We start from the raw sequence: 576,716 nt of genomic DNA, 5'->3' as shown, positions 1-576,716 counted from the left end.
TAAAAGCGCAGCTTGATGCACTGGTTTTACCTAGTGGCGCTATCCTCATTCAGTATGTTGACGATTTACTAATCGCCGCGGATACTGAAAAGATTTGCAAAGAAGCTACATTGTCATTGTTGCGTCATTTGTCTGCCTCCAATCACAAAGTGTCTCTCTCAAAATTGCAATATTGTCGACAAGAAGTGACCTACTTAGGTCATCTCTTATCGAAGGAGGGAAGGAAACTGACCCCAGAAAGAATTCAAGCCATTGCACAGTTGAGTGTGCCAAGAACACAGAGAGAAGTGCGTGCTTTCTTGGGCATTACTTCATACTGTAGGCATTGGATTCCTAATTTTTCCTTGTTGGCAAAACCTTTGTTAGCATTGACATGCAAAGACACACCGAATCCTATTCCATGGTCTGAAGAGTGTCAGAAAAGTTTTGTGGAATTGCGCAACGCATTGTGTTCAGCTCCTGTGTTGGGTACCCCTGACTACAGCAAGCCTTTTACATTGTATGTTCATGAGAAAGATGGTTGTGCATTATCAGTGTTAACACAGCCTTTTGGCGACAGACCGCGTCCATGCGCGTATTTTTCGTCAACCTTGGACCCTGTAGCGAGGGCGTTGCCAAGTTGTCTGAGAGCCACAGCCGCTGCAGCTATGTCTATTCGACAGTCTGCTGGCCTAGTAATGGATAATACATTGATTGTTATGGTTCCACATGCTGTGGACACATTGTTAAACAGGACCAAGACACAACACTTAACTAGTGCGCGATTATCTGGCTATGAGCTGACACTGTTAGCAAATCATATACACATAAAGAGATGCAACACATTGAACCCAGCTACACTATTACCAATTCCAGCAGACCTAGATGAGATTGAGCAACATGATTGTCTGTTCAGAACAGAAGAAGAGACGAAAGGGAGAGTAGATCTCAAAGATACTCCCCTGGGTGAGTGTGATGGTACTTTATGGGTGGATGGTTCGTGTTTCAAGCTTCCGAATGGTGATACGACTGCTGCATATGCTATCACGATTTTGCACACGATTGTGGAAACTGCGCGTGTGCCACAAAATTTGGCTCAAGCAGCAGAATTGATTGCCCTTACGAGAGCATGCGTGTTGTCTGAAGGAATGAAAGTGAATATATACACAGATAGCCAGTACGCCTTTGGCGTGGCTCATAATTTTGGGCGATTGTGGAAAGAACGGGGGTTCCTGACTTCGCATGGAGCTAAGATTCAGAATGGCAAGTTGGTGAATGATCTCCTTGAGTCACTGACCCTACCGTTGCAAGTTGCGATTATGAAATGCAGTGCGCACAAGAAAATCACTGATGATGTTGGTCGTGGTAATGCGTTTGCTGATGAAGTCGTGAAAGAAACAGCAAAAGATGTGAAGACTCGAATGTATGTTGCAGGCCCTGTCAGATGGGTTAGTGATGTTGGAATGTGTGAAAACACAATAGAGAGTGTAAAGTCCCTTCAAGCTGAAGCCACAGAGAAAGAGTTAATCGAGTGGAGAGAAAGTATGGGTAAGTTGGATGAGAATGGTTGTTGGATTGATCTGTCAGAACATAGGCGATGGTTGTTACCTGATGCATATGTGCTTCCAGTGGTTACTATGGCACATGGAATGGCACATATCAGTACGAAAGGAATCTGTAAGTTGTTAGCTCCAGTATGGCAGAATGCTGGAATTCCTAAGTGTGCAGAGAATGTGGTCAAGAATTGTATGGTATGCTTGAAGTACAACCCTGGCAGGGGAACCCCAACTCCAGCTGGTCATTTTGCGCCTCCATCATATCCATTTGAAGTTTTGCAGCTAGATTTTATTCACATGGAAAGGTGCAACAACCTGAAATATGTATTGGTGGTTGTTTGCGCTTTTTCAAAATGGATTGAGGCCTATCCCCTAAAGGATAATACTGCTCTATCCACAGCCAAAGCCCTTGTGAAAGAATTTTTCCCTAGGTTTGGAATGCCAAGAATGGTGTGGAGTGATAATGGGAGTGAGTTTGTGGGCCAAGTGATGAAGAATGTGTGTGAGGGACTAGGTATAAGGCAGAAGTTTCACGCTGCAAATCACCCCCAATCAGCTGGATTAGTAGAGCGCTACAACGGCGCTCTAAAACTTAAACTGCCCAAAATCCAAGCGAGCTCAGGTCTTAAATGGCCTGACGCTCTGCCTCTAGCACTCCTGTCCACCAGAATGACTGTGCACTCACGAGTGGGACTTAGTCCTTATGAGGTTGTTTTTGGCCGCCCGGCCAATGTATGGGGTGTGCCAAGACCGACGAAATTCAGCGAAATTGAACACCCAGTACTGCTTGATTACTTGTATGATTTGACGGTTAAACTACGTGTTTTACACCAACAGGTGCATGATACTCTCCCCCAGGCCTCTGAGGCTCCAGGACACCCTATCGACCCTGGCACGTGGGTCTTGGTGAAAACTTTTCAGCGGAAAACCAACGATGAGCCCCGCTGGATTGGCCCTCACCTCGTACTCCTGTCTACAAGATCAGCTGTTCGAGTGAAGGGGAAGAAAAACTGGATCCACGGCGCCCACATCAAAAGGATCCCTTTGCCTCTGCCGTTCGACCAGTGGGTCCAGGAGGGTATCGCAGACTCTGAAACAGACACTGTACCTCGCTTTGTGCCGTTCAGTGATGCACGCATAAAAGGCACAGCTTCAGCGCAGGAAAGTGACGATATTTTGCAAGAAGCTGTGCCTCCGTCAATTCGATTGGACACTACCGAGCCTGAACTTTTTTTTTTTTTTTTTTTTTTTTTTTTTTAAAACCTTTATTTTCAAAAGTCTGGACACAGCTATTCAGCCGACAACCCGGAGGTTCGGCAGCTTCGATAAAGAGGAACAGAGACGCGTCCACAGTACAGTGAAGGAGGAGTGCAAAGATTCCATTTTTTAAATAAACACAAAACACACAACAACCCCCAGCAAGGCAAGAACACTAAATGCCCATGGTGATAGCCCCCCAGGGGAGGCAGGACCCCAATCATCTACCATTTACAGTACTGTGAAAAGAGGAAGAAGGGGGACAGCAGAGGCCAAAGAAGTCCATTAACCATACTGAGCTGGAAAGAAGGTTAGGAGGAAAGCTGTTCCTCGGGGGGATCCAAATCAGGGGCAAGACAAATTCCCCCCCTGTATTGATTCCACCGCCCCCAGATGGCGTGCCACTTCCGAGGGCGGCCTCTAGCGCAATATACCGTCTTCTCCCTTAGCATACTCCAGTCCATATTTTCTTTCCACGCGGTCAATGTGGGGGGCCCCACGGATCCCCACAATCGCGCTATATCTCTCTTAGCGACCATGTTACCCAGAGTCACCCATTGGGTCTGCGCCGCATTATGATCCGTGGGCCCCCAGACATTCAGGAGACAACACCGCGCTTCCGGCTGCATAGCAATGCCCGTCACCTCCCCCATCACTGCATGGACTCTCCTCCAGAATTCCGTGATGACACCACATTCCCAAATGATATGCAGGAAAGTACCCACCATACCACATCCCCTCCTGCATAGGCCGTCCTCCGAGAATCCCATGTGAACCAGCCTTGGCCCCGTCACATACACTCGATGCAGTATTTTAAGCTGCACCAGCCTCAGACGCGACGGGATCGCAACCTCCTTAGGAGAGGAAACAGCAGACTGCCAATCCTCGTCATCCAACTCGAGGCCATCCCTAGACCACTGGTCCCTCAACCCCAGAAGCATATCCGCCCGGACGTTGATCAGTTTCCTATAGATGAGCGAGATCGTGCTCTCGGGCATATGGCCATCAAGGACCCGGTCCTCCAAAGGAGAGGACTCAGGCACCTTCTCACCCTCTATGAGGACTGATCGGAGGGCGTGACGCACCTGAATATAGCGGAAAAACTCAGATGGCCCCAGCTCATACTCCTTCTGCAACTCTTCAAAGGACTTCACCCTCCCCTTAATCAGGACATCTCCGACCCTGGAGATGCCGATCAAGTCCCATTTGTCAAAGCCTTTTGTGTGATAAAGCCTACCCAGTGTCTCAGATTCAAACAGCGGGGTAGCGAGGGTGAGCCTATCCTTCCAGCCCAGCGAGTCAGTTGCCATCTTCCACACACGCACCGCCACACCAGTGGGCCCCGTGAGGGACGAGTCCAGGGACCGCGAATACAACGCCCTGTAATAGTTACCACCACGCAGCAACCACCTGTCCATGGCATACCCAGGGCTGAGGGCAGGGCCATAAAACCCGTGATTAATCGCACTCAGCTGGGTGGCCCAATAGTACCGTCGGATGTCTGGAAGCGCAATACCCCCGTCGTACCATGGGAGCGTCAACTTTGCAATAGCTATTCGCAGCCGCCCGTCCCACAGCAACGTTCGTTGGAGGCCTTCGACCTCCCGAAAGTAGTTGGCCGGTACCCAATCCAAAGTATTCTGCAGTGCGTAGAGGAGCCGGGGAAGAGACATCATTTTGAACAGGGCCGCGCGCCCAACGAGGGAGAGCGGGAGCCTCCGCCAGCCCTCCACATCCCGCCTCAGGCGCGCTAGGGGGGGGAGCAGGTTCCTCTCATATCGCACGGCAGAGTCCATGGAGATAAAGATCCCCAGATACACGAAGCCCTGCTGAGCAACCTGGATCGAACAAGTTCGAGGGATCGGTGGAACCTCGCCACTAAGAACATATAAATACGATTTACTCCAGTTGATAACGAGACCCGAGTTCCTACCGAAAGATGTGAGTACGTCACAGACCACTATAAGTGATTTCTTGGGTGAGGCAAGATACAACAGGATGTCATCAGCATAGAGCGATATACGGTCCTCGTGTTCAGGCGACCATCTAAGTCCCCGTATATCCGGGTGCCAGCGTATCCACGCAGCCAGCGGCTCAAGGGCGAGGGCAAACAACAATGGCGACAGGGGACAACCTTGCCGAGTACCCCTCCCAAGCTGAAACGGAGTCGACGCCCGGCCATTTACCACCACACTCGCGAGAGGGCCCTCATACAGCAACCTCACCCAGCTCACAAAACCGTGGCCAAAGCCGAACTTGGTCAAAACGGCCCACAAATATGCCCATTCCACCGTGTCAAAGGCCATCGTGGCATCGAGAGACGCCACAATAGCTGGTTCACGCAGCGTGCCCGCCCTGGCGATTACACCATGAAGGCGCCGAAGATTTAACGCTGTGTTACGGTGCGGGATGAATCCGGATTGATCCGGGTGGACCAAGTCACCGAGTACCCTAATCAACCGGGCCGCCAGGATTTTAGCCAGAATTTTCGGCTCTGCGTTAAGGAGTGAGATAGGCCTATATGAGGCGCACTTATCTCGGGGTTTGCCCTCTTTGTGTATAACCACAATCGTCGCCAGTCGCTGATCCAACGGGAGGGCCCCACTCCCCCGCGCCTCCACGAACATGGCGCGCAGGTGAGGGGCAACCCTATCCGGAAACAGCTTGTACAGGTCGACCGGCAAGCCGTTCGGACCCGAGGCCTTGCCCGAGTTCAACGCGCGGATAGCCCCCGCCACCTCATCGACCGTTATGTCACCATCTAGATCGTCCCTATCTATATCAGAGAGACAGGGCAATGCAATATCACGCAGGAGGTCACGCGAGTCCTCGGGCGGCCTGTCCGACACTGAGGCATAAACCATACGGAAATAGTCCGAGAAACACTGCACAATCCTCTCAGGTTCCACAATCACCTCTCCCCCCTCTCCCGTCAACTCCGGCACTACTCTATTGACCCGTTCTTTTTTGTCCAGCCAAGCCAGGAGTTTCCCGGCCTTGTCACCAACATCATACAGACGGCCCTGCTGTTCCCTACCGAGGGTCTTAGCGGCATTCGTCACCAGGTCCTTATACTCGGATTGCTTCAAGCACAGCTCATGCAGTGAGGCCTCTGTAACCTCCTCCTCCAGCGCTCCCTCCAAAGCCGCGATCTCCTCCTCAACCTGCAAAACCTCGCCATCTCTCCGCCGCTTGGCAGCCACTACAAGGGAGAGGGCTTCCCCTCGCAACACGGTCTTAAATGCTTCCCACAGCGACACTGCCGAGTCCACGGATCCCTGATTGTCCTTGAAAAAATTATCTACTGTCTTTACCAGCGCGCTGCGCATCTTGGGGTCTCGGAAATACCAAGGGTTGATAGGGGCCACCCTTCCCCCTCCCTCTCGACCCAGATCCAGCCTGACCCACACCGGCGAATGGTCAGATATACCACGCGCCATGTGCCTGGCCTCAGACACCAATGAGGCATGCGCAGCCAGAGTGAGTAGGTAGTCAATCCTAGAAAGGCTACCATGCGCCCCGGAGTGGAAAGTGTATTGGCTCTGTGTGGGGTGCCGGAGCCTCCAGCAGTCTATCAGGCCAAGCGTATCTAGAAAATCTGGAAGCCACTTCTGAGCCCCCCCAGTGTCTCTGGGCGGGTATCTATCCAGCAGGCCGGAGCCAACAGCGTTGAAATCACCTCCCACTACAAGCATACCCCCCGGGAGATCCAGCAGGGCCCTACCCAGATCTGTGAACGTGGAGGCCTGCAGGGCCGGCGGGACATAAACCGAAACTAAAACCAAAGTTCTTCCTTCCCACCGCCCCGCCACCGCCACAAACCTCCCCCTATCATCAACAATGGTGGAGTCCACCTCAAATGGTAGCGAGGCTCTGACTAGGATGCCCACACCCCTGGACCCAGAGGAGAATCCCGAATGAGCTATGAATTTATAACCCTTCCTATTCAGGGCATAGCACGTATTACCTATAAGATGCGTCTCCTGCAGCAGGGCAACATCCGGCAATGACCGTTTCAAGAATTGCAAAACAATCCCACGCTTAATGCGATCCCCCAAACCATTAACATTCCAGCTTATAACACTTAAACCCCTACCCCCATCCCCAAACGTAAAGAGGCCCACCCCACACCCAAAGAGCCACCATGGAACAGTCCTGGAAATAATCACTATGCCTTGCGGAAACAAACCCCCCAACAACAAACCCAAAATCCCGGAAACCCCCCCCCCACCCTGCACCCCTGCTGCAGCTTACAAAGCCCCCCCAACTTGCAGTGTGCCTGTCGCCCTACCAAACCCAAAATCTACAAAAAGTACCCTAAGGGAGGAAAGAGCTCCCCTCGTCCTCCCACAACCTCCGTATTTACTGCAAGTCATTATCTAAAGTCAGTCCGAGTCAGTCCGGTTCCGAAGACATCAACCTTGTTCATCCCGGCCACTGTCCCCGTCTACGGCAGTGTCCTCTTCCGTGCGTCGTCGAGGCAGAGCGTCCAGCCATTCATCCGCCATGGCAGGCGACTCAAAGAAGAATGTTCGGTCTTCAAACACCACACGTAGTCTGGCAGGGAAGAGCATGGCGTATTTCAGTTCCCTCTCCCGAAGCCTCCTCTTCACCCCCAGGAAGCCCTGCCGCTGCCTCTGCACCTGCTGGGTGAAGTCAGGATAGAAATTCACCGACGCGTTCTGGAAGGGGACCGGGCCCGTTACCCTCGAGGCCTGCAGGATAGCGTCCCGGTCTCGAAAATGAAAGAGCCGGGCGACGATCGGCCTCGGTGTGGCTCCCACCTTGGGCCGCCCACCCGGCACTCTATGGGCCCGCTCAACTGCGAAGAACTTCCCTAGACCCTTAGGCTGCAGATGATTGAGCACCAAGTCCTCCACGAGCAGGTCCACTGAAGTCTCGTCCGAGGACTCCGGGACCCCGATAACGCGCACGTTGTTGCGCCTGGCCCGGCTCTCGAAGTCCTCCAGCCGACGGGCGGCGAGATCATTCTCGGTCCGCAACTTACGGACCTCGATCTGCAGGTCCGAGACATCATCGGCGAGGCCCGTGGTCTTGATGTCCAGGGATTTGACCCGTTCATTTGTTTTGCCCAAATCCGCGCGGATCAAATTAACATCCACCAAGATGGTATCCACTTTGTGCGCCAGGGCATCAAACTGTCTCCCAATCGAAGTCTGCAGCCCGTCGAGTGCACCCATGACATCCTGCAGTGAGAGCTCCGGGGCCAAGGGTGAGGCAGTCTTCTGTGTGTCCGGGGACTGGCTCGGTGCACCCGGTGAACCCTTCTGCTGGGCGTAGCGGTCCATGTTATTGGCTTGAGTGTAGGCTCCCCGCCTGGTGGCCTTGGGCTTCGGCCGGTCCACCTCTGCTTTGCCCGACATGGTGGGCTCAAGCAATTCGGGTCAAACAGGACTGCCCTCTCTCAGCGAGAGAGATCAGGAGTGCTCCGTCTTACGATGGGTCGCCAGTGTGGCATGCAGAGCGTCCAAATGATAATAAAGCAGACGCGAGCACTCCCTGGGCTGGGCAGACAAAGGGCGAGAAAGTGAAAGTGAAAGGATAGGGACCTCCGTCCGGCAGTTCACACCTCGCCTGGCCGCTGGTGTTCAATTAGAGGTCGGGCATCCTGCCAACTCGAGCCCCTGGCATCCCTCGGAGATGGGCCTCAATCTTCCGCCATGCATAACTCCGGTTCCCGGTGGGCGATTCGACCTCGGGTGGCATCGATCGCCTCCCTGACAAGTCATCTACACGATGCCATGCATACAAACAGGATTATATACAGGATAGACGACGGAGGGCACGAGGGTCTCGGGAGCTCAAAGCTCACGCGGCCATCTTGGTCAAGCGCTAGGCTCCTCCCTGAGCCTGAACTTTTGTTTCAAGATCAAACAGTACCTGGCCGTCTCCATTACAATCTAAGGCCAAGGCCCATGGGCAAATAAATATTCTTTTTCTTTTACCTTTTTATTTTTTGATAACCAGAGCTCTCCCATCTGAAGGACTTTCTTGATTTTTGTTTTTCGAACCACCATCCGGGTTCAACCGCAGGGTCGCGGTGCCAAGACTTTGGGGTACAGGCCGAAGACGTTAGGTCGACGGTTCTGGTTGGTCTAGGGCGTTCCCTGGACTGACAGGCGTACTCCTTAGCAGAAGATACTCACCCGCCGCGAGCGGCACGATTAGAGGATGGAGTTTTGTAAGATGGAGAGACTCACTGAGGAAATGAACTTTAAAGCAAGAATATGTAAAATAATGAAAACCAAACGTTTTGTATTTTTATGCCTGTTTGTATTATGTAGTATGGTAATATTTACTGTAGGATTTGTATTCTTCTCCTCTCAAGAGCCCATTACGCCCACTGTACAGCCTATACCTCCTCCTACTATCTCCTCACACTCTTTTCACCCTCTGCCTGAACACGAACAAGCCAGACGATCAGAATTTGTAAACAACTCGTTTATTCAGCTCCTGCACCAGCACCAGCTAGTCATGAATACAACCAATTGCTGGGTGTGTGGTTTAATGCCACATACCATTAATAAGGGTATTCCCTATCTGGTGCTGCCGTATAGTTACAATGGATCGTCATGGGCATTCCAGACCATGTTTCTCTATGCACTAGATGTGTACTCCCCGCGACAACCGCGTTCCATCAGACCTAGCACCAATAACAAAGCTTTAATGAAAGGAGTTGCCGATATGAGTAGAGATATCGATGCATACTCATCCATTCCCAAAGAAGAGCTGAGAGCTTATGTAGGGTGGAACGCGACGGGGTATAGTATTAGTCTAGGTGAAAGACAGCGAAAAATCTCATCCCCAATCTGGGTCGTACCCCACATAGGTCGGTTCTGTTTGCAAGATAATGGTCAGAATCCTAGAGCTCAACTGGGAAGAAGTGACTGTACTGAAACGTACACTTTTCCGTCACAGTTTTCCCCTGCGTTTTTGGCTGCCAAGGGTACATATTTTATCTGCAATGACCGAGCATATACATGGTTGCCCCCTGATTTCTCGGGCACATGTTATATTGCAAATCTGCTACCGCCAACATACACTGCCGCCTCTGACTATCACAAGACCAGAGTTGTGAGAGGCGTGATTAGTAAGGAGGATACTGCCGGTCAGGAAGCGGGAGATTTCTTTTTGGGTTTCCTGCCGTTTTGGGGACCTATGGTTAATAGTAGGAACCTGAGACAACTGACTCGTGTGGTTGAATCCACTGTTAATGTAACGGCTGGTGCCCTTGGTAATTTGACAGCTGAGCTCCAAGCGGATCGCCTCATGACTTTGCAGAACCGCATGGTTCTAGACGTCATACTTGCAGACCGTGGTGGGGTATGTAAGGTTATCCAATCCAGTTGTTGCATTTTCATACCAGACAACGCTCCAACAGTTTATCAAGCCATCTCCAAACTGCATAAAATATCTGAGTCCATACACGTGGATAAAGGAGATTGGTCACTGGTGGGGTGGTTCTGGGAACTGATATCTGCCTGGGGTTGGAAAGTTCTGATGGTCATTGGAATGATCTTAGCCATCCTTTTCCTGTTCTGTCTGTGCATACAGTGTGCTCCTGCGATATGTGGCCTCTGTGCTACATTATGTGTAAGGAAACCTGTATCGAGGGACGAGCTGAGTAATAGGATGATGCTACAGCAACATCTCCATGACTTCGTGAATATTGACCTAGACTCGGATTGAAATGAGTATAGTTATTGCCTATGTAAGGGCAAAAGGAGGGTCTGTCGTACTTTAGAATTTGGGACCGCGTAGGAGGCAGGGCCCTACCCCTGTCTATCTTGGTAATAGTGAACCGCGAATGGTTAATGCGGTATGTACAAGTGCTTTTTGTAACGTTTTAGCTATGAATGCACTGTGTATACGCTATTTCACATCACTGCGTGGGTTCCATTTTGTATCGGTGGCCATCTTATGGTTGCCCTCACATAGGCTATATAGCATGAAGCGAAAATGGGCCTTTCAGAGCACATGTGGCTTTCTTTGACTTTTCTGTGACCTGGGCAGCTTGGCTCCGCTGCCCCAGGTCAAACTGGTCTCACGAGTTCCCCGTCCTCTGGCCACCTGTGATTAGCATCAGGGCTTGACACACCATAAAGTGTTTTCATCCTACACAAGCCTCCAGCTAATCTCTTTCACACCTGACTGTTCCTGCTTTATGGCTTGTTTCCCAAAACAGGAGATGCTCATGTTTATTGGGGCCTATCGATATCTGATGTGGGATCTGAGCTTTGCTGTGTAAATAATTGCGGGCTGGCTTAACTGGAATGTGGGATGGTCATCATGACTCTGCCTATTCGTTTTGTAATGTATACTTTGAATGACCATACCATAAACTTAAGAATGTATGCCTGAGGCAAGAAATTCTGTATTTAAGGAGAAGCCCGTTTCTGTGATTTTCAGCAGTCTCCTGAGAACATACACGCTGTTGTACTTCTAGGATACCTGTAATTGGTCTGCAGCCAATAAACTGATCTTTGACTTCACCCAGAAGACTCTGTGTTTCTGTAGGTCTGAAACAGGAAGAACCCCGAAGTCATAGGGTGTGTTCCCCTGCACCGCTGGGCTTAAAATACCCAGTACTTCAGAATGGAGGAGGTGTGTGGATTGGTGCGCTCACCACAAACGTCCGATTTATGAAGCATGGAATGGCCATGGAGAAAACAGGATTTGGGTCAGGTGGTGGGAACATCACGGGCTGGAGGTCTGATCCGGGTGTGTGTGTCATCTAATTTTGTGCTTACCTCATAGACATGCAGAATTCTTTACTGTGTGTTGTTATGTTTTCTTTTTGAAAATGAAAAAAATGTGGTTATTAAAAAAACACCAACAATAAATGTACAGTATTTGCAGGTCTCTGGAAGTATCAAGGCCGAGGATTGTAGGGCAAACAACTATAACTTGAGTATCGCTCCCTGGTTTTTTGTGTGATGATGGCCTTCAGTGAAATGTTATTTAAAGGCAAGGAAAAGGTCCAGGTGTTACGACTGGAACTTCTCTTACCAGCTTTGGTGCGCTGGGCTGGTTCTCTACTTCGGTTCTTGAAGGTTATGGTCTGTCCGAGGTAAGGGTGACCCTTTCCAGTAGTCATGGTGCTGCCGACAATTTAATACCAGAGCAGACTGTGCCTTCCAGAAGGTGTAGCAAAGAGGAAAAACCGCGAAGGGAAACACCTCTTACTGCAGGCACAGACTCCAGGAAAGGAGAGAAGGTGAAAGAAGGCGGCCTGGGAAGGAGCCAGAACATACCAGCAAGGAAGACTCAGACCTGAAGGTAGGAACTCTGGGCACAACCAGAAGGATGCCAAGAAATCCAAACAAGAACAGGAAACAAAGATACACCGGACAGGAACAAGATGCACCAACAGGAGCGAGGACACACCAGCTGGAGCAGGGAGGGTTGCAACACAGAGAAATGAGAGATTCAGCCCCTTATATACCCATAGACAGGAAGTGAACAGTCACCAGCTTGGATAGGGAAGAAGTGGTGAAAAAGATAGGAAATGTCACCAGAATGGTGCAACAAAATTCTTCCCAAAGCCTTCTGGGAATAAGACTGTAGAATCATGGGAAGAAGACAGGCATGAAGATGGCTCGCGTGTAGGAGAATGGCTATCTGAATATTCACTATATGTGGCCCCCAAGGCCTGAGGTGAGAACTATTGGGCTTAAGCTGGGTGTAGTACAGGGGGTCGCGGTCCCAATACTGGAACTGCATCATGCTCTGGATATTGCAGACACAGAAAACGGGCTGCAGCACAGAGCCGCAGCATGCCCGAAAGAGGGAAGGTGTGGTGCGCTGAACCGCGATCTGCCGTGGTATAGAAGAGAGCGTCGTAGACGTACCTGTGATGCCCTAACTGCAATAGCGGGCCGCCGTGGGAAGTCAAAATGTGCCTGAGAGAAGACGTGAGGTGCTGCGGGCTGAACCGCAGCCCACAGCGATGAGGATGAGGACATTGCATGTTGCACAGCGGCCTGCAGCGTAACACCAGGTGGAAACTGTTGTATGAGCCCTTAATAGTATTTATAAAAGCTACAAGTGACACATAGTCAGTCACAGTGTGGCACAGTGACCCCGACCGACCCATAACATTGTTAGTGTGTCTGTATGTCGCACGACTCGGGTGAAAACTACAGTGACTCACCAGACAGACTAACTTCAGCTGTAAAAGGGAAGGCAGCTGAAGATCATGTCTGCGTTCTAGAAAGTAGTGTTATAATTTAAAAAAAATTTTTTTTGATTTGTTTAGAAAGCAGAGAGAGACATACCATTTCCTCACTCCAGTCACTGACTTGAGGCGAGTTGCAATTCGGTACTGGCCCGGCCGCCTTGTGGCCGCAACGACTCTCGGGGCAAACCACGCCGCCCGTGCACGATTGAGGCTCAGTTGCAACGCTGCACAGCGGTGAGCTTGGGGCTCCATCGGCCGCCGTGGTCCGTGAGGTTGAGTCCGGTGGGCCAGGTGGCAGGGATCACATTTGTTAAAATAATTCCTGCATTGCTACCAGGGCTCATTGCCACTGCAGCCTCCCACAACTTAGCTCTCAGAAACTACAGCGACCCGCTCACATCACATCGGGCAGCAGCAGGACATCAAGTCCCGTGCCGCTGCGCAGTGTTGGGAACAGACCAGTTGTTACAGCAGCCCCCAAGCCTGCGGGGAACAGCGCCACAGCGCACTGCCACTCCAGCTTTAGTTTGCTATTGCAATGATGCATGATTAGGAGTGCTAGTACCGGGCTTGATGGTCTAGGAGGCGCTATGCCAATTATGCGTGACTTGGCATTTCAGTGCGGTGATGCAGACCACCACGTTGAGATGCGTAAGTCTAACGCCTGATGTGTGGTACTTGGCAGGGCTGGGTTTTTCTCATAGTAGCCATTTAAAGGTGCCCACTCAGCTCATAGAAGATCGCAGGGTTCCATTAAGCATTCATCCTCCATCCCTGAGGAGGCTGGGCAATTGTTGGCTGCTGAACTATATTTTTTTCTCTCAGAGCGGGCCACAGAGCTCATGGCGTCTTCACCCCCATGCCTCTCTTCCCTCTTCCCCCTTGAGTAGTAGTGGTTGGAGGCAATAGAGCTATGCGGGGAGTAAGATTCAAAATGTAACTTTAACTTCCACAGCTGCGAGGAGCTAAGTACCAATCTGGACTTGCTCAAAATACAGAACTTTGCATGTGGGTTGCACAAAGAGTACACATCTAATGAGAGCTATTTGCTCGGTGAAACAATAGGGGTTTTCCAGGCACATGTGGCTATTCATAAGTATTGACTTCAGTAATCAGCAGGCGCCGCAGAGAACCGGCTTGTCGCATACACTTGTGACTTGGTCATTTCTCATGGCCTTGTGGTTACAGCGACTTCAATCACAGGCTAACAGGTCTCTGCACGTTGTGCACACCCTTCCTATTTAGTGCCACAAATGGAACCTTAAAATGGATTCCACATCTTCAGTCATGTCTAGCTGTAGTAATCTGTGGCTTCCGGCCTCCCCCTTTCTTCTTCACACATGAACTGCTGTCTCCGAAGGGACCCATTTCACTTACCTCACCCCCTTTTCACCTTAACATCAACATTCTATTGATGACACCACAGGAACTTGGCAGTGGTGGACTCCAGAATCTTCTGCACAATAGCCCTCCAACATTACTCCTATGTAGTCAAAGGACATACAGACCTACATGACAACCCTGAGGTATTTAATACCAGTTTAACAAACAATCTAGTGCTAAATCAAGGTTGTACAGGCTAAATAACACTGAGACACACTGTCGAGCATCACTATGCCTGCTGTGCAAACTACTCGCTTGCAAGGCTAGAAGCGCAAGGGTCAGATCTGTATATATCTGGAGCCTTCCAATGTAGTTACGTTCAGATGAATGGGTTAATCTAGAAATACATTCTTCCTCGTGTTGTCAAGAACCTCAAAAAAGTCCCAGTACTGACTGTTCGCCAGAGAAGACAAGAGACAATCCAAAAGAAGAAATAATTAGATTCTATCACATACCCTGTTTTTAGGAACTGAGTCAGGAGTATTAAAGAATCAAATATTTATGGCTGGTGATCAATACGGCTCTTTTCCTAGCTTCGCGGCGGCCATGTTGGAGACAGTAAGGTTAGCGTTCTAGTTTTTTCTCAGCTCGAACGCTTGGAGCTTCTAACATGCTTGCGCACTACTGAAACAGCGCACTTCAACTGACTTTCATGATGGAGAGCAGTGTCTTGATTTCTGCACTTCCTCTGACAAGAATTGCATGAGGCTATTCCTCATTTCTTGGTACCAATCCATAGTTACCTTTTGGTGTGCACAGCCAGGCATGCTCCCTAGAGTAGTGTTCCCCCTATTGTGAGAGACATTTTCTAAGTCAATGAAAATACTCAAGAATAACAAAGCCTGAAAACTACAGCAGTAGAAAAGAAATAATTAGACAGAAAGAAGATAACAACAAGTAAGGGGACAGTGTTAAATAGATTTATAGACTTTTTTATTCACAGAAAGGAAGGCAATGTGAATATCGTTTTCCCGAGAGAGTTCAACCCAGAGTAGTTTCAGAAGAATTAGTTTATTCTAAAAAAAAGATTACAGTCAACAGCTTATGAGAAAGATTTTAAGAGCGAAGCTAATTCCTCAGAAGTTTTAGGTAACAAGAGTAGAAGGCAATGTGATAGACAGTGTGAGCGAATGAAGTGTGCGTAAGGAAAGAATAACTAAAACCGTGCACAGTTGTAATTTAAATATGAGGTCATTGTCGAACTACCAGCCCACCGGTGAAACAAAGAAGTGGTGACAGTTGGTGTTCTGAAGACTACATAGCTGACTCTGAGGCAGTCTCTCTTTTTATCCCAATCCCCTTCTACCGGTAGCAACTTGCAGAGCGAGTTTAAAAATTCCTTTGCAGGTTAATACCGAGGGGATTTGTGGAACACCTATCTGCTTCTGTGGTTCTTGGCACAAGGTTAGTGATGTTTTTTCTGACAGATTAAAAAGCCTAAAAAACAAAAAGGCACCACCCAAGCAGATGTGGCTGAAGGATTTGATTTAAAGAATTTAGCGTGCCATTAGAAAACATGCAAGAACAATTAAATCAAACTACGGAAGAGAATACAAATTTGAGGGAAGAAATTAAAAGGTCACATCAAGAGTCTCAACTCTTGTTTTAAAGATTAGATGTTCTATCAGCAGGATCTTCTTTGGTGCCTAAAAAGACTAATCCAGGGGTTAGAACCGCATCCACAGCAGACACTGAATTATCTACTCAGTTCATACATGCTGTCTCCCCGATCATTTCTCTAGCTCATCCTGAATATTTTAGTGGGGATCCCCATAAGGCACAAATATTTTTAACACAATGTTCCCTCCATTTTCTGTGTCGAACTGTAGTTTTACTGAGGACCAATCCAAGGTCGCTTTCATATTGTCATATCTGAGTGGTGATGCAGCCGCATTGTCAATGCCATTGGTTAGCCGTAACGACTCTGCCCTATATGATTATGAGCAGTTTAAGATGGACATTCTTTGCATTTTTGACAGGAGAGCAGCTACTCAAGCCACAGACAATCAATTGCTGGATTTAAAGCAAGGGGAAATCAAGATTTAATTGCTTACTTGGCCCAATTAATAAACTAATTGTCAAGACCGAAGGCCTGAGTCAAAAAGAGTAGGCATTTTTTATAGAGGGCTACAAGAAGAATTGAAGAATGCGTTGGCACAAATTCCAGATCGACCAACTGAAGTTTCTAAACTCATAGATTTGACACTAAAAATAGATCAGAGGCTGAGCGAGCGCAAATCATAGAAGAGAAGAGATTTTCGTGTAATACATCCTCAGTTTGATACAGCCAAAACAGACCCAGTTAAAACTTCTGACACAGTCTCTTCGGAAGAACCAATACAGATTGGGAGCATTCGAGGTCCATTAACAAAAGAAGAAAAAGAAAGATGTCGTTCTGTAAACCTGTGCATGTACTGTGGTAACTCCGGCCATTACGTGAAGGAGTGTCCCAAAAAACCAAAGAACAACCAACCGTTAAAAGGGAGGCCCCATCAGTAAGAGGAGTTGCTCTGGTGGGTGCTATTAAAGAAAAGGCAACTCCGGTTTATCAATTGATAGCCAATACTCTGCAATCCTCTGCTCCACACTTGGTAATACCTGTTACCCCACAATTTGGTCAAAAAGAGATTACAGGAGTCTCCGTGAAGATTTATTCGGGAGCCACCGGAAACGTTTGTGTTATAATATAGGCCAAGGAAGTTGGAATCTGCACAGTCAAGAAGAACTTTGAAAACTTGCGTGCTGTTGAAGGAAACAAATTGACCTCAGGGCCGATTACTGAAGAAACGGAACAAGCAAAAATAATAATGAATGATGGTCATAGTGAGAAAATCAATTTTAACTTAATTGATACACCTCAATTTCAATTAATTCTTGGTTGGCCTTGGTTAATGGAGCATAATCCGACTATCGATTGGGAGAAAAGAACTGTGAAAATGAATTCAAAGTATTGTCAAGAACATTGAATTCATGAATCTAGTGAAGAACTACAAGTCTCTCAAGAAACCATCATAGCACAACAATGAAAAACTATATGCACTCTCAAAACAATGAAAATTCTGAATGAGTATCAAGACCTAACTGGGGTCGTCAATGAAATTAAGGCTGAAAAACTCCCCCTCATCGATCTTACAATTGTAAGATAGACCTTGAACCTGGAGCAACCCTACCTTGTAGTAGGATGTATGCCCTGACTGAAAATGAAAATAAATATTTGAAAGAATACCTGGACAAATATCTTGCGAGTGGATTTATTTGTCCATTTCAGTCCTCTGTTTCGTCACTTTTGTTTTTCGTCCCAAAGAAGGATGGGTAACCTCAGAACATGCATAGATTATAGAGCCATTAATAAGGTTACAATAAAAAATCGATACCCATTACCGCTTGTCTCAGTCTTGTTGGATCAGGTCAAGGAAGCCAAGATTTACGCCAACTTGGATCTCCGAGGTGCTTATCACCTCATAAGGGCTGCCGAGGGAGATGAGTGGAAGCCGGCCTTCTGTATTCGTTGTGGTTTCTTCGAATACCAAGTCATGCCCTACGGACTTTGTAACGCTCCGGCAGCTTTCCAACACTTTCTTAATGACATTCTCAGAGAGTACTTGGACAGGTTTGCAGTTGTCTACATCGACGATATTTAGTTTTTTTCCAAGAATCAGGAGGAGCACACTCAGCACGTGAGAACCGTTCTGCAAAAGTTATTTGAGCACCAACTGTACATAAAATTGGGAAAGTGTGTCTTTAACGAGGAGCAAGTTGAATTCTTAGGATTTGTTCTTTCCCCGCAAGGAGTCTCAATGGATCCCGCTAAGGTGAAGGTCTTTCAAGACTGGACCACTCCAACCTCTGTGAAAGAGGGGCCGAGTTTTATTGGATTCGCTAAATTCTACCGTCGGTTCATTGGAGAATTCTCCCAAAAGGTTGTTCCTTAAGAAGAGAGTGAAATTCTCTTGGACCACAGAAGCAGAAAAGGCCTTTACGTTTTCCAAGAAGGCATTTGTTTCAGCTCCTATTCTTTTGCATCCAAATCCAGAGGAACCCTTTTTTGTGGAAGAAAATGCCTCAGACTTGGCCATAGAAGGCATTCTATCCCAGCGTCACAAAACAACCGATCAACTCCATCCTATGGCTTTTCATTCCGGAAAATTAACACCTCCAGAGATTAACTATTCCATAGCAGACAAAGAACTGTTGGCAGTCAAAGATGCATTTCAGGAATGGAGGCAATATCTTCTAGGGGCATGACATGTTGTTACAGTATTTACTGATCACCAAAATTTGCAATTTTTTCAGCTAAAACGTTGACCCCCAAACAACTAAGATGGTCACTATTTTTTGCAGATTTCGATTTCGTCATAACATATAAACCCGTTTCAACAAATAGAAAGGTGGATGTACTTTCCCGCATAAGTGTTGGAGTCAATTCCGAAAAGCCAGAGGTTGGTTCAATTTTGCCCATCAAAAAATGTATTAGAGCATTAACGTTTCAGGACATAGAAAATAAACTGAAAGAATCATTATTGTCTGAAAAGATGAAGGCATGGGTAGAGGAAGCTCCCGAAAGAGAAGTACGACATGATTTGCCCTATTTTAAAGGAAAATTATATCTACCCAACACAACATTACAGAAACAGGTTTTACAAGGGGTGCATGATGACCAATTGGCAGGGCATAAAGGAGTTTTGATGACTACAGAATTAATCAAGAGACAGTTTTGGTGGCCAGGCATGACTTCTCAGGTAGAACAATATGTTAAAACTTGTGACAAATGTGTAAAAGGAAAGGCTGATAGACAAGTTCCTCAAGGGCTTTTGAAACCACTTCCAATATCACCTTATCCATGGCACACAGTCACAATGGATTTCATAGTAGATCTCCCTTCTAGTCAAGGATACAACACAATATTAGTATTTGTAGACACCTTTCAAAAATGAGCCATTTCATACCCCTAAAAGGAGTTCCATGAGCACAATAAATCAGCCCCGCTATTTACTGAACACACAGTCAGGGTACATGGGATTCCGATAGTGGTGATTTCAGACCGTGGGACCCAATTTGTTTCTCATTTTTGGTGGGCTTTCATGAAAAGACCAGGAATAGACTCCCGGTACGTCACAAGTTACAACCCTGAAAGAGATGGACAGACTGAAAGGGTGAGCCAGGAGTTAGAGCAATACTTGATTTATACTTGTTAGACAGAGAAAGAGAGTGGCCAGAGTTGTTGTGGACAGCAGAGTGTGCCTATAATAATGCTGTTCATGCTTCCACAGGGTACTTCCCAATCTATTTAAACCATGGAAGGCATCCGAATGTCTTAGTAGGCAAGAAAGAAGAATCCATGCCTGCTGTTAACATTCTGGTTAAAGACCTGCAGTTAGCCTACCAGTCGGCTAGAGAAAGTTTGCAAAAGGTAAAAGATTCCTATAAAAGACAGTCAGACAAGAGAAGGAGACCTAATCCACAATATTCTGAGGGAAAGAAGGTTTGGTTGTCAACACATCATATTCACATGAGAGGTAATAGAAAATGTCAGCCTAGATTCTTGGCACCATTCGAAATTATTAAGATGGTGAACCCAGTGACTGTCAAGTTGAAATTACCACCACAAATGAAAATTCATCCAGTCTTCCATGTTTCTCTCATTAAGAGAAGTCCACAGAATCTGCGTGTAAGGCCCCTTACCACACCGATCCAGGTAGATTCAGAGAAAGAGTTTGAAGTGAGTAGGATATTAGATTCCAAGATTGTGAGAAAGCGTTTGTTCTATTTGATAGAATGGAAAGGTTTTGGTACCGAAGAAAGGTCATGGGAGCCTCTAAAAATGTTAATGCACCTCGTCTAGTTAAGGAATTCCACCAGGCATTCATATTTAAACCAAGACTGTTGGTCCGTTCTTTGAAGGGAGATACTGTCAAGAACCTAAAAAAAGTCTTAGTACTGACTGTTCACCAGAGAAAACAAGAAGAAGAAATAGTAAGATTCTATCACATACCCTGTTTTTAGGAACTGATCCAGAAGTCTTGAAAAATCAAATATTTATGGCTGGTGATCAATACGGCTCTTTCCCTGGCTTTGCGGCGGCCATGTTGGAGACAGTAAGGTTAGCGTTTTAGTTTTTTCTCAGATCGAATGCTTGGAGCCTCTAACACGCTCGAGCGCTACTGAAACGGCACACTTCAACTGACTTTCATGACAGAGAGCAGTGTCTTGTTTTCTGCGCTTCCTCTACAGGAATTGCATGAGGCTATTCCTAATTTCTTGGTACCAACGCATAGTTACCTTTTGGTGTGCACACCCGGGCATGCTCCCTAGAGTAGTGTTCCCCCTTTTTTGAGAGACATTTTCTAATGCAACGACAAAACTCAAGAATAACATAGTCCTTAAACTACAGAAGACTACTGCTGTAGAAAACAAATCATCTGACAGAAAGAAGATAACAAGAAGTAAGGTGACAGTGTTAAATAGAAGATTGATAGACTTTTAATTCACAGAAAGGAAGGCAATGTGAATATCGTTTTCCAGAGAGAGTTCAATCCAGATGATTTTCAGAAGAATGAGTTTATTCTAAGGAAAAGATTACAGTCAACAGATTATGAGAAGAGTTTTAAGAGAGAAGCTAATTTCTCAGGAGTTTTAGGTAAAGGGAGTAGAAGGCGATGTAATAGTGTGAGTGAATTAAGTATGAGTAAGGACGGAACAACTAAAACTGTGCACAATTGTATTTTAGATAAAAGGTCATTGTCTACCAGCCCTCCGGTGAAACAAAGAAGTGGTGACAGTTGGTGTTCTGAAGACTACACAGCTGACTCCAAGGTAGTCTCTCTTCTTATCCTGATCCCCTTCCGCCCGGTGGCGACTTGCAGAGCGAGTTTAAAAATTCCTTTGCAGGTTAATACCAAGGGGATTTGTGGAATGCTTATCTGCTCCTGTGGCTCTTGGCACAAAGTTAGTGAAGTTTTTTCTGACAAATGTATGGCCTTGGCTACAGGTTCGATGGAAAACGCTGATCCTTTAGGGAAATGGGAGTTGTTGCGGGAATCAGAATGACTTTAGAGAAAACACTACAAGATGCATCTGACAGATTTCAGTAGGTCAAACCTGCTGAAATTTATTGGGGGAGAAAATGTGTGGGCAATAATGCATTTTAAGTAGCATTTGGTGTGGCAAATACCAATTCTGCATGTAATTCCCCATTTTTTCATACAAATTGAATGCCGTACGTACTCCACCCTAATTGGCCAAACTCATCATCAAGGCATAAGTCTCCTCTCTCTTATAATAAACAGATGTTGACCATATGGTGCCACCTGCAGGTTGCTGAGGTTTGGTGGGTAGCGGCAATTAATTTGACACTTGCATATGTCACACAAGTAACACGTCAGAACTGAAAGATATAAACAAATGAGCGGATTAACTGATTACAATAAGGAAAGTTTGAACAGACACAAAATCGGAATGGGTGATCTTATGCTAGCTGGCATTGAGGTAAACCCTGAGGTCACTCATGTAACGACTGATTAGGAACTGTAATGATTGTGTGGTGTCTGAAAGATTTTAGGCTGGCCTCCATTCGGGTGTGTAATCTCACTATGACACTGGCTGAATGTTTTTTTATTTTTTGTTTATTTATTGATTTTCATAACAAAAAACAACCATCTGATACATCACAGTTTGCTCAAGTGTACAGAATACTCATCAATTCTTGGGTACATCGTATTAGAATTTGACAGTGACAATAAAACATGGTTCATGGCAATAACATACAATACATCAGACATCATCCTATGGAACATTATTAGTCCTCTGCTCTAGTCAACATATAGGTGGTGAATAAAATCCAAATATCCTGGGGCCTAGATGCGCTTGGTAGTTCTTCAGCGTAACATGTAAGTTGGTCTCGACAGTATGCTACATCTTGAAGCCAGTGCGCATGCTTGGGTGCCGGTCTGCCCCCCCAGTGAATTGACATTCTACGTTTCGCTAGAAGCAGGGCCACAGTTGCCAGCCTCTTAGGAACACCTTCAATTTTGAGTGCAGTACCCAATAAACACACTTTCATATCACATTCTATCGGCTCTCCTATCATTTCTGTCAATGTATAAACGACTTTTCTCCAAAATGCTTGTATTTTTGGGCAACTCCACGCCAAATGCTGAAAGTCAGTATACTCCGCACCACATCTAATACAGCAATGTGATTCTCTCAGACCATATTTATAGAGTTGTGCAGGTGTATAATTCATTCGGTGTATATACTTGTAATGGATTAGTCTGAGATTTCATTACAAGACCGGAGGCTGCCATTATGCATTATCTTTTAATGCAACTCCAAGTACAGCCACTTAAAAGTTACATCATAAAGTAAGGTTCTAGAATAAACAAGTAACTAGGCAACACAGATACAGAGATCAGCCTCTTTTAAATGTGGCTTCAAGACAGATAAGTTATACCTTTCTTTCTTCCTGTCATTGTATTACCTCTAGACAGTTTTAAGTATCAACTTTTACAGTTTTAATTACTTTTATCAATATTATACGTTCATCTATACCACTAGCGCTATTTCCGTTTAAGACAGCCCAATTTACAATTTCAATCTCCTGTCAAGCTCCTTCTTGAACTTTCGCGCCTTCTTTTCAACTTATTAGTTTAAATACCACTATCTTTTTAATCATCATACCGTCATACTATTTACCATCGTACCGTCACACTACTTAACCCATACCTTCATACCCCTCGCCGATCCTCTCTTCGGTGCTTAGGCTCTATCACGCCCTCCACCTTCGGAGCACCTCCTCCGTTCCCAATCTCAGCGCGATCTAGATTCATACGCTCTCCCTCTTGGGAGCGCTTCCCCCGTTCTCACCTACCGGCTCTCACTCGCTCTCCGTATTGGGAACGCTTTCCCCGTTGTCACCGGCGCTCATGCCCCCTTCAAACTTCTTCTCTTGCTCACGGTACGGCGCCGCCGCCCTACGCAGTCCCAATGCTCGGTCTGCTGGCCGCACCGCACCTCCTCATTGTTAATTGCATAAAAAAAAAAAAAGGGAATCAGGAAGTGAAAGCCTACAGGGCTCTCTGATTAGAGGAAAGACCCTTAGGAACTACACTTTCAACGCTTATGCAGGCTAACCTCTCCTGTTACTTAGCAACACTCTCAACAGCTGTTTTGCCTCGTCGATCAACTCAGTCTTCGCTTTCTCTCTGTTTTTTGCTTCATTTTCGGCGCTTTGACCACATACTACAATTCCTTTGACAGAAATCTCTTCTAATTATTACCTACTACCAAATCTCTTCTAATTATTACCTACTACCCAAAAATAATATTCTAAACTATTTTTAATACCAAAAAAAAAAAAACTACCTTTAACATATCTGATGGCGATTCAGATGATTCGCAAACCCAATTATCCCCTTCTTTTTCTAATGAGGAAACTATTAAAAAAATAATTCATATGGAGTTACACTCCTGTATGAGAGAAACTATTAACAAAATTGTTGCAGGGAAGAGATCGCATTCAGACCCCACGATCTACCCTTCTCACCACCTACTAAACAAACCTGAAGGGAAAAAAATAAAAAAATGCAACAATCTAGAAAAAATAAGCACTACTGGAGGTCCAAGCACCTCAAACATATTGGGAGGTCTACGCACCTCAACTAACGAAGGAGGACTAAGCTCCTCAAGTAATACGGGAGGCCTACACGCCCCAAATAGATTACCTGCCATCAATGGCATACCTCATTCGGATGCCCCAAGCGGCTCACATCGTTTAAGTGCTTCAGATCCCCTCTTATCCAACGAACTAGATACTTCTAACGAATCCCTGGATGAATATATTTTGGACCTTGACCAAATTGACGACGATATCAACCTTGACTTATCCGATGATGAACACCCCTCCTCCTCTAAAGATACTATTTTTGACCCACTTGGTGGGGAAATGTTTCCCCTGAGAATTTACAACATCCAAGGAGCTCACAATGGTAGCCACAAAAACATGTGTCTAAGTTTATTAAGAGGTGGATCAAGAACCCCTTGGAAAATGAGACAAGAAATATCCTGAGAGCAGAATGCCCACGCCCCATCATTGAAGATAAATTTTGCCTAACTCCTAACTTAGACCCCGAACTCATCAAGTTCTTATTTAAATTGGGTAGGGATCCTCGGAAAGGTATGGAACGCTCTCTAAAAACATGCCAAGACCGCATGCTTGATATGCTGGGACCATTGTGTCGCTTAATCGATCTAATCGAGGAAAGCTTCACCAATGCCTCACATCCTAAAATTGACCTCCTTCGGGGATGGAGCCAAAGAACTCTGATCCTCCTCGGAAACCCTAACGCAGCTCTAAATACCGAGAGAAGGAAGGTAGTCTTATCAAAAATCGACCCTAAATTATGCGACATGGCAGATAAAGAATCTTCTTCCAATCCCAATGGCCTCCTCTTTGGGGAAGATTTGATCAAAAGCCTGGGAAAATATGTCTCCACCTTTACTGCCCTGGACAGAGCACAATCAAACATCCGGAGAGTTTTTAACCCTAGTGTTTTTGCAAGGGCCGGCAGAAGGGGTCGCTCTGCCGGACGATTCTTCCAAAGACCCTTTTCCAGACAGAGAGGTTCCGGTCGTCAATTCCAAACCAACAACTCCTTCTTTCCTCAACGAGGACGATCTTCACGTTTCAGAGGTTTTAGGACCAGAGGAGCCAATCCATCCAACACCTCAAGTAAGTATACTTCCTCCTCCTCCTTCCTCTTCTATTCAGAGAGTAGGGGGTCGACTAAAACACTTCCTACACGTTTGGAAACAAATCACTCACGATCCTTGGGTTTTAGAAACCGTCCAAGGATTCAAAATAGATTTCTCGGAATTACCCATTCAAGTCTCAACTCCACAAGTTTTAAACCTGTCTCTAGAACAACACTCAATAGTTGCAGAGGAGATACATTCTATGCTAACCAAGGGCGCGATCATAGAAGTCCCTTGGGAACACAAGAACTTTGTGAGCAATACTTTCCTCGTGGAAAAAAGGACAAAGGGTGGAGACCTGTAATAAATCTAAGAGAATTAAACAAATATCTCACTTACAATCATTTAAAGATGGAAGGTACCCATCTCCTCAAGGACATGCTCTTAGAAAAAGACTGGCTAGTGAAACTAGATCTAGAAGACGCATACTTCACCATTCCTATGGCAAAAGAATCCCAATCCTTCCTTCAATTTGCATGGAACAACCAACTCTATCAGTTCCAGGCCCTACCCTTCGGCCTATCTTCAGCCCCTTGGTGTTTCACCAAAGTTATGAAGGCGGTTACCACGACCCTTCGAGAAAGGGGTGTCCGTCTCATAATCTATTTAGACGACATCCTTATCATGTCCCAGGACCATTCTCAAATCCTGATAGATCTGAATACCACGGTGAATTTAATAGAGAGTACAGGTTTTATTATAAACAAGGAAAAATCCATCCTGATCCTGTTGCAGCGTGGAACATCAAATTCCCCCTTCGTCACAGACCAAATACCTCAACATCAAATTCCCTCATATACATTCATTGGTGGGGCCCATAACACCAATACTTACACTCCGTTGATCTGTTTTCCTAGGGAAATAAGCTTCCAAACGCTGACATGAAAGGAATACCTTTAACTTACCTCAAATACACTGACTTCAACTCTAAGATATCCCTCTCATAAGGAGATGGATCATTTAGTTGTTATCTATGATTATAGTGACTAAACTCATCTATCTAGTCTTTTAATCCTAAACTAAATTCTCTTCTTCAAATAATCGACACAATACATTTGTCAATTAATCAAGTATTCTTTATCTAAGAAATATTGCAAGAAACGTTAGAAATCATCATCAGCATTTCAGAGCATCATATTTACCTATTCTGGCTAAAAGTTGTCCTCTAAGTCAGTCAGGTCAGGGAAGAATTTTATTCAGCAAAGTTAGGCCGCAATTCAGTCTCTCAAAGATTCAGGATAACAGCTGTCCAGCAGTGTCACCGTCCTCTCCGTCAGCATAACGTCAGGAAATCGAGTTCGTCAAGAAGAGCGTTAGCCTTAGCTCAATTCCCTACCTACTTTTATAATGAAATAATGTCAAAAAGTATCAAGATCGGGGTTTAGAAAGTCCTGATTGGTCGACTTGGGGTTGTGAGGTGAAGTTCTCGGTGTCCAAGCGATGAACTCATCATACTTGCTGGTTCCGGTTTTTAAATCAAGCATTGTCTTTGGTATTGGCTACGTTCCCGGAGCGTCCTTGAAGGGTACATGTTCTCCTGGGGTCAGGTCCAGGCCACTGCTGCTAGCGGTGACGCATGCGCACTTCACCCCGAACAACGTTTTGTCAGGGCAGTCACGTTCAACGTCTCGTTCAGCCATCTTGTTTAGTCCGAAATGGTCAACTTAAGCAAAAGAAACACAAAAACGTAATTAAAACATAGAAATGGCTAATAAAATGTTATCCCCTTGCTAATACCCATATGTGTGTGTATTTATCTAGCAGAAGCAACACTCACAGAATAAAGCACAAATCCCAAAGACATCACCAAAGCAACATATAACATACAATAGTCTAATTTTCTATTATTAGTATGCATACTCAAGTTAGTTTACAATTAGTATAGCCATGCAGAGTGCAATTCCCACATGTAATTCTTTTGTCAGTATGATTGATAAATGTTTCACTGCAAACCAATTAATATGATTACTATTAGTTAATTATTCAGATTAATATAAACATGCAGAATGGGGGGGTATACAAAATTTTGTACTACCCGCTCCAGCAATCCCATCGAGATCTCTAGAATTCCTAGGCTTCTCGGTCGACACATTAAAATCAATGCTTTTACTTCCCCGAATGAAGATTTCCAAAATCAGGAAGGAAATCCGTCACGTTCTAAAATTAGATCTCATAACCTTAAGGGAACTAGCCAGACTTCTGGGCCTCCTTTCTTCTTCTGTTCAAGCTATCTTTCCGGGTCCTCTATTCTACAGAGCCCTTCAAAGAATCAAGGGCAAGGCCCTCCGCTCCGGGCTTTGGTACGGTGACAGGATTCACCTAGACGTGGAAGCCAGAGAGGAACTGACTTGGTGGCTAGAGAATCTAGATGTATGGAACGGAAAAACCATTTTTGGCACTTCCCCAGACTATGTTCTGGAATCAGATGCGAGCCTTCATGGCTGGGGTGCCTGTTTTCAAAATCAGAATACAGGAGGTTTATGGTCTTATTCGGAGAGCTTACACCACATAAACTTTCTAGAGCTAACAGCGGGCCTTTACGCCTTAATGAGCTTCAAGCATTCCCTCCAAGGGAGATCAGTCCTACTCAAGATGGACAACATGTCAGCCGTCGCCTATATCAATCACCTAGGCGGTACCGGATCCCCAGACCTCTCCAACCTTGCCAAGAAACTTTGGATGTTCTGCCTGGAACACCAAATTTCCCTAAGAGCAGAATATCTTCCCAGTCTAAAAAATGTCTATGCGGACTGGAACTCAAGGTTCCTGGTAGATCACACCGACTGGAAATTAGACCCAAACGTTTTTAACAGTCTGGCCTATCTCTTGGTTCCCCTAGAAGTAGATCTCTTTGCCAGCAGACTCACTTCCCAACTCCCCAGTTACTTCAGCTGGATGCCCGACCCGGGTGCTCTGGCAGAGAACGCCTTTCTCCAAGATTGGAAAAACATTCGGGGATACGCCTTTCCCCCCCTTTGCGATGATTCAACGCGTCCTTCAGAAGCTGAGATCAGAACATTCCTCAATAGTCCTAGTGACCCCTTTTTGTCCGTCCCAAGCGTGGTTCCCAATGACCTTGGAATTATCTTACGAAATTCCCTTTCTACTTCCGGCTTCACCAGGCCTTCTAAGAAACATAAACGGCTCGGATCACCCACTTCTTATGAACGGGACTTTGAACCTTCTTGCATGGAAGGTGTCAGGCGATCCAACGAAGTCTCTGGACTTTCGTCACAAGCTTCTTCTCTCCTCCAAGAATCTTGGGCCCCCGGCACACACTATAGATACAACGGCATCTGGAAAGGAACCTGGATTCCGTGGAGGCTCCTATCGTCCACATAGCCAATTTTCTCGTGGAACAGTTTGAAAGAGGTTTCTCATATAGATCAATTAACTGTTATAGGTCTGCCATTTCTGCGGGTCACTCACTCCTTAATGGTAGAACTATCGGTAAAAATCCAAGAATCTGCAGAATTATGAAGAGTATCAGACTTAAAAGACCCCCCCAAACCTAAATACGACACCCTTTGGGACGTTAAGTTACTTCTTGATCTATTTTGTAGGTGGCGCAATAATAACCTGTTAGATAATAAGTCACTGTCCATCAAATTAGCTTCTCGCCTTTGCTTAATATCCTGCCGTAGAGTTTCGGACGTTAAAGCACTGAAGATTTCCAACAGGTACTATAATGATTTCGGCGTCACGTTTGAAATCATCAAGAGAACTAAAACTATGTCTGACTTGATCTTTTACCCTAGGTTTGATGCTTGTAAAAAATTGTGCGTAGTGGACTGCATGAAGGAATATGATTCCAGGATGGACCCCTGTCGCACCACTGGTATTAACCAACTCCTTATATCCTTTGTTAAGCCCTTCAAACCTGTTTCTTCTTCTACTATAGCTAGATGGGTTAAACTATCGATGCAATTGGCCGGCATTGACCTCCATAGATTCCAAGCTCACTCTTTAAGAGGGGGGAAAGGAGGTAAGTTAAATGACATCCTCAAAGCAGCAGACTGGTCAAATTCATATACTTTTGCAAAACACTACTGCAAACCTGTTGAACACATGTCTGATGTAGTTCTTCTTGACTAACAACATGCATAATGGCAGCCTCCGGTCTTGTAATGAAATTGCGATTCTCCTATTACCATGACCAGAGAATCTGGATTTCATTAATGACACGGAGGCTGACATTATCCCATCCCTCCCTCCCGGAGCGGATTTTAATATCTTATTTTACCTTGTGTAATGCCTTAAATTGTTTAACTTACCATTCAGTTTTAACACTGTATTTTCCTTTTTCAAGTTTAACTTCGTCTACCTTTCCCTTTACATAGGGTGTTATTTTCTTTTGCTAATACCTTGTCATTTTTCAGATAATTCATCTTGACTGCTTCATTTCCACGTTATGTTGAGGACCTTTCCAGACTTTTTGTCTCCTTCTCAAGACTGACCTTCACCTCATGACTCCAGAGTTATTGGAATTCGTTACCTTTCACAGAAGTTATGATTGACTTTCACCGCATTTTAAAGAGGCTGATCTCTGCATCTATGTTGCCTAGTTACTTGTTTATTCTAGAACCTTACTTTATGATGTAACTTTTAAGTGGCTGTACTTGAAGTTGCATTAAAAGATAATGCATAATGTCAGCCTACGTGTCTTTAATGAAATCCAGATTCTCTGGTCATGGTAATAGGAGAATCGCAATTCCCGTTCGCAGTTAGTTGGCCTGTCAATTTACAACAACATATCCACTCCTCCTCCGCTAAGGGTTGGGGCAAAATTTCATTCCACTTTTCCAGTGGACCTAGTTTAACATCCTGTTCTTTCTTTTGTGAGATACTATATAATCGAGTAATAAGTTTAACTCGCGTCTGCGTCGTATATATTACTTGCAGCGTCTCCAGTGTCTGCGGCTCCTCCGGAAAGCACGGGTAGAGCGCCCTCATCGCCGCCCACAGTCTATTATATATGAATGTTAACATGACAGGTCTCTCTTGTTCTCCCTATACCATTCAGCATCATGTGGAATTTGATACAGAATCACTGATGGATTTGGCACGATGGGACAACATGCCACCACAATCTGATTAACTTTTCTCAAGTCCTGCACGATCCTGAACTTGCCATTAGGCTTTTTCAGTCCCATTATCGGTGAATTACATGGACTACTCAGTAGTTCTCTTAGGACTCCTTGCTGAATCATTTTCTCAATTATAGGAGTTATCCCTTCAATTATCTCTGGTGTCATTTTGTACTGAGGAATGTTAGGATATGCAATTCCCTCTTTCACTGCAATTTTCACTGGATCTACATTATTCATCAATCCCACATCCTCTCCTGTAAAATCCCAAACTGCTCCTTTCACTGTGTCTCTCAGCACTTGAGGCAGATCCTCCGGATTGAACACTGGAAATGCACCAATTAATTCATTTTCTCTATTTTCTAGAGTCATGCGGTAGAAAACATCATCATCTGGTGTCTCAAAAGCTATTCCATCTGGTGTACAGAAAATTGTGCAGTTCATCTTGCATAATAAATCCCTACCTAACAGGTTCACTGGGCTTGTGTCACAGACAATAAATCTGTGCATGTCTGAAAATTTCCCTATCTGTACTTTCACTGGTTCAGTAAGACGTGTTCTGATTTGTGTATTGGCTACACCAACTACTTGGATTGCTTCATCCGAGAGAGGAAGATTTCTAACATCTGTTGACCTGACAGTTGATCTTGTCGCACCTGTGTCTACTAAAAAAGTAACACTCTCTTCATTTATTTTCCCATCCACAAATGGTCCTGCCTGGTCTATTTCTAGAGTTGCACCAAGTATGCACTCTTCTTCCTCTCCTCGGCACCGTCAATAATCACCTTCAGACTCACTCCCTTCACTCTTTAACAAGTACTGTTGTACTTTGTTAGTACGTCTTGGTTTGTTTACCTGTTCATCATTGAAGAATCCCGAATCCTGACTGTACTTTTGTACCCCTCTATTCTGCGGTAAAGGTGGTTTTGGCTCTTGACTCTGCTGCTGTCTCACAACTTTCTGCTGTTGTTGCTGTTGCTGCTGGTTATTCCCTTCATTCTGCACCTGTTGATTTAAGGATTTACCCTCATTTAATGGTGGATTAGGACATTCCGACCTCCAGTGTCCCAGTTGGCCACAGTTGTGACACGGGAACTTTTTCTTTGCTTCCTCAAGACTTCCCCTTCCTTTACCTGCAAATCTTGGTCTATTTCCTGTATTATTTCCTGGATTATTTGCCTGTTCCACCAACTGTGCTTCCTGTCTTTCTGCAACTTTCACCTGTGCCCACATTGCTTTTTCTTTCAGCTTTCTTTGTTTTGCTTCAATTTCATCACTGAAATATTTTGCATGTCTCAGAATCTCATCTACTTTTTTACTCTGCCAATCCACTGTGTGTTCACGAATTCTCTCACCAATTTCAGGTCTAAGACCATATACAAATCTGTATACAAAATGACTCAAATCCTTGTCACCCAGGTGTTCATCTCCACTGAATTGTTTAAAAGCCAGTATCAGCCTTTCGTAAAAAGCATGAACTGATTCTTTTGCTTCCTGTTGTGTTCGATCTATTTTAACCCAGTCTGTCTCTTTTGGAGGAACTTTACTCTTCAGGTATACCATCACCTGATCGTACTTCCTCATCACTTCTGGATCTGGTGCCCCTGTTCTCGGATCTCTTGGATATTCCTCACTAGGCCAACTCACAACTATTTTACACTCAGTCCACAAGTCTGCTGGAACAATTATATCAAACAGACTATTCAGGTCAACCCACAGCACTTTTGACAATTTCACAAACCTATCTACCTGCCTATACCACTCGACGGGCTTTTCTCTCAATCGAGGGAAATCATTCGTAAATGATAAAATATCCTGTCTGGTCCATGGAACATGTACATATCCTCCTCCAGGTATTTCTCTCATAGGAAACTGCTCCACTGGTTTCTCTTTTTCTCTCACTGGAAATGCTGAGTAAGTTGTTCTATCTTCAGATTCATCCCTTTTCTTATACCACCTATCCTTCCACTTTTCTACATCACCCCATCTACGCAATAATGCCACCATTTCTTTAATCTGTCCTGTTCTACCAGAATTATTCAAATTCTCTATGTCCTTCTCTGTGAAATCCATCCTGTACGTTTTCTGTAAAGCCTTTACTTTATCAATGTCAACTCCTTGCTCATTTGCTATCGCTCTCAGTCTATCATGTGTACTTCTTGCCCTCCATGTTATGCTCTTACACATGAACAATAATTCACCATCATGATGACTTTTCAGGATTTCTGTCGGAACCGTTCCTGTCACAAGCTCTTCTAATTCTATACGTAATTTAACCACATCAACAACTTGTGAATCTTTATCCTTTTTCTGAAGTACTTTCATCCAGTCATTTAGGTCGTCAACTGTTATTTCCGCAGTTTTTCTCGCTGAAACTATTTTTCTCTGCGGTTCTAAAATTGGCATCCCTAAACTACTAGAATCACTAACATTCATGAATTCATTACCTGTCTCATGTCTTGTTTGTCTCAGGTCATTTCTCCCTGTTCCTTTACCTGAATCTCCTGAAGGACCAGCTGAATTATTTGCAATATATGGAACTACCAGCCCATTTTCACTTACTCTCTGTCCATCAAACATAGGAATTACCGGACCTATAGTAACAGGCACTGTAACAGCTTCCATATTCATCGTTAACTCTCTAATTTTCTCAGTCAGTTCTGTTGTCGTCTTTGCTAATTGTCTGGCATTCCTGGCATTTTCCTCTCTGAAAGAACTATTATTCCTTGATTCAGATGTCATTTTTTCTTTCTCAACTGTATCTCTTATCGGAGAAACAACTGGTGTACTCTCTTCCGATTCTGATCTATATGGAGGTGGTCTCTTGTACATCATATCATTCAAGACCTCATCCTCAAACTCTCCATATCTTCTCCTATCCGTCTCAGAAACCCCTTCTTCTGAAGGAGCCGAAGCTTCAACTGTTCTCATAGGATATAATCCATCTGACATGGTAGCATCACGCCATCTTCTCATTCTATCTTGATGTGTCTCACGATCATGTCTCCTCCCAAACATGTACCTGTACTGACCTCCAGTTCTCTGTCTTTCTCGATTTAATACTTCTTCTTCCCATTCCACTAAAGCCTCGAACTGTGTAGGTCTCGGCTTCGGGTCCAGATGTGCCATCTTTTCCCGTAAATTTCTCAACACGGCCAGATTAAATGAACCATGTTCTGGGAATGCTAAAACACCATCTTCTTTAGTATAGCCAACCCAATTCTGCAACCATATACAGGTATGTAATCCATATTTCGCAACCATGAAGGATGCAGGTGTTTTCGCTGGAGGTAGCAACTCACCCTCTCTTGTCTTAACCTCTTTATCCTTGCTAAACCACTTCTTAACCTTTCCAAAGAACGTCTTTTTCTTTTTCTCTTCTTGATAATACATCTTAGCTTACTCTTATTAAACTCTCTACTTTTTAGGTTGAAAAACTCAATTCTCGCTAACGCACCAGTCCTGGAGCGTCTACGTCACTAAGCAGCTCTTCCAATCCCTGCGCGACTCACACTAACGCACCAATCCTAGCGCGAACCCTATTCTGAGTCACTATCCAATCAGTGCGCGAACCTTCTGACGTCAGCAACCGCTGCAGTCTCTGTCTCCTGTCTCTGTCACTCGTCTACCCCTCCTTTACAAAAACTCTCAGTAGACTTCGTGTGTCAAAATTTCTACAAAAATCTATTAGTTACAACATGAAAACATCTCCATTGTCTGCTTCGCTAACCACAGAATAGTAAAAAGAGAGTCTATTTCTCAAGAGTCAACAATTTTACATACATCTCATAACTGTTTCCTCTAGGACGTATCCAAAAGAGTCTTACAATCAATAAATGTATATGCATTCACGCACATTCATACGAGGAAAATATAGTACATACACACAAAATCCTGCTTCTTGAGAACAGCGCACAATCTGCCTCTGTACAGAATTATAACTCACAACAACTAAGCAGCTTACCTCCGCCCAGTTCTGCAAACAAGCTCAGAGAATACCTATTACTCCTCCCGCAATAAGCTTTAACGGCAATCCTTACGGATCCCTGGGACTTAAAACCAGAGTTTCACAGATAACCTTCACTATGATTCACACTCCTTATATACTAGAAATGTCTAATAGTAACATACAACAATGTCACCGATTCCGAACCCAGACAATGTGAACGCGCAACTTCTATTGTCACACGTAATTCCTTACAATCCCGTCTTTCCCGAGAGCAGCATATACACCTTCCTCTGCCCTACTACGGAACTGCTTCCACAGCTTCCAAGTTCCAGAAGCACTACATATAACTCAACATTACGACTCCAACATTTAGTATTAGTACATATACCAAAAACATCAAAATAGATCAATAATCAATAAGCTAATTTACAAGCAATCTTATCTTATCAGATCAAGACAACCATCTAAACCATCCTCTGCTACCAGAGAAATTGATACAGATCAGGGTACCTAAAATATGCCCACTACCATAGATAGAGTAATTTCGCAGTTGCACGCACATACATTCATCATACACTAGGGCCCATTTCACTAACATACGCTCCAATACTCTACCAGCAGCAAACCTGTGGGAAGAAAACTCCTAAAGCACCCTGCATCTATATCTAGGCGATAGGACCAGTTTAGTGGTTGCCTAACATAATATAAACAATCTATAAACAATAATCAAAAAGTATTCAATAAACAACAAGGAAAGAAACAACCAACACCATGTTTAAAAGTTATATTGCTTTATCTAAAATTAGTCAGAATAAAATCAGAATAAATCATTTCTCATAGTTACCTATTCTAACTAGTGTCAGAACGGGTCAGGACCAGTCTCTCAGAAAAGTCTTTTCAGGATAAGGTCCTTAGCATCAGTCCTCAGCAACGCAAGTTCACGCAGCAAGGCGACGAAAGAAAGTGTGGGGAGAGCCCTCCCTAAGCTAACATTTATAATACAAAATACAATGAAAACACCTATGAATTTGACAAGTAAAACTGTATCACTGAGCAGAACGAGAAGGAAGGGATGTAACTTTGCAACATCTTGAAATCTCCGCTCAGGAAAAGTCATAATACGCAAATCACGGAACAGGAACCAAGAACTAGAAACTATTAAAGTATCCATCTCGCTCATTTCCCTCGGCAAACCGGCTTTAGCACAATGTTTTTTCTGAGGCTCATTGTTCACCAAGGACACATCATTTCTTTTGGAGATCCTCCAAGCTTGCTGATGTCCTCCCGGAAATTTCCATATAAGGACTACCGTCAGTTTTTCTGTTAACTGAACTCCAGCAGGGGTCTCCCTTGTCACATCACAGATTTTGCCGGCACCACAGCTCAGCCAAGCTTCAAATTATTCTCAGTTATTTCATGAAAGCCTCCATAGGCCACAATAGACCATCTTTAATTAAAGAGACAAAATAAAGATTACTACATCATAATGATTAAACAGTGTTAACCCCACTAACACCCTTATGTGTATGCGTTTATCTAGCTTTGCGACATATAAAGCATTAATTCAGACAGCGTTTTGTGCTCAAAATAAATAGCACACAGCAACGTTTAAACATGAAAACTTGCACGTTATTTGTCAATACGAAAACAGCCCGAATATGCTAACCCTTGTGTAACCTTCTCTTGTGTTAGAACAAACAGGTTGATTAGTATAACGCACTTGAACAAGACAAATAATTAGTTGTTAATTATTAATTAATTAATAAGACGCATAGACATGCCAGAGCTTCAAAAGCCCCAGAATTTTCTAACAGAAAACTCTGCTCCAGCAAGCTCAATAAACTTCCCGTCAGGGTATATATCACTCATTGTTCGCATACCCGCCTCCTGCAGGGCCTTTATAGCACCAGTTTCGCTTGTTACTGTAAGCGCTTTGTGATACACCAGAGGTATCGCCGGCGCGTAGAGCGGCAAATGTTGTGCCCTTTTCCCCAGCTCCTGCCAAGCGTTTGCCGTGCATCACACAGTATCCACTTCTCTCTTTTCAAAGACTGTGGTGGTGTTTACAATCATTACTTTAAGTGGAATGGGGTGGACAGCACCTGCCTCCACCGCAACATGCGGGATGAATTTGGGCTCGTGCTGCCAATAGTAGGCACATTGCGCCTGTGCACAAAGATAATATAATTGTATATTCGGTACTGTAAAGCCCCCCATCTCATACGACAATGTCAGAACTCCCCATACTAGCGTGATCAATAAGGTGCGAAGTGTATTAAAGAAATGCTGCGTCAATTTAATGGGAATATTCACAAAGAAGTATAAAAACTTCGGTAGCACTACCATTTTGATTCGCTGGCTGAATGTTGATGTGGGTTTTAAGATATATCGCAAAGGGGATGGAGTTTAGAGAGTGGTTTGTAACACCAGTTTTCTTGCTGTAAAATTTCATATCTCCATTAAAGAATTTTCTTTCCTAATCATTCATTTGGGTTCACCATGCTAGCCGTCAGTGTAGAAGAGGATATGAGTTTCAAATCAAAGGCCTGTGATTTCTGAGATGCACCACTCTGGCCATCATTTTTGCAGCCCTGCTACTCATCTATGGTACTGAGCTGTGTACAAGTGACACTGTCACGTTTCCTATGATCCTGCTCTTGTGAAACTGTTCATTAATTATCCATTTCCAAGGGTGCAAACATTGCTCGCAGGACCTGCTGACCTCACCCTTCAAAGCATTCTGTGTGCTGCTTTCCCCACACTCATCCTTTAAAGCTTTCTGAGCGCTCTCACTGTCTCTCAATCAATCCTACACACTCACCCTTTAAAGCATTCTGAGCGCTCTCACTGTCTCTCAGTCAGTCCTGCACACTGCTTAGAAGATCTTACTGGTTGTTTTTTTTTGTTTTTTTAAAAATTATTTTATCAAACAGAAAACAATACAAAACATATCCCTACATGTTTTCAGTCAATATGCAATGCTACAAGATTCTCAAAAAATAAAATAAAAAGAAAATCCCCACATCCATCCACATTTTCTAGTCCGACAATGCATCACCCTGCTGAATTAGCGTAAAATTTCTCAGTCAGCGTAAAGGCCACGCCCCCCCATTTCCCCACGTCCTCAATCAGCATCCTCTGCCCCACGCAACAGAAACAATCGCAGTGGCTCCCAAATGTCTCTTGGTCGCGACCGTGTGGGTAGCTCCTCCGCATACGTCTCCAAATTTTCCCTACAGTAGGCCAAGTCCTTCAACCAGTGTTCTACTTTCGGCCGGAGCCTTCCCCCGCACGTGATCGCCACCCTGCGCGTCGCCATCAACAGAGCCAACCGGACAAATTTCCCTTTTGCTCCCCTAATCTGCGCACACAGCACAGCAGACAGACAAGCGGATTGCATTGTATCTCCACAGTCACCATGACTCTAACCTTTTCTACCACCTCTTCCCAGAACTCATACACCTTTCCACAACTCCAGGCTAGATGCAAAAAGTCTGCCCTCGCCTGTCCACAGCGCACGCATCTATCAGTCTCTCGCAGTCCAAACCTGTGCAGGCGTGCTGGAGTGTAATGCACTTGATGTAGGAACTTAAAGTGTATTATACGGAGGTTCCCATTCATACTAAGAGTCCCCGTCAAACCACACACATATTGCCAATCTTTTTCCACAATGGGCTCAGTTAGACACGCATTCCATCTCTCCAGACTTCCATCCGGTGCAGACACGCTCTCGGTTTTTATCATTTTATATAATCTAGATATCATTCTTTTATTAGTAGGAGTAGTAAGTGCATACTGTAAGGCCAACAGCGTAGGTGGTTCCTGTGGGTAAGTGGTATAGTGTTCCCTTATCGCATACCAATCTATGTATAGCAAATCGAAATAACAGAGTTTGATTACTAATGAATTGTAGATCTTACGGCGTGACAAACGACCCATTCGGATATACATCCTGCATTTTGCTAAATCCCGCCTCACGAAACAGTCTCATCAACGGCTCTTCATGGGTGACTGACAGCGGGGCATGGTGCTCTATGGCCATAGCTGGCGCATATAAAGGCACTTTCCGCGCCAGATGCCCTATCACGTGTCAGGCTGCTATAGTGGTGTCCACTGCATTTATTTCAGTTTTAGGGGTACCCCGCGTGCGATGAGTAAGTACGCTACGCAGCGGCACTGGAGCAGCATCTCCCTCCTCCACTGCCACATGTGGGGTAAACGCATGTGGCCTCTGCCAATAATATATATATTGAGCCTGGGCGCTCAGGTAGTAAACATAGAAATCCGGCGCGCCAAACCCTCCTCTGTCATACCCATTAGTGAGAGTCGTCCATTGTATGCGAGCATGTCTGCCACCCCAAATCAATCGCAACAGGACCCTGCGAACAGCCTGAAAAAATCCCGCGTTAGCACCACCGGGATATTGATAAATAGATAGAGAAACCGCTGCAACACCACCATCTTAATGAGCGCTATGCGGTCAGCAAGCGATAGTGGCAACGAAATCCACCTGTCCAGCTGCTTCTCCAATCTAGTGTATGCCCTCCCGTAATTTTCTCTTATCACTGTGCATGGATTCCTATGGATCCAAACCCCAAGGTACTTAACCGGCTCCGTAGACCACACTAGTGGGAACTCCACTTCAGGCCTCTTGGTAGATTCTGTCAATGGAATGATAACAGACATCCCAGTTCACGCAGAGACCCGACAAACGACCAAATCTAACATATTCCTGAAGCAGTTGCGACAGATACCGAGACGGGTCACGCACGAACAGCACCATAGCATACGCGTAAAGCGAAATGGCCACCGGGCGATAATTTAAAATTAAGAGCTGTCTCCCTATGTCTTTGCCGAACTACACATGCTAATGGTTCTAGTAGGATTGCAAATAATAACGGAGACAAGGGACACCCCTGTCGGGTGCCCCTCTCTATGCTAAAAGATCCAGAGGTCAGCCCTCCAACACGTACCCTAGCCGTCGGTTCCGCATAGAGCACCGCTATCCACTGTAAGAACAGGGGTGGGAATCCCATTCGTCGTAAAATAAATCTCATATAGGTCCATTCCACAGAATCAAATGCTTTAGCTGCATCTAGTAGCACTGCCGCAGCAGGCAAAGTCGGCTCCAGTACATGAAACATAGAGAATATCGTGCGGAGGTTGTGCGACGTGGATCTCTCAGGTATAAAACCAGATTGATCAGGTAGCACCAAACCCGACATCAAAGGCTGCAGCCTGATCGCTAGAATTTTAGCCAGGATTTTAGCATCTATATTGATCAGGGACAGCGGACGGTATGAGTCACATCTGTCCGAAGGCTCATCTTTCTTAAGTAGAGCTATTACCAATGCTTGTCTCAGAGATGCCGGCAGCTTCCCCGACTCATGCGCCTCCGCGTAAATTTCAAGTAGATATGGGACAAGCAAATCCGCATACTGCTTATAGAACTCCACCGTAAGGCCATCCGGACCGGGTGCTTTGCCATTAGATAATGCCGCTATTGCAGCTTTAACTTCCTGTTCGTCTATAGGCACACAGAGATATTCCCTCTGAGTGTCCGATAGCCAGGCACATGCTACATTCTCAAAATACTCCACCATTTCTGCCTCTGTCGCACTTCCTCTGGAAGTGTAGAGATCCGCATAGAATTCTCTGAATTGCTCAGTAATGGCCACCGGGTGATAGTGTGCCCCTCCCTGTGCATCCCGTATTGCATCAATATACTGCCGCTCCGCCCTTTCTTTAATCTTAGTCGCCAACATACGTCCAGGTCGGCCACCCTCCCCATATCGGCGAGCCACGTGCCTCCGAGATAAGTATTTTATTTCTGTGTCTGCCATCGAATCATAGACACGAAGCAGTTCGTTTATGCGAGCCAACGTACTCGCATCCGGCTCTGCAGCGTACCTACACTCCAAATCCCGCAACTCATTCTCAGTATTCTGCAACTGCGTCCTTATGTCTCTTAAAATACCCGCCGCCGTACTAATGCAAACCCCTCTAATCGTAACCTTGAAAGCCTCCCATAGCGTCGAGGCCGCATCCACCGTGCCTTTGTTGATATCAAAATATTGCACGATTGCCTTACGGACCGTGGTCTTGTATACTGGGTCAAGTAGTGCTTCAGAGCGAAACCGCCACGTAAAAGAGCGGCGCAAAGCAGTCGAAATCTTCAAGTCTAATTGCACCGGATTATGATCCGACAGCGTGCGCGACAGAGTCACTACCTCCCGTGCTCACTCCATAGCTTCCACTCCCAACAGCCAGTAGTCGAGCTGTGACCAACTACCATGCGATGGGGTCGCGTGCGTCCCCTCTTTTGCTAATGGGTTCCAGACACGCCACACATCGCGCAGCCCAAATTCCTCCATGGCCCCAATCACACTTTTAGCAATCTTGGGGGTGAGATGAGAGATGGGATTGGACTTATCCACATCGGGATTCAAATATGTGTTCAGATCTCCGCCCCATACTATGACAGCCTCCGGCCATTCTCTCAATACTCAATACATTCGAGAAAAACAGGCAGGGTCGTCTATAATAGGGCCATACATGTTAATAATGGTAACTAGCGTCCCTCCCAGCCTGCCCTGTGTCATCACACACCGTCCCTCCTCATCCGCATAAGTGCGGTCGACTGGAAATCTACTCCTCTTTTAATCAGAATCATGGTGCCCCTTGCGTACGACGAGAACAATGCTGCTACCTTGAATCCTGCCCACCTCCCCGCAATGCCCCGTTCTGTTGTCTTGGTGAGATGTGTCTCCTGTAATAAGGCTATTTGCACAGAATGACGGTCCAGGTAAGCTAGCACCTGCCGCACCTTCCTGGGTGAATTAAGTCCTCTAACATTCCAGGTTAACATCCGAAATCTCTCACCCATCCCGACTCAGTACATTGCCCTTCACTTCCAGCCACAAATCAGACCACTCGTGGAAGGCGCTGCCCACACCCCAATCAGTTATTCCATTCCAGTTTACTTTACTCATTCCAAGAAAATACAGTGTGATGGATGTGAATGAAACCTAAAACAAAAACCCCCTTCCAACCCCCTCCAACCCCCCACCCACTCCAACCTCCCAATTAGGTCGAGACCATTCCCTTCCCTGCATTCCCGCCCCCTCCCTTGTAACCATTCAACTCTACTTTCGGGGATCACCCTCTAGGGGGAGAGGTCCGGCCGCGATTACACGCACTGTAGTGCGGTCGCCAGATTATTAATATGTGTCCCATCCGTGGTTGCCAAAATCAGCTAGCCGCTCACAGACCCTGTGCCACATAGTGCCTCTCAGCCATAAACCTTCCACAACGTGGAACTACTGACCTAAAGTCTTCAGCCACCCAGCGCACTTGCAGTCATCACTAGCCATCTGGCCATCTTGTATCAACATTCCCACTCAACAAACAGATGTGTTGCAGCCCGCCTCTACTATTAGGGCACATATGATATTACACAGCTTAGTCCGTTTCTTCAAGGCCAGACTGCCCCTCTGCACCTCCCATCACACTCTGCCTCGATCGTGATTTACAAATATGTTTTGTGAACTTCAGCGCCGACTTTGCGTCTGTGAAAAAGTGCGCCTGCTCCTCATGAGTTATCTTTAGTTTGGCTGGGTAGAGCATTGCATACGGCACTGAAGCGGCCTGAAGAAGATTCTTCGCTGGCACAAACTCCCTTCTGGCCACCTGTACCACTGGGGTGTAGTCAGGGAAAAAGGACAACGTGTCCCCTTTATAAGTGACTGGTGCCTTAGCCCTGGCCTCCCTCAGGATAGCATCCCTATCCGCATAATTTAGGAGGCGCGCAATAATCGGCCGAGGCGGGGCGCCGGGCTTCGGTCTAGGCCCCAGTGACCGGTGCGCCCTTTCCACAATCATCATCGGGGAAAGCACTGAGCCAAACAAGTCACGCAGTAGCCCATCAATAAATGTCTCCATTCTGGCGATGGCCGTGGATTCCGGAAGCCCAATAATACGCAGATTATTGCGCCTAGAGCGCGCTTCTAAATCCTCATTTTTTGCCCTAATGACCTCCAGCACTTTTTCCATCTGTAAAAGTTGAGTCCGTGACTCTGCCTGCGAATCCTGCGTGTCCGAGAGCCTGTTTTCCAATCCATCTAGTCTGAGCTCGTGCTTATCCACTTTTTTTTTTCCAACATCTAATCCAGTTGCGAGCGCATCAATCTTACTGTCTATCGACTTCATCCCGGCCCGAAGTTCCAGCAGGATGGCTCTGTTGTCGTCCTCCACTTCCCCTTCCGACCCCTGGGCACCATGACCCCCGGTCTGATCTCCTACCCCTTCAACAGTGCGCGTGGCACGTTTGCCTTCAAAATGCAGTTTAGGTTGTTTTGGACCAGGCTTTCCCATGGCGACCAATACAGCAGCGAAGCTCCGCGTGGTAGGCAAACCCCGCACAACGGCTCCCTTCAGTGACAACAATGTTCACCACCTCAAGAGCCGACAGCTCCGCCTCTGTTTAAGCGCACTCAAACTCCACACGGGAGACCAGAGCCAGCCCCAGCCCATGCACCATCAGCCGAAAAGGCGCTTTCCTCCTGCTCGTGCTGGAGCAGGATTTTCTGATGAAAATCTATTGGGTTTTTAAGCTCTGGTTTGTCTATTTGTCATAATTAACATTAATAATCATTAATTAATAATTATTTGTTTTGTGTAAGTGTTTTTTACTTATCAACATGTACGAATTAACAAGAGAGAATTACACGTGGGAACGCGTATGTGTTGCTATTGACAATGTGCATGTTTTATTAAATAAACGTTGCTGAGTGCTGTTTATTTTAAAGCACAAAACGCTTTTGAACTAATGCTTTCCTGTGTTGCAAAAGCTAGATAATTACATACACACAAGGGTATTAGTGGGGTTAACACTGTTTAATCATTATGCTGTGGTAACGTTGTTTTTGTCTCTTTTAATTAAGATGGTCCATTTTGGCCTAATGAAAAATGGCTGCCGTTTGCAGCCTGGCCTCGAGTGAAAGATTTGTGATGAGAGGGCCTTGCTGAATATGGTCACGAGACATCTGACCACAGTCCTTGCCTGGTTAAAACTTTCCGTGAGGACAGCAGCAGTTCTGGGCGAGTTTCCAGATGTATCGGAACAGCCTTGGAGGACAAAGGAGCTGTTAAGAAAGAACTCTGAGCTCATTGTGTCATCGCCGAGGAAATGTGGATGTTAAAAGTTACTTTTTATTTTTGGTTCCTGTTCTGTCTTTTTATTTTTGTGATTTTCCTGAGCGGAGATTTTCCAAATGTAGCGATGCTACATCCTTTCCTTCTCGCTTTGCTCAGAGGTTCAGCGGACGCGAAGAATACTTTTTGTTGCTTTCTTTTGTTTAAAATACTATAAAAATTGTTAGCCTAGAGAGGGCTTTTGCCACTTTGCCATTTTCTTCCCAAACCTGCGTTGGTGAGGATCGATACTGTGAGGACGGTGACTCGGGAGATTTCTACTGAGAGACTTGTCCTGATGACCCATTCTGACATTTAGCTAGAATAGGTAATTATGAGAAAATGATTTATTCTGATTAATTTCTTTTGACTAATTTTAGATAAAGAATCATAATTTTAAATACGGTGTTGGTGATTATTTCTTGTCGATTATTGAGTACTCTATTTGATTATTGTTGTATAGATTGTTTAGATTATGACAATTACAATAACTAGGTCTTATCGACCTCAGTGTAGATGTGGGGCGTTTAGGAGTTTTCTTTCCACAGGTTCAATGCTGGTGGAGTATTTGAGTGTATGTTAGTGAAATGAGCCCTAGTGTATGGTGAGTGTATATGCGTGTAACTGTGAAATTACTCTATCCGTGGAAGTAGGGAGATTTTGTACACCCCAATCTGCATCAAGTTCCTGGTAGCAGAGTGAGGATGGTTATTGATGATTGTCTTGATCTGATTAGATTGCTTGTACATTAGCTTATTGATGATTGATTATTGATTGATGTTGGTATATGTACTAATATTATATGTTGGAGTCGTCATGTTGAGTTGTATGTAGTGCTTCTGGAACTTGGGAGCTAGTAGCAGTTCCGTAGTAGGGCAGAGGGAAGTATATGCTGCTCTCGGGAAAGACGGGATTGTTGGTCCTGTATGTATGCAGGAAAAAGAAAACGTGTGACAATCGAAGTTGCGCGTCACATTGTCTGGATTCGGAATCAGTGACATTGTTGTATGTTACTATTAGAGATATTTCTGGTATATAAGGAGTGCGTATGGTAGTGAAGGTTATCTGTGAAACTCTGGTTTTAAGTCCCAGGGATCCGTAAGGTTCGCCGTTAAAGCTTATCGCGGGAGAAGTAATAGGTATTCTCTGAGCTTGTTTGAGAAACTGTGTAGAAGTAAGCTGCTTGGTTAATGTGTGTTATAATTCTGTAGTAGAGCAGATTGTTCGCTGTTCTCGGAAAAAGCAGGATTCTGTGTGTATGTACTATATTTTCTTGTATGAATGTGCGTGAATGTTCATATATTTATTTGATTGTAAGACTCTTTGGACAAGTCCTAGAGGAAACAATTAATGAATGTATGTTAGAAGGGCAGAGTAGAGGGATGTGCTACTGTGTCAACGGGATTCTTGTGAAATAGATTTTCTTTACTATTCTGTGGTTAGCGAAGCAGACAATGGAGATGTTTATATGTTGTAACTAATAGATTTTGTAGAAATTTGACACGGAGTCTACTGAGAAATTTTGTAAAGGAGGGGTAGACGAGTGACAAGAGACAGGAGACAGAAGCGACTGCAGCGACTGCTGACGTCAAACAGACCGCGCTCTGATTGGATATTAGATCAGAATAGTGCTCGCGCTGAGATTGGTGCGTTGGTGTGAGCCGCGCAAGGATTGGTAGAGCTATTTTAGTGACATAACGTTCCAGGATTGGTGCGTTAGTGTGAGTCGCGCTGTTATTGGTTAAAAAAATCATATTGTGCAGTTGTATTACGGAAGGGATTAGAAAGTTTTGGTAAGCGTTAAAATGTATTACCAAGAAGAGAAAAAGAAAAAATCTTTGTTCAGAAAGATTAAAAATTGGTTCGACAAGGATAAAGATGTTAAAACGAGAGAGGGTGAATTGTTACCTCCATCGAAAACGCCTGCATCCTTCATGGCTGCGAGATATGGGTATCATACCTGTATATGGTTGGAGAATTGGGTTAGGTATACCAAGGAAGATGGAGTTTTAGCATTTCCAGAACATGGTTCATTTAATCTGGCCGTGTTGAAAAATTTACGGGAAAAGATGTTATGTCTTGACCCAAGACCACGGCCGACACAGTTCGAGGCTTTAGTGGAATGGGAAGAGGAAGTACATGAGCGAGAGAAACAGAGGTCTGGAGGCAACTATAGGTATATGTTCGGGAGGAGACATGGTCGTGAAACTCATCATGATCGAATGACGAGATGGCGAGATGCTAGTATGTCAGAGGGATTATATCCTATGAGAACAGTTGAAGAAGGAACAGAAAGGGTTCCTGAGGCAGAAGTGAGAAGATATGGAGTTAATGAATATGAGGATGAGGTCTTGAATGACATGATTTACAAAAGACCACCTCCATATAGACCGGAACCAGAAGAGAGTACACCAGTTGTTTCTCCGATAAGAGATACAGTGCGTATCATTGAGACAGAAAATGTGACACCTGAGTTAAGAAGTGGTAATCCTTTCAGGGAAAGAGAGAATAGAAGCAGTGGCGAAAATACGAGAGAATTAGCCAGAACTACATCGGAGTTGACTGAAAAGATCAAAGAACTGACAAAGAATCTAGACGCTGTTACGGTACCCGTAACCATAGGTCCGGTTATGCCTGTTTTTGATAAGCAGAGGACGGGTGAGAATGGTTTGGTTATTCCATATGTTGGGAATAGATTGACAAGTTTGGCTGGTCCTTCAGGAGATTCAGGGAAAAGGGCAGGAAAATTTAGACATGACACATGTAGTGAAGGATTAGAGGTACAGTCTAATTCAGGACTAGATGCTGGTGAAGCTAGTTGTTCAGGGATGCCAATTTTAGAACCGCAGAAGAAAGTGGTTCCTGTGAGAAAATCTACTGAAATAACAGCTGAAGATTTGAATGAATGGATGAAAGTTCTTCAAAAGAGGGATAAAGATTCACAAGCAATTGATGTTGCTAGGTTACGTGTAGAATTAGAAGAGCTTGTTGCAGGGACAGTTCCAACAGAAATTCTAAAAAATCATCATGATGGTGAATTATTGTTTATGTGTAAAAATATCACCTGGAGAGCGAGAAATACACCTGACAGATTAAGAGCAATAGCAAATGACTATGGAGTTGACATTGATAAAGTGAAAGTTTTGCAGAAGTCTTACAGGATGGATTTCACAGATAAAGATATTGAAAATTTGAATGGTACTGGTAGAACAGGACAGATTAAAGAAATGATCGCTTTATTGCGAAAATGGGGTGATGTTGAGAAGTGGAAGGATAGATGGTACAAAAAGAGAGAAGAATCAGGGGATAGGACTTATTCAGCATTTCCTGTGAGAGAAAAGGAAAAACCAGTGGATACTTATTCTATGAGAGAAATACCTGGAGGAGGATATGTACATGTTCCATGGACCAGACAGGATATTTTATCATTTACGAATGATTTCCCTCGATTGAGAGAAAAGCCCGTCGAGTGGTATAGTCAGGTAGACAGGTTTGTGAAATTGTCAAAAGTGCTGTGGATTGACCTGAATAGTCTGTTTGATATAATTGTTCCAGCAGACTTGTGGGCTGAGTGTAAAATAGTTGTGAGTTGGCCTACTGAGGAATATCCAAGAGATCAGAGAACAGGAGCACCAGATCCAGAAGTAATGAGAAAGTATGAGCAGGTGATCGTATACCTGAAAAATAAAGTACCTCCAAAAGAAACAGACTGGGTTAAAATAGATCGAACACATCAGGAAGCAAAAGCATCAGTTCATGCTTTTTACGAGAGGCTGATACTGGCATTTAAACAATTCAGTGGAGATGAACACTTGGGTGACAAGGATTTGAGTCATTTTGTATACAGATTTGTATATGGCCTGAGACCTGAGATTAGTGAAAGAATTCGTGAGCATACTGTGGATTGGCAGAGTAAGAAAATAGATGAGATTCTGAGACATGCAAAATACTTCAGTGATGAGATTGAAGCAAAACAGAGAAAGCTGAAAGAAAAAGCAATGTGGACACAAGTGAAAGTTGCGGAAAGACAGGAAGCACAGTTGGTGGAACAGGCGAATAATGCAGGAAATAATACAGGGAATAGACCTAGGTATGCAGGGAAAGGAAAGGGGAATCTTGAGGAAGCTAAGAAAAAGTTCCCATGTCACAACTGTGGCCAACTGGGACATTGGAGATCTGAGTGTACCAATCCACCATTAGTGAATAATGAGGGAAAATCCTTAAATCAACAGGTGCAGAACGAGGGGAATAATCAACAGCAGCAACAACAGAAAGTTGTGAGACAGCAGAGTCAAGAGCCAAAACCGCCCTTGCCGCAGAATAGAGGATCACAAAGTATAATCCGGATTCGGGATTCTACAATGATGAGCAGGTAAACAAACCAAGGCGTTCTAACCAGGTACAACAGTACTTGTTAAAGAATGAAGGGAGTGAGTCTGAGGGTGATTATTGACGGTGCCGAAGAGAGGAGGAAGAGTGCATACTTGGTGCAACTCTAGAAATAGACCAGGCAGGACCATTTGTGGATGGAAAAATAAATGAAGAAAGTGTTACTTTTTTAGTAGACACAGGTGCGACAAGATCAACTGTCAGGTCAACAGATATTAGAAATCTTCCTCTCTCGGATGAAGCAATCCAAGTAGTTGGTGTAGCTAATACACAAATCAGAACACGTCTTACTGAACCAGTAAGAGTACAAATAGGGAAATTTTCAGACATGCACAGATTTATCGTCTGTGACACAAGTCCAGTGAACCTGTTAGGTAGGGATCTACTTTGTAAAATGAATTGTACAATTTTTTGTACACCAGATGGAATAGCTTTTGAAACACCAGATGAGGATGTTTTGTACCGAATGACTCTAGAAAATAGAGAGAGTGAGTTAATTGGTGCATATGCTGTGTTTGATCCGGAGGATTTGCCTCAAGAGCTGAGAGACACAGTGAAAAGGACAGTTTGGGATTTTACTGGAGAGGATGTGGGATTGATGAATAATGTAGATCCTGTGAAAATTTCAGTGAAAGAGGGAATTACTTATCCTAACATTCCTCAGTACAAAATGACACCAGAATAATTGAGGGAATAACTCCTATAATTGAGAAAATGATTCAGCAGGGAGTTCTGAGAGAACTACTGAGTAGTCTGTGTAATTCACCGATAATGGGGCTAAAGAAGCCTAATGGGAAGTTCAGGATTGTACAGGATTTGAGAAAAGTTAATCAAATTGTGGTGGCATGTTGTCCTATTGTGCCAAATCCATCAGTGATTTTGTATCAGATTCCACATGATGCTGAGTGGTATACAGTGATTGATTTGTGTCATGCTTTCTTTTCAATTCCATTGCATCATGACAGCCAGCCGATTTTTGCATTTAGGTTTGGCCAGCGTATTTTAGCATGGTTTCGTATCCCACAGGGGTATACAGAGAGTCCTTCAATATTCAATCAGTTATTGAAAAAGTCATTGGAGAGTTTGATCATGCCTGAAAACTCAGTATTAGTGCAGTATATTGATGACCTACTTGTGGCATCAAAGACACGTGAAGCTTGTGAAGTAGATACTATAGCTTTACTGAATCATCTGGCAGATGGAGGGTTAAAAGTATCTCCAGCCAAATTGCAATTCTGCAAGAAAGAGGTGCATTATCTTGGACACAATATTGAGAAAGGTCTGAGAAAAGTGACTGATGACAGGATCAAAATTATCAGGGAAATGAAGGCCCCAAAGACCCAGAGGGAAGTGAGAATGTTCCTGGGAATGGTGGGTTATTGTCGTCAGTGGATAATTAATTTTTCGCTGATAGCAAAGCCACTGATTAAGCTGACAAAAAGTGAGATGACAGACCCATTGGAACTAGATGGAGAACAAATGGCAGCATTTGAAGAGTTAAAAAGCAGAATGTGTGAAGCCCCTGCTTTGGGTATGCCAGATTATGAAAAAGAATTTGAATTGTACTGCAGTGAGAGAAATGGATGTGCACTTTCAGTGTTAATTCAGAAGCATGGATTACTGAGAAGGCCTATTGCGTACTTCTCATCGACACTTGACCCTGTAGCTGTGGGTTTACCAGGTTGTCTGAAATCTGTGGCTGCAACATGCAGAAGCCTAGAACAGAGTGAGGGAATCATAATGGGATATCCTGTAAGGGTATTCGTACCTCATAATGTGGCAATTCTTTTGACAAGAAGTAGAACTCAGTACATGTCACATAGTCGGTTGACTAAATATGAGAAAGTCATTCTGGGAGCATCAAATGTGACTCTTGAGAGATGTGTGAATGTGAATCCAGCGACATTGTTGCCGGATATTGAAAATGTGGGTGTGAAAACAGAAGATGATCACAATTGTTTGGATGTGCTTGATTACTGTACAAAACCGAGACCAGACATAAGGGATCTTCCCTTGCATGAGAGTGATCATGTGTTGTTTGTGGATGGATCATGCCTGAGGAATGATGAGGGTGTGCTATGTGCAGCATATGCAGTGTGTAAGGTTTCAGAAGTAATGGAAGCGTCATCATTGAAAGGAGTGAAATCTGCGCAAGTTGCTGAATTAGTGGCATTGACAAAAGCTTGTGAAATTGGGAAAGATTTGAGAACGACTGTGATGACTGATAGTCAGTATGGATTTGGAGTTGTGCATGACTTTGGCCAACTTTGGCTACAAAGAGGTTTCTTGACGTCGAGTGGGACTCCAATAAAGAATGCTGAAGTGATTGGGAAATTGCTTGAGGCGATACAGCTGCCTAAAGAATTAGCAGTTGTAAAATGTGCTGCTCATGGACAAGGAGATGATTTTGTGACAGTGGGCAACCGTTATGCAAATGACATTGCTCAATATTGCGCCAAGAATAACCAGTCCATTAATCGGGAACGAGAAGGTGAAATGTCTTTTTGTTCTGTGATGTTTACTAATGTCTTAGAGACGTGGGATGAAGTGAAACAGTTGCAGGATGAGGCAGAGGAGGAAGAAAAGAAAGATTGGATTAAGGCAGGTTGTGCCCCAAGAGAGACAGGCCATGTTTGGGTCTATAGAGATGGCAGACCAGTAATGCCGAACTCCATGCTGTCAGCAATGGCAAGGATGTATCATGGCCAGGGACATTTGGGAAGGGATTCGATGATTAGGTCTTTTAAGCAAACCTGGTACAATGCAAAGTTCAGGACAATTGCAGAAAGTATCTGTCAAAGATGTTTGATTTGCCAGCAATTTAACACTGGGAAAAAGACAGTGGTGAGTCTGGGAACAATAGGCAGAGAAGGAGGTCCTTTTACAAGAATGCAGATTGATTTCATTGAAATGCCCCAAGTGAACAGACTGAGATATGTACTAGTGGTAGTCTGTTTGTTTTCAAGATGGGTTGAGGCCTATCCGACTAGGAGAAATGATGGAGTAACAGTGGCAAAGTTACTGTTAAGAGAGTTGATTCCTAGGTACGGATTTCCGGTAACGATTGAGTCTGATAGAGGTGGACACTTCTATAATGAACTCATGAGTTTGATTTGTGAAGCATTGGGCATACAGCAGAAGCTACATTGTGCTTACAGACCAGAGGCTTCTGGTGTTGTGGAGCAGATAAACGGCACAATTAAGAACAGGATTGGTAAGATGTGTTTAGCCACTGGCATGAAATGGCCGGATGTCTTGCCTCTAGTGCTAATGACTATTAGATCTACTCCAGATAGAACTACTGGTTTAAGTCCGCACAAAATCATAATGGGACGTGCAATGCGGCATGCATATGTACCTGTCAATAAGTTGATGACAATAACTGATGACATGATTTTGGATTACTGTAAAGGCCTGGCTGACGCAGTTCATTCTGTGTTTCACCAGATTGGAGAAGAAGCTACCACACTTGAGAAGAAGCAAGCTCATGATCTGAGTCCAGGGGACTGGGTGAGGATTAAAGTTCACAGAAGAAGAAATTGCTTGGTTCCGAGGTGGGGAAGACCAAGACAAGTCATTCTAACTACGACGACTGCAGTGAAGTGTGCTGGTGTGAAAAACTGGGTACATGCGAGTCATACTCTGAGAGTTCCAAACCCAAAGGATGGGACTGGTAGAGAGTATTTTGAAGAGTCAGATTCCAGTGATGATGAAGACCCAGAACCAGTGAGAAAAAATCAAAGTTCAGGAAAAGAAGTAGAAAAGGCTTCAAGAGAACCATTGAGAATCTCAGAAAGGAGATCAGATTCTGTAAGAGAGCCTGAAGTTTCAAAAAGCAGTGGAGGAAAAAGAAAAGAAAAGAGCAGTTCCACAGAAATTACTCCTGAATCAGAAGAGGAGGAGATTGAAGAACCACTTGAGATTATATCTGAAGAAGTAGGGTCAGAAGAAGATAGAGAGGGACAGATTGCGGAAGACCCCCGAGGAGGTGTAAGGAACACTTCTAATAAGCTAGGTGAAGGGACAAGTAGACAGCAAGAAGATTGCGTGTCGGAGACCCGAGGAGGGAAAGAAGTAGGGAAGTCTCAAATAGTGGTGAAAAAGACTGTGGAGCGAAATAAAACTGCTGAAGAACAAGAGGCCTTTGAAACAGAATCGGATGAAAGTGAGAATGGAAAATCAGAGGGTCGAGTTCTGAGAAAGAGAACTTGGATTGGAGAAAGAAATAATACAGAAACAAGACCGAAAAAGGTTGTAAGAGGAGATTTTTGGCCTAACAACAGAGTAAAGAGGCTGAGATACAGACTGATAAGAGGGAATACATCGAAAGCTGAACAAGTGAATGAAGTGTCGAGTCAAAACGAAGTAAAAAGGAAGGAGCAAAAGGAGTCAAGAGAACCTGAGGAAATAAAAAGAATTAGAAGACCCAACCAAAAGTACAGATCACCGGAATGGTCTTATGTGGCACTGTCTGAAGAAGGAGAAGAAGAAACAGTGAATCAAGACAATCCGGAGGGGATCTTGAGAAAAGTGGTTGAGGAAAAGGAAGAATCTGTTGGAATCTTAAAAGTTATCCTGACTGACATTGGAGAAGAGTCAGATGCACAGGATGTTGTTGATGATCTGATACAATTTGATGTTGCTGAAGAAGGAGGAGTGAAAAGTGATGAATATCCAAATTGAGTGAACTGAAGAAATCACTTGGAGAAAGTGAAAAGGAAAAAGTCTGAAATTCAGCTGTCTGAAGTAATCCAAAGTTTGAGAAATTACAGTAGTGGAGTAGTAGAGGCTAAGTCAAAAGACAAGGTCAAAGTAGTAAAATGGCTAACATAGAGAATAATCAAAGTAGATGTGCCTTCTTAAGAAGATGGTGTAGAATGTGCTGCTGCTGTACTGGATTATTAATGCTACTATGGGGTATTTTAGCTTTATTAGTTACATTTAGAGTTTCAATAGGTACATTTGAAATACATACTGAGAATGAGACAAATGTAGAAAAGAATTTGAAAAAAGTAGTTCCAACTAGAATTAGTAATACTTACATGCATAAAGATAGGTCAATTAATGATTTTTCTATTAATGTTTTTTCAAAGTTGTTATACGAATATGTGAAAACAATGGAAGTAAGGGATTGCTACGTTTGTATGCAATTACCTGCATCCGTTTCAGAGGGTGTTACTTATCACCATTTACCAGCTACGTATGGAATTTCTTGTAGTGTATTAAGTAGTGTTTTTTATCTGTTAGGGAAAATAGATTATAAGATGTCTAACAAAGATAGTATTTTTGGGCACTTGCCAATGAACAAAGAGCTGAATCCAGCTAAAGAAGCTAACATTTTTGGTGAGATTTTTATTGAGAAAGAAGAATTAACATTAGATTACATTTTTAAGAATAATTTAACTTGTAGTTTGGAAGAAGAGGAGAAAGCTTTCCTGAACATGGTGGAGGAAAGGAGATTGAGTATGCATGAAAAGGCAGGGAAATATAAAGTGAGTGAGACAATTTGGGACATTGAGATGGGAAAAGAATTGAGAAATGGAGCTAGTCCAACTTTAGCTTTAGATGCACCACAGAAGGGTAAGCTGTGCATTACAAGAGGGAAATCCCAATATGATACATATTTTGTTGGGACTAGTGAATGTCATGATACATACTTCATTGCAACAGGATGGGGTTTCAGAGGTGGAGAAGATACAATTTGTCCAGGAGTGTATTATGTTTGTGGGAACAAGGCTTATTACAAGTTGCCTGACCATTGGTATGGCACGTGTTATGTGGGCCTGGTTTTTCCAAAGATCTTTCATATAGATAGAATAGAAGATGTAGAACATATTAATTTACTAATGCGCTTCAAGAGGGAAACTTGGTCTGAAATAGTGGGTGACATTTTTGGAGCTTTAATTCCAGCAGTGGGAATTTCTTTAAATGCTTATGGGATTCGGAAACTGTCAACAGTGGTGGATCGCTTATCGACAAATACCGCTGGAGGGTTTCTTTTGGTGAATACGGAACTAATTGCCGTACGTGCTATGTCTATGCAAAATAGACTTGCTCTTGATATTCTATTGGCTAAGGAGGGTGGAGTTTGTGGAATGCTGAAAGTTCAACATTGTTGCACTTACATTCCAGACGAAAGCAAAGACCTGAAGGTCTATATCAAAAATATTACTGATTTGCATGAAGAATTAGTACCACTTGAAGCTGAAAGTATCTGGACTAAATTAGCTAATAAGGTGATAGCTGTTAAGAGTTTTATTGCAAAAATAGGTAGTACTATTATAGGTAAGATATTGTTTCCTTTAACTTGTATAATTGTTGCTTTATTGATATTGAGATTGGTGTGTTTGTGTTGTAAAAACAGGGGAGGGAAAAAGAAATTAATTAAAAGAAATAATGAAAAGAGAAATAAAAGGTTGAAAAGAGAACCACAAGAAATTGAATTAGAAGAATTAAGGGAGAGTGTCTACTTAGAAACAAAGAGGGATGATGAAAGAGTGTCTGGTGTGTAGTGTTGTGTAAGGAGGAAAAAGACATTTCCAATTTCTCCTAAAATGGGACTAAATTTCACTAAATTTTTTTTTTGGGTTATTTGGTGATAAAATCACCAAAGGGGGGATTGCTGGAGCAGGATTTTCTGATGAAAATCTATTGGGTTTTTAAGCTCTGGTTTGTCTATTTGTCATAATTAACATTAATAATCATTAATTAATAATTATTTGTTTTGTGTAAGTGTTTTTTACTTATCAACATGTACGAATTAACAAGAGAGAATTACACGTGGGAACGCGTATGTGTTGCTATTGACAATGTGCATGTTTTATTAAATAAACGTTGCTGAGTGCTGTTTATTTTAAAGCACAAAACGCTTTTGAACTAATGCTTTCCTGTGTTGCAAAAGCTAGATAATTACATACACACAAGGGTATTAGTGGGGTTAACACTGTTTAATCATTATGCTGTGGTAACGTTGTTTTTGTCTCTTTTAATTAAGATGGTCCATTTTGGCCTAATGAAAAATGGCTGCCGTTTGCAGCCTGGCCTCGAGTGAAAGATTTGTGATGAGAGGGCCTTGCTGAATATGGTCACGAGACATCTGACCACAGTCCTTGCCTGGTTAAAACTTTCCGTGAGGACAGCAGCAGTTCTGGGCGAGTTTCCAGATGTATCGGAACAGCCTTGGAGGACAAAGGAGCTGTTAAGAAAGAACTCTGAGCTCATTGTGTCATCGCCGAGGAAATGTGGATGTTAAAAGTTACTTTTTATTTTTGGTTCCTGTTCTGTCTTTTTATTTTTGTGATTTTCCAAATGTAGCGATGCTACATCCTTTCCTTCTCGCTTTGCTCAGAGGTTCAGCGGACGCGAAGAATACTTTTTGTTGCTTTATTTTGTTTAAAATACTATAAAAATTGTTAGCCTAGAGAGGGCTTTTGCCACTTTGCCATTTTCTTCCCAAACCTGCGTTGGTGAGGATCGATACTGTGAGGACGGTGACTCGGGAGATTTCTACTGAGAGACTTGTCCTGATGACCCATTCTGACATTTAGCTAGAATAGGTAATTATGAGAAAATGATTTATTGTGATTAATTTCTTTTGACTAATTTTAGATAAAGAATCATAATTTTAAATACGGTGTTGGTGATTATTTCTTGTCGATTATTGAGTACTCTATTTGATTATTGTTGTATAGATTGTTTAGATTATGACAATTACAATAACTAGGTCTTATCGACCTCAGTGTAGATGTGGGGCGTTTAGGAGTTTTCTTTCCACAGGTTCAATGCTGGTGGAGTATTTGAGTGTATGTTAGTGAAATGGGCCCTAGTGTATGGTGAGTGTATGTGCGTGTAACTGTGAAATTACTCTATCCGTGGAAGTAGGGAGATTTTGTACACCCCAATCTGCATCACTCGCACAGTCAAATCGCCCCCAAATCGCCGGACGGTGTGTGCACACAATCCACATCGGTCTCAGGCAGCCCAGCTACCTTATTTTGCCGCCATGTTCCATAAGTGCGCATGTAATCAGCTCAGGCCCATAGCCCACCACATGTGGCCCGAGCAGTCTCGCTGGGAGAGAGGCAGTCCTCAGTGCGATGCCAGCAGTGTCGCCGTCTGCCCTCAGCAGAGCTGGGGCCCCACACGGTACCCCGTGTCAACTGCCCCGCAAGCGGGTAGGCCGGTCCGCTAAAGCACCCCGCTAGGGACCCCCCCACCGCCAAGCAGCCAGCCAGCATGCACCTACGGCACCCCGTAGAGAGCGTCGCGCCCCTGCGCCCGTTGTCGCCAGGTAGCTCCGATCTCGACCACCTGTCCCCTTATGCTAAATACTAGGGCAGTCAGGCAGAGTCTCGCCACCTAATCAACCCCAGGCCCGGAGTACGCACACACTCCACTCACCTCTGCTCTATGAAGTGGCTATCAGCTCCTCATGCCTTCGGGGCAGCGCCACTCCAGCGGTGTCAGTCTTCAAGTCACCAGACAGCCGCTTCGTAATTCACGATGTTTACACATCCCTTCAGGATCTCCTTACGCTGGGGGTCTGCACCGCAGTCGCCACACGTCCCGATTCCCGTGCGGTCCGCCGCCGTTACCATTCATAAATGTTCCGTGTATTAGTCGCTCCGGTTCCCACGTGGATCTGCCGTCGCCGCAGCAACAGGGCTCAGCGCTCTCTGCCTTCCGCAGTCTGCTAGCACCATCTCCGATGCCACAACGGGAGACGCCCCGCTCCTTGCGACCTCGACTTCGCTCTCAGCCAGTGCGCCCTAGGTCAGCGCCATTTTCCCAACAGGCCTCCTCCGAACAATCTGCCTCATAGAGTCAAGCGCACTGCAGCTGTGGGCGATTTATTCACACCGCTCTCCGCTCCTCACGTAGTGACAGAATCTCATGCACTTGTCTGGTGCCCATGGATGATTTTAGCGGATGGTATTTACCGGATCAGGAATCTGGCCGGCGGAGCTCCTCAAGAGGCAGCCATTTCGCCTCGCGCCGAAGCCACGCCCCCAAGATCTTACTGGTTGTTGTTTAGCCAGGAGATTTCTTCCCCGAGCACCTCTACCTGCTGCATTACCATGACAGTGTGTCCGGGATCCATCAGTCATTCGCTTCAACTAGCGCGCCGTCTTGACACAGAATACAGTCCCATGGCGGCCTTGTTGATCATTGTTTCCCCAACCTCATTTCCTGATTGGATAAATACAGCACTGAAAATAATTTACTGTATCATTATTAGGCTTTCCTGTTTTCAGTTTCTGTTTTTGGTAAACTCTGGTGGGGTTCTTTCAGTGTTTTCAATACCTTAAAATACAGTGGTTTTCAGTGGTTACACATTTTCGCGCCATTGAAAGCAACAGAAACAGTGTTTTTCCAATTTTTATCAAATGTTTTGCATTTTATTATTGCTTTCTGCACTGATAGGGCATATGAAGAGACAGTGTGCAAATTACATCCAAATACATTTTCACAAATCAAACTTATTGTAGTACACTATACAATACTTCTTTAGTGAGTTTTTGGTCATGCATGCTCGCTCTTTCCTTCCCATGCAAACGTTTATCTGTGAGAAAACCCTCTCAACATTGGTACTTGAGATGGACAATGACAAAACAGCCAGTACACAATTTGCTAACTCTGGCCACTGACATAGCTTTCCATGGTGCATCTTCAGATTGCGATCCCCTGGGGCAGGTTTTGCAACATATGCGTTGAAGTGGGTGCATATGCCCTCAGTTATTGAAGCGGTCAAGAAGGAAGCAGTACTTTTCAAAGTCTGAAGAAAATTCCCCTTTACGGAAGGGATGTAGAGCTTGTGCAGAGTACCTCAGTGAGGCTTGTTCATTGCAAGCCATTCCCTCAATTGCTCCTCAACATTTCTGTGCTTACCAAGTGTGAAGAATTCCAACATGGAACATGTTACAGTGCCAAAATCACTAAAAGTGTTGCCCAGCCTACTCTCAAGGAGATGTTTCACATCTACACCAATTACGCTGAACACTTGGTAGACAATGGTGTTTTCAAACTCTAGTTTTTTGATTATGCCCACTACAGCAGTCGTTTTCCTGTAAAAATTCAAGAATGCAGTAGAGAGTACTTTTTTTCACATCACTATCAATATGCGAACAAAGATCCTCACATTTTTTACCTTTGGCATTATAACTAAGCAATAATATAGCATTCACAGCCTCTAGGACTGAGAATCACCAGCTAACTGACACAGTTGATATGACTCTTTCTTTGATGCCACACAAAGCACAAAATGAGAAATATTTACTTTTTAGTACCCGCGCATAACGGACCAGTGCACCAGAATGTATTACAAAGTCAATAGCATTCTACATTAACTCTGAAGATTGTAAAGATGCTTTCAGCATACCATCCAGCAAGTGGAGAGGATCTCTTACACGGAAGCACTTCAGCTCAGGTATCGATTTTGACAGGTCATCACAAAATGTTTTCATATACATAGCAGAATTACTGCAAATACAAACAACATCACTCCAATCTTTATTGAACTTGGTAAGAACTTTTTTGCAGCAGCATTCCAAGTGACACTGCGATCCATTGTTTGCCAAACGTCTGGTGTCATGTTTTCACCACTATCCCAGATGCTTAGTGACAGCACTCTTTTCACATATATCGGTCACTACACCTTGCATTGAATGTTTTTTTTTTTATAAACACATTTTTATTGATTTGACAAAAAGACACCAGCCATACATTACGACACCAGGAAGACCAGGAATGCAATCAATGATCTGCGCAACCCATTTTACGAATAGGAATGAATATAAAACAACAGATGTTAGGGCATTCCCCTTGAGACTAAACCAATCCCCCCAACCACTTCCCCCAGATCTTACGATATTTCTTAGGACACCCACGTGCTTCATATATAGTTTTTTCTTGCGTGACACACCGGTCGACCCCGGTCCGCCAGCGTCTGACACATGGGGGGGTCAGGGCATTTTCATGAGGCCGCTATGTCCCTTTTAGCCACCACCATTGATGTAGTAAAAAACAACTTGTCATTCCTAGACTCATCCAGCCCGTCAGTGATACCCAGGAGTGTGTGTTTTGGGTCATGCTTGACTTCCCAACCCAGTATCTCAGTGAGTTCCTCCCCAGTGTCCCCCCAGAACCGCGCCAAGCGAGGACAGGCCCATATCATATGGAGAAAATCAGCTGGGTCGTGACCACATCTAGTGCAAGCGGAGGTCGGGCTAAATCCTGCTCGATGAAGGCATACAGAGGTGAGGTAAGCTGCATGCAAATAGTAAAGTTGTACCATACGCAGCCTAGCAGAGGCGGTGACTGTCTTGGGGGCCATTAGGGCATCATGCCAGTCTTCTTCTTCCAGCGTGCCTACCCAGTCCTCCCACTGAGCACGTAATCGATCTAGTGAAGTAGGGGTATTATTGATCAGCGTAGATGCAGGAGATGCCACCCCTCCCCAGGTCCCCTAGCATAATCTGCGCCTCAGGCGGGCTATGGTCAGGAAGCTGTGTGCCCGTTGTGAGGTGTGCGTGAAGAGCATGTCGCAGCTGTAAGTATTTATAGAACTTCAACTGATGTAGGGAGTGTCGGGTTTGAAGATCTTTGAAGGAGCGCATGTGATCCCCCACCCACACCCACACGTCACCCAGTTGAGAGATTCCTATAAGGTCCCAGGATCGGAAACTTTGCAGCCCAGAAACCTCCTTAAGCCAGGTCCCTTGCCACAGGGGTGTGCATTGGGTCAGTGTATGTGTCCATTTAGTGTGTTGCGGTGCGGCCCGCCAGGCCAGCAGTGCTGAGCGCGTCACCTCCGGCATTTGGGATGGGATAGTATCCCCGTACAACATGGATTGGACCCTAGTCAGACCCAAATCGCACAGCTCAAGCCTGTATGCCGGGTCAGACCATCCCTTATTGAACCAGTCATGTATGGTGAGCAGGCACGTGGCGAGATAGTATAGATATAAATGGGTCATCCCTAAGCCCCCGTCGAATGAGGGAATCCTGCAGACATTCAGAGCTATTCTGGCCCTACCTTTCCCCCAGAGGAACTTATTGGCTTAGGTATCCAGTTCACGAAACCAGGTCCTGGGGAAGCAGAGGGGGGTGTTTTGGAGTACGTAGAGGAACCTTGGAAGAATCATCATTTTAAAAAGGGCGACCCTCCCCATGGGATTCAGGGGCAGTGTTTGCCACTTCTGTAGGTCTGCCTTAGCCCTCTTCATTAGGGGATTAACATTGAGAGCCCAGCTGAGTTCGGGGAGTAGAGTCACCCATATCCCTAAGTACTTGAACGATTGGCGACGGAGTGGTATGGTGGACTGCCAATCAAAGCATTCTCGGGACAAGTGGAGGGGGACCAGGACCGATTTGTCAGGGTTCAGCCAGAGGCCCGAAGCCTGTTCGAAGGACTGTAAGATGTGGAGACAATGGGGGTCTGACCGGGCGGGGTCCGCTAAATAGATGAGTACATTGCCCACGTAAAGAGCGATCTTATCGGCTTCAGTGTTGGGCCATTTCCAACCCTGCACCATCACGCACGATCGTATCAAGGTCGCCAGGGGCTCCATCACCAGGGCAAAGAGTTGGGGGGAAGTTCCCCTGCAGACCGGGAAGGGTTCCAACAGGACACCATTCACCAGGACACGTGCCCTCGGACGGGCGTACAGAACCCTGACCAGGCCTCGAAAGCGGGGACCAAAGCCCATCTCATCGAGGACATCTTCCAAGAACCCCCAATCCACCGAATAAAAGGTTTTTCAAAGTCAACAAGGAGGAGCGCTAGATAGGGGGTGAGCAAATGGCGGTGGGCCAGAGCCAATTGCAGCCTCCGGAGATAATGTCGGGTGCCACGTGAGGGCATGAATCCACATTGATCGGGGTGAACCAACGTGGTTAAGTGGGGCTTGAGCCTCTGGGCAATGACCGTGGCAAACAGTTTCAAGTCAGTGTTAATGAGGGCTATGGGGCGGTAATCCGCACACCGCGGCGAGGGCGGCTGGGATTCAGGAAGGACCACTATGGTGGCCATGTCCGTCTCTGGAGGGAGGAGCCTACCTCAGCCGCTTTCTGAAACAGATCTGCAAGGTGAGGAAGAAGGGTTTCGCGATATAAAGCGTAATATTCCCGAGGGAGGCCGTCAGGGCCCGGCATCTTGTCGGAGATGAGGGTGATCGCCTCCCCAATTTCATCTTGGGTGATGGGGCGGTCCAGATCTTTTTGAGCTATGGGGTCCAGGCGGGGGAGACAGCCGGTCCCGATCCCCATCAGGCCGGAGAGAGAGAGGGTTGGAGTTCTCACCGCATATAACTGACAATAGTATGAGGGAAAAGCGTGGTCATCTCCTCTGGGGAGCGGGACACCAAACCTGTGGTAAATATTTCATTACCGGTACTATTTTTTATGCGGTAAAGTCTAGTAAGAATAACTCAGCAAATATAAGATGCAGAATCCGTGGTATTAGAGGTTCTAAAAGGCTTTATTCCTATACAAAGGAATACAATTCGAATTGCAGGCTTCTATTCCATCACCACGAAAGTTCAGGAAGGAAGGGCATACATTATTGACAGATAATCAGTTTCATAGGAAATGCATTACAGTGAAACAGATGCAAGAGGCGTAACAGCTGATAATACAGATAAAATGTGCATACGTAACTAATAGAGGCGGACATATAGGCGTAACTTAGTAAACGTCATTATACATGATGTCACAAGTGGGTGGATCCATAAAAGAATCCTGCAATGTCAGCAGAAATATTTGGCAGAGATGCGCGCGCAGCCGCATGACGTGTGATTGACGTGCAACTAGAGGGTGAAGGGGACTTGACATTTAGCTCTACATGTGGAGACAGAAGTCTGGGGGGTCATGTCAACCTAATCCCAAATCATATCTAATATCCTATGTTTAAAGAACTGTGTTATCCAAAAGGAAAGGTCTCTAGGATAGAATCTATTCTATACTGACTGTTAGTGCGTGTACAAGCGTCTAAGTGTCTACACGAGATGCGAGGGGGTAGGAATATTCCATGGTAACAGGGGCTATGAATTACTTGCATAAGGACAGCGAGGCCTGGCCCTTTGCACGGTAGCTGGAGGAATGTTTACCTAAACTACTAGACAGGAATGTATCGGATGAGGAGCGGAGCAGATAATCTTGAAGGTGAAATACAGTTTTTGGCAGGCAACAGGCTGGATCAGGCACCGTTAGCCGCGCAGGGAGTAGGACAAAGTTCATGGATACAGATGCAGGCTCAGACTGGAGCTTTCAGAGGCAGAAGGCAGGAAAAGACTTGATGACAGAATTCTGGGCCTACTCGCCTGAATCTGTAAAATGTGGAAAGTGAACCACATAAAGTCGGTGGCCTTTCATACTTAGGAATGGAATATCTGACCCATTCATGGCGGATCTGAAAGAGGACATGTTGACGGTGGACGCACATGTATTTGCGTCTTCAAAACTGGAACTGGAGGGAACATACATGTACTTATAGCATGCACATGGAGCCGTTGGGGCCTACGATAGGGGACATAACTGATCACAAAATTCATATTTCCTCATTCCCTCCTTGTCCCCTACGGACCCTCAGGAGATATCGATCTTCATCAATCCATCGATCTGTTCATATAGCATCATTTGTTCTTCTTTCTTCTTCCGGGATCTTGAACGAAAACTTGGATGTGGGATACACGATGTGGCACACAGACCACAAATCGCTGGCCCACATTGTAGACATAAGCAGCAACTGAATAGTATGAGAAAGCCAATACCTAGGAAGGATAGGATTCTCCATCCCCAGGCTGACAACACGCTCCAAAACCAACCGGACCAAGTCCAGGTGCCTGGACTCTGGTGTATCTGGCTCATAATCTTATGAAGGCGAGTTATGGCTTTATATACTGACGGCGAATTTTCTGGTATGAAAACGCAGCAACTTGATCCGATGACCCTACAAGCTCCGCCCCTATCGGCCAGGATGACGTCAAGGACAAGACGATTTTGAAGCACAACAATCCGCATAGCAGACTGCTCTTCTGTTAAATTGCCTAAGGCGGAAGTAGTCTCGTTCACTACTGCTTCAAGGGTTCTGGTTAATCTACGTATCAGCTTACTATTAGTGACTGTACCTATATAGGGAAAGAAACCTTTATTGAAATCTGTGTATTGCTCCCATGCTGTTTCAGTGTAATCGACAATTGGGAGATCTCTCTGCTGTCTATTGTGTACTAAATGGGTATTTCTGTGATAATCAGGAGGAGCTAGGAAAACAGGTGGCAGAAGGAATGCTATGTAACAGGTACCATCCCAGTCTAGAGGTAGACGTATATATGCGGTCTGGCCACATATGAAGTAGGAATGACGGGAAACTCTAAATGTAGACTTGCCTTGATCACTGAATTTTATTACAGTGGTGCATTTACTATGGCCCATGTGTATGGAACCATTCTTTCTTACACATAATTCCCCTTTTACTGGGAATACTGACATGGCGGGCAAGATTGGTGTAGCTTCAGATTCAACGTTCAGGATCATGAGGTTAAGTGTAAAATTACCTAATCCATATACTTCATTTTCTAGATCAGTTCCTGTTCTTTTGGGAAGTCCCTCCTTGTTAGGGTAGCAGACTTTAAGCAAAACTAGGTTCAGGTTTCCCCATACCCAGTTGTCTTGATATACTGCAGAATTTGAATCTAGGGAATTAATCAAATTAAACCATGCTCCACAGGAGCCATTGTGTGTGAACGGATATGGAAAGAGGGGCAAAACTCCCTTATAGTTCTGATAGGGAGGGAGTCGGCCACATATCCAACAATTTGTGGCATTGCTGGTCTGATGGGAATGATGTAACATACTAATGAATGTGTTGTTGCGCAGCGCAAATCTATAGGACAACTCATGCGGAGGTAATTCGCTAAAAGAATGTTCTGCAGTTACATTGTAAGCACGCTTAAAAATAGGGTAATACATGTGCAATAGTATGCTGGAAATGATGATCAGAAGACTTAGAAAAAACAAAATTAATAATGTTACTGTGCAGTGACTACGAAGTGATTTACAATACGCATGCTTTTTAAGCTGCATCTGTTGATTTCTTTCTCTATTCCGGTCTAGAGGATACATGTCAGAGACAAATTCAACCGATTCACCTTGGAGAGGACTTAAACAATCAAATTGTCTGACTTGCTAGACCTTAACTTCAGTTTATAAAGTTCAGTGTTTGTTGGTTCAACCAAGGGGAGCTTTGAGTCAGTCTGTGAGGGAATGCAGGGCTGAGCGTTCACACTAGATGGTAGTCCATAAAATTTCTTGATATGACTCGAGTGCAACCACCCTTTACGTCCCTCGATCTTCACGGCTGTCCTTGTGGTTAGTAGAACAAGCTTCGGCGACTTCCACCTAGGCTCCAGTTGGGTCTTCCGGTCGAAATTCCGGACCAGAACCAGGTCGCCCGGAACCACGTCATGGGGCTTCACCTCAGTATTATCGGGAAAAGCTGCAGCTACCTGTGAACGACAAGATTGTAGTGCAGACATCAAGGAAGCCAGGTAATCTGTCAGCATATTACAGTCAACATCAGTGATTTTGCGAGGTATAGGCGTCCCCCACATATTTGGTGGTCTACCGAAGATCACCTCGTACGGGGATAGCCCTGTTCGAGAATGTGCTACCATTCTCATGTAAAAGAGCGCAACTGGTAAGGCTACTATCCAATCGACACCTTTTTCTCTACATATTTTGGACAATCTAATTTTCAGAGTTTGATTATGACGTTCCACGAGACCTGCTGCCTCGGGATGTCGGACACAGTGGAATTTCCATTGGTAGCCTAACAAAAGGGAAACGTGTTTCATTAGTTCGGATGAGAATGGCTGGCCGTTATCTAGGTAGACAACACGTGGTAAACCTTACCGTGGGAAGAATTCTCGAACTAACTGTTTGGCAGTAGTCGGGGCAGTGTAATCTGAAACCGGGTAGGCTTCTGTCCAACGGGAAAGAGCACAGACAACTACGAGAACATATTTGAATCCTCGACATCGTTCCATCTGGATATAATCCATCTGGAGAGCTTCGAAAGCATGATTGGGAGGTTGAAATCCACCCTGCTCTACGGGGATGCTTTTACCTGGATTAAACTGACAACATATCATACAGGTACGAACTTTTTGTTTAGCTGCTGCTCGCAAGTGTTTGTTGGACCAAATGTGTTGAATGCTGTCTAGCATAGCTTTTTCTCCTAGGTGCGCTGGACTATGTATTGTGTTAATGATGACTTGAACCATGGAGTCGGGAAGAAACCATATAGATTTTTCCTTCGTCATCCATCCTTGATCCGTTTGGATCCCTCCTAATTCAGTCCATTTCTTTATTTCTTCTGGTGTAGCATGTGTCTGTATGTCAATTACATCAAGGGCGGGATCCTTAACTGTCATGCAATGTGTTGGTGTCGGAACTATTGTCTTTGTCGTGTCAGTTGTGTGAGTCTGATTCTGAGCAGTCTGTTTAGCTGTTCTGTCAGCTAGGTCATTACCCTGAGAAATGATATCGGTAACTTTTGTATGGGCTTTGCATTTCATAATCGATATTGCAGTAGGTAGATGAATCGCGTCTAATAGGGCTTGAATGAGGGGTCCGTGTTGGATGTGGGCACCGTGAGAAGTTAAATAACCTCTCTCTCGCCACAGTACGCCGAAGTCATGGACGACTCCGAATGCATAACGTGAATCTGTGTATATGTTGACTTTCTTATTTTTGGCTTGAATACAGGCTTGTGTCAGAGCGATGAGCTCTGCTGCTTGAGCTGACAGAGTGTTAATACAATTTGTTTCAATGATTTCAGTGTCTGTTGTGACTGCGTAAGCGGCCACTAACTCTCCTGTACTTGTTCTCATACATGACCCATCTACATATAATGTTAAGTCTGGATCTGACAAAGGGATGTCTGTCAAGTCTTGTCTGGGTTTCGTCGTGATAGTAATGACTTCGACACAATCATGTGCCAATGGATCTGTTCCGCCCACTGGTAACAGTGTGGCAGGATTTAACGTATTACAACGTCTGATTTCTATGTGTGGCTGAAACAATGTCAATTCGTAACCAGTGAGTCTCGCTATAGTCAAGTGTTGTGTTTGTGTGCGGTTCAAGAGAACCTCTACTGCGTGTGGTACTTGTACTGTCAATTGGTGTCCTAACACTATGGCATCGCTTTGTCTGATTGCTAAAGCTGTTGCTGCCACCGATTTCAGGCACGCAGGAAGAGCCTGAGCTACTGGATCTAATGTACTAGAGAAATAAGCACATGGTTTGTGTGATCCTGCTTGTTCCTGAGTGAGTACTGACAAGGCAGTACCTTCGCGTTCTGTAACAAAGAGTGTAAACTGTTTACTGTAACATGGTGTTGCTAAAACAGGTGCTTGGCATAAAGCTTTCTTTAAGCTTTCAAAGGCGTGTGTATGTTCTTGAGTCCAAGGGAGGACAGTCGATGTGGCTGCCTCCTGTGTTGTCAACTGGATGAGTGGTTTTGCTAGAAATGCATATTGAGGGATCCACTGCCTACAGTATGAAGTGAGACCTATAAAAGCCCGCACCTCCTTTTGTGTCTTGGGTGGTGACATGTTAGCAATTAACTGGATGCGGTCGGGTGTAAGCTGCCTTCCCTCCTTGGACAGCGAGTGCCCAAGGTAAACAACTCGCTGGACACAGAATTGCAGCTTAGAAGGGGACACCTTGTGCCCCTTGTCGGCCAGAAATTTTAAAACCGTCAGTGACGCTTTTTCACATTCAGGTTCGCTTCGGGCGGTGATCAGTAGATCATCGACATATTGAAGCAAGGCAGTGTTAACTGGCATGTGGATACTGTCAAGTTCTCGTTTCAGTGCTTGGCTATAGATGCTGGGGCTTTCTGTAAATCCTTGAGGTGCGCGTGTGAATTTAAAACTTCGTCCATTTAAACTGAATCCGAACAGATATTGACTTTCCGGATCTATTGGGACGCTAAAGAAAGCATTCTTGAGATCAATTACAGTGAAGAACGTTGCTTCTGAGTCAATAGCTGTTAGTAATGAAGAGATATCTGGGACCACAGGGTATTGTGGTACAATACATTTATTTAATTCGCGCAGATCAATAACTAATCGATATACTGGTGGTGCTTTTGGATCCGTTCTTTTAAGAATCGGAGTTATCGGGGAATTACATACATTGGAGTCAGTTTCGACAACCACTCCTTGTGCAATGAGCTCATCAATGATTTGCAGCAAAGCCACAATAGCATCTGGTGGTAACTTGTATTGTCGCATTCGTGGTAGTACTACTCCTGTTTTCAGTGTGACTCGATATGGTGTAATGTTCATGCAACCAACATCAGTGGGGCCTTGTGCCCATAAATGTGTAGGTAAATTCTGCAGCCGGTGATCCATGTCTCTAGACACGTAGTGACCTTTAAAGTCACGCAAAAATAATCGTACTCCTTCCGGAGAACAACATATTATAGCTCCTAGAGCTTTCAATGTTTTTATACCTAACAAGTTTTCTGGACATGATTTAGTAAGCAATAAATCTGTAGTACGTGTCAATGGACCAACCGTCAGTGGAAGAGGTTGTGTTACTTCATTAATGATAGGTTTTCCTGAGAATCCAAGGGAAATATTCTGTGAGCCTGAGAGGGGTGCCCCTGGAACTTCACTGCGTCTTATAGTTGTTCTGCTTGCCCCTGTATCAAGTAAAAACTTTCTGTCTTCCCCTAATAGTTCACTATGTACATAAGGTCCCTCTTGGTCTACAGGAACCTCAATAAGGGGTAAACCAACTTCCCTCTCTAGGCTATTTCATGTATATCGCTGATAATCGGGATAATCTGCTTGTGCATACTGATACATCTGTTGTGTTGTTGCTTGTGTTGCAGCAATTGGCTGCGTTTGTGGTGGTGCTACGGTCTGTTGTGGAGCTGCCTGTTGCGGAGCTAGCTGTTGTGGAGCTAACCTAGGTTGTGCATGCTGAGGGATTTGTTGTTGATTCTGATCCTGTCTAGGTGGACGTGGTCTTTCCTGTGTTCTACCTGTGGCAATATTATGTTTCAGGACTGGACAATCGTGTATATAATGACCTTGTTGTTTACAATAGTTGCATGTCCCTTTCGTAGGACCTGCGGAATCACCCTTTAGATGACCATCAGCTGGAACTGACTGAGCAACAAGCATTTTCATTTTTGTATCCTTCATACGTCTTTGTTCGTGTTCTTGTTCTTCTCTAATTCTATTGTGGTGATATTGTAACATCTGTAACATCTGTGACGGGGTATTACCTTGCCAGGTACTTTCGAATTTCAATACTCTATTCTTGACTTGTGGTAGGGAATTTTCAACTAATTTTGTCACAAACAGATGTGGATATGACTCGCTACTTGCTTTTATGCCACTATTTATACCAAAACATTTTTCAAATCGGGAATAGAAATCACTAGTGTCTTCATCTTGCTTTTGTTTACAGGCTGAGATTGCACCCCAGTCTTCCTTTTTCGTAGTTAATAAACGTGGCAGTACCTGCACTAGTAATCCTGGTAGTGCTGTAGTCTTTTCCCCAAGCCCTGCTCCTGCAGCTCGGGCCCTTTCTTCGTTTTCTAATGCTGTCCAATCTATCTTTTGGTCTCCCACCTCCCATTCCTTTTCTTTGAGTTTCTCGTAAACACCGGCGGGTAATAGGACTTTTAATATTTTCATAATGTCGGGGTAGATATACTCTCCCATGAGTAACATGTCTTTTATCTCACGGTGGAAACCTGCCGGATCCTTGTCATGGCTGGGTACTACTTTCTTCATTTCTAATAATTCGATTTTAGTTATAGGCGTGTACACAAACACGCGTGTAAAGTTATTACCTTCACCTCTGATTGAGTGTACTTCACGTAACGGATTCTGTCTATCTATGTGATACATTTTTCTTCCCATAATGGGAACTGGAACGTGTTCTGGGCATACGAAAGTTATATACTGGTTTCGGAATTCTAGAATTTCATTAATTAAATCAGTACCTGACCCTCTCCATTTATTCGTGAGTAGTTCTGTCAATATGTCAGGTAAGGGTCCTGGATCGGAGTGTTGGCTTTTATATAATATAAGGAGGTGTTGAATCAGGTATATACTAGCTAAACGCTGTTCGTATGGGTCAAGATTCAGAAATGTGTGTGCTAGTGCATCATCATTGTATTCGCTGGGACTATCAGCCCATTGTACTGCTGACCTGGCTAATTCTTGTTCGTCCATGGAATCGAGCATGTGGTACCCCCTTCGATCTCGGAGTAATTTATCAGCGGCTTGGAATAGGTGTTCAGGGGATCTTGTATTTAACATAGGGGTTTGAAAATGTCGATTATGTTCTGGACATATCGGGCGTATCGGGTCATTAAAACCTCTGGTATTATTATGGGGTCTTCCTCTACCTACATAAGCTATCGTATCTAATTGTTCTGATTCTTGCTCGGGTACCTTCCTCAATTAATAGATTTTCTCGGGTTTTATTTGAATTCTCTCTACCTTTCTCTTCCTGTCTGAGCGCTTTTTCTGTACGTCTATATGATTCTTTACGCCATAATTCAATGGCATCTTTCTGTGACTGTCTGGCTTTCTTTTTCCATAATTCTTCTTCTACTCTCATGATGCTATATGCATCCCAGGTCCCCGCTGCGGGCCATCTCTGATTTTCTGGCAAATCCTTGGTGTAGTCCACCCATAAATCAAGAAACAATACGGCATCTAGGCCATGTTTATGATACATAAAGTACCCTGGAGTGTCCCTAGGTGGGATGGGAACAGCTTCTTCGAGTACCCCTTTTCTGGTTTTGATCTGTCTTAATTTCGAAAAGAGCGACATTTTTAGATCTGGTTACTTAACCTTAAACACACGTAATACAGTAAAACACAATGAGGAACAATCATTCACACTACAATATATAAAACGTATTTAGAACATTTAACATTTAACAGTTTTAACGAACGATGATAACTAATAGAAAACTAGTTACTGACATAATACTGACACTAGATAATACTTATTTATATGCAAGACATACTATATATACTGCTAAACAGTACAGATACACTGCTGAAACAGTGCAGACCGGATTTGTGTACCCAAACCCGTCTTGACCGGCACAGACTATGTGCACGTTAATTGCCTCCCCGGTAATGGTACTCACCGGGTAGCTCGGAACGGAAGGCCTCGGAACGGAACTGAAACTGGACCGGACTGGACTCGACTCGACTGGACTCGGAACTTCGGAACCTGGTGGGCCTCTGTATACCTCGGATCTTGCTCTCTCAGCTAGGCTCTGGTCGGGATACTTCGCACTTCTCACCGCCTCGTCTGGGTGTTGATCGCAGCCTTAGTCGCCCCCGCTTGGCCGGAGGGAGATACAGGAAATCCTGCAGGTACGCGTTTTTGTCCGTTCAGCTGTGGCAGGAGACCGGGCCTGCAACGCACCTCCGGCGCGTGAGATGAGAAAGTGTCCCTATTCGGGCGCCAATTTATGTGGTAAATATTTCATTACCGGTACTATTTTTTATGCGGTAAAGTCTAGTAAGAATAACTCAGCAAATATAAGAGGCAGAATCCGTGGTATTAGAGGTTCTAAAAGGCTTTATTCCTATACAAAGGAATACAATTCGAATTGCAGGCTTCTATTCCATCACCACGAAAGTTCAGGAAGGAAGGGCATACATTATTGACAGATAATCAGTTTTATAGGAAATGCATTACAGTGAAACAGATGCAAGAGGCGTAACAGCTGATAATACAGATAAAATGTGCATACGTAACTAATAGAGGCGGACATATAGGCGTAACTTAGTAAACGTCATTATACATGATGTCACAAGTGGGTGGATCCATAAAAGAATCCTGCAATGTCAGCAGAAATATTTGGCAGAGATGCGCGCGCAGCCGCATGACGTGTGATTGACGTGCAACTAGAGGGTGAAGGGGACTTGACATTTAGCTCTACATGTGGAGACAGAAGTCTGGGGGGTCATGTCAACCTAATCCCAAATCATATCTAATATCCTATGTTTAAAGAACTGTGTTATCCAAAAGGAAAGGTCTCTAGGATAGAATCTATTTTATACTGACTGTTAGTGCGTGTACAAGCGTCTAAGTGTCTACACGAGATGCGAGGGGGTAGGAATATTCCATGGTAACAGGGGCTATGAATTACTTGCATAAGGACAGCGAGGCCTGGCCCTTTGCACGGTAGCTGGAGGAATGTTTACCTAAACTACTAGACAGGAATGTATCGGATGAGGAGCGGAGCAGATAATCTTGAAGGTGAAATACAGTTTTTGGCAGGCAACAGGCTGGATCAGGCACCGTTAGCCGCGCAGGGAGTAGGACAAAGTTCATGGATACAGATGCAGGCTCAGACTGGAGCTTTCAGAGGCAGAAGGCAGGAAAAGACTTGATGACAGAATTCTGGGCCTACTCGCCTGAATCTGTAAAATGTGGAAAGTGAACCACATAAAGTCGGTGGCCTTTCATACTTAGGAATGGAATATCTGACCCATTCATGGCGGATCTGAAAGAGGACATGTTGACGGTGGACGCACATGTATTTGCGTCTTCAAAACTGGAACTGGAGGGAACATACATGTACTTATAGCATGCACATGGAGCCGTTGGGGTCTACGATAGGGGACATAACTGATCACAAAATTCATATTTCCTCATTCCCTCCTTGTCCCCTACGGACCCTCAGGAGATATCGATCTTCATCAATCCATCGATCTGTTCATATAGCATCATTTGTTCTTCTTTCTTCTTCCGGGATCTTGAACGAAAACTTGGATGTGGGATACACGATGTGGCACACAGACCACAAATCGCTGGCCCACATTGTAGACATAAGCAGCAACTGAATAGTATGAGAAAGCCAATACCTAGGAAGGATAGGATTCTCCATCCCCAGGCTGACAACACGCTCCAAAACCAACCGGACCAAGTCCAGGTGCCTGGACTCTGGTGTATCTGGCTCATAATCTTATGAAGGCGAGTTATGGCTTTATATACTGACGGCGAATTTTCTGGTATGAAAACGCAGCAACTTGATCCGATGACCCTACAAGCTCCGCCCCTATCGGCCAGGATGACGTCAAGGACAAGACGATTTTGAAGCACAACAATCCGCATAGCAGACTGCTCTTCTGTTAAATTGCCTAAGGCGGAAGTAGTCTCGTTCACTACTGCTTCAAGGGTTCTGGTTAATCTACGTATCAGCTTACTATTAGTGACTGCACCTATATAGGGAAAGAAACCTTTATTGAAATCTGTGTATTGCTCCCATGCTGTTTCAGTGTAATCGACAATTGGGAGATCTCTCTGCTGTCTATTGTGTACTAAATGGGTATTTCTGTGATAATCAGGAGGAGCTAGGAAAACAGGTGGCAGAAGGAATGCTATGTAACAGGTACCATCCCAGTCTAGAGGTAGACGTATATATGCGGTCTGGCCACATATGAAGTAGGAATGACGGGAAACTCTAAATGTAGACTTGCCTTGATCACTGAATTTTATTACAGTGGTGCATTTACTATGGCCCATGTGTATGGAACCATTCTTTCTTACACATAATTCCCCTTTTACTGGGAATACTGACATGGCGGGCAAGATTGGTGTAGCTTCAGATTCAACGTTCAGGATCATGAGGTTAAGTGTAAAATTACCTAATCCATATACTTCATTTTCTAGATCAGTTCCTGTTCTTTTGGGAAGTCCCTCCTTGTTAGGGTAGCAGACTTTAAGCAAAACTAGGTTCAGGTTTCCCCATACCCAGTTGTCTTGATATACTGCAGAATTTGAATCTAGGGAATTAATCAAATTAAACCATGCTCCACAGGAGCCATTGTGTGTGAACGGATATGGAAAGAGGGGCAAAACTCCCTTATAGTTCTGATAGGGAGGGAGTCGGCCACATATCCAACAATTTGTGGCATTGCTGGTCTGATGGGAATGATGTAACATACTAATGAATGTGTTGTTGCGCAGCGCAAATCTATAGGACAACTCATGCGGAGGTAATTCGCTAAAAGAATGTTCTGCAGTTACATTGTAAGCACGCTTAAAAATAGGGTAATACATGTGCAATAGTATGCTGGAAATGATGATCAGAAGACTTAGAAAAAACAAAATTAATAATGTTACTGTGCAGTGACTACGAAGTGATTTACAATACGCATGCTTTTTAAGCTGCATCTGTTGATTTCTTTCTCTATTCCGGTCTAGAGGATACATGTCAGAGACAAATTCAACCGATTCACCTTGGAGAGGACTTAAACAATCAAATTGTCTGACTTGCTAGACCTTAACTTCAGTTTATAAAGTTCAGTGTTTGTTGGTTCAACCAAGGGGAGCTTTGAGTCAGTCTGTGAGGGAATGCAGGGCTGAGCGTTCACACTAGATGGTAGTCCATAAAATTTCTTGATATGACTCGAGTGCAACCACCCTTTACGTCCCTCGATCTTCACGGCTGTCCTTGTGGTTAGTAGAACAAGCTTCGGCGACTTCCACCTAGGCTCCAGTTGGGTCTTCCGGTCGAAATTCCGGACCAGAACCAGGTCGCCCGGAACCACGTCATGGGGCTTCACCTCAGTATTATCGGGAAAAGCTGCAGCTACCTGTGAACGACAAGATTGTAGTGCAGACATCAAGGAAGCCAGGTAATCTGTCAGCATATTACAGTCAACATCAGTGATTTTGCGAGGTATAGGCGTCCCCCACATATTTGGTGGTCTACCGAAGATCACCTCGTACGGGGATAGCCCTGTTCGAGAATGTGCTACCATTCTCATGTAAAAGAGCGCAACTGGTAAGGCTACTATCCAATCGACACCTTTTTCTCTACATATTTTGGACAATCTAATTTTCAGAGTTTGATTATGACGTTCCACGAGACCTGCTGCCTCGGGATGTCGGACACAGTGGAATTTCCATTGGTAGCCTAACAAAAGGGAAACGTGTTTCATTAGTTCGGATGAGAATGGCTGGCCGTTATCTGAGTAGACAACACGTGGTAAACCGTACCGTGGGAAGAATTCTCGAACTAACTGTTTGGCAGTAGTCGGGGCAGTGTAATCTGAAACCGGGTAGGCTTCTGTCCAACGGGAAAGAGCACAGACAACTACGAGAACATATTTGAATCCTCGACATCGTTCCATCTGGATATAATCCATCTGGAGAGCTTCGAAAGCATGATTGGGAGGTTGAAATCCACCCTGCTCTACGGGGATGCTTTTACCTGGATTAAACTGACAACATATCATACAGGTACGAACTTTTTGTTTAGCTGCTGCTCGCAAGTGTTTGTTGGACCAAATGTGTTGAATGCTGTCTAGCATAGCTTTTTCTCCTAGGTGCGCTGGACTATGTATTGTGTTAATGATGACTTGAACCATGGAGTCGGGAAGAAACCATATAGATTTTTCCTTCGTCATCCATCCTTGATCCGTTTGGATCCCTCCTAATTCAGTCCATTTCTTTATTTCTTCTGGTGTAGCATGTGTCTGTATGTCAATTACATCAAGGGCGGGATCCTTAACTGTCATGCAATGTGCTGGTGTCGGAACTATTGTCTTTGTCGTGTCAGTTGTGTGAGTCTGATTCTGAGCAGTCTGTTTAGCTGTTCTGTCAGCTAGGTCATTACCCTGAGAAATGATATCGGTAACTTTTGTATGGGCTTTGCATTTCATAATCGATATTGCAGTAGGTAGATGAATCGCGTCTAATAGGGCTTGAATGAGGGGTCCGTGTTGGATGTGGGCACCGTGAGAAGTTAAATAACCTCTCTCTCGCCACAGTACGCCGAAGTCATGGACGACTCCGAATGCATAACGTGAATCTGTGTATATGTTGACTTTCTTATTTTTGGCTTGAATACGGCTTGTGTCAGAGCGATGAGCTCTGCTGCTTGAGCTGACAGAGTGTTAATACAATTTGTTTCAATGATTTCAGTGTCTGTTGTGACTGCGTAAGCGGCCACTAACTCTCCTGTACTTGTTCTCATACATGACCCATCCACATATAATGTTAAGTCTGGATCTGACAAAGGGATGTCTGTCAAGTCTTGTCTGGGTTTCGTCGTGATAGTAATGACTTCGACACAATCATGTGCCAATGGATCTGTTCCGCCCACTGGTAACAGTGTGGCAGGATTTAACGTATTACAACGTCTGATTTCTATGTGTGGCTGAAACAATGTCAATTCGTAACCAGTGAGTCTCGCTATAGTCAAGTGTTGTGTTTGTGTGCGGTTCAAGAGAACCTCTACTGCGTGTGGTACTTGTACTGTCAATTGGTGTCCTAACACTATGGCATCGCTTTGTCTGATTGCTAAAGCTGTTGCTGCCACCGATTTCAGGCACGCAGGAAGAGCCTGAGCTACTGGATCTAATGTACTAGAGAAATAAGCACATGGTTTGTGTGATCCTGCTTGTTCCTGAGTGAGTACTGACAAGGCAGTACCTTCGCGTTCTGTAACAAAGAGTGTAAACTGTTTACTGTAACATGGTGTTGCTAAAACAGGTGCTTGGCATAAAGCTTTCTTTAAGCTTTCAAAGGCGTGTGTATGTTCTTGAGTCCAAGGGAGGACAGTCGATGTGGCTGCCTCCTGTGTTGTCAACTGGATGAGTGGTTTTGCTAGAAATGCATATTGAGGGATCCACTGCCTACAGTATGAAGTGAGACCTATAAAAGCCCGCACCTCCTTTTGTGTCTTGGGTGGTGACATGTTAGCAATTAACTGGATGCGGTCGGGTGTAAGCTGCCTTCCCTCCTTGGACAGCGAGTGCCCAAGGTAAACAACTCGCTGGACACAGAATTGCAGCTTAGAAGGGGACACCTTGTGCCCCTTGTCGGCCAGAAATTTTAAAACCGTCAGTGACGCTTTTTCACATTCAGGTTCGCTTCGGGCGGTGATCAGTAGATCATCGACATATTTAAGCAAGGCAGTGTTAACTGGCATGTGGATACTGTCAAGTTCTCGTTTCAGTGCTTGGCTATAGATGCTGGGGCTTTCTGTAAATCCTTGAGGTGCGCGTGTGAATTTAAAACTTCGTCCATTTAAACTGAATCCGAACAGATATTGACTTTCCGGATCTATTGGGACGCTAAAGAAAGCATTCTTGAGATCAATTACAGTGAAGAACGTTGCTTCTGAGTCAATAGCTGTTAGTAATGAAGAGATATCTGGGACCACAGGGTATTGTGGTACAATACATTTATTTAATTCGCGCAGATCAATAACTAATCGATATACTGGTGGTGCTTTTGGATCCGTTCTTTTAAGAATCGGAGTTATCGGGGAATTACATACATTGGAGTCAGTTTCGACAACCACTCCTTGTGCAATGAGCTCGTCAATGATTTGCAGCAAAGCCACAACAGCATCTGGTGGTAACTTGTATTGTCGCATTCGTGGTAGTACTACTCCTGTTTTCAGTGTGACTCGATATGGTGTAATGTTCATGCAACCAACATCAGTGGGGCCTTGTGCCCATAAATGTGTAGGTAAATTCTGCAGCCGGTGATCCATGTCTCTAGACACGTAGTGACCTTTAAAGTCACGCAAAAATAATCGTACTCCTTCCGGAGAACAACATATTATAGCTCCTAGAGCTTTCAATGTTTTTATACCTAACAAGTTTTCTGGACATGATTTAGTAAGCAATAAATCTGTAGTACGTGTCAATGGACCAACCGTCAGTGGAAGAGGTTGTGTTACTTCATTAATGATAGGTTTTCCTGAGAATCCAAGGGAAATATTCTGTGAGCCTGAGAGGGGTGCCCCTGGAACTTCACTGCGTCTTATAGTTGTTCTGCTTGCCCCTGTATCAAGTAAAAACTTTCTGTCTTCCCCTAATAGTTCACTATGTACATAAGGTCCCTCTTGGTCTACAGGAACCTCAATAAGGGGTAAGCCAACTTCCCTCTCTAGGCTATTTCATGTATATCGCTGATAATCGGGATAATCTGCTTGTGCATACTGATACATCTGTTGTGTTGTTGCTTGTGTTGCAGCAATTGGCTGCGTTTGTGGTGGTGCTACGGTCTGTTGTGGAGCTGCCTGTTGCGGAGCTAGCTGTTGTGGAGCTAACCTAGGTTGTGCATGCTGAGGGATTTGTTGTTGATTCTGATCCTGTCTAGGTGGACGTGGTCTTTCCTGTGTTCTACCTGTGGCAATATTATGTTTCAGGACTGGACAATCGTGTATATAATGACCTTGTTGTTTACAATAGTTGCATGTCCCTTTCGTAGGACCTGCGGAATCACCCTTTAGATGACCATCAGCTGGAACTGACTGAGCAACAAGCATTTTCATTTTTGTATCCTTCATACGTCTTTGTTCGTGTTCTTGTTCTTCTCTAATTCTATTGTGGTGATATTGTAACATCTGTAACATCTGTGACGGGGTATTACCTTGCCAGGTACTTTCGAATTTCAAACTCTATTCTTGACTTGTGGTAGGGAATTTTCAACTAATTTTGTCACAAACAGATGTGGATATGACTCGCTACTTGCTTTTATGCCACTATTTATACCAAAACATTTTTCAAATCGGGAATAGAAATCACTAGTGTCTTCATCTTGCTTTTGTTTACAGGCTGAGATTGCACCCCAGTCTTCCTTTTTCGTAGTTAATAAACGTGGCAGTACCTGCACTAGTAATCCTGGTAGTGCTGTAGTCTTTTCCCCAAGCCCTGCTCCTGCAGCTCGGGCCCTTTCTTCGTTTTCTAATGCTGTCCAATCTATCTTTTGGTCTCCCACCTCCCATTCCTTTTCTTTGAGTTTCTCGTAAACACCGGCGGGTAATAGGACTTTTAATATTTTCATAATGTCGGGGTAGATATACTCTCCCATGAGTAACATGTCTTTTATCTCACGGTGGAAACCTGCCGGATCCTTGTCATGGCTGGGTACTACTTTCTTCATTTCTAATAATTCGATTTTAGTTATAGGCGTGTACACAAACACGCGTGTAAAGTTATTACCTTCACCTCTGATTGAGTGTACTTCACGTAACGGATTCTGTCTATCTATGTGATACATTTTTCTTCCCATAATGGGAACTGGAACGTGTTCTGGGCATACGAAAGTTATATACTGGTTTCGGAATTCTAGAATTTCATTAATTAAATCAGTACCTGACCCTCTCCATTTATTCGTGAGTAGTTCTGTCAATATGTCAGGTAAGGGTCCTGGATCGGAGTGATGGCTTTTATATAATATAAGGAGGTGTTGAATCAGGTATATACTAGCTAAACGCTGTTCGTATGGGTCAAGATTCAGAAATGTGTGTGCTAGTGCATCATCATTGTATTCGCTGGGACTATCAGCCCATTGTACTGCTGACCTGGCTAATTCTTGTTCGTCCATGGAATCGAGCATGTGGTACCCCCTTCGATCTCGGAGTAATTTATCAGCGGCTTGGAATAGGTGTTCAGGGGATCTTGTATTTAACATAGGGGTTTGAAAATGTCGATTATATTCTGGACGTATCGGGTGTATCGGGTCATTAAAACCTCTGGTATTATTATGGGGTCTTCCTCTACCTACATAAGCTATCGTATCTAATTGTTCTGATTCTTGCTCGGGTACCTTCCTCAATTAATAGATTTTCTCGGGTTTTATTTGAATTCTCTCTACCTTTCTCTTCCTGTCTGAGCGCTTTTTCTGTACGTCTATATGATTCTTTACGCCATAATTCAATGGCATCTTTCTGTGACTGTCTGGCTTTCTTTTTCCATAATTCTTCTTCTACTCTCATGATGCTATATGCATCCCAGGTCCCCGCTGCGGGCCATCTCTGATTTTCTGGCAAATCCTTGGTGTAGTCCACCCATAAATCAAGAAACAATACGGCATCTAGGCCATGTTTATGATACATAAAGTACCCTGGAGTGTCCCTAGGTGGGATGGGAACAGCTTCTTCGAGTACCCCTTTTCTGGTTTTGATCTGTCTTAATTTCGAAAAGAGCGACATTTTTAGATCTGGTTACTTAACCTTAAACACACGTAATACAGTAAAACACAATGAGGAACAATCATTCACACTACAATATATAAAACGTATTTAGAACATTTAACATTTAACAGTTTTAACGAACGATGATAACTAATAGAAAACTAGTTACTGACATAATACTGACACTAGATAATACTTATTTATATGCAAGACATACTATATATACTGCTAAACAGTACAGATACACTGCTGAAACAGTGCAGACCGGATTTGTGTACCCAAACCCGTCTTGACCGGCACAGACTATGTGCACGTTAAATGCCTCCCCGGTAATGGTACTCACCGGGTAGCTCGGAACGGAAGGCCTCGGAACGGAACTGAAACTGGACCGGACTGGACTCGACTCGACTGGACTCGGAACTTCGGAACCTGGTGGGCCTCTGTATACCTCGGATCTTGCTCTCTCAGCTAGGCTCTGGTCGGGATACTTCGCACTTCTCACCGCCTCGTCTGGGTGTTGATCGCAGCCTTAGTCGCCCCCGCTTGGCCGGAGGGAGATACAGGAAATCCTGCAGGTACGCGTATTTGTCCGTTCAGCTGTGGCAGGAGACCGGGCCTGCAACGCACCTCCGGCGCGTGAGATGAGAAAGTGTCCCTATTCGGGCGCCAATTTATGTGGTAAATATTTCATTACCGGTACTATTTTTTATGCGGTAAAGTCTAGTAAGAATAACTCAGCAAATATAAGAGGCAGAATCCGTGGTATTAGAGGTTCTAAAAGGCTTTATTCCTATACAAAGGAATACAATTCGAATTGCAGGCTTCTATTCCATCACCACGAAAGTTCAGGAAGGAAGGGCATACATTATTGACAGATAATCAGTTTTATAGGAAATGCATTACAGTGAAACAGATGCAAGAGGCGTAACAGCTGATAATACAGATAAAATGTGCATACGTAACTAATAGAGGCGGACATATAGGCGTAACTTAGTAAACGTCATTATACATGATGTCACAAGTGGGTGGATCCATAAAAGAATCCTGCAATGTCAGCAGAAATATTTGGCAGAGATGCGCGCGCAGCCGCATGACGTGTGATTGACGTGCAACTAGAGGGTGAAGGGGACTTGACATTTAGCTCTACATGTGGAGACAGAAGTCTGGGGGGTCATGTCAACCTAATCCCAAATCATATCTAATATCCTATGTTTAAAGAACTGTGTTATCCAAAAGGAAAGGTCTCTAGGATAGAATCTATTCTATACTGACTGTTAGTGCGTGTACAAGCGTCTAAGTGTCTACACGAGATGCGAGGGGGTAGGAATATTCCATGGTAACAGGGGCTATGAATTACTTGCATAAGGACAGCGAGGCCTGGCCCTTTGCACGGTAGCTGGAGGAATGTTTACCTAAACTACTAGACAGGAATGTATCGGATGAGGAGCGGAGCAGATAATCTTGAAGGTGAAATACAGTTTTTGGCAGGCAACAGGCTGGATCAGGCACCGTTAGCCGCGCAGGGAGTAGGACAAAGTTCATGGATACAGATGCAGGCTCAGACTGGAGCTTTCAGAGGCAGAAGGCAGGAAAAGACTTGATGACAGAATTCTGGGCCTACTCGCCTGAATCTGTAAAATGTGGAAAGTGAACCACATAAAGTCGGTGGCCTTTCATACTTAGGAATGGAATATCTGACCCATTCATGGCGGATCTGAAAGAGGACATGTTGACGGTGGACGCACATGTATTTGCGTCTTCAAAACTGGAACTGGAGGGAACATACATGTACTTATAGCATGCACATGGAGCCGTTGGGGTCTACGATAGGGGACATAACTGATCACAAAATTCATATTTCCTCAAACCGTCCAGATTCGCGATTTAATGAATTATGTGGTTGGCTCTGGGATAGGTGGCTAGTCTGTGGAAGAGCGAGCCATTCTTGTTTCCCCAACCGTAGACCCTGGCCACAGACGAGCGCCAGAGGAGCTTGGCCGCGTCCATTGAAAGTTGTCGAATCTCTGAACAAATATGAGCAAGAAGTCGCACCCCGGAGGCGTCAGGAGGTTGGGTGGGTGTTTGTTCAAGATGCAGCGCTTGCACCTCACGCAAGGTAATTTGTTCCATTTGCGCTTGCCACTGGAGTTTGAGCTGGCCCTTGGTGACCCCCCTAATCGTGGCCTTGACAGCCTCCCACAGAGTGCCCGGTAAGGATACCGATCCCTCGTTGGTCAGAAAGTATTGCTTAAGTTCCCGGCCCACCACCTTCCTGAAGGAACCAAGCATTTAGCCTCCACGTTTGACGCATTAAGGCGGGCGGGGGACCCGTATTAAGCATCACTGGGGAGTGGTCAGAGATACCCCGAGGGAGGATGGAAACATCCTGGATCATGAGACAATCGGTCGAAGGAACAAAGAACATGTCGATACGTGCCTGTCTATGATGAGCTGCCGAGGTATGTGTAAACTGCTTGGAGTGTGGGTGCCAGACAGGCCACGCATCGCAGAGACCTAATGATTCAGACCAAGATGTCAGTTGTCTCGCCTGCGCGAGTCTACCAAAAGAGGGAGGGCCGGTCGTGTCTAAGTCAGGGGAGGAGACGGCATTAAAGTCACCCCGAAGGAAAGTGGGACCTAGGGGCAGGGATGCTAGCAGGTTGAATGATTTGGCCAGGGTCACTGTCAGCATCGAAGGGGGAGAATAAAGGGATACAAGATTGATGGGGCCACCGTTCGGCGTGCCGCTGAAGGCCACGAAGGTGCCCTGAGCATCGTGAATGACGGTCATGGTCACGAGGGGGAGGGAACGCTTCACCAGGATCGCCACCCCGCGGGAGCCCCGAGTGAAACCTGAATGCCAAACCCTATCGTAGCCGTAACATGTTAAAAAGGGACAGTGGTAACCCAACAAATGTGTTTCCTGTAGCAATAGGACATCTACCCCGAGGCGCTGCGTATACCGTAATACCGCCATGCGCTTAAAACAGTCTAGGAGGCTGTTGACATTCCAGGACATGACACGCAGGGAAGTCCCTAGCAAATGTGTATCAGGTATAGTGGTAGACGGTGTCGGTGATGGGTAACAGTCTCAAAGGGAAGCCCGGCCACAAGCTGGTTTGTCCATAGGCCTGGTTGGGCATCCAAAGGGGAGCAATTGTGTCCCACTGGGAATGTAACAGGGCGCCATGTGAGTGCTGGTGTGACAAAATGAAGGAAGAACAAAAACAAACAAAAAACAGAACATGGGACAACAGTCCCCCCACCATAACCCATCCCCCACCCCCCACCCTACACTTCAGGAACGGAAGCATCTGTTGCCCTAACAATGAACAAATTTAACACAAGACCAAACTAAAACGCTTGGGATCGGCGAAGCATGGAGGACCCCTCGTCATGACAGGATATGCATAATCGAATCCTTTGGGAATGAAAATAAAGGTGAGCCGAAGCATCGTCTCCGGCTGCGGAACCAAGCCCGGCAGTCAGAATCGAGTTCAGGCAGGGTCCCTCAGAAGCGTTGGACTATGTGAGAGATCTGTGTCCGGGAGGTCCAGCAGAGAAGGTCAGGGCGAGGCACCTCCATGGTCCAGGCGGCCAGAGGAGCCAGATCACCTCCCATCCAATGATTCTCCAGAGAGCAATACTGGTTGCCGTGAGGGGCCCAACGCCTGTGGGAACTGTTACGTTGAGGCCGGGGGGGCGGAAGGCTCATTATGGGCGGATCCAGTGCCCACATCACCAGGCAATGGATTCCTTTTGCCAATCCGCAGAGGACGCTCCTCCGTTGCCCAAGCCCAAGCTTCCGCCGGTGTATCAAAGAACAATGTTTTGTTGGAAAACACCACTCGCAGACGTGCCGGGAAAAGGCACCTATACTGAATGTTAAGGGCCCTTAGCTTTTGTTTGACTTCGCCGAACGAGCGGCGTTGGCCCTGGACCTTGCGAGTGTAGTCCTGAAAGACCATAATCGTATGATTTTCATAGTGAAGTCGTTGTTGTTTGCGGGCTTCGGCCAGGATAGAGTTGCGGTCCTTGAAGTTGAGAACCCACATGATAACTCTCGATTGCAAACCAGGGGGTGAGGGAGCCCTCGGGACCCATGATCGCAGCCACTTCTCCAGGAAGTCCACAGTACGGCCCTGTTCCACCCCCTCCGGAAAACCCACATGGCTGAGGTTGTTGCGTCGGACCTGTTTTCTGCGTCTTCTGCTCGCCAGTGCAGTTCTTGGGTTTGCAACTGGAGACGAGCGACCTGTCCCTTCAGTTGCTGGACGGTGTCTTCCACGGTGGAGATCCGGGATTCGGTCTCCTTGATCTGGGCCGTGGCGTTCCGGAGATCCTGCCAGATGAGGGTTATGTCCACATGTACCTCCACGATCTTGCCCTCCGCAGAGGATTGTGAGGTGTGGATAGCTTGTAGGTTGTAGGATGGTAGACAGGTCCGCAGGTGGTGGGGGTTCCTTGTCAGTGGGTCCCCCGGTTGCCCCCATATCAGTAGTCATGAAACGGTCCATTTTGGTCTGAGTAGCAGGTGTCCTGGCCGGTTTGTCTCTGCCCATGATGACGTAAAAACTGCGCAGGGGGGGCTCTTAGGATCTCTCCCGAAGGATGTCGTAACAGGTGGTCTTCGGTCCACCCCAGAAGTCCGATCAAAGGAGAAGACTTCCTCAAGACCCACCGCCGCTCGGTGTGTGCGGCCGAGTCCACCCCTCCTGACAGGACCGCACTTCAGTGGCAAAGGGATGTGGTTCCAGACTAGGGCCGCATCTAGGCCCCCGCACTCAAGGCCCCTGGGCCCCACCAGGCGTCACACGAGGTGGGCAGTAGCGGAGTGGCCGATGAAGGAAGCCTCCCCTGGGGCCCCACGCCGTTCGATGGCAGTGGACGATGTCCCTGAATCAGGCCCCGACCCCAAGCATAGGCAGCGCGGTGGGAGGCCGACCTAGGAGCCGCGGCCAGGCCTCAGCAAGGTGGACCCACGGACCCAGGCAGGTAGGGCGTGCACAAATCAGGGGGGCAGCAGGGGAGGTCGTTACTTGAGTCGGCACGCCGCTCGATTAATGTGGCCGAGAGTCCCCGCCACCAGCCACCCAACCTCCAGAGGTGGCGTGATCGGAGTCAGAGTTCCAGGGCTAATGCAGGGAGACCGCTAGGCCTCGGGACCCCCTCGAGCCAGGAAAAAGCTGGCTAGAGAGGCTGGAAGGCAGCAAAGGGCCCCAGCACAGGCCCCTCGCCGTTCGATGTCCATGGCCGACACCACCCTCAAGGCCACCCCCAGGTCAGAGTTCAACTTCAGCCTCCAAGTCGTCACCATCGGTCGTCACCGGGACCCAAGAAAGCCCACACCAGGCCGCAAGGCACAGGGGGGGTGAGGGGGAACCGGCCATCCCGGCGGCAGGCAGCACCACCTGGGGCCAGTCCCCCACTCCCACAGGTCGCCAGCACGCACAGGGGGCCCCACGCAACTCTCCCTGGACCCCCGCCACCGTAACTCACCCATTTGTAGGTACGCCAGTCACCAGGCCACGATCCACCTGGAACGTTTCCCGGCAGGCGAGGCAGATCGCCGTTGCCCTCTGGCCCCCGCTGCCCGAAATGGCAGCCGATGCTGCAGCAGCGCTTCAGAGGGCCGAGGTGCGGCTGTAGCCTGTTCCGCAGGGACAGCAGGACAACAGCACCGTGCCGGGCATGCTCCGTCAGCTTCGGTGGGCAAAACCAGGCACCCACAGCCACTCCCAGGTAATCACAGCAGAGCGGGAGGGGAGGAAGACACAGTCGGCACCTCGGGAACGGCAGTATTTCTCGGGTTCTCCAGGACTAGGAGGATCCCTCCGCCTCCCCAGGCATGCAGGCAAGAGATCGGGCAGCACAGCCTGGAGGTAGCCGGCGCCGGAGCTCAACACGGAGAGGCTGCCATTTTGACGCGAGCTGCGGCTGTAAGCGGTGTGGCGTTGAAATGCGGGGCTCCTCGTCGTCAAGGACCCAGTCGGAGTTGCGGCGCATAGGCGGCTTCGCTTTCAGGGCTGGATGGCCCACAGGACTGGAGGATTAAGGGCGGATGGCGGAGGGGGCCAGGAGCACACTCAAGGTGCGTCCACCATCTTGGCTTGCAAAGCCACGCCCCCTGCATTGAATGTTTAAAGCCTGGGGTGTTACACTGACTTGCTAGAAAAGGGGGCTGAAGTATTAAAAGTATTCACCCATTCTCTGTCTGTTGGTAAATGTGAAGGTACATATTGGGAAAGATTCTCATGACAGTGAAAGAATCAAATGTAGCCAAAATATCAATATTTCCTGATTCTCTACAGTTTATAAAATAATTAAATAAGACCAAAAAAACATGCTTCTGAACCCTGCATCTTTAGACCAAAGAACAAAAATAAAACAAAGCAAAAGGAAGAAGAAACAATAGTTTAGTGACATCCCTAAATAACAAAACTGAAGCAGAATAATGCTAGCCCAGCCTTTCTTGCTGCTGCCTTGTATAACAAAGTTACAATGTATTGGCCCCTATAGGAAGAAATTAAAATGACTCTTTCACTCACCTTTTCCTTTCTTTGAATGGCATTCAGTTTGGGTTGTGAAGGTATTTTTTCAGTGTTTGTATGTTTACACTGATGAGGGCTATTTTCCTTTCGGTGGAGTTTTATCAGTTGTTATAGGTTTAAACCTAAAACCGGATAGCCTAATCATTATCTACATATCGAAAGGCAACATGTTTTTGTTTTTTGACAATCTCCCTCCATATGTGCATCGAGCATAAGGCTAAGAGGAAGTATTAGATAAATATAAAATCGCCAGTAAGCAACTTAAAAATTATTTTGAGGGTGAAAAGAATCTGGCAGTTCTACCCTGCAAATGTTTCACATGTACACAAAACCCCAAAGAACAAGTAGAAACTTTGCAACTGAATTTAAGGTTCTGGCCAATGATTGTTAATTTGAAGCCTTCCCCTCACACCGATAGGAGACCAACTAGTAGCATGATGCTTTTCAAGAACAATACAAGGGTGTTTATTATCATGTAAGAATTCATCTCTGGAAAAGCAGTTGACTTTGGTCACTATCTGACTTCAAACAACTTCAAACCCTATTGAAGATTAGTCCGTCTCATGCTGGTTCCTTAATTACTTTCAGCACACATGGTAATGTTCCTACACAGTGCATGCGTTCTCACACAACTGTAGCTGTAATTAAGCAATACCAAGGAGCAGAATTCAAAATTCAAATAGTAGAACTACACAAATACAAGAGCTAGGCAATCTTGATGTTTCAAGTGTTGATCACCGTCACATCAAGCCAGCTATTGCAATTGCCCTGCTATTGGTCATGTGTAATCTGCAGTGGTAGTAAAAGAGTAGAAGTGCAATGCGCTGTTGAAGACAATATGTAAGATGCTTTAATACTTGTGAGCAGAGCAAATTACAAAACTAGAAGAGCTAATTTTTAGCTACGGATGTTGTGTAGACTGGGACTGCTGATCCTCATATTGAAGTACATATAGACTGCTCTTTTAGTAGATTCTGGTGATAAGATCACCATTATATTCTACAAGAAGGTTGACATTTTTGGGGGAGGCATAAAGTTGTTCTCCCATCTGATGTTACCAATATTGCTTTAGAGGGAAAAAGGATATATCTCTGTGGCTGTTTTCAAGCTCAGATTGCTTTTTAGGATCGTGTGATTAACAGTAAAGTCTACATAGTAAAACAAGCTCTAAATGTCTTAGGATAGTGGAACGAGGCTGATTTAAAATGGTTTTGTGACCCAGTGAAGAGATTCCTGTCTCAGTACTGAAGGATGATAAAATCGATTTTGATAGAAGTTTGAGCGGGTTTTAGTTATCACCTAGGAACTATTGAAGGTTACAAATGTTAAAAAAGAATGTATACATGTCAAGCACTAGTTGAGCACTGTTTCTTTTAGCGAACTGGATGACCTTCATAAGCAAATCCAAAATATGCTAGATGAAGGTGTGATTGAACCTTTCAATGTCACTCTGTGGTGATCTTCCTTTGTCCTAGCCCAAAAAAAGTCAGGCGAGTTGTGTGTTTGCATAGACCTAAGGAAATTCAATGAAGAGCTGTGGTTGAAAGTTTACCTATCCCAAGGATAGAAGAACTTTTGTTTAGTATTAGCCAGTCCAAATGGTTCACTAAGTTGGATCTTAAAACTGGATATCACCAGATTTGATTAGATCCTGAGTCTAGGCAGTATACTGCTTTAATCACTACAACTGGTACTTACCAATTTTGCAAAATGCCTTTTGGATTGGTATCAGCTTCCTCTGCCTTCCAAAGGGTTGTGTCTGAAATGCTTTGCGGCATCCCCGATGTTGTGGCATTCCAAGATGACATATGTTTTTATGACAATATGTAATAACAGCATGATTTTGCCATTAAACATGTTTTGTATCTCCTACAAGAGAAAGGTATAACACTATGAAAAGATAAGTTCATATTTAGAGTACCTGAAATTGAATATCTGTAAAACATATTGAGCTGTGATGGTATGAAACCCAAGTCAGGGATAGTAGACAGTATCATCAAAGCTCTCCTGTTGATGAAACTAGGTCTCTACGCCACTGTACTCCAATTGGACAACAAAGTTGACTGTACAATGTTAGGAACTTCGAGCAGATAAGATTTAGGGCATGATTTAGAGTTCAGTGGATGGGTTTTCTGTCACAAATGTGACAGATATCTTGTTTACTGTATTACAAGTTAATTATATCCAATGGCACTTGTAACACAGGTGATGGAATATCTGTCATGTTTGTGAGCTGAGCTCTAAATCAGGCCCTTCGTCTGAAAGATGGAGGAGTTAAACATACTTGTACAGTAACCTAAAGCCACCCACACTGGAAGAGGAAGCCTACCCAAGTACTGTGCAGGGAGCCCAAAGGCATGTGCATAAGAGCCTCTCAGATGTTGATGGACTACCAGGGGTCTGGTAGCCTCGCTAAATGGCACGCCCTCTCAAAGTCTGGTCCAAGGCAGAATGTTCTAGGACTTTCAGCCACCCTAAAACAATGCACCAGCTTCCCTTTTAGGAACATACTTAAAGGCAGTTTGTTTTTGTCACAAAGCCCTGATGTTAGACCTGGCATCCTTAGTGTTTTTTTCCCTCTAACCTTTTGCCTTCAGACCTGCTGATTTTTGACTTCGCTGATGCTGGCCTCAGGACTCTGCACCCTTTTTCACTGCTAACCAGTGCTAAAGTGCTTGTGCTCTGTCCTTGAAAAGATTACTCGAATGGTTTAAACCCAAAATGCATCTTTAATTTACTTATAAGTCCCTAGTAAAGTGCCACTACCTGTGCCCAGAGCCTATAAATTAAATGCTACTAGTGGGCCTGCAGCACTACTTGTGCCACCTACATAAGTAGCATGTTAAATAAGTGTGTTCAGTTTTAAACTGTCTTGGCAAAATAGGCCTTTTTGCCAGACCCAAACCTTCCTTTTTAATACATATAAGTCACACCTATGGTAGGCCCTGGACAGCCCAGAGGGCAGGGTGAAGTGTAATAAAACATTGGGTATGTACCTTTAAGCTTTACGTGCCCTGGTAATGAAACAACTCGCAATGCAAGGCCTACCTCGCCCATATGATAACAATTGAGTTACCTTATTACATTTTATACGTGCAGTTTCCAAATGGAGACAGGTACGGAGTTTGTGTTTAGTGTCTCTGGAATTGTAATGAGAAATCCTAACTTAGGGTGAAATTGGATTTTAAATTACAATTTTGAAAATATGTTTCTTTCAATGCCTATGGAATGCGGAATGGGATCGTCGGACTTATGTTACGGCCAAATCTTTAAGAGAATATAAGACAATAAATTCTGATTGCTTCGCGTGAGGTCATCTATATTCAAACTTAAGCCTTCTTCTGTGTACCATTAAAGAGACTCTCCTAACATATACTGTGTCGACTTTGAAAATAATCGACCAAGTGATCGAGAAATTTCACAAGATCCATCTTTGTCCTAAAGATGGTCTCATTGAGATATTGCAAAGGAGACCGAAAGGTCAACGTATAACCCTTTCTTCCCTTTAGTTACTGTTAAATTGAATTAATTTCAGTTTTGAATCCAATGTTTAGGATCGACTCAATTTCTGAACATGTGAAGATGGGTGTTTATACATTGATGACTAGCATAGTTTCATTTATTGATCAGTGATTTCGATTATCAATGTATGTGAGAACTATTTGCTTCAGAACCTCTGTCTTGTATATTTTGAATACAAATCAAATACTTTTTTATACACCTGGTTATTGTAATTTATTTACGGAATGAATCATGTAAGTTTGAATGATTTGCTTCATGGTGTCATATGTTGTCACTTTATTGAAAATATACACCAAACTTTTTTTTTCAAGAAACGTATTTTCTGAATTAATCCCTTGTAGGCAGCTTTATCTGTTTAACTTTATTACCCAAGCCCACAAGGATATATTGGTTTGCCCAAAGTCGTTGATACATTTTTAGAAAGTTGGCATTTTCCTGCCTTAGCCATTTGGTGCCTGCAGCCTGTCCCTGGGTCACAAAGCTGGGTGTGGGTGACAGTTAGGCCTTGTGTAAACTTTCTAGAACGCCATACACAATGGGGATATTAAGTGTGACTGGATGGGCCATCACTGACAGGATATGAGGGAGGAGCTGGGTCCAGCCCCACTTACACATGAATAGACTGTGTCTTGTCTCCACACAAGGGACTGTATACCCCCCATAGTTAGTCTGGAGCCAAAGCCATGAAGGCAGGACACCTGTGCACTTTAACCCCTTGCCTGCTCATGACGGAACCACTCCGTCATGAGCCACGGGCGCCGTGTGCTCATGACGGATTGGTTCCGTCATGCTGCGGCCGTTGCGGCCGCTCCGCCCACGCGGCACTGATTCCCCGCCTGTGCGGGCGAATAATGCAAGTGGGCGGAGTCGTGACGGAACCACTCCGTCATGAGCACAGCGCGCCCGTGGCTCATGACGGAGTGGTTCCGTCACGAGCATGGCGGCGCCGCGCTCACCCCGAAACCCCCCAGCGCCGCGGCAAAATTCGTGCCGCGGCGCTGGGGTTAAAGGCATATCTCTAGAAGCTTCTACCCATTTCAATGGCACAACTGGGCATAAATACTGGACCTCAGACACCAACTCTTCAGTACACATCTGGACCTGTAGATACTCTGCCAGGAAGAAGGACTGCCACTCTGCTGGACTACTGCTCTGAAGGAATGTTGCCCTACTATACTGACCTGCAGCTCTCTTGCCTGGGTGAGAAAGATTTGACCTGCATCTCTTGAACCCAGAACCTCAGAATGACTCCAAGGGCTCGTTGGCCTGCCTCCTGCTCTGAAGCCTAAGGACTACAACAGGCTTCCAACAACCTTGCACCTGCACCTGGACTCTGCTAACAGTCAGTCCACCCTGCCAAGTAGTGTCACCCCAGTACTGGACCCTAAGTGGGCCTAAGGTGCTTTACCAGCTTCTGTGAATCCAGTGGAACCGATGCATCTCCACTGCTCTGTAGTTCAAAGCCAAGCAGAACCGACGCATCACTGCTGTGTGCATTGCACCCATCGTAAAGACCTGCATCGCATTGTAGCCCATCGGAACCGTTGTTGCGTGACTCACCTTCGACACAGGCCCTTGCATCCCTCTTCAACAGCAGCCCCGACAACGATGCCGGAATCTGCTTTGCAGCGCCTCAGAACCGACGCATCGCCTCGACTGCGCAACACATCCTTGATGCCTGATTGTGCATTTCAAGCACTCGGCGACAGTATCCTCATTGACAATGAAGGACCTCGCACCGCAGGCTTGATGCATCTCAAACCAATGCCTCACTTTGGCAGCACAGCGCCTCTCCGATGTACATTCTCGCAACGCTCCACAAACCAAGATTTAAGGTACGTTGTTCAGCTGGCCTAACTGGGTTTCATGGTTCCCGGGGTCCCTTACCTCCCGACAGTCTGCAGCATGTTTATCTTTTCGTGCATGCAGGATCGGGTTTTCCTTCCTTCCGTGTGGCAGGCGGGTTGCAGTCTAGCTTCATGACCGGAAACCGCCAATGCGTCACTCAAGCGCTTCCGGGGGAACCGCATAAACCACAGCGGTTCCCGCCGGTCTAGCGCTTCGGATTGACACCCATGTACTTCAGTTCCTGCCTGCATGAGCACCGGACCTCAAACCAGGTATTTCCGAGGTCGCGCTGGAGCACCTGCTTTGTGTATCAGACATGCCGCGCTGGAGCGCTTTGCTGCATATCTGACACGCTGCGCTGGAGCGCTTGCTTTGTATCTGACACGCCGCGCTGGAGCGCTTTGCTTTGCACCTGACACACCGCGCTGGAGCGCTTTGTTTTAGTTTATGAGACGCAGTCCTGGAGCACTTGTTGTTGCTACTTACAGACGCCACATTGAAGCGTCTTGGTTTGACATATTACTCACCGCGAAGGAGCGCTTGTTTTTGTTTGTTTAAACCACGCAGGAGCGCTTACTGTTGTATTTGGTTTCTATGTTGGAGTGCTAAACTGCACCTTAGCGCTTGCCAGTGTATCCTTTTCGCCGCACTGGTGCGCTTGCCATTTTACCTTGCTTTATTTCTCTGGAGCACTGCGGAGTTAGTGCTACCTACCTTGCGGAGCTGTTTGTGTTTCCGAGAACACAGCGCAGGAGCGCTGCTTAATACTAGGATTACTCCACGCAAGGTGCTACCCTTCACAAGGTGATTATCTGATCCGCATGTGCGTAAGAGGTAAACCTAGAGAGGGTGTTACCTATGTCAGGTATAACAGGGTCTCTCTTGTCTTCTTTTCAGCAGGAGTTGATGGTTATTTCGTAAACCGAGGGTGGTTCTCTTCTGGCCTTCTGAACACCATCCCCGTCATCTTTGGCTTCCTTCCCCGGTCCCATCTCCATCCCAGTTGGTGTACACTCCGTAACAGGGGTAAGGTGGGTACGGGGGCGATAGCTCATGTCGTCTCTGTGAGAATTCTTCGCAAGCAACAGGTAAGCCTTGTGAGGTACTTGACACTGGGTTCTTGTAGCCAGCCCATGCTCCATCGTGGTTGGTCTAAACTTGAGACTTTGTCACGGTCCAGCGTGACCAGATATCTACAGTTGGTAATTTGTGCTTTTGGGCACTATTTTCACTAAAATCTTTCAAATTGAATATCTCCAGTTCTACTGATTGGAGTTGTTTCATTTTGGTCTTGTTTCATTTATTAAATAAAGTTCTATTTGTCTGACTTGGTGTGGGATCCTTTTTGTGTGGTTTCCACTGTATTACTATTTGCAGTGTCACACAAATACTTTATACATTGGCTCCAAGTTAAGCCTGACTGCTCTGTGCCAAGCACCCAGAGGGTTCAGGGCAGGTTAATTTGAGGTTGGCTGGTGCCTCACCCTAACTAGGACTGTGGCTGCTGCTTGACCAGGGCTCCCACCCCAGTCAAGCAAAAACCCAGTTTCTTACACCTGCATTCCTTTTTTACATCAATCATATATGAATTCTTTGTTTACTTGGTAACAGCCCACCAGCTCTCTTCACTCCAGGTCTGCCAAACTCCTTGTTGTAAATTTTGCAAAGCCCGAGTAGGAGGCCATGCTTTCTCTGTCACTGATGCTAAAGTTTGGGATACTTTGCCTCTACACCTCGGTTCTACTGAACACCATACTTTCTTTAGAGTGTAGTTTCTCTCTATTTGCACTTCTGATTCTTCTGGGAGCACCAGAACACCCTTTGGCTGGGTATTTGCATACTATACAAATTAATTTGCATTTATTCAACATAACTGAGCTCTTTTCAAGGGTTGTAGTCTTTGGAAGCCCCAATGTGTGACAAAATGTAGGGGCAAACATGCCAGGATGGGACAATCACAATTAAGTTTTACTAACAGCCACAACACCCACAGGACTGGGGTAACCCGTGTGGCTGTACATATCACCCAAATATAGTTATCCATGAGTTAGACTTTTCTGGGTCAGTAGATATTCTCCTAGGCAAGCAGATGAACATCATGCATTGCTGATCTTGTGGTGTAGTGGGCCGGTGCACTGTACATAACTGATGCCTCTTTCTTGCCCACCACAAGAGGACCCCTGCTCTCTTAGGGGGACATTTAGCATAAAGCGTACAATCCATTTAAGTCAATCAATCAACATTTCTTTATTTCGGTTACGAGAACCATAAAAGAGACAACCACACAAGTCATGATTGGACATACATAAGCTAAAAAGAGTGTTCAGGAAACAGATGGGCAAAGGAGAGATGTAAAGAAGCTCAAGTTGACATAATACGCCAGCATGGAAAAAAGCATGGGTGTTACAATTCCAAATAATTCATAGATGAGAACTCTCTGGCCAGACTAGCCGGGGCTAAAATGCCACAAGGTTAAAAGATGAAAGTGCTAGTGCATTAACGAATGTTGTACAAATCAATTGCCAGAATTATAAGCCACACATTAAACAACAAAGAATGAATAATTGCTCCTTATCCCTAGATAGTGCCCTTACGCTAGATCTACAATAGACAAGATTAAAATACATAAAATATTAACATTAAAACAGTTATTTACAATATAAAATAACATTATTGGGGATTAAACCACACTTGTCTGGTTAATGCAGTCTCCAATTTGTCAATCAAGACCAGACAGCAGTGTTAGCTGCGCCCTCCTTCTAATCTCCCAAAGTGGCCTAGGAATTTCGCACTGGCATAGGCGAAAAGGGGTCTAACTTCTGACTTTAATATGCGCAGGGCGTCTTTAGAACTTCGGGTCCCTAATTGTCTGCACACAGGAGCTAACCATTTGCTCCTTGGTTATACGTAGGCTGTGCAGGCGAAGAAGACATGGCCAATTGATTCATGTGGACATGAACAGGAAGGACAGCCCTTAGGTTGGAATTTGTTATTCTGCCAGGAGTTGGTGAAGGCGTTGATTGGTAAGCTACCGTGCCTAAACTGTAGTTACAATTTCCTGTCAGCTGGCACCTTGATGATATCCAAATAGCTTTCTAAATGACAATTCGTTTTTGAGTCAATGAAAGCATCTGTTAGGCTGCCAAGTTGTCTTTTCAGAAAATTATTCCAATCAACCCATGCCCAGTACATAAGTTTTACTTGCCCTTTAGAATGGAATGGTGGATGGCCGGTAGCCTGATTTGGCAAGCCGATGCTGGACCGAAGAGCGTCAACCTGTTTATTCCAACCAATTTTTTGGTAGTATCCAATTTCGAAATCTCGCAAAGGGTCCCAGCATAAGGTGCCAGATGAGGGAGTAGTGACCAGTCTGTACCAAAACAGCAGTGGGCAAAGCCTCACGAGATCGTTGATAGACCTAATACCCAGATCAAGCTTAAGAGGCAGGAAAGGGGTGCTTTGGGAGAGGGATACCAGATTCCTAAGGAACTTCTATTCCACAACTGCAAGGTCGTTTGCAGTTAATGTGCCCCACAACTCTGCCCCATAGAGCGCACTGCTCACAGCCTTGCAGCTGTACAATTTGAGGGCAGGAGCTACAGGCTTGGTATATGACAGGCAATGCTCCCGCCTCAGAGCCCCAGTTAGCTGGGAGAATTTCAGAGATGCCTTCTCTAGGTGTTTCTTCCAAGCCATTCCCTCAGACAGCATGATACCCAAGTAGTCAAATGAGCTGACTCTCTCATTTGAGTCTTAGTGGGCTCCTCCTGCTGCCTGCAGTACATTTCTATCCATTGATTTCCCAGTTCGCTAGTTACAAGCAAGTTATGGTCAGCCCTATGGGTGTTAGTGTAGTAACCTCTGTGTAGTCTTCAAATATCACCTCTTTGATTTATTGTTTTTAAAAAACATGTGCGCAGCTGTAAAAAGTTCAAATACCAATGGTAATGGGGACATGGGGCCTGAAGAAAGCCCTAGTTACAAATTGCATCCAATATTTCAGAAACTAGTGTTGAATTTTGAGACCAGACCTATGTACTAATAGGTTGGTTTGCAATATTCCACTTCGGAGTGGGTTGCAATCTAACCACCTACCTAATGAATATTAATGAGATCGGAATAGGTTGCAATTAGCAACCTACTCCGATTTGATGGCAATACAGGGATGGAAGCCTGCCGTGGTCCGTGATCACTTCTTTTTTTTTTAAACTATATTTTTTATTTTTTTTTCCACTGAAAAGCAAAATTTACAGATGGGAAAAGAAGTTGTCAACGCAAGAAGTGTGATCAATAGCAAGCGTACAGTTACATTAATGGACCATAAGTAATGTTGCAGACTTTTCAATACTAAACACAGATTCACATCACCATTATCAACCTGCAGGTACATATGTCTAAACCCCCATATTCCTTGCTCCCGATATAGGGTAAGAAGGCGGTTATTAAGGGCCTGATCCTAACGCCCCCGGGGACAGAGCGAGGACTTCCCCTTCTTCTGGTAGATCCAGCTGTCCGTGATCACTTTTAATGCAGTCTGTTTCCTTAAAGGAACCAGGATTGTTTTTTTAAGGTTAATTGTTTTGTTTTTTGTTTAAGATTGTGGTGTTTTTGCATTCACAAAGGGGACCCCTTTATTTTTGCAAATAGATTACTAATCTAATTCGGGTGTTTGACATTTTTCAATGTAAACGTTTACGGACTGCTAAAATGGGATTGCTACATAGTACAAAACTAATTTGTGGTTCTAAATGCACCATATTATGTGAATCGCAGCATCTGCGACAACGAAATAGGTTGCACATCAGGCCCACGGTTTCGGGTGCGCCCATACCGTGCTGGCTAAGGCCACAGGGATTGTTTCCATAAAATGTCATGAGCCCACAGTAACCTGTGCCTTGCTCTCAATGGCCCTGATTCACACAGGTATGTTAACACTTTGTAGTAAGTTTACTCTTCTTCGTATCCACAAACTCTGAGTGTAAACTTACAACAAAAGTGTGAGTTACATGTCCTCAGAGTAATGCAATTAGCTGACTCTTGTGTGGGTGAGTGACGCCCCTCCTTAAACCCTCCCGACTGTACCTAAACCCACTTACTCCTCTCTACTATAAAAGACAGGTCATACCATACCATTACAGGTCATATCATACCATACCCCACTATACAATGACAGGCCATATCATACATACATTGACAAACCATACCACAGCATACTATACTAAGACAGGCCATACCATACCATACTACGACTAGTCAGGCAATACCACATCATACTATACAACATAACTAAAAACAATATTGACAAAGACAGTAGATCGTGCGTAGGCGAGACCCATTGGCTTTTCCAGTGTTTTTTTTTTGCAATATGTTTTTATTTAGTTATCAAAACAAGAACATAATACAGAACATCCACCACCTGTATCCAGGTGTTCAAGGCATGCCAGTTCGAATCCATCAGTTATATAATCTGGCCCGTCTATGCCTTTCACTAGTGAGCGGCTAACCAGCCCTCCCACCACAATCCCACCACAATCCTACTTGTAAAAGCTTTGCAAAACCCCTGGAACGACCCCCACCTCCAACCGCTGTATATTTCTGCCTTCAGGGGCCAGCGTCTTCTGCGTCTCCCCAGTGACCCCATATGTTCTCAAACTTTCTTGGACACCCCCTTGCCTGGTACATCAATTTGTCGGCTCTCATGCACCAATACAGATTTGCTTCCAATGCCCACAGTGACAGGACCTCATCTCATCCCCAGTGTCAAATCACGTCATGACGTGCCACCATTAGAGCTATGTTGCAAAACAAGAGGGCTCTTTGCTCCCTCCAAATGCCCAGGGTCACGGGTTGAAGGGGCGAGTTCCAATGAGAAGTTGTATTGCTCCGCCCTCCCAAAAAATAGAAAATACAGCTCTACCACACGGAGGCTTACACACGGCGAAGCAATAAAAACACCTAGAAAGGGATTTCACTCTCATAAAATGAAGCACATCGAAAGACAATTTTAAAATAAAGCGTGGAGTTCTATTTGTTTTATTACTGATGCAGCGCGGAACGTCAAATTCCCTCTTCGGCACAGACCAACTACCTTGACATCCAATTCACTCAAATACATTCATTGGTGGGGCCCTTAACACCAATATACTTACACTCGGTTGACCTGTTTTCTGACGGAAAATACGTTTCTCAATGCTGACATGAGAGGAATACCTTTACTTTACCCTAAACACATTGACATCAAACCTAAGATATCCCTCCCATAGGGAGATGGATCATTTAGTTGAATTTGTGATTGATGATTAACTCATCTATCTATGCTCTACTTCTTTTCTTTTATTCTTTCCTTCAAATAATCGACACAACACATTTGTCAATTAATCAATTATTCTTTATCTAAGAAATATTGCAAGAAATGTTATAAATCATCATCAGCATTTCAGAGCATCATATTTACCTATTCTGGCTAAAGTCGTCCTCTAAGTCAGTCAGTCAAGGAGAATTTTATTCAGCAAAGTTAGGCCGCAATTCAGTCTCTCATAGATTCAGGATAACAGCTGACCAGCAGTGTCACCGTCCTCTCCGTCAGCATATCGTCAGGAACTCGAGTTCGTCAAGAAGAGCGGGATGATTAGTTCAATTCCATACCTACTTTTATAATGAAACTAATATCAAAATGTATCAAGATCGGGGTTTAGGCCTCCGTCTTCCCGGATGTTGCGTCCATTCCGGAGTCTTCCCCCCTAGAGGACAGGGTGCTGGATGGCCATGTACCAGACAGCACGATCTCCCTTATATATAAAAAACTGATCAATGACAGATCGTGCCTGCTGACTGGCCTCCGCGAGGCCTGGGTTGCCGATGGGCTGGAGCTGGACGACGAGGATTGGATCTCCGCGGTGGCCTCTCCGAAGGAGGTGGCCATCCCGGCTCGCCTTCGCTTCGTCCAGCTTAAGATCCTTCACCGGGTTTACGTCACGGGGCCGAGGCTTCTACGTATGGGCTTTGCTGGTGACGGATTGTGTAAGCGCGGCTGTGGTGCTTTGGCAACTTTCATGCATATACTGTGGGAGTGCCCGAAAGTGGAGCGATTCTGGCGTGGTGTGCATGAGGTTTTGCGTGTGGTTACGCGTGTCGCACTTCTGCCTGAAGCGAGGAGATGCTTGCTGAATGTGTGGGAACCAAATGATTATTCGGTCCCGCAGACGCGGTGGGTGACTCTGGGATACATGATAGCGAAGCGTGACATTGCCCAATTGTGGGGATCCCAGAGGTCCCCGGCGGTGTTGGCCTGGAAAGAACATATGGATTGGTGTATGTTTCGTGAAAAAGTAGTGTATGTGGCGAGGGGTAAGCCTGGGGCGTGGGTGAAAATCTGGAGCCCCTGGAACGCCTACCGTGGGGGTATTTGTGAGCCGCCACTGCTACCGGCAGCCTCGCCAGCCCCATCTCCTTAGCCGACCCCCTCCCTCAGCCGTGGGCATGTGGCTCCCCAGTCCCTGCTATACTCCCATTCCCCTCTTCAGAGTTTTGCTGCTGGTTAGGATCCCCCAGTTACGGAGCACGTACTGTCACTTGGATCGCGGGTTGCCTTGCGGGTGTGGTTTTTTGTGTTGTTCTGTTTGACAAAAGGAAACCGTATTGTGGGCTAGGAGTTATGCGGCCTACGCTATTGATATCACCTGATTTGCCAATCTGCTCCGCCAAGAGACTCTCACTGTATGTATGTTATATGCCTTTTGCTACTCTAGCGGCCGGCCGGATGGTTGTAGGCCCATGCCTGTAACTTTTTCATCGTGCAATAAACGGTTTAAAAAAAAAAAAAAAAAAAAAAAAAAAAAAAAAAAGATCGGGGTTTAGAGAGTCTGGATTGGTCAACTTGGGGTGGCGAGGTGAAGTTCTCACATAGTCCACAATATGAGGTCATCGCACTTGCTGGTTCCGGTTTTTAAATCAAGCATTGTCCTTTCTTTTGGATGGGTTCCCGGAGCGTCCTTGGAAGGTACATATTCTCCCGGGGTCAGGCCCAGGCCACTGTTGCTGGCGGTGACGCCTACGCACTTCACCCAGAACCTCGTGTTGTCAGGGCAGTCACGTTTAACGTCTCGTTCAGCCATCTTGTATAGGCCGAAATGGTCAACTTAAGCCAAAGAAACACAAAAACGTAATTAAAAGATAGAAATGACTAATAAAATGTTATCCCCTTACTAATACCCGTATGTGTGTGTATTTATCTAGCAAAAGCAACACTCAGAGCGGTTTATACTTACTGAATAAAGCACAAATCACAAATACATCACTTAAAGCAACATATAACATGTAATATTCCAATTTTCTACTATTAATATGCGTACACAAGTTAATTCACAATTAATATAGCCGTGCAAAGTGCAATTCCCACGTGTAATTCTCTTGTTAATATAGTTGGTGAGTTATCACTCCAAACAAATTAATATTATTACAATTAGTTAATTATTCAGATTAATATAAACATGCAGAATGGGGGGGGGGGTATACAAAATTGTGTACTACCCGCTCCAGCAATTCCCCCTTTGGTGATTATATCAGCACACTAATTTAAAATGTTTTATCCCTTTTACAGAAATTTCTAATTGATATCTTGTTTCATTCATATTTCAGTTTCCCCTGTTTCTTCTCTTTTTGCTGTTTTATACATGCTATCATTTAACTCTTCTAGTTCTATTTCTTCAAATTCTCTTTCTTGTTTCTTATCCCTTCTTCTTAAGTTTTCTCTTTTCATTCTTTTCTGATTTTTATTCTTTCTACAACAAATACAGCCTAGTCTAATTATTAGTACTAAGGAAATCACACAAGTTAATGGAAATAATATCTTACCTATAAATGTACTACCTAGTTTTACTACAAAGTCTTTAATAGCTGATATTTTCTTACCAATCTTCTCCCACACACCTTCAACCTCCAGTGGTACAACTTCGTCATGCAATTCTGTAATATTCTTAATATAAATTTTCAAACCTTTACTTTCATCAGGAATGTAAGTACAACAATGTTGAACTTTCAGCATTCCACAGACTCCACCCTCTTTTGCCAATAAAATATCAAGGGCAAGTCGATTTTGCATTACCATAGCACGCATGGCAACCATTTCAGTATTTACCAATAAGAATTCTCCAGCGGTGCTTGTTGACACTACTGTTGAAAGTTTTCTAATTTTGTTTGCATTCAGAGATATTCCCACTGCTGGTATCAGTGCTCCAAAAATGTCACCCACAATTTCAGTCCAAGATTCTCTCTTACTACGTGCTAAATAACTACCTAAACTATGTACACCATCTTCTCCTCTATCCATGTGAAAAATCTTTGGAAAAACCAGGCCAACATAACATGTGCCATACCAATGGTCTGGCAAACGATAATATGCCCTGTTCCCACAAATGAAATACAGTCATGGAAAGACTGGATCTCTTCCACCTTTAAATCCCCATCCTCCCATGATTCGGTATGTATCATGGCACTCACTATTCCCTAGAAAATAATTGTCATATGCCGTCTGATTCCTTCTTATACACAATTTCCCTTTCTGAGGCCAATCTAAAGCCATAGTTGGACTTGTTTCTCCTCTTAAATGTTTCTCCGTTTCTACATCCCAAACCGTTTTCTCCACTTTCCCTTCTGAAACCTTCCTTTGCATTTTCAATCTCCTTTCTTCAACCATATCCAAAAATGTCTTCTCCTCTTTCTTTAAACTGCAAGTCAAGTTATTTCTAAATATATATTCTAAGGTCAGTTCATTTGTCTCTAAGAAAAATTCACCTAATACCTTTGCAGGTTTTACCTTGTTTAGTTTGTTAATTGCGGGTACTTGTGAAAATATAGTATCTACATCTGAGAAATAATACTCTAATTTACCTGTTTGATAAAATAAACTAGCTATTACACTACATGTTATTCCCTATGTTACAGGAAGGTGATGATAAGCCACTCCTTCAGATACAGATGTAGGTAATTGCATACATACGTAGCAATCCCTTACGTCCATATTCATACAACTTTGAAAACACATTGTTAGAAAAATCTGTTATTGGCCTGTCTTTATGTAAATAGTTTTTATCTATTCTAGTTGGAACTACCTTTTGAACTTTCCCTATATTAGTTATGTTATCACTATGTCCTTCTAATGTATCTACAGTAACTTTAAATGAAATTACTAGAGCAAGAATACTCCAAAGAAGCATTAATAATCCTGTACAACAACAACACATTTTACACCATCTTCTAAGAAAGGTACAGCTACTTTTACTACTTTCTAGGTTTGCCATCTTTCTAAAATGAGCTGTGTCTTTTGACTTAGCCTCTTCTACTTCACAACTAGTTTCTAACCCTAGGCTTCATGGCACCTACGTGGTTCTACCAGTTTTTGTCTTTTTCAGTATTTTATTGTTTTTTCATCAGTAATTTTCTTGTCTCATTCAGTTTGGCATCTCATCATCTTTCACCTTCCCTTCGTTTTCAACATACAGGTTGTCCTGAACATCCGCTTCTTCTCCAATATCGGACAAGATAACTCTCAGGATTTCCGATTCTTCGTCTTCCTCAACCACTTCCGGTACAACCACCTCTGGATTTCCTTGGCTATCCGCCTCTTCCTTCACTTCAGGCAGGGTCACATATGTCCATTCCGGTGATTTATACTTCTGGTTAGGTTTTCTTGTTCTTTTGCTTTCTTTGACTACATTCTGCTCTTCTTCTTTCGATTTTTCCTGACTCGTTACTTCATTCACCTGTTCAGCTCTTGGCGAATTTACACGTGTCAGCCGATATCTCAGTCTCTTTATTTTGTTTGGCCACACCTCGTCTTTGGCCGCTCTTTTCAATTTACTCCCTTGATCATTCTTTTCAGTTCTCCACGCTCTCTTTCTCAGAACTCAGCCTTCTGGTATTTCATCTTCGCTTTCCTCAGATTCTGTTTCAACTTGCTTTTTACCTTCAACGAGTTCCTTTTCCACCTCATTGGTTTTCCCTACTTCTGTCCTTCCTCGAATCTCCGTCACGCAATCTTCCTGCTGACTACTTGTCCCTGCTTCTAACTGGATGTTGGAGTTCCCTACACCTCCTCGGGGGTCTTCCGCAATAATCTTTCCCTCTCTCTCTGTATCTGGCACCTGTCCATCTAAAGGTGTTGTTTCAGGTGGAATTTCTCTCAATCTTTCATCTGGCACTTCCTTCTCACAGATTTCTTTTATTGTCTCTCCACTGTCCTTTTCTTTGTTCTTCCTTTGTTCTTTCATGGATGAATGGGCTCTTTTTTCTGTCTCTGAGTCTGAACTGGATTCAGAAATCTGCAATCTTTTCCTTAGGGAGTTACTTCTGGGGACCAAAGTTAACCTTGGCTCTGTCTCCCCCCTTTCAGAGTTTTCTCCTTCCTTATCCTTTGGCTCTCCGTCATCTGACTCAGTACTGGATTCTGATTCATCAAAATACTCTTTCTCGTTACAATCCACTGGATTTGGAATTCTCAAAGTATGACTTGCATGGATCCAGTTCTTCAATCCAGCACACTTCACAGCTGTTGTTGTAGTCAAGATGACTTGCCTTGGTTTTCCCCACCTGGGAACCAAACAGTTTCTTCTTCTGTGTACTTTTATCCTTACCCAGTCCCATGGGCTTAGATCATGAGCTGGCTTCTTTTCAAGAGTGGTGGCATCCGCTCCAACCTGATGAAACACAGAATGAACCAGGCTTTTACAGTATTTCAATACCATGTCATCAGCTTGTTGACTGGTATAAATACATGTCTCATTGCGCGTCCCATGAGGATTTCATGAGGACTCAAACCAGTAGTTCTGTCTGGTATTGATCTAATAGTCATGAGTACTAGAGGCAAGACATCGGGCCATTTCATACCTGTGGGTAAACACATTTTCCCTATTCTGTTTTTGAAAGTACCATTCATTTGTTCTACTACACCAGAAGCCTCTGGTCGGTAGGCACAATGCAGTTTTTGTCGTACATTCAATGCGTCACAAATCAATTTTACGCTCTCATTATGAAAATGCCCTCCTCTGTCTGATTCAATTGTTATTGGGAACCCAAACCTAGGTATAAATTCCCTCAACAATAATTTTGCCACCGTCATTCCTTCATTTCTTCTTGTTGGGTATGCTTCTTCCCACCTGGAGAATAGGCATACCATTACCAGGACATACCTCAACCTGTTACAAGGAGGCATTTCAATGAAATCTACTTGCATTCTTGTGAAAGGTCCTCCCTCTCGACCTATTGTTCCTAGACTCACCACTGTCTTTCTTCCTGGATTGTGCTGTTGACAAATTAGACATCTTTGACAAATACTTTCCGCCACAAGCCTAAACTTGGCATCATACCAAGTCTGTTTAAAATACCTAATCATGGCGTCTCTCCCTATATGTCCCTGTCCATGATACTTCCGTGCCATGGCAGACATCATGCTATCAGGCATAACTGGTCTTCCATCTCGATAGACCCACACACGATCTTTCTCTCTTGGTGCACATCCTGCTTTTACCCAGTGTTTTATTTCTTCCTCTCCTGCCTCTTCCTGCAATTGTCTTACCTCATCCCATGTTCTTACAGTGTTAGTAAACATTGGGAAACAAGAAACCAATTCCTTTTCCTTTGCCCGATTGATTGAATTCTGATTTCGTGCACAATACTTTGCCATGTCATTGGCAAACTTATTTCCAGTGGCAATATAATCACCACTGCGACTATGAGCAGCACATTTTACCACAGCCAAATTTGGCCGAAATCATGGACCACCCTGTAGCCATACTGGCTATCAGTTATCACAGTCACTCTCACACTTTTCCCGATCTTACATGCTCTGGTCAGGGCAATACGTTCAGCTACTTGGGCCGACCTTACTCCTTTCAAATATGATGCTTCCATCACTGCTGCAACTGTACATACTGCATATGCTGCACTTAGCACTCCATCATCTGTTCTCAAACAGGATCCATCCTACAAACATGACATAATCACTTTCTGGTAAAGGGTCATCTTTTATGTCAGGCCTTGGTTTTGTACAAAAATCAAGTACATCCAAACAATCATGATCTGCTTCATCTCTTACCTCCACATGCTCTACATCAGGCAACAATGTTGAAGGATTCACATTCACGCATCTCACAAGACTCACATTTGTTGCGCCCAAAATGACCTTTTCATACTTAGTCAGTCGGCTGTGTGTCATATTCTGAGTACGACTCCTTGTTAAAAGAATCACCACATCATGAGGCACAAACACTTTCACAGGGTATCTCATCACAATTCCTTCACTCTGTTCCAATCTTCGACATGTAGCAGCTACTGCTTTCAGACACCCAGGAAGGGCTACAGCTACTGGGTCCAACATAGATGAAAAATATGCAATTGGTTTCCTCAGTTTTCCATGCTTCTGTACTAGAACAGAGAGTGCACATCCATTTATCTCACTGCAATACAACTCGAACTCCTTATCATAGTCAGGCATATCTAACACTGGCGTTTCACACAATCCTTCTCTCAACGTCTTGAACGCTGCCAACTCCTCTTTGTTCAGATCAATCGGATCTCTCACATCGCTTCTTGTCAGTCGTACCAAAGGTTTTGCAATCAGTGAGAAATTTCCTATCCATTGATGACAATATCCAACCATTCCCAGAAACATTCTCACTTCTCTTTGGGTCATTGGTGGACTCATTCTTTTTATGATCCTGATTCTATCTATGGTTATTTTCCTGTGTACTTTCTCAATGCTGTGTCCCAAATATTGGACTTCTCTTTTACAAAATTGTAATTTTGATGGTGACACTTTTAGTCCTCCATCTGCCAAATGATTTAACAAAGCTACAGTGTCTACCTCACAAGCTTCACGAGTTTTCGATGCCACAAGTAGGTCATCGATATACTGGACTAGTACTGAATTTTCAGGCATTTCTAGACTCTCCAAAGGCTTTTTCAATAGCTGATTGAATATTGAGGGACTTTCTGTATACCCCTGTGGAATTCGGCACTACGCCAAAATACGCTCGCCGAAACGAAATGCAAAAATTTGCTGAGTGTCATGGTGCAATGGGATGGAAAAGAAAGCATGGCACAAATCAATCACTTTGTACCATTCGGTATCATGAGGAATCTGATATAAAATCACAGATGGATTCGGTACAATGGGACAACATGGTACAACAATTTTGTTTATCTTTCTCAGATCTTGCACTATTCTGAACTTCCCACTAGGCTTTTTCAGTCCCTTTATCGGTGAATTACATGGGCTACTCATTATTTCTCTCAAAATTCCTTGTTTTATCATTTTCTCAATCACAGGAGTAACTCCTTCAATTATTTCAGGGGTCAATTTATATTGTGGGACATTTGGATAACATACTCCTTCTTTTACAGTTATCTTTACTGGATCTACATTCCTCATCAATCCTACATCTTCTCCTGTGAAGTCCCAAACTTCTGCCTTTACTGATTGTTTCAATTCTTTTGGTAGTTCGTCAGGGTTGAATACAGCATATGTTCCTATAACCTCTTTCTCTCTGTTTGCCAATGTCATTTTATACAACACATCATCATCTGGTGTTTCAAAGGCTATTCCATCTGGAGTACAAAATATAGTGCAATTCATCTTGTACAATAAATCCCTACCTAACAAGTTCACAGGACTAGTGTCACACACTACGAATCTGTGCATTTCAGAAAATTTCCCTATACTAACTTTCACTGGTTCTGTAAGATAAGTTTTAATCTGTCTGTTGGAGACCCCAACTACTTGGATCGTTTCATCCGAGAGAGGAAGATTCTTAACATCAGTAGCACCAGTATCAACTAGGAAAGTAATATTTTCATTATTAATTTTTCCATCTACAAATGGGCCTGTCTGGTCTACTTCTAGAGTTGCGCCAAGTACGCTTTCTTCTTCCTCCCTTCGGCACCGTCAATAACCCTCTTCTGAATCGCTTTCATCGCGTTGCAGCCAATACTGCAAAGCAGCGCTAGCACGTTGCGGCTTATTTACCTGTTCTTCGTTGTAGAATCCATTCTCCTTACTATACTTCTGGCAATTTTTGTTCTGTGGAAAAGGTGGTTTTGGCACCTAATTCTGTTGTGTTACACCCTGCTGTTGTCGTTGCTGTTGACCATTCACCTCATTCTGCACCTGTGGATTCAAGGATGAATTTTCATCATTAGTACTTGGTGGATTCTTACACTCGGATTTCCAATGCCCTATCCTACCGCAATTATGACACGGAAATTTCTTTTTAGCTTCCTCAATATTCCCTTTATTTTTCCCAGGATTAAATCTTTGTTTTGACCCAGCTTGTTCCACTAATTGTGGTTCCTGTCTCTCTGCTACTTTTACCTGTGCCCACATTGCCTTCTCTTTTAGTTTTCGCTGTTTTGCTTCAATTTCATCACTGAAATATTTAGCTTGTCTCAATACTTTGTCTATTTTCTTGTTTTGCCAATCTACCTTATGCTGTTTTATCATTTCACTAATTTCTGGGCGACCATATACAAACCTGTATACGAAATGACTCAAATCCTTGTCACTCAAATTTTCATCTCCACTGAATTGTTTAAAGGCTAAAATTAACCTCTCATAATAGGCATGTACTGATTCTTTGCTTTCTTGATGTGTTCTGTCAATTTTTACCCAATCTGTCTCCTTAGTGGGTACTTTGTTCTTCAAGAATGCCATAGCCTGTTCGTATTTCTTAATTACCTCAGGGTCTGGAGCTCCTGTCTTAGGATCCCTTGGGTATTCCTGTGTCGGCCAATCTATTACTATTTTACATTCTGTCCATAGATCTGCTGGTACAATTATATCAAACAGGCTATTCAAATCAATCCACAATACTTTGGATAATTTCACAAATCTGTCCACCTGGCTATACCACTCGAAGGGCTTTTCATGCAGTCGAGGGAAGTAATTCGTAAATGACAAAATATCCTGTCTAGTCCATGGGACATGCACATATCCTCCTCCTGGAATCTCTCTCATAGGGTATTCTGTCACAACCTTCTCTTTTTCTCTCATAGGATAGGCTGAAAACATTTTGTCTGAAACTTCGTCTCGCTTACGATACCATCTGCTCTTCCATTTGTCCACATCTCCCCATTTTCTCAACAAAATAATTATATCCTTAATCTGACCTATTCGCCCTGTGGTATTCTTGTTTTCAATGTCTTTTTCAGTGAAATCTACTCGATAGGGTTTCTGTAAGGCTTTTACCTTTTCAATATCAATACCCATCTCATTTGCCACTAATCTTTCATAAAGAATTTTCGCTCTCCATGTTACGCTTTTGCACAGAAATAACAATTCCTCATCTTGGTACGTCTTTAACTTCTCTGTCGGGCTAGTTCCTACTATTAATTCTTCCAGTACCATTCGTATTTTAGCTACATCTATTGACTGGGATTCTTTGTCTTTCTTTTGCAAGCTTCTCAACCAGTCACTCAACTCCTTTGTAGATGGTCCTACGGGCTACTCTACATTTCCTTGTCCAAAATCTTTTTGTGTTTCTGACATAGTCTCTATCATTGTCATACGTTTCTCTGCACAGTTCTGACCTACAAACGGGTTGTTTGAAAAATTCGGTTCAATCATACTCATAGTCTGTCTCCATGGATTCTCACTCTGACTCACTCTTGGTTGTTCAACCGGTTTATTACTTTTATAAGGGACTGTCAAACAATGTTCACTGTCTTTTTGCTTGTCAAAAATAGGCATTACTGGACTTATCGTTACTGGTACAGTTACCGCTTCCAGATTCTTAGTCAATTCTCTTATTTTCTCCGTTAATTCTAGGGTTGTTTTGGCTAATTCTGCTGAATTTTCTCCATCCAATTTTCCTCCAGACTTCTTTCATACCTCTCTAATAGGATTGTTTCTTCCCAAATCTTGGAACTCTGGTTCTGATTATATGATTCATACTGTTTCTTTCATTGGGGCACTTGGAGTTAATATTTCTGGTTCTGATCGGTATGGTGGTGGATTCTTATAGAACATATCATCAAGAACATCATCCTCGGACTCATTCACTCCATACCCTTTCGTCTCCACATTATGCCTCTTTTCTGCACACTTTCGTCCTTCATGCTCTCCTGCAGCTCCTACGGGAAACAAACCCTCAGTCATACTCGCATTCCTCCACCTTCTCATTTGATCATCATGCGTCTCATGTCCGTACGATCTGCCAAACAAGTACCTATATCCTCTACCATTTCTCTGTCTTTCTCGGTCATGCATTTCGTCTTCCCACTCCGTCAAAGCCTAAAAATTGAGTCGGTCTAGGTCTCGGTTCTAAATTCAGCATTTTCTCTCTCAAATTTCTCAAAACTGCCAAATTAAATGAACCATGTTCCGGAAAAGCTAACACTCCGTCCTCATTCGTATACTTAACCCAGTTGTCTAACCAAATACAGGTGTGATATCCATATTTCGCAATCATTAAGGATGCAGGGGTTTTCGGTGGAGGAAGTAACTGTCCTTCCCTAGTTTTGATTGGTTTGTCCTTCTTAAACCACTTCTTAATTTTACCAAACCATGACTTTTTCTCTTTTTCTGGTGGATCGTAATACATTTTCTTTTCTTTTCGTGTTTCACTAGTTTCTCCCTACAACTGTACCGCTACTCTGTCCAATCGCAGCGCGACTCACACTAACGCACCAATAGGGAGCGTTTTACGTCACCCTGTATTTCTCCACTCCTAGCGCGGCACACACTAACGCACCAATCCAGAGCGTTTTGCAATTCTGACCGACTGTCCAATAACAGCGCGGTCGTTCTGACGTCAGCAGCCGCTGCGGCAGCTCCTGCTCCTGTCTACCCCTCCTTTAGAAATCTGCTCAGTAAGTTTTGTTTCAATTTCTACAATTCTGTTAGTAACAACATAAAAACGTCTCCATTGTCCGCTTCGCTAACCAAAGAATCGCAATAGACCTTTCTCACGAGAATTCCGTCTTTCCCGAGAGCAGCGCTTACCTCTGCCCTACTACGGAATCGTTAATTCCGTTGATAAAGTAGCACATCCCTCTACTTCACCCTTCTAACAAGCATTAGCTAACTGTTTCTCTAGTATTTAAGACACATAGTTGGAGACCCAATGCTCCTGAGAAATAAACCCAGAGTTTCGCAATTAACCCAAATGCTATTTCGTTCACACACTTTCACACTAGAAAATGTAGTACATTCACGCAGAATCCTGTCTTTCCGAGAACAGCGAACCGTCTGTCCTACTACAGAATTATGACATACGTTAACAAAGCAGAGCTTCCCTCTTACTTTGTCCTTCTAGCAAGCTCAGGGAATACCTATTACCTTTCCAGTGATAAGCGTTATCGGAATGCCAATTGGATCCCTGGTACCTAAGACCAGAATTTCACAGGTAACCTTCGCTATCATACACACTTCTCTCACACAGAAAATGTCTCTAATGGCAACACACGGCGATGTCACCGAATCGAACCCAGACAATGCGTCGTGCAACTTCACTCGTCACACGTTTTCTCCTGTGTAGCTACAGGATAACAACTATTCCGTCTTTCCCGAGAACAGCGCTTACCTCTGTTCTACTACAGAGCCATTACAAACTTCCGACTTCCTACATCCCAGAAGCCGTGCAAACAACATAAAACTCAACACAACTCCACATAGAGTGTTAGTACATAAATCAATATAAATAACCAATAATCATTAAGCTATTTACAAGCAAATAATCACCAAACCAAAACAATAAAAACCATCGTCTTGCTACCAGAAAACTGATGCAGCGCGGAACGTCAAATTCCCTCTTCGGCACAGACCAACTACCTCGGCATCCAATTCACTCAAATACATTCATTGGTGGGCCCCATAACACCAATATACTTACACTCGGTTGACCTGTTTTCTGAGGGAAAATACGTTTCTCAACGCTGACATGAGAGGAATACCTTTACTTTACCCTAAACACATTGACATCAAACCTAAGATATCCCTCCCATAGGGAGATGGATCATTTAGTTGAATTTGTGATTGATGATTAACTCATCTATCTATGCTCTACTTCTTTTCTTTTATTCTCTCCTTCAAATAATCGACACAACACATTTGTCAATTAATCAATTATTCTTTATCTAAGAAATAATGCAAGAAATGTTAGAAATCATCATCAGCATTTCAGAGCATCATATTTACCTAATCTGGCTAAAGTCGTCCTCTAAGTCAGTCAGTCAAGGAGAATTTTATCCAGCAAAGTTAGGCCGCAATTCAGTCGCTCATAGATTCAGGATAACAGCTGACCAGCAGTGTCACCGTCCTCTCCGTCAGCATAACGTCAGGAACTCGAGTTCGTCAAGAAGAGCGTGATGATTAGTTCAATTCCCTACCTACTTTTATAATGAAAATAATATCAAAATGTATCAAGATCGGGGTTTAGAGAGTCTGGATTGGTCAACTTGGGGTGGCGAGGTGAAGTTCTCACATAGTCCACAAAATGAGGTCATCGTACTTGCTGGTTCCGGTTTTTAAATCAAGCACTGTCCTTTCTTTTGGATGGGTTCCCGGAGCGTCCTTGGAAGGTACATATTCTCCCGGGGTCAGGTCCAGGCCACTGTTGCTGGCGATGACGCCTGCGCACATCACCCAGAACCTTGTGTTGTCAGGGCAGTCACGTTTAACGTCTCGTTCAGCCATCTTGTATAGGCCGCAATGGTCAACTTAAGCAAAAGAAACACAAAAACGTAATTAAAAGATAGAAATGACTAATAAAATGTTATCCCCTTACTAATACCCATATGTGTGTGTATTTATCTAGCAAAAGCAACACTCAGAGCGGTTTATACTTACTGAATAAAGCACAAATACATCACTTAAAGCAACATATAACATGTAATATTCTAATTTTCTACTATTAATATGCATACACAAGTTAATTCACAATTAATATAGCCATGCAAAGTGCAATTCACACGTGTAATTCTCTTGTTAATATAGTTGGTGAGTTATCACTCCAAACAAATTAATAATATTACAATTAGTTAATTATTCAGATTAATATAAACATGCAGAATGGGGGGGTATACAACATTTTGTACTACCCGCTCCAGCACAACGCTCTCTATTAGTGGAACAAGCTGGGTCAAATGTGTGTATATATGTATATATATATATATCTATATATATATATCTATATATATCTATATATATATATATATATATTCCATATGCAACTGCTCCCAGTTGAAGACACCACACACAACGTTTTGCTTTCACCTTTTATTGTCTGGGAGGCAGCAGCAGGCATGGTGTTACTCGATGCTGTGATGGATGTGTCTTAGCCTGCTGCTGCCTCCCAGACAATAAAAGGTGAAAGCAAAACGTTGTGTGTGGTGTCTTCAACTGGGAGCAGTTGCATATGGAATATTTGTGGTCCGCTCTGACCACGAGGACACCCCACTGTGTGCAAAGCAGGTCCGTGTGCTCAACAGCACAGACAACGGAACAACGTACCTGTTTGGAGTAGGCGTCACTAAAGCAGCGAGCGGGATTCTTCCGCACAACGACCCAACGGGATTGTATTTGGGGAGGTGAAGGTAAAGCAACAACCACTATGGACAGCACTATGCAAAGGACTACGTCACCCAGAGTGCCTAGCAAGCACACGCCCAGTGGGGCGGGAACACCACTTGAAACCATCAGTTTAAAATCAGCAAAGCTGCTCCTTTCCCCCGTATACGCCAGCCAGTGAACAAGGAACATATCCGAAACGCGTATGGCAGACATGGTGTTACTCGATGCTGTGATGGATGTGTCTTAGCCTGCTGCTGCCTCCCAGACAATAAAAGGTGAAAGCAAAACGTTGTGTGTGGTGTCTTCAACTGGGAGCAGTTGCATATGGAATATTTGTGGTCCGCTCTGACCACGAGGACACCCCACTGTGGGCAAAGCAGGTCCGTGTGCTCAACAGCACAGACAACGGAACAACGTACCTGTTTGGAGTAGGCGTCACTAAAGCAGCGAGCGGGATTCTTCCGCACAACGACCCAACGGGATTGTATTTGGGGAGGTGAAGGTAAAGCAACAACCACTATGGACAGCACTATGCAAAGGACTACGTCACCCAGAGTGCCTAGCAAGCACACGCCCAGTGGGGCGGGAACACCACTTGAAACCATCAGTTTAAAATCAGCAAAGCTGCTCCTTTCCCCCGTATACGCCAGCCAGTGAACAAGGAACATATCCGAAACGCGTATGGCAGACATGGTGTTACTCGATGCTGTGATGGATGTGTCTTAGCCTGCTGCTGCCTCCCAGACAATAAAAGGTGAAAGCAAAACGTTGTGTGTGGTGTCTTCAACTGGGAGCAGTTGCATATGGAATATTTGTGGTCCGCTCTGACCACGAGGACACCCCACTGTGTGCAAAGCAGGTCCGTGTGCTCAACAGCACAGACAACGGAACAACGTACCTGTTTGGAGTAGGCGTCACTAAAGCAGCGAGCGGGATTCTTCCGCACAACGACCCAACGGGATTGTATTTGGGGAGGTGAAGGTAAAGCAACAACCACTATGGACAGCACTATGCAAAGGACTACGTCACCCAGAGTGCCTAGCAAGCACACGCCCAGTGGGGCGGGAACACCACTTGAAACCATCAGTTTAAAATCAGCAAAGCTGCTCCTTTCCCCCGTATACGCCAGCCAGTGAACAAGGAACATATCCGAAACGCGTATGGCAGACATGGTGTTACTCGATGCTGTGATGGATGTGTCTTAGCCTGCTGCTGCCTCCCAGACAATAAAAGGTGAAAGCAAAACGTTGTGTGTGGTGTCTTCAACTGGGAGCAGTTGCATATGGAATATTTGTGGTCCGCTCTGACCACGAGGACACCCCACTGTGTGCAAAGCAGGTCCGTGTGCTCAACAGCACAGACAACGGAACAACGTACCTGTTTGGAGTAGGCGTCACTAAAGCAGCGAGCGGGATTCTTCCGCACAACGACCCAACGGGATTGTATTTGGGGAGGTGAAGGTAAAGCAACAACCACTATGGACAGCACTATGCAAAGGACTACGTCACCCAGAGTGCCTAGCAAGCACACGCCCAGTGGGGCGGGAACACCACTTGAAACCATCAGTTTAAAATCAGCAAAGCTGCTCCTTTCCCCCGTATACGCCAGCCAGTGAACAAGGAACATATCCGAAACGCGTATGGCAGACATGGTGTTACTCGATGCTGTGATGGATGTGTCTTAGCCTGCTGCTGCCTCCCAGACAATAAAAGGTGAAAGCAAAACGTTGTGTGTGGTGTCTTCAACTGGGAGCAGTTGCATATGGAATATTTGTGGTCCGCTCTGACCACGAGGACACCCCACTGTGGGCAAAGCAGGTCCGTGTGCTCAACAGCACAGACAACGGAACAACGTACCTGTTTGGAGTAGGCGTCACTAAAGCAGCGAGCGGGATTCTTCCGCACAACGACCCAACGGGATTGTATTTGGGGAGGTGAAGGTAAAGCAACAACCACTATGGACAGCACTATGCAAAGGACTACGTCACCCAGAGTGCCTAGCAAGCACACGCCCAGTGGGGCGGGAACACCACTTGAAACCATCAGTTTAAAATCAGCAAAGCTGCTCCTTTCCCCCGTATACGCCAGCCAGTGAACAAGGAACATATCCGAAACGCGTATGGCAGACATGGTGTTACTCGATGCTGTGATGGATGTGTCTTAGCCTGCTGCTGCCTCCCAGACAATAAAAGGTGAAAGCAAAACGTTGTGTGTGGTGTCTTCAACTGGGAGCAGTTGCATATGGAATATTTGTGGTCCGCTCTGACCACGAGGACACCCCACTGTGTGCAAAGCAGGTCCGTGTGCTCAACAGCACAGACAACGGAACAACGTACCTGTTTGGAGTAGGCGTCACTAAAGCAGCGAGCGGGATTCTTCCGCACAACGACCCAACGGGATTGTATTTGGGGAGGTGAAGGTAAAGCAACAACCACTATGGACAGCACTATGCAAAGGACTACGTCACCCAGAGTGCCTAGCAAGCACACGCCCAGTGGGGCGGGAACACCACTTGAAACCATCAGTTTAAAATCAGCAAAGCTGCTCCTTTCCCCCGTATACGCCAGCCAGTGAACAAGGAACATATCCGAAACGCGTATGGCAGACATGGTGTTACTCGATGCTGTGATGGATGTGTCTTAGCCTGCTGCTGCCTCCCAGACAATAAAAGGTGAAAGCAAAACGTTGTGTGTGGTGTCTTCAACTGGGAGCAGTTGCATATGGAATATTTGTGGTCCGCTCTGACCACGAGGACACCCCACTGTGTGCAAAGCAGGTCCGTGTGCTCAACAGCACAGACAACGGAACAACGTACCTGTTTGGAGTAGGCGTCACTAAAGCAGCGAGCGGGATTCTTCCGCACACCGACCCAACGGGATTGTATTTGGGGAGGTGAAGGTAAAGCAACAACCACTATGGACAGCACTATGCAAAGGACTACGTCACCCAGAGTGCCTAGCAAGCACACGCCCAGTGGGGCGGGAACACCACTTGAAACCATCAGTTTAAAATCAGCAAAGCTGCTCCTTTCCCCCGTATACGCCAGCCAGTGAACAAGGAACATATCCGAAACGCGTATGGCAGACATGGTGTTACTCGATGCTGTGATGGATGTGTCTTAGCCTGCTGCTGCCTCCCAGACAATAAAAGGTGAAAGCAAAACGTTGTGTGTGGTGTCTTCAACTGGGAGCAGTTGCATATGGAATATTTGTGGTCCGCTCTGACCACGAGGACACCCCACTGTGTGCAAAGCAGGTCCGTGTGCTCAACAGCACAGACAACGGAACAACGTACCTGTTTGGAGTAGGCGTCACTAAAGCAGCGAGCGGGATTCTTCCGCACAACGACCCAACGGGATTGTATTGGGGGAGGTGAAGGTAAAGCAACAACCACTATGGACAGCACTATGCAAAGGACTACGTCACCCAGAGTGCCTAGCAAGCACACGCCCAGTGGGGCGGGAACACCACTTGAAACCATCAGTTTAAAATCAGCAAAGCTGCTCCTTTCCCCCGTATACGCCAGCCAGTGAACAAGGAACATATCCGAAACGCGTATGGCAGACATGGTGTTACTCGATGCTGTGATGGATGTGTCTTAGCCTGCTGCTGCCTCCCAGACAATAAAAGGTGAAAGCAAAACGTTGTGTGTGGTGTCTTCAACTGGGAGCAGTTGCATATGGAATATTTGTGGTCCGCTCTGACCACGAGGACACCCCACTGTGTGCAAAGCAGGTCCGTGTGCTCAACAGCACAGACAACGGAACAACGTACCTGTTTGGAGTAGGCGTCACTAAAGCAGCGAGCGGGATTCTTCCGCACAACGACCCAACGGGATTGTATTTGGGGAGGTGAAGGTAAAGCAACAACCACTATGGACAGCACTATGCAAAGGACTACGTCACCCAGAGTGCCTAGCAAGCACACGCCCAGTGGGGCGGGAACACCACTTGAAACCATCAGTTTAAAATCAGCAAAGCTGCTCCTTTCCCCCGTATACGCCAGCCAGTGAACAAGGAACATATCCGAAACGCGTATGGCAGACATGGTGTTACTCGATGCTGTGATGGATGTGTCTTAGCCTGCTGCTGCCTCCCAGACAATAAAAGGTGAAAGCAAAACGTTGTGTGTGGTGTCTTCAACTGGGAGCAGTTGCATATGGAATATTTGTGGTCCGCTCTGACCACGAGGACACCCCACTGTGTGCAAAGCAGGTCCGTGTGCTCAACAGCACAGACAACGGAACAACGTACCTGTTTGGAGTAGGCGTCACTAAAGCAGCGAGCGGGATTCTTCCGCACAACGACCCAACGGGATTGTATTTGGGGAGGTGAAGGTAAAGCAACAACCACTATGGACAGCACTATGCAAAGGACTACGTCACCCAGAGTGCCTAGCAAGCACACGCCCAGTGGGGCGGGAACACCACTTGAAACCATCAGTTTAAAATCAGCAAAGCTGCTCCTTTCCCCCGTATACGCCAGCCAGTGAACAAGGAACATATCCGAAACGCGTATGGCAGACATGGTGTTACTCGATGCTGTGATGGATGTGTCTTAGCCTGCTGCTGCCTCCCAGACAATAAAAGGTGAAAGCAAAACGTTGTGTGTGGTGTCTTCAACTGGGAGCAGTTGCATATGGAATATTTGTGGTCCACTCTGACCACGAGGACACCCCACTGTGGGCAAAGCAGGTCCGTGTGCTCAACAGCACAGACAACGGAACAACGTACCTGTTTGGAGTAGGCGTCACTAAAGCAGCGAGCGGGATTCTTCCGCACAACGACCCAACGGGATTGTATTTGGGGAGGTGAAGGTAAAGCAACAACCACTATGGACAGCACTATGCAAAGGACTACGTCACCCAGAGTGCCTAGCAAGCACACGCCCAGTGGGGCGGGAACACCACTTGAAACCATCAGTTTAAAATCAGCAAAGCTGCTCCTTTCCCCCGTATACGCCAGCCAGTGAACAAGGAACATATCCGAAACGCGTATGGCAGACATGGTGTTACTCGATGCTGTGATGGATGTGTCTTAGCCTGCTGCTGCCTCCCAGACAATAAAAGGTGAAAGCAAAACGTTGTGTGTGGTGTCTTCAACTGGGAGCAGTTGCATATGGAATATTTGTGGTCCGCTCTGACCACGAGGACACCCCACTGTGTGCAAAGCAGGTCCGTGTGCTCAACAGCACAGACAACGGAACAACGTACCTGTTTGGAGTAGGCGTCACTAAAGCAGCGAGCGGGATTCTTCCGCACAACGACCCAACGGGATTGTATTTGGGGAGGTGAAGGTAAAGCAACAACCACTATGGACAGCACTATGCAAAGGACTACGTCACCCAGAGTGCCTAGCAAGCACACGCCCAGTGGGGCGGGAACACCACTTGAAACCATCAGTTTAAAATCAGCAAAGCTGCTCCTTTCCCCCGTATACGCCAGCCAGTGAACAAGGAACATATCCGAAACGCGTATGGCAGACATGGTGTTACTCGATGCTGTGATGGATGTGTCTTAGCCTGCTGCTGCCTCCCAGACAATAAAAGGTGAAAGCAAAACGTTGTGTGTGGTGGCTTCAACTGGGAGCAGTTGCATATGGAATATATATATATATATATATATATATATATATATATATATATATATATATATATATATATATATATATATATATATATATATATATATATATATATATATATATATATTGAAATCAAAGGAACCGTAGATTGACAGCGGAGAACAAGGTGAGCAGCCACACGTCGGAGGTTACCGCTCGGCTGAGCAGGTATAGGACGGGGCAGCACCCGAATGTTCCAAACGCTGGTGAGACTACATTTATACATTTGTATTACTACAAGGGTTGGGAGGTTTGTGTGTCTCCTTACAAACCTAGGACATCGTTTGGGGCTTGGAATTGTTTTGCTCCACACAGTCATTGGGATTGTTTTCAAGGAGCATATTTTTGAACAGCCAGTAGGATGTCTGATGACGCGCTTAGGACCCGCAAGCTCGCCGCGGAGGAAATGTTCTCAGATGTTATTGAGAACCAAATAATTTCTAATGTTGAAGGAAACACTGAATCCAACACCAGAACGAATAGTTTAAAGGAGAATTTTAGACTAATCGAAAAATATAAATGCCAAGAACAGTCGAAATGGTGGGAGGCGAGCTCGCTGAAAAGGTACCTTGATGTAGGGAGAATTCCTAGGGGGCTACGTATTATGATATCCCCCAGTTACGAGGCGCCTAACCCATTAATGACGGCAGAATGGGGTGAATGTAACCTCGAATCATCTAGACGACTTGTACAGATACTGGTGAAGTATGCTGACATTGATAGGGCAGAGTTACAAACTAAAATTGAAGCCCTGGAGGAAAGTATGAAACAGCAGGGAGGAGAGTCCCGGCTGGAACAGAAAATGAGGGAAGAAATGATAAACAGACTGGCGAAGGAGGAAGAAAACAATAAAGGTACGCAAACCGTATAAATTCAAGAGAGATCGTGATGATTACGCCAATGGCCAAATCTTTACGTTTGCTCGACGGTATGATTCACTGAGGGCAGCCACAGCAAATAAGTGTATGCAAGGAGATAATGGAACAAACAAACAGCGTGCAGAAGTTTCCTCAACGTCAGAGCTAAGCTCAGCACCTAAAAGTGAGTTAGACAATGAGGGTGCCAGAAAAAATATGGAGCATGGGATTAAGCTAACGTTGGGGGAAGAATTGGACATTTTAAAGCAGGGCAGAAGGGACACCCTGAGACCCCGCATCCAGGGGATGGTCGCAAAACAAAATCTCAAAGGAGAAGGGAGAGACGCCAGGCCCGCAGGAAATGGAGAGCAAAAAAAGCGGGGCTGGTGCCGAGCCAAGAGAAACTAGCTAACCCCATTGAAATACAGCAATGCTCTGACACAGTACCACAAAACAGGAAGCAAACTCCATAATTAACCTTGCTAACATCAATCTGTCAGAAGCAGAAAAGCAGTTACTCTCCCTTGGGTTAACCTACTGCCCGGAGTCCAACTTTCAGTATACACGAACAAGGGCTGATGTATACCAATTTATACGCAAGATTAACTTAAGAAACTTCACCTACAAAGGCCGACTACTTCCAAGTATTCCAACAGTGGCAAATAAAGAGTCTTCTGGATTGGTGGTCGCGGACATTAATCTATACCAAGATCTGTGTCAGCTGGCAAGTGGAGAGCAACCAAATAGCCAGGAAATTCTGTATATGAGTGGACAGACCAAGCCTGACACCCCCTTTAAGACGAAGTCCAAGTTTATTCCACTTGCAACTCGCGATGGATTGGACTCCTTTAGTGACCACGTAGTGGGGCAGATCAAAAAATTAACCCTCGCCACGAACAGATGCAAAAGAATGTACACAACTGAACAAAGGAAGTATAACCAATTGATTTTAAAGCTGCAAAATGAGGAAGTGGTTATATGAACCTCAGATAAAGGTGGAAATATCGTCCTCTGGCCGATGAAAGAGTATTTAAAGGAAGCATACAATCAGTTAAATGAGGTTCAGTGTTGCAGAAAAAGTACTCCACTCAAATACAAGGCAATTCAAGATTCTCTTAGGTGAGGATGGAAAAGTTTGGGACTTTTGAGTTGGAATGAATACAAATTCATCAAGAAAGAACATCCATTGGTGCCATATATTTATTTCATACATAAAGTCCACAAAAGTATAAATGAACCTCCAGGTAGGCCAATCATTACGGCCTGCCTATGATGGGCCACTAGAAAACCTTTCCAAATACATTGATTATTTTTTACAGCCCCATATGAAGAATCTTAAGTCATATGTACAGGATACTAGTGACTTTTTAACAAAAATCAAAGACTTATCCTAGGACTCAGACTTATTGCTTGCAACGTTAGACGTATGCTCTCTTTATACCTGCATAAGACATCAAGACGGGTTGAGAGCAGTTGAGTACTTCTTAAACACGAGACCAATGATATATGCGCAACATACTCAAATGTTATTAGACATGTTGGCCCACATGCATCAAAGCAAAAGCCAGTCGCAAACGGGCAGATTCTCAGAATCTGCCCCTTTGCGACTGGGATTTTTGCATTTGGGATGCATCATCCCAAATGCAAAAATCGCAATTTAAGGAATCTCTAAATTGCGATTCCTTAAATTGCTATTGCATTTAAGGAATCCCAAATTGAGATTCCTTAAATGCAATGCATGAAAGTTTAAAAATTACCGATTTCGCTAATAGGGGGAGCAAATTACCATGAAGTTGAACTTCATGGTAATTTGCAAAAACTTTGAAAAATACACTAATGTGCATTTTTCAAAGTTCCATTTTACACACACACATGCCCTTGGGGCATGTGTGTGTGCAAGATGTATTCATATGCAGATTTCAGGGGTGCAACAGGGTGTCTTTTTGACGCCCTGGCACCCTTGAAATAGCATGAGCAATTTGCGATTCTCTAATTGAGATTAGCAAATTGAGAAAGTCTTCCCATTCATTCCTATGGGCCTCTAGGCCCATATGAATCAATGGGGAGGTATTCCTTAATTGCTACTCGCAATTTGCGAGTAGCAATTAAGGAATGTTTAGAAATCGCTATTTTGTAAGCGATTTCTACATGCATAGCCTTCCTTATTAGCGAATCCTTATTTTTCGCTATTAAGGAATCGCAAATGGCATTGTTGATGCATGTGCCAGTTAATCTTTTAGCTTGGAAAATAACCAATTTCTTTTTAACGGCCAGTATTATCAACAGGTACAGGGTGTCGCGATGGGGGCCAGTTTCTCCCCCAGTTATGCCTGTTTGTTTATGGGCTGGTGGGAGGAACTGGTCCTCATGCGTCAGTTTGAACATGTATATACCACAAACATTGTCTCTTGGATGCGCTTTATAGATTATCTTTTTATTGTGTGGCGAGGAAGTGAGGAGAGCGTGGTGAAATTCATAGATGAAATCAATCAAAATGATCTTAATCTCAAATTTACTTTTAACATCAGTAAGCACTCGGTGACCTTTTTAGATGTTCAAGTCTTAATAAAAAATAGTGTTTTAACAACTACCCTTTTTAGAAAACCGACGGCAGGTAATACGCTTTTACACGCGTCAAGTGCACACCCTCCACATCTAATTAAGAGCATCCCCGATGGGGAGATGCTCCGCATCCGCCGCATCTGTAGTGATCTGGAGGATGCGAGGGTCAAACAAATGGAGAGTAGTGCCAGGTTTTTAGCTAGAGGGTACAGCTCTAAAATAGTGAAGGCTGCCATGAAAAAATTACAAGAAAAGTCCAGGGAGGATCTCCTTGTGTATAGATCCAAAACACCACAGTTGACTGTAAAAGATAAGATGCAACCGGTCAGGCTCATTTTAACATATTCTTTTTTTTTAAAGTTTAAATTTTTATTGAAGAAATAAATTCAATAAACATAAGAAGTCTTCACAAGGAAGATGAGATATAAACATTATAAGAGTACAATCGTCATCAATAACAATCTATAAAAAGGAAGGAAGGAAAAAGGAAAAATGGGGAGGGGGATCAGGGAGAAAAAGAGGGACAAGGGGGACAGAAAGTAAAAAGTAATACATCATCAAAATTAGACATAGTACCTGAAATCAAAAACATATAAGCATAGAAAATTAGAATGTATAAAATATAGACTAACTATAGTTAAAACACTACAACGAAAGGAGTAACCCTAAGTGAAATTATGAGAGAAGCAGAAAGAGGTGAATATATCAAGGGGGTTTACGAACTTCTTCAGGAATGGGAGCAGGCGTAATATTGGCGGATGCAACACAGGTTAGGTAGGAGGATAATGGGAGCCATAGAAGATCTCTTTTGATGGAAAGAGATATGGGAGTGACATAATAGTGTCTGGTCTATGGTGAAAGCAAACAGCATTCCACCATGCGTTGAACGTGACTTTATCTGCTTGTTTCCAATTAGAGCTAATCAAATGTAGAGCTATTGCCAATAATAAATCAATTAGTTTGGATTTAGGAGATACAGAAGACCAGGCCGGTGATAAAGAACCTAGGAAAATGTTAGTGTGTGTAAATGAAATTTGGGTTCTAAAGATTTTGTTAACTTGAGACCAGATCAAGCTCCAGAAGCGAGAGATGGGGGGGCAATCAAAGAGCATGTGTTTTAGGTCAGCATGTACACAGGAACAGGACCAGCAGGCGGCAGAAGAATCATGAGAAATAGAAGCCAACTTCACCGGAGTAAATAAAGAACGTTTATAAATGAAATATAAGGTTTGAGAGGTATTAGCGCCCTTGACGTCGTATGAATCTTTAGCCATAGTTTATCCCAAAGGGAAATAGGCCAACAATCATCTAAATCTTTTTCCCAAGCCAATTCAGCTTTCCCCTTATCCCTAATTGAAGTGAAAAACAATAATTTATATAAAGAAGAGGCAGATGGGGAAGATGATAATAAAGGAAAAATAGTGGAGCATTTATGTGAGGGAGTGGAAGTAGCCGGTAAAGAGCGTAAATATTGGGAAAGAGAGGAGCTAAGTAAAGTATACTTAGCTTTATACGAGGAATGTAATGAAAATTGTGATTGTAAATCCAAAAAGGACCTGGGTATGTTATTCACTAATAGTTGGGAGATCCATAGCAACCCCTTAAGCTTCCACGTTTTCCAATAAATTGTACGATTGTTAATACGTAATAATTTATTATACCAAATGGGTTGTTGGTCTAACGAAGCGCGGGAAGGATAGGAAGAAGGAAGAAGAGGTACAAGGATTTTATGCGTATGAGAGAGAACTGGTGCGTGAAAAAGAGAATTATTGTTAGTAAAGGCAAGTGATTCTTTAAAATCAAAGGGGGACAAAAAGTATTTTTCTATATTCAGCCAGACAGGAGGTTGAATTTGATTTGCCTCAGAGAGCCAACGAGAAGACTGTTTTAGAGAAAAGGCATAATGATAAGATTTAAAATCAGGAAATTTAAGGCCACCAGAAGATTTATCTGCTTTTAGGGCAGACAAAGCAATCCGGGAAGGTTTATTTTTCCACAAAAACTTGGTTAAAAGAGAGTCAATTTTCTTAAAAAAGAACGTAGGAATGTGAACTGGAATCATGGAGAGAAGATAAAGAATCAGAGGAGAAAGTATCATCTTGATAGAATCTAGACGCCCCCACCAAGAGAGAAAAAGTGGATGCCAACGATCGATAGAATCAGAAAGAATCTTTGTAATATTATCGAAGTTCATCTGTAATGTATCTGAAATGGAGGAGGAGAACCATAAGCCCAAATATTTAATCTTAGTCGTTTGCCAGGAAAAGCCCGTTTGTATAAAATCTTGTTTAAGACAAAGAACATTTAGAGGTAAAACCTCACATTTATCAGAATTGAGACGATACCCAGATAATCGAGAAAAATTATCAACCTGAGATAAAAAGGCAGGAATGGAAGTATTCGGATTAGAGCAATATAAAAGAATATTATCTGCGTAAACGGATAATTTAACATGAGAGGAATCAAGCTGGAAACCAGTAATCTTTTCATCCTTTCTGATTTTAGTTAAAAAGGGTTCCAGGGCTATTATAAATAAAAGAGGAGAGAGGGGGCAACCTTGACGCACTCCCCTAGAAAGAGGAAAATAATCTGAAGTTTTCCCGTTCACAAAAATAGAAGCTTTAGGATTAGAATATAATATGGAAATAAGAGATATTAGTTTAGGGGGAAATCCTATCCATTTTAGTGCTTGAAACATAAAATCCCAACCGATTCTATCAAAAGCCTTTTCTGCGTCTAAAGTGATAGCCGCAATGAGGTAATCAAGAGAAGACGCTTTGCTGAGAATATTAAAAAAGACTCTGGAATTGTCAGAAGGTAAATGACCTTTTACAAAACCTGATTGCTCAGGACCAATAAGGTTAGGTAAAATGGGGTCAATGCGAAGTGCTAGGATTTTAGCAAAGATTTTATAATCCAGGTTGACGAAAGAAATTGGCCTATAATTTTTACAAAGGGATGGATCTTTATTGTCTTTAGGGATTAAACAAATCATGGCCTCTTGAAAAGTCCCAGATGAAGAACCACTAGAGATAAAGTCATTGTAAAGTAATAAAAGATGAGGAAGTAAGAGATTAGCAAAATGGGCGTAAAATTCAATAGTAAACCCATCTGGACCCGGGGCCTTTCCTCTTTTTAATAGAGATATAGTGCGTGTAAATTCAGATGTCGTGATATCAGTCTCTAAGGAAGAAAAATCTGTGTTGTAAGGCAAAGGGGGTTCAATAGATTGAAAATAAGTAGAAAGATCTGTCGAATTTGGCTGTAGTTCAGGAGTGTATACATTTATATAAAAGGAAACAATTGCATTTAATATATCTGCATCTTTAAAGAGAGATGCACCATTGTCATTTCAAATAGATTCTATTTTGTTCCGTTCACGTCTGATTTTCAGATAATTCGCTAGCAATTTCCCCATCTTATTTTGGCCTCCATAATATCGAGTACTACATTTTAGAAGATAAGAAGAAGCGGCATCAGTAGATATTTTGTTAAAATAAATTTAGCGTCAATAAGATTTTTCAATGCGGATTCGGAGTTCGAATGGTAATAAGCATATTCAAGCTGTTTAATTTTAGAAAGTAGCTGGGAATTTTTTTCTTGAAAATCCTTCTTCTTTTTTTAGATATAATTTATAATAAAGCCTCTGGCAGCAGCTTTAAAGGAGTCCCAGACCATTACAGGGGAAGAGTCCGGAATAGAGTTGAAAGAAAAGAATTCAGAAGAAAAAGAAGTAAATTGGCATGTGAAGTTCGAATGAGATAGCAACACATTGTTAAAACGCCATCTGCCTGCATGAGGGATAAAAGGGAGTAACTCAAAATCAACTAAAACTGAAGCATGGTCCGATATCAAAATAGAGCCAATTTCAGAATGGGAAACTTGTTGGGATAAGGGTTTACTGAAAAAGAGATAGTCTATACGAGATTGTGAGTGATGAGGAGGGGAATAGAAACTATACTCTTGCGTAGTAGGGTTACAAAGCCTCCAAATATCAACTAAGGATTTACGGCGTATGGAGGATGTAAATTGTGAGTGCATCTTTGAGGCCATAAATTTAACAGAAGATCGTCTATCCAAAATAGGGTCAAAAACCTGATTGCAATCTCCACCAAAAATACTATAGTCATCATCAAATAAAAGAAGTTTATCTGATATCAGTGACCAGAATGTATTATCTACATTAACTGGTGCGTACACATTAAAATGAAGAAGAGGTATTTGATTTATAAGACGTTTGACAATTACCCAACGACCCTCCAAATCAACTTCTTGGTGTGTAACTGTAACATGGTATTTCTTGTGAGACAAGATAGAAACTCCATTTTTTTTTACCTAATGCAGGGGAAGAAAAGACATTGCCTACCCAACTGCATTTCAGTTTAGAAGCCTCAAGTTCTGATAAGTGCGTTTCTTGAATTAATGCAATATCAGTATTTAATCTGGCTAAATGTGTCAGCACCCTTTGTCTTTTAATGGGGTTATTTACTCCTTTAACGTTCCAAGTTACAACTCTAAAAATGAACCATTAAATATAACATGAACAGTTATTATGCAAACAGTATAAGCATTAGCATTTATACTACATATGAGAAAGAAATTAGAGAACAGAGTAATGTAAGAGAGATTCAGGAATGAAAAGAGAAAGTGAATAAGAATCAGAAGAATATTGTACTGTATAGAGAAGTAAAAAGATAAAGAGATAGAGAAAAAGAGAAAAGAGATAAATAGAAAAGGAAAAGATTGAGAGAGAAGGAGACACAAAACAAAAGTACAGTACAGAAGCAACAGGTGATAGTAAAGATTGTAAAAAATAGAAAAGTGAGAAGAGGAAAGTCTAAAGGAGAAAAACAGGTAAGGGGAGAGTTTAGGGAGAGCAAAACACAAAACAAAAACACAATCTAAAGGTCGCATTTGATAGTAAAATAAAATGTTGAAGAGACATACCACAACAAAACAATGATAAAGGGGATGGTGGGACCACATGAGGGGGATAGCACGAGGGGGATAGCACACCGGGTCGAGGACTCCGTGAGGACGCAGCACAAGGAGGACGCTCTCCAGGGAACATGAGGATAACATGTATCAAAGGGTCACAAAAAACTGCACCTAAAGGGGTTAAAAAAGAAATAATATTAATAACGGAACTTACCGCAAGACAAAAAAAGATAGAACAAATACATTAACATAAACTGGATTAATATTCAAAACAGTTATGCTCGAGGAATCTCCATAGAATCATCTCTACAAGAGTGGAGGAATTGTTGAAGCAACGCTGGGTCTTCATAATTAGTTGTTTTATTGTTATAAGTCACTTTGAAGAGGCACGGGTGGAATAAACCATAACGAGTGTTCAAAGAACGAAGAGCAGGCCTCATCTCCAAAAACTTTTTCCGACGGTCAGCAGTAGCTTTGGCGTAGTCCTGTGCAAAGAAGAGACTGGAGCCATTCCAAGCGATCTTTCCTTTCTGCTTGGCAGCATGAATAACTTTAAGAAGGTCAGTGTACTCTAAAAAGTAGAGGATGACTCCCCTAGGTCTTGTTGAGGAGGGAGAGGAGACAGAAGAACTTGAAATTGAGCCCAAACGATTTGCTCTCTGAATATTCAAGGATGGAGAACTTGGAAGGCCAAGAAGCTTAGGCAAAAATGATTGGAAGAAAGATAAAGGGTTCGATCCTTCAAGGCCTTCTGCAAGCCCATAAATGCGAAGATTATTACGTCTACTTCTGTTTTCAACATATTCAACCTGCTGCTTGAGATTTTGAATTTCTCTGTAAAGACAGGGGACTTGATCAGCAGCCAATTGGATGGTAGCAACCCTTTTCTCAAGATCCTCAACTTTTTGTTCAGTGTGCGACCAGTTCACTTCGAGATTTTGTAGACGTGAATTTGTTTCAGCCATATAGGGTTTTAGTGAGCGAATTTCCTCAAGTAACAACTCCATAGAAATAGTAGGAGAAATATTGGTAGGGGAGGGAGGATTCACTTTCACCCGCTTTCCAGGAGTAGAAGCAGAAGTGGATGGTACTTTAGATGAAATTTTAGAGGCTGTGCGAGAGGGAAGGGGAGAGGAGCTCTTAGTTGCGGAAGAGTCAGTTGAAGCATCCTCCATATTGTCTTGTAGTACACTAAAAGGATTGTGGTCTTCCAAGGATGTATTAGGAGTACCAACTTGCTGAGAAGAGTTTCGGTTATAGCGTGATGTTGCCATTGTAGGTAAGAAGAATAATAAAACAAGCTTCAAAATGATGGGGCCAGAGACAAGTGGAAGAAAAGCAAAATTGAGTGACTAAAATGGCCAGCTAAAAATTAGTGTCTTAGTAACAGGAGTCAAGAAAAAGGTAAGTGTCAGATAAGTGAAAAATAACGTGAAATAGCCTTCTCTGGACACGCACAGCGAAAATCAGAATGGAATACTCAGGACCTTATCTTTTGAGAAAAAGGTAACCAAATACCCCACAGTACACGCATCCAAATGACAGTCGTATAATTAGAGTCAAGCAGTAGGCGGTTCAAAAGCAGTAAAATTTATCCTTTCTCCAGTACTATATGATTACATTCCAAAGCATAAGTATTTGAAAAAACAAAACTCCAATTTCACAGCACAGCGTGAGGTGAATGCTAAACAGGGGCTCTGAGGCTCAGCACTAACAACAAAATGGCGGCCATGATGTGAAGATCGAGGTATAAACATTCATTACCTCATAAACATTAGAGTTTTGTCAGGTAGCAAAAGTTCACAAGGAATGTCCCCATATTAAGGAGCACTTGGGAGAAAAAGCATAATTTACCGCGCAATGTAAGGCAGAAGACTTACAGCGGTCACTGCAATCGGCGCTGAAGACAAAATGGCGGCTGTTACTGAATTGTGCAGCTCGTTCATCAAAAGCCAAAAAACAACAGCTTCCCCCTCACTGCTTCCATCTGTAATGGGCTCCGCATAGGCAGCAGGAGTTCCGCTGTACTTGAAGACCGGGTAGGCTTTTAAAATACCCGGAGAGCTCCCGCTACCGCTACGTATCCACGGAGCTCCGGATAACGGCGGCCATCTCCGTCGGTGCCTTAGCCACGCCCCCCATTTTAACATATCCTAAACAGGAAAAAGAATTGAGGAGCATTATCAGACATAATTGGCACTTTATCCAGGATGACCCAGTGATAGGTGACCTTATGCCCTCAAACCCTTCAATTTCATTTAGAAGATCAATGAGTATGGGGAACATGTTGGCCAAGAACAGTCGGAAAGATATGTGGTTAACTACTAGAAAGAGATTTTTAAAATGTCTATCGTGTAGAGCATGTCAGTTTGGGAGTAATACAAAAACCTATACTACAGCTTTTTCCTGAACAGTGAGGGAAATCAAACAACATTTAACCTGTAAGACAGAATACTGTGTCTATGTTCTGGAATGTGACTGTCATTTGAGGTATATTGGCAGCACAAAGCTGCCAGTACATAAGCATATCCTGCAGCATCTAAGGGCAATATCCAATAAGGATCAGAGTTACCCAGTTGCGAGACATTTTCAGGCAGTACATGATAGCAACCCACAACATCTTCGTTATTGTGCCATTGAAGCTATATGTGTGGCAAAAAGAGGGGGCGACAAAGAGGCTAAATTACGACGCCTGGAGACAAGCTATATTTTGGAATTTGATTCCATGTCTCCGGGTGGGCTCAATGCAACAGAAGACCTCCATACATTTTTATGAGGACTTATAGATCTACCCATAGCATTTACCTGTATAGAGGTTGACCACCAATCCAAGTGATATGAATTAAGATGTAATATATGATGGTTTTATTATGTAAAACACAGATCTAATGATGAATTTTTAGATCACCTTATTCCAATTGAGGACTTATTTAGGAACAGTATCTATGCACAAAATTAATCTATGACCCTGGTCTTGATGATTGGTTTTTAGACAGGAGGGTAGTTTTTTAATCTTTATGTCTTTTTACTGGTCAATTTTAAGTGGGGTCCCTGTGTATTTGATATTTATACTGTTCTTCTATAGGTTTTTAATATCAACTACGTCCATATGTCTGAAGAAGAGTTCAAACAAGATTAAGTATACGTTGGCATATCTGTAACAAAAAGGATAAAAAATGAATGTTTCCGCATTAGCACTTTATTGGCACATGTCACTTTATTTCCAAGTACTGTAGCACGGAGTCACTTTAATAGCTTTGTTATTTTTTGAGGTGGGGATTGCAATAAACTGCAAATATTTGAGTCCTCTGAAGTACAGAAATAGCATTAGCTACTAAATGGAATAATGTACATCAGTAGATGGATCCCATTGGGCAATGGCAAAAATAGGTACCATAACCTCTATATTAACAACTTAATAACAAACTATTGACCTGTGAAGATGGATATATATGGACTAAAGTAACTGGCCTATTTATTGTTTATGTTTATAGGAATGATCTTCCTGTGTTTGTCCAATTTATTTGGACTATACAGGAGGATATGTTTTTAATTTCACCTTCAGGGAGCACGTTAAGTTATTGTCACTTTGAATTATCAATTGTACCACCTGTGAACGGTAGAAATCGGGTCATGAATGCATTTATGCTTTAGAAAAACTCACATTGTCAAGATAATATGTGAATTATCTAGAATTGTGATGATGACGCCATTATAAGCATTTAAGCATATATATGTTGATAATATTTATATTTGAAATTCTCATGAAATGACCCACTACAAGTACTTTACGAATATTTCTTCTATGTTCATAGATGGGGGTATGCACTGTCACTTTAAAAACTGGGGTTGATGCCAAGCGCAGTCATGTGATCAAGGCCGCTTGAACGTCCGAAACGCGTCAAGACAAAACAACTGGAATAAAATAATTACCGAGGCACAAGAAAACAGAAAAACAAAGTCAAAAAACAAGAAAAGGGGGCAGGGTAGTAACACCCTGACCCCTTAGGCCTGCTCAGGGGGTCCCACAAGGACCCCCAGGGCCAAAAAAAAGCATGTTTTTTAAAATTCGGTCGAACTCGCGCTGGGTGCGCGAATCCGGCCGCGAAAATGAAAATAGCAAACTCTGCTTTGGATTTTGGAAGCGAGAGCAGGGAAACCTGCTCTCGCTTTCAAAGTCCAAAGCAGAATTGCTTTTTCACACGGGGAGCTGCATGTCAGCAGTTCCCCATGTGGAAAAGCAATGCCGGCTCCCGAAGGTCGCGGGGAGCTGGTGGGACTGTGGGGGCATTGGTGCTCCCCCCACGGTCCCCAACGTATTACATAGGCCCCGAGGGATGGGGTCCCCGGGGCAAATAGAAATCAATGGTAGGAGCTGTTTTTTTTACGGAAAAATTAGGAGTCGCGTACCTAGCGCGGCGCTCAGTGCGGCCCCCTAGTGTGCACGCGAGGGGTAAGTGACTCCTAGCGTGAAAAGCTATGCTGGCTCCCGAAGGTCACAGGGGACCGGGGGAAACGTGGGGGCATTGGGGCTCCCCCCACAGTCCCCAACGTATTACATAGGCCCCAGGGGATGGGGTCCCCGGGGCGAATAGAAATTAATGGTAGGAGGCGGGTTTCTTTTACGGAAAAATTAGGAGTCGCTTCCCTAGCGTGGCACTCAACGCGGCCCCCTAGTGTGCACGCGAGGGGTACGCAACTCCAATTCGCTCTGGGTGCGCGACTCCAAGCAAAAATATGTTTTTTTTAAATAATATAAAGCTAGGTTATATGTTAGGATATTGGGTGGCTCTTAAAAGAGCCCTTGTGTTTATTGGGAGATTTTTGTAGCTACATGTAAGTGCTGATGCAGAGTCTTAACATTTTTTCTAGCTTTCTCAATCTGTGGACAAAATTGATAGGACCTCTTCCATTTCTGTGTTTGGCATATGTTAGAGTACACAAAGGCAGTTTGGGGAAAAAGCAACATCAATTCTGCAAAGGTGTTCTTCATTAGCATTTCCAGACCTACCCCAGTCAATGTAATTAGGTCATTGCCACCACAGTGCACAATCATGAGGTCAGGTGGTTGGAGATGCAAAAAGGATTTAACCAATGGCATCAATTGGTGACACTTTAATCCACTCTGTCCAATCCATTTAATGTCTACATTTTGCAAAGCTAGGTCTTTGTGAATACCTCTGCTTTCAGCATACCTTTTGCACCATAAAACATAGCTGTATCCAATAATCCACACAGAAAGCATCTTGAAGGGATTTCTGTTGGTAATCAGAAGATGTCTGCAGCTGAAGAATACAATCTATCTAAAATGGTGGACAAGATGTTGTTTTTAAGAAAGTAGAGATTTGATTGGCTGTTTAAGAACACTCTACATTCAAATATAGGGTGCATTTTACTTTGTTTACAAAGCATGTTTCTTATTGGTTATTAACATATGTTGGAAAGGTACAGCAGAAAGGATAAGGGCAAGCATTGCAAAGCCAACCACACCTGATGTTGTCATTTGCAACATTGTGTGGTGAACTTGTGACCTGGCAGCTAAGTTGAATGTTGCATGACCTGTTGCTATGGAAATTGACATTGAGGACAAGGGGTGAAGATGTCAGTAGAAAAGTATTATTCTCTATGTCCAATGGAAATTCTTTTTCAATTTGAAAAACACTGAGAAGCAATGCCATTTGTTGCTTATGTCTATATGTATGAAAAAATAGAGGGAAAGTTTGCCAATACTGGTTCAACCTTGCAGAGTGTGTTGATCTACATTCTCTGTGTGAAAAAGAAAATCCTGACTGAGTGTGTGAGATTTTGCATTCAACACATTTTTTAAATAGGTGAGTTGCATATTTTTGAGGTTTATTTAAAAAAGATTTGACAATTTTATGAAACTGCGTTGTTTGAAATATATTATTAAATGCAGAGATGTATATTGGGATTATTTTTATTGTACTTGAAGTTTGTTTAAAAAACAGTATGTACAGTCATATATATATTTTTAAGTGTGTTGAAAGGTATAGTTGAATGAAGGCTCTTATTTACTATTAATTGGTTAAATATGTACTAAGAAGGTGTATTTTCTAAAATATTCATATAAGGCGTAGTTTATTACGCATGATTATTTCTTCTGTGTAAAGAGGTATAGTTTAAAAATATTGTATTATTATAGATAGTTTGGAAAAAGGAGGTACAATTGTGCTGTTTGCAAGATGATCATATAAGGTGTTAATAATTATGATTCTGTTATTAGTTTGTACAGATTGTGCAGTTTTAAAAATCCTCATAAATAAGTGTTCTTTATTACTCTTCTTCATTAAGTCTGTTGAGAGGTGCAGTTTGATGATGTTGCATATTTCTAGATTTAATGGACAATATGTAGCTCAAAAGAAAGTCAGTACATTTCATTCTTTCTGGTATGTAGTAGTTATCTCCTTAGGTAGATAGTATGTCATGAGTCATGTATTTGTTTAAGTTGTATTTATATACTTGTATGTATATTTATTGAATTAATGAGAGGTACCTGCTACATTAGAGGACTGCAACGGTAATGAAAATGTGATTTTATAAGTGCATGAGAAGTGATTTTGTGGTTCTAGAATGTCTAATTTTGTAGTTAGTATGTAAATAAATGTGCACAATCTATGTGGTCCCCTAACAACCTGCATACTACTGATTCACTCCTGCAAAAATCCATGCAGTAGCCATGCAGATCAGCAATCACTCTGTCATTCCCTGTCCACTCCTCCTATCATCCTGACAGAACCATGTCCGTATCTACTCTCTGTGCCAAAACACAAGCACTTAAAAACTCACCCTCCTGTCAACTACCAGAACTCTCACTATTCAGTCACTGTCCATCAAGCTGTACAATGCCTCAGGCATTACGACACACAGTGCTACACTCAAATGTACAAAATCTATGCAGGCCTCTAACCCCCAGCAGACTACTGATTCACCCTTGCAATAATCCTGGTAGTATTCATGTAGTGCCTCAATCAGACTGTCACTCTCTGGCCACTCCTGCAAACATCCTGATAGAAACATGTCCTTACCTAATCTCTGTGCCAACACACAAGCACTTATAAACTCTCCCTACTGTCAACTACCACCACTCTAAATATCCACTCAGTATCCAGGCACTTGTAGAATGACTCAGGCATTAAGACACGCAGTGCAAAGTTAAATGTGCGCAATGTATGCAGGCCCCTAACCCCCAGCAGAGTACTGATTCACCCTTGCAATAAGCCAGGTAGTATTCATTTGGTGCCCGAATCAGACTGTGACTCTCTGTTCAGTCCTGCAATCATCCTGACAGAAGCATGTCCTAATCTAATCTCTGTGCCAACACACAAGCACTTATAAAGTCTCCCTGCTGTCAACTACCACCACTCTAACTATCCACTCAGTATCCATGCACTTGCAGAATGACTCAGGCATTAAGAAACGTAGAGTACTGGTTCACCCTTGCAATAAGCCAGGTAGTATTCATGTAGTGCCCCAATCAGACTGTGACTCTCTGGCCACTCCTGCAATCATCCTGAAAGAACCATGTCCTTATCTAGTCTCTGTGCCAACACACAAGCACTTATAAACTCTCCCTGTTGTCAACTATCACCACTCTAACTATCCACTCAGTATCCATGCACTTGTAGAATGACTCAGGTATTAAGACTTGCAGTGCTACAGTCAAATGTGCGCAATGTATGCAGGCCCCTAACCCCCAGCAGAGTACTGATTCACCCTTGCAATAAGCCAGGTAGTATTCATGTAGTGCCCCACTCAGACTGTCACTCTCTGTCCACTCCTGAGATCATCCTGAAAGAACCATGTCCTTATCTAATCTCTGTGTCAAAATACAAGCACTTATAAACTCTCCCTGCTGTCAACTACTCAGGCATTAAGACATGCTACACCCTCCTTGAGGTACTCTAATCATCGAGTTACTACCCATACACTCATGCAATGCCTCACACCCTAATACATAGACTGCTACAATAACATGTGCACTATCCATGCAGTCCTCTAACCATCTACACGCTACTCATTCATAACTTCATTTACACAGGTACTACCCATGCAGTCCAGCAAACACACTGTCACTCCCCATGCACACCTCCAGTCACCCAGGCAGTACCCTATACTTATCCAATCACTCCGCCAAAACCCAAGCATTTGCAAATTCACTGTACATTCTCCTTGCAGTACGCTATTCATCCAGTCACTACCCATGTACTCATGCAATGCCTCATGCCCTAACACATGCACTGCTACAATAACATGTGCACTATCCATGCACTCCTCTAACCATCTACACGCTACTCATTCACACCTTCATTTACCCAGGTACTACCCATACAGTTCAGCAAACACACTGTCTCTCCCCATGCACACATCCAGTCACCCAGCCAGTACCCTATACTTATCCAATCACTCCGCTAAAACCCAAGCACTTGTAAATTCACCGTATACTTTCCTTGCAGTACTCTAATCATCCAGTCACTACCCATGCACTCATGCAATGCCTCACGCCCTAATACATACACTGCTACAATAACATGTACACTATCCATGCAGTCCTCTAACCATCTACATGCTACTCATTCACACCTTCATTTACCCAGGTACTACCCATGCAGTCCAGCAAACACACTATCACTCCCCATGCACACCTCCACTCACCCAGCCAGTACCCTATACTTATCCAATCACTCCGCCAAAACCCAAGCACTTGCAAATTCACCATATACTCTCCTTGCAGTACTCTATTCATACAGTCACTACCCATGCACTCATGCAATGCCTCATGCCCTAACCCATACACTGCTACAATAACATGTGCACTCTCCATGCAGTCCTCTAACCATCTACACACTACTCATTCACACCTTCATTTACCCAGGTACTACCCATGCAGTCCAGCAAACACACTGTCACTCCCCTTGCACACCTACAGTCACCCAGCCAGTACTCTATACTTAACCAATCACTCCGCCAAAACCCAAGCACTTGCAAATTCACCGTACACTCTCCTTGCAGTACTCTAATCATCCAGGCACTACCCATGTACTCATACAATGCCTCACTCCCTAACACATGCACTACTACAATAACGTGCACTAGCCATGCAGTCCATACCCTCATGCAATCACTCTGATAATTTTTCGTTTTTTAACCAGTAGATGTAGTTCCGTAAGAACCGTTTTTTTAGAACAATTAAAAAAAAAATTGTATTTTTCTAACCTTTTTAACTTTTGTGTGTTTTTTATTTTAAAAACAACTATGAAAAACGAACAACAAAAAAATGGTTTCTTGAAAATAAACAAAAGCGCTTTATAAAAAAAATTAACATTTGTGCGCTATCAGAGCAGCAGAGATCACATCTATACATTGCTCACCAAAGCAGAGCTCAGTGGCACACTTAATGCAGCTGACAGATGCATTTAAAAACTCTGGCATAATATGAGGCCTTGCTGCAGGTGGTGTCGCAGAAGTTGAAGGTGTACTGGGATCCTCAGACCTTGCTGCAGGTGGAGTCGCAGAAGTTGAGGGTGTACCATTGTCCCGTTGACTATCAGCATTCAACTATCTCCTCATTTCCTCTCTTGCGAGGTGCACTGGATGGATGGTTTCCATGTGTTTCTTCATGCTACTTGTTCCACAAGAGTACTTCTTCTCAGACCCTCTAGACAGCACTCTTTGGCAAATTATGCATGTAACTTTAGTAGCATTTACTTTCTTCTGACCCTCCGGAACACAAAAAAACACCCAAACAATACTCTCTCTTCTCCTGCAGTCTCTGTTCCTCCTCCTGCACTGCAAGTGCATCCACTTCTACAAAATTTGAAGCCATAGTGCATTCAAAATAAAGAAACACACAAAAAACTATTATTATATAGAGAATAAACAAACCGGTCTTCTCTCTATGAAGTTCATAGAATAAGGGCAGTATCAGAAGGTTGGATCCTCCCTCTCTCATAATTAAATTGATTTAAACCAATCAGATTCCTTTTTTCTCTTGCTGACATGAAGTCGCATACGGTGCGCGCACCTGTCACGCGCCAATCGCGGACCCGCGAAAGATATATATCGATATATACTATAAATGGAAAGTTCTATAAACCTTTCATAAGCATATTAGCAAAACTGTTCACTATAATATCATATTCTAACTTTCGATACACATTTTTTCAACGTTACAATTATGCCAAATTCGCGACTTTGGCGTGATATCGGTGTGATCGCGGCACGACCCCAGAAATACGTGCGTGGAGAATTTGCGCACAGTATGCGCCTACACCGCGAATTTTGTAACTTTACTTCCGTCAAAATTATATTACAAATAATACTTTAAAAATAATTTACAATTAATTTTAGACAAACACTCAAACGAAAAGTTTTATTTATAATTAACAAATTTTGGCAAAGTCGCGACCTCAGCGCGATTTTTCAAAATGGCTACCAGAATGCGCGTAGCCATCGTGCAGGATGCGCGAAGAGTGCGCGACTATAGTGTAATATAAAAAAAATAAAATTGATATAGTTTTCCAAATTAAAAATTATTCACAATTTAAAAAAAAAATATATATATATATATATATATATATGAGGCTCGACTTCAGAGACAAAAGTGCTTTAATAGTGCAGGGCGGCAGCCAATCACTTCCAGACGCGTTTCAACTGTTCATTCAGTCTTAATCATTGGAGAGCCTTCTCTGGTAACCAATGGGGATGCACTGCCTGGTGTCTCAATCCTCCATTTCCCAGGATGCACTGTGCAAGCGAAATGCGAAATTCTTTTCAAGCTGCCAAGCAATTATCAAATGTAAATATTTTTGTGCAACGCAGTCTTGTAAATACAGATTAGTTTATGCACTCACAGGGCATCTTTGCTCGTTGTGCTGCCACAGATAAAATGTCATTAGAAAAGCTCCCGTCTCCATAGTCAGCTTTGGGAAGTGGAATACTCCCCAAGCATCCCTTGCTCGCCTCCATGCGGTAAAATGTATCAGGGAAATCCTTTCTTTTCCGACTTGAAGGCGGGCGGGTCATGCCCCCTGAGTTAGAATCCAACACAAATTTCTCCGTGAAAGGGGGCCCCCAACCCTGGCAGGGCGGCCTCGGAATGCAGGAACGGAGTGTCCTGCTACTTGCATCCAGCAACATAAACAATTCAGCCGAGGCTCGACTTCAGAGACAAAAGTGCTTTAATAGTGCAGGGCGGCAGCCAATCACTTCCAGACGCGTTTCAACTGTTCATTCAGTCTTAATCACTGCACTATTAAAGCACTTTTGTCTCTGAAGTCGAGCCTCGGCTGAATTGTTTATGTTGCTGGATGCAAGTAGCAGGACACTCCGTTCCTGCATTCCGAGGCCGCCCTGCCAGGGTTGGGGGCCCCCTTTCACGGAGAAATTTGTGTTGGATTCTAACTCAGGGGGCATGACCCGCCCGCCTTCAAGTCGGAAAAGAAAGGATTTCCCTGATACATTTTACCGCATGGAGGCGAGCAAGGGATGCTTGGGGAGTATTCCACTTCCCAAAGCTGACTATGGAGACGGGAGCTTTTCTAATGACATTTTATCTGTGGCAGCACAACGAGCAAAGATGCCCTGTGAGTGCATAAACTAATCTGTATTTACAAGACTGCGTTGCACAAAAATATTTACATTTGATAATTGCTTGGCAGCTTGAAAAGAATTTCGCATTTCGCTTGCACAGTGCATCCTGGGAAATGGAGGATTGAGACACCAGGCAGTGCATCCCCATTGGTTACCAGAGAAGGCTCTCCAATGATTAAGACTGAATGAACAGTTGAAACGCGTCTGGAAGTGATTGGCTGCCGCCCTGCACTATTAAAGCACTTTTGTCTCTGAAGTCGAGCCTCGGCTGAATTGTTTATGTTGCTGGATGCAAGTAGCAGGACACTCCGTTCCTGCATTCCGAGGCCGCCCTGCCAGGGTTGGGGGCCCCCTTTCACGGAGAAATTTGTGTTGGATATATATATATATATATATATATATATATATATATATATATATATATCCACCCAAATCGGCTCCGTTCGTAGGACCCCTGGCGCGTCTTAATCCGGTGCTGTGCTAAGGCAGAGCCATGCCGTATTGTATCATCCCCAGAATTCCACTTCGCAGTGAAACAAGTAGCACGCACTCACAGTCTGTTGAGTTTTACCCAATTATTTTATTTTCCTTTTTAGTTCTCCAGTCTCCAAATTAACCAACGCGTTTTGCCATCCACCGATGGCTTGATCACGGTTAGCACAATACATTGCATTTGCCCAATAAAAACATTTGTTGTTAGTCATGTGGGTGTTGATGTCACACCTTCCTTGGAAGCATGGAATTCTGGTATATGCAGTTTTTTAACCAACCATTGTTTACACAGTGTTTGTAACTTCAACCAATTATCAAGAAATGGCTCCCTTACCATTGTTAAGTTTTATTTATGACAGAGAACCGGTTCTCAAAGGGGTTCGCCAGGAACCCATTATTTAGGTGAAATACGTTTTACTGATTTATGTGTCCGGTCCTCAATTGATGTCGATTAACCTTCCCAGTGTTGATGTGAGGTACATTTGTTTATCTCCCCTCTAGTGGGGAACGACTCTCACCGGTCTCGTGCGTAATCATTATTACCAACTGGAAAGATGTATCTATAAAGTTATCGACGTTTCATTAGTTATGTGCAAGGTCAACAGTTAAGTTAATCTGATGCCCTCCAGTGGGTTAATCTTCCCAATGTTAATGTAAAGATACTTTTAATTGTCTCCCCTCTAGTGGGGAGCGAACCTCGTCGTTTTCATACATGATGGTTCTTATTCACTGGGATGATGTCTGTGTGGTATCGATCAAGGTTGATTCCAATGTGTATTAATTACATGTGTGTGTTTTTAAACTATCAAGTGTGCAGGTTATATGTGACTATATAAATGTGACTAACAAAAGATTTATAAAAAACTTTTTAGAAAAAACATTTGTGCTTGAAAGCGACTTCCTCTCCTGTTCACAGGTATCCCACTCATTAAGATAACATAGTGAGTCAATGTTTCTACAAGTGGACATACAGTTCCTCACTTTGATTGAGGCCCCATGGCGTAAAGGTCCTGAAGTTGAGAATCTGGTATGATTCTCTCCGTCTTAAAGTTTTTTCCCGGTCACCCCCTCTTTCATGTAGGGGTATAGTCTCCAGGGCATAGAAACAAAGGGATTTCCAATCTCCTCCATGGTTGAGCTCCATATGTTTCGCCACAGCATTGCTCCTGTCTTTATTGACTGTGGCTCTGACGTGTTCCAAGATTCTCTTTTTGAGTTCGCATTTCGTGCTCCCTATATACTTCAGCGAGCATGGACACTCGATTACATATACCACAAACTGGCTTTTACACGTGATTAGTTCCTTTATCTGCCACAGTTTTCCGTTTGGTAGTTTTGCTTCTGTGGTATTTTTAGCAATCTGACAAACTTTACACATGTGGCACTTTTTAAAGCCTTTCGTTGTTAACCATTGCGTGCCTTTCTTTTTCGTTTGATCTTGATGGTGACTGTGTATCAGTTTATCTCTCAGGTTTTTCGCTCTGCGATAGGTGATTTGGGCATGTTGGCCCACAATTTCTCCCACTGTCGAATCTAGTTGTAGGATTTTCCAGTTTCTCCGAAGAATGTTCGCTATTTCTTTTGATTCTTTGGAATAGTCCAAAATTGATCGGATTGTTGTGTTTTCCGAATGATTCACATTCCTGTTGGATGATTTCTTGATCCTTTGCTGGTTCTCGTCAAGAATGTCCTCCCTTCTTTTTTCATAGGCTCGCTTCCAACCTCTTTGGATGTTTCCTTTTTGGTATCCTCGGTGTGTGAATCTATTGGCTGTGTTGTTACTGTGTTTTTCCCACTCTTTTTCTTCTGAGCAAATTCTTCGTAAACGTAAGAATTCCCCGTATGGGATATTATTCTTGACCGAAGATTGGTGGAAGCTAGTTGCATGCAATGTTGCATTTGTCGAGGTTTCTTTCCTATGCAACGTCGTCTCTAGTTTGTTATCCACGACGTAAATTTCCGTATCTAGGAAGATCACTTTTTCCTTGCTGATGTTATATGTGAATCTTATGTTTGCTTCGGTGGTGTTCAGAATTTTGAAATATTCCTCAAATTCAGTCGTTGTTCCATCCCAAATAATTAGAAGGTCGTCGATATATCTCAACCATTTCATTACTTTATTGACATATTTGTCGTTTTGGGGGTGCCATGCTACAAGTATACAAGTATACAAGTATACGGACACTCAAACACCATCACTCAGACAAACTTACTCACACACTTAAACAGTCATGCAAATAATCAATCACACTTCCATTTACTAACCTATACAGTTATACACACACCACATCAGTTATTTAAACAGAAACAAATCCATACTTACTATTTTCAACAATCACTGATACAAGTACACATTCATCCATGGAGCCAGTCTCACAATCGCACACTCTCATGTATAGTGATTTATATACTTCCGACTTTCACATACACAGCCTTTTATATACGTAGTTACTTGGACATGTAACATTCAGACATCCATTCCCTCACCAACACACCATACACACACTCACACTCATACAATTGTTTCCACATGCACTCTTAAACCTGTACACACAGTGAATCAACCACTCAAACATCTATGCACAGTCACACACCTCCCACGCACTCACATACACACCAAGTCACCCATACAGATACTCACACAACCAATCAACAACCCATATATGTCCTCATTTAGCTACTCACTAACCTATACAACCGCTTACAAACCAACTGTCAAACTAAAATGTGTGAATGTCTGTATCAGTCACTAACCCATGCATTCAGTAAGACACATGTAATCACTCACTTAAACAGTCAGTCACATACCTACTAAATCCTTCATCCAGACAGTTATACACCCACTCATTCTTTAATATACCCTGGCACAGTGCTTAATTTGTGCCGGTGCTTGCCAGTGCTTAGCACCAGCACTTAATTATCAGAGCCGGGTCTACACGCGTTTAGCGCACGTAATTGATTTTATAGTAATTAGTGGCTCAGTGCCACTGCTGCACACTGCTGCTCTGCTCTACCGCGTAAGTGCTGCTGTTAAAGTGTTAAGTTACGTACTGGGTTGGCTGTTGTAACTTGTGATGTTGAAGACGTACTTGTTGACTCCGTTTCTTCACGACTTAGTCACACCACACGAGTCACACACTAGTTCTTCTCATTTCGTTACGATCTGTGAATGCAGCGGCTTAGTGTTGCCGGCCCAATGGGCAGGACACTGAGTTGGGCTGGGCTTTGCTCTTCTGCCTGGGTTGGGTTGTGCGCAGCATCAAGCAGCGCGTGCAGATATTTTTTAGATTGCAATCAATCAATGCGCTCGCATTTGCTGCTTTTTGCCACCACGCCCCAGCATACCCACACGGCCGCACCTCACCAACAGGGTTCAACCGGCCGCTGCCGCCGTTCAAAGTCTGTAACTGACTAGTGAGAAGCGAGCGCGATCTGGACGACGTTGGTTGGCCAACTTGGCCGCGTTGAGGAGTAGAAAGTACAACTTACAACAGCGCAGCAGCACCGGTGAGGGAGGCACAGCCTGGTAGCCTAGGCCTATCATCATAATTCATCAGTTAAATAAAGGTGCGCACCGCAGACTAAGCAGCACCAGGTGAGGGCGAGGCAGGGCCTGATCAGTTAATGAAGCTGCGCAGCAGTTTAGTGACAGTCGAGCCCCGAGTGAGTTCCCCTAGACTCCCACAGTCCCACTCAACTTACTGGTCCGGCGTCACTGCCCACTCCCACAGTCAAGAAGACAGTTGCGGCCCATGCCTGTGAGCCAAGAGAGTCCGGCTGTTTAATTTATTCGATTCGACTGATTATTATATGTTGATTGATGATGATGGCGTGGCCTGGTGGCCGTGGGTCCTTAGTTTGATCGATGTTGCAGCTGGATTCAGTTTTGCTTTTACAAATCTGGGGGGGGGGGGGGGGTGGGGGGTTGGGGCTGTGTGCGCCAAGCAGTGTGCGCAGTTTTTTTTTAGAATGATTGCAATGCGCAAGCATTCGCTGCTTTGACACACCGCACAGTGCACACCGCACACCCCAGCATACCCGGCCGCACGGCCTCTCACCACCGAGTCATGAACATGGCCATTCGGTTCAAGATTCAAAGAACCGTTCAGCAGCATCGCTAAGTGAAAGTAAGTCTAAGTGTGGAACTGAAAGTAAGCCAGCAGCAAGAAGCGCAAACGGCCAGGCAGGACGACGTTGTTGCGGCGCGAGTCGCGACGTGCTGCATTGGCGACTTGTTGTTGACGTTGAGCCTGAGGAGTAGCCCGGCATAGGCTAGTGTAGCCGCCAGAGTGAATACTACTACTAGTACTGGCAAGTCTGACTCTGGCCAGTGCCACCCGCCAGTAACCACACCAGCCACCAGGTGAGGCAGGGCCTGTGTAAAGTGTGGCTGCAGCAGGCCTAATCAGTTAGCCTAAGTAAGGCTGCAGAGGCAGCCTGAAGGCTGTGCAGTGCACTACTGCAGTCAGTGTGTGTGTGTGTGTGCATGTCCCTGTCCCGGCCGGGCCGCCCGGCCCAAACCGACTGCCACCTTAAGTTTTAATTGACACATGACACACACACACTGTGACTGCACTGTTACTGTAAAGTAAGGTAGCGGCCGTAGCCGCCATGTGATGCCGGTGCCACCATGATCATGCCGCCCGTGGGTGGCGGTGGCGTGGTGGTGGTGGCGTGGCCCTGGCCTTGCCAATTGCTTGCTGCTTGTTGCTTGCCAAACCAACCAATACACACTGCTTTTTGTTTGGGTGCGCACAGTCATGCGTGCCTCCCTTCCACCCTCGGAATCCTCATCAGACAAAACACACAGACTGAGAGGACAGTGAAGGTGTCAGCAGGCTGAGCAGGGTCAATCAATCAATCAATCAACAGATTTGTAAAGCGCACTACTCACCCGTTAGGGTCTCAAGGCACTGGGAGGGGGGGGGGAAGCCGCTATTGCTCGAACAGCCAGGTCTTGAGTTGTTTCCTGAAGGAGAGATGGTCCTGGGTCAGCCGTAGGTGGGTGGGGAGGGAGTTCCATGTCTTGGCCGCCAGGTAGAAGAAGGATCTTCCTCCGGCGGTGGCTTTGCGGACGCGTGGGACGGTGGCGAGAGCGAGGCTGGCGGAACGGAGCTGGCGGGTGGGTGTGTAGAATGTAAGGCGGCTGTTGAGGTATGAGTCGTGCAGAAGCGTTCTGTATGCGCTGGAGTCTTTTCTGGAGTTTGGCTGTGGTTCCCGCGTAGAGGGTGTTCCCGTAGTCCAGTCGGCTGGTGACGAGGGCCTGGGCGACCGTCTTCCTGGTTTCGATGGGGATCCACAGGAAGATCTTTCGGAGCATGCTTAGAGTGTTGAAACAGGATGACTAGGCGGCGTTGACTTGCTTGGTCATCGTGAGGGAGGAGTCCAGGATGAAGCCCAGGTTGTGTGCATGGTCCGTCGGCTTGGGGGCGGTGCCCAGGGCAGGGGGCCACCAGGAGTCGTCCCAGGCAGAGGGGATGGTCCCAGAATGAGGACTTCCGTCTTGTCTGAGTTCAGTTTCAGACGGCTGAGCTTCATCCATTCCGCGACGTCTTTCATTCCTTCCTGGAGGTTGGCTCTGGCGGTGGCAGGGTCGTTGGTGAGGGAGAGGATCAGCTGGGTGTCGTCGGAAATTATGTTTAGGTTGTGTTGGCGTGCGATGGCTGCGAGGGGTCTCATGTAGATGTTGAAGAGGGTGGGGCTGAGCGAGGATCCTTGCGGGACGCCGCAGATGGCTTCGGTGGCCGCGGATCGGAATGGGGGAGGCGGACTCTCTGGGTTCTTATGGCGAGGAACGAGATGATCCACTCCAGGGCCGTTCCTTGGATTCCGCTGTTGCTGAGGCGATGTATCAGGGTGCGGTGGCACACGGTGTCGAAGGCTGCTGAGAGGTCCAGGAGGATGAGGGCAGCTGTTTCCCCGTTGTCGAGCAGGGACCTGATGTCGTCGGTAGCTGCGATGAGGGCGGTGTCAGGGCTGTGGTTTGCTCGGAAACCGGACTGCGAGGGGTCGAGGGATCCGTTCGTCTCGAGAAGGCGGAGAGTTGTTTTTTGACGGTCTTCTCGATGACTTTGGCAGAAAAAGGGAGGAGCGAGATGGGGCGGAAGTTCTTGAGGTCGGTGGGGTCCGCGCTGGGTTTCTTCAGGAGGGCGCTGAGCTCGGCATGTTTCCAGCTCTCCGGGAAGGTGGCGGATGCGATGGAGCTGTTGATGATGTCCCGGAGTTGGGGTGCGTGATGTCCCGGAGTCGGCTTTGTTGAAGATGTGGTGTGGCCAGGGGTCGGTAGGGGATCCGGAGTGGATGGTGTTCATTGTGCGGGTGGTGTCTTCGGTGCTGACCGGGGTCCAGGTTCAGAGGATGGTGGTGGGGGTGCTGGTTTGGCGGTGGGGTGCGCGGATTGTGCGCCGAAGCTGTTGTGTATGTCGCTGATTTTGCGGTGAAAGAACGAGGCGAGTGAGTCACAGAGGTCTTGCGAGGGTGTGATGTCGTTGTTGCAGGCGCTGGGGTCGGCGAGTTCTTTGACGATTCTGAAGAGTTCCTTGCTGTGGTGGGTGTTGTTGTACAGTCGTTCTTTGAATGTTGTCCTCTTGGTGGTGCGGATCAGCTAGTGGTGTTCGCGGGTGGCGTTCTTGAGGGCTGTCATGTTTTCTGTTGTCTTGTCGTGGCGCCAGGCTTTCTCGAGGGAGCGGCAGGTTTTCTTGGAACTTTTGAGGTCGTCAGTGAACCACAAGGTTTTCTTGCTGCTGGGTCTGCTGGGAGGGTTCTTCAGTGGTGCAAGGTCATCGGCGCAGTTGGTGAGCCACTGTGTGAGGTTGCGAGCTGCTTCGTTGGGGTCCGTTGTGTTGGTGGGAGGGTTCTGGCTGAGGGAGGTGGTGAGCTGGTTGGTGGTGATCTTGCTCCAGTTTCTGTGGGGTGCCTGTTGCGGGTGGTGGTGAGTCGTGGTTTTCCTGTAGTTGAAGTGGATGCAGCTGTGATCTGTCCAGTGTAGTCCGGTTGAATGGCTGAAGGAGATGTGCTTGCTGGAGGAGAAGATGGGGTCAAGCGTGTGTCCGGCATAGTGGGTGGGGGTTTTCACCAGTTGCTTGAGTCCGAGGTCGGCGAGGTTGTCCAGCAGGGCGGCGGTGTTGCTGTTATTGTTGTTCTCCAGGTGGAAGTTGAGGTCTCCTAGGAGGATGTAGTCTGGGGAGGTAAGGGCGTGCGGGCTGACGAAGTCTGCGATGGCTTCGCTGAATTGTGTGCGCGGTCCCGGGGGTCTGTAGATGAGAGTGCCTCTGAGGGTGGTTTTGGGGTCGGTGTGTATTTGGAAGTGGAGGTGCTCGGCGGCGGTGAGGGTGTCGTCGGAGTTGGTCGTGATCCGGATGGTGTCTCTGTGAACGATGGTGATGCCTCCTCCGGTTTGGTTGACGCGGTCCCTCCGGGTGATCTTGTATCCATCCGGGATGGCTATGGCGATGTTGAGGGCTGAGGAGGCGTTCATCCAGGTGTCACCATTATACTGCGTGCATTCTAATTCTGCAACCTTGGTGGGGCTTGGACTTGTGACTGGGCCGGGTGGGCCAAGTCCCAAAGGTAAGCAGAGGGTTAACACCCAGCACAGCCAGTATATTCTTGTTTAAAAAGCACCTGCTGTCAAGTTCCTTCCTGGCCTCCAGTAATATTCAGGCATAAATTAAAATGTCAAGATAACTCTGGTGATTAATCGTCTTCCTGGAGAGAGACAGTCACAGGAGGTTTATCTAGGGGAAGTTGTGACTGCTTGTTGTAAAGTAGTAGAGATGGTTAATATACCTGCTGCAAAGAACGTTTACCATGCCGATCAAAAAGTGCATGTAATTATGTAAAGTAGGTCAGTGTGTTACTGCTTCTGTCAGAGAGATCCTTTTGTTACTTGCTGTTTGTAAGTTAAAATCCTAACATAGAACAGCAAGCTATTAACTAGTCTGTCATCAAAGAGCTGCATGCAAACTGCAAGTTATATTAGAGCTATATGTTTTTTTTGCCCAATCTTTCATTAACCTAATCTTGCAAAAAGGGTTCATTTGGGTAGAAATCAATTCTTATTGGAGAGAACCCCTAACAATGCTGTTATGTTTTAAATTCTGAATTTGCGCTTTTCCAGACGTAGAACTCTTAAACTATATTGCCTACAATACAATCATGGATGACATGTGACTCATATGCCTTGTAGTCCTGTCTGATGTATCATTCCCTATATACTGAAGTACACACATAGGATTGTATCTATGCAGTGTGTGTATGAGCAAACTAGTGCCCTGACACACCTTATAATACATCTGACATTTAGCAGTGGCAGTTGACGATGTGGGTGGAGCTAATATAGTAAGTGGGCGGAGCCAATGGATGCAGTGGGTGGAGCCACAGTAGGTGTGGCCTTCGACAAACATTTGAGCACCTGCACTTCATATTTTACAAATTAAGCACTACCCTGGCATATATATAATACATATTTAAACTGTACACAAACACACAGTGATGTCATCAGTGATGTCATCAGTGATGTCACTGACCATGTCATGAATAATGTAATATGTGACATCATCAGCAGTGCATGGCGGGGGCGCGAGTTCCAGTTAGTTCAACTAACTATAACGGGGAAATTTCTATGGTTTTATACGAGTGAAATGTCCAACTAACTATAACGTCCCTGAAACCTATGGTTTTTTCAGTGAAAAAAAAAATATATATATATGTATGTATATATATATATATATATATATATATATATATTCACTGAAAAAACCATAGGTTTCACACATGTTCTAGTTAGCTGGTCATTTTACTCGTAAAAAACCAATGAAATTCCCCCGTTATAGTTAGTTCAGCTAACTATAACTCGCGCGCCCGCAATCCACTGCTGATGACGTCACATATTACATCACTCATGACATGGTCAGTGACATCACTCATAACATCACTGATGACATCTCAAATGACATCACTGATGACATCACTGATGACGTCATCCAGTGAGTATGTGTTTCTCAAGAATTTCAATATGTTTTATATATATAGGGAAAGGCCTGTTGAAGAATGAGTGGGTGTACAAGTGTGTAAATGGATGATTTTCTGTGGTGCATAACATGATTCTTTAAGTAAGTCATTAAATGTATCTTACTGCAGACTAGTGACTAAACTGTGTAAATGTGTGTATGTGTCTGTATGTTGGTGTATAAGTGGCTGCATGGTTTTGAGAACAGCTATATGAGTCTCTATATGGGTAATTGATTGGTTGTCTGAGTATCTGTATGGGTTTGTGAGTGTTTGTGTGGGTAGGGTGTGTGTCACTCTATGCATAGATGTGTGAGTGGGAGATTCTATGGGTGAATAGTTTTAGGAGTGCATCTGTGATGGACTGTATGGTTGAGTGAGTGTATGTATGAGTGTGTTAGGGATTGAATGTATATCTCACTAGTACATTTGTGACTAACTACATATGTGAAAGGCAGTATATGTGCGTGTAAGAGTATATAAGTGAGTAGATATGAGAGTGTGTGATTGTGAAAGTGACTGTATGGATAAGTGTGTGCTTGTATCAATGATTCTATAAGAGTGTAAGAATGTGATACTATTTTTATGAGTAAGTGAACTTGAGTGTGGTTTACTGCATAGGTGAGAAAATGGGAGTGTGATTATTTGCATGACTGAGTTGGTGTAATTGCAGCTGTATGGATACTTGTTAGTGTGTGAGTGTCTATATAAGTGTTTAAATGTATATTATAGTTTTGTATGGAGTGACTGTAAGTATGAGTGACTGTACAGGTGAGCAAGTGGAGGTATATGAAGACCAAAGAGTTAATAAGTGGGTATGTAATGATTGGTATTGTAGTATATATGGTTTTGAGAATGGAACTCTTAAATTTTTACTCGGTGTATCAAAGGTTATATTATGGTGTGAGAAGATGTGGTAATTTTTCTCATGGATGACGTCATCAGTGATGTCATCAGTGATGTCATTTGAGATGTCATCAGTGATGTTATGAGTGATGTCACTGACCATGTCATGAGTGATGTAATATGTGACGTCATCAGCAGTGGATTGCGGGCGCGCGAGTTATAGTTAGCTGAACTAACTATAACGGGGGAATTTCATTGGTTTTTTACGAGTAAAATGACCAGCTAACTATAACATGTGTGAAACCTATGGTTTTTTCAGTGAATTTGCAAGGTTTTTTAAATGCTAATTCCTAACTGTAACGTGTGTGAAACCTATGGTTTTTTCAGTGAATTTGCAAGGTTTTTTAAATGCTAATTCCTAACTATAACGTGTGTGAAACCTATGGTTTTTTCAGTGAATTTCAAGGGTTTTTTAAATGCTAATTTTAGAATGTTTTAATTATATTTTTTATATATTTCTTTTTAAAAATTTTCCCTATGTATACATTTATAAATTATCTGTATCCTTTAATTTGGTGTGGCTCATTTTTTTTTTACTTTGAATTTGGATAAAGTTGAACAGCATAGTTAATATCTTCTATTAAGTTATGTCCACTTTTTTTTTTTTCTAAAAATTCTTAGGGTGCGCGCTCAGAGCGCGCACCTAGTACGTTTGCGTAGGTTTTTCATGTATGCAGGCATACGTTATCTACGTACGCATACATACGTTTTAGTGCGCGCTCGCAGCGCGCACCCAGTACGCATGCGTACGTACGCATGTGTGCGTCATACGTGCTCCACGCGGTACACTTCCATATACGCGTAGAGTACGCGCGCTGACGTTCGCACATACACGCGTGCTGCGTATGCGCGTTACGTACACGCATAATACGTATGCGCATGCACGCGTAGGCGCATGCGTAATTGCACCGTGCGCGCTCGGAGCTTGCTCAGTGCGCGCACCTCGGATATGTGAATAATAAAACAACACTTTTAATTGGTTTTCATTACTTTCAGTTTCAGATTGTTTCAACACCACACCCAATCCCCTCATGGCAAGTCATGTGATCAAGAAACATCACTTTTCATTTGTTCAAAGTACTTTCAGTTCCAGATTCTTCCAAAATCACACCCACCCCCCTCATTGTTAGTTCTGATTCCCTTGGAGAAGGAGCTACTCTGTTTTTGTGAGACAATGGCAGAGCACAAGCCACCTTCTGAGAGTGAACAGGACACTCTTGAGAGACAGAGGCAGAGGAAGCAGAAAGACTCCTTTATATGGCAGTTTTTCACTTTTCCTGAGGGACAAAAGAAGGTGAATGCACCAAAGGTCACCTGCATACTGTGTCAGCGCACTTTGTCACGTGGGAATGCTAATAAGAAGTACTCTTTTAGTATTCACACTATGATGAGGCACGTTGAGGCAATGCATCCTGTGACTTTTCGTCAAGCTTCTGGAGCAAACCCTCCACCTGCTCAGCCGACGACATCTGCAGCAGCTCAGCCGAGCACATCTTCGGCAGCTCAGGCGAGCACTTCTTCTGCAATGGTGCTTTCACCTTCTTCCACACCTCTGGATATTCGTCCTTGTTTTGGGAGGATGAGTACACACTGCATGGATTGTGGTACTCTTATTACTTTGGGTGAGAGCAGTATTTATCTCATTCAAAGAAAATTTGAGGTGCATCCTTGCGAAAGGCCATAATTTTGTTATTTTTTTTTTTTCGTTTTTCTCTTCCTCTGTCCCTACATTAACTCAAGGGCTCTTTTTAGAACCACCTAAAATCAAAACACAAAAACGTGTTTTTTTAATCTATTTCTCTGGGGGGTTTTTTGGGTGCGCGCACCCTGCGCGCACCCAATGTGGTTTTAAAAAAAGAAAAAATCATTTCTTTCACCTTTAGTAAACCTTCAGGGACTCCCTGACAAAGAGAGGGGAGTGGCAAAGTAATTAAAAAAGAGATGGTGTACATTTCACAGATGAAGGGAAGAGAGTCTTCCTATTAAACTTTAAACTCTGCATCAGTACTTATTTATAGGTACCCAAAAAAGATAATAGCTCATTTTAGTGCTGCATTTGAATTGGCTGTATTTACAAGGAGAGGAAAAGACACACAGAGAGGCTTATCCTCTCCTTGTAAATATGGAAAAGCACCCTGTGCCACTAGTACGTCAAGAAAAGTGACGTAGTGGTGGCGCAGGTGGCTTGTAAATGTGCCCCAGAGATGTTAAGGAAATTAAGGGTAAAACAGACAAACCGAGAGTGACAGATACAGAGACAGAGAGCAAACAACTGAGAAGGAGTAAGGCAGTTAAAAAGACTAAGACATATGGATACAGGGAAAGAAACATGGATGAAAAATTAGTGATGGAGGTAGTAAAGGTAGGGGAGTAGTAGAGAAGGAGTGAGGGAGTTACAAAAGAGTAGTAAAGCAGGAAGAGAGAGTGAGAAGAAAAATGAGAAAAGCAGAGTAAGGAGAGGTGAAGAAAAGGAAGCATGAAACGAAAGCAGTGACACATACAGATATGTTAAACTTACCTGACCATCAAAATAAGTAATTTAGAATTAAATGTTTTTATTTAATTGCAATGAAAACTGAATTACATCTTCTAAATTTTCTTTCTAGTTCTGAAAAAAAGAAAAAAAGTATTAATATTCAACAATACACTTTATTAAACAGTACATGTTTTTTCATATTTAGCAAAGCAATGTTTTGCCCTTTTTTTGCTGTTTTCAGAATGTTTTGATTTTCACTGAAAATAGTGAAATCAATTGTATTCATCATTTAACAGCGGGCAAAAAAAAAAAACAATCTGAAAGATTGTTTAAAAAAGCCCCAAATGTATCCTCACTAAAACATACCTTAATAGAAATGTCAAAAATACCTTTTAAGAACAATAACAATTTTCAAAAAATAACATCTGTAAACCTTGTTGCAAACGAACATTTCCAAAATAATATCTGTCAAAGAAGTCCACAATTGTTTGTTTTACCTTTCCTTAAGGCCAAATGGTAAGTTTAAAATCCCTTTTGAGTGAAATATCCAATTTTAATCCTTTTAAATTTTAATAATGCTTTCTTCCGATGATAATATTAGTATTTAAAATTTGGGTTTCAGAAAAATTAAGTAAGAATTGGGTAAATCATAAGGCAAACGTTGCTTGAAAATCAATTGCGAATCATTACACAGTGTCCATCCTTTTTCACATTTAAGATAAACTGTGTAATGACCAGAAGTTATAGAAGGACCATCATGAAAAATTATTGCAACTGTAACAAAAGTTTTCCCAGATATGGATAATTGGTTGCCAACAAACTTCTTTAGTAAAGTTTCCAATTTTGTTCCATCAGCTCTACAACGTTGTACCATTAAAATTACATACTGTCCATATTTGTTTAAAAATAACGTTGACAACATTCCAGATTTACATTTAGAACATTCCATGTTGTGATTAGCATCTTTAACTAATTTACTAAAAGCCACTGTTTTACTTTCTGGTAATGGTAAATATATGAACCTTTCAGAATCTAAATTACTACTGCTTGTGTTCATACAGTTATCACAACAATGTTCCCATTTATAAGAGACACCAAACAAATTTTCTACTTCTACTCCTTCATCTTCCAGTACCATCAGGATATACATCAAGAATTCCTGTGCATCTTGCTGGACATTTTGGACTGTGTACATCCAGAACATACATCTAAAAGATTTCTAACATCACAAGCACTTTCTATTTTATTTTTATCATTACTCAGCTTCTCATAAAGGAGACTCAGCAAAGAACAGAATCTTTGCTCATGATTTAGTATTATCTGCTCTTGCAAAGTTTCAAGATAAAATACAACATTCAGCACTACATTTGCGTAGCAGTTGACACCAGAGCTATTTTCAAAATGACAACCAACAACCTCTTCCACACTGTCCTTTTTCTTTTTGCTTGCAGTCCCATCACTGTCTTTTTGTTTTCTCTTCTGTACATCCTCATTACAGATATTCTCAAATCTCCTTTTCCGACAAACAACACGTTTTTCAAACACAGGATACTGACCTAAATGAGGAGCATAGCTTTTTCTTAATCTATTATACTCCTTTACACCGTTTGCATCAGCACTTACTTTTGAGTTATCAAAGTCTATCATAAATAAACCAGATAATTTTTTCACTCGTGACAAAGCAACATATGCCATACCTTCTTTGAACACAGTAGACCCAATGTTTACAAAAGCACTATCAACAGTTAATCCTTGAGACTTGTGAATAGTTACAGCATATGCTAGAGAAATCGGAAACTGCTTCCTACGTACATATAAGTCTTTCACTAGCAAAAAACGAACTGAACAACGACTAATCACTTTAACCTCTGCAATCTGATCAAATTTTATTTTTAAGAATTCAATTCCATCTTTTTTCTGGTACTTTACAAAACCCACAACTTTACCCATAGCTCCATTCACTAAACCTTTTTCTACATCCAAATTGCGTCTTAAAATTACTCTACATTTCATACACACATAAAGATTCTTTTCCAAACCAGCTGTTTTTGAAATGTTTTTCTCCAGAGAATACAATTTAGTAGCCAATTTGCCTGTCAATATAATAGTTATTCGTTCATGTTGAATTTTATCCACAGCTTCCAATTTTATGATCTCTTCATTTTCCAATTTCAAAAGTGCTTGATTGAATACAGAGCACTCATGTAGTGTTGGCATTAAGCAGATTACAGTATTTTTTTCAGCAATTTTCTTGTATATTTTCTCAGGAACTATTTCTTCTGTTGTAAACAAATTACTCAGCAATCGACTCTGTAATGCTTTTCTGCCATGTTCTGTGAGTAGTCCAATTCTTATATCTTTCAGAATACTTGCATAGTCCTCATCATTGGCTTGCCTCATATTGGTAATGAGTTCCTTATACTCAAAATATGCCCAAATATTTACATTGCCTATACTTCCTAACGACTTTTTTGTGTCTTCATGTGTAAGAGTATGGAATACCGGTTGTCCCTTAACTGGAGTAAGTTGCAAAAGATCCCCAAAAACTATGACGTGTTATCCTCCAAATAACACGTCATACTCTGTCTTCAGAATTTGCTGCATTCTTAAATGCACAAAGGCAAGCATTAAGTTTGATACCATGCTTACCTCATCAATAATGAGTACTTTCAATTTCTTCAATACTCTTGAAACTTCCAAGCATGCTTCTCCTGCTAGTTTGTGGTACTGTATTTTGTTCTCATGCTCTACTGGTAACATTAGCAAACGATGTAAGGTAACTCCTTTTATGTTATACGCTGCTAACCCAGTTGGAGCAGTAACAACACAAGACAAAATGGAATCCATTTTCTTCTGTAGGTAGCTTCTAATTACATTAATTAAGAAACTTTTTCCAGTTCCAGCTTGTCCACTCACATACATCCTGATTGGTTCAAATGATGTGCATGAGCACTCTTTCTTTTCATGTAGTAATCCGTGATCAATTTTTTTCTGACTTCTTCATAAATTTGTTTTTGTTCTTTATTCAGTTGCTGCTCCAAATATGTTAAGTCTACTAATTCTTCCTGAGCTTGATGCATAGCTGTTTCCACTTCATTCATGGCTATGGCTGCTTCATTTTCTACGATTGGTTGTCCTAGAGGATCTTGACTGAATGTCCCAGAACTTTGACTGTCTTGACAACTGTCTCTAGCTACTTCAGCTGCAATTGTTGCTTCTTGTTCAATTTCTTCATTTAACATTTGAACATAAGTTGTGAAAGTACTGCATTCTATGCTGTCTTTGCTAGCACTGAAGGAATTCTCCAAGTAGTTCGTCCTCTGAACGCCATCGTTTAAACAGCTGCAAAAGTGCCAAGTAGTAAAATTCCTTTTTGTCAGGAGTGTCGCAACTCAGCTTCCGGTGATTTATCAAACTTCCTTTTGTTTGCTTCACCAAACATCCCTCCTCACCACTGACTTTATATTTTCCATTGTTGATATCTTCTGTGGCATTCCGTTTAAAAATGAAGTTCTGCAGCAGTTCATAAAGAGACATGTTCTCAAGGTGATGACTTCTTTGTGGGTAATATGTGTCCAACATGTTTGTTCTTAAAATGTCTGTACTTTCTGGTTCGAACTCTGCTAAATACTCAATTTCTCGAATAGATTTCAGTACCCGATTTCGCATTCCTGCAAGGCCTAAACTTACCCAAATTATTCTTCTGGATTTCGAGTACAGGCTTGCAGATGATAACCTATCTGAGCATTCGTAGGATCCAATTTCTCGATGCGATAACATCTTTAAACTGAAACTGTATAGCTTCTTACTGACAGTCTTCTCGTGAGAAATCTCTTCCCACATTTCCTTCAATTCCGTTTTCTCAGATTTAGTGATGTAAGACGTGACATACCGAGCAACAACAATAGAATTGTCAGCCACATACTGTATATCCATGCTAGCATTCCACATGGATAAAATGACTGGGTTGTAGTCATTTATATATTTTGACTCTTTTTGACTCTTCTTTTCTTCTTAGGTTGTAGGTATTCTTAGGCGATTTTCTTGTAATAGTATGTCGCACAGCTGACATAAAACTGTTTACTCTTCCTTTTGAAAGAACAGGTCGTGGAAATCCAAATCGACATTTTGTGTAGAATTTATCTTTACTCTTGTACTTTCGTCGACAGTATTTTCCACACCGATGACTTTGGAAACGTAAAACTTTCTCTTTTAAGTTTTTCTCTTCTGTGCTTTTAGGTATAGCACATGTTGCATATCCTTCAATGAAAGATAAAACTGCTTCATCAGCATCTGTGCCAAATTTTAGGGCATCCTTGATCCACAACAGCATATGAATATGTGGAGCACCTCTTGCTTGGTACTCTTTTCTCCAAAAGAAATCCACAACTTCTCCAAGAGGTGTTTTTTTTTTATTGCAGATGAAGGACATCATAGCCTCAAATCTGTGATTGAAATATCTGCAAACATTAACCGGATCTAATGAGCGCAATTCTCCTGCTGTCTTGTATTGGATGTTTTCAGTGTTTGAATTTGCCTCTCGCAGAAAATCCAGTAAATCATCCCAAGCGTACTCAGCACAGCTCAGGGTAAGGAACCATGTAGGAGTTCCTAAATTCCGTAACATACACTTCAATTCTCCATGGCGTCGGTACCAATATTCATTAGTTCCACGCTGACAAGCCATCAGATTGATCAATTGAGATTCCAAATGATCATCTCGCTGTTGCACTTTGTTGATAAAATCCTTTGCTGACACCTTATGTAGATGAACCTGTTACTAAAAAATCTATATGCAACTTGGGGTTGTTTAGGAATTAAAGAACACTAGAGACAACATAGAGTATGGAAGGAAACCTATTATATGTCTCTTATATAGGTCGTTAAGAAACGTAAGAAGAAAGAAAACGTCTCCAGATTCAATATATCGGCGTCCTTTTAAAGATTGGAGCTAAAGACAAGGACCTTAATCTACCAATATTGTGGTGAGAGATAGTAGCATTATTCCATACATATCAATTATTTCGGAGAGGATTTTCAGCTAATGGAGTCCTTTTTATATATGTTCCTTACAGAGAGTTAAACTCCCAATGATTTTAAGTGGCCTTTATTCTCCTGTGATAAAGAACATAAATACGGTGGCTTTTGCGGAACAAAGACAAAAACCTGATTATCATTAAGGTAGGCTAACGCAGCCCTTGTCTGTTCATTTATTTAACATAAGCCCTATACATTAATATATAAGGCAACCGAATGCTTGACTCAAAAACGATATCTGCTTACACCATAGGCAATATAACTATTGGGCAGAAAAAATTTACTCAGGAAGGTCATCCTCCTATCAAAACTTTCTCAATTGAAAAGATGAGGTATGCAGTTTTTTTTTGTTCTATTGAACTGTAGCGATTATACTTGTGGATTAGGAAACAGGGTTGTATATACTGTGTAAGTTAGAATAATAAAATGTGTAATTAAATACAGCTGTGGGGTTGATTTGCAGCACCCATGTAGAACAATACAGAGAATACTGTCAATGCATAGGAGAATACTGTTTATTTGCACTTTTTTTGTTTATCATTGTTTAAATGGTCAAAAAAAATTCTCTTTTATTGTAGATTTGAAAAAAACGATTTTTAGTCCTGAAGAAGGTGGAAATATTACTAATAACACCGAAACGCTGTGTCGACTTTTAATCTTTGTGTTTTTAATGAACTGGATCATTCCCTTATATAACGGTTATAGAGTGTAACCCATTAGGGGAGGCATATAGATATATGGTTTTAATGTGTTTTGCTATGATTTTTTATGATTTGTAATAAATGATTATGTTTTAAGTAATATGTTTCGTAAAGAGCCTTTCTAAGTGCAGATATTACACAGTGTTCTTAGTAGATCTTGATAGTGTGGAGAACAACAGTCCTCTGTGTATACCCTTGAGCTATTTTCGATAAGTTTCTAAATAGGGACACTTTGTGTATTTTTCTATTACATATACCCCGTCCCTTTGTGTGGTGCGCATTGGGGTAACTCCCCTCCTGATTTTGAACTTATTCTGCACAGCTAGTAAGCTGGGGAGTTTTGTCTTACACCATCTATGTTTGGATATAAAGTGAGCAATCCTAATTAACTATGGATGCTTTGAAAACTTATGGTTTCTCAGAAGAGCAATTTAATAGGATTATTAATGGCACCTCTAAGAATTTTTCGACAATAAATGCAAATAATGGCAATGAAGATAAATGGAGGGACCTTTGGAACAATAAGAAAAAGACCATTAGAACAGAATTACACGCAGATTTTCTAATTGAGTATTGCAAAAAAGGTATTATACCAAGAGGTTTACAAGTAAAAAATTAACCTGGTATCTTCATTAAACATTCGAAATTCATAGAGAATTGGACATTCATTGCCAACAGATGCAGTCGGGATTGGATGTTGCTGATCATAGAGACAGCACATGAGATACTTATCATTGAAAAGGGTGAAATTGAAGAAATGGAAAACAGATTGAGAGATGATAATGCGTTAGAAGAAGCTAAAAAGAAGTTAGAGGAAATTCAAACTGATGTATCAAGCTATAGGGACTATTTACTAAATAAAAAAGCAAATAAATTAAGGAAAAATGTCTTGAAATACAACTTAGAGTACGTGTATCCCTATCTACAAAAAGATTACTATGATCGACCAAGAGAAGATTTCTATAACAGATCCAACTGGCAACAACCTAAAAGAAATTTCCCAAAGAAAAAAGTAACCTTTTTTGACACATCCTATACCAGTTCTGAATCTGAAGGAGAACAACAGGATAATCCCAAGAGAGGAAACGACACTGTCCCTGGTACCAGTAGAGACTCGCTGTCTTTTTTGGATCAACGCCAACACAATCCCGGTCCAACCCGGGGGCGAGGGCGGGGACGAGGGAATCCATACCACAATCCCCAGCAGAGACGTCCTTACATGAGAACCAGGAATCAGGCCCATTGGGAATAGAGAATCATAAAAAAGCTCCTATCATCAATCTTTCTAGTAAAACTCTCAGTAATCATGAGATCTCCGTATTGGAAAAAGGGTTAGGCTATGCCATTTGTACACCTGTAGATAAATTCAATCTAGAAAGAGATCTACAAAATTTCTTCAGGAAGATTACACTAAATGATTTTTTTAAAAACAAAGAAGATAATCGAACTATAGTTGAAAATAAATCTGGTCTTAAACCAAAATCACATTGGACTCCTTCCTTAAATCAGGTCAATAAAAAAGTTGAGTTATTTGAGAAAGTTGTAGAGAGTAATATCGATGATCTACTTACAAAAAATCTACGGTGGCAAAATAATTTGAATAAAGCTGAACGTACTGCTTTAGCCGATTTGGAACGTCGCCATGATTTAACTATTAAACCTGGTGATAAAGGCGGCAGTATCGTAGTGATGGACACTACAGACTACAATAATAGGATGCTTAACCTTCTGAACAACCCTTTACATTATGTGAAATCAAATAAATCAGAATGGAATGCACTAATATACAAAGTTAGTAGACTGTTAGATTTCGCTAAAGAAAATGATATTATATGCCCAGGGGAATATAATTTCCTCAGAAATCTCAATCCCAAACTCCCAGCACTTTATGGGTTACCCAAAGTACACAAAAATCTGAATAATCCTCCTATGAGACCGATAGAATCCAGTATTGATTCTTTAACAGAACCCCTCAGCAAATATGTTGATAAGTTTTTACAACCGTTGGTAGTGGAACAAAAGGCCTACATCAAAGACACAACCTCTATCATTAAAAAAATCGAGGGTCTCCCATACCATGCAGCAAATCAATGGCTAGTCACGCTTGACATAGAAGCTCTTTATACTAATATACCACAGAATGACACAGTTCAAATGCTTAAGGGTTTGTTATCAGATGAACATGATGATCTGTCCACCCACTCATCGTTCATAATTGAATGTGTGGAAGTTATCTCGAAAAATAATATTTTCCTATTTGGAACAGAGCTATACAAACAGATCAAAGGGACCAGCATGGGGGCTACCTGTGCTCCGAGCCTGGCCTGTTTGTATGTAGCAAACTTTGAAGAGAAGCATATTTTCAATATTGCGGCACCATTCTATGAAAATATCTCATGCTGGTCCCGTTATATTGATGATGTCTTTTTTGTTTGGAGTGGGACCATTGAATTACTTAATGAATTCATAACATGGTTGAACTTAGGAGACGTCAATCTTAGATTTACGTCCAATATTCAAGTCAAGTCAAAGTATGCTTTATTCGAATAGTATTCATAAAAGCAAAGTACAATTTACAATAAACATTTCATTAAATAAGTTAAAAAAACTATTAAATTCAGTATAATTCGATGCAACATACTTAAACAAATTCTGGCTGAATTACGACCATAAGGGAGACATTATTATCAATTAGCGACAAGTATTATTTGTTATCGTCAGGCAGGTAAACATGGTTGAAACCCTGGATTAAACATTCCGCATTAATAACAGTGGATACTAATTATTAAAACAGAAAGAATTAATTGATAAAAAATTTTAAAAACAGATTACAAATGGTAAAATGCTGAGATTAGCAAGGGGGAGAATAGTCAAAAGACTAGCAGTCTCTCCCTGTTCAAGAGAATAGTCAAATGACTAGCAGTCTCAATCTAATCATCCACGCCCATCCTAGATATTTTGCAGTGGCAACCGAAATCCAGGGCAATGTGCTGGTGCATATAATACGTAAAGCAACAGTGCTACTGGTAGTTCCTAAATTTTTGCACATCGGGGACAGCCATATACGCCTTGGTGAAGCATAAACTTTACAAGAAAACAAAAAATGACCAATGGTTTCATTATTTGTACCACAGACAGGGCAGACAGCACTAGTTCCCGCTTCCCACTTTGATGTCAAAAATCTAAGGGGAAGTGCACCAGCTCTCATTTGGAAGAGAAGCTTCCTGTCTCTGGGCTTAGTTATAATGTCCCAGTAAGGTTCAAGATGGGGATACATCTTGGCCTCTAGGAACTCTCTAGTCATATTACCAGTGCTGGATCTACACCAATTCCGCTGGGCAACCCTCTCCCAATAAATGGTCTTAAGCATACTTTTAGAAGGGAAGGTTGAACCTGCAGGATCTTCCCAAAGTGTGCTCAAACCAAGCTCAAGCAAGGATGCCCTAAGCGCGTTTAACCAACCTATTTTGTGGTGGAGATCGGTTCTTATAATATCTAAGAAGCCCCCTGCATAGTGAGAAAGCGCAGGTGTTGTCCATAACCTGCGCCAGTACAATATTGGGCGGAGCCGCGCCATATCTAAAATGGCTCTTCTGCCCAAATCATACTTAAGGGGCAACAGTGGAGTACTTTTGGGAACACCTGTGATGGCCCTTAAAAATGTATTCTCTGAAAGTTGAAGAGCAGGCATTTTTTCAAACCCCCACAGCTCTGCGCCATAGAGTACAGAACCCAGAGCTTTTGCTTCATAGACCTGTAAAACAGGTTTCACAGGTTTGGTGAAGGATTTTCTGTGCTCTGAGCTGATTGCGCCTGCCAATTGCCTTTGTTTGATTGTTGTAATTTCGATATGGTGCCGCCAGGTCTTCGCGTTGGATATGTGCATACCCAAGTAAATGAAATTGTTCACTACCTCCAGCGGGCGATTATTTAAGGTAATTTTTGTCTTAGAGCTACGATAGGGGTTGAAAGTCATCAGCTTGGTTTTGGCAATATTTACCTCTAGGCCGTACTCACTACAAAATTGGTCAAAAATGGACAGAGCACACTGCAATCCACTAGGAGTTTTAGCTAGGATGAGTGTGTCATCAGCAAACATTAAAATAGGGATTTTAATACCGTCTAAAAAAGGAGCATCCACTTGTGCAGAAGTCATACGTGTTACAACATCATTAATATAAAGTGTAAAAAGAACTGGGGCCATCGAACATCCCTGCCGGACGCCCCTCTCAACTGGGAAGTCTGAGGTTACCGAACCTAAGCCACCCCACTGGATTCTTGCATAATTTGATTCGTGAAGTCTCATTATCATAGATAACAAATCATTTGGGATACCCTGCTTCTGGAGAACCGTCCATAGCTTTAGTCGGGGGACAAGATCGAAAGCAGCCCGTAGATCGACAAAGGCCGCATACAGGCTTCCTTTGCCGAGCACTACCGTCCTCCATTGTATCATGGTGAAACGAAAGACCTGATCCACCGTGCTTGTGGATCGTCGAAAGCCAGCCTGGAAGGTTGAAAGGGCATTAGTCTCTTCCGCCCAGTCCAGGAGCCTATTGACGATCACACGCCCCACTACCTTTTGGATGGTATCTATAAGGCTTATAGGCCGATAGTTACCTGGCAATGATCGATCTCCTTTCTTAAAAACGGGGATAATTACAGCACCCTGCCAGGATTTTGGTACTGATGCACCCAGGGCAATAGCATTGATAAGATGATGGATATATGGGCACCAGCGCTCCTTATCATTAGCAAATAGATCCGCTGGCACTCCATCAAGGCCGGGAGCACGACCGCAAGCAACTGCATCAAGGGCCATCATGATTTCACTAGGGCAAAAAAGGTTTTCTTTTGGAAGGTCTACACTAATTGTCTCATGCAGGTCTGTGATGTTAAAAGCAGCGTATTGGTTTTTGAAGAATTTTATCCATTCAGCTTCAGGGACATTGTTATGTGGGGACTCAGGGCCACCTGATTTTCCCCACCTAACAATGTGCCAGAACAGCCGAGAATCCCTGCTAACACTAGCTGCCTTTAGCTCAATCCAGTGTTGCTCATCCCAAGCTTGTTTAGCCTTAAGGATACTAGTTTTATAATTTTTCCTAGCGGCTTGAATTAAAGCTGTTTGCCCTCCCTTGATAGCATTGCCCAGAGCAAGTCTACACTCCCTACATTCGTCGTTGTACCATTTGGCTGGCTTTGGGACTCTATCACCTCTGCCTTTCACAGGTATAAGGAAATATCTCTTAATTGTGTCAAAAAGAGAATTGTGAATTCCTTCGACCTTATCTAGGCCATTGCTAGGTGTGTTACAATACTCTAGGTCCAGTGTAGCTTAGTCAACATAGCTATTAATACTAGCAATAGCCTGTTGATTAATTGCTACCTTTTCCCATCGTAATCTCCTCATGTTGTTAGTAGGAACAGTCCGGGGTGGGACGAACACAGGAAGTCCCACAGGCAAGCTAATGTGAGACCACCATTTATGCGACAGGCACAAGGGGTTGTGGTCGCTCTCGAGCCTCCCTTCCACCGACATGTCACAAATTGATGGCCATAACTTTAGACTGCATAGCACATAATCGATTCTGCTGTTATGCCGACCATTGTCAAATGTGCTTGCACCATTCCTATCTCCACTAGTCCTGCCATTCAGCGCTCTTAACCCTTTTCCGTAACATAAAGCATTTAGACCAATGGCGTCAGCAGACCATCGCACTATGGGAGGCAACTCCAGTTTAGGCACGCCCCATAGTCGATCCTCCTCGTCTCCAAACAACTCATCATTGCTTATCAGGGGTTCGAATGTGCTATTAAAATCACCCGCAATGATAATGTTGTTGGTCAACGAGTGTATGTCAATAAGACTATCCAGGTCTTCTAGTACCTCAGACCTCCCTTTCTTCTTCCTCCGAACATATACATTATAGATGTCTACACTACCCAACTTGTCTAAATCTAATCTAATTAGTTGGATATCCTTGTTTTTGGTATCAACAGCTTTAATGCCCAGTTTTAAAGATTGGCGAACCCATATTGCTAGGCCCCCCATTGGTCTGCCCCTAGGGCCTTTTACCGCAGGGACAAAGTAATTCAAATATCCCTGAATAAAACAGGCTTCACAGGACCAAGTCTCCTGGAATATGCATAGGTCAAATTTATTAACATAACTCATCCACTCCGTAGATTCCATTTTGGAGGTCAACCCAGCAATATTCCATGAGAATAAATTACCCAATGATTCCTGAGTAATAACCATATCATTATCTGATGTAGGCAGAACGGGATCAACAAGATGCTCGGAGGTATGTTCTACCCCTGCTGCGAGTAATACAGTGCTGGACTCATTATGGTGTATATTTGTATTGGTCTCGGACTCCTCAGGTAGTACTGTCATAGACTCATGGTTATTGAGTCAATCAACATCCTCTAAACTTTCTAGCACCTCGAATCTATTTCTCAAAGGAATCACAGGAATATGTTGGGTGTTAGATAAGTCCCCCAAGCCAGAGAGGGCAGCTGGCTTTGGTCTTGGGAAAAAATAGGTAAGTTCCCATGTTGTAATAAAGGATCTCCTATACTGCGTTTGCCAATTTAAAATATGAGCAACAGCTCTTGGGTCCCTAAAATTAATTAGGATAACATCCCGTTTATAGTTTTTGGCGTATTACCCAGCCAGGGCAAGCGTCTTACATGCAAAATTTCCCCATTGATGTGAGGAGGAAGAGGGCGATTTTGGCCTAGCCAGTGGATAACTTTATTTTTTAATTGTTGGTATCCTTCTGCATCATCTGTTTTTATCGTAGGGACCCCTGCAAGCACAACTACCAGAGGAACAGCCTCTGGTGGTAAATTGATAGAAAGCGGACCTCGTGATTTGGTCGAGGAATCTGCGTTATACCCTGGTTTAACAGGCAATTGACCCCCTTGCTTTGGGGTATTTACTACTACACTTTTCCTAGCCGTGGTTGTACAAGATGGTTTGGTAATGGTAGTACTATCTATATGGCTAACCCCTCCCTTACTTATAGTTGTAGTCATTTGAGAGGCTGGCTCTCCTGGGGGCGAATTAGGAGAAACTATAACAGAAGCCGAGGCAGTGGAAAGTGTAAGTGAGGGGCCGGCAGAGGTCGTATTTTGGTCCCTCTTGTTACCCACTAAAGTTTCAACTTTCTCTAGCCTTCTTTCAATATTCTTTAAGCTCTCGACAATTGGCAGCATAAGTGTTTTCAGCAATTTATCAATTTTATCCAATAATTCCCCAGTAGTTGCATCTTGATTTAAGCAAGAGGCAGTACTACCAGTGGAAGATGGTTTCACTATGCAGGGGATAGCACCTTTTTCAGAACAGGCTACAGTGGAATTACTATTAGAAACGTTAGTACTTTTGTTTTTGCGTAGCTCGGAAACTATCTTCCTCCTTTTCCTGGGCAATGGACCTGACAGTGTGGTCTGACTAAGTGTGATGTCGGTAGGGGGTAGCGACTCAATAACTTGAGTCGATAACTCATTTGGCACAGCCAAGATATTACTTGAGTCAATGGGGGAAGGAATGGGGGAAGGAAGAACAGTTAAGGCCAGATCAGTACTTTGGTCTCTTACAAAAGAGGTAGCAAAGCAAGTTGTAGAGTCATTAATACCCAAGGGTAGCAGGGACTCTTGAGGAGAGGAAGCCTCGTTGACCGGGCATGCAGCTTCAGAAAAAGTGGCCGTGGCTGATGACATATTTTTGATATGCTCTATTGAACAACGACGCCTAGCCCTAAGTTCTGCAAGAGCAGCCTCCCGGTCAGAGTCAGTGTTGGGTTTCGTAAAATAACTGTCAAGGGTACCCTTTTTAAACGGCTCATTCATGGTGCAAAGATATCACTGCTCACCAGTTACAAGCAGAAGGCACAATAGTCTCTGATTCTGTGATGCCACCCAGTTGATTGTTACAGATCTAGTAATAATGACCGCACATACCAGTTCTGTCCATACAGTGTCTCAACAGCAACGAGTCAATGGGGTGGGCCCGACCCGGCCTCCTTCGGCCACAGAGGGCCCGCCCTTTGCCCGGGCTTAGCCCGGCGTCGACCCGCGCGCGGACCCGCGATGCGGTGGCAGTAATCAAATTTAAGCGCCTCCAGGCGCGCGAGAGGGTCCGGCGGCTTCCGGGTCCGCCGCAAGTACTGCTGGGGATTGTAGTCCGTCTCGGCAATGGTGGAACAAGCTGCCGGGGACCACGCCACACACCAGGGGATAGCAAATGCCACAGGTAGCGGGAAGCCAACAATACAGATTCTACAAAAGTCGCCCAATATTGATAAATCACAGTGTGACTTTTTAGACATTAAAATAAAACATGTTGATGGTGAACTTAAAGTAGAGTTGTTCACTAAACCCACAGACCGTAACACCATGTTACATTATCAGAGCAATCACCCAATGTGCCAAAGGGACAATATCCCATTTGGGCAATTCTTAAGAATACGCCGCAACTGCACTGACGTTAAGGATTTTAACAGACATGCTGATGCTTTAACAAAAAAACTGACAGAGAGGGGTTACCCCAAAAGTCTTATACGAAAAGCCTACAAAAGAGCCAAGTATTTTAACAATGACTTGCTATTTAAAGACAAGGAAAACAGAGATATGGAACCACAAAATTTACCGTTAATCTTTGTGACTAATTTCAGTAGCATCAGCAACAAAGTAAAAAACATCATTAATAGGAACTGGTCGCTTCTCAAAGACAAAAGCGAAATTAATTTAACAAAACCAATGTTTTCTTTTAGAAGGAATTGCACTATTCGCAATAAACTAGTACATACATACAGAGAGAACAGGGTCTCCAAACAGAGTACTATTGATAATGTACCTTTTCCTGTTGGCACTTTTCCATGTAATTCATGTAAGAGTTGCAGCAATATCAAGAGTGGCAGTTCGATAACCTATAATGGATACAAGCACTACATAAGAGGGTTGATTAACTGCAGAACTCGAAATATAATATATATGATAGTCTGCCCATGCAATAAAGCGTACATAGGTGAAACGTCTCGTGAGATACGCACAAGGATTACTGAACACAAATCCTCTATCAGAACTAAGAAAAGAACAGCCCCACTTGTGGAACATTGGCTAGAGGCAAATCACTCAGTAGATGACCTGAAATGGTGTGGCATTGAAATCATGCTTTGCGACATACGCGGCGGTGATGTTGCCCTAACAAGAAAAAAACTAGAAGAATTTTTTATGTCACGGTTTAACACCTACAAAAATGGATTGAATAATAGGGAGGACTGGGAGAGACTGTTGTAATTAATCGTTATATTGTTTCTCTCAAGCCTTCCATTATTCAGTTTTGATCTCTAACTTTGTAATATTCACAGGAAACCTATATGAAAGACAACTCTCATAAATGCTTGATATATAACCTGAGGAAGACAAAGAATAAAGTAATGTCGTTCATAGACCTAGTGGCTGCTTAGAGTCAAACTTTACACTATAACACTACCTACTAAAAATGTAATATACATATATATATTCTACCCTATAGATCCTCCATACGATGCATAATAGAACCCTAGGTCCATACACACTGTATATTAAGGATATATATAACAGCGTGATTCGGTTAATTCATTTCTAATTTAAAAATAGGACCACCTCTCAACGATATCCTTGGAGTGTACATTCTTCTGACGACACCAATAGCGATAGACTTAATGAATATATAGAACAACTAAAGTATTTAAATAGTGGATTATGGTTAAGAATGAGTGATATAACCATCCTCTCGCGGAATAACGTAAATAGAGAACTTAGGTTGATAACGAGTGGTATGACCATTCTCCTACTGCTCTGAACAGTATATACACGATGACTATTGATAACACTTTCCCTATTTTAAGACATTTGTTATCTCAAAAAATGAGATGAAAAGAAGAAAAACCAGTTTGCTCTAAACATTTCCAACACTCTATATGATTAAGTCACCCCGAAATACCCGGAACATATTAACTTAATCCGTTCTTCCTACTAATAAGTTCTTTCAGTATGGCCGATTCATTCGCCCAGTTCTCGTACCATTATACCAGAGCAATAGAATCCACGTTCCGACTTAGACACGGAATAGGGAAATAAACCAGTTAGATCAATTGAGGACTAGTTTAAGTATCAAGTTTAAGTTTGTGTCCTACCTGTTCAATACATAGAGAAGAATTACCTAAAGTTAAAAAAAAAAAATTAAAAAAATTCATATTGAAATAATAAATAGTAAAAAAATCATCGTTTTCAGCTTGAAGGTGGGAGTAGCAACAGTATGAGATATGAAGCACTAAAAATACCTGATGGTTTAATTTATGTAATTTAAACCACCTTTTCAAATAAGTTTACAAACTTTAAGATGGCCGCCACTGTCACTTAGGGTAGCGGTAACCAGGCGCACGTAGATATACGTACAGGAAATGACGCAAATAACAATTCCGGGGGTAACGGGTTTAAAAAGAGAAGAATATCACAATATCCTTTACAACCCGCCTTGGATGTTCCGTGAAAGCAGGGAGGCCGATTTTATCCGATAAGGTAAGCGGTCAGAGGGTCTAATAGAGCCGTACTTAAACCAGTTGATTTAGCTTTCATGAGGAGCTATTTTCTGTTATCGACCTTTAGGCATTATTTAGCTCCGTAATGTGAGATTGATTAATGCATTATCCTGTGTCCTTTAATAATAATCCAGTCTCTTGATTGAGGGGCTTTTTACTTTATTGCGGCATATAATTTAATATAGAGTTGGACAGGGACTTTCTTGTCCCATCTACACGATCCGCAATAAGAGAATTAATCGTCCCCGTGTTGAATAATAACCTGTTACTAAAAAATCTATATGCAACTTGGGGTTGTTTAGGAATTAAAGAACACTAGAGACAACATAGAGTATGGAAGGAAACCTATTATATGTCTCTTATATAGGTCGTTAAGAAACGTAAGAAGAAAGAAAATGTCTCCAGATTCAATATATCGGCGTCCTTTTAAAGATTGGAGCTAAAGACAAGGACCTTAATCTACTAATATTGTGGTGAGAGATAGTAGCATTATTCCATACATATCAATTATTTCGGAGAGGATTTTCAGCTAATGGAGTCCTTTTTATATATGTTCCTTACAGAGAGTTAAACTCCCAATGATTTTAAGTGGCCTTTATTCTCCTGTGATAAAGAACATAAATACGGTGGCTTTTGCGGAACAAAGACAAAAATCTGATTATCATTAAGGTAGGCTAACGAGCCCTTGTCTGTTCATTTATTTAACATAAGCCCTATACATTAATATATAAGGCAACCGAATGCTTGACTCAAAAACGATATCTGCTTACACCATAGGCAATATAACTATTGGGCAGAATAAATTTACTCAGGAAGGTCATCCTCCTATCAAAACTTTTTCAATTGAAAAGATTAAGTATGCAGTTTTTTTTTGTTCTATTGAACTGTAGCGATTATACTTGTGGATTAGGAAACAGGGTTGTATATATTGTGTAAGTTAGAATAATAAAATGTGTAATTAAATACAGCTGTGGGGTTGATTTGCAGCACCCATGTAGAACAATACAGAGAATACTGTCAATGCATAGGAGAACACTGTTTATTTGCACTTTTTTTGTTTATCATTGTTTAAATGGTCAAAAAAAATTCTCTTTTATTGTAGATTTGGAAAAAACGATTTTTAGTCCTGAAGAAGGTGGAAATATTACTAATAACACCGAAACGCTGCGTCGACTTTCAATCTTTGTGTTTTTAATGAACTGGATCATTCCCTTATATAACGGTTATAGAGTGTAACCCATTAGGGGAGGCATATAGATATATGGTTTTAATGTGTTGTGCTATGATTTTTTATGATTTGTAATAAATGATTATGTTTTAAGTAATATGTTTCGTAAAGAGCCTTTCTAAGTGCAGATATTACACAGTGTTCTTAGTAGATCTTGATAGTGTGGAGAACAACAGTCCTCTGTGTATACCCTTGAGCTATTTTCGATAAGTTTCTAAATAGGGACACTTTGTGTATTTTTCTAACATAAATGTCACAATAACTCCTGTGATTAATTGCCATACCGACAGCTCATGGAGGAATACGATCTGCCCCCAGGCCAGTTCCTGCTTCACCGTCAACTCCTCAGCCACTTTCGACCATATTCTGACCTCACGCAAGGGGAGCCTCCCACACACCCAGTCCTTCACACACTCTTACAACTGGGACGGGGTCGACACCTTATTACATGGTTGACTAAATCAATTGGGGACCTAACACCCCCACTGCTGGTGCCTCTCCGAGCCCTATGGGAGGAGGAGACGGGACGACCATTTCACGACAGCGAATGGGACAGAGCGATAGAATTCCCCAAAAAAGTATCCAGGAATGCCCGTTTTAAAAATATACAATTTCACATACTCCATAGGGCCTATTTGACGCCAGCGCGCCTGCAACGTTTTTATCCCGACACTACATTTCTATGCCCTCGCTGTCAGGCGCAGGATGCTGCCTTCCTTCACATGTTCTGGACCTGTCCGGGTATTCAGCACTATTGGACTTCGATCCACTCAACACTCAGGGATCTCACTGGGCTGACCCATTTGACTACCTGGGAGGGATGCGCACTGGGTATCCTGGGGCGGAGAAAACGACACAAGGTGTCGATGCGCTTCGTCTTCCTGGCCCACCTACTGGCCAAACGCTGTATAGCAATGCACTGGCGATCCCCCACTGGTCCTCCACTTGCAGCTTGGGTAGGGGCTGTTCTTAAATGGGCTGCTGCGGAGGAAGATGCAATACGAGAGGAGGAAGCCAAAGGTACCCGTAAAACCCCTATCTCTTTAGAATGGGCGCTCCAACTACACCAATTCAGACAATCTCAGACCCCACCTGCACCGGTAGCCGGCAGGAATACCCCCGACGCCGCACCGCCTAACGCGGTCCGGGTCTCCACGGCAAGGGCTCCCCCCCAATGTCCCCCCGCACCACCCCCGGGCCAGCGGAGTTCCCCCCCCTGCTCGCCTGATGCACCCCATGGCTCCTCATCCCGGACTGTGCACACGCCCACCCCCCCCCCTAGATGGGAGGCAGGAATATAGCTGAATAGGCAATGGCAGGTTTGGGACATAGCCTAGACCTCGTCCCTCAGAACTCCATGGCATCCCCCAGTTTGGTTCTCCTCCTCAGTTTTTTATACAGGCAATGATCTGCTACCATACAGACCACTTCCACCCAGACCTAGACATATACGCACTCTCTATATGGATGTTGGTCTATTTGTTCACTCTTGTAGCGTACCCATTTTCACGAAAAATGATGTATGTATACTTCTATTCTTAATGCCAATAAAAAGTATTTTCAAAAAAAAAAAAACTCCTGTGATTAATTATCGTCCTGGAGAGAGATCAGCATTTTGCATAGTTGAGGTTTTGACTTACGGGAAGTTAGTGCAGAGGGTTAATATGCCTGCTGCAAAGAACGTGTACCAAGTAGATAACAGAGAGCGTATGATGTAAACAGATCAGCAGGTTACTGCTTTCAAAAGAGGCAGCCTTTAGTTACTTGCAATTTATAACTTAAAGTCCTAACATAGGATAGTGAGCTATTAACTTTTATTAACTTTTATCCCAGAACAGCATACACACTGCAAAGTATACATTATTAGAACATTGATTAATGTTGCAAAAAGCATTAATTTGGCTAGAAATCGATTATTATTATTAAAGCGAACTCCCAACTATGCTGTTTCTTTTTCTACTCCTTTGTGCTTCTCCACACCAAGCACTCTTAAACTATACTGCCTACCAGTATGGATGACATGTGACTCCTACACTTTGAGTCCTTTGGCTAATGTAACATTTCCTATACACTGATTTACACACGTATGATTGATTTTCTCTGTGTAATGCGTGCGTGATGCAAAGTGCTCGGACACCCTACACTGGTATGAGTGGCGCTATATAACTAATTCAATGCATTGAGAGAGTGTGGTTATGGAGACTTCGTCACTGTTAAAGGGTGCTAGTGAGAGAATCCGTGGTGGAGGTGGTCATTGGGGGGGGGGGCGCCAACAGACATTGTCGCACAGGGCGCCACCAGCGCTAAAGCTGGCCCTGACTCGTGCCACGGACCGGACTTCCTCGGTGCGCATGGTAGTCTTGTAATACCTGTATTGAAACGCATGCTTCTCGTGCGCATGCGTTATCCTCCCTTGATGGACGTCATGCTTCTCGTGCGCATGCGTTGTCCTCCCTTGATGGACGTCATGCTTCTCGTGCGCATGCGTTGTCCTCCCTTGATGGACGTCATGCTTCTCGAGCGTATGCGTTGTCCTCCCTTGATGGAAGCACAACTTCTTGTGCGCATGCGTTGTCCTCCCGTGTTGGAGGCCGTGCTTCTCGTGAGCGCATGCTTTGTCCTCCCGAGCTAGAAGCTGTGTTTCTCTTGTGCGCATGCGTTGAACGGCCGATTTTCCCTTTGCGCATGCGCCATCTGTTAGCAGGATCACGGAAGTGGACACTAACTCGTCTGGGTCGCTCCTGTGTTTTTGTCCTCGGGGCTTGTGGGCTCCACCGGACGGTCGCGGCCCCGGTGCCAGGTGTGGGAGGAGAGGCGGGCCGTGCCTCAGAGGAGCCGGGTGAGGTGAGTGCTGCCCGGGCAGCCGTCTCTGGTTGGAGACTCGGCTCTGCCGCAGAAGCACAGGCTGACCTCCTGTCAGACTCTATATTTATATCTCTCGGTAGATGCCGCTGCTGCTTGCTTATCTTTCTGCCCCCGTTCACCCTACACATCTCATGGCTCTATTATATGAAATACATTGGTTTAATGCGGCAAAGGAGAGCAGAATTAAGTGGCAAAGGAAGGGCACTTTACTTTCAAATTATCTAAAAAGCAGATGTAAATAATGACCATATTATCCCGTTAAAGTGCCTCACGGTTTCTCTGGCATTGTTATCTCGCTGTTTCACCAGCTCGAGCGGAGTCTATTCGAAGCGGTTTCCCATCAGTAGGAAATGGACATTATTCAGCAAAACACCCAGCAGAGTAGGTTCCTGATGCCGGATCTGTTGAAACTGCAGGTCACAGGTGTTTTCCTCCGATGGCAGACACAGCTGTTACGTATTGAATAGAAAACCTACGGGAGCAGGGGCTATATTAAAGTCATTTTTATAAATATTTTCAGGTATCGGAGTAGGGAGCTGACGTATTTAAACATGGCTCCTAAGACCTCCAAGCATGAGTATTATAGGAACTGCAGATGTAAGAGACCCGACCGTGAAAGAGCCATGACTTTATATGCTTGCAAAAGAGCATTGATTATGTACTGGTCAAACTGATAAAGGCATGCCAACATTGAAAACATGTGTCTAGTATTCATTTGTGTAATTCACGTGACAGGAGCTTTAGGTTTTGGTAAACTTTGAGACCAGAAAAGGTGATTCTCTTCTTGAGGCATTTATGGATTACTCAAGGCACTTTGAATTCAATGCACTCATTCACTGGAAGCCCGAGATGCCACTTGAAAGTAGGTGAGATGTAAGCCACATGTTGGCTTCTGATTCAGACCATAGTGTATAGTTTCATTTTGCAAAACCCCTTCAGTGAGCTGAGTTTATAAGCTGTTGTCAATGGTGCAATTGAAACATTTTTGTTTTGCTGTTGTTGAGATATATATATATATATATATATATATATATATATATATATAATCAACGATCGATGGTATAAATATAGAGATCTTGGCGCTGCAAGGGTGAGGTCACTAAATATCTTGGACTAAAAAATATAGCTTAACAGTGCTGACGATTGGAGAGAACCACCAGCCTCCCCAAATCTGTGGCCCAGGCTACAAATATACGTAATGACACTCCCCAGCATACGTTTTATGATTTACAAACACTGGACAGCAGTAGCACAAGTAAGTCCACTTGCAAACACCGTCAACAGCGCAATAAGGTTCTTTGATTTCTTTTCTTTAGATTCGTTTTTATTCAAACAACATCTGAGCCAGCCAACACGTGCTTCGTCGCCACAGTGGGAATATCAACCTGCGACTTTTTTAAGGCTCTAATGTCTCTTGTTCTTAACCATTTCAAGTGTGGTGATAATTCTAACCCACAAGATCCTCTGGTGTAGGCAAACGTACTTAGGTAACTACCAAAATGTTCTTAAACTGCCCACCGAAAATATGGGTGAGTCGTCGTGTATGTTCCTATCAGATTGTATCAACGTCCTATGCCGGTTCCTCGAGTACGACTCGTTAGAAAATATAATTTTTTAAAAACCCTAGAAATACACTGAAAACAAAGATTACAGGGACGTTATAGGTAGGCTGACATTTCATACGTACAAAACCAGATAAATTCAGCGGATATAGTGAATAGGAGTGGTGTGGCACAGCAGCCAGGACGGCTAACTCTGGAGTGCAAGGCTAACGGTTCGATCCCCAGTGCCGGAGGCACATCAGCTCAGCATCACGTGACTCTGGGAAATAGCTCACTTAACACCCCCATGGCCACCAAAGTCTTGAGACCCTGGGTGATTAGTTCACGCTTTACAAATACTGGTTACAGTTAGTTGAGCTAACTATAACTCGCGCTCCCACAATGCACTACTTATGACCTCACATATTACATCACTCATGACATGGTCAGTGATATCACTGATGGCATCTCAAATGACATCATCCAGTGACTGTTTTTAAAAAGTATGAGTGTTGAATGTATATACCAAGGTATATTGTGAATCAGTGGGTGTATAAGTGCCTTTATGGATGATTCAGTGGGTGCGTGATTGACTGTATAAGTGAGTCATAAGGTGTCTCAGTGAATGTAAGGGTGAGTGACTAGGTTGTGTTAATGTCTGTATCAGTCTCTCAGTTGGTGTCTAAGTGGCTGTATGGGTTGGTGAATGGGTATCCGAGTGGCTGTATGGGTGATTGTTTAGCTGTCTAAGTGTCAGTGTGGTGTGGTAAATAATTTAATTACCGGAACTTAATTTGATGCGGAAAATCTATAACAATAGCTCAGTAAAATAAGAGGCAGAATCCGTGGTATTAGAGGTTCGGAACGGGCTTTATTCCAGAATCAATTTAAATTGATGAGCTCCATATTCCATCACTACGAAGGTTCAGGAAGTGAAGACCCTACTTTATTGATAAGTAATCATTTTTATACAATAGGCATTACAGTGAAACAAATGCAGGAGGCGTAACAATTGATAGTAAAGATAAAACATACATGCGTAGCAAAAGTGGGTGTAACTGGGTGTAACTAAGGAACGTCATCAGGTATGATGTCATAATAGGGTGGTTCCATGAAAGAATTTCGCAATGTCAGCAGAAATACTTGGCAGAAATGCGCGCGCAGCAGCATGACGTGTGATTGACGTGCAACTAGGGGGTGAAGGGGACTTGACATTTAGCTCTACATGTGGCGACAGAAGTCTGGAGGGTCAAGTCAACCTAATCCCAAATCATATCTAACATCCTATGTTTAAAGAACTATGTTATCCAAAAGAGAGGCCTTCTTAGAGTAGAATCTTATTCTATACTGACTGTGAGTGCGTGTACAAGCGTCTAAGTGTCTACACTAGATGTGGGGGCAGAAATCTTTCATAGTAACAGGGCTATGAATTACTTGCATAAAGACAGAGAAGCCGGGCCTTTCGCTCGGTAGCTGGAAGAATGTTTACTTAAACTACTAGACAGGAATGCATTGGGTAGGGAGCGGAGCAGATAATTTCGAAGGTGAAATACAGTTTTTGGCAGGCAACAGGCTGATGTCAGGCACCGTTAGCTGCGCAGGGAGTAGGACAAAGTTCATGGATACAGATGCGAGCTCAGACTGGAGCTTTCAGAGGCAGAAGGCAGGAAAAGCTTGATGGCAGAATCAGGGCCTACTTGCCTGGACTGTAAAATGGCATAAGTGAACCATATAAAGCCGGTGGCCTTTCGTACTTAGGAATGGAATATCCGGCCCATTCATGGCGGATCTGAAAGAGGACATGTTGACGGTGGACGCACATGTATTTGCGTCTTCATAACTGGAACTGGAGGGAAAATACATGTACTTGTGATTTATACATGAAACCGTTGGGGTCCAAGATAGGGGACATAACTGATCATAAAAATCCATATTTCCACATTCCCTCCTTGTCCCCTACTTGCCCGTCAAGAGATATCAATCTTCATCAATCCGTTGATCTGTTCATATAGCATCATTTGTTCTTCTTTTTTCTTCTGGGATGAATGAAATCTTGGTGGTGGAATACACGATGTGGCACACAGACCACAGATCGCTGGTCCACATTGTAGGCATAGACAGCAACTGAATAGTATGAGGAAGCCAATACCGAGGAAGGATAGGACCTTCCATCCAAAGGTAGATAATACACTCCAAAACCAACCAGACCAAGTCCAGGTGCCTGGATTCTGGTGTATCTGGCTTACAATCTTATGAAGGCGAGTGATGGCTTTATATACAGATGGCGAATTTTCTGGTATGAAAATGCAACAACTTGATCCGATGACCCTACAAGCTCCGCCCCTATCAGCCAGGATGACGTCAAGGACAAGACGATTTTGAAGCACAACAATCCGCATAGCAGACTGCTCTTCTGTTAAATTGCCTAAGGCGGAAATAGTTTCGTTCACTACTGCTTCAAGTGTTCTAGTTAATCTACGTATCAGCTTACTATTGGTAACTGTACCTATATAGGGAAAGAGACCTTTATTGAAATCTGTGTATTTTTCCCATGCGGTCTCAGTGTAATCGACTATTGGGAGATCTCTCCTTTCTCTATTGTGTACTAAATGAGTATTTCTATGATAATCAGGAGGAGCTAGGAAAACAGGTGGCAAAAGGAATCCGATGTAGCAGGTACCATCCCAATCTGGTGGCAAACGTATATATGCCGTCTGACCACATATGAAGTAGGAATGGCAGGAAGCTCTAAATGTAGACTTGCCTTGATCACTAAATTCTATTACAGTGGTGCATCTACTATGACCCATATGTATGGAACCATTCTTTCTTACACATAATTCACCTTTAACTGGAAACACTGACATGGCGGGCAAAATTGGAGTAGCTTCGGATTCGACATTCAGGATCATGAGATTAAGCGTAAAATTACCTAATCCATATACTTCATTTTCTAGATCAGTTCCTGTTCTTTTGGGAAGTCCCTCCTTGTTAGGGTAGCAGACTTTGAGTAAAACTAAGTTCAGATTTCCCCATACCCAGTTATTCTGGTAAACTGCAGAATTCGAATCTAGGGAATTAATTAAACTAAACCATGCTCCACAGGATCCATTGTGTGTGAATGGGTATGGAAAAAGAGGTAGAATTCCTTTATAGTTCTGATAGGGAGGGAGTCGACCACATATCCAACAATTTGTAGCATTGCTAACCTGATGGGAATGATGTAACATACTAATAAACGTGTTATTGCGCAGCGCAAATCTATAAGACAACTCATGCGGAGGTAATTCACTAAAAGAATTTTCAGCAGTAACATTATAAACATGTCTAGAAATAGGATAATATGTGTGCAACAATATACTTGCAGTAATTATTAAAAGACTTAAGAAAAACAAAATTAATAACGTCACTGTGCAATGACTACGCAGTGATTTACAGTACGCATGTCGTTTCAATTTTATCCTTCTGTTTCTTTCTCTATACAGGTCCAAGGGATACATGTCAGAGACAAATTCGACCGATTCACCTTGGAGAGGACTTAAACAATCAAATTGCCTGACTTGTTAGACCTAAGTTTTAGTTTATATAGTTCGTGGTTATTCAGTTCAACCAAAGGAAGTTTTGAGTCAATCGGGGAAGACACGCAAGGTGTGTCGTTTACGTCTGACGGTAGTCCATGAAATTTCTTGATATGACTTGAATGTATCCAGCCTTTTCGACCTTCGATCTTCACGGCTGTCCTCGTCGTTAACAATACGAGTTGAGGCGACTTCCACCTAGGATCCAGTTGAGACTTCCGGTCAAAGTTCCTCACTAAAACCAAATCCCCTGGAATTACGTCATGGGGTTTCACCTCTGTGTTGTCGGGAAAGGCTGCAGCTACCTGTGAACGACAAGATTGTAGTGCAGACATCAAGGAAGCCAAGTAATCTGTCAGCATATTACAGTCAATATCAGTTATTTTGCGTGGTATAGGCGTCCCCCACATATTTGGTGGTCTGCCAAAGATCACCTCATAAGGGGATAGCCCTGTTCGAGAGTGTGCTACCATTCTCATGTAAAAGAGTGCAACGGGTAAGGCTACTACCCAGTCGACACCTTTCTCTCTACAAATTTTGGACAATCTAATTTTCAGGGTCTGGTTATGTCGTTCCACGAGACCTGCTGCCTCGGGGTGTCGGACACAGTGGAATTTCCACTGATAGCCTAACAAAAGTGAAACGTGTTTCATTAATTCGGATGAGAACGGCTGGCCGTTATCTGAGTAGACAGCACGTGGTAAACCGTACCGTGGGAAGAATTCTCGAACTAACTGTTTGGCAGTAGTCGGGGCAGTGTAATCTGAAACCGGGTATGCCTCTGTCCAACGGGAAAGAGCACAGACAACTACGAGAACATATTTGAATCCTCGACATCGTTCCATCTGGATATAATCCATCTGGAGGACTTCAAAAGGGTGATCAGGAGGCTGAAATCCACCCTGCTCTACGGGAATGCTTTTTCCTGGGTTAAACTGACAACAGATCATACAGGTACGAACTTTTTGTTTAGCTGCTGCTCGTAAATGTTTGTTGAACCAAATGTGTTGAATGCTGTCTAGCATAGCTTTTTCTCCTAGATGCGCTGCGCTATGTACAGTGTTAATAACGACTTGGACCATTGAATCAGGAAGGAACCACACAGATTTTTCCTTCGTCATCCATCCTTGGTCCGTTTGGATCCCTCCTAATTCAGTCCATTTCTTTATTTCGTCTGGTGTAGCATGTGTCTGTATGTCAATTACGTCAAGAGCGGGATCCTTAACCATCATGCAATATGTTGGTGTCGGGACTATTGTCTTTGTCATGTCGGATGTTCGAGTTTGAGCGGTCTGTTTAGCTGTTCTGTCAGCTAGATCATTGCCTTGAGAAATGATATCAGTAACTTTCGTATGGGCTTTACATTTCATAATTGATATTGCAGTGGGTAAATGTATTGCATCTAATAAGGCATGAATGAGGGGTCCGTGCTGAATGTGGGCACCGTGAGAAGTTAAATAACCTCTCTCTCGCCACAGCACGCCGAAGTCATGTACAACTCCGAATGCATAACGTGAATCAGTGTATATGTTGACTCTTTTATTTGTGGCTTGAATACAGGCTTGTGTCAGAGCGATGAGCTCTGCGGCTTGAGCGGACAAGGTATTTATGCAATTAGTTTCAACTATTTCAGTGTCTGTTGTGACTGCGTAAGCGGCCACTAGCTCTCCTGTACCTGTTCTCATACATGAACCATCTACATACAGCGTCAGGTCTGGGTCTGACAATGGGACGTCTGTCAAATCTTGTCTGGGTTTCGTCGTGATAGTGATAACTTCAATACAATCATGTGCTAGTGGGTCTGTTCCATTTATAGGTAACAGTGTGGCAGGATTCAATGTACTACAACGTCTGATTTCTATATGTGGCTGAAACAATGTTAATTCGTAACCAGTAAGTCGTGCTATAGTCAAGTGTTGTGTTTGTGTGCGGTTCAAGAGAACCTCTACTGCATGTGGTACTTGTACTGTCAATGGATGTCCTAATACTATGGCATCGCTTTGTCTGATTGCTAAAGCTGTTGCTGTCACTGATTTCAGGCACGCAGGCAAAGCCTGAGCTACGGGATCTAATGTACTAGAAAAATAAGCACATGGTTTGTGTGATCCTGCTTGTTCCTGTGTGAGTACTGACAAGGCAGTACCTTCGCGTTCTGTAACGAAGAGTGTAAACTGTTTATTGTAACATGGTGTTGCTAAAACAGGTGCTTGGCATAAGGCTTTCTTTAGGCTTTCAAAAGCTTGTGTATGGTCCTGAGTCCAAGGGAGAACAGTCGATGTGGCTGCCTCCTGTGTTGTCAATTGAATGAGTGGTTTTGCTAGAAATGCATACTGAGGGATCCACTGCCTACAATATGAAGTGAGGCCTATGAAAGCCCGCACCTCCTTTTGTGTCTTGGGTATTGGCATATTAGCAATTAACTGGATGCGATCTGGTGTAAGCTGCCTTCCCTCCTTGGACAGCGAGTGACCAAGGTAAACAACTCGCTGGACACAGAATTGCAGCTTAGAAGGGGACACCTTGTGCCCCTTTTCGGCCAAAAATTGTAATACCGTCAGTGAGGCTTTTTCACATTCAGGTTCGCTTCTAGCGGTGATTAGCAGATCATCGACATATTGAAGCAGGGCAGTGTTGACTGGCATGTGGATACTGTCGAGTTCTCGTTTCAGTGCTTGGCTATAGATGCTGGGGCTTTCGGTAAATCCTTGAGGTGCGCGTGTGAATTTAAAGCTACGTCCATTTAAACTAAATCCGAACAAGTATTGGCTTTCCAGATCTATTGGGACGCTGAAAAAGGCATTTTTGAGATCAATTACAGTAAAGAATGTTGCTTCGGAATCAATGGCTGTCAGTAATGAAGAAATGTCTGGGACTACGGGGTATTGTGGTACTATGCATTTATTTAATTCGCGCAGATCAATAACCAATCGATATACTGGCGGGGCTGTTGGATCGGTTCGTTTAAGAATCGGAATTATCGGTGAATTACATACATTGGAGTCAGTTTCCACAACCACTCCTTGGGTAATAAGCTCGTCAATGATTTGTAGTAAAGCCACTACAGCATCTGGGGGTAACTTGTATTGTCGCATTCGTGGAAGTACCACTCCTGCCTTTAGTGTGACTCGATATGGTGTAATGTTCATGCAACCAACATCTGTAGGGCCTTGTGCCCATAAATGTGTCGGTAAAGTCTGTAGTCGGTGATCCATGTCTCGGGACACGTAGTGCCCTTTGTAATCACGTAAAAACAATCTTACTCCTTCCGGAGAACAACATATAATAGCTCCTAGAGCTTTCAAAGTTTTTATGCCTAACAAGTTTTCTGGACATGATTTAGTAAGTAATAAATCTGTAGTTCGTGTCAAGGGACCGATCGTAAGTGGAAGAGGCTGTGTTACTTCGTTAATGATGGGTTTTCCTGAAAAGCCAAGGGAAATATTCTGTGTGCCTGAGAGGGGTGCCCCTGGAACTTCACTACGTTTTATTGTTGTTCGACTTGCCCCTGTATCAAGTAAGAATTGTCTATCTTGACCTAACAGTTCACTGTGTACATAAGGTCCTTCTTGATCTACAGGGACCTCAATAAGGGGTAAGCCAACTTCCCTCTCTAGGCTGTTTCATGAGTATCGTTGATAATCAGGATAGTCATACTGTGCGGTCTGATACATCTGTCGGGTCGTTGTTTGTGTGGCAGCAATAGGCTGCGGTGGTGGAGCTGGCATAGACTGTTGCGGAGCTGGCATGGACTGTGCATGCTGCGGGGCTCCTTGTTGGTTCTGATCCTGTCTAATTGGTCGTGGTCTTTCTTTTGCGTTACCTATGGCAATATTGTGTTTTAAAACTGGACAATCGTGTACATAATGACCTGGCTGTTTACAATAGTTACATGTCCCTTTTACAGGACCTGTTGAACCACTGGACTGTGTTATACCCTTCTTATGACCGTCGGCTGGCACTGTCTGGGAAACTAGCATTTTCATTTTCGTGTCTTTCATGCGTCTATGTTCATGTTCTTGTTCTTCTCTAATTCTATTGTGATGGTACTGTAGCATTTGTAACATTTGTGATGGGGTGTTACCTTGCCAGGTACTCTCGAACTTCAATATTCTATTCTTAACTTGGGGCAAGGCATTTTCAACCAGTTTTGTCACAAACAGGTGTGGATACGACTCGCTACTTGCTTTTATTCCACTATTTATACCAAAACATTTCTCAAATCGGGAATAGAAATCACTAGTGTCTTCATCTGATTTTTGTTTACAGGCTGAGATTGCACCCCAGTCTTCCTTTTTCGTAGTTAATAAACGTGGCAGTACCTGTACTAGTAGACCTGGTAGTGCTTTGGTCTTGTCCCCGAGCCCTGAACCTGGACCTCGAGCTTTTTCTTCGTTTTCTAATGCTGTCCAATCTATCTTCTGGTCTCCCACCTCCCAATCCTTTTCCTTGAGTTTTTCGTAAATGCCCGCAGGCATTAATACCTTCAATATTGTCATAATGTCGGGGTAGGTATATTCTCCCATGAGTAACATATCTTTAATTTCACGGTGGAAACCCGCTGGGTCTTTGTCATGACTGGGTACCACTTTCTTCATTTCTAATAGTTCTATTTTGGATATGGGTATGTATACAAACACACGTTTAAACTCATTGTCATCACCTTTTATCGGGTGCACTTCGCGTAAGGGATTCTGTCTATCCATGTAATACGTCGTTCTTTCCTTGATGGGCAGTGAGACATGTTCAGGACATACAAAAAGAATATACTGTCTTCTAGATTCTAGTATTTCTCTAATTAACTTAGTACCGGAACCTCTCCATTTATTCGTGAGTAATTCAGTCAATATATCAGGTAAGGGGCCAGGATCGGAGTGTTGGCTTTTATATAATATAAGGAGTTGTTGAATCATGTAGATACCAGCTAAACGCTGTTCATCTGGGGCGAGGTTCAAAAACGTATGTGCTAGTGTATCATCACCATATTTTCCAGGACTATCAACCCAGTGTACGGCTGACCTGGCTAATTCTTGTTCGTCCATGGAATCGAGTATATGATAACCCCTTCGTTCTCGGAGTAATTTGTCAGCGGCTTGGAATGAATGTTCGGGGGACCTTATATTTATTATAGGAGTTTGGAATTTTCTGTTATTATCTGAACGTATCGGACATATCGGATCAGTAAAGCATCTAGTATCATTGCAAGATCTTCCTCTACCTACATAGGCCATGGTTTCTAACTGTCCTGTGGGCAGTTCTAATTCTTCCTCGTCCTCGGTTTGTTCAGGTTCGTCTACTGCTAATCTTTCCTCGTGTATTCGTTCTATTTCTTTGCGGATCTTTCGGCTCATAGCTACTATACATGATCGTTTATCGTGTCTCCCCTCTGATATATTCTTACCCCATGTGGTAAGAATTTGCATTTCTTCCGGACTTACCCCTGGTTGATCTTGATTTCTGATCACACAGTTTATGAGGAAACGTAACAGTTCCCCCTGTATTTCCACCTTTTGGTACTCCATGGCTCTGGTAATACTCTCAGGGTCTCGCCCTGACTGGACAAAATGATATATATTTTCTAAATGTGCAGTCATTCCTGGTAGCTTCCCTAAGCATATTGCAGCTCGTCGGATACGTAATGATGCCAGCATCATTTCGTCCCCTTTTCCGGGCACAGGGTCATATCTACAATCTATTAGAAGTTCCTTGAGCGTGTTGGGAGTTACTAGTTTGGGTGTACGTTGGTGGGCTAATTCTTGAAAGGAAAGTTTACTTGTTCTGGGTGGCGTAGAAAAAATGCTTGATGTACCTCCGGTAGCACCACCTGGGGTGCTGGATGTGAAAGGATTCGTTGAACGTGATATAGCAACCATAGGTGTGGATGCAGATGTAGAAACAGATGTGCTTGCCGGAACTTGTGTCGGGGTTTGCTGTTGCAGAGGTACAGACGAAGGAGGGTCTTGGCGTTGAACCCCCTCGGCAGACGGTCTATGTGGCGCAGCATTAGCATACTCGGGAGCTGCGTCGTCTAAATAAGAGGAAAGAAAAACATCTTCTGCGGATCTGGGATGCCCTTTGGGATGTACTTTTATCGGAAACAATGGGGGTGGCAAGTCTTTTGGTATTTCCGGAGTAGCCTTAGGTAATCCTTCGGCCAGAAGAGGATACATACCATTCACAAGGGCATTTCTTTGTCTGTTTGTTTGTTCTGACTTTACTCGATTACCTTCTTCACTTAATACACTTTCTCGAACTTTATTTGGATTCTCCTTACTTTTCTCTTCCTGTCTGAGCGCTTTTTCTGTGCGTCTATATGATTCTTTACGCCATAATTCAATGGCATCTTTCTGTGACTGTCTAGCTTTCTTTTTCCACAATTCTTCTTCTACTTTCATAATGCAATCTGCATCCCAGGTCCCAGCTGTGGGCCACCTCTGACTTTCTGGTAATTCCTTGGTGTAGTCTACCCATAGATCAAGAAATAATATGGCGTCTAGGCCATGTTTATGATACATGAAGTACCCTGGAGTGTCCCTAGGAGGGATGGGAACAGCTTCTTCGAGTACCCCTTTTCTAGTTGTGATCTGTCTTAATTTCGAAAAGAGCGGCATATTGAGAACTGATCTGATACCTAATTTTGAACACGTTTAATACCATAAAACACAATAATGAACAGTCATTCACACCACAATATACAGAACATATTTAAAACATTTTAACATTTAACATTTAAATGAAATAGACAATGATGGCCAATTAGAGAACTAGTCACTAGGCATAATACTCGATACTAACTAGGTAAATCTGAATTTTATACTAGACATACTTGATATACTGCTAAACAGTACAGATACACTGCTGAAACAGTGCAGACCGGATTTGTGTACCCAAACCCGTCTTGACCGGCACAACCTATGTGCACGTCAGAACGCCTCCCCGATAATGGTACTCACCGGGTAGCTCGGAACGGAAGGCCTCGGAACTGAACTGAACTTGAACCGGACTAGACTCGACTCGGAACTTCGGAAACTTCGGAAACTGGTGGGCCTCTGTATACCTCGGATCTTGCTCTCTCAGCTAGGCTCTGGTCGGGATACTTCGCACTTCTCACCGCCTCGTCTGGGTGTTGATCGCAGCCTCAGTTACCCCCGCTCGGCAGGAGGGAGATACAGGAAATCCTGTGGGTACGCGTTGTTGTCCGTCCAGCTGTGACAGGAGACCGGGCCTGCAACGCACCGCCGGCGCGTGAGATGAGAAAGTGTCCCTGTTCGGGCGCCATTTATGTGGTAAATAATTTAATTACCGGAACTTAATTTGATGCGGAAAATCTATAACAATAGCTCAGTAAAATAAGAGGCAGAATCCGTGGTATTAGAGGTTCGGAACGGGCTTTATTCCAGAATCAATTTAAATTGATGAGCTCCATATTCCATCACCACGAAGGTTCAGGAAGTGAAGACCCTACTTTATTGATAAGTAATCATTTTTATACAATAGGCATTACAGTGAAACAAATGCAGGAGGCGTAACAATTGATAGTAAAGATAAAACATACATGCGTAGCAAAAGTGGGTGTAACTGGGTGTAACTAAGGAACGTCATCAGGTATGATGTCATAATAGGGTGGTTCCATGAAAGAATTTCGCAATGTCAGCAGAAATACTTGGCAGAAATGCGCGCGCAGCAGCATGACGTGTGATTGACGTGCAACTAGGGGGTGAAGGGGACTTGACATTTAGCTCTACATGTGGCGACAGAAGTCTGGAGGGTCAAGTCAACCTAATCCCAAATCATATCTAACATCCTATGTTTAAAGAACTATGTTATCCAAAAGAGAGGCCTTCTTAGAGTAGAATCTTATTCTATACTGACTATACTGACTGTGAGTGCGTGTACAAGCGTCTAAGTGTCTACACTAGATGCGGGGGCAGAAATCTTTCATAGTAACAGGGCTATGAATTACTTGCATAAAGACAGAGAATCCGGGCCTTTCGCTCGGTAGCTGGAAGAATGTTTACTTAAACTACTAGACAGGAATGCATTGGGTAGGGAGCGGAGCAGATAATTTCGAAGGTGAAATACAGTTTTTGGCAGGCAACAGGCTGATGTCAGGCACCGTTAGCTGCGCAGGGAGTAGGACAAAGTTCATGGATACAGATGCGAGCTCAGACTGGAGCTTTCAGAGGCAGAAGGCAGGAAAAGCTTGATGGCAGAATCAGGGCCTACTTGCCTGGACTGTAAAATGGCATAAGTGAACCATATAAAGCCGGTGGCCTTTCGTACTTAGGAATGGAATATCCGGCCCATTCATGGCGGATCGGAAAGAGGACATGTTGACGGTGGACGCACATGTATTTGCGTCTTCATAACTGGAACTGGAGGGAAAATACATGTACTTGTGATTTATACATGAAACCGTTGGGGTCCAAGATAGGGGACATAACTGATCATAAAAATCCATATTTCCACATTGGGTAGGTGATGGTGTGTGTGACTGCCTGTGAGAAAGTGCCATCTTTCTTGCATGGTATGCCCCCACTTTTTGCTGAATTGCTGATGTACTTTGACTGAGTGTGCCCTGGGCTACGGCCAATCAGGTGCCCACGACCTGTGTTCCTTCCCTAAAACTGCATCTAAGCCTAAACCCAATTGGCATCTCTGGCCACGTGTCAGCCCCTGGTATATGGTACCCTAGGTACCCAGGGCCCTGTGACCAGAGAAGGCCCCTAAGGGCTGCAGCACTTATTGTGCCACCCTTAGAGGCCCTGTACCCTGACACACACACACTGCCTTTGCAGGCTGAGTGTCTTGGTGCAGAACAAAACAGAGAAGTCGACATGGCATACATCCCTATGTGCCATGCCCACAAACACACTGCCTTGGCATACCTCAGTCACCCCTCTAGCTGGGTGCCCTATACCAGTGGTGTGAGTACAGGTGCATGAGCCCTGTACCCCCTACAGTACCCAGGTCCATTCCTGGGCACTGTAAGTGCAGTGCTGCCATTAAGAGTATATGGTGCTGGGAGATCATCATCACGAACTTAACAGCACCATGATGGCTACACTGAAGACTGAGAAGTTTGATATCAAACTTCTCAGCACTCTAAACCCACACTGATGCCAGTGTGGGATTTAATGTAAAATGCACGACAGAGGGCATCTTAGAGATGCCCCCTGAAACTAACCAAGAACTCACGTCCTGACTGAGAGGCTGCCTAGGCTGCCACCCAGCAGACATGTTGCTGGACCCCTGGGTAGAGAGCCATCCGTTCTCGTGGGTCTGCAACAATGCACATCCTGGGCGAGGTGCTAGGTCACCTCCCCCAGGATGGGCAGGGGAAGCATCAAAGGCATACCGCCTTTGTGTGCTTCTCCAGGCCACTTCCTGTACTCAGCAACTGGCCCCCACCAGTTCTGACCCCCACTCTGGCGGGAAGATCGGCAGGAAACCCCAAGTGAGGAAAGGGGGAGTGCCAGCCTCTGCCAACACCACCCCTCAAGTGGGGGAGGCGAGGTGAAGCACAACTCCGGGCTCTCGCCATCTTGTGGATGGGGAGCCCTACCCAATCGGGACTAGATTCCTGTCCCCCTCCCACTGGAGAGTGGCAGGATAGGAGGCGTACCCATTGGTCCCTGACCTTTCCCTACCAGTAACGCCCCTAAATTTAGTATTTAGGGGCACCCTGAACCTTCCTTCCTCAGATCCCGATTACGAAACTACCAAGAAGAACAAAAAGGAAGAAGACCTGCCGTGCAGCTGCTAACAAGAGGACGACACCAACTGACTTGGCCCCAGCCCTACAGGCCTGTCGACCCTTGAACCTGCTCCGGCGTCTCCAGTGGTCAGCAACCTCGAAAACCCCGGAGGACCTGACTGCCTTGCTCCTCTAAAAGACTGGGACTCCCACGAGCAGTGGTTCTGCTCAAACAAGCAACAACCCCTGATGCCAAGCCAGGAACTGTGAATCCAGCGCACACCACCCGCCGAGCCCGGCCTGTGCCTGAGTGAACAAAGACCACGAGGACGTCCCCCCGGCGACTGTGACCAAGTACCCAGCACCCAAGGACCCACCTCAACGCTCCTGACGACGCCTGCAGCCTCACAACCAGGGACCCACCCAACCGCGACCAGCTGAGGGTAAGATATCCCGACGCCAAAAGACACCCGTGCATCCGGCGCCCTGCGGCCCCCTGTGCCCAACTCCTTGGTGCCTACCTCACCTACAGCTCCCCAACTTACCTCTCGAAGTGGTGGTTGCACCTGAAGAATCTCCATCCCCGAGCTTGCAGCCTTCGTTCGTCTTTCAGCTACCCCATCCGAATACATTGAGTGCCCGACGGCTCAAAAGCACCCTGCACCCAGCCGCCCGAGTGCCCCTGGAAGTGCAGCATCTATCCTATTCTACTTCCCCACTTGCCCAGTGTAAGTGACTAGGAGCTCAGCTCCCACAGCCGTGTGGCCTGCCTGCTAGCAGCCACCAACCAGAGGCCCCCTACCCGCCATGGCTAACATTGGGCCCACTCTCTCATTCACCTTGACCACCAGATCGATAAATGCCCCTTTCTCTTCTGGGTCTTTTAGCTCGTCACGTAAACCCCTGTAGAATACGGACACCTTCTTAGACTCGGGCCAACGGGCCTCGATGACGAGTCTACTGAATGTCGTGATGTAGTGGAGCAGGTCAGTGTTGCCTTGCCTCAAATTGTTATCTGCAGTTTGAACAAAGGTGTGACGGGCGAACATCCGACGCATCGTTTCTTTCAACACTGTCAGGTTGTACAGCATGGGGTCGTCATTTTCCACCAAGGAGATGGACCACTGGGCGGCATCCCCACCCATGTAGGAAAGAATGAATGCGACTTTTGATGCGTCGTCTGGGAAAGCGGTTGCTCTGGCCATGAAGGTTAGGTGGCACTGGTGAAGAAAGACACTGTACTTGGTGCTGTCGCCATAAAAGCGTTCAGGTGGTGCTAGTTGCACCGGGTGGGGTGCTATCACTTGTATAGCAGTGTCCTGGTTGAAAGCGGAGGAGGGCCCCCCAAAAGTGAACAAGGGAGGCCGAAGTAGCCCTTCCTGCCTAACTCTGGGAGTGGGAGAAGGACCACAAGGACCTGTCACCCCAGCTGCCACCTGGCCTTGTAAGGCCGTCATGTCATGGCGTAGGCTGAGGTTCTCTGCCTGCATACTGGTAAGCATGGCTGCTATGTCCTGCAGGGATATCTCGGGATAGCTCATGTTGTCTGGGTGAGATGAAACACGTGGGCTTCGAATTCTGTCAGGTACCCCACAAGGCTTACCTGTTGCTTGCAAAGTAATCTCGCAGAGACGACAGGAGCTATCGCCCCCGTACCCACCTTACCCCAGCGGAGGAGTGTGAACCAACCAGAATGGAGATGGGACCGGGTAAAGAAGCTAAAGATGATGGGAATGGTGCCCTGACGACCAGAGGAGGACTTCCCTCGGCTCGGGGAATGACCGTTAACTCCAGCTGGTAGGGAAGACAAAGGGAGACCCTATTAGAATGGGCACAGATAAACCCTCCTCTACGTTCACCTCTTACACACATTCAGAACAGTATCTAACTTGTACTTGGAAGCGCCATGTGTCTAGAAGTCATCTTTAGTATGGAAATGAGAAATGGCGCTCCAGCGCAGTCAGCCAAAACAAAGGTAAAGCGCTCCAGCGCAGTCAGCAATAACAAAGATAAGTGCTCCAGCGCGGTCAGCTAAAACAAAGATAAAGCGCTCCAGTGCAGTCAGCCAAAACAAAGACAAAGCGCTCCTGCGCAGTCAGCCAAAACAAAGGTAAAGATCTCCTGCGCAGTCAGCAAAAACAAAGATAAGCGCTCCAGCGCAGTGCAGGGTCAGGGGGGCAGGTTCCAGGGGGTAGCGCGGTGCAGGGTCAGGGGGCCAGGTTCCAGGGGGTGCGCATTGTCTAATGAGTACCGACGATGAATAACCCAGCTCGACACACTCCAAGGGAAACCCCGGCTAGGAGTATGCAGAGCACCCCCGCAGGTAGCAATAGCGGGTCTTTAAGCATGAACGAGGCAGCGCGACCTCGGATTACCTGGTGAGAGGTCCGGATCCGTAGCAGGCATTCAACAGGCATCAATTCGTAGCGCTGAACCGGCGGGAAACGCTGTAGTTATGCGGATTCCCCCGGAAGCGCTATGTGCAGCAAAGGCGGGTTCCGGTCACGGAACTAGACCGCAACCCGCCCATCACCCGGAAGTGAGGAAGACTGTTCTCCGCATGCGCGAAGAGGTAAACACGCTGCGGACAGTCGAGGGGCAGGAACCCCCGTGAACCATGACAACGACATAGTTAAATTCTAAACCTACGACTAGGCGAACTAGGCACTGGTAGGCAAATAATTACAGGAAAAATTAATAGCTGTGCTAATAAAATGTTTAAAAATTAAAAAAAAAATCTTTAACAATGGAAAAAAGGAAATTGTAACTCAAGCCATAGCTCTAATATGTCAGTATGTATAGTTCAAACTACTACAAGCTTCTGAAAGCCATGCATATTCAAAAAAAGTGTAATTTATTTTAAGTTCCAATTTTGGTTTCTTTAAAAAAGGGCCCAATTGTTCCAGCACACGATGAGCCAATTGTTTGTGTCTTGGCTGGTAGACGCAACATTACTGTTGCCTGCCATCGCAGACGACGATCCCTGTAACACCTCGCAGATCACGTCAGTAGAGCACAGATGATCTTCTGTACTACCTTCAGCCGATGCTGGGGTAGCTTGGGCGCCATCCAAGGCCTGGGTGTCAGTGGAGGAGCCGGTATCCATTTCAGCAGGAGCTGTGACTACCTTGGAGGCTCTAGGAATGCAGCCATCAACATTGGAATACGCTGGGGACACTGCAGAACATGAGCCGTTATCGGGTCCAGTAAAGCATCAACGTCCGGTTGCGCACATGACGGGAGGGTCTGACAGAGAACCAACACGCATTCAGAGTGGTCTAAATGACAAGAACCAAGATACACTTAGTTCTCTCAGGCGAGGTGTGCTCAGATGTTGTACCATGCGATCACGGTATTTACGCTCCTGGGATGCTTTTTCCGTCTCCTTGGTGACTGGGACGACCATTGCGTAGCAGAAAAATGACAATCAGGATACCTTCTATTAAAAACGGGATTAGTGGAAGTCCTCTAAAAATTCTTCCGAATACGGAGTATATAAAGATCGGTATAACTCTGAGAGCCTTTTGAAATGTGCTTAACAGTCCTGTACCTGTGGTCCTAAATAGGTGGATGATACCCGTCGTATCAGACATGTTAAAGATACTATTTACCATTTCTGCGAAATGGAAGTGGCAGTTCATATGTATGATTGCCTGTTTCTTGGCTGAGGACCTTGCGATCTGGAGATCAAAAGCCTCTAGAGTGGAGGTTAAGGGCACGGTCTTCTGTAGAAGAATGGCTTTTATTCTGCTCAAAGTATCAAACCGTATTAAAGAAACATTTATTGGAGGCCATAACGGTGCCTCCCTGACTGTATGTGCCGGTGGAAACAATACTTGCATACAGCAAGTAAATGTAAATCCAGTATTTGTAAAGCACACAGCTACCCGTAGCCATCCCGGCGCTGGGGGCCATCGGGAAGATTACGCGAGCTATTGCCCAGAGTCACATGGTGCTGGGCTGACCTGCCACCGGTGCCGGGGATCGAACCGTGATCCACAGCATCGGGCTTCAGTTGCCCTGGCCGCTGCGCCACACCTCTTCCCTAGTAACCTTGGAGCTCATGGTTACCAGATATGTGATGCCCGTAAACATGATCGCTCAGCATCAAGTAACTCCCATTCGAAGGTAACCGGAATACTCGAGTAATCACGACTACAAGGATAAGTTTGCTACTGAACCGTTACAAGCCCCGTGCAGCATTATATCCTGGCATATGAGAGACCCACTTAAATCGTTCTCACAGTTTGTACTGCTCAGAAACACTTCTAGATCCGCACTCCTGCATCGAAATCTGTTCGGTAATTCTCAAGATTCTGACATTGGTGCAATTCGGTGGAGTTAAATAGCCATGTATTAACCATTCTGTGGACGGTAATTCTGTCACTGTAAAAGCTTATCTATCCAGTTTTTCAATACACAGCATTGTATATTTTGCTCCCCTTTGTGCCATTTTTATCTGTTTTTCTGTTAGGTTGTATGCAGAATACAGAGACGTAGTTGATAAAACGCCAAGGCACATAGCCTGCGCGTAAAGATTGCAGCGTCCAGCGTAATAACATAATAGAACACAATTGTGATTGCCCGTGCTGTAGTATGAACAAATCTTGTTCTCGTATATCAATAGCAGAAGATATAATGTTGCCCAGTGAATATATCCTGGAAGTCATACCATTGTCAACTATGGCTAAGGCTTTTTCTAAGTTAATCCAATCTATTTCACGTAACCTCTCCGTAGCTTCTTGTTTGGAAATTTTCCAGATTTCGTTATAGAGAGCATATTAGAAAAGTTTTTGACGTGGCTTCCTGGGACCCAATAAAAAATCCCGTAGGTCCACATCCTCCGTAAGTAAGACTAAGTGTTGAGGTTTTTAGCCAATTGAGGCATACCTTCCCAACACTGTATGATATCACTACCTCAGGATGTTCTCTCTGTACATAACGGGAGTCTGGCCTATGGATACTAAACCCTTTAGTTGTACCCTTGAATCTTTCCTGACATCTATTGGTGTCTGTAGGCCAAATCAACCATCCCTTCCAATCGGGGTCTGATCTATTGTATTGCATGTTGTGATCTAGCGTAATCCCTTCTTGTGATGTATAGTTACCCACGGTATGTGATGGTGTTGGAATCTGAGGCGTGTTCAAATCCTTGTTCTTGGCTATTGCAAGGCAGGTAGTTTGTTGCACAGTATCATTCAGAAACATTATTTGCTGAGGAATGAGGCATGCTCTGAATAGTGCTTCTGTTCCCAGGACTTGCCAGTCTGTATAACCCCAGACTGATTTTAAGTCTACAGTGTCCTTACATAAGCCGAAACCTTGTTCAGACAATTGGGTAATAAAAGAAGCAGAGTAAATCTGTTTGGTGTTTGTCAACATATTTTTCTTTGCTGATGTCGGTGCAACATCATAGTAATATGAGGCTGGGTCAGACGTGTTAAAACCTAAAAAATATGAAACTTTCTATGAAAATGTTTATTTGCTTTTTGGTGGTGTAGGGCAATATTGCCACCGGTGATATGTAAAAGCCTTTCTGAGATTAGCAGTTTTGTGCAAAAAATGATGACCATAATGTTGATAACAATACATTCTGTTGAAATCTGATGTGTCTTCCAACATTTCATTATTAGAAAAGACAGCAGATTGTTCTAAATCAGACAACATATTATTCACAGTTTCATAATCCCAATCATCGGAGAATGTACTGGAGGTAATGATCGTTTAACGTTATTTTAAAAAAATGTGTAATTTTTAAAGTTCGGTCGGACCTAAATATATCGTAATCAACCTTGTCCCACACTATACCATCAGGTATAGGAACTGCTGTAATGTTCACTGGTGACAAGTCTTTGTTCACGATGTGATGAAAGGTGAGGTTTCAGAATCAGATTTACTTTTGATGCTGCAGAGCTTTGTCTAAGATAAATTTCATTAATAAGCATACTAAAAACAGTTACTAAGCCTATCCAGAAAAGAAAGAAAATTATCCTGGTGATTACCCAAAGTTCTATCCAAGGTGATACCAGGTTTGTCTGTTTAGGAAAGATGAAAAAGTCTTTGATTTGCAGGTGACGAGTTTGGGCTGGCATTGTTTCAGGTTCACTTGGATCATAAGAGAAGGTATCGAAGTCGATGAAATAGCCAGATGCAGTTCGGTCTATTTTTGGTAGTTCTTGTGTAACCTGTAGATGGCTCTTGCTGAGGCATGTTGATGTAGACATCATTGTTTGGTGGAATAGAAAGTTTTCCAGCGCTCCTGAGGCGGAAGCCGGGAGTTTGGTTTTTTAAAATTGTTTTAAACATTACTGTTATACTGTGTCACTTCTCCTACCTGGCTACTTCTCCACCGCACAGCCGACTGAAGCGCTGTTACAGTGATTGCCGCCATTACAGAGAAGCCCTCGAGCCTGGCCACGCCCCCCGCCACACTATATAAAGCGCGCTAACCCCCTAACGCGTTTTTGTGCTGGATCAGCGCTCCTGAGGCGGAAGCCGGGAGTTTGGTTTTTAAAATTGTTTTAAACATTACTGTTATACTGTGTCACTTCTCCTACCTGGCTACTTCTCCACTGCACAGCCGACTGAAGCGCTGTTACGGTGATTGCCGCCATTACAGAGAAGCCCTCGAGCCTGGCCACGCCCCCTGACGCTCGGCCACGCCCCCCGCCACACTATATAAAGCGCGCTAACCCCCTAACGCGTCTTTGTGCTGGATCAGCGCTCCTGAGGCGGAAGCCGGGAGTTTGGTTTTTAAAATTGTTTTAAACATTACTGTTATACTGTGTCACTTCTCCTACCTGGCTACTTCTCCACCGCACAGCCGACTGAAGCGCTGTTACGGTGATTGCCGCCATTACAGAGAAGCCCTTGAGCCTGGCCACACCCCCCTCCCACTTCCTCAAATGGGACGGTTTCCTCGGCCGCGCAGCGGACGCGCCGCTGGCGCGCCGAAGGCAAGCCCATCTGCGCCCGTCCGCGCACGAACGGGCTTAGGGCCTGAACCTATGCCGGACGTGGATACCAACAGGGTGAGCTATTCGCGTCGCGCCTTATTAAGCCTTAGACCTACAAAGAACGCACAGTGTAATTATGTACATGAATTAGATGGACATTTTATAAATTGTGTACTCTGCCACCCGGTCAACTTACAACTGTCACAGACACCAATTTTACACTCTGGCCTGAAATTAGCAGAATTGAACTATAGGTCGCTTCCCATGCACGCTCTGCTTATTAACCACCTGCTCGTGGACCATGAGCTAGACATCCTGTTTCTTACGGAAACTTGGCTCACAACACACTCGGACTCGGATGTGGTCTTGGCTCTGGCCCCGGGTTTCCTTATCCAGTCCCTAATACGTCCCTCTGGTAGAGGGGGCGGACTGGCCATTTTGCATAGAGATTATTTCTCTTGCAGAATTAGCAATGTCCATATCACAGACTCAGAGAGCTGCCATTTTACTATCCATCTGACCCCGACAACCTCTCTGGCAGGTCTCCTGGTATATCGCCCCCCCGGCCACCCTGGTCCCTTTGCTAGCGCCCTACTAGAATCTATCGCAGCACTCGCCCATTCTACACCCAACTTTACTGTACTAGGGGACCTTAATATTCACTTTGATGATCCCCTAGACACAGGGGCTGCTGATCTGATACTAGAGTTGGCTGCTTACGGCCTCCAACTGGCCAATACCGGAGCCACTCATCTCAAGGGCCACCTGCTAGACCCAGTTTTTACAAATGTTCGCACCCTCCAGGCCAAACCTTCTTGCCCCCTCCCTTGTACAGACCACTTTTTGGTTCCTCTTTTCTGGCCAGGAGAATTCAGGCAGCCCCATAAGCCCGTCACATATACCCAGGACAGGGCATGGTCCAGACTCTCAACTGAGGACTGGGCCAGAGCTCTGTAATCGACGACCCCCGCTCCCTCGGGGGACCTTGTCATAGCTGATAATAATCTTAGGAAATGGATTTCCGACTCACTCGACTCTATTTTACCTATAAAAACCCGTGAAGACAAGAGCGGAAAGACAGGCTCGGCCCCCTGGTTTAGCCTGGAACTCGGAGCCCTCCGTAAGGAATGTAAAAAATCGGAGCGACTGTGGAGAAAGGATTGGCTTCACTCTAGTAAAGACTCCTACCGGAGAACTGTGAGAGCATACAAATCTGCTTTGAAACTTTCTAAAGCCTCTTACTATGACGATAGGATAAAAAATGCCACAAACTCTGCGAGAGAATCCTATCTCATCGTTAAGGAACTCCTAAAGATACCACAACCATTGACCAGGGCCCTACCGGACAGGAGTAATGAACTTGCAAAATACTTTGACTCTAAAATCTCCCACATTTAACCTCACTTCCACAGCCTAACCAGCCACCCTGCTGGGACAACGTGACGCCTGACACTTGTCCAGCAAGCGACCCGCGCCCGCAGCTTAATGCTTTTAGGGCGGTCTCATCGGACGAAGTTGAAAAAACTCTGGCCAAGATGAAAAGTGGCTCTCCCTGTGACCCTGCTCCCATGAGGTTTCTGAAAGCAGTCGCTTCAGCGATTGTTCCTCCAGTTCTGGAGTTGATCAATGCCTCACTGTCCCAAGGCTCCGTCCCTCCTAGCTGGAAGGGGGCGGTAGTTAAAGCCCTTCTTAAAAAACCCCAATTGGACCCCGCTGACCTGGCCAACTATAGGCCGATCTCGCTCCTCCCGGGCATCAGCAAAATTGCTGAAAAATTGGTTAACGTCCAGCTGTCCCAATTTCTGGAATCTAACAATCTGCTGCGACGTTCCCAAACGGGGTTTCGCCCTGGCCAAGGTACGGACACTGCCCTCCTCGCCGTCATCGAGGAGGCAAGTTTTTCATCCACCACTATGCCATTCTCGTCCCAAATAGGACCTCATAAGGAGTGACACCCCATAGAGAACTTCTTGGCATGTTGTTCAAGGCTCTTTGTACTCCATATAAATGTTTGACCCAACTACCACCTGAACCTAGTACTCTAGCTGTTAAAAATTGCTTTGAGTCCAGTTTTTTCCTCTCCACAACCGAATTTCCCTCGGGATGGTACGGAGAGGAGTACCGCAATGCTGCACCCAAACCTTCCATGGTTTTCTTGTAAGCCAGAAAGGTAAACGCGGGGCCACGCGCAAAATGTAATGTGCCAATTGCGTATGTCCCTATAAAGACTTGAAAATCTTTGATAACAGTTTGAGCGTCAGCCGAGCGCTGGTGCCACACCCATAGGAATCTCGAACAGGTATCCACTGCAACCATGATATACCTGTAAGCCCCATCTGTTTGTAAGGGGCCGCAGTGGTCCAAATAAACACAAGCGAGTGGTTTGTCTAATATTAATAATAATGTCTGTGCTGGTAATATGGTGGAGCCTTTCATCTGCTGGCAGATGTTGCATTTCAAGACCTAATCTTTAGTCTGCTTTGTCAATCCTGGCCACCAGTAGCTTTGTTTTAGCAAGGAAACAGTTGCCGTAACCCCTGCATGCGCGGAACCTAGACCCTAGTGTGCAGCTAATATTAAGCCTAATCTGCGATCCATGTTTGGTATTACTCTATCCCCCACTCCAGGAATCTGAGCAAATGGAACGTTGTTTGCATCTGACTTGTAGGAGTACTCGAGTGGGAATCTTTTCGGAAGTGCCGATTTATTGTGTGTAGCAATAATTGCAACCATAATCTCACTGTCTATTCTCGTTTTTGAACGAGTGATTGCAGCTATGGAAGCAGCGCGTACAGCTCCCTTTGCGGCTTCATCAGCCAATGAATTCCCTTCAACGTGAACGCCATCACGTTGATGACTCAGTGTGTGTATCACGTGAGCTCTCGGTAGTTCGTTTTTCAACTCCACTACCTGTTCCCATAGCGTTTTGTGTTTAATTGTGCCACCTTTTGCATCTTTGAACCACTTTTGATCCCACTGGTGTATGTACTCATTTTTACGACTACACAGTAAAACTAATCACACCCAATTAGAGTGGGGAATTCTCGATCCATATTTACCAGTGCCAGTAAGAGCTTTTAATTCTGCTAGATGCGCTGTGCAATCTCCTAGAGACTGTGTTTTTATACAACTTGGATGAAATTATTCATCCTGCATGTGTCCTTTAACGATTGCGCATGCAGCACTGTATTGTTGTTCACTTCCAATGGCCGGCTAAGCAGATCCGTCAGTGTAAATTATGTATTTCATTTGGGAGAGGATATTCTTGTTCGTATTGCAGGAATGTTTGTGTTTTTAGACTTGGGTCATACCTGTGTTGTATGTCTGTTGCAGTGAGAGAGGACCTGGTCTGGCAGTTCGGGCTGGACTGCTCCCATTGGGGGCAGGGTCAAGACTGATTTGCATATGGCTGGGTCCAAACTGGAATGGCATGGTGAGCAAAAAAACGATGGATTTAGGCCCAGATCTCTGTACTGGGGTGAATGTATGACATTGTTCTGCATTCTGTCCATCAATTGTTCTTTTTGCAGTGAGAGAATTAGCCCATTGTATCCATCTTGGATGTAAGGCTTTTGCGTTAGGGATGATTGCCTTTTTCGCAGCCTCTAAGGCTAGTACTGAAGTCACAACAATTATACGTTTCCCCTGAGCCAGTGCTCTTTCTCTCACTACAGCAGTCTGCACCGCTGTCAGAATTTTTTCTGTTGATGCAAAACTCATCTCAGCATTTGTGTGCAAATGTGACTTGTGTGCTATTGGTACTGTTTCACCTTCATTATATGTTAGGTAGGTGTATCCTGATTGATCCGCAACTATACTGATCACTACGTTGTGGACATTCATGCGTGTTTTTAAATGTTTTGACGCCATCATGTCTGCTTGTAGGGACCATAGGATATCGGTGTGTTCCTGTGTCCAAGCCTAACTGAAAAATCAGGTCTTATTAGATCGTAGAAAGGTTTACCCTTTTTGTGTAATCCAAAATGTATGTTATGCCAAAATTCAGGAATCCCAGGATTGATTGTAGATATTTCAATGATTTTGGAGTTTGGAGCTACGCTCGCTATTCTAAAAAGTTAGCTGGTAAGCTTTTTCCTTCACTCGAGAGTTCATATCCCAGAAATAGGACATTGAGGTGGGCTGTCTTTGATTTCTTGAAATTAAATTTATAGCCTAGATAGGCGAATCCCAATATTATGGTATTCATTCTGGTCAATTGTTCCTCCCGGTCATCATCCGTAGATAAATATCATCCACGTAGGACAATGCCTCTTCATCCAGATTTTGAAGTAATTCAGTTACTCTGGCTGAGAAGAACCCCCGGCTGTTCTTATACCCCTGGGGGAGTTGACAAAATTGACTTTAGGAGCCTAACGCGGAAAATTCTGTTAAATACCTGCTTTCAGGCGCTATATTTTGGCAGACAAATCCATTCGATACGCCTAGTGTGGTTTTGTATTTTCTCTGCACAATGGTATTCATTAGTGTGGCACTGTGTAGATTTTGTACTACAAATGTTTTTGTGCAAGTGTTTAAAATGTCTGTAATCCACAACTAGACGATGGGAGTGGTCAGGTTTCATTACGGGAAACAAAGGATTATTCATTTGAGAGGTGCAAGTTTCAATCACCCCTTGGTATTCAAGTGGATCTAAGAACTCCCTGACCTGCTTTTTAGCTTCTTGCTGTATTGGATACTGCCTCTGTGGAGTCGCAGTAGTTTTCAATGGTATTATGTGTTTGGTTGAATCGCAGTAGTTTTCAATGGCATTGTGTGGTGGGATGAATCCTTATCAGCATCGTTTCGATATAATGCAGGGACTAGGGCTGCTGCCCACTTCCGTCTGTATGTGTATTTTAGATACTTAAGAACAGGGTCAATAAAGGCTGGAAAAATTACTGTTTCCCTTCTAGGGCAATCCATAACTAACGCTGGCGGATAATCTTGTTTAGCTAAAATAATGTCATAGCCAAACGTCAAGTTCTCCCAAAAGGGACTTTCCTGGGCTTGTCCCCTTCCATCTGGAGTGTTATTTCATATAACGTATGTGGTACGCTTACCCTAGTATCAGGTGTTTCCACCGTGATATAATCATTCAAGTCCGCTGTCACCTGAAATTCCATTGGGTTCTGGCAAGCTATTGCTACTTCTGCCGCACTGTCTAGCATCGCCAGAGCCCATTGCCCATTCCCCATTCAGTAGTTGATTCCTCAGAATTCTGGGCATGTCTGATTCTTTTTGAATTGAGGTTTTGTGTTTGGTTTGTCTTCTTTTTTGGAAGTATACTCTGGAGTGTGTTGCTTGTCTCTGGATTTTGTACGCTCTTCTTGTCTGTCTGACCTTCCTTCCCTCTCTGAGTTTTTCGTTGAACCCTGAAAGGAACGAGAGGAACGTGTATCAGTATCCTGATACCTGTCAGGTTTTCTAATATTGTCCCTACTCCTAATGGTATACCTCCTTTCATAGGGCTCTTGTGAAGGAGACCTACCTCTGGATTGAGATCTATTTTCATTATTCTTTTGCTTTTTGTTATTGTCACACTTAATCTTCGAAGAAGCAGGTGCCTGCTTGAAGGTGTCCTTTTTAGGACCACCCATCAGCTGAGGTTTTATTGCTTTTTCCCCCCAAACTGTGTCTACCTAATTCTGCATATGCAGTCTCATTTATTTGAGGTAATTCATGTTCCTGTTTCAAAGGACTGAACTCCCTTAGGCTTTGACGGATTGTCACTGTTGATGCTTCCCCCTTAATATTTGCTAATAATATAGCTGATACCGTGGCAACATTACCAAGTAATTTCATCCCTACGTTTAGAGCAGGTTCTGCTCCGTACTCATTCTGTATTTGTCTTAATACATCTGGTATTACTGCTAACAACGGGATACCATGAGTTCTGGACTATATGGCAGCGAAAACTGTATCCCAAGAGGTACAATCCTCTATTTGTGGTGTTATCCCCATGGGCAAGCAGATTGTTAACATTCTGTGTTTTTTTAAATGAGCTTGTATTCAGGATTACTGCTTCTAGCTGTGTTATTTTTTGAGCTACCCAGAATGGCATTTGTTGTTTGCGGGAATTTTACCCATTACTGCGTGTACCACTTGTCGTATTATTTTAGTTGCTGAATGAGAATTTGCCTAGCTGTAGTGCTGGTAAGTTCCAATTCTATTAAGGACACGGAGGCAAGGACTATGCCTTCTTCCTTCGCTTTATTTTCACATTCACAGCAGCACATTTTCAAACACTTATAACAACTACATTTCTCATGAACAATAGTGAAAGTAAAAGTTTCATACAGGAGTCCTTCCTCTCTGTCCCCACTCCAGTCAGCCAGCATAGTCCCTCCACGCTGTTTCCTCTTCCTTCGCGCGAACCATTCCTGTCAGATTTCACGCTTCTTGTTTGGAACCATAATTTCCTGCAAAACAGGTAGTGTCAGGGACTAAGCTGGAACCAATTGCAGTATAGCACAAGCAACAATAACACATGAGTAACGTTCACAACTCATTACCACAGTTTGAAAGACCCATGAATGCCTTACTTACATTAGAACGGGGAGGGTCCACATCTGGAGAGGTCATTGGGCGGGATAATCCTCGCTTCCGTGTCCTTAATAGAATTGGAACTTACCAGCACTACAGCTAGGCAAATTCTCATTCTATAACAGGACCGGTGGCTCCGATTATGCCAGTTCAAAGCTTGTCGACTACTAGCCTTGCCACCTCAAGAACTGGTTTGAAATAAAACCTTTTAAAGGTGGAGTCAGAGGTCTAATCGGCTGCGCACATCAGATCTTCCAAACGCACACCTAGGGAAAAAGCCTAAGAGGCCATCACTCCTCTCGCCGAATGAGCGCCGAACTGCTAAGTATCAGTCCCCGCCTCCTGCATAACCTAACGCACCCATCTTGCAATGGTCGGGGACGAGACTGCTCTGTACGGTTTACGTAGCGCAATGAGCAGCTGCTTCTCACCCGGAGGGCGAGTTTCCTCAGTTCTTCGTAAGCACAGAGGCACTGCACTACACACAGTTTAGGGGAATCTGGAAACGCTGGGTACGAAATGACCCTAGTATTAGCCTTGGTCCTTCTACTTACTGTGAACAATACCCCATCTGGGGAAAACATTATGGCTGAGATGTCCAAGGCCCTTATGTCAGAGACGCGTCTGCACGAGACCAGGCATAACAGCATGGCCAATTTGGCTGTTACCTCTTTACGGGACAGAGATCTGTTCAGTTGCCAAGAAAGAAAAAGATTCAGCACCCTGTTCACGTCCCACAGGACGGAGTATCGAGGCTCCGGCGAGAGAAAGAGGCGAATCCCTCTGAGAAGCCAGCAAGCCAACGGATGTTCGCCCACCGGAGAGCCCTGTACCATAATATGACTGGACAAAATCGCAGAGCGAAAGGAATTGATTGACCTATAGGTCGGACCCTCCTCCGCCAGACTCGCCAGAAAGTTAAGGATGTGGACTACATCTGCCCCCACGGAATCGACACTTAGTCGCACACACCAATGACGCCATCTGTGCCAGGCTAACCGGTATCTCTTAGTCGTGCTGTCTGCCCATGCCTTTGTGAGCAAGTCCTCAGCTTTCCCGAAAGACCTGGGAGCGACCAGCGACGACGGAGATCCACCAGGCCATCATCCTCAATGTTCCGTCCACTACCAGCCGATGGGGAACCAGATCGGGATTGAGGAGAATGTGAGGAAAGTGGGGAAGTCGGATTGGAAAATCCCAAGAAAGTTCCAGAAGAACTGGAAACCAGACTTGAGACCTCTACCAGGGTGTGATCAACACCACCTCCGCCTGCTGGCTGCGAAGCAACGCGGACACTCGCGTGATCATGGAGAACGGGGGAAAGGCATAGCCGTGCTCCTGTTGCCAGTCCTGGAGGAACGCATCCATCGCCTTCCCTGAGGATCTGGCCGTCAACTGAAGTACCTTGGTAATTGATGATCTAGCCGTGACGCAAAAAGGTCTACGGAGAAGGGGCCCCATTTCTCTGACAGCTGAGAGAAGACCTGAGGGTCTAGCTTCCACACGCTGGCATCTTCGAGGTAACGAGAGTGCCAGTCAGCCACCTCGTTCTCATGCCCCGGAGGGTATTCCGCCGTTACAGAGATCTGGTTGTCTAGGTAGAAGTGCCAAAAATCCTTGGCTAGGTCCGCCAACAACCTGGATCTGGTGCCACCTAGTTGGTTGATGTACTGGACCGCAGAGATGTTGTCCCTTGAGAAGGACGCAGGATTGTACCCTGTCCTTTGTCCAGCACTGCAAACGACCCTGCCAGCAGTTCCAGGCAGTTGATGTGCAATGACTGTTCGTGAGTGGACCAGGCTCCACTCGTGGAGAACTCTCCGCACCTTGCTCCCCAACTGGAGTGGCTGGGGTCGGATTTGATGACAATATCCGGTGCTGAACTGAATATGGCCCGACCATTCCACTCCTTCATGTGGGTGAGCCACCATTCCATCTCGTTCCTCACATCGTCCGTCAGAGGTATCGACTGGGAGTACGTCAAACCCTTCCTGAGGTTATGCGCCCTCAGGCGCTGCATGATCCGGTAGTGCAAATGTCTGGGAAAAATGGTCTGTATCGAGGACATAGAAGCCTAAAAAGGTTGCACACTGGACCAGAACCAACAGGGACTTCTTCTCGTTTATGACAAACCCCACTCCCTGGAGGAGGCCAACCACAGTCCTCAACTGGCTGGATAGCCTTCTGGGGCACTGATCCAGGAAGAGCATGTCGTCCAGGTAGATGATCATTCGAACACCCTGCGCGCCGGAACTCCACTGCCGGTCTGAGAACCTTTGTGAAGCACCACGGAGTGGAGAATAGCCCAAAAGGGAGCATGGTGAATACGAAAACCTGACCTTCCCACCTGAATTGCAGAAAGCGCCGATGAGGGGGAAAGATAGGGACCGTCAGGTACGCATCCTTCAGGTCGAGCTGGACCATTCAGTCGAGTGATCATAGCACATCGCGGAGGAGATGGATCCCCTCCATTTTTAAGTAGCGGTAAACCACCCACTTGTTGAAACTTTTCAAGTTGATAACCAGACGCCGGCCGCCGTTGACCTTGTCGACTAAGAAAAGATTGCCGAGGAACCCACCGGGATGCTCTGATGTGCGGCAAATTGCCCCTTTTTGGAGGAGGGCGGGGACCTCTTCGTGCACAAGCTCGGTATCGCGCTGCGAGAAGGAGACGGGACGGGGACGGGTTAGCTGACGGGGACGGCCATGAAACTCCAACTGGAAGCCCTGGACCATCTGCAGCACCCCAGCGTCGCTCGTGAGGGAAACGCAAGCTGGGAGAAACTGCGCCAAATGCCCCCCCACTTGCAAGCTCGCTGAGGGTATTACACTCACCTCTTCCAGGACCCTGTTGCTGGCCTCTTTGGCCTCCACGGCCAGGGACCTTCTGACCTCTGGTGGGGCAGAAATTGTTGAAGCGGGCATTGTCTTGATATTGCCCGAAGCCTTGCCCCCTGTCAGAGTTGGAGAAGCGGCCGGTCATGCGGCCCCTACCACGACCAGCCCCTTGGAAAAACCCAGGGGGTAAAGACCATTCTGATGTTTGACTGGGCCCTGTCCAGAGAGATGAAAGTCGCCACAAACTTTCCCAACTCCTTGATAAACGGGTCGCCTAATAAGCCCCGCTGGGCCACAGCGCCTGCCTCCGAGGAAGCCAGGTTGCCTAACTTGGGGTCCACCTTAATTAAAAGGGACCACCTCCTCTCTGTGGAGAGTGCGCAATTTGCATTACCAATAAATACAATCTCGCACTGCGCCCAGCTGGAGAGAACCTCCAGGGAGATAAGGGCACCTGACACCTTGGCCTCTGCGGCCATGTCTAGAATTTGGTTGACCGGCCCCACTGTATCTAGCAGGTTACCCTGACACGTACGCCAGGAGCGATCAATACCCTTCTTAGGGTCCTGTAAGAATTTCGCTAGGAAGGTTGCCATCTTGGGGTCAATCTCTGGTGTTAATGCAACCTTTCCCTCCAAACTAGGGCGGGGGCACCCTGCCCGTAGGCGGTTGCAAGCATCCTTGTGCATAGGCTTGCGCAGACGGCTCACCACATACTGGGCTACTTTATCCCCTGGAACCCAATCTGAAGATCTGGGGTGAACAATGTCGTCCGGATCCAACATATCGGAAGCCCCCACTGGGGCAGAAGTGGGTGTCGGGAGCCAAGACCTAGAGGAGCCCGCTTCCTCATCAGTGTCCCCGGGGGAGTCACCATTATCAAAGGGGTCCAGAGAAGCAGTACGCGGAGGCATTGGGGTCGGGTCTGTGGGGGGCGCCGGGTCAGGCTGTGGGGGCACCTGCACCAAAAACGCCTGCTTCAGGCGGGCAGAGGCATCTACATCTACCCCTTGAGGACATGGTTTTTTAGCAGGGGGGGAACCAGTAGGTTGAGCCTTAGGAGGGGGCTTAGGGGTAGTTGTCACGGGAGCAGCCCACTTGACGCATTCCTTCGCAATCTGCGCAAACAGACATTGCTCCAAAGGCTCCATGGCCTGGTTGACAGCCCTACAGATGGAGTCATCCACCGCCTGGTAAAAGTCATCATCCCAGGGGAGGTACGCTCTTGCTCCGACAGTATGACTTGGGTAAGCACAGGTACAGTATAGGTAAGTATTAGGAGCACAGGCAGCTTGGTGCTGAAAGCACTAATTTAAAAGCACTATAGGTGCTCTATTTTCAAACAGGGAGGGAGCCCAGGCGAATCGGGGGTGGCCAATGGCACACAATTAATGGGCAGAACCCTAGGGACACACTAGCCCTCTGGTCACAGGGCAGCCACCCGGGACAGTGTCCCACAGGCACCACAACTCATGGTGCAATTGTGACTCCGTAGGGTGTTCAGAAAAAGCAACACAGACCCTCAATGGGGCGTTCACAGCTAAATAGGGAAGATACAGACCCCACAGGGCGTAAACCGGGTGGCATGAGGCAAGGCTGAGCTCTAACCGGGCAGCACTCTTCGGGACTCGAATGCCAGTGCCTGACTCGTGCTGCCCATAGAGAGTGCACTGCGCCCCCTGGCGGCGGGAGTACCACACCGCACCTCGTAGGGAAACCGTCACGTAAGGTACATTTAAAATGTCCCGTGACTAATTGGAATCTGTAAAAACAGAAGCGCTAGCCAAACGCCACCAAATTTAGCCAAATAACACCCCCAGAACAGGAGAAGCAAAAGAAAATCGACTTATCTGCTGCTGAGCAGCAAAGAAAGAAGAAGAGGAAACAGCGTGGAGGGACTGTGCTGGCTGACTGGAGTGCAGACAGAGAGGAAGGACTCCTGTATGAGACTTTTACTTTCCCTATTGTTCATGAGAAATGTAGTTGTTATAAGTGTTTGAAAATGTGCTGCTGTGAAAATAAAGCGTAGGAAGAAGACATAATCTGAGCCTCCGGTCCTGACATAGAATTCTGAATTGAACCTGTCATTGTATCCGTTGCTGGCTGAACTGTGGGTGTCATCACAAACTGTCATATTTATGTATAGTTTTATCAGTTCTTTATGAAGTGTGAGTAAGTCTCCTCCTGGCATCGTTTCTATGTCAAGATGTGGTGTGTAGGCTGCTAATACCAGCCATGTTGCTCCGTCTCTTCTGAGCGGGCCGAGTCTTACTCTATTTCTTGTATGGGGGAGGTGGCCTTTAAACCATTATAAGAGTTCCTGGTAAGTTAGTAGAACTTCAATGTCCCCATTGGGACAATATTCGTCCATTATTTCATCTTCTGTGTAGTAATGAAATGTATTTGTTATTGCATTCGCAACTGGGAATGTAACCTATGAATAGAATACCTCTGTTCTGTATGATTCGTGTGCCTCAATCACGAATGTTATTGGTCCACCCATGGCTGTTAAACCATGCGCACTTAGTTTATGGTGATGGCATTCCCAACATTTTCTGCAATGTGAATTGTGTCTGCATCTTCTTCTCCGGCTGAGAGGTTTAGAACTTGTATTATGTTATCTACTTGCTCAGTCATTGTTTTAGTAAAGAAGAGCTTTCCAAGGGAACTAAGATAAGGTGGTATGTACAATTTAGGAACAATGTGTCCTAAATTGATAAATAGGATTTTCCTACTCTGCTGTGGCGGAAATTTGTATCCTCCCACTCCAGTCGTCTCTGGGGAAATGTGAGTAGGGGTCTCTGAAAATAGCACGACTGAACTACTCCGTTTTGACTGTTAAATAAGTACCCAACCAACGTTGGCGGTGCCATGTTGTGTAGTTCCTATAAAACCTATACAGGATCTGCACGTTCGAACGATATACACTGTAGGATTGGTGTCAGACTGGTTCTAAGCACCCCCCCACACCAGGTATGTTGGCCTTTTTGTATCAGCTAGCTCACAGTGCATTAGAATCTTCTCTTACCAAGGAGAGAATAGTTATTTTCAACCTTGAAACATGACAACCCTGATCCCTCAGGACCGTGGAAACAGTGTACTACTTTTCGCTAAGTCACTCATGCTCACTTAGCCTGAGAGGGATACACAGAATAATCGGTCTGGACGTTTTTCAATAAGCATTTATTGAAAGTCGTTATTCTAGTGTAAAATAGATGAGCTGCAACAACCACTAGACAGTAACAGATATAAATGATTAGAAGCACTATGAAAGTAAAAGGATGAAAGAATTCTACCAGCTTGCAATAATCATGAATACATACGAGTATATAAAATACATGATAATAAAAGGTATGTACTCCTACGATGCCTCCCTAACTAGATGTACCTAATTGTACCTAATGTGTATAGGTGCCCCACTACACGAATCCCTCTAGGATTAAGTCAACCCCATTACCGGGATTGAGCGACTGGGACCCCGTTGTGGTCTTGGGTTAAGCAACCCTCAAGGAATGTTTAGCCCATTGCGAGCTGGAGCATCTGCATTCAGGAACTTCAGCGTCTTTGGTCGGTGCGTCGGCCGGGAAGTCCTGGTCTCCTCTTTCTGTCTTAGCAAGATGTGATGTTAATATACCCAAAGGTCTCCTCGGGGGTTCTACCTTGCTGTGCCACTCTGTGGGACTTGAGATGATGTCGGGAATGAACTTTGCACATGTATATTATACAGGAGATGGTAGTTCTGCTGTTCTTCCAAGAATCCTCATGCATAATGTATGAGGCTTTAAACAGGACAATTCCCGCGTTCTGAGTGCAGTGTTGTATCTAGGTAAAAGGTCAGTCCCTAAGAATCGTTAGGTATGTAGTGTAGGGAAGAATATAGGTGAAAGGTTTTGATGTTACCTGAGCCTATATTAGGGTACCTATAAGGAATATAACAATATGATTAAAATGGAACTTGCCTCCATGATGGTTCCTAAAGAATCTGAACTGGTCTTACCCACACCTAACCAGAATTCTATCAGATTTGGGCAGGTGATGAACATGTGTACATCATCGGCATCACAACTGCTGCACTGTCTACTCTTCAAATCTTCACTTCCCCTTATTTTTGAAACTTTCCTCGGAGTCCAATAGGCTCTATGAAGAGTGGAGAAGTGATTTTTCCATAGTGCAGCAGGTGTAATCAGAGAATAAAGTGTATACAAAGATACTTGCCATATGTCTTCCATTTCCGTGCCCGGCAAGTACCCGTCCCATGCGAGGTGTGGAGATTTCATATTTTCCTCAGCTGCCTTCAGAAGATGCTGGTACCAGTAAGGCACCTCCTTCTTCATAGCCGATGGTCTTGAAGATCCTTCTCTATTTGACCAAGCTCGGAGCTGGTCCAACCCTGGCTCTTGAGCCCTGCGTTTACTTGACAGATTTTAAACCTAGAGAATGCCCCGTTTGCCCTGCTATTCCAATAGCCCTAGGGTAGCCTCTGTCCATCATCCACCATTTGGCCCCATCTATTTATGCCACTCTGTTTTAGAGGTTTTGCCAGGATGTTAACCCCTTCCATGCTCATGACGGAACGGTTCCGTCATGAGCCACGGTTGAGCTGTGCTCATGACGGAACCGTTCCGTCATGGGCCCGCCCGCGCACGAACCCTTCAGCACCGCGGCGGAATTCGCCCAGCGCTGAAGGGGTTAAGCGGGTCCTCTGGAGTCCCCAGGGAATCCCATATTGGGGCCAACTTACTTTAATATGAAATACTCAGGAGTGACCTGACCTTGTACCATATTTTGGCTGCTGCCTCAAAGCATTTTAATTGAACCTTTAAAAAATAATTTTGTGGCCGAACTTATAAGATAAACTTTCCTCTGATAAGTCAGATAGCATGGCACTAAACATACTGTGTCTCATCTGGGCGAAGGAGAAACATTCCTGCTTTTTCTGTCTTGGTGTAAATTCGTTCAGTAGTTTTGGAAAAAATGAAGGTAATACAATTTTGTAAAACAGATACACAAGAAAAAAACACATAAAATATATGTGCAGCATGCAATATTCTATTTATCATTAGTTTTTTAGGGAGGGGAGGGATAACCAGGCTTAATCGAAGCTTCATCTCTGGTGAAACCATTGTCCATCCTCACTCTCACACTGCACATCTATTTATATCGTACATATGAGTAGAAACATCATTTCTGTTAATCAACCACATTATTGTTTTTCATACATTTGTAAGATTCCTTTACTATGTATAACCAGTTTATTATGCATATTTGTTTTGTTTTTTTGTTTTCAAAACTATTCAAGCTTGGCTGATGGTTAGTGCTTTCAGTTTTAGTACATTTATATCAAAACTATTTTGAGATTTCTATTTTTTACTAACTATTGGGGTGATAACGAAGCCAGCGTCCTGGGGATTGGGACCGCCCGCCTATATGGCGGCGGTCCCGCACGACATATTACAATGCGGCAGCCACCACAGTGGCCGCAAAAGGCATTATTAACATTGTGGCAGGTGCTGCTGGCTGCAGCACCCGCAATGTTAATAATGCATGTTGTGTATTTCCCTGCACTACGTGGTAGGCACCACGCGGTGCCTGCCTCCTGGTGCAGGGAACTGTAGTGGGGCACCATAGGTGCCCCCAAGTGCAAAATGCACATGCCCTGTACAAGGGGGGGGCCGGCAATGGGCCCCCAAAGTACATCACCGCCAGCCTTTCAATGGCAGTTGAACCGCCATTGACAAGCTGGCAGGGAGGCAGCATCCAAATCTGGCAAACGGTGCCTGCTAGGCGCTGCCACTATTTTGTGGATGCGTGGTTGGTCCGACAGGCAATCTTAATGATTGTCTCAGTCGGACCTGTGGCGGACGGGCTTTTCGCCTGCCAGGCACACCACCCGCCATCCTGATATGGTGGGCAGAAAAATGCCTTACAATGGCGGTGAACCTGCCACCGGGGCCATCGGAATGACCCCGTTTATCTTTTATTGATAATTTTAGCCATCAAAATTCCCTACAATTATCTGGAAAATGTAACATTTAAAGAGGTAAAATGCACATTATATGGGAATGCCCTCAAATACAAACATATTGGAAGCGGGTACACGATTGTATGAGTGCAGTCTGGGGGGTAAGATTATGACCTGAAGCTAAAAGGTGCCTCTTAAATATCTGGGAGCCCACGGACCTGTCTGTAAAAGGTAGAGTGTGAGCAACACTTGGACAGGCAATTGCAAAACGAAATATAGCACGCCTGTGGGGAGCGGGAACACCTCCAATGATTAGCGAATGGAAAAAGGACATGGACTGGTGCATGCTGCAAGAGAAGACAGTTTATATGGCACGGGGGTGCCCGAGGACATGGGTCGCGGTCTGATCAAAATGGAATGCATACCATGGACATTTGTGTGAACCTCCCATGCTCCCTTCCCTTGACGGACCATTAACACCGTAGTGTTCCTGCACTGATACCAGCTTGAGTACTACTAGCCTTGAGATGATCTTTTGTATGACAGACTGTAGATGCAACACTGTAAAGTTCTACCTGCAAATGTACAATGACCAACAAATTTCTTTTTGGTTAATAAAAAGAGTTATAAAAAAAAATAAAGAGGTAAAATGTTTCTGCATTGAATTTGATAATGTTTTTTTAAAATTGTTTCTCACAGTTGATGTCTTTTCTATCATTCTGAAATGCTACGTTACATCTCTAAGCCATTTTTTATTACGTACCCCCTAACTTCTCACGCTACCCATGAATTTATTCTGAAACATGAACTGATAGCACATATATATCCAAATGATCAGTCAAGGTAACTTGTGCACATTAGCGCCTAGATTCGTGCCTTGAAAAATATACTCGCCCAATCGCAATGGCAAGTCAGATTTTTATGGTTGCTCTATTTTTAGCACCTACTAGTACGTTCTGGTGAGTAAACTTAAGCTGGAAAGAAACAGGTGTTCTAATAATTTAGAGAGTGAATGAGCAATAAACATGCCATCTAGGGCCAGATGTACGACCATTTGATTTTGCGCCTTGCAATTTGCGGCAAATTGCGAGTCGCAAATTGCAAGTCGCAAATTCAAATGTACAACTGTATATTTAACACAGTTTGCGATTCCCAGTGGGATAGCAAATTGCGAGGCTCATTAATGTTAATGAGCCTCACGCAATTTGCGAGCCCATTGGGAATGACCGGCCCTCCCAGGGATGGTAGCCTGCTGGGCTCAGCAGACCACCACGTTTAGGACTGCTTTTCAATAAAGCAGTTTTTAAAAAAAATGCAGCCAGTTTTCCTTAAAGGAAAAAGGGATGCATTTAAAAAAAAAAAAAATGAAATGGATCGTTTCAATTTTTTAAGGGCAGGCACCACTGCCTGCCCTTTAAAAATAATTCTGCATGCGTTCGCCATTGCGGTCCCAAAACATTAGTACATGAGTTTGAGTCTTGCTATTTGGAAGGGAACGCCCCTTCCAAATAGTGAGTCTCTAAACACTTTTTTGCGAGTCGCAAAATTGTGTTGGTACATGGCCATGACAATTTTAGCATGCGCAAACGGGTCGCTAACCTGTTTGCGCATGCTAAAATTGTTCGTAGATCTGGCCCATAATCTTGCTTTTAACTTGACACATTTGCTGTATGCTTAAGGAAAGGGGTCGAATGTCAGTTTATCTTTTTACAAATTTTGGCTTGGAAAATTGAGTTTCTTTTCCTTTCTCTTACTACAGTTAGAGGTTTTTGTCAATTGAGCTGTCTGATGTCCGTTTTTTTCTAACACATAACATTTAAGTAGCCTGTAAATTAATAGTACAAATATTTCAAAGTATATTGGGGATTGTGAAAGCAATTTGTTTTGTAAAAGACATATGATGCAAACAAAGATTTAAACAGGAGGAAAAAAGCAGAACACTTTATTTGGTGTTGTGCAAATTGACACATATTTGCAGAAACTCGATTTTCAGACATTGTACACTATATAGTTTTGTAGGTAAAACCACATCAGTGGGAACCTTTGTGGGCATTTCAATGTAAAATCTGCGGTGTGCAAATGAGTGTGCTACCACTTCATGCTTTGGTTACGTATTTATTAAAAGTGATGGTTTTAAAACTTGATTTGAGAAATATTCCTGCCTTGCCCTGATGACAATGCTGTTAATGAACTAAGAGGCAAGTTAGGGGTCATGTGTCTCCTAAGTGTGGCCATAATTGTATTATATATGCAGCAAAAGTTTAGTCTATTAAAACAAGTTTATTTGTACAGCAGACATGCATGAAAAAACTCTTGTATGTGATTATGAAAGAAAATGGCAGCTCAGTGAATTAACGTTTTTGCCCCGATCGCATCATTTGAAACCAGTTTATGGGTCAAGAATATTACAGTTAGGTTGAGTAGATTATTTAAGTCAGTAGCCCTTGCAGGTCTTGTAACATTTTTCAGATTTTTCGAGGCCTGATATTAAGCATTAGTAATTCAAAATAGGGGGTGTCTGGAAACTGCATTGTCCTATACTGGCACACCGCTACACAATTGTGAGAACTAACAATGTCTCTGTATTTTACACATTACAGTTTTCATTGGGTCCCGCTGGATTTTTACTTCTCAATTTAGATGTTGTTTTGAATACACAAAAAGCCAGACATGAGCTGCGACGGGGAAGAAAACACTGTTGTTCTCTGTTCAGGTATGTGAAAACTAACTCTTTGGTTTAAATTTGATGCGATTGAACGTTGAACGCCCATTTAAGCACCAGACAAGTTGGCCTGCTTTTCAATTCATATTCTACTTGGACCAGCTGTCGCAACCCATCTCAGTTTAGCAAGTTGCAAAGTGTTGCATTTCTAAAAACAACCAGTGAATATCCCAGTCTCGACAACAAAAGAAAGGTGTACATGCCAGCTGCTGCTCTCAATGCATGATTCCTTACCTTTTTTTCCCGCTCTCTGGGATAGAAGCTCCAGTTCTTCCTTCTAGTTACAGTATATCTTTGGCCAGCAGGAATTAGTTACTATAAGTGGGAAAAATATAATTTTTGCGTTATTAATGGGACGCAGAGGTTGACCATGAGAATGAGCCTTTCCTAGCATCCGCTGCTGCACCCATAGACAGAACTAAATACACCTAACAGACCAAGTCCTGATGCTCACTCTTATTGTTTGGAAATATATATACCAAGCTGAGAGACGCCGTTTGTATATAGCCTTTGTAGATCTAAGGGCCGCATTCGATCTAACGCCTAGGGGATTGCTGTGGGCATCACTTAAGAGAATGGGGTCCCTAATGGCTTACTCACCCAATTAATTAAGCAGCATCAGGATAATTATGCCTTGGTCGGATGGGGTCCACAGGGGCAATTGACTGATCATATTCCCATACGTAGAGAGGTGAGACAGAGGTGTGTGCCCACCCCACACTATTTTCCCTCTATGTAAAGGTGTCATAGGGGCCGTACTCAAAGGCAACATTGATGCTCCCGAGTTAGATGGGGCTTGTGTCTCTGTACTCCTATTCCCAGATGACTGTCTTTTAATTTCACAGACTCCTACAGGCCTGCAGCAACTAGTGAATGTTACAATTTCTGTAAAACCAAGGGCCTGGATATAAATTCTTTCAAGACCAAATTTATAGTAATCCGGTCCCATAAGTCTTTTAGCAGAGCTATAACCTTGGAACAGGGGAAATGGAGCATGTTTTTAGATTTGGGTACTTGGATATCATGCTGGATAGTAGGGCATCATGAACCCCACACATTCAAAAGGGCAGGGTAGTGCACCAGCACCAAGCCTCGGCTATGTTTCAAAAACACCAGGCAACATCAAGAGCCTTACTCCCTGCTATAGATTTATAAAAGATTCAGTCTGCACCTCTATACGGGACTGAAATCTGAGCCATGCCAATACCAATGTCTTTATTCTGAGCGAGAATAAGTTAGTTCGCTCACTCCTCTGCTTTCCAGAAAGTACCCCCTTGTTCCTTTGTTCCCCTAGACGTAGCACTCAAAAGAGTGTACACAACACGTTAAGACCTCTTTAATATTGTGTAAGGATTTAGACTGTAGAGGAGCTTGTGCGACACAGAAAAGCAGTGGATGAACTGTTGATCCTAGATAAGAATATTACTTTTCCGTGGTTTAGGCTCATCCAATCTTGGCTGCTAAGGTTGGGTCTTGGAAGTTTTTGGTCTGTTCCGAGATCTTTAAATTCTTTGTCGAAAAAGCAACTGAAATCTGTTTTGCGGCTGTACGATAACGAATCTCCACCAAAATCCTACTTTGGGAAGATGGTCATCTCAGTTCTTGAATTTCAAGGACAGCCGTAACTATGAACCCTTCCTTGAAATCCCCCAGCCTCAATTGGCCAAGTGACTGTACGTAAAGTTTCAATATGGTACTTTCAAAATAGGGTCTTTTATGTCCCTGTGGAACTCGGGCAAGCCTATCAACACCACTGACACTTGCCCCATGTGCCACTCTCCCACTAAAACAAAATATCTCCCATGTTTTGTTTTTCTGGCCTGCCTACTCAAAACCAAGAAGTAAATGGATTTGTCTATTGTGTAACCGGTTAGGCTTCAGGCGACATCACAAAGCACTTAAGGCATTACCGGGAGATGCATCCATTTATACTGTGTCTACCTTGAGTAAAGATCTCCTTGCAGTAGGGCTATAGAAGAAACAAAAGGATGTCCAGTTTTAAAGCCGAATGAGTCTCCACTGCTTGTCTATTGTGAGTAATTATTTAAGTAAACACCAGGAGGGTAACCATCTCTTGAGGGTTTTTTCTGTTCTTGCACAGGCAGCTATTTTCAATATTTTTGACCTCTTTTAAGGCTTTTAGTGTTTTAACTTTAAGTATTTTAAAAGTTTTATTGTAGAACACCAGTTTCATCTCTGGCCGTCACATACACATGGCTTTTAAACAATGCCTATGACATTAAAGAAGCTTTGTTGTCTGTGTATCAAATCTGTTTTGGAGAAAAGTAAAGATGGAATAGGATGCAGAGGAGCAAGAGTCATCAATGTTCAAGAGAAATTCTTCAGTTTGGTTGTCTGGTAGCCACACCCAGACCCCTATTTATAGCAGACTTTAATCCATGGGTTGATAACAGGAAGAAAAAACACACCTCCAGCTTGATTTGAAACTCAGAGCTTTTCACCTTTTTTTTTTTTTAAAGAAGACATTTGGAAATGTTCTGAATAGAGAGAGGGTGAGAATTCCCATGCATGGCAGATAGAAAGAGCTGCAACAGGAGCGGCTAGGCTTGATGCATGCTAGCATAACTTGATTGGCTGACGCTGTATAAAGAGTCAACAAAGGACAGTAGTGAAAAAACATTTGTCTACGTTAGCTGGGCACAGCTTTACTGAGGGCCTGGTGAAGAACTAGCCAGATTTGAAGAATGAACATTTGTAGTCCAGGAGCCAATGTAGTTTTGCAGCATGAATATTTTCGGGATCGCCATGCGGTGCATTATTCTGCCATCCAGTGGTTGGTGGGCAGGGCCACTGGAATTATGCGGCAACGGAGGGTCTAATTATGAGGTAGAGGTGAGTAAATTATGCAACAAGAAAGGGCAAATTATGCAGAATTATGCAGCACATTTTGTGATAGTATTACTTTATTATTTTGCCATTTTTAAGTTTAACACTGTCTAGGCATTAGTTGTACCTCATTAGTACCAGTTTAACACTCAAATATAGCAATAAGCTAGAGAAAAGTGACCTAACAAGTTTTTCAATGGGGCTTCCACTGCGCTGCAACATGTGTTCCTAAGCTTTTACTAACTTTTAAATTGTTTGAGCTAGAAAAAAGTTTTGGGTTAAAATCTGCAGATATTGTTGCAGATGATGGATAATGTGGCAAATCTACAACTATACGAAAATGCCCCAGCCGCACAATCGCATAATTCCAGTGGTCCTGTTGGTGGGGTCTGGAACTGTCCCTATATATTTAGTTTTTTGTATTTTGAGCATCAACCAGTCTGTGGCTATAGCCATATTCCTTATGCCATCAGACATATACCCCAAATTCCCCAGTGCGTTGTCACCATCTTCAGATTCTTTTTTCTGCTGTCTGTTCCCGAGGTACAGTCCAGAGCTCCAGGTCGCAGATCACAAGGAACTGGGATGACGCTGGAGAGCATCGTGGGAAAACTCTGAAAAACTATCAGGAACAACAGCAAAAGCTAAGGAGAACCCAAAAATGCAAAGAAAAACTGAAATCATAGAATTTTCATTTGGGCTTCAACCACATGGGTCAAATAATGTATGGATGGTGTATGGGAGTCTTAGAAAGAAGGAATATACATCTTTAGATTCTGCCCAAAGTGCCACCATAAACTCTCTCGAAAGGAGAAACACAAGGTTTGTAACCTCTGTCTGCTCAAAGACCATAAGTCCGAAGGGTATAAGAAATGTGAGGAGTTTTCCCCAGGACTGTTAAAGTGAGGGAGAAACAGAGGTGGGCAAACAACACCATGCTACAGTCACAGGCCAAATAATTCCATCAGAGATTTAGCACTGCGGAGCGACAAAGAAATACTCGAGCAGAGTGAAGTTGGACAGGGAGAATGGTCGGACAAAAAAAGACTATAGCTTTAACCTAAAAAAAAGAAGAGGCGCAAAAAAAGGCGCCAAAAGACCCATTACACAAGAAATGCATGCTTGTAATGTTTCATGGTTGTGGTGTAACTTAAAGTGTACTAAGATTCGAAACACAAAGACACCACTTTGGATAAACTGTCAGACTCTGGCTCGACTCTGGAAGGGGATCAAGAAAAGGAGTCAAAGGAGATGTTGACCCTGAAGATGAAGACTCCCACGGCACTGAAAAATGGGTGCTTTAAGTTGAGAGAAAAAATTGTTGGCTCAAAGCCAAAATAGGAGCTCCTATCCAAACTAATAAGGAATTTGATGACTCTCTCTTTTATTTTTTTATTTAGTATCTGATATATATTACTAACAGATGGTTTCTAGGGAAAAAGAGTGTATGTAGACATGGCATGAGGTCGGAACTCTCAAGTGTCTCTATACCCTGTCGCCCTGAAAAACAATCTCTAACCTGCAAATATTTAAAGAACAACCAATGAGGAAGATTAAAAGAGGTTTGCAGGTCTGTAAATGTTTGAAATCTGTTTGCGTCATACAAATGCCCAAGTTGATCCAACCCGCTATTTGCTACTGTCCTACCAACACTGTCATGGAAGATTTCCGGGAGTGACGGGGTTCCCCACAAGGGGAACAAGAGAAAGAGAAAACTTGGGCAGCAGTTCCAGCCAAATATAGACAATATACCTAACTGAATTAAAATGCACTCTTTTAGAGTAGTTTGGGTCATTCCTTCTATACAAGAACATTCTGCTGTTGAAACCTAATGCGAGACAGTAGCAACAGTCTAGACTACCTATAGACAACAGACTGCGCAAGCATCCCTCAAAGGAAGCCCAAAGCTCAAAGTCTGGGAGCTGGAGGACCCCTTGTTCATACTGGAATTTAATGCACCTTATTGCCTGGCGTGAATGTTTATATCCCCAAATGAAGCTACTAATTGCCCCTTCAAATTTTTTAACCCGTAGGGGTATTGTACAGAACAGATATAAAAATGTAGGTAGTACATTCATCTTAATGATGTTACTTCCTCCTAAAATACTAATAGGCAATATATGTCAATCTTAAAACGTTTAATAGTATTTTGTAGCAGAAGCTCATAGTTTAATCGTATAATTTATTCTACCTTTGGGGAAATCTGGACCCCAAGATAAGTAGCTACCGAGCAGGATCCTGCAATAGACGTATTAGATTGGCCTCTAAGAAGGACTTGTGTCTTGCTTATGTTCAGCTTATAGCCTGAAAAAATCTCAAACCTATTGTCCTCAGATTTAATAACATCTAAAGCAGGTACCGGGTCGGTGTAAAAAATGGCAATGTTGTCGGCATAAGCTGCTACTTTTACCTCACTGAAACCTGACTGCACCGGAAGTATATCTATATGTTCGAAGCATATGAGCTGCAGATCGTACACTGTGCATAGATCGCCAACTGGTGTTGGGCTCGGATGCTTGCACCTTGTTGTCTTGGAAGAAGTCTTTTGTTGTCACGAAATAGGTGACTCCTCCCTTGGACGATATCGCGCATGGGCATCGACTCCATCCTCAGATTGTTTTTTTCCACCATCGGGTTCGGATGTAGCTTTTGCGCTCCGGTTCGACACCTTATTTTCCAAAACTTTTCAATGCGCAAACTATCTACGGTATTGTTTTCGATCGAGTGATCTTCGACACGCATCTCAACTACTCGATTCCGGTCGCCGACGCGGGTCGCTCGGCCTATCAATGCCGTTCGGGCCTACAGCTCATGGAAAGGACTCCATTCAAAAAATGCCCCTAGTGTGGAGCGAAATTCCCACACAGTGACCATCACAAGGTCTGTAACCTGTGTCTCTCGCCTGACCACGACTAGAACAATTGCCAGACCTGCGCCTCTTTTCGATCCAAGAAAACCATCCGTGATCGCCGGGCCCAACGACACATCATGGCAGCTCCGGCACCAGTGGACATCTTCGACGAAGGCCCCGATGTCCCAGAGAAAGATTCCGAGGATTTGGAAATTGCGTCCGAAGCAGACGACTCAGATGACCACATCACTCCTGGTCAACGAGTTAGTACAACCGCCTCTACCCCAACCGAAAAAAAGAAGGCCCCGGTCAAGACTTCGCCTGCAGGCCCCAGTTGCGACCGAAAACAAGCTTCAGAAGCCCTGCACCAGGGCCCGGCTCCGAATATAAAGGACTAGCCTTCCAGTAGCCCGGGACCGAGGAAACAGCATATCAGTGTCCCGCCGGCGCCTACGGCACCGAAAACGGGAGAGCAACCTACTCCCAAAAAGAAGTCGGCACCGACCACATCGACACCGAAAGACAAACCATCGGATCCAAAGCCAAAGCCCTCGGAACCGAAAAAGATATCCGTCTCCATAGCCAAGCCAAAGGACTCCAAACCACCTCCTAAGGCCTCGGAGCAGAAAACCAAACCCCGCTCGGACCCGAAAAAGTCAGCGCTGAAAGCGGTTACCGAAGATGAAGAACTTTTTCGACCGGATCCTGTCGATCCCAAGCTGAAGAAACTCCATATAGATCCCAAAACAGGACGTGTGACTGCTGTTCCACACAAGAAGAGGAAGCTGGACACACCAGATACTCCTGCAGTGCCTGTAAAGAAAAAAGACTGTGCCACTTCACCTATAAGACCCTCTCCTCCTGTTCTTCCTAAACCTGTCTCTCCTCTACAACTTCCACCACAGGATGATGATGATGATGATAATGATGATTTAGGGGGTGGGGGAGGCAACAATGACCCTTTCACTGACCCTGATGATGACATGGACACACCACAGGACGATTGGGACGATTTTGATGACTCAATAGATCCTCCCAGACCTCGCTGACCCACAACCATATCCAACAAAACCATCTCCCCCAGATGACAATATTGACTTTGGTCAGCTTGTTAATAGAGCTGCTGTCTACCAAGGTGTTCACATGTATTCAGACCCTGCAGACGAGGATTTCCTTCTAGACACCTTCGAACAGTCACAGAAGACTGTCCAAATACTGCCAATGCTCAAAGGGGTCATTAACTATGCCCCTGACATATTCAAAGACCCATTGAGAGCTAGAATTCTCAATCCCAGGATTGACAAAAAATATAAACCTGCCCCCGATGATCCCATCTGCATCAAAGGGCAGGTACCCTTAGACTCATTAGTGGTAACTAACGCTAGGAAACATGCCAACTCTCAAACCTCCGGTGACGCACCACCTCCGGATAAGGAATCTAAGTTGTTAGATGCCTCTGGCAAGAGAGTTGCTGCCCAAGCAGTCAATCACTGGTGCATAGACAACACCCAAGCATTACTTGCTAGGTATGATAGGGCTCACTATGACCGACTAGAAACCCTATGACAACATTTACCTGATCAGTACAAAACCCAGGCAAATGACTTAATTCAAGAGGGCAAATTAATAAGCAACGCCTCAATCAAGTGTGCCCTTGATGCAGCTGACACAGCCTCTAGGTCCATTAACACTAGTGTGCTACTCAAACGACATGCCTGGCTACGTATTTCAGGCTTTAAACAGGAGGTACAGACAACTATCCTCAAACAGCCGTTCAATCAGGAACAACTTTTTGGACCAGCTGTAGACACCACTCTAGAGAAGATGAAAAAGGACACGGAGACTGCTAAATCCATCGGAGCATTACAGTCTCCATCCACACGTGGTTCCTTTTGTCGCTCCTTTTCTAGAGGAGCATCCAAAAACATTGGAACAGAGACCGCCTCCTCTTCCTACAATAACACCACGCAAACATCCCCCAACAGAGGATATTTTAGAGGCGGATACAGGGGAAATAACAACAAAGGGAGAGGCCGAGGTAACAACACCCGTGCCTCCCCCACTAATAAACTGTGACTTCCTGCCACTCCCTCCAGACCATTCCACTCCGGTCGGCGGAAGACTTTCACCGTTCCTACCTGTCTGGGACTCCATCACAACAGACAAGTGGGTAAGACAAATTATCCAGTATGGTTACTGCCTGGAACTTACAGCAACCCCACCCACCATATCACCCAAACCGCATCCAATGTCCACAGAACACCTTACACTCTTACATCAAGAGGTTCTCTCACTGCTTCAAAAGCACGCAATAGAACCAGTTCCCTTACAGCATCAACAAACAGGGGTTTACTCACTATATTTCCTAATCCCCAAGAAGGACGAGACTCTAAGACCAATACTCGACCTCAGACCCCTCAATCTTTATATACAGTCGGATCATTTTCATATGATCACTCTCCAACAGGTCCTCCCATTGCACATCAGTGGAACCAGGCTCAGGGACAACTTACAGATCTGGTGTTGGTGGACAGCCGCACACATCGCTCTCTGCAGTGGTGGAACACACAAAGCCTGTCCAAAGGGCGGCCGTTCCTCGAACCGGTTCCACAGATAGTGCTAACAGCAGAAACATCTCTCACCAGTTGGGGAGCCCATCTCCTAAAACATACAATTCAAGGCAAATGGACCACTCAACAAAAAGTGCTCCATATCAATCACCTAGAATTACTAGCAATATTTCTAGCAGTAAAATCATTCCAAGTACATCTACAGCACAAGACTGTCCTTGTCCAGACGAACAACATGACAGCCATGTATTACATACAGAAACAAGGAGGCACACATTCTTTGCAGCTGTCCCAGCTCGCGCAAAACATTTGGAGATGGGCCATTCCACAAAACATATACCTGCTTGCAGAACATCTTCCAGGAGTTCACAATCAGATTGCGGATCTGCTAAGTCAGCCGACACAGCAGATACACGAATGGGAACTTCATCCCCAAGTTCTTCAACCATTTTTCCAACTGTGGGGTCAACCAGACGTAGATCTGTTCGCCACACACGCAAATGCAAAATGCCCAACCTTCGCCGCCAGGTTTCCACACCCGTTGTCCAAAGGCAATGCGATATGGATGCACTAGTCAGGCAGATCTACGTAGGCTTTTCCGCCACTCCCGCTGATTTCCCTAGTATTACGCAAGCTCAGGCAACAGTCTCTCAAGATGATCCTAGTGGCTCCCACATGGGCACGCCAACCGTGGTTCACAACACTGCTGGAACTCTCAGTAGTTCCACACCAAAAACTACGCCTCTCCCCAACATTGCTAACGCAGAACCATGGAGAGATCAGGCACCCTGATCCAGGTCAACTGAATCTAGCAATCTGGCTCCTGAAGTCCTAGAGTTTGGTTATCTTAACCTTCCGCCAGACTGTATGAACATCATTAAAGAAGCCAGACGCCCTACTACTAGAGCTTGCTATGCTGCAAAATGGAAAAGATTTGTCATCTACTGCAGTAACAATCATATTGATCCGCTGGATGCTTCCATCCAGGACCTCATTTGCTACTTGCTACACTTGCAAAAATGTAATTTGGCATATTCATCCATAAGATTACATCTAGCAGAACTTGCTGCTTATTTACAAAATAGGCAAAACTTGTCACTATTTAGAGTACCTGCAATTAAAGCTTTTATGGAGGGCCTTAAAAGAATAATTCCTCCCAGATTGCCACCCTCTCCAGTGTGGAATTTAAATATTGTTCTTATCAGGCTCATGGGTCCCCCATTTGAACCTCTACATAAATGTGAACTTCAGTTCCTCACATGGAAAGTAGCTTTTCTTGTCGCAATCACCTCTCTCAGAAGAGTAAGTGAGATCCAGGCTTTAACCATACAAGAACCATTCTTGCAAATACACTGTAACAAAGTGGTACTCAGAACAAATACAAAATTCCTTCCCAAAGTCATCTCTGCTTTTCATCTTAACCAATCAGTTGAGTGACCTGTGTTTTTTCAAAACCCAGACTCTGTAGCAGAGAGAGCTCTTCAAACATTAAACGTCAAAAGAGCACTACTTTATTACATTGACAGGACTAAACCCTTTCGAAAAACAAAACAACTGTTTGTAGCCTTCTCCCCACCTCATAAAAGTAACCCCATCTCCAAAGCTAAAATGCATTCAAATATGCTACCAAAAGGCTAAACGCACATTAACAATTCCCCCTAGAGCGCATTCAACACGCCCACTAGGGGCTTCCATGGCATTCTTAGGGAACATCCCCTTAGATGACATATGTAAAGCAGCAACATGGCCTACACCACACACCTTCACCAAACACTATTGTGTTGACGTGCAGGCTTAGCAACAGGCTTCTGTAGGCCAAGCTGTTCTTAAAACACTTTTTCAAACTACTGCAACGGATACAGGTGACCACCGCTAAGGGAGACACTGCTGTACAGTCTATGCACAGTGTACGATCTGCAGCTCATATGCCTCGAGCGGAAAATGCTACTTACCAGTATGCATCTGTTCTTGGCATGTAGAGCTGCAGATCCGTACACGCCCACCCACCTCCCCGGAACCTGTATCTCTTCCAGTATAATCTTAATTAGATACATTCACATGGACATCTCTTCTATTTCTTACTGACTCCATTATTTCCCATCCTGTTGAAAAATTATCTGAGGATGGAGTTGATGTCCATGTGCACTATTGCCCAAGAGAAGAGTTACCTATCTCTTGACTACAAAAGACTTCTTCCAAGACAACAACAAGGTGCAAGCATCCGAACCCAACACCAGATGGCGATCTATGCACAGTGTATGGATCTGCAGCTCTACATGCCAAGAACAGATGCATACTGGTAAGTAGCATTTTCCTTTTATGAATAATGATTGTATAAATGGCTCTATATATAATGCAAACAGCAATGGCGAAAGGGGGCGTCCCTAACGGGTGACCCGACTTATCCAAAATGGTGCAGACTGTGATTGTAAATAGACCAATTTTGCCCGTGGCTTATTATATAGAGCATGTACCAGCTTACAGTACCGACCATCCAAACCATTCTCTACTAGTATATCCCAAAGACAGTCCCAGGGAACATGGTCAAATGCCTTCTCGGCATCCAGCAGCACCATCCCCATCTCCAGTCCAAGTTTCTTTTCTACATCAAAAGCAACTATGGCGGTGTTAACATGCGCTGTACTGTCTCTACCTACAATAAACTTGTGCTGCTGGTTCGACACAAGTTCTGACATAAGGGGTGCCAATCGAATAGCCACAATTTTAGCAAAGACTTTTGTGTCTGCATTTATAAGAGACATAGGACAATAAGACCCACATTCTTCTGGGGGTTTGTTCTTTTTTTAAAGAAAAAAACAATGTTGGTCATGTCCCACGAGTAGGGCACTTCCCCACTATCACCTACATGTTGTATAACTTTGTTTGAAAAAGGAATGATGCAAAGTTTTATAAAATTCAATTGGTACGCCATCATCACCTTCTGACTTTCCAGAGGGCAAGGCTGATGATGCTTTCTGTATCACACCACACAAAATCTCCTGGTGGAGAGCATTCGTCTGTTCCTTATTGGGAGATCACACTTCTCTGTATACTCAGCATATCTGCCTCCATTGAAAGTATCTGTTTTTCTGTATAAGTTTTGATACAATTGGGCAAATTGTTCGACTATTGCCTGGGGATATGTATAAAATAATCCGTTATCTACCTTATTGGCCTTTTTCTGACTCTTGGCCTTTTTATCAGTAATCTGGTGTGCTAACATTTCACCCACCTGTTCGCCATATTTATATTGAAGAGATTGATATCTATTATACCTGGCCGCATTTCTTTCCTTTAATATCCTGCCAAAGCAGAGCGCTTCTGGATCAAAGAGAGATCGATCTGATTAAGCGTTTGCTCACAGCCCCCTTGTCTAATCTCTTGATTTAATTTAAGGATTTATAAAGCGCGCGTTTGCCCATGGGTGTCTTGGCGCTGGGTAGATACAGAGAATACCAGGGATTTGTCACGGCTTGGGTCTAATTGGAGGAGAACAACCAGGTTTTTACCTCTTTCCTGAATGACAGCATGGAAGGGCTGTTTTTGATTGTGATTGGGAGAAGGTTCCAGGCCCTTGCTGCGTGTAACAGAAAGCTTCTCCCCCCAACCTGACCTGTTTGTATCTTGGGATCTAAATCAGTTTTGCTTGGCTGGACCGGAGATTCCTGGATGGCTCATACAATAGTAAATGAGTTTTTAAAAACTGAGAGCCACTCCCATGCAGGGCCTTATAGGCCAAACATACAGACTTACATTTTATTCTTTTTTCCATTGGGAGCCAGTGTAGGTATCTTAGTCTGTGTGCAATCGGCTCAAACCTGGGGATTTCCAGTATCAATCTTGCTGCTGCATTTTGAAAGCGTTGTAGTTTTGCTAGGTGCTGAGCCTGTATCCCAGCATATAGAGCGTTCCCATAGTCGAGCCTTGATAAGGCCTGGGCTGTTACCACCATTTTGCTGGAATCCAGGGGGATAAATGGCAGGAGCTTCCTTATTATTTTCAGGATGTACCAAATGGTTGATGCCAGTTTGTTGGACTGGGCGTCAAATGTCAGTTTGCTGTCCAGTATTACACCCAGATTTTTCACTTTGTTTACCGGAGATGGGCAGTGGCCTAAACTGTCTGGCCACCACTCCGGTGACCAAATTTTCATGTCTGTCCCTAGCAGCATGACTTCGCTTTTATCTCCATTTAACTTTAGGCAATTACTCTGCATCCATTGATTAACTCGCATCATGCAGTTTTGAAATTTTTCTGCCGTCTCTTTGACATTATTTTCGATCGATACCACTATTTGGGTGTCGTCAGCGTAAGAGGCTGGTAAGAACCCACAATTCCTAATGATTACAGCCAAAGGCGCTACATACAAATTGAAAAGAGTAGGGCTTAAAGAGGACCCCTGGGGTACCCCACACGGAGAGTTACAAGGTTTTGATTTTGCTTCTCCTAGCTTCACTGTGAAAGTTCTGTTAGACAGATAGGATGCTAGCAGTGATCGAGCCGACATATGAACTCCGGCTTCAGCTAGTTGGATCAGGAGTGTATCATGGTTTACCGTGTCGAAGGCCGCCGAGAGATCCAAAAGGATCAAGGTGGCCTTTCCTCCGGCATCCAGAACACTCCTGAGTTCCTCTACTGCCGTGAGTAGCGCTGTTTCCGTTCCATGTCCCTCTCGGAAACCAAATTGCGAGTGGTCTAAGGCATTTGTATCCGAGAGGAAAAGGGACAGTTGCTTATTCAATAATTTCTCGAGAACCTTTGTGGCTAAAGGAATTCTCGCAATAGGTCTGTAGTTCCCGGGTTCCTGTGGGTCCAGATTTGGTTTCTTTAGAAGTGGCAACACAGAGGTGATTTTCCATGTATCTGGGAAGTGGCCTGATTTTACTATTTGTAAGAATAACCTTCCTAGTTGTTCGCTCACCAGCTCAGGAAATAGATGCATTACCTTCGGTGGGCAAGGGTCCGTTAGGCCACGGGACTTAGTAGTCTTAACTGTTTGAAGAATCTGTTCCACTGAAGGTGGCGCAAAGTGGAAACAGGGATTCTGCTTTAGTGGGCGAGGTTCCTCTTTGAGTTCTGTGTATGACCGTATAGGAGAGTCCTTGTCGGTCAGTTTGAAGGACTCATAGACTTAAGTCACTTTATCTATAAAAAATTGGCCCAGAGTATTACAAAATTCAGAGCTAATTACTGCCTGTTTGTCGCTGCCAATTTTTGTCAGTTTTTTTACAGTAGTAAAGAGTTCTTTACTAGAATATTTTGCCTAGTTTATTTTTCGGATAAAATATTTGCTTTTTCTTCTATTATTAATTTTTTGTAAGTGAGAGGTTTTATATTTGTCTTTCGACCGTAGATCATAGTTGGTCCTCCATCTCCTCTCGACCTTTCTGCAATATTGCTTTTGTGCTTTTAGTGAATCAGAGAACCATGGTTGGGAAGGGGTTTTCCTCCTAGAAGTAGCTTTTTTTTTTTTAGGGCCTACTTCCTTAACAGCTGACGTTATCCAGCTCGAAATTTGATTTGTAGCAATGTTAATGTCTGGTTCCATCTCAGGAATTGTAAGTGTGAGCTGCTCCTTTAGTTTAGTGGGATCTATCCTAGCCCAATCGAGATATGAGGCGCTCTTATGTGGAGGGGCGGGTGTAATTGGAGCTTTTTTCGCATTTATGGTGAATGTTATTACCTTGTGGTCTGACCAGGGAACCGGTAGGATTTCTAAAAGCTCGATGTCCGTATTGGAGGTGAAAATCCCATTGAGAGTATGCCCAGCTTTTTGGGTGTTCTGATTAACAATCTGTTCCATGGCTAGGTTGGCCAATGCATCTTTCAGTGTAGCTGTGTCTGAACTCTTCTCAAGATGCAAGTTGAAATCGCCCAGAACGGTAAAATCAGAGCCTTTCACACTGGATTCCAGAAATGGGCTAAGCAGTTGTGTCAATGGTGTTTTCGCCCTAGGTGGTCTATAGATCAATAGGCCCTTAAATGTGTAGTTATTTGTAATGTTAATCTGAAAGAATAGGGTTTCGCAATCTGGGTTGCTGCCCTGGTCCGAGCCCTTAGTCCTTAGTTTGTTTCTAAAGATAATGGCCAGGCCTCCACCCCGTTTCCCTTTTCTGTCCGACCTGATGATTGAATATCCCTCTGGGATTGCTAGTGTTAAATCTATATCCGAGGCGTCATCAGCCCAGGTCTCAGTGATGAAGATGAGGTCTAGTTTTTGAGTTTCTATCAAATAGGCCATTTCTATGTTGTGCTTCACTAAGGACCGTGAATTGATTAACCCAGCCTTAATGATTTTGAAATTTGACCTGATAGGGTGATTCTGGAGTGAAATCGATCTTCTGCTATGTGAGAATTCAAAGGAGAGTTGACAGCTTGGGCATTGTTTGACTTCTTTCATCATCATCGGTGTATGGCAGCAGAATTTGGACCCGAGTGTGAGCAACTCATGGCTAGTGTAACTTATCCTCTCTGGGCCTGACTCCGTTTGAGTGGGGGTCGTGGCCCTGGGCCCGGTCGAGGCGCAGACGGGCTTGCCTTTGGCGCGCCGGCGGCGCACCCGGCCTGGCATTGGGCTAAAATAAGTATGGGACGTTGAGCGGCACTTGCCATGACGGACCGGGGTGCCTGGGGCCGAACTAACACCAGTATGCGGGTACAAGATTGTGCAAAATACGCAGTGAGGTAAGAGTAGTATATATTTTGTTTAAAAATTCAATAAAATATCGCAGCAATCACCGTAGTGCAACAGCAGTTCTGACTTGGCCGAGCCGCGTAGTCTCTGTCATCTGACTCGCGTTCCTCTGACCAGGACTTTATGGTGTGGAACGCTGAGCGACTAGACCGCTCAGCGCCGGAAATGCCCCCAACCCGGAAGTGTGTCCGCTCTAGCCCCCTCTGCACCCTTCGTTCAACCGGCACTTGCCGTGACGGACAGGGGTGCCTGGGGCCGAACTAACACCAGGATGCAGGTACAAGATTGTGCAAAATACGCAGTGAGGTAAGAGTAGTATATATTTTGTTTAAAAATTCAATAAAATATCGCTGCAATCACCGTAGTGCAACAGCAGTTCTGACTTAGCCGAGCCGCGTAGTCTCTGTCATCAGACTCGCGTTCGCTCTGACCAGGACTTTATGGTGTGGGACGCTGAGGGACTAGACCGCTCAGCGCCGGAAATGCCCCCAGCCCGGAAGTGCGTCCGCTCTAGCCCCCTCTGCACCCTCCGTTCAACCGGCACTTGCCGTGACGGACCGGAGTGCCTGGGGCCGAACTAACACCAGGATGCGGGTACAAGATTGTGCAAAATACGCAGTGAGGTAAGAGTAGCAGGAGGAAGCTCAATAACCCTGGGCGTAGTTCACGTAGTAGCGCTACGCGTAGCACACTTCGCACTACGCGAGATACGCGTAGCTCTACGCGGACTGCGTAGTGCGCTGTTTGTGATGACTGCACAGTGCCAGATGATTGTCCGCACTGTGCAATCATTGAAAACGGCATCTTGCACAGTGTGGGCTGTCGTTTTCAGCCGCTCAAGTAGATTTTTACTCGAGCAGCAGCTTTCTCAACGCGGACTGGTAGTTTCTCATAACGAGCGGTCGCGAGCATACGCGACTACTCGCAATGAGAAACCTGACCTCCCCGCGTTGAGAATCTCGCCGGAAGGTTTATTTTCCACGCTCGCGATCGGCAACTTGATGTTGCTGATCGCGAAAGGAAAGGATCAATCAACTGGCGGATCTTCCAGCACCTATCCATTGTATTTTTGCAAAAATCTGACTTTACAAAGATAGTGAAAGACTCCACCGCAATAGGAGCTGCGGGGCGGACTCTAGAGAAGATAGCCCGTCGCAGCAAAAAGCATGGGGTGAGGATGTTGTCGCTTTGTCTTAGCTTCATGATTTAAGAAGATTAAAAATCTGTGGGCCCGTTGGATCTGGGAATCCCTATCCCAGTCCACTAGGTCAGGAAATGCCTTCTGGAAAAGCTAAGCCATGAATACTCGAGGATCAGATCCTTCTTTTCTTTCAGGTATCCCAAAAAGTCTTAAATTATTCCTGCGTTGACATTTCTCTAAGTCTTTGACTTTCTCCTTAAGGAAGGCAAGCTGACCCTCATGCGCCTTGATCACTTTGACCGTTGATGCAGTAGACTCTTCTGTTTTGGCCACCCGCTGCTGTAGCTCTGCAACATCACCAGTCATTGTTGACGCTTTACCAGTCACCTTGGTCAAAGATTGCTGTATCAGAAGATTGTCTGCTCTAGCTTGCACATAGTACTCCTGAACCTCCTCCCTTTGATTGTGAAGAGACTGGAGAATTGTAGTCAGTGAGGGTTCATTGGATCCGAATGAATGCAGTACTTTGGAAGATGAGAGTATTAGTTGCAGCACTCCCAGAGCATGAGAGACCAGGAGGTTGCAGACTTGGTGATGATTCCGGACTAGATCTTAAGCTGTCAGGCATTTCCAGTGTCTCTAAATTGCTGGTGCGTTTAACAGCCAAAGATATAGGAGAAGCTTCATCATGGATAGGTGGACTAGATCCGCTCATATGGCTGGAGTTTGATAGTCTAGATATGATTGCTTTTGCTTCTCCCTTGGTAGTGACACATTCCCACAGTGGATTCCCACTGACGACCCCCTCCCCCCCTTTAGTTTGAATATGCGGAGTCCGTCCTTACCATTGAGTCTCCAAATGATCAGTAAGCTTCTGCAAGTCTTTAGAGACTTTAGTTTTATTTACTTTCTTCACCTTCCCCCGTGTGGGTGGGGGGGGTCAGACTGCTCCATTTCTAGGTTTTTTAAGGTTTCTGACAGAGTTTCATTTATATTAGTTATCTTGGGTAATATTGTAGATTCACGTGGGCAGTTATTAATCAGTTCAAGATCTTGCTCAGCAGGCAGTTTACTTAGATACACAGTAATACGGTCTCCATTTGCATTCTTTCCCGCTAATTTAGGCTCGAGAGATTCATGCTGGGGAAGAACGTCTTCACCAGTCATTTCCATATGGTTATCGTTTGTACGTTACTCTTGACAGGTCTCCACCTCCGTGATCACTTGGGGCCCTCCCGCCATCAGATTTTCACAGTTTGAATTCTTTTGAGCTGTAACCAACAGGGGCATTACATCTGAGCTTGCGGCAATATTAGCTACATTGTTATTGTTATTTTTAATACTTTCACTCATACCGCATTCCACAGCTTGTAAGCTCTGAGCAATGTTAACATGTAGGAAAGCGGCTTCGACTGTACCTGTATCCTGAGGTTTATCTTTCAAGTCTGCCTGCGCCGAGCCACCCTCGTTAATGACGACCTCCTCATTCTCCAGATGAACTGCATTCAGTAAAGTATTGGCCACTATAGTCTCAGCTATGTAGCCCGTTGCCTCATCCGTCATACCCTGCACTGCACAAACACTTCCCTAAACCCTAATGCACTACCACCTGCACATCCCTCCCCCGACCCCTAGTCCTGTCCTTACTCCCCAACACTACTCTAAACTCAAATACACTACTCCACAGTACTCAAACACAACCCAAAAGACTACCCCCTGCATGACCCAAAAAACTGCACTTACCTCTCTCTCCTCTGTAGTTTCCTTCCTTCTCCTGCTTCCAGCGACGTCCGCGCAGCACATTGTTGTTTTGAAACAGAAGCGCCTTCACAACACAACGATGTGGATAGCGGATACCATTACGACGCATGCGTTGTAACAACGCTTGCGATGTAACAACTTGCGTACTAATGGTACACTTTGTAACATCGCAAGCAGCCGCGAAGAAAGGGTTGATTACCGTTTTTCTTAAGGTTTATATGTATTAAAAAGAACATGTTCTTATTGTCAAAGGATTTTTTTTCAAAATAGTTTTTCTTGTACGAATCAACTTAGTAAATGCACCTTTTATTATGTTTACTTCAAAGTGTTGACCAGATGAGATAATTAATCTAGCAAGCATTTCCTACTAGTCCACCTCAATTCAGTGCGGAGCTTCATGGGCGCCTTTTCCCTCGAGTCGAGAGACTGTAGGCTGGACAGTTTTCAACCCTTTACCTTGGAGCAAATTCAGCAAGTGTCTGTAAGAGCCAAATCTGGATCTCCAACGGACCTGTGTCTGCCCAGGCTTATAGCTCTATTGGCCAGTCAGCTCGCTCCTGCTGTAAGCCTGCTATTCAACACTTCTATAGAACAGGGCACTATTCCTCCAGCATGGAAATCAGCACAGATCATCCCTATCCAAAAAAAGAACATCTTGGACCCATTAACCCTTTTGAATTACAGACAAATTTCCCTACTCCCTCTCTTAGGTAAGCTGCTCGTAGGCTTAGTCAACAAACAGCTAAGTACCTTGAAGCTAATCTGGTCTTGGACCCCTCACAATCCGGTTTTAGAGCCGAGCATAGCACCGCATCGTCCCTGGTTGCTTTAACTGATACAACTGGGTGTTCACTGGATTCAGACGTCTCTGCCGTCCTCGTGCTGTTACACCTTCCTGCCGCATTTGACACAGTGTCTCATGCCAAGCTACTTGTACGACTACAATGATTGGGATCACGGGGTTGGCTCTAGCCTGGTTCCAGGACATTTTGAAAGACAGAAGGCAAAGCATCTCCACGGGAACATGTAAATCCAAACCTAGGCTAGTTGATAAAGGGGTACTGTAGGGCTCCTGTTTGAGCCCTACGTGTTCTAAACTTTACATGGCACCCCTGGCCAAAGGTATTAGAGCCTACGGGTTTGTGACCATGTCTTACGCGGGCAGCACGCAGTTGGTCATTTCTCTCCAGGGAGACAGTGATACAGCGAAGGCCAGTTATATGGCTGGTATGAAGGTGATTGCTGGTTGGAAAGTTAAATAACTTCCTACAGCTGAACCCAGATAAAACTGAGATCATTCTGTTTGGGGAAAGCCCAAGACTTGTGGTCTTCAGACTGGTAGTCTCCAGAGTTAGGCAAGGCCCCTTCTCCCAGTAAGGGAGCAAAACACCTCTGAGTTAAGGTTGACCAGAAACTCAACATGGGGAAGCAAGTTATGGCCACTAAAGGCATCTGCTTTTCCACTTTGCACTTACTAAAGAAAGCCTTGCTGTTTCTCCCACTGACGGCCAGAAAGACCTTGGTATAGGCGCTGGTGGTAAGTCAGTTGGATTACGTAAATGCACTATTGGCTTCTGTCTACAAGTCTTTAATAGCCAAAATACAGGTTATACTTAACACGGCTGCACAACTGATCTGCAGTCAGCCCCCTCAGAATTCCCTCTGCTCCTCTTCTACAATCCTTGCATTGGCTGTCAGTAAAAAAAAGAGCGACATTTAAAAATGTGCTGCTTAACCTATAAAGCACTCCAGGGAAAAGGATCCCAATATGAAATGAAATGAAATTTTGTACTTGTATAGCGCACTGCTGCCCCAGCGACGGGGCGTCCTGGCGCTTGTACTCATCCCGCTGTGGAACCCTTCCTGGCTTTCCCTGTGAAATGTTCACTCCTTGTCACCCCTAAGGTGAAGCCAGGCATCCCCAGCGCTGTTGTGGCTGTTGTGGAGATTAAGCAAGCTATTGCCCAGAGTTGCAGAGTGGGACCCATGATTAGAGTAGGCACAGAGGCGAGAATTGTCAGGTCCGAGGAAATTGAGCCCAAGACCCGCCGAGGCGGGAATTGAACCCTGGTCCCGGGCCAGATCTCTGCATCAGGGTCTGCCGCTCTAACCATTGAGCCACACTTCTTCAATATCTCTCTCAGAAACTCCAGAGCTATCTTTTCACTGGGAATCGCGTAAAACAGTACTGTTCTAGATCACATACACATGCTTGGATATGACCGAGTGCCGAGATACCCCTGCTGGGGTGATTTGTATGCAATATCAAATTGTATTAATAATGGTTAAAAGGATAGATGGAAACCACGCAGGGCTACCGATATCGGTATAAACCAGTTTCTATTTACCTCTCCTTATGACATCAAGCATGCTATACCAAAGAAGATAGGTTTTTAAGGAAGCAGCCTCTTTCAAGGCCATCTTACCCAAAGTGGACAAGAAATGCCAGCACTCCAGAAAAGACGCTACATAGATAAAGATGAATGCCTCGCAGACCCTTTGAAAGTCTTCACAGCCAGAAAGAGGGCGAATATCCCAACTTCTACTGGCCCACCACTGGACAGGGAAAGAAATGTAATCGGAATGGCGGAGAAAGATGAAGAGATCAGTCGCCACACAATGGCACCCTAACTCAAACACCGTTAAACAGGTATTAACATCAACAGTGAAAAAGGATAGAATATCCGAAGCAGCACCTTGGATCAATACAAGAAAAGGGCAAAAGGAAAAGGCAGCTGCCAATGCCTGCTTTAAATCTGCACTAGAGGCACCAGATACGATCAGCTGGCACTGGTACCTTCCTTAGGAGGCATGCCTGGGTAAGAGTGTCCAGCTTAAAGAAGAGCTGCTGGTATTCAACATGACTTTTGTGGGATAAACCTTCTTTGGGGCAGCGGTAGATGACTGTCACCAGATGAAAAAGGATAATGAAACAGCAACGGCCATGGGTGTCCTTCAAAATAGGAGCTAAACCTATCAAGAAAACAATCAGTGGGGGAGGGCTTGGTTTCAATCCAATAGACCAGATTTACACCACAATCAACGGCACAAACATGCAGGGACAGTCCTTTCAGGGCAGGACCATGGGAAAAGGCCCAAAAGGGTCGGACCGTGTCCCCAAATGACTTTTAAATTAAGGACCCCTGACTTGTAACACCTGTAGGAACAGAAAAAGTGGTTACCTCCAGCAAATGAGCCCTCAATATCTTAAAATATGGATATGTGTAGAGCTACAGTACAAACCACAAACATCAAACCAATGAAAAAACTTACAAACAATAACTCTTATTGCAAAAGATAAAAGACCTACCAAAGGGAGTGATAAAGGAGGCCTCAAGGAAGGAACACAATTGGGGGCTATACGCTGTATACTTCCTAATCCCTAAACAGGATTTGACACTGAAAACCATCTTCGATCTTGGGTTCTTGCACAATTTCATCAAAACACAAATGCAAGAAGACCGCAGCATGAGAAGTGATCCCAGTCAAGAAAGGCAGCTGCATTGTGACCAAAGGCTTCCATGACACCAGAGCCCACATCCTGTTTAACTTCAGAAACAAGAAGTACCTCGGGTTTGTGATACCATTTTGTATTGCCAATTTAAAGTGCTCCTATTTGGGATAAAATTAACACCGTGGGTATTTACAAAATGTCTTGTAAAGGTGGCAGCGCACTTAAGAACGCAAGGGATAATTGTGTACCCCGACCTGGATGATTAGCTGGTAAAGGCAGATTAGCTAACACAGTGGCAAACAAGCATACAAGCGGTGGTACAGTGCTACACAAACTAGGGGTTCTCTCTTACTGTAAATAAATCGTCATCCCTTTCAGAGTGAGAGACTGTATTCTTGGGAGCAATACTAAATTTGGTGAGTGCCAAAGCATTCCCTATATAAAGGAGAAGTTGGGCATTGACATAGTATGCTCACCTTTTCCAGAAGAGGCAGTCTTTGACTGCGAAATATTAATAAAATTCATAGGCAGTCATAGCCTTGTGCATACTACTAATCCCTTTTGCCAGACTTCTTATGAGACAAATCCAGGAATGACTACAGAACCAGTGGTCAAAACAAATATATTGGCAACACAAAGAAGCGTAACCCCAATAGCTATGTAAAACGTAGAAGCAGACAAGCTAGGCAGAGCAGTACACACTTTGCAGGTTTGGGAGCTCGAACAAGAAATGGTTCTACAAGTATTCCAAGAGTGATGCACACCACAACTTGCCTGCAACACAGGCAAACACAAAAATTCAAAACCTTCCATGCAAGTACCCACCACACGTACATTTACCAATGGAATACCGTATCAATGGACTGGTGAGGAAAGTTAGTATATGCTTTTTCTACAATTCCACTGGCTCCAATATTGATAAGCATAAGCAGTATACTCTATTCCCTTAGCGCTTTCTTCGCCTATATATGGGACATGATTTGCCCTTTCATCCAACTCCTATCCGATCTAACAATAGTTTCTGGGGATATCATGTAGTTCTGGACGTCCAATTCAGTAATTACCTATTTAATATTTCCTAACCAAGGGATTCTGACACCCACCTCCAAATTCTTACCATACCTCATAATCGCCCTGTAAAGTCCTGTCTCTCTATTTACCCCAATCAAAATCGTAGCACTGGTAGGTCTGAAATGTACCCTAAGCCTAACACTTCATGTAAGGTTTAAGAGATCGCACATTGAGGTAGGGATAACAGTTGTCTCAAACACATTTTCTCTACAACTTGTAAGACCGATTGGTGCCTAGATCCCCAAATGTTACTACCCTAGCTGACAACTTAGATACCTTTGCTTGATAGATTTGAATAAATGCCTTTTGGCTTGTTCCCCAGTCTTGTGGCATAATTAAAAATAAATGATATGGTCTTGGCCATCAGATATATTTTAATGGCAAAGAGCATAGTCTTAAAATAAACAATCAAGCCTAAATATGTATAAGCCTCGACTGGATGGAAGCTACAGAGGTTGAGCCTTTTGTAAAGAATGTCCTTTGGACCCCCAAGTAAAGGCACTCTATTTCAGCCCGGATATGGTTCCCATCACCATAGCTGGTCACAATGAAGCAAAGTTTTCAGTATCGGAAATAATGGAACCTCACAGAACCTTATTGGGTCCATTCATTCAATAGAATATTTACCAAAGAATCCTTCACCGTTCAGCAAGTTGGTGATTCTGCCCCCTACCTTTTCCCTAAAATGTCATCATCCTGAATCGTAGAGATAAGTGATGATGGCTTGGAGTTCCACCAGGCTAGGCTAGAGCCAACACACCTTTTCCATTGGCCTATCAGTGTAGGCAAATTATCAACCTTAAAACACCTCAAACAAGGTGGGGGTATTAACTCACACATGAAGTGATGGCGCTCAGCACAAAACGTAATTTAAATCGACACAAGTAATTCTTGCGGTGCCATAGGTGAGGGAAGAAGACCTCTAAACCCTCAAAGTTGATACCTGAGAGTCTGAAATGAAAATGTTGGTTCAGAACGCGTTCCCGGCAGTGTAATATCTTCACAGCGTACTCGCTCAAGACGTCTCGTGGCTCACATCGGCCTGCCTTGACAAATTGTAGTTTTGATACTGATACCATAACTGTAAGACTCGTGGCATAATTTACTAAAAATTGGATTGTTGGATTACTCTTGACCTACCGGGTCGGAATTATAACCGGTATTTAGGTTAAGAATACCATAAACTTCACGTGACAGCCCTGATGAAGTTGAGGGTTTATGCCCTAACAACGAAACACGTGTTGGCTGGACTTTGTGTTGTTGTTTTGAATAAAGACAAAGGAAACTCATCAAGAGAAATTACTTGCCTCCATCTTTTCCACTACTTTTGGCGAACTTTCGCATCACTCGAATGCGTGTGCACAGGAACTGACATTAACCTTAAAACACCATCATTCTCCATTTTGTCACTCAGACTTTGATCACCTGCCTCAAATGGGGCAGTGGTGTAATGTCCTTTCGCAGTTGGCCCCAATGGGGGCTCCTTAGTCGCATTTGTACTGGATTATTCTGTCCGCCAAACTCTAAATCTGGCCCTCTGTGTTTTTTATCATGAATATTTTATTGGGCAGAAACCTGAAGAAGGACCTTGGGCACTAGATGGTCAGTTCCATTGCATCATGTCAGGAGATGGCCGTAGGGCATTAGAAGATCTGTGTTTTCTAAATGTTATATAGTAATATTCAAAAAGTCCGCTTTAAGTTCCCCACATGGCAGTCCTGCAAATTTCTGTTTTTCCTTGGGTTCCATTAGCGGCACAAACTTTGCCATACCCACCATCCTTACAGGTTTGAATGCCGTCTTGCTTTTTCCATATAAGACTGTTGCGTCTATATAGAGCTCCATATACTATTGCAAGACACACCAAATCAAAGTGTTGACGTTCATAGACACCAGAAATGATCTGCAGCGCCCCAGATACCAACTGTAAGTGGAGTAATTAAAGAACAAGAATCCCTTTGTTGCTCCGTTGCACAGCAAGTACGCACTGTAAACAAACTACCTGCAATGGATGATATATGTTCCCAATGAGTGTAGTCGATCTTCAGTAACTACATGTTAGCTCCTTAGATTATTTGACAAGTGGTACCTGACCATCCTCTGTGCATGAGTTTCCAGATTTGACACTACAATAGTTAACTGCCACAGCTTATTTATGTTCTCATTTTTTATTTTTTTTAAATTTGTTTACTGATTTGCAGACAGCTAATTTTTGGGAATATTGTTTACTCCAACAGGTAGTGAAAGCAAGAACAGAGAAAGGAAATGTTCAAATGGTATAATATATACTAACAAAGAGACCCCAGGCAAACACTCACCAGTGGATGTCCTGCAAAGCTATAAGGGTGGTAATTTAAGGACTTGTAACCAGCGAAAGAAAAAAGAGAAGAGCGGTCATTTAGGAGATGATGTCAGTAATTCGACACTTCCCAGTTCACAAAAGTTGATGCCCAGAATAAAAACACATGACAAATATGAACGTAAATCAACTCCAGGGAATGAATTGCTGTACCTGAAAAACTGCAAATTATATTCATGCACCAAGTGCAATAAAAGCTTCAAGGAAAAAAGACTTTATACCAGGCACCTAAGAACTCATATGTTGAGGAAACCGTATCCGTGCAGTGAATGTGAGTGTAGCTTCATTGACAATTATGGACTTCTGCTACACCAGAGAACACATACTTTAGTGAAACCTTTCAAATGTACTGTATGTGCGAAAAGCTTCATCCGCAAGCCTGCATTATTGGAACATCAAAGAACACACACAGGAGACAAACCATATCAGTGTACTGAGTGTGGAAAAGCTTTTAGGACCAAAAGAGATCTCCTTGTTCATCAGAGAACACATACAGGCGAAAGACCGTACCGCTGTACTGAATGTGCTAAAAGTTTCAGTCGAAAAGACACCCTTCACAAACACGAGAGAACACACACAAAAGAGACACCTTACCAGTGTAATCAATGCAAGCAGAGCTTCAGCCGAAGGGAAGCTTTAAATAAACACAAGAAAGCACACATGCTTTGAATATTAAAAGCAAGGCCATATCAGTGTGCCGAATGAATGACATTTTAAGTACACAGTTATTGCTTCTAAGTCATCAAACAGCACACTTGGGAAAGGAGCTGTTTCAGCGTTGTGTGCGTGTCAGAAAAGATGCTCTCAAAAAAGGAATATCTTTTATACACACATGAGAAAAATCGTATCAATGCTGTAAATGTGAGAAAAGATTTCGCAATAGACACTTCCCAAAAACAACATTTGAGGACGCACTTCAAACTTGGGGAGGCCCGTGACTTGAGCTGCGGGAGTCACAAAAGTTATATGTTGTTCAGATAATATTTCAGTGTGTTGATCCAATATACCTGATATAAAGCAAGACCAGATACCATCTTAGAATGATTGTTTCAATTGTTGAAAGTACTGTTTTGTATACTTTTATATTGTATGTATGTATATGATATGATATTTATTAAGCGCAACAAACACCCCACGGGTACCCTGACGCTGCGATACGTAATTTGGAGAACCAATAATAATCAGAGAGACAACAGAAAAAGTGAACAATAATCAAAGGACAGATTGGTAATAATTTGGTTGATAACATGAATTGATCTAAGAGAAATTCCTTCAGTGTCTGTAGACAAGAATTCTAATTTTTTCAATATTCCCACCAAAGGTACTAGTGTATGTTACTTGTAAATTGCTACCACACTAGTTATCTGTTAGAAAGCTGAAGCTAGTATAGGGAATATCAAAAATGTGATCATGCTGTGCTCGTGATAAACCTGTAAATGGGGTCAGAAAGGGTAAATATGAATGCAGTGTGATTTGCATGCACAGAAATGTGATCATTTTAATATTCCTGTGATTAGATTGAGGTTTCTACTTAAAATTCTGTCCTCCTCAGAACTAGAATGCCTTATTATAATCAAACCCCAATATGCACAATATATTTCAGATTTTTTTACTTGTCCTGTATTGTCTTTTTTTATGTTGGTAAACACACTGGACACATTTCACTCTGCATATACATTATTTTTCAAAATAATTTGGGTTTATAACCATGCACAACACAGCTCAGACCTTTAACTACACCATATTTCAAAGTACTTTGCGTTGGTCATGAAATTACTATCCATATATTATTCTTTTTTGATAGGTACATTTAACTGTCTCAAAAAAGTGCTGTGTACAATAAATGTCAGTTTGTTGATGCATGTGAATGCAATGCTGAGGGCCATGCCATTAGTAATGTCAACTTGTCCACTTGTTTTGTTACTTTCCTTCTTAGTATACTTTGTATTGCTCCCATGATATAAGCAAATGAAATACTGTGGGCCGAGTCTAGTAATACATTCTTTACAATTGCAATCATCTGACTACAGAAGCAAAAAAGACCTTCTCTGATGCCTTTGCAGCTCGGAGACACTGCAGGGTCAGGGGCAGCTTCTCCATGTGGGTGGAGAAGCGTCGCCCCACTGCTTTCTCGCAGTGCGAGAAGCAGAAACATAACATGGTATTATAAATACCATTTTATGTTTTTTGCTTCTCGAACTACTAGAAAGCAGAAGGGTTTGGTTGGGGTGGGTCTGCTCCGAGGGCAGGGGTAAAGTGGTTAGCCCAATGCTGCGGGCCCTGACTGTTTGATCGGCCCTCTGGGGCCGACCAAACCAGTCATGCGCACTCTCCCTCTTCTCCATGTAGGCTGCATGCAGCTTACGTGGAGAAAAATGGCCTCCCCATGGACGCCTGTGCAGTCGGCGTCCCAACCAATCACAGCGTGAAGGGAGGCTGCCTGCTTCCTGTTCCTGCGGAGGCAGGAAAGCCGGAGCTTGGAAAAAGCGGGACCCGGTAAAGGTACGTTTTAAAAATATTTTTTTTATTTAAACCTCCCGCCACCCTCTCCGCACGACCCACTCTTCCCTCGCGACCACTGTGCAGCCGGCACAGCCAAACATATTCTGAGTTGCCATTTTACTGCCCTTTTTTTATTCCTTGAAGTGGGCAGTTGCCCACCCTAAATAATACAACAGTTTCTCACAGGGGTTGCCTGGTCAGTTTTGAGCAGATCAGGGAAGACTCCTTGGGAGAGTGAGGCTTTGATTAAGGAGCACCAAGTGTGATTGATGAGATAGAAATTGCTCTTTCTGGTATTAGTAGGCTGGAAGTCCAGGTAGTAGCTAGCCAGGTTTAGGGTATTTTGTCAAGTTCGTCTTTACTGATACTGACAAAAGGTTGTTGTAGTTGCATTTGGGGCTTCCTGGCTTTGCAGTGTGCTAAATTTTGAGCCTCATGGAGTTGATTTTTTCTATGACGTGGTAGTGGCGCTCGTTATATTTGGAGACAGAGGAATGTGTAAGAATCAAGGGGAGAGGAGTGCTGATGGAAGCGACATATAGAAATAATGTTCTGGCTGGGTTATTGGAGGTGCCATTTCCCTTTTGTAGGAACTATTGGTTTATGGTGGGAATGGATTATGAATACTGTCGTGTTACAGCTTTTAATCAGATCTGATTCATGACATGAGGGATATGAGGAGAGATACCATGTAGATTACGCAATGCAAGCGTCTTTTCTTGCAACAGGGATCCGTGAAGTAAGGCTGACTTGGCTTCTTTTGTTAATGTTTAAATTAAGCAGGGCAAGGACGTGAACTTGGGCAAAAGCAGCCTTGTGGTATTCCAGGGAGGTAATGATGCCAGCAGAGAGGTCGCTCTGGCTGAGTCTTTGGAGGAGAAGACCTTAAGAGCGGAAGACATTTTTTACATCATGGGTCAGAAACACGTTTTCCTTGTTTCGGATTCAGAAGTCGGTTTGATATAGATGGGCTATCTTTCCATAAGAAGTCTAGCCTACGCAACACTTGTTTTAACTGCTGCAGTTCTCTGATTGACGATGCTCTGCAAGGCCATGTTTAATAAGGCAGGTCAGATATATAAAGATTACTATTGACTTTCTGTCAAGGGTTCTTGGATATGTTGACTAACGTCACTCGCTTTTTTCATAACTATCCTGAATCTGACACAGGTCCTTTCAGGCTAGCCATTGAAAATGACTCGCCTGAAAAAACCCTTGTCAAGCTCTTCTACCTTGGCCAACAAAATAAGAGAAATTGGCCAGATCACTCTGACCAGCTATGTCAAGTTCTGATTGGGGATCTGTAAGCGGGTTCGAAGGAGGACGCTAGAGCGTGGGCTGCTGTATAGAATGAGTTTTATTGTCGTATAGAGGGTAGGTAGGTAGGAGGGAAGCAAGTCCGGTTTCCTGGCGGGACGGTCGTCTGATCTCCGAGGTCCGAGTCTTGCTCGTGGGTGGGGCGTGGTTTACAGCTGACTGGAGGAGCTCCGGTGCCGGTGCAAAAAGGAAAAGAGAAGACTATCGTTAGTCTCAGGCCTCGTTCGGGCACAATCGTGAAGGAGGGGAAGTGAGGGAATACACACACTAGTGCAACGGTGACCCAGTCCGCGTCTCGTGGGGGGGGGGTGATTTGTGAGGAGGGGGGTTTACACACTATGTACACGGCGGCGAGTGGTGGCGTCTAGAGCCGCCCTCCCTTCTCCCGCCTCCCGACCCAGCCCGAGAAACGATCCCGTACCTGGGATAGCCACACTCTCCCTTGAGCGTGGCTCGGCGGAGCGTAGTTGCGGAGACCTCCTTGCTCCGGCTGTCCTTCCTCTGAATCGCTTCTGCTCCTCGCTGGTTCCTCCGTTCTCCCGTCGTCTGGCCGTCGCTCTCTTCCACCTTGGCTCTCGCTCTCTCGACTTCCTCCGGTGTCGTCACACACCCGGCTCCTTGTCTCCAGGATATTTATTGGCTGCGGGCTGCCTAGGTCTGCACAGAGGGCGGTAGTAACTGGGAGGGTTTCCCAGTTAAAGCAACAGGCGTCCTCCTGGGAAGGTCCGGTGTCGGATGCAGTCCACGGATCGTCCTGGGGAGTACAAATCACAGGCTTTGTCATGTCGTGGTGTGCCCACCAGTCTCCCTCAACACGGGGTTGTTCCCCATGTACCCCGTGACACTCCTCCACCACTGGATTCTCCCGCTCGGGGAGAAGACATGTCCGAGACAGGTAGTCTGCACTGCTGTTCTCCGACCCTTTACGGTGTTTCAATGAGAAGGAAAAGGGCTGTAGGGCAAGGAACCACCTGAGGACCCTAGGGTTGTTAGAGATGTTATGGCTCATCCACTGTAGGGGTGCGTGGTCAGTATATAATGTAAAGTGTCGCCCCTCTAGGTAGTACCGTAACTTGTCGACTGCCCATCGAATTGCGAGGCACTCCCGTTCTATCGTGGGGTACTTGGTCTCCCGGGGAAAGAGCTTCCTACTAATGAACAGTATGGGGTGCTCTACGTTATCATCAAGCACTTGGGACAGCACCGCCCCCAACCCGTGATTGGAGGCATCCGTATGTAATATGAATGGCTTGGAGAAGTCCGGGGATGACAACACGGGGCTAGATGTTATGATGGTTTTTAGGTCCTGAAAGGCGTTCGTCATTTCCTCCGTAGGTTCCTTGAAGATTCGGGGACTCACGTTTTTCTGAAGGGTGTTTGTCAGTGGGGAGGCCAGATCGGAGAAGTTCGGTATGAATCGTCTATAATACCCGATTAGGCCCAAGAATGCTCTCATGTCTCGTTTTGTAGATGGGAATGGTGTGTCGGTAATGGCTTTTATCTTCTCCGTCTGGGGAGCAATGAGACCGTGCCCCAAGACATAACCCAAATAGTTCACTTTCTGGAAGGCAACCCTCGATTTCTTTGCATTCACGTGGAGACCTGCGTTATGTAGATCCAGAAGAAGAGTATGCAGGTGTTGGAGGTGCGTGGGCCAATCCGGGCTGAAGACGACGATATCGTCTAAATAGGCTGACGAGAAATCTTGGTGGTCCTTCAACACCTCATTCATCAGGCGTTGAAAGGTGGCCGGGGCACCATGTAGTCCGAAGGGCAGGACCGTAAACTCGAAGAGGCCGTCCGGTGTTGAGAACGCCGTCTTTTTCTGGTCTGCTTCCCTCAACGGCACCTGCCAGTAGCCCTTAGTCAGATCTAGCGTGGTGATATATTGGGCTTCTCCCAGCTTCTCTATCAGTTCGTCGATGCGAGGCATAGGGTAGGCATCAAAGGAGGAGATGTCGTTGAGAGCACGAAAGTCCATACAAAACCGTATGCTTCCATCGGGCTTAGGCACCATCACTATTGGTGAGGACCATTCGCTTCTGGACGGGCGTATCACTCCTAGCCTTAACATATCCTGTACCTCTTGCCGTATCGCTTCTCTTCTGGCTTCTGGTATGCGATACGGTCTTTGTTTGATGATTCTCCCTGGAGGGGTGTCTATTCGATGTTCTGCCAAGTGCGTTCTCCCCGGGGCATTGGAAAACAGCGAGGCGTGAGTATGTAACGTCTTCAGCAGTTCCTCGGTCTTTTCTGGGCCTATGTCTGGGTTGATCACCAGGTGCTGCAACGTGTTAGGTTCCTTCGGCGGAGTGGGCACCGTGAGGTTCGTTTTCTTGGGTGGGGGTCCGATCCATTTTTTTAATAAGTTGATGTGAAACACCTGTGTTCGTTTTGGGGTGATCTGTAGCCTATAAGTAGTCTTTCCAATGGTTGCTACTACTCGGTATGGTCCCTTCCATTCCTTCAGGAACTTTTGTGAGGATGTAGGTAGCATCACCAAGGCCCAGTCGTTTATTGCAAGGGTCCTCCATCTTTTCCCTCGATTGTAATATCTTGCCTGTTGTTCTTGTCGTTTCTACAGATTTGAGTAGGCCAGGTCGCGGAGTTTCCCTAGTTTAGAGTGTAACTCCCGGGTGTACTCTAACATCTCTCGTGTGCTTTCTATGTCTTCTTTTTCCCATGCGTCCTTCGTCATCTCCATGAGACTCCTGGGTCTTCGTCCGTACAATAACTCAAAGGATGAGCAGCCTAGACTGCTCTGTACCTGGCTCCTTATAACGTAGAGGGCTAACGGTAATATCTGGTCCCATTCTTTGCCCTCTACGTGTAACATCTTTTTGAGGGTAGCTTTCAAGGTTCCATTATAGCGTTCCACCAACCCGTCCGTTTGCGGGTGGTACACGGAGGTTTTGATCTGGCGAACATCAAGGATTTTGCAGACTTCCTTCATCAGGCGAGAGACAAACGGCGTTCCCTGGTCAGTCAATATCTCTTTCGGAAAGCCGACTCTTGAGAAGAGCTCCACGAACCGGTCGGCTATGTTCCGGGTGGTGGGGGCTCCTAAGGGGAATGCCTCCGGAAAGCGTGTAGCATAGTCGACCACTACTAGCACATAGGTATGGCCTCGTTTTGTACGAGGTAGAGGACCTATGAGGTCCATCCCCACTCTTTCGAACGGGGAGCCTATCACGGGAAGGGGTTGAAGTGGCACAGCTGGGGGGTCTCTGTGTGTTCCTCGTCTGGCATACTGTGCAGGATTGACAGTGGTCTTTGGTGTCCTTGTAGATGCCCGGCCAATAGAAGTGTCGGAGTATGTTTTGTGTGGTCTTCTCCGTCCCTGTATGTCCTGCCGTGAGGTGGGAATGTGCGAAAAAGAGGATTTGTTCTCTAAAGGATTGGGGCACTATGAGCTGGTGTGGTTCGGAGGGAGCACCCTGTCTGTAGAGTAGGTCGTTTTTAATGAGAAACCGGGGATATACTACCGGGTCTACTCCTATGGATCTGTGTGCCTGTTCCCATGCGTTTAGGAGTGTGGCATCGTTGGCCTGGGCGAATCGAAAGCTACGATTCAGGAGCCAGGGTTCTGCCGTTATTAGGGCTGGGGCTGGGATGTTCTCCCTCCTGATAGGGTGTTCTTCCCCCCCTTCCGTCTGAGACAGGGCCATGCGGAACATCTCTTGGAATTGGGGATTATCGGTCCCTATGATTAGCTCTTCGGGAAGATTGTCAAGGACTCCTACTCGTATTTTGCTCCTAGCCCCAGAGGGTTGTACCACGGGAACATCAGCCACTGGATAAGGCTTAACGTCCCCATGGACACACCGAATGTGTACAAAAGCGTCCGGTATAACCTGTTCAGGAGCCACCCACAACCCCTGAATAACGGACTGCCTACATCCCGAGTCCAGCAGTGCGTGTAAGGATGAGCCATTTACCTGCATCTGAACGTGAAAAGCGGACCCCATTTCTGCTGTGTAGAGGATAGACTTGGGTATATACCCCACCTCCATAGGTTCGTCTACGGGTCGTTTCTTTGGACAGGCCCGGGCGATGTGACCCCACTCCCCACAGTCAAAGCATTGGGGTCCCCTCGGGACGGGAACCTCATATCTCGTGGCACGACCTTTTGGGGGTTCAGGGATCTTTGGTTTCTTCTCGATCCGTGTGGGGTTGTTGCGCATTTTCTCCAGGTCCCCGACGTATCCCTTTGGCTGTGCCCTGGAGAAGGTAGTGGCCATTTCTACGGCTTGTTCCGCCGTCAGGTGGGTGTGTTGTTTAAGCCACCTCTGTGTGTGATAGGGCAGGGCCTCTAAGTACTGCTCAAGGTATATCTTTTCCATTATTTCTTCTTTGGTACTTGTACCGGGACTAAGCCATTTGTCTGCTGCCATTTTCAGTCGGAAATAAAGGGTTTTTGGATTGTCCCCAGGTGCTCCTTTCTCCTTGCGGAAGCGAACCCGATAGGCTTCCGCGTCAAGGCCCAGGTGATCCAGAATGAGGGCTTTAATAGAGCCGTACGGGGCATCACCGGTGGCATTGGCCACCTGATATGCGGCTTGAGCCTCTCCTGTCAGCAGGGGGGCCAGGAAGAACGGCCACTTCTCCACCGGCCAGCTACAGGCTCTAGCGACCCTTTCGAAGTTCGTAAAAAACGCATCCGGATCATCTCCCTGGACATATTTTTGTAAGGATATTCCGGCAGGGGTGTTGTGGCGTCCGTCACTCCCGGCGCCCACCACGGGGTTGGTTACGGCTCTCTGTAACCCCTCCAACTGGGACGCTATCGTGTTCTTGAAGACCTCCCTGTCTGCACTCGCAGAAGTCATCTGGCGTTCTACTGCCCATTCCATCTTCTCCTGTCCCTTGATCATATGCTGTATCAGCGCATCCATCTTGACGTACAGATGGGTCCTCTATGCCCGCATTCTCCACCAGTGTAAGCGGGTTCGAAGGAGGACGCTAGAGCGTGGGCTGCTGTATAGAATGAGTTTTATTGTCGTATAGAGGGTAGGAGGGAAGCAAGTCCGGTTTCCTGGCGGGACGGTCGTCTGATCTCCGAGGTCCGAGTCTTGCTCGTGGGTGGGGCGTGGTTTACAGCTGACTGGAGGAGCTCCGGTGCCGGTGCAAAAAGGAAAAGAGAAGACTATCGTTAGTCTCAGGCCTCGTTCGGGCACAATCGTGAAGGAGGGGAAGTGAGGGAATACACACACTAGTGCAACGGTGACCCAGTCCGCGTCTCGTGGGGGGGGTGATTTGTGAGGAGGGGGGTTTACACACTATGTACATGGCGGCGAGTGGTGGCGTCTAGAGCCGCCCTCCCTTCTCCAGCCTCCCGACCCAGCCCGAGAAACGATCCCGTACCTGGGATAGCCACACTCTCCCTTGAGCGTGGCTCGGCGGAACGTAGTTGCGGAGACCTCCTTGCTCCGGCTTTCCTTCCTCTGAATCGCTTCTGCTCCTCGCTGGTTCCTCCGTTCTCCCGTCGTCTGGCCGTCGCTCTCTTCCACCTTGGCTCTCGCTCTCTCGACTTCCTCCGGTGTCGTCACACACCCGGCTCCTTGTCTCCAGGATATTTATTGGCTGCGGGCTGCCTAGGTCTGCACAGAGGGCGGTAGTAACTGGGAGGGTTTCCCAGTTAAAGCAACAGGCGTCCTCCTGGGAAGGTCCGGTGTCGGATGCAGTCCACGGATCGTCCTGGGGAGTACAAATCACAGGCTTTGTCATGTCGTGGTGTGCCCACCAGTCTCCCTCAACGCGGGGTTGTTCCCCATGTACCCCGTGACAGGATCCTTATCATTGGCCTCAAAGAAAGATGCACCGGATCTCCTGCTTGCTGTACACCACCATGGACTGATCAAAGCTGTCACAGATAGCCTTAGTCCTTAATAGGACTTGTACTCAAATCCTTGCAAGAGTGAAAGGTAGTAAGATTTAAGGAGTGCTTATTATTCGGTGCATATTATGAAAGAAAGAAATGCAGACTGCTTCATCAACCCGATTTTATGGGTTTTGAATACAGGTTTTTGCCCTCCAGATGCTGTAATGTCCCATTTGTTAATGGAAGTGTACAAGAATAATGCCTTAATGTATTCCTCTACTCTGGACAACATAAGTGTTATTTTACAAATGTGCTGGCTAAATTGTGAAGCCAAACATTTTTCTTTTATAAACCTAAAAAAATGTGTTTCTGAAAAGGAAAGAATTGAATATCTGGATTATGTCCTGTGAGTTAAAGTCCTTTCTAGAGCTCCACAAAAGGGCTCAGTGATAATGGAAGGACTTTCACTGTAAAGAAAATGCAATACTTTCCTGACTTGGAACATTTTTCTTAGGAAGTATGTTAGGAGCTAATTTTGTATCTCTGAGCTGTACTCCATAATCGTCAAGGAACCAATACCTCAGCTGATCCCAACACACCAGAGTTCCCCAGGCTGTTGTCGACTTTGCAGCAAATTGAGGTGTTCAAGGATGCCATGCTTCAAATCTTAAGTATGCTTCTGTCTTCCTCTGGTGTGCCTTCAGGCCCAACGTGGCCACAGGGCCCTCAGTCTGGTTACCGCCAGTGTGTCGTCCCCTGATGCCATCTGTCCGGTTGTCCTGGGCTAGTATGGATGGCGGTACAGACTTTCACAGTGGCTCCCTGGTCCACTTCAGTTTCTGCTGCACCACCGCCCTTGCCGGCCCCATCAGCGCTGATCGGTGCGCTTGTGCCGCCGCCCATGTTGAAGCCTGACCCGACACCTGCCTGGGCTTGTCCAATGTTGCGCAGCAAAATAACTAAAGTGCAATCAGTTGCTATACAATCTAATTCAGACCCAACGCTTCTACCGCGTTGCATCTATCAGCAGAAACTCCATTCCTCTTTTTGGCTCTGACCCTGAACCAGAACAGGGAGCACCCCAGGATGCTAATGATTATGGAGAGGAGGATGACTTGTTTCCCCCCTCATTATTCTGATGGTGCCCTAACTGTTATTTATACAAAGCCAGTGAACTCGACGCCACCTGGAAACAGAGCTTGACTAGCCAAATTCCCATTAGGCACAGGGCCAGACTGATTTGTATATGAACTGGGGTGGTAGAGTGAGCTAAAGAACGATGATGGATTCAACCCAGATCTGTGACTGGCGGTGAATGTCTGAAAGCTTCAGCACTCCGTTCATCATCTCCTTGTGTTTGCTTTGTTCGCCCTAAGTTGGCTGGTTATGCCCAGACGTGGGTCCCTTGCTCACTTTGCCCCTGGATTCAAGCTAGCGTGGCTGAAGAGGGGTGTTACCCCGAAACCGGTCCCAGGATGCTTGTTTCTGGTTCAGGGAAGACCTGGCTTGGCAGTTCGGGCTGGACTGTTCCCATGAGGCACAGGGTCAAGACTGATTTGCATATAGCTGGGTCTGAACTGAGGTGGCGAAGTGAACTAAAGAACAATGATGGATTCAACCCAGATCTGTAACGGGGTGAGTGTCTTAATGTTTTAGCACTCCGTCCATCATCTCCTTGTGTTAGCCAAATGGATTAGCAATGGAGTAAAGTGCCTTGTTTGCAGTGGTGGTTTGGAGGGTAGCTGAGGTGCTAGAATTGAAGCTGCCCAGCTATGCGACTAAGACAGATATTATAACAGATTCTGCAACTTGGTCCGGCAATATTTGAGCCTCAGTTCCATTAAATGACGCGCTTGTGGATGCCTATGTAGTCGAAACAATGTTACTGTCTGCTCTTTCATCAGTAAGTAGCCAAGCGACAGGCCTGCTCCTGTAATCCAGATTTTCTCACCAAGCACCCTACCCCAGAAAGCCTCCTTCTAAAGGCTTTGCCCAGTATGGTTAATACTAAGCCTCTTCCGATCAATCCACTGGATTGAGAATCCAAATGGCTTGATGTCATTGGCATGCAATTTATTTTTCTGCCAACATGGCCATACAGTGCATAAATTCAGCCTGTCTGTTGGGCCACTACCCACATAACAGAGGGGGAGATGGCCATCAAGATCTTGCTGGCTGTCCCGGAAGACCTTCCCTGGCTCAGGCAATTCATACTGGCCAGGATTCGGCCTGAAATGCTTTCTGTGCAAGTCTGTACACCACAGACTGCATTAGCAGAGCAGCTTGCGCCACTGTCAAGGTTTGAAGGCATGCCTGGATGAAGTTAAACAGATTTCCTGATGTACAAGAACTGTTGATGAACACGCCCTTGGATGGCCCAGACTCTGTAGAGAGAAGATGGACTCCGTGCTGGAAAGTTTCAAAGACAGTCATTCCAAGTTATGTATTTTAGGGCTATTGATGCCCGCAAAATAATTTCTACCTCAGTTGTTCAAATTTAGAGGCTATTCCAAGGTGTTAGCATACAGGCAATGGCAGCGCCCAAGCCACAGGAAAACATTTAATCCTTTTGGGCCATGGACGTGGTACTGGGAGACATCAATCAATCAGGATTTGCAGAGCGCGGCAGCATCACCTGCGAGGGTCTACAGGCGCTGGGAGAGCATGCTGCCTTTTCTATTGGTTGAAAATCCAGGTCTTGAGGTCGTACCTGAACTGCTGGAGCGATGGTGAGGCTCTGAGGTGCAGGGTGAGGTTGTTCCAAGCCTCAGCCACCAGGCTGGAGAAAGAGCGGCGTCCACTGTTCATCTGGCACATGCATTGGGCGGCTGCTGGGGAGAGGGATTCACAATGGTGTTTTCTGGTAGGTTGGGGGAAAATCATTCAGTTGTTTAGGTACGCCGGTCCTTCTTTGTGTAGTGCCTTTTAAGTCTACATACAGGATAGGAGTGTCTAGCATCTACACATGTGTTATTGATAATATCATTAATCTTTTTTAGAAACTTCACATTTCCATCATTGATGATGCCCAGATATCATAATTAATATAGGCCAAATATATGTTATCCAACCTGTAATTACAGGAGTGTACAATAGTAATACACAGGAGTCACGTAATCTTGATGAAAAAATCTTGATTTATTTCTGTTCTTTTTGTAGAAGTAAACATGAATTCAGCCCAGCAACACGTTTAGTCCTAAACAGACTTCATCAGGGTCATAAGTAAATGCTCATAACCAGGTGTATCATCTCTAGTTTGGCTTTGCGTTGTAGTTGAGTGGATCCCAGACGATAGTATCAAACATGAGTCATCAAATGTTCTATGTTCAACTCCAATTTATTTAGTCCAACCCTTCATCTTCTTCATCAGAAGTGAATTCATTATGATCCATGGATCCAAAGCAACAGCTACCATCTACCGAGTGTAAGTGTGGGTGAGCAGCTTGAACTGGCATCCCTTTGTGACTGGCAGCCAGTGGCGTTTCTGGAGGTGAGGGGTGATGTGCATCCGTCAGGGGGAGGTCGAGGATGAGTCTGGCTGTCGTGTTCTGTATAGTCTGGTGTTTCGTCATGAGTTGGGAAGTGATTCCTACGTAGATGAGGTTGCGTAGTCTGTTCGCCTGGTGTTGGGCGGGAGCCATCTGACGACCTTCTTGAGCATTCAGAGGGTACAGAAGCAAGCGGAGGAGACCACGCTGATCTGCTTTTTCATGGATAGCTGGCTGGCGAGGATGATGCAGAGTTTGCAGGCGTGTTTGGGGGTTGGGACCAGCTCACGTGGCCACCATTCGTTGCTCCAGAGGGTATCCTTGCCTTTCCTGAAGACGAGTACTTCTGCCCTGTCCGTGTTGAGTTTGAGACAGTTGTTGTTCATCTAATAGGCCGCATCTTTGGAACTTCACTTTGGTGGTCCTTGGGTAGTTGGTCAAGGAAAGGATGAGTTGGGTGTTGTCTGGGTAGGTAGTGATGTTGAGTCAGTGGCTTTTGACGATGTTGGCCAGGGGTGTCATGTATATATGGAAGAGGGTTGGGCTGAGGGGTGAGCTTTGAGGTACACCACAGCTGATGTTCTTAGAGATGTTCTTAGATGTTCTTAGAGAGCGAGAAGTAGGGAGGGAGGATGCGATCTACTTGAGAACTGCTCTTTGGATAATGATCTGGTGGAGGGTGTTGATCGGTGTGTGGTGGGATCTTGTGTTGAAAGCTGCGGAGAGGTCAAGGAAGATGAGAGCTGCTGTTTCTCTGGTCTAGCAGCATTCTGATGTAGTCTGTGGTTGCGACTAGGGCTGCCTCGGGCTGTGGTTTGCTCTGAAGACGGATTGGGAGGGGTCCAGAAGGTTCTTGTTCTCCAATTGTCTAGTGAGCTGAATGTTGATGGCTTTCTCAATAACCTTGGCTGGGAAAGGGAGCAGGGAGATGGGTCGGTAGTTCTTAGGTTCTCCTGAGTCCACGGATGGCTTCTTCAGCAGCGGCTTCACATCGGCATGTTTCCATTTCTGTGGGAAGTGGGCCATGGTGATAGGAGTTAAAGACCTTGGTGAGTTCTTTGTTGATGGGTTGATTGCCGAGGTTAAATGTATGGTGTGGGCAGGGGTCTGCTGGGGCTCCAGAGTGGATTGATCTTATGATGGACGCCGTTTCCTTCTCGGTGAGGGTGTTACACGGGGTGAGCTGGTGTGGGTGTTTGTCGGTTGTCATTATACAGTCGATGCTGTCTACGGTGGGGGGTTGGGATGTGAAGGCTTTCACACATCACACAGGACAGCAATACAATAAAAATACGAGCTAATTGAGAACATAAATGCACCCCCCACCATGAAATGAGTGGAAGATTCATGATGAAGAGATTTATGATTTAAGCAAGAATGCATTAAATTTATTTTTAATTGGGGTTATGTTGAATTATTTGGATAGAATGCTTGTGGGCAGGATCATTCCCCAGTGCACTTGGGGAATGCACTCGTGGAAGTATAGCGACTAGTGTCTTATGTTGGAGGGCACACTCAGTGAGCACGGCTAGAATTTGAGGAACTTGTTAAATATACAAGAACATTAAGGAATGCACAGGGGCTTGAAATTCGATTGAAGGCCATTTTCCTTTGCAAGAAATTCTCTGAGGTGTGCTTTTTATAATAGAAAAGCACTTGTATCTTAATGACCCTGAGAAGTGCCTCATATTTGTACCAACTCTACAAGGAAGAGCTGCAAATAACATTGCCATGACAACAGCAAAGGGGACTACAAACATAATTAATGTGAATTAATTGATCAGCTAATGTGAAATATAATGATCATAGATAGTTGAAACAGTTCAGATCTCAACAAAACCTTATTAATAACCCTTTTATGCTATCCCAGAAATCTCCAATTAGGATGATTCTAATAAACAGTATTCGGGCCGGAAAATCTCAATGCATCCTTCATGTTTCATACAACCCAACCACACCACTAAAGGATAGTTCAAAGTTTCTTGTTGGCGGTGTTCATTGGACATTTTCTTTCTTTGATTTTGTGGGAAATAAAAGTACTGTATGAGAGTAACCTGTCAGTGGAAGCTAATCTGCCGAAGCCACAATGAGTATCTGGAAAGTGCAGGTCCACAAACACCTCATCATACATCAAACATGGGGCCTATTCACAAACACAAATTTAAATATGAGTCTACATTTGTATATCTGCTCTTAATTTTTGTAGCCAATTTACTACTTTGGGCTGTTCATCATTTCCTCGTGTAAATTGCCTGTACAAAGTGTAGACTTGTACATTTGGCATGCAAGTGTAAAGGTACGCCAGCAAAAAAGGACCCAACACAGCCGGATATGTACTCCAGCTCAGAACTGGAATAGGTCCAGCACCACACATGGCCAACCACTGGTACTGCAACACACTCTCAGAAATAACCGAGGCAGGGACTTAAAATAGAACCCTATAGCAGCTGAGGTTACAGTAAATTCATTTTATTATAATTTACACAAAAAAAAAATTTAATGTTATAAATAAAAAGTAAATATTTCATGATAAAGTATTTAAAAAACGTATTTTTACCTAAAAATACATGTTTGGCACGCGTCAGGCCAAGTGCAAGATGGCTGCTCGAATCCGGAGTTCCCTGTCACTGGGAGCCCCGGACTGTGACGAGTGCTTCTTGTGGGTCCGAAAGCAGCTGAAAATCAGCTGTCTCGGTTGCGGAAAGCCTGGGGGTCATGAGGCTACCTTTCTTGTAGCGTAACGTGACTCCAGTCACAGGTTACGTCATCTGTTTGGAGAGCCTGCGCAGCGGATGAGGAGCTGCTTCATGAAGCGCGGGAAAATCGCTCCTGAAGAGATATGTAGATTCGAGTAATTCCGGCCGGTCCTGACGCTTTTACAGTTCTGAGGCAGGTTCCTTCCTCTGTTGATGGCGAGGCGTCCTGTTATTGTGGCCCGCATTCCTGACTTCAGCAAGTTTGTCTTCATTTTCACATCAGCTGTGAGGAACATAAAAAACTTTACCGACTATAATGTTGCAAGTAGTCTGGACTGCCCAGGAGCTATGCCTCTGCCTGCTTCCTTGCTATTTCTTAGCAATACAAAAATGTGTTGAATCATTAACCCTGGCTTGGCAAGACGTTTAGGACCTGCACTATGATATAATTTTCATTGAACAATTATCAGCATGTTCCAACTATTGAATTGATACGCTGTAAAACAGAGGATAGTCTAATATAGGAAACTGGGCATTGCCTCATAAGGATATTTTATTTTGTACATAAACTATTGCATAATATTACAAAACTGTATGTAGTAATGACTTAATATTACTAAGCGCACACACTGAAGGAGAGCTGCCTGATCATTAGAAACTCATTTTATCTTACTGAAGAAAACTTTTGAAACTACGCTGCGCTGATCCTGACTCAATATAATTATAAACAACTGGGATCTTTGAGAAATAAATATGTTTTGCTGTGTTCTGGACTAACATATTAGATAAATAAGAAGGTTTTCCCTAAAATGTTAAAGCTGACAGAAGTATAAACTTAAATTTATTCCCTGAAACGTAAAATAAATGATTACTTACTACTTTTCAATAATAACTCTTTGACAAACGAACTAACTTTTCCAGCCTGAGTGAAGTATTCTTGAAAGGGAAAAACTGCATTTACAGTTCTAGATCAGAGGACTGACGCTAAGAAGTCGAAGATGCCATCTGGTAAGATGAATGGGAAACCCGCAAAACAACTCCTTTTCTCAGAAGCTCTAAGCCAAGGTCGTTCAACATCAGATGTAAAAGGTGCCACTACCTCGACATAAACCATCCTAATCCTGCGACGTCATCATCATCGGACTCCACTATGGTGCGTAACCTCCAAGAAATATCTTCTGTAGGCCGATGATTGGAGGGTATGGAAACTTCCATATCTACTCTAACCACTAAAACCAAATCTATTCGCACGGATATTGCTGGATTCCAAAGTCGGTTGGATGGTCTATCTGCACGAATGAAAATAGTGGAAAGCCGACTTGATACCATGCCAGATCCCGACCAAGAACTTCTCTTCCTCAGGAGTAAAATAGTGGACCTGGAAGATAGAAATCTTCATGATAATGTTCGCTTCTTTGGCTTCCAGGAAAAAATAGAAGGGCTGGATGCCAAAGCCTTCCTCGGAGAAGTCTTGCCTAGACTTACTGGCCTCACTTTCGAACCACCATTAGAGATACAGATAGCACATCATATTGGTTCACCCAATGCGGGCAAAAATATACGACCATGTGCGCTCATCGCCTGCTTCTTAGGACATGAACAAGCCCGTCAACTAATCACAACGTCTCACACTCAAGGTCCATTTGTATTTCAAGGTCATGAAATCAGAATGGCTGCAGACTTTTTGAAAGAAACTAATGACTGTCACAAAGCTTTTCTCTCTCTTAGACCCCGTCTTCGTCAGCTTGATATCCAATATGGCCTTTTTGAACCTGTGCTCTTACGGATTACCAAAGACTGGATTTCCAAAGAGTTCTATGAGCCAGATGACCTCTGTCGTTTTCTAGACAATCTCTCCCCTCAAAATATGGAGTGTGCAAGTTCCTTACCAGAGAACAGGTCCCACCTTCTACCATTGAACTCAATCATATCCTCAGGTGAAAATCAACGTAACCCACGCCGTTCCCAGATTAGAGGAAGAGATCCAGATAGACCCATATGTTCCCAGGGAGATCGTGCACAAGCCCTTCAGGCAGTAGCTACCCTCACACAGGAAAGAGACTGAGTTAAATCGCGCTCTCCTCTTAAATCTTCATTTGAGTAGGATGTATCTTGAACTATGCCCATTGATTGATCCTTCTGCATTAACCAGCAGATGAGAACTCATACCGTTGATGGTTGCTGGTGAAGACGATGGGACGAGAATTTGAATAGCTGTTTATCTGTTGTACATATTTATGACATTATTTGCAACTACTTGATTTGCTTACCCTTATTCTCCCCACTACTCCTTTCCTAAATCTGAACCAATAATAATAAATAATACCTAATTATTTTCTAAATATTTTTCAAAACTTGTTTAATAGTATTTTTCTTGTTGCACATTTCATCTTGCATTGATTATGATGATTGTTTTTCTATATCTGCATTTTTCTCCCTCTTTTTAAATTTGTACTATGTTCTTCTTATATTAAACCATTTTCACACACCTTTCTCTCCTCCTCTCTTATCTACTCTTATACATATGATGGTTAATTAACAGTTTTAGCACTTAATATTTAACTGTTGTGTTATTTAACTAAGATAATATCTATTTACACTATTCTGGTTCTTAGGAATGGTAACACCTAATTGTTATAATGGATGCTATTTATTATTATTGCTATTGCATGTAAACTGTTTTAATGTATCTTTTATATAATACATTAATATTTCCTTATACTTACAGTTTTCCTTATAGCTTGTTTGCTATTATTCTTCATTTCTCATTAGATATTGTTTAAAAAAAAAACTATCTATTCTAGATCTTAGAATTACTGGAAATACGCATGGATAACCGTCCTTTTGTAATAAATTTGACATGATTTCATTTTCAATTATTCCATTACCTTGCTCCTCCTTTATCAATTCTCTCTTGTACATCTTTTTTCTCCCTTCTCTATCCATCCACTATATATATTATTTATAATATGAGAATATTTATTATTTAACTGTCTTAATATTGACTTATGCTATTATAGTTTCATTACATAATGGTATTATTCAGATGGGACTACACTTCATTGTGATAATTATCCATATTAATATTTAATTATTATAATTGCTATGTTATCTACTATTTATTTGATTGTATCATATATTTCACTTCTTCATACTATATTGCCCTATTTTTTCCTATTAATTTCTTATTTCCTTCACTTTCCTTTTAGCTCCCTCATTTCCTCTCACACTATACCTTCAAGATGTAAATCTTTCCTCTTTACTTCTTCATCTATAACTCTGAATTCTATACTATTGTTCGAATTGTTTTTATTATTTTCGCTTAAATGCTTCTATTACCACTCACTCTGTCGCCGGATGAGGCTGCCCCCATGCGACTAGCCCGAAAGCTTAGACCAGCCGTAAACAGCCTCGTCCCTCGGGTGCTGTGTATCCCTTGTACAGTACACCTGCCACTCTTTCCCTTGTTTTCTCCTTACTCAGAACTCATCCTTTTTCTTTATCTCCCTCCCTCCTTTCTTTAACCCCTCTCCCCCTTCATAGCCTATTCTCTTTCTCCTCTTTATTGTGATATTCCTCTCCTTCTTTACCCAATTATTTACACTCGCGCACACATATGGCAGCGAACACATTCTCTTCTACTCGTCAGTTACGCATTATTTCATGGAATGTTAATGGTCTTACACACTTTATAAAATGCAAAAAAGTACTCTCATATCTTAAAAAGAAAAGAACTGATATAGCTCTTCTACAAGAGACTCATTTAGATGCTCTGATTCATCTAAACTACAGCAGGACTGGGTGGGAAAAGTTATTCATTGTGGATTGACAGTACAACCCTTGTCGGAAAAGACCCAACCAAGGAAATGTGGTGTGGCCATCCTTTTACATAAATCTCTACCCATCACAATTATCACAGCCTGGATTGACCCAGAGGGCAGATATGCCTTTACTAAGTTAAAAATTGGTGGAAAGGTCTTTTGCGTTGGCTCAATATATGTCTCAACAGGTGTTAAACGCTCTTACTTTCTCAATCTAAACCGTCTCCTTGTGGAGATTGGAGCATCGAGTTTCGTCATTGGTAGTGACTGGAATCTGGCCCGTGACGCGATTTTAGATAGAACAGGCCCCTTAGACAAATGTAATATTGGTGACAGAGCTTTACTGGGCGATATAACATCCGATCATGGCTTAGTAGATCATTGGCACCTTTGTCATCCCGTAGACCAAGAATATACTTTTCTTTCTTCTGCTCATGGTACACAATCTAGGCTAGAATATTTTCTTATTTCCCATTCAGTAGTTGCAATCACTCTTAAATCCCGCATTCTCGAAGCTGCTGTTTTCCTGATCACTCTCCGGTACTACTTACTTTGGAAGTAGTTTTAACCTCTCCAGGTAGAAAACCATAGCGTATGAACATTCAAAGATATCGCTCGTCCCATGGTAAAACCCAATTGTGTTCTCATCTCTCTGAATACTTAACTATTAACAAATCATCAGTTACTTCTTCCAGAACTGTCTGGGCGGCTGCGAAAGCAACTATTCACGGGCAGCTAATGAGAGATGCAGGCATGGTTAATAAGGAAGTATCTCTGTGTAGTACTGAACTCGAGACTCAAATTATTTCTCTTACTCGTCTATATACTTCCTGTCCCACAGTATCCAACCGCAAGAGCCTAAAATTAGCTAAAATGGCACTTGATAATTTATATACTTCCAAAGCGGAGTATGCTCTTCAAAGTTTAAATGGCAGACACTATGAACAAGGGGAGAAAGCAGGCCGATTACTTACAGCACAACTGAAGCAACGTGAAGCTTCATTAGCTATATCTGCAATACAAACAGAATCAGGTGAGATTCTTACCAAACCGCCAGAAATTGTAAATACTTTTGCATCCTTTTATAAAGAACTTTATACTCCTGAAAATCCTGCAACTGAAGACTAAATAACTACATATCTTGCAAAAATTGATCTCCTGTGCCTTACAGATGAGGGCAGACATTTACTGGCCAGTGATATCACCAAGGAGGAAGTGGCTACAGCCATTTCCAAATTACCCTATCATGAATCCCCAGGCGAAGATGGATTCCCCACAGAATACTATAAATGGTCTGGGGAAGAAATGAATGACAACCTTCATTCTGCTTTTAATGAAGCTGACCAGACCGCTTCTCTTGGACCTATTTCTAATAGGGCATTGATCGTGGTTATTCCTAAGCCGGGCAGAGATCCACTTGCTTGTGGTAGTTACTGGCCCATTTCCTTAATAAACAGTGATGTTAAAATGTTGGCAAGCGTTCTAGCGTCACGACTCCTCAAAGTCATTCCTTCCCTTATACATCATTCACAGGTTGGTTTTGTCTCCGGTCGTTCCTCTAGAAATCATCTCCGAACGTTAGCCCATACTTTATGGGCTGCTAAGGGGATGACAGAAGACGCAGACGCTCTTTCTCTGGATGCAGAGAAAGCGTTTGACCGTATTGAATGGGTATATCTTTTCGCCGCCATGAAATGCTCTGGTTTAGGGGATCAGTTTATTTCTAAGGTCCACTTGCTATATGACAATCCCATAGCCCAAGTCAACTGTGGAGGTTTTCTTTCTGATCCCTTTCCAATTCAAAGAGGCACTCGCCGAGGCTGTCCCCTATTCCCCCCTTTTATTCTTATTAGCGATGGAACCCCTTGCCTCGCTCATTCGCCACACATCACAGATCCAGGTATGCCTATAATGGGAAGAGTATCAAAGTTGTATCTATACGCTGAAGACATTCTTCTTACTCTTATAGCTCTCTCTGTCTTTACCAATCCTACTCCACATTATTAATAGGCTCTCAGCCCTTTCTGGTTAGAAGGTGAATTGGGATAAATGTGAAGCTCTCCCTCTCTCTTCTGGTACCACAAAAGCTTTGATTGATGGATTTCCCTTTTTTTTGGAAATCATCCCAATTAAAATATCTAGGAATACTGATTAATCGCGATCTAGAGAGGATGGTTTCGCATATCTCACCTCTTATAGTGCAAATGGAAACTGATTTTGCCAAGTGGTTGCTTTTGGGCTTTTCCGTGTGGGGAAGGGTACAGGTGGTAAGAATGGTTATTATACCTCGCTTTACTTGTGTATTAGGATGCTTCCGATTGTAGTACCTTTAGCTACACTCCACCGTATAGATTCCCATATACGGGCCTTTGTTTGGGGAACTATGTGTCCTTGTCTAGCTGCTGCTAAATTAATTGTCCATCGTTCTCATGGTGGACTAGGTTTTACTATTGTTAGAACACTACGCCTTAGCTTTACATCTTTCACAGCTGTCTTATCTTCTCCCAGGTGGGACTGATCCTCCACAATAGGTCACAACAGAACACCTAATACTTGAATGTGATGATGGCCTTAACTTCTTATACAGTAACCGTAAACATCGAGCCTCCCCTCCACATCCTGTACTTCATGCTACATACCAAGCATGGCAGCGTGCACATCGCCTTTTATGGATTACCCATTGTTTGCACTTCAAAGCCCCAATGAATGAAAGTATTAGAATTAACAGTCGCGTGCTTTCCTGGACTATTTGAAGTTCAAAAGGCATCCAGACATTGGACCAAATTATAATAAATGGTGAACTAAAATCATTTGATCTTCTTCGTGAAGAATTTGACCTTCCCTTGCATCAGGCTCTAAGACATCTACAATTGCAGCATTGCCTGAGGAGATGTCTTGGTTCTCCAACTTGGACGTTGGAATCATCACCGACATTGGATTATCTTCATACTTGGGGTCGACATAAGGGTGCAATGTCAGGATTATATTCCACTTTAACTAACCACTTATACTCGCAACCACTTCTTAAAGCTCTTCGACGACAAATGGCAGGAACGCCTACATATCAATATAGACGAAAATACTTGGCCGGACATACTGGAAGCCCTGGACAAGAACACCCGTGACGCGCGCCTGAAGTTTTGTCTTTTTAAAACTGTACATGATTGGTACTGGACGCCATTGAAACTACAACAAGCAGGACTACTACCGCCGCACTCTAAATGTTGAAGATGCTCGGGAGTTAACTCTGACCTTCTTCATATACTCTGTGAATGTCCCTCTATACAAAATTTATGGACACAAGTAGGAAATACACTTAAGGAAACTATTCCTCTTCGACTCCCTCTTACCTCTTTTATTATTTTATTGCGTGATTTTGGGAGTCCCCCTCACATCTCGCGTCCACAGTATAAACTTTTCCATACTGCACTCTCTCCCGCCAAAATCTGTATCTTAAGATTGTGGCAGTCTCCTAGCCCTCCCTCCAAGGAGGATTGGATGGTCGCAATGATTCAGACGGCATTACATGAGCGTATAATATATAAACGACAGTATCAATTACGACACAAAAAAAACCATGTAGCTTTAATTTTTTTAAATAATTCAATTAATTTAAAATACTTCTATACATATTTTTTAAAACATAAATATAAGCATTTAACTTTTAAATAGGATTTTAAAAAATACATCTTTCAAATAATTAAATATTTAATTCAAAGTTAAGTTAGTATTGTAAAGTTACTCCTAGTAACTTTTCGAATGTAGACAGACTTCTCCACCACTGTGGAAGAGATCTCTCTATGGTAAAATATAGGGAACATTTAAAAGGTTTTTTAAACTCTTAAAAAATCCATAATATTTTTGTTAAATATTAATGCTATTAATGTAAATTAATTTTATATTTGTGTTAAATGTAGAAACAAAGCTACAGCTCTATGAAGTTACTTTTGAATTAAATATTTCATTAATATATTTATAGATTTTGTTTATTAAAAATCCACCCAAAGTAAAATATTTATATTTTCTTATTATGTATTCAAAAATTACAGACCGTTATGTAAAGGATCAATTTAAATTAATTCAGTTATTTCTTTTAATAGTTTCATATTTATTAAAATATCCTACCATAAAATAACATCTCTTTTATTATATTATCATGAGAACAAGGCTGCTTGCCAGCTGTAAAGCATCATGGTCCTGGATGAATAAATCTATTGAGTCTGCCACTTTGCCCCGATTGAGTCTTTTGGCTATGACGACGTTGGTTTTCCTGCCCGTGCGGTCCACTGGCTTGGTGCTCCACCCTTCATGGCATCAGAGGTTTCCTTGAAGCTTTGCTATTTTATTATTTATGTATCTTTTTTGTAATATTAAATTATATATATTCAAAATTAGTTTATTTTAACATTACTTCCTATGGAGTTACATTTTAAGTCCCTGCCTTCATTATTTTCTGTGGGTGGATGTTGCAGTTCCAGTAGTTGGCCAGGTGTAGTGCTGGACTTCATATCAGAGATGTTTGGGGTTCTTTTTGGTTGGAGTAATTTTAGAAATGCAGTTTTTGAATAGCAGAAGGCTTACTCCAGTGTTGGTGTCTCTTTCTCCTAAAGCCCTCCCATTTAGTAGTGAGTGTCTTTAGCCATGCCCCCTGGTCCCTCCACATTCACTATTAAGTAGTAAATTTACATGTGTGAGGTTCTCCCCTGAGAAAAGATAGCGGAGGTGGAGATTTGCACTTTTAGGCTTGTGAATGAAGTTTATGGGCCAAGTAGTTTGAAACTTCTGGGCAGAGGCATAACTGGCTCTCTCCACTATTTAAGAGCCATGGTACTAGATTTTATCCGGGACCCTGAGCATTATGCTACACAGCAGACAACATTTTGATTATTAAATTAGTTGCCTCTTTTTTCTAGTCTCCATGGTTAATGCTGAAGAAAGATGTGTAGTAGCTTTTCAAGAAATTAGTATTTTAATTACGTTTGTTTTTTATATTGAACAGTATTGTACGTTATGCAATAATAGCACCAGGCTTTATCGCATCCTGTGGAACGCCACGGTAACTGAACCTGCAACACACACGTTACTACAGATTCTTAAGCATGGGTTCTGGCCGTCATTTAATCACCTGGCTGTATAAAGCAATATGTGAACTGACCACGCTTTCCGTAGAAGCACTTCAACATAAATGGGAGAGTGAGTTCGGAAGTGCACTCCTTGATGAAGAATAGGAATTAGCTTTACAGTTTCTGCGACAAGTATACTGCAATTCTCGCTTAACGAACTTACAATTCTTTATGCTACACCGTGCATATCTCACACCAGCTCAAATCAATGTTACACCTTTGGCGTGGATATACAACACATGATTTGGTCCTGTCGATCTTGCACCACTATTGGGTTAAGATACACGAAATTCTCCTCCAAATTACAGTACTTCCTGAAATCAACACAAATGAATGACTAAATGAATCCCGCTGCGCCCCTCTATATGTGCCCCCTCTCCTATCCCTGTTGTATACTTCCCCCAGTTCCTACCATTCTTTGATGTGCGACAGCTGCATTTAAAATGATGATGGTACACTTTATGTACATGATTATTCATAAACATTTACTTACACACTGGACTCACATGCTCTAAACATGCATCTTTCTTCTCTTTTGCTGTGATCTGCAATGATTATGTGTTGGTATATGTGAGACTTACCATGCTGTCTATTATACATTTTCCTTTTTCAATAAAACTAATTATGTGTAAAATCCTTTCTTGACTGTTTATATTGTACCTATTTTAATTAATATTTATGTTATGGCTAGAGTCAAAACATGAACCTTTTTTTCAAAATTGGTAATCGGGACATTGCCTCTCTGTCCCTCATCCCTGTCATTATCTCATCAGTTATACCAACGCCTAAGCACCTTGAAAAACAAAACATTTATAAATAATTAACTGAAATCTCTCAAGTACACATTCCGGTTTCAGTACAAAACTGGTGACCAAAATATACGTGAATAAGTGACCATAACTCTATCTTCAGGATACAAAACTAATTTTTCCTTCAACACCTGAACCAAAATTACCATTAACTAACAATAAGCTTTTTAATTGGTAAATGTGGTGAGAGGCTTAAATACCTGTTCTACAGATTTCATTCAAGGGAACTCCCTGAATTTGTGGTAAGAGCGAGCAATCCCTCCTTGAAAACAACTTTGAACCCTCTTTCAGGGAGTAATTTCCAGAGTCTCATAAGCCCACAGACGTGTTAATTTTATCCATTGATTCTTCGATAACCCAAAAGTAATAAATAGGTGATCTGAACTCCTGAAAGATTTGGTTCTGTTAAGGTATGTCAATAAAGCTCTTTATATATCAAATGCATAAAGTCATTTTTCCTCCTCAGACACTGGAAAAGGAAATAAAACCGGCAAAACAAGCTGTTGAGACCTATGTAAATAAAGAGTATTTGGTCCCTTCTGTAATTCCATAGTGCCCCCACTGTGCACAAAGTGGGCACACTCTATTTACTCTTCAAAGGCACTATGTGTAATACGGCCCCACATCAGCAAGGAAGAAGGAAGTTTGCCATTTACCCCACACAGAAGGTAGACACTCTGGCTAGAGTGGAGCCGGGGAGACTGGCAGTATATCCTGAGATGGAGCACCAATAAAAAAACATTTGTAAACAGAATGGGGTGACTACTTCAAGGGAACTTCAAGCAGCAGCAGTGGGAACCATTGAGCGCCTTTCAACAGTGTGCATTCACTCAGTACACCCATTATTAGTATTTCCTGGCTTTTGTTGTGTTTTCAGCTCTCTTCTCATGCTTGTCTTAATGATATTTGATACTGCCATTTCAAACACATTTCTTTGCCTTGCACTGAACAGTTTCTCTGTGCTCCCTGCATGGAGATGGTCACTGCTGGTCACTCCCACTGCTGCCTGGCATTCTGCTCACTCTGGAAAACCCCAAATCGGAGGTTATTCCACCTGGCACTCTCCTCTGAGTCTTCAACTCTATTGTGTAAATCCTGAGCATTCCCCCTCAGCTTTTTGAGACTTGTCATTTTCAGTTATATTATTTCTTTTTGTAGTTATTCCACTGTTTCTTCTGATTTCTGGGACTCTTCATTGACGTTCCCAAGGTCTGCTCTGAGTAAACTGACCTTACTTGTGATAGCGTCAATAAGTACTGCATTTACCCTCGTCCCATCTATTGGCAATCACTGGTGTCCTGGTTCGTACACCCTCAAGGTCTGAGGCTTCTCTTCAACTCCCAATCTTATTGTCACAGGCTTCTTCCCCCAATTTCTTAATGTGGTGTTCCTCTCTGGTCTTGTGTGGCATTTAGCAATGCAGTGGTTTTACTCAGTCCCAGGGCTCCAGAGGGTTCCCAGCTTCTTCTCAATAAGTGTAGCTCGTTCCTCTGAGCATGCCTCCTGTTTTGTCGCTGATCTGCAAAGCAGGTGCCCCCTGGGCTGGGCGTGTCTCCTCATCTGGTCCTCCACCTGCCATTCACACACTTGTGGGCTGCCGCTGTCACTTTCTTCATTTTGTCTCACTAAGATTCTGCGGCCTTACTGCTAGCCTGAGCCCAGCTGTGGCTCTTCAGCCATTAGCATGAACCTTGGCCAGAGTCCCCAGTCCCCACTCCCGCTCTCCCAGTCAGTTCAATCCCCTGCTGCTACCGATTCAACTACCGCTAGGTCAGGTGTGCAATGTCACAGATCATGCTGTAGGCCCAGGCAGGGGGCATGGGCCCTACTACACTTCGACTTGCTTGCAGCATTTGAACTCCACCATAGCCATGGGTACCGCCGCTTAGTGCGTTTCAAGGCTGAGCTTCTTCTTTCAATGTGTCCCACATGTTTGTGCAACAGGATTATATAGGATTGTCCACAGTTGCTCAGAGGTCCTTGGCTAAGTGTGCCCCCATGTTGCCCTGCTAGGACATGCTCAGCTGCACATTTCCTATGTACTTCTTTTTGTTTCGTAAAGCATATCTGTGCGTAGGGCTAAATATACCAATAAATAGAAACACACATGGAAACAGTAACTGTCTTTGCCTCATGTTTTATCCTGGTACTGAAAAGACCCACATAATTTAGTGGTGTAGTTTCCTTCCGTGTGTAACAAAACCCACCAGCAGGCTCCAATGCTGGTTTGTTTTAAATCCTTGGATGAGTTCGAAGTCTGTCCACTGTCAGCCATGAATAGTGCCGAATGGACAGACAGACGACCGGAGAGACGGCCGTTCATGGTCCCCAGCCAGACTACTTCTTCATCCAAGAACTTGTCAAACTGCTTTTGTTGCGTTAGTCTCTTACCTTCTGAAAAATTCATCTATTGACTTGGACTTTCCTTCGGAGAGTGGATTGAAATTATGTTCCCCTTAATCTGTATATTCAATTACTGATTGTTCTCTCCTCGTGAGATAGTTGGTAGTTTTCCCTTTTTCGTTTGATTGTATTATTTATCTAGTTCAAATGTGGATGTTGTTACCTTTCAATTGAAGTTAAGAACAGGTACTTACTCTGCCTTCACCGCTGATGCTTCAGGAGGTTGTTGAATATATAAATCCTCCAATTTACCAAGATCCCCTTAAGACTGAGCTAAACATTACAGGATTTGTAAAGTTCTGACAGTTTCACTGGGACTCGGGGCACTTTTTACAAGAACAGTCCTTGATTCTTTTGAGGAAATTGTAGTAGTAGAATGTATGTCATCTTTGGATATTGCCTTCACATTGAAATAGCAAATCCAGCGGCTGAAGCTTGATCCATGGACTGAATGGTTTCCACTTCCTCAAGGCTAAATGAAGATTACTCGGCTATAAAGGAGGTTTTTGGGCATCGGCACTTGCCAAGTATTGCCAGGTATACCGTCCGCTACTTTATGGGTATTATTCCTTGGAAATCAAAGTTTCTCTGAACTTTGCGATCTGACAAATTTCAAATTTCCTCAGTATCTTCAGACACCAGACAAGACCCTGATGGGTCCCTTGAAAGATAAATACTGAAGGTTTTCAGCATTTTCCTAGTTCCCATTGTCTTGTGGTAGAAAGCATCTAAACAATACCTCAAATGTATCAAAGACATCGGAAGCACCGTCGGGGTGAGCGAGGGCACCAACAGAACCCAATAATCGCAGGACTTCTGCCTGCGTACAACTCAAACAGGTGAGACTGCCTCCTGTCTCCTACACATCTCTCAAACCACCACACACCACTGAAAAAGTAAATGCCTTCATTAATTCTCTTCTCTAATTTATAATGAATGATTTTTGACAGATATTACATTATGTGAATAAGAGCATGGTAATCTATTTTTGGCAGGAGACAAGGAAGTAACTTGTGTTCATAGCTGCTATAGCTTAAACGAGCCTCCATCTATCTGTTGTTAAACTGCACACTCCTTGTAGTGTATAGTACAAGTGACGTGTAATAGTACACACAAACCTGTGCTGTAATCTAGACAACAGCCAGACTTGGGTTTAATAACATATTTTAAAGCAGTCAGACAAAGTATACAGCTGTTGACACATCAGGAAATGAAGAATCCAGAATCAAGTAAGAACATTTTTATGCAAGGCTTTTTGATTTGTAAAGTGCAGTACTAAACTAATGGCCTTTTCTGGGAAGTGAAATATAAATGAATATGAATGGATCTGCCTGAAATATAGAGTGTACAAGTACAAAGAAACCTCGGGTAAGGATGCATTTCCATTCTACGACAAGATCTAGTGCATGGGAGATGCTTTGCTCCATATATTCGGTGTATGTTGTTTTATTTGTACTCTGTTGATTGGTTTGCCCCAGGGTTGAGTATACTCTTTGGAGACTCGTTTTCCATCTCTTCCCATTGTAAATATGTAAAGCCCATACGTTCCAACACGCAGAGCACTCTTAATGAAAGGCCACCGGTTGGTATCGCACTCGCCAGGTATGCATTTACCATCTTCACTGGTGTGTGTGGACTGTAAACTTCAACTTCAGGCTTTTCCTGGGGACCCCGAGGTTTCCTGTTTAAGGATGGGATTGCAGGGCCATTCTTACTCGCATTAATTCTTTTTTTGGCCTGGTGTTCTGTGTGCATAGCATCCCAAAGTCCCTAGCATCCTCTCCGCAGGTGTAGATGCACCACAACCTACTGACGGTAAAATGCTGCCCTACAAACACGGTGACTTCTTCATCTGGACAAACATCTCGTCATTTATATTGTCGGGCCTGACGCGGGTAGGCCCATCGGCCTTCCACTAGCTACCCGATCGAAAGAGGGATTTCCAGTACATACGATATACGTAGAATGTAATACGCGATTGAAAATAATACCGTCGAGGGCGAGTGTATTGCACACCGAGAGGAACCCGAGAAACGGTGTCGAACCGGAGCGCAGCAATTCAGGTCCGAACCTGATGGTGGAAAACACCATCTAACAATGGAGTCGATGCCCATGCGCACTATCACCGAAAGGAGGAGTCAACTACCTCGTGACTGGAAAGTCTTCTTTGAAGAAAAACAACTTGGAAACATCCGGACGCAACACTAGATGGCAGGAGTATGCAAAGCATGTGATCTACAGCTCACATGCCTTGAACCTTTTGGTTTCCTATTTGCAGATATTGTCAGTTGTTGAATGCACAGTGTATTTCTTTTCTCTGGCCTGCAACACCTAGATTGGCATTGGTTGTGCCTGAATGTATCTCTCGTTGAACTAAATCATTTCCACCTGGAAACATGTAAGAAAGTTGGCACCGAGAACCTACAAATTCAAGTAGGTGGGCAACTTGGTGCTCAGATTGTGCACCACAAAGGGCACATGGTGGGCTAAAAGCAAATGTTTACTGCTAATACACTAAAGAGTATTTAAACCTTCATCTACCAGGCCAGTAATAAGCTTTTCTGGGGCCCAGGGAAAAACTGTTTGCGTGGCCTTGCCCCACGTGGCAATTGGCGTCAAGGCAGAAGGAGGAAAGGAGGAAAGTATGTGTTGCCTATCCAGGGAGAAAAATACACATTGGGTAATCTGGAAACTTAGGCTCAGATCCTCAAAAGAATTACGAAATGCAGCAGAGCCGCCAAAAAGGCGGTAGGAGAGAGCCATATATACAGAGATATGACACTCTCCTCCTCTCTCATCCGTGCCAGCACAGATTTCAGCTGCCGTGCGCCAGGCACACATCTTAGCACCATAGTGCTAGGGTGTGTGCCTGAGTCTACCATAGGTTTTGTACCGGAAGGGTACCCTTGCTGTACAAAATACTATGCTTAGACACATTTAAAGCTTTTTCTACTTTGCATGTGTGAAAATTGAAGTCCATTAAAAAAAGTATGGGAACTGTGATGCTGCATTCAAATGGGCACAGGGTGAGTGAGCGTGGGGGCGGGGTCAAAGGCATGGCTAAATAAACAAAATATTCTGTAACTTTTCTCAGACTTTCACCTTTAGGTGTGTACATGTAACAGAACGCACAGTTTGAAGGAAAAAGAGAATGCAAGGTAAGTTAATCAGTGGGCAAGGCACTACTGTATGTTATGAAACCTCTATTAGGTAATGCAATCCAGAGGCCTGTAACCAGAAAGCCACAGAACTGAACCCTGGTTGGTGCAGTGGAGAATAGTGACTTGTGTATGTTTAGTGCTACGAGGTCCCAGTCTGTGACATAATGGACTGTAAATGTGTAAGTTATTATCTTAAACTTGCATTACACACAGTAGAAAATAGGCTGCTATAAAATTCACAAAAAGTTTTAAAATAAAAAAGGGCTTCCAAAATATAGATTTTAGTAATAGCTAGACTGTACGTAGTGCATTCTTTTTATATATAAATGGCCCTGAGCTGTGAAGCGCGTGTACGCGCTTCACAGCTCAGGCGGTAACTCCCTTGCACTACCAGTCAAAAAGAACAAAATGTCTTATCAGGAAGCTTCAAGTGAGTCCATCAATTAAAGCCAATACCAGCTTGGCTTCCAAGCACCCTTTACATTTGCAGACTAACCCATTGCGCACATTTCCACTTCTTTCAGGCAGCAGCACCCGGCAGGAAGCTTGTTTAGCTGTCTGACCCTCCCCTGGTTTCACAGCACAGGAGACTCCTTGCCTTACAATGCAGCTGACGCATTTCAACTCTCGTCCAGGGACGGTTGCCTTTTTATAAAAAGTAGTGGAAGTGTTTTTTGTAAATTAAATAAGTATGGGCACTTAGTGCCTTTCAGACCCCACCCACATTAACCACTGATCCTCCATAGTGCTGTTCCTCTAGCCAGGATACAATGCAGGAGGCCCACAATGAAACATGGCGCCGCTCGTCACTTCCTCACCGCCACAGCCCTAGTGCTGCTGCTGACGAGGCTGGAGATCCTTGGGTATTGGAAGCCAAGTGCCCACAGCCAGTCCGTTACAGCACGGATGGCCAGGGTGAGCACGGCCTGCTTCGTACTGCCATCTGTGATTACAGGCTTCTGTGCTGTGAAACATGGAACTCATGGCCACAGCTTCACAAATAGCACACCACAGGGCCTCTCCAAGGACTGGGTCCCCCCTGCCAGCCCCCATCTGACGATGCTGTTTGTACCCGCATTTCTAAGTATGCGACCGAAAGCATTGTGCAATATTTCAATGATTCTAATTGGAACCCAAGCTGCCTCCATGACTTTCTCTTCTACCTCAGAGACCCTGGACGTCACCCCTTGACATTTTACTTTTGTTTGTCTAAGAATTTTTTCTAGAGCAAGAGCTAAATATATTATTTTCCTTTCGATATTTATTGTTCAATTGTTTATGGTCTCTGGAGCAATCAATATTTTAAACCTGCCAAGGAGGAGTCCCCACAGGTTGTAAGACAGAAGCATGCATGGCTGAACCATGCGTGCCTCTACAACACAATCCCAACAATGAATGCGTCTTAACCACGCTTGTCTTTAGCAAACATGCCTTTACACCTACATTTGTTGTAATGGGATATGCTTGGTGAATTACCACTACCCTGACCCACCCGCCCTAAGACTTAAAATCCTATCCCCCACCTCGCCCCCCGCTCTGATCCCTAAACCCCACCCACCCCTTAAAACCACCCCTTCCCACCGTAAAACCCTGCCCCCTACCAAAATCTACCCAGACCCCCACCCTGAGCCCTAAAACATACCCCACGCTGTGCTTAAAACTAACCCTACCCCCACCCTGAAGCCTAAAACTCTGCCCTTATATAAAAAAATCTACCCTGACCCCCTCCCCTCGCCCTAAAACCAACACCCACCCAAACTCAGCTTGTAAAACTATCCCAACCCCACCTCCCCTCGCCCTAAAAACCTGCACTTTTTAAAAAAAAGACTGACCGACCACACTGCCCTGAACTCTAAAACCAATCCCCACCTTTAAAAACAACCCATCCAAACCCGGCCCCAGCCCTTAAAACTACCCCGAGCACCCCCCCTGCCCTGTGACCTAAAAACCCTACCCTCCTTCCAAAATCTACCCCGACCCCAGCCCCCCGTCTTGAGCCCTAAAAAGTACCCCGCGCTCTGCTTAAAACTAACCTTACCCCACCCTGAGGCCTAAAACTCTGCCCTTATATAAAAAAACTACCCTGGCCCCCCTCCCCTCGCCCTAAAACCAACACCCACCCAAACTCAGCCTGTAAAACTACCCCGACCCCCCCCTCCCATCGCCCTAAAAGCCTGCCCTTTTTAAAAAAAGACTGACTGACCACCCCGCCCTGAACTCTAAAACCATTCCCCACCTTTAAAAACAACCCACCCAAACCCGGCCCCAGCCCTTAAAACTACCCCGAGCACCCCGCCCTGCCCTGTGCCTTAAAAACCCTACCCTCCTTCCAATAACTAGCTTGACCTACCCCCGAGCCCTAAAACCGCCCCCACCCCTAAAAACTACCCCCCCCCCCCCCAAGCTGGCCCTAGCCCCACTTACTAGTCTGCGGCCAGCTCTTCCTGTTCCAATGCTTCCTTTTCCTCTTCCCACCCATCCAGACACTAGACCACTATCTGCCTTAACCACGCATATGGGTGGTTAAGGCAGATGTGTGGTTCAGGCAAGTGTTGTTACACCTGCGGGGAAACGGCATGCGTGGCTTAGCCTGTATTGTAAAGGCCGTTTCCCGCCCCACATAGTAGGACAGGCTAATGAATAATACTGTCTCCCAAGGAAAATGAGGCTGAAACCAAAGAGGAACAACCCTCTTTTCATGCTAGCTGCCCATCGACTTCTTTCTCAGTGACCCTGAAATGGACAGCTAGTATGACGAGAGCTTTGCCTCTCTTTGGTTTTAGCCTTATTTTCCTTAGGAGACATTATAATTGATTGGCCCATCCTGCTATTGATAAACATTATTCATGTCATAGCGTATTTCAGGTTGCCTGAGGCCCAGTGTCAATATCTTTGTGGCATTTGCAATCTGGACTGTGCACAGTGACACTGCCCGTGGAGCCACGAAGTCAGGATTCATATCAGAGAGAGCCTTCGGGGTGACCTGCACTTCAGTTTCCACCCACTGCCTCGGGTCTTCTACTCTTGTTCATCTTTTACTATTGCTTGTCTCCCACTCTTGCTTGTCTCCTACTCTTGCTCATATCCTACTTTTATTATAACTTTTTATTGAAAACCAATTTCACAGCAGTGTATCAGACTTGCCATTTAGTTGACATCTCTACGGACCAAATATACATACAGGTGTTGGAGACAACCAATACTAGACTCATGACATTCAACAAAAACCCCAGTCTCTTAATAAAGCAGCCTAGAAATGGTTACTTCCCCATCCTGGGATTCGGAACTTCTCCCAGATAGAGCATAGCTAACGGTCTTCTGTCTTCGAGTCAATGTGCGTTTCCCTGTGCCTCTAGTACAGCCCGCCTCTCCCTCCTAAGCTCAACTGTAGGAGAAATGCAAATGTCCCCCCTGTATTTGTTCCAACGTCCCCACTTATGATCCCACTTTCGCGGGCAGCCCCGGTGTTTGTAAACCATTTCCTCAGCCACCATGGCCAGATCCATATCCGTGGCCCCAGCGCGTAGCATCGGCATTGTATCTACTCCCCATTTCTGCGCAATATTCCTTTTGGCAATGGCCCACCCCAAGGCCGCCCACTCCCGCTCCATCTGGGTGAGGTCTGTCGCTTCCCACACATTAAGGAGGCAGAGCCGGGGAGAAGGAGCGACGGGCTTGTCTATGGACCTCTCCATTTGTCGGGTAACCTCTGTCCAGTACTGCTGGATGTGGGGGCATGTCCCGAGGACGTGTAGAAATGTCCCTATTTGGTGACAGTGTCGTAAACAAAGCGCATCAGGACGTCGTCCCAATTTATGCAACAATTTCGCATCAAAATACACCTGATACAAAATTTTGAGCTGAACCAGGCGAAGCCGCATCGACATTGCCACCTCACGAGGGGAGGCAAGCGCCTCGGTCCAGTCCTCGTCAGCCATTTCCCCCAAGTCATCCTCCCATCTGGCTCTTAATTTCCGCATTGGGTCTGCCCGATTGTTAATTACATTTTTGTATGTCAAAGAGATAGCCTTGCGGTCCATCGGGTCCAATAGCAGTCTGTCTTCTAGAGGAGAGGAGTCTGGAAGGGGGGTGTCCGCGGGGAGAGCGCTATCGATAGCGTGGATAATCTGAAGATATCGAAAATACTCCGACAGTGCCAGCTGATATTTAAGTTGGAGCTCCGCAAATGACGCCTTTTTGCCTTTTATCCAAACATCCCCAACCCTAGATATACCGATCAGGTCCCATTTAGCAAAATCTTCGCAGTGGCTCAGCCGCCCCAGACAATCCGGCTCCCAGAGTGGGGTGGCCCTAGTTAGCCGCCCATGCCAACCCATACGTCGCTGGAGCCTGTGCCAAATCTCTACTGTCCGGGCTGTAGGACCAGTCAAATCTAGTTTTTTATGGTTTGAGTATAATGCTTTATTATACCCCCCCTTTACCAACAACCAGCGGTCAGTCCGGAAACTGGGATCATCGTGAGCTCCGAACAGCCATTGATTGATGGCGATCAGGTGCGCCGCCTGGTAATAAAGGCTTATGTCCGGCAGGCCTATGCCACCATCGTACCAGCCCATAGTGAGTTTCTGTATGGCGATTCGCGGCGGACCAGCGTCCCACAACAGACCTCTAATAGCTGTCTCAATCTGTAAAAAATAGGACTCAGGAATCGGATTGTGGGTGTTCTGCAGGGCATAGAGAAAGCGGGGGAGGGGGCAAGCATCTTAAAAAGAGCTGCCCGACCCAGGAGCGTAAGGGGCAGAGTCTTTCAGTGTACCACATCCGCCCTGAACCGTTGCAGTGGGCCCGCTAGGTTTCGCTCGTGGGAAAGGGATGGGTCTAACGATATGAACATGCCGAGGTACTGGAAACCCTGTGAGGCCACCGGAATGTCATAACCCTGGGACTGCATGGCGGGTCACCCCAGAGGAGGTACATCTGGGATTTGGACCAATTGATCTGATAGCCGGAATGGGCTCCAAAAATATGAAAAATGTGGAGTACCCGACGGATTGAGCGTGCCGGGGAGGCGAGGTACAGCAGAACATCATCCGCATATAGAGAAATACGGTCTTCATGCTCAGCGGACCATTTTAGGCCTCTGATTCCAGGGTCGCCACGAATCCAGACTGCAAGAAGCCCAGCGCCCCGTGGACACGGCGCAGATTACGCGTGGTATTACGGCTGGGCATGAATCCCGACTGATCGGGATGGATCAATACCGAGAGATATGGAAGTAGGCGATTAGCCAGTAGTTTGGCCAATATTTTGGCCTCAACTGTGATCAGTGATATGGGACGGCACGAGGAACACTCGTCCGCTGGTTTTCCAGGTTTGCGAATGACCACTATGGCGGCGGTGCGGACTTCAGCTGGGAGGGTGCCGGCCTCGTAGCATTCATTATAAAAGGTACGCAGGTGAGGTGCCAGTTTCAAAGCCATAGGTTTCAGGAGCTCTATCGGGATTCCATTGGGACCCATGGCCCTGCCAGACTGGATATCTCGGATCGCCTTTTGAATCTCCTCCACCGAGATATCAGCCTCCAGGACCTCATTATCTTGCTGGGAAACACCACGCACATCTATAGTGGCGAGGAGGTCTACCGCCCACCGTGCTTGTGAATTCTGCGGCTGGGAATAGATTTGTTCATAATAATTTGCAAACGTTTCGGCAATCCCTTGCGGGTCAGAGATCAGTGCACCACCTGGCCCCTTGATCGCACCCACCCATCGCGCAGCTAGTTCCTTACGCTCTAACCATGCAAGCAATTTACCGGTGCGCTCACCCAGCTCATATATTCTGTGCCAGGTAGCTATAGCGCGTCGGTTAGCATCTTCGAAGAGCAGCTGTCTATAGTTCTGCCTCTTGACATCAAGTATTCGTCTCCCAATCTTGCTTGTCTCCACTCTTGCTTGTCTCCACTCTTGCTCATCTCTTACTATTGCTCGTCTCTCACTCTTGCTTGTCTCCACTCTTGTTCATCTCTTTCTATTGCTCGTCTCCCACTCTTGCTTGTCTCCACTCTTGTTCATCTCTTTCTATTGCTCGTCTCCCACTCTTGCCTGTCTATACTCTTGCTCATCTCTTTCTATTGCTCGTCTCCCACTCTTGCTCATCTCTTACTATTGCTCGTCTCCTACTCTTGCTTGTCTCCACTCTTGCTCATCTCTTACTAATGCTTGTCTCAGGCACTCTCTCTTGCTTGTCTCCACTCTTGCTCATCTCTTACTATTGCTTGTCTCTCACTCTTGCTTGTCTCCACTCTTGCTCATCTTTCCATTGCTCGTCTCCACTCTTGCTCATCTCTTTCTATTGCTCGTCTCCTACTCTTGCTTGTCTCCACTCTTGCTCATCTCTTACTAATGCTTGTCTCAGGCACTCTCTCTTGCTTGTCTCCACTCTTGCTCATCTCTTACTATTGCTTGTCTCTCACTCTTGCTTGTCTCCACTCTTGCTCATCTTTCCATTGCTCGTCTTCACTCTTGCTCATCTCTTACTATTGCTCGTCTCCCACTCTTGCTTATATCCTACTCTTGCTCATCTCTTTCTATTGCTCGTCTCCCACTCTTGCTTGTCTCCACTCTTGCTCATCTCTTACTACTGCTCGTCTCCCACTGTTGCTTGTCTTCCACTGTTGCTCATCTCCTACTCTTGCTTGTCTCCTACTCTTGCTTGTCTCCTACTGTTTCTCATCCTCTTGCTCGTGTTCTACTTCTTGGTCATCTCTGGGAGTCATGATGCCACACTCCAAGTGCAGATACTTCACATCCTCTCCTTTAGACACCATCATGGACTCATCCATGAAAGGAAGGAGGGAATCACTGGTGTCGTGGGGCCACCACTCTAGCTCGTCTCTCATTCTTGCTTGTCTCCATCTCTTTTTGTTTTCTTTTCAAATAGCACATTTTATTCAGTTTTGTATTTGGTACAACAGCGGCCCGGAGGCCTACACACCAAAACGTTTCAATATAAATACCATCATGTACTAATAAGAATCATACGGAAAAAAGAATTAATGAAAAGCAAAGAACATAAACAGTTGACCTTGCTAAACTGGGCACAGATCCGGCTCCCCCCCCCCCCCCCTCCCCGCACCACTCAATCATTAACACATGATAACAGTCTGAATGATCATGTCTAATCTCACGGAGACTACACAAGTAAATAACTTTCCCGCTGTATGAGGGATTCTGGTGACTCTATTACAGGTAAGTCAATACCTCTATAATCTGCCCATTGTTGCCATATCTTCTGGTGTTTCTGTGGGCAACCCCGTGCCTTGAACACTGCTAGTTCTATTCCCATGCACCCGTCCAAAGCTTTTTCATTTTCCCACTTGCCCATCTTTTACTAAAGGTCATCTTCCACTCTTGCTCATCTCTTATTATTGCTCGTCTCCCTCTGTTGCTTGTCTCCTACTCTTGCTCATCTCCTTCTCTTGCTTGTCTCCTACTGTTTCTCATCCTCTTGCTCGTTTTCTACTTCTTGGTCATCTCTGGGAGTCATGATGCCACACTCCACCGGCTCAAGTGCAGATACTTCACATCCTCTCCTTTGGACACCATCATGGACTCATCCATAAAAGGAAGAAGGGAATCACTGGTGTTGGGGGGGCCACCACTCTTGCTTGTCTCTCTTTCTTGTTGTCTCTCACTCATCTCTCACTCTTCCTCGTTTCTCATTCTTGCTTGTCTCTCATTCTTGCTCGTCAGTTTTGTATTTGGTACAACATCGGCCCGGAGGCCTACACATCAGAAAGTTTCAATATAAATACCACCATGTACTAATAAGAATCATACGGAAAAAAGAAGTAATGAAAAGCAAAGAAAATAAACAGTTAACCTTGCTAAACTGTGCACAGATCCGGCTCCCCCCTCACTCAATCATTGACACATGATTACAGTCTGAATGATAATGTCTAATCTCACAGAGACTACACAAGTAAATAACTTTCCCGCTGTAGGAGGGATTATGGTGACTCTATTACAGGTAAGTCAATACCTCTATAATCTGCCCATTGTTGCCATATCATCTGGTGTTTCTGTGGGCAACCCCGTGCCTTGAACACTGCTAGTTCCATTCCCATGCACCAGTCCAAAGCTTTTTTCATTTTCCCAAGGGTGGCGTAGTGTTATTCTTCCAATATTGGACAATATCCCATTTGGCAAGTGTGAGCCCTAGAAATAGGTGTTGTTTGTACCTAGTGCCCCCTATTCTGTCTGTGCTATGGAGCAAAACTAATTTGGGGTCAGACAGGATATTCCATGAAAGTATCTTGCCCAGGCATGTCAATATTTTATACCAGTAGGGTTGGAGAGAGTGGCATCTCCACACCGTGTAGAGAAAGGTGCCTGTTTTTCGGTTGCACCTAAGGCCTACCAGTACAGTATTATGCCCATAGGCCAAAGGAGGTGTCGTAATAGGCTCGATGTAGAAATTTGAACAGAATCAGACGGTAGAGGGAGGCGATAGCGGCACCACGAGGGCTCGCCAGTGCCTCCTTCCAATCATCATCCATGAGATCAGGTATATCACTTTCCCAATTCCGTCGAAGTGTGTCAAGTGTTGTGTTATTCTGAATAACTATGGTTTGGTATATTTGCCTGATCTTATGTGCACCTATGTGTCCCGTTAGTAGTTACCCTTCCAATGGTTAGAATTCTGGGAGTTCTGTCAATGTTGCAATGTGTGGGGACAAAGCATGTCTCAGTTGCAGGTATTTCTAGAATTTATTGCGGTGGAGATGGAACTCTTCCCGAAGATTTTGGAAGGATTTAAGGACTGTACCCTTCATTATGTCCTCAAGTGTGAATGTGCCAATAAGATCCCATGTGCGGAACCCAGTGACCCCATTTGTCGAAGATACGATCCCTGCCATAGCGGAGTTGCCTGTGTTAACCACCCTCCCCAACCCATCTGCCGGACCATACGTCTCCACAACTGAATCACAACTTTAGTGGATGTGTGTAGATTGTTCAAGCGACTGTGGCTAGTCAAGCCACGATTGGTCCTCCATCATGATTTTCTTGACCGTGAAGGCTGGGTCTGTCTGAGGATTATACCACCATTCATTAATGTTGAGGAGGTGGGAGGCCGAGTAATAGGTGAAAATATCAGCTGTTGCTATCCCGACGCAGGAGGTGGATTGTGTACACATTTGCAGTGCGACTCACGTAGCTCCGCTGCCCCATAAAAAATTAGTGAGGATTGCATTGATTTGTGCAAGCCACGAATGGGGGATACCATAGGGGTAGTTCTGAAGCCTATTTAAAATCTGCTGTAGTGAGACCACCTTGAAGATGGCAGGCCTACCATATAGGGACAGTGGGAGAGGGGACCAGGCTCGCACCTCGTCTCTGATCTTGGGTATTGGAAATATGTTGCGTGTCCATGACACCGTCTGATCAGGAGACACGAAGACGACTAAGAATGTGAAACCGTCGGATGCATGTGTCAACTATCATGCCCACATGCCTCGTCCCTGATCACCGCAGACTAGGAATAGTATAGATTTTATCCGGTTTGTGCAGAGACCCGATTTTTCCCCGAACACTTTAAGGATATGCAGTATCCGGGGGCCTGTAAACCCTGGATCTGTAAGGAAGAACAGGATGTCGTCGGCATAAAGTCTTATCCTGTCCGACACCTCCTGTGACCATTCAAAGCTCTGAACTAATGGATCCTGTTGCACCCAGTTTGCCTGCGGTTCTATAGCAAGTGCGTAGAGGAGCGGGGACAGAGGGTACCCCTATCGCGTGCCTCTCCCGATGGGATAGGGGGCCGAAACGGCACTGGCAATTTGCACAGAGGCGGAGCGATCTGTGTATAGGAGGCGAATGTAAGACATGAATTTCGGGCCTAGGTTTAGAGCTTGTAACAGAAGGAATAAATACTCCCAGTCCAACGAGTATTCAAGCTCTGGGACCATGGCAAGGGCATAGTGTAAAGAGCTGCTCCTAGTGTGATAACCCAAACGAGTTACAAGAACGTCGTGAGTGTGGGCATCTCACAAAAAGTTACGGACTGGTCTCACACACCACCTGGTGTCATGCTTCATCATTGACCAGTCCTCGCCCTCCAAAACCTTCGTTTGATGGAGGGCGTGCATACACTTGACGACAAGGATGCACTTCTAAGTGACTAAGTGGGGGCCCGTGGATATGTGAGTGGGGTTAAAAATCATTATAGTAGTCAGAGGCGTTTTTAATGTGAAATGAAAACTATCCACTAGACGGTAGGGGACAATAACCACCCCAATTACCGTCACATTCACATTTTAATATCATATAGTTTTCATTTCACATTAAAAACGCCTCTGTCGTCAAGTGTATGCCCGCCCTCCATCAAACGAAGGTTTTGGAGGGCGAGGACTGGTCAATGATGAAGCATGACACCAGGTGGTGTGTGAGACCAGTCCGTAACGTTTTGTGAGATGCCCACACTCACGACGTTCTTGTAACTCGTTTGGGTTATCACACTAGGAGCAGCTCTTTTGTGATAAACACTTAATATTGGAGGCCGCTAGCTCCTAGAACCCCACGCCTCTTGTTTCCCCCCCCCCCCCCTCCACACATCCAGTGGAACAATCTTGTGATTAGAAGGGCATAGTGTACTCATCTGATATTGTGGCGTGTAGACCGTTGCGGCATAAAGCCAGACTGGTCTGGATGGACTGGTTCCTTGATGTGTGGTAAGAGACTGCTGGCAAGGATTTTACCTAAGAAGCTTGGTTTCTAAGTTTAAGCTATGAAATGGGGCGATAGGAATATGGGTCGTCTGGGGGGGGCATCCTTGTTTAAGAAATACCACGATTTCAGCATGTCACCAATCCGGCAGAAGAATCCCCAGCTCAAGGGACTCCTGTAGTGCCCCAAGGAGATGATGACCCGTCTGAGAAATGCATCCTCTGAAGAACTCACCTAGGAATCCATTTGGATCCGGGGCCTGTCCAGGGTGCATGGCATGGAGAATGGTGGTAAGCTCTTCCTTGCTTGATGGGGGCATCCAATTGATCACGTATGTTATCTGGGATCTGTTTCGGCAGTATATCCCGTAGGAATTCCCTTATTAAGTACATAGGGTGTCATCAACTCCCTGAAGTATCGGTTTTGGGGCCTGTGTCTTCATTGCTTGACACAAGCGATACAATGTCTTACTCGACTTATCCCCCCACTGGTATATTCTATGTTGCGTCGCTTGCCACACCTGTTGGGCATCATTTGGAGTAGTTGGTTGATCTGTTGTTGGGAGAATAGGAGGTGGCCATGGGCCCGGTCTCTACCCCCGGCTCGCACCTCATTTTCATAGGTTCCCTCATTAGACTCCAGAGCAACAATTTGTGCAAGGTGACACCGCCTCACCCCGTGCAGTAACTGATATCAATTCCGCCTCCCATAGTGCTACACATGAAGACGTAGACTCTTCGTTCAGTGCAAAGTAGTCCATGATGGCCTGATGAAGGGTTGCTAAGAACTTGAGATCTTTTAAATGCCAAGGTGACATTCTCTAACGGAATCAGGATCGCTGAGGTTCATGTGTAGTTTAAGTGTCATAGGTGAGTGATCAGAGTCGATGCAGGAGGATAGAGGTAGATGTGACCCTGTGGACATACGACTGCGGGAGGAATATGCAGTCTAATCGGGAAAGGGGCCCATGTGTTGATGAGAAGAAAGTGTATTCAGTGTTGGATTGATGATATGCTCTCCACACATCCGACCACCCCACTGCGGATGCCAGGAGGTGTATCTTTGATTCACTTGTGGCTCGGTCGCATTCATCTAGGCACCACCTATCAATGGGTTGCATGGTGCCATTCCAGTCCCCTCCCATCACGGATGGACCCCCAGGGCGGGCTCCACATAATCGTCTCCCACTCTTGCTCGCCTCCCACTTTTGCTCATCTCTTACTCTTGCTCATCTCTCACTCTTGCTGGTCTGCTACAGTTTCTGGCCTCCACTCTTGCTCATCTCCCACTCTTGCTCATCTCCCACTCTTGCTCGCCTCCCACTCTTGCTCATCTCTCACTCTTGCTCATCTCTCACTCTTGCTGGTCTGCTACAGTTTCTGGCCTCCACTGTTGCTCATCTCCCACTCCTGCTCATCTCTCACTCTTGCTGGTCTGCTACAGTTTCTGGCCTCCACTCTTGCTCATCTCCCACTCTTGCTCATCTCTCACTCTTGCTGGTCTGCTACAGTTTCTGGCCTCCACTCTTGCTCATCTCCCACTCTTGCTCATCTCTCACTCTTGCTCATCTCTCACTCTTGCTGGTCTGCTACAGTTTCTGGCCTCCACTGTTGCTCATCTCCCACTCCTGCTCATCTCTCACTCTTGCTGGTCTGCTACAGTTTCTGGCCTCCACTCTTGCTCATCTCCCACTCTTGCTCATCTCTCACTCTTGCTGGTCTGCTACAGTTTCTGGCCTCCACTCTTGCTCATCTCCCACTCTTGCTCATCTCCCACTCTTGCTCATCTCCCACTCTTGCTCATTACTCTTGCTCATCTTCTTGCTCGCCTCCCACTCTTGCTCATCTCTCACTCTTGCTCATCTCTCACTCTTGCTGGTCTGCTACAGTTTCTGGCCTCCACTGTTGCTCATCTCCCACTCCTGCTCATCTCTCACTCTTGCTCGTCTCCCACTCTTGCTCATCTCTCACTCTTGCTCATCTCTCACTCTTGCTGGTCTGCTACAGTTTCTGGCCTCCACTCTTGCTCATCTCCCACTCTTGCTCATCTCTCACTCTTGCTCATCTCTCACTCTTGCTGGTCTGCTACAGTTTCTGGCCTCCACTCTTGCTCATCTCCCACTCTTGCTCATCTCTCACTCTTGCTCATCTCTCACTCTTGCTGGTCTGCTACAGTTTCTGGCCTCCACTCTTGCTCGTCTCCCACTCTTGCTCGCCTCCCACTTTTGCTCATCTCTCACTCTTGCTGGTCTGCTACAGTTTCTGGCCTCCACTCTTGCTCATCTCCCACTCTTGCTCGCCTCCCACTTTTGCTCATCTCTCACTCTTGCTGGTCTGCTACAGTTTCTGGCCTCCACTCTTGTCTGTCTCCTACTCTTGCTCATCTCTGGGAGTCAGGAAGTCACACTCCACCGGCCCAAATGCAGATACTACACATCTACTCCTTTGGGCACCATCATGGATTCTTCCATAAAAGGTAGGAGGGAATCACAGGTGTTGCTGCACCACCACTCTTGCTCATCTCCTACTCTTGCTTGTCTCCCACTGCTGCTTGTTTCCTACTCTTGCTCGTCTCTGTTATGTTTTAACCATTACAAGACTGGCTCATGTATCAATGCGAATGGAGCAAGGGTTCTGTAAAGGAATGTGGAACATTGGCAATGTGTTTCAAGGAAGACGTGGAGTTGGAGCTGAGCAGGGAGGTCAACCTGCTCAGGGGAGTTGTGGAATAAAACTTACATTTAATGACGCACAAACAGGCTGCAAGTTATGTGTGTACACACTACAAATTGGTGACGAGCGGACGGCTCCCCAGTCAAGAATCCATGCTGGGAGAACACTAATGACTTGACTTGAAACTGTGAGCAGGCTTGGATTTGCTGGGGACTGCATTGTGCTCTTTGTTTCAGAAGGCTTAGCAAGGATTGTTCTGCTCTTGTTGTGCACTGCTGGTAAGTTGTGCTCTGCAAGTTACATATTTCTGGTACTACCTTTTCAGCAATTTGGCGTTTTGCACTGCAGGCTTTCCATTACTCAGAGCTGCAGCATACCAACTGTGTTTATTGAAACTGCCAGTCAGTTGAGATACTGGTACTTTGGTTACTTTGCTGACTTTAGTTATTGAGCCCCGGTCGGAAAGGGGGACTGAATTCTGAAAGCAGGCAATTATCACAGCTGGGAGCCATGTACAAATGAAACGTAATCGCCTACCGCGAGTGAGGCAATGAACTGTGCTGAAAGCCTCACGGCGATTGAGGAAAAATTCAAATAACACTGCAGTAAGTTTTTTCAGTCTTTTAGCGTTTGTCTCAAGTTGTGATACCAGTTCTACTCACCTAGGGGCATATCAGCAAGGCGATGCGATAAAATTATCGCCGCTTTAGCGTCCGTTTTCGGACGAAAAGCGGCGATACTTTTATCGCCCTATTAGCATAGACACGCTAATGCGTGAATCCGTGCCTTAGCGCCTGCTTCCTGAATGCCCAGCTGTGCATCTCTAATGAGATGCAAAGTGGGCGTTCCTCCCCAAAATAACTGGAGAATTGTCGCTAACCGACATTTCTCCAATTATCAAGGTGTTCGCTTACATGCAGAGTGATAAGAAAAGTAGCGCTAACCACAGTTATCGCTACTTCCCTTACGTCTGCTTTTATTCTGATTCAGCCATGTAATCCAATGGGAGGTGGATTACATGGCTAAATCCACCCTGCCCTATCAGCAAGGTATCGCCGGTCTCAGTGCGAGTAACGCTGGATTTCCAGCGATAATCGCAGTTTTGTGGCTAACGCATGGATTTCTATCGCTTGGGAGATAAGCGTTGCTGATAGCACGCTATCTCCGCGATAGAATCCAGCGTTACCCTGCGATAATTATCCTCGCGCTAAGAGCGCTGAGCGATAATTATCGCAGGCCCTTGCCCCCTATTCCTTTGGGCACAGTAGTGTTTTTCTCTCCCAACGTTCTGAATTCATTGCATTTTGACCAGCGAAACTGTGGAAAAACCTCAGCTGGGCAAGCAAAGGGGCACAGAATTAAAGAAGGGTTTCAGTTTTTCACGTTCTTCATTGTTGAACCCGGCTGGAGGAGGCTCGTAGAATACTACAGTGGCAGTCATTTTGGAGCGTACTTTTTAAAATACAGTATTATATCAGCAACTACACTTACATTCTGGTCATTTGCACACTTTACGTGGGTCTTGCAAGCAGGTGAGATGACGGTGACAACTTTGTTTATTTTAAATTATTATTTTGAGTTCAGTGAGACGACGGTGACAACTTTGTTTTAATTTATTATTTTCAAAGTACACAATGTCACACATTTATTAGTTCCGCCCATGTTTTGACCTAATCCAGGTGATCCTGCGACTCCATGGGAGGAGGGGATGGATGGTTTTAAAGTCTTTATGTTGGCTGCTGGACATGAAAGCGTGGCTGATGACAGGAAGCAAGCCATGTTATTGCATTCTTTAGGCAAAGAGGGTTTAAGAATGTATTGTACTCTCCCGGATATTCCTAATCAGGAAGAAGGTGATGGTTTGTCATGGTATGCTAAGACCATAAAACAGTTGGACTTGCATTTTGGTAATAAGACCAATGTTATTTTAGAGCGTTATAATTTTCTTTCTCGCAAAAAGGCAAGCGCTGAAAATATTGATTAATTCATCACAGGTCTGAGAGCGTTAATAGTGAAGTGTGCATTCACGGGTAATCAGGACAAATATATTTGTGATCAACTCATGATGCATACTTCTAACCCTGCAATTAAAAAATATTATGGAGTACATGAAATCCTACTTTACTGGAAGCACTCGATATTGCTAGAGGTGAAGAACTAACTAATAAATGTATTAAGGCTACTAATCAGAATAAAACAAAAGATGAGAAATGCTGTGAAGGGTAACAAATTTGTATAGTCACGGATAAGGCAGAAGCAGAAGGACAGCGTAGCAAAACAACAGAGGAAAGTAAAGTAAAATATCAAAGGGGGCAGAAAAGTTCACGTATGAAATGTGGTAATATGGACCATTGGGCAAATGATAAGTCATGTCCTACACGTAATGTCACATGCATGAAATGCAAAAAATTAGGACACTAATTTGCAGAGGTATGTCATCCAAATATGTTAGAGCTGTAAGTGACATGAGTTATGCTGACTCAGAGAATGAAGATGGGACTGATGATCAAATTTTGTGTATTACTGACGTTGATGGTGAAGAATGCGGTGAACAAGTAATCTTGTCAGTGATAGATTATGATAAAGGGAGTCGCTTGAGGGTAAGGGACCCTAAGTGTGTTAGTGAAATTGATGGGAATCCTTTCCATATGTTGGGGGACTCTGGAGCTCGATATACTATTATTTCAGAAGAAGATGTCAGGAAATGTGAAATGTTTAAAGCCAAGCAATTGTGCAAACCAGATGTAAAACTTAAAACATATAACAGTGAATATTTATCAAATTTGGGGATTTTTAATTGCTGAACTTGCATGTAAGGAAAAAAACTATCAGGAAGAGTGTATGTTGCAAAGAAAGGGCCACCCATTTTTGGTCTGATTCACCAAACTGCTATGGGAATGCAATTACATCCAGGTGCCAAGCAACAGGTGGTTCTAGTAGGGGCCACTACTCAAGAAGAAAGCATAGTACAAATGATTTCAGAGGTATTTTTTGAGAAATTTGAGAAGTTAAAAGGTTTTAAGCACCATATTATACTGCCTTGAGGTTGTCAGCCTAAGGTTCACAAGGCACGTACTTTACCTTTGGCTGTGAGGGATGATGTCAAATCTGAAAAACCAAATTGATTGATGCACATATTATTGAAGAAATTGAATCATCTGAGTGTTTGGCGCCCATTGTAGCAGTGCAAAAACCTGATCAATCTATCAGAATGTTCATTGATTTGAGGGATTTGAACAATGCTATATGGATTTACAGACACCCGTTGCCAAACATCAATGTGGTGATTGCCACCATTGGAAAGAACAAATGGTTTTCGACAATTGACCTGTCATCTGCTTACCCTCAGATTGAATTGCATAGTGACTCCAAAAACTTAACCTTTTTTGTCACACCTTTTGGGGCATATCGTTTTAAGCGTATGCCGTTTAGGGTTAGTCTCTGTGGCCTCAGTGTTTCAGAGGTTAATACAAAAAATGTTTGGCAACATGAAGGGAGTATGTTATTTTCAGGATGACATTGATATGAGGGAAGGATGAGAAAGATCATGACGATAAATTGAAGAATGTTTTGGAAACATTGCAAAGCAGTGGTTTCACAGTGAAAGCAGAAAAGTGCTAAATTAAGGTCAATAGTGTGACTTATTTAGGACACACTATCGCTGTCAATGGGGAAAGGCCTTGTGATAAACTGGTAGATAGCATTGTTAAAAGTATGGTACCTAGCAACAAGGATGATGTGAAGTCTTTTTTAGGTGTAATTGAATTTTATGCCACATTTATAGAACATTTTTTCTGACAAGATTAAGTCAATGAGGAATTTACTCAATAAATCTTCCAAATTTGAGTGGTGCGAAGGTTGTCATAAGGAATTTGAAATTGGAAGTAGCAAACGCAACTCGTTTAGGTTGTTTTGATATGTCCTGCAAAACTCTGTTTTCCACTGATGCAAGTGCATATGGAATAGGAGCATTCTTACCCAAATTCAGGAAGTTGAAGAGATTGTAATAGCTTATGCTTCTTGTACATTATCTGAAACAGAACAATGCTACTCAGTGATCGAAAGAGCAGCATTAGCTGTTTTTTGGGCTGCAAGACACTTCAAAACTTATTTAAGGGGCATACCTTTTCTGGTCAAAACAGATCATAAGCCGTTGATCCAAGTTTTTTCAACAAAGGGTTCAGGGATATTGTCACCTAGAATTGCAAGATGGTTGGCTAATCTGGAAGAATTTAATTTTGTGATGCAATTTGTTCCGGGATCAAAAAATGTTTTAGCTGATGCTCTATCGAGGAATAAAGTTGTGGTGGAGGCACGCATTTTTCTGGGGACGACTGGCAAGAATTTGATTTGGGTTGCAGATTTAGAATGTTTTGATGAAGAATTGATCACAATGAAAGAATGGTTGGATGCAGTTAAGGAAGATACATAATTGGCAATACTGGCCAAGTCTGTTAAGGAAGGCTGGTCTGATGTTATGGACATCAAAGGGTATGCACAAGTTGAAGATGAATTGAATGGGGTGTCAGGAGAGGTGCCAAACTCATTCCGCCCATGGCATTGAGGAAAATAATTGTAGATGGTGGCCACCAGTGACATCTGAGCGGGAACAAGACAAAGAGTAGGTTGAGAGAATTGTTCTGGTGGCCAGGGATGTGGAAGAAGTAGTTAAAGAATGTACTCTATGTGGAAAGAGTGACAAAATTGTGAAAACTAACACACAACTGCTTCAACCTGTTAGTTATCCTGCTGGTCTCTGGTTGAAGGTTACCATAGATATAATGGGCCCTTTTGACATTATAGGACATCAAAACAGGTTTGTAGTAGTCATGGTAGACTATTATTCGAAGTAGTTTGAGATTGAATTCATGAGTGAAGTTAAAAGTAAAAATGTACTTTAATTCATGGAGGAATTATTCATTAGAGAAGGGTATCCAGAAGAAATGACATCGGACAATGGTACACAATTCTGTTCCCAGGATGCGGAAATTTATTTATCTCACAGGAATATTCATCATTGCAAAACAGCAGTATACAATCCCAGAGCCAATGGCCTTGTTGAAAGGGTCAATAGAATTGTGAAGGGAAGCATTCAATTGGCAGTGGCAAATGGAAGAAATGTTATCAATCATGTCAACAAAATGTTATGGGCATACAGAACTAGTTTACACTGTACCACAGGTGTATCTCTGTTTGAACTACTGAGAAAAGGAAACCGAAACTGACTGTTTCTTTTGGTTACAAGGCAAGAGGTATTGAGGTTGATGAGAAGGCATTGCAGAAGAAGGTTAGTGAAAGGCAAATCTTGTATAAAAAGTATTTTGATGAGAGGACCAGAGCTAAGGAGCTTGATGTGGTGTGTGGTCAAAAGGTCAGAATTAAATTGCCAGCATACATAAGAAAAGGAAGATCGGTATTTTCAGAACCCAAGGTGGTCAAGTGAGTAGGGAGGAGTTATGTAGAATTGCAGGATGGATCAAGATGGAATAAGAGCAGATTGGTAAAAGTAAGTGATATGAGTGAAGACAATGGTTGGGAAGGAAAGGCTGCTGGAGTGATCGTTAGCAAAAAACTCGAGAGTGGTATAAGAGAAAAAGAAAGTTCGTCTGACATGGTGGAGCAAGACGGTGGCAGAAAGAAACCAGAAATTAAATTTCCAAATAAGTACGAAGAATTTGTGTGTTCAGGTTAAGCATCTGTATATTTTATCTTAAGTTTGTAGGTATAGTATTATGTACAGTCGTTTGGTAGTTTTTATTTATATTTATGTGTGGGTAATATTTTATCCGTTTTAAAGGTTATTGTATGTGAGGACATGTTTTAAACATTACAAGACTAACTCATGTATTAATGTGAGTGGAGCCAGTATTTTGTAAAGGGATGTGGAATGCAGCACACTGGCGATGTTGTGTTTCAAGGAAGAACTGGAGTTGGAGCTGAGCAGGGAGGTCAACCTGCTCAGGGGAGTAGTGGAATAAAGCTTACATTTAATAACACACAAACAGGCTCCAAGTTACGTGTGTACACACTCCTACTCTGGCTCGTCCCCAGTCTTGCTTGTTCCCCACTCTTGCTCGTCTCGCACTCTGGCTCTGCTCCAGTCTTGCTTGTCCTCTAATCTTGCTCACCTCCCGCTCTTGCACAGCTCCTGCTCGCCTCTGGGTGTGAGGATGCCGCACTCCACCTGCCCAAGTGCAGATTCTTCACATCCACTCGTTTGGGCACCATCATGGACTCGTCAATAAAAGGCAGAAGGGAATCGCAGGTGTCACAGGGCCACCACACTTGCTCATCTCCTGTTACTCGTCTCCTACTCTTGCCTGTCTTCTACTCTTGTTCGTCTCTGCGAGTGAGGATGCCACACTCCACCGGCCCCAGTGAAGATACTTCACATCCACTCCTTTGGGCACCAACATGGACGCATCCATAAAAGGCGGAAGGGAATCGAAGGTGTCACGGGGCTGCCACTATTCTAGATCTCTAATGTTCTCACAGATACTTGATCCCTTCTTGATCTGGAATTACCCACTGGTCGGCTCGCGCTCATTCCTAATCGCTGTCTGAGCCCGGGAATATGGTGCCACAACGCTGCCTAAAGTCAAGAGGATTTCACCAGGGCCTGGCTAGCTCAACCTCGCTTGTTCTCTTTTTTGTCTAACCCTTGATTACTCCTGGTTTTCCATATTAGATCTGTGGTTTTTGGAGACTTCGGTACTATGAAAGACTCCTCATACCCTCTGGATTCCCTTTCTCCTGAGTTGCCTCTTCTCTGATTCCTAAACTGTCTCTGCCTCATGAACAGAGATTCAGTTTTTCTTTTGCTCAGATATTAAGAATATTTCCCTGTATCATATTTATTTGGTTTATCTGGGTCGGATACATGCTGCTAGGCAGTGATATTTTACCACACAGCAATATCAGTTCACAAAGAAGCAACTACCTGTGTATCCGGTGGAGAAGTGTGGCTCAATGGTTAGAGCGGCAGACCCTGATGCAGAGGTCTGGCCCGGGACCAGGGTTCAATTCCCGCCTTGGCGGCTCTTGGATTCAATTTCCCCGGACCTGATAATTCTCGTCTCGGTGCCTATTCTAATCATGGGTCCCACTGTGGAACTCTGGGCAATAGCTTGCTTAATCTCCACAATGGCCCCCACAGCGCTAGGATGCCTGGCTTCACCTTGGGGGTGCCCAGGAGTGGACATCTCACAGGAAAACCAGGAAGGGTTCCACAGCGCTACGAGACCCCTGAGTAGAAGTGCGCTATATAAGTACAAATACATTTACATTTATCCATTCTTAAAGTATTCTGACTCATTTGCCATCTGCTTTAGAGTTTAGACTTGCATTCTTGAATGGTGATTTCAATGTGTTTTTCATGCCCTGCTTACAAGTGAGTAGGAGAACTTTAAAGATCACATTCTGTGTGTGCTGCATACACGCCATAACTAAGCACTTAGTATAATCAGACATCTCTTGAACCATCTGCTGACAGCACACCACGTTTTTAACTCAAACAGATGAAATACCACCGAACTGTGGGTGCAAAAGAGGACTGCGGCTCAAACCACCCAGCAGAAGATACCTCCACCCTGAGTTGCCTCCACCACGCAAGTGAGACAGTTTCTGGGTGACACACATTGTGTGAATATCCATTATGAGTTGGGAAGATGCAAAGTAAAACAGCATTAAAACCAAACTATGTAGATACATTTACAACAGGGTGGAGAAAGGGATTCATTCTAATTAAAAGCGAATTGTAGAAGGATTCAATCACAGCACAATCTCAAACTCAAAAGTATGCTGAAAAATATGTGATATGGAGTTATGATTAGCCCGAGTGGAATACAAATGAAATTGTACTACTGTTACCATTCTTTAGATGTAAACAATGCTTTTCTTAATAATTTAAACCTTGTGCTACATTGGTTAGGAGAACTCGTTTTGCATCATAATGTTCTCAATAGCAGGTTTCTCAAAATTTGCGTTTGGAAAAGGATCACAAAGGTTTTGAAGGTACTCTGAATTCCACGCTCCCGAGGTGCTATTCAGTGAGAAACTCGCATTATAAATATTTGACAGAAGGGCTATTTCTTGTCAGGAACTGGCCAAGCGATGCTTTCAGTAACCCACACTGCTGCGAGAGAAGAAACCCAAGACTCAGCTCCAGATGCCGACTCATAGCTGAGTAGGAAGACCTCTCTTTACAAGAGGCATGTACATGTAGGCTTGGGGTCTGCTAAGTTCCAGAAAACTAATCTGCTCTGAGAGGCAGATAGGACCTGCTGAAGATGGCCTTAAATAAATGTCTTCTGTATATCAATGCGAAACAAAGCCATTCATTTTGTGAAATAACATTATGGGTGGCACTGTACCACCTGCATTTACACAGCTGTTCCTTTGAATTAAACATGTGTTTTCTAATGCATTTCTATCTAATATCAATGTGTTGAAATAATTTGATAGAGATATAATTATGCAGAATGCAGAAGTTGTCACCAATAATGTATATCCAGCTCACATAAGCACTTTTCAATTCAGCAGATTTCACCTGATAGAACCATATAATGTAGTCCTAACTTGCTGCATATTTCCAGTGGCCTGTCTACAAGTTTTCATCAGTTTGTTGTTGGGATCCGTTCTTCTGGCAGCATACAGAGAACATCATCGCCATGGTAGCCTTCATAGAGTATTCAATGAGGTCAACCCGGTCTGTTTCTTATGAATCCAGTGACGGTGGTAATTGTAGCATTATATCTACTTCAGGACCACCTGCTGGAGATAATATTGGAGACCTGAATCCCCAACTCTCCGCAACTGCTGCACGTCTCGATGTCACTAAGGTATTTGATTGGTTAGAATGGCCATACCTTTTTCCATTGGTGGCACGCCTGGGTATAGGTCCCCGTTTCCTTTGTCAAATACAAATCCATTATTCACTACTTACAGCTCACATTCAAATAAATGGCATGATATCCGAAGCCTTGCTGGTAACTAACGTGTGCCTGCTCTTCCCGCTCCTCTTCGCTGTAGCTATGTAGCCACTAGTGGCTAGACTTTGGGAGCATCACGCTCACCGCGGCCTCAATTTTACTGCACAGGGTTTGGTGGTTTCTCTCTATGCAGATGATATAACATTGTATCTTTATAGAGCCTAGACCCGATCATACGCGAGGTTATATGCTTTGGGAGGTTCTCTGGCATCCCTGTTAACTGATCCAAATCCATACTTTTTTCTTTTACTGCCTGCACCCACTCCCTTTCCTCAGAATACCCACTCCAGTGGGTGACGGACCTGGTATGCTATTTGGGGGTTTGGCTCAGTCGTGACCCAGACGAGCTCTGGAGGTCTAAGTTTGGCTGTGCAATGGGTGACGGACCTGGTCTGCTATTTGGGGGTTTGACTCAGTCGTGACCCAGACGAGCTCTGGAGGTCTAAGTTTGGCTGTGCAATGGGTGACGGACCTGGTCTGCTATTTGGGGGTTTGGCTCAGTCGTGACCCAGACGAGCTCTGGAGGTCTAAGTTTGGCTGTCAATGGAGTGGCTGGGAGTAGGGCTCTTGTGTGGGCTCGCCTGCCGCTATGAGCTCTGGAGGTCTAAGTTTGGCTGTCAATGGAGTGGCTGAGAGTAGGGTTCTGGTGTGGGCTCGCCTGTCGCTTTTTATGGCCGGACAAATGGCAAACGCCAAAATGGTGATTCTCCTTAAGTTTTTGTATCTCTTTCGGAATGTGCCCCTACCCATAACAATTCACTACTTATGGTGCTTGAGATACAACCTGGTGACCCTGACCTGGGCCAGGAAACAACCCAGGATCTCCTGGGAAACCCTTACATTGCCGCTCGCTCAAGGGGGCCGGGGTTCACCTGACATGACTTTATACGCACTACATGCCCAAGCGCAATACATACATTTCTGGTGCTATCCAACCCTATATCAACCCCACACGGCCACTGAGGCCCCATGCCCACAGCCCTCTACCTTCCCTATAAGCCCCAACAAACAAGAGATTGACACAATGGAGTGTGTGTCCTGGACTTGGGCCAGCTTGAGAAGGCGCGCTAGGATTCCCCATCTATACACTCCTTCTATACCCACAGGCGGTAACCTCCTTGTGCTACTCCTACACGATGGGGGCACCAGGGCAAGGGTGCACGAGCACGATCTTGTATTCTTCCCTGATCTTTATCCGAAGAACCATTTCATACCCCCATTTGAGGGCAAATGTGGGTCGCATCCCACTGCACTCAAACTCCTTCTCTACCACCAACTTAGGGCCACTTGCCGCCCGCTGCATGATACGTTCCCAAATTCCCCCCATTCGCTCTCTGCCCTGGAGCACATACTCACAAACCCCTCACTGCGCAGGCTGATTACACACCTTTAATCCATCATGTAAGATACCGCACCTGTGCAAGTACCGACTGCATGCTTGACTTGGGAAGTTGATACTGACCCTCTTAACACTGGTGTTCAATGCTCCTATTGCTGCAACCAGAGGGCTTTCCGCTCTCCAAATTATAGACTGTGGCTCATCCACTTCAAATTCTTACACAGATTGTACTGCACCCCCGCATAACTACACCACATGGGCCTGATCCTCAACGATTGCGGTCTCTGGTGCGCAGCACCACTGGTTTCCTTCCTACAACTCGCCTGGGAGCGCCTGCAGGTGGCGACATTGTGGTCTGTGGTCTTTACCACTATTCATACAATAACAGGTATCTGCCTGCCACAATACCCTCTTGTGGACCTCTTGGGCTTTGTGTGGGACGCACCCGCCGGAAACCGCCGTCTTACTGTCATGCTCCTTTTACTGGCTAAACCCCGGGTTGCCATGCATTGGGGAAGGAAACCTGCCACACTAGAGATACTTGGCTGCAGGATGTAACATACTGCCAAGCACAGCTCTTCAACTTTTGGGAACTAATGCCACTACGCGCTCTCCCTACAGACATTTGGGAATCTTTCCTAACTTTTTTTGTGACAAAATGTCCTTTCCCCTGCATCCGTAGAGGACGCTGTACCTCGGCACAGCTCCACACCCTCTGGTTCCTGAATCATACATATACTCCATACCATGCCTAGACTGGAGCCCCTGCCCCCCTGGCGCCTACTACGCTGCATTGCGGTTTACACGGTCCCTAACACGGTAGTCTGATATCTCCTACACAAGCCCCTCTTTATGCAGGAAAACGTTGTTTGAGCTGATACACGCACACAAGGCACTCCACAAAACCGGCCCAGCCTATCTCAACAGCCGACTCTCCTTCTACATACCCAACAGAAAACTCCGCTCTGCTGACCACGCCCTGGCCACGGTCCCACGCATCCAGAGAACTACTTCCGGAGGCAGATCCTTCTCCCACCGCGCCGCCAAGACCTGGAACACCCTCCCCCTCCACCTACGCCAAACCGAAGACCTGCTGACCTTCAGGAGACAACTCAAGACCTGGCTCTTCGACCACAAACAGCCTCCCCCCCCCCACACCTTGAAACCCGCCCGGGTATGTAGTGCGCTTTACAAGTTACTTGATTGATTGATTGATACAATGTATATTGAATATGGAGGTGTAGTGAAAAAATGCAATTGATGGTCACTGACTTGTTTTGACCAAGCTCCCCCCTCCCTCTGTCTATATCCTCTCTTCCTGTCTATATTTCCAGCTTTCCCCCTTTGGGGGCAAGGTTGTACTGTTGTTATTCCTAAATGACAATAAAAAAATAAAAATATTGGAGACCTAGCAGTTTTCTGATGTGTGTTTTTGGTTCTCCCATTTGTTTCTGTGACCTAATCTGTTAAACCCTCTCTTGCTGTCCTCCTAAATCACAAATATATCAGTAGTAAGTGTTGTGGCTGTAAATTCAAAGCAATCCAGCAATTTTCTACACTCAACATTGTTTCACATTCACAGTGTTTTACTTGAGCTTGGATCCCCTTCAATATGTGTTTGTTGATGTAGCTTAAAACTTTCTTTCCAAGTATAGTGTTTCCCACATACACTACATATATACGGTCTTTCTCCAGAATGCATTTTCATATGTCTTTTCAGATTATCCTGCCGACTAAACCTTTTACCACAGCAAGTACATGAGCACGGTTTTTCACCTGAATGTGATCTAAAATGCACAAGAAGATTAGCTTTGTAAAAGAATGTTTTCTCACAAGCACTACATGCATATCGGCCAACTTTGGAACGTTCTCCCTTTAGTTGGGAAAGCTCTCCCTTGTGACTAAAACTTTCATCCGGTTCAGAACATCTGTATGTCCTTTGAGTTTTCTGCATATTTGGAAGACCCTTCAAAAAGTGAGGATTTTTCAGATTGCTCTTGCATTCATTATTTTTCTGGGATAGTCCATCTTTCTGCTTGGAATTATTAAAGCCACTTTTGGAAGTTTCCTCTTCCATTTGCTCCCAGTAATCTTCTGACTGCAACATACTTCTAGAGTTTATTTGTTCGGGAGAGTTCTGCAGCACCTCAACATTGGTATTCCTAGAAAAATATCTTCTGGGTACTCTCAATTTTGGCCGGTTTATGAACTCTGCAACTTGCCTCTGTCTTCTTATGCTTCTGTTACCTAAGGAATTTCAAAACGATAATTCATTAGCTGGGATATATATAAATTATGTACAGTAAAAGAGGAGGACATTGTTCAAGTAGATTCCTTTGTAGGGAGCATAGTAGCCGTTTTAAAGTTGAGTGGCAAAACGATTTTCCACATACAGCTATTTTGGCTCAGAAACAAGAGAACATAGACATATACACTCAAGTTTAGCAGAAGATCCTGTGTCTGAGCCCCTTCCAGAAATATATTTGACTGATATCATGACTGACTCTGCTCAAGTCTGATCGGCTTTCTGAGAAACTAGTTTCATATGGGACTGACTCGTTCCTAGCCCCAGAGGTCTCTGAGAGGCACATGTCTGAAGTAAGATGAACTGTGCCCCATTCAAACTAGCCCTGTAGATGCAGATTACTGATGGTACAATGATATAGCGAACCATTGGTTCTGTTGGGTAATGCATTACTGTGTTGTGTGTATTTAATACAAAAGCGACGATGTATCTCAAATTATTCTCAATCAATGCAAACCAATTTATTTTTAAAAAGGGGAAAAGACATATAAAAAAAACACACCAAGAGAAAGGGATTTGCAAAAAGCAGAGTATTTTACTCTTTTGTTATTCACAAAACAATTGAATATGGCTGTCACAAATGCAATTAAATTGTGGCGAAACAGGAGTGACTGTTGTGAAAATAAGTGAAATACGGTGACAAGTGAGGTCTGAAAGAGATTGACTCAAAAGCCACAGGCTTTCTGAAAGTGGTTTAACCAGGTGTCGAATCGCTCTCCCAACCTTCCCACCTCATGCCCCAATGAATGTCAAGCACAGCTAGCCAGTATAAAGACACCATTTTGAAAAGGGGTACCACCAGTTCAAACATAGGGATCAAAATAATGTGGAGACAAGTATATTTAGGCTCAAGAGGTTCTCAACATACGCCTCTTTCTCTCCCAAATGCTCCCCACCTCATGACAACCACTGGCATTTTCCAGTTATGGTAAGACACAGGCATACAATAACTTGTGCCGCATGTTCTACTCATGACCTCATGCATATCACTGATGACATCTCAAATTTACTGTGTGATTGTGTGATGCACAGAAGGTGAAAAGTGTCTGACTTTATGACCTGGGGCTAAGCCCACTGCATCATACCAATAGATAAAGGATTTTCAGAACAGGAAAGGAATATGTGATAACTTGGTAGAAAACTCAGAGACAAGTCCATGCACCTCCAAAACGTTGGCGCCAACACATGTCAAATTCTTTTCTCCATGTTTCTCTCTTTTGGATCTATGTGGGCAGGCTGGGTAGGGGAGGTCAAAGGGTCAGAGTGGAAGCATACATAGGTGCATTTTTTAATGAGCAAAACAGAAAAATACAACTATACATGAAAAGAATGAAGCAAACAATATTTAACATACCTAAAGAAAAACTGATTTCACTAGCTTTCAGCTTGGAGGAGGGAGGGGTTGTTGCCAGTAGGAAAGTGCCCCGTTTAGACATGGTCACCTACACTTTATGCCTGGTATTTGATACCATTTTGACAAAAGTGTACTGGGTTCCTGCTATCCAGGTTCCCAGTGCCAGATCTCTTTCAGGAAAACTGTACAATTCTGTCTCCAATTGGCAATATCTTTAGCACCCCTGTAAGTCCCTAGTAAGTGGTACCCCTGGTACCTATGGCAAGGAGGCTAAAGGGGGTTCCTATGGGCTGCAGCATGTATTGTGCCACCCTAAGGGACCCCTCATCACACTCATGCAGACTGCCATTGCAGGCTGCATGACATGGTGCAGAGAGAAGTGAAGACACTGAATGGCACACCTCCTGTTTGCCATACATGCAGACACTGCATGTTATATAAGTAAGTCACCCCTACAGCAGGCATTACAGCCCCAGGGTAGGGTGCATTATGATATATGTGAGGGCATATCTGCATGCCACTGTGATGTCCATGTCGATTCTTGGACATTGCAAGTGAACAGGGAAGCCATCTTGATTAAATGTACTGGGCACTGGTGATTACGAGTTCCCCAGCTACATGACGGCTTCACTGAAGCTAAAGATGTTTGGTATCAAACATCTCATATTAATACGCCTGCACTGATTCCAGTGATGGAGGTATTAATACATGCACCCAGAGGGCAACTTAGAGGCGCTCTCTGAAAACCTACCTACCTCTAGTGTACTTGCTGACTGGTGTAGACCAGCCTGCTACCACAGACAGGTTTCTGACCCTCTGCAAGTGAGAGCTCCTGCTCACTGACGGCAGAAATAAGCCTGTTCCAGCCAGAGGTGTTGTCACCTCCTCCACGCAGGATGGCTAAATAATCAGCATATCAAGGCAGGAGGCTTCAGAGACCTATGCTGTCTTCGATATGCGACCCTGGCCTCCCTCAGGCTTGGGAGATACCACCCCCTGCCCTCAGGTCCATTTGTCTCCAGGTAAGGTGGGAAAATTAGGTAGTCAGGAGGCGTGTTCACCATCAGGCCAGTTCCATCCCTAAGGGGAGCTACCTGATACGAAAAATAGGATTCCACCATCTTGGTTTTTGGCGAAATTACGCTCACTGGTTCAGGGTTATGGCCACTTTCCACTGGATGTGGTCATGTAGGGGGTGTAGTCACCCTAAAGGTAGGTAGCCCATTGGCTAATATCTGTCACTGCCCTTAACACCCCTAAATTGAGTATTTAGGTGGCACCCTCTGATGCAGCCAGAAGAGGAGGACAAAGAAGAGCTGCGAGAACTGAAGACTTGCTGTGGACATTTGGTGCCAAGCCCTGCCTTCCTGCACCAGTCTCGACAATCGTGACCAAGTGGTTTCTTCTGCAGTTGAGCATCTGCCAAGACGCCCGGTAGACTGCCAGCCCTTAACAAATTGGCAGGAATCTCCCTTGGAGTACAGGAGCTACTGCCCTGCAGTCCGTAGGCACCGAAGAAGTCAAGCCCGGTTCATTGGGTTGCTGCTCCACGGCCAGCCCGATGCAACAGGTGCACAGGAAGAGGTACCTGTGCTCCCACCGAGTGAGCCACAAAGCACCAATGCCCAGGGTACCAGACCCCTTGCAGCAACCAAGGCCTGTGTAAGTCCAGTCGGGACTCTAACAGCACCGAGACCGAGTAGCCATTGAGGGACGTCAGCACTGCGAAGACGCACTTCCAGAGTGGTCCAACTGTCCTGATTTGTGTACCCTCAACCGGGTCCCAGCCTGGGTACCCAAAAATCAACTGTGCTTTCTTGCCACAAGGTCCCTTGTGATCCGAGCGCCCAACTTATTTTTCTAAATTGGTCTCTGATTTACTCGAGTGTCTCATTTATTGCATCTTTGAGTAAAACAAATGCTTAGCCCTACCCTCTGATTAGCCTAAACTGCTCACCCACAATACCAGAAAATAGAGAATTGAGTATGATCATTGTTGCCTCTGTAAACAAATAAGGGTTGCCTGCACTCGCTGCCCAGTGAGCCTCGTTTTGGTGCACTACATAGAGAGCCAGCTCCCTGCATTGGAGGTTCAGCGGTGGGACACAAGACTTTGCATTTGCTGAGAACACTTGGTCAATAGGTGATTCCACGAAGTAAATCCACAAGGAGGTGTTAGCAAATTATGAAACATTCATAAATAATGGTTTGTATTCAAACCGGCAGGGCCTTTAGTTAAGTACCCCAGTCCAATTGCATTAGAAGTTAAAAAGTATCCTAGACAGCCCTTTTAAAAATAAACATAGTTGGATACATTCTCTTCTTGAATTTCTACAAAGGTCTAAACTGATCTAATATCATGTCTGAGACAGAGGGCACTAGCTGGGCGCTCAACCTGAGTCCCTACAAGAAACTTAAGTTAACTCCATTAACGAGCTCAGTAAAGCATGGGCCTTGCCATTGTGTCTAAACCAACTAAGGCGCATCTACAAACCTTGCTTGCTGAGCAAGATAGAGCCATGGCAAGGGAAGGTAACCCTGAGTCAGGGGATGGTGATGTCAGTGAGGATGATGGGTCCTCAGATTCCCCCACTGGAAGTACTTGTGGTAGTACCCCAGATGAAACAGAAGAGGAAGACCCTGATCTTCAAAAACTAGCTAAAGGAATAGCCCTTGAGGCTAAACTCATGGCCATGGAAAAGGAAAGGGCTGAGATGGGCCTAGGACCCATCTCTGGTGGCAGCAACATTTTAAATAGGGAGAAAGATGAAGCTGTGACCCTAAAATCCCCAAAGCGATTGTCCCCAAATATGTAGTTGGTGATGACATCATAAAGTGGCTTACATCCTTGGACATGGCTTGTAAGATGAGGAAACTCAGCCAGAAGTATTGGAACTCTCTGGGGGGCGGGGGTGTGTGGCTTGGCACCAATGTGATAGGACACACATTTGCGGTGCTCCCGGCTGAACACCGCCATCCAGACTCATTGCACGACATTACAGCTGGGCTCACTGCCAAAATTAGTGGGGGGTACCTCACTGCATGGTTGGGGCTCAAAACAAACCAGCCCATCGCGTTGCTGGAAGAACAAAAAGAAAGACACCCCGGCACATCTTGAGGCTGAGAGCCCAGATGGCGGCACACAGAGGCTGTCCGAGAGCCGACCGCAGAAAGCTGGTTCCATGGCTCCTGAGTCCTATATTGGGGCATCCCTAGAGAGGTACACAAAGGTGGCGAGCATTGGCGGACCCCCTTTCTCCCTTGGTGGGGGCCCTGTCCCGGAGGAAGGCGCGGAGTCGAGGGGGCCCAGTACCTTGGAGGCATGGAGTTGTGGGGGACGATGAGTGGGCTTCCTGCCTGAGACACTGGAGCAGCCTGTTGCTTACCCTGCGGTGGTGGAGAATTGGACAGTGAACCGCTGGACTCTTCCCAACCCGCGCCCCAGTCAGAGCCAGATACTGTTGCTGAGTGCAGTCATGGGGGCCTAAAGGAGACGGAGTACCGGGTGATACTGCCTGGCCAGAGATGTGCGGGGGCTGCATGGTGGGCCCCCAGGGGAAAGGACATCAAAGGAGGCACTGCGGAGCTGAGTTGAGAATAGCTGGGGAGAGCGTGCTACCCACTTAGCTTGGCCGGGCCACCATCCTGTGGGCTCCCACGGTAGGACCTGGGGCCCACCGGCACTCTAACCTCACCAGGCGTGAGGGGCTGCGTTCCTACAAGGGCCACATATAGACTTGTCTGCCGGGGAGAGGGGCCTGCGGTTGCTGCCTTGGGTGGAGTTGCTGAGACCGGATGCTTCTGGAGGCCTGAGAGTAAAGACGAGAGAAGGAGTAATGCCCTGGTGGGCTTTGGAGACTAGAGCAGATTCCGCCATACTCCTCCGCCCATCCTTGGCTTGTCTAATTGCTGCCCATGGCTGTAGCTGGGGCAGCATCCAAAATGCTGCATAATAAACAATTGACTGCTGTGAGACTGGGCACATCATCGTGCTGCATTCCTAGGAGCCGCCCTCCATTTGAGGAGAGAGGGGTGACTTGGCCCTGGTGGTGGACAAGGGAACAACTATACGTGAGGACTAGGACTTAGAGCCCTGCTCTTCCTGTAACCCGCATGTCATGCCATAAACTTCAACCTGAACTGGCATTTGTCTCTATCGGACAACCGAGGCGGCACACTCAGCAGCCGAGGCCATGGTACTTGAGACCAACCAGATCAACTGGGGGCATCTAGATCAACTGGGGGCATCTAAACCAGGGGCCAGACTGGCGGCATCCACTGAAGGGGGTAGTGCGGTGGGCTAGAGTGACACAGATCCGTTATCAACCAAGTGTCTGAGGGCCATGTAGAGATGGGCTAAATTGCCAGGAAGAGACACCAATGATCATGGCCAGGCCCCAGATGCTGCATCTGGTTCATCAGCGGGAGCAGAGGGCCTATTGCTGGAGGGGGCGGTGGTGCAGCACTGGACACTATCCTACAGGCAATAACAGCATCACTAGAAGCACTGGAATGAAATATTGAGACACTGATCAGGGTCTTCTCAGAGACAATAATAGGTGACTGGCCGAGAGAGTTGCCACCACAGAACGGACTTTGGAAGATATACACCCCAAGGTGACATCGATGAGGGGTGAGATGGCAGCAATGAGTAACAGAGTCAAGGTGCTTGAATTGTGGGCAGAAGATGCAGAGACCAGGGCAAGGAGAAATAATGTGCAGATCATTGGCCTGCCTGAGTGCATTGAGAGCTGGAGCGTAGATATGACTGCTTTTCTTGAAGAATGACTCTCAACAGAGATAGGGCCTGAGAGATTGTCCCCATTCTTCGCAATAGAAAGAGGCCATCGGGTGCTCTCAAGACCCCTGCTGCCTGGGGCGGGTCCTCGACCATGGTCACCAGGGTTCTGCATTTCAAGGACAGAGATCACATACTGACCCAAGACGATTAAAGGAGAAATCACTGTGGAGAACAAGAGAGTAATGAACTTTCCTGATTTCACAACAGCAGTGCAGCAGCAGCGGGCTTCTTTTACAGAATCCAAAATACACCTCTGAAACTGGGCATCGCATATGTCATCTTATTCCCTGCCTTTTTCACCACCCCGCATCAGTTCTGAGACTGGATCGAGCAGCTCCCCTGAAAGGAGAACGGACCTCCCCATTACAGGCGGAGAATGGTCCAGCGTCACCGGCGACAAACGGTGAAAAGTGGCACAGGGCAATCCCAACGCGATCCCAGGCTGGAACACCTGCGAGCGGTGGAGGTCAGGCCTGCTAAAGGAGGAACAGGATCTACTACCACCCCCCACTCGTCTGAGTTGGACGATGGTTGGTTGGAGAACTCTGACTCGGACCATGACTCAATTTGCTCCTGTAACTCGGATGTTTCCCTCCTGCAGGTCGCCCCATGAACAGCAGATGAACGTATTTAAAATTATGGTGTGTGGAGAAGACAAACGGCACTGGGCTGGATGAATGCAAAATGTACCCTAAACAATAATAATGAAATTGGATGGCTGCAGTGAGACCATCTTACTATTACTATAAATATAACCTTTATTCTTTCGTTTGATGGAGTGGGGCAAAGCCAGGGTACGCCTGACCGAAAGCACCCCCACAACCTTTTCGTCATGCGTATGATACTTGAGCGAATGCTGACATGTTGTCAGCTAGTTTGGATGGGGGTGAGTTCACTTCTCATTCCGGGGTTGGGGAGTTGGGTTGTTGTTGGTTATCCCTAAGGGGTAGTATGGTAGTCTATCCCCGCCTTCTTTACCCTGCCTACTACATGATGGGTCGAAAACGCTGATCCCCTCCTGACGCCCCTTGTGAGGGGGTTGACAATTGTCCGCTACCTCGTATTCCTGACATGGCTACCACCTTAACCTAAACATTTATTAGCTGGAACGTTAGAGGCCTATATAGCATGACAAAACTGTAAAAAATTCTTGCATACCTGATGAGACGGGGCCCATATGGCAATACTTCAGGAGACCCACCTGACTGCCCGGAGCGGGATGTGCTCCACAAGCATTGGACAGGACAAATTTACGCCACAACATACTCTGCCTTTGCTTGGGAGGGGTCTTGATTTGGATTCACCCAGGAATCCTATTTCAGAAAACAAGGGAAAATATTGATCCACATGTACAGTATGTCTTGATAATGGGTAGGTTGGCACTGCAGGACCTGCCTATTGTTGGACTTTACACCCCTAACACGGACCAAGGGGGATTCCTCACTAACATTTCCCGGGCACTGGCTATACATGTGACACATTCTGTTCTAATCGGGGGGACTATAATAGTGTGACTGGTCCTGCCCTGGATCGATCATACCCGCCCTTAGGTGACTCTCCGGTAGTGTGGGTAGCGCACACTTACTGGCAACAGATATGGGAACTAATAGACTCCTGGCGGAAACTACACCCAGCAGCAAGGTACTTCCCAGCATGCATGATCTACATGTCTGGCTAGAAGCATTTTTTTGCTCACCAGACGTGCATAAAACGGTGAAACATGCAGAATACCTCTGCTGCACGGTATCTGACCATAACCCGATACTACTATCATTAGACTTGCACAGGGAACGAACTTGAATCCCGGATTGACACCTGCGGGTTGAGACTTTAGACGACCCAGTATTCCAGCATACAATAGGGGTGGCCATCGGGGACTACTTCATTGACATTACGCAGTCAACAGCATCCCCAATTGTTATGTATCTGGTATATGAGCAGGGGAAGTCGTGTGTCAACGCGGCCCCCTGGTCGTGGATGAATAGCAATTAAAAAGTGTTACTCACACAGAACCAAACAGGTCCGCAACCGCCCGCCCTTGCCAGACATCATGGGGCATGTATCAATAAAACTGATTTAGGACCATTAGTGTGGACCTTCTGATAACTGTGATATCACAAAATGCTAAAGTATTATACCACATAATGGGACATGATGAATGCTCTCCTTATATATTTTTGTGTGTGTGTCTAAGTCTGATACCTATTAATACCTGATGAATACTGTGGTCCATGAGTAGAGACAGTCTGGTTTAGAAGGATGTCCTATACCAGATAATGATCTCTACGCTGTTACTGTTTGTTACTTTTCACTTCTCATCCTTTCTGGGTTGGACGACCATTTTAACTATGAACAAGTAGGTACCTCCCTTTTAGAGGGGGACGGCTCATAATGATTTGAGTGTGAGGTAGGCTTATTACCCTTCTGGTCCAGATCATTTTGAGACCACAGAGGCACGAAACATGTAGACCTGCCTTTAATTTCACTGATATACACTGAGCTACTTGGGTACATTATAACCCTTTAGTAGAACTAACCTATCCTTGTTTTTTTAACCTGGCACAGGAGTCTATATATTAAAGGCTGATTTAACATCCTCTAGTCAGTTTTAACTCACGTCGTCACACACATCACAACCACCCCACCTGGACACTCTTGCACTCATCAAACAGCAGTAAAACTAAAAATCTCAGCTAAAGTGACCCTTAGGGGGACCCACAGGGCATTGCAGCACCAGCCCGAAGAGGAGCACCCGCCCGACGATGAAGCATAACATCCCTAGGGGTGTGTGAGGGCAACAACAGACAGTCCTGATGATTGCCCTTAATGTCCTGTCTAGACCCTAGATATCTGTTTCTTGTCTCTTTCTTTCAGGAACAGCTACACCCCCCCCCCCCCATTTGATTTGATCCAGCAAGGATTGCCTGGACTCTCTGCACAGTGTACTTCGTTTTGGTACACTATCTAGAGAGGCAGCTTCCTACATTGCCATAAACACCAATTTGCAGATCTGGCAGGAGACAAACAAATCCATCTAGCAACAGCCAATTGGTTGCGCACCACAAAAAAATTAAGCAGAAGTGAATGAAATAAGACGAGCACATGAATAAAGTCCAAGTGCTGGCCATCAGCTTTCTAATTCTTACTTTTTTATGGCTAGAGAATGTTACTATGCCTATTTAGTCACTTCCATGGCACCCTTTTTAGGTCTCGCCTGGCGTCGGAGCGCGCATGTGCTCCTCGCCTGTGAGAGCTATAGTAAACAAGTTACTTTTGAGAAGGGGACTCGAGCCCCGCCCCTCATTAACCACTGACGCGTTTATGGTAAACGCTGGCTTCCCATTGGAAAGGAGGGTTTTTAGTTGCCTCCCTTTGGCTTTTTGTTGGACTGCCTCGCCTGTCACGGCTGTCGTGAAGACATTTCTTATCTGCTTGTTTATTTAACAAGCAGATAAGAAAAAGTCTTCACAACGGCTCTACCTCACGCTGCCTGCACGCGCCAGTCCCGCTCTGTGATTGGGCATGAATCACAAATCACGCTGCCTTCACGCCGCATTCTCTCCATAGAGACGTCACTGTCCCTCCTCTCGGCTGCGCAGTTGTACTTGTTTTTGTCTGCTGTGTTTTGTTACAGTCAGACTCTCCGTTATCTTCTTCTGCCCCTGACTCCGTGAATAGGCTGCAGTGAAGACCGTGAAAATTCTACCAGAAGCCATTTTCCCACTGCATAGTTAAACCGAACTGAACCCTGTCTTTTGAGTTACAATGGGAAACAAATTATCTATTTTCATCTGTGTGATGTCTTCTTCATCCTTTAAAATAAAAGGCTGCCTACGAGCGTTTCATCTCTTCTGACATTCCGCTTGCCAATGATATTTATTTATTGTTCTTTTCGTTGTTTTTTTCTCAGCCTTCCTTGACGTATCGTCGTGTAAATTTGAGGAAGCTGCTGACTCGACAGAGACACGCCTCTTGCTAAATAAAACACGGGGGAAACTGTGGTTTCGCGGGGATTTAGAAGAATAAGAGCAGGAAAAATCTGAAAGGGTGGCGAAGGAAAGAAATAGCGCAGGTGGGAGAGTGTTGCAATTAGAGAGAAAAATAATGACAAGGCTGGAGGGAGAGAGATATAGAGCGAAGAGGAAGAAAGGAGGCGCTGACAGAGTGGCGGTGACGACACGGAGAGCCAGAGAAGATGGAGAAAAGTGTGAGGAAAAAGAGAGAAGGAGGGCTAGCTGGAGAATGGAGCAGGTAATAACAACAGACAGTGAATTAGAGCCGAAGAAATACAGATGTGCAGAACCTGCACCACTGCGTCTTCCAGAACTCGGTCATTCTCCTCTTCTGACTAATAGGTGGAGGCGGGTGAACCGCTGAAGGTTTGAGCCCCAGGCCTGACTTTGGCTTTGTTTGGCCCCATAAAGACAAGCTCCGGCGCGATCCTCTTTCGTTTTCGGGACGGCGCATTTTTTTGTCATTGTGAGCGTGGGCACTATGGGTAGAGGTCGTTATATTTAGATGCGCTTGTCACGCGTTTTAAACAGAAGGCTTCTCCCCCGCTACTAAACCACCCCTTATCTGTCAGCGATTAGTGCTGCTTCACATAGCAGCATTTATTTCCTTTTAGCCCGCGCGCACACACAACTCCCGGGCTTCTCCCTTCCGCTTCATGTTGTAAGCCCTCCCCCACCATCCTAACGCAAGCGTTTTCCTTCATCAAACCTGGATACTTGTTGTCCAAGTGAAGACTGCAGGCTCTGATCAATTTCCGACTTTCAAGGACTCAGAGCCCATAGGAAACATGGCTCTGAGGTCGAGGGGTGCTACAGTGATGTCCCCTTTTAACGAGTGGCTGTGACCCTTTCCATCCATACTCTGCGAGATTGAGTGTGGTAGGGCGTCCTGGTATGTGTGCTTGCACGTGTCTGCGTTTACGCGTGAGTGTACTATTGTGTGCATGTGTGTGTCTAAATGCGTGCAAGTGTGTTTCTCTGTATGTGTCTGTGCGTGCATGTTTGCACCATTGTGCGCGTGCGTTGTGTTATGTGTTCTAGTGCGTTTTAGTACTGAAATCACTCGTGCACATGCGTACACAGTGAACTCTGTATGTCTGTGTAAAAAGAGAGCCTCTGCGGTAATTTTTCAAAACCAACATATGTGCCCTCATGGCCGGCCTGGGTGGGTGCCTGGGTGGATGCAGGAGGGGCTGGGATGTTTCCTTCCACCTTTCCCACACTGGCCCGGTAACCCGAACAACTACCACAACCACACTCACGGCGAGTGTGGAGGCCCCCCATTCTGCCCCGACACCAGGCACTGAGATAGAAGGGCAGGGAGACCTGTCCTGCCCAGAGCTTTCCGCCCCAGCCCCCCCGACACTCAGTGCATTGGGGTCATACATCAACAAGGTCTGAGTCTCAGCTGCATCTTAACATCTTGCGATTCTGGGCAAATCACTTATTTCCCCGTACCTGTGTTCCTCCCAATAAATGAAAGTGACTATGTGTAATGAAACAGGAGCTTATGTAAACCGGACACGCCCCTTGCTTGACGCGGGAGAACGTGCTCTTCATCCCAGTGGTTTCTCCCTGTTTGTAGTCACAACGTTTTTGATTTTTATCCAAGTGAAGACTGCAGGCTCTGATCAATTTCCAACTTTCAAGGACTCAGAGCCCATAGGAAACATGGCTCTGAGGTTGAGGGGGGCTAAAGTGATGTCCCCTTTTAACGAGTGGCTGTGACCCTTTCCATCCATACTCTGCGAGATTAAGTGTGGTGGGGCGTCCTGAAGTGTGTGTGCTCGCACGTGCCTGCGTTTCCGTGTGAGTGTGCTATTGTGTGCATGTGTGTGTCTAAATGCGTGTGAGTGTGTTTCTCTGTATGTGTCTGTGCACGCGTTTGCACCATTGTGCGCGTGTTGGGTTGTGTTCTTGTGCCTTTTAGTACTGAAATCACTTGTGTACATGCGTACACAGTAAACTCCGTATGTCTGTGTAAAAAGAGAGCCGCTGCAGTAATTTTTCAAAACCAACATATGTGCCCTCATGGCCGGCCTGGGTGGATGCAAGAGGGGCTGGGGCAGCGATGCGTCCTTCCACCTTTCCCACACTGGCCTGGTAACCCCAACAACTACCACAACCGCACGCACGGCGAGTGTGGAGGCCCCCCATTCTGCCCCGACACCAGGCACTGCAATAGAAGGGCAGGGAGAACTGTCCTGCCCTGTGCTTTCCGCCCCAGCCCCTCCGACACTTAGTGCATTGGGGTCATACATCAACAAGGTCTGAGTCTCAGCTGGATCTTAACATCTTGTGATTCTGGGCAAATCACTTATTTCCCCGTACCCGTGTTCCTCCCAAAAAATGAACGTGACTATGTGTAATGAAACTGGAGCTTATGTAAACCGGACACGCCCCTTGCTTGACGCGGGAGAACGTGCTCTCCATCCCAGTGGTTTCTCCCTGTCTGCAGTCACAACGTTTTTGATTTTTATCCAAGTGAAGACTGCAGGCTCTGTTCAATTTCCGACTTTCAAGGACTCAGAGTCCATAGGAAACATGGCTCTGAGGTCCAGGGGTGCTAAAGTGATGTTATATTATGTTAAATGTGATTTATATAGCGCACTGACACCGAAGCTTCCTGGCGCTGATAAACAGAACAGATGAGGGGGGAGCATAGATGACAGATTCTAAGTAAGGATGGGGAAGAGATGGGTTTTTAGCATTTTTCTGAAATTCAGAAGGGAAGAACAGAATTTGATTGGGAGAGGGAGGAGGTTCCAAAGCACAGGAGCTAGGTAGGAGAAACGACGGCCGCCGAATCTCTTGGTTTTACTCCTGGGGGTGGTCAGTAAATCGCGGTGGGCAGATCGAAGATTGCGTGTGGGACAGTGAGGGCGGATGAGGGTTTTTAAGAAGGCAGGGCTAGGGGAATGAAGTGCTTTGAAAGTGAGGCATGCCACTTTAAAGGCGGCCCTTCGATCGATTGGGAGCCAGTGGAGGCTCGTGAGCAGAGGCTTGGCTGATTGCCATCTGGGAGTTCCATGAATCAGGCGGGCCGCCTGATTCTGGACAACTTGGAGGCGTTGAATCAGAAATTGTGGCAGACCGTGGTAGATGGCGTTGGAAAAATCCAGACGGGAGAGTACCAGCGAAATGATAGTTTGAGTAAATGCCGCCGGGGGCAGAAAGTGACGGACTTTACGGATCCTTCGGAGTTGATACATGCAAGAGGAGACCACCGCTCCAACTTGAGCCCTGAGAGAGAGCTCGGTGTCAATAATGACGCCCAGACTCTTTACTGTTTTTGCTGGGGTAGGGGGGGAGCCGAACTCTGGAGGCCAGAACTGTGGACCCCAGTAGATGTGACTGAGTCCGGGGAGAAGGAGCTCGGTTTTACCGGGGTTCAGCTTCAGTTGGTTCTGGTTCATCCAGAGTTGGATGTGAGTCATGGCTCCGTGAAAGGTTTTGATGGCGTGTGGTGAGTTGAGAGAGAAGATAATTTGTAGATCGTCAGCATAGTTATAGGTGACGATATCCCATTTCAGAAGTGACCGGATAAGTGGCCGAAGATAAAGATTAAAGAGGAGCGGGGAGAGAGAAGAGCCCTGGGGGACACCACAGGAAGTGAGGGTCTTTTTTGCAGTGTAAGGACCTAGGCGAACCGCCTGTGTTCTTCCCGTGAGGAAGGATTTGACCCACTCAAGAGCAACGCCCTGGATGCCCGCCTGCCCGACTCGGTGGAGAAGGATGTTATGATCCACCGTGTCGAACGCGGCAGACTAATCCAGTAGGACGAGGGCTTGGGGGGTACCCGCGTCCGTGTTACTCCTGAGTGTGTCAAGAACTGCCAAGATAACGGCTTCTGTGGAGTGGGCAGGTCTGAAGCTGGCCTGAGTCGGCTCAAGATAGCAGGAAGATTCTATAAAGCTTGACAGGCAGCGGGTGACATGGGCCTCCATGAGTTTAGAGAAATAGGGAAGGAGGGAAATGGGGCGATAGTTCGACGGCTCCGCCACATCAGCACCAGGTTTTTTTAAGAGGGGTACCAGGATGGCCTCCTTAAAGGAGGTGGGGCAGATGCCGCTGCTGAGAGAGCTATTGAGTAGGTATAAGATGCTATCGGGTAATTTGAGACATATGCTCCGCAGGATGAACGGCGGACAGCAGTCTTTCGGGGAGCCAGATTTTACGCGAGTGGCTAGTTCCGCCAAGGAGATGGGATCTAGAATAGGAAAGGAAGTGAAGGTCGAGGGGTTGTTAAGGGAATTGTCCGGTGGTGGCAATTGGGGAAGTGGGTGAATGGATTTTTTGATTGTAGAGATTTTTTCTAAGAAGAAGGTGTTCAGGGTATCACAGGCTTCCTGGGTGGGGGTCTGGGCTGGGAGGGTTCTGTCGTCAGTAGTTAGTTCGTTCAGGACTCTGAACACCTCCTTAGATTTATCGACTGCAGAGGAGATCCTGTTGGAAAAGTGTTCAATTTTGGCTGAACGGATGGCTGTTTTAAAGTCTTTGCGAGCGGCCAAATAGGATTGTTTGGCTGATTCGGAGTAGTCATGTCTCCAGGTGCGTTCTAACTGGCGTGTTTTTAGTTTCCGGGCTTTAAGATCATTGGAGAACCACCTATGAGAGTTCCGGTGTCTGGTACAGGGGAATTTAACTAGGGGGGCAAACCGGTCGCTAGCTGACTCAAGCCAAGAGGTCATATCTTGTTCTAACCCGTCGGTGGGTTCGAGGATGACTGGGCAGGAGTCGGCCAGGGTAGTGAGGAAGCCCTGGGAATCGTAAGAGCTCCATTTACGGGAAAGGCCACCGGCCATCAGGGGAAGAGGGGTCTGACCGGCGACCGTGATGGTGGTGTCCACCAGGTGGTGGTCAGACCAGGTACACGGGAGTATGTCTGGTGGGGACAACTTCAGGTTGCAGGTCCAGATCTGGTCCAAAACATGTCCCTTAATGTGAGTGGGTTGAGAGACTCGAAGAACTCAGTAGCATGGGGGCCGGCGTCAGTATCGCCGAACCAGTAATTTAGGTCACCAAAAATAGCGAGGTGGGAGTGCAGTGTAAGAAGGGAGGACAGTTGTTCACTCATGATGGTAGAGAAAGACGGCATGGAGTGTGGAGGACGATATAACAGGAGGAGAGTGAGGGGACCGGTGTCCGTTTGCATATTGATGAGTAGATTCTCCACCTCAGGAAGGGGGAGAGAGGAGGAAGAGATGGAGTTCAGGCGTTTGGAGATGATGGCCGCTACCCCGCCCCCTGGCCGGTCGCCAGGGCGGTCGGCGTGGAGAATGTAGTAATCGGGGGGGAGTGCCGCCAGAATATCTGGCAGGGATTCTGAAGTGAGCCACGCCTCTGTGAGTAAAAGCATGTCGGGACTAGAAGTGGATAGCAAGATGAAAATGTCCTCAGAATGTTTTACTAGCGAGCGGGTATTCAGATATGATACCCGGATGGACGTGGTGTTCCTAGTCGGCATGACTGGGGGTAGACGACCGTCGATGGGGGGTAGGTCGGGGCGCATGAGGCCAGCAGAGGAGATGCAATGCAGAGCCGTAGGAGATGGTACAATGGCAGTGTTCTCAAGATCTCTGAGTGCTTGAGGTGAGTAACTGATGGAGTGGGCAGCGTGGCATGCCCTCAGGCCCGTCCTGGCGCGGACGGGCGCAGACGGGCTTGCCTTTGGCGCGCCGCCGGCGCGCCCGCTGAGCGGACGTGGGAGGCACATGGTTTAAGTAGGAGAAAAACAGGAAGGGCCGTGGCCTGTTGTGAAGGGGGCGAGGCCTGACCAGGCTTCCCCAGAATGACGTCGCAAAGTGTGGCGGCCCACGACAGCGTTTAGATCAGCTGTGCGGGGGTAGTGGTAGCGAGGGTGTTGCCAGATGGGTAAGTCAAAAGACACAAAGAAACAATTTTAAAAAGTGCTCGTTGCTCCCGGCTTTCCGCCTCAGGAGTTCTCTCTATCTGCCAGCGCTTTGGATTTGGCGCGTTTTAAGGCGGAGGGGCCGCGGCCTGTTGTGAAGGGGGCGTGGCCTGACCATGCTTCCCCAGAATGACATCGCACAGTGTGGCAGCCCGCGACAGCGTTTAGATCGGCTGTGCGGGGGTAGTGGTAGCGAGGGTGTTGCCAGATGGGTAAGTTAAAAGACACAAAGAAACAATTTTAAAAAGTGCGCGTTGCTCCCGGCTTTCCGCCTCAGGAGTTCTCTCTATCTGCCAGCGCTTTGGATTTGGCGCGTTTTAAGGTGGAGGGGCGTGGCCTGTTGTGAAGGGGGCGTGTCCTGACCAGGCTTCCCCAGAATGACGTCGCAAAGTGTGGCTGCCCGCGACAGCGTTTAGATCGGCTGTGCGGGGGTAGTGGTAGCGAGGGTGTTGCCAGATGGGTAAGTTAAAAGACACAAAGAAACAATTTTAAAAAGTGCTCGTTGCTCCCGGCTTTCCGCCTCAGGAGTTCTCTCTATCTGCCAGCCTTCTGTCCCCTTTTAACGAGTGGCTGTGACCCTTTCCATCCATACTCTGCAAAATTAAGTGTGGTGGGGCGTCCTGGTGTGCGTGTGTGTGCTCGCACGTGCCTGCGTTTACGTGTGAGTGTGCTATTGCATGTATCTAAATGCGTGCGAGTGTGTTTCATGTATGTGTCTGTGCGTGCGTGTTTGCACCATTGTGCGCACTTGAGTGCGTTGTGTTATGTGTTCTAGTGCGTTTTAATACTGAAATCACTTGTGTACATGCTTACACAGTAAACTCCGTATATCTGTGTAAAAAGAGAGCCCCTGCGGTAATTTTTCAAAACCAACATATGTGCCCTCATGGCCGGCCAGGGTGGATGCAGGAGGGGCTGGGGCAGCGATGCTTCCTTCAACCTCCAGTTTTTAAACTGTATTTGGGGGAGGGGTGGCATTTGAGCAGTGACTGATGTCTCTAATGAGATGAATCTAGTGTCTGCAGTCCAGAGACAAGTTCTTGCTGACGTCAAAGTGGCCCAGGCCAAGCCAGAGTTGGGCTGAACCCCTTATATTTTACTTTCGCAGGGGCGCTTAATTAATCTTTGGATTTCCTGCAGTGGTACATGGTGTCACTGCTGTTCCAGAATGGAATTTGCTCTCAATCAGGGCAGAAACTTTACCGCCCGTTTCTCCGAAGAGGTAGGGACCGGCAGTTCTGTAGAAGTCTGTGCTGCAGGAAAGCCTCGCACCACTCAGCAGGAGCCCGCCTACAAAGAACAAGCATTTAAAATGCAATAGGTCTTGTCTTTTATTAAGTTAAAGCCATTTGCTTTGCTATACAATACCATTAGCAAAGCAAATAGATTTAACTTAATCAAAGGCGAGACCTAATGCATTTTCAATGCTTGTTTACAAAGCTATAGTTTGACCAATTCATATGCTTCCAAACTTGTTGCCTAAACAAAACCTCTGTTTATGTCAAAGCCTATCACAGTGCAGCTGTTTGGTTTGCTGACAACATCTTGGGGAGATTGGGAAAGCTTCCCTAGGAATGTACTCCGCCCATTGCTTACCATTGGCTTTGTGGTTTGTAACACACATTTGCTTGCTTTCTATTTGGTGGCTTTGTTTTAGACTGGTCAGCTTGAGTTTGTCCCTTCTGTGGCCCATGCCCTATTTACTATATTCTTCCACCTGTACTCGCTTTCTGTTAACAGGCCTTTAAATCCTAACTTGTCACACTTGCTGTCCATTCAAAGACAGAGGTCAAATGTCAGGTTCTGTCTTCCGCGGGAGCTTGGTGTTTATTTTTCTTTCTCTGGTTTCAAAGTGAGAGGATTTATGTGACAACTATGCTTGCTACTGCGGGTGTGCTGGAGGTAGGCTGGACGATATTATTTTTTCTAGCACACAACAAAAATTAAATGTTTGTAAATGAACTGTGCAGATATTTCAGAATATATCAGAATTGGGAAACACCAAATGAAGCACTTTTTTGTAATTCTGAAGTGTGGTGGAAACAAATATTTTAATACAAACAAAACAGGTCAATACCACACATAATCCTTCATGCGTTGTACACTTTCATCAGTTAAACTGTATGACTGTGCAAATGTAATGGTCATTTCAACTGAAAATGTGTTGTCTGTAATGGTAGTGCGCTACTTATTTATTATTATTTATTAAGGAGTGTTATATAGCGCTGGCCAGACCCGAAGGTATCGGAGCGCTTTACAACACTTTGTAGCGAGGAAATCACATAGTATAGCTGCAGTGTTGACTCATGGCGCATTGGAAGTCTTCACACGCTGTAAAGCATTAGACGCAAGGAAGTCACATATTCTATTAGTAGTGAGCTAAGTGTCTCAAGCCGCGTCTTCTTCCATCCGGGGGGGGGGGGGGGGGGTACAGGCAGGAGTCGGGTTAGGAATGAGGTATAGCTCTTAGTGTCAAAGTGTCTGTGTGCAGCAGTGTGGAAGCTTGTGTGCTTGGGTGGCAGCTATCCTTTCGGGAGAGAACGATTGAGGAGGAGGTATTTGAGCTGCCTTTTAAATTTTAGAAAGGAGGGGATGGTCCTGATATGGACTGGGATGGAGTTCCAGATTTTGGGCGCATTTCCCGAGAAGGATCGGGATGCGTTTTTTTGTTTGTGGGTTTCGGGATGATGTGTTGGAACTCGCTACCACACCATACATACTTCATTTTTCCCAACTTTACTCTGCACCCCTCCACACCTCTCTTCTCTGCACCACTCTACTCTATGCCAATGCACTCTACCCCACTCTACTATGCTCCACTACACTCTTTGCACTGCACTCCACCACTCCAGTCTAGGCCACTCCACTGTACGCCGATCCACTCTGCAACACTGCACTCTATGCCACTGCACTTTACACCAAAGCACTCTATTCTGTACCACTGCACTCCACGCTACTCTAATCTACTCTTTACCACTGCACTCTATCTTGCACTACTGCACTCTACTCTATGCCACTTCACTCTGCTCTGAAACAATCTACTCTATGCCACTGCACTCAACACCAAAATCTAAGGCTGCCCCACTCTACTCTTCACCACTCTACCCACGCCACTATACTCTAACCACTGCACTCTACATTACCTTACTCAAAACAAATGCACTCTGCGTCACTGCACTCTACACCATGGCACTCCATTCCACTCTGTGCCATTCCTCTCTACGCCACTACAATTTATCCTACACCACTCCGATCTACATGACTCTAAGCCACTCTAATCTATGCCGTTGTACTCTACGCCAATGCACTCTATACCACTTTACTCAAAACGAATTCACTCTACGCCACTGCACTCGACACCAATCTACTCTGTACCAAGTCACTGTATGCCACTATACTCTACACCATTGCACTCTAAGTCACTGAACTCTATGCCACTCTATTCTAGTCTGCACCACTTTTCTGTACGCCACTTTACTCTGCACCACTCTACTCTATGCCACTGAACTCTACAACACTGCACTTTCCGCCACGGAACTCTACGTCACTCTACTCTGGCCCACTCTACCCTATAATACACAAAATAACCTCGGGTCTGAACAAAAGAGAGTATGACTGTAGAGAGACATATGTAGACTAAAGAAGGAGTCCTATATATTAATGACGTAATCCCATCACCCACCGAGGTGGCATGCTTCATCATCTGGGATTCTCCTCTTGACGGGGACCCCCTAGCCCCGTCAAGGGCTACAACCCCCTCACTGTGAGGGAGGAGCTCAGGGATGTTTTAATCCTAATAGGGATGTGCTAAATCCGGATGATAACTTTGGATTGGAGTGATGGGCGCAGCGCAAAAACAACAGTAGTGATAACGTGAAGGGAATTAAAACTAGCTATCAGGAGCGATAAAACATTTATTACTTCGCTACTGGTGCCAGGATTAAAAATAGAGCATATTGCAGTTTGCAAAAATAACTGCATATGGTAGACGCACTCTGGTCAACATGTTTCTGCCAAGAAAGACCCAGAACGGTGTCATGGCTTTTGTCAGGACCATAAAGGAATGCTGCTGCGTTATACAGCAACGTGATAAGGAAAAAAGAAATATTCACGATACAAAACCAGTAATCTCCCAGTCGTTGTGGTCGTTATACTGGGTGTACCTGAAACAACAGAGAACACAAACAAAAGAGCATGAAGTACAGCAGTCTCCTACTACATACAGTTACAAACAGTGTCAGATAACGTGTGCGGCCAAATCCGCATCACAAGACCATTATAGTGTACAAAAGAAAAAAGAAGAGTTAGTAAATTCCTTACCCGTAGTTTACGGACACACTACCTCACCTCAACCTAGCAACGGCTCAGGGGAGAGGCACCGCTCTGAAAAAAGGAGGTATCAGGTGTAAACAGAGTGAAAAATTTGCCTGTCATACCTTCCTTTGGGTGAGAGATCAGTTTTATCAAAGCCAACGTCGGTGTCCACACAGACATGAACACACAAAGCCAAATATGACAAAATAAATTGTCCTCTATGAGTTTTCTCATTACGAGCCATCTCTGATTAAAGGCAAGCAAGTGAAAAGGCCTAATAGGAGTCCTATGCCGAGTGAGCTGGACTATATTTTATTCGAGCATCACCTGTCTTGCGTTGCCAGATTGATGTGAGGTAGTCTATCCGTAAACTACGGGTAAGGAATTTACTGTTATTTTTTTTTTTGGACACTATAATGGTCTTGTGATGCGGATTTGGCCGCACACTTTATCTGACACTGTTTGTAACTGTATGTAATAGGAGACTGCTGTACTTCATGCTCTTTTGTTTGTGTTCTCTGTCGCTTCAGGTACACCCAGTATATCGACCACAACGACTGGGAGATTACTGGTTTTGTATTGTGAATATTTCTTTTTTCCTTATCGCATTGTTCTATAACGCAGCAGCATTCCTTTATGGAAAACCATGACACCGTTCTGGGTCTTTCTTGGCTGAAACATGTTGACCAGAGTGCGTCTACCATATGCAGTTATTTTTTCAAACTGTAATATGCTCTGTTTTTAGGTCTCGCCTGAGCCAGCGCATGCGCTGAACTGGCAAGACTTTTAGTAAGTGGGCTTCAAAAAGCCGACCACAGCTTTTTGTGTGACCTAAAGCTTGCGGTTACGCGCACAGATACGAGCAGAGGCGCTATCTGGCTTTCCTCTCTCGTCATGGCTCATTAAGTGCATCGCGTGCACCTTCTCCCTACCACTCCTTGCTCATCAGCTGTATTTTATCAGCCTGACGATGCGCTGCCTGCGCATTCTGTTCTTAGCGCGAGGACGTGCTGCCTAACAGTTTGGCTTCAGTGCGAGGACGTGCTGTCTGTGTGTCTGGAATCTAAGCGCGAGGAGGCACTGACGGTATGCCTTGCTAGAAGCGCTAGCTTTAACGTGGGGACTCGCTGCCTGACTTGTTTCTTTGGCATTCAATGGTCCCATGCCGTTTCTCGCTTGCCCGCTGCCGCTCTCATTCCCTTTCTGGATATCTATGATCTTCAAGCACGAGCGCTACTCGTTTTCCTTGTTGCCTTTGCTCCCGCCCCCTCCCTCACCCCTCCTCCTCTCCCTTTCCTGGTGCGTGATGAGAAAAGAGGGCTGCTCTTTTCAGAAAAATCAAAATGTCATCTGGAAGTATAGCCCGTCTACTGTTGCACACCTCCCTCACACACTCTCCACTCTAATTACTGACAGTGTCTCGCCTTACATGACTCCACATAAAAGCGGCTCTATGCAGGTTTCATTTATGCACTTTTTGCGTTTGCCCATGTAAATAGTGGCTGGGTAATCAGAAATAACTGCGCTTGCCAAGTGGTGATCAGTCATTTAAGTGCGCGTAGGCAGTGCATGTGCGTGCAGAGTTTGCTTTTAGTATATGCGGTTCCTGAGTTTTGCTTTTTTAATGCCTGGGCAGCAAGCATGGGAGGCGTGCGGGGGTACTGCTCTCCCAGCACTCCCAATCCCAACTCCCCCCCCTTCACATAATTCAGCAGCGCGCCACTCCTCTGCAGAAAACCAGCACTGCGCCTACTCCCTGACCAGTGCACGGCCAAAGCTGCGTACGAGATATTTTTGAATTGTCCCAAAATGCTGTTCGCCCCAGTGCACTTTATTTTAGTAGTAGGTAACCCCCCGAGATGACCCTGCAAAAAGAAGCAGGACTTTATGAAATGCGTCCCTTTGTCTCCCCCCCTACTGCCTAGTGTAGCTGAAGATCCAACTCTTGGGGCCTACTTACATCCATGTGCTGTAACTGTGCATTTCAACATTACAGGACTGCATCATTGTCCCATCTGCCTGGTTTGTGCGGCATCCATGGTGTTTTAAAAAATGCTGCGGCATACTTTAATATGCCTCTCAACTGTTTTTTTGCATGGTTTCTTATTTCTCTTTCCCATCTGTTTTTTTTATTTTTATTTACTACTGTTTTTTATCTCTCCCATCTATCTCCCCTTCACTGGCTCCCCACCCGCCCTCTTCACTCTTCCCTTTTCTCCCTCCCACTCTCTCCTCCCCTCACACTTTTAAGAACCCATAAAATTATGTATAATATTTACTTTGTCTGGCATATATTTTCTTTCGTGATTTTTTTCTTAGGATCCCTGCAAATGGTTAATTCCAAACTCAAACATAAAGGCACATTTGATGTCTGCGGGGGAGGGTATCGCTGAAAAAGGATACATTAAATCCATTCTGTGCACCACAATAAGTGAAACCACCAAACGGATCATTAAGCACTCGCCCAGCCCCCTCTAAACACTCTATGAGTGCCGAGGCTACTAGCCATAGTGCATTCCTTCTCTGCAAGGCTGCATGTCAGGAGACTCGCCTTGGCACATGCACAGGACAAAATAAAATACATTATAGTTTTATCAACTTTATGACGCTAGGTAATTATTTGTTAGGTTACCTTCACAAATAAGGTAGATCGTGACGGTAGACAGCTTTAAGTTCATATGATTTATTTAGGATGGTCTCCTTTGCTGTGTTTCTTTTGTCTGTGTGTGTTTTTTGTGTGTGGAGGAAAGTCTTGGGGTTTATGATGCATTTGGGTGTTTGTTTCTTCAGAGACGTGTGCCTCCCCCGAACCAGTGACGGGATGTGCTCAGTTGGGAGAGTGGTCTTTTTCAGTGATGCCATATAACTCAGAAATTACTCTATGTGAATCTGTTTGGGATTGCCAGCACTTCAGCGTTAGCACAATATGCATGTGCTTTCTTCAGGCACCAGCCGGTGACACCACCTGCTTCAGTGCAACACGTCTTTTAGTTGTAAAGACAAAAAGACGCACTTTTCCAGATGCACTTTGCAGACCCAACACAAGGGCAGTGGAATCTAGAATGTTCCCTCTCAGTCATAAATCTTCTGCTCACTGGGGATGTAGCAAAGTTGGCATGAACTCTTGTGCGATGTGTAAATGACATTTCATTTAAAGTAAGAGTCTGCATTCGATTCTTGGCTGCTGGTGTGTGCAACTTAGGTTTTTTCTGGTAGACTTAAGATTGTGGTATCAGATATCATATAAGCGTGCCACTTCCAGAATACTCTCAAGCTGCCTCGCTTTATATAAGCTAGTTAAACACTGTGAGAAAACTGAGGACATTTTTTATTGTAAATACTTTTTTTAATATGGTCATTCAGTTGTACATAATGCCTTCTTGGTCATATATAAGGTAACAAAAATGCTTCTGACACTTTTTTATTAAAACTTTTTAGCATGCTGCACAGCAGCCACACTTCTCTACAGCACAGCTTAAAGACATTGGCAAAGTCAATAGCTCTGGCTAAACACTTATAAGTTCCCCTAACTATGCTAATTGCGCACTACTCTCCCCCTCCTACAACATCAGATGACCCCTTCAGCCATCTGAAACACAGCCAAAGAGCTGGATTACGACTCCTCTCAACAACCGAGCTCACAGACTGAAACAATCAAGCCCCAGGATGCCCCACAATGAGGCGACAGAGCTAGCCAAAACTTGTAACATGACGCCAACCAGAACAAGAATAACCCACCTCCAAGATTCAGGTGATCACTGGTATTGGGAGAAACTTCATTACTATTTAGGAAAATGGCAAGAACACCAGAATACCACACGGATAGCCCCAGGCACTCCCCTCTCAGAAGCATAACACCACTAGAAATATAATATCAACTGCTTGCGCATAAACTGTAGATCCGCTTCCAAACATGCAACTGAACTGGCTGAAGCCATCCTCAACTAGACATCGATATTACATCCATCACAGAAACCTGGCTTAATGAATCATCTCACCCGATCCTTGACCTAATAGTTCCTCATGGGTTCTCAAGCATCAAGAAAGACAAAGGATCAATGAGGCGATGGCCTAGCCATAATCCACAAGAATACCATTACGAGGACGGAAACGGTCACGTCCACCTACAGCACTTTTGAATATCTTAGCACTGCTATAATGATGAAAAACAACAAATTGCCACCTCGTCTACCACCCTCCTGGCAACACTCGCCCTTTCCGCGAACACCTATTCCCGTCCACGAACACCGATCACAGCTGGTAACTCACTGCTCACTCTCCAATGCCAATAACATAATCCTAGGTGACTTCAACCTCCATTGGAATGATGAGAAAAACTCACTAATCCAATCCTTAAAACTTAAAACTCTTACTCAACAGCAACCTTACCCAACACTGCAAAGAACAAATCCATACCAGAGGCTCAACCCGTGGCGTCATTATAGCTCAGGACAGGGTGATAACCATTGATAACATCCTCCCAGTCGACTGATCGGACCACCATATCATTCTGTTGCACTTGAACCAGGCAGAGCCACACACCATCCATACTAAGAAAGCTCTCCAGAGGACTAGAAACATAAGCCAGATTCCCCTAGCTGCTCTGGAAGGAAGAATGATTTGTCTACTCCCCCAATGACAGAGAACCTCTCAACGAATGAACTCACAGCCCACTTTAACTCTACGATGTCAGTCATCCTAGACCAAGTAGCCCCTCTGAAACTAAAAAGGATTAGAGACATACCCTTGAGGTCCTGTTTTAACAAAGACCTCAATACAGAAACAAGTTAACTTAGAGCTGCAGAAAGTCTCTGGCGAACAAACCCATCCTTAACTCGCCTTCACCAACTCAGAGCGGAATGCAGGAAATATAAAAATCACTACATAAAAGAAAATGCAGCTTATTTGCAAATCTCTAGGCAAAAACTGACTTCTAAACCACCCAATAAAGCCCCTCAGGTCTCCAAAGAATGCGGTGACAAATTTTCTAAATTCTTTGATGAAAAAATCACAATGATCGAGCCCTCTCTAGAATGCCACACTCAAGTATCTACTGAAATCACCTTCCCCACTACAGATGATGGAAACCCCCCTTGTTTTACCTCCCGACTCCCAAGTAGTGATCGCCCTTTCTGAGACCAATGAGTGCAACCAAATCCTAGGATCCCACGCTACCCCCAAAAGCTGGAAAGTATTCAAGCCCCTCACCGAGATGGACATCTCTAAATTAATTGTGAATTCAAAGCCTGCTTCCTACTACACAGACCCCCTCCCAGTCTCCCTGACAAAAAATCTTAATCACATCATTACCCCTCTCTGGACGATAATAATAATAAACAGCTCCCTAAGTACTAGGGTTATGCCAGACTGCCTAAAATTAGGCCAAGTCACTCCACTGCTAAAATAAAAACAGGATCAGACCCTGAGAACCTCAATAACTTCAGGCTCATCTCCTACCTTCCCTTCCTGGCTAAAATTCTTAAGACATGTGTCCTACTCCAACTCAACCAGCACAACATCAACACTCTCCTGTACTGACACCAATTGGTCTTTAGAAAGGGTTGTAGCACAGAAACAGCTATACTAAATATAGCGGATGACATCCACAAATCTCTGGATGCTGGCCGATGCTGCCTGCTCATCCTCCTAGACCTACCAGTGGCTTTCGACGCCGTACACCATAAGCTTCTTCTAAACACACTCAAACAACAGATTGGAATGGACAAACTGGTTCTGCAATGGTTCACATCATTTCTTTACAACCGCTCTCAACAGATACAAATATTCAACGCAACTTAAGATACCTCTGCTATAACTAGAGGTATTCTCCAGGGTTCAGTTCTCTCACCTACACTCTTCAATATCTACATGGCGCCCCTCACTAACATAATCAAACAAGCAAACATCTCCTTCCACCTCTTTGCAACCAACATCTAGCTTTACCTGGGAATTCTCTCAAGAGGACATACGCCCACTGAAGATACACTAGCAAAAATCCAAAACTGACTAGCACACAACCACTTGAAACTCAGCCAAGAAAAGACGGAAATTCTTCTCTCCAACAACGAACAGAATCCACAGGTCCAAGAGTGACTAAAGCTTATCAACCCTCTCAACTGCAACCTATCCATGGCTGTTTCTGCTAAATCGCTGGGGATCACACTGGACCCATGCCTTAACAAGCGCTCACATATAAAGAATACAACGAGAAGTGTCTCCTACAACCTAAAACTCCTTAATAAAATCAAGCCTTTCCTCCCTCCGAATGACCTCAAAACATCAGCAGCACAAGCCCTGGTTCTGTTCAGGCTAGACTACGGAAATCAGCTACCTCACAGGCACAGCGAAGTACCACTTAGCCCCCTTGAGAACCACTCTAAATGCACCAGCAAGGATGGTCACCGGAGCCAAAAGGCACGATCACATCTCCCCCTCCCTGGAAGATCATAAGTGGCTCCCAATTGAGGCTCGCTGTCACTTCAAAACTGCCTTTCTCACCCACAAAGTCGCTCAAACTGGTAAACCAACATACCTGGCAGCCAAACTCACAAAGGCAGGTAAGTCAAGAAATCTGAGAAGCACCAACACCCTACTTATCATACCCCCAAAGAAACACAGAAAGCCCTGGCTCGCTCCTTCTCGGGCAATGCCCCCAAAATCTGGAACTCCCTACCAGCAGCTCTCAGGACCAACCCCTCCTTAATGATCTTTAAGAGACAACTAAAGAATCTCCTCCTCAATGGCCACCGTCACCCTCTGGACAGTCAATCATGGCGCTTTTTAACAACCTCTACTTGCTCAAGGTATAGATTGCTGCATTTCTCTCACCACCAATCCAGTTGTAACGCTCAACTCTGTTATTTACTTCTGTCTGATATTATGGCCGGTGTAAATGTTATAAAGCACTTCGATACCCTTGGGTCTTGACAGTGCTATATAAAACTCTCTAAATAAATAAACTGTCTAAAGGCCATCAATGCGTTATTCACGCTATAGATGTTATAGAAACAAGATTATCAACAGAGAGGATAGAATCTGGATTTCTCCGTGTAAAAGCGAAAGTAGACTAAGGCATAGGTGTGCACAGGCAAGGACGATGAATAAGACTTCTGCCTCTGCCCGAGTCAGAGCATAACAGCAACAGTTGGTAATTAAGTTCATAAGACACATGGTTCATTCAGTGCACAGACTCTTCAGTTGGGAAGAGCGATTCACTCCTGGCCCGCTCATGGCAGGGCGCACAAGGAGGAAGGGGGAACATGACTTGCTGATCACAAGGCCTCATAGGGTGGGAGGGGCTGTTCATTCCTGGCCCGCTCACGGCAGGGCACACAAGGAGGAAGGGGGAACATGACTTGCTGATCACAAGGCCTCACTGGGTGAGGGGGACTGTTCACTCCTGGCCCGCTCATGGCAGGGCGCACAAGGAGGAAGGGGGACATGACTTGAGCATCACAAGGTCTCACTGGGTGAGAGGGGCTGTTCACTCCTGGCCCCCTCATGGCAGGGTGCACAAGGACGAAGGGGGAACATGACTTGCTGATCACAGGGCCTCACTGGGTGAGAGGGGCGGTTCACTCCTGGCCCCTCACGGCAGGGCACACAAGGAGGAAGGGGGAACATGACTTGCTGATCACAGGGCCTCACTGGGTGAGGGGGACTGTTCACTCCTGGCCCCTCACGGCAGGGCACACAAGGAGGAAGGGGGAACATGACTTGCTGATCACAGGGCCTCGCAGGGTGGGAGGGTTGGGAGCAAGAAAGTGCAGTCTCAGTAGCCAGAGCAGGGATATCTCAGTGGGTTGGAGCGATAGGGATGACGTACAAACACATGGCTAATAATTTTCCCACCATGATTTAAAAAGCAGATGTAACTCATGAACAAGGTCCTCAACCTTTCAGAGCTTTGTGATGAATGGGAAACGCTTCTAATTCACAATAGTCTTGGTCAATGCGCCTTTCTTTGACTTCATTACCAAAGTGGTAAAAACAAATGGAAGCCGGCTCTTCTTTATTCAAACAAACAGGAGTGTTCAGAAAAGAAAATGTTCGTAACAAGTTTACGATATTTTTGCAAAAAGTAAAAGAATTAACAGTTTCAACCATAGCAAAGATGCATTTTGTCAGTACAGTACTAACGTGGCACAATTTACTTTCCTCTACAGGTTAGAGTCCTATGCCAGAGGTTGGCCAGAGACATTTATAGTAACTAATAAAGTGAGGAAATTACACGGTTCATCCACTCTGTGACTTAAGTAAACTCTGACTTAGTCTTTGGCGGGGTCAGTGGTGGTGATGGCAGTGATTGGTGAGTTCTGGCGACGGCTGAGGTGGGTCAGTGCTGGTGGGAGCAGCAGTAGCTGAGGCAGATACGCATTGGACTTTGGTGAGTCAGTGCAGGTGGTGGCTTCGGGGAATGAGCATAAGGCTGTGGTACGGCTGATAATGTGTGTTGGTGGTAACAGTTTAGTGGGGCAACCTGCTGTCCATCTGTTCTGCGACGAACGCTATCTGTTGCATTTAGGAACAGGCAGGTTACAAGGTTGTTCCTCTATCCTATGCTGCTAGATCACCTATTTTCCTGCACTTGGCTATATTTAAGGGGTTATGACCATGTGTGTGGAAGTTGGAGGTATCAGGTTCATTAAGTGAAAATAGAAGTTGTGTACATTATTTATTAATTCACTGACTCTACGCCACTCTACTCTGCACCACTGCACTCTACGCCACTCTACACCACTGCACTCAACGCCACTGCACTCAAAACCAAAGCACTCTTCACCAACTACTCTGCACCACTGCACTCTACGATATTCCGTTCTACTGTGCACCACTGTAGTCTATGCCACTGCTCTCTTCACCACTCTACTCTGAACTACTCTATGCCACTGTGCTCTACGCCACTCTACTCTAAACCATTGCACTCTACACCACTTTACTTACAACCAATGCACTCCACAACAACTATTCTGCACCACTGCACTCTACACCACTATACTCTGCAAAACTCTACTCTACGCCACTGCACTCTACGCTACTCAATTGTACTGTTCACCACTGTACTCTATGCTTCTGCTCTCTACACCACTGCACTGTAAACTGCAGCACTCAACTCTACTGCACTCTACTCTGCATCACTCCACTCTACGCCACTGCTCTCTACACCACTCTACTCTGCACTGCTGCATTTTATTCTCCACTACTCTACGCTACTTCACTCTGCTCTGAAACAATACACTCTACGCCACTCTAATCTGCGCCACTACATCATAGGCCATTGCACGTCTCTTGTTCGTCTTTTAAACTGACTGAAATAAGTGCATGTCCTACGATGTCAATAAAATCAGTCAATTATAGGATGTAAATCTACATACACATCGTTGAAAAGAGGAGGGAAAATCTACACAATATGTGTGGAGTGGAGAAATCACTCTACATTTGTGTCTGGGACAGAGGGAAAGCTGGTCACTCGTGCAAAGTGTTGAAGAGTTCCCAGGAGGTGATAGACACTTAGAGAGGGGCACCCTCTTCACCAGGGGTCCCCAAACTTTTGTGTAATAAGAGCAACTTTTGTCCAATGGAAATCCTCACAAGCTACTAATATTAATAGTGTTGTAATAGTGACCGTAACTAACAACGTATGGACAAATTCAGGTCCTTAGGAGCCACTGTACAGATGAGGTTTCCAGCATTCCTACGGATTATGCACAATAACAAAATGTATAATATTCGTTCTACTCAAGATGCTGACGACCTACTTGATTCCATTCGGAAACAGAACCAGACTACAAACAACTGAATGTGGTCATCTTCGCACGGTCTCTGAGTTTGCATGTGCTCCGGGCAGTCGTTTGCCTTGATCTTTGGCCTCTCTTCTCTGTGTAGCACAGGTTAGGTTAAGTTCATATAAGGATGACCCTGTCAACACATTGTCACTAAAAACTTTTGACATGTAGGAATCGTAAGTTCACAATAAAAAAAAAAAAAAAAGGATGGTAAAAAGAAATAAATAAATAAATAATTGTGTTTTTTATACCTCCTTTTCTCCCCTTTTTACATTCTTTCCGGGTTATCCTTTTTACACCCATAACAGTGCATACTACAGCAGCGGGGGGGTGGACGGGTAAGGCTGCGGGTGGGCGTAAAGCTGGCCAGAGATCAGGCTAGTATAGGTAGGGGAGGGTTTTCCAGGGGGGTGGTGGTGGGTGGGTAAGCTATTGGATCAAAAAAACCTCATTTGTCTACCTTTTTTGCTTTTTCTTTTCCATGCTAATTTCTTCATAACCAGGATTTCCCATTGCGTTGGAGTTGAAATGTTACAATACGGGGGCCTAAATAAGGAGAGAGTCGTGATAGTTTATATAGCATGGCATTAATACACTATATCTCCTGGAACGTTAATGGTCTGCGAGTGAGAGGCAGACGAGACTGTATTTTACAGTATTTGAGGGACTCTCAGGCACAGGTCATTGTTCTTCAGGAGACGCATCTCCTTAATTCAGAGGCTACTACCTTGTTAAAAAAACATAAGTGGATAGACAAATTTTGCTCAACAGACCATAACGCCAATATCAGGGGGGTTATATTCATTTTTAAAAAATCTGCTAAAGCACAAATTTTGGAATACAAAGAAGATCATTCGGGGAGATGGTTATTAGTGAGAGTCTCATTGGATGCCCAGATTTTTACCTTAGTCGGCTATTACGGCCCAAATTCTGATGACCCCTCACATCTGGACGCGATTAGGAACCACCTAGTTCTAGTTCAGGACCCAGTGATCTGGGTGGGGGACTTTAACATCGTTCTCAATCCCAGTCTGGATAAATCTGTCAAATCTAGACTCTGTAGTTCCGTCAAATCTAGGCATACCCTCGTAACTATTATGACACAACTTGGCTTGGCAGACGTATGGCGAGAAAGAGCGGGTAATAAGTTAGGTGTTTCTTTTCGGAACAGTCGCTTTAAACATAAGTCTAGAATCGACTACGCGCTTTTTAGCTACTGTTTAAGGGACTCTCTACTTATGATAGAATATTTACCTTCGCATTTGTCTGATCATTCTGCTCTAGAATTTTCTTTTAAACTCGAAGATACCACTACTCATCCATCCTGGTCTTTCGATCGGACCCTCTTGCTTGAAGAGGACGAGGTAAAGTTCTTGGCAATAGAGTCCTCAGTATTTTTTGACGTTAACAAAGCTTCTGCAGGTTTGGCAGTGGTCTGGGAGACTTTTAAGGCCTTTCTAAGAGGTCAGATCACCAACAGAGCTTCCTTTAGGCGTAAGATATATAGAGAGAGGGTGGCTAGCCTTGAGCAAGACATGAAACTCCTCGAGTCAAAGATTGACTCACCTTCAGGAACACCACAGCTTCAGGATAAATTGGTCGAACTGAGGCTACAACTGAATAACATCCTACAGGAGAGAATAAATAAAAGATGGGAAGCATTCAAGACTTCCCAATTTGAATTTGGTGAAGCTGCAGGGAAACTGCTAGCCTGGAAAATCAAATCCGATCAAGCTCTCAAATTCATTAAGGAAATTAGGATAGAAGGTGAGGCAGAGACAAGATCTACCAAACTAGACATAGGTAGAGCCTTCTTTGACTTTTTTGAAGATATATATAAGGAGGTTCTCCTTAACGACCAGCAGGCAAGAGACAGTTGGCTGGAAACCATCACGCTTCCAACTTTGTCGTTAATACAAAGTAAGGCCTTGGAGTCTGAGATCACAGAGGCTGAGGTGATCAAAGCTATCAGACATCAAAAAAAAGGGAAGGCGGCTGGGCCCGATGGTCTCCCGGGAGAGATTTATAGATCTTTGGAAGCTGTCATAGCCCCTTTGTTGACGACCATATTTAATGCCATCTTAATAGAGGGTGAGTTGCCCCCTAAATCTTGGGGGGAGGCGACAATCGTGCTTATTCCAAAGCCTGGAAAATCTCCCCTGGACTGTGGGTCATACAGACCAATATCATTATTAAATAATGACTATAAAATCTTTGCATCAATCATGGCGGCTAGACTGGCCAGTGTTATGGGTGATATAATTCATCAAGATCAAAAAGGTTTTATCAAAGGCCGACAACTATCAGATTTAACACACCAACTGATAGGAGCCATAGACATCGCCTCTGCTTTCTCTCTACCTTTGGCCACTTTAACTTTAGATGCAACTAAGGCTTTTGATAGAGTCAACTGGCTCTATCTTTCTGATGCACTTAAAAAATTTAATTTTGGGACTGGCTTTTGCAGAATGATAAACCAGCTCTATGCTGCCCCTTCGGCCAGACTGCTGATTAATGGGGTCTTGACAGATGCCTTTGATATAACCAGAGGTACGAGGCAGGGCTGCCCGCTCTCCCCCCTTCTTTTTAACTTATATATAGAACCATTTGCCCAGCTTTTGCGGGAGGAAGCTAATATTCCATCCTTTAGCTTTGGAGAATGGGAAAGGCGGGTAGCACTCTATGCGGATGATATTTTGATTCTTACTTCTGACCCAGTTAAGGCATTTCCTGTAGTTATCAAACGGGCAGAAGAGTTTGGTCTTATCTCCGGATATGATATTAACTCGAGTAAGAGCGAAATAATGGTCTGGAACCTCCCCGATATACAGCTGGGGGTCAACATATCCACATCCATGCGTTATCTCGGCATAAGAGTAACCCAAGAATTGGACAGCATGGGGCATTTCAACTTGAACAGAATTTGTACTGAGAGTAAAAAGCTTTTAAAATCTTGGACTCATTTGCCTCTCTCCATAATCGGAAGGGTAAACCTCGTAAAAATGTGTATTCTCCCTAAATTTACTTTCATTTGTAACGCAATTCCCTTGGCATTTGATCCTAAACTAATTGAAAAATGTCAGCAAGATATAAATACTTTTATATGGAACAACAAACCGACCAGAATAGCATGGAAAAAGTTGAGGAGAAGAAGGGAGAAGGGTGGGCTTGCCTTGCCGGATTTACTGTATTATGCATGGGCATTCTTGTTGTCTCACTCCAGGATGCTTTTAAAAATGCCATCTATCCTTCATCCAGGCTCAATATATAAAGCAATGTTAATGGGGGCGGAACTTGTAGCAGACGGTTTTATGTTTAAATTTGGGAGGCAGAAATTTTTCAAAAAAATTAAATTAAAGATTTTGCAGTCATGGACCAAAACTTGGTCCAGCATTAGGAAGAGACGAGGCTGTCCTACTATTCTAATTTCTCTCCAATCTGGGACTCGCCGGGTCTTCCTCCATGCCTAAATGATAGTTTGTCATCTATTATACAACAAGCTGGCATCATTAGATGGGGTCAGCTATTCAAGGATGGGGCATTAATAGCCTGGAATGAATTATATGACCATGTTGGGTCAGGGCTCTCCAGATTCAAATTTATCCAAATGGAAAGTTGGGCTAGATCCCAAAAACGTAGAGATCCCCACCTAGGGAGGGCTAGTATTTTGGAACAATGGTTAGTAGATCGTCCAGGGGGTGGAAAAGAAGTAGCCTTATGGTACTGGCAGCTGTTGGAGGAAAGCGACGGGGAGTTTCTCCTTCCAGACCAGTTATGGGGGGGGGGGGGGGGGGGGTGACCGGCCTCCAGTGTGAAGATCTTTGGTTAAACTCCTTCGGCCTACTCTACAGAATTGTGAAACCATCTTGGCTTAAACAAAATCATCTATTCTCAGTACACCGTGCATATATAACTCCGCTGAGACTTTCCAAATTTCTCCCAGATAAAAAGTGCAACAAATGTAACTGCATCGAAGCTTGTGACGTTCATATGTTTTTGGAATGTCCAGTCATCGCTGGTTTCTGGGAAGAAGTGAAGAATACCTTGAACTCCATCTTAAATGTATCCTTGTCAATAACTCTACCACTTGTCATCTTTGGGTTGGAGGATAACATCACTGGTAAAGCGAGGTCCTTCCTCTTCTATGCAATTTTGTTGGCTAGAAGGCAAATCTGTATTTATTGGACAGAGAAAACAGCCCCATTACACTCTGGGTGGCTTTCATCTTTATATGCAACATCTAAAGTTGACCTAAATAGATCATGCAGTAAACACAATTTGGCTTTTTGGAATTTGCTGATTAACTGGCGATAGAATCCGGGTTTTTTTTTTTTTGGTTTTTTTTCCCCCCGGGTCCTATGATTATGCCTTCGAATACTCCCTGGACCGGGTCCCCTGCCTAGGTTCACGTATGGTCCTCCAGGTTGAAAATATACCTAGATGGAGTCGGCAAAGCCCCTTTTGTGTTGGGTTAAATAGGCCACCATCATAATATACCGTGCTTATGTGTGGTGTAAGGTGGTTGGCTCTCCCAATATTGAGGGTGAGGCAAATGAGGACAAAAAAAAAAAAAACAAGATTATATTAGTGCCCACAATATACAAGATTACCATCAGTCATCTTCTCACGTCATCAGGCACTGTTGCTAACGTTCATATACAAAATGCTTTGTCAATGTGGAATGCCTCTCCGTGGTAATACATCCCAGCTATAGCTGCAGTGGGCCTGGCGCTAAAGTAATATTAATAGTAATAAGGCTCCCCTATACTGGGGGCGTAGCTTGACAGCCCACAATGGCAAACATCAGCCTGCTACTTATCCTGCTGATTCCAGTGCTATACTAGCCCACGGCAGGCGACAAGTGCATCCGGGGCATAAGAAGAGCCATCCTCTCGAACACGGAGAGGCTGAATTGATTGGGACCCGCAGTCTTGACGGCCAGACCCGCTCTCTGAAAATGGCGACACCACGCCTTGGCTCAGAGGAACAGGAGTAGCCCTAGGCTTTCACACAACGCGGGACTGGAATATCCCTGAGACCTTGGAGGAAACCCCGTTCAAAGTATGGGTTGGTTGACCCCGTGAGCGGAGGGGCTGCACCACCATATTGTGAGGCCCACAGAGAGGTGTGATGCCAGAAGCTTCTGCGACTGGTGCGGTGCGAGGGGGTGAACATGCGGCATCCACCACAGCGGCCCTCAGCCAACCTGCGGCCTGTGGGTTTTGGAAGTGAATGAGCCTTCGCTGAAGAAGTGGTGCCAGAGTGACCAACATGGGGGAGTATTGACCAAGCTAGCTTTTAGGGAGGTAGGAGCAGCCTGGGCGGCCCCCCAGCGGAGACAACTACAGCTCGGGGCCTAGATCGAGGCCCAGTGCGGAGCACTCTGTGGCAGGGTACAGCCCCCACACTCGCGACATACCTCACTTCTACTGTCTTGAGTGGAGGCACACAGCTGCAGAAGAAACGGGACAGTGGTGCTTTGGCTGAGTAAGAGACCCGGCCCTGGGCTCTGGGAGAGTCGCAGTGAGTGACGGCACCTTCAGCATGACGGCGGACACTTGGGTTCTGAGTCGGGGCCCGGTGAGCGGTGGGGGGTCTGTGTGGCTGGAATTTGCTCTCTCCCTGCGGGTTGGACTCTGTATTGCACGGGACCTAAATCGGCAGTGTGAGTGGGTGTGACGCCCACATTGAAGATGTTATATCTGACCTGGCCTGTGGCACAAGCCACCGGAGTAATGGTAAATAACACTGGTGGAGCCATCTTCTCCTAGCCCAGTGAATACCGGACACACCGGCGGACCAGTGACAGTGTGTTAACTGGGGGCTTAAGAGACCCCATAGGAATATAGAGCAGGGGTGACCCACCTGGAGGGCGGCAGCTACTCGAAACCCTGATCGGGGTTTGGTGTGGGCAGGTCTTTCCTCCCCCTGACGTGGGGTTATGGGCGGCCACTCTGGAGCGGACGTGGGTCTCTGATAGAGGCTGATATGATAAGGATCGACTGGCTTGGAGCAGAGAGCACAGCAGTCTCAGGTTGGATGTCTCCTGGGGCCCTCTCCTCCTCTTCTCCTTATTACACTGCAGTACTCGACGGTTGAGTGAAGGAGTCTGATTAATGAGCAGACCTTGGGCTTACTGCGGCGAACGACACACCTGCGGGGCTGATACACACGCTACTGACAGAGTAGGAAAGAGAGGCGGGACGGGGTCATATCAGAGATTTAATACCTACACTGATACCCCGGGGATCTCCACCAACTATTGGAAAGCTATAGCAGGGAGCGACTCACCAACACAGCAGGGGTGGCAACAGGATCTGGTGCAGTATTGAGGGTAGAAATGGGCAAGTCCACAGCAAATTCAGCGAGGGTACCCCAAGAACATGAGGATGATCCCCCGGAGCAACATCAGGAGAACGTGAGACCCACGGTCCCAGAAGACCCAGTGCAGCAACAACTGGCTAGAATCTTAAAGGCCATAGCCGATACTAAAGCGACGCTACAGCAGGACATTAGTACTGTATCGGTAGGGATAGGGTTTCTTAGTGCTGAACACCACGGGTTATCTGAAAGGGTAAAAACAGCGGAGTCATGGATAGCTGAACTTAACCCCGCACAAAATGGAGACAGGGTCTGTACACTCGAGCCCAGAGCTGAAGATGTGGCAGACCGCAATAGGAGAAACAACATTCGGGTGGTGGACTTGCCTGAAGAAGTGGAAGGCAGAGACATGATTGCTTACCTTGAACTCTGGCTCCACACAGTGGTTGCACCGGAGGGCCTATCATCTTTCTACACACTTGAAAGAGCCCACCGAGTTCCAGCCGGTCTATCAGCTCCAGACCACCCCCACACCCAGCTGTGGCTAGGCTCTTTCACTTTAAGGACAGAGACATATTACTGCATAAAGCACGATCAGAAGGTCCCTTCATGGTAGATAACAGTAAGGTCTGTATCTTTCCTGACTATACCTTGGAGGTTCAAAGGAAACAAGCTTCTTTTCTCGAAGTGAAGAAAGCCCTGCGAGAGGAAGGCCTTCAGTAGTCTTTAATGTTCTGTGCAAGCCTCCGCATATTGCTGGATGTGAAAACTCATTTCTATGAAGACCCCAAAGTGGCATGGGAACGGATAAAAACTTACAAAGCTAGGGACCCTCTGCAAGGTTAGGATCCTCAGGGGTGCTTCCAGAGGGAGGGCCCAGGAAGAGATCCAGGAGTCGACCCAAACAGGGCCCACCGATGAAGTCAAATCCATCTCAAACTGAGAGGGAGAAAGCCGTGGCCCTTCAGGCAGTGGCCGAGATCATGCATGATGAACATGCCCTTTCGGAGGCTGGCTCCCGCTCCTTGAGGGGGAAAAGGGGGGGGGGGGGGGGGGTCAGACTCAGATACGTCCTGAGAAAGTAGCATTGTCCTGCCTACAGTCACCCTGAGGTCTGCAGAAACTGAAACTGGTATGTCAAAATGCAATACCTGGGTCCCCCAGGGTTGGATTGTACTTCATCAACCTGCTCTAGGGTCTGCCTGGGCTGGTTCAAAAATTGGGCCAATGTGACCAGGGTACAGGACTGTTTCATCTCAAAACAGCCGCACCCCCTGGATATACCAATTCCCTGGTGGGTTCAGGTCCTGTATGGAATTTGATGGTTTGGCTATGGATTGGACGGCTGGCCATTGCCGGATTGCTCTGGGATTTTGGGGTTGGAGTTTGTTTTATTGTTTATTTTGTTTTCTATGCAGGAATGGGACAAAATTTACTGTTTGGGGATGTGCCTAGCGAGGAGGCGGGAGCCGGTGGAACTTTGAGCTTTACCACTAGATATGGTACTAACACCCCATACACTGAAGTTCTTAACGTGGAACATTAAAGGCTTGGGCTCGATGAGTAAAAGGCACAACATATACAGTTACTTGAAAAGGCGGGGCATACAGGTACCTCTACTGCAGGAAACATCTCTTCTGCAATGCGAGGAAGAGAAATCGCATAGAAGGTGGAGAGGACAGATCAATGTGACCTGTTAATCAGCTTACGCTCGGGTGTGTTAATCTGGGTACGGCCAGGGGTCCCCATAGAGGTATCAAGTAGCTTGATCGATAAAGAGGGCAGATGTGTGTTGCTTACTGAGAAACTATATGGTTGAGATATTATAATCGGTAGTATATGCACCCCAACCAAGATCAATTGTCCTTCTTGCATGACCTCTCAGCCCGATTGGTTGGCCTCACTATCGGAACCTTGGTACTTGGTGGGGACTTTACCAGTGTAGCAGACATGGTGTTAGACCATTGATATCCCCTTCTCCCTGGGGCCCAAACCCATCGCACAACAGCAGGGTTCCGAGACTGGAGGAAGCACTAGGTGCTAGAAGATATTTGAAGGGTGTAACACGCAGGAGATTATTCCTTTTTCTACCCTATGCATCAGTTGCACACGAGGCTAGATGCCTTTTTGTGTTCCGCAGACTTTAGCGGGTTTGTCACTCACACTGAATACTTGGGGCGCACTTTTTAAGATCACAGCCCATTACTAATGACCTATCAACCCTCAGGGACGCGCCCCCGATACCCCTATGGAACTTTAACCCCTTGATGCTGGAAGATGTCCCTTTCAGGGAGCTCCTGGGCGCTTGTATTGAATTCTTCTTCGACACGAATGCCCACTCAGCCTTTACGGTGCTGGTGGAGCGGGAGGCATTTAAGGTAGTAGTTTGGGGACACTGCTTGGGTCACTCAATCAGGGTACAGAGAGAACTCCATAAAGAGTTGGGGGAACAATTGCTTAAACAGGATAATATGCAGGGTACTGATGCTACAGCCTGGATACACCTGCAGGAATCGCAAACCCTGTATAATGAAGTGCTAGACCGGCTACGCTGCCACGATTATAAGGGACACCTCACTAAGGTGCAGGAAGAAGAAGGGAATGCCGGCCGCCTCCACGCGTGGCTAGTCAAACCTGAATCGCGTGGGACCCCGATCACACATGTTTGCTCAGAGGCAGACACATCCATATATGAGCTAGGAGCAATCAACAAATTATTTCAGGACTACTATGAGGCATTATATAGGGCTCCTCCTCTAACTACACAGACGGAAATAAGAGACTTCTTAATGCCCCTAAAGCTTGAAGCCTTAGATAGACAAGCCCAAGAGTAGTTGGGAGGCCCAGTGACAATACAAGAGATTCGCCAGGCCATCACCACCATGGCCACAGGTAAAACACCGGGGCCAGATGGACTCCCAGTCAAATTTTATTTCGCTTACGCCTCTAAATTGCCCCCCGCCTGGTGACCCTCCGCACCGAGTCTCTGAAACTCGGAGAGCCCCTGAATCAACGCAGAATGCGCTAGTGATCCCGCTCCCCAAAACAGCAGTCTCAGGACCCCGAGTAGTAGATTATAGACCTCTATCCATGCTTAACATGGATTTTAAGATTCTTTGTAAGGTTCTGCACTCCAACTGCTCCCTTATATGTGAAACCTCATACACACTGACCAAAACGGGTTTACACACTGACCAAAACGGGTTTATTCCATCTCGGGAACACCTCCTCCATCTGTGTAGACTCTACTCTGTATTGTACCACACTGAGGCGAGATCGCTTACACAAGCGGCTATTTTATCAATACACCTGGAAAAGGCCTTTGATACAGTAAACTGGGATTATTTATTTGAGACCATGGGGCGTATGGGTCTTGGAGAGGGGTGGATTACATAGGTGAGAATCATATATACACGCCCTACGGCAATAGTCAAAATGGGCAAAACAATATCCACTCAATATCGAATATCCTGTGGCACCCGACAGGGATGCCCCTCTGTCGCCCCTATTATTTGCCCTAATAATGCAGCCAATACTTGACGGATACTGTGTCTGGCTCTGACAAGGCCATGGACTTTATGGGACGATTCGCGCACCTGTCGAGACTACAGGTTAACAACAATAAAACCTATTTGTTCCCTGTGTCACAAGCTCTACCTAGACCCCCCCCCACAGTTACCTGCACAACTTAACTGGGATCCTACTAAATGAAAAAATTTGGGAATCCATGTTTTCCACTAGCTGGATGATCTAAGAGAGAGTAACCTTGAAAGTGCTCTTCACTCCCTTAGTTCCTGCATATCCTTTTGGAGCTCCCTGCGACTACCAGTCGTGGCAAGAATCTCTCTGACTAAAAAGGTCATGTTACCCCGTCTATAATACTTCTTTTTTATTACTCTCCCGATTGTGATGTGATAGGATGGTTAAGGCAACTGGACTCCCTACAATGAGACCTTATCTGGGGAGACGGGCAACAGAGGGTCTAGCTGAAAACATTGCAACGTCCCATCGTGGAAGGGGCCTCGGAGTGCCAGATTTGGAATTTTATCAGTTAGCCTCACAGTTGCAGTGGTTGGCGCAATGGCCAGAGGGAGGAAATACAGAGGGGACATTCCTGACGCAGCCTAATGTACGCCCCAGCCTATTACTGGCTAAGGTGCTTGACTCTACAGTGGTAACCCCTAATCGGTCACTCTTAAAAACCACAGCTCAGCAACGTTGGAAGCGATGCATGTCACCAGTACTACCACTGGTCGGCTTGCCCCATGGAGACCATTGGTTGATATTTACATCTGAAAAAATGCTAACCTGGACAGATACAGTGGGAGACTTCTACCAAGAGAGTGTCATAGTCCCTTTTGAGGAACTAATAGAAAGCTGTGGTCTCCACCTGGATAGTTCCTGCTATATGAAGCCTTAGTCCGCACATTTGGTAAATTATGGGGAAAGGTCGGGAAGAACCGGAGACACACATAATATTACATGCATTGCTTACATTAGGTACCAGGTGAAATGTTTTTATGTAGCCCTAATCGAGGCACCTCTTACACCACTGTGCACACCCAGGGGACAATGAGAACAAGCCTTAAACAGAGAACTCACTGATCCAAAATGGTGCAAGGTATTAGCATCACCCAAGAAGATATCTCTCAACACCAGACTGAAATACACTCAGTTCAATTATATACACATGACCTATATGAATCCCCACCGTCTACAGATTGCATATGGAAGGGAAATACGTAATTGACTGAGGTGTAATTACGAGGATGCAGACTTCATACATATGACTTGGGGCTACACCACACTGCACCCATTTTGGGATGAGGTAACACTGAGGATAAATGACACACTGGGACGTACACTGAGTGCCTCCATTGAGGTATGCTTATTAAGACTTTTTCCCTGCCCACCAAAACAGAAAGTGGGGAATTAATTCATAGTCCTGGCCATGGCCTTAGCAAAAAGACGGATAGCAATGTCCTGGAAATCCATCACCGGGCCACGGATAGACACCTGGAAAAGGGACGTGACTAATTGGGCCGGGGCTGAGAGTAGAGCTTTAATCAGGGAGGAGGAGAAGGGACTAAGAACCCGCCCCACAGCTGACCAGTGGAAGGAACTGCTTATTATTTGGGACCATCCAACGAAGAGGATGAGAGGAGTAGGGAAGCGGAAGTGCCAGTCTGAATAACTATAGCCAGATTGAGTGTATAAATGTTTATGCCTCCACTGACAAAAAGTGCATAACATAATCGCTAACATATCGGACTCGTCCCAGGTTACAATACTTGATGAGAGCCCCCATGGCAACACCCCTCTAGAGCATCAAACGCCCCCCTAGACTCGCCGCAAGACCCGTAGACATCTTACCTCCTGCAGAGATAAGTTCTGCATTTAGTATTTTTTCCTTTTTAGTTTTTCTTCCTATTGTTATATAAATTACAGATTAATGAATATAGAAGGCATTCTACAACTTCCCTTACAGAAACGTTAGAATCATCTTTAATAAGGATATAGCTATATACAGATTATAATACACATAGTGGGGTCAAGCAAAAAGTGAGAGAAGAAGATGTAATGATGCAGAATGAAACAACCAATCCAGGGGTTATATTATGCAAGATGTATACTGTAATTTATAAAATGTTTGTTTACTGTATGCATATGTGTAAACAAGAGAAATGCAAATAAAAATATGCTTAAAAAACAAAGTCTCCCCTATACTCCATGACTTATCACTCAATTATTTAGCTGTATATATAGTTTGAAAATTCCACCATTTTTCTTCAAACATCAGGTTAGGAGTTCTAAAAATACACACATTTTCGTCTCAAATACGTACTTTTCATTTTTGATATACAGATATTATTTCAACCAAGCAAAAGTGTTTAAATTTGTAGAATGGGCTGCTCACTGGAGAGCTACTTTCAGGTAGTTGGGGAGCTACCACAAGCTTAGTATCTACTTGTTGGAGGAGCCTGCTAGGGTAAGGGGGATTTTGGGTTTCAGGGGTGGGTAAGTGTATGGGGTGTTTTTAGGTATATGGGGTGGTAAGGGTGTTTTGGGGGTTACAGGGTGGTAAGGGAACTGGTGGTAAGGGTCTTTTTAGGGTTATGGGATGGGTAAGGGCAATGGGCCGTAGGGGTGATTTTAGGGTTTAGGAGTGAGTATATGAATTGGGTAGTAAGGTTGTTTTTAGGGTGGGTAAGAGAATTGGGAGGCAAAGGTGTTTTTAAGATTTAGAGGTGGGTAAGGGAATAGGTTGGTAATGATTAAGAAAGGGAGGTGCCCCCCAAAAATAAAATGTTTATGCTTATAATAATTAAATAAAAGGGGGGATTGTGGAGGCCTAACCTCAATACAAAAACATAGGTTTTGTGTGTATATAAAATTCAGCAGTTATAGTTACCTGAGCTAACTACAACTTACAGCCCTGCAATGCACTGCTTTTGACCTCACATATTACATCACTCATGACATAGTCAGCTGCCGACTCAGGAGCGGGTGTCCCGGTTCAAGTCTTAGCATCGGCGCAACATCCTGTGATTCTGGGCAAATCATTTAATCACCCCGCGCCCATGGACAGTGCCTGGATACTCTCACGGGTGATAAGCCACACTATATAAATCTACAAACATACACACTGATGACATCACTGATAACATACCTGATGACATCATCTAGAGAGTGTAAGTATTTTCTAAGAGTTTATGATTGTTAAACATATATACTAACCTACTACAAAAGTTACATTTGTACACTAGGCGCACTACTACTGAGTGATACTACTCCTAACATATATTATGTGAGTGGCTGTGTGACAGTATGTATCCTTGTATGTATGGGTGTGTGAGTGACTGTAAGGGTGTATAAGTGGCTGTGTGAGTAGTTGTGTGGGTGAGTGAGTCGCTGTCTGAGTGGCTGAATTGCTGAATGAGTGGGTGTTTAGGTGGCTTAATTGGTGAGTGAGTGGGGGTGTGAGTGGCTCTATGGTGTGTAGTGACTGTATTGGTGAGTGAGTGGGTGTCTGAACGACTGTATGAGAGTGACTGCTTGTGTAGGTGACTGTATGGGTGAGTGTGTAGCTGTTTGAGTGGGTGTTTGGTTAAGTGAGTTGGTGTGTGAGTGGCTGTATTGGAGTGTCAGTGTGAATGGCTGTATGGGTGAGTGAGCTGATGTGCAAGTGCTTGTATGGATGTGTAAATGGGTATGTAAGTGGTTGTGTGGGTGTGTGAGTGCTTGTATGTGTGAGTGAGTGGCTGTATTCAGAGGCTGTATGGGTGAGTGAGTGGCTAGGTAAATAAGTCAGTGCATGAGTAGGTATATGGGTGTATGTGTGGATTTGTGATTGGCTGTACTAGTGAGTGACCGGTTAAATGAGTGGCTGTATGGGTAAGCGAATGGTTGTGCGAATGGCTGTACAAGCGAGTAAGGGGGGGTGTGAGTGGCTCTGTGGAGGAGTGAGGGGGTGTGTGAGTGGCTCTGTGGAGGAGTGAATGGGTGTGTGAGTACTGGTATGGTTCTGTGAATGGGTATGTGAGTGGTTGTGTGGGTGTGTGAGTGAGCATACAAGAGGTTGTATGGGGGTGTGAGTGTGTATGTGAGTGGTTCTGTGGATGATGTCATCGGTGATTTCATTTGAGATGTCATCACTCATCAGTGATGTCATCAGTAATGTCACTGACCTTGTCATGAGTGATGTAATATGTGTGATCATAAGCAGTGCATTGCGGGGGCGTAAGTTATAGTTAGCTCAGGTGGTGAATTTCTATGGTTTTGTATGAGTGACATCTGAGCCTAACTATAACGTCCCTGTAACCTTTCTTTTTTCAGTGAAATTCTAAGGGTTTTTAATTCTATTCCCCAACTATAACATCCCTGTAACCTTTGCCTTTTTAAGTGAATTTTTAAGGTTTTTTAAATAGTAGTTGTGTTTGCGGAGTAGTGGAGAAAGGAGGCGGGGCTTCTGACCAGCCCCTAGGAATCCCGCTTTGTGGGACTTACTGGAGGTAACAGGAGGGGTTCTTGGCCCCCAAGGACCCTCAGCATCCAAGGGGACTTCATCCCCAACCAGTAGTGTGCCAGGAGGCACATTTGCAGAGTGGTGGAGAAAGGAGGCATGCCCTCCGAATACCTCTCAGCAATTTGGCTGTGTGGGACTTACTGGAGGTAACAGGAGGGGTTGTTCGCTTTCAAGGACCCTCAGCAGCCAAGGGGACTTCATCCCCCAACCAGTAGTGCGCCAGGAGGCGCATTTGCAGAGTGGTGGAGAAAGGGGGCGGGCCTCCGATGACCTCTCAGCAACCCTTCTGTGTGGGACTTACTGGAGGTAACAGGTGTGGTCGTTGACCTTGAAGAGTCAAGGGGACTTCATACCCCAACTACTAGTCCACCAGGAGGAGCATTTGCAGAGTTGTGGTGAAAGGGAGTGGGTACTCCAGTGTCTTGCCGGGTTCAGCTTTAAAAAAAAAAGTTTTTTTATTAGGGGAGAGGGGCCACGTGGCCACTCTTCCCTGGGTCGATTTCAGCCCCAGGGACCCGATCCCCCAGGACAAGTCCTTCTTAGAATGGGGTGTGGGGCCACGCAGGCCTTCTCGCCAGGCCGATTTTGGCCCCGGGGAACCCAACTCCTGGGGCTCGGCCTCCAATCTAGATATACCCAGTGACATTGGTTGGGGATCGCTTAGGGAGCCTGAAGGCCCCACAGTCCCTGCTGGCTCCCAGCCTCCTGCGAGAGACTGCATTGCTTTTACACACAGAAAGCTGCTGGAAAGGCAGTTCCTTCTGCATGAAAGCAATTCTGCTCCACTTCCCGCAAGCAAGAGCATTTTTAATGCTTTCGATTGCTGGAAGCGGAGTGTGTGCTGTGTAGCGGAAGCAGGTCAAGCTCCTGCCAAGCCACAGAAAACAGCTATGTTGCAGGGGTGGGCCCCCCAAGACATAGCAGGAGGGGGGTGGCGGACTCTAGGGCAATTACTTGCTCCAGGAGGGGGGCCATGTGGCCCCTTCACATTTACAAAAAAAAAGGAATATGCTACTTACCAGTATGCATCTGTTCTTGGCATGTAGAGCTGCAGATCTATACACTTTTGCATAGATCGCCATCTGGTGTTGGGCCCGGATGTTTGCAGTTTGTTTTTCTTCTTGGACAGTCTTTGGAAGTCACGAGGTTGGTGACTCCTCCTTTAGTTCGTATTGCGCATGGGCTTCAGCTCCATCCTCAGATTGTTTTTCGCCAGCAGGTAAAGATGGAGCGTAGTAATAACAGTAAAGAAACCCATGTGTGTTGTATCTAAATAAGATAGACTGGAACGGATACAGGTAGCCGGGGAGGCGGGTGGGCGTGTATAGATCTGCAGCTCTACATGCCAAGAACAGGTGCATACTGGTAAGTAGCATAGTCCGTTCGAGGCATATGAGCTGCAGATTATACACTTTTGCATAGATTATATAGCAGTACCCAGCCCTAGCGGCGACCACCGGTATCCGTTGCAGTGGTTTGAAATAGTGTCTTTAGTACAGCCTGGCCCACACTAGCTTGTTGTTTGGAGTGCATGTCTACACAGTAATGTTTTGTGAAGGTGTGCGGTGTTTGCAGATGTCATCTAAGGGTATGTTCCCTAGAAAAGCCATAGAAGCCCCTATCTTTCTTGTAGAGTGGGCTTTAGGTGGAACAGATAATGTTCTTTTTGCTTTGTGATAGCAAATGTGTATGCACTTTACAATCCGTCTAGCTATCCCTGATTTAGAGATGGGGTTGCCTTTATGCGGTGGAGAGAAGGAGACAAACAACTGTTTAGTCTTTCTGAAAGGTTGCGTTCTTTGTATGTAGTACAGTAAAGCCCTTTTAACATCAAGTGTATGTAGAGCCCTTTCCGCAACAGATTGAGGTTGCGAGAAAAAAAACGGCAATTCCACCGATTGATTAAGATGGAAGGGGGAAATGACCTTGGGCAGAAATTTTGGATTTGTGCGAAGTATCACCTTGCTGTGATGTATCTGTAAAAAGGGTTCTTGTATAGTGAACGCTTGTATTTCACTAACCCTTCTAAGGGAAGTGATAGCTACGAGGAAAGCTGTTTTCCAAGTGAGGAACTGTAGCTCACATTTATGCATTGGTTCGAAAGGCGGACCCATTAGCCTTGTAAGAACTACGTTTAGATTCCATACAGGGGAAGGTGGTGCCCTGGGTGGAATTACTCGTTTAAGGCCTTCCATAAAGGCTTTAATAGCAGGCACTCTGAACAGTGATAAATGCTGTCTGTTTTGTAGGTAAGCAGCAATTGCTGCTAGGTGTAGGCGTATGGATGAATATGCCAGGTTACACCTTTGAAGATGGAGCAGATAGCATATGATGTGCTGTATGGATGCATCTAAAGGGTTGATTGTATTGTTACGGCAGTAAACAACAAATCTCTTCCACTTTGCGGCATAGCATGCTCGAGTGGTAGGACGTCTGGCTTCCTTGATAATGTTCATGCAATCAGGGGGAAGATTAAGGTATCCAAATTCTAAGATTTCTGGAGCCAGATCGCAAGGTTGAGCTGAGCTGGGTTCGGGTGCCTGATTTCTCCATGGTTCTGGGTTAGGAGGCATGGGGACAGGTGCAGTTTTTGATGTGGTACCACCGATAGCTGTAGTAGTGTGGTGTACCACAGCTGCCTGGCTCATGTTGGAGCTACCAGAATGAGTGTGAGGGAGTGCTGTTGTAGCTTCCTTACCACTAATGGAATTAGCGGGAGAGGTGGAAAGGCGTATGCAAATTTGCCTGACCAGTTCATCCATATCGCATTGCCTTTGGACAATGGGTGTGGGTATCTGGCGGCGAAGCTTGGGCATTTTTTGTTTTCGTGGGTGGCGAAGAGGTCTATCTGAGGATGCCCCCACTTGTGGAAGAATGGGTGAAGAACTTGTGGATGCAGTTCCCATTCGTGCATTTGCTGCGTTTGTCTGCTGAGCAGATCTGCCATGGTGTTTTGTATGCCTGGGACGTGTTGTGCCAGGAGAAAGATTTTTTGCGGAATTGCCCATCTCCATATGCTCTGTGCTAAGCGGGAGAGCTGGGGAAGAGTGTGTCCCCCCCTGTTTTTGAATATAATACATTGCAGTCATATTGTCTGTGCGAATTAGGACTGCTTTGGCTGAAATTTGTTTCTGAAACGATTTCAGGGCTAGAAAGATCGCCAATAACTCCAGATGGTTGATGTGGAGTAACCTCTGTTGTGGCGTCCATAGACCTTGCACTGTGAGGTGTAATAGATGCGCTCCCCAGCCGGAGAGCGATGCGTCCGTTGTTAGAATCACCTGAGGAACCGGGTCCAGGAACGGTCGCCCTTTGGAAAGGTTTGTGGTGTTCCACCACTGCAGAGATCGATGAGTGCGGCCATCCACCAACACCAGATCCGTCAGCTGACCCTGGGCCTGGTTCCACTGGCGTGCTAGGCACTCTTGGAGTGGACGCATGTGAAGTCTTGCATGAGGCACTATGAAAATGCAAGACGCCATCATCCTTATTAGTTTCATGAACACTCTTGCTGGGAGAGAGTGCTGAAGGAGGAACTTTTGGCGCAGGGCATGCATTTTTGCGATCCTGGCTGAGTTGGGATAGGCTATAGCTTTTGGGGTGTCTATGGTGGCACCGAGGTATTGCTTTGTGTGAGACGGTATCAAGTGGGACTTTTGGTGATTCACCGTAAAGCCTAGCTGGTGGAGTAGTTGTATGGTAGTGTTTGTATTTTGTACACACTGGTGGTGGTCGTCCAGGTAGGGGAAGACGTGAATGTTTTGTCTTCGGAGGTGTGCTGCCACTACTGCCAGGTATTTGGTAAACACCCGTGGTGCGGTTGTGACCCCGAAGGGGAGAACCTTGAACTGATAATGTTGGCCGTCTACCACAAATCGGAGGTACTTTCTGTGAGCAGGGTGTTTTGGGATATGAAAGTATGCGTCTTTCAGGTCCAGTGTAGTGAGAAAGTCGCCCTGACGGAGGAGTGGGAGAACTTGCTGAAGAGTTACCATATGAAAATGGTCTGAATGGATGTATGCATTTAGAGGCCGGAGGTCTAGAATGGGCCATAGGGTCTCGTCTTTCTTCGGTATGAGAAAGTACAGAGAGTAGACCCCTAGATTTTGCTGATCGACGGGTACCTGCTCTATCGCGTGTTTTTGCAGGAGGGAGAGTACCTCTTGTTTCAGAAGTGTGGTATGTTCTTGTGACATGGCACGGTGTCTGGGTAGAATATTTGGGGGGGTAGAAGTTAGTTCGAGACAGTACCCTGACCGAATAATTTGGGTTACCCATTTGTCTGATGTTATGGCCTCCCAGGCTTGAAGGAAGTCTTGTAGTCTGCCCCCGACCAGAGTGGAATGGTCTGGGGGGAGCGGGGGAAAGTCATTGTGTGGGCGGTGTGGCAGAACGGGCGGTGTTGGTTTTGCCCCTGCCTTTATTATTGTTTCCTCGATATCCACCTCTTTGGTAGCCCTTTGAGAAAGTATTTTGAGGAGGGGACTTGTAGGAAGTGGAGGCATTATCGGAAGAGTAACCTCTGCCAGAGCCTCGAAAGGAGGAACGGCGAAAGGAGCGTCTAGGGGTTTGTGATTGCAGGGCTCCCATAGACTTCGCCGTGTCTGTATCCTTCTTCATTTTTTCCAGGGCTTCGTCTACTTTTGGGCCAAATAAGTGTTGTTGATCAAAAGGGTGGTTTAAGATAGATGCTTGGACCTCTGGTTTAAAGCCTGAAATTCTGAGCCAGGCGTGGCGGCGAAGCAGAACACTGGTGTTTATAGCCCTGGACGCCGTGTCTGCTGCGTCAAGTGCACATTTAATAGAGGTGTTGGTAATAATCTTTCCCTCTTGTATTAGCTCATGAGCTTTATTCTTATATTTCTCCGGGAGATGCTGCATGGGAGCCTCCAGTTCATCATAGTGCGCTCTATCGTACCTTGCTAGCAGCGCCTGCGTGTTGGCGATGCGCCACATATTGGCCGCCTGCGAGGCAGTGCGTTTGCCTGACGCATCTAAAAGCTTGGACTCCTTATCAGGTGGTGGAGCCTCAACAGATGACTGATAGTTGTAGCGCTTCCTAGCTGTGGAAACCACTAGTGAGTCTAGGGGCGCAGGTCCTTTAATATAGACAGGATCCGTGGGGGCTGCCTTGTACTTCTTTTCTATTCTGGGGTTTAAGACCCTAGCTCTAACGGGGTCTTTGAAAACCTCTGTGGCATGCTTGGTCACTCCTTTAAGCATGGGTAATATAGCGGTGGATTTATCTGCTATGTCAAATGTGTCAAGTAGGAAGTCTTCCTCAACTGGATCACTGTGTAATTCCACCCCATGGTAATGTGCCGCCCGTTGTAAGAGGTGGTGGAACCCCAGGGAGTCCTCTGGTGGAGACGGCCTGGATGGATAGAGATCATCCTGAGGCACATCTGGGACATCGGGATTGTGATAATCCTCCCATGGGTCTGGTGTTCCCGGAGGAGTGGGGTCCTGCGGGGCATCTGTGGGATCATAGAATGGATCTCCGTGGTCATCAGGATCCGGAGACGGTGTTGGAGACCGATGAGGCAAGGGTGGAGAAGGTGGGGGCGGAGATGGAGGGGGTGGAGGAGGGGGAGGAGGTGGAGGAGGAAGAGGAGGAGTTGGAGGCGGTGGGGAGGGTACTCTGAACGGGGATGTGGCAGAGTCCTTCCGTTTTGGTGGTGGAGGAGGAGTTGGCTTGTCCAAAAGTCTTTTCTTGGAAGACAAAGTTAAATGTCCAGTCCTGGGATCCTTAGTTAAAATCTTTTGAAGAGGATCCGGTGTGAAAAGCTCCTCCGGCACCGATTCCTCCATCGGTGCCGATGTTTTCGGAACCGAAGGCTTCGTCGGTTTATCCGCGCCGTGCTTTCTCGGGGTGTCCGATTTTTTGGTCGGCGCCGAGGCAGGCTTCGACACGAAAGCGTCGGTGCCGAGGGATTTTTGTTTGGTCGGCACCGAGAGGCCAGGTTTCGACACCAATGGCTTCGGAACGGAACTTGTTTTCTTCGGCGCCGAAGAATGTTTGTCGGCGCCACTGGGAGGCTGGCTCGAGCCCGAGCCGCCAGGAGACTTGTGATGCTTTTTCACCGGGCCCGAAGGTGGGGTGATGGAAACAGTATGCTTGGCTTTCCCTAGGCCCGGAGGCAAAGGGGTAACCGGAGTCTCTTTCGGTATGGGCGCGGGAGGGGGAGAGGGTAGAGTACTCACGACCCTCTGCGCCGGTGTGATCTCCTCCACGTCGGAGTCGTCGGCCTCGAAAGCGCTGACGACATCTTCCTCCCGCTCGGTGTGCAGCTGTCCCGACGCTCCGGTGTCTTCTCCGAAGATGTCAGGTGGAGCCGAGGTCGATGAGTGCGCCATGGTGCGTCGAGCTCGTCGATCCCGAATAGTCTTTTTCGATCGAAAAGACTTGCAGGCGGGGCAGTCTCGGGCCTCGTGTTCGGGAGAGAGGCAGAGGTTGTACACCTGATGGAGGTCGGTGTGGGGAAATTTAGACCCATATTTTGGGCACTTCTTGAAGGGAGTCCTTTCCATCGGCCGAGACCGGAGTCGAAGTAGGCCCGAAGGCCGCTGCCGATGTCTGGAATCGAGGAAGTGCCGAAGAGAGAGATGAAGTCGATTCCGTCTAAAGAATCTCGATGGACGAGGATTTTTCGTCGAAGGTCGAACTGGAAAGGTTCGAAGCCGGAGCACGAAGTATTACATCCGAGCCCGATGGCGGAAAAAAACAATCTGAGGATGGAGCCGAAGCCCATGCGCAGTACGGACCGAAGGAGGAGTCACCGAACTCGTGACTTCCAAAGACTGTCCAAGAAGAAAAACAAACTGCAAACATCCGGGCCCAACACCAGAAGGCGATCTATGCAAAAGTGTATAATCTGCAGCTCATATGCCTCGAACAAATATATATTTTGGCCCCAGGGAGGTAGTGGTCCCTAGAGGGTCCCTGAGGCCCCCCCATTACAAATGAAACAGCCCCAGGTAGGTGGCGGTCCCTGGTGGAGGGCCCACAAGCCCCCTTCCAGATTTCTTTTTGATTAGGTCCAGGGAGTTGGCAGTCCTCGGGGCAGGCTGTATGGGCCTCCCCTGCGTTAATTTGTTTAAAAGCCCTAGGGAGGTGGCAGACCCCGTGGGGGCTTGGGGGTGGGCACAAGACCTCTCCATTAGTATCAATAAGCCCCGGAGAGGGTCTCAGGAGCCTAGCGCGCAACCAAGATGGCCGCGTAGGCTTGTGGCTCCCGGGGGCCTCCGCAACCTCCCACGTCTATCCTGTTATAATCCTGATTTTTTCGATGGGCTTTTGTTTATGATCTTGCGCTAAGGTGCCACTCGTTTTCCAAATCGAAATTGGACTCCGGGAACGTGTTTTTTTGGCGATCTGAAGTTTGCGGCCTTCTCCGGCCTTGGTGCCGAACTCGGGTTGGTGAGGTGCCCGGCTGCGAATTGAACAACAGCGGCATGCCAGGCTGGGCCTGCCCCGGACCCCGTGCTTTCACTTTCGGTTTCGAGTTGAGCTACCGAGACTGATGCGTGGGACATTGGGAGAGCTGCGCAGAGTGCGGAGTGCAAGGCCTAGTCTTGAACTGTAAACAGGCCTCTTTCAGTTGGCGGCCCGGATCTCCTGGCCTTCCTCCGGGTGCTGGAGGGTGCTGACCTTGCTGATCGCTGACGATGACGACGAGAGTGGACGGCGACAAACTGAAACCCAAATCTACCCGGAGGGGAGCTTATTCCCAGGCCAACAATATGGACCGCTATGCACAGCCAAAGGGATCCCCTAGTGGATCGCGTAAATCGCCTGAGCCGCCCAAGGAGGCCTCGGGCGCATCATCCGAATTGACTCTGTTGGATGTCATGGGGGCCATTGAGGAGATGAAGGTGACTGTGAACCAGCAATTGGATACTCTCGCTAACAAATTGGACTCGGTGCTGATTGATGTCATCTTGGTCAGAGCGGACCTGTCGAAAACCAATGACCGGGTCGACTCATTGACCCAAGCAGCGTCGAGCCTAACGGTAGATGTGGCCGCCTTGCAGACGACGGTGCGGAGGTTGCAGCTCGCCAGTGACCTGACCGAGCATCGCCTTGAAGACTCCGAAGGCAGGGCCAGACGGAACAACGTCCGCATTATCGGCGCGCCCGAACGGTCGGAGGAGTCTACTGTGGATCTTTTTGTGGAGGATCTAGTGGTGACTCATCTAGCACCCAAAGGGCTGAGCAAGTTCTTCGCTGTGGAACGGGCCCACAGGATCCCGGGGGGTGCGCCCAAGGTGGGTGCCCCCCCGCGGCCTATCATTGCCCGACTTTTTAATTTTCGGGATAGAGACGCTATCCTGCAGGCGTCGAGGGTGGCTGGGCCATTACGATTTGAGAACTCTAATGTTAGCTTTTACCCAGACTTTACACAAGCGGTTCAAAAGCAACGGATGGGATTCTCGGCCATCAAACGGCGCTTGAGAGACATGGAGTTCAAGTATGCGATGCTGTTCCCGGCTAGGCTGCGGGTCGAGTTGGATGGTCGCTCCCACTTCTTCGACCGGCCGGAGGCGGTGGGAGAGTGGCTGGATGCCCTGCCCAAGAGTCGGGATCGGGAGGGTCGGATGGCGGAGAGCGGAGAGGGTTTGACGGAGTAGGAATGGAACTGTGATCCTGGTGATGGACTGTATTGGTAACGTTTTGCACCTGTGGCTGCACTGGACTCCAGTTTGTAACGATTTGCCCCGTGGTATTTGGAGGTTGCGGGGGGCTTGCTGGGGCCCTTTCCTCCTTCTGGGGGGTTTTTTCTTGTCCTTTCTTCATATTGGGGCGACAGGCACACTGCATGTTGGGGGGGCTGTTCGGGCTCACGCAGGGGTGCAGGGAGGGGGGAGTTTTGTTGGGGTTGATGGGGGGGGTTGGGGTTTGTTTGTTTGTTTCACAAGGCGGGGTACTATTTTTTGCTGTGCTATTATGATTGTGCTCCCCGGGAGGTGGGTATTTTGTGCTGGGAGGGATGGGGGGTAGGGGACTGAGACTTCTTTCCTGGAATGTGAATGGGCTGGGGGACAGGATAAAGCGGGGGGTAGTCCTGCAGTTCTTGAAACGTATTTCGCCTGACATTGTGTTCTTGCAGGAAACGCACCTCATAGGGAACTCTTTTCATGCCATGAACAGACGAGGATATCGCCTCCTGGCCCATTCTGGTTTCACCTCTGGCTCGAGGGGAGTGGGCATCTTAGTCAGGACCTCTCTCCCGCTGGTGGTGGATGAGGTGCTCCACGACGACAGAGGGCGCTACACTGCGCTGGTGGGGAGGTGGGAGGGTAGATTGATTTCGCTGGTCGCGGTCTACGTGCCGCCAGGCCTGCAGACGGCCACCTTTGCTGATTTGGGGCGCCTGCTACTTGGGCTTCCGGGGGGGGTTTTGGTCTTGGGGGGATTTTAACGCTGTGGTTTCCGGAGTTGAAGATCGACACCCCCCTAGGGACCTCCCTCGGGCCCAGAACTGGCTGGGGGGCTTTCTGGATACCCTGGGACTGATAGACTGCTGGCGGTTGAAACACCGGGGACAGGCGCAATATACCTTCCACTCTGGGGCCCACGGTAGTCTTTCGAGGCTTGACTATATGCTAGTGCCTGCGGCCCAAGCTGGGATGATCGGGGAAGTGCGACACTTGGCACGCGGTATATCTGATCACTCCCCTCTTTTGCTACACCTAGATATCGCCTTGGGGGCGGAGGGGAGGGTGGCGCCGATCAACCCCTGGTACCTACGAAACCCCACGATCCGTGCAGACCTGGTTAAGTCTTTGGAACACTATTTTAATGATAACGTGGGGTCGGTGTCTTCCGCCGTCTCCCTTTGGGAGGCCTTTAAGACGGTGCTCCGGGGCCAGGCCCTATCTCTCATTTCCCACACCAAAAAATGCGAGGCGCAGGAGGTTGTTCGGCTAGAAAATGAGATCACCGAGTTGGAGAGTGATTTGGAGCAAGGTGTTACAGATGACAGATTGCATGTGCTGGAACTTAAGCAAGCCGACTATAAGGCGCTGGTTACTGCTAGGAGTATGGGCAGGGAGCAACAGGGGCGATTGTACGATATGGGTGATAAGGCAGGGAAGTTGATTGCCTGGTTGGATAAGAAGGAGAGAGCGAGTCGAGTGGTGCCGGAGATTGAGAGGGTGGATGGTGTGCGTGTGACGGACCCCGGTGACATTGTTGATTGCTTTGCGGAGTATTTTCACGGGGTCTACTTTCCGGTCTCAGAGCGATCGGAGGAAGACTCTCGACTGCTGCTTCGAGATATTACTCTGCCTTCCCTATCTGATGAGGAAAAAGTATTGATGGATGCGGCCCTATCGCCAGATGAGATTGCTTTGGCCATTCGCTCCATTGCCTCGGGTAAGGCCATGGGTCCTAATGGACTTCCCATCGAATTGTATAAGCTGCGCCCAGATGCGATTGCCCCGTATCTCCGGGACATGTTCCTTGAGGCTCAGGCGGCGGGCTCCCTCCCTACTGACCAACGTCTTGCTACTATTGTTGTTATCCATAAGGAAGGGAAGCCGCGGGATCGGTGTACTTCTTACAGGCCTATCTCTTTGTTAAACGCGGAGCCCAAAATCCTCGCCAAGGTACTGGCCAATCGTCTGATCCGGGTTGTGGGCGACCTGATTCATCAGGATCAATCCGGTTTTATACCCCATCGCAATACCGCTTTGAACCTGCGGCGACTGCATGGCGTCCTTGCTCGCGCCCCATTCATTCGTGAGCCGGCCATCTTGGCGTCCTTGGACGCTACCATGGCGTTCGACACCTTGGAATGGCCATACATCTGGGCGGCGTTGGCGAAGTTTGGGTTTGGCCCGGGGTTTATCGGTTGGGTGAAATTGCTTTATGATAACCCACTGGCACAGGTAGTGGTCAACGGACGGGTGTCGGCTCCCTTTGTTTTGGGTAGGGGCACCCGACAGGGATGTCCACTGTCGCCTCTTCTCTTTGCGCTTTGCTTGGAGCCCCTTGAGGAATGGTTGCGGTGGCACCCCTCGATACGTGGCCTTAGATGGACGCCGGAATACGAGGATCGTGTTTCCCTATATGCGGACGATATCCTCTTGTATCTTGCATCTCTGCGTAAATCGCTCATTGTATTGGTGGATGTGTTGAGCTCCTTTGGTCGCAACTCCGGATTGGTAATTAACTGGGCTAAGTCTTGTGTATACGTTCTTTCCGGGGAGGCCCCCCCCCCTTCCGCGGGGGTGCCCTATCCAGATTGCGGAGTCGGGGTTCACGTATTTGGGTATCTTTATAACCCTGGATCCGGTGGCCCGGTATGAACGGAATCTTCTCCCCCCCCTTCAGCGCCTAAGGGCGGATGTGGCGGGTTGGCGGCAGCTGCCGCACTCGCCGCTCGGCCGGGCAGCATTGTTCAAAATGATGTCACTACCACGCTTTTTGTACGCCCTGCAGAATACTATGGACGTAGTGCCGGCCCGTTATTTTCGGGAGGTGGAGTGTCTCCAGCGTCGATTGTTTTGGGATGGGCGGCCGCGGATTGCTCTTGCTAAACTGACCCTACCGTGGTATGACGGGGGGGTCGCCCTCCCTGACATTAAGCGATATTACTGGGCCTCCCAGTTGGCTGCCGTCAATCACGGGATGTATGGCCCTGCTTTGAACCCGGCTTTTGAGATGGACAAATTGCTACTGCCAGGCGGAGACTATAATCGAGCACTATACTCGGGGTCCCTTGATGCGCGGTTGACGGGCCCGACGCGGGTCGCGGTGCAGGTGTGGCATGCAGCAAATGCGGCGATGGGGTGGAGGGATCGCTTGACTCGGGCTACGCCATTGTACGCGTCCCAGCGTTTGGGTTGTCTGTATACTACGAAAGGCTTCGAGAAGTGGGATACGATTGGTATCAGCACGGTAGGGGATCTCTGGACGAAAGGGAAATTTAAGACGTTCGACATGCTGAAAACGGAATACCAGTTGAATGATAGGGAATACTATCGGTATGTTCAAGTTCATCATGCCTTGTGTTCCGTGTTTTCAGACGTGGCGGCTATTCCGGAGCATTCCCCGTTGGAAGACAGAGTATTGGACGGCTATGTACCGGATAGCACCATTTCGTTGATTTATAAAAAGCTTATCAATGATCGAATGGGTTTGCTGGCCTCATTGCGGGAGACATGGATTGCAGACGGTATAGAACTGGACGACGAGGATTGGGTGTCAGCGGTGGCCTCCCCGAAAGAGGTGGCTATCCCGGCCCGATTGCGGTTCGTCCAGCTTAAGATACTGCATAGAGTGTACGTCACGGGGCCTGGCCTGCTGCGTATGGGGTATTCGGTGGATGGTTTGTGTAAGCGAGGCTGTGGGCTACTGGGGACTTTTCTCCATATCTTGTGGCAGTGTCCGGAGGTGACTCGGTTTTGGTGCAGAGTGCATGCGGTGTTAGAAGAAGTCACGCATGTTGCCTTGTTGCCGGAGGCACGTAGATGCTTGCTGAATGTCTGGGAGCCGACTGATTACAATGTGACGCAGACGCAATGGGTGACTCTAGGCTATATGATAGCGAAGCGTGACATCGCACAATTGTGGGGCTCCCAGAGGCCGCCAACGGTCTCCGAGTGGAAGGAACACATGGACTGGTGTATGTTTAGAGAGAAAACGGTGTATGTGGCGAGAGGCAAGCCTGGGAAGTGGATTAAGGTGTGGGGTCCCTGGAACTCCTATCGTGGAGGTATTTGCGCCCCGCCCCAGACGCGTGAGATGGACGCCGCTCTGTCTCCCTAGCCCCCGCATTCCTGTATGCTCCTGCGACATGCGACTTTGTCGCTTCTGCCTTGCCCCCCTCCCCCCCCCCTCTGTCTACCCGGGTTGGTTTACTCCCTCGATACGAGGAGCACATGTTTCTGCCATTAACCTCCTCTGCCTTGTGAGTTTGATGTTTTCTGTTTTTCAAAAATATGAAACCTTTCCTGTTTGTTTAGGGACTGCGGCTGTGGCTGACTGCGATATTTAGCACTTTAGTAACTCTTTTGCTGCTTCATTGATGTGCATTTTAAGTCGTGCCTAGGTTTACACTGCGTTTAGCGGCCGGCCTGTTGGTTGTAGGCCCATACTTGTATCTTTTCGAAATTGTAATAAAGGTTTTTAAAAAAAAAAAAAAAAAAAAAAAAGAAATAAGCCCCGGAGAGGAGGCGGTCCCAGGGGAGTCCAGGAGAACCCCCCTCCATTTGTTTTAAATAATGATGCCCACATGCCCCCGGGACCTGGCCCACCACGGGTTAAATAGAGAAGGGCGGGAGCTTGCGCTTCTCTTTGTATTTTTCGGCAGGAGTCGTGGCTCCAGTGCAACTACCGCCAACATTTTCTTTTTAATGTTGGGGTCACTCTTGGACCTCTTCCCCCAAGAGGCATTCAGGGTAAGGCCCCCTTCTCTTATTTTTTGAAGTATTTTTTCTGGGACTCTGCTCATGCCGAGTCCCAAGATGGCTGCCAACACTTCCTGCTTTAAAGTGTTGGCAGCCAATCAGATTTGAGCACGGGGACTGTCGGATCCATGGAGAATCTGCGTCTCTATATATGCAAATTTGGATTTTGTTTAATAATTCTGCAACTACTGAACATATTAACACCAAATCACAAAAGGGCATTTCCCTGGACCAAAGTCTACCTTCCTGCCAAATTTTGTATAATTCCGTTCAGTAGTTCAGGCTGTAGCCGTGTCTAAAGTTCCTATGAGAATTAATACGCGGAAAATGTGTTTTGGGACCCCCACTTTTGCCCCAGCCCTCGCCTGACGGATCACCACAAAACTTTAAAGACAGCAGCTGCAATGAGTGTCAGACTAGTTTTGAAAACTTCTCAAGGATTCGTCAAGCGACAGCAAAGTTATTGGCAAATGAAAAAATGCTCTTCCTATGGAAACGATATCCTAACTATAGCTACCTACTTGCGGCTGCCAGCAGGTAATAGGTAATATGTAATATATTGTGTGTGTGTGTGTAGGGTTTCACTTACCTTGTGTTGTAAAGGCATGCATGGTGAATGTATATGTGTTGTAATGGATGTGTGGTAAAGGCAAGCGTTACAAACGCATGCGAAGTAATGTTATATAGCTGCCTGGATGAAGTTGACTGGATTTTTCACGTTGATGTATAAGAACTGCTGATGAATATGCCCTTCAATAAACCCAGACTCTGTGGAGAAAAGATGGACACAATCCTGGAAAGTTTCAAAGACAGTCATTCCAAGGTACGTACCTTAAGGCTATTGATCACTGTAAATTAATTTCCTAGTTATGCATATTTAGGGCCTATTCCAGGGTGTTATCCTGTAGGCAATGGCAGCCTCCCCAGCCGCAGCAGACCATTTAATCAGACGTGGCAAAGGACGATATCATACAGGACAGCAGGGGCACCAGTCCTCCAACTGTTCTTTCTCTGCAGCAAGGGCCACTTTGCCTCTTTATTGGTCCTCAGCAACTCATTCCCAGCCAGACGCCACATACTGGTGAGTGGGAGCACTGCTGAAAATGTCTGTGTATCAAGTGTTTTTAGAGTATCCATCAGAAAGATAATTACCGGAGGTAAGTAACTTGTTTGACAAACTATTGTTGAAAGGCCACCAGCAGTTGTCACACTTCCCAAGTATAAATTTACCATCTTCACTGGTGTGTGTGGACAGTTAACTTCTATTTCAGGTTTTCCTCGGGATCCCGAGGTTTTCCATATAATTGTGTGATTTCAGGGCCGGTCTTACTCGTGTTACGTTCTTTTTTTGGCCTGGAATTTTGTGTGCATACCATCCCAGAGTTCCTAGCACCCTCTCTGCAGGTGCACCACCACCATACTGACAGTAAAATGCTGCCCTTCAAACATGTAATGATTTTTGCATCTGGGGAAACATATTGGGAATCATAATATCATCAGCATTTATGCCATCAGGTCAATATTAAGGTAAAATTAGGTAATGCTGGATTTCATTTCAGAGAGGGTTAGGTTGAGACCTAGAGAGTTAAAAAGTAAGATACAGACAGAAAGGATCCTCATAAACACACTCCTCTTCATGCAGACCCTTTACCCATGGGCATTTCCAGAATTCACCGGCACTCTGTATGGTCTCAGAAGAGGAAGAGGGAGATAGACTGCCCATTCTCCATAAAAAGAAACACAACTTCCAAAGGGTCGCTTGTTCTTAAAATCCTGTAGAGCTTTGAAGGAGTATGACAGATCTGTTCCGCTAAGCAACAGCCAATGGGACTGACTCAAACTCAAGCCAACCGGCCTGACAGGAAGAATGCCTGATGGTACCTGTCAGCATCCGCCTATGTGCCAGGCTGCTTGAGCATTTTTGGTCCATAACTGGTGAGAGGGAGCTGAGCACTTGGCAAATACTTGAGGAAGACAATCCGGGCCCTAGTGCAAAGGATATGGCACCCTTCTCAAGATTTGCAAGGGGTTTTAAATGCCAAATTTACCTGGCAGGAAAACCGCACACACAGGTTCAGCAGTAGCAGGCCTGAGACATATTTAAAGGGCTACTTGTCTTGTTGGGTGACTAGGAATGTCAGTATACTTAAGTGTGTGAGTGTATCAGTCCCTTGTCCTGGCAAGTGCCAACCCGGCAAACACAAGAATTGTATCTTGGAACATAGCTTTCAGCCTCGATGGGCACCTGCTAGAAGCCTTTCCTTTAAGTGCTTGTTGCTCTTTTGTAATACTAAAACATTCAGTGATCCTCGGGTGACGTGCTTGAATCCAGTTAATGCTGACTTAGACTTACATCCTCCAAGGTTGGTAAAGTGAGTACCATTAACGTAGGTAAAAGTAGCACTTGCTGTGCACACCGCTAAGAAATTAGAGAAATTGTGTAGTAAATACTACACAAAAATCAAGCCGTCATTGTTAACTCTTGCTGTTTCATTGAGGTTACTCTGCAAAGGTCTGGAAAAAATAGTAAGAATAATGTTACTTACCCAGTAAACATCTGTTCTTGGCATCTAGAGCTGTAGATTTACATGCTTTGCATACTCCTGCCATCTAGTGTTGGGTCCGGATGTTTGCAAGTTGTTTTTCATCGAAGAAGTCTTTCCAGTCAAGAGGTAGGTAACTCCTCCTTTTGGTGATAGTGCGCATGGGCACTGACTACATTGTTAGATTGTTTTCCCGCAGAGGGTGAAAACGGAGTCAGTAAGTAAAGAATGGGGATGTCCATGAGAATGTATATAGAGTAAGAGATAGAGAACTGCAACAGGTATAGGTACCCGGGGGAGGCGGGTGGGCGCATGTGAATCTACAGCTCTACATGCCAAGAACAGATGCTTACTGGGTAAGTAACATTATCCGTTCGAGGCATGTGAGCTGTAGATCACATGCTTTGCTTGGACTATACAGCAGTATTCTCTCAAAGCGGTGGCTAACCTGTAGCTGTTGGAGTTGTCTGAAAAAGTGTTCTAAGTACTGCCTGGCCCACATTAGCTTGTTGTCTCACTAACACATCTACACGATAATGTTTGGTGAATGTGTGCGGTGTAGACCATGTTGCAGCTTTACAAATGTTTCCCTAGAAAGCCATAGTAGCCCCTATTTTGCAAGTGGAATGCACTCTAGGGGGTGTTGTTATAGTTCTCTTTGCTTTTGCATAACAAGTTTGAATGCATATAACAATCCCTCTAGCAAGACCTGACTTGGATATTGGATTGCCCTTGTGTGGTGGAGCAAAAGTAACGAAAAGTTGTGTCATTTTATGAAATTATTTTGTTCTTTCAATGTAATATAAAAGGGCTCTTCGAACATCTAAGGTGTGTAGAGCCCATTCTGCCACTGAATCGGGTTTGAGGAAAGAACGCAGGTAACTCAACCGACTGATTGATGTGAAAAGCAGAATCTACCTTAGGTAGAAACTTGGGGTTTGTACGAACAACCACTTTGTCTCTGTGAAGTTGGAAAAAAGGTTCTTCTATGGTTAGTGCCAGTAGTTCACCCACTCTCTTCAGTGAATTGATTGCAATGAGGAAAGCAGTTTTCCAGGAGAGAAACTGTAGTTTACATTTATGCATGGGTTCAAAAGGTGGGCCCATTAACCTTGTGAGCACTATGTTAAGATTCCACACTGGGGCAGGTGGATGTTTTGGTGGGATAACTCTTTTAAGTCCTTCCATTAAAGCTTTGATTACTGGCACTCTTAAAAAGAGATAAATGTTGTCTATTTTGCAGATATACGCATCTATTGCAGCGAGATGTAGTCCGATAGAATCTGAGCTATCCCCGACTGCTGCAAGTGTAGCAGATAAATTATATTTTGTATTGAAGCATCAAGAGGGTTGATGTTGTTATTATTTCAATAGATAACAAAACGTTTCCATTTAGCTGCATAACAGGCTCTTGTAGTAGGCCTTATGGCCTCTCTGATGATGTTCATACAGTCTGGTGGGAGATTCAGATAACCAAACTCTATGATTTCAGGAGCCAGACCACGAGGTTCAGTTGTTTGAAATCTGGGTGTCTGATTTCTTCATGGATTTGTGTAAGGAGACTGGATGTAAGGTGTAGTTTTTGATGTGGAACTAGCGACAGCTCCAACAGGGCTGTGAACCAAGGTTGACGGTCCCATGTGGGAGCTACTAGGAACAGTGTGAGGGATGTTTGCCTAAGTACCCAAACCACTAATGGAATGAGTGGGAGAGGCGGAAAAGCGTAGGCAAACATCCCAGTTCATCCATAGTGCATTGCCTTTGGAGAGTGGGTGTGGGTACCTGGAGGCGAAGTTGGGCATTTGGCGTTTTGGTGTGTGGCAAAAAGATCTATTTGAGGAACTCCCCAACTTTGAAAGTATGGGAGGAGAACTTGAGGGTGAAGTTCCCATTCGTGGATTTGCTGTCTCTGTCTGCTGAGGAGATTGGCAATTTGATTGTTCACTCCTGGGAGGTGTTCTGCTAGGAGATAGATTTTGTGATGATTCGCCCATTTCCGAATGTCTTGAGCCATGAGCAACAGTTGGAGACAGGGCCCCCCGTTTTTGTATATAATACATAGCTGTCATGTTGTCAGTGCGAACTAGGACAGCTTTGCCTACAAGGTGAATTTGAAAGGCTTTTTACGCTAGAAACACTGCTAGCAGCTCTAGATGATTTATGTGGAGAGCTTTTTGTTTTTGACTCCACAAGCCTTGAATTGTGTGTTTCTGGAGATGAGCTCCCCAACCAGTGAGCAACGCGTCTGCAGTTAGTATTGTCTGTGGAACAGGGTCTAGGAAGGGCCGTCCTTTTGACAAGTTTTGAGTGTTCCACCACTGCAGAGAGTGATAAGTATGGCCGCTAACCAACACTAGATCGGTTAAAAGACCCTGTGATTGGTTCCACTGACTTGCTAAGCATTCCTGTAGGGGACACATGTGAAGCCTGGCATGGGGAACAATGATGATGCAAGAGGCCATCATCCTCAGCAGTTGCATATGCACTTGAGCTGGTAGTGAGTGGGCTGAAACTGGAGAACTAGAGCCTGAATATATCGAATTCTGGCTGCACTGGCTGCAGCCCTTTGAGTATCTAAAGTGGCTCCTAGATAGTTTTGAGCGTTGGAAGGTTGAAGATGTGATTTCAACACATTGACTGTGAACCCCAGTGGGTGCAGTAACTGCAGTGTTATGTGACTGTGCTCGGGACACTTCGGATATGAACTGGCTTTGATGAGCCAGTCGTCCAAATAGGGGAAGACATGAATGTGTTGTCTTCTTAGGTGAGCAGCAACCACTGCCAAACACTTTGTAAAGACTCTGGGAGATGTGGTGATTCCGAACGGGAGTACTTTGAACTGGTAATGATGGCCCGCTACCACAAATCTGAGAAATTAGCGATGAGGGGGATGTATTGGAATATGGAAGTACGCGTCCTTTAAGTCTAGAGTAGACAGAAAGTCGCCCTGTTGTAGGACTGGAAGCACTAGTTGAAGTGTTACCACGTGAAAATTATCTGATTGTATGTAAAGATTTAATTCTCTGAGGTCCAAGATTGGTCTGAGAGAACCGTCCTTCTTGGGTATGAGAAAGTAGAAGGAGTATATGCCGGACCCTTGGTATTGTAGTGGTACAGGCTCTATGGCTCCTTTTAAAAGGAGAGATTGAACCTCTTGGTTGAGGAGGTGTAAGTGGTCTGGTGACAGTTTGTGTGAAAGTGGAGGAATGTTTTGGAGGATTGTTGGTAAACTCCAGGCAATAACCAGAACAAATAATTTCCAGTACCCATTTGTCTGTAGTGCTTGACTGCCAGACAGGTAGGAATTGGGAAAGAGGCTCCCGACAGGTGTTAAATGGTCGGGGGAGTGTAGAGAAGTCACTGTTTGGTATTGGAGGGGGAAGCGCGTGTGTTAGAGCCTCTACCTCTACCCATGCCATTGTTGCCTCTGTAGCCCCCTCTGTAGAAACCCTTAGAGGCAGAGGGCTGATTGTTGCCTTTGTAGGTTGTTGAGGCAGTGTCTGAGGAGGTGTTTTGGGACCCATCGCGATATAAGGAGCGCCGAAAGGAATCACAGGGTGAGGGTGATATCTTTTCTAATGATGAGTCTACTACACGGCCAAAGAGGTGTTGTTTGTCAAATGGTGGGCTCAGAATGGAAGCCTGAACCTCTGGTTTGAACCCAGAAATGCGTAGCCAGGCGTGCCTTCTTAAGAGAACGCTGGTGTTAACTGCTATAGCCGCAGTGTCAGCAGCATCTAAGGTGCACCTGATGGAATTGTTCGAGATGAGCTGCCCCTCCCGCACTAGGTCTTGAGCTTTGGACTTGTGCTCATGAGGCAGAAATTGGAGCAACTTCTCCATTTCATCCCAATGCGCCCGATCGTACCTGGCTAAAAGTGCTTGGGTATTGGAAATGCGCCAAAAGTTTGCAGCTTGAGAGACTATTCTTTTTCCAGAGGCGTCTATCAATTTAGACTCCTTGTCTGGGGGTGGAGTATCCCCTGACGTTTGGCCCTTTTACGTGCATTAGACACGACTAGAGAATCTAAAGGTAACTGCCCCCTGATGTAAGCTGGGTCTGATGGGGCAGATGTATATTTCTCGTCTACCCTGGGGGTGAGGATACGTGCCAACACAGGATCATTAAAAATGTCATCTACATGTGAGCATTGGAAGTGCGTGCAAGTATTGCTGTGAACTGCTAAGAGTTTCCAAAAGGAAATCTTCTTGTAGGGATTCCTTATGTAACTGGACCTCATGGTAATTAGCAGTTCTGTTTATTAATTCTATGTATCCTACACTGTCGTCTGGTGGAGAGGGCTTAGTAGGGTACAGATCAGGATTGTTTCTGACCCTGCTCGCAGGCAGGTTGCACCCCACACTGCCGCACGGCCAGGTCTGACTGTCCTTGCACTCACTGTTGTTGCTATTGTACTGTCGTTGTGGTTAACTTGTGACTACTATTGTGATTACTGCTGTGTTGTTCCTGTCTGCGCACTGCCTAAATTGTTGTTCCTCTCTCCCTCCTGACATTCTAATAGTTCTTTTCCCCCTGCCTTTTCTTTATTCTGTGCCCTTGTTGTGATTGTTTTATTTTTTCCCCCCGCCTCACTCCTCCCGCTCTTTTTCCTGCCGCTGTGTCCCTGCGGCCCTGCCCCCCGCATTCTAATTCGCCGCCCGGCTCCCACCTCCCAGCTGCACCTCTCTCCCACATCCCCTCATATGGAGGGCGCACCTAAGGCAAGCATGTCTGCGATTGTTTTATTTTTTCCCCCCGCCTCACTCCTCCCGCTGCGTCCCTGCGGCCCTGCCCCCCGCATTCTAATTTGCCGCCCGGCTCCCGCCTCCCAGCTGCACCTCTCTCCCACATCCCATCATATGGAGGCCGCGCAGCGGGCGCGCCTAAGGCAAGCCCGTCCGCGCCCAGCGCCAAGACCCCTGGCCCCCGCGAACGCCACAACACCCGTCTCTGCTACGACTCCAGCACCCTCCATGCACTCAACGCCAGACGATCACGCACCTGCGGCCTGGCCGCCCCGAAGCGCACCGAAGGATCCTTCTCCTGCCGAACTGCAGCTTCACCAGCAACCGGCCCGCCAGCCCTCCCACCGAAAAACCCAACTTCCTCAGATGCATCCTGCTCAACACCCGCTCCGCCCGCAGACACGCCGTCGAATTCTGGGACCTACTCAACACCAACGCCCCAGATGTCGCCTTTCTGACGGAGACCTGGCTGAACCCCTCTTCAGCACTCGACATCGTCATAGCCATCCCGGAAGGCTACAAGATCACCTGCAAAGACCGCACCAACGGAGTAGGAGGAGGAATCGCCATCATCCACAAGAACACTCTCAAAATCTCGACAGACACCGACGACACCCTGAGCACCGCCGAACACCTGCACTTCCAGATCCACATCCGACCCAAACACCACCCTCAGAGGGACCCTCGTCTACAGACCCCCCGGACCCCAACCGCAGTTCAGCGACTCCATCGCCGGCTTCATCAGCACAAACGCCCTCACCTCCACGGACTACATCCTTCTAGGGGACCTGAACATCCACCTCGAGAACAACGACCCCAACTCCTCCACCCTGATCGACAACCTCGTCAACCTCTGACTCAGACAACTCGTCACAACACCCACCCACCCACACCGCTGGCTACACGCTTGACCCCATCTTCTCAGCAGGCTCCCACGTCTTCAACCACTTCACCGAACTCCACTGGACCGACCACTGCTGCATCCACTTCACCTTCCGGAAACCTACCACGTACCACTGCACCCAGCAGATGCCTCGCCGCCGCTGGAGCAAAGTCACTGAGGACCAGCTAACCACCGCCCTCGCCCAGAGACCACCCGCTGACCTGACCGACCCCGACGCAGCAGCCCGTAGCCTTCGACAGTGGCTCCACGACTGCGCCAACACCCTCGCCCCACTCAAGAAGTCCTCCAACACCCACACCAGCAAGAGAGCCAGCTGGTTCACCGAAGATCTCAAGGCCTCCAAGCAAACCTGCCGAAAATTCGAGAAAAACTGGATCCGTGAACGAACACCGGAAAGCCACACAGCCCACAAGAACGCCACCCGCAGACACCATCACCTCATCAGATCCGCCAAAAGGACCTCCTTCAAAGACCGCCTAGACAACAACACACACAACAGCAAAGAGCTCTTCAACATTGGGAAGGAACTCTCCCACCCCAGCTCCAACTCCGACATCCCACCTTCACAAGATCTGTGCAACTAGCTGGCCACCTTCTTCCATCGCAAGATCGCAGACATCCACGATAGCTTTGACGCCGTCACCACCCCGGCAACCGCTGGAACCCCCGCTCCCACGACCACCACCCGCACCAACCGCCTGCTCGCCTGGACCGACATCACCGACGACGACACCATCAAGATCATGAACACCGTCCACTCCGATCCCCGAAAGACCCCTTCCCACACCACATCTTCAATAAAGCAAGCAGCACCATCGCACCCCATCTCCGGAAAACCATCAACATCTCCTTCGAGACAACGACCTTCCCGGAGAGCTGGAAGCACGCAGAGATCAACGCCCTACTCAAGAAACCCAAGGCAGACCCCAAGGACATCAATAACTTTCGACCCATCTCCCTGCTCCCGTTCCTGGCGAAGGTCATCGAAAAAGCCGTCGACAAACAACTGACCAGCTTCCTTGAAGAGAACAGCAACCTGGACCCGTCCCAGTCCGGGTTCCGCAGCAACCACAGCACCGAAACTGCCCTCATCGCTGCCACCAATGACATCAGGACCCTGCTCGACAAAGGAGAAACCGCGGCCCTCATCCTCCTGGACCTGTCAGCCGCCTTCGACACGGTCTGCCACCGCACACTACGATCACGCTTCTACGACGCCGGAATCCAAGACAAGGCCGTGGACTGGACCACCTCCTTCCCCTCCGGCAGAACACAGAACGTCCGCCTCCCCCCCCTTCCGCTCCAAAGCCACCGAGATCATCTGCGGTGTACCCCAAGGCTCATCCCTCAGCCCAACGCTGTTCAACGTCAACATGGCACCACTTGCCCACGTCGCACGACACCACGACCTCAACATCATCTTCTACGCCGACGACACCCAGCTGATCCTCTTCCTCACCAAAGACCCCCGCACCGCCAAAACCAAGCTCCACGAAGGAATGAAGGCCGTCGCCAACTGGATGAGAAACAGCCGACTGAAGCTGAACTCGGACAAGACAGAGGTCCTCATCCTCGGATCCACCCCCAGGCCTGGGATGACTCCTGGTGGCTGACTGCACTAGGAGCACTCCCCAAACCCACCTACCACGCACGCAACATAGGGGTCATCCTCAACTCCAGCCTCTCCATGAAGAAGCAGGTCAACGCCGTCTCCTCCTCCTGCTTCAACACCCTCCTCATGCTCTGCAGGATCTTCAAGTGGACCCCCACCGAAACAAGGACGGTCACCCAGGCCCTCGTCAGCAGTAGACTGGACTACGGACACACACTCTACGCAGGAGCCCCGGCTAAACTCCTGAAACGTCTCCTGTTCTGAATCTTCTCCGAAGAGGTGCGGAATGGAACCTGTGTGTTGGCTCTGCATGGTGTGATGTCAAGCCCGATGATCACAGAGCATCTTCTTCAATCGGAAGGCCTGATACGCGTCGCAGTCCTGTTCATTGTGCTCCGGTAACAAGCACAAGTTGCACACTTCGTGTGAGTCAGTGCGCGGGAATTTCGAGTGGCACCGAGGGCAGAATTTAAATGGAGTCTGTTCCATCGACTGCGAGGCGGCCTGACGCGGGTAGGCCCATCGGCCTTCCACTAGCTACCCGATCGAAAGAGGGATTTCCAGTATATACGATATACGTAGAATGTAATACGCGATTGAAAACAATACCGTCGAGGGCGAGTGTATTGCACACCGAGAGGAACCCGAGAAACGGTGTCGAACCGGAGCGCAGCAATTCAGGTCCGAACCTGATGGTGGAAAACACCATCTAACAATGGAGTCGATGCCCATGCGCACTATCACCGAAAGGAGGAGTCAACTACCTTGTGACTGGAAAGTCTTCTTTGAAGAAAAACAACTTGGAAACATCCGGACCCAACACTAGATGGCAGGAGTATGCAAAGCATGTGATCTACAGCTCACATGCCTTGAACATTCTGGTTTCCTATTTGCAGATATTGTCAGTTGTTGAATGCTCAGTGTACTTCTTTTCTCTGGCCTGCAACACCCAGATTGGCATTGGTTGTGCCCGAATGTATCTCTCGTTGAACTAAATCATTTCCACCTGGAAACATGTAAGAAAGTTGGCACTGAGAACCTACAAATTCAAGTAGGTGTGCAACTTGGTGCTCAGATTGTGCACCACAAAGGGCACATGGTGGGCTAAAAGCAAATGTTTATTGCTAATACACTAAAGAGTATTTAAACCTTCATCTACCAGGCCAGTTATAAGCTTTTCTGGGGCCCAGGGAAAAACTGTTTGCGGGGCCTTGCCCCACGTGGCAATTGGCGTCAAGGCAGAAGGAGGAAAGTATGTGTTACCTATCCAGGGAGAAAAATACACATTGGGTAATCTGGAAAACTTAGGCTCAGATCCTCAAAAGAATCACGAAATGCAGCAGAGCCGCCAAAAAGGCGGTAGGAGAGAGCCATATATACAGAGATATGACACTCTCCGCCTCTCTCATCCGTGCCAGCACAGATTTCAGCTGCCGTGCGCCAGGCACACATCTTAGCACCATAGTGCTAGGGTGTGTGCCTGAGTCTACCATAGGTTTTGTACTGGAAGGGTACCCTTGCTGTACAAAATACTATGCTTAGACACATTTAAAGCTTTTTCTACTTTGCATGTGTGAAAATTGAAGTCCATTAAAAAAAGTATGGGAACTGTGATGCTGCATTCAAATGGGCACAGTGAGCGTGGAGGCGGGGTCAAAGGCATGGCTAAATAAACAAAATATTCTGTAACTTTTCTCAGACTTTCACCTTTAGGTGTGTACATGTAACAGAACGCACAGTTTGAATGAAAAAGAGAATGCAAGGTAAGTTAATCAGTGGGGAATGCACTACTGTATGTTATGAAACCTCTATTAGGTAATGCAATCCAGAGGCCTGTAAACAGAAAGCCACAGAACTGAACCCTGGTTGGTGCAGTGGAGAATAGTGACTTGTGTATGTTTAGTGCTACGAGGTCCCAGTCTGTGACATAATGGACTGTAAATGTGTAAGTTATTATCTTAAACTTGCATTACACACAGTAGAAAATAGGCTGCTATAAAATTCACAAAAAGGTTTAAAATAAAAAAGGGGCTTCCAAAATATAGATTTTAGTAATAGCTAGACTGTACGTAGTGCATTCTTTTTATATATAACTGGCCCTTAAATACACGCGCTTCACAGCTCAGGCGGCAACTCCCTTGCACTACCAGTCAAAAAGAATAAAATGTCTTATCAGGAAGCTTCACGTGAGTCCATCAATGAAAGCCAATACCAGCTTGGCTTCTAAGCACCCTTTACAATTGTAGACTAACCCATTGCGCACATGTGCACTTCTTTCAGGCAGCAGCACCCGGCAGGAAGCTTGTTTAGCTGTCTGACCTTCCCCTGGTTTCACAGCACAGAAGACTCCTTGCCTTACAATGCAGCTGACGCATTTCATCTCTCGTCCAGGGACGGTGGCATTTTTATAAAAAGTAGGGGAACTGTTTTTTGTAAATTAAATAAGTATGGGCACTTAGTGCCTTTCAGACCCCACCCACATTAACCACTGATCCTCCATAGTGCTGCTCCTCGAGCCAGGATACAATGCCGGAGGCCCACAATGAAACATGGCGCCGCTCGTCGCTGCCTCACCACCACAGCCCTAGTGGTGCTGCTGATGAGGCTGGAGATCCTTGGCTATTGGAAGCCAAGTGCCCACAGCCAGTCCGTTACAGCACGGATGGCCAGGGTGAGCACGGCCTGCTTCGTACTGCCATCTGTGATTACAGGCTTCTGTGCTGTGAAACATGGAACTCATGGCCACAGCTTCACAAATTGCACACCACGGGCCCTCTTCAAGGTCTGGGTCCCCCCTGCCAGTCCCCCATCTGACGGAGCCGTTTGTACCCGCATTTCTAAGTATGCGACCAAAAGCATTGCGCAATATTTCAATGATTCCAATTGGAACCCAAGCTGCCTCCATGACATTCTCTTCTACCTCAGAGACCCTGAACATCACAGTAAGAAAGTGCCCCCATTTTGCTTGGTTGCCCCCACTTTTCGTCAACCTGCTCATGTACGTTGACAGAGTATGCCCTGGGTTCCTGCCCAACAGGTACACAGGTCTTATGTTCATTCCCTAAACTGCATTAAAAACAAAACCCAATTGGCACTTTTTGGCCACAGGTCAGTCCCTTGTAAATTGTACCATAGGTACCAAGGGCACAGTGGCCAGGGAAGGCCTCCAAGGGCTGCAGCACTTAATGTGCCACCTTTGGAGGGCCTGTACCTTTATACACACACACTGCCATTGCAGGCTGCATGTTTTGGTGCAGAACAAAGTGAAGAGTCGGCATGGCACACATCCCTGTGTGCCATGCCTACAACCCACTGCCCAGGCATAGGTCAGTCAACCCTCTAACTGGATGCACTATACCAGTGGTGAGGGTACAGATGCATGAGCCCTATACCCCTACAGTGTCCAAGCCAATTCTTAGACATTGTAAGTGCAGTAATGCCATTAAGAGTATATGGTGCTGGGAATTAGTCATTACGAACTCCACAACACCATAATGAATGGCTTTACTAAAAACTTGGAAGTTTGGTATTAAACTTCTCAGCACATTAAACCCACACTGATGTCAGTGTGGGATTTAATGAAAAATGCACTCAGAGGGCATCTTAGAGATGTCCCCTGAAAAAAGACCTAACACTAGTGTCCAGGCTGAGTGGCTGCTTGCCAGCTGCCACCACCAGACATGTTTCTGGACCCCTGGGTCGAGAGCCTGCTGCTCTCGAGGGTCTGAAGCAATGCACATCCTGGGACAAGGTGCCAAGCCTCCTCCCCAGGATGGGCAAGGTCCACAAAGGGGAAGCTTCAAAGGCTTGCCGCCTTTCTGGGCTACTCCAGGACTTTGCTGCTTCCAGCAACTGGCCCACATTGGTTCTGAACCCCACTTCGGGCAGGAGCATCAGCGGGAAAACCAAGTGAGAAAGGGAGGTGTGCCCACCTTTGCCAACCCCATCCCTCAGGTGGGGGAGGTGAGGTGAAGCACAACTCTCCGTCACCGCCATCTTGTAGAAGGGGGGACCCTGCCAACCAGAGTGAGGCATATTCTCCCTCCCACTGGAGGGTGGCATAATAGGGGGAATACCACCCCAAGGAAGGGACCCATTGGTCCCAACCTTTACTTATCTGTAACGCCCCTAAATCTAGTATTTAGGGGCAACCCTGAACCTTGCCTCCTCAGCCAAGAATCGATAAGAAGAGAAGAAGAAGGACCGAAGAAGCCATGCTGAAACTAAGAAGAGGAGGAGGCCCATTGACTTTGCCACAGCCCTACCGGCTTGTCCCCACCTCGCACCTGCTCCAGCAAAATCTCGGTGTGTCCTGCAGCCAGCAGCCTCAATAACCCGTCGGACCTGCCCTGCCTTCCAAGCCGAAGAATTTGTCCTCCGTGAGCACCGGATTTGCTCAACCACAGACTCAGGCCCCAGCCAAAACCACAAGTCTGCACCACTCTGCTCCCAACGCCTATGGCCCGAGTTTGAGTGGCCCAACACAACAAGGAGGTCTCCCCGGTGATTCTGACCTGCCTCGAATCTCCAAGTGAGGCCTGCAGCCCCTTTCTGGAGGATCCCCCCGACCGGAGCTGGTAAGAAAAAACAGACGCCTAAAGACACCCCTGCACCCGACGTCCCACAGGCTTGGGTGGCCCAACCGACGGTGTCCCAGCATCCCCAGGCATCCCAACTTACCTTTCCAACCGGTGGGCACCTCCGGAAGATTTTCGTCCTGAGTCCGCAGTCTTTTTTGCAACTGGAGAATCCCCGCTGAAAACAACAGGGCACCCACACGAAAACAGCACTCCGCACCCAGCCGCCCCTGCTTCGCTCCGGGAGTACTTTGGGTGCTAACTCTGATCCCCCATTGCCCTGAGCCTGACACCAGGAGCTTTGCTCCCACACCTTGTGGCCAGCTCATGAGCAGCCCCCAACCGGAGGCCCTCTAGCCCCCATTGGATAACATTGGGCCTTAGCACTCTGCACCTGGCCGCCCTAGTGCCACTGAGGGCGTTTCAAGAGTGCATCCTTGACCCTGGGGGAACCCTTGTTCTAACCACAGAATCCCAACTCCGACAAACTTGTACTTACCTGCAAACCGTTAACTTCATTTTTCTCCATAGGATAACATTGACTATTTTTCCTTGAAAATTGTTCTGTGTGGAATGTTCCAGTGTGATATCTAGGTATATCACACTGAGTACAAAAAATCACTTACAAAAGTAATCTAATAAGTAACATACAAAGTAATCAGTAATGTAACTGAAAAGTAATTTCGAAACATTGACTACCTGTAATTCAATCAACTGCATTTGAACCTGCATTCAACTGTAAAACATTGCATAAAATTTTGCAAAGCATTAATTTCACTTACCTGTACCAGGCTTTGCTCGGTTCTAGAAATAAAATAACTTAATATTTCTACAAACAAATTGGTCTGAGTTCAGTCTTTGAGTGTGTGACATAATTTCTTGCCTGAGTGTGCACAACAAATGCTTAACACTACCCTCGATAAAGCCTTACTGCTCGCCCACACTACCACAGATAGATAGTAGGGTATTATCTACTTTTACCTCTGCCTACCTTTGGGGTTCCACTGGACTCTGTGCACACTATACCTCATTTTGGTATAGTATATACCGAGCCAGCTTCCTACAATCACCCCTTGATATTTTCATTTGTTTTCTAGAGCAAGAGCTAAATATACTATATTCCATTCAATATTTTTTGTTCAATTTTTTACGGTCTCTGGAACAACCAATATTTATTAACCTGCCAAGGAAGTGTCCTCACATAGTAGGATGGGCTAATGAATAATACTGTCTCCCAAGGAAAATGAGGCTGGAACCAAAGAGGAACAAACCTCTTTTCATACTAGCTGCCCATCGACTTCTTTCTCAGTGACCCTGAAATGGACAGCTAGTATGACGAGAGCTTTGCCTCTCTTTGGTTTTAGCCTTATTTTCCTTAGGAGACATTATAATTGATTGGCCCATCCTGCTATTGATAAACATTATTCATGTTACAGCGTATTTCAGGCTGCCTGAGGCCCAGAGTCAATATGTTTGTGGCATTTGCAATCTGGGGTGACAACACAGTGACCCTGCACTTTGAGTCATGAAGTCAGGATTCATATCCAGAGATCCTTCAGGCTGCTGCACAGCAGTGCTTCCTCCCCGTCTCTCTGAGTGCATTCACCTGCTTTTGCCTCATTTTTTACTGCTTTCTCCTTCCTTTCCCTTGTTTTTCCTGAGTGTTTCTCCTGCATTTGCCCGATTTTTTTTTACTGCTTTCTCCTTCCTTTCACACCTCTTTTCTGAGAGCTTTCTCCTGCTTTTCCCTAATTTTTCACTTTTTACGAGGCTGTTCAAATGAAAAAAGCACCGTGAAGCAGCTAGCAACTCCAGTGCCTTGAGACCCTCATGAGTAATTTGCTGTGCTTTACAAATCCTGATTGACTGACCTGTACTTCAATCTCCACCCACTGCCTTGGGTCTCCTATTCTTGCTCATCTCTTACACTTGCTTGTCTCCTACTCTTGCTCGTCTCTGCGAGTGAGGATGCCCCACTCCACCGGACCCAGTGCAGATACTTCACATCCACTCCTTTGGGCACCAACATGGACGCATCAATAAAAGGCGGAAGGGAATCGCAGGTGTCTCAGGGCCACCACACTTGCTCATCTCCTGTTACTCGTCTCATACTCTTGCTTGTCTCCTACTCTTGCCTGTCTTCTACTCTTGCTCGTCTCTGCGAGTGAGGATGCCACACTCCACCGGACCCAGTGCAGATACTTCACATCCACACCTTTGGGCACCAACATGGACGCATCCATAAAAGGCGAAAGGGAATCCAAGGTGTCACGGGGCTGCCACTATTCTAGATCTCTAATGTTCTCACAGATGCTTGATCCCTTCTTGATCTGGAATTACCCATTGGTTGGCTCGCGCTCATACCTAATCGCCGTCTGAGCTCTGGAATATGGTGCCACAACGCTGCCTAATGTCAAGAGGATTTCACCAGGGCCTGGCTAGCTCAACCTCCCTTGTTCTCTTTTTTGTCTAACCCTTGATTACTCCTGGTTTTCCATATTAGATCTGTGGTTTTTGGAGACTTCGGTACTATGAAAGACTCCTCATACCCTCTGGATTCCCTTTCTCCTGAGCTGCCTCTTCTCTAAATCCTAGAATGTCTCTGCCTCATGAACAGAGAATCAGTTTTTGCTTTGCTCAGAATTAAAAATATTTCCTTGCATCATGTATATTTGGTTTAACTGGGTCAGGTACATGCTGCTAGGCAGTGATATTTTACCACACAGCAATATCAGTTCACAAAGAAGCAACTACCTTTGTATCCGTTCTTAAAGTATTCTGACTCATTTGCCATCTGCTTTAGAGTTTAGACCTGCATTCTTGAATGGTGATTTCAATGTGTTTTTCATGACTTGCTTACAAGTGAGTAGGAGAACTTTAAAGATCAGATTCTGTGTGTGCTGCATACACGCCATACTAAGCACTTAGTGTAATCAGACATCTCTTGAATCATCTGGTGACAGCACACCACGTTTTTAACTCAAACAGATAAAACAACATCGAACTGTGGGTGCAAAAGATGACTGCGGCTCAAACCACCCAGCAGAAGATACCTCCACCCTGAGTTGCCTCCACCACGCAAGTGAGACAGGTTCTGGGTGACACGCATTGTGTGAATATCCCTTATGAGGTGGGAAGATGCAAAGTAAAACAGCATTAAAACCAAACTATGTAGATACATTTACAACAGGGTGGAGAAAGGGATTCATTCTAATTAAAAGCGAATTGTAGAAGGATTCAATCACAGCACAATCTCAAACTCAAAAGTATGCTGAAAAATATGTGATATGGAGTTATGTTTAACCCGAGTGGAATACAAATGAAATTGTACTACTGTTACCACTCTCTAGATGTAAGCAATGCTTTTCTTAATAATTTAAACCTTGTGCTACATTGGTTAGGAGAACTCGTTTTGCATCATATTGTTCTCAATAGCAGGTTTCTCAAAATTTGCATTTGAGAAAGGATGACAAAAATGTTGAAGGTACTCTGAATTCCCCGCTCCCGAGGTGCTATTCAGTGAGAAACTCGCATTATAAATATTTGACAGAAGGGCTATTTCTTGTCAGGAACTGGCCAAGCGATGCTTTCAGTAACCCACACTGCTGCGAGAGAAGAAACCCAAGACTCCGCTCCAGATGCCGACTCATAGCTGAGTAGGAAGACCTCTCTTTACAAGAGGCGTGTACATGTAGGTTTAAGGTCTCCTGACTCGTCCATGCTTTCAATGTCAGGATCACATACAAGCAGTGCTTGCTTTCACATTGAATATACGATAACACTAGTTTTTTCAAATATTGAGGTCGAACAATGGCAATATAGCGCAATGTGCATTACGTATTAGAGCGCTCTCCTAACATGAATAGATTTGACCTATATTGATTAAACCTTTTTGTGTTTTTATTAAATACACACATAGTGCAATGCGCTTTATATATTAGAGCGCACTGTTCATATGGATAGGCTTTACCTATATTTGTTAAACCCTTTGGTGTTTTTAGTAAATACACACATGGTTTGATCGCACTAGTAAATGCTAAAATGGCATTGTGCCATTTTACTTTTGATTTCTTGACTTGGCTTCGCTTCCAACAACTGGAACACATACAAGCAGTCCTTTCATTATCATCGCGCGGTAACACTAGTTATTCCAAATATTGAGGTCGAACAATGATAATATAGAGCAATGTGCATTTGGCAAACGTTTGTAATATCAAACACTTGTGATTTTCTTAAGATGTTCAAATCCTGTTAGAATAAGGATTAACACCATAATAGATAGTACATATGAAATCTATAATATTAGAGGCCTACTATTATCAAATAGGGTGCAGTAATGACTTCCTTATAACATCTAAACAATCCTTATGTGAAATATGGCTTCTAAACCCATTCTGTTGGATTTAGTGTCTTCCGGAGACATATAATAGAGGAAAATCAATTCATTATAAACGATCTTGATACAGAATGCCATTTCCTTTGGAAACCTATACATAAACAGTTTTTGCAATACTTCTCTTTCTCTGTTGTCTCAAGGTCAAAATGACTCGAGCAGTTGCCAATCTCCTTCTCTATAATGTAATTTCGAATGTGACATCCACAAAAACATGTTGCAAATTATATCATGCATCGTGCATTGTGTTATGTATAAACATTCAATAGCACTATGTATGTAAACATGCTTGTATAAATAGATGGAAGTGGATTTGTACTTATGTTGTATCTATTTGTGGCTTTAGGAAACAAACACTGTATAAAATTTCTCTCAACATGGGAATTGTGACATCTTGTTGAACTACTTATCATCGATATAATGCGCCTTTTGTGACTTGGAAGAGGTATGATATTAATATCAACCATGTGTACCTAGAATGTTTTTATACATTATGAACTGAATATTTCAAAACCATTAATAAGAGTGTTCGGTCTGTAATCGCATATGTAATTAGGTTATACCATAACCGATATATAGTAAAAAAATATAGTCCTATTCAGACCTTATAAAGTCGAAATGGTGCCTCATAGGAGAACTTGCTCAGTGCATCCTCTCATAGATGAAAATATAGTTTTGTATATATATATATATATTTGGTTTTAAATGTGTGTCTATATGTGTTTTTTCTATAGCCCTGAAGAAGTCTCAGTGTGAGACGAAACGCGTCGGCTATGGTCATTGAATTTTAAACTCAATAAAGAACAACTTTGAAAAAAGAAAAAGATTGGAATCTGAATATCCATTTCATGTGCTCACTGCTTTGGACATTGTTTTATAACTATACTATAAAGTGCTGAACCTTTTGCTTTCACATGCAGGCTTGGGGTCTGCTAAGTGCAAGCAAACTAATCTGCTCTGAGAGGCAGAGAGGACCTGCTGAAGATGGCCTTAAATAAATGTCTTCTGCATATCAATGTGAAACAAAGCCATTCATTTTGTGAAATAACATTATGGGTGGCACTGTAACACCTGCATTTATACAGCTGTTCCTTTGAATTAAACATCTGTGTTTTCTAATGCATTTCTATCTAACATCAATCTTTTGAAATAATTTGATAGAGATATAATTATGCAGAATGCAGAAGTTGTCACAAATAATGTACATCCATCTCACATAAGCACTTTTCAATTCAGCAAAGTTCACCTGTTAGAGCCAAATAATGTAGTCCTAACTTGCCGTGTATTTCAGGTCTTGTTGATATCTGTTCTTCTTGTACTATTCCACGGCCTGCCGGCATATGGTGAACATCATGGTATTCAATGATGTTATCGGGGTTTGTTTGTGATGAATCCAGTGACAATGATAATTGTGGCATTATCCCCGTTTCAGGGACACTTGCTGGAGATAACAATATTGGAGGTCTAGTATTTAGCTGATTTGTGTTCTTGGTTCTCCAATTTCTGTCTGTGTTAAACCCTCTCTTGCTGTCCTCTTAGATCACAAATATATCAGTAGTACGTGTTGTGACTCTGCATTCAAAGCAATTTAGCAATTTTCCACCATCTACATTTTTCCACATTCAGTGTTTTTCTCGAGCTAGGATACCCCTCAATATGTGTTCTTTGATGTAGTTTAAAACTTTCTTTCCAAGTAAATCATTTCCCACATTCAATACATTTATACGGTGTCTCTCCAGTGTGCATTCTCATATGTGCTTTCAGATGATCCTGCCGACTAAACCTTTTATCACAGTATGTACACGATCACAGCTTTTCACCTGAATGTGATCTATAACGCACAACAAGATTAGCTTTATAAAATAATGTTTTCCCACAAGCACTACATGCATATCGGCTTACTTTGGAACGTGCTCCCTTTAGTTGGGTAGGCTTTGCCTTGCGACTAAAACTTTCATCCGGATCAGAACATCTGTATGCCCTTTGAGTTTTCTGCACATTTGAAAGACCATTCAAAAAATGAGGATTTTTCAGATAGCTCTTACGTTCATTATTTTTCAGTGATAGTCCGACTTTCAGCTTAGAATTATTAAAGTCACTTTTGGAAGTTTCCTTTTCCCTTTGCTCCCAGTAATATTCTGACTGCAACATACCTCTAGAGTTTACCTCTTCGGGGGAGTTCTGCAGCACCTCAACATTGGTATTCCCAGAAACATCTTTCCTGGGTTCTCTCGATTTTGGCTGATTTATGAACTCTGCAACCTGCCTCTGTCTTATGCTTCTGTTACCTGGGGAATTTGAAAAAAACAATAATTCAGAATTACTTCTCAGTTACTTTGTAGATTACAGTAAAAGTTACTTCTTGGGTTAATATTTAGGTTACGTTTGCTAACCAGTGTAATATGCCTAGATATCACACTGAGACATTTCCTAGACAAAAGGTAAGTAATACACTTTTCCAGTTTTTCAAGTTTACATACAAACCAACTCCACACTTAAAGCAATTTTCAAAGAAAAGCAGTCAATGCAATCCTATGGGAAGAAATTAAGTTATCGGTTTACAGGTAAATACTTGTTTGTGGGAGTTGAGTTTCTGGGGTTAGAACCAGGGTTTCCCCAGGGTCGAGGATGCACTCTCAGAACACCCTCTGCGGAACTAGGGCGGCTAGGTGCAGAGTGCTTAAGCCCAATGTTATCCAGTGGGGGATAGGGGGTCTCCGGTAGGTGGCTGCTCACAAGCAGGCCACAAGGTTGTGGGAGCAAAGCTCCTGGTGCTAGGCTCAGGGCAAAGGGGATCAGAGTTAGCACACAAAGTGAAACCACAGCGGCACAGGGGCAGCTGGGTGCAGGGTGCTGTATTGGCATCGGATTCTATGTTGATTTCAATGGGGATTCTCCGGTTGCAACTAAAACTGCAGGCTCGGGATGAAGATCTTCTGGAGGTGACCACCGGGTGGAGAGGTAAGTTAGGATGCCTGGGGATGCTGGGACACCGTCAGTTGGCCCACCCAAGGCCGTGGGATGTGGGGTGCAGGGGTGTCTTTAGGTGTTGAGTTTTTCTTACCAGTTCCGGTCGCGTTCAGGGGGATCCTCCAGAAGGGGGCTGCAGGCGTGGATTGGAGATTCAAGGTAGGTCAGAGATCACGAGATCTCAGGTCAGGATCTCCGGGGAGACCTCCTCTTGGTGTTGGGCCACTCGAACTCGGGGCGTGAGCGCCAGGTGCAGAGTGGTGCAGACTTGCGGATTTTGGTGCAGCCAGAGTCTGTGGATGAGCAAATCCGGTGCTCACGGGAGACAAAGTCTTGGTTTGGGAAGGCAGGGCAGGTGCTCTGGGTTCTTGGGGGCTGCAGGCTGCAGGACTCACTGGGATTTCACTGGAGCAGGTTTGAGGTAGGGACAGGCCAGAAGGGCTTGGCCCAAGTCAGTGAGCGTCCTCGTCTTCTTAGTTCAGCATGGTTGCTTCGGTCCTTCTTCTTCTGGTCTGTTCTTGCCCCTAAAACTAAATTTAGGACAGTTACTGGTAGGTACAGGTCAGGACCAATGGGTCCCTTCTTTGGGCCGGGTACACCCCCTATTATGCCACCCTCCAGTGGCAGGGGGGCATATGCCTCTCTCTAGTTGGCTGAGTCCCCCCATCTGCAAGATTGAGGGGACTGAGAGCTGTGTGTCACCTTGTCTCCCCCACCTGAGGGTTGGGGTTAGCAAAGGTGGGCACACCTCCCTTCCTCACTTGGTTTTCCCGCCGATTCTCCTGCCCATAGTGGGGGTCAGACTGGTGGGGGCAGTTGCTGGGAGCAGCAAATGGCTGGGGTAGCTCACAAAGGTGACCAGCCTTAAAAGCTTCCCCTTCGTGGAACCTGCCCATGCTGGGGAAGGAGGCTTGGCAACTCATTGTCATGCCGCCCCTCGAGACAGTAATTATGTGATGTCATGTCGCCCATAGACATTGGAGACATTGGTTATAGACCCGCTGGTTCGACTTTGATGACCCTGGATACAAGACATGATGACACTGGCTAAAGGTCAATGCTCAGTACCCCCAAGGTTGCTGCTGCAATATTATATGGAAGGCTCAGAACACCACGGTAATATTTATTACGAACCCTGTAGGTATGCTGAAGTATTGTACAGTAGACTCAAAACAGTACTGTTGGACCCGGCCTCGTAGAATGGCCCTCCGTGCCCCCGCACCCCCGAAACCGGGTGCCTGCAGCCCAAGCACGCGGCCCAGCCGACCTTTCCCACCAGGACACCTGCACCAACCCCGGACATCCCCGTCCATGGCCTCTCTCCTTTCGGCCACCCCGGGCCCGCGTGCCCACTCCCTGCAACAAGATGGCCGCCCGGCTCCAGCGCGACCCGGGCCTCGAGGCGCCACTCTGGCTGGAGGACATCACGCTTCCAGGGGATGAGAGAGGGAGGAGCAGTTTCTATCGCACCTCTGAACTCCCCTGGGACGATGGGTTTCGATCGGCCCTCCGGCCTCCCTGCGGGCTGGCTCCGTGCCTGCTGGGTGTCTGAGACTCCTCCCGACCCGGCCCTGAAAGGATCAAAAGACAATAGCAGGAAACCCCGACAAACGGCCCCCAGGTGACAAGACCCCTGCCTGCGCAGACTCCGGACATCAAAGCGGGGTCGACCTATAACAAGGGGTGCTCTGAGACTGTCCGGCAGATTCGACGCTGGAACAACGAGAGCCTGCTGACGTGGTCGCGGCTCCTGGAACTGGAACCCACCTGAGCCCTGCTGAGTGACTCGCGGCTCCCTGAAGATCGTAAGACCTCCGAACTTGTACCTGAGCCCTGCTGAGTGACTCGCGGCTCCCTGAAGATCGTAAGACCTCCGAACTTGTACCTGAGCCCTGCTGAGTGACTCGCGGCTCCCTGAAGATCGTAAGACCTCCGAACTTGTACCTGAGCCCTGCTGAGCGACTCGCGGCTCCCTGAAGATCGTAAGACCTCCGAACTTGTACCTGAGCCCTGCTGAGTGACTCGCGGCTCCCCCAGACTCTCCCGGTCCCGCCGGACCCCGACTCCGACCACGTATCCCCCAGCTCGAGGATTGTGAGCTGTGCGCCGGACACGTCCCTGCTTGGAACCGTTACCAGAGACAGTCCCGCTACCCCCTACCTTTCCGAGACTCTTGAGCCCGTGCTCACCTTGTACATATTTGCAGTGATACTTATTTGATAAAGCTTGTTTCTGAGAATACCCAGTGTGGTCTCCCTGTGTCGTGTGGCGCCAGAAGTACGATCCTAGTTCCGAGATTCCTCCCCCTGGGGAATCTCTCGCCAGTGCCCGGCTACAATACTACGCGGGTGGGACTCAGGGAAGTCAGGACCCCTTTCCGGGCTCCTCTGAGGTCGCCGTCTAACATTGGTGGCAAGCGACGGGATTCGGGCCCATCACCTAGAGATCGTACAGTGAACAACGGACGCACGACCAACAAAGATGGCAGAAGGAAGCGCCATGAGCTCCGCAGAAACCAACACCAACAGAATGTTCCAGGTGGAGCATCTGGAAGAATACACAAACAAAGAGCTAAAACAATTTTGCAAAGAACTTAAAATAGCTACCACTGGCCTCAACACTAAGGAAGACTTGCAGAAAGCACTGAAAACTTGGGTGGAGACCGGGGCATCCCGCCCGGAAGGCACGGGGGAGCGCCCCGACGAAACCGAACCCCCTCCAAGTGAAAGCAGCGACAATCAGGTGCAAGGCATCGTACCAGACGGGGGCCTATCCCCGGGAGAACTCGCGGACAGAGAGAGACGCCGCAGTCATGAACTCGAGTTAGCCAAACTCAAGATCGAGGGCGAATTGAAGTTAGCGGAGAAAAAGCTAGCGGTAGAGCAAATGCGCGTACAAGGCGAACTAGAAGAAAAGAAGCTCCAACGGGAGCACGAAGGAAGAAAGCTCCAACTAGAGCACGAACGCAGCTTAAAGGAACTCGAGCTCAAGGCCCGAAATGAGGACGGTAGGCCCTCGGGGAACCGAGAGACGGCCCCCCCAGCGGAACAGAAGGTCCACATCCCCAAGGATGTGGTCAAAGAATATTATAAAAACGATGACATTCAGCAATGGTTTCGGGCCTACGAGGTCGCCATGACCTCCCATCGGATTCCACAGCAGGACTGGGGGGCGGGGTTGTGGGGGCGGTTTCTGAGCGAAGGAAGGGACACCCTGCTCGACCTACCCCTCTCCCTGCAGACCTCCTACAGCCACATGAAAGAGGCTCTCCTCACAAGATACGGCCTCACCCCAGAAATGTATCGCCAACGGTTCCGGGACTGCAGGAAGATCCCGGGCACCACCTGGGTGGAGTATGTAAACTTTTTTAGTCGGGCCTTCGATGGGTGGGTCAAGGGCAGCAAGGTCACCACCCTTGCCGAACTCACTGACCTCATGTTATGGGAACATCTGGCTGCGAACTGCTTCGTAGAGCTGCGTCAACATCTGCTGGATAGCAAGCTCACAGATCCCCGGAAGCTGGCTGTGGAGGCCGACCGCTGGACCAACACCCGGGTCTCCCGGGGCATGGTAGGAGAGTACCCCCGAACCAGTCAGGGACCACCCCGCCAGAGAGGGGGAGGGAACCAGGGAGGGCCGAGAGAGTCCCAGCCTAGCCCCCCGAAGACACCACCTCCACCTTTCCCGGCGCCCCCCCCACCAGTAACAGGGCCCCCTGGGAGACGAGGACACCGGGTGACCGTCACATGTTTTCGTTGCCAGAAACCCGGGCACTACGCCAATGACCCAGAGTGCCCCATGGCCACCCAAGTCACCCCTGCGAGACAGATAGCCAACGTAGCCCTAGGGGAGGAGGGTGAGGAAGCCGAGGAGTGGGAACCCGCCGCTATGGCCCTAGTATCCCTGGGAGATAGGGAAATGATCCCTGGTAGCCTCCTACCGTCCAACACACAGAAATATGGGCAGCTCGTTAAGATCAATGGCCACCAGGTAGAGGCCCTGCGGGACACCGGGGCCAGTATCACCGGTGTCCTCAGGCACCTAGTTCCCGAGGAGCAGATCCTCCCCAATGTCTTTTGCCCCGTAATCTCTGCAGACAATAGGGAAAGTATGTGTCAGGTAGCCCTGGTGCCATTTGAGTGGGGAGGGGTGATAGGGAAGCTCAAGGTGGCCGTAAGAACCTCCCAGCCGGTCGACTGCCTCTTAGGGAACGACCTGGAGAGTTCTCCCTGGAAGCACGTAGAGCGCAAGGCCCACCTAGGAATGATGGGACTCCCCGAGTGGGTGTGTGCCACCACCCGATCTATGACAGCCCGACTCACTCCCCGGAGAGAAGTCGAGAGCACCCCGGTCGAAGAAACCCGTACCGTCCCCGCCGAGGGCCCTCCCGTTCCCCCATCGGAAGGGTCCGTCGCCAGCGACGAACCCGCACCATCCGACCCCGCCCCGGTCCCCGAGTTGGGGGATCTACCCGAGTTGGCCCATTGGCGCCACGAGGGCGGGCCCACCCGGGAAGAATTTTGCCGGGAGCAAGCCACCTGTCCTTCCCTGGTCGGGCTGCGGCGCCAGGCCGAGGGCCAAGCCGCAGGTGACCAGACCGGAACGCACCGAATCTATTGGGAGAATAACATCCTGTATAGTGAGCAGAAATCAGTGGAGCTGGGATCCGGACAGGTACTGGTGGTACCCCTCCGCTTCCGGGATTTCCTCCTGGGCTTAGCCCACGATGTCCCCCTTGCCGGTCACCTGGGTCAGGACAAGACCTACAGCCGTCTCGTGACCCATTTTTATTGGCCTAAGATGAAAGCAGCGGTAGAGGCACACTGCAAGTCCTGCCCCACGTGCCAAGCCAGTGGGAAGAGTGGGGGGAAGCGCAAGGCTCCCCTCCAACCCTTCCCGGTCGTCAGTACCCCCTTCGAACGAGTCGGAATCGACATCGTGGGGCCACTGGACCCCCCCACCTCCCAAGGTCACCGCTTCATCTTGGTCCTAGTAGACCACGCCACCCGCTATCCAGAGGCTATTCCCCTGCGCACCATTACGGCCCCCGTGGTGGGCCGGGCCCTGATGGGGATCTTTTCCAGGGTGGGTTTCCCCCGCGAGGTCGTGAGCGATCGCGGCACTAATTTTATATCAAGGTATATGACGTCCCTGTGGCAACAATGTGGGGTGTCCTATAAGTTCACCACCCCGTACCATCCCCAAGGGAACGGCCTACTAGAGAGGTTTAATAGGACTTTGAAAGGGATGATCGCTGGCCTAGAAGAGCCCCTCCGGCGTAAGTGGGACGTCCTGCTCCTCTGCCTCTTGTTCGCTTACCGGGAGGTCCCCCAGAAGTCCTTAGGGTTCAGCCCGTTTGAATTACTCTATGGGCACCCCGTCCGAGGTCCCCTCAGCTTGGTTAAGGAAGGGTGGGAGGCAGCACCCCAGACCACCCCCCGAGATGTGTTCCAATATGTCCTGGCCCTCCGGAACCAGACCAGGAGGTTCCGAGAACTGGCCGAGGCCAACCTGGAGGCGAGTCAAGAAGAGATGAAGCGCTGGTACGACCAGAATGCTACTCTGGTCGAGTTCCAGCCGGGCCAGCAGGTGTGGGTCATGGCCCCCGTGAAGCCTGGCGCTCTCCAGGACCGATGGACTGGGCCCTACAAAGTGGTTGAGAGGAAGAGCCAAGTCACCTACTTGGTGGACGTCCAGTCGCCTCGGGATCCCCTCCGGGTCCTGCACGTGAACCGCCTCAAGCCTCACTTCGTGCGGACAGAACTGAGCCTCCTGCTGGCCACCGATGACGGGGCCGAAGATGAGTCGGACCCCTCCCGGACCTCCTGTGTGTCAAGGAGCAGGATGGCTCCGTGGAGGGAGTGAACCTCTCCCCAGCCCTCACTGCCCAGCAACAAGCGGACTGCCGCCAGCTCCTCAGACAATTTTCTGACCTCTTCTCCCTGACCCCCCGGGTCACCAACTGGTGTGTTCACGATGTGGACACCGGGGACAGCCCTCCGGTGAGACACCGAGCCTACCGGGTTCCTGACCGGGTCCGGTCCTGTATTCAAGCCGAAGTCTCAAAGATGTTGACCCTGGGGGTGATCGAGCCCTCTGACAGTCCCTGGGCCAGCCCCGTGGTCCTGGTCCCGAAGGCAGCGGCCCCCGGTGTCGCCCCCGAGCTCCGGTTCTGCGTGGATTACCGGGGGCTCAATGACGTTACCCGAGCCGATGCCCACCCCATTCCACGAGCCGACGAGCTCATTGACCGACTAGGGGCCGCCCGGTTCCTCAGCACTTTCGACCTCACCTGCGGCTACTGGCAGATTGCGCTCACCGAAGGGGCCAAGGAGAGGTCTGCTTTCTCCACCCCCGATGGGCACTACCGCTTCCGCGTGATGCCCTTCGGGATGAAAAATGCCCCGGCCACTTTCCAGAGACTGGTAAATAGGGTCCTGGCCGGGCTAGAACAGTTCAGCGCGGCCTATCTGGACGACATCGCTGTCTTCAGTTCAGAGTGGAGCGAGCACCTCCAGCACCTCCGGAGAGTGCTAACCGCCCTGCGCCAGGCGGGCCTCACCGTAAAAGCCAGCAAGTGCCAGATCGGGCAAGGATCCGTAGTCTACCTGGGGCACCAAGTCGGGAGTGGCCAGGTCGCTCCTCTACAGCCAAAGATCGACGCCATCCTGGCCTGGGACCCACCCATCACCCAAACGGAAGTCCGAGCCTTTCTGGGACTCACGGGCTACTACCGCCGATTCATTCGGGGGTATGGCAGCCTGGTCGGCCCTCTCACTGAACTCACGTCTAAAAAACAGCCAAAGAAGGTGCAATGGACGGCTGCCTGCCAGGAAGCTTTCGATGCTCTAAAAAAGGCCATGTGCACGGCCCCCGTCCTCCAGGCTCCCGACTACACCAAGGAGTTCATAGTCCAGACCGATGCCTCCGAGCATGGCATTGGGGCCGTCCTGTCCCAAGTGAATGATCAAGGCCTAGACCAGCCCGTCGCCTTCCTCAGTCGGCGGCTGCTACCCCGAGAACAGAAGTGGAGCACCATAGAGCGCGAAGCCTTTGCCGTGGTCTGGGCACTCAAAAAACTACGACCCTACCTGTTCGGCACTCATTTCAGGGTCCAAACTGACCATCGGCCCTTGCGATGGCTCATGCAGATGCGAGGAGAAAACCCCAAGCTACTGCGGTGGTCAATCTCCCTCCAGGGAATGGACTTCACCGTAGAACACCGCCCTGGGACGGACCACGCCAACGCTGACGGCCTCTCCCGGTTCTTCCGCCTCAGCGAAGAGAACCCCCCAAGGTGATGGGCAGTTCTCTCCGGCTTTCAGCTGGGAGGGACGCGTGTTGGACCCGGCCTCGTAGAATGGCCCTCCGTGCCCCCGCACCCCCGAAACCGGGTGCCTGCAGCCCAAGCACGCGGCCCAGCCGACCTTTCCCACCAGGACACCTGCACCAACCCCGGACATCCCCGTCCATGGCCTCTCTCCTTTCGGCCACCCCGGGCCCGCGTGCCCACTCCCTGCAACAAGATGGCCGCCCGGCTCCAGCGCGACCCGGGCCTCGAGGCGCCACTCTGGCTGGAGGACATCACGCTTCCAGGGGATGAGAGAGGGAGGAGCAGTTTCTATCGCACCTCTGAACTCCCCTGGGACGATGGGTTTCGATCGGCCCTCCGGCCTCCCTGCGGGCTGGCTCCGTGCCTGCTGGGTGTCTGAGACTCCTCCCGACCCGGCCCTGAAAGGATCAAAAGACAATAGCAGGAAACCCCGACAAACGGCCCCCAGGTGACAAGACCCCTGCCTGCGCAGACTCCGGACATCAAAGCGGGGTCGACCTATAACAAGGGGTGCTCTGAGACTGTCCGGCAGATTCGACGCTGGAACAACGAGAGCCTGCGGACGTGGTCGCGGCTCCTGGAACTGGAACCCACCTGAGCCCTGCTGAGTGACTCGCGGCTCCCTGAAGATCGTAAGACCTCCGAACTTGTACCTGAGCCCTGCTGAGTGACTCGCGGCTCCCTGAAGATCGTAAGACCTCCGAACTTGTACCTGAGCCCTGCTGAGTGACTCGCGGCTCCCTGAAGATCGTAAGACCTCCGAACTTGTACCTGAGCCCTGCTGAGCGACTCGCGGCTCCCTGAAGATCGTAAGACCTCCGAACTTGTACCTGAGCCCTGCTGAGTGACTCGCGGCTCCCCCAGACTCTCCCGGTCCCGCCGGACCCCGACTCCGACCACGTATCCCCCAGCTCGAGGATTGTGAGCTGTGCGCCGGACACGTCCCTGCTTGGAACCGTTACCAGAGACAGTCCCGCTACCCCCTACCTTTCCGAGACTCTTGAGCCCGTGCTCACCTTGTACATATTTGCAGTGATACTTATTTGATAAAGCTTGTTTCTGAGAATACCCAGTGTGGTCTCCCTGTGTCGTGTGGCGCCAGAAGTACGATCCTAGTTCCGAGATTCCTCCCCCTGGGGAATCTCTCGCCAGTGCCCGGCTACAATACTACGCGGGTGGGACTCAGGGAAGTCAGGACCCCTTTCCGGGCTCCTCTGAGGTCGCCGTCTAACAAGTACCATAGGCCAGCATTAGTGCTTTGGTCATAATTTGTTTTGTGTCGATATTACATTGTCCTTTGTTTATTTCATAGATCTCCTCATTGTGCTCTTCGCATCTTGTGAGCGCACGTTTTTGCTGACGTCAGGATTGCCAGGCAACGCTCCTGCTCTATTTATATCGGCCGCATCCTGCCACTGATGCTTGCAGTGAAGTATTCTACCTTCGGCCAGCACCGTGAACAGTGACAATGCATCCCGGTAAGGCGTGTCTTTTCACACGCATTTCTATTTATTTCTGACACTGTGTACATAGGCTCCGGAGTGAAAAATGTAAGTCTTTTGTATCTGAGCATTTGGAAGCATTTGGGGACATTCAAATTATTGAGTGTGAGTGCACATAATTACTCAGTGTCTGGACTCTCAGAGATAATAAGAAAGACTCTCAGTGTCTCTTGATCCCCCTTTATTGTTATTCTGAGGCAGTATTGTCAGTTGTCAACCTGAGTTTCACATGAAGAGAACCTTGTTTGTGCACAGAGATGTATTATCTGGAAAGGCCCGTTTGAACATTTGAAGTCTTCTTTTGTCAAGTTATGTTCCTGGAGTGCTCTCTTCTGGTTTGTTGAAATGATTACAGAACTGTGCTGTTTCAGGTAATGAGAATAGTTTGATACTACACAGCTGAATGATGCCCAAGTTTCTGCAAAAGATATCCAGTTACTGAACTGAGTAGTACTCTTAAACCTTTTATCAAGGACTACATTAAAACCAGAATCAAAAGTCATATCAAAGTTTATTTACAGGTAAGGAAGTGCAATGAATAGTACATACTGAACAATTGCTACATGCTCTTACAAACTGTGGTTGCATCCTGTAATAATCACCAAACACTACCTGTCTAGGTCTCCCTCCACGCAGTACCCTCACTAATTCCCTTCCCCTCATCTAGCCACTCCGATCCTCTGGTTGTAATTATTGCCAAGAGTCGGTTCTGCTGGAAGGTGGGCTTTGGGGGTACTGCTCCTGAGGAATTGTGGTCTCGCCTGTCACTTGTCCTAGGATGTGCATTGTTTCAGGACCCCGAGAGCGGCAGGCTCTTGACCCAGGGGTCCAGAAACATGTCTGGTGGTGGCAGCTGGCAAGCAGCGACTCAGCCAGGACACTATAATTAGGTCGTTTTTCAGGGGGCATCTATAAGATGCCTTCTGTGTGCATTTTTCATTAAATCCGAACACTGGCATCAGTGTGGGTTTAATGTGATGAGAAGTTTGTTACCAAACTTCCCAGATTTCAGTAAAGTCATTATGGTGCTGTGGAGTTCGTAATGACAAACTCCCAGCACCATATACTCTAAATGGCAGCACTGCACTTACAGTGCCCAGGAATGGACTTGGGCACTGTAGGGGTACAGGGCTCATGCACCTGTACCCTCACCACTGGTATAGTGCACCCAGCTAGAGGGGTGACTGATCCATGCCAGGGCAGTGGGTTGTAGGCATGGCACACAGGGAGGGCAGACCACGTTCTCGGGCTGCACGCCAATAAGATTAAACAATGGATAAATTGAATGGTGAAACTATTTGGAAGAAACAGGAGTGCACTTTGTCACCCCCCTTTTTTTTACACAGGGATGTGTGCCATGTGGACTCTTCACCTTGTTCTGCACCAAAACACGCAGCCTGCAATGGCAGTATGTGTAAAGGTACAGGACCTCTAAGGGTGGCACAAAAAGTGCTCCAGCCCTTAGAGGCCTTCTCTGGCCACGGTAGCCTTGGTACCTATGGTACCATTTACAAAGGACTTAGATATGGCCAAAGAGTGCCAATTGAGTTTTGTATCAATGCAGTTTAGGGAAAGAACATAGGCCTAGGTTATCTGGTTGGCAGGAACCCAGGCCACACTCAGTCAAAGTACATTAACAGTTTGGCAAAAAGTGGGGGCAACCATGCAAAAAGAGGGGGGGGGGGCTTGGAAGCCAACAATGGCAGAAGCGTGAGCCCGTAGCTCCGTGCTAGCCCAACCAATATCCTGAATTATAACAACAGTGATGGCAAGGCGCCTCTGAAATTCAGGAGGGCACACTAGGGAGCCCTTCCCTTAGAAACGGAGGTAGTCATTGCTGCAACAACACTAATCTGCCAGAGCTGCGCCGAGCACAAGACGGGAGCCGTGCCTGTTAAAATGGCGGCCCGGAACAAATGCACTTCCAGATTTACAGACCCGGAGAGCATACAGAACCAGGAGAGAGTACATGGAGCCGGCTGCCGCGAGGACCCGAGAGAGCCCTGAATTCGTTGGCTGCCGAACTCGATGTTGAGATGTGCGACCGCCCAAGAGCAGATGGATGCACGGCCAGCTGAGCTGCAGACGAGGCAGACTGCCTGGGCCGCTGCCTGTACACTAAGGTGTTGGGCGTATTGGTGAGATGACGAGACCAGAGACTGCTCGTGCCATACTGCTCTGATCTGGTGCCTGCCTGGCGAACTACAGCGGCGCCCTCCGGGCGGCCTCGTAGAGCCCGGATTCCCGAGACATCTGCGTCATCAGCCCCCACAGTGAACACCGGAGGGCTGCGGAGACCTGGGGCCACGGGAGAGGAAGGTTAGACCGGTCTCCCTCCGCTTGAAGTGGGGATATCTGGGTGGAGGAGCATGGGGTCGGGAGTTCCCGACCCCCCCGGACATCGAGCACCTGGCTGGTTGATTCTGCTCCTGAGGCGGATGGACTGGTGCTGCAGCTGCATTGGCTGCCCCTGTGCCAACACATCCCGGAGGCCTACGAGTGCTGAATGGCCCTTGCAGAACCCACTGGAGGTGAGGAGTGGGCCACTGGAGGGCCGGGCCAGGGCACTGGGTCCCTCGGAGGACTGGGACACGCATGAACCATATAGTGGAAGCCCGAGCCAACGCCTGGGATCAGAGCTGGGATGCAGATGGCAGTGGGAACTGGCACGGGCCCTTTAGACGGGTGAAGCGCTACCCCGGAGCTGGAAGGAGGGGTGGAAGCCTATGACATTGGGCCCCTTTCCTTTCCTTATATCCATGGGCTGGAACTTGACTAGATATATGGCAGACTGGTGCACGGCAGACATGAAAACAGTAAATCCCTACTGGCAAGGTAATACTTGGTCCTTCTTTGCTGGGATAGACATGTGCCAATCCCCCTGAGAAGCAATCTGTGAACTCGTCTGGCCCTCCAGTCTAGGCGTCCCCGAGTATGAATCAGTGGGGGCCCGAAATTGTAGCAACGGCGGGTCCTCGGGGATGCTGCAACACTCTTTCTCGCCTGTCGGCGGGAGCCCCCTCTGATGCCGGAAGATGACTCCCTAGATCCCCAACATTCAAACGCACTATATCTACCGCCCAAAGATCTGGTGCAACAGCAGCTAACCAAAATCCTGGAAGCTATTGCACATACTAAAGCCACGCTATATCAGGACATCAGCACGGTCTCGGTAGGCCTGGGACTCCTCCGAGCTGAACACCACAAGTTATCCGATAGGGTAAAACCAGCTGAGTCGTCCATAGCTGACCTAGCTCAGGTGCAGGCATCGCTGTCACATCAGGTCACTGTCACAACTCGCTCCCTGCATTCTCATGCCCACCACCAGGGGGCTGAATTGTGGGGCTCTCCAGTGTTCTAATAAGCTTCTAGACCCTCCCCTTCATGCATATACTGACTTCGTCATTTGGATTCTACTTGCAAATTACCATCCATTCCCAATCCATGGCGGGTTTTGTGAAAGCCAGACTGCTTATGTTTGAAGCCAGTCTACACATGTTTGACAGTCTGTTACCTAGAATTTCCTGCTCACTGCTTCGTCTCCACCCCTACATGCCAAGGATGGGGGGAGGAATTCAGCTCACCTATGGCTGGCTGCTGTTAGCCTGCTCACACCTCATGCATGTGATTACTGTGAGCTCTTTTAAGCACCAGCTCCCTTCAGGCCAAGGTTGGTCCTTGTAGCTGTGTACCGGTGAGACTGACCCTCGTTTCTAGTGTTTCCTGAGCTTTTGATATTCTTGATTCCAGTGTTTCCTGAGCTTTAGTTATTCCTTGTTCCTGAGCTGCTGCAGTAGTTTCCCTTGTTACTGAACTAGCACTGCAGTGCTACCTTGACTCTTGTGCCTTAGCATTCCTTGTTACGGAGCTGCAGCAGTTTCCCTTGTTACTGAACTAGCACTGCAGTGCTACCTTGACTCTTGTGCCTTAGCATTCCTTGTTACGCAGCTGCAGCAGTTTCCCTTGTTCCTTAACTAGCACTGCAGTGCTACATTGACTCTTGTGCCTTAGCATTCCTTGTTCCGGAGCTGCAGAAGTTTCCCTTGTTCCTGAACTAGCACTGCCTGCAGTGCTACCTTGACTCTTGTACCTTAGCATTCCTTGTTCCGGAGCAGCAGCAGTTTTCCTTGTTCCTGAACTAGCACTGCCTGTAATGCTACTTTGACTTTTAAGCGTTTGCTCAATTCTTGTTCCTGCTCCAGCACAGCCTTCAGTGCTATTTTGTTGGCTTGACTCCTGATTCAATTCTATACCCGTATACCCTTGTAGCCTCCCCTTCTGTATATCCTTCTCCAGTCCCCGCCTTTCTTCCCATTTCCGTGGTTCCAGTTCCTAGTTTGCTGTCTTTCTATTCTGCTGTCTTGCTTTTGTTACCTTGTAAGTTTGTTACCTGCTTTCTGCCAAGTGTGCCCTGTGGTTTCCTTCGTTTCCTGTTAAGCACTCCTCCTGGCTAGCTCCTTGTTTATTGTGCTGGTCTTTAGTTCTACCCCCTTTGCTGCTACTGCCTTGCGTGTTCCTGTTTGATCACCAGTATCCGTCGGCACAACTGACAACCTAGGTGGTGTTTCTTTTTTTATTTTTACTGTTATATCTCAACAAACTTGCTGACAGCAGATGATATTTGCAATCTCGTTTTGTACAATTTACAAGGTAGCATGATGAGTGACATAAAATACAAATGTAAGTTGCATCCCAACTTTCAAGACAGCAAATTAACAAACATCGCTTCCAGGCCGCCCATGTGTTCCTGTGGCAGTTCTTACAGTTTAGTCGCTTAGGTCAGGGTCTGAAGCTTCAGCTGGGGGGGGAGCAAATATTCCTGCGCAATGCGTTCCATCTGCCCCATATCCGTGCCCATTTACGGGGACAACCTCTGTGAATGAATACTGTCTTCTCTGCCACCATCGCCCTATCTAAGTCGTGACACCAGTGTTGGTGCAGGGGGGCAGTAGGGGCTCCCCAGTGTTGTGCAATATTCCGTTTAGCCAATGTGATCCCCAGGGTTGCCCAAGTCTGCACTGTGTGGTTAAGATCAGTCGGTTCCCAGATATTGAGGAGGCACCGCCGGGGTTCCGGGAGGACCTCTACTCCGCTGATCCTGGTGATAGTAGCCATGATCTTTCCCCAGTAGTTTGCTATAGTGGGACAGTCCCAAGGTGGTGCTTCTTGTTCACTAGGAGTATTGTTGTTGACATCACCATAGGTATCAGCTCCACAGACCCTGCCTTTGCATGCATATCCTATATGTGGGTATTTGCAGTCAGTATCTGTAACAGCAATTGATCGTGAGGAACTTACTGAGCTTCAGTCTTACCATGTGGAGCTCGAGAGTGCTTTACCCCACATTACCTTTATTGTTAATGTTGTTTTATATATAAGTGTATTGCACATCCATCCTGGGTGTAGTAATTCTGAATGCTGAAACGCCTCATGAGTGCCTGTCCTCTCTGAGTCTTAGCCATCTTGTACCTTCGTGCAGCCTTCCCCTTTGGATCACTTTTCTCCTCTGACTTCCTGTGTGATCCTGGGCAGTGCTGTACTCCTTTTTCTGCTTCATTTCCTACCCAGTCACCGGTATTTGCCCAAGTCCATGACAGTCACGGACCTATCGTCTAGGGTGGACTGACTAGAGCGAAGAGTGGAAGATGCGGAGGGCTGTGAGAAAGTGTCCTCATTCTGCATGGTTGCCCTCACTTTTTGCTGAATTGCTGATGTGCTTTGACTGAGTGTGCCCTGGGCTCCTGCTAACCAGGTACCCAGGGCCTAAGTTCCTTCCCTAAAACTGCATTGAAGGCTAAACCCAATAGGCATCTCTGGCCACAGGTCAGCCCCTAGTAAATGGTACCACAGGTACACAGGGCACGGTGACCAGGGAAGGCCTCTAAGGGCTGCAGCACTTTTTTACCACCCTTAGAGGCCCTGTACCTTCACACTCACACACTGCCTTTACAGGCTGCGTGTTTTGGTGCAGAACAAAGTGAAGAGTCGGCATGGCACACATCCCTGTGTGCCATGCCTACAACCCTCTGGCCTGACATAGATCAGTCACCCCTCTAGCTGAGTGACCTATACCAGTGTTGAGGGTACAGGTGCATGAGCCCTGTACCCCTACAGTGTCTAAGCCAATTCTAAGACATTGTAAGTGCAGTGCTGTCATTACGAATTCCACAGCACCATAATGGCTACTCTGAAAACTGAGACGTTTGGTATCAAACTTCTAGGTACATTAAACCCATGCTGATGCCAGTGTGGGATTTAATGAAAAATGCACACAGAGGGCATCTTAGAGATGCCCCCTGAAAACTAACCTACCACAAGTATCCAGGCTGAGTGGCTGCTTTCAGCTGCCACCACCAGACATGGTTCCGGACCCCTGGGTCGAGAGCCTGCTGCTCTCGGGGGCCTGAAAAAATGCACATCCTGGGACGAGGTGCCAAGCCTCCTCTTCCAGGATGGGCAGGGTCCACGAAGGGGAAGCTTCAAAGGCTTGCCGCCTTTGTGAGCTTCCCCATGCCACTTGCTGCTTTCAGCAACTGGTCGCCACTGGTTCTGACCCCCACTTTTAGCGGGAGAACCGGCAGGAAAAACAAGTGAGGTAGAGAGGTGTGCCCACCTCTGCCAACTCCACCCCTTTGGTGGGGGAGGCGAAGTGAAGCACATCTCTCAGTCCCCGCCATCATGCAGATGAGGAGACTCAGTCAACCAGGGAAAGGCTTCTGCCCCCCTCCCACTGGAGGGTGGCATAACAGGAGGTGTAACCACACCAGGGAAGGGACCCATCGGTCCCAACCTTTTACCTACCTGTAACGCCCCTAAATCTAGTATTTAGGGGAACCCCTGAACCTTGGTTCCTCAGACAAGAACCTGCAGCAAGAAAAGAAGAAGAAGGACCGAACAGCCGTGCCAAAGCTAACAAGAGGAAGAGGCCTACTGACTTGGCCCCAGCCCTCCCGGCCTGTCTCCACCTCGAATCTGCTCCTGCCAAATCCCGGTGTGTCCTGCAGCCAGCAACCTCGAAAACCCGGTAGGACCTGCCTGCTTTTAACCATAAAGACTGTGTCTCCGGATTTGTTCAGCAACAACCTCTGGCCCCAGCCAGAAACCGCAATTCCGCACTACTCTGCACCCGCCGTCCACGGCCAGAGCTCGAGTGGGTAAACACCACGAGGAGGTCTCCCTGGCGATCCTGACCCAAGATCCAGCAATCTCTGACCTGCCTCAAGCCTCCAGCCGGCGCCTGCAGCCTAAATCCGGAAGGTCCCCCAACCGCGACCAGGAGCTGGTAAGAAGATCCGACCCTAAAAGGCACCCCTGCACCAGACGCCCCACAGTCTTGGGTGGCCCAACCCAGGGTGCCTAACCAACCCTCAGCATCCCAACTTACCTATCGAAGTGGTGGTCGCACTCAGAAGACCTTCGTCCCCGAGCCTGCAGTGCTTTTGCAAACCGGAGGTTCCCCATTGCAAACCACTGGGCGCACAACTTCGAAACCGCACCCTGCACCCAGCCGCCCTAGTGCCGCAGAGGGTGCATCTTTGGTGCTACATTGTTTACCCATTTGCCCTGACCTAAAGCCCAGGAACTTTGCCTCCACAACCAAGTGGCCTGCTCGTCAGCAGCCAACAACTTGAGGCCCCCTATCGCCCACTGGATAACATTGGGCCTCAGCACTCTGCACCCGGCCGCCCTGGTGAAACTGAGGGTGTAACAAGAGTGTATCCCTGACCCTGGGGGACCCCTGAGTCTACCCCTAGAACCTCAACTCCCACTACCAAATACTTACCCTAAAACCGAAAACACTATTTTCTTCCATAGGATAACATTGACTGTTTTTCTTGGAAAAGTGTCTAAGTGTTGAGTTTGAAACCTAAAGAAATTCTTTAAAATTGTACTATCTAACAAAAACGATTTTACTTACCTGTTTACGAGAAATGTCCCAGTGTAGTATCCAGGTGTACTACACTGTGTAAGAAAAGTAATCTCAAAAGTAACTTACCTGTAATTTCACTAGAAATCCCATACAAAGTATATGTACTGTATTCTGAAAAGCACTGCATTATCAGTAGCCTTACTGTAATCAACTGAAAGTACATTTACAAACTGCATTACTATTGTAAAGTATTTATCACTTACCTGTGCCAGGCTTGCTTGGTTCTAGAAAATAAAATAACTAAAAGAATATTTTTATACAAAAACAATTGGTCTGAAGTTCAGTCTTTGAGTGTGTGAAATCATTTGCTGATTCAGTGTGTACAACAAATGCTTAACACTGTCCTCTGATACTGCCTTACTGATTGACCACACTACCACAAATAGAGAGCAAGGTACTATCTACTTTTACCTCTGCCTACCTTTGAGGTTCCACTGGACTCTGTGCACACTATACCTCACTTTGGTATAGTATATACAGAGCCAGCTTACTAAGGAATAACATCCACGTGGTGGGGCTTCCTGAGAAAGTGGAGGGAGGAGACATGATTGGTTACCTCGAGGCATGGCTTCAAGCGGTGGCCGGCCCAGAGGGCTTTTCTTCATTCTACACGCTGGAGAGATCGAATCAGGTACCTGGGGGGCCCCGGGCAGACCAGTGGTGGCCAGGATGGTGCATTATAAAGACAGAGACTTGCTCCGGCAGCAGGCAAGATCAGACGGCCCGTTCACAGAAAATAATAGCAAAGTCTCCATATTCCCCAATTTTACACCAGAGGTCCAAAGAAGGAGGATATCGCATTTGGAAGTGAAAAAAGCTCTGCGTGATGAAGGTCTTCAATACTCGCTGATGTTCCCCGCCCGTCTCCGAATCACATTGGAAGGCCATTCCCACTTCTGCGATGACCCCAAAATGGCATGGGACTGGTTGGAGGCGTATAAAACTGGTAAGCCAATGGTGAAGAAAGACAATCCCAGAGACGAGACAGAGATGGCAGGAAGAGGCTTAGGAGACGGCCCCAATGGGAGTAGTCGAAAAAACCCTGTCCCTCGCAAACTGAGAACGAGAGGGCTAAGGCGCTGCAGGCGGTGGCTGAGATTGTGCGGAGTGTTGGGACCCCATTGGATGTAGGCTCAGCTAAAGGAAAGAATGGCTCGGAGTCCGAACCCTTTAGACCCGGAGTCGAGAACCAGTAGCGTAGTGCTCCCGAAGGTTACCCCTGGAACTGCAGGCGACATCATCAGATTAAAGGCATGTGAGATGCCGGGTCACAGTTGGAAATGATGGTAAACTGTGTACTTGGGGATAATAGAGAAGCAGTTCCGGCTCTGACTGTGCTTTGGGCTCATGTAATGGGGCTAGATGCTAACTTAGGACTACTGGCTGAACCCCCCCCGACGGGTAGGCACCACGATGGTCCCTACCCTAAATTGGTGGTTAGTGAATTGGACAAGGTTTGAGCAGCCAACCATTGTCAAGCTGCTCCGGGATCCGGGAGTTGTAAGTTATTAGATGTTGCTTTTTTATGTGATGCTGTTTTTTTCTACTGAGTCTGGGTTACTACTGAGACGTGGGAATTACTTGGGGGGTGTTGCGGGAAGCTGGGCAATTCTACAATACTGTCAACTATAGCAGCTACCCCAGGTATTATTACATTTCTCACCTGGAATGTAAGGGGACTGGGGTCAATGAGCAAGAGGTACACTGTGCATAGTTACCTGAAACGGAGGGGAGTTAATATTGCCCTGCTCCAGGAGACACACATCATACAGAGTGAGATTTAGAAACTACTTAGAAGGTGGAGAGGGCAGATATATGCTACAAGTTATTCGGCTTCTGCTAGAGGCACTCTAGTGTGAGTACAGCCAGGGGTCCCCTTGGAAGTTAACAACACTACGACTGACAAAGATGGGAGATATGTACTACTTAGTGGAAAACTGAGTGGAAGCCCCAAACTATGACCAGCTGGCTTTCCTGCGAGGGCTTTCAGCCCAATTAACTGATCAGATGCTGGGAGCCGCAATAATAGGGGGAGACTTTAACTGTGTGACAGATATGGTATTGGACCGCTCACACCTTCCCTCCCTGGTACCCAGCCACACTGCACATCAATGGGTTTCCAGGAGTGGAGCAATCGCTAAGGACTTGTCGACCACGGAGGGTACAACATGCCACGGACAGGGAATATTCCCACTTTTCCCCACTACACCAATTGCATAATAGATTACATGCATTTCTTTGTACTGCAGACATTAATGAGACTGTCCTGCACACTGAATATCTGGGACGTACCTGCTCGGACCACAGTCCGCTGCTGATGTTCCACCGACCTTCGGGAACTAGACCCCCGATCCCTCTGTGGAGGTACAGGCCTGAAATATTGGAAGATGGCCTTTAAAGAGTCTCTAGACTCCTGCATTGCAACTTACTTTGCCACAAACGTACACTCTGCCTCCACATAATTGTGGGAATAGGAAGCGCTGAAAGTTGTGATCCGGGGATACTGCCTGAGCCAGTCAGTCGGGGTGCGGAGAACCCTCTGCAGGGAACTAGATAAACTTGAGGAATCCCTACGGACCACTTGACAATACTGAGGGAACAGTTGCGATAAAGTCAGCGGCCCTTTTAGACACTAGATCAATATACAATGAAGCTTTAGAATGCCTGCGAAGGTTTGATTATAAAGGTTATTTGGCGAGAGTCCATGATGAGGAAGGTAAATCAGACAGATTGCTAGCAAGGCTGATCAAACCGGAACTACAAGGCTCTCAAATTACGCATATCAATAATGCTGCTGGCATGAATCTACATGACCCAGAAGAGATTAACACCCTGTTCCGGGAGTATTATGAAAAGCTATATGATGCCCCAACGCCAGCCTCCCAGGGCACAATCAGACACTTTTTGGGCCCCCTTGTAGCTAGTGACCCTAGACAGATTATTCCAAGAATCGTTGGGAGGACCGGTGACATTGCCAGAGATAAGCAGGCCATAGCATCAATGGCCACAGGGAAGACACCGGGTCCAGATGGCCTCCCTGCTGAATTTTACTCCGCCTTTGCCTCCAAATTGGCCCCCGCTTGGAGACCATGTGTGCCGAATCATTCAGGCTAGGAGGACTCCCAGACTCCACGCAAAGTGCCATAGTGATTCCGCTCCCTAAGTCCACAACTCCTGGGACCCGGGTAGAAGCGTACAGACCTTGCTCAATGCTTAACATGGATTTCAAGATCTTGAGCAAGGTGCTGGCATTGAGGCTGTTACCGCATATGCCCATGCTAATTCATATGGACCGAAACGGGTTCATCCCTTCTCAAAATACCTCATATAACTTGAGGAGACTCTACTCAATAACGTACCGCCCTGAGGCAAAAGTATATGAAAAAGATGCAATACATCAATAGACCTAGAGAAGGCTGGAAAGAGAATGGAGACAGAACTATAGTATAGAGGCCAAAACTGCATTGAAAATAGCCCCAAAATCCTACTATGAGGCTATTGTATTAGCGAAACGCTCATACTATATTGCTCGTATTGCCCAGTCTGGCAACAACGCTAAAGAATTGTTTAACATCATTAACAGTTATATGACCCCTAAAGCTATGAACAATGCCCACGCCCCCTCTCTTTCCTGGTGTGAAGAGCTCTCTAATTTTTTTATCAACAGTCAGGGCGCTTCAACTGCTTTTCGGCAACCAGGATGCCCAGACCACTTTGATGCTTTTCGACCAACAAGTTGCTTCCCCTGCTAAAGTCACTATCTCCACCTTTGACCCTAAATCACTAACGGACTCCTTGGCTGCTCTGACCTCTCTCAAATCAGGCTTCCCTTACGATCCCTGTCCTGCCAAACTTATGGCTAGCGCAGCTTTTGCTATCAACCCGCTCTTGGATAAGCTGATCAATGCTCCGTTGACATTGGCCTCTGTTCCTACTGATTGGAAACAGGCTCTGACGACTTTGGACCCTCACCTACCGGCTAGCTATCGCCCTATCTCTCTGCTTCTCGCTTTTGCCAAAGTATGTGAGAAAATGGTTAATAAGCAGCTGGTCTGTTAGACCTGTCAGCCCTTTGGGTGGTCCCTCCTCATCATTATTTATTTTGTCCCACTTCTGCCTCAAACCCTGTTATAATTTTTCCTTTTTGGGAACCACCAGACTTGTTAGTGTTGATGCAGGTAATATGTCAAACAAGGCTAGGCACAAAAGAGGGGTATAAATTTTAGCTAAGGACCCAAAACTGCTTAGAGAGAAAACAATTTTTCTTCTGCTACTGGTATTCTTATCCAGAAATTTTTTTAAGTCCAGCCGCCCTCAATTTATCAAACTACAAACAACAAACAGCCCTCCACTAACCATCACCTTCACAGAGAAAAATCCAAAGTATTTAAGGAAAAAAGAAAGTGAAACATGAGTGGGCCCCTCACGTACGCACCACCATGGAGGCTACCAGCCGGTTCTCGCTAGTATGCCCACGTTTTCTCATCATCGGGTGCCCACTCATGAGAAATAGAAATTAGAGTCCAGTGAAGAGAAAGAGGGAGCAGGCCGCAAGAGAAAGCTGTGTTCCTGTTCCCAACAGAAAGAGAAAAGACACAAAACCCGTGTATTGCAAGGAACGACTGTTCAAAGCAATCTTTAAAATTGAGTTGTAGACTCACGTCACAATCACCCTCTTTATTCAAGTCAGTGAGCCCACTCAAACTAAAAACACTTGATGTTGTTACCCTTTTCAAGGAAGGCCAACATGTTTCATTGCCACTTAACTTTGTTCTGGCAAATTCATCAGGGCAAGGGTTTCAAGGGTTTCAATCACCTCACTGGAAATGTAATTTTGAGGTTGCAGGAGGGCTGTTTAAGAAATAAAAACAAAACCGAAACAGAATCGGAGGTTCCCGTTTCATCGTCAATTGGCACACACCAACCTATCGTGGTTCTAATCAAAGAATTCAACACATAGGATAGTATATTGTATTTACCATGTAGAGGCGGAGGGCATTCGTACCTGCCTCCACTATGCCAAAGGGGGTTATATTGAATACTATCCCCCGGGTTAAATGGCAACACTATTATTTGCTCATAAAACACCTGTGGAAAAAAGAAAGATACAGCGGTCAGGCTGCACGTAACTCAATATTACGTTATATATCTCAACCCATGTTTGTCACACTACAATCATACCTCGATACTTGCTCTCTCGACCAAGCCAGTAAAAACTGCATTTAAAACAATTGGCACTGCTTTAAAATGGTCTGTTGTAAGCAACAACCCCAACCGTACATAGAAGACCACGTACTACGAGGCTGTGTCTGCTAGTACTAGGGTCATCACATCGCCCTTCCCGAAATTATTCGAGATCAGCATACACCTAACGTGAGCCCAGGCTTATGCACACATACGCACTTCTCACCGCAACCATAGGCTGCCACAACTTGCTCTCTCGAGCAAAACATTCACGACTTCATTAAAAACGAGTGGCACTGATATAAAGTTGTCTGCTATATACATCAAACCCAACAGAGTGTCCCCCGTGTCACCCTGTCTCGGGTCGCTGTGTCTGCCATTCAGAGGGTCATAAATTCTCCCTTCCCGGAGTAAATCAAAATATCAATGCCCCCAACGTGAGCCCAGGCATATGCACACATCCGCACTTCTCACCGCAACCGTAGGCTGACAGAGCCGTGTCTCTTCCCCGCTTCACTGTTCGCGTGTGGAACGGGAGCTCATATTCACCGTGCCGGTGACACGCCCCTCTTTTTTCAATTGGAGAAAGTAACGCGACTCCATACAGGGTGTATTGAAACCCCGGCGGCCATCTTAGAGTGTGTAAATCCATGTTTTTTTATATACCTAATCACCAGCAGCATTAAAAACTACACAGTGTCAACCAAAGATCGCTTTTGTATATATTTAAATTTTAAAAAGATAAAAAAGGGAGATACAAAAAGAAAAGAAAAGTGTGGCAGTGCAAACTCACAACCTTTTGGATGCATGTATTGTACGGGTAATTTATCAAAGTTGTAAACAGCGCCTATTCTACAGGGACCTATAGTGCACTACAGTCAGAATATTAACGACGTGTGTTTCCACACACACATAATCAGCCCCGATAAGGTTATGACCACGGGGTGACCCATTCCCATGGCTATCTCACAGTGTATATATCTGCCATGCGAGTTCAGTGACTTACAAAGTTATCTTTTGGCTGGATGTAAACGCCCTGACATTCCTATACTGTACTCCAACGTGCTTTGTTACCAGGTCTTTCAAGGGATATTGTATTAATGCCTGATTTTGTTCCACTCCATACGATCATTTAACCCCTTCTGGTCCACTTTTTCTGAGAAAATCCAGCGTGCCTCCTTAGTAGCTAGGACTTGATCAATACAGTCACTGCTAGCCACTACCTTTTCTAGGACCACCCATTTTAAGGATTGTAAGTCATGTCTAGTTTCACAGAAGTGTTGTACTAAGCGTGTGGACAATTTACCAGCTTTAATCGTGCTCAGATGCTCCTGGACCCGGATCTTTATTTTCCTTGTCGTAAGACCCACGTATTGTAGTCCACATTGACACGTGAGTCTGTAGATAACGTTTGTGGTGTTACAATTCGAGAACTTGTTCAAGTGCCAAGTTTTACCGCTATTCAATGTTACGGATTTAGTTTTGTCAGTCAAATAACAGACCGAACAACTGCCACACGGGTAGTGTCCGGCCGGGATCGAAGAACTCCCTTGTGTCACTTGTAGGCGCGAGTGTACCAACTTGTCTTTCAAGTTGGTAGCACGTTTAAATGCAAATCTGGGTTGGGGCATTTTAAAATCAGCGGTGGACAACAATGGCCAGTGCCTCCTGATTAGTTGTCGTATTTTAGTTGCCAAGGGATCATACGTCATCACTACTGTTAGACACTCATCTGTCTTTTTATGGCTCCTCTCTAGAAGAGCCTCTCGTGGTGTATTTAAGGCCCTCTTACGTGCCCTGCTGACGATCTTCTTAGGGTATGATCTCTGAATTAACCTCCCCGTGAGTTCGTCTGCCTGATCAGAGAAACTCTCAGCAGTAGAGCAATTGCGGCGATACCTAAAAAACTGACCAACCGGTAAGTTATCCCGCAAAGCTCTGGGATGGTATGATTGATAGTGGAGTAAAGAGTTCCTGTCAGACCCTTTTTGGTGAACCGTAGTGATCAACTGGTTGCCCTGTACCTTAATATCAAGGTCTAAGTACACTGCATGATCATTACTCACTGTCCAGGTGAATTTAAGACAGGGGTCAAGATTGTTAAGCCACTGCAGAAATTGCAGAAGGACCACCTCAGTGCCCTCCCAAATGCATAGAACATCGTCAATATATCTTTTCCAGAGACAAATATGTCTCTGGAAAGGATTAGATGACTGGTACAAAAAAAGCTCCTCAAACTGGCCTACATAAATGCAGGCCAGGCTCGGCGCAAAGGTAGCGCCCATAGATGTACCAGACACCTGCAGGAATAACTCGTCTTTGTAGCAGAAGTAATTGCGAGTAAGGGCAAGTTCGATGCATTGTAGCACAAATGTTTGGGGCGTGTCATAAAACCAATCCTGCTCCCCCAGGGCCCTCGCTGCTGCCACCAGCGTGGCTTCCTGGGGGATGTTGGTGTATAAGGATTCGATATCGATGGTCAGTAGAAATTGTTGTGTGGCGTCAAACTCCAAGGTACTCAAGATGTTCAATACATCTGTAGTGTCCTGTACATAGGATTGTTGTTTGAGGACTGATTCTCTTAGAAAGAAGTCTGCGAATTGGGAAAGGGGCTCAAGAATGGAGGATATGCCCGAAACTATCGGACGGCCCGGGGGGGGGGCCGTTGGGCTTTATGTACTTTGGGGAGTACATAAAACGCCGGTATTCTGGGTTTGGTGTTTACAAGGAATTCAGCCTCCTTACTCATGATCCAGTTCTTACTCCGAGCCCCCGCTACCATGGTTGTAATTATGTTCAAAAGCTCGGGCGTAGGATCTCTGGCGAGGGGATGGTAATTCTTCCGTTCGCCCAAGAGTCTACGTACTTCAAGGTCATAATCTGAAGTGTTCATCACCACAACAGCCCCACCTTTATCGGCACTTTTTATGGTTATCAAGGTGTTATCTTGAAGTGATTTAAGAGCCACCCAGTCGTCCTTGCTCATATTGCTAAAGGCCCGTCGCTGTTCAATTCAAAAGTATCTTTATTCGGATATTAAAACATCCAGAAAAGAACAAAATATTTACACATTTCAGATACAATAATTTGAGCAATTCATCTTAAAACATTAAAAAAACAACATGTCTGATGGACCATTCCAAGATATTAGTAGCAAAATTGGGCCCAAGATTTATGCTAAATTACAAATTCATAGTTTTGTTTTTTTTATAAAGTGCAGTTAAATAACATCTGTACAGGTAGGGAATACCAACTTTTTGAAAATAATTAAAATGCAAGATCGTAGTTTACATAAAATCAATCAAGTTAAAAAAGCTGTAGCCTGATTAAAAAAAAAACTTCTTATAACATCCCAAGTACTGTCAACGTTACAATTCAACAATTGTAAAAACTCCATACATCATCTCCTGTACTGTGTACAGTGTAAAACTATCATACGGGGGGCCTTTTAGTCCGGGTGCCTCAACAACAGCTTCCGGCAATCAAACTAACTTACGCCTCCCTTCTAGATTTCCTCAGTTTCACAGCTAATCTTAGAAAATTTACAGTACAGAACAGTGTGAAGGGTTCCGCAGACAGTTTTAGGTATAAGAGAGCTACTCTAACCTGAGTAAATTTATTCGCTCTTAGGATGGTTTTTAAAAAAAGAGCCCGCGGATATTCATAAAATGGACAAAAGAATACAAAATGTAGGGTATCCTGTGGAGATCCCAGATCGCAGCCACAGGGACCCTTTGTGTCAATTTCTTTCGTATATCCCGCGGGAACTGCTAAAATATGGTGTAAGAGATCCAGTCTAAATCTGGTCATTAAGAATCTATCATTTTTATTATAGATCAGTGCCAGGTAGGGTTCGAGACCTACAACAGATTTAGTTAATATATGAGATCTCACTGACCCTTTCAGAATTTCGCTATCTTCCCGGGCACAGGCTATCCGCCTCATATATTCTGCTTTAATCGTGACCTTTAGCTGCGGTGTTAGTGCCGTTGGTTCCTTAAAATATTTTGCAAAACCCAGCCACTCCAGTTTATCCTGAACATATTTAAGCCATGGTATCTTATGACCTTTATCCCTGTTAATACAGTCTGTTAGTATTTCTCTGCTTAGACTTGCTTCAGGGTTGGTCCAGATTTTGATCCAACACAGTAATGGCCTGAAACTTAATCTGTCAGAGATATACGGGATCCCTAGCTCCTCATGAATAATATGGGCCGGTGTACTTTGAGGAACCTGCAAGATCCTCCTAAGAAACTTGTTTTCCTCTAGTTGAATAGAGGCCACGTTTCTAAATCCCCAAACCTCACTCCCGTACATAATTTTAGAACAACAAATTGAATTATATAAATTCAATATTTCCAGCACTGACCATCTACCTAATCTCGTGGCACGATTCATAATGGAGCCCATAATGCTCACGTGCTGTTTGCATTTTTCAGTGGTTAGTGCGTTAAAATTGAGATGTTTGTCGAAGGTGATCCCTAGATAGTTGAAGATCTCGACCTTCTCTAGTTTGTGTCCCCCAATTTTAAAGGCAAAATTCTTGGTTGGTCTTTTTCCTACTTCCATAATGTAGGATTTTGTGAGGTTAGGGGATAAATCTAGATTTGCCATGAACTCGCAAAAGCCGTCAATAAGAGATTGCAGACCCCTCCCTGTGCGCGAGAGGAGTACTGCGTCATCCGCATACAGTAAGACCGGGATATTTCTATTTGCTACTCTCGGGCAATCAACTCCCAGTGTACTCAGAGCATTGTCCAAACCATTTATATATAATGTAAATAAAAAAGGCGCCAGGATGCAGCCTTGTCTCACACCCCCTGTGCAAGAAAAGTGGTCGGTTAGATTCCCCTCGTTACTATACCGAACCTGGGCTGTAGTACTCATGTGCAATGATTTTAAAATGAATATCAAGCTCAAGTCTACCCCTAGCAACTCTAGAATCTCCCATAATTTCCCTCGATTGACCCGGTCGAAGGCTGCTGTTAAGTCCATAAAAGCTAAAAAAACTGTACCTTCGCCAGCCACCGTATATTTTGCGACCAAATTATATAAATTGAGGCATTGGTCAGTAGTTGAGCGGCCCATTCTAAAACCATACTGGGTGTCTGTGATAATTTCCTTTTCCTCCGCCCAGTCCATGAGGCGATTTAAAATCACCTTCCCTAGCACCTTTGCAGACACATCAATTAAAGAAATTGGTCGGTAACATTGTGGGTTACTCTTATTTCCCTTTTTGAATATGGGAACAATATGGGCAGTTGACCAGGATCTTGGCAGTCCCTCTTCTACGGCTGTATTGAAAATTCTCACTAATATAGGTGCCCACAGCTCGACCTGTGATAAGAATAGATCTGGAGGAATCCCGTCTGGCCCCGGGGCCTTGTTTCTTGTCAGGGCACAAATTCCATTTTTAACTTCATCCACTGTAAACTCCACCCATGAGTTTGGCAGAGTTCCCACCTCTGTGGCTAATTGGGTTGGAATGCGGACATGATTATACAGCTTACTAAAATGAGAAACCCATTCTTCTGGGAGGATATTACAGGCCATCTTCTCGCTATTTGATGTCTGAAATATTGGATCGTTTATCACCTTCCAGAATTTAGACATGTCTCTCAGCTCCGCTGCCTCCTTTAGGTTCCCCCAAGCCTCAGATTGGATGGTTTGTTTCCTCCTTTTTATGGCCAGCTTATATTGGGCCCTACATTCCGTAATCCTACTCTTATCTTTCGGTACTTTTTTAAGTGCCCGTTTTAGTTCTCTTTGGGCACTGGAGCAAGCTTTGTCAAACCATTTCGGTTGGCTGTTGGACGTGGGTGATGCTTTAGCCCTGAGTAACTTATCAATGTCCCGTGCCATATTTATAAAGGCGTTTATAAATTTTTTGCCTTTCACCTCCTGGTCTAAACACATCCAGATCCCACAATCGGGAGTTGCAATAAGATTTTTATAAAATGCTTCCCCATCTATGTTAGACCAACGTATGCGCCTGCCTTGATCAATTGCCTCGAGTTTGCCCCTCGTCATACTGGCCTTTGCCTGAGACGATGAATCCTCGACCATCAATGACAGCACCAAGGGGTTATGGTCACTAAAAATGCTAATCTGTATACTAAAATCTACAATCCTGTGTTTGAGATCATTCGATACAAAAATAAAATCAATAATGGTATCCCTACCTCTGCCTTTAAACGTTGGGTTAATAACATTAGAATTAGTGGGCTTGATTAAGTCCATCGTAGGGATTAAATCATAGGGATTAAATCATATGAGCCCAGGATATTACCAAGTTTACTACCTTCTAATGTATGTTCTAGATGCCAGTCCTTGGTAGAGGGGCAAAAATCCCATTTTGCCCCTTCCCATTTTAAGTGTGGGCATTGATGGCAATTAAAATCACCCGCTAGAATCGCCCGTCGCTGTTGATCAAGTTGTTCCAGGGTAGAGATTTCCTCCAGAACCTTTTGTTCAAAAACTATGACCTCAGGACCAACCATCGAGCTCAGGGGGCAAAAATGAGAGGGGCGTCGTAAGTTGGTAGAGAACATAGATTGTGGTTCTGATTCTCTATTCTCTATTGGCAAAAAACTTTTTAAGTTTGATTTTTCTCATGGTTTCATGGAACTCAGTTCTGCATTTGAAGGCGTCATGGCGTGGAGTGGGAACATATCCAAGCCCTTTGTTAAGAACACCCAGTTCATTAGGTGCTAATGCACAGCTGGATAAATTCATCACTATATTGTTTACAACGGATTCCTGCCTCGACTGCGGGTTATCCGTGGGGAGAACATAGGCCATTGTTGTCCTTGATTGTAGCCCTGCCGTGCTCGCCCTCTGCCTCTCTGACCTCCCCCTCTGTTGCCTCTGTTGGTCTGTCCTAAAAAAGAACGTACCAAAGCCCTCAGGTCTTCGTTGGTTTTAATCTGGGGATCAAAGCTCACTCTCCCTTGATTAGATGGTGGTGCGCTCTCTTCCTCTTCACTGGAGGTATTCTCAAAAGTTCAGTTATGGGGGGTCCTTTTCTGGTATTGTCTACCCCCTCTCCCACGTCTGCCTCAAACCCTGTTATAATTTTTCCTTTTTGGGAACCACCAGACTTGTTAGTGTTGATGCAGGGTCAGGGAGCCATTTTCCCTACCCCTGGAACTTCTGTCTGAGGGCCTGAGACACAAAATGGTGGCCACCCATTGTCACCTGTGACATAACCAGAACTCACTGGAGGTTTCTAGAACCTTCTGGAACATTCTAGAATCCTGTGATAGTGGGAGGCAGTTTAGAATGTTGGGAGGCCATCTCAGAGTGGCAGTTGGCATCTGACTGGAGAGGAGAGAGGACAGAGATAGAAGGAGGTCGGAGTAAGGCAGCAGGGGTGGAAACCAGTGCTTGGAGTGGGGTCCAGAAACCCACCCTTGATGCTAGTCCCTACTGACCAAGCCCAGCCTAAAGCCCTGTGTGGGACCAAGACCAGAAGAACCATCTTAAGGATCTGAACATTTGGAACAGGCCTTAAAGAGGAAGAACAGCAAGCTCCTGACCTGTTCAACGGTGTCCTCCTGAAGTCCTGACGTCGAGAAGCCTGGAGACCTGGGGCCTGAGGTAGAGAAGCGGCGCTGACAGAAAGCAGACGTCGTACCCGGAGCCGTCAGAGGTCGAGTGAGGGCGCCGACGGAGGTCGTGGAGAGGCGCCGGAGGTCGAGTAGGGAGTCACCTGAGGGCGAGGTGAGGCGTCGACGGGGGAGTGAAGTCCGCCCACCGGAGTCGCCGGAAACTGAGGTGAAGCGCGCCAGAGGTCGGGAGTGGAGATCGCACTCCGGAGACACCCGGAAGCGGGGAGACCGTGTCCCTGCGACGCCGGAAGGCGACATCGAACCGAGGCCGCCCAGCGACATCGATCCGGGGCTGCCTCACGGCGTCGACACGGCGCCAAGCGGAGCCGATAGTGGTGACATCGAACCGAGGCCGCTCAGCGACATCGATCCGGAGCCGCCTCACGGCGTCGACACGGCGCCGAGCGGAGCCGATCGTCGAGGAAGGGACAGTAAGTGGTAGAGGGGGCGTCTGAGGCCCCGTGGAGCCCTAAAGACCATCCTAGGGGTTAGAGGGGTGTTAGAACCAGCCTGGGAGTGCCAGGGGTGAACTGAGACTGGTGCAGTGACCTCCGTAAAGGGCTGTGTAGTTTGGAGGGCCAGATCTTTTGGTTACCCTTGTTCTGCCTTAGCTTAAGCCCCAGCCTTGACCAATCTAGGTGGGACACCCCCATGCCACCCAAATGACCACAAGCGGTATATGGGTAAAGTAAGACCAAGTTACCTCATGAAAGTGATCTGATCTGTAACTGTCATTGATTGCTTTACCTTATTTATTGAAGGTGCTTTATTTATTGTCTTCCACTAATTTATTCTTGCACTGTATTTATTGTCTGACTGTATTTATTTGCTATCTGTATTTATTGTACCTCTATTTATTCCTTGCTTAACTATGACCTGAACCTATTTGTTGAAACCTCGAAGTAGTATTGTTTATTTGACCTGCTCTTTTGAATGAAAATCCTATTGTATTGTATTTATGATGTGAAGCCTGCAACTAAGAGAAAATAAGATAAAGACATATATATTTTCATCTTGACTTCCATAATTTTTACGGTGTAGTGTCGTTTTTGGAACGGATGAACGCATGGTTATTGTGAGGGTGTGACGTACGCTTAACACGGTGCCTGACCCCCAACCGCTCGAGCCAAGCTACCACTGTGCTGGGAACCTGGTGACTGCTAACCCGGTTGCCCGGTTTCCAACATGGCCTCTTTCATTGAACAGCATGGCCTTTTGCATCCGGCTCAATCGGGTTTCAGGGCCTCATATAGCACGAAGTCCGCCTTGGTGGAAATCACGGAGGCTATCCGTGAGACCTTGGATGCTGGGGGCAGGGCCGTTTTGGTCCTGTTGGACCTTTCTGCCGCTTATGATACTGTCCCCCACTCACTTCTTCTAACCCGTTTGCAGAAGTTAGGTATCAGTGGTGCCGCCTGGGAGTGGTTAAAATCCTTCTTAGAAGGTAGAATCCAACAAGTTTGGATCCCCCTTCACGTCGACTGTTCAAGCCTTTCAGACAGGGGTCCCGCAGGGGTCTATATTGAGCCCAATGTTGTTTAATACTTACATGACTCCTCTTATTCAGCTGGCAGAGGACCTGGGAGCTAAAGTTATCGCGTATGCCGATGATACTCAGCTCCTGTTCAAAAAAAGCAAGAGACCTCCACTGCCCATGTTAAAGCTTGCTTGGTAGCAGTGTTCAATTGGCTTACGTCTGCTCAGCTGAAATGTAATGAAGTCAAACCCAAGATCTTATTCTTCGGGGAGTTCCCCCCTCTGTTTTGGCATAATTTCTGGGCTAATGAGTCTCCTAGGCCCTCCCCTTCGGGACTCCCAGTGAAAAATCTCAGGATCTGGTTTGATGAAAAGCTTAGTTTCTGCAACTAGATCAGCAAACTGACAGGCACCTGCTCCGGAATTCTGAAGCTTCTCAAAAGATTTCTGCCTCTTTTGTCCTTACCTGAAAAAGAAACGGTCATTCGAGCCCTTGTCACCTCCCGCATTGATTATGCGAATGCACTGTATGTTGGCCTTCCTAATCACCTTATGGACAGACTTCAGGTTGTCCAAAATGCCGCTGCTCGTCTGCTTTTTGGCCTTCCCAAACGTACCAGTGTTAGGCAGCATTTGCGTAATCTACACTGGTTACCGGTGATAGCTAGGGTCACTTTTAAGGCTTTGGTAACGGCTCATGCTGCGCTCTATGAGTATGGCCATGCCTATCTTAGGAAACGCTTTCAGTTTTATACCCCTGGCAGACTCCTGCATTCCTTGAACATGCTTATGGCTACCATCCCCACAGTCTGCCTGAAAAGAAAGAGGGGCAGCTCCCTGGCTTATTTGGCTGCTGCGTCTTGGAACTCTCTTCACTTTGACCTGCGCAGCCTACAGAACCCTACTCAATTTAGGAAGAAACTGAAAACTTTCCTTTTTAACTGAGCCGGTTCTCTGTCTCTACCGCCTCCTTCCTTCTTGTTGTTGACTCTTGGGCTTGTGCCGGGACACTCTTTTGAGTAGCTGTGCGCGTTATAAAATATGATAACATAACATAACATAACATAACATAACATTTTGACACGGTCAGCTGGAATTATTTGTTTGAATGCACTGAGAGACTGGGTTTGGGAGAGGATTGGATCAAATGGGTTAAACGACTATATACACACCCAAGTGCGAGAGTCAAAACAGGCAGGATAGTCTCCACCCAGTATGAGATTCTTTGAGGCACAAGACAGGGGTGTCCATTGTCACTTGTGCTATTCGCTCTTGTTTCGCCAGGGTACTGGGATGGGGTTGACTGTTGATGGGAGACAGCACATTATTTCCCTCTATGCTGATGACCTCCTGGTTTATCTACATGAGATAGTGGCTGGATGGGCTACAGCTCTGACGTTCCTAGACAAATTTGCCACCCTGACAGGACTGAAAGTCAACAGGACCAAGACTTACCTCTTCGCGGTATGGGGACCATTGCTGAGGCCCTCGCCACTCCCAGAGGATCTTAACTGGGCCCAAACCATGTTCAAATATCTGGGTATTCATAAATATCACTACCTGACGCATCACACAAGTTGATATGTTTTCTTTTGCAGTTTATAGCTGATTTCCGTTTAATACTGTAGAACTATGAATATATGCATAAGGTAGATACATAGCAAGACACTACGATGACAGGGCACAGAGGGAGCCAGATCCCGAGAGGGCTGATACATATTGCAGGCGTTAGCTGAGTGCAGAAAACTGAGAAAGGATAAATATGAGTCAATGTTTGTCTAACTACTGCTAAGAATTAATACAAACTACTATAAAAAGGTATCACAATGCTGAAACAGAACGGCATATATCCTGTAACTATATGAATATAGATATGGAAATGCCAAAAAACAATTTTTTTTTAAAAAACATGCAAAAAGAGGGCAGTTTCTTACACAGTAAAAGAGGACATTGTTGTTCGGTACCTTCAACGTACTCTGTCGGACCACTCCCCGGTGCTTCTGGAGTTACTGTATGTTTCTCTACCTAGGCAACGCCCACCCTGGCGTTTCCCTTCCTCGGCCTTGCTGGACCCAGTATTTAAAGCTGAGGTGGGTACTGCTATTAGGGACTACTTTGAGATAAATACAGGTACAGTCACCTCTCAGCTTACGCTCTGGGACGCCTTTAAGGCTGTTATGAGAGGAGTATGTATATCTAAACATACGGGGGTTCTACGATCGCTACGTGACCGATTGACCAAATTGGAAACTGAACTTGGTAAAACAGACACTGACACATGTACTGACCCCACATCTTCGGCTTTTCGTAAACGAGCTGCAGTACTGGTAGAGTTTGGTGAGACTGCGGCGCAGGAAATTAAATATCTTGGTAAGTACGGTAGGGCCCGAGTATACGGGGAGGGTGAGCGTCCAGGACGTACACTTGCACACATACTGCTCCCTCGGTATAAATCGAACTATATCACGCACCTAACTACGGACGGGGGCGCAACAGTCACAACACCGACTGCTATTATAGGCACATTACATCAATATTATACGCACTCGTACGAAACTAGACATCCCCTGGGGGAGCAGATACTGCAGGAGTATCTACAAAATATAGCTATGGTGTGGTTAGACAATGGACAGAGTGCCTTTCTAGCAGCGCCAATCGATGCGGAGGAGGTCAAATCGGAAATTAATTAATTAACAAGTGGCAAGGCTCCTGGGTCCGATGGCCTTACCAGTGACTTCTATAAAGCATACCAGGACGACCTTGCACCTCGGCTCATTGAGGTGTATGCTGAGGCCTTAGAATCCGGCTCCCTTTCTTCCAGCATGCATGAAGCTATAGCGACCCTGCTCTTAAAACCTGGCAAATCATCCACTGTCCTTATTAAATCATGATTATTACATTTTGGTCAAAATTTTGGCTACTAGATTTGCGCTCCTGGTCGATACTGTGCTTTGTCCCTACCAGGCGGGATTTGTCCCTGGCCGGTCCACTATCCTAAATTTACAAACCCTTTTCTCTGTAATTAATCAAATGGACCCATCTCTACCGGCCGTTGCGGTGTTATTAGATGCTGAAAAAGCGTTTGATTCCCTGGAATGGTCCTTTTTACACGCTGTCCTGCAGAAATTGGGATTACCAATTAGGTTTATAGATCTTGTTAGGTTATTATACTCTCTACCGGTACACCCGTTTAAGTGTCAATGGCACTCTCACACCGCAATTCTCTTTATCTCGCGGCACCCGTCAGGGGTGCCCGCTATCCCCACTTTTGTTCATTGCTGCAATGGTCCCTCTTGCCAGATACCTGCAGGAATATAATTTTTCACTGCGGTCTCCAGCTACACACTGGTCCACTGGTGTCTTCTTTCTCCGCGGACGATATAATGCCGTTTGTCTGTAAACCGGAAGAAAACCTACCCCCTCTTTTGTGCGAAATAACCCGTTTTGGTGTACATTCTGGGCGACTATAAACTAGTCCAAATCTGAAATATTCGCTTTAACCATTGCCACAACAGCGGGCGACATAGAGTTTCCACTACGATGGTGCTCGGAACCGCCTGGCTATTTAGGAATATATTTGTATATAGAAAGTTCCGAAGTTATCCGTCTAAATTATGGACCTGCTATAGCCAGACTTACCGACCAGGTCGAAAAGTGGATAAAACTTCCTTTATCAATAGCAGGCGGAATAGCTATAATCAAGATGGTGGTACTGCCGCGATTTCTGTACCTATTCTTAAACATCCCTATACCTCTTACTCTCTCCTTCTTTAAAATGCTACGTACCTTATTGATCCGTCTTATATGGGCTGGCAGACAACCATGAATCGTTTTTTTAACTTTAACGTTACCATTTGAACGTGGGGGATTTGGAGTTCCAGATTTTTATTAATATTATTTGACTGCACAAACACATTTCTCCTTTTTTTGGTATCACTCGAACAACTGTATACAGTACCTCAGAGCGGATCGCTCGCAAATTCATTCCCGACAACTTACCTTGCTACTCCCGATGGGCATGAAACGTACCCCGCAGGATATTGAGACGTGGCTACGACATGCTGGGCATGGAACAAACTACGTAGATACGTACATGCAGACAACCTTTATTCTGCTCATCTTCCATTAGCGGACAATCCATGGTTATCACCCTCCACTGAAACCCTCACAAAACTAACTTTAGCAAAATTTAGATTGCGCACGATGGGCGATTTATTTGTGAATTCCCGCGCACGCTCAGTCACTGAGATGATATCGGGTGGAGACGCAACCCTGATGGACAGATTTGTATTACATAGAATAAGAACCGCGTTGTTGTGCATTTTGCATGAATCAAGGGAGGAGTGGTCAGACTTCCCTCCACTAACTTTGATAATTCAGTTCACGGATAACTCGCATCTAGTCTCTCGGCTTTATCATCTTAAACAAACGCTGCAGGCGCAAGGCGGCCTCCAAGCTAAACAGGCATGGGAAACAGACCTAGGGAAGCCATTATCTGATGCAGTGTGGCTCTTTTGCTGCTCCCAGACACGGTTTCTATCCTGTAATTATAGACACAAACTCCTTCATTACAAATATATCCATAGACTCTATCTTACACCAGCCTTTTTAAAAAAGATAGACCCCGAGTCCCCCAGCATCTGCCCTAAGTGTGCGGGAACGGAAGCGGATTTTGCGCATATGACATGGACCTGTGGAGTGATACACTCCTATTGGGTGGAGGTGTTCCGACATATTTCTTTGATGGAAGAACAAGTGCTGAACCCCAGCCCACTCTTGGCATTATTGGGACATGTTAAAGCACTTAAAAAGAGTATTAGGAGATTTACTGCAATGTCCTTATTATTGGCAAAACGTCAAATTTCCCTGAATTGGGGTAGAGGAAATCGCCCAACAATCAAGGGGTGGCTTCAAGATCTGCAGTACTGCCACACAACAAGTGATGATTAGGCTACATTATTACCGTTAACATCCAGGCCTAGGGATATATGGCAGCCACTTAAAGACTATCTTCAAAATTTCCCTACTGACGACTCCACAGAGTAACCCTACCAATCTCCTCCCCATTATGTTGTAAATGTGATTAGGGGCTCCAGGCACTTCGTACGATTTTTACACAGGTTGTAATTCAACTGAGTCTGCTCATAATGATGAATGTGCACTTGTCTGTTTTTTCTGGTGGGGTTCCGGGATTGCCCACAGGTTGGTCAATTGCGTATGCTGTGTAACACTGATTACGACACCGGATGTTCTTACGATTTTCTTATCTCTATCCTAAGGTATCATTTCTTGTGTACTGCTGGTTCCAAAAATACTGTCATTGCCAACTGGTTCTGGTCTGTTGTAATTTATCGATTGATGATGTAACTGTTGCCACTGGCCGAAACCATAACAGTTTATATGATGTAACTGACTCCGATTGTTTCACAGTATAAAATCAATAAAAAATAAAAAAGAGGACATTGTTCACTGAATTGGTGCACTTAATGATGGGACATTTGGCATTTGTCGCCTGCGGGTGGGATGGTGAAATTGTTTAATGTATTTTCCAACACTGTCACTGGGAATGGGCGATGGGTTACAGCACTGCATGTTTTGCTGGGACATGTTGGCCGGAATATAATGTTGGATACAAAAATCAATAAAATGTGTTGTGAAAAAAAGAGGACATTGTTAAAGCATATTTCTTTGTAGGGGGCATAGTAGCAGTTTTAAAGTTGAGTGGCAAAATGATTTTCCAGATACAGCTATTTCGGCTCAGAGAAGAGAGAACGTAGACATACACACTCAAGTTTATCAGAAAACTCTGTGTCTGAGCCACTTCCAGAAATGTAATTGACTGACATTGTGAGACTGACTCTGCCCCAGTCTGATCGGCTTTCTGAGAAACTAGTTTCATATGGGACTGACTCATTCCTAGACCCACAGGTCTCTGAGAGGCACATGTCTGAAATAAGATCAATCAATCAGTACATTTGTAGAGCGCACTACTCACCCGTGAGGGTCTCAAGGCACTGGGGGGGGGGGAGGGGTGCTGCTACTACTCGAATAGCCAGATCTTGAGAAACCTCCTGAAGGTTAGTAGGTCCTGGGTCTGCTGTAGGAGGATGGGGAGGGTGTTCCAGGTCTTGGCAGGAAGGTGGGAGAACGATCTGCCGTCGGTGGTCGCTCTTCAGATGCAGGGGACGGTGGCTAGGGCGAGGTCGGTGGAGCGGAGCTGTCGGTTCGGGGTGTAGGAGGTGAGGCGTCTGTTGAGGTATGCCGGTCCGTTGTAGCGGAGTGCTTTGTGTGCGCGGGTGAGGAGCTTGAAGGTGATCCTCTTGTTGACAGGAAGCCAGTGCAGGTCTCTCAGGTGTGGTGTGATGTGGCTGTGGCGTGGGATGTCGAGGATCAGGCGAGCAGAGGCATTCTATATGCGTTGTAGACGTTTCAAGAGTTTGGCCGAGGTTCCTGCATAGAGGGTGTTTACGTAGTCCAGCCTGCTCCTGACGAGGGCCTGGGTGACCATTCTTCTTGTTTCGGTGTGGATCCACCAGTAGATCTTGCGGAGCATGCAGAGGGTGTTGAAGCAGGAGGACAAGACGGCGTTGACTTGCTTGGTCATAGAGAGTGTTGAGTCGAGGACAAATTCCAGGTTGTGCGCGTGGTCAGTGGGTGTCGGTGCTGCTCCCAGAGCAGACGGCCACCAGGAGTCATCCCAGGCTGAGGGGGTGGTGCCGAGGATAAGGACCTCTGTCTTGTCTGAGTTCAGCTTCAGACGGCTGTTCTTGATCCACTCGGCGACGGCTTTCATTCCTTCCTGGAGGTTGGTTTTGGCGGTGAGGGGGTACTTGGTGAGGGAGAGGATCAGCTGGGTGTCATAAGCGTAGGAGATGATGTTGAGGTCGTGCCGTCGGGCGATGTGGGCGAGCGGTGCCATGTAGACATTGAACAGTGTCAGGCTGAGGAATGATCCTTTTGGTACGCCGCAGATGATCTCGGAGGCTTCGGAATGGAAATGGGGGAGGCGGACGTTCTGGGTTCTGCCGGAGAGGAAGGAGGTGGTCCATTCCAGAGCCTTGTCTCGGATCTCTGTGTTGTGGAGGTGTGTGCGTAGGGTGCGGTGGCAGACAGTGTCGAAGGCGGTCTCGAAGTTGTCCAGCAGGGCCCTGATGTCATCGGTGGCGGCGATGAGGGCAGTCTCGGTACTGTGGTTGCTGCGGAACCCGGACTGGTACGGGTCCAGGATGTTGTTCTCCTCGAAGTAGCGGGTCACCTGTCTGTTGACGGTCTTCTCGATGACCTTTGCCGGGAACGGGAGAAGGGCCGGAAGTTCTTGAGGTCCCTTGGATCCGCCTTGGGTTTATTCAGTAGGGCGTTGATCTCGCCGTGCTTCCAGCTCTCTGGGAAGGTCGCGGTCTCAAAGGAGATGTTGATGGCCTTGCAGAGGTGGGGTGCGATGGTGGCGCTAGCTTTGTTGAAGATGTGGTGTGGGCATGGGTCTGACGGAGAGCCAGAGTGGATGGTGTTCAAAAATTTGATGGTGTCGTCGTCGTTTATGCTGGTCCAGGTGAGTAGGGGATCGATGTGGGTGGAGGCCGTGGGGTCTGAGGTGTCGGTGGTTGTTGGGGTGGTCAGGTTGTTGAAGCGGTCGTGGATGTCTGCGATCTTGTGATGGAAGAAGGTGGCGAGGGACTCGCTCAGGTCTTGTGATGGTGGGATGTCGTTGGTGTTGTAGCTGGGCACACCAAGGGTTGAGGCAAAGATCCTGCACCTATTACTAATGGTGGTCTGATAATATTGCGATGGTGCTGAAAAGACCAGGAAGTGCACCCCTCTCCACTTCCTATTGGGTAAACCCAAATACAATCAAAAACAGAAAAACGGAATTAGCACCCATCATTTGAAAAGTCTCATTAAAGTTGATTGGGACATGAAACATCCATAGCGAACAGTAGAAGAAGCAGGTCCAAAATTTGCTTGTGGTCGAAAATAAGTGTTCTTTATTCATATAATATATTCAAATGCTTAAAACCCAAAGATCATAAAAGTGATTCTTTTAGCCAACTTCTTCAGGGCTAAAACAAAACATATATACATTACTTACAATCTATACACATATACTTATATACAAAAGAACGTTTATATATATATACAAATCTATATACAAAAAAGCACCTTTATCAATTCATTATTCTTAAGAGAACACTAAAAATCATACCGAGCTAGCAGATCACCATTTGGCTGGTTTATGTAATGTGGTATCACAGTAATCAGATCATTGCACATCAGAAAGATTTGAAATTTAATATAAATCACCAGTCATACAGGGAGGAGAGCATAAGAGATATATGTACAAACTATATTGATATGATCATTGCTTTCGTAATTTATCAAAAGAGATTTTTGCTTCATTACTTTATGCAATCAAAATCATTTCTATCATGATATCACCACAATAATTTTACAAATTAATTCCTGAGCTGCATAGTATAACATACCTTAAAGTTAAATATCTGTAGATTCAATTATATTCCACTTAGCAAAAGAAAAGTTTCAATGACACAAATAAATATAGTGTCACAATAGTTATCTACAAGACAAACAGAAAAATAGCATATAAAACCACATCTTAATCCTATAAAAATGGCTCTTATTGGCCAAAGTAAAGTACATGAGTACATGACCAAGGTAAATGATAACTTGTACAATCTTTTTCTAAGAAACAGGTTTGTTTTAGCACAGAGTATATTAAGTAAAAGAACAATTTTAACTTATCTTAAGACTATTCGGATTTGCAATGTTATCTCATCGATATTGAGCAGAGCGGCATCTACACCCTATCCCCTACACAAACGAGATCAATATATGCAAATGTTTGATTTGTTTAGACCCGTTATATCTTGTCAAAAACACTCTCACAATTATTATTTATAAAAAAGTCATTCTTCGCCAAAGAATAAACATCCGAAATACAGACTAGATATATACCAAAACTTTGACTCGCTCAATACTTATGGTAGCTCGTTTGTTTTTTTTAGATCTGAAGATACTATTTTGGAATGTACAGAGTACCACTGAATATAACATATACAAACCAACCCTATCTAAGAAACATACCAGCTACTATGACCAATATAAAATGGCCACATTTATCTTAAGTTAGAGATAAAATTAATCATCATAATAGATCAAATTAGTGCGAAAATTCCGCCAAAACAGACCAAGTATCATGTGGCCTGTTAGCAGATAAGAATAACCTATCATTTATTATATCTCATAAGGGCCATTTTTAACACAATTTTAACTTGTTTCTACCCCTTTATTTATGGCCAAATGAGTTATGTTTCATTACATAAGCACATTCAATCAAGAGGATATTAATATCATTTTATCATAGTTTAGTTTAAACACGTGCAAGAAGTGAAAAATAATACCTGATTTAAATTGTCATAAAGTGATAACTGGAAGAAAAAAGAGGTAAAAAGTATTATGACTTAGAGGGAAACCAGTAGGTACTCCCAAACAAAAACATTTTTTCTTCCTGAAAGAGCTGAATAGCGTTTACATTCGTTTGTTACATACCAAAATAGGCAGGGTGGCCAGCAGCGATCTAAAGCGTCCGTGCTCAGAAGCGGTAAACCAACTAATGAGGTCTCTTCCATTTTTATATTGTATAACATGCTTAATTAACTTCACCTGTGTTATTAAAACTAAAGAACAGACAAATAGTTAAACCAGTGTCTTTTAAATAAAGTTGCAGCGGCCATGTTGGTGTGGGCTGCTCATAGATAGGCCTACTATTAACCGTATGTGGCCGTATCCTTACTCTTCATTGTCCGTGATACCACCAGCGGCCATTTCGGCCAAATTCAAAACCTTAGGACTACTAATACTGCCTCAATTGGCACATATTATTAAAAAGTGAAATGTATTGAAACACAGTCTACTTACAATAATGAAACCAATCCGTGATGCATGGCCAAAAAAAACAAAAAAAGAACTAAATATATTTTTACTTTTAAGAAATGTCTGATATCATTGTAAAATTGGAAATAAAATATAATTGAAAAAACGGTTTGATTTAAAGCTCTAAACGTTTAAGACCATATCCCACATTATAATTCACCGTGTTGGTGATAGCGGCCATTTTGATAAAGTTCCGATCTCTCAAACAACCGCGGTGCACATCTAATCAACGCAGATTTTTTTTTAATATTTTAACCTTAAATGAAAACTAATGTCACAGTAAAATTAAAAATTGTAAACAAAAATACGGTTTTATTCAAAACTGTAAAAAAAATTTTTGAGGCCAAATCCCTTCTTATAATTGACCGCGATGGCAATAGCGGCCATTTTGATAAAGTTCCAATCTTTCAAATGACCAACGATGTTAGTGTTGGCCATGTTGGTAAAGATGCGATATATCCAAGCGCAATGTTATATTTTTATCCTTAGACGATGACTAATGTCACGGTGAGATTAAAAAAGAAATATGGGTAAAAGGACGATTTTGATCAAAGCTGTAAGCATTTGAGGCCATATCACTACTTATAATTGATCACTGTAGCAATAATGGCCATTTTAATAAAGTTCTAATCTTTCAAATCACCAGCAATATTGCTGTCGGCCATATTGGTAAAGGTACAGAATATCGAAGCGCAATGTGCTTGTTAAATCCAATCTGAAAAAGCCATAGTCTTATATAACTACAAGACCAATAAGTGTCAGAAATTGATGTTTACAAATAAGAGCCTCTAGTATATTTATAAGATGTTACTTCTGTTACATGGTCATCCATATCTTTTAACAATTCTATACGATTGAGTGTAATTGACAAAATCCTACATCAACATCGCATTTTTTTCTCTCCCTAAGGAGCAATCCAACTACAACGATTTTGACCAGTAATTGCTGTGTCCAACAGCAAAGGAAAACATAAGCACAATTAAATGCAAGGTGATAGTAACATAATTGAACCCTTAACGATTACAGAAAGTAATGATATTCGTTATTTTGATTAAGTCCAGATTTCACACTACGGAGACGACAAATACACTTTGCCTCAAGCTGTCTCAAATACAGCTCTCTATTTCCACCTCTTTCATTCAATTTCACGTGATCAATAGCATGAAATCCAATGATCTTGTTATTTGAATGTTCATCATGAATATGATTCGCAACGGGATATTTGAGATCTGCATTTTTAACAGCCCTAACATGTTCTTTAATACGTATTTTCAAACTTCGTGTACTACAAACAATATATGTTTTGCCACAATAACATATAATTGCATAGACGGTAAATGTAGTGTTGCAGTTAATTAAGTGGTCTATTGTATATTCTTTAGAGCTATTGTACGAAAATCTGGTAGTTTTGTTCTTCCCAAATTTACATATACAGCAACCACCGCATGTAAAAAAACCTTTAGGTTTGTCTGGCAACCATGTCTTCATCAATGATTTAGATTTAACATAGCTAGGAACGCATCTCTAAAGGCTGGTCCTCTTCTATAGACCACCTTAGGTTTCTTTGAAACAGTGCCCTTGGGGATAAAATCAGAACCCAACAAGTGCCAGTTTATTCTAAGCACATTGTAGATATGACTGCTGTAGGAATTATATTCAGTAATGAATGTAACTTCTATAGTGTTTTGCGTAATGTTCTTTCTTGGTTTCAAACTGGGTCTTATCATCTGTTTTCTATCCAGAGCAAGTGCCCTGTCTTCAGCTTTGTCGAGACAATCCCTATCATAGCCCCTTTTTGCAAAATTGCTTTTGATTTGATTAATGTTCTTAAAGAAATCAGTGTCACGACTGCAATACCTCCTAGCTCTCACCATTTCTCCATAAGGGATTGCTTTGATGGTGGAGCTAGGGTGTGAGCTAGTTGCGTGCAAAACACTATTGCACGCAGTACTTTTCTTAAAGATTTCGCTATGTAAGTTCCCTTCTTACACGTGCAATCTTAAATCCAAGAATTCAAACCCACTAGTAGAATGCTTAATAGTCAATTTTACGTTAAAAGCATTTGCATTAAGATATGTATGGTAGGCAATCAGACTCTCAGTCGAGCCATTCCAAATCATGTTGATATAATCTATATAACGAGCATAAAAAATTATGCTGTCACACCAGGTTTCGGCTGCCGGGCCCCAGGCATGCTCCATCTCAAACAGACCCATAAAAAGGTTTGCATAGGATGGAGCAAACCTGGAGCCCATCGCAGTACCCTGTTTCTGCAGAAACCATTCTCTATCATGCAAAAAGGCATTTTGTGTCAATATCAATTCAGCCATATCCACTAGCATTAAAGTGTGCTCAAGTTTTTGAGCTCCACGTTTAAACAGAAAATGCTTTAATGCCCATATGCCTTGCTCTTGTTTTATACAGGTGTATAGACTTTTGACATCCATTGTTACAAAGAGTAACTCCACATGATCCTATGTGAAGTCCTCTAATTTGCTGAGTAAATCACCACTATCCTTTAAATAAGAGGGAAGATTTTGTACAATGAGCTTAAGATAGAAATCCACATATTCTGCTATACGTTCTGTAGGCCCAACATTATCAGAGATAATCATCTAGCAGTATCTCGCTTTCATCAGTAGAGAGTGACCCAGGAGAATGACCCAGCAGTGCCCCAACAGACAGTACATCGTCTGCTTTTTTACAAGAAAAGCAGAGATACCGCCTAGGCAATCGAAAGAAAAACATAGACGAAGAACAAGGCGGGGTGGCAAAAAATACCAGATCAGGAATAAGAGCAAGAGAACAAGGCTCCAACATGAAAAAATTGTTAATTTACATAGCAATGCTGATTTGAACTTGTGCAATACTATTGATACCAATGAATTGAGTGTGATTAACTTGTCCACTAAGGAATTTGAGAAATACGAAATAGATGTGCGTTGCAAAGGTCTCAGTTACTGTCCAACTAATAAATGCAATTTTGAGAAGGTTCATTTGGACCTATTTAAGTTTACACGTAAACTAAAAATAAAAATATATTTTGAAGAACATCCCTCTATGCTTTGTACATCTGTATTAAATCACTTTGACAATACACCATCTATTGAAGATATTCACAGCTCACATTTGCTAGCTACTTTATATGATGATGATCAGATTGGCGATATTGCACAGTTTACTAATATGCTGGGCATTTATGAAGACTGTAGCAATGACAGTGACTTACGTACTACTTCCAAATTTATGCCACCACAATCTAATGATTCAGTCATAGATTAATTTTACAACAAAGTAACTAGAGATCTTCACAAGCTTGAAGTTCAACATCTATCACCCAATAAGTGTAAACATCACACAAATATGACAAAAAAAAGACTGGACTTTATTGAATATTCTGAAAAATTATGAAAATCTAGTAATAAGAGAAGCAGATAAGGGTGGTAGTATAGTTATAATGAGCCGCTGTGATTATCATGGTGAAATTAACAGACAACTTACAGATCTCTCATGTTATGAGAAGCTAAGTCAAAATCCAACATTTTCAATTGAAACTGCCATCAATTCAAGACTATGTGACTGGCATGAATCATGTTTGCTGTCCGATCAAGAATACCGATATCTGCAGGCCCATCACTCAAGATTTCCATGCATATACATTTTGCCCAAAGTACATAAGGGGGGTATTTTCCCTCCTGGTAGACAGATTATCTTCGGTAATGGTGGGCCTACAGAACGTATAGCAGAATATGTGGATTTCTATCTTAAGCTCATTGTACAAAATCTTCCCTCTTATTTAAGGGATAGTGGTGATTTACTCAGCAAATTAGAGGACGTCACATGGGATCATGTGGAGTTACTCTTTGTAACAATGGATGTCGAAAGTCTATACACCTGTATAAAACAAGAGCAAGGCATACAGGCATTAATGCATTTTCTGTTTAAACGTGGAGCTCAAAAACTTGAGGACACTTTAATGCTACTGGATATGGCTGAATTGATATTGACACAAAATGCCTTTCTGCATGATGGAGAATGGTTTCTGCAGAAACAGGGTACTGCGATGGGCTCCAGGTTTGCTCCATCCTATGCAAACCTTTTTACGGGTCTGTTTGAGATGGAGCATGCCTGGGGCCCGGCAGCGGAAACCTGGTGTGACAGCATCATTTTTTATGCTCGTTATATAGATGAGATCATCATGATTTGGAATGGCTCGACTGAGAGTCTGATTGCCTACCATACATATCTTAATGCAAATGCTTTTAACGTAAAATTGACGATTAAGTATTCTACTAGTGAGATTGAATTCTTGGATTTAAGATTGTACGTGTATGAAGGGAACATACATAGCAAAATCTTTAAGAAAAGTACTGCGTGCAATAGTGTTTTGCACGCAACCAGCTCACACCCTAGCTCCACCATCAAAGCAATCCCTTATGGAGAAATGGTGAGAGCCAGGAGGAATTGCAGTCGTGACACTGAATTCTTTAATAACATTAATCAAATCAAAAGCAATTTTGCAAAAAGGGGCTATGATAGGGATTGTATCGACAAAGCTGAAGACAGGGCACTTGCTCTGGATGGAAAACAGATGATAAACCCAGTTTGAAACAAAGAAAGAACATTACGCAAAACACTATAGAAGTTACATTCATTACTGAATATAATTCCTACAGCAGTCATATCTACAATGTGCTTAGAAAAAACTGGCACTTGTTGGGTTCTGATTTTAGCCCAAAGGGCACTGTTTCAAAGAAACCTAAGGTGGTCTATAGAAGAGGACCAACCTTTAGAGATACGTTATGTCCTAGCAGGTTAAATCTAAATCATTGATGAAGACATGGTTGCCAGACAAACCTAAAGGTTTTTTTTACATGCGGTGGTTGCTGTATATGTAAATTTGGGAAGAACAAAACTACCAGATTTTCGTACAATAGCTCTAAAGAATATACAATAGACCACTTAATTAACTGCAACACTACATTTACCGTCTATGCAATTATATGTTATTGTGGCAAAACATATATTGTTTGTAGTACACGAAGTTTGAAAATACGTATTCAAGAATATGTTAGGGCTATTAAAAATGCAGATCTCAAATATCCCGTTGCGAATCATATTCATGATGAACATCCAAATAACAATATCATTGGATTTCATGCTATTGATCAAGTGAAATTGAATGAAAGAGGTGGAAATAGAGAGCTGTATTTGAGACAGCTTGAGGCAAAGTGGATTTGTCGTCTCCGTAGTGTGAAATCTGGACTTAATCAAAATAACGAATTTCATTACTTTCTGTAATCGTTAAGGGTTCAATTATGTTACTATCACCTTGCATTTAATTGTGCTTATGTTTTCCTTTGCTGTTGGACACAGCAATTACTGGACAAAATCGTTGTAGTTTGATTGCTCCTTAGGGAGAGAAAAAAATGCGATGTTGATGTAGGATTTTGTCAATTACACTCATTCGTATAGAATTGTTAAAAGATATGGATGACTATGTAACAGAAGTAACATCTTACAAATATACTAGAGGCACTTATTTGTAAACATCAATTTCTGACACTTATTGGTCTTGTAGTGATATAAGATGTTAGACCGGTCAGCCCTTTGGGTGGTCCCTCCTCATCATTATTTATTTTGTCCCACTTCTGCCTCAAACCCTGTTATAATTTTTCCTTTTTGGGAACCACCAGACTTTTTAGTGTTGATGCAGGGTCAGGGAGCCATTTTCCCTACCCCTGGAACTTCTGTCTGAGGGCCTGAGACACAAAATGGTGGCCACCCATTGTCACCTGTGACATCACCAGAACCCACTGGAGGTTTCTAGAACCTTCTGTAACATTCTAGAACCCTGTGACAGTGGGAGGCAGTTTAGAATGTTGGGAGGCCATCTCAGAGTGGCAGTTGGCATCTGACTGGAGAGAGGACCAGTTCAGAAGGAGGTCGGAGTAAGGCAGCAGGGGTGGAAACCAGTGCTTGGAGTGGGGTCCAGAAACCAACCCTTGATGCTAGTCCCTACTGACCAAGCCCAGCCTAGAGCCCTGTGTGGGACCAAGACCAGAAAAACCATCTTAAGGACCTAAATATTGTGAAGAGGCCTTAAAGAAGAAGACCAGCAAGCTCCTGACCTGTTTAGCGGTGTCCTCCTGGAGTCCTGACGTCGAGAAGCCTGGAGACCTGAGGCCTGAGGTGGAGAAGCGGCGCTGACAGAAAGCAGACGTCGTACCCGGAGCCGTCAGAGGTCGAGAGAGGGCGCCGACGGAGGTCGTGGAGAGGCACCGGAGGTCGAGTAAGGAGTCACCTGAGGTCGAGGTGAAGCGCGCCGGAGATCGCACTCCGGAGTCGCCGGAGATCGAGGTGAAGCACGCCGGAGGTCGAGAGTGGAGATCGCACTCCGGAGACGCCGGAATCTGAGGTGAAGCGCGCCGGAGGTCGGGAGTGGAGGTCGCACTCCGGAGACACCCGGAAGCGGGGAGACCGTGACCCTGCGACGCCGGAAGGCGACATCGAGCCGGAGCAGTCCAGCGACATCGAGCCGAGGCCGCCCAGCGACATCGATCCGGAACAGCCCAGCGACATCGATCCGAAGCCGCCCAGCGACACCGAACCGGAGCCGCCCAGCGACATCAAGCCGGAGCCGCCTCACGACATCGACACGGCGCCGAGCGGAGCCGATCATCGTGAAAAGGGCAGTAAGTGGTAGAAAGGGCATCTGAGGCCCTGTGGAGCCCTAAAAGACCATTCTAGGGGCTAGAGGGGTGTTAGAACCAGCCTGGGGTGAACTGAGACTGGTGCAGTGACCTCTGTGAGGGGTTGTGTATTTTGGGAGAGCCAGATCCTTAGGTTACCCTTATTCTACCTCAGTTCAGGCCCAGCCTTGACCAATCTAGGTGGGACACCCCCCATGTCATCCAAATGACCACAAGCTGTACTTGGGCATAGTAAAACCAAACTACCTCAGGAAAGTGATGTGAACTGTAATTGTCATTAATTGTGTTATTTAAGTTATTGTAGGTGCTTTATTTATTGACTGTATTTATTGTCTGACTGTATTTATTCCTGCATTGTAATTATTGTCTGACAGTATTTATTAGCCATTGGTATTTATTGCACCCTATTTATTCCTTGCTTATTTATGACCTGATCCTATTTATTGAGACCCCACTGTGGTATTATTTATTTGACCTGCCCTTTTAAAGGAGAATCTTATTGTCTTGTATTTATTTTATGAACCCTGCAACTAAGAGAAAATAAGATAAAGACAAACTACTTTCTTTCATAATTTTTACGGTGTAGTGTCGTTTTTGGAACGGATGAACGCATGGTTATTGTGAGGGTGTGACGTACGCTTAACACGGTGCCTGAACCCCAACCGCTCGAGCCAAGCTACCGTTGTGCTGGGAACCTGGTGACTGCTGACCCGGTTGCCCGGTTTCCAACATAAAATCGGTGTTCAGTGGTGGGATTGAGCTGTGCTTGCGTCTACTCGACAATAACTTTGGGAAGTCCATAGGCCTACACCGGGAGTTTTCTCCAAGCGGACTTCCTAATTTTGAGTTTTGTTTTTTCCAAATTTACTTCTGGTGGTGGGAGGAGGTATTACAAAAGGTACCCCCCTGCATAGCTTCTGTAAGCAACTGTCTTCTATCCTGAGTGGGCAAAATGGAGTTTGTGTTGGAGGATGTGGAAACTTACACTGTGGCCCAACTCAGAGAGTTTTGTCAGCGAGAGGGGGTGTTTTGTCCCCAAGGTGCAAAGAAGGGTGAGCTCCAGACCAGCTTGAGGGCTTGGTGGGAGGCACGACGAGAAAGCAAGGTTGAGAAGGAGGACAGGGATGGAGAGCCTGACAGCGAAGGGGCTGGTTTGTACCAAACTGAGGTGGGGAACCTATTAGCGGGGCCCAGAACACTTTCAAGGAAGGGCGCAGTGTCTCTAGTGGCGGCTTATCAGAGGCAGTATTAACTGACCGGAGGGAGAAAAGACAGCTCACATGGGAGTTGGCGAAGCTGGAGAAAGAAAAGGAGGAACGGAGGATGGCTCACGAGTTGAGGCTCAGGGAGATAGATCTCCAGATCCTACGGGTCGGGGCACACCCTGTTCCTAATGGTGGCAGCGAAGAAAGAGAAATCACCAGGGAACCCAAACCTTATTTGCCAAAAGACATAGTAGCCAGCTATGGTGCGGGAGATGATATCACCAAGTGGCTAGCGGCCTATGAGGTCTCTTTAAGAGTCCATGGGGTTCCAGAGAAATATTGGGGAGGAGGATTGTACAAATACATGCCTCCAGCTGGCAGGGATACATTATTGGCCCTAGAGAAGGATGAGCAGACCCACTACCCCACCATGAAAGTGGCGCTCGTGAGGAAGTTTGGACTAACACCCGAGAAGTACAGACAGAAGTTCCGGGGTAGCCACAAACTGGGCACACAGAATTGGGTGGATTTCCTGGACTATGCAAAGAAGGCATTAGAGGGTTGGATACAGGGCAGTGAGGTGAGGGACTACGAGGGGTTGTTTGATTTGATGTTGAAGGAACACCTGCTCGAAAAATGTTTCCCTGAACTGCGTCAACACCTGGTGGATAGGAAGCTGACCAATCCCCGGAAGCTTGCTGAGGAGGCGGACATTTGGGCTAGTACCCGGGTGTCCACAAGGGGGACTGGAGGGGACTCTCAAAGGACCGGACAGGCCGCCCCCCAGAAGAAAGAGGGAGGGGAAAAGAAAACGGAGTTCTCTAAAGGCCCCCAAAATAGTTTCCAAGAGAAGGGAACGGGATTCACCCCTAGGGCTAACCCACCCAGAAACCCTAATCCTGGCCAGAGTCAGCAGCCAAGGGTTGTCCATTGCTTCGAGTGCGGTGGTGTCGGACACTATAAGGGAGATGTGAAGTGCCCGAAAAGACCACCCCCTCCCATCGGAGGAAAGGCCCCCGGAGTAGCTAGTGTAGTGCTCGGGGAGGAGATGCCTTTAGATAAGGGAAGGGAGTGGGCGGGTGTCACTTTAGTGTCCCTGGGAGAACAGGAGATGGTTCCTAAGATCCAGGTGCCCGCAAATACCACAAAGTATGGGCAGTGGGTCACCATCAACGTCCAAAGAGGGGAGGCTCTGAGAGACACAGGAGCCAGTATGACTATGGTACGTAGCCAACTGGTGTCTCCAGAGCAGGTGATTCCCGATGTGCTCCACCCTGCCACGATGGCTGACGGCAGAATGGGCCACTATCCGGTGGCCGAGGTTCCATTTGAATGGGAAGGGGTTACAGGGTTGCTTCGAGTTGCCGTAAGCCCTGCCGTGCCAGTCGATTGTCTGCTGGGGAATGACATGGAGCATAATGCTTGGAAGGAGGTGGAATACCGGACTCATGCGGAGATGCTGGGTACACCTGACTGGGCCTGTGTCAGCACAGGGTCTGCGACTACCCAGAGGGGGAGTTCGTTTAGGCGGGAGCCTGGAACAAAGGCACCGCCGGCTGCCGACCAAGGGAAGAACCGAGGGCAGGAGGAGCCTGCCTCGGCATATGCGCCCCGTGTGACGGATAGGCCACCGGAGGTGGTGGACCAGGAGTCCGCGGAGGGGGATGTTACCGAACTGGAGAACCTACCCATCCCGGCCGAGTGGCACGTGGAGGGAGGGCCGACCAGGGAGGAATTCTGCAAGGGCCAGAAGGAGTGTCCTACCCTTGAGGGACTGAGGCGACAGGCCGAAGCCCAGGCAGCAGGGAACGTTGAGGGGAACTACCACATTTACTGGGAGGATGGCCTCCTCTACAGTGAACCCAAGGCACCCATGCACGGATCGTCACGGGCCTTGGTTGTCCCTCAACGTTACCGAGCCTTTCTCCTGGAATTGGCTCATGAGATCCCCTTGGCAGGACACCTGGGGCAAGACAAAACCTTTGCCCGGCTTGTCCCACACTTTTATTGGCCTCAAATGAAAGTGTCGTCCGACACCTATTGCCAGACGTGTGTGTCTTGTCAAGCCAGTGGGAAAACAGGGGTGAAGCTGAAAGCTCCCCTGGAACCACTTCCTGTCGTTAGCACCCCCTTTGAAAGGGTGGGCATCGACATTGTGGGTCCATTAGATCCGCCTACTACAGCTGGTCACAGGTTTATCCTGGTTCTGGTGGATCATGCCACACGGTACCCAGAGGCCATACCTCTGAGGACCATTACTGCACCTGTGGTGGCTAGGGCCCTGATGGGAATCTTTACCCGAGTGGGTTTTCCCAAGGAAGTTGTGTCCGACAGGGGGACCAACTTCATATCAGCATACATGCGGGCCATGTGGAAGGAGTGTGGAGTGACCTACCGGTTCACCACTCCTTACCACCCCCAGACCAATGGTCTGGTAGAGAGGTTCAATAAAACCTTGAAAGGCATGATCAGAAGTCTGCCTGAAAGCCTGCGGAGGAAATGGGACGTCTTCCTACCCTGTCTATTGTTTTCTTACAGGGAAGTGCCACAGAAGGGAGTGGGCTTCAGCCCCTTCGAGCTTTTGTATGGGCACCCTGTGCGTGGACCTCTCAGCCTGGTGAGAGACGGATGGGAAAGAACTCCCAGAAAGCTTCCCCAGGACATGGTGAGCTACATGCTGGCCTTCCGGAGCCAAATGGCTAAGTTGTGGAAGCAAGCTTCTGACAACTTGGAAGCCAGCCAAGCAGTGATGAAGACGTGGTATGACCACAATGCTCACCCGGTGGAGTTGGAGCCTGGCCAGAAGGTGTGGGTGATCGAACCAGGAGAGCTTAGCGCCCTCCAGGATCGCTGGTCAGGACCCTTTGAGGTGTTGGAGAAGAAGGGTAAGGCTACCTACTTGGTGGATCTGAAGACCCCTCGCCAGCCCCTACGGGTGCTGCATGCCAACCGCCTCAAACCCCACCATGAGAGGCCCGAAGTCATATTGCTGATGGTGACTGACGGAGCAGAGGACGTGGAAAGCGAGCCTCTCCCCGACTTATTTGCGTCTCAAGAGAAGGATGGGTTGGTGGAGGGAGTGATTCTCTCCCCGTCCCTAACTCCTGAACAGCAGGAGGACTGCCGCCAGGTCCTGGGGCAGTACTCTTCGTTGTTCTCCCTTGTTAAGGGTAGGACTCACCTGTGCGTCCATGATGTGGACACAGGAGACAGCCCACCTGTGAAGTCAAAGATCTACCGGATGACAGACAAGGTGAAGGCCAGCATTCACAGTGAAGTCACTAACATGCTGGAGCTAGGAGTGATTGAACCTTCTAGCAGCCCCTGGTCCAGTCCGGTGGTATTAGTACCAAAAGCTGTACCACCGGGTGCCCAACCGGAACTGAGGTTCTGTGTGGACTACCGGGGACTGAATTCAGTAACCAAGACTGATGCTCATCCGATCCCGAGGGCGGATGAACTGATTGACCGGCTGGGAGTTGCCCAATATCTGAGTACCTTTGACCTTACTTCCGGGTACTGGCAGATCTCTCTGACTGATGGAGCTAAGGAAAGGTCAGCCTTCTCCACGCCCAAGGGCCACTACCAGTTCTGCGTGATGCCCTTTGGGCTCAAGAACGCACCTGCCACGTTTCAGCGTCTGGTGAACCAGATCCTCACTGGAATGGAGAGTTTCTCTGCTGCTTATCTGGACGAAATTGCCGTCTTCAGTAACAGCTGGGAGGATCACTTGCGTCACCTGCAAACTGTTCTCCAGGCCCTGAAGCAAGCTGGTTTAACGATCAAGGCCAGTAAATGCCAGATCGGGCAGGGGTCGGTAGTGTACCTTGGACACTTGGTGGGTAGGGGAGCGGTGCAGCCCCTCCAGGCGAAAATCGAGGCTATCATGGCCTGGGAACCCCCCAAGACTCAGACTGAGGTCCGAGCTTTCCTGGGCCTCACCGGATATTACCGCCGCTTCGTGAAGGGGTATGGGACCATTGTGGCCCCCCTCATGGAGCTTACGTCCAAGAAACAACCTCGACGGGTAGTCTGGACGGAGGCTTGCCAGCAGGCCTTTGTGAAACTGAAGCAAGCCATGTGCGAGGCCCCGGTCTTAAGGGCCCCAGATTTTTCCAAGGAGTTCATTGTCCAGACGGATGCATCGGAACATGGCATTGGGGCAGTGTTATCGCAACTCAATGAAGAGGGTCTGGATCAACCCGTGGTCTTCCTATCCCGGAGACTACTTCCCAGGGAACAGAAGTGGAGTGTAATAGAGCGCGAAGCCTTTGCAGTGGTATGGGCTCTGAAGAAGTTGCGGCCATACCTGTTTGGCTCGCACTTCCTAGTTCAGACCGACCACAGACCCCTTCGTTGGCTGATGCAGATGAAGGGGGAGAATCCCAAGTTGCTAAGGTGGTCTATTTCCATACAGGGAATGGACTTTCAGGTGGAACATCGGCCTGGAGTGGACCACGCCAATGCAGACGGTCTCTCAAGGTATTTCCGCCTTAGTGATGAGAACTCCCAAGGGGTTGGGTAGCTCTCCCCACTTTCAGCTGGGGGGGACGTGTGTTAGACCTGTCAGCCCTTTGGGTGGTCCCTCCTCATCATTATTTATTTTGTCCCACTTCTGCCTCAAACCCTGTTATAATTTTTCCTTTTTGGGAACCACCAGACTTTTTAGTGTTGATGCAGGGTCAGGGAGCCATTTTCCCTACCCCTGGAACTTCTGTCTGAGGGCCTGAGACACAAAATGGTGGCCACCCATTGTCACCTGTGACATCACCAGAACCCACTGGAGGTTTCTAGAACCTTCTGTAACATTCTAGAACCCTGTGACAGTGGGAGGCAGTTTAGAATGTTGGGAGGCCATCTCAGAGTGGCAGTTGGCATCGGACTGGAGAGAGGACCAGTTCAGAAGGAGGTCGGAGTAAGGCAGCAGGGGTGGAAACCAGTGCTTGGAATGGGGTCCAGAAACCAACCCTTGATGCTAGTCCCTACTGACCAAGCCCAGCCTAGAGCCCTGTGTGGGACCAAGACCAGAAAAACCATCTTAAGGACCTAAATATTGTGAAGAGGCCTTAAAGAAGAAGACCAGCAAGCTCCTGACCTGTTTAGCGGTGTCCTCCTGGAGTCCTGACGTCGAGAAGCCTGGAGACCTGAGGCGGAGAAGCGGCGCTGACAGAAAGCAGACGTCGTACCCGGAGCCGTCAGAGGTCGAGAGAGGGCGCCGACGGAGGTCGTGGAGAGGCACCGGAGGTCGAGTAAGGAGTCACCTGAGGTCGAGGTGAAGCGCGCCGGAGGTCGGGAGTGGAGATCGCACTCCGGAGTCGCCGGAGATCGAGGTGAAGCACGCCGGAGGTCGGGAGTGGAGATCGCACTCCGGAGACGCCGGAATCTGAGGTGAAGCGCGCCGGAGGTCAGGAGTGGAGGTCGCACTCCGGAGACACCCGGAAGCGGGGAGACCGTGACCCTGCGACGCCGGAAGGCGACATCGAGCCGGAGCAGCCCAGCGACATCGAGCCGAGGCCGCCCAGCGACACCGAACCGGAGCCGCCCAGCGACATCGAGCCGGAGCCGCCTCACGACATCGACACGGCGCCGAGCGGAGCCGATCATCGTGAAAAGGGCAGTAAGTGGTAGAAAGGGCATCTGAGGCCCTGTGGAGCCCTAAAAGACCATTCTAGGGGCTAGAGGGGTGTTAGAACCAGCCTGGGAGTGCCAGGGGTGAACTGAGACTGGTGCAATGACCTCTGTGAGGGGTTGTGTATTTTGGGAGAGCCAGATCCTTAGGTTACCCTTATTCTACCTCAGTTCAGGCCCAGCCTTGACCAATCTAGGTGGGACACCCCCCATGTCATCCAAATGACCACAAGCTGTACTTGGGCATAGTAAAACCAAACTACCTCAGGAAAGTGATGTGAACTGTAATTGTCATTAATTGTGTTATTTAAGTTATTGTAGGTGCTTTATTTATTGACTGTATTTATTGTCTGACTGTATTTATTCCTGCATTGTATTTATTGTCTGACAGTATTTATTAGCCATTGGTATTTATTGCACCCTATTTATTCCTTGCTTATTTATGACCTGATCCTATTTATTGAGACCCCACTGTGGTATTATTTATTTGACCTGCCCTTTTAACCCCTTCGGTGCTCATGACGGAACGGTTCCGTCATGAGCCACGGTTGAGCTGTGCTCATGACGGAACCGTTCCGTCATGACCACGCCCGCGCAGGAAAAGATCAGCACAGCAGGGGAATCCGCCCAGCATGGAAGGGGTTAAAGGAGAATCTTATTGTCTTGTATTTATTTTATGAACCCTGCAACTAAGAGAAAATAAGATAAAGACAAACTACTTTCTTTCATAATTTTTACGGTGTAGTGTCGTTTTTGGAACGGATGAACGCATGGTTATTGTGAGGGTGTGACGTACGCTTAACACGGTGCCTGAACCCAAACCGCTCGAGCCAAGCTACCGCTGTGCTGGGAACCTGGTGACTGCTGACCCGGTTGCCCGGTTTCCAACATAAGACTATGGCTTTTTCAGATTGGATTTAACAAGCACATTGCGCTTTGATATTCTGTACCTTTACCAATATGGCTGACAGCAATATTGCTGGTAATTTGAAAGATTATAACTTTATTAAAATGAACGTTATTGCTACCGTGATCAATAATAAGTAGTTGTTAGACCTGTCAGCCCTTTGGGTGGTCCCTCCTCATCATTATTTATTTTGTCCCACTTTTGCCTCAAACCCTGTTTGAATTTTTCCTTTTTGGGAACCACCAGACTTTTTAGTGTTGCTGCAGATTCAGGGAGCCATTTTACCTACCCCTGAAACTTCTGTCTGAGGGCCTGGAGCACAAAATGGTGGCCACCTGTGACATCACCAGCATCCACTGGAACCTACCAGCACCTTCCAGAACATTCCAGAACCCTGTGACAGTTGGAGGCGGTTTAGAATGTTGGGAAGCTAAGACAGAGAGTTGGCAGTTGGAGCTGGCAGTTGGCACCTGACTGGTGAAGAGTGAGCAGCAGAAACCTGAAGGAGGAAGGAGTGAGGCAGCAGGGGTGGAAACTGGTGCCTGGAGTGGGGTCCATAAACCCACCCTTGATACTAGTCCCTACTGACTGAGCCCAGCCTGGAGCCCTGTGTGGGAAGAAGCAAGAAAGACCATCCTAAGGACCTGGACAGCAGGAACAGGCCTTAGAAACAGAGAACAGCAAGATCCTGACCTGGAAACTGGTTTCCTTGGAGTCCGACGTCGAGTAGCCTGAGACCTGGAGCCCGAGGTGGAGAAGCGGCGCTGACTGGAAAAGCAGACGTCGTACCCGGAGCCGCCAGAGGTCGAGAGAGGGCGCCGTCAGAGGTCGTGAGGAGTACCAGAGGTCGAGGAGGAAGTCACCCGAGGTCGAGTGAGCGGCGTCATCGGAGGAGTGAAGTCCGCCCTCCGGAGTCGTCGGAGACCAAGGTGAAGTGTACCGGAGGTCGGGAGTGAGGATCGCACTCCGGAGTCGCCGGAACCTGAGAGAATCGTGCCGGAGGTCGGGAGTGGAGGTCGCACTCCGGAGTCGCCGGAAACCTAAGGAGAGGAGCACCGGAGGTCGGGAGTGAGGATCGCACTCCGGAGCCGCCGGAAGTCGACATCGAGTCAAGGCCGGCCGACGTCATCGAAGTTGAGGTCGCCATCGGACCGGAGCCGCCCGAAGTCGACATCGAGTAAAGACTGCCCGACGCCATCGAATCGGAGGTCGAGATCGAACCGAGGCCGCCGACATCGAAACCGGAACCGCCTACCGGCGTCGTCAAGAACTGACATTGTGCCGAGGCCGCCGACATCGAACCGGAACCGCCTCACGGCGTCGACACGACTCCAGCGGCGTCGGAGCATCAGAAAAAGGGCAGCAAGTGGAGTAGAGGGCGCCTAAGGCCCTGTGGAGACCTGAGAGACTGCTCTAAGGGGCTAGGGAGGTGCTGGAACCAACCTGACTGTGCCAGGGGTGAGCTGGGACTAATCTAGAGAGGTTGTGTGGAGGGAGAGAGCCAGGTCTCTGGTATTCCCCCCTTGATCTACCTCAGTTTAGGCCTCAGCCTTGTCCAAGCCAGGGAGTAGACACCCTCAAGCCTTCCACATCCCCACAAGCTGTGCCTGGGCCAAATCAGCCCTTAGGAATTCAAAAGTGATCTGATTCTATGAGTGTCACTGTCAGCTTTTAAGTATTTATTAGGGGCACTGTATTTATTGTATTTAACCTATTTATTGCTTCACTGTATTTATTGGTCCACAGTATTTATTGATGCACAATATTTATTGGTTTACAGTATTTATTGCCTCAGAATATTTAATTGCCTGTATGTATTGCACTTATATTTATGCCTTCATTATTTATGATCACCCCTATTTATTGAATCATTAAGCCAGTATTTATTTGACCTGCACTATCTAAAAAGTTTGTATATTGTGATTGTTATTTATTTATCCAATCAGCAACTAAGAGAAAAAGAAGATAAAGAAAGATATTTTCATAATTTTTACGGTGTAGAGTCGTTTTTGGAACGGATGCACGCATGGTTATTGTATGGGTATAACGTATGCTTAGCACGGTGCCTGTTTCCTGACCACTCGAGCCAAGCTACCACTGTATGTCCTGGAAAGACCCCGTTACCACCAACCCTTTCCGGTGTGGGAGTGGTGTATTTCCAACATTAATTGGTGTTCAGTGGTGGGATTGAGCTGTGCCTACGTATACTCAACAATAACTGTGGGTAGTCCATAGGCCTACACCGGGAGTTTTCTCAAAGCGGCCTTCCTAATTGTGGGTTTTTGTTTTTTCCAAATTTACTCTGGTGGTGGGAGGAGGTATTATTAAAGGTACCCCCCTGCATAGTTACTGCACAAAACCTGTCCTCTAACCTGAGTGGGCGAGATGGAGTTTGTACTAGAAAATCTAGAAACGTACACTGTGGCCCAACTCAGGGAGTTTTGCCAGCGGGAGGGGGTGTACTGTCCCCCAGGAGCAAAGAAGGGTGCACTCCAAACCAGCTTAAGGGCTTGGGGGGAGGCACGACGGGAAAGCAAGGCTGAGGAGGAAGACAGGGATGGAGAGCCTGACACCGAGGGGGCTGAGATGTACCAACCTGAGGTGGGGAACCTGTCAGCGGGGCCCAGGACACTTTCCAGGAAGGGCAGCAGTGCCTCTAGCGGTGGCTTGTCTGAAGTGGAGTTAACAGACCGGAGGGAGAAAAGACAGCTCACATGGGACTTAGCAAGGCTGGAGAAGGAGAAGGAGGAGCAGAGGATGGCCCATGAATTATGACTGAAAGAAATAGATCTTCAGATCCTGAGAATCGGGGCACAACCTGTTCCTAATGGTGGCAGCCAAACCCAAGAGATCACCAGGGAACCTAAACCCTACCTGCCAAAGGACATAGTAGCTAGCTATGGGGTGGGTGATGATATCGCCAAGTGGCTAGCGGCCTATGAGGTCTCGTTGAGGGCCCATGGGGTTCCAGAGAAGTACTGGGGAGGGGGATTGTACAAGTACATGCCTCCAGCTGGTAGGGATGCTTTATTGGCCCTCGAAGAGGATGAGCAGACCCACTACCCCACCATGAAACTGGCGCTCATAAGGAAGTTTGGACTAACACCCGAAAAGTACAGACAGAAGTTCAGGGGTAGTCACAAACTGGGCACACAGAATTGGGTGGACTTCCTGGACTATGCAAAGAAGGCACTGGAGGGTTGGATTCAGGGCAGTGAAGTGAGGAACTACGAGGGGTTGTTTGACCTAGTACTGAAGGAACACCTGCTCGAGAAATGTTTCCCTGAACTGCGGCAACACCTGGTGGATAGCAAGCTGACCAGTCCCCGGAAGCTTGCTGAGGAGGCGGACATTTGGGCTAGTACCCGGGTGTCCACAAGGGGGACTGGAGGGGATACTCAAAAGGCCGGACAGGGCGCCCCCAGAAGAAAGAGGGAGGGGAAAAGAAAAAGGAGTTCTCCAAAGGCCCCCAAAATAACTTCCAAGGGAAGGGAACAGGATTCACCCCTAGGGCTAACCCACCCAGAAACCCTAATCCTGGCCAGAGTCAGCAGCCAAGGGTTGTCCATTGCTACGAGTGCGGTGGCGTTGGACACTATAAAGGAGATCCGAAGTGCTTGAAACGACCACCCCCTCCCACTGGAGGAAAGACCCCCGGAGTAGCTAGTGTAGTGCTCGGGGAGGAGATGCCCTTAACTAAGGGAAGGGAGTGGGCGGGTGTCACTTTAGTGTCCCTGGGAGAACGGGAGATGGTTCCTAAGATCCAGGTGCCCGCAAATACCGCAAAGTATGGGCAGTGGGTCACCATCAACGGCCAAAGAGGGGAGGCTCTGAGAGACACAGGAGCCAGTATGACTATGGTGCGTAGCCAACTGGTGTCTCCAGAGCAGGTAATTCCCGATGTACTCCACCCAGCCGCGATGGCTGACGGCAGAACAGGCCACTATCCAGTGGCCGAGGTTCCCTTTGAATGGGGGGGGGGGGTTGCAGGTTCACTTCGAGTTGCCGTAAGCCCTGCCGTGCCAGTCGATTGTCTGCTGGGGAATGACATGGAGCACAACGCTTGGAAGGAGGTGGAATACCGGACTCACACCGAGATGCTGGGTACACCTGATTGGGCCTGTGTTAGCACAAGGTCCGCGACTACCCGAAGAGGGAGTTCATTTCGGCTGGAGCCTGGAACAAAGGCCCAGCCAGCTGCCAGTCAAGGGAAGAACCGAGGACAGGAGGAGCCTGCCTCGGCGTCCCCACCCCGTAGGACGGATAGGCCACCGGAGGTGGTGGACCAGGAGTCTGCGGTGGGGGACGTTACCAACCTGGAGGACCTACCCATCCCGGCCGAGTGGCACGTGGAGGGAGGCCCGTCCAGGGAGGAATTCTGCCAGGGCCAGAGGGAGTGCCCTACCCTTGAGGGGCTGAGGCGACAGGCCGAAGCCCAGGCAGCAGGGAACGTTGAAGGGAACTACAGTGTTTACTGGGAGGATGGCCTCCTCTACAGTGAACCCAAGGCACCCCTACACGGATCGTCACGAGCCTTGGTAGTCCCTCAACGTTATCGAGCCTTCCTTCTGGAGTTGGCTCACGAGATACCATTGGCAGGACACCTGGGGCAAGACAAGACCTTCGCCCGTCTTGTCCCACACTTTTATTGGCCTCAGATGAAAGTGTCGTCCGATACCTACTGCCGGACATGTGTGTCTTGCCAAGCCAGTGGGAAAACAGGGGTGAAGCTGAAAGCTCCCCTGGAACCACTTCCTGTCGTTAGCACCCCCTTTGAAAGGGTGGGCATCGACATTGTGGGTCCGTTAGATCCACCGACTACAGCTGGTCACAGGTTTATCCTGGTCCTGGTGGATCATGCCACACGGTACCCAGAGGCAATCCCTCTGAGGACCATAACAGCACCTGTTGTGGCTAGGGCCCTGATGGGAATCTTTACCCGAGTGGGTTTTCCCAAGGAAGTTGTGTCCGACAGGGGGACCAACTTCATGTCAGCGTATATGCGGGCAATGTGGAAGGAGTGTGGAGTGACATACCGGTTCACCACTCCTTACCACCCCCAGACAAATGGTCTGGTGGAGAGGTTTAACAAAACCTTGAAGGGCATGATCAGAAGTCTGCCTGAAAGCCTGCGGAGGAAATGGGACGTCCTCCTACCCTGTTTACTTTTTTCCTACAGGGAAGTGCCAAAGAAGGGAGTGGGCTTCAGCCCCTTCGAGCTTCTGTATGGGCACCCTGTACGTGGACCTCTCAACCTGGTGAGAGACGGATGGGAAAGAACTCCCAGAAAGCTTCCCCAGGATGTGGTGAGCTACATGCTGGCCTTCCGGAGCCAAATGGCTAAGTTGTGGAAGCAAGCTTCTGACAACTTGGAAGCCAGCCAAGCAGTGATGAAGGCGTGGTATGACCACAATGCTCACCCGGTGGAGTTGGAGCCTGGCCAGAAGGTGTGGGTGATCGAACCGGGAGAGCTTAGTGCCCTCCAGGATCGCTGGTCAGGACCCTTTGAGGTGTTGGAGAAGAAGGGTAAGGCTACCTACTTGGTGGACCTGAAGACCCCTCGTCAGCCCCTGCGGGTGCTGCATGCCAACCCCCTCAAACCCCACCACGAGAGGCCCGAAGTCATCTTGATGATGGTGACTGACGGAGGAGAGGACGTGGAAAGCGAGCCTCTCCCTGATCTGTTTGCGTCTCAAGAGAAGGATGGGTCGGTGGAGGGAGTGATTCTCTCCCCATCTCTAACTCCTGAACAGCAGGAGGACTGTCGCCAGGTCCTGGGGCAGTACTCTTCGTTGTTCTCCCTTGTCCCGGGTAGGACTCACCTGTGCGTCCATGACGTGGATACAGGAGACAGCCCACCTGTGAAGTCCAAGATCTACCGGATGTCAGACAAGGTGAAGGCCAGCATTCATAGTGAAGTCACTAAGATGCTGGAGCTAGGAGTGATCGAACCTTCTAGCAGCCCCTGGTCCAGTCCGGTGGTGTTAGTACCAAAAGCTGCACCACCGGGTGCCCAACCAGAACTGAGGTTCTGTGTGGACTACCGGGGACTGAATTCAGTGACCAAAACTGATGCTCATCCGATCCCTAGGGCGGATGAATTGATTGACCGGCTGGGAGCTGCCCAATATCTAAGTACCTTTGACCTTACTTCTGGGTACTGGCAGATCTCTTTGACTGATGGAGCAAGGGAAAGGTCAGCCTTCTCCACGCCCAATGGCCACTACCAGTTTTGTGTGATGCCCTTTGGGCTCAAGAACGCACCTGCCACGTTTCAGCGCCTGGTAAACCAGATCCTCACCGGAATGGAGAGTTTCTCTGCTGCTTATCTGGATGACATAGCCGTCATCAGTAACAGCTGGGAGGATCACTTGCGTCACCTGCAAGCTGTTCTCCAGGCCCTGAGACAAGCTGGATTGACGATCAAGGCCAGCAAGTGCCAGATCGGGCAGGGGTCGGTAGTGTACCTTGGACACTTGGTGGGTAGGGGAGCGGTGCAACCCCTCCAGGCCAAGATCGAGGCCATCATGGCCTGGGAACCCCCCAAGACACAGACTGAGGTCCGAGCATTTTTGGGCCTCACGGGATACTACCGCCGCTTCGTGAAGGGGTACGGTACCATCGTAGCCCCCCTCACAGAGCTCACGTCCAAGAAACAACCTCGACGGGTAGTCTGGACGGAGGCTTGTCAGCAAGCCTTTGAGAGATTGAAGAAAGCCATGTGCGAGGCCCCGGTCTTAAGGGCCCCAGACTTTTCCAAGGAGTTCATTGTCCAGACAGATGCATCAGAACATGGCATTGGGGCAGTGTTATCGCAACTCAACGAAGAGGGTCTGGATCAACCCGTGGTCTTCCTATCCCGGAGACTACTTCCCAGGGAACAGAAGTGGAGTGCAATAGAGCGTGAAGCCTTTGCAGTGGTATGGGCTCTGAAGAAGTTGCGGCCATACCTGTTTGGCTCGCACTTCCTGGTTCAGACCGACCACAGACCCCTTCGTTGGCTGATGCAAATGAAGGGGGAGAATCCCAAGTTGTTGAGGTGGTCTATTTCCCTACAGGGAATGGACTTTCAGGTGGAACATCGGCCTGGAGTGGACCACGCCAATGCAGACGGTCTCTCAAGGTATTTCCGCCTTAGTGATGAGAACTCCCAAGGGGTTGGGTAGCTCTCCCCACTTTCAGCTGGGGGGGACGCGTGTTAGACCTGTCAGCCCTTTGGGTGGTCCCTCCTCATCATTATTTATTTTGTCCCACTTTTGCCTCAAACCCTGTTTGAATTTTTCCTTTTTGGGAACCACCAGACTTTTTAGTGTTGCTGCAGATTCAGGGAGCCATTTTACCTACCCCTGAAACTTCTGTCTGAGGGCCTGGAGCACAAAATGGTGGCCACCTGTGATATCACCAGCATCCACTGGAACCTACCAGCACCTTCCAGAACATTCCAGAACCCTGTGACAGTTGGAGGCGGTTTAGAATGTTGGGAAGCTAAGACAGAGAGTTGGCAGTTGGAGCTGGCAGTTGGCACCTGACTGGTGAAGAGTGAGCAGCAGAAACCTGAAGGAGGAAGGAGTGAGGCAGCAGGGGTGGAAACTGGTGCCTGGAGTGGGGTCCATAAACCCACCCTTGATACTAGTCCCTACTGACTGAGCCCAGCCTGGAGCCCTGTGTGGGAAGAAGCAAGAAAGACCATCCTAAGGACCTGGACAGCAGGAACAGGCCTTAGAAACAGAGAACAGCAAGATCCTGACCTGGAAACTGGTTTCCCTGGAGTCCGACGTCGAGTAGCCTGAGACCTGGAGCCCGAGGTGGAGAAGCGGCGCTGACTGGAAAAGCAGACGTCGTACCCGGAGCCGCCAGAGGTCGAGAGAGGGCGCCGTCAGAGGTCGTGAGGAGTACCAGAGGTCGAGGAGGAAGTCACCCGAGGTCGAGTGAGCGGCGTCATCGGAGGAGTGAAGTCCGCCCTCCGGAGTCGTCGGAGACCAAGGTGAAGTGTACCGGAGGTCGGGAGTGAGGATCGCACTCCGGAGTCGCCGGAACCTGAGAGAATCGTGCCGGAGGTCGGGAGTGGAGGTCGCACTCCGGAGTCGCCGGAAACCTAAGGAGAGGAGCACCGGAGGTCGGGAGTGAGGATCGCACTCCGGAGCCGCCGGAAGTCGACATCGAGTCAAGGCCGGCCGACGTCATCGAAGTTGAGGTCGCCATCGGACCGGAGCCGCCCGAAGTAGACATCGAGTAAAGACTGCCCGACGCCATCGAATCGGAGGTCAAGATCGAACCGAGGCCGCCGACATCGAAACCGGAACCGCCTACCGGCGTCGTCAAGAACTGACATTGTGCCGAGGCCGCCGACATCGAACCGGAACCGCCTCACGGCGTCGACACGACTCCAGCGGCGTCGGAGCATCAGAAAAAGGGCAGCAAGTGGAGTAGAGGGCGCCTAAGGCCCTGTGGAGACCTGAGAGACTGCTCTAAGGGGCTAGGGAGGTGCTGGAACCAACCTGACTGTGCCAGGGGTGAGCTGGGACTAATCTAGAGAGGTTGTGTGGAGGGAGAGAGCCAGGTCTCTGGTATTCCCCCCTTGATCTACCTCAGTTTAGGCCTCAGCCTTGTCCAAGCCAGGGAGTAGACACCCTCAAGCCTTCCACATCCCCACAAGCTGTGCCTGGGCCAAATCAGCCCTTAGGAATTCAAAAGTGATCTGATTCTATGAGTGTCACTGTCAGCTTTTAAGTATTTATTAGGGGCACTGTATTTATTGTATTTAACCTATTTATTGCTTCACTGTATTTATTGGTCCACAGTATTTATTGATGCACAATATTTATTGGTTTACAGTATTTATTGCCTCAGAATATTTAATTGCCTGTATGTATTGCACTTATATTTATGCCTTCATTATTTATGATCACCCCTATTTATTGAATCATTAAGCCAGTATTTATTTGACCTGCACTATCTAAAAAGTTTGTATATTGTGATTGTTATTTATTTATCCAATCAGCAACTAAGAGAAAAAGAAGATAAAGAAAGATATTTTCATAATTTTTACGGTGTAGAGTCGTTTTTGGAACGGATGCACGCATGGTTATTGTATGGGTATAACGTATGCTTAGCACGGTGCCTGTTTCCTGACCACTCGAGCCAAGCTACCACTGTATGTCCTGGAAAGACCCCGTTACCACCAACCCTTTCCGGTGTGGGAGTGGTGTATTTCCAACAGTAGTGATATGGCCTCAAATGCTTACAGTTTTGATAAAAATCGTCCTTTTACCCATACTTCTTTTTTAATCTTACCGTGACATTAGTCATCGTCTAAGGATAAAAATAGAACATTGCGCTCGGATATATCGCATCTTTACCAACATGGCCGACACTAACATCGTTGGTCATTTGAAAGATTGGAACTTTATCAAAATGGCCCCTATTGCCATCGCGGTCAATTATAAGAAGGGATATGGCCTCCAAATTCTTTTTTTACAGTTTTGAATAAAACCGTATTTTTGTTTACAATTTTTAATTTTACTGTGACATTAGTTTTCATTTAAGGTTAAAATATAAAAAAAAATCTGCGTTTATTAGATGTGCACCGCGGTTGTTTGAGAGATCAGAACTTTATCAAAATGGCCCCATCACCAACGCGGTGAATTATAATGTGGGATATGGTCTCAAACGTTTACAGCTTTAAATCAAACCGTTTTTTCAATTATATTTTATTTCCAATTTTACAATGATATCAGACATTTCTTAAAAGTAAAAATATATTTAGTTCTTTTTTTGGTTTTTTTGGTCGTGCATCACGGATTGGTTTCATTAATGTAAGTAGACTGTGTTTGAATACATTTGACTTTTTAATAATATGTGCCAATTGAGGCAGTATTAGTAGTCCTAAGGTTTTGAATTTGGCCGAAATGGCCGCTGGTGGTATCACGGACAATGAAGAGTAAGGATACGGCCACATACGGTTAATAGTAGGCCTATCTATGAGCAGCCCACACCAACATGGCAACCACAACTGTATTTAAAAGACACTGGTTTAACTATTTGTCTGTTCTTTAGTTTTAGAAAACACAGGTGAAGTTAATTAAGCATGTTATACAATATAAAAATGGAAGAGACCTCATTAGTTGGTTTACCGCTTCTGAGCACGGACGCTTTAGATCGCTGCTGGCCACCCTGCCTATTTTGGTATGTAACAAACAAATGTAAACGTTATTCAGCTCTTTCAGGAAGAATTTTTTTTTTGTTTGGGAGTACCTACTGATTTCCCTCTAAGTCATAATACTTTTTTCCTCTTTTTTCTTCCAGTTATCACTTGATGACAATTTAAATCAGGTATTATTTTTCACTTCTTGCACGTGTTGAAACTAAACTATGATAAAATGATATTAATATCCTCTTGATTGAATGTGCTTAGGTAATGAAACATAACTCATTTGGCCATAAATAAAGGGGTAGATACAAGTTAAAATTGTGTTAAAAATGGCCCTTATGAGATATAATGAATGATAGGTTATTCTTATCTGCTAACAGGCCACATGATACTTGGTCTGTTTTGGCGGAATTTTCGCACTAATTTGATCTATTCTGATGATTAATTTTATCTCTAACTTAAGATAAATGTGGCCATTTTATATTGGTCATAGTAGCTGGTATGTTTCTTAGATAGGGTCGGTTTGTATATGTTATATTCAGTGGTACTCTGTACATTCCAAAATAGTATCTTCAAATCTAAAAAAAACAAACGAGCTACCATAAGTATTGAGTGAGTCAAAGTTTTGGTATATATCTAGTCTGGATTTCGGATGTTTATTCTTTGGCGAAGAATGACTTTTTTATAAATAATAATTGTGAGAGTGTCTAAACAAATCAAACATTTGCATATATTGATCTCGTTTGTGTAGGGGATAGGGTGTAGATGCCGCTCTGCTCAATATCGATGAAATAACATTGCAAATCCGAATAGTTTTAAGACAAGTTAAAATTGTTCTTTTACTTAATATACTCTGTGCTACAACACACATGTTTTCAGAAAAAAGATTGTACAATTGATCATTTACCTTGGTCATGTACTCATATATTTTACTTTGGCCAATAGGAGCCATTTGTATAGGATTAAGATGTGGTTTTATATGCTATTTTTCTGTTTGTCTTGCAGATAACTATTGTGACACTATATTTATTTGTGTCATTGAAACTTTTCTTTTGCTAAGTGGAATATAATTGAATCTACAGATATTTAACTTTGAGGTATGTTATACTATGCAGCTCAGGAATTAATTTGTAAAATTATTGTGGTGATATCATGATAGAAATAATTTTGATTGCTATAAAGTAATGAAGCAAAAATCTCTCTTTTGATAAATTACGAAAGCAATGATCATATCAATACAGTTTGTACATATATCTCTTATGCTCTCCTCCCTGTATGACTGGTGATTTATATTAAATTTCAAATCTTTCTGATGTGCAATGATCTGATTACTGTGATACCACATTACATAAACCAGCCAAATGGTGATCTGCTAGCTCGGTATGATTTTTATGGAATAATGAATTGATAAAGGTGCTTTTTTGTATATAGATTTGTGAATATATATATATATATATATGTATTGATTAAAACGTTCTTTTGTATATAAGTATATGTGTATAGATTGTAAGTAATGTATATATGTTTTGTTTTAGCCCTGAAGAAGTCTCGATAGAGACGAAACGCGTTGGCTAAAAGAATCACTTTTATGATCTTTAGATTTTAAGCATTTGAATATATTATATGAATAAAGAACACTTATTTTCGACCACAAGCACATTTTTTTACCTGCTTCTTCTACTGTTCGCTATGGATGTTTCATGTCCCAATCAACTTTAATGAGACTTTTCAAATGATGGGTGCTAATTCCGTTTTTTGTTTTTGGTGTTGGAGCTGGGATTGGAGAGTTCCTTCACGATGTTGAAAAGCTCTTTGCTGTTGTGCGCGTTGTTGTCGAGTCGGTCCTTGAAGGAGGCCCTTATGGCGGATCTGATGAGGTGATGGTGTCTGCGCATGGCGTTCTTGTGGGCTGAGTAGCTTTCTGGTGTCTGTTCGCGGTACCATTTCTTCTCTAGTGCTCGGCAGGTTTGCTTGGAGGCCTGGAGGTCTGCGGTGAACCAGCTGGATTTCTTGTTAGTGTGTCTGTTGGAGGGTTTCTTGATCGGGGCGAGAGTGTTGGCACAGTTGCCGATCCAACATCTGAGGTTGCGGGCAGCGGTGTCGGTGGGTGGGCTTTGGGCGAGGGTGGTGTTTAGCTGGTCTTCGGTGATTTTGCTACAGCTGCGGCGGGGGCTCTGTTGTGTGCGGTGGTGCGTTGTGGGTTTCTGGAAGGTGAAGTGGATGCAGCGATGGTCGGTCCAGTGGAGTCCGGTGGTGTGGCTGAAGATGAACTGTGCCCCATTCAAACTAGCCCTGTAGATGCAGATTACTGATGGTATAAGGCACCATATGTCTGCAATCTTCCAGTCACTTAGCCTACATGCTGCTCATGCGTTCATGACCCTCAGAGGAAATCTAAGCATGCAACAGACTAGGAGCTAGAACTACAGTCCTTTAAAAAGTAAAGACTGAACGAGACCGAATCAAAAGCCACGGGCTTTCTGAAAGTGGCTTAACCAGGTGTCGACTCGCTCTCCCAACCTTCCCATTTCATGCCCCAATGAATGTCAGGAACTACTATCCAGTATAAAAATGCCATTTTGAAAAGGGGTACCACCAGTTCATACATAGGAAAAAAAATAATGTGGAGACAAGTATATTTTGACTCAAGAGGTTTTCAGCATACACCTCTTTCCCTCCTAAATGCTCCCCACCTCATGACAACCACTGGAATGTTCCAGTTATGGTAAGACACAGGCATACAATAACTTGTGCCCCATGTTCTACTCATGACCTCATGAATAACATCACTGATGAGATCTCAAATTTCCTTTTGATTGTGTGATGCACAGAAGGTGAAAAGTGTCTGACTTTATGACCTGGTGCTAAGCCCACTGCATCACACCCGTAAACAAAACAGGAAAGGAAGAGGTGATAACTTGGTAGAAACAAGTCCATGCACTTCCAAAACGTTGGCCCCAACACATGTGAAATTCTTTTCTCCATGCTCCTCCCTTTTGGATCTATGTGGGCAGGCTGGGCGGGGGAGGGGGTCAAAGGGTCACAGTGGAAGCATTGGTAGGTTAATTTTTTAATAAGCAAAACTGAGAAATACAACTGTACATGAAAAGAATTAAGCAAACAATATTTAATTCAACCTAAGGGAAAATCTGATTTCACTAGCCTTCAGCTAGCAGGAGGGAGGAGTTGTTGCCAGTAGGAAAGTGTCTCTTTTAGACACAGTCGTCCCCACTTTTTGTCTGGTATTTGATGCAATTTTGACAGACGTCCACTGGGTTCCTGCTATCCAGGTCCCCAGCACCAGATCTCTTTTCCTAAAACTGTACAATTTTACCGCAAATTGGCAATATCATTAGCCCCCTCTGTAAGTCCCTATAAATGGTAGCCCAGGTACCTAGGGCAGGGAGACTAAAAAGGATCCCTAAGGGATGCAGCCTGTATTGTGCCACAGTAAGGGACCCGTCATCACACTGTTGCAGACTGCCATTGCAGGCTGCGTGACATGGTGCAGTGAAGACATCCCTGCAGATACTGCATGTTATATATGTAAGTCACCCCTACAGCAAGCCATATAGCCCTACGGCCGGGTGCATTATACTACATGTGCGGGCATATTGGCATGAGCAGATATGCCCTTGTGATGTCCATGTCGATTCTTGGACATTGCCAGTGAACAGGGAAGTCATCTTGATTATATGTACTGGGCACTGGTGATTAAGAGTTCCCCAGCTACATGATGGCTTCACCTAAAACTAAAGATGTTTGGTATCAAACATCTCATATTAATAAGCCTGCACTGATTCCAGTGATGGATTTATACATGCACCCAGAAGACACCTTAGAGGTGCCCCCTGAAAACCTACCAACCTCTAGTGTACTGGCTGGCTGGTGTAGACTAGCCTTCTACCACAGACATGTATCTGACCTTTCGTAGGTGAGAGCCTACGCTCTCTGAGGGCAGAAACAATGCCTGCTCGGTGATGGGGGGGGATGACCCATCACCGAGATATGATAAACTTTGGGTTTTCATTTGGTTGATCAGTGGCAAAAAGAAACATAGTGCATATGTGGGGTGTACGAGATACATCAACTGTGGCGGGTGGGAATACGACAAGGACTGATGCATGTTGGCTGAAAAAAACGATATACCTGGGCAGAGGGTGCCCACGAAAATGGGAGAAAATTTGGTCTATATTACGAGCATACCGATGGATGGAGGAGGAATCCATGGAGGGTCCCAAAGTCTCCAACATGTACACTCCTTAAAATCTGAAAAGTGATTGTTTCTGCATTTGCCACTGTAGTTCTCTTTTCAACTTTGAATATGGTGAATGACTACTACATTGATGTATTGCCCCCTTGGGAACATATGATTATGTTGCACTGCCTTTATATATGTTGTATTTCATAAAACTCAACAAAAAGATTTATATAAGATTTTTTTTTTAAAAGGCCTCTGCTGCCTTTGATATGCGACGCCACCTTTCCCCAGACTTGGCAGATGCCACCCCCTGCCCTGAGGCCCATTTGGCACTACGACAGGAGGGAAAATTAGTTAGTCAGGAGGCGTGTTCCCCATCTGGCCAATTCCACCCCTAAGGGGAGCTACCTGATGTGAACACGAAAAATAGAATTCCACCATCTTGGTTTCTGGTGGAGTTAGACTCACTGGGCTAGGAAACCGACCGTAAATAATTGTATGCAACATATACCTTTTTTCCCCATAGAAAAGCATTGCTGCGTAAAGATGCATTCAAGTGATTATTTTACTTGCCTGTAAAAACTGATATTTAAAAATGATCTCACTTGATAACGAAGTTCTTAATATCAACATTTATATAAAAATACGACTTATTTTTCTAAACTGATTTTGGATTTATTCTCGAGTGTGTGTCTCATTTAATGCCTCTGTGAGTACAACAAATGCTTAGCACTACCCTCTGATAAGCCTAAACTGCTCGCCCACACGACCACAAAAGAGGGCACTTTGTGTTATTGATTTTGCCTCTGTAAACCAACAAGGGTTGCCTGGACTCTCTGCAGAGTGTACTTCATATTGGTACACCATATAGAGAGGCATCTGCCTACATTTCCATAAACACCAATTTGCAGACCTGGGAGGAGACAAACAAATCAATCTACCTACAGCCAATTGGTGGCGTAACACGACAAAATTGAGCAGAAGTGAAAGAAATAAGATGAGCACAGGAATAAAGTCCAAGTGCAGGCCATCAGCTTTCTAATTCTTACTTTTTTATGGGTAGAGAATGTTACTATGCCCATTTGGCTACTTCCATGGCATCCTTTTTTACAAAGCTATAGTTTGGCCAACTCATAAACAAATTTTTTATTGCGTTTTGCGGCATAAAGGACAATATCAAGAATGATATACAACAGTGCATTGAACATGGCATCAGGAACTTCAATCAGGGAAGCATCGACAAACGAATGTAAAAACCCCCCCTTCCTCCCCCAACCCCCGTCCCCACCCTCTGCGCCCCCACCCTTCAAAGCAGGCCCCCCAGCCATTTCCCCCATATTTTGCGGAATATTTTGGGGCAGCCCCGGGCAGCGTATAACGACCGCTCTTGGGCCGCACACCAATCCACCCCTCTACTCCAGGTAGCCCTTCTGGGCGGGTCTGGCTGTGACCACACGGCTGCTATATCCCTCTTAGCCACCATTAGGGCAGTAGTGAGGAAGTACTTGTCGTTACGGGACCCATCCATCCCGTCCGTGATGCCCAGCAGGGCCATTCTAGGCTCATGGGGGACCTCCCATCCCAGGACCTCCGCTAGATCGGCTTCAATCGCTGCCCAATAGTCTTCCAGGCGGGAACAAGACCACACCATATGGAAAAAGTCCGCCGGAGCCACCCCACAGCGGGCACAGGAGGCATCCACGCGGAGGCCCGCACGATAGAGGCGGTCCGGAGTCAGATAAGCGGTGTGGAGGTAATAGAGTTGGATGAGCCGCAACCTAGCGGAGGTGGTAAGCGACCGAGGGGCCATAAGGGCGTCCCTCCAGTCCGCGTCATCTAGGGGTCCCACCCAGGCCTCCCATCGCTGTTTTAGTCCGCTCCAGTCTACCGGGGTATTGTTAATCAGGGATTTGTAAATGCGGGATATACCCCCCTTCCCCAGACACCCTAACATCACCTGAGCTTCAGGCGGGCTATGGGAAGGCAATCTGGAGTCTAGAGGGACGTGGGCCCGGACCGCATGGCGCAGTTGAAGGTAACGATAAAATTGAGAATGCTGTAGCGAGAAGCGGGCCTGAAGCTCCTGGAAGGAACACATGTGGCTCCCACGCCATATATCGCCCAGACTGGAAATCCCGAGAAGGTCCCACTGCCGAAAGCCCGCCAGTCCCACCACCTCCCGCAGCCATGTCCCGTGCCAAAGCGGTGTGAGTTGCGTGTTCGTCCCCGACCATCGGGTGTGCCGCAAAGCTGCGCGCCACGCGAGAAAAGGGGCCCGCACGACGCCGGGGAGCGACAGGGGGACCGCTGCTCCATAGAGCATGTTTTGGATAGAGGAGAACCCGAGGCATTGCACCTCGAGTCGATAAGCCGGGTCGCCCCATCCACCCGAGAACCAGTCATGGATCACCAGTAGCTGGGTGGCCAGGTAATAGAGATATAGGTTGGTCATGCTCAGGCCGCCGTCATAGGAGGGGACTCTGCAGCGATCTAAGGCCAGCCGGGGCCTGCCGCCGCCCCAGAGAAATTTGATCACCATCTTATCCAGTTCCCGGAACCACGGGCGCGGAAAGGGGCACGGAGTGTTTTGTAGCATGTACAGAAACTTGGGGAGGATCATCATCTTATAGAGGGCGACTCTCCCCAGCGGATTCAAAGGGAGTGACTGCCACCGGAGCATATCTGATCTGGTCTTGTTGACTACAGGAGCCACATTGAGGGCCCAGCAGAGTTCCGGAAGGAGGGTGACCCAGATCCCCAGGTATTTAAAGGAGAGTCTCCGGAGGGGAATATCCGATTGCCAGTCGAAACAGTCCCGTGACGGGTGTAACGGGACTAGAACGGGTTTTTTAGGGTTCAGATGAAGACCCGACGCTTGGCTAAACCGACGGAGAATTCGGCGGACCTGGGGCCCCGAGGTCGCTGGATCAGAGAGATAGAGGAGGACGTCATCCGCGTAGAGGGTGATCTTATCGGGGGCCATACCTGGCCAATCCCATCCGCGAAGAGCGGGATCTGAGCGAATCAGTACCGCCAGGGGTTCCATGGCCAGAGCGAAAAGGAGGGGCGAGAGCGGACATCCCTGGCGCGTCCCTCGACCTATGGGAAACGGGCGAGATAGAGCCCCATTGACTAAAACTCGGGCCCGCGGGCTCGCGTACAGGACCGCAACCATGGCACGGAACCGGGGACCGAAACCCATGTGCTCCAGGACCTTACCCAAGTACGCCCACCCCACTGAATCTAAGGCCTTTTCAAAGTCGACCAACAGGAGGGCCAGATAGGGGGAAAGGCGGCCGCGGTGCGCCATCGCGAGGTGCAGGCGCCGCAGGCAGTGTCTGGTCCCCCGGTCCGGCATAAATCCGCATTGGTCCGGGTGGACCAGGGAGGCAAGAGATGGGCGCAACCGCTGCGCGAGGACCGTGGCATAGATTTTGAGTTCGGTGTTGATAAGGGATATCGGCCGGTAGTCCGAGCAGGACCGCGAGGGGGGCTGCGTCTTGGGGAGGACAACTATGGTTGCTGTGTCCGTTTCGGGCCGGAACGATCCCGTCTCCACCACGTCCGCAAACAGGTCCCGAAGCCTCGGGGCCAGAGTCTCACGATAGTGAGCGTAGTATTCCTGAGGGAACCCGTCGGGTCCCGGGGTCTTCCCGGGCGCCAGGCGGCCGATCGCCTCCTCAATCTCCTGCAGCTCGATAGGCGAATCGAGGGTCTCAGAAACCTCGGGCTGCAGCCGCTCAAGCATCGCCCCAGTCGTCCCCAGCAACTCCTCTAGGGAGAGCGTGGACATCCGGAGTCGGTACAGCCGGGAATAATAGTCAGCGAACGCCTGGGCCATCGCCACCGAGGCTGTATGGAGGCCACCCGCAGAGTCCGCGATGGCTGGAATGATCCTACCTGCCCGGGGGTAAGTAGCCAGCTGGTGGAGAAGAGTGCCGTTTTTGTCTCCCCAGCCGTATACCCGGGCCACCGAGGAGCGCCACAGAGACTTTGCCGCCTCCAGGGAGTGTAGGTGAATCTCTTCCCGCAGGAAGGCCAAGCGACGAGACTGTGTGTTGTCGCCCAACTCCCCCAGGTTGCGCTCCAGTTCCAAGGCTTGAGCCTCGCATTCCGCGAGCTTCTGGGATTGAGCCCGTCGTTGCCGTTGCAGATGCCCCTTAGCGGCGCCCCGAATAGTCGCCTTGCCGGCCTCCCACAGGACGGCAGGGGAGGGGACAGAGCCCTCGTTGTGAGAGTAATAATCGGCTATCTCGCCACCGACCACCTTCCGAAAGGCCTTGTCGTGGAGGAACCAGGCGTTCAAGCGCCACATCGGACGGGCAGAGAGGGGGGGGGCCAAGCGCAAGGAGCACTGGTGAGTGGTCCGAAAGGCCCCTCGGGAGAATGCGCGCATCCTGTACCCCCACGCAGTCGGTAGATGGTACAAAGATGAGGTCGATCCGGGCATGGGAGTGATGGGCCGCCAATGTGTGGGTGTATTGGCGAGCCTGCGGGTGCCAGATCCTCCAAACATCGCAGAGGCCCTGAGATTCAGCCCAGGACGAGAGCTGCTTCGCGCAAGCGACGCGGGCCAGGGATACCGGACCCGTCGAGTCCAGGTGGGGCGTGTAGACAGCGTTAAAATCCCCGCCGAGAATGAGGGAACCCGCCGGAAGCGTCGGGATGAGACCCGCGGTGTAGGAAAGGGCCGACGGCAGGAGGGATGGAGCCGCGTAGAGGGACATCAGGGTGAGGGGTCGCCCCTCAAGAGTACCACATACCACCACTACCACGCCCTGGGGGTCCAAGTGCACCTGGGTCAGGACAAAGGGAAAGGACTTGCGGAGCAGAATAGCTACCCCTCGGGATTCCCATGCAAAACCTGTGTGCCATACCCTGTCATAACCATAGCGGCTAAGAAAGGGACAGTTATTGCCCAAAAGGTGAGTCTCCTGGAGGAGGAGCACATCAATCTCCGCACGTTGCGCATATTTGAGGACCGCCATGCGTTTAAAACGGTCCAGAAGACCATTGACGTTCCAGGATAATATGCGCATGGCGGCCCTAGGAACAGGTGGGTCAGCCATAGTCCAGGACAGAAGAGGGGGCCAGTGGAGGCGCGGCTGAGCACGCCCCTAGAGAGGAAGGACAGCGGGACATCGGGCAGGAGAGCAGGTCAAAGAGTACAAGATACCTTGGCACAACAAATAAGAGGGAGTCACCCCCACCAACAAAACCTCCCCAACGAGGAAGAAACAACCCCAAACCAACCCCAAACCCCCACTCCCCACCCTATACTTCGAAAACAGAAGCATCTGTCGCCCGAACCAAATGGAAGAACCACCAAGCTAAAACGCTCGGGCTTGAGCGCTAGTGGACCCCTGGTACAACTGAAGTCAAGCCTGATTTACCTGCCCTGGCCAAGAGCAACACTGACAGCGGAGCATTCCAACCCCTGCCCGGGCACCCCCCCCCCCCAAAGAAACATAGAGAGTCAAATGTTAGGGCTGCGAGAGAGGTCCGAAGTGTCCACCAACTCGGCCGGTTGGGCTGCAGGGCCTGTGAGCCGGGGCGACACGGCCCGCCGCCCGTCAGCCACGGGACTGGCGTGCGCGGCCGAGGAGGCCGCAGATGCTCTCGACCCCCGGCGCGGCCGTCCCCCAGAGCGCGTGGTGATCGCCTCCTCCGCCGTGCGCTCCCGGGGTAACGTGCGATGCCGCCGGCGGGTCTTCGATGTCCGGGGCCTCCCCCGTCCCCCCCGCATACCCGTAGGCGATCCGCGCCCAGAGCGGTGCAGGGGGTGCTCCTCCGTCAACCAGGACCAGGCCGCTCGTGGTGTATCGAAGAACAATGTCTTATGCTGGAAGATAACCCGGAGGCGGGCCGGGAACTGGAGCTGGTACTGGAGGCCCAGGGAACGCAGCTTTTGTTTCACTTCAGTGTAGGAGCGGCGCAGCTCTTGGACTTCGCGAGTGTAGTCCGGGAATATCATGATTTTGTGGTTCTGGTAGTGGAGGGTGTCCGTGCGCCGGGCCTCGCGGAGAATGGCGTCCCTGTCTCGGAAATTCAAGAGCTTGAGGATGAACGGCCGGGGGGGCGCACCGGGGGGCCTGGGGGCCAGGGAGCGATGGGCTCTCTCCACCACGAACGAAGCAGATAAGCTGTCCGCCGGCATCCAGGATCGGAACCAGCGCTCCATAAAGTCGTCCGCCCAGCCTGATTCGACTCCCTCCGGGAATCCCAATAGGAGCAGGTTGCTGCGCCGAGCGCGGTTTTCTGCATCTTCGACCCGGCGGTGTAGCTCCTTAGAGTGGGTGGTCAGCTCCCGAACCTGGTCCTGTAGATGGCGGATGTCATCTTCAGCAGTGGATATCCGGGATTCGGCTTCTGAGATGCGGGCGGTTGCATTCCGCAGATCTTGCCAGAGAAGAGCAACATCCACCTTGACCTCTCCCACCATGCCCTCGAGGGAGGCGCGGGATGAGTTGATGGCCTGCAGGATGGCAGCAAGGTCCGTAGCGGGGGCCGGGGCCAGCTCGCCCGTGGGGCCGGACCCCTTCTCAGAGGTCGTGAATTTGTCCATCCTGGTTTGGGTGGCCCCGGACGCCGGCTTAGTGGCCCTGTCCTTACCCATATCTGGGGCGGCAGTCAGCTAAGCAGGGCAACGGGCTGGAGACACTCCTGCAGGATGTCGACGGGTGCTCGGGCTGACGTGGAACCAGCAGGAGGTATGGCCGGGGGGTCCCACGGCTGGAAATGGTCGGGCACCACCAGCCCCAGCGGTCAAGCCCCGGCGGGCCACTCAGCGGGACAGCCAGTCTAACCCCCGGCCCCAGTCGCGCCCGCAGCCTCCCACCGACAAGGCGAGGCCCAGCAACGTAGTTCACGGTCCCAGTCCCTGGAGTGGCCCCCGAGAGCACCGCAGCCGATAGTCGCCAAGGCCGCAACTCCTGCGCACAGCCCACCTCTCCGAGGGGACGCATCACCCGCGCGGTCTCCCCACAGCCCCAAGGGGGGGACACGTCGCCACGCGTCGGGTATGTTCGTCCAGGGCCCAGAACGATGGGAGGGGGGGGGGCACACACACCCCCCGACCGCCGATGCGCGGCCCGAGTCAAGGAGGGCCCCCCGCACCCGGAATCCGTAGCCAGTCTCGGGCCGACGGGCCGGTTCAGCACTGCAGCCAGGAGGAGGGGGGAGAGAGAGGGGGGGGGCTGGGGGCCCGGGCCCCCGGCTGCCGACGCACAGCCCGATGGGGGGGTCTCCCCTCCGCACCCGGCCCCACAGCCGCCCCGGCGAAGCGGTCCCACGCAGCCGCACTCACCGCCTGGTCCGCCACCGTAATCCGCTTGGGGGGGTCCGTCACACCACTCCTGGGGCTCCGTAATGTGTCAGCGGAGCAGGGCAGCGCCCGGTCGGCGCCAATAGCGCCCGCGGCAGCCCCGCGGCCGCCGTCTCCTCGCCTCCGGCAGGGTCCGGCCTGTGCACCTCGTGGGCGCCGCGGGCTCAATTTACCGCTCGCCCGGGCCGCAGCTCCACAGCCGCCACCGTCCGCCGCCGGCCGGGTTCCGCGATGTCCAGGCGGGCCAGGCGATGTCCGCAGCGCCCCAGGATCAAGCTTGGGGCGGCAGGGCAGCTTCACACGCCTCCGCACCCAGAGCGAGCCGGCCAGGGCAGTCCAGGAAGGAACCAGGAGGATTTGCGGGGACCGGCGCCGGGAGCCTTACTGAAAGGCGTCCATGACGGTCAGGCGCCACCTAGCGCTCGCCGTTTGGCCAACTCATATGCTTCCAAACGTGTTGCCTAGACCTCTGTTTATGTCAAAGCCTACCAGACAGTGCAGCTGTCTGGTTTGCTAACGACATCTTGGAGACATTCGGAAAGCTTCCCTGGAAATGAAAGCTTCCCTGGAAATGCACTCAGCCCATTGCTTACCATTGGCTTTGTGATTTGTAACACACATTTGCTTGTTTTCTATTTGCTGACTTTATTTGTTGTAGACTGGCCAGCTTTAGTTTGTTCCTTCTGTGTTCCATAGCATATTTTCTGTATTTTTCTCCCTGCACTCCCTTTCTGTAAACAGGCCTTTAAATCTTGTTCTTAACTTGTCACACTTGCTGTCCATTCAAAGACAAAGTTTAAATGTCAGGTTCAGTCGTATGAGGGAGCTTGGTGTTTATTATTCTTTCTCTGGCTTCAAAGTGAGAGGATTTATGCAATTTTTTTTCTAGCACATAACAAAATATAAATGTCTGTAAAGGACCCATGCAGATATTTCAGAATATATCAGAATTGGGAAAGCACAAATGAAGCACTTTTTGGGTAATTCTGAAGTGTAGTGGAAATCAAGATTTTAATAAGACCAGAACAAATCAATACACTAGGTGATGACATGTCCACAGATTATCGTTTTTGCACTGTATACTTTTATTAGCAAAAACTGTATGTCTGTACAAATGTAATGGTCATTTTAAATGACGATATGTTGTCTGTAATGGCAGTGCACTACCACACCATGCCCACTCCACTTTCCCCGATCCACTCTACTCTGCACCCCTCCACAATTCTCTACTCTACTCTGCACCTCTCTACTCTATGCCAATGCACTCTACCCCACGCAACTCTACTATGCACCACTGCACTCTTTGCCACTGCACTCTTCAGTACTCTAGTCTAGGCCAATCCACTCTGCACCACTCAACTCTTTTGCTGCTCCACTCTACTCTGCAACCTGAACTTTACACCAATGCACTCTACTCTGTACCACTGCACTTTATGCCACTATACTCTATGCCACTGCACCCTACCCTGCGCCACTTCACTCTATGCCACTTCACTCTCCTCTGAAACAATCTACTCTATGCCACTGCGCAGTGCAACTCCACGCCACAGCAATCTAAGGCTGCAGCATCCACTCTGCACCTCTGTACTCTACTGTTCACAACTCTAATCCATGCCACTATACTCTTAACCTCTGCACTCTACATCATTTTATTCAAAACCAATGCCCTCTGCGTCACTGCACTCTACGCCAATCTACTCTGCACCACTGCAATCTACAGCACTATACTCTACCTTTAAACACTCTTCGCGACTGCACTGTACACCATTGTACTCTACATCACTGCACTCTACACCCCTCTCTTCTACTGTGCACCACTGCTCCTTACGTCACTCTACTCTGCACCTCTCAATTCTACAACATTGTACTATACACCAGTGCACTGTACGACAGTCCTCTCTGCAACACTGCACTGTCTGCCACTGTACTCTATCCCACTGCACTGTATGCCACTGCACTCTACCCTACACCACAACACTCTACGCCACTGCACTCCACGCAACTGCACTCTACTCTGCACCACTCTAATTTACTGCACTCTAGGCCAACTCAGCGTACACCACTACACTTAACGCCACTCTACTCTGCATTGCTTCACTCCACGTCACTGCACTCTAAGCCAATCCACTCTAAGTCACTGTAATCTACTCTGCATCACTGCACTTTACTCTGAAATATCTGCTCTCCTCCACTGTACAATACGGCACACTATTCCACTCTGTACCACTCCTCTCTACGCCACTGCAATTCATCCTGCGCCGCTCCACTCTATACCACTATATGCCACTATAATCTAGGCCGCTGTACTCTAAGTCAATGCACACTATGCCACTTTACTCAAAACCAATACACTCTACGCCCCTGCACTCTACACAAATCTACTCTGCACCACTGCACTGTACGCCACTATAACGTATACACCATTCCACTTTATGTCACTGAATTCTACGCCACTCTATTCTGATCTCCAGCACTGTATGCTGATCACAGGGCCTCGCAGGGTGGGAGGGGCCGTTCAATCCACGCCCACTCATGGTAGGGCCACACAAGGAGGAATGGTGACATGACTTGCTGATCACAGGGCCTCACAGGGTGGGAAGGGCTGTTTACTCCACGCCCGCTCATGGCACAAGGAGGAAGGGGGATATGATTTGCTCATCAAGGGCCTGACAGGGTGGGAGGGGCTGATCACTCCTGGCCCACGCACACGGCAGAGCCGCACAAGGAGGAAGTCGGACATGACTTCCTGATCACACGGTCTCAAAGGGTGGGGGGTAGGTCCAAGAGAGTGCAGTCTCATTATTCAAAGCAGGAATATCTCAGTGGGTTGGAGCGATAGGGATGACGTACAGACACATACCAATAATTTTCCCACTGTGATATAAAAGCAGATGCAACTCATGAACAAGGGGCTCTCCAACAGTTCACAGCTGTGTGATCCATAGTAAACACTTATAACTCACCATAGTCTTGGTCAATGCCCCTTTCTTCGACTTCTGCACTAAACTGGTCAATACAAATGGAAGCTGGCTCTTCTTTTTTCAAACAAACAGCTGTGTTAAGAAAAGAAAATGTGAGTAACGAGTTTATAGCAATATTTTTGCAAAAAGTAAAAGAATTAACAGTTTCAACCATAACAAAGATGCATTTTGTCAGTACAGTACTAACGTGGCACAATTTACTTTCCTCTACAGGTTAGAGTCCTATGCCAGAGGTTGGCCAGAGACATTTATAGTAACTAATAAAGTGAGGAAATTACACGGTTCATCCACTCTGTGACTTAAGTAAACTCTGACTTAGTCTTTGGCGGGGTCAGTGGTGGTGATGGCAGTGATTGGTGAGTTCTGGCGACGGCTGAGGTGGGTCAGTGCTGGTGGGAGCAGCAGTAGCTGAGGCAGATACGCATTGGACTTTGGTGAGTCAGTGCAGGTGGTGGCTTCGGGGAATGAGCATAAGGCTGTGGTACGGCTGATAATGTGTGTTGGTGGTAACAGTTTAGTGGGGCAACCTGCTGTCCATCTGTTCTGCGACGAACGCTATCTGTTGCATTTAGGAACAGGCAGGTTACAAGGTTGTTCCTCTATCCTATGCTGCTAGATCACCTATTTTCCTGCACTTGGCTATATTTAAGGGGTTATGACCATGTGTGTGGAAGTTGGAGGTATCAGGTTCATTAAGTGAAAATAGAAGTTGTGTACATTATTTGTTCATTTATGCACTTCTCGCCGCTCTAATCTATGCCACTCTACTGTGCATAACTCTACTGTGCACAACTCTACTCTACGCCACTGCACTATATGCCATTCTATGCCAATTTACTCAAAACCAAAGCACTCTTCACCAACTATTCTACACCACTGCACTCTATGCCACGATCCCTGCTCTGCAACACTTTACTCTATGCCACTGCACTCTATGCTACTCTGTTTTACTGTGCACCAATGTATTCTACGCCACTGATCTCTACACCACTCAACTCTACTGCACTCTACTCTGCATCACTGCACTCTTCGCCATTGCACTCTACTCTAAAGGTCTGCATTTTACACCTTACTACTCCACGCCACTTAACTCTACTCTGAAACAATCTACTCTGCGCCACTGCACTCTACCACTCTACTTCCCTCTGCGCCACTCCACCCTGTGCCACTCTATTCTACGGCATTGCATGTCTCTTGTTCATCTTTTAAACTGACTGAAATAAGCACGTGTTCTATGAGGTCAATAAAATGAATCTATTACAGGATGTAAATTTACATACACATGGTTGAATAGGGGAGGGAAAATCTACACAAGAAATGTGTGTGGAGAGGAGAAATCACTCTACTTTTGTGTCAGGGACAGAGGGAAAGCTGGTCACTCGTACAAAGCGTTGAAGATTCCTAGGAGGTGATAGACACTCCAATGTAATGGAGCTCATAATATGGTGGACGGGATATCTGCCATGTTTGTGATGGGGTCACCCGCCTGCCAAACTCGTAATCCGGCCCTTAGAGAGGGTCACCCTCTTTACGGCTTAAAAACAGCTTTACTAAAGGAATACCTAACGTCATAATAAGCTGCTGCAGTTAACTGAAAGGGTTTGTGGTGTGCTGGTGAAGGCTAGACAACGAGCATCATCAGGGAATAGTGAAACTGCTTCTGAAAATAAGAATAAACATGAAGGCTACTTCATGTACCCTAGGATGATGAAAATGGGACAACTGCCATTAAATTGTAACCTGTGAGGTGAGAGCTCGTAATTCAACCCCAAGAAATACAACTCTGGAACCTCTGTGGCCTGCCGAAACAAGTCACCTTACCAGCACCAGTCGCATGTCGCTGATGGCAAAATAGAAAACCATAGTTGCAGAAAAGATGAGAGCAAACACATGTGCACCGGGTCAGCTTAGGAACAAAGGGAATTTATTACACTAGCCAATGCTTGTTTACCTGGCCAGGTAAGATCACCCACCAACACTAACAGAATGCGGCCTTCACAGAGACCCTACATAGGTGATATCATACACCTTGTAGGAACATGAGTGGCACTGGGCCAGCATTACAGTAGCACGTCAACTGTCAAAAGGCCATCAATGCGTTCTTCACGCTATAGATGTTATAGAAACAAGATTATCAACAGAGAGGATAGAATCTGGATTTCTCTGTGTAAGAGCGAAAGTAGACTAAGGCATAGGTGTGCACAGGCAAGGACGAAGAATAAGACTTCTGCCTCTGCCCGAGTCAGAGCATAACAGCAACAGTTGGTAATTAAGTTCATAAGACACATGGTCTATTCAACGCACAGACTCTACAGTCAGGAAGAGCAATTCACTCCTGGCCCGTTCACGCCAGGGCGCACAAGGAGGGAGGGGGACATGACTTGCTGATCACAAGGCCTCACTGGGTGGGAGGGGCTACTCACTCTATGTCTGCTCATGGCAGGGCACACAAGGAGGAAGGGGGAACATGACTTGCTGATCACAAGGCCTCGCATGGTGGGAGGGGCTACTCACTATGTCTGCTCATGGCCGGGCCGCACAAGGAGGGAGGGGGACATGACTTGCTGATACCAGGGCCTCGCAGGGTGGGAGGGGCTACTCACTCGATGTCTGCTCATGGCCGGGCCGCACAAGGAGGGAGGGGGACATGACTTGCTGATCACAAGGCCTCACTGGGTGGGAGGGGCTACTCACTCTATGTCTGCTCATGGCAGGGCACACAAGGAGGGAGGGGGACATGACTTGCTGATCACAAGGCCTCACTGGGTGGGAGGGGCTACTCACTCTATGTCTGCTCATGGCAGGGCACACAAGGAGGGAGGGGGACATGACTTGCTGATCACAAGGCCTCACTGGGTGGGAGGGGCTACTCACTCTATGTCTGCTCATGGCCGGGCCGCACAAGGAGGGAGGGGGAACATGACTTGCTGATACCAGGGCCTCGCATGGTGGGAGGGATAGGTGCAAGAGAGTGCAGTCTCAGTAGCCAGAGCAGGGAGGGATATCTCAGTGGGCTGGAGTGATAGGGCTGACAATCAGGCACATGGCAATCATTTCCCCACTGTGATATAAAAAGCAGATGTAACTCATGAACAAGGGGCTCTCTAACCGTTCACAGCTGTGTGATCCATAGGAAACACTTGTAACTCACCATACTCTTGGTCAATGCTCCTTTCTTCGACTTCTGCACCAAACTGGTCAATGTAGATGGAAGCCGGCTCTTCTTTATTCAAACAAACAGCTGTGTTAAAAAAAGAAAATGTGGACAACAAGTTTACAACAATATTTTTGCAAAAAGTAAAGAAATGAGTAGCTTCAGCGATAACAAAGATACATTTTGTCAGTACAGTACTAACGTGGCACAATTTACCTTCCTCTACAGGTTAAAGTCTCATGTCACAGGTTGGCCAGAGACATTTATAGTAACTAATAAACTAAGCAAATTACACAGTTCATCCACTCTGTGACTTAAGGAAACTCTGACTTAGGCTTTGGCGGGGTCAGTGGTGGTGATGGCAGTGACTGGTGAGTTCTGGCGACGGCTGAGGTGGGCAGGCCAGTGCTGGTGGGAGAAGTGGTAGCTGAGGCAAATACGCATTGGACTTTGGTGAGTGGCTGGGGGGAATGAGCATAAGGCTGTGGTACGATTGATAATGTGTGTTGGTGGTAACGGTTTAGTGGGGCAACCTGCTGGCCATCTGTAGGAAACTGCCCTTTTTCGCCATGTTGCCCCCACTTTTTCCCTAATGTTGATGTAATTTGACTGAGTGTGCACTGGGTTCCTGCCAACCAGGTACCCAGGGCCTATGTTCTTTCTCAAAACTTTACTGTTGCAAAACCCAATTGGCAACTCTCTGGCCACATACAAGTCCCCTGTAAAAGGTACCACAGGTACCAAGGGCACTGTTACCAGGGAAGACCTCTAAGGGCTGCAGCACTTATTGTGCCACCCTTAGAGGCCCTGTAACTTTACACTCACCCACTGCCATTGCAGGCTGCGTGTTGTGGTGCAGAACAAAATGAAGAGCTAACATGGCACACATCCCTGTTTACCATGCCTACAACCCACTCCCCTGGCATAGATCAGTCACCGCTCTAGCTGGGTGCCCTATACCAGTGGTAAGGGTACCGGTGCATGAGCCCTGTACCCCTACAGTTAGACATTGTAAGTGCAGTCATGCCATAAAGAGTATATGGTGCTGGGAGTTTGTCATTACGAACTCCACAGCACCATAATGGCATTACTGAAAGCTGAGAAGTTTGGTATCAAACGTCTCAGCACATTAAACCCAAACTGATGTCAGTGTGGCATTTAATGAAAAATGATGCACTCAGAGGGCATCTTAGAGATGCCCCCTGAAAAACGACCTAACTCTAGTGTCCTGGCTGAGTGGCTGCTCGCCAGCTGCCGCCACCACCAGACATGATACTGGACCCCTGGGTCGAGAGCCTGCTGCTCTCAGGGTCTTGAAACAAAGCACATCCTGGGACGAGATTTCAAGCCTCCTCCCCCAGGATGGGAAGGGTCCACGAAGGGGGAGTTTCAAAGGCTTGCTGCCTTTGTGAGCTACCCCAGCCATTTGCTGCTCCCAGCAACTGGTCCCCACCGGTTCTGACCCCCACTTTGGGAGGGAGAATCAGTAGGAAAACCAAGCTAGGAGGAGAGGTGTACCCACCTTTACCAACCCTATCCCTCAGGTGGGACAGGTGAGGGGAAGCACAACTCTCAGTCCCCGTCATCTTGCAGATGCGGGGGACCCAGCCTACCAGAGTGAGGCTTAGGCCCCCCTCCCACTGGAGGGTGGCATACTAGGGGGTGTACCCACACCAAGGAAGGGGCCCATTGGTCCTGCATTGTAGCCATCTGTAACGCCCCTAAATTTAGTATTTAGGGGCAACCCTGAAACTTGCCTCAAGAGACAAGAAACAAGAAGAAGAAGGACTGAAGATCCGTGCTGAAGAAAAAGAGGACACCAACTGACTTGGCCCCAGCCCTACAGGTCTGACCCGACCTCAACCTGCTCCAGGGAAATTCCAGTGTGTCCTGCAGCCAGCAGCCCCCAAGAAACCAGAGGATCTGCCCTGCCTTCCCCAACCAGGCCAAATCTCAGAGTCTGTACCACTCTGCACCCGATGCCCACACCCTGAGTGGCCCAATACCACAAGGAGGTCTCCCTGGCGATCCTGACCCAGGATCCGGTGATCTTTGACATACCTCAAGTCTCCAGCCAACGCCTGCAGCCCCGTTCCAGATGATCCCCCCGACCGCGACCGGAGCCAGTAAGAAAAACCCAATGCCAAAAGATACCCCTGCACCTGATGTCAAACAGCCTTGGGTGGCCTAACCGACGATGTCCCAGCATCGCAACTTACCTCTCCAACCAGTCGTCGCCTCCAGAAGATCTTCGTCCCCAAGCCTGCAGTGTTTGTTACAACCGGAGAATCCCCATTCAAATCAACAGGGCACCGGACGCCAAAACAGCACCCTGCCGCCCCTGTGAGTGCACCTTGTGTGCTAAATCGGATCCCCCTTTGCCCTGAGCCAAACAACGGGAGCTTTGCTCCCACAACCCAGAGGCCTGCTCGTGAGCAGCCACCGACCGGAGGCCCCCTATCCTCTGTTGGATAACATTGGGCCTCAGCACTCTGCACCCGGCCGCCCTGGTGCTGTTGAGGGTACTTTGAGAGTGCATCCTCGACCCTGGGGGAACCCTGGTTCTAACCCCAGAATACCAACTCCAAAACTCACTGTTGTACAAAAACCTAAGACACTGCAAATATACAAAAACTGATTTACTTTTCTCTAGGAAATGTCCCACTGTGATATCTAGGCATATCACACGGAGTAATAAAGGTAACTTAAAAAGGTAACTTAAAAAGTAATCTGTAAAGTAACTTGAAAAGTAATCTGAAAAGTAATTCAACTGTTTTATAAACAAATGACTTACCTGTAAACCAATCCAACTGCATTCAAACTGCATTAAAATTGTATTTCACCGCACAATACCTGCAAAGTATTATATACTTACCTGTCCCAGGCCTGGCTTGGTTCTAGAATATAAAATATAACTAAATAATATTTTTGATAGAAACAAATTGGTCTGAGTTCAGTCTTTGAGTGTGTGGCATCATTTCTTACCTGAGTGTGTGTACAATTAATGCTTAACACTACCCTCTGATAAAACCTTACTGCTCGCCCACACTACCACAAACAGAGAGTGAGGTGCTATCTACTTTTACCTCTGCCTACCTTTGGGGTTCCAATGGACTCTGTGCACACTATACCTTACTTTGGTATAGTATATACAGAGCCAGCGTCCTACACAATCTGTTCCGCGACAAACGCTATCGGCTGCATTTAGGAACAGGTACGTTGCAAGGTTGCTCCTCTGCCCTATGCTGCTCCATCGCCTATTTTCCTGCACTTGACTAAATTAAAGGGGTTATGACCATGTGAGTGAGAAGTTGGAGGAATCAGGTTCCTCGAGTGAAAACAGAAGTTGGGTACTTATAAGCGCAATGGTTTATGAAGGGCCTGCCTTAGTTTCTATGCTTTGCTGGGAGCAGGTAATCTGTGTCATCCAAACTGAAAGTCTTAGAGATGGCAGCAAACATAATTATTCCTGGACTAAAGAGGCTAAGTCTAAAGATCTGGTTAGTAGGTGAGGGAGAATAAATGTATAAGACTAAGTAAAAGCGACAATTTAATTCTGAAAAAATGTGTACTTTGTTATTGGGACGGCCCAGTATTCATTTTATGTCAAATGTAGTTGTTGTGGTGGATTATAAGGATATATTTTGAAAATACAATTGCACAAATGATCACACTGATTATTCTTCACCTTGGCTGACGCAATCATCTCTCTCTCTTTCTCCCGTGGTCTGAGGGTTCTTCGGGAGACGATTTTCTTCTTGTTCGACGTTGTATACCACATCAGGAGTGGTAATGAAGCCACCTGTTTCATAAATACACAGAATAATCATTTGCCGTCCTGGAGAAAATATCCTCCTGATCCTAGGCCCAAGCCCCATTTGTGCCCCTGCACTTCTTGCTTTCTGAACTGCTGTTCTTCCACTCTGCCTACACATGCTGGAGTACATTTGTGTTGGTGGAAATACACAAACACTCTGAACCTCTTTAAACCTCTTGCAACTTGAAGCATTCAAAGATACGATGAGCCAATACACTCCTACAGCTTGTGGATGTAGGGGTACGATGCAAGGAAATACAACTCTGGCAAAATGAGAGGGAAATGCTCAGAATCATCCAAATCCCACCAATTCCCTTTACTTGGAGATTTAGAACCAAGTGGGACCCACTGATGCTGCTTTAGATCCAAAAAGGGAAGGTTGTATTGACAAAGCAACCCATATTGGCCACTGATATAGACACACTCTTCCTTCCCAAGCACACCCATGGAGAAGCACGCTACCAATTCACAAATATGATTGAGCACCCGAACCGGGGTATGAAGCGCTATAGAAATACAACTACGGAGTAGCATGGTGTGGTCAAGATGGCAGAGTAGCCAGACGTACTCCACCACAACTTCCGCTCAACACTGTTGTGTGACCCTGTACGCGGGGCGCAGTTTTGAGAATCAGGACAGTGGCAGAGAGTGGCTTTGGCTAAGCAGGGCTGCAAGTGGATAAGGGTGGTGCACCACTGCCTTGAGTTGAAGGCCTCTGGGGCCAGGGAGAGGCCTGAGCGATGGCTCTCTGAAGTGTGAGTAGGATCCGGGTAGCTGCAGTATTCCTGGACAAAGACTTTGCGGCCCGGGGCGGTTTAGAGTGACTTTGGCTCTGGCAGGCCCCCTCATGGAAAAGGTCGGTATGCTACAGCCTAGTTTTGAAGGCTGCTGGGACCACGTGGCAGATCGCACCATGGCTCACAGCACCCTGGGTGGACCGCGCATAAATGTAAAACTTTAAGAAGGTAAACTTTGGGTCCCAGCCCAATGCAAAGTTACTTTGGCTCTACAGGGACCTCTCGTTGAACAAATGGTGCGCTGCGGCCCAGGTTTGAAGTCTTCTGGAATCTGGTGGTGGCCCAAGTGACGGCTCCTTATGCCGCGGTTGAGCACGGAGCAGCTGCAGGAGTTAGAGAAGGGCATTTTGAAAACCTTACCTGGCCGGGAGAGGTAACTAGAAGGAGCAGCTGATTGTTCTGTATGAGAAGAACAGTGTATAGCAGCTGGAAAGACATGGGCCCCTGAAGCACGGATGCACATATTTTGGTAGTTTCCTATTGGGCCCACAAACCAGTGGAGACTTCTTTGGACTATAAGAGGGGCAGTGGGCAATGCCTGGGACTGTAGAGAGGAAGCGGCAGACAAACTGTATTTGAGCAAGTCTGTGTTGCAAGTGGGGATCCAAACAGATTTTCTGTAAACTAGGGTCAGCAAAAGGAATGACTGGGTGCCCTGTGTGGAAAATGAAGGTCCCGGCTGCAACAGGATAATTCATTGAAGATTTACTAGATTTTTTGATTTCCCCTTGTCTCTGTATTAACCTCAATATGTACAAGCTCCAGGTTGGATGCTAGAAATTAAGTAACCTCCCCTGAGGGCTGCAGGTCGGAGGGAGAGTAGGGCGATGGTCAGAGTTTCTAGGGTAACTGGTCGGAGCGTAGGGATTCGGCTGTGCCCCGCAGGCCCCCTAAGAAGACATCTCAAGGCGGCCACTTGGCCTCCTTGGACAAATCAAGGCTACAACCAGGACCAGAGGTACGACACAAACAAAAAATGTTTTGTGCGGTACTTCTACTCCTACTACACTTCTTGGAGGCACCGACAGGGGTAGCAAGAGATAGCATTTTTCTCACCGGGCTCCTCAACGAAGTTTGGGACTCAAAGCTAGGACAACTTGGACGTACCGGAGCCTTTTCAAAGAAATGTTAAAAAGCACTTTGTGACCTGGGCATAAGGGATGTGTGTCAAGGATTACATACCACTGACATGGAATACATGTGGTACTTATATGTTCATTGCACACGCAGTGCCCTTGTAGCTAAAGTTCAAGCTGTAGATACTGATGCAATCACGGTGTCAGCCATGTTTGGGTCACTGCACACTGCCATTGGGTATCAAGGAGCAGGGGGACATGATTGTGGCTTCACTCCTCACTGCTGAGAGATTCAATCGTGCAGAAATTAGCCAACAGATAGAGGACTAGTTTAGTCTGAACAGAGAAGTGGAGGCCCCACCCGGTAGAGTCTGGGATGCTTTTAATTCGAGGCAGGGATATAGCAATTGCAGCTACCCACCATCAAATCCACGATTTGGAGGTACTTAATTTAGAGGAGGAAGTGCAAGATTTGAAGTCAGAAATCTGGTGTTGCCCCTTCCTGCGGATTACATGTAAACTTACTGCTGCCGAGTGTCAGCTTTGCGTTTACTACACCAGTAAAGCTGAACTAGCTCTGCTCCATTTAAAGAAGAGGGCCTCCATCAAGGGGACAAGGTGGGCCCACAATTAGCTAGACTCTTACAGACAGGCATGAGAGGATATGTATAAATAAGAAATCCAAACGCCAATGGAAGACATAGTAATAGATGATGCAAAGAAACTTAATGAATTTAGGCAGTTGAATTCGATGTTGTATGCAACAGGAGCCTGCGCCCACCCACAACAGCAAGTTTACCTGAGACATGTTCAGCTTCATCGTGTGACTTTTACCAGCAGGAGAGCTTGGGTGAACCTCTGCAGGTTAAGGAGGTTAACATGGCGATTAAAACCATGAAACCTTGAAGCTTAACAAAGCCCCGGGTCCTAAGGCGTTCATAACTTTTTGTAAAATGTTTGCACAAAACTTTCAACCAAATAAGCAGACCTCTTTAATGACTACACAAGCAAGGGGACCGTTAAACCTACAATGAGTGATGCCGTTTTCACTGTCCTTTCTAAACCAGGTAAGGATGCTAGACAATGTGCTTCCTACCCCCCTGTAGCGCTCCTTAACATTGATGCTAGGCTTTAGACAAAGATCCTGGCCGTCCGCGTCACAGCGGTATTGCCCTCCCTGTTTAATCTGGATAAGAGCAGATTCGTACAGGGACAACACATGATAACAGAGTGGTGATCCACCTGGACAGAAAGGCCTCCCTGAACAAGATACCAGTAATAATCCTATCGTTGGACACAGAGACGGATTTCGACTGGTCGTTTCTGCGCGAGTCCCGTGCTCACGGTGTCACTGGAACCAAGGTGTACCCGACTGAGGAGCCCATCCCTATGGCTGCACCGTCCCTGGGTTGCTTGTGTTCCGGTTCAGGGAGGACCTAGCTTGACGTTCGGGTTAGACGGTTTCCAATGGGTCAAGACTGATTTGCATATGGCTGGGTCCAAACTGAGGTGGCATGGTGAGTCAAAGATCGATGGGTTGGTGTGCTACCCCGAGCTATTGTCAGTGGTTAGACGTATTGCAAGCATTCCTCCCATCACCTTTTGTATGTTTCCCGTTTCTGTGTCTGATCTTCCAGCGAATGGGGGTTGGACCGCACTTTTTGAAAATAGGTTTTTCAAACTACTTTAATGGCACAGCAAGAGTTACTCTTAACGGTCTCAAGTCGAGAATATCTGGCTGCAGTGTGGCATTAGGCAGGGGTGTCCCTTCTTGCAACTTCTGTTCCGCCATAATCGCCAGCCAGAAGGTATCACAGGTATTACATTCGGCTCTCTGGAACCCAAAATGACTCTGTATGTGGATGACATAACTCTTACTTTGGGGTACTCATTCCCTTCTCCAGGTGGTGATAGCTCTTCTTAAGGCCTTAATTATGAGACCCAAGAAGATTTTAATTTACACCTTTCGGATGATGAGGCTGAAGTGTTAGAACAATCACTTCCCTTTTGATGAAGCAGGAAGAGGGTTAAGCGCCTACACACTACAGACCTTTTTAGCACTAATTAGCCCTCCTTCTTAGCATTAAACGGGAACATGAGTCTGGGGGAACTAATGATGTCCTGGATGGGAAGAATCAATACCATTAAAATGGGTCTTCTTCCGAGGCTTTATTATCTCTTCCAGGCCCTTCTGGTATGGGCAGACAGATCATATTCAAGCACATTCAACAGCTTTTGTCCTCGTTTGTATGGAGGGGCAAGAACCCCAGACTCTCGCAGAAGCTGTTTGTCCAGGCGAGAGATAAGTGTGGGTTTGGCCTTCCTCACATTCTACGTTACTCTGCTGCGGCTTAACTGAGAATAGACATGGAATGGTCTAGGGCAGAATCTAAAAACAATTGGATCCATATGGGCCATGCAATACTATGCAGACCTTTGTGTGTCTTAATATGAGTTGAAAAGAAGTACAGACTGCCTAAACCTATCGGAGCCCCAATAGTCAATACCACCCGGCGCTTCTGGGATACCCTTGTTGAGACCAGAGGGCTCATAATGTATCGCTCTCCCTATGCCCCGATCCGCTTCAATGGATGATGGACACTTGCATTGGAGAATCAAGTGTTTCATCACTGAAGGTGCGAGGGATGCAGAATGATATTCGATGTGTACTGCCATAGGTTATACAATGAAAGCTGAATTTTCCTTTATCGAAAGGGCGCAGCTGCGTTACGCACACATTAGGCACGGCTTCACTCATAAGCGCATCCGGGAGGGAGCCACTTGAAATTAAACAACTTGAGGCACTTTTCCCTAAACTAAAGGCACCAGGGGTAATATTTCAAATGTATTCTGGTTACAAGTTCCACACGAAGCACCGAAGTCTTGGGAACACAAAAAGAAATGGGAATGGATACTGGATAGGCGGGTACCAAATAAGCAGTGGCTAAGACTTAACAGGGATTTAAACTAGTCTTCCACATCAAACGCAGGTCAATACATTCACTACAAATCATGATATGGTTGGTACCATACCCTCCTCAACCTTCACAAGCTAATGCAAATCCTAGATGCTGGAGGGCTTGCAAACCTTTGGGTGATTTGCTGCACATCTGAGGGCAGCGTCCAATGAGACGCTCTTTCTGGGAAAGGTATCTAAATTGACCATAGCCTACAAGAAAAAAGGAAATGCCTGGGCTTTCTTGGTGATGTCACATAATCCGGTCTATCCTAGTGCTTCAACAGCTAACTACTAATTTGAATGGGCTGCGTTTATAATTTAATGCTAAATGAAAGCTGTTATATGCGGTAATGTGTGGAGGTCCTTCAAACACCTAGCTTTCGCCATGTGGGAGGGCTCTAGGTCCATTTTATTGAATTAACTGGCACTATAATGAATCATGTTAAAGCTGTTGAAACGTCTGCAAGAAACTGTTGGCACTGAACACTGCAGCAAGAACAAACAGCGCTTACAGTGAATATTATGGATAGGGCCGATTCCCCCTATGGGTAGGGTGGCGGAAGGGCTAGTCTGGATCACAGGATGCTATTCTGCTGATCTCTTATCCGGGTGACCCTTTATATCTACATAAAATGTTTATGTATTCGTGAACACAGAATGGCCACATGGGAATCTATTGTGTTAAACTGATCCGCAGAAAACCTAATCAACAGACTTCAGCAAAAAAAACAAAATAATACAATGCACAATGCACTCAATAATAATTCAACCATCCACCGTTGCACATGCAGCCACCCAAACCTATGCCTCTATCAACCCTTCATCAAGCATCCATCATCCTCCCTCACATAAGCACTAACCCATGCCCCAATACCCACAACCAAACATTCATCTATGTGCATACACTTGAATCAATCCAGCAGCGCAAGTGCCCGACCCATCGCTCCACCCAATGTCCACCAACCATTGTACACAACCAGAGCCACGCACGCACATATTGATCATCGTATGTAACATTACAGAAATGAATCCATACATCTATCTACCAAAGTCCCCCTGCGACTGTTTGCACCCATAAGTATTTTTCGTCACTGCTTGTCTCTGTGTGCATAACTACATCTGTGTGCTTTATGTTTACATTTGGGTCCCTGTATGTTTTCTACTTGTGCATTCATACATCACACAACAGCATGCGATGATTCCAGCAAATAACTTTCTTGTCTCCTTCCTGCTCACTCAAACTTTCCTCCTCCGTAGTTTCACTAACAGCTTCTATGTGCACATTTGTTTGTCCCTTTCACACATCCTCCTTCCCCTGTTTGTATTTATAGTTCTTAATGTTTGCTTTATGTCAGTCTTCATCCCATACAAGTTCCCATCTCCATTGGCACCCAGCATCTTCCTTAATTTTCCTCTTGTCAGTCCTTTCATCTGTGTGCCGCTGTTTCTTCCATCCAATCCTCCCTCTTTGCTTTTCTGCAGTCTTCCCGTTTAATTCTTTCCTGACGCCTCTCTTTCTGCCCTGGGTGACTCTAGGTGTATCTGGGCCGTTGGGTGCTTCCCTCTTCCTCTCTGGCTGAAGACATTTATCCCTTTTCCTTTCTGCCCTGGGTGACTCTAGGTGTATCTCTGCTGTTGGGTGCTTCCCTCTTCCTCTCTGGCTGAAGACATTGATCCCTTTTCCTTCTGCCCTGGGTGACTCTAGGTGTATCTCTGCTGTTGGGTGCTTCCCTCTTCCTCTCTGGCTGAAGACATTGATCCCTTTTCCTTCTGCCCTGTGTGACTCTAGGTGTATCTGGGCCGTTGGGTGCTTCCCTCTTCTTCTCTGGCTGAAGACATTGATCCCTTTTCCTTCCGCCCTGGGTGACTCTAGGTGTAGATCTGCTGTTGGGTGCTTCCCTCTTCCCCTCTGGCTGAAGACATTGATCCCTTTTCCTTCTGCCCTGGGTGACTCTAGGTGTATCTGGGCCGTTGGGTGCTTCCCTCTTCTTCTCTGGCTGAAGACATTGATCCCTTTTCCTTCCGCCCTGGGTGACTCTAGGTGTATCTCTGCCGTTGGGTGCTTCCCTCTTCCTCTCTGGCTGAAGACATTGATCCTTTTCCTTCCGCCCTGGGTGACTCTAGGTGTATCTCTGCCGTTGGGTGCTTCCCTCTTCCCCTCTGGCTGAAGACATTGATCCCTTTTCCTTCTGCCCTTGGTGACTCTAGGTGTATCTGGGGGGTTGGGTGCTTCCCTCTTCCTCTCTGGCTGAAGACATTGATCCCTTTTCCTTCTGCCCTGGGTGACTCTAGGTGTATCTCTGCCGTTGGGTGCTTCCCTCTTCCTCTCTGGCTGAAGACATTGATCCCTTTTCCTTCCGCCCTGGGTGACTCTAGGTGTATCTCTGCTGTTGGGTGCTTCCCTCTTCCTCTCGGGCTGAAGACATTGATCCTTTTCCTTCCGCCCTGGGTGACTCTAGGTGTATCTGGGCCGTTGGGTGCTTCCCTCTTCCTCTCTGGCTGAAGACATTGATCCCTTTTCCTTCCGCCCTGGGTGACTCTAGGTGTATCTCTGCTGTTGGGTGCGTCCCTCTTCCTCTCTGGCTGAAGACATTGATCCCTTTTCCTTCTGCCCTGGGTGACTCTAGGTGTATCTCTGCCGTTGGGTGCTTCCCTCTTCCCCTCTGGCTGAAGACATTGATCCCTTTTCCTTCTGCCCTTGGTGACTCTAGGTGTATCTGGGGGGTTGGGTGCTTCCCTCTTCCTCTCTGGCTGAAGACATTGATCCCTTTTCCTTCTGCCCTGTGTGACTCTAGGTGTATCTGGGCCGTTGGGTGCTTCCCTCTTCTTCTCTGGCTGAAGACATTTATCCCTTTTCCTTTCTGCCCTGGGTGACTCTAGGTGTATCTCTGCCGTTGGGTGCTTCCCTCTTCCTCTCTGGCTGAAGACATTGATCCCTTTTCCTTCCGCCCTGGGTGACTCTAGGTGTATCTCTGCCGTTGGGTGCTTCCCTCTTCCTCTCGGGCTGAAGACATTGATCCCTTTTCCTTCTGCCCTGGGTGACTCTAGGTGTATCTCTGCCGTTGGGTGCTTCCCTCTTCCTCTCTGGCTGAAGACATTGATCCCTTTTCCTTCTGCCCTGGGTGACTCTAGGTGTATCTCTGCTGTTGGGTGCTTCCCTCTTCCTCTCTGGCTGAAGACATTGATCCCTTTTCCTTCCACCCTGGGTGACTCTAGGTGTATCTCTGCTGTTGGGTGCTTCCCTCTTCCTCTCTGGCTGAAGACATTGATCCCTTTTCCTTCCGCCCTGGGTGCCTCTAGGTGTATCTCTGCTGTTGGGTGCTTCCCTCTTCCTCTCGGGCTGAAGACATTGATCCCTTTTCCTTCCGCCCTGGGTGACTCTAGGTGTATCTGGGCCGTTGGGTGCTTCCCTCTTCCTCTCTGGCTGAAGACATTGATCCCTTTTCCTTCCGCCCTGGGTGACTCTAGGTGTATCTCTGCTGTTGGGTGCGTCCCTCTTCCTCTCTGGCTGAAGACATTGATCCCTTTTCCTTCTGCCCTGGGTGACTCTAGGTGTATCTCTGCCGTTGGGTGCTTCCCTCTTCCCCTCTGGCTGAAGACATTGATCCCTTTTCCTTCTGCCCTTGGTGACTCTAGGTGTATCTGGGGGGTTGGGTGCTTCCCTCTTCCTCTCTGGCTGAAGACATTGATCCCTTTTCCTTCTGCCCTGGGTGACTCTAGGTGTATCTCTGCCGTTGGGTGCTTCCCTCTTCCTCTCTGGCTGAAGACATTGATCCCTTTTCCTTCCGCCCTGGGTGACTCTAGGTGTATCTCTGCTGTTGGGTGCTTCCCTCTTCCTCTCGGGCTGAAGACATTGATCCTTTTCCTTCCGCCCTGGGTGACTCTAGGTGTATCTGGGCCGTTGGGTGCTTCCCTCTTCCTCTCTGGCTGAAGACATTGATCCCTTTTCCTTCTGCCCTGGGTGACTCTAGGTGTATCTCTGCCGTTGGGTGCTTCCCTCTTCCTCTCTGGCTGAAGACATTGATCCCTTTTCCTTCTGCCCTGGGTGACTCTAGGTGTATCTCTGCCGTTGGGTGCTTCCCTCTTCCTCTCTGGCTGAAGACATTGATCCCTTTTCCTTCTGCCCTGGGTGACTCTAGGTGTATCTCTGCTGTTGGGTGCTTCCCTCTTCCTCTCTGGCTGAAGACATTGATCCCTTTTCCTTCCACCCTGGGTGACTCTAGGTGTATCTCTGCTGTTGGGTGCTTCCCTCTTCCTCTCTGGCTGAAGACATTGATCCCTTTTCCTTCCGCCCTGGGTGCCTCTAGGTGTATCTCTGCTGTTGGGTGCTTCCCTCTTCCTCTCGGGCTGAAGACATTGATCCCTTTTCCTTCCGCCCTGGGTGACTCTAGGTGTATCTGGGCCGTTGGGTGCTTCCCTCTTCCTCTCTGGCTGAAGACATTGATCCCTTTTCCTTCCGCCCTGGGTGACTCTAGGTGTATCTCTGCTGTTGGGTGCGTCCCTCTTCCTCTCTGGCTGAAGACATTGATCCCTTTTCCTTCTGCCCTGGGTGACTCTAGGTGTATCTCTGCCGTTGGGTGCTTCCCTCTTCCCCTCTGGCTGAAGACATTGATCCCTTTTCCTTCTGCCCTTGGTGACTCTAGGTGTATCTGGGGGGTTGGGTGCTTCCCTCTTCCTCTCTGGCTGAAGACATTGATCCCTTTTCCTTCTGCCCTGTGTGACTCTAGGTGTATCTGGGCCGTTGGGTGCTTCCCTCTTCTTCTCTGGCTGAAGACATTTATCCCTTTTCCTTTCTGCCCTGGGTGACTCTAGGTGTATCTCTGCCGTTGGGTGCTTCCCTCTTCCTCTCTGGCTGAAGACATTGATCCCTTTTCCTTCCGCCCTGGGTGACTCTAGGTGTATCTCTGCCGTTGGGTGCTTCCCTCTTCCTCTCTGGCTGAAGACATTGATCCTTTTCCTTCCGCCCTGGGTGACTCTAGGTGTATCTGGGCCGTTGGGTGCTTCCCTCTTCCTCTCTGGCTGAAGACATTGATCCCTTTTCCTTCTGCCCTGGGTGACTCTAGGTGTATCTCTGCTGTTGGGTGCTTCCCTCTTCCTCTCTGGCTGAAGACATTTATCCCTTTTCCTTTCTGCCCTGGGTGACTCTAGGTGTATCTGGGCCGTTGGGTGCTTCCCTCTTCCTCTCTGGCTGAAGACATTGATCCTTTTCCTTCTGCCCTGGGTGACTCTAGGTGTATCTCTGCCGTTGGGTGCTTCCCTCTTCCTCTCTGGCTGAAGACATTGATCCCTTTTCCTTCCGCCCTGGGTGACTCTAGGTGTATCTCTGCCGTTGGGTGCTTCCCTCTTCCTCTCTGGCTGAAGACATTGATCCCTTTTCCATCTGCCCTGGGTGACTCTAGGTGTATCTGGGCCGTTGGGTGCGTCCCTCTTCCTCTCGGGCTGAAGACATTGATCCCTTTTCCTTCCGCCCTGGGTGACTCTAGGTGTATCTCTGCTGTTGGGTGCTTCCCTCTTCCTCTCTGGCTGAAGACATTGATCCTTTTCCTTCTGCCCTGGGTGACTCTAGGTGTATCTCTGCCGTTGGGTGCGTCCCTCTTCCTCTCTGGCTGAAGACATTGATCCCTTTTCCTTCCCCCCTGGGTGACTCTAGGTGTATCTCTGCTGTTGGGTGCTTCCCTCTTCCTCTCTGGCTGAAGACATTGATCCCTTTTCCTTCTGCCCTGGGTGACTCTAGGTGTATCTCTGCCGTTGGGTGCTTCCCTCTTCTTCTCTGGCTGAAGACATTGATCCCTTTTCCTTCTGCCCTTGGTGACTCTAGGTGTATCTGGGGGGTTGGGTGCTTCCCTCTTCCTCTCTGGCTGAAGACATTGATCCCTTTTCCTTTCTGCCCTGGGTGACTCTAGGTGTATCTCTGCTGTTGGGTGCTTCCCTCTTCCTCTCTGGCTGAAGACATTGATCCCTTTTCCTTCTGCCCTGGGTGACTCTAGGTGTATCTCTGCTGTTGGGTGCTTCCCTCTTCCTCTCTGGCTGAAGACATTGATCCCTTTTCCTTCCGCCCTGGGTGACTCTAGGTGTATCTCTGCCGTTGGGCGCTTCCCTCTTCCTCTCTGGCTGAAGACATTGATTCCTTTTCCTTCTGCCCTGTGTGACTCTAGGTGTATCTCTGCTGTTGGGTGCTTCCCTCTTCCTCTCGGGCTGAAGACATTGATCCCTTTTCCTTCCGCCCTGGGTGACTCTAGGTGTATCTCTGCTGTTGGGTGCTTCCCTCTTCCTCTCTGGCTGAAGACATTGATCCCTTTTCCTTCCGCCCTGGGTGACTCTAGGTGTATCTCTGCCGTTGGGCGCTTCCCTCTTCTTCTCTGGCTGAAGACATTGATCCCTTTTCCTTCTGCTCTGGGTGACTCTAGGTGTATCTGGGCCGTTGGGTGCGTCCCTCTTCCTCTCTGGCTGAAGACATTGATCCCTTTTCCTTCTGCCCTGGGTGACTCTAGGTGTATCTCTGCTGTTGGGCGCGTCCCTCTTCCTCTCTGGCTGAAGACATTGATCCCTTTTCCTTCTGCCCTGTGTGACTCTAGGTGTATCTGGGCCGTTGGGTGCTTCCCTCTTCCTCTCTGGCTGAAGACATTGATCCCTTTTCCTTCCGCCCTGGGTGACTCTAGGTGTATCTCTGCTGTTGGGTGCGTCCCTCTTCCTCTCTGGCTGAAGACATTGATCCCTTTTCCTTCTGCCCTGGGTGACTCTAGGTGTATCTCTGCCGTTGGGTGCTTCCCTCTTCCCCTCTGGCTGAAGACATTGATCCCTTTTCCTTCTGCCCTTGGTGACTCTAGGTGTATCTGGGGGGTTGGGTGCTTCCCTCTTCCTCTCTGGCTGAAGACATTGATCCCTTTTCCTTCTGCCCTGGGTGACTCTAGGTGTATCTCTGCCGTTGGGTGCTTCCCTCTTCCTCTCTGGCTGAAGACATTGATCCCTTTTCCTTCCGCCCTGGGTGACTCTAGGTGTATCTCTGCTGTTGGGTGCTTCCCTCTTCCTCTCGGGCTGAAGACATTGATCCCTTTTCCTTCTGCCCTGTGTGACTCTAGGTGTATCTCTGCTGTTGGGTGCTTCCCTCTTCCTCTCGGGCTGAAGACATTGATCCCTTTTCCTTCCGCCCTGGGTGACTCTAGGTGTATCTCTGCTGTTGGGTGCTTCCCTCTTCCTCTCTGGCTGAAGACATTGATCCCTTTTCCTTCTGCCCTGGGTGACTCTAGGTGTATCTCTGCTGTTGGGTGCTTCCCTCTTCCTCTCGGGCTGAAGACATTGATCCCTTTTCCTTCCGCCCTGGGTGACTCTAGGTGTATCTCTGCTGTTGGGTGCTTCCCTCTTCTTCTCTGGCTGAAGACATTGATCCCTTTTCCTTCTGCCCTTGGTGACTCTAGGTGTATCTGGGGGGTTGGATGCGTCCCTCTTCCCCTCTGGCTGAAGACATTGATCCCTTTTCCTTCTGCCCTGGGTGACTCTAGGTGTATCTCTGCCGTTGGGTGCTTCCCTCTTCCTCTCGGGCTGAAGAAATTGATCCCTTTTCCTTCTGCCCTGGGTGACTCTAGGTGTATCTCTGCCGTTGGGTGCTTCCCTCTTCCTCTCTGGCTGAAGACATTGATCCCTTTTCCTTCTGCCCTGGGTGACTCTAGGTGTATCTCTGCCGTTGGGTGCTTCCCTCTTCCTCTCTGGCTGAAGACATTGATCCCTTTTCCTTCTGCCCTGGGTGACTCTAGGTGTATCTCTGCTGTTGGGTGCTTCCCTCTTCCTCTCTGGCTGAAGACATTGATCCCTTTTCCTTCCACCCTGGGTGACTCTAGGTGTATCTCTGCTGTTGGGTGCTTCCCTCTTCCTCTCTGGCTGAAGACATTGATCCCTTTTCCTTCCGCCCTGGGTGCCTCTAGGTGTATCTCTGCTGTTGGGTGCTTCCCTCTTCCTCTCGGGCTGAAGACATTGATCCCTTTTCCTTCCGCCCTGGGTGACTCTAGGTGTATCTCTGCTGTTGGGTGCTTCCCTCTTCCTCTCTGGCTGAAGACATTGATCCCTTTTCCTTCTGCCCTGTGTGACTCTAGGTGTATCTGGGCCGTTGGGTGCTTCCCTCTTCCTCTCTGGCTGAAGACATTGATCCCTTTTCCTTCTGCCCTGGGTGACTCTAGGTGTATCTCTGCTGTTGGGTGCTTCCCTCTTCCTCTCTGGCTGAAGACATTGATCCCTTTTCCTTCTGCCCTGGGTGACTCTAGGTGTATCTCTGCTGTTGGGTGCTTCCCTCTTCCTCTCTGGCTGAAGACATTGATCCCTTTTCCTTCTGCCCTGGGTGACTCTAGGTGTATCTCTGCTGTTGGGTGCTTCCCTCTTCTTCTCTGGCTGAAGACATTGATCCCTTTTCCTTCTGCCCTGGGTGACTCTAGGTGTATCTCTGCTGTTGGGTGCTTCCCTCTTCCTCTCGGGCTGAAGACATTGATCCTTTTCCTTCCGCCCTGGGTGACTCTAGGTGTATCTCTGCTGTTGGGTGCTTCCCTCTTCCTCTCTGGCTGAAGACATTGATCCCTTTTCCTTCTGCCCTGGGTGACTCTAGGTGTATCTGGGGGGTTGGGTGCTTCCCTCTTCCTCTCTGGCTGAAGACATTGATCCCTTTTCCTTCCGCCCTGGGTGACTCTAGGTGTATCTCTGCTGTTGGGTGCTTCCCTCTTCCTCTCGGGCTGAAGACATTGATCCTTTTCCTTCCGCCCTGGGTGACTCTAGGTGTATCTCTGCTGTTGGGTGCTTCCCTCTTCCTCTCGGGCTGAAGACATTGATCCTTTTCCTTCCGCCCTGGGTGCCTCTAGGTGTATCTCTGCTGTTGGGTGCTTCCCTCTTCCTCTCTGGCTGAAGACATTGATCCTTTTCCTTCCGCCCTGGGTGACTCTAGGTGTATCTGGGGGGTTGGGTGCTTCCCTCTTCCTCTCTGGCTGAAGACATTGATCCCTTTTCCTTCTGCCCTTGGTGACTCTAGGTGTATCTGGGGGGTTGGATGCGTCCCTCTTCCCCTCTGGCTGAAGACATTGATCCCTTTTCCTTCTGCTCTGGGTGACTCTAGGTGTATCTCTGCCGTTGGGTGCTTCCCTCTTCCTCTCTGGCTGAAGACATTGATCCTTTTCCTTCTGCCCTGGGTGACTCTAGGTGTATCTCTGCCGTTGGGTGCTTCCATCTTCCTCTCTGGCTGAAGACATTGATCCCTTTTCCTTCTGCCCTGGGTGACTCTAGGTGTATCTCTGCCGTTGGGTGCTTCCCTCTTCCTCTCTGGCTGAAGACATTGATCCCTTTTCCTTCCGCCCTGGGTGACTCTAGGTGTATCTCTGCTGTTGGGTGCTTCCCTCTTCCCCTCTGGCTGAAGACATTGATCCCTTTTCCTTCCGCCCTGGGTGACTCTAGGTGTATCTCTGCCGTTGGGTGCTTCCCTCTTCCTCTCGGGCTGAAGACATTGATCCCTTTTCCTTCCGCCCTGGGTGACTCTAGGTGTATCTCTGCCGTTGGGTGCGTCCCTCTTCCTCTCTGGCTGAAGACATTGATCCCTTTTCCTTCTGCCCTGGGTGACTCTAGGTGTATCTCTGCTGTTGGGTGCTTCCCTCTTCCTCTCGGCCTGAAGACATTGATCCTTTTCCTTCCGCCCTGGGTGACTCTAGGTGTATCTCTGCCGTTGGGTGCTTCCCTCTTCCTCTCTGGCTGAAGACATTGATCCCTTTTCCTTCTGCCCTGGGTGACTCTAGGTGTATCTCTGCCGTGGGGTGCTTCCCTCTTCCTCTCTGGCTGAAGACATTGATCCCTTTTCCTTCTGCCCTGGGTGACTCTAGGTGTATCTGGGGGGTTGGGTGCTTCCCTCTTCCTCTCTGGCTGAAGACATTGATCCCTTTTCCTTCCCCCCTGGGTGACTCTAGGTGTACCTGGGCTGTTGGGTGCTTCCCTCTTCCTCTCGGGCTGAAGACATTGATCCCTTTTCCTTCCGCCCTGGGTGACTCTAGGTGTATATCTGCTGTTGGGTGCTTCCCTCTTCCCCTCTGGCTGAAGACATTGATCCCTTTTCCTTTCTGCCCTGGGTGACTCTAGGTGTATCTTAGCCGTTGGGTGCTTCCCTCTTCCTCTCTGGCTGAAGACATTGATCCCTTTTCCTTCTGCTCTGGGTGACTCTAGGTGTATCTGGGGGGTTGGATGCGTCCCTCTTCCTCTCGGGCTGAAGACATTGATCCCTTTTCCTTCCGCCCTGGGTGACTCTAGGTGTATCTCTGCTGTTGGGTGCTTCCCTCTTCCTCTCTGGCTGAAGACATTGATCCCTTTTCCTTCCCCCCTGGGTGACTCTAGGTGTACCTGGGCTGTTGGGTGCTTCCCTCTTCCTCTCGGGCTGAAGACATTGATCCCTTTTCCTTCCGCCCTGGGTGACTCTAGGTGTATCTCTGCCGTTGGGTGCTTCCCTCTTCCCCTCTGGCTGAAGACATTGATCCCTTTTCCTTTCTGCCCTGGGTGACTCTAGGTGTATCTCTGCTGTTGGGTGCTTCCCTCTTCCCCTCTGGCTGAAGACATTGATCCCTTTTCCTTTCTGCCCTGGGTGACTCTAGGTGTATCTGGGCCGTTGGGTGCGTCCCTCTTCCTCTCGGGCTGAAGACATTGATCCCTTTTCCTTCTGCTCTGGGTGACTCTAGGTGTATCTCTGCCGTTGGGTGCTTCCCTCTTCCTCTCTGGCTGAAGACATTGATCCCTTTTCCTTTCTGCCCTGGGTGACTCTAGGTGTATCTGGGCCGTTGGGTGCTTCCCTCTTCCTCTCTGGCTGAAGACATTGATCCCTTTTCCTTCCGCCCTGGGTGACTCTAGGTGTATCTCTGCTGTTGGGTGCTTCCCTCTTCCTCTCTGGCTGAAGACATTGATCCCTTTTCCTTTCTGCCCTGGGTGACTCTAGGTGTATCTCTGCTGTTGGGTGCTTCCCTCTTCTTCTCTGGCTGAAGACATTGATCCTTTTCCTTCTGCCCTGGGTGACTCTAGGTGTATCTCTGCCGTTGGGTGCTTCCCTCTTCTTCTCTGGCTGAAGACATTGATCCCTTTTCCTTCTGCTCTGGGTGACTCTAGGTGTATCTGGGCCGTTGGGTGCGTCCCTCTTCCTCTCTGGCTGAAGACATTGATCCCTTTTCCTTCCCCCCTGGGTGACTCTAGGTGTATCTCTGCTGTTGGGTGCTTCCCTCTTCCTCTCGGGCTGAAGACATTGATCCCTTTTCCTTCTGCTCTGGGTGACTCTAGGTGTATCTCTGCTGTTGGGTGCTTCCCTCTTCTTCTCTGGCTGAAGACATTTATCCCTTTTCCTTTCTGCCCTGGGTGACTCTAGGTGTATCTGGGGGGTTGGGTGCTTCCCTCTTCCTCTCTGGCTGAAGACATTGATCCCTTTTCCTTTCTGCCCTGGGTGACTCTAGGTGTATCTCTACCGTTGGGTGCGTCCGTCTTCCTCTCTGGCTGAAGACATTGATCCCTTTTCCTTTCTGCCCTGGCTGTTCCTATGCTGCACTCGCTGGCAGCATCTCTAGTGCTCCCGATCATTTCTCTCTCCAGGTGCCTTTATCAAGGTTATTTCTCTCTCTCCATAGATTGCTCTGTGTTGGTACTCTCCTGTTTTCCTCTTTCTTCCTCAAGGTTCTCTCTTTTATTGCTCTCGTGTATATCACACTCTAAGTCTGCTAACTGCCACACTGTGTCTTTGCTGTTTCTCCTTTCTCACTTGAATGACGTTTATTTGGGTTTTAAGTACACTGTTTTCTCTTCGGAGCCTGTCTCCATCTAATCCAGAGTTGTTCTATCTTACTGAGGTCTACTGTGGCTGTTTTTCTGTGACCACTGGTCTCCCTTGCTTCTCCCTTTCTGTGGAGTCTCTATATTCTCACCCTCCCAACCTTCCTCTTATCTATAATTTCCATAAAAAGGAAAATATTGTGAAATAATAATGACAGTTTATTTTAGAAAATAAAATATTTTCACAGCCTTCTCTTTTCATAACGTCCTTCACTGTCACACTTTTCTCCCTTCCCTCCATTTTCTTCATTTCTGCTGTTTTCCTAGTTTTTCCTGCTGCTTAAACTGCTGATTTCTCACTCGAGGTTCACTCTTCCTTTCATTCTAATGTGGGTTTCGTTCTCATTCTTTTTTCACTTTTACTCTTTCCAGATCCGCTGTTTTTTGTGTTGTCTTTACTTGTTAACCCCCTTTGCACCACCACATGTTCAATGTGGCTGGCTTACTCTCCCAGCAGGCACCGTGGAAATGCTTGGTGTGTGTGAGCAAGAGACAGGTGTAGAGGACAGTGGAGGCTGCTTCACGTCTGTGGCCTGTCACAGCTACCAATGACAACTCTTCACCCTACACCTTCCTTCTCTCCTTTGTTCAGAGTGTGGGTCAGTGTCTGAACCGCTGCGGCATTGCCCTGGCTGAGGCCTGTGACAGCTACCAATGATAACTCTTCGACCCACCCTACACCTTCCTTCTCTCCTTTGTTCAGAGTGTGGGTCAGTGTCTGAACGCTGCGGCATTGCCCTGGCTGAGGCCTGTGACAGCTACCAATGACAACTCTTCACCCTACACCTTCATTCCCTCTTATGATCAGAGTGTGGGTCAGTGTCTGAACCGCTGCGGCATTGCCCTGGCTGAGGCCTGTGACAGCTACCAATGATAACTCTTCGACCCACCCTACACCTTCCTTCTCTCCTCTGATCAGAGTGTGGGTCAGTGTCTGAACCTCTGCGGCATTGCCCTGGCTGAGGCCTGTGACAGCTACCAATGACAACTCTTCACCCTACACCTTCCTTCTCTCCTTTGATCAGAGTGTGGGTCAGTGTCTGAACCGCAGCGGCATTGCCCTGGCTGAGGCCTGTGACAGCTACCAATGATAACTCTTCGACCCACCCTACACCTTCCTTCTCTCCTTTGATCAGAGTGTGGGTCAGTGTCTGAACCTCTGCGGCATTGCCCTGGCTGCGGGACGACTATCATAAGGATCGTCACCGGGTTGCAGCTAATGGACTTCTCACTTACTTGGGGAATCGTGAAAACCAAGCGCCTGGCCACATTCATCATTGTCCACGGGGTAAAGGTTTTGATTTTCTTTGGCTCTTAATGAAAAGACAGTGGTTGCGATAAGTGGGCCTGTTAATAAAAAATACACATTAATAATACCTCTACAGGTTTTATGCAATAAAAAGAATTATATGCAGCTTGGGTATATATTGAATGCTAGAACTAAACATCACTGTATGTCTTTTCGGTCAAAACCAAAAACAACTGAATGAAAAAGAGACCATTACAGATTTCAGAAGGCAATATGCTGCGGAGTTTGAGACAGATCAAGCAAACCGCTTATGTTCTGAAATGTACATCATTAGTGAAGATGAAAATCACTGCAGTAGAGTAAGAAAATAATAGGATTGAAATCAGACAAGTATATATGAAAGAATTACATGCAAAAAGAACTAATTGGCCATCAGGGCCAGATAGGGATGGGAGAAGATTTGTAAAATTGATAAGAAATAGGCAAATAAAAAAACTTTAAAAACACTTACACTTACCCCCTAAAATACTCAACGTAAAAATGAGGCAAATGTTTCCTAAAAACCTGTTACTGTGAAGCTGATGTTGTAAGAACATCCTTTTGAAAGTACCAGTAGCAAACAATAACTTCGTTAATGAAAAGATGTTGGTTTCTCTTCAAATATGTTGTTTTCTCCCCCATACAAATCTGCTGACTTGTTTTTTCTTTGAGGTCCACAATTGTAGACTCTTTATAGTACTGCAAATTACATCTTCAGAAGACGTCAATTCTCAATATAAAGAACACAAAGAATTCTCTGCACCAAAGAATCTGCACACTTTCCTTTCCCCACATCTTCTTGCCGGTAAAAGGTGACCCCACACCCACTGATCACACACGTAACCTCGGCATCATCCTCGACAGCCAACTGAACATGAAACGACATGTCAACACAGTCGCCTCCTCCTGCTTCCACACGCTTCGCATAATCTGCAGAATCTTCAGATGGATCCCAACCAACACCAGAAAGACCGTCACTCAGGCCCTCGTCACCAGCTGCCTCGATTAGGGCACCTCCATCCAGCTCCTCAGAAGACTCCAGACGATACAGAATGCTGCAGTCAGACTCCTCCTGGACCTCCCCAAACAAACTCACATCACCCCCCACCTGAGACACCTCCACTGGCTCCCCATCCAGAAGATGCCAGTTCAAGATTCTCACGCACGCCTACAAAGCCCTCCGTCGCCTAGGACCTGTCTACCTCAACCATCGATGGAACTTCCACCAACCTGCTAGACACCTGAGCTCCTCTTCACTAGCCCTCGCACACACTCCCCACATCACAGCCACAGTGGTGGCCGCTCCTTCTACATCGCGGCCAGGACTTAGAATGACCTTCCCCTCCAGCTCCGTACAGCACTCTCGCTAGCAGACTTCAGAAAGAGACTCAAGACCTGGCTCTTCCACGGAGACACAGCACCCAGATATCCCTAAGGGTGAGAGTGTTGTGCTTTACAGATGCTGTTTGTTTGATTTGGTTCAAAGAATCCTCAGCAATTAGGCTGATAGCAGCAGAGCACTTGCCCTTGTGGTGGATTTTACCAAAGCAACCAGGATGCTTTACACATTCTTGGTGAGATATTATCGATGGTTCTGTTACGTGCCCTTTTCTTGGCATTTCTACCTTGGGAAACTGCAGAACGGGGCACCTTGTGGGGAGCGCTGGGTAGTCCAGGTCACCCTTTACGCTGTGCCTTCCCCATTACATGGTTGACAAGCAGCTTCAGGGAGCTTTGTTTGGGCATTCGGGATTCACTGGCAGCAGTAACGCTACATGAAGTGACCATGAATTCTGATTAAACTCATCAAACAGCCCTTCACCGCAGCAGTATCACAATGACTTTGGATGCTCGATAAGCTGGACTGGGCTAGAAACTATCTTCTATGTGACAATTCAAGAGTCCCTCTACATCAATAACACTATAACACTCTGAATGTCTCCAGAAGTTGTTCTAAGCTAAATGTGATCTTCTATCTAAGAATTCATGTGGCCTTCTGTCTCAGAGGTACCACAACCAATCTGGATGTCTCTAGAAGTTGGTCCAAGCTCAAGGTCATCTTCCATTTAACAACTCAAGCGGATTCTGTCTCAGTGATCTTGCAAGGACTCTAGAGATCTCTGGAAGTTGGTCCAGGCTAGATACATTTATCTGGAGCCCCAAGGACTTGGTAAACGTTGTTGGTCATAGAATTTGTTTGTATAACTAACAGTTGCTTAATGTAAAGCGCTCTGATATCTGCAAAGATCCTGTTCGCGCTCTATAAAACCCTCAAAATAAAAATAAAATAGAATAAAAGATCATTGTTTTCCAGAAGCCTATGACACTTTGTTAGGGAACGGAAGATTGGATCTTGTCCTCCAAGGAAGTCTCTTAACACTCAAACTTTGTACTACTCCAAAAAACTTGCCTTGGCCACACATCATCTTAAGCATTCTTTACTGGATGGTCCTTTGCCCCTATGAGCAACATATGTCCCTCCACATCCCATTGCCAAGGTGGCTAGGTATAAAGGAATGCCTGCACTACAGGATGAAAACAAAGATAACTCTTCAGACAATAACCTTTATTAGTTGGTGAAACAATCTAAAGTGGCTACATTTAAAGGCTAGCATACTGAAGGTCATCTGTGGGGGGTCTTTCCCCTTCTTCTGGACAGAAAGCCCCATAAGGGTTCTTAAAAATCCCCAAAATGGGTAATTGTGGAGCAGTGCAAGGACATACTGAATTCCTCTCATTGAATATGGCAGTCTGACATACTATGGGGAATACACATAGTGGTTGACACAGAAACAGAGAACGTACAACCCCTAGCATTGCAGAGGTACAGCTAAATGGTGGTTTGATGAATCAGTGCTGTGACAGAACAAGTAGAAAAACTACACGCAGGCACCAAACTGACAACTTGGCATGACAAGTCTATAAGAAAGTACTGTTCTCAAACGCTCATTTCTTTCATCTGGACATTGTAGAGAGGCATCTTTCGCCTGAGAGCAAGACTTCAATTTGTACAAGGAAACGTGTCTGTGTGTTTAAAGACGATCTTAAATTACCTTGAGGTCTTCTACAAAGGCTAGTTTGACTTGCAGCAAACCCAGTGGAAGATTGGGCTTGCACTTTCTACAGCTGCAACAAATTCAAGGCACGGAGAGTGAGCATCTTTTAAGCATGTAGTGACAATTTCATTGCCGGTGAAGAATCTCAGTGTCCGAGGAGTTCCATCTCCAGAAAAAGTGTCTGACCTGTGGAAGTCTATGGTCATGTGATGGCCGTCAAATCTACATTGTCCCTGGGATATCTCACTATGACAATGAGGAGATGTTTTCACCTCAATCCAACTACCCCATCAGCAAAAAAGGAAGGTCTGACAGCAATGCCAACTCTGAGGGATGAATATGTCAAACTCAGGATACTGGAGGTGGTGAAATGCAAGGGTACGATGTAGATTTCAAAGAGCCTGGTATTTTTCTACTCTGACATTTCCCAGACAACTGATAGGTGACATATCTCTACAGCACACCTCTGAGTCCAAGAATGCAGAAGTAATGATAAAATACCCTCTTAAGCTCAGTGTGGACTTGGTTAGAAAGAGATAACTTAGCAAGCGGACGCCCACAGTCTGCTGGATTTACCACAGGAGGGAGATGATTCCCTGTCAGAGAGCACAGTGTAGTGGATGTTCTAGATGCAGGTGTTTGCTGGGTGGATTCCCTCCTCCTCACACTGCTGTGCATCAATCTTACAGAACCGAAGGTGCTGGCAGGACCTGTGGATATTCTGTCAATGGAGGTTTGGCTCAGAGCTGACGTCAGATGAAAAGTGACCACTGACTGCTATTGGATCCGCATCCCCCCAAGGGCCAAATGACTACTTAGTTATGTGCGTCTCTGTACCCACATTCTCTTGCCTGCTCTTTTTCTCCATTTTTTTTGCCTCTCTCTAACCTACCATTTCAATAATCCCCTCGTTGTAATTTTTTCCCTCATCTTGATTCCATGACCTTTTGGAGAGCACAAAAGAAGGCACTTTTAAAGCCTCTTCTATGATGGTGGTGGTGTGGCAAGGGGAGCTTGTTTCAGGTTTCAATGGCTTGGAAATATTTTTATCGGAATGCCGTGCGGAGACAATAAAGGATGCTTTCCGAGTTCTGTTGTAAGATGATTATGATAGAGAGTAATGTTCATGTACCCTCCCCCCTTCAGCTTGAGGTAGTCTATGTTACTGTGCTGCATGAGGTACTTTTGTGTAGTGGATTTTTTTCTGAAACCTAAAACCCATTCTAGCTGAGAAAAAAATATGCCAGACACCAAAGTTCTGCCCCAGTCAGTGACTCTAGACACAACAGTGATGTGACCATTACTTCAATTATTTTTACCAAGTAAATGTATACAGATTCAAGAGGGATTGCTACCTCAGGGAAGCCTTCAGGCTGGTTCACCTACACAAGGGTGGCTGTCTGACTCACAGATCAGCAAAGCAGCAAAACACTTCAGTATAATTAGCTCTTGAATTGACAAGACTGTCTCTTGGCTGCAGTTGGTTCTATCGCCTGAGACTGCTCCTAGGTGCACAGCAAAGACACTAGAAGTTCACACCAATGTGAGTAGCCTTTAACTGTTATTTCAAAAAGGCAAGGCAGATCCAGATTGCTCTTTAGAGCTCTCTGCGTCGTGCATCAAATACATCTGTACATCTGAGATTTAAATGCTGCTCTAAAGCTGTTTGCCCCTGAGCTATATGCAGATTACTATCTCACAAGAGACCACAGGTCAATGTACTGCAAAACTGGCTCCTTAAGAAACAGATGCACTCTGTCCAGAGTATCTATATCTATAAAATACTAGTAAAATGTAGCAATAAGTGGAGCCACAGCAAGGATCGACAATATGTGGACTTTGGTTTTAATAATTTGCCTGGTAGTTAGCCCCTGAAGAAATTAATTAGTCCTTAATAAAGATTTGTATTTCAGACTGTTCCGTCCCAGTTTGGAGCACTCTCCCTCACTTTCTATTGAGATGTCCCAAATAACAGAATCCTATCAAAGGTTCTTATGGCCCACTAATGCGTTAAAGATAAGGTGGCACATTAGTGAACGCCTTTATCACAGCATGAACTTATTTGCTTTATCTTAAAACCAATACTGATCACAGCGGCGTGGATCACTGCAAGTTCTATGATGATGAGAATGTGGTGTGGGTAGGATGACTGTCAAATCGGCTTGAAGCATCCGGACAGCTACAACTTTAGAGAATTGTTATTCCTCTTCAAACATTGAAAAGTAAAAGTTCTGGATCAAGTATTCTGGGATGAAAAAATATCGGAAACAAAAAAAAGTTTAAAATATCGTCAGCCCACTGGCAACAGCCACTGGCTGTACACAATGAGAGTTGGAAGCCGGGCCTGGTCTGTGGTCAGTCCCTGCATCTGACAACCTGTGTGCCCAACCACTGGCACGCTTAGCCTTTGGCATCCCAAGGGTTCTTGCAGCCAACGACGGGCCTGATGAATTCATCTTTTTTCTTTTTCTTTTTTTTTTTTAAACTTTGCTGATTGCTTGAAACTCTCGATTGTAAGCTTGCAAATATTTATTTATTCAAGAGCTTGTGCAGTATAAATGTGCTTTTTGTTGTCGGCCTTTCTTCATCAATGCTGAGCCTCTCTGTTCTTCAGTCTTGATTACAGTAGTGCGTATTTGTATTCAATTTGTTTGTCTCTGTCAAAATTTGTATTTATTGTCCACTAAATGTATTTTTAGGTCTCGCCTGGCGTTAGCAGTGCGCAGCACTGTCTGGCCATGTGAGGGCCTTTTGTAATCGATTCAAGATGTGCATATGTACGGAGTGACAAAAATATGCACACGCATGTGGACAGCCCGACGCCATCTTTGTTTACTTTAATTAGATTGCCCGCTCTTGCTTCTGACAATGCAGCTTTTATTGCTTTTTCTCTAATGCGGATCTGCTGTAGTCCTTTTGTGATTTATATGCCTGGCTGAATAGTTGGCTGTCTGTGAATAGAATGTGTGTCAACACTACCGTTTATTCTTAAATATGCAGGTCATATTATTACATGCAGTTCTTCTCATGAATTTAATTTGCCAGACTGAAGAACAAATCTGTTGGAAACCTGGAGCCTTAAGAATTATCAATTGCTTTTGAGATGTCGTAGTTTTGAAGACGGCGGGCAGTCTCGAGTGGAACAAAAGAAAGTGGCCCATTTCTTCCCAGGCCTGGTGTTCAACATTCTGCAAGCCTGTCAAAACCTTGCTGCGGTACATTTCTTTTCATCGCTTGCAGTATCCAGAGGTGGGTGGGAGGTAGTGGCCTGAACGCGACAGTCATGGTGGTCTTAAAGGCGCCTGGTCCCCATCCTGATGACATTGTTGACCTCAATTGATGGTGTGGACACACGAGTAGGTGAGAAAATAGTGTGGAATTTGCAGAGATGCTCGAGGCGCTCCAGCCCCCATGTGAGTCATAAAACACCCCAACATGGCACCCGATTCTTGAGTCGCTAGGGTCAGGCTAAAAGATGATCTGGCGGGGGGGGCGTGACATTGATTTTCTCGCAGACGTGGCTAAGAAGGTAGCAGTGTTAATTGCTGTATATAATAGAAAAAAGTCTCTCCTTTTTATCGGGGAACCAATCTGTAAAAAACAAGCCTGTTGTGCTAACGCCTGCACTAACCCTATTTGACCCAGTTTTATTGTTTGACTTCTTGCTGGTCGTGAATCGATAATGGTGGCTCTTTTGAGGGAGCATATTCCCCGGGCATAGGCTTACAGTGTGGTGCGGGGCAAAGAAGATAGGGGTGCATTGCACGGTAATTAGAGCTTCCGTTAATAGTTTTGGAGAGGGAGTAATGTAAGACTTTGCTTAGAATTTTTCAAGGCGTTCCACTTGTTTGGAAGTTTTAAGATTTTGAGATTAAATGAGTCCCATGGCGATCAAGCAGTGGCAAAGCCACTAGGTCTCGCCTTTAAAAGTCATTAGCTCATCCAGGAGCCTAGCGCGCGACCAAGATGGCCGCGTAGGTGCGAGGCTCCCGGGGACCTCCGCAACCTCCTACGACTATCCTGAATTAATCCTGTCTCGGATGAGGGGAATGTATTGGTGAGCCTGAGCTGAGGTGGCACCCGCTTCCCGTTGTCAAATCGGACCTCGGACACCGGAGTAAGCACCGTTTGAAGTCTGCGGCCTTCTCCTCGCCAGACCCCGGATTTGCGCTGAGGGGTGATCCAGTGACAAAGTGATCAACAGCGGCGGGCCGGGCCGGGCCTGGCGAGTCGCGTACCCCGCACTTTCGCTTTCGCACCCCCTTGCCGTCTCGGTAGGGTTGGGTCGCGGGGCTCTTTGTGCTGGTGTGGTCTCGCTGGGAGACTCGGCCTGCCTGCTGGCTGTGACCCATCCCGCCGATCTGGGGTGCCCCCCCCCGGAGCTTGTGGCCCTGATTGCTTGCCCTTCACGACGTGGCTGGTGCGACCGGGGGACTGGTGGCCATGGCCACGAAACAAGATGGAGATCGGGCAAAGACCAAATCGACCCGGCGTGGCACCACCCCTCAGGCCAATAGTATGGACCGCTACACCCTCCAGAAGGGATCTCCCGGCGGACCGCACAAATTCCCTGAGGGCCCTCCTGATGCCCCGGACCTCCCCACGGATCTGACTCTGCGGGATGTCATGGGCGCCATCGCCGAGATGAAGGCCTCGGTGGGCCAGCGATTCGACACACTGGCACAGAAGATCGACTCGGTCCTCGTGGATGTTGGCCTGGTGAGGGCCGATCTTTCCAAGACCAATGACCGAGTTGATTCTTTGGCCCACACCGCATCGGGCCTTACCACCGAGGTGGCGGTACTACAGGCAGAGGTGCGCCGGCTTGGTCAGGCGACCGCGCTTATGGATCGGCGCCTGGAGGACTCCGAGAGTCGGGCCCGGAGGAACAACATCCGCATCATTGGGGTGCTTGAGGGACGGGAGGAAGCGGCGGCGGACCTGTTTGTGGAGGACCTGATCGCTACCCATCTCCAGCCACGGGGGCTGAGTAAATTCTTCGCTGTGGAGCGGGCCAACAGGGTTCCCGGGGGAAGGCCGAAGGTCGGAGCCCCTCCGCGGCCTCTCATTGCCCGGATCTTCAACTTTCGGGACAGAGACGCTATCCTGCAAGCATCCAGACTGCATGGGCCGGTTAAGCTTGACAATATGGAGGTGAATTTTTACCCCGATTTCACCCCAGCGGTCCAGAAGCAGAGACTGAGCTTCCAAGGCGTCAAGCGCCGTCTTCGGGACCTGAACCTTAAATACGCTATGCTCTTCCCGGCCAAGCTGCGAGTGGAGGTAGAGGGTCGCACGCACTTTTTTGACCGTCCCGAAGCGGCCGGAGACTGGCTGGACACTCTGTCTGGGGATCGTGATCCGGGGGGCGGGGGGGGGGGGGGGTGGCGGGGGGAAACGACACTCTGGATCGGGATTGAGGGGGTAATATTGGACTTCGCTCTGGACAAAACTGATGCCACTCTCGATTAAGCGTCTGTTTGTATAATTTCCCCTCCTATGGAGGTTGGGTGGGGTCTACTGGGGGTTCTCCTTCCTCCTCTAGGGGGTTTAGCTAGTCTTTACTATATATATGGGCGACAGGCACACTGCACGTTGGGGGGGCTGTTCGGGCTCATGCAGGGGTGCAGGGAGGGGGGAGTTTTGTTGGGATGGGTGGGCAGGGATGGGGGGGGGGTGTTGTTCGTTTTTACCACAAGGCAAGATTATCATTGTACTCGCTCAATAGTGCTCTCGGGGGGACAAATGGTGGCTTCTGTTTATGATGGGGGGTAGGGAATTAACTCTGTTGTCCTGGAACGTGAACGGACTGGGGGACAGGATAAAACGAGGGGTAGTCCTGCAGTTCTTGAAGCGACTTTCGCCCGATGTAGTTTTCCTGCAGGAGACACACCTCATTGGCAATTCCTTCTGCGCCATGAATCGGCGTGGCTATCGCCTGGTAGCCCATTCGGGCTTCACGTCTGGCTCAAGGGGTGTGGGCATCATGGTTAAGAACTCGCTCCGCTTGGAGATTGATGAGGTGCTCCATGACGACAGGGGACGTTACGCGGTCTTGGTGGGAAGGATGGAGGGCAAAGTGGTTGTATTTGTGTCAGTGTACGTCCCGCCGGGGCTGCAGTCGACTACCTTTGCGGACCTGGACGCCTCCTCCTTGGCCTTCCGGGGGGGATTCTGGTGGTGGGGGGGGATTTTAATGCGGTGGTTTCCGGGACTGTGGATCGTCACCCCCCTAGGGACCTCCCCCGGGCCCAAGCGTGGCTTTCTGGTCTATTGGACACTTTGGGGTTGGTGGACTGCTGGCGTTTAAAACATCCCACGCAACTACAGTATACCTTCCATTCGGGGGCCCATGGTAGTCTCTCACGACTAGATTATGTCCTGGTCCCGGCGGCCTATGTTGGGAGGGTGGGAGAGGTGCGCCATTTGGCACGGGGTATCTCGGACCATTCCCCGCTCTTGTTACACCTGGATCTTTTTCCGAGGGGTGAGGGTAGGGTGGTCCCGATCAATCCCTGGTACCTGCGCGACCCCACCATTCGCGCTGAATTGATTAAATCCCTCCAGCGCTATTTTGACGAGAATGTGGGGTCCGTGCCCTCGGCTGTCTCACTGTGGGAGGCATTCAAGAAAGTACTACGAGGAGAGGCCCTGTCCCTTATTTCCCACACCCGGGGGCGCGAGCGGGAGGAGGTGACCCTGGTGGAAGCTGAGATAGCCGAGTTGGAGAGTAATCTAGAATGTGGGGTGACGGATGCCGTATTACATGTTCTCCAACTCAAGCAAGCGGCCTATAGGGCCCTCGTCACGGAGGCAGCCAGGGGCCTCAGTAGAGAGCAACAGGGGAGATTGTATGATGTGGGTGACAAGGCTGGTAAATTGATTGCGTGGCTGGACAAAAAGGAGAGAGGGAGTCGTGTAGTCCCGCTGATTGAGACGACGGACGGTGTGTGTGTGACTGAGCCGGAAGAAATTGTCTCCTGCTTTGCGGATTATTTCCGTGGGGTCTATACCCCGGTGTCTTCCCGCTCTGAAGAGGACTCCCGTGCCCTGCTCAGGGATATCGCGCTGCCTTCCCTTTCGGAGGAGGACAGAGTGTCGTTGGACGCCCCTCCAACCTCCGACGAAATCGCCCTCGCCATACGTTCGGTCGCTTCCGGCAAGGCCATGGGTCCTAATGGTCTCCCCATCGAGTTGTACAAGTTGCGACCGGATACGCTGGCACCACATCTCCGATCGATGTTCCTGGAAGCTCACTCGGTGGGCTCCCTCCCGCTGGACCAGCGTCTGGCTACAATCGTGGTTATCCACAAGGAGGGGAGACCTCGGGACCGGGTTACATCCTATCGGCCCATTTCGCTACTGAATGCGGAGCCCAAAATTCTCGCCAAGGTCCTGGCCAATCGGCTGGTCGGCGTGGTGGGCGAACTGGTTCACCAGGATCAGTCCGGCTTTATTCCCCAGCGTAACACGGCCCTTAATTTGCGGCGTTTGCATGGGGTACTCGCACGTGTTCAGCACATACGTGAGCCGGCCATTTTGGCGTCCTTGGACGCCACTATGGCGTTTGACACGCTTGAGTGGCCATACATCTGGGCGATGCTTGCGAAGTTTGGCTTTGGCGCAGGGTTCATCAGTTGGGTCAAATTGCTGTATTCGGGCCCATTGGCGCAGGTGGTGGTGAACGGTAGAGTATCGGCTCCGTTTGAGTTGGGCCGGGGCACGCGACAGGGCTGCCCCTTATCGCCGCTCCTTTTTGCGCTTGCCTTGGAGCCCCTGGCGGAGTGGCTGCGATGGGAGCCTTCCATCCGTGGTCTCCGTTGGACCCCCGAGTATGAGGACCGCGTATCCCTATACGCTGATGATATCCTTCTGTACCTAGCTTCCCCACGTAAATCACTGATAGTACTGGTTGATGTTTTACATTCATTTGGTCGTAACTCCGGTCTTGTCATCAACTGGGCTAAATCGTGCGTGTATGTTCTCTCTGGGGAGGCTCCTATTCTCCCGCGGGGCTGTCCGATCCAGATCGCCCCGCAGGGATTTCGGTACCTGGGTGTCTTCATTACTCTGGACCCGGAGGCCCGGTATGAACGGAACTTGCTCCCCCCCCTCCAGCGCCTGAAGGTAGACGTCGCACACTGGCGGCGCCTGCCGCTTTCGCCGCTCGGCATTGTTCAAGATGATGTCTCTGCCGCGCTTCCTGTACGCTTTGCAGAACACCATGGACCTCGTCCCAGCGCGCTACTTCCGTGAGGTGGAGAGTTTGCAGCGCCGCCTGTTCTGGGACGGGAGGCCGCGTATCGCCCTGGCGAAGCTGACGCTCCCATGGTATGACGGAGGGATCGCCCTCCCGGATATCAAACGGTACTATTGGGCCTCCCAGCTGGCTGCGATTAATCACGGCCTGTACGGGCCCGCCTTAAACCCGGCATATGAAATGGATAAGATGCTACTCCCGGGTGGGGACTATAATCGAGCGCTCTACTCCGGCGCGCCCGACGCTCGGCTGACCGGCCCCACGCGTGTCATGGTGCGTGTGTGGCACGCGGCCAATGCGGCGATGGGGTGGAAGGACCGTCTGACCCGGGCAACACCACTATACGCGTCCGAGCGGTTGGGCTCCCTGTGGACCTCGAAGGGCTTCGAGAAGTGGGACATGATAGGCATCAGTAAAGTGGGGGATCTCTGGACGAGGGGAGGATTAAAAACGTTCGAGACGCTGCAGACGGAATTCCAGTTGCATGATAGGGAGTACTTTCGGTATTTGCAGATCCGTCATGCACTGGGCTCCATCTTCCCGGACGTTGCATCCATCCCGGAGTATTCCCCCCTGGAGGATAGAGTGCTGGATGGACATGTTCCGGACAGCACGATCTCACTGATCTACAAAAAACTGATCAATGACCGCTCAGGATTGCTGACTGTCCTTCGCGAGACTTGGGTTGCCGATGGACTGGAGCTGGACGACGAGGACTGGACCTCTGCGGTGGCCTCCCCGAAAGAGGTGGCCATACCGGCCCGCCTTCGCTTCGTCCAGCTCAAGATACTCCACAGAGTCTACATGACGGGGCCAAGGCTCCTGCGTATGGGCTATGCTGTGGACGGGTTGTGTAAGCGTGGGTGTGGTGCTTTGGGGACCTTTCTGCATATACTGTGGGAATGCCCGGAGGTGGAGCGATTCTGGCGTGGTGTGCATGAGGTCCTGCGTGTGGTTACGCATGTGGTGCTGCTACCCGAAGCGAGGAGATGCCTGTTGAATGTGTGGGAACCTGCTGACTACTCGGCGCCACAGACGTGGTGGGTGACTCTGGGATATATGGTGGCCAAGCGTGATATTGCTCAACTGTGGGGATCTCAGAGGTCCCCGACTGTCTCGGCCTGGAAGGAACATATGGACTGGTGCATGTTTCGGGAAAAGGTGGTGTATGTGGCGAGAGGTAAGCCTGGGACATGGGTGAAAGTATGGGGCCCCTGGAACGCCTACCGCGGGGGGATTTGTGCTCCGCCGTTATTGCCCGACCTGTCGCCGGCCCCATCCCCCTAGCCGATCCCTCTTCCGTCGCTCCGGGCATTGAGTTTACCCAGCCCTAGTCCTGATTTCTTCCCCTTATTGATACTCCCATGGACTGGTACGGTCCCCCTTCTAGGGGAGCACATGCTGCTATTTCTGACTGTGGATTGCCTTGTGGGTTTGTTCTTTTGGTTGTTCTTTCAGTTTAAAATGAAACCGTATAGTGTGGTCCGGATGGTGTTGCTATCAACGCTGTTAACTCCTGTGCTTCTTCCTCAGCCGCAATGCACGCTCTACAATGTGTATCATATGCTCCTTTTGTTTACTAGCGGCCGGCCGGAAGGTTGTAGGCCCATCTTTGTATATTTTTATGTGTTTTGTGATAAACGGTTTCAAAAAAAAAAAAAAAAAAAAAAAAAAGTCATTAGCTGACCTTTTGGCTTTGCCAATGCTTGATGATCAACAGCATCCACAACAAGAAGCAATGTTATTTTGCACCAGCAACAAGAAAAAATAGAATTGACCAACCCAGAAGCTTGCCTGTATCATAAATAAAAGTGATTCTTCAATGCCAGGCAAATTTGTGCATTTGGAAGGTTGAGTGGGTTAATGTGAGAATGAGGCAAAGTTGTGAGTTTGTGGATGGACAAATAAAGTGACTGACTAAGTGCATGGTTAATTATTAGGTGAGTGAGTGAATCAAAGGATAAATGTATGAGCTCATTGATGAATGGTTTAATGACATCAATTTTACAGCTCAAGACTGAAACAGCAGTAGTGATAATGTGACAAAAAGGCCAAGAATAAGGAGTACCATGACAATGTAAACATTATTGCGGGGTTTAGTACACAATATCTCAACAGTTACAAACATTTTGCCAGTGCTTGCAATATGCATGAGTGGATAACGCTGTGCCAAATGTGAGAATGCAGTGTTGAGGAAAAGCAGGCTATTTCTAAATCCTTTTTTTTTTTTTAAAGATACTCAAAAGGTATTAACGAGAATTTTTGCAGGTCGGTACTTAATTCTCAGCAGTACGTCAACAAACAATGGTCTTGTGTGCACAAAGGTACCGTACTTGTCTAGGTAAAATGAATAAAGATTGCAAATTGCACTTAAAGGATGGGTAGCACTCTTTTTGTAAAACTAACGTATGCGATGCCTTAAAGCAAACAATGATATCAGATGCTATTGGAATAATTAAGGTGATATCTGTAAGAATCACCGGGATTATTTATCTTATAACTGGTTCACATACACTAGTCTGTAGCCCAGGAGGCAGATTGTTTAGCCCTGGCCTATCTCTTCCATTGACAAGAGAGGGCATGTTTTATTCTTAGCCACTAGAAGGGGGCTTTGAGAACCAACGCCAAATGAGGAAGAGATTCAGCACTGGTCTCTTTAAAGGGACCCCTGGCAGCATCATCTCTTCTACCACAGTGGCATTATTCTAAAATAAACTGTAGCGGGGTTCACACAAGAACGCCTGTGTGACCGTGAAAAGAAAACAACCACACAATTACTGCAGGCGGCCAGGCGCTCTGATTGTCAAATGGCTGCCTAGCAGCAGGGAAGCCCTTTGGGCTCTCTGCAAGTTACTGAGCAGGTTGTTCTGTTTATCACACGGGCACATATTACACGAGAGCTGCCTGAATATCGGCAACTCTGCCAGGCCAAGGGAGCCACAGAGTGGGGGAATCAAAAGATGACCTGTGGGGACAATATAAAAAGCATTGGCATAGGCAATAGGTCTCGCTTTTGGGAACTTATAAGTACTTAGTTATGTAGCACAATATACTTGGTGCAACAACATCAACTGTTGCATGGCTAAACACATATAAGGTCCCAAAGGCGAGCCCTCTTGGCTATGCCAATGCTTGTTCTTATTGGTTTGTGCAATTTTTCCATATCTCTTGATACCTGTAAAAATTCTCCCAAAACTCCTTCTGTCCTAGAAATCATCAGGTCTCTCCTTTTCGGTGTGGTTTTGGGCAAATTCACAAGTTTCAACATGGCAGGAAAGAAAAATAATGTAAGCCCTTTAAGCCCTTTGTCAGACAATCACATTTTAAGTGCAATTGAGTTGATTAACAGAACTCAAATTTGTGCTTGGAGGTGTAACAGACACAATATATCTAAATGTTAACTCTGCTATAGCTGTCCAAAACATTTTCCTCATCAGACATGTCTAGCGGCTTCACCTACTTCCACGATTGCGCATCTTTAGCCAGGACACTGGGGGCCTTAAGCCCCTGCGAAACGTGGCTCTGTGCGGCGCATTCTCATAGATTCAAAATGTGACTTACGTTTACTGCAAGAAATGCACCTGCTTAACTGGGTCTGGAACCGGCTTTGCTCACGCTGGTTTGCCCGACAGGCGGGGCACAAGTCCTAAACAAGCATTGGCACAGCCAATAGGTCTCGCTTTTGGGTCCTTATAAGTATTTAGTTATGCAGCACAATATCCTTGGTGCAACAACATCAACTGTTGCATGGCTAAACACTTTTAAGGTCCCAAAAGCAAGACCTATTGGCTATGCCAATGTTTGTTTTCTTTCCTGCCTGCAGTGGGGGTCTACTTCAAAAGTAACGTAACAGGTGCTCATGTAGGACGATCCAATGGGCTTGGGCTGATTTAGCGCTATATAAAACTACAAATATTGAAAGAAAGAAATGCTGCACTGGATACTTAATTATGCCGCCCCGTGGCTAACAGCTCTGCTCTTCCACATTAAAAAAAAAAAGTTGCACTGCAGAAATATATTTTGCTGCGGATACAGCCTCGTAAAAGCAGCCTTGAGAAACAAAGTTTTTGTCGGCGGTGCACTCACGAATGTCGTCACATTGACGCAAGCCCTGTTAATCCCGCTCACGGAATCTAGAGTGGAAAAAGAGTCCGTAAAAAACATGAGCATGGAAGCTGAAGCTATAAGTCTGGCCAGACAACTTGAACAGGATGTAGGCTGGAGAAGGTGGCATGGAATTTCAATTACGTGACCGAGAGGCGTGACGCAGCAGCTGGGGACCAATGGGAAAACGTACAGGGAAGTGCGAAACCAGAAGTGAATATGAGACCGAACAGCCGAAGTCCTGCTACTCTTTAGTAAATCGCACAGTTTTACCCATACTTTAGGGGTCTCACGTGTCGATATTGGAGCGAGACTCTCCCTCGCAAAAACAGCTTACCTTTAAAAAAAAAAAAATTGCATTTGTATCGCCAAATGTCTGTCGCTGCTCGTGTATGTGGGCTTTGAGAAAGAAGATAATTAGACGTAAGAACCATGACATAAGAAGGAAGCCTGACACTCAAAGTTTTTCTTCGAAATGTCAATAGGTGTTTTTCATCGATGAAGTAAACAAGCATTGGCCTCACGGTCGTGAAAGTGACACAGTCGCGAATGTGATCGCGATCAATCGCGGTGAGCGATGCAAGCATTGGCCGCGCGCAGCCACGAGAAGCGATCTGTGGTGGGGGAGGGGGCGAAGCGGGAGTTGTGTGACGGAGGAAAGACAGGTGGCAGCTGCGCGCGTGCAAGCTTGAGGCCACCAAAAGTCTGTGGTGGCACTTTCAAAAGCCGCTTACTAAATGTCTCGCAGAGCAACGCATGCACTGGCTCAGGCGAGACCTAAAAAAGAAGTGGGGAGACGCTCCAAGTTAGGCGGTCACAGGAAGTGACGTCACGAAAGGTAGTCCCCTCTTATTACAGGGAGACCCGCTTCACTTGGGGGCAACGTTAACACACTGTGGAATGTAGCGGCATTCTCTGTTTTTGGGAGCGATTCTGTGAAACGCTCTGTGAATCGACCCGGCAATGTTACGCGGCGATGGGGGCAGGTACAATTCAGCTCTCCCAAAATCTATGGTACATTCACCAGATCAGGCGCTGGCCATTGGCCACAGTTCACTCTTTCCTAAGGGGCCTTCTTGTAGCCTAGTACACCCGCTACCACCATGTGCCCCCTGGCAGCAGCCATGCTCCTTCCCAGTGTAATCCATGACCCACCATACTTACTGGTAAAAGTATACGCACGTCCGAGAGGGGAAACTTGAAAGCCTCGGTAATCTTTCCATACAGCTCCTTCACGTTGGTGAAGGCCTCAATGCGGCCAGCTTTTGGGCAGGGGGGACGGCGTCCACCTGGTAAAATAAGTGGGGGAAGCCATCCACCCGCGTGGTACTCCGACTCGAGCCCTGCCGACAGGTCTTGTCCTCTGGCCCAGCTAAGAGAGGTGGCTGGCCGTATTACTGGCCAATAAATTCACAAGCAAAATACCTTCACTATAGCAGAGATCCCAGGTAGACTGTTGGTGGTACACATAATGCATTGCTCACATGCCATCACATCCTGCAACATATATGCCCCTAACGATACTCAAGAAGGCAATACCCCCAATTCTGGTGACCCCAGACATGGAGATACATATAGGTGGGGATTTTAACATGATTATGGACACCGATCTTGACTGGTCCGCACCTAGAGTGAAAGGGAACCTTCTCAGCAGCACCCCACACATGGCTCAAGAACCTTGGGCTAGTGGATGTTTAGCAAGCCCATCACCTCAAATATCAAAAACTAGGTTTTTTTCTGCGTCAGATCAGACGTATGCCAGTTTGGACTGCTATCTGGGCACAACACCGTTCAGCCTGCAGGTGCAGCAGGTTGATATAGAAGTCATCTACCTGTCTGATCACGCTCCTGTGTTGCTCACCCTATGGGACCTTGACGGACCCGCCTGCCCCCCAGGCAATGGCACTGGCGACTGAATGATAACTTCCTGAGGCAGTCAGCGATTACAGACTTTATCTGCAACTCGTCCTACATGGCAGAGAATGAAAGGTTTGTCTCACAAATTACTACCCTTTGGGACGCCCTTAAGGCGGTCCCAGAGGGGAACTTATAGTCATTGCAACTAAAATCAACACAGACAGGAAGGAAAAGCATAGAGAGCTGGAAGAGACAGCGTGCGCACTCAAGACCCAACATAAGAGTAACTCAAGACCCAATATAAGAGTTCGTGATCCCAGAAGGTTTGGCGCCAGCTTACGATAGCATGGCAACAGCTCAAAGCACTAGATTTGGATCTAGTGCCCGTCTGGGATGGTATAGTGTGGCTGGCTCCGGGGGTTTAACCCCGGGAATTTGTATGAGGAATGGTACCAGGTGATGATCCGACCAAGGGATGGGAATGGGGGTCCTAGCTTCTACTTCTCCCCAATTGACGAATATGGGGTCCAATAAGTGTCCTAGCTGGTGAGTTGGACCACTGACTATTTGATTCAGTTGGAGGGCTCCCAATGCCTGGCAGAAGTCTCTACCAACATTATCTGTAGGGCTGTTTAGATGTAGATTAAGATCTCCCAGTATCAGAAATTTGTCTTTGCATAACACTGCCTCCATTATGCCTTCCACCAGACTCTCCCCAAACCTGGCTATAGGGCCTGGGGGTCTATAAATTAGCATGCCCTTCAGCGTACAGTTCTCATTCACTTTGACAGTGAAGCTCCCTGCTTCACTGTCCAGGATAGAGGAGTGGTCTAATTGACCACGTAGATTTTTCTGTGCTATAATAGCAATGCCCCCTCCTCTACCAGTGAGTCTATCTTGCCTGAGCATAGTATAGCCCTCTGGGAGTGCCTCTAAGGCATCAGGGGTGGAGCCCTCATCTAGCCATGTCTCAGTAAGAAACACAAGATCCCACTGTTTCTCAGTGAGTAGGTCGTATAGATCCAATTTGTGTTTCCGCAGAGAGCGTACGTTGAGCAGGCCACAATCCAGGATATAATCTCTGGGGGCCACATCCCTGCCAGGGTCAAAAGAGAAGTGGCAGTATTCACAGCCTATATGGTCTTCCACTCTCAGTTTATGTAAACTTGGGGTAGACATGCAGAGAGTCAGTAATTCCTGCCTGCTCCACCGTATATGTCCTTTCCGTGGGGCAGGAGGTATAGCCCTGGACCGCGTACGATCACGGACGGGCGAAGACGGGCTCGCCTTAAGCGCGCCTTCGGTGCGCTTTCGGCGCGCCCGCTGCGCGTCCGGAAGTGACACATGATATAGTGTGAGGGGGCGTGGCCTAGCACCGAGGGGCGTGGCCTGAACAGGAGGGCTTCCCCGGGATGACTGCGCGGGAAGATTAGAAGCAGGATTGGTGGCGAGATGCAGCGGCAAGGTAGGGAATAGCAATGCACACAAATATACAATTTTAAAAACAAAAGCTCATAGCTCCCGGCTTCCGCCTCAGGAGTCCTATCTGTCCGGCCGCGCAAGGTATGACGCGCCGTTTAAAGGGCGTGGGGGCGTGGCCTAGCGCCGAGGGGGCGTGGCCTGAACAGGAGGGCTTCCCCGGGATGACTGCGCGGGAAGATTAGAAGCAGGACTGGTGGCGAGATGCAGCAGCAAGGTAGGGAATAGCAATGCACACAAATATTCACAATTTTAAAAACAAAAGCTCATAGCTCCCGGCTTCCGCCTCAGGAGTCCTATCTGTCCCAATTGAATACTTGTTATTATGCACCAAGCATAGATATTATATCAGTGGAGACTAAGCAGGTAAATTACTAGCCTGTAAACTCAGGGCAAAACAGCAGACAGGTATGTTGTCCAAATCACTACTCACGCAGGGGACATGGCATACACTCCGGAGGGTATGGCAGAGGCATTCCGCATATATTACTCCACACTCTATTCTTCAGACCCCCGCCCCCACTGAAGCCACACAGATGTACCTAGACACGATCCCACTGTTGTCCTTTACGACACTACAATCGGCCACGCTAGAAAGGGACAGAAAAGTAGAGGAAGTCATCACCAGCATCACCAAACTATACACTGGGAAAGCCCCAGGGCCTGGTGGGTTTACAGCAGCCTTTTACAAGACCAGTAGTGCACATTCAGCACCCATACTAAACAAGTTGCTCAGCTCTTTTGCAGACACTGGTGTGCTCACCCTGACGATGCAGACAGCCCTAATTACGGTTATACCCAAGCTGGGTAAAGATCCCTGTCTGTTCCTCGTATCGCCCCATCTCACTTCTCATTGTAGACGCAAAGATTTTTACAGGCGCCCTGGCTCGACGATTATCTTTATATATGCAAGACCTTGTTAGCTCGGATCAGACAGGGTTTATCCCTGAAAGGAGCTGCCCTGATAACACAAAATGTGTTCTTTATATCATGGACAAAACCTCCAGCGCCCAAATACCAGCTTGTTCAGTGGCTACAACCAACTGGATGCCGAGGTCCACATCAATGATACAACCTTGGGTCCCATTGCGGTATAGAGGGAACCTGACGGGGCCGCCCGTCTCCACTCCTCTTTGCTTTTTCAACGGAACCCCTAGCAGAGGCAATACATGGAAACCCACACATCACCGGAGTCACATTTGGCCACACAGAACACAAGACAGCACTCTACGCAGACAACATTCTTTTGACACTTACCAACCCGCTAACCGCATTCCCAGCCCTACTCGATGAATTAGACTCCTTTAGTCTTGGAACAGGGTTGAAGTTAAATATGCAAAGGTCACAGGTCCTGGCACTTAATACCTCTGGGAGAACCAGGCTGCTCTCCAGCGGCAATGCCAATTCTCCCGGGCAACCCACCATATTACCTACTTGGGCATTAAACTTTGCTCAACGGTTCAGTGTTCAGTGGACCAGAACTACTCTGACCTTCTCCATATAGCCTGTAGGGATTTACAGAACCGGCAGATGGAGGGGCCTTTCATATTTATGCCGTATAGCGGCGGTTAAAATGACCCTACAAACTAAAATATTGTATCTGCAGGTACACTACCCCTACAACCACCCGGGAACATTCTCTCTGTGATGCAACAATTGCTAGAGAAGTTATTTTGCAAGGGAAAGAAAGCCTGAATGCTGAGGCGGCAACAGTATGCCCTCACATCAGAGGGAGGACTGGGAATTTCCTGCCTCAAAAACTACTATATAGCCACCCTAATACGCTACCTGTTAGAATGGCACCACAAGACCTCTTAGATACACTGGTGCTTAATGGCTCAATCGGTCGCCGGCATCCATATGTGAAAAACTCCCTGGCTGCCCAAGAGGCACAGAAAAAGGGGAGAATATAGTTCCCCGGTAATGCGGGCCGCCATGATGGCCTGGGACAATGCCGCTGCCCTGCTGGGCCTGATGTCCCTGCCCTGCCCATTGACCCCAATAATAGGCAAGCCTGAGTTCCCGCCAGCCAGGGATGGCAGCAACTTCATGGCCTGGAAGCTAGCGTATTGCAAGCATAAAGGGGATCTTTATGACCGAAAAGGTTTACAGCCCTTTGAACAACTATAGACAGAATATGGTCTACCAGGGAGGGAGTACATGCACTACATGCAAATACACCATTGGGTGACATATGCCCAAGATAAGAGGACCTGAAGTCCGCCACTGACCACTTTTGAGAAATGGCTACTCCCCAAATCCAATGATAAGCATTTGATCTCAGACCTACACAGGCTACTCCAGAGAGTGACCCCACAAGCACAAATGACTGCCCAGAAGAGATGGGAAAAAGGGTTAGACCGCACATTAACAGATAAGGAGTAAGGGGATACATTTCATTGCACATGTGCAGTGGCAACGAGTACCGCAGGAAGGAAAGCCATGATCAAGGTCCCACACAATTGGTACTACACACCTGCCCGGGTCCACTCTTGGTACCCGAACAAGTCCACGGGGTGCTGGAGGGGATGTGGCTTGCCTGGCACCCTGACACATCTCTTATAGAACTTCCCAAAGCTTCTGCCATAGTGGTCATCTGTACTCAGCAGCATCAACACAATATTCCACATAGACTCCCCCCATTCCCAGCCTACATTCTATTCGAACTACCCAAAGCACTCATATTCCCACTGCGCTTGCACAAGGGAGAGTGACGTCCCAGGCCCTGGCTGTGGCTAGGCAGGCTATTTTAGTGCTGTGTGGCAGATACACAGTTCCAGATAATGGAGCTTGGCTACACTGTCTTTGGAAACTTCTGGGGATGGAAAAAATTCCGGCAACACATGATGCAGATGAGGCTTCCTTTCAGAAAACATGGGGGCAATGCATTAACTTTCTACAGCAAGAATGTAGAGAACGAACGAGCCCCAAATACTTAAGGGTGCTTCTCTTCACCGCCATAGACACCACTGCATAGTCCAGCTCATTATTCCCTACAAGTGGTAATAGCTACATGAGGCATATGCAACGTTCTTTGCTGAGCTACTTTGAACTGAGACATGCAACCATTGGGCACCATGAACGATGGGAAGTGGTGTGGGGAGGGACTGTTTGGAGGGTGGGGAGGTTTGAGACTCCAGTTTGGGAGAGAGGCCTTGTTTTCTGTGGTTTTGTTTTTTTTTGTTATTGAATACATGCCACCATGTTTATCATGTCCACCGGCTTTTGGAAGTAGGCGATTCTCCGATGTATACCAGTAAACAGATTTAAACCTAAAAAATTAAAGTTTTCTAAAAATCCATCTTTGCTGCTCAATATACCATCTATCTTTATAGTCTGTACGCTTTACTTAAAGGCAGCAGGGTACATTTCCTAGGAATGAGATTTCATACAGCATGCTATACTAATGTTCACGCATCATGCAGAGGTCCCCGCAGAAACTAATTGATGGGAATATCACATTTCTTGCATAGTATTGATAAAAGTGCCAACGTTGTACATAGCAGAATCAATGTCTTGATAATAAGTCCATGTTTGACTTTATTTCATCCAGAATCAACTACTGTTCCTTTCTTTAAAGTATCATTCGATCTATCCCCCTATAATCTCTGTTGCTGCAGTCTATGTGTAGTTATCCAACTCACTTGAAAGCAACCATTTTATGACAGCAGAGACATTGAAAATGAGAACTTACAAAGTTTCAGGACAGAGTAAAGACAATAAAACTGGAAAACAATTGAAAAAAAATGAATTAAAATATCAGGCATTTCATAGTTTGTAAAACCGTTTTATAGTGATAGACATAATAACTTTACCCAGGGAGAGCAGGGCCTGGTGAATTTCCCTCATCACATTCTTGTACAGTTCCTTCTGCCAATCGTGTAAAAGCCTCCACTCCTCTTCAGAGAAATAGGCAGACGCGTCATGGAAGGAACCTTGATGCTGTAACACAAAACCTTATATCATGTGCTCGTCCACCACAGATAGTGATATGTACGACATGGTGACTTTGCAGAGGCATGCAAAACAACTGTATGTAACACCAACATGACATTACAAGTTGAGGGTTAAATTGTTTACCCTGTGCAAACTTGTGATAATTGACACAGCCTCATAAAGTTTTCTCCTGATAAATTCAGACAGGTGAAACATGCAGAATTTGGTTTGTTAAAAAGAGACTATGCGTGCTCTATTTCACGTTCAAGCTGAAAGCTGGTAAATACCTCACCCTTGGGTTATGGATTATTTACCATGTCTGGTAAATACCCCTCCCTATTTCACCCAACTTGAAATGAGGGATTACAGATGTTGATTAGTTTATCAGTTGTCCCTAAGACATGCTTTATGGGCAAAAAAACAAGCAGGAAAATTCTGATTAAAGTTATTAAACAACACTTTAACATTATTTACAAGGTGCCGGCCAATTGGAACACAGCAAACCATATGTTTTTAGCCAGCATGGAACCAGTGACAATGGATCTCAGGAAAGAGATCCAGACAAAATCCCTAAATCTTTGATAACATAAATGGACCAACCATTTAAACACAAGTGAAAAAGATTTAAATGAGATAGAAGAGCACTCCCGAGAACATTCAAAACAAATATTGATTACCTAGATTAGATTAGCTAAAAATGTCCCTGCAGCATAATCATGATTAAAACAGAAAGCATCGGTCAGAGCTGTCTGATTCTAAGGACTGAAACCTCTTAATCCACGAAGCATGCTTCAACATACATAAGCGAACTGTATCACTGCAACAGTATGACTGTGGGCCACCTGTAGCAATCTTTTGCGTTCACCCTTCTCCTGTGACAAGTGGCAGGCATTTCGGTAATATCCAATGCCACTTGAAAAACATGATTGTGCGATCACAGCGTATTCAATGTAAATAGGAGTTGCTGCTCTAGTTACGAGTTCATCCCTTTGCTAGGGTCAAATGTATATTCTATGTCAGGACCGGAGACTCAGATTATGCTTCTCTAGCTTTACTGCAACACTCACAGCAGCCAATAAAAACACAGTATAACACAAACTACATTTCTCAGAAGTCTATCAAGTAATCAGGGGCCACAAACTCCTATATTATAGACATACCACAAGGACTCCTCCTCTGTCTTTGCTGCTGCAGTGAAAGCTAAGTACCTCTTCCCTCTTCTCAAAGCCATTACTCAGTAGTACTTGTTTAATGATGTGCCAAATGTTTAAGGCTTTACATCTGCTGTATTCCTGTTATTTGTGATTCCCAACACGCATGGCACTCTTCAGCACGTCACATGCACTTTCAACCCCTCCCTCCGGGGGTCAGCTTGCAGGCCGCAGTCCTCTCTCTATGCCACCCACCTGGTCCCCAACCCCGCGCAGCTTTCTCTAGATTAGGAGAGGTGCGTGGAGACATCAGAGCTCATCACTGGTGCTCTAGCAGCCTCTTCGAGCCGGCGACCTGGGCCTACGGTGGGAACTACCCACTTTGGGTCGAATATTAACACGGGCTAGCTCTGCTACCTGGTGGGAGGGGGCGGGGAGGATTTGAATCTGTGAACCGAGCGGTGTATACCCAGGCCTTGACTAGGATTTCCTCCACTGACCTCCTTCCCTCGACATCGTCCTTGGGCACATTAATCCTACTTCTTCTTCTGGCCTGGTACTGGATTAACCTTAATTGGCAATAAAGTAATTCTCCAATATTTGGAACCACAGCCTTGTGGGGACGAAGTGCTGACCTCTGGTCAATCCACAGAACTGGGGCCCTTGCAGTCGTCCCCCCCCCCTCCCTACCGATTGCACCTTATACTTCTGAGGTACACATTTACTTTTGCTCAGCTATGTATCAATCAGGCTCACAGGTCTCAGGTGAGACTTATAATGCGGGTAGTTTAGACTGGGGGGTGCACTAGCTGAGGCTTCAGACTCATCGGCCCAACACTCAGTGAACCACGTCCTTGCTATTGCCCGCCAACCCTTCACTCACTAGCTACGCATGATAGGGAGAACCGCTGCGCTATCACCCCCCCCCCATCCCACCACTCATCCTCAATCCCTCACCAGGTCCCTTCCAGGAGCTCGCCCAGACACAAGCAGCTAAACTTTCTCACAGTTGCTTTTGCCCATCTCTCCCAATACTTTTTGATGTGCCACATTTACAGCACGCCTACTGGCTCTGACCCCTCCACCCACCACTGGTTCTCTTCCCCTGGATGGCAATGCCCTTACTGACCCTTCCCCAGACGTCAGCCAGTCCCGGCCATGAAGAGTCATACAGCCCTCTCCCGGGATTTGTCCCAACAAGAGCTCCTTGACTTTGACCCAGAGGACATTATTCACCCCAGACTGAGCGACTTGACCCCATGTCACAAAGTCACCGCATACATGCATGCCCACCTTCGCAAAGAATCCGACAAGGAGGTACAAGCTAGGCTCTGGACAGGATGCCCCCACACAACTTTGAAGGACAAGGTCTCCGAAACTCCTGAGGTTGATGGCAACATGAATACTTTTCTAAAAAAGTTCTCCAAAGACACTAAAAAGGCATTGATAGAGCCTGGCGGTCTTGCCAGGATCGCTTGCTGGTTGTCACTCGACAGCTGGCAAAGACCCTATAGCTAGAGGTTGATACTAAGGAAATGGGGAATCCTATTGATCCAGAGGTCCTGGTGGGGTGGGCTCAGTGTCCCATCTGTCAGGTGGGATGCTCACTGTGCCATCTCTATGTGGCGCAGGAAGCCAATAATTATGTGCATGGACTCAAAACTTTCAGAATTAGACTGCAGAGGCTGAGCCTAATGCCAACGGTCTATTTGGGTTTGACGATCGTCAGATCAACTCCTGGCAAGATTATGGCAGTGGCAGCACCTTCTACCCCTCCTGCTCCCACTTCCACAGAGCCAGGCACGGGAGGGGTCGGCTCCAGATCTGGAAAGCATGGTGGCTCGCAGCTGTCAATTACAGGTGAGTCTGATTTCTCCTTGTCAGGTATCATTGGGGGGATGTATTTATTTCTTATCACACAATAAGCAATTGCTCAGATGTGCAGGGCAGGCCCCATCCCAAAGGGTCCTTGCACGCCCGGCCTTTTTCATTCCAGACCAGGAAGTCAGAGACGAAGAGCTTTGGATTCTATTGGTCAAAGGTGCAATTTTGCTTGCGTCTTTGCATCCAAGATGTTTTTGCAGTACCACCTTCTAGGTCCCCAAGTGGTATGGGGGGGGTCACAGGCTGGTTCTCAACCTCAGAGATTTCAACAACTGGGTTTGCTACCAACATTTCAAAATGGAGCGCATTCACTTTCTCAGAGATCTTCTTAATGAGGGATACTGGATGGTCTAGCTTGACTTGAAGGAAACTTGATCTACCAGCTTTACTGCCGGTATCTCCAGTTCCAATGGCAGAACGACTGGTTCGAGTATTCTGCTCTGCCTTTCGGTCTATCTTCCGCCTCTTGATGTTTCACCAAGGAAATGAAACCTGTGGTGGAATTCTTATGAGCTCGCGGGGTGCATCCTGTAATCTATCTGGATAGCCTCCTTACTCTAGCCCAGGAGAAAGAACTCCTCTTATCACACTTGAACATGACCATTTCTCTTCAACAGTTGGGTTTCCTTCTGAATGCGTGGAGAGGACATGCCCTAGTGACTTTTGAGGTCCTGCAGCAAGAGTATAAGTTGGCAGAGCCGGAATGTTTCAGGCATCTGCAGCTTGGGCACGCCCTACGATGACATACTGTAGAGGGAGAACAGCTGCCATAAGTGGCATGCTTGAGGATCGTCTCCTCCTAGACCACTTGACAGACAAGGTTATCGCCACGATGTACAAGAAATTTATTAATAATTCCCCGGACCAGTTGAAGACTTTGAGAGAATATCGGTACAATTAAGGATGATGACTGGGACGAGTCAGTGCAGAGTCCTAGGGAAGTGGTAATATGTGCCTGTTTCCACTTAGTCCAATTACGGATACTACATAGATCATAGTATTCTGAAGTGCTTCTACATCGATTAGGGAGAAGTGACACTGTCTTATGTCTCAGGGGCTGCGGACAAGTAGGAACCATTTTTCACATAACGTGGCGATGCTCAGAAATTCCACGTTACTGGACAGGAGCAGTGCAGATAATGGCCCAAGCCACAGTACTATACGTTCCTCTAGTTGCTAAATAGCACCACCTGAATATTGCAGGTGAGAAGTAATGACCTAGATACCAAAAGATTTGGCTGGTTGTGGCGGCAGGGGTGGCTAAACACAACAATTTGCATGCCTGCAGGGTGGGGGCAATAGGGGTGCCTCCCCGTATTGAAGACTGGGAAACTGATATGGACTGGTGCCAACAGGGGAGCAAGTAGTCTTCCAAAGCAGGGGTTGCCCTAAGAAATGGGATAAGGTGTGGGGAATTAGGCACACTTACAGAGGCTATTAAACAGAAGGAGAGAAGTGTGGGAGTAGGGGGTGGAACTTTGTCACTGTACAATCCAACCCATCCCAACTGTTTACCTTCATGTATGTGATATGGACTGCTCTGCTTAATGTGTACACTTTACGATTGATTCATCCACTGTACTTGCTGTATACTGAGCAATTGTTCAATCAAAAGAGTAAAAAAAAAAAGGATGTCAAGAGGGAATTAAAGCCTCTTCTATCCAAGGAGGTGGTATCTCTGAGACAGGCGACTCGGATCGTAGGGGTGCTTGCATCCTTCATTCAAGCAATTTTTCCAGGTCCCCTTCGTTATCAGGCTCTCCAAAGGCTCAAAATGCATCACCATTGAAAAGGGCTGTCCTATTCAGACTTGGTTTTCCTTTCTCAGGACACCAGCGAATAAAAGGAATGATGAGTCACATTGAGGCCTAGAACGGCAGGCCGATATTCAGTTCTCAGCCGGACATCATCATAAACTTCAGCTCCATATCCAACTCCTGGCAGGTTTTTTGCCATTGGGGTGTGGTCTCCTCATAAATCCTTGGATTGCATACTTCTAAGAATGGACAATGCGTCGGAAGTCATATATATCAACAAACTGGGGGGCACCAGATCTCGCATGTTAGCGGAGATTGCCAATGAATTTTGGCATTTTTGCCAGCAGCGCAAATCGCAGCTGCCAGGTTACTCCAAAACAGATTGAAATTCCCGATTTCTGAAAGATTCCAGCGATTGGAGGTTATTTCCCTAATCTTTCAGTGGCTGCAACATCTATGGGTCCTTGCCAGATAGATTTATTTGCATCCTGTCTGAACACTCAGCTTCCCCAATTCTTCAGTTGGAGGCTGGACCCTCTGGCCTGAGCAATCAATGCCTTTCTTCAAGACTGGAGTCACGGGTTAGTGTACACCAGCGGTCTCCAACCGGTCGATCGCGAGCTACCGGTAGCTCGCCGAGGCCCCATAAGTAGCTCACGATGGCATTTTCAATTTTTTAGCCCTATATAGTCTTTATCGTTTTTAGGCCTTTTTTTAAGAGCCGTTGCCCACCCTCACTCAATCCAGCTGCTCTGATAGGCCTAAGCTTAGCTGGGGCGGGCTGAAGAGGATGATGTTATTTGTAGCTGAGTCATCGTAGCGGCCGTAGCCCATCCGCTCCCCCTGCCTTTAAGAGCCTGCCACTGCACTTTTCATTGTGTGCAACGTGTGCACTGCTGGAATGGAGCTGCTCCCACTGCCTTTAGGAGCCTTGCACCGTGCTAACAACCTGCACGACGTGCGCATTGCCAGTGCGGAGCAGCAGGGGCCGAAAAGCTTGTTGGCGTGCAAGTGGCATGGCACAGGCAGTATTGAACTGCTACCGCCCTATCAGTGCCTGCACCACTTGCCTTTTCCAGTCCGACTCGGAGTCTTTCGGGAGGTAAGTCCTGTCTTGATTTATTCGCTGCGCCATGGCTACTGAATTAATTGCTGAATAAGTGTTAGCCCCTGCCCTAGCCTTTCTCAGTCCCTGGCGCCAAAAATATTCTTGCCCAGAGCCACTGTCAATACAAGAAGAAGGTGTGCCGTGGAGAGGGTGAGGGGGAGAAGAGATTAATGATGCACTCGTGAATTAAAATATTTGTGCAATGAGGAGTCAGACATGCCACTCTGCACATGAACTGCTGGCTTCTAAAACAGGCAGACATGTTAGCTGAATATTTGAAGTGCAGCAGAGAGCGGGAGCTCTGTATGTGAGGTGAAGGAACAGATAAACACGAGCCTATGTGTGGTGTAGGGAACACACTGATACTGCAAGTGTGGGGCACAGGGAAGGGGGCAATTAAGAAGCTGCACTTGAGGGGCTGGCACACATGATGATGACAAGCAGAGATGACACTTTGCATGTAAGGTGCAGGGAAAAAAATTACGACAGTGAATGTGACGTGCAGGTACAGAGGCTGTACATGTGCAAAGTGGGGATGCATACATGAGGCTGTGCATTTGAAGTACAAGGACAAGCTGGCATGATGCTCTGCGTGTGAGGAGCAGGGAGCAAACAGAGTACTACATTTAAGATATGGGGAACAAACTTATGATATCGCATATGAGATGCAGGGAGCAGGCACGCATGAGGCTGTGCATGTGAGGTACATGGAACACCCTGTTTCTCCTGCTGTTCAATAAGTGTTGTACTCCAAGGTATTGTTTTTAAGAGCACATGAAACTCAATATGGAAATACTGAGACAGCTTGAGTACCAGCCTCCATCTTCCCATTCCAGGGATCAGAACCCCATACTCAGCTGGCCAGTTTAATCCGGGAAGAGCTTTTGTCTCATTTATAACAGCATCCAGGTGTTTTTCCTTTCCCCTCCAACACTCTCTGCTTTGTTTGTGGCTCAACTGGAGGGTGTACTGCTTGAGTGTGATGTTTTATTAATCAAAGATGGGATGAGTACTATGGAATCATTGAAATAAAGCAGACTTTTTTTAAGCGTTTCATGTGCCCTTTAGTAAAATGTGTCACATGAACATATATTCTAGGAAACTCAAAGTATTTTGTTCAAACCACAGTATGGGCTCCAAAGAAATTAGACTTAAAGTCAATGAAGCTGGGTAAGCGGGGTCCCTTGAAAAAATGTGCGCGTTGCTTCGCCTTTAGTAGCTCACGACGATTTTCACTGATCAGAAGTAGCTCTCACTACAGAAAAGGTTGGAGACCCCTGGTGTACACCTTCCCCTGTTACTAATAATTCCTTGAGTGACATCTCAGGTGAGGTATCAGTGAGCAAACCTGGTCCTTGTGACCCCTCTGTGGAGATCTCAAACCTGGTTTCCGACTGTCATGGGTCTGGCATATGATCTTCCAGTGCAAATTCCTCCAATGCAGGAGCTTCTGACAGACCCTTTGGGGAACCTGCACCCTCTTGTTCCACAAGGGACTCTTCATCTCATGGCGTGGAGTCTTTCAGGAGACGCTGGTGCTTGCCAGGGCTTTTGCATCTTGGTCTTCAAGCACTCCTAAACGATATGCTTCGGCATGTTGTTAATGGGTAAGTGGTGTGATCCACAAGGTCCTGATCCCATGGTGACAGAAGTATCCCAGGTAGTGAACTTCCTCTCGCAGCAGACAGTATGGTTTATTGTTCTGTTAACAACTTTCATTTAGCCTCTTCCGCCAGCCATAATCCCCTGGATGGTAAACCCATACCAAAGCATCCTTTGGTTTGCAGGGTTATGCAAGGAATTTGAATCCCTAAACCTCTGGGGCCTCGTTATTCTCTGCTTTGGGATGTAAATGTGGTGCTTAGTTTCATATAAGACTGGCCAGAGAACTCCCTTCTATAATGTAACCAGTTGTCAGCTAAATTGACTACCCTACTTTGTATCATCTCTGAGTCTTGGGTGTCCAAGCTCTAGACGTAGCAGGTAGAGTGTTGACTCCGGAGGGAGTATTTTTCCATCTTTCCAGACACACAAAGAATTTTTGTAATGTATTACCTATCCCTGATTCCCTGACAATCCACAGGTGTGTCGTGCAATGTCTGGCGTTTGAGCTTGCGACCCTATCGATCAGATGTGATCCTTCAGGACAATTGTTGATTACTCTGCAAAAAATGGTTGGTCCGGTTGCCGCTGGCATGTTGGCTTAGATGGTTGTTGTCGGAGGCAGGAGAGGATGCGTCTGTGTTTGGTGCACATTCAGTAAGGGGAGGTATGGCATCTAAGTTCTTTTCTTTGGGTTCTCATTTGGAGGACATCATGAGAGCTGCTGATTGGTCATCAGACTACACTTTTTAACGCTTTTATTATAAACCTATTGTAAATGTTGCATCTGTGGTGGCGGATCAGTTTTGAAAAGCATAATCTGAGCCTCCAGTCCTGACATAGAATGAAAATGCGTCAAGAATTTTCAATTCTATTAGGGCCTGGAGGCCAGGATTATTCCAGTAGGTTATCATTGTATGAGTTTGCGTTGGTGATGATCTTGTTCCCGCCCTATGCAGTAATCTTGTGGTATATGGCAGGGGTTAATATTCTCTTTTTTCCTCGACAGCTTCAGACCAAAAGCAGATTTTAGTGTTTCCAGGGCTGAAGCCTGAGAGTTTCTAAGTATCTTTGTTGAGGACACTTGCCGGGGTTCTTCAGTTGTCTTCAATTTGCCAGAGTTGGAGCACGCTCCAAGGGCTAGAAGAGCAACAGCCGCTTAGAACTTGTTGAAATGTACAGATTCATGGCTAAGCTGTATGAACTTTGACTTGCAAATAAAGAGGAGTCCTTGTGAGGTGTCTATAATATAGGGGTTGGAGGCCCCTGAATGGTTGATGTTCTTCTGGGTAAAGTAGTTTGTATTTTACTCTGTTATAGGCTGCTTTACGTTTCACAGTAATAATAGAGAATATCAATCCTTGCCTCTGTGTCATTAATAGAATTGAAAATTCTTGATGCAAATGCTTGAAGTTTTTTATTGGTTTCACCACAAGCAGACAAAAAATATTTAACTGCTGCATTCTGTGTTTCTAAATGTTATCTGGTCACTTTCCTCTCTTGATTGCCGTAATCGGGCATTTGGAGAGGTAATAATAATGCCCAAATATTGTACACCTCTCCATTAATAGATGCTACAAGAAATAGAAACCTGCAGTACATAAAGATAATTCAAACAGGGCAGAAAGATCCTTCCTTCTTTGTGATGAATATATTTTCTTTCAGGCAAAATTGAACTTCGAATCCCGGAGGCTGACGAAATCCCAAATTCCAGCCACATCGGACACCAAGCCAGAGTTGGAGGCAGGTGCTAGCACCAAGTTGGAACGTATGATGTTACAAATGCAGCAGAGCTTGAAGTCCATTGATGCGAAGACCACCTCAACCTACGAATGGACGGTATGGCGGCTAAGATTGATAAGCATGACTCACGTATAGCGGAGACAGAGCAGCGCATTGCGATGGCGGAGGACAAGATGGAGGTCATTAGTGCCTCGTGTTCCAGCACGGAAAAGCTCCTGGAAGTGATCCAAGCGCGGAACGAGAACCCTGAGGCCCGTTCCTGAAGGAACAACCTGCGCATCACCGGGATCCCAGAATCAACCAACACGGGTCCCATGGAGACGTACGTCAAGTCCTTGCTTAAAAATGTGTTCGGAGCGTGTACTGCTCGATTTCCCCGGCCTTTCCATGTTAAAAGGGGCCTAATGTGACTTCAGTCTCTTTCCATTCAAGTCTAAGGGTTAGAGTAGTGTATAGAGTCTATTTATTAGGCACTTCAACATGATCCTGTGTTCTTCCCCATAGATCAGGGTTTGCATACATATCCTAGGGGATAGATTCGTTAGCATTAGGGGTAATCTGTTCTGTAGTGAGGGTATTTCATGGAGCTGTGCTGAATTCAGGCCTGGTAGGCCTTAAACGGGAGAGACTCCATCTTTCCTCCTGCTCTGGCAGCTTGGGAAGCTTCTAGGTCATAGGCAGTGTTTTAGTTAGGAGGTGTTATTCGCTTGGAGAGAACCGGTTCAGGCCGGCCCTTATCGAAGGATTGTATTCTTCTTCATGCCGAAGACACTACATCAGGCCGGCCGGCTGGGAACGTGTCCTTGGCACAGGGAGGTACAGGAATTTGGTGGGCGGCAGGTTACGTGCTGGAATCTTCCATGAGAAAATGCACATCTATATTAGTGAAAGTCTGAGGCAAACATTGGCACTTGCTTCTAGTCCGTAGGCGGCACCTGGCCGTTAGCAGAAAAGCTACTACTTGTTTCAGGGAAGACAGATGACGAATTTGAAGGAGAAGAAAACCTAAGAATCTAAAGAGGAGAGAGTAGCAGATGAGGAAGAGATCCCAGTGACTCGGAGAAAAGAGAAGGGAGTAGATCTGTGACTGCAGAGGTGTGACTTCCAGGCGAAGCCGAGGCGCAGACGGGAAGGGAACCTAGATGACCTTTGAGTACAGGCTACATATGACCAAGGTGATGTCAACCCCTTACTATTAGAGTGTACAACTTAATCTTCCACTTTGCTTTGCAGGTTATGTGGTATGCATTGTGTTCTGTGAGTGTGCATGGAGCAACCAAATAAAGTATTTAGCTTGTTGTGAGTCCACATGTGTTGTGTATTCTTGTATAGGAGGATAGCCTATTCTTCTAGTCAGATACAGCTTGACATGAACAGATGTTAATCCTGATCAGGTAAGTGGTAACTGAATGAGGGAGAAAGGAGCCCCTCGAACTAAAGAACAGGTTGTGCTCAACTAATAGTCTTTGTGTGATCTGATATATAGTAATCCCGATTCCCCTGTCGTGTACTACGGTAATAATAGGATGAGCTCGTGCTAAGGCTGCCGTCTGGGTAGGAGATTCTGGGTCTGCCTGAGACCGCGAGACTGTGTGTTGCTGCCGTCTGGGTAGGAGATTCTGGGTCTGCCTGAGACCGCGAGACTGTGTGTTGCTGCCGTCTGGGTAGGAGATTCTGGGTCTGCCTGAGACCGCGAGACTGTGTGTTGCTGCCGTCTGGGTAGGAGATTCTGGGTCTGCCTGAGACCGCGAGACTGTGTGTTGCTGCCGTCTGGGTAGGAGATTCTGGGTCTGCCTGAGACCGCGAGACTGTGTGTTGCTGCCGTCTAGGTAGGAGATTCTGGGTCTGCCTGAGACCGCGAGACTGTGTGTTGCTGCCGTCTGGGTAGGAGATTCTGGGTCTGCCTGAGACCGCGAGACTGTGTGTTGCTGCCGTCTGGGTAGGAGATTCTGGGTCTGCCTGAGACCGCGAGACTGTGTGTTGCTGCCGTCTGGGTAGGAGATTCTGGGTCTGCCTGAGACCGCGAGACTGTGTGTTGCTGCCGTCTGGGTAGGAGATTCTGGGTCTGCCTGAGACCGCGAGACTGTGTGTTGCTGCCGTCTGGGTAGGAGTTCTGGGTCTGCCTGAGACCGCGAGGCTGTGAGGTCTTGATATATATATATATATATATATATATATATATATAATAGGAATTCCCTGTCCTTAGGTGGTACATATATATGTGGTTATTTAGGTGTAAAAAGGCCCTAGGGAGGGGGTAACGTTCTGGTTTGGGTTAGAAAGGCTCTGTGGAGCGGGTTCTATCTGGAGGGAAAACCAAAGCAGAACAGAGCGGAACATTTTTCGGCAGTATTAATTGTGGAGAGAGCCGGGAGCCTCACCGCGTCCCATCAAAGCAAGGCTCTTGAACTATCGAGATCGGGACACGGCTCTGCGTCTCGCTAGGGAAAAAGGGGCTGTGGATTACCAGGGGATGAAGGTAGAATACTTCCCGGATTTTACAGTAGCTGTTCAAAAGGCACGTCGTGAGTTTCAGGCAGTGAAAAAGAAACTGCAAACGCTCAATATTCCCTATGCAATGCTCTATCCTGTGCGGCTGAGCATCCAATATGCAAGGAAAGCTCGAATTTTCACGCCGCCTAATGAAGCCCTGCAGTTTGTACGGCAGATTGAACGTCAGGAATCGGCGAGAGTCACAGAGGTTGATGCAGATGCTGAAGACTGAGGACTGAACATGTGAGAGTATTATTGTGTGGCACATAAATGGGCACATGCAGGTTACTGATGTACAGAAATTAGCACTGCTGTAGCATCGACTGTTCTTTAATTTTCTGATTGTTGTGCCATATTCACCGCACCCAAATGCACACTATGATGTTCTCTATATATAAATGCTGATGTATGTTAACCTGCTAGCTCTCTTCAGAATGTTATCACTAAATACCTGGGTGCTACTAATGTTTATTTTTTCATTCTCTTTAAGTTACTATACGCCTGCGGATGGGCCGTTCGCTCCCTCTCCCCCTCAACCCCCCCGATATCACCTGGGGGGCAAACGGCCACTGGTGACCCTCAAATAGGGAGTACCCCATGACAATTAGTTCTATTATTCTTCATAGGGAATGACGAATGCTAAAGATAAAGGTATTTCATTGCTGACCTGGAATGTTCGGGGTCTTAGTAACCCTAGGAAGGTTAGACAGGTGCTATCCTATTTGGACCGTCACAACATTCACCTTGCGCTATTGCAAGAAACACATCTGACTAAGCAAACTGTGTTGTCAGTGGCGTCCAGGTGGGCAGGGGTACGACTGGCTGATTCCTACTCCTCTTACTCGAGAGGTGTTATGCTATTAGTCAAAAAAGGCATCCCATTTGATCCCATACACGTCGACGAGGATGTGCTAGGGCGTTACATATTGCTACAGGGTATACTGTGTGGTACACGAGTCCTTATAGTCAATGTTTATGGGCCCAACACGGACGAGCCTGCCTTTTATGAGGCGTTATGGGGTAAAATATACAAACTCTCCCCGTCGACCATTAGCTGTGGGGGACTTTTCAATGTTGTATTATCACCCACCATGGGTCGTTGCTCAATGGCGGAGCATACCGTGAAAAAGGTGACATCCTCGGTGCTCACTCGGTGATCATTGATCTCTGGCGCCTGCGAAATCCATATACACGAGAGGGCACGTGTCATTCCTATGTTCACCAGTCGTGGTCCCGCCTGGACTACTGGCTGGTCACCGCTGATGTGGCGTCCTGGACCCTGCATATTCGGCACTTGCCTTGGACCTTGTCCGATCACTCGCCGGTCCATTTCACTATATCTTTACCAACACATAATTCTCCGCAGTTCCAGTGGAGACTTCAACCCTCCTCCCTGCTCGACCAAGTTTTCTGTGAAGGCATTCGCGATGCAATCACGGATTATTTCTCTCACAACACTGGGTTAGTTTCGTGTGTAGGGACACTTTGGGAAGCGTTCAAAGCGACCATATGGGGAGCATTTATCGGGCTGCAGGCCGGCGCCTAAAATCCCTGCGTGGCACCATGAGCCGGCTGGAGCGTGAGCTGAGTGAGCTAGAGCGCGCATATTTGATTTGATTTTTCAATTTATAAAGCGCAACGATTGCCTAAGGGCGTCTTAGCGCTGGACGTGTATAAAAACAGGTACGCCTTTACTAGCCGGTCTCCTCGGTCAGTTTGAGAAAAGCCATGTTTTTAATGATCTTCTGAAGGAAATGAGAGACGTGCTGTTTTTAGGTTTTCGCAGTTCCTATCAGAAAACTTCTGCCTCCCCATCGTGCCTGTCTGTACCTAGGTATTTGAAGCAATTTTAACTGTGAGGATCTGAGGTTTCTAGAAGGCACATAACATTTCAGGTGTGATTTCAGATAAAGGGGACCTGTGCCCTGGAGTGCTTTGAATGCAATACTTTGTGACTTAAATATTATTCTTTTTCTCACTGGTAACCAGTGTAGCGCTCCTAGTCGATATGACACTGATTCATATTTAGGAATGTCCAATATCAATCTAGTTGCAGCGTTCTGTAAGCGTTGTAGTTTTTGCAGATATTGGGTCTGGATCCCCACATAGAGGGCGTTGCAGTAATCCAATCTGGACAGCGCTAAGGTGGTTACTAAAGTTTTTAAGGCATCAGGGGGAATAAAGGAGCGAATCTTCCTTATCATTTTTAAAATGCCCCAGAAAGTGGCAGAGAGATTATTGATTTGGCTGTCAAAAGTCAGTCTATTAAAGATCATGCCTACATTTTTTGCCTTGGCGACAGGTGTTGGACAGTCTCCCAGGTTAGCCGGCCACCATTTCGACGACCAGACTGGAGGGTTGGAGCCCAATAGCAGAATTTCCATTTTCTCACCATTCAGCTTTAGGCAATTGGTCTGCATCCAAATTTTAACATGAGACATACAATTGTTAAAGCGAAATGCAGTCTCGTCCTCATTGTTAGTTATTGACACGACCATCTGGGTGTCGTCTGCATAGGAGATCATGGAAAAGCCATACTGCCTGATCATCGAGGCCATAGGAGCCACATAAATGTTAAATAGCATGGGGCTCAGGGACAAGCCCTGAGGCACCCCGCACGGTAGATTGAAAACTTTGGAGCTAGAACTGCCCAGTTCTACTGAGAAAGATCTGTCAGCAAGATATGAAGTTAGTAGAGCAGTAGCGGATTCCTGCATGCCCAGCTCCGCCAATCTGTTAATTAGTATTGTATGATTGACAGTGTCGAAAGCCGCCGATAGGTCTAACAAAATCAAGACGGCCTTCCCTCCTTCATCTAATGATCTTCTGAGTTCCTCAGTCGCTGTAATCAGAGCGGTCTCAGTTCCGTGGCCCTCTCTGAAGCCATATTGGGAGTGATCTAAAAGGTTACTCGAGGAGATATAAGAGGTAAGCTGGGTATTAAGCAGTTTCTCCAATACCTTCGATGGAAATAGTATTCTGGAGATTGGCCGATAGTTGCTGGGATCCTCCAGATCCAGATGGGGTTTCTTCAGCAAAGGTAGTACTGAAGCTACCTTCCAAGCCTCAGGAAACTGTCCTGACAATATTATTTCAGAGAACGGTAAGGCCAATTGTTCGCTGAGTATTTTAGGAAATAAGATGAAGATTTTTTGGGGGTAGGGGTCTGTTGGGGCCCCAGATTTGGTTGCCTTTACTGTTTCGATGATCTGTTCCCACGAAGGGGTGGAGAAGGAGAAACTGGTTTGTGGCGTGCAGGGTTCAGTCACTGACTTTGGAGATTTGGTAGAGGGAGGATTGTTGTCTAAAAAGGTTTTATAAACTGTCTCCACCTTGTTAACGAAAGCCCGACCCAGGGTATTACAGAAATCCGGGCTGCTGTCTGTTTTGGATTTGGCCGGAAGATTGGCTAGTTTTTTTAACAGTAGAGAATAGTTCCCTACTGGAGTTCTTGGCCTCCGAGATTTTTGCTGTATAATATTTTCTTTTTTCCTCAATAATTAGTCTCTTGTATAATGCCAACGATTGAGCATATTTTATTTTTAACGCCTGGTCATAGTTTGACCTCCACTGTCTTTCGGTTCTTCTGCATAGTTGTTTTTGATCTCTTAATTTTTCGGAAAACCAAGGTTCGGAAGGCTTTTTCCTTCTAGAAATGATAGTTTTTATGGGTGCTGCGGCGTCTACCGCCTTTTTGATCCATGATGTCAAATTATAAACCGCTTCATTCGTATCTGCTACCATCTTAGGCTTGGTTTCATGTAGTTACGTCTGGAGGGAGTTAATGTCAATTTTGGCCCAGTCTTGATACGGGGATGCAACAGGTGTGATAGTTGTTGCTGTTTGTTGAGAGTATGCCTGAATTTTGAAAATAATGGCGTTATGGTCAGACCAAGGGACTGGTAGCACCTCAAGTATTTTGAGCATGGTATTGGAGGTAAAGATGCCGTCAAGAGTATGCCCTGCAACATGAGTCTCTTCTCTGACCTCGCCAACCTCGGACTTCAGCAACTGCTCAACACCCCCACCCACTTCGCCGGCCACACGCTCGACCCACTCTTCTCGTCCAGCAAGCACGTCACCTTCAGCCACTCCACCGGACTTCACTGGACCGACCACAGCTGCGTCCATTTCAGCTTCAGAAAGAACACGGTCCACCATCACCCGAAGCAGGCTCCCCACAGAAACTGGAGCAAGATCACCGCCGACCAGCTCGCCACCTCCCTCAGCCAGAGCCCACCTGTCAGGACCACGGACCCTAACACAGCTGCCCTCGACCTCACGCAGTGGCTGACCTCCTGTGCCGACGACCTCGCGCCACTGAAGAACACCCTCACCAGGCCCAGAAGCAAGAAGGCCCCCTGGTTCACCGACGAACTTAAGGACTCCAAGAAGGCCTGCCGCACCCTCGAGAAGGCCTGGCTCCTCAACAAGACCGCCGACAACAGAACAGCACTGAAACTCGCCACTCGCAGACATCACCAGCTCATCCGCACCACCAAGAAGAAATCTCTGCGGGAACGACTGGACAAGAACGCCCATGACAGCAAGGAGCTCTTCAACATCGTCAAGGAGTTCTCCAACCCCAGCACCGGCAACAACGACATCACTCCCTCACAGGACCTCTGCGACTCCCTCGCCTCGTACTTCCACCGCAAGATCGCCAACATCCACAACAGCTTCGACATTTCACCCCCGCACCCATCGGTCGTACCTTCGCACCCCGCCGCCACCCTCCAGACATGGACCGAGGTGACCCCCGAAGACACGTCACGCATGATGAACACCATCCACTCCGGATCTCCGACCGACCCGTGCCCCCATCATGTTTTCAACAAGGCAGCCTCTACCATCGCACCCCACCTCCGAGACATCATCAACACCTCCTTCAACACAGCAACTTTCCCGGAGAGCTGGAAGCACGCCGAACTCAGCGCTCTGCTGAAGAAACCAACAGCGGACCCGACCGACCTCAAGAACTTCCGCCCCATCTCGCTCCTTCCTTTCCCCGCCAAAGTCATCGAGAAGGTCGTCAACAAGCAACTGGCAGCCTTCCTCGAGACGAACGGATCCCTCGACCCATCACAGTCCGGATTCAGAGCCAACCACAGCACCGAGACCGCCCTCATCGCAGCCACCGACGACATCCGAGCCCTGCTCGACAACGGCGAAACAGCGGCACTCATCCTCCTAGACCTCTCCGCAGCATTTGACACTGTCTGCCACCGCACACTAGTCCAACGCCTCAACGACACCGGCATCCAAGGGAAGGCTCTGGAATGGATCATCTCATACCTCTCCGGCAGAACACAGAGAGTACGCCTCCCTCCGTTCCGCTCCGAGGCCACCGAAGTCATCTGCGGCGTCCCGCAAGGATCGTCGCTCAGCCCCACTCTCTTCAACATCTACATGAAACCCCTCGCTGCCATCGCACGCCAACACAACCTCAACATCATTTCCTACGCCGATGACACCCAGCTAATTCTCTCCCTCACCAGAGACCCCGACACCGCCAAAGCCAGCCTGCACAAAGGGATGACAGACGTCGCTGAATGGATGAACATCAGCCGCCTGAAACTGAACACGGACAAGACAGAAGTCCTCATCCTGGGACCATCACCCTCCGCATGGGACGACTCCTGGTGGCCCCCGGCACTAGGCACCTCACCTGAACCGACGGACCACGCACGCAACTTGGGCGTCATACTGGACTCCTCCCTATCGATGACCAGACAAGTCAACGCCGTCTCCTCAGCTTGCTTCCACAACCTCCGCATGCTCCGAAAGATCTTCCGATGGATCCCAACCGAGACCAGGAAGACGGTCACCCACGCTCTCGTCACCAGCAGACTAGACTACGGAAACACCCTCTACGCCGGTACTACGGCCAAGCTTCAGAAAAGACTTCAGCGTATCCAGAACGCCTCCGCCCGACTCATCCTGGACGTCCCCCGACGCAGCCACATCTCGTGCCACCTGAGAGACCTGCACTGGCTCCCGGTCAACAAGAGGATCACGTTCAGACTCCTCACCCACGCACACAAGTCCCTCCACGACCTAGGCCCAGGGTACCTCAACAGCCGCCTCACCTTCTACACGCCCACCCGCCGGCTACGTTCCGCTAACCTCGCCCTCGCCGTCGTCCCTCGCATCCAGAGAGCCACCGCTGGAGGAAGGTCATTCTCCTACCTGGCAGCTAAGACTTGGAACTCCCTACCCGTCCACCTGCGGATGACCCAGGACCACCTGGCCTTCAGGAAACAGCTCAAGACCTGGCTGTTCGAGCAGTAGCAGACCCCCTTCCCCAAGCGCCTTGAGACCCTTACGGGTGAGTAGTGCGCGATATAAGTTCCATGATTGATTGATTGATTGATTGACTAGTTGTTCCATTGAGAGACCTGTCATAACGTCAGTGAGTTCGATATTTTTGTGATCAGTTATGTTTTCTAAATGGTAGTTAAAATCTCCTAAAATTGTGTAATCTGTGCAGTTTATGCTGGCTTCCAGAAAAGGGCTTATTCTGTCCAGCAGGGGGGTCTGAGCCTTAGGTGGACGATAGATTAGTAGTCCGTTTAAAGAGTAATTGTTATCTGGAATGATAGTAGTTCGCAATCCTGGGAGGTACCAGACGAGGATCCTGTTACTGATAGATCTTGTTTGGCAATAATGGCTAGCCCCCCCTCCCCGCTTACATGTTCTATTGGCTCTGGTGATGGTAAATCCAGTGGGGAGTGCGAGTGTCAGATCAGGATCAGAAGTTGCATCCGCCGAGGGGCGGGGCTTGGCAGCCGGACATGGCAGCAGCACTGTAGCTGGGCTCCGTGGACGGCCTCCACGTTGAGCCAAGATCCTGATTCCTAGCACCCCTGACGGCCCAAACAGTGGCGCTCAGGCAGCGGACGAGTGGCTGAGGCGGCTGGAGTGGTTTTGGGGCAGTGTGTCAGGGGAATAATCTGCTACCCTTCCGAGGCCGCTGGGCACTGCGGTGGCGAGCGCTACACCGTGCGCTGGGTGGCGTGGCATCCCGGGCCGTGAGGGGATCGGACAGTTGGGGCAACAGTGGCCTGGGGGTCCGTGGCCGTGCTCAGGAGCGTGACCGAGTGTGGTGCGGCCCCCGGTGTTACTGAAACGCCGATACCGGGACCGCGGTGGATGGGACCCAAGATGGCGGCCGCCTAAAAGATCCGCGGGCGGACTCGACGAGGGAGCGGTGCGGCTCCCCCTGTCCGGAGCCGGGAAGATTTGCTGTGGAGTCGGGTGGGGCCCAGGGGCCTGACTGGTGACTGTGCGGGGGCAGGCTCCGAGGTGTTTTCCACCCCCCCTACCGGGTGGTGGATCCTCTCCCCTGCGAGGCCCCGGGGGCGGCAGCGGCCCAGCTCCGGCTCGCCGTAGCTGTCTGTGTGGAGGCGGGGCCCGTCGGGCGTCGGGAGGCAGCCCGGGTGCGTGGGCTGCGGTGGAAGGGGCAGGAGGTCGATTTTGCACGGCGAAGAGTGTGGCAGCCGGCCTGGAGAGCGAGGCTGGAGCCCCGATCAAGCAGCACTGCAGGACACGATAAGGGGACGCCAGGAGATACTGTCCCTGGGGACCGGTGGCTGGTGTGTCCGTTTGTCGCAGGTATTGCTGGACGGTGGTGTCCTTTCTCTCTTCTCTCCCCCTCTCTCCCTTGCTGGGGTGCCCGGCGGAGTTCTTGGTGTGGTGTCCCCCGTGCCCGGAGGAGGCGGGCGGTGGGCCCCCGTTCGGCGGTGGTCCTGGTGTGCGTGGCACCCCCCGGGCTTGTTGGAGTGCTGGTGAGGTGTGACGTCTGCCTGGGAGAGGGGGGATCCGGAGGGTACGGCCAGGGTCCAGCCATGGGCAAAACTAATCCAGGGTCGAAGCAGCAGTCCACCATTGACCTTTTCACCACGCCAGGTCACAGTAAAGATTCTGTGGGCGCCCAGTCAGCGGACACGGCAACCTTGCTAGAGGCCATAACACAATCCAGGGTGGCCCTAGAGACCAAGATTGGAGCGGTTGAAACACAGCTGGGCGCAGTGGGCTCTGAGGTCTCCTTTCTCCGCCAAGACCTGCGTAAGGCCGTCGACCGTATAACTGAGGCGGAGACGAGGGTATCGACGATGGAGGACACAGTGGCGGACCTTCAAACTAAAGTTGCAAAACTCACGGCGACTACCAGGGACTTGGCATCGCGGATTGAAGATGCGGACGGTCGGGCCCGCCGCAACAACATACGCCTGGTGGGCCTGTCGGAGGGATGCGAGGGGGCCTCAATGGATGCCTTTTTGACTACCTGGCTCATGTCACTCCTGCCTGCAGAGGCCCGGTCCTCGTGTTTTGTGGTGGAGCGTTCACACCGCGCCCTGGCCCGTAAACCACCTCCGGGGGAGAGACCGAGGGCTGTCATAGCCCGTATGCTTAATTATGCTGATCGGGACGCTATCCTGCGACATGCTCGCCTCAATAGGGACCAAATGGTCTATGACTCGCATCATATTATGGTGTTCCCAGACTACACAAATGCAGTCCAGCGGCAACGGCAATCCTTTACTGCGGCAAAGCAGAAACTCAGGGCCTTGAACATCTCCTACGCCCTGCTCTTCCCGGCCAGACTTAAGGTGATTTTCCAGGACAAAACCTTTTTCTTTGCAACCCCGGAGGAGGACTTCGCCTGGACGGATGAGCGGCGGACCCTCCGGCCGCATTCCCCAATACCTCTGGACTCAGATTCCTCCCAGAACTCGACCAGGGGAGGTCGGCAGGGCACGCAAAGAGAGAACAGAAGTCGCAGATCGAGATCCAACTGGCGTGGCGAGAATCATCCGGAGGCCGCGGGACGGAACGGCCCCAGCTAAGTGTATATTGTTGGACTGATGGGGAGCGCTAATAATTGTATTGTGATTATAAATGGGCCAGTCAGGGGTGATGAATTGACGAATGTCATCATGTTCAACGTGGGGCAGCTACAGCTCCTCCCCACTAAAGTTGGGAATGTTGGGGGAGGTGGGGGTTGGGGGGATCCATTGGTGGGCAGTTCGTAAGTCATGTAATTGGGGCAGGCTTAGGACGTCCGCCGCAACAGGTACTCCGGGGCTCCGGGTGTATGGGGGAGGGGGAGGGGGGGTTGGGAGGGTAGGGATGGGTTGTTTGTAGTTTTGGGATTGTTGTTGTTTTGCGACATGCCACACACCTCAGCAGATCGGCCACAACCTGGGTTTAGATATAACGAATCCATACAAGTTCTTCAATGACACACACGTCCTCTAGCGTAGCGGGTTCCCCCCTGGCTGAACTTAAGATAGTTACATGGAATGTTCGGAGGATGCTCGACAAGATCAAACGGAGTGTCGTGCTACGCTTGGCGAAGCAACAGGCGGTGGATATACTCTTATTGCAAGAGACACATCTTCTGGGTAACAAAGCGCTGTGCCTTTCCCGGTTCGGATACTCTACGGTCTATCATTCTGGTTTTACTAGGGGGTCCCGGGGTGTGGCGGTCCTGGTCCATGGTCGGGTGCCCCTGCAAATTGTTAAGAAGTGGGAGGATACGTCTGGTAGATACACGATAGTCACGGGGACGCTGCATGGGGAACGTATCACAATAGGCAGCGTGTACGCCCCCCCGCCTTTAGGCCACACTCTGATCGACACTCTCACTAAGGTCTGGGCGGAGCTCCCTCTAGGTCTGACAATACTGGGTGGGGATTGGAATGATGTGATGACTTCGCAGGACAGGTGGCGCGAGCACCCCACTGATGCGCCTCACTCCCGTATGAAACTTCAGAATCTAGCACATACACTAGGCTGGGTGGATGCATGGAGGGCAATGCACAAGGAGGTGGGAGGTTATACCTTTGCATCTCAGGTACACGCCACATTCTCCCGATTAGATTATTTCTTTCTTCCCAACTCGTATGCGTCCCGCATAAAGTCCGCGGAGATCTGGCCATGGGGCATCTCGGATCATTCCCCCCTTCAGGTGATCCTCCGCCTCCGGGTGAGCAAACCGCGGTTCCGCTGGCGGCTGTCCCCCTGGTCCCTAAAGGATCCGACGTACCAGGAAATGCTCGCCTCAACCATCGGGGATTATCTTGCGTGCAACGTGGGTTCGGTCCGAACGGCCGGGGGCGTATGGGAGGCCATGAAGCCAACACTGCGGGGGGTGGATATTAGCCATCGGGCGGCGTCAAAGGCGAACCGGCTTCGACACCTGCGGGAATTGGAAGAGAGTCAGTCGCAATTGCAGGTACAGGCTACCCAAGGAACGAACCCCGCGGTCCGGCCTAATATGTTTGCAGTCCAACAGTAAATCCAGGCCCTCCATACGGAGGCGGCCAAGGAGGCATGGCTGGCAACGCAACACAGAATCTATCATTGGGGAGATAAGTCGAGTAGGATGCTGCACAGACTGTGTCAGGCGCGTGCGTCCCCCACCCAGGTACCAGTGTTGCATTTCTCGGAGGGTTCGCAGCATTCCTCCCCGGAGGCGGTAACACAGGCCTTCGCGGCCTTCTATACGGAATTATAAGCCGAGAGGGCAGTCATTGCCCCAGAACTCATTGACGCGTTCTTCTCAACATTCCCCCGGCTCGGCTGTCGGATGCGGTGCGCACCGAACTGTACAAACCTATCACGCTCGATGAGCTTCGGGCTGCTCTCGTGGCTATGCGACCGGGTTGGGCGCTGGGACCCAATGGCTTTCCTATGGACTTCCTGAGACCCCACATGACGGAACTAGGCCCTCATCTCCTAGAGGTGCTACAGGAGGCCCATGACTCCCGAGCACTACCCCCAGACTGGAGACACGCTGAAATTGTTGTGTTTTTGAAGCCCGGTAGACCCCCGGAAGATCCTGGGTCTTATCGCCCTATATCTCTCTTAAACTTTGAGCCGAATTTGTTGGGGAAGGTCCTGGCGGACCGCCTACGCTCCTGCATTGGAGACCTGGTCCACCCAGATCAATCCGGGTTTATGCCGCAACGAGCAACGCGCCACAACATCAGGCGTCTCCACAATGCCATCGCTGAGGCTCCGACACTTGGACGCCTGGCGGCGGTGATGTTAGCGGACATCGACAAAGCGTTCGATACACTTAGCTGGACGTACCTGTTCAAGCTATTAAACGTCATAAACCTGGGGCCGCGATTCCAAACCTATGTTCGACTTTTGTACACGGACCTGACGGCGTCGGTCCGGGTCGCGGGACACCAGTCGACCTCGTTTCCGCTCCGCCGTGGCACCCGTCAAGGGTGTCTGCTTTCCCCCCTACTCTTCGCCCTCGTTATTGAACCCTTGGCGTCCTGGGTGTGCCGGGACGCAGTGATGCGGGGAATGGAGTGGTCCAGTGACTATACGCACTATACGCTGATGACGCCCTTTTTTATATGACCGACCCCTGGGCATCGGGCCGAGGGTCCTTGAAATTCTCAGTGTCTTCGGCGAGACGTCGGGGCTCCGGGCTAATCCTGCTAAATCTATCCTATACCCGATCTGCGGTGACCAGGGTCGTACGGCCTGGGCGGACCAATTGGTTATGGCCACGGAGGGCTTCAAGTATCTAGGGGTGTACGTCACCAGGGACCAGACCACGGCGTGGACGAAAAATATAGCGCCGCTTCTCCCGATGGTGCGGGATGAGACGACGATCTGGTCGCAACTGCCACTGTCTGTCTACGGACGCTCGGCCATCTTTAAAATGGTGTCGCTGCCCCGTTTATTGCATCGGGTCCAGAATTATCCCCACCCAATTCCGCAGTCCTGGTTTACTCAACTGAACGCGTTGTTGAATAGATTTTTGTGGCAGGGCGGGGCAGTGCGGGTGGCCTTGGCAACGTGCACCCAGTCGACCTATTGTGGGGGTATAGCGGCGGCCGATGTCAGGGCATATTATTGGGCGGCGCAGCTACAGGTAATCAACGACTGGTGGTATCAATCCCCGGGAGATCCGGCTTATGCGGTGGAGCGCTTGACTATGTCCCACTCGCGGCTCCATACTCTCCTCTACAGCGCCTCCTCGCTAGATGCGCATCCCCCGGCTTGCCGTACAGTGATCCAGGTGAGGCGGCGAGTGGTGTGTTTAATGGGCTGGTGGGGACGCCTTACGAAGAGCACCCCCCTGTGGCAAGGCACGTACCTGCGGCAGACGGCGGCCTTGGCGGGCTTCCGCCGCTGGGACGACATTGGCATCTCCACCTTACGGGATGTCATGCAAGGCACGGTACTCAAATCCTTTCAGCAACTCCAGACCGACTTCGCCCTACACAAATCCCAATTCCATCGCTATCTGCAGTTGCGCCACGCGCTATCCCCAGCCATTGGTTCATTGACCACACTCCCGGAATTTCATCCCTTGGAGGGTAGACTGTTAATGGGTAACTTCGGCCAGCATAAAATCCGTCAGATATACCAGTCCCTAACGACACATGCTAAGACTACACTACACAATACGCGCGAGCGGTGGAAGGCTGATCTCCCAGACTTGACCGATGATGATTGGGCTGAGGCACTGGAGAGTCCGCGTGGGGCGGCGGTTTTCACCAGATACCGTTTGATCCAATTTAAATACGTGCACCGGGTCTATTATACACGAGTTCGGCTATGGCGTATGGGAGTGATCCAGTCCCAGGCCTGCTTGCGCTGCCGTGCTGGGGAAGGAACGTTCTTACATACAGTGTGGATATGTGGGGCGTTACAGGTCTTTTGGCAGGGGGTAGTGAATTGTTTGAGTGAGGTACTGGCCTGGACCCTTCCCTTAGAACCCCATTTGATCTTACTCCATAGTACTGAGGACATAGGAGGGAATAGGTATAAGCGGCACTTATTGTTTCTAGGTCTCACCTTGGCCAAACGGGATGTGGCCCAGCACTGGAAGGATGATTCTTCCCCTAGACTGTCTCCTTGGAAGAAGGCGTTGGACCGCTGTATGATTGCGGAAATCGCGGTCTTTCAGGCCCGGGGGTGCCCAGCGAAACATGGGAAAATATGGTCCAGATGGGTTACATATAGAGGTATAGACATGGCGTTGTTGGAACAGCCCGATATGGGAGACCCCATAGAAAGATTGCTGAGAACCACGTAGCACGACTCGCTTGCTGTGTCAAGGAGGTGTCTTCTAAACCCTACAGTATTGTGGTAATTCTCATGTTGTGCAATGAGGCAGAAGAGAGTGTGGGCATGAGTTGGGAAGGGAGGGGGGGGGGGGGGTTAGGGGTCTGATGTTTGCAGACCAGGGAAGTCGGAGGAAATTGCAGTGAAGGGGCTTATGTGTTTCACACTATTACGAAGTCGCCTTTCTTGATTGACCCTTGCACTGTACAAAACAATAAAGTTTGTTGTTAAAAAAAAGAAGTTGCATCCGCCCAAGTTTCTGTTACAAAGACTAAGTCGAGCTTATGGCTCTCTATCATCTCAGCCATTTCAGTGTTATGTTTGATTAGTGAACGCGCGTTAATCAGCATGGCTTTAATATCTTTGGCGGCATGCGAATGCGCTGGTTTTATCAATGATGACCTCAGCTTACTTTTTGTGAAGCTAAATTGCAACAAGCATTGCTCACAATTTTTGGCCTCCCTCAGAGGATCCAGTCTGGAGTAGCATGGTGTAGCAAGCCCTGAATTCCATTTTACTAGCTCCTTTCGGGAGTATGTGATTTTATTTGTAGGTTCAGTATGTCGCATATAGCGACACTGCGGATCCTGCTGTATTAGCGAACATTAAATCAAATATCACTGAATATAATGAGGTAGCTGATCAAGAAATTCGCCATATGTCGCGCAGACACATAGCTAGATATTACAGAGCAGAGGGCAGGGGGCAGGCCTGGTAAAACACTAGCCCGCAGGATCATAGACTCGCATGGGCGGAATTATATGGTGAAGGCAATCACGGACGGTGACGTTACGCACTACGATACACCCAATATTCTTCACGCGTTCGCGAACTACTATTGCGGTATGTATTAAAAACAGCAGACAGCTCCTGAGGCAGACATTGCGCAATACCTAGATGACATAGCGCTGGTGTGGCTTTCGCGTCTCCAACAAGAATTTTTAATGCACCCGCTAACATTAGATGAAGTTCGCAAGGGCATAGTTGCGCTTCCAAATGGAAAGGCGGCAGGTATGGACGGCCTCCCAGACGAATTTTATAAAGAATATGTTGATATTTAAGCCCCTGTCCTTCTTGAAATGTACTTGGAAGCGTACGACTCCAAGATTCTTCCCTCCACACTGCGAGAAGCACTGGTAGTCGCCCTACTGAAGCGAGACAAGGCACCCGATAGGTGTGATTCATACAGACCCCTGTCCTTGATAAACACTGATGCAAAAATACTAGCAAAAGTGTTAGCAACTTAAGGCAGTACTCCGTGGGCAGGCCCTATCCCAGATTGTGGCGGCTAAGAAGGTTAGGACGGAGGAGGTGGAGAAGCTGGAGACCGACATCTTGGGGTTGGAGGCGGCCTTGGAGACGGGTGTCTCTCCGGATGGGCTACATGCCCTCAGCCTGAAACAGTTCGAGTACAAGTCCCTTGTTACTGACGCTGCCCGGACCATGTATAGGGAGCAGCAGGGTAGGCTGTATGATGCTGGAGACAAGGCTGGTAAATTGATTGCTTGGCTGGATAGGAAGGAGAGAGTGAATCGTGTGGTCCCAGAGCTCAGGGTTGCGGATGGAGTGTGTGTGACTGAGCCTGGCGAGATTGTGGAGTGCTTTGCTGACCACCTCCGGACGGTGTATTCCCCGGTGTCTGACAGAGATGAAGACGACTCTCGTCTTCTACTACGGGATATTGTCCTGCCCGGCTTATCCGTCGAGGACCGTGAGCGGTTGGATGCCCCCTCGGCCGTCGATGAGATTGCTGCCGCGATTGGCTCCCTTCGCTCGGGCAAAGCTATGGGCCCTAATGGCCTGCCGATCGAACTATACAAACTACGCCCGGATAAAATCGCGCCCTTCCTTCGTCGTATGTTTCAGGAGTCGAACGAGAGGGGTTCCCTTCCCGCCGACCAGCGTCTGGCGACTATAGTCGTGATTCCTAAGGAGGGTAAACCACGTGACCGCTGTGCTTCATATAGGCCTATCTCCCTCTTAAACGCAGAACCCAAAATCCTGGCTAAAGTCCTCGCCAACCGCTTGCTGAGCGTTATCTGTGATCTGATTCATCCGGATCAATGCGGCTTCATCCCCCACCGTAATACCGCTCTTAATCTGCGGCGTCTGCACGGTGTCCTAGCTAGGGCGAAATACTTTTCTGAACCAGCCGTATTGGTTTCATTGGACGCCACCATGGCCTTTGATACCATCGAGTGGCCATTCCTCTGGGCGGTCTTGGAGAAGTTTGGCTTTGGGGAGGGATTTCTTAGCTGGGTGAAGCTTCTTTATGCCGGACCAATGGCTCAGGTGGTTGTCAATGGGCGGGCTTCCCGGCCTTTTGCTCTCGGGAGGGGCACTAGGCAGGGGTGCCCGTTGTCCCCTCTGCTTTTTGCTCTGGCCTTAGAACCGCTCGCCGCCTGGCTCCGCTGGGAGCCCTCTATCAGGGGGATCCGGTGGGCCCCGGGCTTCGAGGATCGGGTCTCGCTGTACGCGGATGATATTCTTCTGTACCTCACCTCGCCGCCACAGTCACTTAATGTTCTCTTTGATGTCCTCACCTCCTTTGGGAAAAACTCGGGTTTGATAATTAACTGGTCCAAATCTTGCGTGTACCCTCTTTCCGGTGGCCCTCCCGTCTTGCCGCCTCTACTTCCTATCCAAACGTCCTCATCCGGCTTTAAGTACCTGGGGGTGTATGTTTCGTTGGACCCGGCGGTCCGTTATGAGCAGAACCTCCTGTCTCCACTCCGACGTTTGAGGGTGGATACGGCGCGTTGGTGTAGGTTGCCCCTGTCTCCGCTTGGTCGCGCGGCCCTGTTTAAAATGATGTCCCTTCCCAGATTTCTTTACGCACTACAGAACTCATTTGATGTCATTCCGGTGGCCTACTTTCGGGAGGTGGAGAGCCTGCAGAGGAGACTGGTCTGGGATGAGCGGGCGCGTATCGCTCTGGCAAAGCTTACTTTACCCTGGTACGACGGGGGCATCGCGCTTCCTGACATTAGACGGTACTATTGGGCCTCCCAACTGTCGGCAATTAACCATGCCACGTATGCTCCTGGTCTGAACCCGGCGTATGAGATGGATAAATTCCTGCTTCCCGGCGGTAATTATAACAGAGCGCTTTACTCCCGATCTGCTGGTGGTACCCTCACGGGCCCTACCAAGATTGCGGTAAGGGTGTGGAAGGCGGCGAATGTTGCGATGGGTTGGAGTGAGCGTTTAACGTGTGCTACTCCCTTGTTTGCCTCAGACCGCCTGGGGAGCCTTTGGACGACGAAAGGCTTTGAGCACTGGGACACGATCGGTATTAGCAGAGTGGGGGATCTGTGGGTTAAAGGCGCGGTCAAGACCTTCGCGGCGCTCCGGAGCGAGTATGAGCTTAGTGAGAGGGAGTTTTTTCGCTACGCCCAGGTTCGGCATGCCCTGCTCTCGGTTTTTGGGGAAGGGTCCACGGTCCCTGTTTCTTCGCCCCTCGAGGACCGCATACTCGACGGTCACGTTCCCGATAGTACTATCTCCTTGATCTATAAAAAGTTGATAAATAATCGGGCTGACCTCTTGGTGCGTCTACGGGAGGCATGGACGGGGGATGGGGTTGAGTTGGACGACGAGGACTGGCAGTCCGCGCTGTCATCTCCTAAGGAGGTGGCCATCCCGGCCCGTCTCCGTTTGGTCCAACTTAAGATCCTCCATCGCGTTTACGTGACGGGCCCCCGTTTGGTCTCGATGGGGTTTTCTGAGGACGGGCTCTGCAAGCGTGGCTGTGGGCACAGTGCCACCTTTCTCCACATCCTGTGGGAGTGCCGCGAGGTGGTGGAATACTGGCGTCAGGTGCATGAGGTTATGAGGCGAGTCACCGGGGTCACGCTGTTGCCGGAGGTGCGTCGTTGTGTGCTGAATGTGTGGGAGCCCAATGACTATAACGCGGCCCAGACTCGGTGGGCGGCCCTGGGGAACATGATAGCAAAGAGGGACATAGCGCAGCTTTGGGGTTCGCAGCGGGCCCCCACCGTGTCTGTCTGGAAGGAGAACATGGACTGGTGCATGTTCAGGGAAAAGACTGTTTATGTGGCTCGTGGTAAACCCGGGGCTTGGAACAGAATTTGGGGGCAGTGGAATGCGTATCGTGGAAGTATTTGTGCTCCCCCCCTGGTGGAAACGTCTGATGTAGCCATGTCCCCCTGATCCTTGATGGTTCCTTACTTATTTGGCACATCTGAGTATAGATTTGTATTCCCGTCTCTCCCCCCCCCCCCACCTCTTTGTTTCCCTGCTTTTTGACTGCCATCGGGTGGTCGGATATGGACGTACCCCTGCTGTGGCCCGACGCCCATCTTATGTTTTCTTGCCTCGCCTTTGTTTTAAGTTGTTATTTATGTTAAAAGGGTGTATCCTGATTTCCTCTATGTGCAGTCTGCTCTTCTGTATTGTGCGGAGCCCCGGTGGGCCAGTCATCTTTATTGCACTGTGTGATCTTTTACCTACTAGCGGCCGGCCCTGGTGGTTGTAGGCCCGTGATTGTAACCTTCTTTCTGCACAATAAAAATTTTCACAAAAAAAAAAAAAAAAGTGTTAGCAACTCGGCTGCGTTTACTACTGCCAGTTATGGTACTTCCTGATCAATCAGATTTTGTCCCTACCAGGTCGACATCACATAATTTGCGTACATTGTTTGGTGTGCTGCATGTACTGGAACCGTCTCTCCCAGCGGTGGCGGTGCTATTGGATGCCGCACAGGTATTCGATTCTAACTCTTGGGAATATATGTTCGTGATTTTACACCGCATGGGGGTCTCTTTTATTTTTACAAGCTGGATTCAACTGCTGTACACTGACCCTGTGGCACGAGTAAGAATTAATGGCTATATGTCCGATTCCTTTCGGATACAACAAGGCACACGGCAGGGGTGCCCATTATCGCCCTTATTATTTGCCCTCGTTCTGGAGCCATTGGCCTGCATTCTCCGGCAGCGATATGCTCAAGCTGCACTGCGTTTTTATCAACAACCATTGGCAGTTTCCATGTACGCAGACGACATGGTGCTATATGTGTGTGATGAGAGAGAAGAGGGTAACAAAAAACACAGTGTGCATCAATTAAAAATTACATGTCAACTCTAGATAGTCAAACGGCACTGCATTGTCTAAACAAGAAATAAAATCATGAATATGAATGAACACTGACAATTTTGTTTGTAAAGTGGTTATTTTTTTAATGTTCTGATTTATCTTTTTTTTAAATTATACAAAAATGAATTATTAATAAATAGAAATTATAGTATATGTGCGTAAGCCAGAAACCCACTTAGCACAACTTATCAGGGAGTACATACGATTCGAATGGTACCCTGGCCTCGGTATCAACTGGGCTAAATCGATCATACTGCCTCTCACAGATAACACGCCCCAGATACCCTTGGATTACTCCTTAGAGTGGTGTAGTGACCCCGTGAAGTATTTGGGGATTTGGATTCACCGGGATCAGCAGGTCGTTGTGCAATAAAATTTTGGTAGAGCAGTCATGCGCCTCGAAGACCAAGTGACCCGTTGGACAGCCTTACCACTATCCTTTGCGGACAGGATTGTGTTGATGAAAATGGTGCTTCTCCCACATTTTTTTATATTGATTTTTAAATGTTCCTGTACATCTGACACAACACTTTTTTGACACGCTTCGCTCATTATTAATGTCACTTGCATGGGGTGGCAATAAGCAGCGCGTTAAATGGGAAATCTTAAATCTTCCTTACGAGATGGGTGGTTTCACTGCCCCAGACTTTCAGCTATATTATCTCTGCGCGCAGGCGCACTATGCCTATTGCTGGCAACAGGCTCCCGAGTACATACCGCACGTAGCAGTCGAGGCGGGGGCGGTACACCCGCTGCCGCTCAAGGCCATGATCGTTAACCGACATACTGTCTTCGACAAGGGAGAAATAGACACAATGCAAACCACAGCCAGAGCGTGGCAGGTCCTGGGGAAGCGTGCAAGTAAATTGCCACTCTATGCGCCAAATATGCCACTTCTGCATCATACAGCACTTTCGGTGATGGAGGAAACTGGTGCACTGAAAACTCTCCATGAAATGGGTCTATCTATTATGGCGGATGCCTTTCCTCAAGGTCAGTTTGTTGAGGCCGCTACCGTTATTGGGAACGGGTAGAATGCTGCAATGCAAACCTTTGTATATACGAGGTTGTGCTCGGCTCTACGTGCATTATATCCCCAATTTCCAGTTGAACCCCCTACTCTGGCGGCGCTACAGCTCCTCTATACCACTTCGACTTGGGTTAAGCTAGTCACAAAATTGTATCGAATCTCACAAAGAGAAGGGGCTGATACCGGTGGGAGTTCATTAGAAAAATGGAATACATCTCTCCCTGAACCACTATCGAAGGAGGACTGGGGCACCTGTTGTAAATTGACGGGGCAGCTTACGGCAAATGGCAACCTACGACTGGTACATTTTAAGTATCTACATCAAATGTACTATACCCCTTCTCAGTTGTATAAATATGGATTAAGTGAGGTTGCTAATTGTAAAAGACGTGGTGCCCCGGATGCTGACTTTTACCATTTGGCATGGGTTTGTCCAAAAGTATTCTCTTTTTGGGAACAGGTCAAAAGGTCTATACAAGTGATGGTGGGAACATCCATAGCTTGCACACCCCAAATGTGTCTCCTAGGTCTTGTTACAGTTGTTAAAGCCTCTATTAGGAGGTTGGTTGTGATAGCGCTCTTACTTGCCAAACGAAGAGTCTCCATATGCTGGGGAGGTAGAAGGGCTCCGACAATCAAATGCTGGTTGCAAGGGCTCAAAAAATCCAAACAATTGTACTAGTCCTGCAGGTCTAGTCCCTTGGAAAATCCCCTGGACCTCACTGCAACTTACTTGACCTCTGTCTCTGAAAACAGAGCAAAAGTGACAAGGCATCTTTATTGCTCATTCCCTTTGTGAGCAATAAAAATGCCTTTAAATCTTGTTATCTTGTCACTTTTGCTCCGTTTTTAAAGTCAGAGGACAAAAGTTAGTTTGTCTTCCTACTTGCCAGAAAGGGCGAGTAGGACCTAAAAATTGCTCGTCCTCATCAATTCTCCCTCGCAAATGCGAGCGGGCGAGTGGATTTGTCGAGCCCTGGTCTACTGTCGGGACCAACTTACCCGTTACGCTGAAGAATTGCCCCGTACGTCCAAACCTCGTGATATATGGAGCCCCCTTACTTCATATTTGTTAACACTACCTGATATTTGATAGAACTGTCACCAGCAGTATCACTTCTAGTTACTCACTTTTTCCCTCATTTTTGGTATCATTCCCTTTCTTCTTGATGTAATGTTTTTTGATTGCCTCATGTCTTATGTCTCCTTTGATTTGTAGCTCTGTGCAATGTCGTACTGATGTCTGTATAATATGTCCCAATGACTGCTCATGCATATGTTACGTTTGTGGTTTTGTATTTGAAACGCCAAATAAATAAATGTATTTAAAAAAAAAATCTCGTTGTTTGCGGGCGATGTCCTCCTGCCAATAACCTGGTGATCTCCTTGGCCGAAAAACATCGGGAGCTAGAGCAGTTTGAAAAGGTCTCAGGCTTCAACGTTAACCCATCTAAATCTTTTATACTAAATTTAACACTGGCCCCAGGGGTGTGGAGAATGGTGGAGGAGATGCCCTCCTTCCGATGGGCGCCTAAGGCCATTACATATTTAGGAGTTCAAATCTCTCCCAAGTTGAGCGATCTTTATAGGGCTAATTTCCCCCCGCTGCTTAGATAGCTCAACACTGACTTCAAAAAATGGAGCGTCGCATATATCTCCTGGATAGGCCGAATTAACGCAATAAAGATGAACGCTCTTCCCCACCTTCTCTATCTCTTCCAGGGGCTACCTATCCAGCCTAAGAAGGGGTTATTTAAAGAGCTGAGAGCCATGATTACCAATATCATTTGCCAGGGGCAAAGAGCACATCTGTCACATCGCCTCCTGACGAGACCGCGGCTCAAGGGGGGGGTCTTGCTCTCCCGGATTTCCTTTTATATTACAGAGCGGCTCAGCTGTGGGTCCTAGGTGAATGGTCATTGAGGGAATTGGAAAAACTGTGGCTCCACATAGACTGACAGGTGACGGGTAGGACTACCTGGGATTTACCGTGGAGACAGAGAGCTGATAGATCAGCCAACGCATATCTGAGCGTACCCACAGCAACTAAACTCCAGGTGTGGGATACGGTGTACAAAATTCTACCATTGATCACGTTCCCATCCCCCTACACCCCCTTACATTTTAGCACTGCCTTTCCCCCAGTGCTTAAAGAGGGGCCCTTTGAACATAGGAAGATGCCTCATGATCTCGGATCTCTTCACCGGATAGAGGATACGCTCCTTCGCTAACTGCGTAACCCGCTTCCAGCTTCCACAAACTGAAGGCTTCAATTACGCACAGTTGGTACATTGGGTCCAATAGCCGCAGATGCGACTGGCGGCCACTAGGGAGTTGCTCCCATTGGAAAAATGTGTCCAAACTGGCAACACGGGGAGGGGGTGCATCTCCTTTTTCTATACTCTTCTGCTTACACTTAGCCCACATCGATCACTGCGCCACAAAACATTTTGGGAGAGCATTCTCCTGACCCTGCCTTCAGATAAGCACTGGGAGTCCCTATACAAAGACATAGCGAAATACAATCGCTCCATGTTCCTGAGGGAGGCCCACTATAAAACTCAATATGACTGGTACCTTTATTCTCAGACACTACCCTCAATTTTCCCTGCAACGTCTCATTGATGCTGGTGGGGTTAGCAGCCTCCTGGGGGATTTTAAACATATATTTTATGTTAAAATAATTTCTAGAGCGCACGTTTACCAGCGGTTTCTTGGCACTTAAGCAGAGACGAATGCAAAACAATCACAGTTGGAAACAATTAATTGTAGGCCAGGGCAAAGAGCCATGTTTTAAGAGATTTCCTGAACTTGGAACAAGAGGGGGTTAGGAGCAGTTCGGGGGGGGGGAGGGAGTTCCAAAATTGTGGAGCTAGAGTCGAGAATCTTAGACCGCCGTGTTTTTTCCTTTTGAATGGGCAGGGAGTCAGTAGGTTCATATTGGAGGAGCGAAGCTCACGTGAGGGGACATATCGCTGAATTTTGGTGGCGATGAAGACTGGTCCGTGGGATGAAAGGGCTTTATAGAACGTGCAGCCAAGTTTAAAGAGACAGTGTTGAGTCACGGGGAGCCAGTGGAGACTTTTAAGCAATCGTTTCACGTGGTAGGATTTAGGCTGGCCATAAACAAGTCTTGCGGCTTGGTTCTTCATCAGTTGTAGCCGGCGAAATTGGTAGGCCGGGATGCCGGAATACAAAGAGTTGGCGTAATCGATACAAGACATAACAAGGGCAAGAATGACTTGGATCAGCTTCTCTGTGGACAGAAATCTGCTAATTTTTCGAATTCTTCGCAAATGGAAGAAGCAGGCGGAGACCACCGAGTTTAACTGAGCCTTCGTGGTAAGATCACTGCTAATTAGGATCCCTAGACTCTTAACCGAGCTGACTGGAGAGGGGAGACATCCTAGTGATATGGTGGTACTGCCCCGCTATAAAGCCTTTCTGGAAGGAAATGTTATCCCAGATCAAGATAATATTGGGGTATCCGATTGGGAAATCCATGGAACATATACTCCTGTGAATGCGCAACCTGATTCTCAAGCATCAGACTCAAGGGGACCGCTCCATTTTGTGGTTGTGGGTGCGGCTAAGATGGCACTAGCGGCAGCCTGGAAGAAACCGGAGGCTCCTTCTCTCACACAATGGCACGCTCGCCTGTGGCACGCACTGGCCCTTGAACAAATGTCAGATATTGTCGAGGACTCGCGCAAGGGCTTCGATTACGTCTGGAGCCCGCTAGTATGCTATCTATCGGAAGGGCTTCCCCTATATGCATGCGGTCCAAGACTGAGGGCATTACATTTCTTCCCGATATAGTGGGGGGTTCCTTTCTCCCGAGGTTGGGGCCCAATACTTTTCCCCCCCTCTTATGGGGGCCTTCTTGTGCAGGTCGCAGGGGACGCACTTCACGACCCCTCCCCACACACTAGAATTTAAGCTTATGTGTCTCCCTGGGTATGATTGGTTTTTTTTTCTTTAAACATATCTTTATTGGTGTTTAGCATGTATTTCATACATTATATCCAAAGTAGTAGTCAAACCTTAATACAAAGTCTTGCATTCGTTAGAAAGAACGAAGTTGAAAGCGCATGTTCAGATCAAATCCAAGCCTTCAAGCGTAATAAACCTAGTGAAACAGGTACAGTGTCTAATAAGATAAAGGCATGGGATGTCTTCACTTTGAGAAAGCATACATGCAACCAGTCTTTCTTTTGCGACAGGATTTTCTTATAGCCCTTCCAACTGTGATGGTATCCCTTAAATATAAAACAAACAACCAAAAACCCTCCCCCTCCAGCATGTGTAGTGGCGGCTGTATGGAAAAACGGAATTTCACAGTGTATATACTAAAATTGAAAGAGATGCATATCCCTCACCGAGAGCAGACAGATGGCCAAAGGCAACCCTCGTGTAAGAAAAGCAACCAGTGGTCCCCACTTGTATTCGAAGCTTATATAATCATCACGGAATATATCTGTCATCCTCTCGAGACAGAGCAGTTTCCATAGCTGGGAGTGCCACAGCGACACAGTGGGAGCTGCCTTTTTCTTCCATGCTGCCGCGAGTATTACTTTTGCAGCCCCTATGCATGTCCACATAATGGCCTTATCTGCCTTGGTTTGGTGTTCGAGAAAGTGTCCCTCTTGAAGTGCTGGGGGGAAGGCTGGATGGAAGTGTATTGGTGTAAAGGGAGAGGGAAACGTGGTCCATTGGTCATTCTTTTTATTTTTTACTTTTATTGTCAAAAACAAAGTATCGGCATACAACATGAATCAGCGCATTGAGTTCAACCCATTGGTCATTCTTAGATATAGAGTCCCATACCTTTAAGGTTGTGCGAGTGGGGATGCTAATATAAGCATTCGTTGGCCTATCTTTCTTGGGCTTCCATATGAGGTCCCAGATTGTCCTCCCGGTGATGGCTCGGTCCATATGGAGCCAGTGCTTCTCCGACTCCCTTTTTGACCATTCCACCACAATCCGTAACTGCGCAGCTTTATAGTAAAGGCCGAGGTAAGGCAAACCCACTCCACCCTCCATTCTAGAGCGTCTCAATATTGAGAAAGACATTCGGGCCCTCCCATCTTGCCATATGAACCGTGTGAACAGTGATTTAACTTTTGGTAGAAATTTCTTATTGAGTTCAATAGGCAATGCCTGAAAAATATATAAAAGTTTAGGGAGTACCGTCATTTTAATTGCATGTATGGGACCTAGCCAGGAGATAAAGAGGGGCTTCCAACGTTTAAGGTTGTTTTGGAGTTTGAGAAGAGTGGTCGGGAAGGTAGCTTTGTAAAGTCCTTCGATGCACGGAGTCAACTGGATTCCCAAGTATTGCAGAGAGCGGCTGGCCCATTAGAGTGGGGAAAGGGTCCGCAGTGTGCCTACCTCTTCATTAGAGACCGTTAGATTAAGTATGTATGATTTAGCGAGGTTAACCTTGAAGCCCACCACCACCTCGTATCTGGCCATCGTCCGTAAAAAGTGATATTTTATGGGTGTCCCCGCCAAGTAAAATCCCTTTAGTCACTGGCGCCTCGCGAATACAGACCGCCAGTGGTTCAATGCTTAAAGGAAACAACAGGGGTGACAACGGGCACCCCTGTCTGGTTCCCCTCGTCAACCAAAATGGGGCCAAGCGTGTCCCAACAACCTGTACTCTGAAGCGCGGTTGAGTATAATTAGCCTTAATCATAGTGATGAATTTGACCGCAAAGCCAAAACGTTTGAGTGTGCAGAATAAGAAGGACCAGTTCATCCCGTCAAAGGCCTTTTCGGCGTCTAACCCCACAAGCACCGCTGGGATCTTCCGTTTGGAGACCTTCTCGAAGAGACATACTATCCGTCTGACATTATCATGGGCCTGTCGCCCCCTTTATAAAGCCTGATTGGTCAGAATGGACGAGGTCTGGCATCAGGTCATTCAGTCGGGCAGCTAAGATGGCTGAGTAAAGTTTTGCACCTAAGTTTAACAGGGCGATGGGCCGGTATGAGGCACACAGGTGTACGTTTTTCCCTGGTTTAGGGATGACCGTGACAACCGCCTGTTAGAAATTAACAGCTTTAGGACACTTCTGGAATAGCTAGGAGTTTGAGACTTGGAAACTAGACCCTAGGATAGTCAATACCCTTGTGAGCACCGGAGTACTCAAGTTACCTAGCCCACGGGCTGCGGGTGCATAGGTGTGAACTTGCGTGGGGTTTCGTCGTTGACTCCTATGGATGCCTGAAGTAAAGTTGCTGACAGGCAGTCAGTGTAGAGTGTCCGGTGGATCCCAAGGATGGAATCAAGAAGGAAGGATACCTGCAAGCAGAAGGGACAGAGTCTAGGTCACCAGCCAGGAACCAGGAAGGAACCAGGAGATGTCGTGCAGATGCAGGTGAAGAGGTGAAGCTTGTCGCAGCAGCCACGGGTATCAGGAGACGTCAAGGACGACCAGGACCAGGAGGCGAGCTGTCCCACGAAGGCTCTTGCTGTCGGCCGCGTCGATGTCGAGTTAGGACCCAACAAGCCTTGGCAAGCGGAACCCACGCAGAATGGAGGACTTGCTTCTGGTGCAGACCAGGAAGGTCTGGGGTGCTTCTCTTTCACAGAGGAGCAAGTGCCAGTCTGGAGGAGCCGGACCAGCAAGGTGAATTCAAAGGTTCGTCGTCGCAGAGGTCACTAGCCAACGGGCCAACAACCGGACACCACGTCGAGCAACTCAGGTGCAGAAGGGCCCCACGCAGAACACGTGAAGTGTGGGGAGCTGATCTTCTTTGCAGATGGTGCTCGGGATGGGGGCTTCTCAATTCCCCAAGCACAGCCTCGAGGAAGCCTCAGAAGTCACGCTAGTCAGTTACTATCCACTTTTCCCAAGTCGCCGGTCCCACGTCCCTCGTCGCCTCCACGGGTCTCAGCTTTGCTGTAGAGGTGGATCTGGTTCAGAGGTGTCTGGAAGTCGCGGCGCTGGTCAGTCTCTGCAGTCGTCCCTCGTAGGATCAGTCGCAAAGCAAGCAGCAGTCGCTGGATGGTGCCTGGTTGCCCAGGGTGGTCACTCCTTGGCCACAAGGGAGATTCTTCAGTCTTCTTCCTGAGGTCGAATGTCGAAGGTCCAGAGTTTCTGTTCAAGTTGCAGATTCAGGATAATCTAATTTCTGCAGGGCTCAGCTACCTACTGATATACTGGGCTAGTGGGCTGGGCTACCTGCAAGGTCCCTCCTATGGGTGGGACCAGGAAGGGGAGTGGTTACACCCCCTTTCCTTTGTCCAGTTTCGCGCCAGAGCTGGGGCTGGAGTGCCCCAGCGCCTGTTTGAACTGGACTATGCATGGGGCACCTTGTGTGCCCCAGGCAGTGTCTAGTTTCTTTCATCCCTCCCTGCCCCAATACACTAAGTCCTGTCTGAGGTGTGCTCGCAGCTGCTAGTGAGGAGATTGCCTAAATGTTAGAGCGCTTCCTGACGTTTCTGGGTTAACGTGCACTCATCCTGAGGGTACAACGTTCACGCCGAACTGTGTCATCTAAAAAGTGGCAATAAATCCACTTCCAAAAGAGGCCATGGTGTTCAGTAAACTTCCCGTGGCAAACAACAGTATTTAAGATTTGGTTTCAGAACCAAAATTACTCAATTGTTTTTGAAATGTTTAGGTTGTACTTTGATAAATATACATCATGCGAAGTGGTGTAAAATGATATAAGCAATTTACTATCCAGCACAAAGTTGTTGTTTTGAACTGGAATTATGAACTTTGGGGACATTACTGTGGAGGATCGATGCAGACACGAATAGGTTTCCACACAGAGCCAAAGCTACTAAATTAATCAGCCTGTGCATCCAAGAAAAAACACCCACGTGAAGCAAGCAGAAGCAAGGGGAGTATGTTCATTTCACAGGACACATCCAGTGCATGGGAACATCCTAACCTTCTGAGTTGGTCTACACATAGACTTTTGCACTGGAAGTAACAAGCATTGGCCGCGGGGACTGCATAGATGGGGGCTGCAGTGGGAGAGAGAGGCAGAGGGAGTTGTGTGTGCGCGCGCTGCACGCGAAAGCACTTAATGAGCTATGACGGCTCGTAACTGTAAAACAAGGCTTAATGAGATAAGAAAGGCAGATGGCGGCTGCGCGCGTGCACGCAAGCATGCACGCAAGCTTTAGGCCAGGAAAAGCTTGTGGGTAGCACTTTGAAAACCCCCTTACTAAAAGTCGAGCAAGCAGCGCATGCGCTGCTCTAGGCTCGACCTAAAAACAAAGTTGACAAGTCCCTAGAGGGTTATAGTCATCGTTCATGACAAGTACCCTTATGGGGGGGCAGAAGCGCAGACAACCAGTGGTTGTTTTAGAAGACCCCTCACCCACCTACCTAGTAGGTGGCATGCTTCATCATTGGGGTCCCAGCTGGATTGCCGAGAGCAATCCAGCTGTGCTTCAACGCCTGAATTACAGCGGAGCTGGGTTTTTTGTGTGATAATGTGAAGTGCTATGTGAGATGTGAATACATAATAAAAATATCGCTAAGAGATGCCCTTGTAATACGTTTTAATAAAAGGGTCTAAGACATGAGTAAAAACATAGTCGGGATATTGTTGAGGTGAAAAGATGTGCCTCAGTATCCCTACAAAGTGTAGGTCAACTAGTTTCAGCCTTCTGCGTTATTCGTGAGGCTTTTGTCCAGACAAAGAGTGTGAGTGTGGCCAAAAACTAGACAGCCACTCCAGATGTATTTATCAGCGCACACCCTAAAGTGCGCTGTGAGTGTAGTGGGATCGTTTTACTTACAGATCCTTTGCATAAGTATCTGAAAAGCAAAAATATGATGGACACGCATAATTGTAGACATGTTGCTCAATTAATGCGTGTTTAGTACTTCTATGCTCCACCGTGCTTAGTGTTGCCCTGGAAATTGAAAGGCTGTGAACTAGAAACATTATGCATGTGTATGGATGTGGGCATGCATGATGACTATCTAGTGGTTGACCATGCGTGGCTACAATGTGCCGCAAGAGTACACACTAAAGGTTTTATCAGTAAACCTAGCGTGGTCGCAATGATGCCGTTAAACAGTAAATGACGCGATACGGGTAAGCGGCGCCTATAGGTGATAGTATCTGGGTATGGTGGCAAAAGGTGTCGCATGTCGACTCCGATATGTGGGTATGACTTGCCGCAAGATAAAAACAAGGATCTGCGAACATAGGAGCAATATCCGATGTAAACCAAACACCACAAAAATGACTGATCACTTACTTTCAAAAGGCCATACGACCAACGACATGACCTGGGTGATTATTGAGCAACTAGATACAAACACCACCAATTTGCAAAAACTACTCTTAGAAAAAGAACAACGTTGGGTATAAAGACTATCTACTCATGTAACAGGGCTTAATGACAACGTCCCGTGAAACGCCCTACAAAGAAACCATTAATGTCTGAATATCACAGAGTACAAAGTCACCATATACCATTGATAGGGTATATGGCCAACCATCTGCTCAACCGGAGGTGTTCCACCATTGGTAATACTGACACATAGGAGTGTAGCGCTTGCAGAATAATGATAAGTTCCTCTCCGATATTCCAATTCAAATATATTTATGATCAGTTCAGGCTCCCTTTCAGAAACTCCTGCCTTATCTGCAATAAGTATGTTATGAGCGCTTTCAGTGGTTAGCAGCGCTTGAGGCTTCAAAAAGATCCAGTCAAGCTTATGAGGCTCCTTTACATTTCTTAGAAAAGACTGGTGGGGGAGTGGCTTCAACAACAAATACAGTAACTGCATTGATGTGCTCTTTAAGCGCAAAGACACACCCTGTCTCTCCACCCCATCCTCTCTTTGCATACTTCCTAAGTTATACAAATAGAGACATCATCTTAAAGATATTATTTTGATTAAGTTTAGCAAAACCTCAGATTCACACAATGGTATCAAGTATATGCACCTCCTACTGATCACATTTAAAATGTTGTTTCAGAGTAAAATGTTCTTCAAGACACCTGAACTGGAATGATCTTGGGTGGAAGAAATATGTCAAAAGGGAACATATACTTTAGTGCAGGAAACTTACCCCACCCAATGAAAGATAATGGGCTAAATGAGCAACAACCAAAGCCACGACTTGAAATGAGAGAAAGAAAACAGATGGAAGGAAGGAAGAGAGGTAGATAGCTCAACAAACTACTGAGGATAATCCCGAGAGACACTTCAGATTCAGATGGAAATCTCATCCAAGAGAGGAACGAGCAAAAGGGGAACAACTAAATTTTATGGAGCGAGTACTCTCCCACCGCACCCTAAATCTGGCTGACTCAGCCAAAAAAAGTGGGATTCTGGGGTGCTCCGGGGAAGGCACAAGGGAACGCAGCACAGATTCAAACAATATTCGAGGCTGTTTGTGTGTTGTTGACGCAGCGGGGAGCAGCTAACACTGTTTAATTTGCATTTGCACTTTTTGGAAAAGATTTTAATTGGGGGAAAACTTTTATTGTATTGTGAGAAATATTTTAATATACTGTGTGCGTTTTAAAAACGGGCAGAACTGCAATTACTGGAACCTTTACTGGGTTCTTTCCCTCCATCCTAGCGCTCGGTTCCCGATTGAGGGGCACCGCCATCTTGTCGGGTTAGCGGTCTAGCTTCCCGGACCCGAGCTGCATATAGTGAATGCTGGCGCGAACGCGCAGCGATTCAAACAATACTTGAGGCTGTTTGTGTGTTGTTGACGCAGCGGGGAGCAGCTAACACTGTTTAATTTGCATTTGCACTTTTTGGAAAAGATTTTAATTGGGGGAAAACTTTTATTGTATTGTGAGAAATATGTTAATATACTGTGTGTGTTTTGAAAACGGGCAGAACTGCAATTACTGGAACCTTTACTGGGTTCTTTCCCTCCATCCTAGCGCTCGGTTCCCGATTGAGGGGCACCGCCATCTTGTCGGGTTAGCAGTCTAGCTTCCCGGACCCGAGCTGCATATAGTGAATGCTGGCGCGAACGCGCTGCGGGCGCGCCTAAGGCAAGCCCGTCTACGCCCGTCCGTGCTAAGGTCGCGCTCAGCGCCAGCGATGCTGCTCGGGCCGGGGGTAAGTTGGACTTGGGTGGAGGTAGTAGCTTTGTAAGATACTCCAGTATGGAATTGCGTAGGCTGGGAGTGGCGGCAGAGGGGCTGGGCACTTTTATGTTGGAATAGACTGCCCTTCCAGTCTCTGACTTTTGAGACAGGGGAACCTTATTTGTGGACTGCTCAATGTGAGATCACTTCCAAAACATTGCATTGAAATCCAGTTGTTACTGGAACTCGAAGAATTAGATGTTTTATTTATGACTGAAACCTAGACCAACCCTGCGTGTGAGGTGGAGCCAGGTTGGGCCTGCCCTCCTGGATTTAAAATCCTACACAAACCTAGATTGAGGGGGAGAGGAGGAGGAGTCGGTGTAATTTACAAAGACTCTTGGAATTGTGTGGTATTAGAGATTGACACAATTAAGGGATTCGAGCTATTTGGAATTGTTATTAAAGACGCACAGGGCTATATTTTAACTGGGGTGGTCTGTTATAGACCTCCAGGGGCGTTATGTTTGCGGCAGCAGCAGTTATTGTTGGAGGCCATTACCAACTTGGCCGCTACCCACGCCAGTGTAGTGCTGCTAGGTGACTTTAATTTGTGGATGAATGGGTCTTTGGACTCCGGTTACAACAATGTCCTTCAGTCATGTATAGGTTTGGGCCTTCACCAGCGGGTGAACAAGGCTACTCATAAGGACGGTCATATACTTGATCTTATTTTTTCTGGGGATCAAGTTCTTAATGATGTGGGTATTCTGCCAATGGTTTGGACAGATCACTTTTTGGTAAAATTTTTGGTTACTATGCCTTGTGATAATGCCCAAGCAGGGAGTTCTGCTACTAATTATGTTAGTAGGGACTGGAAGACCCTTCTAAGAAACAAAGGTCAAGTCCCGGTCTTTGATTTGAAAGACTGTTTTTTACGAGGCAGGCAAGTGGAGGAGAATAAATGCCTCCTTTTGTGGACAGATTTCTTCCCTCCTAGACTCAACTGCCCCATTTAAAGTGCATAAGAAGGTAGGAAGAGCTTCCGCACCTTTGTTCAACGACAACCTAAAAAAATTGAAACTTGAGTGTAAGCAGGCGGAGAGGAAGTGGAGGAGGAACTATAACGATAAGGAAAAAATTAGTTGGAAACGTTTGATTGGGTGCTATAAGACAGAAATAAATTTGACTAAAGCTAACTACTATTTTAGCACTATATTAAAGGCTCAGAATCGACCGAGGTGCATTTTTAAAATTTTAAACTCCCTGACCAGCCCCGAGTGTGGCAAGAATCAGATTCCCCCCTCGCAAGAGTTATGCGATAGCCTGGCAAGCTATTTTTATGACAAAATTAATACGATTATTGCGGATTTGGGGGAAATCCCTCGCTGTCAGGAGGTAGTGAGTCCGGTACATTCTAGTGCTGAAAGTGGACCATGGGCGGGGGGTGTAACTACACCTACCCACTCTGAGAGCCTGCCTTGTGGGAAGTTTTTAACCGAATTTCCGATCCTCTCAGTAGAAGACTTTGGTAAGGTTACTTTAGGGGTTATGTCAGGCTCACCTCTGGACCCTCTGCCACCAAGAGTTTGGAAGGAATTTGAAGTGGAGCTTTTTTCCATACTTAGGCTGATTTGTAATCAGTCTCTTTCCAGTGGTGTGGTCCCTTCGCAGTGGAAGCAGGCACTTGTGATGCCCCTGCTGAAGAAGTCCACACTGGACCCAGCGAGCCCTAGTAACTACAGACCCATCTCTCTTTTGCCGTTCCCGGCTAAAATTGTAGAAAGAGTGGTGGGAAATCATCTCTCACAACATCTTCAGAAGAATATCTTGGAGGAGGTACAATTTGGGTTTCGGCCAGCGCATGGCACGGAGACGGCATTGGTGACCGTATTGGACGAGCTTCGAATGCAGGCAGACAGGGGCCGGTCAGTAGCTCTTGTTCTGCTTGACCTGTCTGCCGCATTCAATACGGTCAACCATGCGATTTTGTTGAGGAGGCTGGAAGAGGTTGGGGTGACCGGATGTGCCCTCTGTTGGTTTCAATCTTTTCTCGCTGGGAGGAGTCAAGCAGTGGCCCTGCCTCCATATCAATCCTCCTTCTCTAAGATTATGCATGGTGTTCCCCAGGGCTCTGCAATTAGCCCGATCCTTTTTAATATTTATATGCTTCCTCTGATGGCCATCATTAGGGCATATAATATTATGACTGTAAATTATGCGGATGACACGCAACTAATTCTCTCCATGAATGGTGATGACGCCACCTCTTTAGAAGCGTTTCATGATTGTCTGAGGGCGATGTCTCATTGGTTGAAATTAAACTCCCTACAATTTAATGCTGGAAAAACTGAGGTTCTTTATTTCTCTGCAGGGAAGGCCTCTCAGATGTTGCCGGAGAATTTCTGGCCCTTGGATCTCCCTAAGACCCTACGTCCAGTGGAGAAGGTTCGGAACCTGGGCATTATATTTAACAACAAGTTAACGCTGGAAGCTCAGGTCAACCAATTGGTAGGAAGTTGTTTCGCTATGATTCGTACTCTGCGAAAAATTCTGCCGTTAATGCCTTCTCAGGCTCGAGTTCTAGTAGTTCAGGGCACTATATTAACTAGACTGGACTACTGTAATGCGCTGCTACTGGGTTCTTCGAACTATCTATTAGACAGATTGCAGTGCATCCAGTCTACAGCAGCCAAGCTGGTGCTAGGCTGGCCGAGTTATGCATCATCGTCCCGGGCCTTGTCGGAGTTGCATTGGCTCCCTATTAGACAGAGAATCCAGTTCAAATCTCTCTGCCTGGTGTTCAAGGCCTTGCACGAGATTGGCCCTGTCGCTTTGCAGAGGAAATTTGTTTGGTACATTCCAGGGAGATGTTTGCGTTCTGAATCTGAGACTGGTTACAGTACCTAGATTTAAGAAATCTAGATCTGGAGGTATAGCCTTCAGTGTGATAGCTGCCAGACTTTGGAACGCGCTTCCGTTGGAGTTAAGAATGGTGAGTGACCTCCTCCCATTTAGGAGGAGATTAAAGACCTGGCTATTTCCTAGCTCCTAAAATAATGTTGTTTGCTCTGTTGTTTCTGCTCATATTAAACAGTTTTGATGCTTAGCGCCAGGATGCCTGCAAGGTGATAGTGCGCTGTATAAATACGAAATAATAAGATAGAGCACGTGGTGCATTTGGAGAGAGGAAAGTCTAAAAAAGAATTTTACAGTTATATCAAGCTTATATCTTATAGCAAGCTAACAAATTACTACCACTACGCACTACAACCAAAGGACGATTGATCCATCTGGCTTGACTGACAGATACTTCAGATTTAGAAGCGGGGGCAAGGGGAGAGTTCAAGACATTGCTCTGTATGTTTACTTATATCATGTTAATTATTGCTATTTATGACATATAGGGCATACCCACTTTCACAACTCAGGGTCAAGACTGATTTGCATATGGCTGGGTTCAAACTGGAAAGGCATGGGAAGCAAAAAAAGTGGATTTAGGCCCAGATCTCTGTACTGGGGTGAATGTATGACATTGTTCTGCATTCTGTCCATCAATTGTTCTTTTTTCCACAACCTTCAACATAAAGCAATGGGATTCTTCATTCAAGCATGAGAGAAATTAGGATTTAAAAATATATGCATTAACTCCCTCTAACAAATGTAATATAATAAGGTAGGGAGGTTTAAAGGTTTAGTATGGCTATGTGGGGGGTAGTGGTGGAGGAGGGATGGTGGGGGATAATGGAGGGTGGTGGGCATTTATAGTGACACTGACATGTTTGGCTTGGCATTGCCCCTTTTTAGGTGTAGCCTGAGCCAGTGCATGCGCTGCACGGAGAGACATTTAGTATACGGGTTTACAAAGTGCTGCCACAGCCGGCCTAGCGCTTGCGTTCCCACGAGCCTGCACGCGCGCAGCCGCATCTGCCTCCCTTCCAGCACGATCACTGCTGCGCGCGCACCACTCGCGTGATTAACACAAAGCGCGTCCGATCACTTTCGCTTTCATACACAACTTGAATGGCATCCTCATGTTCTTTTCTACTTTCTAATTGGATAGCGCAGGCAAGGCATCACTTCCGGTTTCATCTCCAGCACCTGGACCAAACTGAGATTAATTGAGCTCAATTTGTGTCGCTCCTCCGATCACGCTGTTTCAGGTACTTTTGTTTGTTTCTTTGTGTTTTGCCTGTGTTCCTTCTTCGCCCTCCCACTCACCACTTTCCCATGCTGGTGACACCCCTCCCCCCCTCATCGTCATCCATGCTTGTTAAGTCTAGGTTGGAAGAGCTGTTGGTGATACTGGAGAGCAGGGCTTAGCCACTTACTCGAATGCAGTTTGATCTATTTATAGACTGAACAGTGCTTTTAATTTAATTGCCAAATCTCTGTTCTGGTACCCAATGTACACGCTACTCTCCTCTGTTCCCACCTCTTGTGCTCACAGAATGCCCTTCTCTGATTCCTGTCCCCTCTGAACACTCACTGCCCTGTCTAAACACACTCTGATTGATCCCTCTCCTCCATGCCTCCTTTAAGCACTAACTGATATTGCTGCCTCCTCTGCTCATACATAGCCCTCTCTGCCCCCACCGTTCTCTCTGCCTCCCCCCCGAGCACGCAGTACCTCCTCTGCTACCTGTTCTTCTGAGAACCCACTGCCCTCTGCTCCTTTCTCCTCACAAAATTGATACTCTGCTGCTGTCGCCTTCTGCTTACACAGTGACCATCTGCTCTCTCTGAACATTCGCTGACCTCTCTGGACGCACACCGCCCTCTCTGCTTAAACACTGACCACCTATCCTTCTTGTCTCCCTTGAACACTAACTGTTCTTTCTGCTCATACAAAGCTCTCTCGTGCTCACCATCCTTTCAGCTAACACGCTGTTCACACTTGGATTCTCTGCTCCCTGCCCCCTCTAACATTGACTGCTTTCCTGATCCCTGCCCCCTCTGAAAACTCAGCGCCTTCATTGCTCCCGGTTTCTTCTGCTCACGCGTTGATCCTTCTACTCACACACTGCCTCCTCTACTCCCTGCCTCTTCTAGTCCCACCCTGCTCACTCATAGATACATCGCAATCTAATTCAGAGAATCGGGATTTGAAATCTGTTGATGGTAAAGTCCACTTAGTTGGAAATTCAGCCAGAATGACAGCGTACATTTAGATGGTTGCCAGCCTTTTTGGATTTAAGCGTGGATACCCTCTAGAAGTAGAACACTACTTTTCCAACACTCGTTAGTGGATATCTGCACATCTCTTGCCCAGGAAATACTCGCAGTTTTACATCAATGATGGACCTTTCCGGGGTGAAAATGAGGCGCTTCTGTATTTAATAGAAGAGTAGATGGAGAAATGGTAATTGTTAAACTGCCAGTCCTCGTAGCTTTTGCACTTTCTGGAAAATCTGTATGAGTTAAGTAAGTATGTGTTATTACCACCTTTTGAAGGAGGGTATCCTGAATGTGTTTGGTGGAATTCAAACTTTGTGACCTGCAGATCAGTACATAGTTCAGTGGCGTTCTTTCAGGTCACTGATCTATCACAAATGCTCCGACTGTATTTCCCTGGATCAGCTCCCACATTTCAGTCTTTTCTATATTTTGATTGCAAAGTCATTTTTGCCTTGCTTGAGTGAGAATTCCTTGTTTAAATGTAATGTGTGACATGCATCTACATGTACTCTAGGCCTTTGACACTGAATGATTTTATAAATGGGACACTTCACTTAAAACTTGGCCCTTGTGATTAAGGGCACAGCTTAAAAACACATAAGCTAAAAACCTGTGCTAAGCATGTTGTGCCGCACGACTGGAATTTTGCTGTTTCTTTCATTACATCCAGATATATAATACATCAAGTAACATTACACTTACAACAAGCCTGAACTATTGACTTTGTCAATGGTTGTTAGTTGCAGCCTGTACCTATGTGCCATCTTATGAGTGGGTGTTAGAAATTCATAATGCATAACTTGTATAACAAGCATTGGCATAACCAATAGGTCTCGCATTTGGGACCTTTTAAGTGTTTAGCCATGCAACAGTTGGTGTTGTTGCACCAAGGATATTCTGCTGCATAACTAAATACTTATACGGTCCAAAAAGCAAGACCTATTGGCTATGCCAATGCTTGTTTTAATAGAGAGTGGTGGATGGTGGCTGGCGGTGCTCGCGTGCCTGGCAGCCGACTATAAGAGAGGGTGACAGTGGTGGCAGGTGGTGATCGGCGGTAGGAGTGACATTAGCCTGCCAGGCTGGGCACCAGTAGTTGCCTATACAAGAGGCTAGCAGTGGGGAGCTGTGGGTGACGATGGGTGGTGCACTGACCTCTCAGGCTGGGCATCAGCACTGGGTGATAAAACAATCTCACCTCGTCACTCTGCTGCCAAGACATTGTTTACAGCGCTTGCTGGGCGTTATTTCCCTTCTTGCTGGGCGTTGGTTCCCTCCTTGCTGGGCGTTGGTTCCCTCCTTGCTGAGCGTCGATTCCCTCCCGGGCCAGCAGTGAGGTGGGGGTGCCGGGCCGCAGGTGGGCGCTACTTGGAAGACCCCGGGGGACAACAGCGCCGCCCTCCTGGGAAACAATGGAATGAAGCAGCTGCCCGTTCTGCTGCGCATGCTCAGAACCGCTGACCAACTCTGCTGCGCATGCTCAGAACCGTTGAACAGCTCCACTGCGCACGCTCAGAACCGTGGAGTTATTCACCGCCCATGGTAAAAAAAAAGTACTACAGTACCCATGCACAGAACCGCCAGTAAGCTGTACTGCGCATGCTCCGAGAGACTTCCGCACCACTACGCATGCTCAGAACTGTTGAACTGCTCTACGATGCATGCTCAAAACCTTCAACCGCTGTATAGTCCGCATGCGCGGAATAGGAGTCTGATCTAATACGCATGCTCCAAACCATTTACTGCTCTACTATGCCTGCGGCGAACGATTTAGAACTCTATTACGCATGCTCAGAGCATCCTAGCATATTCAAAATAGCGAAGTTATTAAACTTCCCGATCAAGCAGCAGTGGAGGGACATTATCGAAAGGGACTACTATTGCTATATTTCAAAAATACGTTTATCACGTCTACTGCATGGATGTACTACCCAAGCCTTATTTTATAAAAATGTTTAGATATCTGTTTTTAGCAAATTTACTAACGCACTGTTCAGTGCTAATGACTTTATGCATCATTTAGCGTTTGATCGGTTTGAACATAGCCCAAAGTATAATGGGAAATGTAATTAGTGTTTAATACATTTGGACAGATTACTCGTTTTGTTATTTGCTTGAGTCTCATGTATTTAATTGACATTCAATATATGTCCCACCATCAGAATTGCACCCACTCCGATGAAAGTGACCCAGGTGCCCTCAATTCACCTCCATAAGCATCACATTGAACCCTTCAACCTCTCAAGTCCCTAGAGAGAATTTCATTGACTGTGTTGATGTATACAAAACACTCTTTATAGCATTTTACAACACAAGCCGTGCAATAAAGAATCATTATAAAGAGGTGGAAGAGCATTTATGCCCAAATTTAAACATGCTTGTGAAAGGATAATGTAGTGAAGGTTGAATGATGGAGGTCCAGTAGTTGCTTGTAGATGTAATTTATTAGAAGTAAGATGGTACAAGGTACATTCCTGTATAAGTAATAGTACAGGAGTTAAGTAGTTATTGAACCCCACCAGGAGCAGGATCATCTTAGCTCAGCCCCAAGTCTCAACTGAAACTCCAGCTGAGCCAGCATTCTATTACATCACAACCTTGTTAACATTCTAATAAGCAAAGAATGAGAGATTGCAATAAGGAAAGATGCAGAAGTCACTACAGATAACATTTGCTGCGGTCTAAAGTACTAAGCTACAGCACTCAAGCATTCCAAAATTGTAGTTCGTGGAGTGGCAGAAGTGCGAGTGTGACACAAAGTTACACAAATATGTAATGATGAAGGTCCACACAGGAAGGATGTAATTCAGTAAGATTTATTTCATGAAGATAACAAGTAGTAGGTTCAGGACATCAGGTAGTTAAGTAGTATATCAGAGCCCCACCAGGAGCTGCCTGTCAGCTGCTCAGCCCATGGCCAACTATCCCTTCACCTCTCCCAGTCCCAACATTTCGAGGCATCATCAGACTCCAACATTCTAATGAGTCAGAGCACAGGCACTGGTTAAGCAGGGGGTAGTAAAATACCTTACAATATAAATGCAGGATACTACATATATCCCTTTTCCTTCCAACAGAAGAACAAATGTAAAATATGATAAAAAATAACGAGAGTGAACAAAGGACAGATAGCAAGGAAGGAACAACGGAGTGACAGAGAGAACATCAAGGAAAAGAGCAAGCAAAGCAGAGCGAGGAAAAAGATGGGAGAAGACAAGGAGGTAAAGGTAAAGTGTAAGTAAGAAAATGGAAAACCCATACTCAACAACAACGAAATAGGAAAAAGGAGACAGCGAGAAGACAGGGAGGAAATACGAAATAGAGAGAGAACAGACGTGCCAAAGACAACCCCCAAACATACCCACTGGCAAGGCAGGCAAGAAAGGAAGGAAGAATAAGGCATGACGCAAACCGGACACCAGCCTACACACCGACACAAAGAAGAGGGAATAACTGATCTCCTCCGGAACAGGGAGGAAATAGAGAGAACAAAAACAGGAGGGAAGGCTGTAGACAAAGCAAGACAACAGGCAATGTAAGTCCAGAGACCAAGGATGAAAATAGGTATGACATCACGAGGAAAGCTGGACATAACGGAAAACAGAGAAGAGGCAAAGTAGAATACATACAGTATAACTAATACTTTCCCTAATTTAATAAAACAATAACAATCCAATATAAGTGTAACATAGCGTTATACAAAACAGCAAAATAACTGAATGTAAAAAGACAATATCAGCCAATGGGACTGTAACCCATGCCCGTCCTCTACTCCTATGCAAGAGTGTGAGGAGCATGTGAATAGGACAAAAGCCCATGGCAAAGTAGGCCCCATGAAGAGGAAAACAGTACTCCTTGTAAAAATGGGACTATGACCCATAAAACGCCCTGTGTGAGAGTGACAATGTAAAAGTAAATGGGGCTGTGACCCATATGACGGTGCCCTGTGTGAAGGTAGTAGTGTAAAAGTAAATGGGGCTGTGACCCATGCTACGGTGCCCTGTGTAAGGGTAAAAACCGTATGTGACCTATGTAGGCAAATGTATGTGGGCAAATGGGGCTAGTACCCCTACCCATCCCTGTGTAGGGCAAAAATAATGTGAACATGTAAATAGAAACATGAACCCTACGAAGGTAAGTACCCAGAGTCCACACATGAAAGATGTAGCCCATGTAGGCAAACGTAATGTGAGAAGAAAGGACAAGTGCCCTTAGCCATCTCTGTGAAGGGAATAGTAAAATGTGAAATGTACACATGTGAAAATAACACTGAACCAAAAGAGGTAAATACCCAGAGTCCTTGAAAGTAATATGATGAGCCAAACAAAAAACACCCTACATTTACCAGCAACCCAATACAATTGTGCATGTGGTGAAAGCACGGCAAAGCATGCAGTAAGTTCAAGTAACAAATCGCATTATTTATACTGTGACGTTAAATACTGGTGACCACGGTAGTAGAAGAGCGCATAATTGAGAGGCGGTAATGAAGCCTTAGCAGTACTCTTTAAAGATGCACAAGCTGTGCATACATCCGATGTGAAACATGCTGATCCAAAAAAACAATACTAGCTTTGTCTGCCTGACTTCTCCATGCACCCCGCAGTGCGTAGCATACGAGGTGGAGGAGGAGGATGTAGAGTTGTTTGAATGACTGAAAATGAGCCATGCTGAGGTAACGTGCGTGCACAGACTGTAAGAAAGTTCCCAGCTACCCTCACCTCATGTGCTGGAAGGCGGAGGACTCAAGCAGGCTGCTGACTCTGCTAAACTGGAACACCATGAGCTCAGATATGGAAGGGTAGCAGCGCCTTCACTGTCGGCATCCTTCCGATAACGCTGCCTGCTTTCCTTCACAATGACAGGTATGCAAAACGAATGTGTGTGTCCGTGTCCTGCAGTCGCCAACCAACAAGATGGTGGCACATACGATGCGCAACACTGGTTGGCTACCGGCGCGTTAATGCGCCAATCAGTGTCACACAGAGAAGTCGAAGGAGAAAGACCACGACGTCACGGTGGATCCAAGCACACGCGCGTGGCATCAGAAATGAGGTAAGATGTGTGTGCTGTAACGGTGAAACTGTGCTTTGATTCAAACCGCAACGCAGCGGTTTAACGGCTGAAAAGCAAATAGGACTGAGGTGACTGAAAACAATAAATGTCACAGAACGACTTACCAGCACTATACCACACAGCGTAATGTAAGATTATAATAGGATGCCATAACTTTTTCGGAATGCGACGTAGAAAATCAGTCACAACTTTACATCGTGTGACAGGCACAGTCCAAAACTGCTTGTAGGCGATATCTTGAGCAAGACGGTATATAGGAAATACATAGGTGTTGAAAAGACGTGTAAACACCCACACACATGTAACATCACCATAGTAGGAAAGAATCCTTAACAGTCGCAGTTAAAAGCTGTGGGGATATGTGTCACACACACATCGAAACATCGTAGAAACAGGTTCAAGCCAACAACAAACACCCCAAAAGACAGGAATCTTGTGAGCTAGATCACCTGCTGTTGAAGGTGGTGGGATGAGGCAATACTACCCATCCTTGTAGATAAGCAGAATGCTGGTGGCTGTGATGACAGAATCACTGGTAAGAAGTTTCACAGTTCACAGAAAGTGAACCAGATGAGCATAACACACCTGGGCAGGGCTGTCTGGTGGAGTGGACACTGGTGGGGCTGAAAGGCGTAGTGCTTCATCCTTACTTGTTTCTTGTTGTCTTCTTTTGTTTCGTGAGAAAGACTTGTTTCTTCTTTGATGATATCGTAGTTGTTCAGTGTGGAAGACACGTTTCTTGTTCGCAGTTATTCCTTTCCTGTGGATACCTCCTCTTGTGTACATTGTGGTTGTTGCCACTGTAGTTTCAGAAGATAGCGCCATCTCATGGTCCTCTTGTTCGTCAGGTACCTGAGATCTGCTTGTAGCTGTAGGTTCGTCACCAACTCATCGCCAAACAAATGTATAACATTTCAATTTCTAGTAGGAATCCACAGAGATTAAGGAAATTCTGCCCAACACCTTTCAGCTCCTGCACCAAAAACCCAGGTGCCATTAAGTCAAATTGAATACTAATGGATGTCTAGTCCATCAATCGTGATAATGTATAAACTCAATTGGTCCACACAATTTTCCCAGATGATATTCTTTATTTCTGTTGTATACTGTGAACTATTACATGCACGATACAGCCCACACGTTTCGAGGAACACTCCTCTTTTTCAAAGCTGTAATAAAAAAACAAATATATGTCAACATGGTATAGACATATTCACATAACTGAAATACTTCAAACAGATTTCCTGTAGTAACATACCACTTCAATTCATCAAATTATTAACATATCAATAATCACTTATCTGGCAATTCCCAAAACAATCACCATGTTAGATAAAGGGTCAATTGTGCCCTTTTACGTGATGTACTTGATAGGGAAATAACTAAACCAACCTGAAATTCATAGTCAATATATAATTTTAAATGTACCCTTTAAGATATGTCATTTTGAATCAAGACCATCCCACTACTGCAAAAAAAGGTTTTAGTTCCCTTATTCCACAGCACCAAATCATTTTTCAATTCCTTTAGTTTTCAGCCACAGGATATTTTACTCAAAACTTTGCACTAAATATTCTCTAGGGTAATTTATCCATATTTTGTTCTCTTACAAATTCCATCTATTAGAGCGATCACACACTGCAGTACTCCTAAAGCAGTCAAAAATATACAGTTTAAAAATTAAATAAAACTCTATACCAAATTCTCAAATTGTCCCCTAATTATATATAATAGATCTAAATGCTGTAATGAATATCTAAATCACTAGCACTCACCTAGTTTTAATTAAAATGGTATATTCTGTAGATCTTCCGATCTTAGAGTCTTTCTTTCTTTCTTTATAATTCTTTATTCGATAGTTAAAAACATCATAAAAGTACACATATCAACAAATTTAAAAAAAGAAAAGTTACATTACTATGAATTCCAGCATTACATTAGTTAAAATATAAAAACGATTAACACAATGCTCAACACAGGGCCCTTCAAGCACCCACCCCTCTAGTGTTTCTTAACTTTACAGCAGTCTTAATAAAATTCATAATGCAACACAGTGACCATGGGTCATGAGCTCTTTGCAAGAACAATAAAGCCATTTTAGCATGACGAAACTTCTCTTTTTTTTAAATCTCAACCAGGAACTTACGTCTAGGGTACTTAAAAAAGGACACAGAAGAACAAAATGAAGGGTGTGCTGCGGAGACAAATTGTCGCAACCGCAGGCACCCTTCTGCTCAATGGACTGTGTAAAACCTGGCGGCTCTGCCAGTATGTGAGGTAAAAGATTGAGCCTAAAATGAGTCATTAAGAACCTATCCTGGGCATTATACATTACATAGAGATATGGCTCCATGCCCTCTGTGTTCTTAATATAGGTATAGGTGAGTACAGTGTGCTTTAACAACTCCCGCTTTATTCATATTTCGGCAAGTTGAGCAGCCAACAGAGTTTTAATGTTCCGTTTATCAGACAATAGAATAGAACTGGGATCGGTGAAGAGATCCCTCTGATCAATGCCCTCCAGGGTGGTCTTGACGTAATTTAACCAAGGAATTTGTAATCCTTTATCCCTTGTCAGGCAATCCCTCAAGATTTGTCTTGTCAAATCTGCCTTAGGGTTAGCCCATATTTTTAGCCAGGCTATGATGGGTCTTATCTTGAGTTCATCCTCTAGAAAGGGTCTCCCTAATTCCTTATGAGCAATTACAGCTGGGGAACTCTGGGGGACCCTCAGGATCCTACGCATAAATTTGTTTTCCACCAGTTGCAGTTGCTCTACGTTGACATAACCCCAGACTTCTGAGCCAGTTCAATTGGCTGGCTTTGGCCCAGCCTATTGAACCATAAAGGTTCATCACTTGTTCTGGGGACCATCGGTCCAACCTTCGGCCATAATTTAATATGGCCCCATTTGTGGAGATCAATTTTGTGCATCGATCCTCCACTAGGGATCTAAATTTGAGTGCCCCATCAAAAAGTAACCCCAGGTAGGAAAAAGAGGGAGTTATCTCCAGTTGATGGTTCCCTATTTTATATGCAAAACTCTTGCATGGTTTAGCACCTGCCAACATTACAAAAGACTTATTCAGATTTACTGACAACCCCAGGGTATCCATGAATTTTACAAACCCATCTATCAGGCTTTGCAGGCCCCTTGGTGTACGGGCGAGCAGAACCGCATCATCTGCGTATAATAGCACCGGAATTTGGCGCAATCCTATTCTCGGGCAATCTGTCTTTAGGTTTAGCAGAGCCTGTTCTAAGTTGTTAATGTATAGCGAGAACAGGAAGGGGGCAAGAATGCACCCCTGCCTCACCCCACTCATACAGGGGAACGATTCCGTGTTCCCTCCCTCCAAATTATAGCGAACTTTGGCTGTTGTGTCCCGATGTAGCTCCCTAAGAATTTTAATCAGCCCAAATCGATACCCATATCGCTCATCAGACACCATAGCTTGTTCCTATTGACATTATCAAAGGCAGCTGCTAAGTCCATGAATCCCAGATACATGGCTTCATTACTGGCTTTAGTGTACTTCGCAACCAACATATAAAGATTCAGACATTGGTCGTTCGTTGATCTTCCTGTTCTAAAGCCATATTGGGTGTCTGTGATTATATGATTGTCCTCTGTCCATTCCATCAGTCGCTGCAAAATTACCCTGCCCAGGATTTTGGCCGAAACATCTATTAGGGAAATTGGTCTAAAGCATTGCGGGTTATCCCTATTACCCTTCTTAAAAATGGGTATAATGACTGCTGTTGACCATGAACATGGTAGACCACTAGGGAGAACTCAATAATAGGCCCTTGTTGTTCTTCCCACCCTCTTTCCTGATCAACCTCCTGGTTATGATTATACAGACCCTGGAAATGAGAAACCCACTGTTCCGGAAGGATGTTTGTTCCCATTTCTGGGGTATGACTATCCTGGAAACATGGATTATTAACTATCCTCCAGAATTGACTCATGTCCCTTCTTTCTCCCGCCTCTCTTAGGTCTGCCCATGCTTCATTTTGAAGAGCAGTCTTCCTTTGTTTCAGGACCTGTTTATAAGTCCATCCACAGTGGGCTATTCTCAAGTTATCCCTAGGTTTGATTTTTAGACTAGATTTTAAGTCTCTCAGGGCACGTGAACACTTAGTGTCGAACCATCTTGGTTGTGTATTATTCCTCGGCTGAGCTTTGGTTTTTAAAAGACCGTCAATTATTTCGGTCAATGAACCAAAAGCCGTAACCAGGGTACTCCCCTCAATCTTAGGGTCTAAACACTCATCTATCTGTACTTTCCCTTTTGCCATTAATTCTTTGTAAAAGGCTACACCATCGATTTTAGACCATCTTATCCGCCTTCCCTGGTCAGCTACCTTCATCACACAGTCCACCTGGGGGCGCATCCTAGATCGACAGTACTTTACTGGATCCAAGGTTAGGGGATTATGGTCACTAAAAGCATTCCAATGAATCCCTACAGAGCCAATCCAGTGTTTTTACCTGTCTGGACGCTATCATGTAGTCTATGTAAGAATGACAACCTCTCCCCTTGAAAGTCGGAGTAAGTGACTCATCATGCTCCAGGGAGACCAAATCAATCGTGTGTACCAGATCATAACTTCTCAAGAGATTACTCAGGGCTGTACCCTCTGCTGTGTGTTCAAATGAGAACCTTTCTCGGTAGGACACCGAGACCAATCTGCATTGAGGGGGAACAAGGTTCGACACAAATGACAATTCAAATCGCCCATTAATATTGTAGCAGATTCTATCGCCCCATTTCTATTATCTAATTCCTGGGAAAGTCTGAATTCGAACTCCTTTATTGTAGGGGTAATACCTTCAGTGGACCCCGCATTATACAGGTTGTACAGAGTCCACCTACGACCAGGGCTGCTAAAGTGCATCACTTGGATGTTATGTGTAAACCATGATGCACTGCTCCATTCTCCTTCCACATTTAAATCGACCGATATATTGCCAGCCCACCCCGCGCTCTTCCTGAGCTAGTTTTTTGCGCTGGTACAAAAAAACATTTGTATCCTGCCACATGGAGGAGCTTACTATCCGCCGCCCAGGTCTCTTGTAGACAGATGATTTGAAACTCACCAATATACTGTCTCCATTCGGTATTGGAAATTTTCCCGTTCAGCCCCGCATTGTTCCAAGAAATAAACTTTAATTCTCCCTTCGCGTGCGATGCCTCATTTGGGTTGCCACCTCCCTGTCTTTGCGCCCTCCCCCCATCCTCTGTCCTTAGGGGACCACTTTGTAACCCATGGCTCTGTATTGATGTTACAATTTCCGAAGGCCTCAACACTACTTCCTTTCTCCCTATAGCTGGGGGACTGGGTAGAATTTCAGCCTCCAAAAATAAATTCCTGGTGTGACTTACTGATGTTGATGGTGCGGGGTGCGTTTGCGGTTGTGGCACAACTGTAGGTTTTGTTGCCCACCTCTCTATCTCTACCCTACTAGGGCAACTTGTTTTAGTGGCCTCACCCCCAGTTGTCACCACTACTTGATGCATTAGAATTCGTGGTCAATCGTTATCTTCTAGGATCATGAGGGGTCGAAATCTATTTGCCCAGAAGGGGTCTTCCTGAAAATTAGCCATAGAAGTATTCGTGCACACGGTTCGATCCCTATATGTGGTTAATCCCGTCTCTAGTCTCCCCTGATACTGCCTAGAATCATGCAAAAAACGTTGCACGGGATAAAAATAACCTAATGGTAACGATCTTATAGTGCTTTCCGACTGTGGCCACCCACCTGTTAATTTGTCCTCGACCGAGCTCATGTCCCTAAAGTTAACAATTACACAGTTGCCCTCCAGATTTTTCTTTGATCTGCCAATCCAGTTCACCCTTCTAACAAACAGAATTTCTCCACAATTGTTCCCTGACAATGGTCTGTGCTTATTCAGCCAGCCTATTGTCTTGTTTTTAAGTTCAAGATAAGATTCTTTTCTGATCTTGCTTCAACTCTGCACTCCCCCCAATACCACTACGTAAGGACATGCCTCAGGTGGGAGATTAATTTTCGGTAAAGGGATGGGTAATAATGGTTTCTTAGCAGAGGTTAACTGTTGTGTCTCAGGTGGTTTGGTAGTTGTTACATTCTTATTTTGTAGTTGTGCTGTAGATGTACTGATCCCTCTGCCTAACATAGATGTACCTCCCACCGGGTCTGGGCCCCTGTTAGAGTGAATTTTTAAGTCTGCAGGTGGCGAGTCATGCCTTGACATCAACGGGGTTCTACTATTACCAGCTAAAAGTATATCTGCCTGGGTAGTCTCAGTGGTGTCTATATTTCGACTATTACCTGTAGGATCACTTGTTACGAGAGTACCCAATGCCCTTCCCTTCTTATGTAATTCATTTATGATTTTATCCAGCCTGCTGACTAGCGGTTTAATCTGACTCGCTATAAAGGTTTCTAGAGAAGATTGTAACTCTAGAATCACCCGGGCCATCCAACTTGGGGGTACTAGCTGGCAGGCCTCTTGGGGTTCAAGGACTTCAGCTGCTGGCTGTACTACTCGGCGAATACTTGATCTAAATTGAATTTTCTTAGTGCCTAAGGCCTTCTTGGGTGCACTTCTTCTCTTCCTTGTGGAGGCTTCCTTATTTAACAGGGGAAATATCTGAGTTTTGCTAATTGGCAACTGTGCAAATGAATTATCCTGTGTGGAAAGCTCGGAACTCAAACATAAGGGGGTCACCATGTTCTCTGTGCCGATTTCCTGAGGTAGGGAGGGAGGGGCAATCACTGGAGTTAATGACAGCCTTCTCTCCGTGCACTCTATTTCGTCCGAGACTACCCCTAGTGCTTTCCTCAACATACGATCAATTGCAGTAGGTTGCAAATTTAGGGGGGGCTGGGGTTTAGGTTCCTGGACTACAATCTTCGGTGACAGAGGGATGTTTGATTTGGCCTTAGCGGCACAGGTTTTTACTTTAGTTGCCATGCTCAATCGTCCTTCGGTTGACTAGCCCACACACTAGCGCACTTGGGACAGTGGACCCAGCCATCTAAAAGACAATATCCATAGGCCCTCACAATCCCTCCAGAGATGGCTTACAGTTATTCTCTGGTTGCCCAATGTTCGAAGCAGTGGTCCTTCTTCTCCTTAGCCCCGTGTCCCGAGTCACCAGTTGGCGCCCTCTTGTCAGCAAACGTGTGTCCTGGACCAAGGAACCAAGAGGGGGGGCCCAGCCCAGCCTCGGCCAGCCCCGGACGGCCACAGACGGCCGCCCTTTGCGCGGTCCACTGCAGCAATGAGAGATACCAATCAGCAGCACATGCATAGAGACGATGCTGCAGCAATGAGAGATACCAATCACCAGCACATGCATAGAGACGACGCTGCAGCAATGAGAGCTACCAATCACCAGCACATTCTAGAGACGACGCTGCAGCAATGAGAGATACCAATCACCAGCACATGCATAGAGACGATGCTGCAGCAATGAGAGATACCAATCACCAGCACATTCTAGAGACGACGCTGCAGCAATGAGAGATACCAATCACCAGCACATGCATAGAGACGATGCTGCAGCAATGGGAGATACCAATCACCAGCACATGCATAGAGACGACGCTGCAGCAATGAGTGATACCAATCACCAGCACATGCATAGAGACGACGCTGCAGCAATGAGAGATACCAATCACCAGCACATTCTAGAGACGACGCTGCAGCAATGAGAGATACCAATCACCAGCACATGCATAGAGACGATGCTGCAGCAATGAGAGATACCAATCACCAGCACATTCTAGAGACGACGCTGCAGCAATGAGAGATACCAATCACCAGCACATGCATAGAGACGATGCTGCAGCAATGAGAGATACCAATCACCAGCAAATTCTAGAGACGACGCTGCAGCAATGAGAGATACCAATCAGCAGCACATGCATGGAGACAATGCTGCAGCAATGGGAGATACCAATCACCAGCACATGCATAGAGACGACGCTGCAGCAATGAGTGATACCAATCACCAGCACATTCTAGAGAAGACGCTGCAGCAATGAGAGATACCAATCAGCAGCACATGCATAGAGACGATGCTGCAGCAATGAGAGATACCAATCACCAGCACATGCATAGAGACGATGCTGCAGCAATGGGAGATACCAATCACCAGCACATGCATAGAGACGATGCTGCAGCAATGGGAGATACCAATCACCAGCACATGCATAGAGACGACGCTGCAGCAATGAGTGATACCAATCACCAGCACATGCATAGAGACGACGCTGCAGCAATGAGAGATACCAATCACCAGCACATTCTAGAGGCGACGCTGCAGCAATGAGAGATACCAATCACCAGCACATGCATAGAGACGATGCTGCAGCAATGAGAGATACCAATCACCAGCACATTCTAGAGACGACGCTGCAGCAATGAGAGATACCAATCACCAGCACATGCATAGAGACGATGCTGCAGCAATGAGAGATACCAATCACCAGCACATGCATAGAGACGACGCTGCAGCAATGAGAGATACCAATCACCAGCACATTCTAGAGATGACACTGCAGCAATGAGAGATACCAATCAGCAGCACATGCATAGAGACGATGCTGCAGCAATGAGAGATACCAATCACCAACACATGCATAGAGACGACGCTGCAGCAATGAGAGATACCAATCACCAGCACATTCTAGAGACGACGCTGAAGCAATGAGAGATACCAATCACCAGCACATTCTAGAGACGACGGTGCAGCAATGAGAGATACCAATCACCAGCACATTCTAGAGACGACGCTGCAGCAATGAGAGATACCAATCACCAGCACATTCTAGAGAAGACGCTGCAGCAATGAGAGATACCAATCAGCAGCACATGCATAGGGACGACGCTGCAGCAATGAGAGATACCAATCACCAGCAAATTCTAGAGACGACGCTGCAGCAATGAGAGATACCAATCACCAGCAGATTCTAGAGACGACGCTGCAGCAATGAGAGATACCAATCACCAGCACATTCTAGAGACGATGCTGCAGCAATGAGAGATACCAATCACCAGCACATGCATAGGGACGACGCTGCAGCAATGAGAGATACCAATCACCAGCACATTCTAGAGACGACGGTGCAGCAATGAGAGATACCAATCACCAGCAGATTCTAGAGACGACGCTGCAGCAATGAGAGATACCAATCACCAGCACATTCTAGAGACGATGCTGCAGCAATGAGAGATACCAATCACCAGCACATGCATAGGGACGACGCTGCAGCAATGAGAGATACCAATCACCAGCACACACATAGAGACGACACTGCAGCAACTATGTCGTGACAAGAAACTTGGGGTGCCGATATATAAAGCTAGTTAGTGGTTTCAAAACCTGTAATTCGCAAAATCATAGCGTTTAGGACCACTAAATATATTTTATGTATGTGTTAAAATCTTTTTGTGAGTTGGAAAATGGCATTTGCATAAATGCAAACCATTGATCAGTTACAGACACTTCAAAGGAGGTGTTAGGTGACATTTGCTAATGTTCTTGCATGACCACGGGGATGTAGGCAGTGGCCAAGGGGATCTACATTTTTTCTTCACATGTGAATCTATTTTTTTAAACCGCACTTGTCCCTTTATGGAACATGAACTGCTTTAAAAAAATTGTATCCCATTTTGGAATGCAAACAAAGGCATGGTTGTTAGACCTGTCAGCCCTTTGGGTGGTCCCTCCTCATCATTATTTATTTTGTCCCACTTTTGCCTCAACCCCTGTTTGAATTTTTCCTTTTTGGGAACCACCAGACTTTTTAGTGTTGCTGCAGATTCAGGGAGCCATTTTAGCTACCCCTGAAACTTCTGTCTGAGGGCCTGGAGCACAAAATGGTGGCCACCTGTGACATCACTAGCATCCACTGGAACCTACCAGCACCTTCCAGAACATTCCAGGAGATTCCAGAACTCTGTGACAGTTGGAGACCGTTTAGAATGTTGGGAGGTTAAGACAGAGTGTTGGCAGTTGGAGCTGGCAGTTGGCACCTGACTGGTGAGGAGAGAGGAGCACAACAGTGAAGGAGGAAGGAGTGAAGCAGCAGGGGTGGAAACTTGTGCCTGGAGTGGGGTCCATAAACCCACCCTTGATACTTGTCCCTACTGATGGATCCCAGCCTATAGCCCTGTGTGGGAAGAAGACAGAAGAAACTTATCCTAAGGACCTGGACAGCAGGAACAGGCCTTAGAACCAAGAAAACAGCAAGATCCTGACCTGAGAACTGGTTTCCCTGGAGTCCGGCGTCGAGTAGCCTGAAGACCTGGAGCCCGAGGTGGAGAAGCGGCGCTGACTGAAGTAGCAGACGTCGTACCCGGAGCCGCCTGAGGTCGTGAGAGGGCGCCGACGGAGGTCGTGAGGAATACCAGAGGTCGAGGAGGAAGTGAACCGAGGTCGAGCGAGCGGCGTCATCGGAGGAGTGAAGTCCGCCCTCCGGAGTCGTCGGAGACCGAGGTAGAGGAGCACCGGAGGTCGGGAGTGAGGATCGCACTCCGGAGTCGCCCGGAGCCTGTGAGGAGGAGCACCGGAGGTCGGGGGTGAGGATCGCACCCCGGAGTCGCCGGAAGTCGACATCGAGGCCAGGCCGGCCGACGTCATCGGAGCCGAGAGCGCCATCGGACCGGAGCCGCCCGAAGTCGACATCGTGAAGAGACTGCCCGACGCCGTCGAATCGGAGGTCGAGATCGAACCGAGGCCGCCGACATCGGACCGGAACCGCCTACCGGCGTCGTCAAAGAACTGACATTGTGCCGAGGCCGCCGAGACCGAACCGGAACCGCCTCACGGCGTCGACACGACTCCAGCGGCGTCGGAACATCAGAAAAAGGGCAGTAAGTGGAGTAGAGGGCGCCTAAGGCCCTGTGGAGACCTGAGAGACTGCTCTAAGGGGCTAGGGAGGTGCTGAAACCCACCTGACTGTGCCTGGGGTGAACTGGGACTAACCTAGAGAGGTTGTGTGGAGAGAGAAAGCCAGGGCACTGGTATACCCCCCTTGGATCTACCTCAGATTAGGCCTCAGCCTTGTCCCAGCCAGGGAGTAGCCCCCCTCAAGCCTTCCACAACCCTACAAGCTGTGCCTGGGCCATATCAGCCCTTAAGAATTGAAGTGTCATCTGATTATATGAGGGTTGCTGTATACTTTTAATTATTTATTGGGGATACTGTATTTATTGAGTTTTTACCTATTTATTGCTGCACTATATTTATAGGTCCACAGGACTTGTTGGTGTACAATAGTTATTGGTACAGTATTTATTGCCTCAAAGTATTTAATTGTCTGTATATATTGCACTTGTATTTATGCCCTGTTATTTATGATCACCCCTATTTATTTCATCAAACAGCCAATATTTATTTGACCTGCACTAATTGAAACTTGTATATTGTGATTGACCTATTTATTTTTCCAATCAGTAACTAAGAGAAAAAGATAAAGAAAGGATATTTTCATAATTTTTACGGTGTAGAGTCGTTTTTGGAACGGATGCACGCATGGTTCTTGTATGGGTATATTGTATGCTTAGCACTGCGCCTGTTTCCTGACCACTCGAGCCAAGCTACCACAGTGTGTTCGGGGAGTCCACCACCACCCTGCGGAGTGGGAGTGGGCGTTTCCAACATAAATTGGTGGCAGCGGTGGGATAGAGCTGTGCCTACGTATACTCAACAATAACTGTGGGTAGTCCATAGGCCTACACCGGGAGTTTTCTCACAGCGGCCTTCCTAATTGTGGGTTTTTGTTTTTTCCAAATTTACTCTGGTGGTGGGAGGAGGTATTACTAAAGGTACCCCCCTACATTGCTACTGCACAAAACCTGTCCTCTAACCTGAGTGGGCAAGATGGAGTTTGTACTAGAGAATCTAGAAACGTACACTGTGGCCCAACTCAGGGAGTTTTGCCAGCGGGAGGGGGTGTACTGTCCCCCAGGAGCAAAGAAGGGTGCACTCCAAACCAGCTTAAGGGCTTGGGGGGAGGCACGCCGAGAAAGCAAGGCTGAGGAGGAAGACAGGGATGGAGAGCCTGACCCCGAGGGGGCTGAGATGTACCAACCTGAGGTGGGGAACCTGTCAGCAGGGCCCAGGACACTTTCTAGGAAGGGCAGCACTGTCTCTAGCGGGGGCTTATCCAGCGTGGAGTTAGCAGATCGGAGAGAGAAAAGACAGCTCACATGGGATTTAGCAAAGCTGGAGAAGGAGAAGGAGGAACAGAGGTTGGCTCATGAGACGGAGAAAGAGAGGATGGCTCATGAGATAAGACTGAAAGAGATAGAGCTTCAGATCCTAAGAATTGGAGCACCAACTGTTCCTAATGGTGGCAGCCAAATCCAAGAGTCCACCAGGGAACCCAAACCTTACCTGCCAAAGGACATAGTAGCTAGCTATGGGGCGGGTGACGACATCGCCAAGTGGCTAGCAGCCTATGAGGTCTCGTTGAGGGCCCATGGGGTTCCAGTGAAGTACTGGGGAGGGGGATTGTATAAGTACATGCCTCCAGCTGGTAGGGATGCTTTATTGGCCCTCGAAGAGGATGAGCAGACCCACTACCCCACCATGAAACTGGCGCTCATCAGAAAGTTTGGACTAACACCTGAAAAGTACAGACAGAAGTTCAGGGGTAGTCACAAGCTGGGCACACAGAATTGGGTGGACTTCCTGGACTATGCAAAGAAGGCACTGGAAGGTTGGATTCAGGGCAGTGAAGTAAGGAACTACGAGGAGCTGTTTGACCTAGTACTGAAGGAACACCTACTCGAGAAATGTTTCCCTGAACTGCGGCAACACCTGGTGGATAGCAAGCTGACCAGCCCCCGGAAGCTTGCTGAGGAGGCGGACATTTGGGCTAGTACCCGGGTGTCCACAAGGGGGACTGGAGGGGATACTCAAAAGGCCGGACAGGGCGCCCCCCAGAAGAAAGAAGGAGGGGAAAAGAAAAAGGAGTTCTCCAAAGGCCCCCAAAATAACTTCCAAGGGAAGGGAACAGGATTCACCTCTAAGGCTAACCCACCCAGAAACCCTAATCCTGGCCAGAGTCAGCAGCCAAGGGTTGTCCATTGCTATGAGTGCGGTGGCGTTGGACACTATAAAGGAGATCCGAAGTGTCAGAAACGATCACCCCCTCCCACTGGAGGAAAGCCCCCCGGAGTAGCTAGTGTAGTGCTCGGGGAGGAGATGCCCTTAACTAAGGGAAGGGAGTGGGCGGGTGTCACTTTAGTGTCCCTGGGAGAACGGGAGATGGTTCCTAAGATCCAGGTGCCCGCAAATACCGCAAAGTATGGGCAGTGGATCACCATCAACGGCCAAAGAGGGGAGGCTCTGAGAGACACAGGAGCCAGTATGACTATGGTGCGTAGCCAACTGGTGTCTCCAGAGCAGGTAATTCCCGATGTACTCCACCCCGCCGCGATGGCTGACGGCAGAACAGGTCACTATCCAGTGGCCGAGGTTCCCTTTGAATGGGGGGGGGTTGCAGGTTCACTTCGAGTTGCCGTAAGCCCTGCCGTGCCAGTCGATTGTCTGCTGGGCAATGACATGGAGCACAACGCTTGGAAGGAGGTGGAATACCGGACTCACACCGAGATGCTGGGTACACCTGACTGGGCCTGTGTTAGCACAAGGTCCGAGACTACCCGAAGAGGGAGTTCATTCCGGCTGGAGCCTGGAACAAAGGCCCAGCCAGCTGCCAGTCAAGGGAAGAACCGAGGACAGGAGGAGCCTGCCTCGGCGTCTCCACCCCGTAGGACGGATAGGCCACCGGAGGTGGTGGACCAGGAGTCTGCGGAGGGGGACGTTACCAACCTGGAGGACCTACCCATCCCGGCCGAGTGGCACGTGGAGGGAGGCCCGTCCAGGGAGGAATTCTGCCAGGGCCAGAGGGAGTGCCCTACCCTTGAGGGGCTGAGGCGACAGGCCGAAGCCCAGGCAGCAGGGAACGTTGAAGGGAACTACAGTGTTTACTGGGAGGATGGCCTCCTCTACAGTGAACCCAAGGCACCCCTACATGGATCGTCACGAGCCTTGGTAGTTCCTCAACGTTATCGAGCCTTCCTTTTAGAGTTGGCTCACGAGATACCATTGGCAGGACACCTGGGGCAAGACAAGACCTTCGCCCGTCTTGTCCCACACTTTTATTGGCCTCAGATGAAAGTGTCGTCCGATACCTACTGCCGGACATGTGTGTCTTGCCAAGCCAGTGGGAAAACAGGGGTGAAGCTGAAAGCTCCCCTGGAACCACTCCCTATCGTTAGCACCCCCTTTGAAAGGGTGGGCATCGACATTGTGGGTCCATTAGATCCACCAACTACAGCTGGTCACAGGTTTATCCTGGTTCTGGTGGATCATGCCACACGGTACCCAGAGGCAATACCTCTGAGGACCATAACAGCACCTGTTGTGGCTAGGGCCCTGATGGGAATCTTTACCCGAGTGGGTTTTCCCAAGGAAGTTGTGTCCGACAGGGGGACCAACTTCATGTCAGCATATATGCGGGCAATGTGGAAGGAGTGTGGAGTGACCTACCGGTTCACAACTCCTTACCACCCCCAGACCAATGGTCTAGTGGAAAGGTTTAACAAAACCTTAAAAGGCATGATCAGAAGTCTGCCTGAAAGCCTGCGGAGGAAATGGGACGTCCTCCTACCCTGTTTACTTTTTTCCTACAGGGAAGTGCCACAGAAGGGAGTGGGCTTCAGCCCCTTCGAGCTTCTGTATGGGCACCCTGTACGTGGACCTCTTAACCTGGTGAGAGACGGATGGGAAAGAACTCCCAGAAAGCTCCCCCAGGATGTGGTGAGCTACATGCTGGCCTTCCGGAGCCAAATGGCTAAGTTGTGGAAGCAAGCTTCTGACAACTTGGAAGCCAGCCAAGCAGTAATGAAGGCGTGGTATGACCACAACGCTCACCCGGTGGAGTTGGAGCCTGGCCAGAAGGTGTGGGTGATCGAACCAGGAGAGCTTAGTGCCCTCCAGGATCGCTGGTCAGGACCCTTTGAGGTGTTGGAGAAGAAGGGTAAGGCTACCTACTTGGTGGACCTGAAGACCCCTCGTCAGCCCCTGCAGGTGCTGCATGCCAACCGCCTCAAACCCCACCACGAGAGGCCCGAAGTCATCTTGATGATGGTGACTGACGGAGGAGAGGACGTGGAAAGCGAGCCTCTCCCTGATCTGTTTGCGTCTCAGGAAAAGGATGGGTCGGTGGAGGGAGTGATTCTCTCCCCATCTCTAACTCCTGAACAGCAGGAGGACTGTCGCCAGGCCCTGGGGCAGTACTCTGCGTTGTTCTCCCTTGTCCCGGGTAGGACTCACCTGTGCGTCCATGACGTGGACACAGGAGACAGCCCACCTGTGAAGTCCAAGATCTACCGGATGTCAGACAAGGTGAAGGCCAGCATTCATAGTGAAGTCACTAAGATGCTGGAGCTAGGAGTGATTGAACCTTCTAGCAGCCCCTGGTCCAGTCCGGTGGTGTTAGTACCGAAAGCTGCACCACCGGGTGCCCAACCAGAACTGAGGTTCTGTGTGGACTACCGGGGACTGAATTCAGTGACAAAGACTGATGCACATCCGATCCCTAGGGCGGATGAATTAATTGACCGGCTGGGAGCTGCCCAATATCTAAGTACCTTTGACCTTACCTCTGGGTACTGGCAGATCTCTTTGACTGATGGAGCAAGGGAAAGGTCAGCCTTCTCCACGCCCAATGGCCACTACCAGTTCTGTGTGATGCCCTTTGGGCTCAAGAACGCACCTGCCACGTTTCAGCGCCTGGTAAACCAGATCCTCACCGGAATGGAGAGTTTCTCTGCTGCTTATCTGGATGACATAGCCGTCTTCAGTAGCAGCTGGGAGGATCACTTGCGTCACCTGCAAGCTGTTCTCCAGGCCCTGAGACAAGCTGGATTGACGATCAAGGCCAGCAAGTGCCAGATCGGGCAGGGGTCGGTAGTGTACCTTGGACACTTGGTGGGTAGGGGAACGGTGCAACCCCTCCAGGCGAAGATCGAGGCCATCATGGCCTGGGAACCCCCCAAGACACAGACTGAGGTCCGAGCATTTTTGGGCCTCACGGGATACTATCGCCGCTTCGTGAAGGGGTACGGTACCATCGTAGCCCCTCTCACGGAGCTCACGTCCAAGAAACAACCTCGACGGGTAGTCTGGACGGAGGCTTGTCAGCAAGCCTTTGAGAAATTGAAGAAAGCCATGTGCGAGGCCCCGGTCTTAAGGGCCCCAGACTTTTCCAAGAAGTTCATTGTCCAGACAGATGCATCAGAACATGGCATTGGGGCAGTGTTATCGCAACTCAACGAAGAGGGTCTGGATCAACCCGTGGTCTTCCTATCCAGGAGACTACTTCCCAGGGAACAGAAGTGGAGTGCAATAGAGCGTGAAGCCTTTGCAGTGGTATGGGCTCTGAAGAAGTTGCGGCCATACCTGTTTGGCTCGCACTTCCTAGTTCAGACCGACCACAGACCCCTTCGTTGGCTGATGCAAATGAAGGGGGAGAATCCCAAGTTGTTGAGGTGGTCTATTTCCCTACAGGGGATGGACTTTCAGGTGGAACATCGGCCTGGAGTGGACCACGCCAATGCAGACGGTCTCTCAAGGTATTTCCGCCTTAGTGATGAGAACTCCCAAGGGGTTGGGTAGCTCTCCCCACTTTCAGCTGGGGGGGACGCGTGTTAGACCTGTCAGCCCTTTGGGTGGTCCCTCCTCATCATTATTTATTTTGTCCCACTTTTGCCTCAACCCCTGTTTGAATTTTTCCTTTTTGGGAACCACCAGACTTTTTAGTGTTGCTGCAGATTCAGGGAGCCATTTTAGCTACCCCTGAAACTTCTGTCTGAGGGCCTGGAGCACAAAATGGTGGCCACCTGTGACATCACTAGCATCCACTGGAACCTACCAGCACCTTCCAGAACATTCCAGGAGATTCCAGAACTCTGTGACAGTTGGAGACCGTTTAGAATGTTGGGAGGTTAAGACAGAGTGTTGGCAGTTGGAGCTGGCAGTTGGCACCTGACTGGTGAGGAGAGAGGAGCACAACAGTGAAGGAGGAAGGAGTGAAGCAGCAGGGGTGGAAACTTGTGCCTGGAGTGGGGTCCATAAACCCACCCTTGATACTTGTCCCTACTGATGGATCCCAGCCTATAGCCCTGTGTGGGAAGAAGACAGAAGAAACTTATCCTAAGGACCTGGACAGCAGGAACAGGCCTTAGAACCAAGAAAACAGCAAGATCCTGACCTGAGAACTGGTTTCCCTGGAGTCCGGCGTCGAGTAGCCTGAAGACCTGGAGCCCGAGGTGGAGAAGCGGCGCTGACTGAAGTAGCAGACGTCGTACCCGGAGCCGCCTGAGGTCGTGAGAGGGCGCCGACGGAGGTCGTGAGGAATACCAGAGGTCGAGGAGGAAGTGAACCGAGGTCGAGCGAGCGGCGTCATCGGAGGAGTGAAGTCCGCCCTCCGGAGTCGTCGGAGACCGAGGTAGAGGAGCACCGGAGGTCGGGAGTGAGGATCGCACTCCGGAGTCGCCCGGAGCCTGTGAGGAGGAGCACCGGAGGTCGGGGGTGAGGATCGCACCCCGGAGTCGCCGGAAGTCGACATCGAGGCCAGGCCGGCCGAAGTCATCGGAGCCGAGAGCGCCATCGGACCGGAGCCGCCCGAAGTCGACATCGTGAAGAGACTGCCCGACGCCGTCGAATCGGAGGTCGAGATCGAACCGAGGCCGCCGACATCGGACCGGAACCGCCTACCGGCGTCGTCAAAGAACTGACATTGTGCCGAGGCCGCCGAGACCGAACCGGAACCGCCTCACGGCGTCGACACGACTCCAGCGGCGTCGGAACATCAGAAAAAGGGCAGTAAGTGGAGTAGAGGGCGCCTAAGGCCCTGTGGAGACCTGAGAGACTGCTCTAAGGGGCTAGGGAGGTGCTGAAACCCACCTGACTGTGCCTGGGGTGAACTGGGACTAACCTAGAGAGGTTGTGTGGAGAGAGAAAGCCAGGGCACTGGTATACCCCCCTTGGATCTACCTCAGATTAGGCCTCAGCCTTGTCCCAGCCAGGGAGTAGCCCCCCTCAAGCCTTCCACAACCCTACAAGCTGTGCCTGGGCCATATCAGCCCTTAAGAATTGAAGTGTCATCTGATTATATGAGGGTTGCTGTATACTTTTAATTATTTATTGGGGATACTGTATTTATTGAGTTTTTACCTATTTATTGCTGCACTATATTTATAGGTCCACAGGACTTGTTGGTGTACAATAGTTATTGGTACAGTATTTATTGCCTCAAAGTATTTAATTGTCTGTATATATTGCACTTGTATTTATGCCCTGTTATTTATGATCACCCCTATTTATTTCATCAAACAGCCAATATTTATTTGACCTGCACTAATTGAAACTTGTATATTGTGATTGACCTATTTATTTTTCCAATCAGTAACTAAGAGAAAAAGATAAAGAAAGGATATTTTCATAATTTTTACGGTGTAGAGTCGTTTTTGGAACGGATGCACGCATGGTTCTTGTATGGGTATATTGTATGCTTAGCACTGCGCCTGTTTCCTGACCACTCGAGCCAAGCTACCACAGTGTGTTCGGGGAGTCCACCACCACCCTGCGGAGTGGGAGTGGGCGTTTCCAACATAAATTGGTGTTCAGTGGTGGGATAGAGCTGTGCCTACGTATACTCAACAATAACTGTGGGTAGTCCATAAATTGTATCCCATTTTGGAATGCAAACAAAGGCATGGTGATTTGCTGTTCTTAGCAGGTCACTAGCCGTGTTTGTAGACAATCACAGAAGGTTGCAAATAGTAATCTGGCTAATTCATATTTATTAGGCATCACAAAATCAGAAAGAGGTAACAAAAAGTTAATGCACAATTTTGTGCCCTTCCTGTTAGTAAATGTTGCCCTAACATGCGCTGCTTGTTTGAGAGACACAAATCTTCAGGGTGCAGGAGGAACCTAGACCAGGATAGGGATGAAGAACGAGTGCTCACTAACTGTCTCTCCGTGACCCCAGATTCCATGTTGCATCTTGTGCTACACGGTGGGAGGTGGAGGCTGTCACAGTGCTCTGTCTGCTCTGCAATGTTTCAGAACAGCTTGTTGTGGCTCCATCCTTTCAGTTCTCAACTTGCTGTGCATACCAGTGTGCCCTGGGAAGTCATAGGTAGTGCATCAGTATTCAAGACATGCTGATCATTGTTCACTTGCAGGCCTCTAGCTTCCCCACAGCACAATCGTCAGGGGGCAGGCCAGGGTGAGTGGCTGGATTGATGCACTGGTGTTTGCAATCCGACTGCTTTTTCCAACTTCAGGTATATGGGTAGCCTATGAACAAAAAATAATATTTGAAATGAGCAGTGATGCAGCGCAAGGGGCAAAATTTACATATTCTCCCTATGTCGCAGATTCGTAATCACAACAACTCATCCATACACTCATTCATTGGTGGGGCCCATAACGCCAACACGCATTCGTCTCATTCGAATCCGTACACAGTAGAAAAAGCGCTGGACATGTGGATACCTTATTACCTATCAGGTTTACATTTCTTTACATCATATACATTATATACCCGTGCACCTATAGAATCCTGACCTTAACATCAAGGCACTCCACCACTTGGTCGATGGACGAATTAGTTAGGCTGGTTGATGGTGAATTAGAACCAGCTAAAACACAATTAAAGCCCAGGAAACATATGATTATTTTCTGTTATCAATTAAAGAATCACAAACTCATATCTTATTAATTCAAATTTTGTTTATCTAATAATAATTTCTTCTGCGTTAGCATTTATGCACTACAGGTCATAGTATAAATTCAGTTTATTTCAAAGAGAAATTGAACATCTGGTAAATAAGCATAGATTTAGAAAGCGCATTTAATAATTACCAATTAGTACGCGTCGGCAACTTTCTGAGTAAAACAAGGAGCTATCCGTATCCTCCGGTATAATATCCGGGATAAGCTGTCCGACCCACAGCAATGATCAAAGCATCAGACGAAATAACTTCCCGGAAATCGAAGAAACCCAAGGCAAACCATGGAAATCTTCACCAGCTCAATGCAGACTCAACGCCATGAAAGATCCGCCCGATGAACCACCCCCCTTTGGCGGATGAGGGCATTTTATACACTTTTTCCCTCTTACTTCATTTTAACACGCAATATTTTAGGGATAGAAAAATGTTCTGATTGGACAGTCCGGGTTTATCTGTAATTTTATAAAAGTTTCCCAGGGTAAACTGGTTCTCCATGAGACTTGGCATGGCAAGCTCCCAGGCGAAAGTTTTGAAAGTAACGTTTGGAGGAAGGGAAGACATTTCAGTACAGGTTCTGTATTGTCCCCTTTGAGGTTCACACCGTCCGTCAGTTGGCAGGCCACCACGCTTATATCCTTGACAAGGAACACGGTGTCACAGAGCTGAGGTCACTTGGAGATCTCCAGAGCCATCCGATTCTGTGCAGAAGTCATCACGCGCACATAGCGGCGGCTTTGTAGGGACTCCATCTTAGGTACTGCGGCCTAGTAGGCCCGAATGCCAACTTAAGCAAAAACAGACATAACAGTAATTAAAATATAGAAATGGAGATTCTAATGCTTAAACCACACTAATCCCAATGTATATTAGTATTTACCTAGCTTGTAGCAATATTTAAAGCAATAATACTCACCATTTTGTAGTACTGGACGCACAAACCATCACAAAACTAACATAAATCATGCAATTTTCTATTTCACCACAATCTAAAGTTAGTTTGCGTACCATAGATAATTAATTAATTGTTCTGTGCAGTGAGTTGAAGAAGCCTGTCCTACTTACAGGATAAATACAGGATGCATGAAGATCCCATACTTATATACTGGTCTAGCACTACATTTCCAATCACGGGCACTAGATCAATTATCAGTTTAATTGCTTCTCTAAGAGAAAGACACTCTCATGAAAGGCCTTTTGCCACAACAGAGGGCGGCGCAACACTTGATGTGAAAATGTAGAACCAGTATTCTTTGCAATCATCCACATCAACAATTTAGAGGGTGAGAGGCAGGTTCCATGCCCCTCAACCCAAGTGCAGTCACAGGATGTGTCATCACATGGCCTTTGACCCCTGTAACGTCACAGGAAGTGACATGTGTTTTATGTTAGTTATCACAGAATGTGACATCCCTTAAGCAAATACACAATATTACTAATGTTTAGCTATAGAATTATCAGCCGACTTGCCAGCATTCTGTGACTAAAAAGAGGTAACATTTCTGATGCTTGACAAACACTAATCAGCATATTGATGACTTTACTGAAAAACCTATGGCTAATGGCCCAACAAAGACATCCCAGAAACATAAACGTTGAAAATAAACATTTAAAAAGAAAAAACATTAAGTATTGATGTAATTTCATTTTATGTATTTATTTTAAATATAGAATACAATTAAGAAATGCTACAGCACTATTAAATTAATTTTGAAAACAAATCTTTAATTAATGGAAGTATATTAAATTAAAATTATTTTTCTGCAGTTTTAAATTAAAAAATAGATTCCTGCCTAAAGGAAAAAAGATCATTTGTATTATGCATTAATCATTAATTATTAATCATTATTGAAAGTGATGTATTGAATTAATTAAAATGTAGCTATAGGTTTATAAAAAATGTAACAATAACTTTTACATTAAAGCAGGGTATTATAATATTTTATGATTAAATAATAAATCTGCACTATTTTTATTTTGTAACATTATATTTATGTATATTTTTGACTATTTTATATAATTTAATGTAACTTTATTTCCTATGTGGTTTCATTGTATTTCCCTAACTGCATTATTTTCTGTGAGAGGGAGTTGCTGTGCTAGTGGTTGCCTTGTGTGGTGCTGGAGTTACTGCTATTTTTTTAATAGTAACTTACACTCAGATTGTGCGAATAGGCACACGTAATAAACTTACTTAAAAGTGTAAATTACTCAAAAAGGTAAGTTACTTTTGTGAATCGGATACAGAGTCCAGATAATAGTAAAAGTACTAATAATTATGTTAATAACACAACTAACATTCTGAATGGGATAACCCCATTAGGGGAACCCAGAATATGGGAAAATAGGTTCATGAGTAGATGAGAAAGGCAAGGATTTATTAGTAAAGACTGCTGTTTCAATAACAATCATATTTTTGGTTGTAATAAATACTTCTTTAATATTTACGTTTTGTGGAACAATTTGTGTTGGGTTTTAAATGTAGTTACAGGAACAAGAAGGAATGATAAGGCAACTGCTGAAAGAAGTTGTTATTGGTGAAGCAAGACCAAGAACAATAATCAATAGTTTGGTGCTTTGATCATTTTCAATTATCAGAGGGGCCTCGTGAAAAGTGATCTTTCCATTCGAACAATAATGCTTTCATAGCCTGGCTGCACTGTGTCGCATTAATGAACATGCATGTGTTTATGTAGTGTGCGCCATTTCGTTTCATTTCCTTTTCAGAAAATCGTTTGAAACGGGGCGAGCCTCCAACGCTACAGTCGTTGCTATGAATGTGCAGAACAGGCCATTGTGTTCAGTTACATTTCTCATATTTCCGTCCAATGAAGATCCTACACAAGCAGGGGGTTTAGAAATGAACATCTGGCTTCACTTGCTGTGCAGGTGACATCTTAGGGCCACCTCCCTCCCTCATGCATGTGCCAGGAAACTGTGCTCTGTCTTTGTTTAAAATATCATAAAGTATCTGCAAACATTGTGTGACTATGATTTCTATTTTCCAAATGGTTTTATTGACGGCTACCAACTCATACCACAGTGTAAGACGTATGAGAGGCAGCTGATATTGCTGGTCAGGTCTTATACACATAAGGCAGACATTGAAAGCCATTGTCCTCTTGTGTCGCACATCCAGCAACATCATTGATTGAAGGAAGAGCTGCGTCCTGCCGGAAAGATGTGGCAAGAGGGGGGGAGTGAAAGAGAAAACTAGAAAGGGGAGGGCGGGGAAAGGAGGGAAGGGGGGAAAGCCCAGGGCTTTTGCTAGGAGTCAAGGGGTGCGCATCGGGCTTTCTATGTTGTCAGGTTGGGCTTTCATCTGGGGTTGCAACTGCACTGGTGAGGGAGACATCTTCAAATACTTGGAGGGCGCGGAGCCAAGGGGGAGGGAAGCAAATGTATTCTAGTTTGGAGAAATGGTCGAGCAGTGGTTTCCAGACACGGGTGAATTTGGGCTCCGTGTGTGTCACCTGGCACGATAAGAGCTCCATCGCCATGACGTGCCAGAGACGGGTGAACCATGATGCGATAGGTGGCGCAGAGGTCTTCCTGTCATTGTTTGGCCGCACCTAGCATTTGTGCAGTGAGATGCCATTCCGCATGGGTCATAGCGGTAAGTGTTGGGGGTGGAATGCCCAATATGGCCACAGTGTGTGTGTGTTCGGGACAGGGAAGCCGATACTGTTTTTTATGTGGCTCGGGATTTCCTTCCAGTATTGGGTAAGTAGCGGGCAGGACCACCAGAGATGGATGAAGTCGCCGGTCGCTGATTGACAGCGCCAACAGCTTGGGGAGGATTTGGGCAACATTTTTTGTAAACGCAGGGGAGTGTAGTACCATCTAGTCATGATTTTGTTTGCGGTTTCGCATTGGGGTACGCTCCCATATATTTTGGGGATATCGCGCCATAGCTGTTCCCATTGTTTCAGAGAGATCTCCTCTGAAGTATCCGTGTGCCAGTGTGTTTGTAGGTGTGGGGTTGGACAGGGGTGGAGTGTTGCAACGCTTGATATGTGAGGGATATTAAACCTCATGTGCCATCAAACAAGCATACCAGAGTCTCGAAAGGGGTGAGTGGTCGGGTTGCCTCTTGTGTCTTCGATGGTGCGATCAGCCAGTGTCGGAGTTGATAATGTTGTTGTCGGGAGACTTCCGTGAGGCGATAGTCTATTTTGCATTGGTTAAAAGTTTTGAACGTGTCCCCCACAAAGAGGTCTTGGATAGTGCGGCACGCTCCCTCTCTCCATGCCAAGAATGATTGCGGTTGCAAAGCGGGGGGGGGAGACAGGGTTGCGAGCCAAAGGAGTGTTAGGGTAAAGGAAGGATGTGAGGCCCCTAGAGAGTGCAATCTTGTCTCAGATGTCAAGGACCGTTTTCATGGGGGTGGCTATGTAAGCGCTAAGGGGTCGGAGATGCTTCGGGTGCCAAACCAGATCCCATAGTGGTCTGCAGGCCACCGCGCGGTCCATGTGGAACCAGCGTTTTTCGCTTTCGCGAGCAACCCATTCCAAGATATATCTAAGGTGCGACGCCCAATAATATTCCAATAGGTTGGGGCACGCCAGTCCTCCCTGGTCTCTGAGAAGCATGAGGAGTTTGTTAGAGTATCATGGGCGTTTCCCACCCCAGATAAAAGCAGTCACATCATGTTGGAGGCGTAGGATAGCGGCCTGCGGAATAGGAGTAAGCAACGTTTGAAAACGTTGAAGGATTTTGGGAAGAAGGGACATCTTGACTGTGTTGAGGTGGCCCAGCCAGGAAATGGGGAGCGTTTTCCAGGCACGTAGGTCGTCTAAAATGGATTTTCTACACTCCGACCTGTTAGACTGGATTCACGGTGCCAAGGAGGGAGTTAGATTCAAGCCTAGATAGCGCAGCGAATGTGGAGCCCATTGGAAGGGAGCAAGTGACTGTAATTCGGGTATATCTTGGACAGGGATCGACAAATATAACGCCAAAGATTTGGCCATGTTAATCTTAAATCTTGAGATTCCCTCAAAGGATTGGAGGAGGGTTACTAGTGTAGGTAAGGAGGTTCTACGGTTGGTCAGGATAAGTAGGAGGACCTCAACAAATTAGGCAACTATTTGTTCTAGGCCGCCAAAAGTGACGCCCTTGATGTCTACAGGTATTGAAATTGCCAGTGGTTCTACCACCAATGCAAAAAGTAGGGGTGAGAGCGGGCAGCCCTGTCTAGTGTCCCTTTGTATGTATATGGGCGGGGAGAGCTGGCTGTTAACCCGGATCTGCGCTATGGGGGAGGAGTAGGATGCCATGCTTTGGGAGATCATAGTCGGGCTCATCCCTACTTTCTGCAAGACTGCGTGCAAAAAGGTCCAGCCGACGCGGTCAAATGCTTTTTCAGCATCCAGGGAGAGCAAACATGCTGGGATGTCCCGGCGTTGTGGACCTTT

The 576,716-nt window shown here is 46.5% G+C and overlaps 1 protein-coding gene and 1 long non-coding RNA gene across 4 annotated transcripts; one reads left to right on the top strand and one right to left on the bottom strand.

The window, feature by feature from the left end:
• Positions 1–169,915: 169,915 nt before the first annotated feature.
• Positions 169,916–236,305, top strand: LOC146813474 (uncharacterized). Its single transcript, XR_014966986.1, has 3 exons — positions 169,916–170,090; positions 209,824–209,936; positions 234,572–236,305. It is a non-coding gene; the product is annotated as an uncharacterized LOC146813474 (long non-coding RNA).
• A 47,846-nt stretch (positions 236,306–284,151) lies between these two features.
• On the bottom strand, positions 284,152–547,929 carry LOC146813473 (uncharacterized). Of its 3 annotated transcripts, XR_014966985.1 has the most exons (9): positions 547,608–547,929; positions 499,086–499,212; positions 476,463–476,573; positions 458,446–458,559; positions 454,755–454,844; positions 451,586–451,675; positions 411,027–411,118; positions 370,695–370,829; positions 291,399–291,767 (listed from the first exon to the last, which is right to left on the bottom strand). XR_014966985.1 is itself a non-coding variant. In XM_085620277.1 (8 exons), the coding sequence occupies exons 1-8, from the start codon at positions 547,629–547,631 to the stop codon at positions 291,097–291,099; spliced, it is 1,362 nt and encodes a 453-aa protein (XP_085476403.1). In that variant the 5' UTR covers positions 547,632–547,929; the 3' UTR covers positions 284,152–291,096. The 3 variants fall into 3 exon arrangements, 2 of the variants coding, with proteins under 2 accessions (XP_085476403.1, XP_085476404.1); XM_085620277.1 differs by lacking the exon at positions 411,027–411,118 and having other exon boundaries at positions 284,152–291,767; XM_085620278.1 differs by lacking the exon at positions 411,027–411,118 and having other exon boundaries at positions 291,098–291,767; positions 370,708–370,829.
• Positions 547,930–576,716: the final 28,787 nt, after the last annotated feature.

This window comes from Triturus cristatus, chromosome 7, assembly GCF_964204655.1.
Source record: "Triturus cristatus chromosome 7, aTriCri1.1, whole genome shotgun sequence".
Taxonomy (NCBI): domain Eukaryota; kingdom Metazoa; phylum Chordata; class Amphibia; order Caudata; family Salamandridae; genus Triturus; species Triturus cristatus.
Note: the sequence above shows the minus strand (reverse complement) of the source record. Positions and strands in the feature narration are given on the sequence as shown.

What these genes read in the sequence shown, in the direction of transcription:
- LOC146813473 (XM_085620277.1), bottom strand. Translation starts at nt 547,631, where the DNA reads ATGTCTTGGCAGCAGAGTGACGAG. An exon ending in TGGTTTTCACGATTCCCCAA is followed by an intron (nt 458,560 to 476,462) that starts GTAAGTGAGAAG and finishes TTTATGAAACAG; the next exon opens with GTGGCTTCATTACCACTCCT. An exon ending in GAGCATTGACCAAGAGTATG is followed by an intron (nt 451,676 to 454,754) that starts GTGAGTTACAAG and finishes TTCTTAACACAG; the next exon opens with CTGTTTGTTTGAAAAAAGAA.